Source organism: Mus musculus, chromosome 11, assembly GCF_000001635.26.
Source record: "Mus musculus strain C57BL/6J chromosome 11, GRCm38.p6 C57BL/6J".
In the NCBI taxonomy this organism is placed as follows: domain Eukaryota; kingdom Metazoa; phylum Chordata; class Mammalia; order Rodentia; family Muridae; genus Mus; species Mus musculus.
In genome coordinates this window covers 77,870,831-78,427,428 of record NC_000077.6, presented here as the reverse complement: position 1 = coordinate 78,427,428, position 556,598 = coordinate 77,870,831, and the positions used below count along the sequence as shown (strand labels likewise).

The window sequence follows — 556,598 nt, the reverse complement described above, 5'->3', positions numbered from 1 at the left end:
TTCCAGAAATTACTTCCTCACTTCGCATAAGGATCTTAATGGAGGCAAAGAACCATTCACTTCTTTTTTTCTATCATATGACCAAAATTCCCACATACCCTTCCTACAATCCAGAATATGCTAGAAAGAGGGCTTAGTTCTCCATCTTGAACCTGAGGGGTTATCTCGTGGAAGTGCTATCTATGTGGCTGTCATCCCCACTCACACAGTCAACACCTATCTGCTGGGTACCAGCTCTCGGTGAAGCGTGGTCCAGTAGAAGATTGTGAAGCGTGGTCCAGTAGAAGATTCTCAGCGTACAAGAGAATGCGCAGAGCAGTGTGATACTGGCCTTAAAAGAGGTGATCTAGGGCACTGAGCAGCAGGGCCTCAACCCAGTCTGGGCTGACTGACCGCTCACAAAGCAAGTCTTTACCTCAGTCTTGAAAGATCAACAAGACAGAACCAGTAAAGTAGGGGGGGAGGAGACACAGACAATGTCCCTAAGCCACCGAACAGCATGGGAACTTCCTGGAGACTAGAAAATACAGAGCCCAAAGGAGGCATCTGAAAACAGAATCTGGTTTATGGAGTGAGAGGCAGGAATGATGTGGACCAAGCCAAGGAGGAAAGCAAGCAGTGAGCCCCGTAGGCCTATTTAATCACCATCTAAGCACCTTGTCCCGTGTGGGGTGGGAGTGGATGTGAATTTGTATAAACTAAGTTGTGTGGACCCAGTAGGGGAGGCAGTAGAAGATGAGAGGAAGCTGGAGGGTTTTCCAGGCTGTAAGCAGGGCACCCAACCTTCTGCTCACTCTCCCTACCGTCTCAGGGGAAGGAGAAGCTGGTCCCTGGGAAGGAAGGTGCTTCTTTGATGAGGAAGTAGTTTTCTTTATCTATCTATCTATCTATCTATCTATCTATCTATCTATCTATCTATCTATCTATCTTTAAGATTTATTTATTTTATCAATGTGAGTACACTGTCGTTCTCTTCAGATGCACCAGAAGAGGGCATTGGAGATGGTTGTGAGCCACCATGTGGTTGCTGGGAATTGAACTCAGGACCTCTGGAAGAGCAGTCAGTGCTCTTAACCACTGAGCCATCTCTCCAGTCCAAGGAAGTGGTTTTCTTGATGACAGCCTATGTGCCTTTCCAGTCTCCCCGATCTGTGGTCTGTTCTTGGCCCTTGAGAACATCCTTACCTTCTTCTTCAAAGATTTGATGACTTTATCTGCCCTTCTCTCCTCCGGGATGGACAGTTTCACAGCTTACAAATCATTCCAGGTACTGGTATATCTAGCCTTCCCTACCATTGTTGGGACTGCACTGGGGCCTCTGAAAGCCTCCCCGCCAATCTATCCAGGCATGAACTTGCCAAGAGCCACCTTTGCCCACCCCTACAAGCCCAGATCTACTTCCAGTGTACCAGCCATTTGCTTCTGAGGACAAGCTGCGTCTTGCAGTCTGTGTATGTCTCCTAACCCCCTAGACTCTCAGCTGTCTCTGATGGCCCTCTCCAGGAAGCTCTATAGACAAAGCACAAGGCAGGAATGTCCTGGGTCTGACATTCCTCTGAGATAGGACCCAAGGCTGTATATCTCAGGTAAGGCCTCAGCAAAGACTGTAGGAAGGCTGCTTTCCTGCTTGCACTGTTTGCAGTCCATCAGGAGTCATGCACTATTTACTGAAGGAGGCCATGGGGTAGGGCTGGGAAAAATGAACAAGGCCTTGCAGAGTAGGACACTGGCTTGGTTGCTGGGCAGGGAGTAAGTTCTTGCAATGTGTGTGGCAGCTAGAAGCTTCCCGTTAGCCTTGGGACTCTGATTTTGAAATAAATTAATAATGGGGTTGGGTTGCCTGTATGCTGCTGATCCAATCATTTGTCCAGCACTGAATTTCAGCATCAGGGATGGGACTAGAGAGACGGCTCAGTAGTTAAGAGCACCGGCGGCTCTTGCAGAGGGCCTGGATTCAGTTCACAACCATCCATAACTCCAGTTCCAGGGAACCTGATGCTCTTGTCTGACCTCCACAAGCACCGTGAACTTAGTACACAGAAATACACCCTGCAAAACCCTCATACTCGTGAAATAAATAAGTCTAAAATAAATTTGTTTTTAAAAGAACAGCAGCCGGGCAATGGTGGTGCACGCCTTTAATCCCAGCACTTGGGAGGCAGAGGCAGGCAGATTTCTGAGTTCAAAGCCAGCTTGGTCTACAGAGTGGGACCAGGCTATACAGAGAAACCCTGTCTTGAAAAACCAAAAAAAGAAAAAAAGAAAAAAAAGAACAGCAGCAGCAAAGCTGGGGAGATGGCAAGATGGCTTCGCTGATAAACTGCTTGCCACAAAACCATGAAGACTTGAGTTCAACCCTGGCACCCATGTAAATTATCATCATCATCATCGTCATCGTCGTCACCATCATCTGAATTCAACAGGAGGCCTCTATAACCCCAGTCCCAGCATTGCAGGTAGAGATAGGAGGACCTCGGGGACCCACTGGCCAGCTAGACTAGCTGAATAGTGAGCTCTAGACTGTCTCTAAAACCAAGATGGACAGCTGCTAAGGAATGACATCTTATGTTGATCTCTGTTCACATGTGTGTGAGCACTCACATCTACCTTTACATGTATATATGCACATGTACACACATGCACGTATAAACACACACACACACTCGCACACACACACACATACACACCAAAAGAAAATGAGGTGGAGTAGGAGGAGGAGGAGAAGGCAGAGGATCAACCAAGGCCAGCAAAGTCCATGGCACAGAAGAGGATTATTGGCAGCAGCCAGAAAACAGTAGCCAGCTATTTTGGAAATGCTGAGTTTTGTCCCAGCTTTACCAAAGTAGTCCAGAGCAATGGAGGGTGAGCCAAGGGCAGTACTGGAAATGAGCCCAGCTTCACAGATTCACGTGCTATGACAAGCCATGCCTGTGCTCTATGCTTTAGGAGTGTGGAGGAGAATCGGGATGTGGTTTATAAGCAGTAAATGTTGCTCTTGGGGGAAGAGAATCCAGCCTGGTGGCAGCAGTGGCTCCTCCAGAGCCCTGGGCCATGGGAGAGGCTTTCTTCTAGAGAAACTAGAATTGGGTATTGTCCTGTGTGTCTGAAACTCTTTGTCTTCCATCTTCCTGCCTCTTGCTCACTTCAGTAGCTCTGTGGGAGTAAAGGCTGGGAGCTGCCTGCTGTTTGTTTAACTTCCCATCCTGTCTGGCTCTGCCACCTAGACCCATGCACACGGCTGCAACCATTCTGCAAAGCGTTGAGGGTCTCTCACTCAGACCCCTCACTGGAGCCAGGAGTGCGTGGGTGTCCTAACAGCCTGACAAGGTGAGTGACAGCTGTCAGTCCTATCCTGGGAGGGGCAGCTTCCAACCAAGGAGCCTTTCTGTTTGTTTGTTTGTTTGTTTGTTTGTTTTGTTTTGTTTTGTTTTTCGAGACAGGGTTTCTCTGGATAGCCCTGGCTGTCCTGGAACTCACTCTGTAGACCAGGCTGGCCTCGAACTCAGAAATCCGCCTGCCTCTGCCTCCCAAGTGCTGGGATTAAAGGCGTGCACCACCACGCCCGGCTCCAAGGAGCCTTTCTGTCCTCAGCCCTATACATCTTTGTCAGACTGTGTTCCCACCTGAAAGGTCTCTCTGGCACCCTTCCTTCTTACCCTGGCACCCACAGATCACACTGTGATAATATCAGAGACACCCATCAAACACCTGCTGCATTCAGTATAGGGCCAGGAGGGGCAAGAGCACCTGAGAGACTGTTTCCAAGTAGGTACTCCAAGCTGGGTGTGGTGGCGCACGCCTTTAATCCCAGCACAGCAGAGGCAGGCAGATTTCTAAGTTTGAGGCCAGCCTGGTCTACAGAGTGAGTTCCAGGACAGCCAGGACTATACAGAGAAACCCTGTCTCAGAAAAAAAAAAAAAAAAAAAGAAAAGAAAAGAAAAGAAAAGAAAAGAAAAGAAGAGAAAAAGCCAAAAACAAAAAACAAACCAAGTAGGTATTCCACACCACACTCTGCACCCCGGTCCCCAGCAGCACATACATCAGCCTGCCCGACACCCTCTCGGTCCCACTCTGCCCTCCTCCTGCCTATGACTCCAATCTAGAGCCGGGACACACACAGGCTCTCCTCCAGGCATCTTTTTTGGGGTGTCTCCAGTGCTCTCTCCCCAAGCTTCCACCCTGGGTTGGCATCCACATCAGGGCACTCACAGAACATGTTTGAAGTCTACCCAGCTCTGTGTTCAGGTCTCAGTTTCCCCACTTGTAAAGTGGAACTGTAACACCTAGTGTTTTGTGCGGTCAATGAAACAGTACACAGTCCAGCTTGGACTAAATGCTGGGAACATCACACCCCACCTATGTATGGCCTTTTAATTTCTGTATCCTTAGCACCAAATGCTGCCCATGATTGGTGCCAAAGGTTTGTTGGGTGGATGACAGGTATGAGGAATGGCTGAGTATGTAAATAGCGTATGAAGCAATATTTGCTGTTTTTCCATGGCAGTCAAGAGGTGGGGACCAGGAAGATTCTGAAAAAAAAATAATAATCTTTATTGTCTACCTACCACACATCGATGCTCAACATATACAGGAAAGGATTACTGCAGAATGAGGAAGCGGCCAGTGGCCAGGTCAAGTCAGTGGGTCAGTCTTGTGCTAAGGGTATGAAGAACTTGTGACTTTGACAGATTCCCTGATACCTAGCAGGAGGGGGCAAGTTTGTGGTTGGCTGGCCAGTTGCCCCCAGGCCTCCCAGTAGGGATCTTGGGCTTTAAAATTCCCAAGGATGGGATGCCTGGGTAGTCAGGATAGGGGTAACGCCCAGCTCCAAGGGTCATGTGTCAACTGCTCAGCTGAGAACTTGGCTTTGGGGAAATCAAAGGCGAGAGGTGGGCTGGCCTGGAAAGAGAGCTTAGCTCCTGCTCTGCACAGCCCCGACTCCAAGTCCGGTTCCCCCGGCAGTCTCTGTGTCCAGAAGGAGTGAAATCTGGGCTGCTTTCCTCCAGTAACCCGAAGCTTTTATTTCTTGTCTTTACCCTCCCTGGCTCCCGCTAAGTCTTCCTGGTTGTTACTCCTCCCGCAGGTCCCTCCTCCTTACTCCCACCTCCTGATTCCAAAAACACTCTGATTGCCAGGGTGGGTCAATGGTTAACACTCCTCTGGCTTTATATAAGCTGCCCCAGGCCACCTGCTGTGCGCTACACCTTCAGTCTTTTTCGTAGCTCCTGGAAGCAGCTGCCGGGACAGGCTGGTCCTCACCATGGCCACCTGCTGGCAGGCACTATGGGCCTATCGCTCCTACCTGATTGTGCTATGTCTGCCCATTTTCCTGTTGCCTCTGCCACTCATTGTCCAAACTAAGGTAAGGACTGGTGGGTCTCATTCAGTATAAGTGACTCAAGGGGTGACGTCAGGGTCAAAGTGGGGCATCCTTAGGTTTTCCTTTTCACCTCCCTTCCCCAGAAAGTGAAGCCACCACCTCCTGGTCTTTCTGAGAGCCAAGGGTGGTTTCCGCAGGGCACTTTGGAGCCTGCTGGTTTGTGGTCAGAAAGCCAATTGCATAAAGGAAATGCAGCCGACAGATGAGTTTATCTGACTATTGTGTGCCCATTAGCGCTGAGCTCAGTGCCAGCCAGGGACAGGAAGAGCCAAGTGGGTAACTAGCTTTTGAGAGGATAAGTAGGAGAGAGCTGGCCTCAGGCAGCTGTGCCCTCGAAGATAAAACTAAGATAAATGACTCACCTGCAGTCTCACGGGTGGCCACTGAGGGGGACCCCTTTCAGTGTGCACAGCCAGAGCACAAGGTGCCTGCCTCCTTCCCATCTCAAGAGGTTATTCACTTGAAACCCCACCCCCCACCCGCGCCTGTGACGGGCATCGAGGGATTCTGTGCTTCATCTTATGAGCCAGGTCCCACTGTCCCATTTTGCAGATGGGGAAAAGGAAGGTAAGTCAGTTATTCAAAGTCCCAGGACAGAACTTGGTGCCTTGGAGCTTGGTTTCTATGTCCTTTGTGGTTTCTCTGTAAGAAAATTAACATTAAATCCGGGTGTGGTGGCACACGCCTTTAAAATACCAGCACTCAGAAGCAGAGACAGGCAGATCTTTGAGTTCAAGGACAGCCCTGGCTACGTAGAGAGACCGTGTCTGGAGGAGGAGGGGCATTATATGACAAATTTAAAATTAGCTTGGAGGTCTGGAGATACAACCCAATCAATGGTAAGGTTTTTGTCTGTCTTGTGCAAGATCTGGGGTTTAATAATCCCTAGCACCATCAAAACTAACAAAAACACAGACAAAAAAAAAATCCCTAAATTTTAGCTAGGTTAGTGGTGGTGCACAACTTCAAACCCAAAATTTAGGAGGCAGAGGCAGGTGGATCCCTGTGAATTCTAGGTCATCCTGGTCTACAGAGTGAATTCCAGGACAGCTAGGGCTACATAGAGAAACCTTGTCTCGGGGGATGGGGGTGGGGGTGGGGGGAATCCCTAGATTTGAATGAAAGTATCCTAGAGCTTTGGGAAAGGAAGCTCCAAGAGGGATTCAGACCTCAGCCTCAAAGTCTAGCTGCCTCTGCAAAGGACATGGATGGGTGGGGGCAGAACTAGCGGTGTGGCTGTCTCCAAAACTGACACTGAATCTTGGCCATGGACCATCCCACGCCCCTGGTTCTGCCCAATGAGCCACTACTTGTTGCTACAGATAGGGGAAATCAATCCAGGAAGGCCTTGGGTTTGCGTTATCTCTGAGGGAGAAGGCTCAGGATACGGTCCCCAACACTTGCCCAGTGATAAGGCCAGACTGATTTTGGAGATAACCTTTCTCAGACAAGTGGCGTCTCTAAGCGGGGGATTGCTCAGATAGATTTCGGACAGGCTGGAACACGTGTGACACCACCACCATCCTGGGAGAGGCACACATAGCTCAGAAAGATTCATTGTTTTGCCCCGGGGTCACGTGGCAGAGGGAAGCTGAGTTGTTTCGAGAAAGCTGTGCCTTTTGGTGAAAGGATGGTGTGCAGTGGCGGGAGTGTGAAGCTCCAGGGTTTGCTCTGCTGTACCTGGCCCTGCCACCTGCTTCTGCTTGCCCTCTGTTGACTCAATCAACTGTCCTGAGAGGTCAGGCCCTCATTTGGACCTTGGGTTCCTATCCTACACAAGAATTTGTGGTCAATTTCTCCTTCCCTGCTTGACTGAGCCCATCACCATATAAACCAGATTTTATGCTTCTCATGGCAAACTGTCAAGACCCTGCAGGTCACAGTCACTCTTTCTCTGAGCCTGCCTTCCTTTTCTATAACCATTCCTTTGCTATAACCATAGCAAGCCTCAGAGTGTGCCTGCACGCGCGTGCACACACACACACACACACACACATACACACACACGTGTGTGCTTTCTTTCCTCACTCCTGACACTGCTATCCAGAGTCCCACTAGCTTCCAGGGTCCTAACCCAAGACCCATCCTCAACCCTGCAGCAAGATTTGTCCCAGATGGTCACACCCACTTTGCCCTCACTTGACTTTAGTGACACCTTCTCTGTCTGAGAGACAGTGACTCCTTCTCTGTCAGACTCGGCAGGTTTCCCAGCATCCTTCCTGTCTTCCCCCCCCCACACACACACCCACTCCAACCCCTCCTGATTCCTGGCCAGGTAATTGTATACTGTCTCATAATTGGAAAAGCATCCCTCTTAGCTGGGTGTGGTATCACTCACCTCTAATCTCAGCATTTGGGAGGCTGAAGTAGCAAGATCATGAGCCCAAAGCCAGCCGGGGCTAAGTGGTCAGAACTTGCCTCAAAAACAAAACAAGAACCTCCCTGCCCCCAAGACCTTAGTCTAGGATCCTACTCCAGACCTCTACAGTTGTATCAGCCAACTGTCTTGGGTATTTGGTCCACACAAATATTTCTCTATAATCAGCCTGGCATCCAGATCCAAACCAAAGCTCAGCCTGGCACCTCAGAAGACTTTTCACATCGTCTCATTGAGAAATGTCTCAATGCCTTTGATGCTAGCCATGACTCCAGCCATTCTGAAGGGTCCACTTTCCCCCACCTACTCACACACCAGCAGTCCCCGCAGCACACTCCCAAAGTGTCTGCATTATGATCCTGTAGTGCCAGGGAAGTGTTAGTGATTCCCCCAAAACAGACAGGAGCCAATCTGGTGCAAGTCACCGCAGGGTCTTTTTATTCTATTCGAGCTAGCTTGGGCTCCCAGGCACACCGGCCGGCAGTCACACAGGATGATTCTTGGTGAGAAGAGGAGCCCGGGATATCTATCAGGCAAGGTTTTCTAGAAAGCGGCAAGCAAGGGGGTGGGGTGAGTGTACATCTAATTGGAAAGCTGCTGTGGCCTTTAGCATAATTGGCTGGTGCTGGGAATCAAATCATAAACTTAATCTCTAGTTCCCTCTGTATTGGTTAGACAGGAGGTGGGCTTGTAACCTGGGGGTGTAAACCTGTAGGGGAATAACCTGGAGACGCTGGTCTTGTTGGGGGTCAGTCTAGAGACTGGAGTTAGGTTCTGGTTTTGTTGTGGGGGTGTAACTTGGAAACTAATGCTAGGTACTGACCTGTTAGTTTACCTGAATTCAAACTTAGGTCAGGTTCTTAAAAATGGAGTCTGAACTTAAAAGATTTGGCCTCTCAATCCTAGTAAACTCATCCTAAGTTGAGACTTCTATAAATGGAAAACACACCGTGCATCCACTAATGGCTACCCACTAACCACAGCCTGGCGATGCAGCTCAGGGCAAAACCCCCGCCGCTGCCGCCCCACCCTCCCTACCCCACCCCCGTCAGATCACACTAGTCACTCCGGCGTTTTATTTACAGAGCAGTCCCTGTTTGAAAGGATCCTGGCTGAGGCTGAGGATGTCATTCCATGGGCAGAGAGGGTTTGCCTAACATACATGAGGCCCTGGATTTACTACTCTCTAGCACTCTGAGCATGGTGGCACAGTCCTCTAATCGCAGCAGTTGGGATGTGGAGACAGGAGGACCAGAAGTTCAGGGTCATCCTTAGTTACACAGTGAGGTTGGAGTTAGCCTGGTATAAATGAGGTCCTGTCAAAAAAAAAAAAAAAAAAAAAGTGTGTATTTGTTTACTTTCTTCCTAATCTGTGAGGCTGGGAGTTTGACTTACTCTCTGGCCCCTAACATGGGAAGGAGAGCCCAAGCCAAGGTTCAGATCTCCATAATAAATCAGTTAACGTTTACTAAATGTGTTTTATGTGCTTGGCACTGGGCCAAGCACCATAAAGACTTAATTCAGTTGTTTCCCACAAGAGACGTCTTTGTTTGTTTGTTTGTTTGTTTGTTTGTCTGAGACAAGGTTTCTCTGTGTAGCCTTGGCTGTCCTGGAACTCACTCTGTAGAGCAGGCTGGCCTCGAACTCAGAAATCCATCTGCCTCTGCCTCCCGAGTGCTGGGATTAAAGGTGTGTGCCACCACGCCCAGCCAGAGACCTCTTTTTGACCATGATGTTACTGCCGCTGCCTCCACTTCATAGACATGGAAACTGAGGCCCAGAGGGGTGATGTAACTTGCTTCCGATGCCATCTGGAAAAAGAAGTTGAGACACTAATCTGATATTAGAGTCTCCTCCTGAAGCTATCCAGAGAGGCAAGGAGGTCCCCCATGACTGATCCCTTCAAATCCTCCTCCTTCATGACCACCCAGCCAAGCCCTCCTCTTTTCTCTCACCAATGCGTGTGACCTCCTGGCTCTTTCCCAGAGTCAAAGGACAAAATACAGATGTTTTGCAGAAAATGTAGTTAGGGTCTAGAGGAAGAGACAGGTGTTTGTGCCACACAGATGTAGCAAGAGGGCTGGAGCACTCAGGACAGGCAGTGGCTACCTCAAAGGAGTCAAGATAGACTGAGTGTCCAGGTGGAACCACAGCTGTGAGAGGCGACAGACATCGGAAAAGCAGACGACCTGCAATAACCATTGTATGAAACGAATGACAGGCGATTTCATGAAATGCTGTCCCTTTGGATGGTGTCAGCTGATACAGTACAGTGTGGCACTTGCCCAGCCTTCAGGCACGATGGCAGAAACTTGTCACCCTTATGGGTGAACCTCGCACTCGGTGCTGTGTGACAGACACCATTTATGAGTTCTGGAGAGATGAGTGGGGGACTTGTCATCCTCGGGGGGCAGAGGGGGACATAGGGACAGATACAAAAGATTGTGTACTGCCCACGCTGCAGAAGAGTTATGGCAAGTGTTGACATATATGAACTGGGGAGGAGCTAGCTGCCCTTAGTACAGAGCTCAAGTCAGGCCTCCCAGGGAGTGGACAGTTACCCTAAGACCAGAGTGGCAGTAAGAGCCAGTTAGACCCAGCTCTGGGTAAAGAACTGTCCAGGCAGAACCCGCAGTAGGTGCAAAGTGCCAACGCAGGGATGAGCTTGGCGAGTTGACAGGGCAAATGCCAGTGCTGCCTGCTCGACTACAGTTCCGTGTCAGTGAAGTTCAGAAGGAAGGGGAGAGGACAGCTGATGGCAGCCCTGTGAAGCTGGGGAAGAAGTGGGGACTTCATGCTTCAGGCAAGAAGGGATAAAGAGCACATCCGGGTTCCTATAAATGTCAGTCAAAAATGCAAAACCTCTTGGAACCTAAAAAGATCCTCTGCAAAACTCAGTCATGGCTCCATGTTGTCCGTTAAGAACAGAAAAGAGCAGAATTCTTTAAGCATGGCCACAGGACACACAGTTCTGTGCATCCTCAGACAAGCTACTCCTGTCCCCAGAGCAGAGAGCACCTATACAAGGGATGGAGACTCTCTGTCTACTGAGGCTTCCCGTCTCTAGGAGAAGACAGAGAATAGCACATGGCTTTTGGAGCCAGGTAGGTGACAGAGGGTTCTCACCCACTCCAGGCCGTTATCACACATCTGCAGGCCTTCCAATCACCAAGGGCCTTTGTGAGAAGGAGATGCAACCCCAGCACCAGGGTTTCCCATCCTAGGGTTCTATAAACCCCCACACCCTTCCCATCTGCCCCTGGCTCCTGCAGAGCACAGAAGGCCTTGGGCCCTATGTGGATACCACACTTCCCCACAGCTGTTCAGACGAGTTGTTGGCCCCACCAGAGCTCTTGGATGCATGGATGCTTCTATGAAATAGAGAGGTGTATCTTGTCAATAGCCCCAAATGGTGAGTGGTGGTCCCCAGCAGAGAAGGGAAGCTGGAATGTACAGAGATAGGTTTCATCTAGAAGCAAGATTTGAAAGAGTCACCCCCGCCCCCCAGCCAAAGCCAGGAGATCCCTTGAAATAGAGACAGAAAGTACCCTCATGTTGATTTTACCTGCTGATTACTAAATCGTGACCTGACTCATAGGCACCCATAGGAGCGTCGTGGGAAAGGAAGGTAGAGTCTTTGATGGTAAAACCTGATTACAGTCTACATGGAAACCTGGGCTACTGGGATGATCCAATGCCCAGCAGGCTGTGGGAATGCCGGTTCGTGTCACTCAGCCTGTTTGAGCCCACTCTGCAGCAACTGGAGCAGGCCTGGCTCCAGGCACAAACTGTGAAGTTAGGAGTCATTCTCAAAGGTACTTGGTGGACTGAGGCTGGAGGATTATTTGAGCCTAAGAGGTCAAGGGCATCTTGGTAATTTAGTGAGACCTTGACAAGGAGAGAGGGAGGGAGAGGAAGTTCTCTGACAAAGGCATAGCTGTGTTGAAGATTTTGCCAAGGGAGTGGTTAAAATGTTCTAATTGTGAAGAGTTGGAATGTTGCAGATCAAGAATTATTGAATTATCTTTAGTTCACTTAATGGCCATGTGGTACCCGGATTGTATCTGACCTAACATCTCTGTGATGGCTCGGAAAGGTTGATGGGATGTATTGCTAACCTTAGCAATCCTAGTACCTCTACTATGCCTGGCATTGAGAAAGCTATCAGTTAGCATCTAAGTGAGACCCATTGTTGAGATCTTCAGGTTTGGCTGTAGCCTCACATTGCCAGTCCCTAGCAATGCATTCAGAAAACACTTTGGTTTCTGGCTTTCTTCCATTCTGAGGTCAAAACTGTGCTTGTACCAGGTGGTGGTGGCACATGCCTTTAGACCCAGCCATTGAGAGTCGGAGGCCATCCTTGTCTACAGACAACCAGAGCTTTATGGAGAAACACTTTTTTTAAAAAGTACACATAGTTTCTCCCAAACTGCATCTGGCCAAAGGTGCTCACGTTTGGATCAAATTGTGTGTGTGTGTGTGTGTGTGTGTGTGTGAGAGAGAGAGAGAGAGAGAGAGAGGGACAGAGAGAGAGAGAGAGAGAGAGAGAGAGCGCTTTGTTTTGGAAGGAAGGGAACGAGATAGGGAGCCAGGACCGACTCTTCCTCGGTTCTCAGAGATAGTATGAACAAGCAGCCATTCCCAACAGGAACCAGGTCACAGCATTCACCCAAATGAGAACAAACCAAGGCACCAGCTGCCATCACTGTGTTTGGCAGAGCCTCAAAGGCAGGTGGAGGCTCTTGAGGCTTTAAAATAGACAATGACTTCAAGTGTTCCTCACTGGGGGCTGTTAGCCTAGCAAGGCTCTAGAAGAGGACCACTCTGTACCATTGCTCGTGGGGATGAGAGTTGGCTTTCCCTGGCTGGTCCTCAGTTGAAAGTAGTAGATGGGAAAGCACACACTCCTGCTGCAAGATAAAGGAGCTGGGGATGGGGTGGGGCTCAGGTAGTTATCATCTATCTGTTATTCCTGGGAAAGATCACACAGACACACACACACTCACACACACTCACACACCCCACATACATACGTATACACAGACATACATACATACACACAAGTGCATATACACTCAGGCATGCACACACTCATGCATGCGCTCTTTCTCTCTCTTTCACACACACACACACATACAAACACACACACATTCTCTCTTCATTTCAGTATGATTTCCTTCTTCACAGTCCTGTGCTGTTTTATTTTGTATGTTTTAAAGGCTTAGTCTGAAAAAAATGCAAGCCTTCTTCAGACAGTGAAGGGGTTCCTGGTTCCCAACCCTGGGTAAGAAACCCCTATCAGAGGCCCCCCTACAAATGTACAAATGCTCTCACGTGCCAGCATATCACCTACATGGCCTTCCTTCTGTGCTTCATCATCTTTCTTTCTTTCTTGGGCTGCGAAGGAACCCAGTGCCTCTTGTATGCTAAGCACAGACTCCGCTGTCCAGCATCACCCCAGCCTTCAAGTAATTGCTTAGTTAAAACACTATCCTCTCTATATATCTCTCTGCTTCAATCCTTCAAAAGCCTTCCATTTTCACTGGCCTATCTACTAGAGAAGGTTCTAGATCTTTCTCGAGGCAGACAAGATTCTTGTCAAGTATACATCTCTTCAGGCCCCTGCCTGACCTTTCTGCCTCATTTCCCACCCTTCTGTATCTACTCTCCACCCGACCTCTGTTGCCGCAGCTGAACTCCTACACTCCCCTCAGCTCCCACTCAGCATCTCCTCCCTGGAAGTCTTCCTCGCTCCAGCAGTAGGGGGCTCAGCAAAGGGCATCTCCTCTTGGGAGCCTCACTCTTCTGGGTTCCTTTGCAGTGGTGCTTAACAAGTTGCCACCTAAATGTCCTAGCTTGCTTGAAACCCTGAGAATATCCTTGTACCCTGGTAGCAGCATCCCCATTTTGGGGGGCTGAAGGGCAGTGGGAGTGGCCTGCTGTGAGCCTGTCATCTCCACCCCAGGTTAACCTTCAATTACCTGGAGGAATGACCTAGGGCACCATTGAGACTGTGGGTGTTTGCTATCATCTCAGAGCTGTGCTGTGCTGTGCGTGTGGTTAAAGGCTATGCTGTCCATAGCCGTTGTCTGCCCTGGCTTCTCTGGCACTGTCATTTCCACGTGTGTCTCATATATCTGCCTGGTTCTCTTGAAGGCCAACACTTACTTTACTCTCTGACAAACCCCACCCACCGTTCACCAGGTGCAGCCCATTTCCACTCAGCCATACCTGTTAGCCCACTTCCTCCCTATCCTATCCTCACCAGGATAGATGTTTCTTTTTTTTTTCCCATGAAGGAGACACATCTGTGTACAGCTGGAAAAAAAACAACCTTTCATATTTTTTAGGGCATTAAAAAAACCCAAGCGAGGTTAAGGGGATTGTCTGAGGATGTAGCAATAAGTGGTTTGTCCAAGGATTCACCAACCATTCTGGGTCTGGGCGCTCAGGTTTTGAGCAGATGTGTTCTTTCCACAGTGAAATAATTGAGCCCCCAGCCTTGGACGTGGAGGCTCCTGTAAGGCATTACCCTCCCTGTTTACTTCTGGCTTTTCAGGCCAGCCCACGTAGCCAGCATGCAGAGACTCTGGGACTCCCTGAAGGCCGAGCTGGGCATGAATCACATCTTACAAGGCAGTGCATCTGCTCACTGTTTTTGTCTGTTCGTTTTTTTAGCAGAAGCAGACTTGGACAGTCTATGGTCCAATGACAAAGACTGATACTCATATATTTCATAAAACTGAATGCTGCCAGGCCTGGTGGCGCACACATGTAATCCCAGCCCTTGGAAGGCAGAGATTCCATCATGATCCATAGAGCGAGCCTCAGTCTCAAAAAGAAAAGATGTGGGAGGGGCTCCCCTGACAAAAGAATACCTGGTTGAAGATCTAGGAATGAGTGGGCATCCACTGGGCAAAATGGGGAGGAAGACAAAGTCCAAAAAGAAGGACTTCCGAGCAAAGGTCTCTGTGACCATGAGTGAGGACAGAGGGCTTGAGGGAATCATGGGAGAGAATGTCTGGCCAAACTGGAACAGAGCCTGCAAGAGTGAAAAGTATACGGTACAGGGCACCCAGACTCCGTATGGAACTCAGAGAACTTGGGCAGGGCATGCCTGCCGGCACTGAGCTACCAAACAACAAAGAATTAGTTACTAAGCCAAGAATAAGTTGCTTCAGTGTTACAATCCAGACCGAGAGCTGGGAGCAGCTCCCCTCCAGGTCTGAAGAGGGAGGAGGCAGAAAGAGCTCAGTACAAAACTCTTCTATTGCATGAACTCTGGGCCCTGGTTCAGGCTCTGCCCTCCCCCCAAAAGGAAACTGTGCCCCTGAGATCTGTGCCACCCAGTGGCCCTGGGGAGCTGCCAGAGGCCTGCACATAAGCCAGCAGGGCTGCATGTCAGGGCTGCCAGCCCACGTCCGCAGTTCTCGGCTGTCAGACAATGAGTCTTAGTGAGGCCTTCCTGAAGTCCCCATCCCTAGAGCTGGCGGTGCCGACCTGGAGTCAGACATAGCGTGGCACAGGAGAGAAAGTCACCCCAGTGCCCTGCCCTTTGGCAGTGCCTGGACGGTGGCACCTAACCACAGAACCTCACAGAACCCTGGCAGCACACTAGCTCCAAGCTGGACTTTCCTACTTTCAAAAAGTGGGTCAAGGCATTGCCAGGCCACAGGCATTGCCCAGAATATTACTTGAAAATGTGTAAAACAAACAACGAAGACTGGCAGAAGAAAACAGTTATGAATCATGGTTTCCAGGAAAACCCCGCTGAGGTTTAGAAATAACGTCTTTCCTTGCTGGTGCCATTTTCAAACACTATGCTGAAAGGGATCTGGAGGTGACAGGCAGAAGCCATGTGGGCAGGTGGCCAGTATAGCTACAATCCAATGTTTGTAACAGAACCAGGCCAGGTGGCATACGCCTATTGTCCTAGCTACTCCTGAGGCTGAAGTGAGAGGGTCATTTGAGTCCCAGAGTTTGAGGTCAGCATGGACAACTTAGTGAAACCTTGTCTCAAAAACAAAATATCTATAACAAAGTCACCAACCAATAACAACAATGGGGAGCTGAGAAGACAGCTCAGTGACTAAAAGTTGTGTAATGGTGGGTTAGATTCCCAGTGTCTGAGTTTTAAAAATGAGCGCAGTTGGCACACACCTGTAATCCCAACACCTGTGATCCCAACACCTGTGATCCCAACAAACACCTGTGTTCCCAACACCTGTAATCCCAACAAACACCTGTGTTCCCAACACCTGTAATCCCAACACCTGTAATCCCAACACCTGTGTTCCCAACACCTGTGATCCCAACACCTGTGATCCCAACTGTGTGGCACTGGAGCCAGGAGGATTCCTGGAACTTTGGAGCTGGCCAGACTAGCCTAGTCAGCAAGATTCAGTGAGAGATCCTATCTCAAAAAACTAAGGTGGAGAGCAGTTGAGAAAGATATCCTATGTCGAATACACACATGCACATGAACACTTGTACACATACACATGCACACACACATTACACACACATACACACAAAGTGACAATAACACAGATGAGCCTCAGCTCCATAATCCTGTTTTTAAGGTTTTATTTCTATGTTCTTTATTTCTATGTTAAAACAGACAACTTTGCTTTACCTACCTCAAACATGCGCAAAACATGTCATTTTTCTACATGGGCAAACTTGTCCAAAACAAAGCCTACATTTTTGTTGTTGGACATTGAGCTATTTTATAACTATGGGTGTGTTTGTTTATTTATTGTGTGTATGTGCATGTGTGTCATGGTATATGTGGAGGACAACTTGTGAGAGTTGGTTTTCTCTGAGTTCTAGGTTTTGCACTCACATTGCAGCCTTGACGGCAGTGCCTTTATCCACTGGGCCATCTCATCTGTCTGGCCCTGCTTCTTTGGTTGGTTTCAGTTTTTGCTGTGAGTAAAGGTCTCATGTAGCCCAGGTTGGCCTGAAACACCCTATGTTGCTGAATTTGGCCTTGAAATCCTGACCCTTCTGCCTCCCACCCAAGTCCTAGGCTTACACATATATCACGATACTACACAAAGCCTACTTTATAATCAAGTGTTGAACATCGCTTTTTAGTCACTGACTCCAAAGTGAAAGACAGACAAAGTATGGCAAGATACGGAAAGCTGTGGAAGGTGTGGCTAAGTGTGGCAAAGTATGGTAAGATATGGTAAGATGTGGAAGGTAGGGTAAGGCATGGTAAGGTGTGGTAAGTAAGATGGGGTAAGGTATGGTAAGATGTGGCAAGGTATGGCAAATATGTTAAGGTGTGATAAGGTATAGTAAGGTGTGGTAACGTATGGTTGCCAAGGAATGGTAAGCTATGATAATGTGTAGTAAGTTATGGTTTCTGGTGAATGCTTCTTTGTGTAAACATGATGTGCCAGGCTCATAGTGAGCCTTCTGTGAGCCAGGGCAGTCTGTGCTGACTTCTTCCTCAGCTGTGCTCATAGCCTTCACTAGACACATCTAAAGGAACAGTTTAGTTCTTCCATCGAAGTTCACAGGTCCCAGGATTTCATGTCCCAGCTGAAAATCTATAGTCCAGGAAAGACAAATGAGCAACAGTCACTATGCTAGGGAGATGGAATGGGGACACAGGACCAAAGCCATCAGGGTCAAGGTGGCTAGATGGGATGTTGAGACACATTGGAGGAGCTAGGCATAGCTATCACGTGGGTAAGGATAGGGGCCCCACGCTAGACATACAGGACCTGTAGTCTCTCCAGGCAGCTGCATTGACTGTGATAATGGGGTCTCAAAGATGAAGCACCTTGCCTCGGTGTGGGTGGCACACGCCAGAAGACTTAGGCAGGAGAGTGGCCTGATCCCCAGAGTTTGCCTCAGCCTCCCAGATGCTAATCACAGGCATGAGCCCCTGAGTCTCACTGGGCAGCCAGCCTCACCTAAGAGGTGAGCTGTAGGACAGCGAGAAAATCTGGCTGACTGCTCCTGCGGAACACCACCTGATGTTCTCACACACACACACACACACACACACACACACACACACACACACACACATACACACACAGCAAAGCCCCTTATACACATACACATACACACACAGCAAAGCCCCTTGGTGAATCTGGGCAGTAGGCAGTGCCAGGCCCTGGGAAGGTGGTTGTTTGGCTTCAGAACTCCAGTTCTCTCCTTGTCCAGTCCCAGGGAGCCTGAGCCCCTTGCTGAAGGGAAGACTTGAGCAGAGGAAGGTAAATGCAGAGCTGAGGAGCCAGGTGGCCTGGTTTGCCACTTACTATTGGTGGGACTTTGATAGTTGATCTAATCAATCTACACCTTTTTCCTTTTTTCTGTGAACCGGGGGATGGGGAGGGGATGGGGGGAACCAGGGCATTTGGGACCTCAAGGAACAACTGAATGTGACTGAAGAGCATTCAAAACCCACAGGACACAAGGCCTGGCCAGGAGGCAGCTTGGGATACCTGGCAAAGCTGTCTTCTGGAAGCAACAGTGTTGACCTCCAACCTCCTGTCTTTGAATGTGCAGTTCTGGGGTTTGGGGCACAAGGGTCCAGAGTGGGTGGCCTGCCCTTAGTCCTAGGGGTGGGTAAGGAGTTGTCTGTCCAGCCAGGGCAAGTACAGAGGAACAAGAAAAAAACTGGCATCAGCAGAAACCAGCTGGTTGTGGAAGCAGGAGGATCTCTGGTCAAGGGTCATAGGGGCCCTACCCCTGAGTTGATGAATTCAGGCCCGGGACTGGAAAGGGTAGAGGTTGAGTGTGTTCAATCAATTCTTGACATCACTGAATGAAATGAGAGCTTGCCCAGAGACAGCCAAGACTCTGCAGCTCCAGGAACACCTTCCTATCTATTTCCAAGGGCGTGTTCTCTGGAGCACATGGGCTTACACAGTCCTGTCTCTCAACCTAGTGCCTGTCCTAACTCAACCACTCCCTAGTTCTCAAGACCTTGAGCAAGCCACTCGCTTCCGGGGCACATCCGTAAAGGGAGACCACCACACCCACCTTAATGGTGCTTACATTTTCAACCCAGAAGTCCTAAAAGTTGCTCAATAACAGTTTCCTCTTCCCTGGAGCCTCTCCTCCTCACTCTCCAAGAAACTCTCCTCATCAGAGTACTAAGGCTGTTGGGTATAAGGAGAAAGCAAACAATTAAACGGATAAGTGTCCCAGCCCACAGCCTACAAAACCCCTGCCCGCCATTCCTTTCTCAGCAAACAGTCTGGGCAGGCGTCCCTACCCAGGGGCGTCCCTCTGGGTAATCATTCCCTGGTCCTGGGAGAGGCCCTGCCAGGGAGGCTGGACCCCTGATGTCTTGAGCCCATGTCTGGCTTCTGACTATTCTAGGCTTAAGGTCAGGAACTGTGGGCCAGAAGATGGAAATAAAGAATTTCTGGTACCTCAAATCTGTGCCTCAGAGTAGCCCCAAATCTCTTACATAATGCAAGGCTTGGAAGAGGCTCCCACATACTCTGTAAAAGTGAACTGTGCCTTCCATTGTATGCTGAGTGGCCCAAGCAGGAGATCTATCTCAAAGAATTCCTGGGGATTCCTTTCCTCAGACAAGATTAGCTTCAAAACTGAGACCCATAGATCCTGGGCTCCAGGGATCGCAGATGCCACCAAGCTGACTCTGTCCTGGGTTAGGACTTAGTGGCAGAAGCCTTTCCCAGCATGCCTAAGGGCCTAAGTTCCACCCCCACCCCAGAACCACCAACTAAAGCAACATATGAGAAGGATCAGAGTCCTGAGCAGGGCCTGATTAGTCTTAAGCTAAATGAGACTTGTTACAATGTCTTAGCTCCACTGGGCTGTGGTGGCACATGTCTTTAATCTCAGGACTCAGAAGGCAAAGACAGGCAGATCTCTGTGACTTCAAGGCCAGTCTGGTCTCCAGAGTTCCAGGATGGCTAGGTTTGTTACACAAAGAAACCCTGTCTCAAATAAAACAAAAACAAATTAAAAAAAAAAAAAAAAGTCTTGCTGGGCAGAGGTGGCACAATTCCAGCACTTGGGAGGAAAAGGCAGGGGGATTTCTGAGTTGGAGGCCAGCCTGGTCTACAGAGTGAATTCCAGGACAGCCAGAGCTACACAGAGAAACACTGTCTCGAAAAACAAAACAAAACAAAACAAAACAAAACAAAACAAAACAAAACAAAAAAAGTCTCGGCCCTAAGGTCAAAGACAAGAGGAGAACACCATTTTTTAAGTTTGGGACAGGGTTTTACTGGCCACATAAACCATCATTAATCCCTGCACGGTAGATCTCTGTGTTAAGGACAACCTTGTCTACATAGTAAGCTCCAAGCTAGCCAGGGCTCTGTTTCAAAACAAACAACAAAAATAAAAAAAAAAATAAAAACACAGAACTTAAGATAATGTTTCATGCATAGCCCAGGCTGTCTTCAAGCATGCTATGTAGTCAAGGGTGACTTTGGACTCCTGACTGCCTGTGTCTACCTCCCAAAGGCTGGGCTTACAGGCTGCATGGTGCTTGGGAGTGTATATGAGGCACTATGCATACTAGGAACACTCTACCTCTGAGCCATAGCCCCAGCTCTTCATCGTTTGTTTCCACCCTGAGATGGGACCTTGGACTTGCATCAAGTGTTCACAAGCTCTCCTCATGCTGGTGCAAATGGCCAAGTCTGTTCTCTGGGGGGGGGGGGGGGGCAGAAGGGATTGTAGCTGCGCTGTCCAACTGCTCTGCTTCCCTCCTCCTGCCCACAGGAAGCCTACTGTGCTTACTCCATCATCCTCATGGCGCTGCTGTGGTGTACAGAGGCCCTGCCCTTGGCTGTCACCGCCCTCTTCCCCATCATCCTCTTCCCTTTGATGGGTATCATGGAAGCCTCCAAGGTGAGCACCCCCATCCACAGAGGGAAAGACTACAGGGAAAAGGAAAATCCTCCCTAGAGCCTTGGAACCAAAGAAGCCTCATCACAAGGTCATGGAAGAAGGCAGAGGGCATGAGAGAGGATCAGTCAGGAGGCAGAGAGTATCCTAGAAACGTGTGGCTGTTGTGAGAGTTCATTCACAGTAGGAGGGATGAGCCCTGCCAGAGAGGTGCAAGGCCACCTGCAACAAGAGGAGGCCTATGACAGCCAACTAAGGATCTCACCCAACACCTGGTCCTGGTAGCACATTATTGTAAGGCTGGCACCAAGAGGCTGAGATGGGAAGATCTTAAGTTCAAGGCCAACCTGGGCTACGTAGGTAGATCCTGTCAAAAACAAACAAAAAGATCAACTGTTCTTTCTATCTATCTATCTATCTATCTATCTATCTATCTATCTATCTATCTATCTATCTCTTGGTCTCCACAAAGCCAAAGTGTGCTCTAAAACGCCCTTTGGATTCCAAGATCCCAGGATGCTCAATTCTCTTACATAAAATGTATAGAGGTTTTGTAGTGTGAGGGCACATCTTCCTTGTGATACCTAATAAGTAGTTTCTATACTGTATTGGAAATAGGGCTGGGAGATGGCTCAGGGGATAAAGGCGCTTGCTGTCAAGCTAGACATCCTGAGTTCAGTCCCTGGGATCCACACAGGAGAAGAAGAAGACAACCCTGCAAGTCATCTTTGGACCTCCACACTTGAGCCATAATACATGTACACACACACACACACACACACACACACACACAACACATGCACACACTCAAAACATGCATGCAAATAAGTGTAAGACTTTAAATAATGATGCACAGGAGAGTCTGTACCCTTCAGAATAAATGCAATTTCTTCCTATTTCCTTTTTTTTGTTTGTTTTGTTTTGTTCTTTCGAGACAGGGTTTCTCTGTGTAGCCTAGATGTCCTGGAACTCACTCTGTAGACCAGGCCAGCCTCGAACTCAGAAATCCACCTGCCTCTGCCTCCCAAGGGCTGGGATTAAAGGTGTGCACCACCACCGCCCAGTGCCTGACTATTTTCTACACGAGGTTACCTCATCCATGAATGCAGACGCCACATACAAAAATCTAATAGAGGACTGACTGCACATTCTATTAAAAAGATGTTTGTATTTGATGCACACATTTATGTGTATCACATTTGTGCCTGGTACCCTCAGAGATCACAAGAGGGCATTGAATGCCCTTGTGTTAAAGATGGTTGTGAACCATCCAGGGACACTGGGAACTGAACCCGGGCCCTCTGGAAGAGCAGAAAGTGCTCTGAACTGATGAACCATCTCTCTGGCCCTCCAGCTATACTTCTAATGTAATGGCTCTTGAGTTTGAATCGCACCAGAACAACCAGAACTGAGAAGCAAACCAGATAGATGGGCCTTCATCTGAGCTCACCTAAATCTAAAGGATTTTCCTCTTTCTCTTCCCTTCCTCTTTCCTCTTCTTCCTCCTTCTCTCTCTTCCTCCTCCCTCCCTTCTTCCTTCTCTTAGTCCTCTTCCTTCTCCTTCATTCTAACACAGCTTCTTTCTGTGTAGCCCAGGCTGGCCTCGAATTCACAGCTTCCCTGCTCCGGGGACTTCAGCTGAGCTACCAAGCCCCGCTGAACATTTGGCTTGTAACCGGTCTCAGGGGATGGTGTTGATACTGGCCCAGGGATGACACATACGTTCTAGAAAGAGCAGAGAATTAGTTATCTCCCAGTTCTCAGCTTGAACCACAACTGGACTCAGGCTAGAGCCTCCCAGTCTTTGAGAGGAGAAGAGGAGTGAGTTTAGGAGGAGCAGGCAACCTGGCTCCTGTCAACGGTCGGTGGCCCAAAGGCCATTTCCATTTGGTTCTGAGGTCCCAAGGGAATGCCAATTTGTAACGATGTCATGACTGTTCCCCACAAGCTCGGTGGTATCAGGAGGAGACCCCAGAGTCTCAGACACATACCTGCTCTCCCCCAGGTCTGCTTAGAGTACTTCAAGGACACCAACATATTGTTCGTCGGGGGTCTGATGGTGGCCATCGCCGTGGAGCACTGGAACCTGCACAAGCGCATTGCCCTTGGAGTGCTCCTTATCATAGGAGTGCGGCCCGCCCTGTGAGTCCGTGCTAGCCAGGTGGGAGGAACAAACGGGCATCCTATGTCTGGAAGACAGCTGGAGTGGCAGTGTGTCTGTCTGTTTGGTTCTAGGCTGCTTCTGGGCTTCATGTTGGTCACAGCCTTCCTCTCCATGTGGATCAGCAACACAGCCACCACAGCCATGATGCTGCCCATCGGGTATGCAGTCCTGGAGCAGCTGCAGGGCTCACAAAAGGATGTGGAGGAAGGCAATAGTAACCCTTCCTTTGAGCTCCAGGAAGCAAGTCCCCAGAAGGAGGAGACCAAGCTTGGTAAGAGACATGAAACAGACTCTATCCTCAGCCCCTCCATGCTTGGGAAAACCTAACATGACTACAAAAGTATTCATCTTGGAGCCCATGGGGGAGAGAGAGAGAGAGAGAGATGAGTGGCCAACCTGTCCAGGTCTTTTTGAGGCTTTCCTAGATTTAAAATGCCAGTGGAGGTTGGTGAGATATTTCAGGAGGTAAGGGTACCTGCCAGCAAGCCCAAAGACCTGAGTTCGATCCCTGGGATCCACATGATAGAAAGAGGGAACTGGCTCCTGCAAGTTGTCTTCAGACTTTCATATGTGTACTGAGGCACGTGCATTCGCACACTCGTGTGTGTGCGTGCGTGTGTGTGCCAGTGTGTGTGTGTGTGCATGTGCATGCATGTGTGTAATAATAATAATAATAATAATAATAATAAATAGTTATTATTGTTATTACTAACAACAATAATAACACCATAATAATTTTGTTTCAAAAATATTAAATGCCAAGATCCATGGGGCTAAAAATGGTAGGGCAGTTGCGCAGCATGTTGAGTCCTGGTAATGTAACAATGATAACAATAGTAAACACCAAAGAGCGAAGCACCCTGTGCTAGGACCCTTCATTCCCAGCAATCCAAGAGTTTGGTGAGAAGCGAGCTAAAGTCTGGGACATGGGACGTGTTCTGGGCTTTATTCCTCCTGCTTGGTCTAGGTAACCCTCTTCACATCTCTGTGCTTCAGTTCCCCAAGACACGTTGAACCAGAACGTGTCTGAGAAGCCCACAGCTCCAGAGAATGCTGGAATCTGGAGACAGCCTCTGCCCACGGCCCCTGGAGGCCTCAGGACAAAGTCAGGACTCCTGCAGTTACTCTTGTCCCTGTCCCCACATGCTTTTCCTTGTTCACAGATAACGGTCAGGCTGTATCTGTTTCTTCGGAGCCAAGAGCTCAGAAGACCAAAGAGCATCACCGCTTCAGCCAGGGCCTGAGTCTCTGCATCTGCTACTCAGCCAGCATTGGGGGCATTGCCACCCTGACGGGTACCACACCCAACCTGGTGCTCCAAGGCCAGGTCAACTCGTGAGTGCCAGCGGTGGGGGCAGCATGACAAAAGGGGGCTTGCACTCTCACTGAGTGACAAATGGGACCAGGCAGTTTTAGGGTCACTGTTACACAACAGCCCATGTCTTCTTCATCAGGATCTTCCCTGAAAATAGTAACGTGGTGAACTTTGCTTCATGGTTTGGTTTTGCCTTCCCCACCATGGTGATCTTGCTGCTACTGGCTTGGCTATGGCTACAGGTCCTCTTCCTGGGTGTCAAGTAAGTGGTGCCTTAGGTAAGAGAAGCCCAGTTTCCTGCCCATACCCCTGGGAGCCTCTGTTTCATTCAACGTGGTGGGGGACCATGCTGCAAGTAAACCTTCCCTCTCTTTAGGTTCTTGGCCTCCCACATGAGAGAATTACTGGGTGCAGAATGCTGCCCCTGTTAACAGACAGGCAAGATGAGTCTGATGGAATGGTGAATTCTGGGATGGAAAACCATGCCGTGTGTGTGTGTGTGTGTGTGTGTGTGTGTGTGTGTGTGAGGGGGGTCCCCTTATTTTCTGAGACAAGGTCTCTCAATAAATCTGGAAGTCATCTGGATTGCTCTGGCTAGCCAGTGAACCCTAGGGCTCCTTTAGTCTCTGCATCCCTACAGCCATTCTTATATGAGTGCTGGGACTGAACTCAGATCTGGATGTTCACATGGCAAGTATCTTACCAAGTAAACCATCTCTCCAGCCCTGAAGACCCCAGCCAGGCACCTTCCCATAGTGCTCCATGGTCCTTGGATGAGCTGTTGGGGATTCCTCAAGGAACACAGTTTGTTAGAGAAGCATTTGAGGTGATTCTTCTGTTTGCCTATGCACGCATGCATGCCCTAGACACTCGGACTCCCAGACCTTAGGCAAATCCCCTTCCTTGCTGTACTTCATCTGACGGGTGATGATATGACGGGAGCTGTAAGAAAAGCAAGCACAGGGAGTGGCCATGTCAGAACGTTCCTGGACATGGTATCAGTCTTGCAGGACTGATAGCCAGGTATAGAAATGCAAGTAGGCATCCAGGCAGGACACGCACAGAGCATAGAGGCCAGAATGACCTGGGTGTGTCTTGGCAGCCTGCTTCTCGAGAGCTATAGTACAAAGAAGCCGTTGGGGAACAGTCACAGGGAACTTTGTGTGTCACATAGAGTCAGACCCTTGTCCTTGAGGCCAAGATGAGGAGATAAATTTCAACCCTGAGTTACTCCTCATTACAGTTTGGAGATCTATGTTGAGATCTATGTAGCCGGATGTGGCGGTACATACCTGTCATCTCTATACCTGGGGAGCTGAGGCAGGAGGATTACGAGTTCAAGGCCAATCTCAGTTACATAGCAAGACTCTATCTTACAAACCTAAAATGGAGTAAAGTAGTCATATGCCCTGCTAAGGCTCACTTGAACTGGAGTCTGTAATCTATTATTGATGTCTCCTGGGCACATAGATTGGATTGGTAGTCTGAGTGTTACTGGGGTGTGAATTGTGGTTATTCGTCCATCCTTTCTAGGCAGAGAAGAGTCGTAGCAAGCTGTTTAGCTGTACTTTGAACAAATCACTTGGGAAGGTACAGGAGGCTGGGTTAGGGTTGGAAGCTGCTACAGGGCAAGGGAGTAGCTGATGAAGTCAGCACGCTGTTGGATACAGTGAGGAGTCACAGATGTGTGAAACATGCTCTTTGCCCCCAAGAAACTCACAGACCAGCAAGAGATAAGATTTACTCAAGTGTAAAGTCAAATGCCAATGTTAAGAAACAGCATGAGGAGGCAGCCAAAGCCTTCTAATGGCTAGGACTAGGAAGGTACATCTGAGCCTGGTAGGAGTTCCTGGAATACTAATGAAAAGAGGACTCAGCATCAGGACCTGAAGTCACTTGGGGTCTGGACCACTCATCCTTCTCACCTTGGACAGGAAGGGCTTGACACAAGAGACTCTTCAGAGGAAGGGTCACGGTGGGGAAGAGAGGAAGATATAACTTTCTTGTTAAAGAAAAGCTACAATCCCAAGCCAGGCATGGTGGTACACACCTATAACCCAGGTACTCAGGAATCTGAGGCAGGAGGATCAAAAGATGGAGAACAGCTTAGGCTAAAAACAACAAAACAACGGCTTAGTGGAGAGCTTACCCGGTATGCAAGAAACCCTGGGTTTGGTCCTACATAATCTGTGCATGATAATGGATGCCTGGGATTCAAGGTCAGCCTGGGTTATATGAGACTCTGTCTGGAGTGGGGGAGCCAGGCCATGATGCCCTTCTGGGTCTAGGACTCTTTTCTAGAGCCAGGACATTAGGGCTTGCCCATGCCTGGTGCAGAGCCTTTATACACTGTCCCTGCCTCTGCCCACAGCTTCCGGAAGAACTTTGGCTTTGGGGAAGGGGAAGAGGAACGGAAGCAGGCTGCCTTCCAGGTCATCAAGACCCAGCACAGGCTGCTGGGCCCCATGAGTTTTGCAGAGAAGGCTGTCACTTTCCTGTTTGTCCTGCTAGTGGTGCTCTGGTTCACGAGGGAGCCGGGCTTCTTCCCAGGCTGGGGTGACACAGCTTTCGCCAATAAAAAAGGGCAAAGGTGAGACCTTCCAAAGCAGGAGAGGGGAAGGCCTGAGGGACTGCACGGAGAGCAGGAAAAGGAAGGAAGAAGGCGGGAAGGGAGTTAGGGAAGAGACAGGGTGTCTCTCTCGGGGGCAGGCTGATGGGAGGGACCCTTCTCTGTCCCCTACTCAGCCTTCCTTCCCACCCTTTCCACAGCATGGTATCAGATGGGACAGTGGCCATCTTTATCAGCCTGATTATGTTCATCATACCCTCCAAGATTCCAGGACTAACCGAGGACCCAAGTAAGCACCTGGCCTGGGGCTGGGAAGGGTCTCCGGCAGCCCCTGTGTGCAGGTATATAGCCTTTGACCACATTTGGCAGGAGCCAGCAAAGCTCCTTTGGGTGACCTGCTAAAGACACAGGGACTCAAGGACAGAGTTGGAATCCTACAGAGATGGGAGACTGAGGGCTCCCTCTACCTACCTTAAGCTCTGATAGGAACCCGCTTAGGAAGGAGGGGAGGGGAGGCCTATTCACTTTTGGTGATCATCCTTGTCTGCTTGGGGAGTAGAAAAACCAGGGAAGCTGAAGGCTCCTCCTGCCATCCTCACCTGGAAGACAGTGAACGATAAGATGCCCTGGAATATCCTGATCTTGCTGGGTGGGGGCTTTGCCCTGGCCAAAGGCAGTGAGGTGAGAGTCTGTCTGAGGGAGATCCTGGGATAGTCCCACCCTAGGCTTAAGCACCTTTCCCCGAGGTGGGTTCTTGAAGCCCAAAGGAGAGTAGTCCTCTCAGCGATGAGCCTCACCCCCACACTACCCACATACTCCTGAAGTCAGTGCAATGAGCCTAACCACCAAAGCTAGCAACAGTTTGATGCAGTTCCAGAGGAAGCCTCCAGAGGACGCCAGATAACAGTCTTTCAGGGACCGAAGCGTCTTTCTCTTGACTTTCCATCCAAAAAAGAGCTGAAATTCCAGATACTGTAGCCCCGGACCTCCAGGTCCTAGCAGAGATGAGCTAAGGGTTGATATAGGAGATTTCTGGGTCTGTGCTTAGCGTATCGACAGTCTGGGCCAGGCACTTTGTTTGGTGTGGAGACACAGGAACACAGTGCCTGGAAACAGCATTAGCAGCAGGTCCCACAGCCTGACATGACAGTGGGTGAGGCCAGACCAGGAGCTCTTCCTACCCTGGGATTTGCCCATTTTCCCAATAGCCTCTTCCCAGCCTCTTCAAGGCCCTGCTCCCCCTCCCTGTCAGGAGCACAGCCCCTTAAGCCCTAATACTCAGCAGGGAGAGGACTCAGGTGATCCAGGGTCTCCAAGGAGTCAAGAAAGTAAGGTGATTACACCCACAAATAGCCAGGTTGCCCACTAGGACCTCCCCCTCCTCATCCCACTGGTCTCAAGGAACAGGAGGAAGCTTCCTTGGTTCCAGCTGGGTACCAACTTCCTTCATAGCTGTTTGACTTAAAGGCCACAGAGGTGTGGGCAGGGATAGGGTTTCCCAGAGTTCCAGCTGAGAACCTGAGGACCCCAGACAGTTCTGTCTCATATATATCACCTCCTTCTGGCTTCAGGAATCAGGTTTGTCTAAGTGGCTGGGAGACAAACTGACCCCGCTGCAGCACGTACCGCCATCAGCCACCGTGCTCATCCTCTCTCTATTGGTGGCCATCTTCACTGAGTGCACCAGCAACGTGGCCACCACTACACTATTTCTGCCCATCCTGGCCTCCATGGTGAGCTGACACTGAAGCTTCCTCCAGGCAGCCCTCCTGTTTGCTCTCTATCCCCTACTGGTCAGAGTGGTTGGTCTAAACCTCTCCGTGAAGAGAACCTCCTAAGTGTCTCCCCTTTTCTCCAGATGTTGAACTCTTAGGTCCTAAGGCCTTCTGGCCCCTGAGTCACCTGTTTCAGGTGACATCATTCTTTGAGTATCCCAGTGGGGCTGACTGGAGGCCTCACCCACCTCCCCACCCAATCCCCTGTTCTGGTCATTCCAGAAGTGATGGGGGTAAAATTGCTCCCTGGAGCGTCCCCAGCCCCTTCCTCCTCAGGCGTGTTCCCACAGCCTTTGATGACACCTCCTGAGCCCCTTTGAGATCAGTTTTATGAGCCCCTCCCATCACTGCACCCCACAGGGCAGGGCAGCACAGTCATCTCTTCTGAGAGGTCAAGGGGCCCTCTCCAGGTCACCCAGAGCGCTCTGCCCAGGGACTGAGTTCATGACAAGAGAGAAAAGGGGTGGGGCAGGCCCCCAAAAGGGAGAGGCAGAAGAACTGGGGTCTAGCCTTCCCACTGAGCCTGAATTGGGATCAATTATGTCCACTGTCACTCTCCAGGCACAGGCCATCTGCCTTCACCCGCTCTATGTCATGCTTCCCTGCACCCTGGCTGCCTCCCTAGCTTTCATGCTACCCGTGGCCACTCCACCCAACGCCATTGTCTTCTCTTTTGGAGGCCTCAAAGTGTCTGATATGGTGAGTGGCGGGGAAGTCAGAACGCCTCAGCCTTTCACCTGCCTGAGGGTCACTGAGGTTTCCAGAAAAGAGCTGGCCCTGGTGCGTGGGGGTGGGGGGCAGCTCTGACATCTTTATGTTCTACAGTACCAAGTCACAAATAAGGGGAGGGGAACATTTGGAAGGTGTGGGCAGGGGAGGGGGGGTGCAGCATCCCCACTTAATGAAATGACCTAAGAGAAAACAAGGCCCAGAACCCCAGGAATGTATAAGGAACCCCCACTTTCCCTGTTAGGATCAGTCAAATAAGAGACAAAGACATTGCCTAACACTGCAGGTTAGACTGAACCTGAAGGCAGGACTTCCCAAGGAGGGCTTTGCTGATGGGAGGGGTTCTGAGTAGCCCTGACAATTGAGGAATGTGTCTCTGATTCACATTGGCTTGCCTCATCCTAGGCCCGTGCAGGATTCCTGCTCAATATCATCGGAGTGCTGACTATCACATTATCCATAAACAGCTGGAGTATCCCTATCTTCAAGCTGGACACATTTCCCACCTGGGCCTACTCCAACACAAGCCAGTGCCTTCTCAATCCGCCTAATTCCACTGTACCAGGCCACTAGACTATGGTACAACCTAGCTCTGCTAGGGGAAAAGCCGCTGGTGCCACTCCTCGGAGCCAGGAGAGGGCGCTCCAAACTCCAAGTCCCGGGACAGAGGTGCAGAATCGGCTGGCGCATGCGAAATCATGTATTCGTGTGTTTGCCTACATCCTGTATGTGTGCTCTCCGGTGAAGAGGAAGATGCTCGTGTCTCCGTGTGGTGTGCGTGGACGCTTGCGTGTGGTGTGGCCTGAGGGCTCCTCAGTAGTTGTATGCATGGCAACCGCGCCCGCCCTCTGACTCCCAGCTAGGCCTCCAGATCTCTTTGCCCTGTATTTATTGAAACTCTGGGCAGGAGGCCCCTGGGAGCAGGAACTCCAAGGTTCATTAAAGGCTTTTTCAGTAGAGTCCGGGTGTGTTTCCCGGTGTTCAGGGCCTGGAAGCAGAGGTCGCGCACCCCTGCCAGACCGTTTGGAGTGGGCGCAGCCACCCAGCAATGTTGCAGTGACTTCACCAGTGGCTAATTGGGAGCTGCCAGTCCCTGCGTGCCTTTGGGAAAACCGGCCTCCCCGTTCCCAGAGCACTCCCTGGACATTTACATAAAACCCTCTGCCCCTGCCAATTCCTCACCGACCCTTCCTCCAGCTGGAAAAACCGGTCTCACCAGATCAGAGGAGACAGGCTGACCCATGCCAGGTGCTCAGGAAGATGGACCCTCATTCAAAATGGCAGCCTGCAGGAAGCTAGATGAGGGTTAGACACATAAGAACAGGCTCAAACCTGTCATGGCCTTCAGAATCCAGAGCCGGACGATATATAGCAATCTACCCCCTTACCCATCCCACCCCACTCTCTCATAGACCCCAGATACGCATATATCTGGCAAAGGGGGCTTGGTGAGACTATGACACCATCCATTTGAGCATCAATACCTCTCCTTGGCTGAAGTCCTAATTCTCTCAGTGTGGATAGTGCCGTGTAAACCTGGGATTCATTTGAAGAGTTTCCTAGAGTCTGACCCAGTTCTGTTCTGCAGCAGAGGGGGAAAGGAAAATATATCAGCTTTGTGTTCAAATGAAAAGGAGTACCAATCTATGAAGACAGAAAATACTTCATTCTTGTCTCCCAGCTGGGATTCAGCATCCTTACAGAGCTGGGTATCCCAGAAGAGAGCATCTGGGAAGAACATGGTTGTCTCCAGGGGACATGGATCCTGACAGGACATGCCAGGCATCCAGGGGGGGTGAGGTGTGTCAGGAGAGTGGCTCTGCCCCCACACTGCCCCCCCCCGCGCCCCTGGCATTCCTTACACATGAAGTACAGCCAGCCAGCCATAAACCACAAAAGCCCCCCCTCCCCCAAGGCCTGGAGGGATAGTCCCCCATAACTCAGTTGGATTCCCAGAGGGCAACAGGGAGAATCTTCTCTGCTACTATGGTTACCTGAAGCCCAGCACTGAGCAAGGCTTCACAGGACACAAGAAACTACCTGCTCATTTATTTGAGTTTTTGAGAAATGGTTTCTGCATGGTAGCTGAGGTTAGCCTGGAACTCACTATATAGACTAGGTTGGCTTTGAGCTCACGGTAATCCTCCTGCCTCAGCCTCTTGAGTGAAACCAAATCCAGCTGGTATTCACTCAACTCTGTACCTTGTTATCCTTGCTCAGAGGGGCAGGTGCAGACTGAGGTCACACTGCCTGTCCTGCAGCTGACAGTCTTACTGACCCTGCCCTTTCTTTTTAGGCCAGGTGAACAGCAACCAGACTAGGGCCATAGTTGGGCCATACAGGTGTTGTCTCCCCCAATTGCTCAGCACTGCCCTCCTCAGCAAGATGGGTTGAAGAGGGCCAGGCTGCAGGCAGCCCTTGTTGGCCTAATCACCATCATTAGCCTGGTTATAAAGCACAAGGACCTGGCTGGCCTTTGAGGGAAGGGCCTGTCAGCCTGGGTCAGGGCCATAACAACAGCCTAACCACTCCAGCCTGAAGCAGGTAGGTCAGGCCTGATAGCCCAGGATGCTGGACCACCCTGCTAGGCATGCAAGCCCCAGCACTACTGCCTTCAGGGGCAGGGTAGCAAGAGGTTTTGGGTGTCTCCTGGTAAGAACACAAGAACTCAAGACATGAACTCCCCAGTGCTGTGGAGAACCAACAGACTGGAACACTTCACCACAGTCTACCAGATGGAGCTGTGTCCCTTATACAGGGAATGTCCTATAGAACAATGAGTGTACCAGAAACACACAAGTCCCTTTTTCCCCCTGAAGGTCATCAGGTCCTCAGTTGGCTTGTGGGCCATGCTTTGTGACCATGAAGTAGTGTCTTGACCTCTCTAGCCTAACCTGACTTTAGTCTCAGCAAATAGGCCCACGTTTCTGAGCCAAGTTTAGATATTTCCCCATTCCTGTGCCCTGAGACCCTGGGTGGGGAAAGTCCCTGTTGTCTACTCCCTCCCCATTCCCACACCCACCAACTAGCAACAGTCTACATGGGCAGCCAGACCACAGAGGCTCTCAAACCTGTCCAAGACACCTGCAAGACAGAAAAGAGCTTATTAGGTAGATAGAACAAAGCCAGGTCACCCCATTGTCACCTGAAGCACCCCAGCGTTCAAGGTCAGCCCCTCCGATTAGACCTCCTGTGGGGGGGATTTCTGTCTCTCAGTCTCTGAGGAAGGGAAGGGCTGGTAGAGGATGGAGAGAGTCAGGTCGTCCAGCAGGGCAGCTGCTGAAGGGGTAGCCTGCAACCTCAGCTGGCTATAAGCAGGAGGCTTAGAAGGAGCCAGCCTCCACCACAACCACAGATGTGTTGCAAAGGAACAAGGTTAGGGGAGGCAGGACTGTGGCCCCTTGAGGGTGGGGGACCCCTAAAGGGTGGTGAGCCTTGTTCTCAGAGCCCTGGATCACACTTACCCACATTCCTGTGTGCACAGCCCCTTCACGCCCAGTCACAGAAAGCCACCATCATGTACATCTGTACAGCGTGCTCAGACCCACGAGTCCTTACAAGTGTGCAGAGGCTCACACACAGCTCTGGCCAGACGCATCCAGCACACATAGTAGTGCCACACCCTGCCATAGCCTTGGGTAAGCCTGAGGAGGGAGAGAGTACCTTTGCCATAGCCTTGGGTAAGCCTGAAGAGGGAGAGAGTACCTTGGCACTCTGCAGCAGAAAATCTCACTGTTCTTAGAGACATGTCTCACCTGCTCTGATCCTGGGAGGGATGAGGACTTGAGTTCAGCACCCATCTAAGACCTGAGGACTCCACCCAGCTCCTCCCCGCCCCCCCCCCCAGCCCCCGCAGACCCTCCCCACCAAGCTTGGAAACTCCCTACACTTCCCAAGGGTCAGCCAACCAGAACAGGGGCGGACCTCCCTGGCCAGCTCCCCTGAGGCTCTGGTCCAGTTGTTCTATCACCTAGCCAAGGAGCCACTACCCCCCAGCATGCTCAACCTATGACCAGAACTCTCGAGGTCCCTGCAGCCAGCCTCTGAGATGAGGCCTAGCCCTCAGCATTTTATGCTGGGGTAGACTGTAGAGGGCAGTGTGCTGAGGAGCCCCGCCCCAGGACCCCTCTGCAGACAAGAGTGTCTGCAAAGGCAGTCTCAGTCTTAGGAACTCACTTTGAAAAGCAGAGCCCAGCCTACAGGAGCAGAGTTGGATAGACATATCAGGCATGGCGAATTATTGTGCCTGTAATCCTGGGAATTATAGAGGAATTGCTGCAAATTCAAGGTTTGGGGTTTGGTCTACAACCAGGGCTACAAAGTAACACCTGTCTAAACTGAAAGAGAGAGAGGGGAGGAGACTATCTTAGAGTTTCTATTCCTGCTCAAAACATCATGACCAAGAAGTTGGTTGGGGAGGAAAGGGTTTATTCAGCTCACACTTCACATTGCTGTTCATCACCAAAGGAAGTCAGGACAGGAACTCACACAGGGCAGGAACTTGGAGGCAGGAGCTGATGCAGAGGCCATAGAGGAATGCTGCTTACTGGATTGCTTCCTCTGGCTTGCTCAGCTTGGTTTATTATAGAACTCAGGACTTCCAGCCCAGGGATGGAACTACCCACAATGGCCTGGGCCCTTCCTCCCCCCTCCCCGATCACTAATTGAAAAAATTCCTTACAGCTGGATCTCATGGAGGCATTTCCTCCAGGGAGGCTCCTTTCTCTGTGATAACTCTAGCTTGTATCAAGTTGACCCACAAAGCCAGCCAGTTCCGGGGACCAAGGGTAGAAAGAAGGACCAGTCAGTAAAGTGCTTATCACACAAACACATAAGGACCTGGGTTGGAGCCTCCCAATCTACATAAAAGCCCACATGCAGCATCTTGCAGCCTGAACCTGGGCACAGGTAGGTCTTCCCAGCCAGTCACTACAGTTAAGTCAGCCTTAGATTCAGCAAGAAACTGTCTCCAAAAATGAGGAGAGGAGAGAGTGAGGAAGACATCATACACTGACCTCTGGCCTCCATTCACACGCTCAAAACACACCCACACAAACACAAGCATACACCTTACCTGGCCCCAGCCCCTCCCACACACATGTATAACTTGACCGAAGATGGTGCATTCTGATTTAAGGTGAGGGGCTCCAAGCATGGAAACTGCTCCTCCTGCCTGGGTCTCCATAGTCTTTCTCTAGCCTGGAATCTGGCAGACCCTGTTGCAGGGGTTCCCACACCTGGCCAGCAAAGGGCAGAGCTTTGGCAGGCAGGTCACAGTTCTAACCCCTCAGCTTCCCAGGCCTGTTCAAACAGTAGCTGTGGCCAGCGGGACCAACGCCAGCACAGTTCTGTCTGCAGGAGGGTAGGAGTGCTTTCTGAGTCAACACTGCAGATGCTAGAATCCAGGTGAGTGTTAGTTAGAATGGGGCTCTGGACCTAGGAGAGAACACCGAGGGCCTGGTTTGGTGAGAGGAGTTAACAGTCTGTTATCAGGAGGAAGATCTCACTCAGCCTCTAGATTCAAGCTCTGCTTGCATTCCCAACTCCTGCTCTGTCTCCCAGGCTACAATGATGAAGAGGCCGTCAGATGGACAGAGGAAGCAGAGGCAGAAACTGCGATCAAGAGGAAGGGGCTTGGCACGTCCAACAGAAGACTATTGGAAGGAGTGGTGATGGGCGCCTGTACATCCCAGCTCTTGGGAAGCTGAGACAGGAGATTGTAGGTTTGAAGGCAGTCTGGAGTATATAGTGAGCCCCAGACCAATCTAGACTGCATATGGATGTCTTGTCTTTAACAAAGACTTTAGTCTAGACAAAAAAATAACTGAAAGAAGCAGAATCAGGTCCAGAGAGAAGGCTCAGCCGCTTAAGGAGTTGTTATCAGACCTGAAAACCTGAGTCTTACCTGGGACCCAGATAGAGGAAGGGGAGAACTGACTCCCACAAGTTGTCCTCTGACCTTAATATAGATACTAAGGCACACACAGGCAAGCACACATACAAATGTATATATACAAATATGATACGATCTGAAGAGAAACCAGAGTATGACACAAAATTTGTATCATACAAATGTGTGTGTGTATGTGTGTGTGTGTACTTTTAAAGGCTTGAAAGAAAGAAAGACTCTCACTGTGGCACTGGCCAATCTCCTGGGATCCCACCAGGGCCTTCCCAGAGTCCATGACTGTTGAATTAACTTCCATTCTCTCAATTATTAATGAAGTTGAAAGTCTTTCATTTGTGCTCTGGTCATTGGTAGTTTGTTTGTAAATTCATGTTTATTGTCTATTTTTTTTCCTGAGGGATTGACCTTTAATTGATTTGGAGGAGCTCTTTATATATTATGGATACTAATCCTTCACCATACATGTTGCAACAGTTCCTTCTAGCTGCAACTTTTATATTTTAACTTTGTTTATATTATATTTTGTTCTAAATAAATTTTGAATTTTTACTGAGTAAAATCTGTCAATATATTCCTGTATGCCTTCCTGATTTGATGTCATGCTTCAAGGTATCTTCCCTACTTCACACGTTTATAAAATATTTTCTGTATTTTTGTATTGATTTGTGTGGTTTTCCACTTTTCTGTCTATTATGGGTTTGGGAGGTATGCAATTAATTTGTTCGTTTTCTTCGAATCTCACTCTGTAGCCCAGGCTGACCTGGAACTCACTATGTAATTCAGTCCGGCCTTGAACTTATGGCAATGCTCCTGCCTCAGCCTCCTAAGTGCTAGGATTCCAGATGTGTGCCACACACCTGCCTTCTGTCAGTTTTTGTTTTGCTTCTGTGTTCTTGAGACAGCAGCTCGTGCATTTGTGAGCTCTTGGCCTTCCTGCCTCCACATCCTGTCACTGTTAACAGAGAGCATGAAGTAGAATTTCACTTTCTTATTTACTTCACATCTATTATCTCAAATCCACTTGTTATACTTTTTGTGTTTGCCCTGCTTCTTTGTGAACTTACTGTCAGTGTTCAACCCTCAAAAATATTTGACTAGCCGGGTGTGGTGGCGCACGCCTTTAATCCCAGCACTAGGGAGGCAGAGGCAGGCGGATTTCTGAGTTCGAGGCCAACCTGGTCTACAAAGTGAGTTCCAGGACAGCCAGGGCTATACAGAGAAACCCTGTCTCGAAGGAAAAAAAAAATATATATAAGGAAAAGAAAAGAAAGAAAAAAATATTTGACTTTATCCTGGACTCTTTTCCATTAATGAATTCACTTATTTATTTTGATGTCAAAATCACATTTAGTTTTTTTTTTTAATTGGGGATAGTTTTTTTGTATAATTTTTATTTATTTTATTTATGTATTTATTACTGGGGCCGTGACACACATGTGGAACTCAGAAGACAACTATATGGGATCAGTTTTATCTATCTAACTATATGTGGGTTCTGGAGATCGAACTCAGAAAGCAAGCACATTTATCCCGTAAGCCGGCTCATCAGGCCAGGAGTGTTTTTATTTACTTTTGAGTCCAAATCTTGCCGCAAACTGAAGCTGCCCCTGAGTGCCTGGCTCCAAAGCTCACCTGGTCTCACCTGTGAAGCCTCTCTGGGAGTTCTGAAGATTGTCCAGGCAAGTTTTAAATACTCTAAGCCATTAGCATAGATCCCCTCTTCCCCTGGACTCCAGGCTCAACCTGTAAAGCTCTAAGGGCCAAGGACCTTAGGTTTGGAATTTGATGGACATTCTGTTTGGAGATTATTTGAACAAGAACCTGCTTCCATGCAACATCTTTTTAGTTTTCTCATTCCATTACAGGACACATCTTTGTATTATCCATAGGCCTTATTTTTATGTTGGTCAGTAAAAGCCTATTGCTTTTCTGATGTGGATTCTTAGTAAACTCACTGGTGGGCTGCAATGTCGTTACTGTGGAGGTGTGGGTCTTCTGTGTCTGTTCTCAGTTCCTAATACGAGGTGTGGCTATGTCACCAGGACTGGTTTTGAATCCAATCCTCCAGTTCCCAGACTGGGGTTTCAGGTGTGTCACTCCACACATGACCGGTGTTTCTTAGTTTGTTTTCAATTACATGGAAATTATTTTGACTCTTACTGACCTAACTGCTATTCAGCTACCCAGTGAAATTCACTCGTCACCTCTTGCAGTCTTTTCTCCGATTCTCTTTGATTTCTTTTTCTCTTTCCTTCTTTTGTTTTGTTTTGTTTGTGTGTTGTTGTTGTTGTTGTTTTGTTTGTTTTTATTTTTGTTTTTCAAGGCAGGGTTTCTCTCTGTAGCCACGGCTGTCCTGGGACTCACTCTGTAGACCCGGCTGGCCTCAAATTCTCAGAGATCTCCCTGCCTCTGCCTCCTGAGTGCTGGGGTTGAAGGCCACCACCATCTAACTCTCTTCAATTTCTTAAACATCTGCATCATTTGCAAAATGTATATCCTTCCTTCTTTTACTTATACCTGATAAATAATTTCTCTGTCACCGGTGAAATGAGCCAATTCAAGACAGATTAGAATATATTAAATGCAAGTTTATTGACACATTGCTTTTGGGTGAAGTCACTAGCCCCAAGGACTGAGGGCAGGGAAGTCACCATGGGCAGGGGTGGGAGGGAGGAGAGAAAGAAAGAACGGGTGCACATGTAGAGAGAGAAGAAGAGAAGAGAGGGGGATGGAGCAGGGAAACCAAAATGTCTGGATTATGTAGGAAGGAGCCTCTTGGGGAGGGGCACCCAGCCGCTGGGCTGGAGAGTTCAGGGTTGGAGTGGGTATGCCAGGTAGGGACTGAGGGATGCTGGGAGAACCTGGTGGCCAGGCTTCTTTGATATGTAAAATATGCACCTCAGTTTCTAGTCCCAGGTCCAAAACCAAACAATACCTTTTCCCTATATCCCTCCTTTCCTTATTTCCCCCCTGAGACTGGCTGTCCTGGAACTCTCTCTGTACCATGCCGGCCTCACAGACATCCACCTGCCTCTGTCTCCCAAGTGCTGAGATCAAAGGGTGTGCCACCATCGCCTGGCCCCCCACCCCACCCATCTTAAAAAAAAAGAACTCATTATATTTAGTTATTTATTTGGGGGAGGGAAGGAGCCTCATGTCACAACATACGTGTACATACATGTCACCACATCCGTGTACAGGTCAGAAGACAACTGCAGCACTAGTTAGCTCCTTTCACAATGCAGGTTCCAGGGACTGAGTGCAAGTAATTTGGTCTTGACTTCAGGGGCCTTTACTGACTTTTTTTTGGGGGGGGGGGTGTTCCTGGTTCTCTGTGCCTAAAATATCCATACAGAAATACTTGTAAGTCTAGAAATGACAATCAGCCTTGGATACATTAGACAGAGCAACAATTCCCAAACACGCAAGGCAGTCTAGACTACGCTGCTTCTCTGTGAAAGCCCACTCAGTATTAGTTGTATGGTAATAGAGCTTCCCTAAAAACGTTTCCCCTTACAGAAAGGCCACACTCATCAATCCTAGAGAACGGTGAATTGACTCGGATTCTCTGGCCTAACCTCAGAAAACAAATCCTTTTGCCAAGCTGTGCTCACATGCCTGCGTTGTCCCCACCCCCACCCCATGGCTTCGTATAGGGAAGGGAGATACATGTTTATTGACCACCAAGGGTTGTGCTGGGAACCACGAACATGAGCGCTTTTAACCCTTCCAACAATGCTGGAGATGATTTCCTGAGACAGAGACCAAGGCCAAGTATAGAGGATCACACAGTTAACCATCGTGTACAGATAGGTCCACTGAGCCCATGTGGTAGAGCCTGTGCCTGTAACTCCACAGGTCAGGAAGCTGAGGCAGGAGGATTCTGTCTTTTTTTTTTTTAAGATTTATTTATTTATTTTATGAATATGAATACACCATTGTTCTCTTCAGACACACCAGAAGAGGGCATCAGATCTCATTACAGATGGTTGTGATCCACCATGTGGTTGCTGGGAATTGAACTCAGGACCTCTAGAAGAGCAGTCGGTGCTCTTAATCACTGAGCCATCTCTCCAGCCCGGATTCTGCCTTAAGACCAACACATCTCCAAATGTTGTGCCCCCCTCCCCACCTCTATGAGGAAAGGGGAGATGTTCACACTTGTTCATGGGTGTACTCACCTGTGCATTTGTATGTAAGGTCCAAAGGTCAATGCTATCGGTCTTCCTCATTCAGTCTCCACCTTACTTTTTAAGGAAGGGTATCTCACTGAACCTAGAACTTGCCATTTTGGCTAACCCATAGCCTGTGGATCCTCCATCTTCCCCAGGTAATGGGTGTGTCCTGCCAGGCCTGGCTCTTACATGGATGCTGGGGACCCAAGCTCAGGTTCTCCTGCCTCTACCTCACCCACTGAGCCATCTCCCTGGCCCAAGATGTCTTCAAGTGTTTCTAGCCCATTCCATGCTTTTGTTCTGTAAGACCTGACCCATCCTCCAGCCATAACCCTACTGTGTCCTTAGAAGGACATGCTGTGTATGGATGGGGAAAGGAGGTCTGCTGCACCCTGGGCTGGAGGCTATGTCCCGCACCCCACCAGACAGGAGTTTTATCATACCAGTCCTTAGCTCCAGGAAGAGGTACAGATAGGCAGAGAAGAGGAGGAAGAGAAGGAGGAGGAGGAAGAAGAAGAGGATGAAGAGGAGGAAGAGAGTGGGGGAGGGAAGGAGGGAGGGAGAGGATGGGGACATGAAACAGCAATGGGACCAAAAGTCTGTGGAGGAGCAAGGACAGGCCCCAGGCCTATTCAGGTAAGACTCAGGGTAGCCACTTCCTAGACCTGCTGCGCACTGCACCTCAACTGTAGACCCTGAGGGGCTGGGGACCAACAGCCACTCAAATATTTCCATTCTGGAGATCATGAAGAGTGACTGAGGGGATGATGACATAGAACTAAGCATCCTCCATCTCCACCCACACCCATACATGGGGCATGATGACCCAGAGCGGAGACACATGGCTAGAAACTCAATGACACCGTAGCGTGGAGACACAAGCCTGAGTACAGGGACAAGAGCCACAGATGCACAGACATTAGAGAAAACATAGACGCAAACAGACAAATCCCTGCGAGGACCTGTGGAGAAGCAGGCATGCCCACAGACATGGGAGGGAAGTCACATGGATTTGGGGCTACACACTGCCACACATAAGGTCAGATAATATGACATGAGATGAGCCAACCCTGTGGACATCTCCCAGAAATCATTGGATCCTTGGGGAGGGGGTCTCTGCTGGTCCACACTATACCTGAGAGGGCTCAGTGCTGCAACCATGTGCTGCTTCCCAGAACCCCCTTACTAGCTCCGTGAACACACATGTGGCGGCTGGGCTCTCCTGACACACAGGTGCATGTCCCAACAGGCCTGGGCCCCACCCATGGGGGCTGACATCTCTGTTCTGGGGTGCAGGTGGGGGCCACAGAGCCACCCCTTCCCCCGCAAGCCACAGGCCATGCCCACTGGCAGGGACTGGGGGCCCAGGCTGGCACAGGAGGGGAGGCCTGGAGGAGGGGGGGACCCGGGCGCGGCCAGGGCGGGCACAGGAGCCTGTACCTGTCAAACAAGAGCCAAGGAGCAAACTAGCTTCTTAGTCACCTTTCTCTTCTCCCCGTTTTTGGCAGCAACCCCTCGGGGCAAGGGGAAGCTGATATCATAATTATTGGCTCACCCAGCAGCTGCCTCCCCTCACCTGATGTCAGCCCAGACCCAGGACAATCAGGCTGACGGACTGACAGACGGTCGGAGCTCCTGGCCCCCCAGACCCAGGCCCCCACGCCGACCTGCTTCACTGAGCAGGTAAGAGGAGACCTGGCCCAAGTCAGCCGTGGAGGCCAACAGGGGAGGGGGCTTGGTTTTTTTAATGGGCCCCAGGAGGCACTGGGTGCTTCTCAGAGTCTCATTGTCTCTCCAGGGAGACTCAGGATCAGGGTGAGTACCTGGAGGCTGAGGGGACCCCTCCTCCACTCTCCTCTCTCTTTCCTGGCCCAGGCCTTCTGACTTTGATCCTTCTTGCTGTAATGTAGGACTCTGTTTTGCTGTACATGGTGTCTCTGTGTGGTAGGTCTGTGTGGTGGCACCCACCTTGAGTTGGGAGGCAATTATGACTCCAGATGGACAGCTAGAGTTTAAAGATAGACAGATAGGCAGATTCCCTGCCGAGGACTGAGTGGCTGGCTAAGTGGAAAGTTGGGTACCCCCCCCCCAGCTCTGGCAACTTCCATCTCTCTGGAATACCTGGTCTTGGGTCTGCACGACCCAGATTCTATGGGGGAGGCTTGGCATGCAGAACGGAGAATGGTGCACCTTGTGCAGAAGCGGACAGGCGGCAACAGGTGCTGCGGCTAGGAGCCGATGCCAAGCTGGAGGCACACCTCTCTGATCGCCGGAGATGTTTCTCTTCTTTAAGATCGCTGCAGTAGAGAGGAGTGGCCAGCAGACCTGAGACAGGCAGAGAGTTCACAGACCCCCCACCCCCACCCCAACTTAGAATTGGGAAATCTAGCTGCCAGAAACCCCTTTATCTACTGAGACTACCTACCCTTTGCCCCATACCTGACCAGGCAAAATCCTGGAATTTGCTATAGAGCTCCCCAACCCACCTTCAGCATCCAAAGAAGCATGTTGGGTTAAAGCTAGAGTTATAAGTGGGCGTGTTTGCCTCTTTGCTCTGTACCTACAAGTGCAGGGGACATGTCTGGGTATGTGCAGTGGCAGGGTACAGCTGCTCAGCAAGAAAGGACCAGATGGAGAAGATGCCTCCTCTAGGGACACCATCTCATCCCCTGTGTCCCCTACCCCTGTGCCGGGTAGCTCCCACAACAGACAGAGTGTGGTCCTCTCTGTGTTCTAAACTGTTCAGTAGGAGACTCAGTGAGTTCCTTCATCGTTTTTTTTTGAAATCGTAACTTCTGTAGCGTCTACCTCTAGCTTCTCCACTTCCTTCTCTTTCTTCTACTGATGAAGCCCAGTTCCCCTGCACAGATGGATGAGCACAGGGTAGAAAGGGTGGCAGTGAACTCCAGCCCTATCCCCACTGGGCTTTAGCAAGAGCTTTCTTCCCATCCTGACCTACAGACCAGGACAAGATGCTGGTAGCAGAATGGCATCCCAGCTGATGAGGCCTGGCTCTTCTCTCTTGTGGCTTTGTGAGGGGCTAAGACAGAGCTGAGCTGGGACCAGGGGAAGAACAGAGGGTCCAAGTGCTGCCCTGGGTTGAGGATCCTCTGGGGTGAGGATGCCGTGGGGGGTGGCACTTGCCCTCCCAGCTCTCCACCCGGCCCCGCCCGGGCAGCCTATGCCGAGCTCAGCTCCCGGCTGCAAGGCCTGCCGAGGCACGCTGCACCCCCAGGCCTCTCACCTCACTCCAGGCCAGGAACCTGTTCTCCCGGGAATGCTGGGGAGTTCTCAGAGGACTTTAGTTCCCAGGGGTTTAGGGAAAGAAATCCTCTGGACCAGTGAGTGAGCCATGGAAAAGCAAGAAAATGGAAAGACTGGGGGGCAGAGGTGGGTCACAAGGGCCCATTGCCCTCTTCATCTGTGTCTATCCACACACAGATCCCACACTTCTAGCTGACAGCTTTTATTGCTCTTCGTGAGAATGAAGCCTTGGGACAGTTAAAGACAAAAGAAAAAGCCCCTCATGGCACATGCTTTCTGCCACATGCCATCATTTGGCCCCCATGGAAAGTCCCTTCTGCCCTCTAAGAAAATGACAGGGCATCATCCCAGTTGGACCCAACAACTCCCATCCAGGGAGTCTTTCCTACTAACCTTTCCTCATTGAGCCTGGTCTTCACAGACCAGCAGAAACACACACACACACACACACACACACACACATACACACATGCACACACACACACGCACACACACACACACACACACACACACACGCACACACACGCACACACACACGCACACACACGCACACACACGCGCACACACACACACACACACACACACTACCTGCCCTGCACACATAGCTTGAACCTGTTCCTCAGTACATAAAAGTCTTGGGGACTTCTCAGCCTGCTGCCCCATTATTCTCTCCAGCACCATATTCTGACAAGATTGGGGCCACCTCTCTGTCTATTTTTTGAGACACGATCTCCCTATCTAGCCTGAGCTACCCTGGAACCCTCAGCCTTCTGGGTGCTGAAATTAAAGGTGTGCAGTACCCCACTCACCTATGGGCCACTTCTGGTTCCGCATACCATAGGGACAGAGAGGATAAAGGGCAGAGGCCATCATCCCTGTTGCAGCCTGCCAGACTTCCACAGTGGGAGATGGTGACTTCGGGAAGATAGTTCAGCATTTTAAATTTAGTTCTTGCATGCAGCCCATGTCACCCGAGAAGGCAATTTCCTGGGGAGGGCAGGCCAGCACTGATCTGGGATGCATTGTCGGGCAACATACTCAGTGCAAGGGAAAGACTTGCTGCACTCTGAGAGACTTCGTCCCCAAAGCGCCCACCCAGTGACCCTCCAGTAAGATGCACTCCTATCCCTTCCAGCCTGCCTCGGTCCCTGCCTCCTTTTGCATCCCCAGCCCTAAACCCATTTCCCTTTACCAGCCCTCTGTACGTATCTCAGATTTGACCTGAGCTGGAGCTTCTGTTGCGTGGGTCTCCTGTGTCCTGAGATTACAGGTGCAGCCGTGACACCAGGTCCTCCCTTATCTCACTCGCAGCCCCAGCTCAGACCTGCTTTCCACCTTTTCTCCCTATCCTCAACTTTACCAAAGTTTGTACAATCCCACCCCCCCCCACACACACACATACACACACACTTCCTCTCCTTATTTCTTACTTGGCTTCCCCACTCCTCCCACCATCCCTCCCAGCCCTATGAGCCCATCAGCACCCCCACAGGATGGATGGGCATCCCTGTGCACAGTCAGAGAATCCAAAACCTCCCGCAGTGTTCCCTAATTTAGTCTCTGAACTGAGAGGCCCAGAGCCATGTCCCAAGGACAGGTGGGTTGTATGGGATCATCCCTAGAGAAGCTCTCAGCTTCCTGATCCCATATGGGCCCTAAAAAACTGGCTGTTGGCAGATAGTAAAATGGAGTCTGGCTGAAGCATGGTTTGGTGGGAAATCCTGTGCTTTATACGTCTGAGGTCCTGGATGCCAGCCTCAGCCCCCAAATAAAAATGAAACCATCTAGGTGAGTTCAGATACAAGTATCTGATGCTACAGCAGTTTGTCAAGCAAGGGGGGGTGGGGTGGGGGAGAGCTGGAGGGATGACTGATCCCGTCAGACATGGCTAGGCCAAGGCAGGAAGATGGACAGCAGCTGAAGCAAAGCCCGCTGGGTTCTTTAGGAATGACTGCCACTGTCATGAGTATCCCCCAGTCTCTACCCCGCCTGTGGCTCTTGCTTAGTCAGCTCAGATTAATGGGACTGGGGAAAGAATTAGCTGAATCGTGATCTCTCGGGGGAACTAGAGCCTGCAGTGAGTCACAGGGAAGGGAACCTGAGCTCTCAGGGAGATTCTGGAGGCTCCCTGGGTGTGTGGGGGAGGGGAGGGGGTTATTCCCTAAGACTTCTCTGAGATGCTACCTAGAGCCTGCATGCTGGGAGGCACAGCCCTGGCTCTCTACCCCAAATTTGCAGAATGATAATGTGATTAACCAGCTACCAGCATGCCCCCCAAAACCCTCCAAGGGCCCTCGGCACTCTCGCATCCTGAAACCACTATTTGTGACAAACTGCAGCCAGTCTAGCACCAACACATAGTGGGCTTACTTGGCACCATCACACAGTCAGTATACACACAGACAGCAGAACAGGGCGTGGCCCTGGAACCGGATTGCCTGCAGACAGATGGAAGTCCCACCTACACTTGTAAATTCCACAATCACGTCCCAGGCTGTAGCAGCCTATCGGGTTCAGCGCCATAGGATGTGAACAAGGATGAACACACACACACACACACACACACACAGCACTGTGAGGTGAAGACCAGTTATCACACTTATCAACTCTTGCTCTGTACAGAGCCAGAAGAACTACATCAATGTTCAGTCAATGGTAGTCTGTATCCTGACCCTCTGTAGAAGAGGTCCTAGAGTCTACCCTGGGCACTTACAGATCAGTAACTTGTCTCTTGTAATCCCAGCAGTGAGCAGACTGAGGCAGGAGGATTGCTGAGTTTGAAGCCACCGTGGGTAGTTCAAGCTACATAGCGAGTTTGAAGTCAACTTGGAATCCATGATGAGACTCTGTCTAAAAGAAAATAAGAACAACAAACAAACAAATAAAAAGAACAGTCAGGTAGTGGTGGCCCACGCCTTTAATCCCAGAACTCAGGAAGCAGAGGCAGGTGGATCTCTGTGAGTTCAAGGCCAGGCTGAGCTACAGAGTGAGTTCCAGGACAGAAAAGAATACACAGAGAAACCATGCCTCAAAAAAACAAAAACAAAAACAAACAAACAAAAAACCCACCAATAATCAAAAAGAAAAAGAGAAAAGAAAGAGAATCTGAATGTTGATGGGTCTTTCTATGCCTATTTGCAACACACTTAAGAGTGTGAGGGGTTGGAAGAGGAAATTTAGGGTGACAGAAAAGCCAGAAGGATGTAGAGTGTCAAGGAAGGAAGCTGGAACCAAGTAGCAGAGCAACTCAGGAAGTCCCTCCAAACCTCTCACTTCTCCAAAGGCATGCTGGGATCTCAGAGCCAGCTCACCATGACCAGCATCCGGAAGAAGGAGGGGTGTGTACAACACACCTGCCTAGGAAATCATCCCTAGCCTGGCATGGCAGCGCAGGTCTCTAATCCCAGCTACTCAGGAGGCTGAGGCAGGCAGATAAGATGTTCAAGGCTTGCCTGAATGTTCAAAGCCAGCTGAAGCAATTTAGTGATGCGACCTTGTTTCAATATTTTTTTTTAAAAAGCTCATTGGGTCTAAAGCTCATTGGTAAAGCACTTGCCAGGCACAGGCAAGACCCATGTTCAGTCCTAGTCCCACAAAAACAAACAAAGCCATCTGTCTCCTTGGTTGGCTTCAGTTCTCCTCTCTGTCACACAGACAGGCTTTGGATGGAAGCATCTTCCAATGTGCTTCCTCCTCCTTGGTCCATGCTTGGAGCCAATAGCTGCCCTGCCTGCCCTTTGCTCGGACGTAGGGCAGGAAGTGCGCCAGCTTGCATCCATCTTGTGCTGAATCAGGGTTATTAGCAGTGGTGGCAGAATTAATACCCCTAATAATAGATTGGTGGTAATGAGCAGTGCTGGTAATAATATGTACAGAGAGAAGCCTCTGACCAAGGGACAGTGGCATCCACAGCCACCTGAGGCCCCTATCAAGGTGAGCAGGCAAAGGGCGACTGATACACCCACACTTCTATAGGGAACATAGGAGGTTCTCATGCAGTGCCATGGCTCCCTAGGATCCTGGGGGAGGAGGCAGAAAAAATGGTTCTCACCTGCTCCTAGGGACAGGACAGCAGGGGATGAGTGCAAGGGCAGAATGAAGTCACTATTTCATAGAGGAGGAAAAAAGCTTCATCCTAGTCACTAGCCCAAGCTGATGACAGAGCCAGGACATGGTCCTCCCATAGTGCCCAAGAGGGAAAGAGGGATTCTGTAAGAAGCAGGGGACTCCAAGCTTGACGAAGCCTTCAGGAGAGAACCCAGGTTAGGGGAGGAGATGACAGAAGTTCCCATCATGCCTGATGGGTTTACAGAGCAAATCCTCAGCTGCCAGCTACTGGCATAGCCAATTGGCCCGGCACCTGATTTTAGGGGTTGTGAGAGGAGGCTCAGTTCCAAATGATGTCATTGTGGGGTGGGGTTTCTTGGCCTCTAATGGGCTCTCAGAAGCCAGCGGCTTCTTCTGCCCCTCAGCCTGTCCTCCTTCGCATCTCTTCAGCAGATGTGGCTCACCTCAGGAAGGATGAAGGTGATAAACCCTCCTGGCCCTTCAGTCCTTCCCTCACCTACTTCTCCCGTCTCTGATCATGGCTAAGCAGTCTGAGGGTTTGAGGGAAAATTCCACTCTGGAGACCAGTGTCTAAGGCCCCAGATCCCTGTTCTCTGTACGGTGCATCCAGAGGGTTACACATTGCCCCCACCCCACCCCCACCCCCCAGCTCTTCACTGATATCCTAATGTTTCCTTTTAGATTATGATGGTTGTCACTGTTGTTTTTCTGAGACAGGGTTTCTCTGTGTAGCCCTGGCTGTACTGGAACTCACTCTGTAGACCAGGCTGGCCTCGAACTCAGGGATCCTCCTGAGTACTGGGATTAAAGGCCACCAACCACTGCCTGTCCTTTTTCCCGTTTTCCTTGTGTGTGTGTGTGTGTGTGTGTGTGTGTGTGTGAGAGAGAGAGAGAGAGAGAGAGAGAGAGAGAGGTGGGGTCTCACAAATGCAGCCCAGGCTGACCTTACATTTGTGATTCTCCTCTCTCCACCTCCTGAGTACTAAGATTACACAGTCAACCCAACTAGGAAACAGTTCTATCTCCAAATTCTTTGTCAGTCTGTCCCCACTGCTCGGGGCTTCAAAATTCCCCTGGAAAGGTGGAGCTGGGGGCTTTTCCCTCTCTGGCTATCCAAAGGTGTCATGTTCGTGAATATGAGAATGCCTGCTAACCTTGAAGGGGAAGCCACCTTGCTCCTAGACTTGCTCCTAGACACAAGATCTCAGGGTTGCAGGGGCACCAGCAGAGGCAGGTAGGCAGAAGGGAGGAAAAGGCAGGTCATAAATGGCTCCCAAGAAGAAATGCAAACATTACTGTGGGTGAGGGCAGTGGAGTAGACATGAAAGGTCTCTAGAAAGAGGTCTCTAAGGAGGGAGAGTCCAGGAGGACCAATCTCTTAAATTAGGTGGCCATGGTAAGGAAGAGGGAGGGGAAGACCTAAAACAATCCTAGGAGTAGATGGTAGCTTTGAGGACCAGCATTTCTTGTTTCTTTAAAATCTCTTTCTGATCATTTACAAGACAGGCACCCATAGGTATTGCAAAGACATCCATCCATCCACCTGTCTATCCATAGCCCATCTATCTGTTCAAAGTCACCCATCTATCTCTTCATCCATCTATCTTCCATCCAACCATCCACCCATCTATCCATCTACCTGTCTAGAGAGGTCAGGGCTACTGGGAAGGGCCTGTGGTCCTGTGGCATTTATGGGGCATGTGACTTACCTGCTTGGCCTGGGGAGGCAGTCCCACCCCTGCCCTGGGGCAGGGGGCCGGTCCTGGCATGTGGGTGTATTTATACCTGGATGGAGGCTCCCCTGAAGCTGAAAGCTGCATGACTCCCCAAAGCCGGGATGGTGTCCACGGCCCAGAGCCCACTGTAAGTGTTTAGACATGGCTGCGTTGGGGGTCAGGACGGGGTGGAAGAAGAGGGGGAGGGGCTGGGGTGTACTGCCCAGAGGTGGTAAAGACTATGGAAAGAGAGGCATGCTGGGCAGATGTTTGTGAGAAAAGAGGAGGCTGCCAGCATCAGACATTCTCAGCAAAGCTGGGACCTTCCATGGAGACGGAATGAGCCTATTTCCCTTAGCTAGTGGGGAGTGGTCATTGACACATAAGGCAAGTGAACGAGATTATAAGAATTAAGAACAAATATCTAGGAAAGTTTCCAGGTCACCCCAGGCAGAGAAGGTAGCTCAAGTGTTTTTTTGTTTTTTGTTTTTTGTTTTTGTTTTTTTTTCCGAAAGGATGCTTTCTGAGCAGACTGCTTGAAGAGGCTGGGGGAATGTCAGGTACCTTTATAAAAGACCCGACAGAGATTGGAACTACCTGACTGCAGGTGTGAATGGCTCACAGGATGCTGTAAGAGGGATATGACTGCTTTTCTTACTACAGTGTGTGTGTGTATGTGTGTATGTGTGTGTGTGTGTGTGTGTGTGTGTGTGTGTGTGTGTGTGTGTGTACATGTGCATGCATGTCACAGCAAGAGTGTGGAGGCCAGGGAAGAAAATGCTGTAGTTGGTCCTCTCCGGCCACCATGTGGGTCCTAGGAATCAAACTCAGGTTGTCAGGGTTGAAGGTGGGTACCTACACCTGCCTCTGGCTAATTTTCATCCATCATTCTTTACAAACCCAGGCAGCATCCAGAGACAGAGAGTCTAGAGGGGCCTTCAGGACCCCAGACTGGTAAGAAGAAACCTGTTAGAAACCCCATCTTCTTGACACCCCTAGACTCCCAGAATCCTGAGAGGTGTGAGCCTCAGGCATAGTCCCCAGGTCTTTCGCTGCCACCCCCAGCAAGGGTAATTAGGGACCTGCTCCAGGGAACCCCTCCCAGCAGCCAGGCAGGTGGAGCCTCGGGTGGGGCTGCAGGCGAACACTGGGCACAGCCCCACCCCTCGTAAAACAAGCTGCCACAGCCGGCAACAGAAACCATTAAGGTGGAACTGAGCCGGCTCCGCCTGCTCATAAAGAACGGGCAGGAGGGCGCCGACAGGTGGGGGGTGGGGGGGGGGGAGAGAGAGTGTGTGTGTGTGTGTGTGTGTGTGTGTGTGTGTGTGTGTGTGTGCAGAACTGCTTCTGAGTGTCCTTGGCCAGGCAGAAGTGTGTGACTGGCCTCTGTGACTCAGCTGCCAGTAGGGGCTCCATGGACAGACCCTCCCAGGGAAACCTCCACCTTGCTGAGGCGGGGCTGTGTGGTATAGTGGTTAAGGAGAGATTAGCTTTGAAGCCTGGGCCTGAATGAGGAGCACAGTTTACTAGCTGGGGGACTTGGGCGAGTCAGGTTAATCTCTCTGAGCCTCAGTTTCCTGATCCATAAAAAGGGGTGACAGTGCAGTGCGTCCCTCCTAGGACAGAATCCCTGGTGCAAGTCTGACAGGCCACTCTGTCCACTTCACACACGTCCATAGGACCAACACCAGCATCTTAAGATCAAATGATCCCTGGGTTTCCTTTTGCCTATAGAAGAACTGAAATGCAGATGAGGAAATAACTTATCCATGGCCACAAATCCAGCAAATTAGGTGTCCCCCACCCCCACCCCAGGACCCACCCTTAAACAGCCCCTTCTGCCTGAGTGCCGAGAAGACAGTCTCTCAGAGGCAGAGGTAGCAATGGCTGAAGGCAGTGTAGGGCTGACTGTTGCAGGAAGGGTACAAGGTGAGGATGCCAGTGTCTGGGGACATGGGGCAGCCACCTAGCAATGCTTACCATGGATTCATCACCCGTCCAGTTCTCACTGTCTGGAGGGGCTTCCTCCCAACCTCCCTCCTCAGGCCAGTGGGCCCTTTCTCTCTCCCTTTGCTTCAGGGTCGATCGGGTCTATTTTCTTTGTCCCCAAACTTTCCTTCCCCTCTCCAAGAATCATGGAAGGAAAGTTTGCCCAGGACGTCCAGACCTTGAGAGGGTCTTCAACACGTCTTGCTAAAGTTGTAGCTCTGGATAAGAGTGTCTGGAGCCCTTGAGGTACAAGAGAGGATTTTTCATTCTCTCTGTGTGGTCCTAGGCATGCTTCTTCTCTCTTGGCCTCCTTCCCCCACCCCCTGTGAGAAACGGAGTGAATACCATTGCTTCTCTACCTTCAGTGTGTTGGTAAATTGTCATCAATTATCAGCTATCAAAAAGGGGGAGGGGAAATTCTGATTTAGTTTTATGTTGGTTTGGTTTTTGTTTTTTTTAGGACAGGGTCTCACTATTCAGCCTTAGCTATCCTGGAACTCACTATGTAGACCAGGCTGGCCTTGAATCCATAGAGATCTACCTGCTTCTGCCTCCCCTGTGCTGGGATTAAAGGTGTGTGCCAACACATTAGGCAGCATTCTGGTTGATAATGTGTGAGATTTTTGCATGGGCAGCTATGTAGCTATGGCCAGTTTGCCTTTATTTTGCTGAATGTGGAATTGGAAGTGATGGATTCAGTTTGCTCCCTAAAGCACTGGCTCCAGTATGCTGTGTTCACTGTCCACAGGGACAGAGGCGAGAAGAGATAGCAAAGATAAAAAGCATGCAACTTGGACTTCTGAGTGTTCCAATGATGCGGGTCTATGATGATTATGGTCTTGCGGTAGAAGGGAATTTGACCCACATCTTCCTCCATAGTCTCCTGTCCAGGAAGGAGACATAGGGTGGGCAGATGACAGTTCTGAGTGGCGGCATATGTGCTCTGAACCGGCTCCCAGAGATTCTGGATTTGGGAGAAGGGGAGAAGAGGAAGGAGATGAGAAGTCAGTTTGCTGACACTGGCGCACAGGCAATACACTGTTCTGTGAAACCAGACGAGGTGGGCTCAAGGTTTGACAACAAAAGGTTCCTTCTAAGTTCATAGGCCACTATCAGGACACTGGAGCCAGCATGGATGCTTCCTGGGGGATCCAAAGCAGTAGGGACACCCTATCCATTCCATTTCAGGACATTGAAGTTTCTGCAGCCACTGGCTCTACTGCAGGGGAATGAACAAAATGGCCTCAGAGGCCCGAGTCAAGAGGAAGTTCAGTCGGTGGAGGAAGCTTATGACAGGGAGATGGGTGGGGGTGGGGAGAAGACAGGAAAGGGCAAGAAAAGGTGGTTCCCTCCCCCACACCAGAGCCCATGCCTTAAATTAACTCTGTCCCACTGCTAATTATTAATAATAGCTATCATTTATTGAGTATGTACTGTGAGGTAAGCTATTTACAAGCAATATTTCATCCAATCCTCCAAAGAGGTATGTATTATCAGCTCCATTTTACAGAGGAGGAAACTGAGGCCCAGGGAAGGAAGTTAAATAATGTGTCCAACCAAATTCTCACCCTGATCATGATTCAGACCCAAACCTGACTACCAAGTTGGGAGCTTTAAGAACTCCACACCTCTCTCTCTCCCCTCTCTGTGCTGAAAGGACCCTCCCCAAACATTAACTAGGGGCCCTTTGTCCAGCCCTTGAAGCTGGTGACCCTTTAGGATAAAGTTGATTGAGGGCTCACATTTCCTAGACAGTGTGGCTTTAGAAAACTCAGTTCATTTCTTGAAGGGACTCATGGTCACTGAGCTAGGCGTCAGTACTTACAGAACCCACCCAGAAGAAAACCTGGGTGAGGACCACTCTGGGACATCTGTATCCCCAATGCAAATCAAGGAGAGCCTATGAACCCTGCAAAGACAAGCTTAGGTCCTGGAAAAAAGGGTGGGGGTTTTCAGAGCCAGAGTCTGTTAGTCCTGGCTAGGAACAGAAGGCCTTTGATGTACAGGCGCTCTGCCTGGGGCTTATACAAATAGCTCCATCTAAGGATGAGGGATTGCAGAGTGAGGCAGAGGTGCTACTAAACAAGACAGAACTTTGAGAGGGGAAGGCCCAGCTAGAGCTCAGGTTCGAGTCAGTAAAGCAGGGCTGGTGTCTGAGTCTTCCGGGAGGTCATGATAAATGAAGACCAGGCAGGCAGGAGAGGCCAGCAAGGGCAGCTGCTACCAGGGGACAGCGTCATCTGCACCTCTCTCCTAGACTATGAGGCCTGAAGCAACAAGACTGTCATGGAAACTGTAGAGCCTGGAATTAGAGGCCTTTGGGGACAGCTACATTTAGCCAACTGAAGCCAGAGATATGAGGTGTGTCCCCGGCCATTTTCTGGGTATCAGCACCATACCACTTAATCTTCAAGAGGTCCTAGTGAGATAGGTCTACACACCTCATTTCTCAGACGGAGAAAGTGAAATATAGACTTACATAGTGTGTTCAAAAATCACAGAGGCAGAACGTGACAAGGCTTGGAACTAAAGTCAGATTTGCCTCAAGCCCAACCATTACTGTTCTCCCTCCTGGGGCTGCAGAGCCTGAAATGGGGAGAAAAAGCCCCCGGCCTCACACCTGGAGGGAGATGAGATTGTATTTGGATGGCGTCAAGTTCACACGACACCACCTCCTCTGGGAAAGGCAGCTCTGAGCCAGGATGAGGCATGGCAGGCAGGCCTGAGCTGTCCAGGGAACAGGGGCCAGGGCAGGCAGTCATGCAAAGCCAGAGATGGGGTGTCCTCACCCCTACCTGCTCCCTTGAAGTGTCCAGTTACAGCCAGCTCCACGCTTCCCCGTCACGCCACATTTAGCATTGCTGAGAGTGAGCCTGCGCAGGGATATAGAGAAGGGGTGGTAGGGACTCTTTGAGGGGTGGGAGAGAACCTCCCCACCTTCAAACCCATCTACACTTACTTCAGCCACCAGCCGCCTCCCAGCCTAATCCTATGTGGGACTCTGGACAGGTTCCCTTCCCTCTTTGACACCATTAGCCTCTCTGAAGATGGCTAATTCATCAAAGATGTGTCAACTGCTGACTAGGCCAAACTCAGAAAGATGAGGCCTGCCCTCTCTCCCAGATTTCCCAGAACTGCACCACTGCTGTGACTTGAGGGGTCTTGGGTAGATGGCATAAGTCGAAAGCTCTGGTTTTTATTTCTGTTTGGCTCCCAGAACATTCCACTCTGACTCCCATCAAATACAGTAGCGGGGGGTGGGGGGGTAGCCAAAGCTTAGTTCAGGTTCTGACAGTCAAGGGTTATATGTGAGACTGGGAGGTCACGGAATCCCTCAGGGCCTCAGTTCTCTTATTTGAAAGACTGGATTAATAATATGGCATCCTTGAAGTAAAGCAATGAGCTTGGGCCTGCTTATAATGCCAGCCCTTGGGCAGCTGAGGTCAATAGTTTGTCGATAGAGGCAGAGGGCTGCCTATAGTTCCTGGCCTATGTAGTGAGTTTCAGGCCAGCATAGACTATATGGCGAGAGCCTGTCGCACACCTTTAATCCCAGCACTTGGGAGGCAGAGGCAGGTGGATTTCTGAGTCCGAGGCCAGCCTGGTCTACAAAGTGAGTTCCAGGACAACCAGGGCTACACAGAGAAACCCTGTCTTGAAAAACCAAAAAAAACAATAGGGGCGGGCTGGAGAGATGGCTCAGTAGGTGAGAGCACTGACTGCTCTTCCAGAGATCCTGAGTTCAAATCCCAGCATCTACATGGTGGCTCACAACCATCGAGATCTGACGCCCTCTTCTGGTGTGTCTGTAGACAGCTACTTACATATAATAAATAAATAAATCTTAAAAAAAAAAAAAAACCAATAGGGGCTACAGATTTTCACTGAGTAAAGCAACTATCAGGAAGCCCTAGGTCAGAACCCAAAACTGAGCACAAAGGTCCGTGTCCATAATCCCAGCACGTGGGAGGTGGAGAAAAGCAGAAACCTAAGGTCATCTTCAGCAGGTGGAAAACCTTCCAAAGTGCTACCCAGGAGTCAGTACAGAGCAGTCCCTCGGTAAACAATGGCTGCTGTCAGGGATGAACTCAGGGACGTGAGTTCAAAGGCTGTTGCTGATAATGGAAGAGCCCCAGGGATAACACCATTAATAATGAGACCTGGCGTGTGGATCAAGCCCTGTGTGCTTGTGCTGTGCTCCGAGCTTTCTCTGCATGATTTCATTTCACTCTCAGCGCCCTGTGCGAGGCTCTGTCACTCATCTTGTTTGCAGATGCTGCTGTGGAAGTGCAGAGAGCTCTGCTGACACAGCCTGGAATGGACAGCCTCGCCTGGCGCTGAGCCCCAAGGCCTCCCAGCTGCTCTGTGGTGCTGGGTCAGGGTTCTACAACAACAGTTCAGAAGGGGTCAGTGCTCAGATCTAGTCCAAGCCTTAGCATTTCATAGGCAAGCTGAAGAGTTCAGAAAGAGGCCAGGGATGGGAGCCAGGGAGCATCCTGGGAGGCAGTGGGCTCGATCCCACACAGAACAGGGAAGGAGAGGAGAAGAGAGGGGCTAAGGAAATGAGACGTGCTTGGTACAAAGTCACGGACAAAGATTGATAGAGGTTAAAAAAACAACACTTCCCAGATATCCCACGGGCCCTACCAGCAAGGCCCCTTGGTCATCCCACAGGGTTACCCTCTGTGTCATTGGGATTGCTGTCACATAAAGCCTAGGCATGATACATCTCCTGACTCCTCCTCTTCTCAGGGCCTACCCAGCAACTGATAAGGTCACCTTGCATAGACATAGGAAACCTAGCAGCCAGGCTCCCTGGGAAGCAAGGGCTCACTGACTCACTGACTGACCAGGTCACTTGCTGACCAGCAAAGCTTGAGTTGAGACAGGAGCTCTCCTCCGAGTATCCAATCTGGCTCAGTTTCTCTCTCATGATAGCTCTTTCCTCATCCTCTTCAGCATTTGCCTACCAGCATGTAACAATTTCTCACCTTGGCTATCTATCTATCATCTGTCTGTCTGACTGTCTGTCTATCATCTCTTCCCTTCTCTCCCTATGTCCCTAATCCGATGGCTAGCTCCAGCCAGGGTCCCAGTCCAGGGAAAGGGTAGGAATGGAGGTGGTGGGCCTGGGGTTGGCCATGCCTAGACGTTGGTCCTCATTCTCATTGTAGCTGGCTTTCTTCGAGGCCAGGACTGGGTGATGGTGTCGCTACTCCCTCCGCAGTCTGACGTCACACTTCCAGGCTCCACCCGACTGGAGGGCGAACCCCAAGGGGACCTCATGCAGGCTCCGGGCCTCCCAGACTCCCCTGCCCCACAGAACGTAAGTACCTGGAACCTAGGCCTGGAATAGGGCAAGCCTGGTAGCTCTAAGAGCATTGAGTAGATGGTCACTGCCCCACACAAGGACCTTCGGGATCTACTTTGTCCCTTACACAGAAAAAATGATGATGACTCTAGACCCAGAAGGGCCAAGTCACAGATCTCTGTCCATCCTTGGTTTGGTGTTTCCCCAGATATGGAACCCATCAGCCTCAGGGGACCCAGGTTTAGAAGAAGTATGCTTGTATCAGATTGGAATCCCAAGAGCAGGTTGCCTTCCCCGTCACTTTGGGACTCCTGTGAACTCAGCCATACTCTATTATCTCAGTACAGCACAGGGTCCTGGCAGATGCCCTGGTCCAACCCCCATTTACAGATTCTCTATTCTGTCTGCCCAGAAGCATGCTAACTTCAGCTGCTCGTCGTTTGTGCCTGACGGCCCTCCAGAGAGGACACCCTCACTGCCCCCACACAGCCCCAGCATCGCATCTCCAGACCCAGAGCAGATCCAGGGCCACTGCACAGCCGGACCCGGCCCGGGCTCCTTCCGCCTTTCTCCTTCAGAAAAGTATCCTGGCTTTGGCTTTGAGGAGGGCCCAGCAGGCAGCCCAGGGCGCTTCCTCAAGGGCAACCACATGCCTTTCCACCCCTACAAGAGGCACTTCCATGAGGACATCTTCTCTGAGGCCCAGACGGCCATGGCACTTGATGGACACTCCTTTAAGACTCAGGGGGCACTGGAAGCCTTTGAGGAGATCCCTGTGGACATGGGCGATGCTGAGGCCTTCCTGCCTAGCTTCCCAGCAGAGGCTTGGTGCAATAAACTCCCTTACCCCAGCCAGGAACACAACCAAATTCTGGTGAGTGCCAGTGGCCGAGGGCCTTCCACCTCCTCTCTCCTAGCTGCCTAGAAAGACTCTTCAAAGCCATGCCTGGTGGCACATGCCTGTAATCCTACTACTCAGGAGGCTGAGGCAGGAGGACTGCTTGAGGCAGAGGCCAGCCTCTGCCTATGTATGGAGACCCTGTCTCCAAATCAGAGCTCCAGAGGAGGCAGCAAGCACAGAGGGTGGGGGCCTCCTGGTTCCATACTGGTCCCCTGGGGAGGGGGATGCTAGCCTGGCAGGCGTGGAGAGGGCAGGTGGAGGGGGCAGGTGAGGGAAGCTCATGAGGGAAGGGAGCTGGCAGCTTCCCAGAGGCTGCTGAGTCAAGATTCCAGAGGGTGACTTCTCTGTTTATTTAAGTGTCAAAGAATGCCAAGCCAGACCAACACACCCCTATGCAAATGTGAGGAGGAAAAGACACATTCCAGAGAGAGAAGGTTCTAGACAGAGCATCAGAACAAAAACCCCACCAAATAAGGACTGGGGACTTCACTGCTAGCTCCAGGCCCCTTCCAGACCCTGCTTTTTTATTTATTTTCATGGGTGAGACAGAAAACAGCTATGTTGCCTAAGGCCGTCCATGAACTAGAGATCCTCCTGGTGCTGGAATTACTGGTGGGGTTCTGGACCTATTCTAAGGCCAGAGCAGGCTTCTATGGATAAGTGCCTTGGGACACCTCAGAAGGTTGACTAGCACTTCCGCAGCCAGATCTGCAGGCCCTGTGACCTCGGGCAAGTCACTTAATCTCTCTGAGCCTCGTGGGAAAAGTTCTGTTAAGGGTTTCCTGTCTCAGGCTTGCCCCCTGCTCCCGATCTCTGATTCCCAAGGCACCCCAGTGTGATAATTCATCCTGGACTCTGCTCCTCCAGGGGTCCACCGGCCTTCTTTACCTCCTACTTCCAAATAGGCCCATTCTAGTCCTTAGCCACACCTATCAGGAAGGAAGAGGGGGAAAACAGATGAACACCCAGGTGGGTCAGGTGTGGCCAAGACAGGATCTTCTGCTGTTTCTGGAGCCATGACTGCTTTTTCTCAAGCCTTTAGAATGTGGTGGGAGCCACAGCTTGGCACCCAGAAAGCCAGCAGTTGTCCCCCATTGTCCACTCGTTGTAGCTCCTTGTCACTCAGCCAGGAGATTTCCTTCCAGGGTTGCATCAATAGAGTTCTCACTATCTCCATCTTGAGAATCAGGACCCGGCCCTCTCTGGTTGAGGCCTTATGACTTACCAGGACATCCACAACCTATAAACAGAAGTCCACCTGGCCCCATGGACACAAGCTGTACCCAACTGCCTGGTCCACTCTATGGGTGACAGGTGCCATGTAGTTTCCCCTCTTTGGGAGCAGCTGTATCATCTGTGAAATGAAGGGGTTGGACTCAGTGCTTGTGGCCCTTGCAGGCTCAAGATCCTGTGATTACGGCAATCTCTGCATCAGCTGCCCTGAGGCATACCCAGAAAGTGGTCACAGCTAGCTTTCACCCCTCTGGGCCCAAATGCTGCCTTCCCAAAGGCCCGTGGGAATCCTAGTTTCAGGAGCCTGATCCTGGCTTGTCTATCTGCCAGGTAGGTCTGAGCCGCACGCCCTTGCTAACTCTATGCAGGGCTCAGCTCTGGGTTAGGCCCTGAGGACTTCACATGGGTCTCTCAGAACTCTCGGGTCCCATTCAAGTCTATGTGACAAGTCCCCTCCATTTCTCTTGGTGGCCCAGACTAGCCTGCCGCCTGCAGTGAGGTGGAATGTGAGGAACACTGTCCTTTCTAGCCTAGCCCCTCTACTGACTTGCTGATTTCCCTCAGGAAAACCCCTATCCATCTCTGTTCTCTGTTCCTTGCCTAAGAGTTAGCTTTGAGAGGGTCACAGAAAGGATTCTTCCAGTGTGAAGTTCAAGACAAGAAAAAGAAATGGAGGCCCGTCATTGGTGGTGCACATCTTTAATCCCAGCACTTGGGAGGCAGAGGCAGGCAGATTTCTGAGTTTGAGGTCAGCCTGGTCTACAAAGTGAGTTCCAGGACAGCCAGGGCTACACAGAGAAACCGTGCCTCAAAAAAGAAAAAAAAAAAAAAGAAGAAGAAGAAGAAGGGGGGAAACTTTCTTTTCCACTTTTCCAGCAGGGGTCAGAGGTCAAGGTCAAGCCCCAAGCTCTGGACAGTGGTCCTGGGATGTACTGCTACCAGCCTCCCTTGCAACATATGTACTGTTCTTCTCAGCCTGCCTTCCATCAGGTAAGTCTGAGGCAAGTGGTTATACTCCCTGGAGCTCTCAGAAGGCTCTGTGGGTGTCGCTGTGGGCAGTGTACGTGAGGACAGGCAGGTGAAGATATCAGAGTCCTGAACCTCAGGCTGGGCTAGCCCAGATATAGAACAGTGGCTAGTGGGAAGAGAAACCATTTCCCTTTCCTAGGGGCTTACAGACTTTTCTGAACCCCTGGTGGAGGCTAGGGAGTCTCAAACAGAAAGTGCAGCCGAGACTGAGGCAGAGACATGGTGTGAACCAAAGAGGGAGGGGAGGAGAATCGAGAAGCATCCTAGACAGACAGGAGCAAAGAGGGGTGTGTGGTATGACACACTGGCTGAGCAGGGACGGGAACAAAGGCTCCCATCGAGGTCACACCTTGCTGTGTGACCTTGTCCTTACACTTCCCTTAGGCAGAGAGTGGTGGGCACAAGCGCGAGGCTGGGGTCCTCCCTAGTCTTTACCATCCTTGCCCTTCCCCACTCCACTGCCCAGTTTAGCCTCTCCAGGATGGATGAGATTCTCAATCATTGCCCCACACTGGCAAGGGATGGAGGATTTTTTAGAAGAGACAGAAGAGAGCCCCAGAGCAGCCAGGCAGCTCCCTTGGAGTCACCGGGCAAGACAGAGCAAGTGGCTGCCCAGCGCCCAGCTCCATCCACCTGCAGCCTGGCACTCAGACAGGCCCTGCCTGTGGAGCAGGTTCTACTCCCGCTCTGGCATTGGCCCTGATCCTGGCCAAGCCAGGAGGCAGGCTGGCGGGGGGGGGGGGGGTAATGTGTCAGGTTGCCTGTAGTGGGTACAAGTGACAGAGAGGGACAAAGAGACATATCACATGAGGGGGCATCCTTGTCTTTTAGAAAGGGCCTCGCTGCAAAGGCCTAAACTTTTCTGAGGTTTCTGGTCTGATTCAGGGCGCGTGTGTCCCTAAGGCAGTCTGCCACATCAGGGACCAAGTCACCACAGCATAAAGGTGATCGGACGCTAAGTGCCCTTGCTCTGCCCAGCCCTGCTTTGAAGCCCTCTGCAGTCAACGTCCTTGAACAAGATGGCCGCGCCCAGGGCTTTATGGAGCCCAGAGAGAGGGTGACTCAGGCACTAAGTGTCTTTCGGTGACCTGGAAAGAACACTTCAGCCTGGAGCAGCTGGGGGAGTCAGAGTCTCCAACCCCCAGCCCCCATAAAACACCATTCCTGGCACCGCAGCCACTCCCTCTGCCGTGTAAAACTACCTCCTACCCCCACCTGCCCACCATCATGACCTGCTCTTTCAAAGAGCCACTGAAACTCATAAAGGTGGCCGTGCCTAGAACACACCCAGGCTGGACATCTCACTTCCGGCCCATTGCTCCAAGAGAGGCCCAGGAGAGGAGGCTTGGGGTGCCTGCCTGGAAAGTGCAGAGGGTGGGCTTTTCACCATCCTATTACCATGACGACCAGGGTACCTCAAAGCCTGAGAGGCAAGAGCTGGAGGAAAACAGCTTCGATACCTTTGAGAGTCTGAGTTCTAGAGTGTGGATCTCTATCCAAGTCCAAAATGTCCATTCCATTGCTCCATAGCATTGGGAATATCGTCGGGTCCATGGCCAATGGAAGGAGAATCTGGCTTCAGCTTCCTCTCCAGACGTGTCTGCATGAGGAGGGGTTCCCCACTTGGGAAGGCATCATGGTGACCACTCTGTCCCTTTTGGCCCCTACAGTACTCCCCGGGTGGAGGCAGCTACCCTGTGCCCTACCTGGGCTCACCTCACTATCCCTATCAGAGGATTGCACCCCAGGCCAACGCCGAAGGTCACCAGCCACTCTTCCCAAAGCCCATCTACTCTTACAGGTACATATCCTAGCACAACTGGGGCAGAACTAGGAGCAAGGAGGGGCCCTGGGAAAGCTAAGGTACGGTGATCCTCATCACTTAAGGGTTATTGCAGGGGATAGAAATCACGCCCAGTAACTTCCAAGGATGCTGGAGAAACGATGCCCGAGGGTGGGTAGGTAGTAGCTACCTTTGACCTTTTGTCAGACCCTGAGGAGTCTTAACTCTGGTTGGACTCAGTAGATGCTGCTGACTTGGGCGGGTGGGCCTGTGAGGTCCCATGCTGGAGCCCTGGTCATAGAGTTTAGGTGGGAGATTAAGAGAGCTGCTCGCTGCTCATTGCCTTTCCCCTCTTCCAACATTAAAGCAAAACCCTCTAACAGCTGCCCTGCTACTTACTAACTGAGAAACTGGTTGTCTGGAAGGCAAATGGGGAGACAAGCCAGGCTATTTGAAGTTTTATGTAAGAGAATGTGGGCAGAACAGTGTGTGGCACCCAGCAGGAAGCCTTGTCCCCTTCCTATTGTCTCACAGAAGCACGAGGAGCTGTGGGCTGAGTGGTCAGGGTCACTTCCGTGCAATGATGGATGCAAAGCCTCCATCCCCACGGCTCTGAGGAGGCCAGCTACTGTATTTTTGTCATTTCAAAACTAAGGAAACGGACTCAAAAGAGAGGTTCAGACAAGCTCACACATCTAGGGGCTAAGCCAGGCGGCAAACTGGTTTTCCAGATTCCACAAAATGCTCGTAGATTTCAGTCTCAGCCTCACAGAACGTGTCGGCCAAGGAGAGCTGAAGATGGAGGCCTGGTCAGGAGGGCTGGGCTCTCAGGATCTCTCTTTTGCAGCATCCTCATCTTCATGGCCCTTAAGAACAGTAAGACCGGAAGCCTTCCAGTCAGTGAAATCTACAATTTCATGACGGAGCACTTCCCTTACTTCAAGGTGAGTCTAAAACCCACCCTTGCCCCCAGCCCAGCATGAAAGCAGTAGGGGTTTGGCCCTAAGATGCTTTCTCTCTGTGTCCGTGGTGAAATGCAAAGCTCCCAAGGGGGCTGGATTTTTCAGGACTGCACATGACTTAAAGAGAGAGAATCACCTCACATCTACCAGGCCCAAGGCTCCATCCTCCATAGCAAAAGGGGGGGGGGGGGGACTGTGAACAGAGAGCTCTAGCTGCTTGCTCTGGGATACACAGCAATTGAGAGGAGCTGGAGAAGGGGTTGGGGGGAGTCCTGACAGGCTTCGGAGCTCAGCTACTTACCTCCCAATTGAGAGAGGAAGGCAAGTGATGGAAGTCTTTTCCGGCCTCAGACAGGGTGCTATCTATGGGGCTGGAGGAATTCCAAGTCAGAGCTGATCACTAAGGTGACGATCGATTGCCTTCCAGAGTGAGATTAACATCTGCCTCTAGAGGTGGCATGGCGAGCTTCACTTGTACCCAAAAGTGGGGCTCACAGTCTTGGGGTGTCCCAAGGATTGAGCGGGTTCTCCCCCAAACCCATGGGCAGCATTAATTATTTCCTAGTCTCCACGGAAGAGACTTCAGGCAACTCCCAGCAGTTTCTTCCCAGTAGCCCTGGGACAGGAGGACTGAGAGGGACCCTGGGGAAACTGAGGCATGAGATTTATCAATATGTAACAGTTACAGTTGCATGAGGTGGAGGTCCAACCCAGTAGATTTTTCAAATGTCCTACAAGATTTCTACACAGGGGTTGGGGGTAAGAATCGATCATCCCTGACCCTTGATCTAACCCTGAGGAGTCATGTCTGTCTCTGGGTGAGCCTGCTGAAGTCCAACCTCCTGGGGACATGACAGATACCCTTCTATCCAGGTGAGCAAATTTGTCAGAGGGCGGTTTATCCTTCTAAGATCACACAGCAGATGGACCAATTGTTGGGTCAAGAAAAACACACCCTTATCCCTTGATACATGTCCCCTGAGACCCTCTTGCACAGACACCTTCTCCTGAGGTAGGTGCAGGAGAGACAAGATCTTTTGTTGGGGAATCCGGTCCCCAGGACTTACACCCTTGTCAACACTGTCTCACCTACTAACCAGGCAAGACAGATGCTGAGGTGCAGGTGATCCAGAGCCAGCTCTGTGGGCAGGGGCGATTCCTGCCCCCAACTATCTGCACTATAGTCTGGCCCGGGGACAGGTTGCTAGTGTGCAGACAGCTTTGCACCTGCTGTGCTCCCAGCAGACAGGGAGTGGGAAAAAACATCTTGCAGCATGGCTTTGGCTGGAATGGAAATGTCCACAGACTTGAGGTTCTGGGAGCGAGAAACACCATAGTCTGGATGGGCTGTTCCTGAATCCCAGACTCTCCAGGTAGAGATAGGCGCTCCCCTCCTCCTAAGGTGACAGCAAAGTCCTCCAAAAACTAAACAGAGAAAGGGAGGCGAGGCCCCTCCCTCTCCTCTGGGCCTTCTTCCCTGCCCACTCCTGGCCTTACCCCCAGCCCCTCCCTGCATCTCATCTTCCTGGCTTAATTATTTTTCCTGGGAGCCGTGTAATCCCTGTTTTATGGGACTGAAGAGTGAAGAGGTCTGACAGCTTTTTCGGTTCGGTTGTTTTTCTTAGCCGGTTGCATCACCCCTGCATGCCAGAGTTTACATTTGACTTCAGAGAGACTGTGTGAGGATCTGACCAGCCCCATTGGCAAGGCAGGCCCCCACGGGAATGACCTGGGCAAGGCCCTCAGCTAAGGAACAGGGCTGAAGTCCATACCCGGTTATCGTTTTCCTCATGTGATCCAAGGCCAGCTGTTTTCTTCTCTGGGCCTCAGCTTCCCTCTCTGTAACATGTCAGTTTGGACGAGTTGGTACCTAGATTCCTTCTAAGCCAACAGGTTCTCTTCGAACCTCTCCAAAGAGAGAGTTCCAAGGCTCTAAACCTCTCAGTCCTTATTTGGAAGTCATTTTTTAGGGCAAAGACAGAGTGGACTCTGAAGTGGTCAGTACTCACACCCAAGGCAGCTACTGTGGGCGTCCCATAGTTCCATGAGTCAGGGGCTGAGGAAGTGTCCAGCCACCATGCATAATTGTTAATGCTGACCATCCCTCTTCCAAACAGGAAGTGGCTGCGGTGGGGGCTGCCCTGGCATCCGAAGTCACACATTTATGGGACCATAAAAGTTCCCGGTGCCCATTAAGTCTGCTCTGGGGTGATGGAGCTTTGGTTCTTAGTAGAGTCAGCTGTGGGAGCTTAAGAAGGTCCAGCAGCTCAAGATGCTCGCTGGTAACCCCTGATGAACCTTGGGGTCATCAGGACCAGCCCCATGATGGGTTAGCTGTCCCCAAGAAAGGCTCCGGCAGCTGCTGCCAGCAACTCTAGTGAGACTGGCATCAGGACCCAGGGCCCGGTTCTGCTAGGCGTGATTCAGCTTGGCTGCACCCTGGGGCAAGGGAGCTAGGGAGGAGGGCGTGGCCATCTCTCATTAACCAGAAAGAGGGGCTGAAAGCGAGAGGAGCCAGGGTGTAAGGAAGTATCATCAACTGGAGAGGTAGCTCTACCCACCGCCAGCCCTCGTCGGGCTCAGGGTGGTCAACTGAGCCAGATGTGGGGGACAGGAGGCCCATGCCCCTCCACCACCATCCCTGCCACCGCCTCTCACCCAACTGAGTCAGCTTAATGGTTTTTACAACCCTCCTTGGGCACAATTACTGCACTGGTGGCATGACCGGGCCTCCTAATGGGTGTTTATTCTGTTGGCACGAGCACCCCCTGCCTGAGGGCTGGCCTCCCCACCAGGGCACACCTCCAGGGCACACTCATGCGAACTCACACCCACACACTCAATCATGGGTACACACGTACTCTGAGATACTTTCTCACACATAGCCATCCTCACTCAGGAGTTCAGAGACCTATGGTAGGAGACGCCACTCCCACCGAGAGATGTCGAAGGATCTGGTGAATATTCAGTCACATACGACTACCCCAGCCTCTACCAACACCGCATCTGCCATCAAACATAGAGGCAGCAGGTGTGCTAACTCCCACCTGTTCACCAACCCTTTTCTGCCCAGCTTGCTCTGGAGGGATGAGGTGGACCCAGAGGAAACGCATTATGCTGTTCTCCCTTTAAAGCTGTCCCCAAAGACTTTAAAATGGCGATCTTCCCCTTTCTACAAGGGGACACATAGGCCAGAAGGCCCAGTGAGCATATCCTGCTTCAGTGGGGAAATAGACCAGGGGCCTCAATGGCATTTACCAGTTGTCCCTTAAAGAAAGATCACAAGTTGGACATTGTGACTTATGCCTGCTGCAATCTCAGCACCCAAGAGACTCTGAGCATCTTACTGTGAGCCTGGACTACAAGTGAGGTCCCATCTCCAAAAGGAGTGGTGGCTAACAAATATCGGAGAGAGCTGGGGGGGGGGTGCACACCTTTAATCCCAGCACTCGGGAGGCAGAAGGCAGGGGGATCTCTGAACTTGAGGTCAGTCTGGTCCACAAAGTGAGTTCTAGGACAGCCAGGACTATACAGAGAAACCTTGTCTCAAAAAAGAACCCCCAAAACAAACAAACAAGCAAACAAAAACAAACAAACAAGCAAACAAGCAAACAAAAACAATAAAAGCAGTGAGGTGGTGGTTAAGAACACTGGCTGCTCTTGCAGAGGACTTGAATTCAGTTCCCAGCCCCACATGGTGGTTTACAAACTATCTATAACTCCAGTTCCAGGAGATTCAGTGCCCTCTTTGACAGACTCCTGTATGCATGTGGTGCATAGACAGACATACAGGCACCCACATGTACACATAAAGTGCATAATAAATATACAAAGGGTCACATCCTCTGAAGGGTCTAGACTAAGAGCTAGGTAGGGTAACAGCAGCTTTTAGATTTTAGCTAAAAAAAAACTAACTTAGGCCAGGCAGTGGTGGTGCACGCCTTTAATCCCAGCACTTGGGAGGCAGAGGCTGGTGGATTTCTGAGTTCGAGGTCAGCCTGGTCTACAGAGTGAGTTCCAGGACAGCCAGGGCTATACAGAGAAACCCTGTCTCGAAAAACCAAACCAAACCAAACCAAACCAAACAAACCAAAAAACAAAAACTAACTTAGGATCAACGATTCTGCCCACTAAAGGGTTCTACGAATGCTTTTGGAGCTGAATACATCAAGCCAGAGTGTGTAGAGACCCTATGTATAGAATTGGCGAAGGAATGTTCTAGAATCCCCAGACCTAGAGCCATTTCTTGCCGCCTGAACCCAACCTGGATTCTTGTTCTGCTCTGGTAGACTGCTCCTGATGGCTGGAAGAATTCTGTTCGCCATAACCTGTCCCTCAACAAGTGCTTTGAGAAGGTGGAGAATAAATCCGGAAGTTCCTCTCGAAAGGGCTGTCTGTGGGCCCTCAATCCTTCCAAAATCGACAAGATGCAGGAAGAACTGCAGAAGTGGAAGAGGAAAGACCCCATTGCTGTGCGCAAAAGCATGGCCAAACCAGGTGAGGCTGTCAGGCCTGTGTGAGAAAGGCCAAGGGACCTGGGTACCAGAATGAAGAAGAGCAGAGCCTGGGGAGAGAGGGATACAGGGAGGGGGGTCTGGGCTGGGAGGCTACAAAGGAGAGAGGCCTCATGGTGTTTTCTTTTGGGCCTTTGCAGAAGAGCTGGACAGCCTCATTGGAGACAAAAGGGAAAAACTGGGCTCTCCGCTGCTGGGCTGTCCACCCCCTGGGCTGGCAGGCCCAGGTCCCATCCGGCCCATGGCACCATCAGCTGGTCTTTCCCAGCCTCTGCACCCAATGCATCCAGCTCCAGGCCCCATGCCTGGCAAGAACCCCCTGCAGGACCTACTGGGTGGCCATGCTCCCTCCTGCTATGGGCAGACCTACCCACACCTTTCCCCCAGCCTGGCCCCTTCTGGACACCAGCAGCCATTGTTCCCACAGCCAGATGGGCATCTTGAGCTGCAGGCCCAGCCAGGCACCCCCCAGGACTCACCTCTACCTGCCCACACACCACCCAGCCACGGTGCCAAGCTGATGGCTGAGCCTTCCTCAGCCAGGACCATGCACGATACTCTACTGCCAGATGGAGACCTTGGGACTGACCTGGATGCTATCAACCCTTCTCTCACTGACTTCGACTTCCAGGGTGAGCTGGGAGCTGGGAGCTGGGAAGGGTGGGACAGGACTAGAGAGGTGCTCTTGGCTGCGTGGCCTAGCCTCTTCATGTCTCTAGGCTGCCACCTGCTGGCTCCTGAGTTTCTTGTCACCTGAGGCGGATGACTAGGAATGTTAAATTCGCATTTGCTCCCTGCCCTCCAGATCATGAGCTAAAAGGCTCTTTCCCCCATCTCCCCCCTCCTGGTACTCTGATCATGTACCAGATGGCTTCATCATCAAACCGCTCATCTGACAAAGCTGGGAAAAGCCGGAAGTTCCATTGGTGTACTTGACTGTGAGGGACTGGGAGGCTAAACGTTCCAAAATCATTTGCGTTTTATCAGAATTTAGCTTTCACTTCAGGAGACAGACTTTCTATGGAATGGAAGACCTCAGAGCTAAGCATGTCCTAGAGAGATTTGAGGGTACAAGCCCAGAGAGGTGAATCTTTACATTCTCCTCCATCTTGCCCGCTCCATCCTACAGGCAGCCAAGCCCCACCCTCTACCCTTCTAAGCCCCGCCCCTTCCCGTTTGAACTGTAGTGTACCGAGCAAGCCTTTTTGGAGGAGGCTGTTGATCTATACCTTAGACTGTTAGAAATAAACTTCACATAGACCTTCATTCCAGACCTGCTGCGGCTGCAGAGAACAGGCGGCTGCAGAGGAGGCTATGTGGACGTGGGATACTATAAATTCTATCAGAAGGCTAGAGATGTGGGTAGGGGGTAAAGCGTTTGCCTAGCATGCACCAATCCTTAGTTAGGGTCAATACCCCAGCATCACAAAACCCTTAATTAATACCCACTCAAGCTCCTACTGAGTACCAGGCATCTTGCAAACAGCTTTACATATGTTCTTCCCATCTGGACCTAGCAAACAATACTATACAGAGAGATACATCCACTCAAGGTCGCTGGGCCAGAAAGAAGGAGTTGAACCCAGGTGGCCAAGAGCAGCCAGCGTTGTCAGGTCTCTTTCTCCACCCTGCGGTGATGATGTTCCAGGCAGCGACTCCAGTCACTGGCCTGCCACGCGGCAGGTCACACGACCCTAGGAGGAACTCAGTGACAGCACTGTTTGTTCCTCAGAGTCAAGTGTCCTTTCTGGTTCTATCCCTGTACCTTGGGTCCTGTGAGGGGGCGGGGAGGAGGGTCTAGGGAGCCAGACCTGTGTACCTCATCAAGTTCGGTGGTGCACTGTGGGAAGACTGTAGGCGGCAAATCAACCTTTGGGAACCAAGGCAGAAGCCTGAGTGAAGAGGTTCAGGGGGGCCTCTAGGCCGCTTCCAAGAAGAGCTTTGCAACAACCTTCAAATGGGCAAATCCTTAACCTTAATCTAGTACCCTGTTCTTCTCGAAGAGGCCCAGAGGTTACCTGCAACTATGGCAGTGGTTCTCAACCTCTGGGTCGCGACCCCGATGGAAAGTCTGATGACCCTTTCATAGGGGTCGCCTGCATCTATGGCTTTTACACCGTGCTACCTTGGAGCTCGGAGCTGGACTCTGAGGCTCAGGAAAAAAAAAAAAAAGTTCAGTGATTACTTGAGGTCCCAGAGTGGATGCCAAGATAGGCTTCCAGTCCGCATCACCAGACTCCTGTTCTCTGAGGCTTCTGAGGTACTTGGGTGGGAGACAGACTGGGCTTAACTCTCTATGGCCTGCCAATGATGAGGCTTCTTCCCTCTCCCCGACTAGGAAATCTGTGGGAGCAGCTGAAGGATGACAGCTTGGCCCTGGACCCCCTCGTATTGGTGACCTCGTCGCCGACGTCATCCTCCATGTTGCCACCCCCACCAGCAGCCCATTGCTTCCCCCCAGGGCCTTGTCTGGCAGAAACAGGCAATGAGGCAGGTGAACTGGCACCTCCAGGCAGCGGCGGCTCCGGTGCTCTGGGAGACATGCACCTCAGCACTCTCTACTCCGCCTTTGTGGAACTGGAGTCCACGCCCTCCTCAGCAGCTGCCGGCCCTGCCGTGTACCTCAGTCCCGGCTCAAAGCCATTGGCTCTGGCTTGAGCTATGCCCAACATCAGCTGCGGCCTTTGCCTAGCTGGCTGCCCCATATTGGGCTCACCTTAAAGGTCAAAGAAGGAAAACACTACCTGTCTCCTATGCCACTCAGCCAACTTATTTGTTAGCCAGAAGTTGGGGGCATCCATCTAGGATGCTACCTGGTGGACCCGCATCTCACACGGGGCCCCCAGCAAGGAAAGTGTCGGAAAAGAAGCAACAGCGCGCCCCCTAGCGCCAGCTCACTCGAACTTCAGCTCTCGAGCGTGAACTCAAGCTCTACACACCTGCTCATCATGTGCCTTACACTCAGAGGAAGCCTTGGGTCACAGAGTCTGATTTGATTTCTGGGGCAGCTGAGAGCTAAAAGCTTTAGTTAGCAAAGCTCAGGGCCAGTGTGACAGGTCAAAGATCACCCCTCCAAACCTCATCCCAATCCCCATGTGCTCTACAGACTTGGCCCTCTCCCAGAAATCTCTATTTATTCTCCCATCTTACACCCTTAAAGCCTACAGGGGCTCCTCCCGTATGACCTGTGAACCCCTTAGGGAGACAACTACTTCATAGAATTTATCTATACATCTTCAGTATATACTCTGGTTGGCCATCTCCAAGGTGACACACAGAAGGGGCAGCATCTACCCTGGGACCAAACTGAGCCCAAATCCAACACAACATGTTTGGAAAAAAAAAAAAAAACTTGTCCTCAGAAACTTGAACCCCCTCTCTTAGTCTCAGCCACAGGAAAGGCCCCCTTCAGGTTGCCAAGTCTCACTCTTTCTCAATGAGAGGTTCATATAGTTCAAGCCCCAGCCTATTGGATGCGGTCAACTGTCTTAAGCATCCTGAGTAACTAGGGTTTGCAACCCGCTACAGGATGATGTGTGTGTGTGTGTGTGTGTGTGTGTGTGTGATACCCCCCCACACACACACACACATACACACACCTGCATAGCAGACTTGGGGCTCCCAGGGAGCCGGCAGAATGTCCGTGGAGCTGAGCTGTGACTCAGATGCCCACCATGACCCACCAAATGGGATCCCCAGCTTTCCCAGGGCCTGAGGGCAACCAGAACCTCCATAGGTTGTCCCCAAGCTCACACGAGGGTGGGCGGATCCCTCAGTCATCTACCATTGTCCCCTGTCCTGGAACAATAAAGTAAGCGCCTGATGGTTGCAACTACTGAGCCTTCGTTTTTTGGGACCTTCAGTCCCCAAGCAGGGTGTCTACAAGGACTCTAAAGATATAGATGTAGATGTAGCTATAGATAGATCATATATATGGAGTGGGTGTGTGTGCATTGGAAAATGTGTGCTGTGTATGTTTGTGCATATGTGTGCTGCCCCCCAAAAGGCATCAGATTCCCTGGAGCTGGAGTTACAAGCAGTTGTGAGCCTCTGGGTGGATGCTGGGAACCAAACTTAGGATCTCTAGCAGAGCAGCAAGCACTCTTAACTGTCTGAGCATCTCTCCTACCTTAGTAAGGCATCTAGACCAGTGGTCCTCAACTTGTGGGTTGAAGCCCCTTTGGGCCAAATCAAATGGCCCTTTCACATGAGTCATATATCATAGACTCCATAGCAGATGATATTTATATTTTGGTTCATAACAGTAGTAAAATTACCATTATGAAATAGCAATGAAGTAATTTTACAGTCAGGGGTCACCACAGCACGAGGAGCTACATGGGGGGTGGGGTGGGGGGGGAGTCACAACATTAGGAAGGTTGAGAACCACTGCTCTAGACCAAGCAGAGTGAGCAGCCAGGCAAGGCCTCTTCTCAGAGGAACTTGAAAAATGGGGATCTGGGCTTAGCTGTCCAGAGAAAGGAGCTGACTTCTTTCAATGACTCTTCTTCTGACACCTGTCCGATGCTGCCGTGACTGACCCAAATCGCACAAGACAGGGTCACTGTTGTGGCTGGAGAGATGACTCAGTGGTTAAGAGCACTCACTGCTCTTCCAGGGGGCCTGAGTTCCATTCCCAGCACCTTATAACCTCTGTAATTCCAGGTCCAGGAGACCTGATGCTTCTGCCCTCTGGCCTCTAAGGGCTCTGCACTCTCATGTAGGCATACATTTCTTTCTTCCTTTCTTCCTTTCTTCCTTTCTTCCTTTCTTCCTTTCTTCCTTCCTTCCTTCCTTCCTTCCTTTCTTTCTTTCTTTCTTTCTTTCTTTCTTTCTTTCTTTCTTTTAAAGAAAAGAAAGGGCCACTTCCCTTTCTAGGGTGTATCTTCTTGTCACTACCTGGGAGAGATGCTAAGTCTGTTTGGGGCCCTGGGTTCCATGGGTGACAAGATGGGGCATAACTTGATGCTGCCTGTGCTGCTGCTGGTGGAAGATGAACTCAGGAAGGTCAGGAGTCCTTCCAGCCCACCCCATAGGTAGCGGTGACTGTAAGAGTAAGGGGCAGCTCTATAGCTCCCCCCTCCAGAAGCACACACATGAGTCTAGATCAGTCACATGTGGGTCTTTGACTTAAGTTAGTCTAGGGGTCAGGCCCAGAGCCCAGCCAACACCTACAGGGCTCTACAAAGAATCCCAGAGCAGAAGCTCACCCCACATTAGTGCCTACCTCCCTCCTAAGGCTCTAGGAAGGAGCTGGGATGGGGTAGGGTAGGACATGGGAGAGGCATGGCCAGCTGGCACACCCCAAAAAACAAACTGTTTGCCTCACTGGGAGAGGGATACAGTTGTCTGCCAAATCCCAGAGTGTGTGGTGCCAGCTTTGGCCAGGGCTGGCATGCATCTTGACACTCAGGCCCTCAGGCACAGGACAAGTGATTCCTAAAACTGTTCTTGGACCCACCTCCTTTGTTCTTGACACTTGGGACCTAGAGGCGCAGACAAGCATCCCACTACCCCAATATACCTTAAACTAGGAGACAAGGAATCTCCAGGAGGCCTTCCATCAAATCTGTCCCTATGGGCACGTCATGTGTGAGCTGGCTGCCTGAGCAAGGACAGTGGGTGGCAAACAGATCGGATTTTGGGTATAATTGTCCCTAGATTGCACATCAGATTTTAAAACTGGACCAACTCCATTTTGAAAACAAAGCCCACACGCTTGCTCCTATGCTGCCCCCTGCTGGCCAGACCCTGGTTAAGCTGGGACTGGCCAGAGAATTTGTAAATCCTTTACTTTTGGGGAGGAATTAGCCCTTTTGTTTAGGGATTCCACAAAAATTCTCAAACTACTGGGTCATAGAAGTGCACATGTGTAATCTAGGCTCTTGGAGTGTGGATGCAGGAGAATTGGGAGCATGAGGTCAAGTTTCTTTTCTTTTTTTTTTAAAGATGTATTTATTTTATGTATGTAAGTATATTTTATGAGTGTGAGTACACTGTAGCTGTTTCAGACACACCAGAAGAGGGCATTGGATCCCATTACAGATGGTTGTGATCCACCATGTGGTTGCTTGGAATTGAATTCAGGATCTCTGGAAGAACAGTCAGTGCTCTTAACCGCTGAGCCATCTCTCCAGCCCCATGAGGTCAAGTTTCAGCTACATAGCCAGTTCAAGAAAATAATTCAAAGGCCCATAAGCTTGGAAGAAAAAAATATACATCATCAAGGGCTGGAAAGATGAGCCAGTGGGTAAGAGCATTGGAGATGACTTCAGATCCCAGCACCCACACAAAAAGCCACACGTGCCTGACCGTCTAGCAATAGGAGATAAGGGACAGAGACAGAGGATCGTCGGGCTTACTGCCCAATGGCTCTGATCAGTCTCAAAGGAGTAAGACAAAAAGCAGGGCCCTCTGGCATGTGTGTGTGTATAGGCACATACATCCACACATAAGCAATTACACACAGCACACCGCATTCACACTCATACAGACACAAAGTTTCATCGTTTTGATCTTTACTTGAAACTTAGCAAAGCTGATGACAGATTGCAAGCTTAGACTTTACCAAAGAAGCCATGCCCGATGAGCTACTGCAGGCTCACCCGGGCACTCAGAGGCTGAAGGAGGATGGTGACTTGAGCTAGGATTTCAAAGCCAGCCTGGCTGCCATAATGAGATGCTGTCTCTTAAAACAGAAGAGAGCCCAAATCCCAGCACTCAGGAGGCAGAGGCAGGTGGATCTCTGAATTCAAGGCCAACCTGGTCTCCAGAGAGAGTAGTTCCAGGACAGCCAGGGCTGGAAGACAATGGTTGAGTTTTTGCCTCGTGCTTGTGAAGACCTGGATTCCAAGTTCCAGTTCTACAAAAAGAAAAAAGGATAAAAAAAGAATCATATATCTTCATAAAATATTATAAGCATTGTAACACACACACAAACATGTCATTTTAAAAACAAACATTTGGGGCTGGTGAGATGGCTCAGTGGTTAAGAGTGCCGACTGCTCTTCCAAAGGTCCCGAGTTCAAATCCCAGCAACCACATGGTGGCTCACAACCATCTGTAACGAAATCTGACTCCCTCTTCTGGAGTGTCTGAAGACAGCTAAAGTGTACTTACATATGAATAAATAAATAAATATAAAAAAAAAAAACAAAAAAAACAAACATTTGGGTGCTGGAGAGATAGCACAGTGGTTAAGAGCACTGACTGCTCTTCCAGAGGTCCTGAGTTCAATTCCCAGCAACCACATGGTGGCTCACAACCATCTGTAATGGGATCTGATGCCCTCTTCTGGTGTGTCTGAAGACAGCTACAGTGTACTCATATACATAAAATAAATAAATATTTAAAAAAAACACTTGTAGGATTGTAACATGTATGCTGGTTAAAAATAAATCCATATAGCCCAGAGTCTTTAACATATGATAACAAAGGGGTCCACAATACATTAAATAGTAGAGATGTCTCAACAGTTGGGAACATCAGTTGCTCTTGCAGAGAATCTGGGTTTAGATTCCAGCGTCTACATGGTAGCTCACAGCTGTTCATAACTCCAGTTCCAGGGATCTGATGCCCTCAGTATATACTCATATAATGTAAAATAAAATTACAATATAGAATATTTTAAATAAGCCAGGTGTTGCTGTGTATGCCTTTAATCCCAGCACTCAGGAAGCAGAGGCAGGAGGATCTCTGTGAGTTCACGATATCTATCTATGTCTGTGTTTCTGTGTGTGTGTTTAAATAAACAAAGCATAAGAGGTTTTAGGAGCTACAAGGTGGTGGTTAGGGACGGTGACACTTGGGGAGAGGCTAGGTTGGGGGGCAGCAGTGGAGCCTCAGGACATCTGTTCTTCACCTGCTGGATAAGCCGTCTCCATGTTCTAACACCTGGGCTGGCAGTCCCAACATAAACCCTGAAGCCAGCCCAGGTGGGTGACTAGTGTGAGGTTCCCTGCAATGTCTGGGTTTCCTGCTCTGTCCAGTAGTAGAATCCTCATCACATCCCTAAAGACTCAAAACTAAAGAGGACTGGTTCACTTCCGTGAGATTACCTGTGAGCTGGGGAGACTCTGAGTACTGTCCCTTCAAAATGAACAACTCAACAGCTCTAAACTCCTCACTTCCTTCCTCTTTCCAGGGGGTGGGGCCACAAGACTCAGCAGCAGGTCACATCACTGGCAGCCCAACCAGGGTGAGAGTCTACAGTATGAAGACTACAGGAGAAAGCAGCCAAGGCCTGCCTAACTGCCCTCCCTCCCCCTTTCTTCCTTCCTTCCTCTCTTCCTTTTCTCTTCTCTTCCTTTTCTCTTCTCTTCCTTTTCTCTTCTCTTCTCTTCCTTTTCTCTTATCTTCTCTTCTTCCTTCCTTCCTCCCTTCCTCCCTTCCTTCCTTCCTTTCTTCCTTTCTTCCTTTCCTCTCTCCCCCGCCCTCTTTCTTCCTTCCAGCCTTCCCTCCTCCAGGCCCAAGGGATGGAAAGAGGCAACCTGGAAGGAACCCAGCTACCGGGATGAAGTGTGCAGAATATAGAGCTCCCTTGTGGTCTGAACACAGAAGTGCAAGCCCCCCCCCCCCATTACTTGCCTCCCCTGGGGTGTGCAGCTCGGGTTGGGGGATGGGAGGCATGTGGGAGGGTTGAGGAGGCTAGGGGGTTGGAGGTGTCCTTTACTATCATTCATACCAGGGAGGAGGTCTTCTATCTGACCCAAGTATATAAAGTCCCGCCTCGCTGTGATTTTCGGAAGACTTGCAGCCCCACAAACTAAAATGACCACAAGGACAAGTTTGTGTACCTGTGCCACCTCATTGACAAAAACCCCTCCACATAAATTACAGTTTGCTTTTGTCGTTGTTGTTTTGTTTTGTTGTGTTTTTGTAGCTCTGGCTGACTTCCTGAGTGTTGGGATTAAAGGTATATGCCACCATGCCCAGACTAATTGTAGATTCTTGCCACATGCCTTCGCCGGGACTTTTGTAGCCACTAAGGGTTTCTGAGATCTGGATTCCATGTGCCACACCTCCCTCTGAAGATACAGCTCAGTGGTGGAGCACTTGCCCAGGATACCCAAGGCTCTGGGTCCAACTCAAATCAGGCAGCTACTCTCCCCACGGTGAGTTCCCTTCCTACTCTGTTCTCAATCCTGACCCCTGCCAGTGTCCTAGGTAGAGTTATTAACGCTGTGATGAAACACCATGGTCAAAGCAACTTGGAGAGGAGAGGGTTTATCTGAGTCTTACACTTCCACACCGAACAGGAACTCAAAACAGGGCAGGAACCTGGAGACTAGGAGCTGATGCAGAGGCCATGGAGGGATGCTGCTTACTGGCTTGTTCCCCATGGCTTGCTCAGCTTTCTTCCTCATAGAACCCAGGACCACCAGTTCAGGTATTGCACTACTCACAATGGGCTGGGCCCTTCCCCACCCATCACTAATTAAGAAAATGTCTACAGCCAGATCTTACGGAGGCATTTTCTCAATTGAGCTTCCCTCTTTTCACATGGTTCTAGCTTGTGTCAGGCTGACATAAATCTAGCCAGGACCAGGATACCCAGGGTCTCACTTTCATTTAGAGACCTCAGTTAGGGGACAAGGGACAGTGACTTCATTTGGTATCTATCCCCTTCCCTGTTGCTGATCTTTGCTACTCTGTGGGTTCTTCTTTCTTCTCCCCTTCTCCACCCCTTTTCTTCCATGCTTTCAATCCCTCAACACTAGATAAGAGAGGGAAAAGGGGGCTGGAGAGATGGCTCAGTGGTTAAGAGCACTGACTGCTCTTCCAGAGGTCCCGAGTTCAAATCCCAGAAACCACATGGTGGCTCACAACCATCCGTAATGAGATCTGATGCCCTCTTCCGGGGTGTCTGAAGACAGCTACAGTGTACTTACATATAATAAATAAATATATATTTAAAAAAAGAGAGAGAGGGAAAAGGGATGGAGAGAAAAGAGACCCCTGAGTACAGTCAGGGACTGGAGAGGGGCCATGTCATTGCTAGACCACTTTCTAATGATTCGTCTAGTTCCTTGGGGCAAGTTTGATCCTCGCCTACTGTCAGGACATCTAGTTTCTTCTTGTTGTTTCTTCTTTGTGCACAACTACTTAACACACCACAACCAACAGCAACCAACCAACCAACAACCCACCCCACCTCTTGGGGCCCTACCATTTATATACCCTACAAAGTCCCCTGAATTCAAATGTCACACAATTGAGAAACTATCTGCGGCTGGCAAAACCACAGGCCTATTAGAGCAGGAGGCAAATCCTAGTCAGCCGCTACCGACAAGCTGAAGCAGCCCCACATCCCCAGCCATGGATGAAAATGAAACCACATTCCTCTTTCTGTGATTTTTTATTTTTATTTTTTAAAGAGTTATTTATTCTTTAAAAACAGTACACTGGCCGGGCAGTGTTGACGCATGCCTTTAATCCCAGTACTTGGGAGGCAAAGGCAGGCGGATTTCTGAGTTCGAGACCAGCCTGGTCTACAGAGTGAGTTCCAGGACAGCCAGGGCTACACAGGGAAACCCTGTCTTTAAAAAAAAAAAAAACACAAAACAAAAGCTAAGCATCAGCCTCCCACTTTGTGGGACATGGAGACAGGGGGTCTCCAAGGCAAGCTGGCTAGATAGATAGTCAAATCAGCAAGCTCTTGGCTCACCCAGAGGCCCTCATTCAGTAAGGAAAGTGGAAAGCAACTGAGGAAGACACCTGTTGTCAGCCTCTGTCTTCCACACACATGCATATCACATACCCACATATGAACACACACAACACATATATGCATACAAAATAGTTCTCAGGGTCTCAGTGGAAGGGTCTGGAGACAGCTCAGTCAGTACAGTGTTTGCCACTCAAGCAAGAGGACCCAAGTTGTTGGGTTTTTTGTTTGTTTGTTTGTTTGTTTTTTAACTTATTTATGTAATGTGTATGGGTGTTTTTGTCTGCATGTGTATCCCAGAGAACATTGGATGCTCTGGAAATGGAGTCAGGCAGTTTGTAAGCTGCCATGTAGGTGCTAGGTAATGTAGAGTGCATCTGTAATTCTAGAGTGGTGAGTTGGGGGTGGGGGTGGGGTCTGGGGGGGCAGAGTCAGGTAAAGAATGACTGAGGAAGACATAAAGTGTTGGTTGACCTTTGTCCTTTACAGACACGCATCCCGCCTACACATGGAGAAACATACACATACAAATAGAATTCCCAAAGTTCAGTAGAGATCCTGGCCCTGAGCCAGAGCTCCACAGCCTGGCATTCTGGGCCTCTCAGGGCTGGGGTTGCTCAGTCTGGAGGGAAGGCTAGCATTAAGTATGTGGAAAAGAGAACCTGCAACATCAGGCTGCTAACCCTAAGCTAGCCTCCTCCCCCTCTTCCCCCTCTTCTTCCTCCTCCTCCTCTTTTTCCTCCTTCAGTTCTTGAATTCCCTCCACTAAAAGAGGGGCCTGGGAGGGGTTAGAGGCTAACATAAGTACTATGCACAGGACTGGCCAGGCTAAGGGTGTTGCAAGGCAGCTAAGTGCAGGGAGATGGCTCTAGGCCTGGCCAAAGTCCTTGCCCTTCTCTGATGAGGGCTGAGAGCACACTTAGGAGTGGCCTCTGGGGGTCAGAGGAAGTGAAAAACAAAGCCACCTCCCTGTATCTCTTCCTTCCCCATCCTGAGCTGATGGTCTTTGCTGCAGCCTCTGCTCTGCCAAGCCATTACCTTTATACCAAAGCTTCCCGTCCCAGACCCTGGGTCTCCATCATAGGAGGAGTCCTATCTTGAACCATGCCCTAAATACTCACTTAGATGTTGAGAATCTGAGGCCAGGAAAAGCCACTGGCCAGAGGCCCTGGGACATGGGGGGTTTTATTCTCTTGATCAGTATGGCTGGACATAAGCATTGCCCCAAAGGCTTAGGTCCCCAGCCAGTGGCAATACTGAGGTGACCATGAGGGCTTGGATGAGGGAGACGAACAAATGTTTGCAAGGAGTATCTTGTTCCTCTCCCTCTCCCCCCCTTAATACACCCCCCCCACTTCTGCTTCCAGGTGAGCAGTTTCTACCTCTGCACACTTTCCCATGATGCTCTGCCTCACCAGAGGCCCACTCGGTGGCCATGGACTGAAACCTCTGAACTGAAGGGAAAATCTTGCCTCTTTTAAGTTGATTTTCTCATGTACTTTCGTCATGATAAAAAGCAACTAAGACAAACCCCTCTCACTCCACTCCACCCCTTACCTTCCCTATAGACACACAGGCTGGCCGCACCCAAGAACAGAAAAGGTTTATTGAAAACTATATACAGTTTGTCCAGGTCTTACAGGCTGCGATCTGGACCCGCCCCTCTCACACCTCGGGTAGTTTCTTGGCCCCTGATGGAGGAGGCCAGGGCTCAGAGCAGGGTACCCACTGTGGATCTTTGTCTGTGAACCGACAACTATAAATAGCCTGGAGGTGGTGGGCAAGGGACAGGAAATGGTCCCTAACCTGATCTAGTCACGGTCAAGAAGGGGGCACTACTCTGAAACTCAGGCCCAGTGGACCTAGCGAGGCATCCAGGAGTCCTCCTCTTGCAGGAGGCCTTCCTGAACATGGGGACAGCCAGCCTCCCCCTGCTGCCCCTCCCACTAGCTCCAGAGGTTTGCCTAGGGATGCTGGACACCTTTCCTCTCGAGACTGACTCAGGGTCCAGAGCCACCGGATCCATCCCCAAGTGGAGATGATGTCGGAGAGGTTACAGCACAGGGTCTAGGCCAGAGCCTCAGGGGCAGCATTAGGGGTCAGGGTGTCCCACTGTAGGAATAGTCTGCTTTGTTATGCATCACCAGCCGGTCATCCACGAAGTAGAAGCTGTCAGACTGGGTCTCATACGGGTGACGAATCATCTCACTGACTGCAAGAGAGGCCCATCCAGGGCAAAGGTCAGGACCCTGAGCCAGACCCTGTAGGGACTTCAGAACTGGGAGAGAGGGAGGCAGGGACAGAGGAACCACTTCAGAGAGCTCCTGAGCCTCTCTGAGCCTGTTTCCCTCCTGGTGCCGGGTAGGAAAGTGATCCAGGATAGGTGCGAGGGGGGGGGTCAGATGCATAGGTACCACCCCCACCCCACCCGTGGCCCCCTCCCTGCCCCTGAGCAGCTTGGGTTCTACACATCCCCCACTCACTTAGCTCCTCGGAGAGAGGAGGGAAGTCATAGATGTGCTCACAGGTGTTCTTGCTGCTGGGGATGCAGAAGCCAAAGTGGAAGTCGAAGCTTTTGAGGAGCTGGTTTCGAAAGTAGTGCCTCTCGATCATGCGGAAGTTGTTGACCGGCTTGTCTCCCACTGTGAACTCCACCCTGAGTTAAGAGAAGTGGGCAGGGCTGAGAGTAGCCACCACGCCAACCAGCCAGCCAGCCAGTCAGCCAGCCAAGGGACTCCAGGTTCCAAGGCTCCAGGCAGACCACTACCGAGAGGCTCTGGAAGGGCTGTTCCCACCCTCACACTCGCCCCCCCCCCAGCCCTCACCCCAGCCCAGTGACTCACGTGGCTCCCACCTGCCTTAGGCGGAGGAAGGCAGGTGTGAACTGGTAGCGAACAAAGCGCCCTGCATTGGGGTCCAGGTCCCGCCGGTTGATGGGCAACCGTTCTGCAATGTACCCAGCTGGGCTCAGTGGGCTTCAGGCTGGGGCCTTTGCCTACTCCGCCCTCCCCCAGGGACCTCTGTTTAAACTTTTCTAAACTCTGCAGAAGGTTCTGGTACACTTTTGTAGAAGAGTGGTACCTACAGGGTTCTAGGTCAACAAAGTCACCAATTTTCTGGGGTTCCCTGAGATGTGCATAGGATTATGGGAGGTCTTAGGGAATTGCAGTTCCTAGGTAGGCCAGCAGAGGGCAGGCTGACCAGTACTTAAACAGGACAGGGCTCACAAGATGTCCACCCTGAGAAACAGTGACAGAAAAAGAAGAGGCCTGTCTGTGCACAGACACCTGAGTATGCTAGAGTCCAAGCCTGGACTCTGCTCTGACCTTCCTGTGGCTCAAAGAACCTAGACAGCCCACTCCACTGCGCCTGCCCACCTCATCCTCTCAACGGTGTACCAATCCCACTCACCCGAAACAGGGGGCTTCTTGATTTCAAAAAGGACAGTCCCTGAGTCCATGTCACGGATCTTGAACCTGACGAAGTCAATCTTGTAGATATTTTCCTCAGGGGAGCACAGGTAGTCTACGGGAGACAAGCAGCTGAGCACACAGGGACCCCAAAACGCCCATTGTCACTTCAGTTTCAGTGGGACCCCGTGGCCCGCTCCAATGATCCCTCTGACCACTTCCCTCCAGAAAGAGAACTGTGCCCCTATCTTGAAAAGTACCTACAGTGCAGGGGACAGCATGTTGTCATGGGGACCTCATCAGAGATGAACGGCCCCATCCAGGTGCCTCCTCACAGGATCAGGCAAGGGAAGTCACCTCCACCATACCAACCCTCCCACCCTCTTGGCAATCCTTAACTTCAACCTCTGCTTTGTGAAGGTGGCGTGCATCCTTTGGACAACTAGACCTCCTGCCTACTGGAAGCTCCCAGCCTGAGAGGGACTTCACTCTCAAGGGAGCAGGGAGCTCTGCCTCTTGGGGGAGGAGAGTTACAGTTTTCCCTTGAGTGCGCCCCACTCCCACCACACACACCCTGTGGCATGACATCTACATTCATCAGGCAAGGCTGGTCTTGAGAGGACTTCTCTTTGCATGGACTGTATGGGGGCAGGTTGGTACCCCTTCCCTGTTCTCTTGCCCCTGGCCCCTCCTCCCACCGTAAGCAGCTTATGCTAGCCCAGCTCTCTTAAGCAGCTTATGGGAGCTCTGCTAACTCAAGCCAGGAAGCCCAGGCTACTGGGACAGAAGGGGCCGACTTTGCTCAACAGATCCTCTGCTGATCTCCCAATGGGAGGAAGTCTTAGCAAATAGAGGGAACCCTTAGAGGTCATATTTCCAGCTTTGGCCCTGCGCCATATTCAGGAATAAAAGTGTTTTCTGGTCTTTAGAGAAAAGAACAGAGGCCAAGGCAGAAAGGGTGTGGTGGACACAGCAGGTACAGCAGGGTAAAGAGGAGGCAAGAAGAGTCCTGGGCTCAGAAGGAAACCAAGAGAGCCAAGCATTGCCCAGGGGCGCTCATGGTCTTAACCGTTACCACTCTTCTGTTGCTGTTTTTAAGTCAGGGTTCCATGTAGCCTAGGCTAACCTCAAATTCACTATGTGGCAGATGCTGGCCTTGAACTCCCGATCTTCCTGCTTCCTAAAACCTTACACCAAGTCTTAGGGGAGGCCCTGGCAAGAATTAGGAAGGGGCAGAAAATTGCTGTGGAGACTTGGGTACTGCCAGCCTCCGGTACCACATCCTCTCCGCTGACCTACAGAGGCCCGGAAGTCACCCCCAGGTCCCTGGGCCACCCCCTATCCCTCTGTGGTTGAAAAAGGAAGTGAATATAAAGCTATTCTCTCATCCTTCGGCCTGTCTCCTCCCCAAGCCGGGGACAGCCCCCTCCAGGAAGCCCTCCTGACAGCTCTCTAGCTCGTTGGAGCTGAGGTCTGAGATAAAGCTATAGAAAGATGCTGCAGGGCAGAGGGAGAAGGGGGGGCAGAACTGGAAGCAGAGGCCTAGTTGCCCAACTCCCAGGAAAAGCCTCCTTTCTTACAGCAGGCCCAGCCTGGAACCCTCTCCTCTCACTGGGAAGGATTTCTCACACTCTGCACTCAGTCTCTTACACTGCAAACTCAACTTGTGGGCCTCTCTGCCCTTACAAGGAGCGAGGATCAGGGGCTGCCTAGGAAGGCAGCCACTTCCTCTCCTCAGCCAAGAAAAAGACGAGGCCTAGGACCCAAGGTCAGGCCAGAGTAATGAGCAGAGTGGCTCAGAACCCACCTGCTCTCGTCCTTGTGGACAGAAATAGCTTCCTAATCTGGATTCAAGGCCTGGTAATCCAGAAACAGCAAACCTCAGCCCTGTGTGATTAGGGTCACAAGATGCAGGCAAGGTGGAGAGGCCTGGAACCCTGTTTTCAAATCCTGCACAGAAAAGGGCTCTTAAAGAGGCACTTGTCTTAACTCATCCTCCACATGCTATGCCATTTCCTCCAGACTGGGAGACACATGCTGTGACTTCACCTGGAAGCTTCCTCCATTGCAAAATAAGCCTCCAGTTATCCAGGCCAGAGGCCAGTGAACCTGCCCTCCAACGCACAGGGCCAAGCTAAGCTGTAAGGTCTCCTGTTGCAAAAGGCAGCAGCCCACGGGCTTCCACATCAGCCTGGTCAAGGCCCCTCCCTCCACTGAGGGCTGCCTGGCCAAGGAAGCAAGTGCTGGGGAAGTCTAGCCAAGAATGCCGCTGTCTAGCCCTGGAAGGAGGAGGGAGGCCCCTGGGGACCCAGATGCACAAGCTCAGGCCTGTCATCCTGGTCCCCTCCACAGCTGTCTGGGAGCCCTGGGCTCTGCTGCTCCTGAGGCTAGCGGGTTTATTTCCACACTAGCACCCGTGTCCATCCCAGAGAAGGGAAGTCTAAGCTCACAAGTGGAGCCGGAGCAGGTTGCTGGTGACCTACCCATTCCAAGGCAACCCGCCACTGTCTCTCCAAATACCTTCCATTCCTCAAGGCTCAGCCAACCTTTTGCCAGAAGACTCTCTAGTCCTTGTGCACTGTCTGTAGCGGTGCCTGCCTTGGCCCTGAACGATCACTTATCTGCCTGCAGGCAGCCACTCTGAACAGTCCTATGTAGCTTCCAACACTGTTGATAAAGGAACCCTGTTGACAGCGTGCACAGCATGCCAAACATTGTCCAAAATCAGAAGACTGGCTTTATTTTTCACAATAACCTTGAGGGAGGTAACATTGTTCTTGTTCCCATTTTACAGATGGGAAAAAAAAAAAAAAAAAAAAAAAAAAGCAAACATGCTCCTGCAAATGAAATTACATCCCCAAGGTCACACAGCCAATTTCCGGGCAAACTCTGGGACTCTAATCCAGGTAGCACAGCTCAGAAACTCAGTTTCAGTGGAGACTAGCCTTCCCTTGATGAGAGAGCCCTGGAAAAAGAACAAGTCCTGACTTGGGGGGAGGGGGGTCACGCACTTGCTTCCATCACAGGGCCCACAGCCAACAGACGGAAGCACCCGTATCAGCAATGTTCCTGGGCAGAGTATGGCCTCAGCCTTCCTCGGGGAAGCAGAGTGAGGGCTATAACGGTCGGTCAGGGAGCCTGAAGGTTTTCCTTGCCTCCACCTAGCCTGATGTGGCCACTGAAGACAGCCTGCAATGAGGCACACTCCTCTGTGCGAGCACCCTCAAAGGGTTCCGAAGACTCCACTGGGGAAAGGGTTACAGATGCAGCTGCTGCCCCACCTCCACCATGGGAAAAGGGGTGGGCCCCTTGAAAAAGAAGGAGTGGGGTGAAAAGAAGCCACTTCAAGGAGAGGAGGGGGCGCATCAAGAGACCAAGGGAAAGAGCACAGAGATTTCAGGCTTGGAGGCAAAGAGAGAGAGAGTAAGGGGATACAGAGGAGGGGCACTGCGTGGGGGAGGGGTGGGGGCTGGACTCTGAGCCTCGTGGGCCCCCTCCCGCGCTCTCCCTCCAGCCCGCGGGTGGCGCTCCCTCGCCGGTGCTCACCACCCGTGATCCGCTGCAGCCCCAGCACATCCTCCGGCCCGATGGGCTGCTTGCCCTGCAGCGGCCCCAGCCTGGGCCCCGGGCCTGGCTCCGGCTCCGACTCGGACCCGGACTCAGCTTCCGCCCCAGGCTCCCGCGTGGGCTCCGCGCTCCGGTTCGAGGCCCCTGGAACGGGCTCCGCCCCCGACCCGGTCCCGCCGCCGCCTTTCTTCACCTTCATGGCCTCGCGGGGCCGCAGATCCTCGCCCGCTGCCACCGCCGCCGCTGCTTGCGCCGGCTGGAGCCAGGGGAAGGGGGAGCGTCCGCCGCCCCACCCCCGGCCGGGCCCCAGGTGCCGTCCCGCCTTGGTCACGCCCACGGGAGGCGGGTCACACATACCCCGCCCACCGCCTGGCGTCTCCAGCGGGGGAGCCAGAATCCTGGGGGTCCTTGTGAACTTTTTGACAATGTAGATTCTTTTTGACAATGTAGTTACCGAATACCTCTCCTCTTTCTCTCCTGGGTTCCAACCTCAAGGTCTTTCCCTGATACCTTTGTCCTGACTTCAGCCCAGGTCTCAACCCACCCAGTTCTAAAGTACTTCTTCTCAATTTCCAGCTAACCAGCCCTTTTTTTTTTGTAATACATTAAGTGAAATTCTTGCTTGTTCCCTGACCCTTCCTCCTCAAAGGTCAGCTCTATGAAAGCAGAGATGCTCTATACACTGTTCCTCGTAACACCCTAGCACTACCACACAGCTCCTTGCAGCCAGTACCCACCCAGTATTTTCCTTTGTTGAATTGAGTTGCTATCCCAGGGCTGTCACTGGCTCAAGCTACTCCCCACTAGAACTCCTGCTAAAAGCTGCTTCAGGCACCCTACAATCCGCAGGCACCCTACAACATGCAGGCAGCACAGCCCAGGTGTCGAGCCGTCCCCAGGATGCTCAGGACGGGAGGCAGGAAGAACACATGGTGAGCTAGAACAGGTCAGTCTGCTTCTCACACAAGAACGAGTTATGGTCATCCATATCAACTCATATTCAACCAACGTTTAATAACAGTCTAATGTATGTTTTTAAAGAGCCCAATATACAGAACACTTTTACAGGCTTATCACATTTAATCCAGCCCCTTTCTGAGGGTGACATCATCAGTGCTTTCCCACCAATGGAAACCTGAGGCTCAGGTGAGGAGCGAGGAGCGGCTTAGCTGATGCTCTCTAGTCTGTTAAGTGCAGAAGCCGGAGTCTGATTCAGGCCTGTTGGGTTCCAAGTCAGAAATGTTTTCTCCTGTTCCACACTACCTCTCTGAAAGGGTAGAGGGGAACCTTAGCCACAAGGTAGAAGATCCTAAGCCACTGCCTCCTAGACCAGGCTGTCCCCAGTGGGTGACGCCAGTCAAGAAGCTGAGGAAGGAGGGAGGTGGTCTCAGAAGTGGAGAGGACAGGGCTACAATTCAACTCAAGTACTCCCCTAAATTCACCTCTCAGTGCGTTTGTATGCTGTGCTGACAGGCTGCAAGGACAAAGTACCCCTGTCCAGAGGTAGGCACACAAAGGCTTTCAAGTTCGAGCCAGATATGGAGATCAGGAAGGGTACCTTCTGAGGCTTGTAGGCATGGAGGAGCAAGCCAGTGGACTAGGAGGGGAAGGGAGCCCATCGTGGAGTGCCATCCGTAGAGAGCCCACGGGCGAGAGTGAAGACATGTCATCACCAGCAGACCTTGCCTTGGTCTCTTGGCCCAACACCCTCCCAGCGTGGCTAGAGAGGAGGGCTCCCTCTGACATGCTGCCCGGATCAGTCTATCTTCTCAGGCTTTTTCCAGGACTTGCGAGTTTCCTGAAAGATCTTAACCAGGGACAGGAGGATGGGCACAGCCATGGGCAGGAAGAGGGGAATGTAGATAGCAAACTTCTGGTCGTCGGGGAAATACAAGAGGTGGAGGAGGGAGGGGTCAAAAAAGGCGCGCTCGGAGGAGGTCACGGCTTCCTGGCTGGCAGCAAAGGCGGACGACAGGTGCCCAAGGGCTAAGGCCTTTGCTGCCTTCTGGACGGCAGCCACAGCCCTATATACCTAGGAGGGTGAGGGATGGGGTTAGCAGTATGTCCTAGACGTGGGGCAGGGAGAAGGGCCTGGCCTTTTAGTACCCTCTGAAGTTTCCTAGAGTCCACAGAGGTGTGTGGAAGTTAGTTTAAAAAACAAAACAAGACACAGCTGTTGTTTATTTTCTGAGGGGCAGCTTGAAACTTTCATTTGTCCCCACCTAGACTCCCACTAGGAGCTGGAATGGCTTCCAGAGGAAGCCTGAGATATTTATTTAAGGATGGCATGCCCCCACACACCCTGGCCCACCCCTTCCTGGCACATTTACCTCAGAAGCCACATCATCCTTGATGACAATGTTGCTGATCTTCCCCAGAAGCTGGGCCAGGGAGGTGAGGGTGGTGGTGGCCGTGGCCAGGTTCTCCACGGAGCGAGCCCAGAGCAATCGGTCCAGCTCCCAGGTCATGAGTCCTTCACTCTTTGGTCCTGAGAGCAGGCATTTGGGAGGCACCTGGGGCTGAGCAATTCCAAAGAGCAGCCTGTGGGGGGCACAGGAAGACCAAGGTCGCTGCAGACAGGTGTTCTCAGTTTTACTGAGTGGGGGTGGGGAGTGAGGGAGCAGAGAGATGAGCAGCAAATGACGCAGGTCCAAAACCCGCCTTGACCAAGGCTTCCCCATTTTCATGCTGGAGTTCCAAGATCTCTGAAGAAGGAGCTGTGGTTGAAGTGTTTCTGGGAGCCCCAACTTAGTTTAGTCCCCTCTCTGCATCCTTTCTTTGAGCAAATGGGCTCCGTGGAACTGGCATGATAGTTCCCCTTTGACAAGGTGTGTGTGCTTGAAGGTACTGCTAATCATCAGAATACACTCCTAGTTAGCCCAGGCACCTCCTTAGCATCTTCAACATAGTGTCAGGTGACCCCTTAACTCAGGGGTTAGCACAGAATAAATAGCTATTTTCTTGAAAGAAAGAAAGAAAGAAAGAAGAGAAGAGAAGAGAAGAGAAGAGAAGAGAAGAGAAGAGAGAAAAAAGGAAAAAAGCTGGAAGGATGGCTTAGTGGTAAGAGCACTAGTTGTTCTTCCAGAGGAATTGGGTTTCCATCATCCACTTGATGGCTCACAACCATCTGTAACTCTAGTTCCAGGGGATCCAAAGCCCTCTTCTGGTCTCTGTGGGCACCAGGCATACATGCAGGCAAACCATCCATACACATAAAGTAAAAAATAAAATAAAAAATTTAAAAATGAAAAAAACAAGACCAGGTAAGAGGGTATACGCCTTTAATCTAGCACTTGTGAGGCAGAGTCAGGCAGATCTCTTTGAGTTCAAGGCCAGCCTGGTCTACATAGCAAGTTCTAGGCCAACCAGGGTTATACAGTGAAACCCTGTCTCAAAAAGAAAACTAAGATAACAAAACAACCCCCTCACCGTAAGCACACCTGAGAGCTGGCTCCTGTTTCTCTGAGTTCTGCAGCTGCTTATCCTCCTTAGGAGAGGACCACTTAGACACTTTCCTTGGTCTCACTGGGGACCTAGGCAGAGTTACAGCGCTCTGCCAGGTGAGAGTTCATTTTGCCCTGCCACTGGTCTATACTCAAAGACTATGGCCGCACTGTCTGTAGCCACAGCCCCAAGGGGATCATGCAGGAGTTTACCTCAGCTGAGCCAGGAATACCTCCATCACCCGCACCATGTCCACCTCAACCCTCACTGGCAGCTCAGAAGCATTATAGATCTTCGGATCAACATTGTATACCTGAAAATGGGGAATGAGGTTACCTCAATACCACACAGAACCATGCCCATCTCTGCTTAGGACCCAGAGGCCATGGCAGAAGAGGCAGGTTCGGCTTCTGGTATTAATCCCAGGGGCATAGGAAACTGCTTTTTTTCCTTTTGAGTACCTAGGTACGTAAGTACTAAAGAAGCTTTAAGTACACCATTCTAACTGCTCCCTCAAACGTCTGATGAAATCCCAAACGGTCATCCTGTTTTAGGATTCCTAGCCATGGCCCAGAGTGTAAAAGCATGAAGTACTCCAGGGAAGCTAAAAGCTATAGTGCAAGCCGGTAAGTCCAAAGGGTCAGAGTACAAAAAGCATTAACAAAATTGACAGCTGAGCTGGCAAAGGAGGACAGCACAGCCCTGTCACCTCCCTGGTATATGCTCCTCCCCACAGGGGAACAGATGCCACCCCTACCCCCACCCCGATAATCTTAACAGGAGTTTTCTTGCAATAAATATGGATTCTGAGGCCTGCATAGGGTGACTATTACCATAATGCCACCCCAGCGGGGACTGTGGAAGGCATTGGTGGCCACTGGAGCTCCGTCCTTGTCCTGAATGTACAGCGGGGAGTGGGCAAGCTCAGGCACATAGAGCAGAAAGTGGAGTACAGGGTACAGGGAGGCAGCGCTGGACCCTGCGGACAAAGAGGGAGTCAGAACACCAGATGGGGGATTCCAGGCTCAGCATCGCAATCCAGGCGCAGCCTCTCACCGGCCAGGAGAACCCAGTTCAGCTCTTGGCCACACTCCCGCTAGGCTCCTTCCCTCCAGATGAAGGATTATAATCCTTGCTTCTAGGTTCACCCAGGTCAAGGAGCATAACTGTCCATTCAAGTTCTGCCCTTTGGGCTGCTGAGATGGCTCAGTGGGTAAAGGTGCTGCCACCAAGCCCGATGACCTACCTGCATGTGATCCCCATGATCTACATAACGGAGAGAGAAGACAACAGACTCTCCCAGGTGCTACACTGACGGCCACGTGCATAGCACAGCAGGCCCCACAATACCCACTAGATGAATAAATGAATGGATAAAGAAAATAAATGAATAAATAAGTGTTAAAAGAAAAATCAAGGAGTTGGAAAGATGTCTCAGCAGTTAAGAGCACAGGGCTGCTCTTCCAGAAAACCCAGGTTCAATTCCCAGCACCTACATAGTAGCTCACAACTGTCTGTACTCCAGTCCCAGGGCATCCTATACCCTCGCACAGACATACATGCAGGCAAACATCAGCACACATGGAATAAAAATAAACACATAATTTAAAAAGAAAAAAAGAAAACTGGCTGGAGAGATGGCTCAGTGGTTAAAAGCACTCACTGCTCTTCCAGAGGTCCTGAGTTCAATTCCCAGCAACCACATGGTGGCTCACAACCATCTGTAATGAGATCTGATGCCCTCTTCTGGTGTGTCTGAAGATAGATACAGTGCACTCATACAATAAATAAATAAATAAATAAATAAATAAATAAATCTTAAAAAAAAAAAAGAAATTCTAAGAAGAGAAAACTCATTTCTGCTTTCAAAGGCCGCAGCTGCAGCAGTAGCCCAGTGACACTTGCCTGCTATGCACAAGACCCTGAGTCTGATCCCTAGTACCAGGGAAGAAAAATTAGGGTTGTGTTTTTTTTTTAAATTAGGTATAGCGGCACATGCCTATAATCTCAGCACTGGGAGGCAGCACAGGAGGGTCAGGAGTTCAAGGCCAGCCTTGGCTACACAGGAAGCTTAAAGCCAGCCTAGGATACATGAGATCCTGTCTCAAAAACCGGAACAAAATAAAGTTTCTACCTTTCTGAGGTATATGAGAGTTTGCCTCAAACAACCAAAGGAAAGGTAAGAGAGGGAGAGGGAGGGGGAGGAGCAGGGGAGGGGGAGAAGGGAGAGGGAAGGGAGGGAGAGAAAGGGAGAGAGAGAGAGAGAGAGACAGGGAGAGACAGAGAGAGACAGAGAGAGAGACAGAGTGAGAGACAGAGACACTAAACCTTCCCAGTCCCATCCAAACCCGAAACCATCAAAGCACCCAGCCGTCCCCAACCCCACGCTGGCCTGACAGAGGCCTCTCAGGAGCTCACCGAGTCGGGACTCCACTGGGTTGATGACGTGGGGCAGGCTGTGCATAGCCAAGGAGTAGCTGGATGAGGCTGGGTCAAAGCGGGGGTTCACGCCGAGCATGGCATAGTATAGGATCTGTGGAGAGAAGGGGGACAGGCCATCCCATACACGGACTTAGAGGCTACTGTCTCTAAGAGTGCAGGGACTGTGTGAAGATACACTCAGGACAAAGACAAGGCTCAAGCAAAGTGCATGTATGAAAGGAAATAACAGAATCAAGGTAAAACTAATGTATTAAATACATACTTAGAAAACCACATTATTTTACCAGGTTCCCAGAAAGTCAAAGAGGGGAACAAACAAAGACTGGGTCCACAAGACCCAATTGAGTCTGCTTTTCAGACCATTGGTTCCTTGCCACCTGCAGGGTCTGATCAAGTCCCCCACGCTTTCCCTACAGGGACAGGATGTGACACTGAAAGCAAGCAGGGCGCTTTATGGCTCTATCGTTACAGTGTTCACATATTTCAGAAAGCTTTTTAAAAATAACTTCCTTAAGGGTGGCTGATGGCTTTAACATGTAGGTACAACTCCTGAGTTAGTACTTGGGAAGTAGCTCTGCCAAGCCACTCTGGTGACACTCCCTGAGCTGGACACCAAGGAAAGGACACCGGAACATGCCCTCAAGGGAGCAGTGGACTGACGGACATAAACAGGTGCACACAGTGCTTCCTACAAGCTACATCCCCGTACCTGCTCACACGACACTGCCCTACACACAGCTACACAAGCAAATCATCACGCTCTGAGAGAAGGAGAGCAGATGCCCATATAAACACTAAACATGTATAGACTTTAAAAAGGCTCCGTGCTGGGCATTGGTGGTGCACGCCTTTAATCCCAGCACTCAGGAGGCAGAGGCAGGCGGATTTCTGAGTTTGAGGCCAACCTGGTCTACAAAGTGAGTTCCAGGACATCTAGGCTACACAGAGAAACCCTGTCTCGAAAAACCAAAAAAAAAAAAAAAAAAAAAAAAAAAGAAAGAAAGAAAGAAAGAAAAAGAAAAGGCTCCATAACTCATTCCTGGTCTTACCTGAGAGTCCACAGAGAAATTGCCCGCAACACTGAGGCGATTCAGGAAAGGCTGCACAAAGCGCTGGACAGCTCCCTCAATGTCCCAGTGGACATCGTGGGACTTGGGGTCTGGGTTGAGTAAACTGAAAGTGATTTCATAGCCTACAGAAAAGAGGAGTCGTGGAATTCAGAAGTACATCAAGGAAAGAGGCAGCCTACATCCCACGTCATCTGGATGGGATAGGGATGCCACTGAGGGACCAAAGAGAGGACAGGAGTGAGATAAGGAACACTGCTGAGTACCTTAAGGAAAAACTGGAGCCAGGCAGTGCTGGCACACACCTCTGATCCCAGCATGAGGGAAGCAGAGGCAGGCAGATCTGAGTTAGAGGTCAGCCTGGTCTATGAAGTGAGGTCTGATATAGCCAGGGCTACACAGAGAAACACTGCCTTAAAAAAAGAAAAAAAGAAAAAAAAAAGAAAAAAAATGGAGAAGCCAAACAGAGTAACTCCTGCTTTTAATCATTGCACTCCAGAAACAGGCAGGAGGGTCTGTGAGTTTAAGGCCAGCATAATCTACATAGTTCTAGGGCAGCTAGTGCTGCCTCAGAAAACAAACAAACAAACAACAAAAAACAGCTGGTGGTGGTAGTGCATGCCTTTAATCCCAGCACCCCAGAGGCAGACATTGGCAAATCTCTTAAATTCAAGGTTAGCCTGATCTATAGAGCAAGTTCCAGGACAGCCAGAGCTACACAGGGAAACCCTGTCTCAAAAAAAAAAAAAAAGAAAAAGGCCAGGCATGGTGGCGCATGCCTTTAATCCCAGCACTTGGGAGGCAGAGTCAGGCAGATTTCTGAGTTCGAGTCCAGCCTGGGCTACAAAGTGAGTTCCAGTACAGCCAGGGCTACACAGAGAAACCCTGTCTTGAAATACCAAAAAAAAAAAAGAAAGAAAAAACAGAGGGAGGAGAGATGGTTTAGAGCTTTAAAGTATTTGTTCTTGCAGAAGATCCAGGTTCAATTCCCAGCACCCACATGGTGACTCACAACCATCTTCACTCCAGTCCCTGGGGATCTGACGCCCTCTTCTGACCTCCAAGCATGCATGCCGTACACATGCATGCACGCAGACAACACACTCATACACATAAATAAGTAAATCTTCCGCCGGACTCACGTCTTCTCCCTTCCTAAAACAAAGCCCAAGCCCTACCTAAGCTGGACTTGAGCGGCCGCCTCTTGTCAGAGCTCCACTTGTCCTCGGGCAGGTGGTCGGCCAAGGCAGCAGCAAGCACATCCTCCGTCAAGGACATGGCCTGGGCGACCTGGACTATGCGACGGCCGATGATGTTGAAGGCTTCCCTGTGGATCAGCCCCCGGACAACTGCCGTCCTCTCAGGCCCAATGTAGCTCATCATGTCCTGTGCGGGGGGACAGAGGGATGGAGCGCCATGGCTCAGTGAAGAAAGCATAAAGGCACTCTATCCTTCTTTTCTTTTTCTTTCTTTTTCTTTCTTTTTCTTTCTTTCTTTTTTTTTTTTTTTTTTTTTTTTTTGAGATAGCCTCTTGACATAACTCAGGCTAAAATTTGAGATTCTCCTGCCTCAGCTTTCCAAATGATGGAATTATAAGCATGCACCATTACATAAGCCCAGTTCTGGTTCCTGTCTTAAGGAATCTGGCCTATTACCATCAGCTAAAAGGTTGCACCACTCTCTGGGCTTGTAGTGAGCTTTTTTTTTTTTTTTCTGTTTTTCATTTTTTTCTCCCAAGACAAGGCTTTTCTGTGTATCCCTGGCTGTCCTGGAACTCATTCTGTAGACCAGGCTGGCCTTGAACTCAAAAGATCCACCTGCCTCTGCCTCCTCAGTGTTGGGGTTAATGGCGTATGCCACCATTGCCCAGTCATGTGTCTCTGTCTCTCTGTCTGTCTCTGTCTCTCTCTGTCTCTCTCTGTCTCTCTCTCTCTCTCTCATTTTTTGTTAGTTTTGCTGTGCTTTTAAAGATATAGTTAGGACTGGCCAGGTGTGGTGGCGCACGCCTTTAATCCCAGCACTCAGGAGGCAGAGGCAGGTAGATTTCTGAGTTCAAGGCTAGCTGCAAGTGAGTTCCAGGACAGCCAGGGCTATACAGAGAAACCCTGTCTCGAAAAACCAAAAAAAAAAAGATATAGTTAGGACTGGAGAGATAGCTCAGCTGTTAAGAGCACTAGCTGCTCTTCCAGAGATCCCAGACTCCCTTCCTAGCACATAGATGGCAGCTCTCAACTGACTGTTCCCCCAGATCCAGGGGATCTGATGCCTCCATCTGCATAGACATGCAGGCAAAACATAAACTGAGATATAAGAAATAAATAAAGGCTCATTTCACTTTATTTTATATGTATGAGTATTTGCATACATATGCGTATGTGTACCATGTGGACGTTTGGTGCTCAGAGAGTCCTGAAAAGGGCACTGGACCTCCTGGAATTAGAGTTAGAGACTGTTGTGAGCCCCACGTGGGTGCTGGGAACTGAACCCAGGCAGGTTCTCTGCCAGAACAGCAAGAGCTCTTACCACTGACTCGTTTCTCCAGCTCCTTTTTTTGCTAGTTTTGTTGAGAAAAGGCCTCGCATAACCCAGGCTGGCCTTGAGCTCTGCAGCTGAGCAGGAACTTGAGCTCCTGATTCTCTTGCCTCACTCCCCACCCCACCCCCCGGTTACAGGCATGTGTCCCGATGCCTGCATTTTTTCATGGTGTTTGCTTCATTAACTTGGTCTTCCTGAACACTGAGCTAGTATGAGTAGTCTCATATATTTCCATTCCTTTCTCCTTCACAGTAGATCCAAGTCCAGGCAACATTTAAATCTTAAATTTCGCAAAACACTGGACTAGAAACCAAGAGACGGCATGAAGCAGGAAAGGCAGAGTCAACAAACAAATGAAATACAGTCTCTGAAAAAGGCCCTGGGCCAGAGGCAAGCGTGCACACAGCACTGCACTTAAGGGTGAAGGTAATCCAAATGTTCACCAGCAACAGGAAGGTGGCCTTGGGAGAGAATGAGTTGACAGAAAAGGCAAGTCACTGGTGGCTCTGCTCACCCTACCTGGGGAAGAAGGGAGGAGTGCTCCGAGATCACATACACAGTCAAGGAGCCCTCAGCTTGCTTCTCCGGCTCAGCTAACATGGCTTCTGCCTCTGGGGACAAGAGCAGTGGTACACCAGAGGAAATGTTATTCCAGCTTCCCAGGTCGCCACGGTGCACGAGCCAACCCTCCCTCACACTCAGCAGAAGCCCATGGCATCTCCCTTTCAGCTTTCTCAGAGAAGCTTCAGTGGTTAAGACAACAGCATGGGAGTCACACTTAGATGTCCCAGTTAGGGTTACACCAACTGCCGTGAGGAGACACCACGACCAAAGCACTCTGGGGAGAAAAGGGCTTATTTCAGCTTACGCTTCCAGGGCCATCTCTGAGGGAAGTCAGGGCAGACACTCAAGCAGGGCAGGAACCTAGAGGCAGGAGCTGATGCAGAGGCCATGAAGGGGTGCTGCTCACTGGCTTGCTCCTCATGGCTTGCTCAGCTTGCTTTCTTATAGACCCCAGGACCACCAGCCTAGGGATGGCACCGCCCACAATGGGCTGGGCCCTCCCCCATCAATCACTAATAAGAAAAATTCTTACAGCTGGACCTTATGGAGACATTTTCTCAATTGAATTTCTCTCCTTTCAGATAACTCTAGCTTGTGCCAAGCTGACATAAAACTAATCAGTCAGCACAAAAGAGACGGAAGGAAAAGAGGGCATCTCGTCAAAACCGTCCTACCGTGCACACTGCCCAGGGACAGCGCCTCCTCCTCGTGCTCCAAAGCTCTCCGGTAGGCCTTCTGGAAACGGCACTTGATTTTCATCTTGTCTGGAAAGGAGAACACATGAAGGGCATGAGACCGGATGGGCCCGCCCAGCTGAGCTCCTCCAGCACCAAGGACAGCAGGATGGCTCTTCAGAGAAAGGGCACGCACCAGGAAGCCACAGCAGCCACCCCCAATCATTTCTGCTAAGAGGACAGTAGACACATGACATTGACCCTTTGCCCCAGCTCCTGCCTCTGGGTTCAGTGGTCCTCTAGCCAGAAAGCCCCAAACCGGGCGACTTCATCTCAATGCCCATCATATTGCTTGGGAAGAGGAGAAAAACCATATGGGCATTCAACTGACTGCCGCCGCCACCCACCAGCTAGTCAACGGACACGGAGAGCAGCAGAGCCAAGTTCAAGTCGGGACGTTAATGATAAAACAAGGTGGCCTGCTGTCTCCTCGAGCCTCAACGCTGTCCTCTGTGAGGGTCCTGACCAGCGTAGTAAGAAAGGAAAACGAAACCTAAAAAAATTCAGAAGTGGGCTGCAGAGATGATTGCATGGATTAAGAGTGTGCTGCACAGGGCTGGAGCAACGGCTCCACGGTTATGAGCACTGGCTGCTCTTCCAGAGATCCTGAGTTCAATTCCCAGCACCCACATGGTGACTCACAACCATCTATAATGGGATCCAATGCCCTCTTCTGATGTGTCTAAAGATAGCTATGGTGTACTCATATAGATGGGATAAATTAATAAATCTTTTTTTTTTTAAAGTAAGGTGGAGGGCTGGAGAGATGGCTCAGTGGTTAAGAACACTGACTCCTTTCCAAAGGACATGGTGGCTCACAACCATCTGCAATGGGGTCTGATGCCCTATTTTGGTGTGTCTGAAGTCACTGACAGTGTACTCACATACATTAAATAAATAAATAAATCTTTTTTAAAAAGTAAGGAGGAAAGAAATAAAGGAAAATATGCAACATTGGCCTTGGGTTTCCATATTTGTATGTACACAAGCATGCGCCCATGCTCTCGCTCTCTTTCTCTCTCTCACACAGAAACACACATACACACACACACACAAGCTAAAATAAATATCTATCTTTGAAGTACTATTATTATTTCTCACACACATACAAAACAAGAACCAGGGCTGGAGAGATAGCTCAGCAATTAAGAGCACTGGCTGGGGCTGGAGAGATGGCTCAGTGGTTAAGAGCACCGACTGCTCTTCTGAAGGTCCTGAGTTCAAATCCCAGCAACCACATGGTGTCTCACAACCATCCGTAATGAGATCATGAGATCTGATGTCCTCTTCTGGTGCATCTGAAGACAGCTACAATGTACTTATGTATAATAATAAATAAATCTAAAAAAAACCACTGGCTGTTCTTCCAGAGGCCCCCAGGTTCAGTTCCCAGCAGTCACATAGCACACACTACAGTTCCGGGGTATTTGATTCCCTCTCTGGCCTCCAAACACATGTGATGCACAGTTAGGCATAAAATTTTTAAAAAAAGTCTAAAATAATCCTTTTTAAAAAAAGAGAATCACAGCCGGGCGTGGTGGTGCATGCCTTTAATCCCAGCACTTAGGAGGCAGAGGCAGGTGGATTTCTGAGTTCGAGGCCAGCCTGGTCTACAAAGTGAGTTCCAGGACAGCCAGAGCTATACAGAGAAACCCTGTCTCGAAAACCCCCAAAAAAAAAAAAAAAAAAAAAAAAGAAAGGAAAAAAAAAAAGAGAATCAAGTGAGAAACTGCTAACCCAGGGACAATTCAGCAAGATGCCACACATAAATTGGGCAAAGAACCCAAAGCTGCACCAAGTGATGGCATCTGAGCTTACTCACTGTGAGCCAGAAACTAATGCCAGCCACAGCAGCACATATCTGTAATCCCTACACTCAAGAGGCTGAGGCAGAAGAATGGACACAAGTCTGAAGCCAGCTAGAGATATACAGGAGACACTGTCTCAATAAAAGAACAAGCAAACAAAAAGTGAACTAGAAGAAAGAAATAAAATTATAAGTAACTTTTGTAAAAAGCACTAGCTATGGAAATGTAGAGTGAAGCCTAGAGATTTAAGGAATGCTCAGATAGTTTAGATGGCTTTAATATTGCACTTACTTTTTATTGAGACAGGGTTTCACTATGAGCCCCGGCTAGCCTGGAACTTGCAACGTAGACCAGGTTGGCCTGGAACTCAGAGATCCACCTGCCTCTGCCTCCTGAGATCTGGGATTGAAAGAATGCACCACCATACTCCACCAGACAGGTGGCTAAAGTGATTTAAAGAGTGAGCTAGAAAGGAATCGTTCTAAACACCAGGGGCTGCTGCTTCAAAAAACAAAGGGTGCTTGAAGGAGTGCCGGGGAAGCTGTGTCCTGTTAGCAGCTGCTGCTGAGAAGCAAGCGAGGGAATTATAAAAGGTCCTTGATGACTCTCAAATTGTTATTTTAATTCTAGAACCAAAGATCACATTCTAACATCAAAAAAAAAAAAAAAAAATTGCATACACTAGCAAGCCTTTGTTGCAAGGACGGTGATATAGCTGTCCCTTGTGAGACTAGGCCGGGGCCTAGCAAACACAGAAGTGGATGCTCACAGTCAACTATTGGATGGATCACAGGGCCCCCAATGGAGGAGCTAGAGAAAGTATCCAAGGAGCTAAAGAGATCTGCAACCCTATCGGAGGAACAACATTATGAACTAACCAGTACCCCAGAGCTCTTGACTCTAGCTGCATATGTATCAAAAGATGACCTAGTCGGCCATCACTGGAAAGAGAGGCCCATTGGTCAGGCAAACGTTATATGCCCCAGTACAGGGGAATGCCAGGGCCAAAAAATGGGAATGGGCGGGTAGGGGAGTAGGGGGGGGGTACTTTTGGGATAGCATTGGAAATGTAATTGAAGAAAATACGTAATTTAAAATAAAAAAAAAAAAAGAACACATGAAACCGAAATAAAACCTAAATCATTTAGTAAAAAAAAAAAAAAAATACTGATGAAAAAACAAAACTGAACATGAGATTATGCATCCAATAAAGATCAGAGTCCTTGCCAGGTGTGGTGCAAGTCTGGTCTACACAGCAAGACCCAGGACAGCCAGGGCTACCCAAAGAAACCCTGTCTCAAAAAGCCAGAAACACCCAACCTCAAAAATCACATTGCCCAAGCCCTTCTGCACCTTTTTCTACTCCCCGGCAGGTGAGAATGGAGTTCAGGCTCTCCCGTGACTCCACCACGAGACCAAACCTCCTGCCTTACAGTATTTTGCTAGTTTCTTTCTTTCTGATGTTAACTATAAACATCTTTAAAATATTACCAATTTATTATTCACCCTCAAGTTCTTGGTACCTAACAAAGTGCCTAACAATACAGTGTGTGATGTTAAAATGACAAAGGTCTGAATACACATCCGATGTAACTTCAAACTCCCGTTTTCTTTCAGCTACAACCTGCTTTCCCTATGCACTGATGGGTATCAATTGCTAAGGATAAGGTGGCATAATTTACCGTATGACATAAATCACTGTCATAAGGACAGGCACTGTACTTTAGACTAACACAAACCCCCAAGTGAACATTCCAAAGGAGATCTCTTTTCTTAGGATTTGGGGGAAGCAGGCGGATGGCTCTTGATACCAAGCCTGATGACCTGAGTTGGATCCCCAAGACCAGGACCCATATGGTGGGAGGAGAAATGACTTTCGCAAGTGATCCTCTGACCTCCACAAGATGCTCCACAGCACAGACATCCACACAAACATACATGTGCGCGCGCACACTAAGTAAATGTAATAAAACATTTTAAAGTAAGTTATGAGTCGCCCTCGCCCCTCCTATGCATTCCAACTCTGGGTTTTGGGCCTGGCTCAGATGGAAAAAGCAGCCCTGACACCTCTTCATGGGAACTCACATTTCAGAGGGATCTCTCGCTCATGCACAACGGTGAAAGGTAGCTTCTCTTGGTCGTCCAGGGGCACAGAGTCCCGAGTAAACACAACTGTGACTGGCACCATGAGCCGGAGCTGCGCGAGGGATGAGGGGCATCGGGGTCTTTAGCAATGTCTGCACCTTACAGCTGGGCTGCCCCCCGGTCCCCCAGCCCCGGTTCTCCCCACCCAGTCTCACCAGCAGAGCATTCAGCCCACTGATGTCTGAGTAAGGCAATGGGGCCCGGTAAGTCTCCGTCGTCTTCCACCAGAGCGGCAGTCCCAGAAGGATGGCCACCGCGGCGAAGAAAAGCGCGGAACGCTTGCCCCGGACCACCTCTGAGGGCACAGAGGGCCGACTAAGACGCGGGAACTAGGGTGCGATGCCCGCCACACCGGGATCGTGGAGGAGTGCGGGCGGCCGGGAACCCCGAGCAAGCCGCTCCCGCGTGGCGGACCCCCAACCCCAGGCTGGAGGGAGCTGTCAGGCTTCTCGCGCCCCACCCACACATTCTGCCCGCGAGACCTCCCCACTGCGCCCTCCACCTGAAATCCACCGCACCTAGGTCCGTGGCCGCAGCTCCTGCGGCCGCCATGGTCCCTTCCGGCTGCCCAGGTCGCCGATGGGGCGGGGCCTCATGAGCTTTCTCCAATCGGAAACTCCAGAATGAGGGGGCGGGACCACGGTGCGCGACCGCTGCCAATCACGAGCAACACTGCTGACGCACGCCAGTGCGCAGGCGGAGCCCGTGAGAGGGTACGCGCTCGGCTACACTTTCAATCTGACCCTGGCTTTTCATTGAGTGCACCTGGTACTGTTTAGCTCTACAACGCCAGTTTAGAGAAGGCGATAATCTCCATGTAGCCCAGGCTGGCCTCGGACTCTGGGCCCTCTCCAATGCAGGGGATTACATGCACCACCACGTTCAGCGGAAGGGGAATATTTACTTAAATGAAGTCGAGCTTATCAAGAACCTGACTCCCGAAAAGTTTTCTAATGTCATTTCTTTTTTTTTTTTTTCTTCTTTTAAAGATTTATTTATTTATTATATGTGAGTACACTGTAGCTGTCTTCAGACGTACCAGAAGAGGGCATCAGATCTCTGTTACAGGTGGTTGTGAGCCACCATGTGGTTGCTGGGATTTGAACTTCGGACCTTTGGAAGAGCAGTCGGGTGCTCTTACCCCCTGCGCCATCTCACCAGCCCCTAATGTCATTTCTAACATAGGTCTTTTCTTCAGAGCACCAGCTCTTCAAAGCTTAAAGATAAAACTGACAAAACGGTAACTTTTTAGCATGGTTGGCTACTATGTGATTAATTTTATTTTAGTTAATGTTGAGACAGATCTCCCTATACGATCCAGAGGGTTAAAGTGATCCTGTCCCTAATGTCTGATACCTCAGCCTCCCAACTAGCCGAGACTATAGACTAGGATTTAAAAATCGATTCCAATTCGAGCGATTGAGGATGCTTCATTGAAAAATTCCTGAGCACAGCCTCTATATAGTAATGCCTGCTGTTCGAATCCTAAATAGCCTCTCAGCCTCTCTTTGAAGCCTGTTTCCTCCTATGAAAAGTACAATGGTACCTACTTTACAGAGCTGTGTTAATGCATATAATAATGGTTAGAAGAACAGTGCCTGGCAGAAGCATATGGAAATTGCTGAGTTAGCTGCTTTGATTATAAGGTCAGGCCACACAGAGCAGAACATCAATGACTTTTCCAGTGCACATCTGTCTAGTGTCACCCTACCTCACACTCTAGCCCAGGGGTAATCATTCACCACAAAGCCCTATCAGTTCTAACAAGTCCAGAACCCTCCGATGAATCCCTTCTCTACATGGAAGTGGGTCATAGCCCTTGGCAAGCTTCTAGACACTCAGCTCTGTAGCCCCGAGGCTTGGAAGGTTTCCTTATTGGAAAAGACCTAAGTGCACATTCTTCAGAGATGGAGGAGAACTGGCCCACTCTGATCCCTGCTTGTCCCCTTTGAGCCTTGCACAAAATGGAGTTTCTCATCCTGCTGGATCCTTTAATGTGTCAGTCCCTGGAAGACCTGTACCCTCCTCTCCACCCCCAGGCCCTCTAACAACAACTCCAGCTTTGGAAATCAGCAGGTAGGAGCCTGAGCTAGGGATGGTGAGCCAGGTGAACCCTTCCTCCACAAAACTTGAAGCTCAGGAAAACTCAGATCTCACCTCACCACCACCACCACAATCAGAGGGGCTCTGAGATAGGATCAGCAAGAGGTCGCACACATGGAGGTAGACTTTGGTATGTGCAACAGACAGACAGACAGAGCGGTGTGCTGTGTTTTGCTCTCATTTATTTGCTATGTACTCAGAGCATAAGGAGCACGAGTCAGGGCTGGAGTTCACGTCCCCCTGATCCCAAGAGAGAAAATTAGCAAGCAGAGCCCAAGGACAAACTATACCATCAAGGGTAACTGTAAGGGCTGGTGGAGACAGGAAAAAGGTCCACATGTTCTGTTCTGACTTCTAGAAAGTCCCCCCATCTTCAAACATGGGAGGGCATCTCTACCCTCCCATCCTGTGGTCTCGGGTACAGCAATGTAAGGCATGTGAGATGTGAGATGACTTGGCGCTGGATAAAGATATCTCTGTTCTGCATAGCTATTTGGCCCTGGCTGTGACTATAGGCAAAATGGGATGTGCATTGCTAGGCCAAGGGCTGTGGGTAGAGTCAGCGTGCCTCAGTAGGCATGGTTGGCGATGTAGAGGGACTGTGCTGCCGCTCCGCCATCTCCACTGCCTTCATATCTGCCCTGGGCTGCAAGCCCGTTCATCTGCAAAACGGAATGGGATTCAATGAGCAGACTGAGCCAGACCACGGATGTGGAATGCACGCTGCCCGGTTTGGGACCTCTGTGGTCCACAGAATCCCTCCCCAAGTCATCACCTCTAGCTCCCTACCTCTGCCCGCTTGATAAACTCCTCAGTAGCAGCCCCAGCATTATCCCTTTGTCCTCTCCAGGCATTGAGTGCAGATGCCTGCAGGGCACGCCCATAGGAGAAGGTGAGGGCCCAGGGCCGGGGAAGTGGGCAGCGGTTGATGGCATTGAGGTTGAGAGAAGCCTCCTCTTCACTCTGACCCCCAGACAGGAAAGTCACCCCTGGAGTAGAAGGAGAAGACAGACTGACTGATCATTCTCTGTCTTGCCCAGGGTAAAGGACCCCGGTGTCATGGAAAACCCTCAAGTCAGACCTGAAGGGATAGGAGCAGTTTAGTACCTGGGACAGCTGGGGGCACAGTACGACGCAGGGCAGTGACAGTTGCCATGGCGATCTCTTCTGGGCTATACTTGATGGGACAGGCATGGCCAGGGGTCACCATATTGGGCTTGAGCAGAGTCCCTTCGAGGTATACATGATGGTCACTCAGGGCCTTGTATACAGCAGCCAGGACCTGGGGAGCAGAGGAGGTTTGTACAGGGCTGGGACCACTGCCTAGCGCACTGTGCTCCTCACCCAGGGGTAGGTGGGTACAGGAAACCAAGGGCTCAGCATAGACTTAGTCTATGAAGCCCGTTTGGGTATCAGTAAAGATCCTTAAGGGAAAGTGTGCCTGGATCTTAGCAGGGATGGGGTACAGGCACCCCTGCTAGGCTGTCCCTCCCGGCTATGTTTGGTCTTACCTTCTCTGTAACATACTGGCAACGTTTGAGGTCATGGTCTCCGTCAGGCAGAATCTCAGGCTCCACAATAGGCACGATCCCATTCTGAAAGCAAGAGCAGGGTTAACTGGAAGAAGTAGAAGATAGGATGGGAGAAAGCCATGAAAGCACATCTCCACCGGCCCCGGGGCCCTCATCCAACCACCCAACCCCCCAGCACACACCTGCTGGCAGATGCTGGCATAGCGGGCCAGCACGTTGGCATTCTCCAATATGGCCAGTGCCGACGGCGTGCGATCACTGATTTTTAGTACACAGCGCCATTTGGCAAAATCAGCACCGTCCTTCTTATACTGAGCACAGCGTTCCAAGAGCCCATCCAGCCCTGAAAACACAGTGCCAGCCTTACCACCCTGCCTCCATCTTGCCAGCATCAACATGTCCCACCCCTGTACCCACCCAACAGGTACCTTGAGTGGTGGTTTCCCCGTCGGTCCCAGCTAGAGGCACTACACCCTTGTCAACCTGCAAGGGAAACAGATAGAGGTCTGGCTTGTCACCCTCTTATATACACTGGTTTCCACACCTAGCCCCCAGGCACCACCAGGGACTGTGTACCTTGATGCCTACGAGAATGCCCTTATCCTGGATGGTGCGGACGAAGGGGACACCATTGTCATCTTTCTGGTAGAGTGTCTCATGGAAGAAGATGACCCCCCCAATGCACTTTTTCACACGGTCATCAGCACTGAATAGGACCTGGCGGTACAGCCGGCGATTCTCCTCAGTGTTCTCCACCCCAATTTGGCTCAGCCTTTTGGCCATGCTGCCTAGAAGCAAGCAAAGGGGAGACAGGCTGGTTCTTTGGCTAGAATTCCTTGGCAACCTCTCCTCAACCCTGACCACAGGCTCCCACTTACCTACGGACTCATCTGCAGCCAGAATGCCCTTGCCGGGGGTCACGATCCGTAGAGCAATATCCGACAACTCCTTCTTCTGCTCAGCAGAAAGAGCTGGGTATGAGTGGGGCATGATGACAGTTGTCTAGAATGGAGAAGACATAAGCTCTAGACTCCGAGGACCTTCTACTTCCTCTCCTAACCAAACAGGCTTCCCAGCACGGGGCTGGGAGCAGGAGAGCAGCCTTTGGCCTGGAGCCTGGGCATCAAAGTGGTATCAATCTCTTTGACAGCTAACAGAGTTAGGGCCCCAGTTCCCACATCTCCTTTTGTTCCTGGTGGGCACCCTTCCCAGCTCCAGAAGAGATGCAGCGTGGGGGATGGGAGGCGACAGCCCTGAAGCCACAGGTCTTCCTGGAAACTGCTGCCAGGTTGAGAATGCCAGCTCTTCTTTCACTGAATCTGGCCCCTTCCTGAGGTAAACAGAAAACCTGTTGTTTCTGATTTTTGCTTTCCTGCTTCCCCTTTCTTTTCTTCAAAAGGGTCCCTAAGGCGGGGGGGGGGGGGGATCACTTTTCTCAAAGGTTTGTGAATGAGACGTTTAACCTACAGCATCCTTCCCCAAGTCTAGTGGAAGGCAGGGGGCAGGGAGTAGCAGTGGTACAGGTACTGAAAACCTGACTGCCTTTGCTACTGCCTACTCCCCTACCTATGGTGGAGATTGACTCCCAGGGCTGCAAGTATGGTAGGAGAGAGGCAATATCAGCATACATGAGAGGACAGGAAAGAGACATCACCAGATCATCCCTAGTACCCGGCATTCCCTCATATGCAAGAGGCACAGGAAATAGGGAGGCTTGGCTCCCCACAACTCAGCCTCCTAGTAGAGACCCCAGAGGCGAGGAATTAAGGCTGAGTGAGTGGATTATGGGAAAGAGGGAGAGATGCAGGAAAAGCAGGAAGGAGACCTGGAAGAGGTGAGACGGGTAATGGTGATACAAGCTAACCGGTCCTGATGCTCTTCCTGGGCCTATACCCTAGAGTAGAGGACAAGCCTAGAAGAACCAGAAATGGACTGAGATTAAAATGTCCTGGGTGGAATGCACTGACCCCAATGAAAAAGTCCTGGAGGCATATGACTTGGAACTGGAAAGGAGAACTAGAAGGAAGAAGAGAAGCACGGTTTTCCTGAGCCATGCATGGGGTTTCAAAACCACAGAAAGCAGAGGAACTTGGGTCCCAGGGAGAGGGCAAGGACAGCATGGGAAGACAAACCGGACGCGAGCATCTCAGGCTCGCTTGGAGACCTTACCTATACTCAGCCAGTCACTCAGCCAGTCAGCCGCGGGAGCCACAGCACAGCTCACTTTTCCTCTGATTAGCTCGGTCCAAGCTGGAGTAAATAAGGTGGCAGCACTTGCCGCAGAGCTACGTGACTCCCTGGGGGCGTGACAGATACCTCCCGTCCTGGTCCCGCCCTCTCCCCAGGACTGGTCTAGGGTAAGGCCACGCCCTCAGAGGTGGAGTAGTGAGGTGGAGTGATTCCTCTGCCAGGGTCCGGAAGGTTGTTAGAGACGATGCCCTTCCCACATCATGGAACCCTGCCAACAGGGCCCTAGAGGGAAGAGATGGACTTGTGTTTGTCTCTACCACAATCAGTCCTTTGCTGTGTAAGGCATTATGTGGAATGTTGGGGATTAAGCCTGGTTTAGAGGAGAGATCTCTAAACATCAGCAGGTAGGGCAGAGGCCCACCTAACAGTGCCCCACTTCAAGACATGGAATAATGGAATTGAGTTTCTGTGCTCTGCCCCATATTTACCAGTGCCTACCCCCAAGGGGGATGGGGAAAGTAAGTGAATGGAGTCTTTTCTGTTCCCCCCAGGCAGTGGTCCAGGGAACAGGCAGTCCATTGCCCTCCCCCCCACCCCCTTTTTTTGTTGGTAGAAGAAGAGAATCAAGCAAAGAAAAGCAGTCAGCCTTGGCTTTAGCTGCAGCAGGAAGTGGTGAAGGGTGCCTAGGCTGAAGTGCTGATCTGCCCACTCCTACCCCCAAAATAAGATTCAGTGGACTGGAAGGACTACATTAAATACACTTTATTTAAATAACATAAAACATGGTCGGCTCTATGCCAATTGGTCTTATTATTGGGATAAGGGTTGGGATAAAGAGCCCTGAAGGAAACTGGAGTGGAGTGGAATTCATTTTTCAGGGTTTTTGCTGTGTTGTCTGTGTTAGGTTCCCAAATTCCTGGGATTTGGCAGCACTCCAACTTTGGCGTCTGGAGCAGCTGGAACTACAGGTGCACACCACTGCATTCCAATATTTTCAGTTTCTTAGCTCAGAAATTCTAGCAATCCTTGTAACTCCTTGCAACTCTTCATAGTCTCTGGGATAGACAACAGAGTCTGGGAAGAGACAGAAAACAGTTCTGAATCACAAGCCTGAAGCCAAAGCTCCTGGCCTGTGATGCTGGAAAAGTGAAAATGAAGCCACTGTAAGAAGTCAGGCTGAGGGCTGGAGAGATGGCTCAGCGGTTAGGAGCACTGCCTGTTCTTCCGAAGATCCTGAGTTCAAGTCCCAGCAGCCACATGGTGGCTCACAACCATCTGTAATGAGATCTGACTCCCTCAGAGGACAGCTACAGTGTACTTTCATATAATAAATAAATAAATCTTTAAAAAAAAAAAAAAGTAGTCAGGCTGAGAACCGGAGCCATGCTCCTCAGCCCCTCCGGCAGCCAGGTCCCACTACCTCCTTCACTTTTACCTCATAGACATGCTGAATTGTGTCATCGAGTTTCTTTAACTCTGTGTCAGAGCGCCGAAGATTCTCCTCCAGGATGTGCCTCTACAATGCAAACAGGCTTCATGAACCCTACACGTAAAGAACACAGCTAGAGAGAACAGAGGAAATATATATGGCAGGGTGCTTCTGTGGTGGAAGGAAACAGAACTGCTTACATGGCTCAGATACTTGTCCATCAGCTGTTCCTTCTCAGTTTTCATCTCCAGGAACATAACCCTCAGCTTGCTCACCTATAAATATGTCCACGTTAATAGGGGCATAGCGTGGGGTCCCCATTATTTGTACAGCTCCTTTGTTAACTCTGTGTTACCTCCTGTGAGAGAAACACTTTTTCCTGGATCCAGTTAGTAGCCATCAGCTGGCAGCTGGGATCTAGCTGGCCTTCCAGGGCTTCCTGGAGCACTTTAGTCTCTGTCTCTGCACGCCGAAGTGACTGTGTGAGCTGGGTCACCTCCTCTCTGAGGTTCTGGGAACAAGAGCAGAGGTAACCCAACAGCACTCAGGGGTAACGGAGATAACCCAACAGTACTCAGAGGTTCTTTCTCTCCTTCCTCCATCAGGTGGGAAAAGCAGAGACCTGGCCATAGCATCAGGAGAAACGTACTATGAGCTGGCCGCTCTTGTCTATTTGCCCCAGGATCTTCTCGTTCTGCTTCTGTATCACTTCCAGGAGCTCCTTCTCATTCTGTGAAGAAGGACAGAAGCACTGAGGAAAGGCTCACTTCTTTTCAGCCAGAAGACAGGACTGAATGCCCGAGCCATGCTCAGCCCCGGGGACTCGTTCATATCCGTCCACTTATTCAGGACCAAGTCAAGCATGGCACGTCTTGGTTTCAGAACTCTGCTTCAGTTCTGGGCTTTTCTCCTGGGTCTGCTTGGAGAAGACAGGTCAACCCAGTACTAGTTCTCAGATAGGAAGTGTCTGACCCCAAAAGGGCAAAACTAGAGCAGTAGTTGGAACCCCCCCACTACCTAGATTCCTAGAAAGGGGGTCCCAATGGGCCAGCGGAGCTGCCCCAGTTCCTCATTGCCCCACTTTAAGGTCCCTCCTTCACCTTGCGGAGCAAGCACAAGGCCTGGTTCAGCTTCTCCATGTCTGCTTCCTTTGCCTTCAGGGCTTCCTGATGCTCTTCTTCTTGGGCCTGTAGTCTCGAGTGTAGTTCACAGCTGGGGGGGGTGAGGGGGGGCAGGAGAATCTGGCATCATTCTCATGCTCTGCCCTTGGCATGAGGGCTGCTCTCATCACTCCCCATCATTAACACTGACACCGCTTACATTTCCCTCTGCAGGACCCCAGTGGCCTCCTCTTTAGACTCTTGCAGCAGGGAACACAGGCTCTTAAGCTCTTGTAACACAGTACTCATTTCTGCCAGGCTCTTCTCCAAGTCTGGGGTCTCTGAAAGACAAAGTTCTAGATGGAGACATAGCCCTTCTGCCAACAAGGACAGGGTACACAACCACTGCTCCCACAACTTTATGTTTCCCACCCACATGGTTTAACTATCCGGAACATTACAGATCCCAAGAGACAGAAATAAAATGAGCCCAAGTAGAATTGAGGTTTTTAGAGCAAAGCACTTCTGACTGCTTTTGTCTTTGCACATCACTACCTGACCTTTGAGAAATGAGGGATGGTCCCTGGAGCCCATCCTAACCTGTAGGCTGAAAGGAAGCCATTGAGGCTACTCGGGTGAAAGCACTCTTAACACTTCCAAGCAATGGCACAGGAGCTGGTTCTGGCACTAAAGCAAAAACAAATCAGGGTTATTTAGCCACATAGAAATTCATGGCCATCCTGAACCACATGAGACCTCTTTTTTTTTTTTTTTCTTTAAGATTCATTTATTATATATAAGTACACTGTAGCTGTCCTCAGAAACACCAGAAGAGGGCATCAGATCCCATTACAGATGGTTGTGAGCCACCATGTGGTTGCTGGGATTTGAACTCAGGACCTCTGGAAGAACAGTCAGTACTCTTAACCTCTGAGCCATCTCTCCAGCACCGACCCTACCTCTTAAATAAACACAAAAACAAAAACCCAACACCATAGAGAGGGGTAAGACCAGCATGTCTGGCAGTGTGCATCTGTACTGCTGAGAGCAAGAGCAGGTCACTTTCCGCTCCCTGAGATGCCAAGGTCGTTAACCTTCATCTACTGCTGCTGTCGGGGTCTGTTCTGAGATGCTGCTGTCATTGGACAGAGGGTGTTCCTGGGCTGGAGCAGAGCCTGTGCTGGGCAGAATGATCTCTGATTCAGCCTGGGGACAAAGGAAAAAAAAAATAACCATCCACTGTTCCGCTGTACTTTACAACTTTAGATCATTTCCTGAGCTCTGAATTGTCCTTCCAGGGTGAGCATCCACGATCTACCTTACAGCAGTTCTCTCTCTAGCTCCCCATGAATGCCTTTCCCTGAACATTCTTATGTGTTTAAGTCTCACCCACTAAAACAACAGTAATTAAAAGAAAAGCCCTTAAATGTTTTAGTGCCTACTGTCCTTTCTCTTCTATTTAATGAGGAGGGAGGAAGGCAGGCAGGCCTATAATTCTTACCTTACTACCTTGTCAGTAGTGCGCCACTGACATCCATCCATCCATCCATCCATCCTTCCTTCCTTCCTTCCTTCCTTCCTTCCTTTCTTTCTTTCTTTCTTAGCATTTATGTATGTGTATGTGTACATATGAGTGAGGACAGAGGATGTCAGACGGCCTGAGACTGGCGTTACAGACAGCTGTGGCTATCAGATGTGGGTGCTGGGAACTGAACTCAGGTCCTCTTCAAGGACAGTATGTGCTCTTAATCACTAAACCCTCTTCCAGGCCTGGCATCCTTACTTTCAAACACAACAGGTACTTTCTAGCCCTTACTTTACTGTTTGACAATGATGGTCAGGCTTTGGGAAACCATTTCTTCTGGATCATGATCAAGGCCTCATAGACAGGCCTTGGAGAAGTTTCTTTTCTCAACTCACAAGTCTTTCCTTAACTCTTGGACCTCACATACATATTTGGGGTTCAATCCTTTTTTTCACTCTGTCTCCACCCTGAGAGCTTTGCTTTTGGAACTCTCTACACAAACATTCACTTCAGACCATCACTTCCACTTGACTGACTCTTCAATCCCTTTCAGTCAACTGGACTTTTTCCCAGTCTCTGGGCCCAAAGAAAAGACTTATGAAAAAAAAAAAATCACAGAATGTTCCAAATTAAAAGCTAGTGTGTATAAAGCTAAGTTTTGTTGTGGATAGCCGTAGGGCTAATTATATTTGATGTTAATTCCCGTCTCCTTCAAGGGGCTGTGAACAAGAAATGAATCAGCACTCAGGTGATTTCCTGTAAACCTGCTTGCCACCTTAATTTGTAAAATAAAAGAGAGCTGATAATTGGGCAGATAAAAGGGAAGGTGGAACAGAAGGTGGAGGAGAAAATGGAGGGAGAGAGGACTTAGAGAAGGAGGTGGAAGAAGAAAAGCGGAGCAAAAGCACATGGCCTGGAGAAGCTGCAAGTTCTAAGGGGCCTCATAGCTGTAGAAGATGGTAGTGTAGCAGTAGATCTGCCCAATCTAGGCGCACAGCATGTAATCATATTAACTGTGTTGTTTTCATTGCCTGGGCATATTTGGGATGGAGAGACTTACCATAACAAAGTTTACCATTTTCTCTGTTGCACTCTCTCCTAAAGATCTGTTCCCAGGTCAGTATTTACTGTTCTAGATCATAACAGACAGCAAATCACAGCTTGCCGGTGGCGTTTGCAATGTTTCAGGAAGACTCCGTCCCTTCAGTACTGTCAGTGGCTGCTCTAAGGTACATGGCAGAGCTGAGTAGTTGAGACAAAGCCACATGGTCTGCCCACAAAGCTGAGACACTTATGATGTGCCCATTATGAGTGTGCTACTCTCTCAAAGTTTGCCAGGCCCAGTCCTAGATGCTAGTGTCCCTTTCCAACAGTCTTGCCATCAGTCACTAAGCTCAGCTACTTCTATGTCCTGTTCTTTTAATCTGTATCTGTGTGGTGGTACGCATCTGTGTATGTGTGTACATACATAGTGTACACACACTCCTACAGCTGAATCTTTTTGTTGTTATTATCTGAGACAGGGTTTCTTCATGCAGCCCTTTCCTACCCTGGAACTCACTCTGTACATCAGGCTGGCCTTGAACTCAGAGATCCACCTGCCTCTGCCTCCTGAATACTGGGATTAAAGGTGTGGGACACCACCTGGATCCATGACAGGATCTTAATTGTTCTTCTACCCTATTCTTTGAGGCAAGGTAAGAATTCACAAATATAGCTAGCTAGTCTTGCTAGCCAGCACATAAGTGGGTTCTGGGGAGTCAAGCTCCCATCCTCTTGTTTGCATGACAAGCATTTTACCCACTGAGCCATCTCTCCAGCCCCAAATCCTAAGTACTGGCTGGGCTCATTCCCTCCATCCCCTCCTCTGAAAGCCTCCTACTCCTAGCATTATTAGTTCAAATCTTCAAAACGTGGCTCACCCATTTCTCCAGACTCACATCTACTCTACACACAAAGCCTCCTTTTAAGTTCCCATAGTAGTTGGTGGAGATAAGCCACAGTGACAACTTTACAACTGTCTTCCCTGCAGCTTACTGCAGGGCTTTGAGCATTATCTGTGCTCAGCCCCCAGTTGGAGAAGAGGATCTTGGTTGTACCTTGATCTGTTGAATAAACTAATTAATTCTAAATGCTGAATAATATCAACCATTTATTGTCGTTATATATGGTGGAGAAGCCAAAAAAAAAAGCTAGGCTAACTTTCTGTCTTTAAATACCAATACCCAAAGAGAAGTAATACAAGCACCTAGGAAAAGCAAGTTCATGTGATCTCCTGAAAGGTGAGCTCTTCTTTTTATAGAAAAGAAAGGATTTCAGATCAAAAACAGAAGAGATTAGATATGGAAACATCTGGAGGCCAGGTGTGAATGGAAATGAGACATGTTATACAAGGAGCAGGGCTAGAGCAAAAGGTGTGTAACTGGAAGGTGGAAGAAGGTCTAAATGACAGGTTAAAGAAGTTCCTGAAGGTAACTTAAAATCAACAGTCACAGAATGAAGCAAGAGCGGGGTTTTGAAGCAAGAGCAGGGTTTTGAAGAAGTCAGCTGGAGAGGCTGGAGAGGTAGCTCAGCTTTCTGCTCTCCCAGAGGATCCTACATCACTCAGTTCCTAGCACCCACATGAACATTTCACAAGGGTAACTGCAGTTCCAGAGGACCCAACGCCCTCTTCTGTTCTCCATAGGCACCTGCACACATGTAGCATATGCTCACTTAGACTCATACACATAAGCATAAATAGATAACAAAATCTTAAAAAAGAAAAGTCTATTCTATATAAGAAAAGATGCGGGCTGGAGAGATGGCTCAGAGGTGAAGAGCACTGACTGCTCTTCCAGAGGACCTGAGTTCAATTTCCAGCAACCACATGGTGGTTCACAACCATCTGTAATGGGATCTGATGCCCTCTTCTGATGTGTGTCTGAAGACAGTTACTGTGTACTCATATAAATAAAAATATACAACTGGGGGACTGGGGATTAGAAATAAGGCTAAGTGGTAGAGTGCTTGCCTGATATGTTTGAGGTTGAGTTCAATTCTCAGAACTAAAATTGAAAAAGAAAAAAAAATAATAATGATATGAGAAGGAAAGCCAGTGTCCTACCTTGTTCTCCTTGAGTTTTGCCTGTAAGAAGAGGGTGAGACTCTGCAGCTGCTCAGCCAGTAGCCGCAGCTCTTGAGAATGCTGGTGTGTCTTCTCTAGGGCCTGTTTCTCATGCTTTGCTTCAGTGCTGGCCAGCTCAGCCCTGAAATGCAGGATCCCAAAGGTGAGCACAGATCAGGCACTTACTCTGAACACTTCTCCCCAGAGAGAGAGAGAGAGAGAGAGAGAGAGAGAGAGAGAGAGAGGGAGGGAGGGAGGGAGGGAGGGAGGGAGGGAGGGAGGGAGGGAGGGAGGGAGAGAGAGAGAGAGAGAGAGAGAGGGAGGCTCGACACTCCATGGTTCTCTTCTGGAAGAGTTGGTGAAAGCAGCACTGTGGGGAGCAGAGAGCAGCACCCTTACCTCAGGCTGTCCACAGTGTCCCTGAGGGTCTCACACTGCAGGCTGCGCTCCCGCAGTAACTCTAGCGTGACTTTCAACTGACTCTCAATCTGGCCCAGCTCCCGGTGAGCAACTTGACTTTCTTCATCTATAAACTGGAAAGATGGGGGAAGGAAGGAAAGAGAGGGAGGGATGAAGGAAAGAAGAAAGGGGGGGGAGGAGAGAGAGAGGAAGGAAGGAAGGGAACTTTAAAGCCTAGGGCAGAGGCAGAGTTCTCCAGTTCAGTCTCAACCTTCACCTCAACCCCAACAGGCTAAAGTCAGTCCTGAGGTCGCCCCACCCCCAGCCCTGCTCCAAGCTGAGCTGCTTTTACCTCCACAGTCTCCCTCAGGTCCTGGACCTCCTTAGCCAACACAGCCTGCTGCTGTAGCAGTTCTGCTTGTATGTGTTTCAGTTCCATTTCTTCCTTTTGCCATCTGCCAAAGGCCATCTATTAGATCCCATTCAGACCTTTATGCTGGGTCTCTCTGGCCACAGTAACCTGCTGGAACTCACTGAGTAGCCTGCTCCTTGTTGCTCTGGGTAAGTTGACACAGCAATTCATCCTTCACGGCCAGGTCCTGGACACAGCGGGAATGCTGACTCCGTACTTCCTTTAGCTGACTCTCTGTGCTAGTCAGAATCTGCAGCTGAGCCGAGAGATCTAGATCAAAAGTATCCTAATGACATCATGGTGGCCATTAAGCCAGGACCCCTAAACACACACAATTTTGTCCCAAATTAAGGGTTTCATAGCACCTCCTTACTCTCCTGCCACACAGCAAGCAGATCAACAGTTTATGCACCTGCACACATGTGCACACACCTGCAGTAAGGCGACTATTTTCCAACTTCAGTTGTTCGATTTGACCTTTACAGTCCTCTAAATGGGCAGAGACTTGTTCCACTTCCTTCACAACCTAGAAAAGACAGTTCCCTCCCTGTAGTTCCTCCAGAGTCAAGAACCCTGGGACTCACTGCAGCTTTTCCTGTGGACAACAGAGCAAACTTCCAGAGCAGCAACACTGCAGAAAATGAAGTTGCTCCCAGGAACAAGCAGAGACCAGACAAATTACTGAAATAAAGATGCTGCGATCAAAGGAAACAACTGGGCTCTGCAATCTTACAGCGAAGCAAGCAGACCTAAGCAGCCCCCACTCCAAGTTACCTGCTTCTTTTCTTCAATTGCAGCATCACGTTCCTGAAGGGCCTGCCGGCTCTTGGCTGTGAGTTTCTTGGTGAGTTCTCGAGACCAACTCAGCAAAGCTGCCCATATTCCATACTACCAAAGTAATTGGATCAGTAGAGCATACTCAAGGACAGGAAATTGCCTCTAAGGGAGTGGTAGTGATGGCCCCAAACACTCACATTCAATTGGACTGATGTCCAGTCCTGCTGCAAGGCAGAACTCAGACTCACTGTCTGCTGAGCCAGCTCCTTTTGTTCTGTGTGAAGCCCTATCTGGAAGCGAGAGATTATGGAGGCAGCTAGTGGGACTGTGCCCATCTTTTCAGAGTCATCATGGGCCCCAAGAACAAAAATGCCCTTAACCTAGCAGTTAAGCTGGGAGTGCTGGCACATACCTTTAATTCCAATGCTCAAGAGGCAAAGATAGGCAGGTTTCTATGGGTTCAATGCCAGCCTAATCTACATAGCAACTTGTCAGAAAAGGAAAACACATTTACCAGTTGGGTCTGTGCCTCCTGTAGAAGGCCTCTGAATTCCTGCATAGATGTGAGACCCTGTTCCAGTTGGCTGATGCGCTGGCTGGCATGTGCACGGAAAGCCTCCAGTACTGCCTCTGCCTGTTTATGGAAAAGTTTGCAAGGTCATGGTGTGTAACAGAAGAAATGGCACAGAAGGCCAGAACCATTGAGATCTCAGTAGCCCTTAATTCCCCAAGGCACCTCAAGTCCTTCCTCTAGAACCTGAAAATGGAGTCCTTCTACATCCACAGACAGTTGCTGGCCACCTTACCGCAGCCTTGCCTTTAAGGGCCATTTCCTTGCTGTGCCTTGCCTCCTCACATTCTGTTTTGAGGCTCTGCAGCTTTGCCTTCAATTTCTTCAGCACACGAGAACAGGAGGAAACCAGGGTTTTTGACCGCTGAGACTACAAGAGAAGAATGAGATGCTATGGCTTGTGCCTTCCTCCTGACCCACAGTCACACTTCATGATGCTTACCTCCTGACTCACTGTCACTCTGCCTTCTTGCACGTGTGTTAGGGACAGGTGAAGCAAGGACAACAGGTCTCCAGAGACTAGACCCCATGATTGCTGTAGAGGGAAAGGCAGCAAGGATAGACCAAATACTCAGTAAAGGAAATGAAGGGAAGTTATTGACCAATGAGACGTTGCTAATAACAACCCAGGAACCTCCAATTCTTATCTTCACAAGGGCCCCCAACAGCAGTTTAAGTTCAAGCAATACCTACCATGACATTCCTGGCTTGCAGTAGAGCCTGTCTAATCTCCTTGCTGTCCTGAAGATGTTTAGGTGTCTTAGTGACCTAGGCAAAAAAAAAAAAAAGAATGACTTTTTAGATGGCTAACATACAGTAGCAGCCTCTAATGCACCTTCATACCAATGAGCTACAAGAACTGTTCATACGAGATGGAAAAGTTAGCTCACAACCAAGCGAGAAAGAAAACCTACAGGGGGCTGGGTACTTCTTAATAAAATGCTTGCCTTACAACCTGAGGACCCACGCTTGGCTACTCGGAACCCACATACACAGCTGGGTTCAGGGCTACAGAGATGGCTCAGTGGTTGGCAGCACTGGTTGCCTTCCACAAGACTCAAAAGTCAGTCCCTTGGAATGGTTTTGGCACCTAGCACTGAAGTCAGGTGGCTCACAACCATCTGTAACTCCAGTTCCAGGTGATCAAATGCTCTCTTCTGGCCTCTACAGCTACCTGTACACATATGGTGAACTGTACACACACTCGAACACACACACAAACACATAAAATAAATTTGGAGGGAGGAGGGGTTGAGACAGAGTTTCTTGGGTGTAGCCCTGGCTGTCCTGGAACTTGCTTTATAGACCAGGCTGTCCTCGAACTCAGAGATCCACCTGCCTCTGCCTCCCAAGTGCTGGGATTAAAGGAAAAAAAAAATGCAGCTAGGCATGGTGACAAGACACTCCTTTAATCCTCTTGTGGCTCCTCAGGCACCAGGCACACAAGTGGTAGGCTCATAGACATAAATACAGGCAAAAACCCATACACATTAATTAATTAATTGAATGAATAAATAAATACATAAATCATTGCACCATTACAAGCTCACGCACACCATGTCAGCTTTTTTTTTTTTTTTTTTTAAAAGATTTATTTATTATTATATGTAAGTACACTGTAGCTGTCTTCAGACACACCAGAAGAGGGAGTCAGATCTTGTTACGGATGGTTATGAGCCACCATGTGGTTGCTGGGATTTGAACTCTGGACCTTCGGAAGAGCAGTCGGGTGCTCTTACCCACTGAGCCATCTCACCAGCCCCCCATGTCAGCTTTTTAACCCATCTCCTGGGAATCAAACTTAGGTCTTCAAGCCTGCTCGCCATGTACTTTACCTACAGATTCTAACTTCCACCTACTCCCCCACCCCTACCCCCACCTCCATCTTTTCTCCTTGCAGTGCTGGACTATGAATTCGGGGCCTCATCCATACTAGACCCTTAACCACTGAGCTATCTCCAACCCCTATTTTCTAACTTTAGCACTTTAACTACCTACTTCATTATGGCAGATGAAAATCTTAAGTTAAAAAGGAGTTAGACCTGGTAGCATACACTGGAACCCCAGCCCTAGGGAGGCTGAGGCAGCATGGTCATGAGCTTGGTGGCACTTGGGTTACAAAGCAACTCTGTGTTCCAAAGAGTTCTGTTCTTTCCTTTCCTTTCCTTTCCTTTCCTTTCCTTTCCTTTCCTTTTCTTCTCATTTCCTTTCTTTCCTTTTCCTTTTCCTTTTCCCTTCTTTTCTTTTCTTTTCTTTTCTTCCCAAGACAGGGTTTCCCCGTGTAGCCCAAGCTGTCCTGGAACTGTCTCTGTACCCCAGGCTGGCCCCTGCCTCCCACAGGGAGCCTTCACTGCTGCTGAGGTTAGTGCAGGGACCACAGTGCAGAGTCCCTGAGCAGTGGCACTCAGACCTCAGGAGGCGGTCACCTCATCCTCAGGGTCCCTGACAGTGTGTGCAAAGGCACAGAGTACCACACAAGTCCTGGATAGAACACACACACTGCTCAGAGCCAGGCAGTCAGACAGATGATGAGATTAATGAGAAGAGGCAGCCAAGCATCAAGGACATGCATGGGAATGGCCAATGGCTGAAGGAACGTCATTTCCTTTCTCGGGTTCTGCTTCAGTGGCCTCCCAAAGGACCTGGCAGCTTCAGAGAAAAAGGGTAAAAGGCAGATCTGGGGACATGAAATTAGGCCAAGGACAAGAAAAAAAGATGCAAGTTTCAAGAGAGAGAGAAACTGGTCAGCTAGAGAAACAAGGAGCCCATGGTTTCCAGATTCAAGGGGAGGTAAAGTTACATTGGTAGTGTCTGCACGTAGAGAGGGTGTGGGGCACTGTCCCTCCACAGTCACTACAGTCAGTACAGTGACATGCTGACTGTCCATCCTTTCCTCAACACCGTTCTCGTTCTCCTTCTTCCTACATCTGTGATGCCACAGCATGAGGCCTCTACAACAGCGTTCTTTATCGCTATTTTACAACCACAAATAACAAAATAAAAGACAGGCTCTTACCTAGCTCAGGCTGCTGGCCCTTAGCTCATAGCTGAGGTAGGCCCTGAACTCCTGATCTTCCTACTCTTCCCAAGTACTAGGGTTACAGACCCTGCTAGAACACTGGTCCTAAAATTACTTTCCTCTCACGCGAGTTTGATTCCCAGCACTCACACCTGAATCTCACACCCAGCGGTGACTTTTGCTGCAGGGGATCTGACACCTCGAGTTTCCACAGGCACTTATACATGAAAAATAAATCTCACAGGAAAAAATACTACTAAATTAAACAATTTCCTCCATATCTCTTATGTAGGTTTTCTTTTTTTTCCTGGCTAAATTTTTTTCTATACCTTTACATATGTGTCACTGTTTGCACATGTGCAGGTCACAGAACAACTTGCAGTATTTCTCTGCTCCCACCATGTGTATTCTAAGGATCAAATTCGGGTAATCGGGCTTGGTTGTGAGCATCTTTAGCAACAGCCTTTTTCTGACTTTTTTTTAAAAAGGTTTATTTTTATTATTTTTCCTTATGTGTATGTGTGTGGGTAGGTGCCGCCAGAGGCCATGGGTATAGGGTCTCCATGGAACTAGACTGGTAGGTAGTTCCCCAATGTGGATGTGCGGAACTGAACTTACTCTTAACCTTTAAGCCACCTGTCTAGCCCCCTTCTCTCTTTTGAGATAGGGTATCGCCCTGAAGTCCAGGCTGGCCTTAAGCTCATGAAACAGATCAGGCTGGTCTCAAACTTGTGTCAAATCTGGCTCTGCCTCTTGAATGCTTGGACTGTTAATCACCATGACAGACTAATACTACATCTTTTTAAACTTCTTAATTTGTTGTTGTTTTTGAGACAGGGTCCCTGTTTAGTCCTAGATATCTGTCAGAAGCCATGTAGGAAAGGCTATAGCAAGCAAGCGAGGTTGGTGGAGGTGGCCCACCATTCTGCATGGCTGGGGTGGGTGCGCTCTAAGAGGTATGGACCCCACAAATGAGACTTCACCCCAGAAATGCTTCTTGCTGCTGATACGCCTTTCCTGCCACCATTACATGGCCTAATGATTCCTGGGCATCAGTCAGCTCTATTGTACAAATATCCTGCAGATCAATATAAAAAACTGCAAATAGAGTTCTGAGTCACAAGCACTTAAATTGCACTAGGAAGAAAAAACAGGCTTGAAACAAATTAATGATCAAAGAAAAACATTTGAGCCGGGCGTGGTGGCGCACGCCTTTAATCCCAGCACTCGGAAGGCAGAGACAGGAGGATTTCTGAGTTCGAGGCCAGCCTGGTCTACAAAGTGAGATCCAGGACAGCCAGGGCTATACAGAGAAACCCTGTCTCGGAAAAACCAAAAAAAAAAAAAGAAAAAGAAAAACATTCATTCTAGGTGAGGTCCAAGGATGAGTCCACAGGTGTGTACCATGGTAAAGCAAGGCCATATGAAACTCTTGCTTTGAACTTACAATGAACTTACAGAATGAAGCACTGCTTTCAACTTACAATCAAATTCCTGCTGTAACTCCCTTTTGCATAACATTTTTATCTGTGAGATAATTTTATAAAAAAAAACTCTTGTCTAAGAAGCTATTAAAAAGGGGTTGGAGAGATGGTTCAAAGGTTAAGAGCACTGACTGCTCTTCCAAAGGTCCTGAGTTCAAATCCCAGCAACCACACGGTGGCTCACAACCATCTGTAATGACATCTGACGCCCTCTCCTGGTGTGTCTGAAGACAGCTACAGCGCACCTACATATAAAAATTAAAAAAAAAAAAAAAGAAGTTATAAAAAGGTGGGCGGGGGGCGGGGGGGGGGAACTGGAGTGGTTGAGAACACTGACTGCTGTTCCAGAGGTCCTGAGTTCAATTCCCAGCAACCACATGGTGGCTCACAACCATCTGTAATGGGATCCAATACCCTCTTCTGGTGTTTCTGAAGACAGCTACAGTGTACTCACATACATGAAATAAATAAATAAATAAATAAATCTTTAAAACAAACAAAAAGGCTGAGAGAAAAAAAATAAAGTGTGGCTGTAGGGGCTCTACTCCATCCACCAAATGTGTACATATGATATATGTCTGTCTGCATGTGTGAACTATATGTCTGTCTATATGGATGCATTTGCACTTGTGAAATTGATGAAATAAGTGAATGGGCCTGGCCAAGTGTATGTGTATATATGACTTTCTCTCTATTCTTTTCTTTCTTTTTTTTTTTTTTTAAAGATTTATTTATTATATGTAAGTACACTGTAGCTGTCTTCAGACGCACCAGAAGAGGGCATCAGATCTCATTACGGATGGTTGTGAGCCACCATGTGGTTGCTGGGATTTGAACTCAGGACCTTCGGAGGAGCAGTCAGTGCTCTTACCCGCTGAGCCATCTCGCCAGCCCCCTATTCTTTTCTTTCTTGACAGCCTCTTTTTTGTTGTTGTTTATTTATCTATTTATTTTACTTATGATTGCTCTGCTGCATGTACATCTATCTGCACACCACAAGAGGGCATCAGATCCCTTATAGATGGTCGTATGCCACCATGGGGTGCTGGGAATTAAATTCAGGACCTCCGGAAAAGCAGCCAGTACTCATAACCACTGAGATACCTCTCCAGCCCTCTCTCCAGCCTCTTAAGGGTTAAAAGATAAAAGAGTTCAGTGTGTATTGGGGGTGGGGCAGAGGGTACAGGAGTCAAGTCAGGGAGGTAGTTACTAAAAGTTTCCTTTTCTAATTCCCTGCTGCTATCAGCAGGGAGTTAACTCCCATAAGCTATCAACTATAGTCCCAGGAAAGTGAGAGAGCCAAACTGCCAGGAGCTACTAGCTGTTGGCCCTCACTAACACCACACTTGGCTGCCTTCCTCAGTTTACCGATCAAGGTCTGGATTTTGAGACATATTCTCACTCTGTATACCAAGCTGTCCTCAAGTCTGCCAGCCTCTGCCTCCCAAGTGCTGGGATTAAAGGTGTGCAGCACCAAGCCTGGCTTTTGGGTTTTTTTGTTTTGGTTTTGGTGGTGGTTGTTGTTGAATTCGTGTATAAGGCAATGGGTTTCATTATGCCATTTAAAAATCTTTTTTATTTTTAGATTTATTTTCTGTGTATGAATATTGCATGTGTATACATGTCATGCATGCCTGGTGCTTAGAGAGGTGGTGTTCTTAGGTGCTGAGCACTCTCTGCAGCTCCCAGCTCTGCTTGGCCTTCACTGTCCCTCAGACCTCCTCTCACTCCCTGTCCCCTGCTCCTTCCCTCTCCTTAAGCTCCCTCCCCCTTTCATGGCACATGTAGACCAGTATCTTGTTTTGTTTCTCTCCCCTTATTCATTTTCCTTTTTCATGGTCCCCTGTCTAGTTTAATGACCTACACACACACACACACACACATACACACACACACCATTAAAATCTAGGGTCTGCAAAGAAGAGAAAGCATGCATTATTTGTCCTTGTGAGTATGGCTTATTTCAGGATAATCATTTCCGGTCTCATGCATTTTTCTTGCAATAGTATTCTGATTTTGATCCTAATTCTAATTCTAATCCTAAACATATCCAGTGAAAATTTATTGCGATTCTTCTATAAAGGAACACATAAAGTTTCTCTCCTGAATGCAGAGATCACTGTAATTCCCATAATATAACATGATCCACCAAAAATTCATGACTATTTTCCATTCTAACAACACTAAATCCTTTTGCTAAATAACAGGAATAACTAGGGCATGTCACCCAAAACCAGAAACTCATTTTAGGGACATCTGCCAAAAATTTTAGTGAACTTTCATCAGAAATGTTTAATGGCTTGTAAGATGATCAAGCAATTCTGTCAACTCTAGTCCTATTCCCAGAACTGACAATGAAGAGAACCAACTCCCAAAAGATGGCCTCTGGCCTCCAGGTGCTGTGTGTGCACTTTCTCTCACACTCTCTCTCATACTTACATACTTACACACACACACCTAGCACATGTACACACAAAAGCCCAAAGCCAAGCTTCTTTAGCCGGACATGATAAACCAAGCTTGTATGTATCCCAGCATCTAGACCGGATCCTCATGAGTTTGAGGCCAGTCTGTGAGACAACAAAAGAACGAGTTTGTTGGTCTTAGTGGTACATGGTTTAATTCCCAGAACTTAGGAAGCAGAGGAAGGTAGACCTCTGTGAGTTCTGGGCCAGCCACCAGGGCTACATAATAGATCCTGTCTCAAAAAAACTAAAAAGGCAAAACAAAAAGTTTATTGATTCATCTGGACATAATGGCTCATAGCTATAATCCTAACACTTTGAGAAACAGAGGCCAGAGAACAGAGGAAGACTAAAGTTCAAAACTGGCCAGAATTACAAAGATACCTCGGGCTAAGAGTGACCCTGTCTCAAACAAAACAAAATAAACAGAAGTTTAATGATTTCCTGATATGATGCCTTAATTACTTCAGTCATTTCCTTTCTCAGTATGTGAGCAAAGATTTTCTTTATCCTTGACTGTTTTCTTTATCCTTGACTGGCTTGTAAAATTTGGAATGGGACCAGGTGGAGGTGGTACACGCCTTGCAGAGGCAAGTGGATCTCTTTAAGTCTAAGGCCAGCCTATTCTACAGAGTAAGTTCTAGGACAGCAAGGCTACACAGAAAAACCCTGTCTTGAAAAACCAAAAATAAATTATGGGAACAGGAAGTATAAATATGCTCTTCCTTAGTCAAGAGGGGCTGAGAACTGACAAAGGAAAAATAGGAAAAAAAATAATTAGTAAATAAAATATCTGTAAGATAATGACTTAGAAAATGATTCTTAGCTGGGCGTGGTGGCGCACGCCTTTAATCCCAGCACTCGGGAGGCAGAGGCAGGCGGATTTCTGAGTTCGAGGCCAGCCTGGTCTACAAAGTGAGTGCCAGGACAGCCAGGGCTACACAGAGAAACCCCGACTCGAAAAACCAAAAAAAAAAAAAGAAAATGATTCTTATAAAACTTCCCTGCTTTGGGCTAAAGATACTGCTCTGGATTTGCCTAGCACACAGAGGCTCTGGGTTCAATTCTGAGCTCCAGAGAAATGAAGATCTCTGCTTACATTTCTTGCCTTGGACGGTCTGGATGTACTCAGTCCAGGAAATGCCAAACGGTTTAAGATATGTCCAGAGTTTCAGCTTTTTCTCTTTTTCCTGAAACAGTCTCTCTGTGTAGCCCTGGCTGTCCTGAAACTTACTCTGTAGATCAGGCTGGCCTCAGAAATCCACCTGCCTTTATCTCCTGAGTACTGGAATTAAAAATGTACACAGCCATTGCCCAGCAATCTTTAGCTTTTTTAAAACAAAAACAAAAAACAGACAAGCTAGCCTCAAACTCTCTAGTCCTGTTTACCCTTGAATTTGAGGTCATCCTACCTCAGTTCCGTCCTTGGATGGCATACACCACCACACGTGGCTCAAGTTCTCAGCTTCTACAAATATGCTATGACTAAGCCTGTGATCAAGGCATCCTATTTCTCCTCTGGTAGCTTCTCAGCTTAGTTTCTGAGGCAGAGGGTCCACTGGGATCCTCCAAGTTCTATGGAGCAGCTTCTTACCCCACAAGGAGAGCTGTCAGTCTGTGTACTACTGTCTCGAGCTTCCCGGTGAGGGACAGTCAACTGGCTCTTCCAGGCTTGTAGCTGGTGGGAAAGAACTTCCAGCAAGACAAGAGAGTTCAACAGGTTCTCTTCCAAGTCGTGTCGGGACAAGGTAGCCAGATCTGGAGGACGGCAGCTACCACAGGAAAAGAAGAAAAGATGACAGGAAGGGGAAGAGATTCGAGTGGCAGGTGCACAATATTGGAGCCCCAGAGGCACAGGCTTAGAGGTCACTTACCCCAAGAGGAGGCGCTCTGTCTCTGAAGTACTGTCCTTGGTGCCTACCTCCAGTGGTGCTGGAGGAGTAAAGGAAGTGCCCACAGAACACGTGGCGAGGGGTGTGTTGCCAACGGCAGCATCCTGAAGCACAGAAGAAAAGGATAAGCTCTGGCGGAGGTTTTGTAGCATGACCGATGTATTCACACCCTTTTCTAGCCAGGCCAATGGGGACATCCAAGTCTCTGACTCAAGGCCAGGAATCCTACTGGCGTCTTCTACTGTTGGGCCTGGGGCTTCCCGGGGCCCCATCTCCACTAGACTTGATGTCAGGTACAAGGGTGAGACGGCTTCTGCATTTGCAGCAGGTGCTTGGTCTCCCAATTCGGCCTCCTCAGGGAATGTGGGGAAGCTCGTTTCCATTTCCTGTAGGACTCTGTTCTCTACGGTTTCCTCCCCTGGATCGACATGATCGACAGAGAAATCCTGGGCCAGGACAGCTGAAGGAGAAAGACGAGCCAGAGAGAAATTCAGGACATTTTCAGAAGGAACTAAGTCCACAGGTGCATCTTCAGTGTCACTGGGTCCTAACGGAGGGTCCTGAAATGTAGGTTGCTCGGGCCTAATAGCAACAATTTCTGTTAGGCTGTCTTCCACACAAGGTGCCACCTCCTTCCCCACCAGATCTTCTAGCCCCAAAGATTCATTTAGAGAGCTTTTAGTTCTCTCTGCTGTGGTATCTAAGTGAGCCTGGAGCATCAGGTCTTGCTGCTGCCCTAATGAAAAGGGCAGAAGAACCATGGACTCCACTATACTATCATCTCTTGGGTCCACGACAAAGTCATCCACTGTTTCTATTGCTTCCTCCAAAGTATGGAAAAGAGAGTTGCTTTCAGGAGTTGGATCGGATTCACGCTGGCAAGCTTCTATGTGCGTTGAAGGATGGCTGAACTGTTCTGAAAGGAAGTTGTTCTCAGTATTGATAAAATCCACTGGAGATGAGTTGTTGCATCTTTCCTGCCAAAAGAAACATAATAGCTGACTAAGGGAGTCCAATTCAGCCCTCAACATATAACTGGGGTACACAGTAATATCCAAACTCAGAAAAGTCAGAGTCCTTATTATCTCCTCTGAGGTAAGAAGTTAGCTAATCCTTGCTGGTTACTACACAGAACTACTAGTAGGAAAAGAAAGATAGGAAACCACTTTGGATCCTTATGCATCCCGTACATATAGGGGATGCAGCCCATAGTATAAACAGACTAAGCAAATCTATTTATGCCAATGGGAGACTCTACCTTGACTATGACCCTGCCACGTCCTTTTCTAATTCCAACCAACATCTTAAGAGATATGGTAGGGGCTGGAGAGATGGCTCAGCGGTTAAGAGCACTGACTGCTCTTCCAGAGGTCCTGAGTTCAAATCCCAGCAACCACATGGTGGCTCACAACCATCTGTAATGAGATCCGATGCCCCCTTCTGGTGTGACTGAAAACAGCTACAGTGTATTCGTATAGATAAAATAAATAGATAACTCTTAAGAGAGAAAGAGTGGGGGGTAGGAGAGACTGAACAGAGGATGGGAAATGTTTCAAGTGCTCTCAGAATCTAGAGTTACACCAGAATAACTCAGAGATCACTCCAGGAATGCCAGCTGGTGGTGGCACATACCTTTAATCCTAGCACTCAAGAGGCAGAGGCAGGTGGATCTCTGAGTGGCCAGCCTGGTCTTCAGAGTGAGTTCTGGGACAGCCAAGTCTACACTGAGAAACCCTGTCTCAAAAAAAACCAAAGCTGGGCTGGTGAGATGGCTCAGTGGGTAAGAGCACCCGACTGCTCTTCCAAAGGTCCGGAGTTCAAATCCCAGCAACCACATGGTGGCTCACAACCATCTGTAATGAGATCTGATTCCCTCTTCTGGAGTGTCTGAAGACAGCTACAGTGTATTTACATATAATAAATAAATAAATAAATAAATATTTTTTAAAAAACCAAAGCCAACCAAACAAACAAAAATCTTGAGTTACTAAAGACAGAATAAAGTTAATGAAATAGGATTGCGGGTATAGTTTAGTAGTAGTGTAGTATCCATCTAGCAAGCACAAAGACCTAGGTTTAATACCCAGCACCATAAAATAACAAAATCATGGTCAAAGAAAAAAAAAAGCAAACTTTCATATTTTGAAAGAATGGTAGGCTTCCTGGTTCTCCCTATAGGAAGAGGAAATGATAGCAATTTCTTCAGGACAATTTCCCAAGTAAGTTCTACAAAATGTCTTTAAAGAACCCAGTGGGTCAAACTCCTCTCTTGACAAGTTTTACAAAAGCAGTTTGTACTATTTCTCTTAAGTCATTTGACAAGTAATTAAAAAAAAATCTAAAACATTAAAAAAAAAATCTAAAAGTAGAAAAGAAGCTGAGTGGTGGTAGTGGTGGCTGGCACCCTTGATCTCCGAACTGGAGAGGCAGAGGTAGGCAGATCTCTGAGTTTCAGGCCAGCCTGGTCTACAGAAAGTGTTTCAGGACAGCCAGGTCTACACAAAGAAACTCTGTCTCAAAAAACAAAAACAAAAACAAACAAACAAAACCCAAAACAACAATAATAGTAACAGTAACAATAGAAAACCTTCTAACTAAAAGGTACAGCTCAATATAGGCAATTCTGCAAGGTAATAGTTTAAAGTATTGGATACAGGAAAATTCTAACTACCCCATAGGATAGATGGATATGGTTTCAACTCTTGGAGACAGATCTCTCCATAAATGTGCCAGTATTTCTCGGGAATTTGGTATAGGTCAAAAACAAGAAAAGAGGTAAAGAAAAAAAAAAATCGAACCCAGCTAAATAGAGGTGTGGGTTCTCAGTGGATTCGTTTTAACCACCCCAGGGCACCTCTCTGTTGGCCTGAATAGCTGTAAATGGATGTCACGGAAGTGGAAGACTTCATTATCGTTATTAATTACGTTCCAGCTTTGGCCCTCTGTTCCTCTGAGCATCTGAGCCTGGGCAAACAGCCCAGTTGTGAAGCTAAAAATCTCACCTTCAGCTCCAGCCTGCACAGGTATGGGGTCAGCGCGGAGATCATAGAGGGACCTTTCCCTGAATCGGCGAGGGCCTCGGGCTGTAGTTTAAGCTCTCGGAGAGGAGTACTCATAGCTGGCTTCCCCTGAGAGAGAAAGCGAGTGTGAGGAAAGCTGGTCTCGGCCTCCCGGAGTGTTTTCCCACAACCGCTAGGCCGGGGCGGACAATGCCTCCCGCTGCCCCACTTCGTCCGGAGCCGGACTTCACCGGCCTCGGCCCCGCCCGGCCCCGCCCAGGTAGCGCCCTGTCTGCCGGAGTTCTCTCCTCACCTTTTGGGGCGAAGGCGACAAACCGAGATTCAGTGTTTTCACCCTCCACATTTTCAACTCGATCACTTAACCAGACCAAGTCGAAATGGCCACTTTCACCCGCCGCCTCTATTTGAACCCAATACGCACTTCGGGATTGGCTGCGGGGCCGCGGTACGTATGGTGGGCGGGACCTGCGCGCGTCACGCCCCCACGAGCCGCTCAGCCTAACGCCTCCACTGAAGCACCCATCTGGCAGGCTGGTGTGTCTGTGGGCTGCTGGAGAGTCGTGGAGTCCTGTTTCAGTGGCTCCGTTCCCCCGGTTACCGAGTGAGCCGCACTTCCCCCAGGGTTGGGCTGTCCAGGCATAGGTGCCAGTTTCATAACGGCCAGAGGGAGTTCCTAAGTGCCCAATTTCGGCCTTCAGGTAACCGCCTCTTCAGAATTTCTGGGCCTTTCTTGTGTCTAACCTCGGAGCCTACTGTAACAAGATCACTAGAATAATAGTTGATATTTACTTTACTGTGCATTTATGGTGATCTGTTTCAAGTGCTTGCTATATTAATAACTAACTCTCTCACACACATACACACTCTCACACACACAAACAGCGTGTCCCACACCACCACTGCCTGGCCCTCAGCCTCTTGAATGATGAAATCACAGGCCAATTTAGAAGTGTTAATGTATGAAGAAAAAGAAGAGAACCAAAGAAGAGCTTTAATGTTAGAAACTGTAGGGTTCTGTCAGGGTATGCGCGCCCATCAGGAACTGTACTGGTCAGTAACTTTCTGCGGGCTGCATGTAGCTCTGAATTCTTCAAATGGGAATATAATACAGGTGTGAAATGCACATTGCATTTCAGACCTTGTATGGAAAAACTATTTTTTTAATGTTAATTGCATACTGAAATATTTTTAGATATGCTAGGTTAAATAAAATATATTAAAATTTCTTGTTTTAAACCTTTTGAACATGGGTGACAATTTTAAAATTATGTAAGGGGAAGAATGGGGCAATGACTCCATCTTAGAGCTTGTCAGGAAAGCTTGAGGGCCTGAATTTGGATCTCCAATACCCAATAAAAAGCCGGGCATGGTGGTGCACACTTTTAATCTCAACACTGAAGAGGCAGAAGCAGGTGGATCTCTGTGAGTTCGAGGCCAGGATGGTTTACACAGTGTGTACCAAGACAGCCAGGGCTACATAGATCCTGTTAAAAAAAAAAAGGGCTGGGTGCAGCAGTTTTTGCCTGTTCTCCTAACAACATGGGGGCTGAGGCAGAAATGAGAGGATCCCCTGGGGTTTGCTGCTCAGTTAGTCTAATGAATCAGTGAGTTCTGGGTTCAATAACAGAAAATGTCTTGAAAGATAAAGTCTAGAGTGATTGAAAAAAATATGTAATGTTGACCTCTGGTTCCACAAAGCCCTACACATGTGAGCAAGCAGGTAGACAGGTACATGAACATGTACAGACATATAAGTTATACTAACTTGTGTTTCATTTCTTCTTTGTGACAGGGTCTCTCTGTGTACTTGTTGCTACCCTGGAAATCAGATCAAGCTGGCCTTGAACTCATAAAGAGACCCACTGGCCCTCTACCTCCTGGGTACTAGGATTAAAATCATACATGTCTTTTTGTTTTGTTTTAAGCTAGTCTCTGGTGGTATAGATCGGGCTCCTTTCAGCTCTTCCTCTGCCTCCTGAGTGCATTCATTATACTTCTATTGAACACTGCTACTCTAGAGACAAACAGTACCAGTCTGTAGGCTTTAGAAAAACTGCTTGAATAAAAACAGGGGGAGACAAGATAGGTGGGTAGTGCCGAAGATAAGAGTCCCAGGGCCTAGAACATGCTAAGTTTGTGCTCTACCAAGCAACTGCTCTTCCAATAGAGTGATTTTTCCTTTTTTGAGGCAGGATCTCTCTTTAGCCTAGGCTGGCCTCAATTTTTCGGCAATCCTTCTGCCTCAGAGTCCTGAGAATGCTTTTGAGCTTGGAATTGTCCAAGGTTCAGCAAAAGGTACCCCAAGAGTATTTGTGGTCTGAGGTGGCCGTTCCTGGTTGCCAGCTACGTCTGGGATGAACTACAATCCAGAAATGGAGGGCACACCCATGATCCAGATCTTGAGGCTGGAAAATACAGGCTTCTGACCTGGATCTTGAGGCATAGTGGTCATGAAAACCTTGAGGCCCAGGCAAGGTAGTGTATAGTTTTAATCTCAGGAGACTAAAGCAAGCAGATCTCTGAATTCAAAGTCAGCCTGGGGCAAAGCAAGTTCCAGGTCCAGGCGTGGTGGTACACACCTTTAATCTGGGCCAAGTTGTCTGCTGGAGGCCTAAATAAGGACAATGGAAGAAGGGAAAGGCTTTGCAGCTTTACACTCACTTGCCAGGACATCTGGACCCTACTTACTTCTTCAGGATTCCAGCTTAGACAGAAGACCAGCTGAAACAACTAGCCTGGTGGGACTGAGCAACTGCTAGATATTGGGACTTCCCATTCACAGCTGCCCATTGTTGGGTTAGTTGGACAGCAGACTGTAAGTCATTACAATAAATTCCCTTTAAATATATAAAGACATTCCATAAGTTCTGTGACCCTAGAGAACCCTGACTAATACATGGTCCATCAAAAAGACCCAGCAAATAAATAGTGGATAGTGTCGGAAAAGTCCAGGCAGGTAAATAAAGGTTAGCAAAAGTTTGTATCACACAAACAATGTGTGTGGAATGCTTAGGCCTTGTGGTAGTTGGCATGTGAGATTCCAGCTGTGCTCATACAAAGACAGTAGTGTGCTACTAGTAACAAATATGAATAGGGAGGATGAGATAGGATGGAAAATACTGTAACACCTTGGTCAAAACAATAAATGCAAAGATGAATTAAAGATAGACCAATTCTATCCTCAGGAAATGATCGATTATATGTATAAACTTTTGTATAAACATATGTATGTACACACAGACTAATTTTGTTAATATACACATTTTTTTCTTAAAGATACTTTGATGCATAAACATATATATCTAAGATTGGCTCTTTCTTTCTTTTTTTTTTTTTTTTTTTTGAGACACCCCGTTTCTCTGTATAGCTCTGGCTGTCCTGCAACTTACTCTGTAGACCAGGCTGGCCTAGAACTCAGAAATCCACCTGCCTCTGCCTCCCGAGTGCTGGGATTAAAGGCGTGTGCCACCATGCCCGGCACAGATTGGCACTTTTTTTTTTTTTTTTTTTTTTTTACTATGACTGGGTCTTGCTAAGGACATAATTTCCCTAACTGGATTTTATAGTCCTGACATCAAGGGGTTATAGGCCTGTGTTACCAAAGCTTTTTCTTTTCTTTTTTTTAGATTTATTTATTTTATGTATATGAGTACACTTCAGGCACACCAGAAAAGGGCTTCAGATCCCATTACAGATAGTTGTGAGCCACCATGTGGTTCTTGGGAATTGAACTCAGGACCTCTGGAAGAACAGTCAGTGCTTTTAACAACTGAGCCATCTCTCTAGTCCCTCCCTTCTTTTTTGAAACAAGGTTTCTCAGTAGCCCTAGCGGTCTTGGAACTTATTATGTAGATCAGTCTGGCCTTGTTCTCACAGAGACCTACCTGCCTCTGCCCCATTAAAGGTATGTACCACCACACCCAACCAGCTTTTTCCGTCTTTTTCCACTTAGATTTTTCATGTTTCTTCTATGTTCTCTCATGTTTTCTCCCCACTTATTTATTTGGTTGGTTTAGTTTTTCCAGATAGGGCTTCTCTTTGTAGCCCTGGTTGTCCTGGAACTCCCTCTATAGATTAGGTTATCCTCAAAATCAGAGATCAAACTGCCTCTGCCTCCCAAGTTCTGGGGTTAAAGGCATCTGTTACAAAAATCAACTATTTGCATTCTTTTTAAAAGAAAACAGGTTAACCTTGAACTCACTAAGTAACCAGGGACAATGATGACTAGAACTTTAAAAAATATTTTAAAAGAAATTTTATTTATTTCAACTCTGGGTGGCTTGGAACTTGCTATCTGGCCTCAGATCCCACCAGCTTCCTGCCTTCTGAGTCCTGACTAAAGGCATGTGCCGCCATGCCTCCCTACTCTTGCATTTGTCCTGAAGTATTACAAAGCCTTCCTAGCCCACTGGTAGAAGTCCAGCTGACTTGTCATGTTATGTTCCCCTATTTTGAAAAAGTTCTCAGTTTTTAAGAGTTCTAGGTTTCGGGCTGGAGAAAGGGTTCAGTGGTAAAGAGTACTTGTTCTCCCAGGGGACCTAGGTTCAATTCCTAGCACCTACATAACAGCTCACAACTATAACTCTACTTCCAGGGATCCAATGACTTCTGACCTACCTGGACACCAGGAAGTGCATAGACATACACACAGGCAGAACACTCATATACATTTAAAAAAAAAAAAAAAAAGCCGGGCGTGGTGGTGCACACCTTTAATCCCAGCAACTCGGGAGGCAGAGGCAGGTGGATTTCTGAGTTCGAGGCCAGCCTGGTCTACAAAGTGAGTTCCAGGACAGCCAGGGCTATACAGAGAAACCCTGTCTCAAAAACAAAACAAAACAAAACAAAACAACAACAACAACCATAATAAAACAGTTACTTGTTGATCAGGAACCAGATATCCCAAAATTCAAATTCAAGTCTCTTAATTAACCCTGCCAGGCTTGGTGGTGGTGCACACCTTTAAATCCCAGCACTTGGGAGGCAGAGGCAGGCGGATTTCTGAGTTTGAGGCCAGCCTGGTCTATAGAGTTGAGTTTCAGGACAGCCAGGCCTCTGTTGTACAGAGAAGCCTTGCCTCGAAAGACCAAAGCCAAAAAATGAAAAAAAGAGCTGAATAGCATCTCAGAAAGATCATAACTTGGTCTAGCAGGAATTCCCTGAGTGTTCTTACCTAGAACATTATGACCTCCAGTAACACCCTTAACACTTTTATTATTTGACATGTATGAGTGAATTGCTTGCATGTGTACACGTAGTATTAGTGTGCTAGACAGCAGAGGTCAGGAAAGAGCGTCAGATCCCCTGGAACTGGAGTTACAGATGGCAGTGAGCTGCCATGTGGGTGCTGGGAATCAAACCCAGGTCCTCTGCAAGAGCAACAAGTGCTCTTAGCCACTGAGCTGTCTCTCCAGCCCCATAACACACAATTAGAGCATCAAATTCATTGAGACTCATACGGACTGCCAAAGCACAAAGAACAAAACCGTTCTACAGAGGCCACTAAGATGGGAGACCTGGTCTAACCCAGGGAGAGTAACCAGGAGGATACAGGGTAGTCTTCAGATAGTTTTTGGCCTGAAAAGAGATCAGACATAACTGGAAAATAATAATCTAGATTAAAGCACACTTTTCCTTAAATGTCAGAACAAAGGGGCTGGAGAGTACATACTTGCAGGTAAAATTACTCATACACATAAACATTTTAAAAACCCTAAAAAAGATCACAACAAAAATGGAACTTTTGAGAATTGAGGAAAATGAAAAAAGACCAGAAGTTACATAAAAGGCCTGGATGATTTTCCTTACAAGAGGAGAATATTCTCGAGATACATCTATAACTCTAAATGCTAAATTTAATGCCATGGCCCTCAATCCTTTCATTTGTTCATCAAAACCCAATCTTAGCATAGGCCTTGTGGTACAGGCCTATAATCTCAGCCATTTGGAAGATCAAAGCAGGAAGATCACAAGCAAGGTCTGCCTGGGTAAGTTTAATATTCCAGCTTTGGCATTTAAAGAGATGTCTCGGGGAGAAGGAACCTGGATGAACGTTCACTGGGAATGTGACTAAGTAGATACCTAGTATATAAAGGCCCTCGGTGTGGTCCCTAGGATCACAAAATTAAACAGTAACAACACAACATCCCTGGATCTTAAAACTAAAGGTGTTGGGATGGGGAGCCAGGCTGATCTAACCTAAGGTTTTCCCTGAGGCCTGATGTGTGGAGGAATGAAGTTCCTTGTCTAAACTAAGGACTATGCTTAGCAAAGCCAATAACGGTCTGGGGTCAGGACCCTGGGGGAGCTGCTGCTTTATATATGAGAAATGAACTCTTTCCCCCTACAAGGCTATTAGCCCCAAGGCTGCGATGTGCTCCTCTGTGATGCATTTGTTTCCCTTCATTCAACATTGCCTGATTAGCTTCCTGCTGACTTCAGTCCACTCTAAGTCAGTTTTTTGATGATTCTATCCCTTTTTCCCCTTTTTCCTGTATATGCGATGCTGTACTTAATAAAATAAGCCTGCTTGGTGTGGCATAAGATATAGCTTGGGCAAGACCTGATCCTATACTTTCCTTCTTCATTTTCTGATCCCCTGATCCTCTGCTGGTCCAGTTCAAAAGCGGAAAAAAAACAAAACCAACTCTAAATCTTGGGTTGTATGGAAGAAACAATCAATTTAATAATCCTTGTAATTTTTTTTTCCTGAGACAGGGTTTCTTTGTGTATTCCTGAGTATCCTGGAACTCTGTAGACCAGGCTGGCCTCAAACTCAGAGATCTACCTGCCTCTGTGTCCTCAATGCAGGGACAAGTGCCACCTGGCACCACCTGGCATCTGATTAACTTGTTAAAACATCTAAATAGCACCTTGGAAGTCCCCAGAGTTTCATTATTGCCCAAAAAAGTATGGTAGAAAAACATGAATAAGGTCAAGTTCAAGAAGCCTTTGTTTGGCAGCTCAAGTGAAAGTACTGGAGAAGTGAAGGCCATTGCCTTGACCCGAACTGAGAGGGGTTGTATGATAGGAAAGCGTAGGGGCAGTTTTGGCTATCAGCTGCAGAATGCCAAAGATTAAACTCTAGCCCAGTACCTACAATAGAACAACAAAGTAAAAACTGGATCATTATAATGGTGGTACTGAGTGGTTTCTGGCTGAGTGCCTATCCACACTAGAGAATCAATAGGAATCAATAGAGATGGAGTGGACCAAGGACTCCAGATCATAGTCAAAGTCCTCGAAGGACATGGACTCCAGTGGACTAGGCCAGGTATCTTGTTTCTCCATGACAAAGTTCACTGGCTGCTTCTGTAGGAGCTCAGGGTCAAAGGCTACACCCCGAAAGAACGGGTGGACCTGGAAGTGATGCAGGTATCGTAGACGATGCAGAGGGTTCTGGCATAAGAGCTGAAAGAAAACAAAGTTGTTTGAGACTGGGATAAGAAAGAGACTGAACAGAGATGATGCCAAAGGAACAAATCGTTCATGGAGCTGCGGAGGGCAGGCAAGTCCTGAAGCATAGATTTGTAAAAGAGAAGCATGGTGATTGGAGATTGGGAGGGCTGGTGAAGAAAAAGGAAATGGCTTTGGATTTTCAGATGATAAGGCAGCACTGGCCTGTGCTCTTCAAAAGGACGACCTGTCTGTCCTGCCTGAGGATTTAGGGTGTCAGAAGCTCAGGAATGAAATCCACAGTAACAGTTAGAGGGGAAATGGTGAGTCAGCCATCTCAATCCCCATCCAAAAGGGGGGTGGGTGGGAAACAGCACTTCAATGAAAAGATGATGGATAGTTTGGGAGTCAAAAAGGAAGATAGTGTATGCTTACCTCATGGAGCAGGAGTGAGAGCTCCTGATTAATAGACGCTGGGATCTCAGATTCACAGTGGGCCACACTTGCCAACATAGCCACATGATCTCTCTCTGCAGCCACTGGAAACTGAGTTAAAGGGTGGGAAGGCAAGGCTTTCTAAGGTCTTTTTCCACCACAAAGCAAAACTCTCTTCCCTGTTCAACACCACTAACCATTCTCTCACCTTACCAGTTGCCAGAGAGAAAAGCAACACACCCAGGGACCACCAGTCAGCAGTGTGGTTGTAAGGCCCACCACTCAGGACCTCTGGGGCTGTGGCACGAAAGGTACTTGTCACTCACATCTTTTCATTCATTTATTTATTTTTTGTTTTTGTTTTTTTGAGACAGGGTTTCTCTGTATAGCCCTGGCTGTCCTGAAACTCACTTTGTAGACCAGGCTGGCCTGGAACTCAGAAATCTGCCTGCTTCTGCCTCCCTAGTGCTGGGATTAAAGGCGTGCGCCACCACACCGGGCTGTCACTCACATCCTTAAGTCACCTTCCCTACCAACTTTAGCTTCTCTCTCACCCATGTATTGAAGAGTGCCGCAGATAGTGTAGGCTCGTGCTCCCTGGGATAGGTGGCGAGACAGACCAAAGTCTGTCACTTTCAGATGGCCTACGAAGTAAGGAAACTATGTTCAACCCATGTTTGTTTGTTTGTTTTTTGTTTCACTTTGGTTTTGTTTTTTAAGAGGTACCACTTGTCCTGGGGCTAAAGAAGGAAAAGACATACCTCGTTCATCCAGCAGGATATTCTCCATCTGAAATCATGGGCAAGAGGACATTATCTTACTTTTTCCTTTGGCTCTGATTTGGTTTTTCATTGTTGTTATTTTTGACATAGGGTGTTACTGTGTAGCTCAGGCCAGCTGGGAATTTTATATACCAGCCTCACATATGGCACTCCTCCTGCCTCCCAACAGTGCTGGGGAATAGACATGTATGACCACACCTGGCATTCTTTCCCGTAGAGCTGCTAGCTGGAGAAGGTAGTCTACTCAGCACTCAAGCCTATACTTGGAGGACCCACACCCAAATCCTTCGCATCCATAGGAACCCAAATAACCGTCTCTGCTTCCTACTGCCTTCTCAGATCTGTGGAAACTTCTTGAGATCCTTGCTCAACTTAAGAGAAAAGACTTAACTCTACCTTTACATCACGGTGGATGATACCCAAGTCGTGGAGATAGCCTGTGGAGAACAGTGGGCATGGGTGTGTCTGCCAGTTTCTTTGTAGCCCCTATCTCTCCTCTATCCTGACTTCCAAAATTAAATATTAATTCTGTTTCTCCTCCCCACTAACTTAATTTCCCCCTTTTTATTTCCTTTACCACATTTGCACTTACACAGTACAAGGACCAGTTCAGCTGCAAAGAGACGGATAGAATCCTCTGGAAACCAACCAACAGTAGACCACAGGGAGTAGAGATCCATGCTGCAGTAGCTACACACTGCAAAGTAACACAAGTCTAGGCAATACTGAGGTCTATACATAATGCCTAGGCTCAAGGCATTATGGACCTCCTGCCCAAACTAATGCCACCATCTGTTTCCCTCTTTTGGAATATAGAAATGTTATGAGGAGTGGAGCCAAACAAAGGCAGAATAATGTCAGGTGGGGAGGGCAGTATATGGATCTTTGGGGGTGAAGACAAAGCTCAGTCACTCACTAATAAAGAGGTGTTGTTTCCCCTGCCAGCTGTCCCCCAAACTGTGTACAAAAGGATGGTTGATCTGTCGCTATGGACAAAGAAAACAGCAAGTTAGGAAAACAAGCTTCTTGATGATAAAGGCAGCTAAGAAATCACATGTTGCCTTGTGTAGAAGTGAACTGCTGCTTCACCTTCTGATTCAGAACTCATTTAGGACTCTTGGAAAACCTTGGAGCCAGCACACTGCTTAGGAGCACACCACGATACACTGTAGAGTCCCCTGGCAGAACTTGGAGCTTGTCCTCAGCTAATAACTACTTTTCTCAGGATTTACTTTGGTGCTATCTACTCCAGGACGGACACATACAGGGAAGGTAGACCCAAGAAAACCAGGTAAGTTGGAAAAAGGTACTTTCTCCAACAAATTCAGGTCTCCAGCCATGCTTTCAGAACTCTGCATACCTGGATGCTAACCTCTTCTTTGCACTGCCTCAGCGTATCCCGCTGTAGAACTTTTACTTTGGGCACCACCTATAAGTGTAGAGGCATGGTAACTCATGAAAATCATGCTATTTTAACTTGTTCCCCCTAATCTCTGGAACTAAAGATTGTAAACAGGATCTACTGAGTAAGCTACATCGCTTGACTTCCTACCTTCACTGCAAATACAGCTTTCTGGGCACAATCTAGCACTTTCAGGACAGTTCCAAACGAACCTTTAGCCACAAGGCCTAAAATCTGAACAAAGAAGAGGGAAACTGAGACTGGTTGTTTGTAGATTCCTCCCTAAAACAGACACTTCCCAGGGGCTATGGTGACCTACCTTCAGCTCCTGCTGCTCCCTAACAGGCCTCACGGGAAACTCTGGTAGAAAGAGGCTGATGAACTGAGGCACTGGCCACTCAGACTGAGGCTTCTCTAGTAGCAGTGGGGCTGGCTGGAGCAGCTCCTGATGTAGGCACTGATGCCTCTGTAGTCCCCATAGTTCTTCCAGACCTGACCTGATGGTCCCCATACCACACCAGAGGCTCTTCCAGCCTTGGACCCAGTGACCCTGGATGTTGTCACCCTGCTGAGAAGGGAGCCATTCTAAGCCTGCTCATGAAGCACTGCAGGTTCTGCCCATCTTAACAGGCACCCCTTCCTCTAGTCTTAACCAATGCTGTGGTGACCCCCAACCATAAAACTGTTACTTCATAACTGCAGTATAAGTACCTGATATGCAGGATATCTAATGTAACCCGTGTGAAAGGAGTCACAACACACATGCTGACAACCACTTATCTAGAGGGAAGGAAAATTCCCAGGCTTTGTGATGTGACCTAAATTTCCTTGACTTAATTCAAAATCTCCATGACAATAACAGGTTTATGTTTTCACAACAAAACAGGAATACAACCTGTGCATAAGTGAGTTCTATAGCCTTTATGCCCACCCCAACAATGGATATCAGTGACAGTCTCCTAACTGGGCACTTTCTAGCCTCAGGCCCCTACATCTTTCATTTCCCTCCCATAGGCAGCCAGAGCCTATACCAGAGCCCCATACCCTACCTTCTGAGGAGCAGACACCCGGGTGTGTTGTCCCTGCCGACAGCTTACTGCTCCCATTTCCAGCCTCTGCCTCTTTTCGCGCTGCTAAATCTGTTGTCCAAGTTACATAAGCAATTCCTCCCTCTGATGCTGCATTACCCATGAGCCCCACCTCTTCCAGTGTACACAGACCCATCAGCTTTAGGTCAGCATCATACCCAAACTGGGAAGTATATGTGATTGTGGTAAGACTTCAAGGCAGAGGAGAAAGACAAGACCAGTCATTACTGGGGCAGTTAAAAAATGTGTTGGGTTAGTGAGGAGGGAAGGACACAGACAACTTGAACGCTTTTACTCAATACAATTAAAAAAGGCCAACATCAAATTTAAAATATTTTTTCTTTAAATCTCTTTTTTCTCCATTCTCCTGGGCATACCCCAGGGAGGAAAGTAAGGTACCCATGGCCAGCCCTGGCTCCTAATGCCATCCTCCCAAGTGAGCACAGACTGGGAAGTTTATCCCCCAAACCCAACACCTCTTAGACAACAAGGCAGTGGAGTGAGGCACAGAGGATCAGACTCCTTCCCTTAGCTTATTGGCACAAAGGGAGAGCAATTACATTTAGAAATATATATATATGTTTTATATATATATATCTTTATAAAAATTTATCATACTTGATCAAAACTATCCCCCAACCCTTTCTGTTGCCCCGAAAGAGCAGGATACTAGGCTTGGACACAATCCCTGGGTCTTCTGGTTTTCTTGCCCCTGTGGCCCTGGGTCTAATCCCATGAGAGGGAACCCAGCGCTTTGTCCACCATGCCCTGCAGGGACAGGCCAGCTGTTGAACAATGTCTCTCAGTTCCCATATGCCCCACAAATCCTGCAGGATGAAGGGAAGCTCTGCCCACCCTCAAGTCCCTGGATCCTGAGCCAGAGTCAATTCTATACTGTAGTCACTTGGGTCTCCACATCACTTGCGCCTGCCGAAGATGGACTTCTTGCCAGGGTTCTTGTCGCCCACACTTAAACCAATGAGGAGCCGAGCTTTCTCTTCTTCCTGCTGTTGCATGTTCAGGTCACACTTTGTTTCTAGCTTTCCCCGGACCTCAGACCCCGTTGCAGGTTTCAGCCTTAGTTTTTCTTTGATTACCTGGCAGTGGAAAGGAATAAAAGGAAAGGAAAAATTAGTGAAACGGGGTGTACAATTTAAAGTGAACCAATTCAAAGATTTATTAAGCTTATATGTAAACACAAAAGGGCACTTCAAAGTATATAGATAATAGTCTGCTTGTAAGAAGCTTACAATCTAATCAGAACCATCATAAAGCTGATGTTGTAGAAGCCCTTAATTCCCTCAAAATTAATGAGTCACTAGCATACCAGGGCAAAGGCATGGACAAACAAGGACAGATCAGTCATTATCTGCCCCTTTCCTGGCCATCTCTTAATACAGCACAGAAGAGAAGGCTCTTAAAAAGGCAATGTGCTTGCCAGTCCCTGCTAACGAAACAGCCATGAGCCCTGGCGAGATACCTGGGCAACCAGAGCTTTTCGGCTGTCCCTTTTGACAGCCATGGCAAAGTCCAGCCATGTCCACGTGTTGTTGTGGTACTCCAGACAGGGTAGCACCAAGTTAAGGTCGCCCCAGTCCACACTGTTCTTCTCACCCTGCAACAGGAAGAGAAAGAGGGAAAAGAGCTGCCATTTTGAATCTAAGCCAGAACTCTGAGTAGAATTCCTACAACAGCAACCGACATATTTGAATTCCCTCCCATTCTGGTGATGGGGCTGACTCCTGCAGAAAGCAGGACAGGTTTGTCACCCATGGCCCACTTTCACAGGAAGCCCAACTGTCACCCTGTCTATAATCTTTAGTCCCCTTCCTACTCTAAGTGCTGGGATGGAATATACCTTATAACTGACACACAGTGGAACTTGTGGGATTTTTATATATATGAAGGAGTTGTTCATGGCAGCTCGCTCTTTCATCTTGTCAATATCATCAACTGGGTGCTGGGAAAGACAGAAAAGGAGCATAAGCCCTAAAACCACCAGAGCAACCCAAGATGCTAAATTACTCCACTCTCAGTCCTGGAGAAGACTTAAGACCAAAGGAACAACACCCACCCAGGTCCACAGAAACTATTAATACCCATTTAAAAAATCTAAACATACTAAAATGTTTTTACCTTTTTGTTTCTTTTTTTGTTTTTTTTTTTAAGATTTATTTATTTATTATATGGAAGTACATTGTAGCTGTCTTCAGACACTCCAGAAGAGGGAGTCAGATCTCGCTACGGATGGTTGTGAGCCACCATGTGGTTGCTGGGATTTGAACTCTGGACCTTCGGAAGAGCAGTCGGGTGCTCTTACCCACTGAGCCATCTCACCAGCCCCTACCTTTTTGTTTCTTTTGCTTTTTGTTGTTTTGTTTTGGTAGCAACAGGGTTTCTTTGTATATCATTCCTGGCCTGCCTCTGCTTCCCAAGTGCTGAGATTAAAGGTGTGTGCCCCCATGCTAGGCTTCTTTTGCCTTTTTTGAGATAGGATCTCATACAGTCCAAGCTGCCCTTGGACTTATCTTCCAGCTCCTGTCCTCAAGTGTTGAAATTATAGTGGACCACCACATTTAGGTTCTCTGATTTTCATATGCCATACCTCAGGTAATTTGCGAAATGATCTTCTGACTCCAGAACTCCTGGTCAAGCCCTGTGCCACGCCCTTCCCGGAGCCCAGTGGTACTGCATCATCTGTTGCTATCAGCTGCCGAGGCTTTACAACTGGTATTCCTGTGAAAAAGCATGCAAACCAACAGTGACTCTCTTCCTGAAGCTGCTTTAGGCTGCCACTCCATATTCCTGGCATTCCAACATAACCAATTCTTACCAGTAGTCACCAGTTTGGACTTATCCTCTTCATCACCAACTTCATCATCTTCTACATTTCGACCAGGAAAGAAAAAGCCCATCATTCTATGGAAGAACCGGTGGGACAGCTGGATGGTGAGAGGCACCACATTTACCTGAGAGGGAAAGAGGTGAAGAAACAATTAAGCTCAAGTACTAGCCCTGTCTTTGATTACTAACTAGTTTAACAGTTATAACTAGTTAGTTTTGAGCTAACCTTTGACCAAGAGTTCCCAAGGCATTGTTTACTAACCTCAAAGTGTTCCTTAACAGAGATACCACCAACAGGTGGCCGGACTTTGCTGAAGAGGCGGAGGGCTAGCTGTCTCCCAGACTGGCAGGAACTCTGGGGCCTTAGAACCACCTATAGGATAGAGCGGCCAATAACTCAACTATACATCTCTTAAAAAAACAACTTAAAAGTAAATCACAGGTCTTCTGTAGAAGAATTGAAGCAAGAGGGAACTGAAGCAACGGTCTTTGCTAAGCTAGGCAAGCTGTTCCAGCTCAAATCACAATGCCCTCCCTCTGGTCAGAAGCTAAGTGGCTAGGGATGGAAAAATAAGTCTTGCTGTATAAATGTGGGGATGAAAATTGGTAGAGTGCATATCACTTACAAGGCCCTGCCTAAATCCCATTCTCCCACACCCCAAGAAAAGACTTGCCTTATAAATAGCATTAGGGAGAAGGTTGTTCATAGTGAACCAGCCCAACTCCAGGAGATGTTCTGCTGTGTCATCAGATTTATTCACCTGTAAGACAGATTTTGTTCTGTTCATTATAAGCTAATAAGCTAAGCCTCTGGTTTCATTTCTCTCTTTCCTCTGTAAATCAGGATCTTGTAAAGTCCAGGCTAGTCCTCAAAGTGTGCCTGTGGCTAGCTTTGGCCTCCTAACCCTCCTTAACTTCACATCTGGAATGCTGGGATTAAACATAAGCACCATCACACCCTGCTAACACCTCTTTCAATCTCATATGCAACCAACATACCCTCTAAACCAGTGTTTCTTCTAAGTAAAACTAGCTAAACCAGTAACGGTTAAGTAACTTCCTAGTTATTGTGGCATTTAAATTTCTTATTCATTTTCAATATCTTTTGTAATTGGAATATTTCTCCTTGGGCAACTACAGAAATGCTGTCAGTATCAGAACAGCACTATTCCAACTCAACTTGGTAATTACTTCAGTCTGGGCCTTATTTAATTATCTATATAACTACATCATTTATTACAGGCTGATGTGTCTCCAATCATGACCATCATTAATAAATACAATTAGCCCCCTTTTTTCTCTATGGATTGAATCAGGCCACGCCTGAGACTTGGCTGCTGCTGTGACTGTGCCACCCTAATACCTTGCTGTAAAGGAACCTCTGTAGCTCCAGCTCAGCGATGCCCAGCTGTCCATCTTCTTCTGTCAGGCGCCAACGTGCCTGAGCAAAGTAAAACTCGGTGCGACGGACCACACTCACATCTTCCTGTTGTTTTCGAAGCTCCATTTTATTGGCTCGCTGCAGTTGGAAATCCTTAAAACATCTATGCATGAATAGAAGATTCAAAGGGGTAAGGAAAAAAACACACAGCCGGAGTGCCCTGTAAGCCCAGAAACCAACTTACTCTGGCTTAGTTAATAACGACCCCCCCCCCCATGTCTTGTTTCTGACACCCTGAGCTATGGGTCCTTTAGTTCTTTTTTTTTTTTTTTTTTTTTTTTTTGAGGTTTTTGTTGTTGTTGTTGGGTTTTGTTTTTTTTTCCCCGAGACAGGGTTTCTCTGTATAGCCCCGGCTGTCCTGGAACTCACTTTGTAGACCAGGCTGGCCTCGAACTCAGAAATCCACCTGCCTCTGCCTCCCAAGTGCCGGGATTAAAGGTGAGCGCCACCACACCCGGCCATGGGTCCTTTAGTTCTATGGCTTCTTAGTAAAGCACTGTTTTCCCACTAACTCCTATGATTTCTATATCTTTAACTTTCTTCTTTACTGTATTTGCAGTTTAGATACACACCGCTAAGGCCACAGAAGTGGTATTCAACTTCTCAATTTTGTAGCAAAGCTTTCTCCAGGAAGCATGCCAGTGAGAACCCAAACGGGTTTTTTTGTTTGCATTCACCTCTTTGGCCAACCTCAGCAAGGCTTATTCAAGAAGATGTGCCTAAATCTACAACAGACTTTGAGAACACACACTAAACTTAAAGATTGTAAGGGCACGAAAGGGAAACAAGCTCTGGCTGAGACTGGCAAAGGCTGCGTACCTGATGAGGATGTTCAGTTCTTCGCTTTCCAGCTGCAGGTTGGCCTTTTCTTGGTTCAGCTGTAACTGAAGTTTTTGGTTCAGGTCCAGCAAGTTCTCATTCTTGCTGTCATCCTGTAAAGACTAAGGAACCAAGAGAAGAGTTTAAGAGATCCTCCGTGTCTATCACAGGAGCTCTGTCCTCAGATTGCCTAGGATGGTTACCTTCATGATAGAGTACATCTGCTTCTCTAGGTGCCTTATCTGGGCCACATGCTGCCGCACAGCCTCCTGCAGGTGTAGTATGCTGCTGCGCTGCTCCTCAGGATTGCTAGAGATCTCCAGCTGGAACCTCACGCGCTGTTTCTTTTCACTATGCTCCTGAAAGAAGGGAAAAGTGTACTTTTTTTTGTTTTGTGTGGTGCTGCGAATAAAACCCACAGTTTCACACATGCTAAGCACAGGCTTTACTAATGGAAGGAATATCCGCAGCCCCTTGAATTCATGTTTTTTAAAAAGTTAAGTCTTGCAGAAAAGTGAATGGTGCTCTCTTCTGGAAAGCTGACCTTTACCAATCACGCAGTAGCAAGAATAAGGGGTAGGTCAGTATAAAAGATCTGCAATCCACATTCCTAAGATTTCATAAGCTAGACCCACAGGGTAGAGATGGAGGCAAAAATGTGTAGGTGCCACTGTTAGTGATGTTTAGGTGACCTGTCTAGAACAAGCCATACAGTCTTGGGACACGTAAACATAAACAATAGGAATTCCAACAGCTGTAATTGACTGAGAAGATGTACCAATCATAAGCCCCTTCCAGGGTGAGGTATTAGTTTCTTTCTTACCCACTCTGCCATCTCACCAGCCCAGCACTACTTTACTTAACTGGGATCTAAGTAAACGGCAAGATCAAAGTTCAGGTGAGTCTAACCTGAATTCTAGAAAGGCTCACGCTCACCTTCCGCTTGGGTTCTACGTGGAGAAGCAGGTTGTTGACAATGTCCAGAATCATAGCATACTGAGCTGGGTTGGTAGAAATTTCCAATTCGTGGTGGATGAGAGTAAAAGTATCCACAGCCCCTACAGAATTGTAAGCAGTTAAATAACAGGTTCAGGTTTCTCCCCTAAATATTCAATCTCCTAACATATATATATATATATATTTTTTTTTTCCCCCGAGACAGGGTTCTGCTATGTAGTCCTGGCTGGCCTGGAACTCACTCCACCTGCCTCTGCCTTCTGGTGTGGAGATTAAAGTTGTGCACCACCATACCCAGCCTAACGAACATGTGGAACCACTCATGTTAGTCAATCCTTCACAAAGGGAAGAGGAGGCACGCAGGAGTAGAAATAGACTTCTTTCAGAGTCCTAAGTAATAACCACTGTCCCAGTTTCCTCTAAGAGCACAGGCTGTTCTAATGGCCGGACTTACTAACGGCCAAGCAAATGTTAGTATCAATAGCGCACAGGAACCCCTTTAATTAAAACCATGCAGGAAATAACTACTTTCACAAATCCCTTTAAAGCCTGAATACCTTCCTGCTTCTTTAAGAGATCCTCCTTTTCCTGGTTCTCATGAACCTCAGGTGGCTTAATCTGAGTTGCTAGCTCAGGATCAATGTCATGGCTGTAGCTAATATAGTACATCCGGCAATTACAACGTGAAATGATCCTCTGGACTTGCTGGGCTTGCTGGGCTTCCGCTGGCTGGTTCCAGTCTGGGAAGAAGTGAAAAAGAGGAGAAAGAGAGTCTCCATAAAAGCTGTGATAAGAGGTCCCATCTGAATATTATGTCTAAGGAGTTCCAAAAATGTTTCCAGTCTACACTGGCAAAAAATATTACTTCAACATACACTGATGTTAAGCTGGGGGCTGGTGAGATGGCTCAGCGGGTAAGAGCACTGATTGCTCTTCTGAAGGTCCTGAGTTCAAATCCCAGCAACCACATGGTGGCTCAAAACCACCCGTAATGAGATCTGACACCCTCTTCTGGTGCATCTGAAGACAACTACAGTGTACTTATTTATAATAATAAGTAAATCTTAAAAAAAAATTATAAGAATAGATAAGCTGGGGCTGGAGAGGTGGCTCAGTGGTTGGAAGCACTGGCTGCTCTTCCAGAGGACCCAGGGTTTAGTTTCTAATACCCACACAGCAGCTCACAACTGTCTATAAATACAGTTCCAGGGGATCTGATACCCTCACACAGACTATGACATATATATGACACCAATGCACATAAATAAGTCAAAACAAAAAAACCCAAAAGACAGATAAATTGGGACCAGGTGTGGTAACAGATATTCTGTGAGTTCTAGACCAGTTTAGTATACGTGAGGACAGTCAGGGCTATATAATGAGACCCTGTCAGACAGAAAGACAAACAAATAATCTGAAAGAGATAGATGACAGACACGGCTGGGTTTGCAACTGGTACAGCAAATGCCTGGCATGCAAAAAACCTCAAGTTTGCTCCCTAGTACTGTCAAAAATAAAATAAAAACCCTATGTAGCTCATGCCTAAGCTCATGAGTTAGAGGACAGTTTGGTCTCTAAAGCCTGAGACAAAAAGAAAGGAAGAATGCAGAAGGTGGGTTAGATAAGAGAATGAGGCCCCTTTGGGATGAACATTCACCCTGGGAGAGGGAAGAGAGCTGACCTGTGGTTGTGGTAACCATGCCTCCCACTGCCTGCCCACTTTCCATCAGCTCCTGAACAGAGTCCAGACTACGTTCCCGGTGCTCCTCAATATTCTTCACCTGCAAACACATTGAGGGACCTTTAGCTCCTGGAAAAAGGTGGCTTGTTCTAACACCACCATAGATGGCCATGTTTCCAATAGAGTCATGTGCTGCAAAAGAATGCTTCAGTCAATGACAGGTTGCAGGCCCAATAGCCCCATACCTGTAATCCCAGCAAGAGGCTGTGAGGCAGGAGCATCATTACAGATGTGAGGTCAGCCTGGACTATGTAGTTCCATGGCAGTCTAGAACACATAGCTGAGACTCTCACAAATACAAAACAAGAGGCTGTATCATACAACGATAGTGTGGTAATCTTAGTTCATGTAAAGACACTTTATGATGTTTACATAATTAAAAAAAAAAATCACCTAACATTTTTTGGGGAGTTTTCCACCTTGCTTCTATCAAGTGCTGGGATTATAAACATGAGCCACGATTCGGAGCTGGTATGTTCTTTGTGTTTTTCCCGTTTTTTTATCTTCAGAGCTACTCTGAACCCAGGAATAGTGGCTGACACATGTAATCCCAGCAGTTGGAATAAGAGGAAGACAGATCTCTGGGCTTCCTGGACTTTGAGGTCAGTCTAGTTTACCTATCAAGTGCTAAGCAGCTAAAACTACACAGTAAGACCTCAAAAAATATAGCCAAGATGGCTCAGTAGGTAAAAGGTTTGCTGACCGAGTCTGAACTCATATAAAAGGGGAAAAGGATGGACAGATGGCTCAGCAGTAACGAGCATTTGTTTGTTGTTCTACCAGAAGATCAGGGTTTGGTTTCCAGCACCGACATCAGCAACTACCTAGTAAGTAATTTTAGTTCTAGGGATCTGACACCCTCCTTCTGGTGTCAGAGGGCATGCAGATGATATACAGACATTTAGGCAGTCACACATTAAAAAGTGGGAGAATTGACTCCACAAAACTATTATCTTTTAACCTCTAAAAACAACAGATCTCTCTCATACATACATAATAGGGCCTGAGTTTAAATCCTCAGTACCAATGTAAAAATCCAGGGAAGGCCACCCATTCCTGTAATCCCAGTTCTATGGAAGGTAGAGACAGAAACATTTTGGAGCATGCTAAATCCCAGCCTAGCTCCAATTTCAATGAAAGACCCTGTCTCAAGGGAATAAGGCACAACATGATAGACGTTTAATGCCCGTTCCTGTGGCCTCTGGGAATGCACAGGCACATATTTATTGCACACACATCACATGCTCACTTATACATACACCTACTTAAAAAGAAAACCATTCTGATATTGTCACTTTGGAGATCAGGGTAACTAACAGAATGAATGGCATGAAAAATCAAAGCAGTAAGATCAAGGCTTCAGGACTGGAGACATGTTTCAGTGGTTACGAACACTCACGGACTGCTCTTCCAAAAGATGAAGGTTCTATTCCCAGCATCAACTGGACATCTAACAACTTCTTGTAATTCTAAGTCTCATAAGATCTAACACTTTCTTCTAGCCTCTGCAGGCACCAAGCATACATTGGATACACAGACATACACGCAGGCAAAGTACCCATACATATTAAAAATAAATAAACATAAATAAGGCTTTAGGGGCTGGAGATGACTCGCAGTTAGAAGCACTTGCTCTTCTTGCAGAGGACCCAGATTTAGTTCCCAGCACTTATATGGCAGCTCACAATCACCTGTAATTAGTTTTAGACCTGACACCCTCTTCTGGTTCTTGAGGGCACTTATACATACATGGCAGACTCACAAACACATTTAAAAAAAAAAAAACTTACAAAAAAAATATATAAATGACACACACGAATATTTTAGAGATCCAGGATTTGGATGACGGATCTACTGAATCACAAAGTCACCTGGGGAAGAGAAAAATCATATTCTAACTCTAAGGATCTCTCCACTTTAATGCTAATGCAACTTAGGGGAGGGAAAAAAGCCTTCAACTATAAAAGGTGGCATTGCTTATAAATGCCCAGAAACTTCTGCCCACCTTTACATAGATAATTACCACTCCTACATCCCTATTTCTTTGGTGGTTATGGGGATCAAACCCAGGGCCTTATGCATAATAATCAAGTGTTACCACTGAGCCAGAACTCCAGCTAAGATACTTTCTGTGACTACCCCCAAGAATACTAGTAATAGACATGGTTGGTTAACTTCCTATGTGACCTAACCTGGCCATACTCGGCTTGACATCTGATCTAAATGTTCATCTGTGTCTGGCATCATTACACTTGAGGTTGCCTTGACTGAACCAGAAGTTCCTTTGCAGACATTCTAGCCAGGGACAAGAAGATCTACAAAAGAGGTTATCACTCTGGTTCATTTTATTATCATCATTCATGTTTTTTATTGTTTTTTTATCAGATATAACTGAATCCTTTAATTTATGTGCACACTTACCACATGTCAAATATATAAATGATAATATACAACACTAGCCTGATATGCCTCATGATCATCAACCCTCCGGTAAGTCTAAGAGCCTATCTTAGAAATTAAAATGTTCTACCTTAGCCAGTTGGTGGTAGCACATGCCCTTAACCCCAGGACTTGGGAGACAGAGGCAGGTGTATATCTGAGTTTGAGGTCAGTCTAGTCTACATAGCAAGTTCCAGGACAGCCAGGGATACACAGAGAAACCCTATCTTGAAAAACAAAAAACAATGATTGCTGAAACAATCATCTTTATGAAAGGCTATGAAAAAAAAACAAAAAACAAAAAAACAAACCCTTGGCTAGCCATGTGACACGTTTCCTGCACTACAGATGCTAAGGCAAAGGGATCTCCAGTTCCAGGCTACCTGGGCCTGAGACCAAACTGCATAGCAAGACTTGTCTCAAACTGACAAAAAAAGTTCTCAGATCCATTGTCTATTTCCTTAGTTGCCTGTTTGTGTGACGTTTATTAAGGGACTACAAACTAAAAAAGGAAAAAGTTCCTGTCTACTTACTCTAGTGCTGGTAAATGTAACAGTGCCACAGGAGAGAAAAGCACTAGTTCCTACAGCACAGAGGCTGCTCACAGTCACGGTATCAGCAGCTTCCTTTCCTACTAAGCAGAAAGGTAGGTACTATGAAGAATCTCCCAGTGGTTCTAGTTGAAGGGGCCAACTATAGAAAACTAGAGATATACAATGGACCTCCCCACCCAGGCTGACTAACCTCTAACCAGAGCTGTCGGCCATCCTGTTCAGTAGGGCTGCTTTCAGTGGTGGCAAAATACTGCATGCCATCTAACAGGCAAGTCCAGGAAGTCTTTTGTTTCAGTGTGTCACCATACCAAGCTGGATGGTGTTGGCACTGCAGCAACTGAGCTTTGGCAGCCGATACAATGACACAGCCTTCTGTCTCTGCTCCACGAAGAACCATCTATGTCAAGAGAAATGCAGTTTTAGACACAAAGGGGGCTGAGAAGGGTATTCAGATCACTGCTAACTCTAGCTTACAGAGCAAGCTTTATTGGGTTTTATACGTGGAAGTGTTACTCAGGAAACCTACAGAAAGGTACAAAGCTGAGTTCTCGCCACCCATTCTTCAGTTATACGTGGAGAAACATTGAGTTTAGCAATAACAAGCCCTCAGCACTCAGGAAACCAAGGCAAAGACAGCCAAGTTTGAGACCAGCCTGAGCCACACAGTGGGACCCCCTCCCAGCCCCCCTTTTTGAGGCAGGGTCTCACTATATTGTCTTCAAACTCAAAGATTCCCCCTGGCTCTGCCTCCCAAGAGCCTTCCTTGGGTTAAAGGTGTGAGCCGCCACATCCAACTTGTAGAATCCTAATTTTTTTTTTGTATTTTTAAAAAAATGATAGGGAAGTAAACATTTTTATTTGGGATCTATCTTCGTACTGGTTTCCTATTAAAAAAAGATACCTGGCAGTTAACCAGCTCAATAAGGCAGTTTCGGTTGTATATGTCATCTGTCTGGCAGGCAGCAATGCCACACAATTGGTCACTCATACCGGATTCCTCTTCTGTGAATACTACAAATCTGTCTGTCTCTTCAATCAGCTTCTGCAACATGTAAGCACCTGGCAAGGAAATCGGAAATGGGGAAAGGTCAGCGTCTCGAAGGGAAGGAGAACACATGCAGGACCACACTGAGCTTCTATTACTTCCTGTCTAGGTAAGGACTGAGCTACATCTTCAACCTGGAACACGGGTGCAGTTCACTCTATCCAACCCTTGACCCAAAGGATAAGATAAAAGCTATTTAGTTCCCCTCAGTGTTACTAAAAATAAAAGTGAACGATTTCCAATAAAAATAGAAATACCAGTTTAAATGGTGTTATTTTTGTTCCTAGGGTCCACATCCAGACAATGGCAGGAACTGAACCCAGGTGTGTCCGCTTGTCTCCGCTTCTACAGTGCTATAGAACAGGCTTATACTTTCCCCATTTTAACTCCTTCCAGCAGCCAAGTCTCCTATATGCACAGTGACGTTCTGTCCTTCTTACGCATCCCAGCTGTTCCACCTCCTTCCAGTCCTTGCTGCCTCCTGTTGATACCCTGTAATAGTTTCCTCATCTGTCTGTCCACCACCAGTCCTCCCACACAACACTGCTAGAGCTACCTTCCTGTTGAAATCTAATTGTGACAGTCTATTCAGAGACTTCAATAGTTCTTCATTCCTAATGTGGAAGGTCTCCCAACGATCCCCATCCCAACAATCTTTCTAACCCACTCCTTACACTCCTCTTATTACTGTGTTAAGGAAAACAAACTGTTTGCCATCTCTGAACAGGTCACCCTTTCCTAATATCATTCTCTTTTTTTTGTTTTTTTTTTCCGAGACAGGGTTTCTCTGTATAGCCCTGGCTGGCCTCAAACTCAGCCTGCCTCTGCCTCCCGAGTGCTGGGATTAAAGGCGTGCGCCACCACGCCCGGCTCCCTAATATCATTCTTATCCAGGTCATTCCCTCCTCACTGACTGCCCCTTCCCCCATTTCCACACATTCCACAAGCCATACCCTAAAAACTCAATTTAAGTCCTCACCTCATTTCCTTCCCTTTCACTGTAACTTCCCTATTTTTTGAATTCCTTCTGCATGGCACTGACACTTCTCCACTTGTTCTCACGGGCACCACTAACTTGCATTGCCTTGTATTCGTTATACCCTAAAATGCCATTCCTTTCTTGCCAAGTCTTACTTACCTTCAAGATTTTCCCCAGAGTGCTAAAGATAAAAAAAGAACCTGGTAGTGTTTCAGTTTTATGCCAACTAAGCACTTAAATCTTTGTTGCCTTAACAAAGTAAATGTATCAAAATGATGCAAGGCTGTGGATATGATCTTAGTAGTTGCTTAGAATGTCTGAGTTCAATGTCCAATATTGAAATTTTGAAAAATAGTTCTTTTTTTGTTATTGTTTTGTTTAGAAAAAGTATCACTCTACAGCCTTGGCTGGCCTAGAATTTGTACAGACCAGGCTGTCCTCTGCCTTGAGTGCTGAGATTAAAAATGTGTTCAACTACATCAGCAATAAAGCATTCTTAACTCTGCTTCTTTCCCTTTCTCTTCTGATTCCAATTCTTGCTGATCTTCTGGCCACAGGACAGACTTTCAAAGCTTCCTCATTTTTAGCAATATAAACCCAAGATGGCCGAATATAAATAAATGACACTTGCATCTCTGTGTCTGTATCGAGATGGAACCAGTCATAACTGAGTCATTCTTAAGGCCTTTTCCAAGCACATGTTCACGTTCTAAATGTAAACCCATAGTCTCATCTGTCCCAGCCTACCTCCTGATGATCCCTTATCAGGCCGTCCACTGAAGCTGGGAGTGCTGACATGAGGTGGGACTTGGGCACTAGGTGGGATACCCCGCTTTGGCTTTTTGGCTGACATCTGAGGATCAATCTTCAAACCTTTCAGGGCCTCAGTAGAGAGATTACGTTTGAGTACAGCTGCTTTTTTGTAGCCATCATATAAGCCAAAGGCAATGTCCCTATTGGTGGTTGTCCAGGAAATCCGTAAATCTACCAAATACAGCTGGTGTGTATGAAAGGCAGGATCACCATCTCGAGCAGAAAGCTCCTGAGAAACAGGAAAAGGGTACCAGGGTCACACAGACATTCCCACCTCTATTCCTGAACAGAAATGCAGAGACAAACTTGCTATAAACAGAGGGAGAAATGGCAAGACCCTCGAGAAATATTAAGTCGTCTTAGTTTGTACATTACTTTACATCCTAACTGCACTTAATGCAGTTTTAATGAATCAGTTAATTTCAAATGCTATACTTAACTGGGAAAGATGGAGAAAGCCAGCACTAAACAAAGTGTTAAGAACTTTTACTCAGGTGGGTGGGTATGGGGGACTTTTGGTATAGCATTGGAAATGTAAATGAGCTAAATACCTAATAAAAAATGGAAAAAAAAAAAAAAGAACTTTTACTCAGCCAGGCGTGGTGGCGCACGCCTTTAATCCCAGCACTCAGGAGGCAGAGGTGGGCGAATTTCTGTGTTTGAAGCCAGCCTGGTCTACAAAGTGAGTTCCAGGACAGCCAGGGCTGCACAGAGAAACCCTATCTTGAAAACCCAAAAAAAACACCCCAAAAAAACAAAAAAAAAAAAAGAAAGAAAGAACTTTTACTCATCCCAGAGAGATGGCTCAGAGGTTAAGAGCACTGTCTGTTCTTCCAGAGGTCCCAAGTTCAATTCCCAGCAACTACATGGTGTCTCTCAACCATCTGAACTGGGATGTGGTGCCCTCTTCTGGCCTGCAGGCGTATATGTAGGTAGAGCATAAAATCTTAAAAAACAAACTTTTTTTTTTTTGGTTTTGAGACAGGGTTTCTCTGTATAGCCCTGGCTGTCCTGGATCTCACTTTGTAGACCAGGCTGGCCTCAAACTCAGAAATCCGCCTGCCTCTGCCTCCGCCTCCCAAGTGCTGGGATTTAAGGCGTGCGCCACCACGCCCGGCTTAAAAAACAAACTTTTACTATTTCCTGAAGACCAAGAGATTTGTTAAGAGGGAGAGAAGAAAAGGAATTTTCTTTCTTTCTTTTTTCTTTTTTTTGTGGGGAACGGTGGTGCCAGGGATTGAACTCATTAATCCAATACCTGACACTGAACCGAATACCCAGCTCAGGAGTTCTCAAGGATGATGTCGCTATGTGACAGATAGCACATGCCTGTAATCCCAGCACTTCAGGCAGTGGCAAGAGGACAGAAAAGTAAAAAAATTCAAGCCAAACTTGGGCTACACAGCAAGACTATCTCAAAAATAAAACAAGACAGCAGCAGCAGCTGATCACACTCAGCATTTAAAAGTGTTTGCTGCCAAGCTTGGTGACCTCTGTTTGATCCCTGTGTACAAATGCACACACAGACATACAAACATCTTTCTTTTCTTTTTACATTAATGTAATAAAAATTAAAAAGAAGCAGCAGCAGCTAGTGAGATGGGTCAGTGGGTAAGGGTACTTACCACCAAACCAATGGCTTGAGTTGGATCTTCTGGACTAATAGGGTGGGAGGAGAAAACTGACTCCTGCTAACTGTCTGCTCACTTGCACACATATGTAACCACCAACCCAATAAATGCAACTTAAAAAGAGCAGCTGACACAACTATACCAAGTGAATATATCATAATGACATACACAGTATGAACACAGAAACCTTACCAGAATTTAACTCTCACCCCAAGGAAATGCTATTTGGACTCAGGAGATAACAGGTGTGGACAGGCACATGAGGGTAGGGCCCACATGACAGTAAAAGCCACATGACATGATACTATATTGTTGGACTTCTAAAGTCTCCAAAACGACTAGAAACTTCTGCTAAGCCACCAGTAGTCTATTTTACCCACTGAAATTGAGACACTAACATAAACTGATAAGAGACTGTCAAGCAGTACCTCTTCAGTGGTGCGATTGCTGTGCCGTTGGTAAGTAAGGGAAGACAGGCTCAATAGGTGGGTCTTTGTGATCAAGGGATCAAGGCAGTGGTCAGCGTTCTCTTCAGTGGGTGAAGCCATCAGATGAACAGTCACCTGACTTAAGTCACTCACCATCTGGGTTACACTCCACTCAGAAATAAGGCGCCGCATCACTGTGCCAGCTGAAAAAAAAGGAGCATATATTCCATGCAGAATGTATGAAAGTTATGTGAGAAGAGGAGAACGGAACCAAGAAGAAACCCAAGGAATAGACTAGGAGAAACAGACCCTCTGGCCTGACCTTGAGGTATAAGCCGCTGAGTTCCCCGAGTGAAGACATGGCCCTGACTGCACTCAATCTGGATGCCCCGTTGCTGGGCAAAGGAAGCCCAGTAATGTACCTGGTAATGAGAGAGAAAAAAAAACTGAAGAAAGGATGGCAGAAGAGAGGATTAAGAGATTCAACATATTAGAAAATAAAAAAAACTAAGAAAGGGAAACCCAGTTAACTACTGTTAGATGCTGAGTCTAACCTGTAGCTGGGGAAACAGTGCAGTATAGGAAAGCTGTTTGTAGTGCTGGCCAAGTTTTTTCTTGCTGGGCTTCAAGTTATTAAACAGTTTTCCTCTACAGATAGGCCTTGTGATGCTAGTCCAAGTTGCCCAGAAATTCTGCATCCAGCGCAGGGTACTACTATACACCAGAATTCGGGGCTGGGATATTGCTACAAAGGAAAGGACAGACGTATTCAAGCTGTGGTTGACACGTAGGTGAGGAAGCGCTTCCCTAGCTTCACTTTTAGAGATTACAAAACCCACACACCCTCCTCATATGCAGTGTCCCTAGCACTTCTTTCAAGGATCTAAGCTCTCTGCTGTCACCTACTGCCATGGTCTAAACGTTTGTCTGTTCATCCCCCTACTCGACTCCGACAGCCAGATATTTAGGTTAAAATCCTAAACTCCAAGGTGATGGAATTGATAAAGGAAGCTGACAGCAAGGACAAAGACCTTATGATATTGATGACAAAGGGTGCACTGGGTCAGCTGAGGACCTTCACCAGACAACTTGCATCTTTAACTTCCTAGACTATACAACTTTGAGAATATCCACTGCTCATAAGCAACACAACTTATGGTTTTATTGTTAACAGCAGTCCAAAACCACCAATCCTCCTGCAAAGGTCCCAACCTAAACTCTGTTCTGTCCTTCTGTCCCATCCCTCTTTCACTCTAAGTGGTCAGGACCCAAGCCCATCCTCCCACTGTCCCAGGCCCAAGTCTCACTCCCACTATGGCGAGTCAAATCCATCTTGATGGAGAGATTGAGGTTCTCAGAGCGGAAGGCCCGGTAGGAGTCATGGAGCTGGCCCAAGGGTACCTCAGGCAGGAACTCTGGGGCCCTCAGAGTGACACTGTGATGATCATGAGGATTCCCGTGGCACAGCCACTGTAGGTCCAGTGTCATGCAGAGGTCAGGCAGGTGAAGGAAGCAGCAGTCGTCATACCTGCCTCACAACGGAGCCCCAGCCCTCAGAGACTTGGTCACTTGTTCCCCTTGGCTCTTCCCTCTCCCCCACCCCAACTCCCCCATCCAGTTAAGGCCCCCACCCTTCACTCCACTACTCACTTAGAAGCTGTTCTTACGTTGACATCCAGGTCCCCTCTGAACACAAACTGACCAGGTTTCCAATGAAAAGAAAGGTGGCTCCACTCCCAGTGCATGTTCTCAGTTGTATTATAGGGGTCCTACAATGACCCGCCCGAGCCCAAAGAACGAGGGTGAGCTACAGACAGACAAAAGACCAACCTTTCTCTTCACACCCCACATGCTGTGCAGGTCCCAACTACACCATCCCAACAAGGAAATGACTCCACGGAGCCCCTCACCTCAGTGGCCAGCTGATGCAGGTTTGCTTGTTCAATATCCATATGCCAGTCCCCATGGAACAGAAGACGGCTCTTATCCCACCAGGGCAAAGGTGGGCTGGGGTCAGCTGAAGGCTTAGTCAAGAGGTCCACACACTGACCAATCAGTGTCCAGGCTGGATCCCAACATGGGCCCCACACCACTGTGTACTGGAAGATTTCCGCTAGGGTAGAGGAATGCAGGCTTACTACACCTCTCTGGTCTTCCTTTGCTCCAAAAGGTCCTCAGATTATCGTCTACCCAAGGCCCATAAATACCCCTCAGCCAAACCAACTGTTTCCTTTACTCACAGTGGAAGTCATGGTAAAACTTGAGTGGGGGCATGTTTCTTTCTACTGCCACGTTACCCCAGGGAAGCCCCAAGTGCAGGATCTGACGTCGACGGGAGCATGGCTGGCCACTCTGCTCAGTGCCCGCAAGTCGACCCATTAGCCGCCAGTCCCGGATCTCAAACAGGTACCGTGGATAGTCTCTGATCCGAACTATTATTAGACAGCAGATGAACACTGGTTGTTTACGTTCACACATGGTTTCCCCCTTGCTTGTTTTACCCATTTATAGTCAATCTAGAGAACAAGGGCTGGCAATTATGTAGCAAAGATAAAACAGGTCACAGAGACCACTAGGCAAAGGTGAGGGACAGAGAGAACATGAAATTCAAGAGCCACACTAGCCTCACAAAAGCCTGTGCTCATTAATATGTCAGCAGAGTAGTTTCAGGGTGGAAATCAGGAACAAAGAAAGGAAAGCAGAGCTGTCTACTCAAACCAAGTGTAGTTCCCAATACAGCCTAAACCTAGCTCCTTTGCAATCACTCAGAGAGCTCCCTGGCACTCACAGGACAGATACCAGGCTCCACCAATAAGATGCACTTACCCAGAAAAGTTTTGACATTGCACTTGAGCATACGACACCACTGAGTGACAAGATCCATTCCTTCAGCAGGAAAAGGGCTTCCAGGATCAAGTTCTCGAACCTGCTCTATCACATGCTCGGGCCCATGAAAGGATGCATCTGCTAGAGCCACCAGCTCTAGCCCTGCCAGGCTCCAAGTGAGCAGTGCACGGCGCATGGGTGTGTTGCCATAGAGACGACGAGAGCGCTGGATGTAGATTTCAATGTTTTTGCGTTCCAAAGAGGCGTAGAGCTCCTCAATTTTCCGAGCTGGCAATAGCTCTCCATGCTGCTTTCGCAGGGCAGCCACTTTGGCATCTAGCAACTGCAGCCTTTTGGCACTCTCCTTACTTTCATCCTTCATCAGTTCGTAGTTATCATGAAGTTTCACCTCAAAGATGTCATCCAGGAAAACCCAAGAAAAGTGCTGAACCTTTAGGAGTAAATCAGGTGGAAGAGGGGCAGGGCTTGGAGAAGCCCAAGCATGAGTCCCTCGATGCAGCCCCTTTAGCCATTTCTGAACTCCCACAGCCTCATCCAGAGTTCGAGAGAAGTCATACTGATAAGGAAACTCCACTGAGACTGATCCGAGGGAAAGAAGCCAAACCCGATTGCGGAGGGTCTGCAGCGCAGGGAAGGGGTTCCTGTGAAGGATCATCTCTTCTAGCTCAGGCAGAAGCTGCACCTCTACCTCCTTCAAGTTGAAGATGCTATTGCCATCAAAGCCAGCAGCCAACTCGGGGCAGTAAGCCTGCAGTGAACCTCCATGCCGGTTCAGCGACACACTCTCTGCAGCCAGGGTAATGAACTTGTCCTCAGCCACGAAAGCTGTTAGCTTGGCAGTGCTCACCTCCAGGGTCAGGGTGAGCAGCCGCCTAGGCAGGGATGACTCAGGGAGATGGTCTTCTGGCTCCCAAGTGGACTGTGGAGTGTTTAGTGAATGGGACTCAATAATCTCAGGAAACACAGTAGCTCGTAAGAGGTCTCGGCACTGTAGAGTGGCCCTGACATGTTGGTACAGATACATGTGATCTGGGGGGCTCCAGAGTAAAGTCAGCCCTGCACCACACTGAACCTTTAGGGTATAAGAAAAGAATGCACGTCACTATGTCTCAGGACAGTAGAAGGAACAGGACTATCACACATGCCTACCAGGTTCATGAATTATAATTCATAAGTCCTTCCTAAGAAACTACATTAACTACTGCCTTGCTTGGTTCCCCTTAGCACTAAAGTGCTAAGTTAATAGCTGTCACTTGTAAGTACTTACACTTTTGGATTTTCTTCTAGTAGATTCTAAAATGCCTTAAGTTTGAGGCATGTTTTCTTTGGTAGTTACCATACTAAAACTAACATACAGACATTAATAATCATTTTGCTTTATGTTTCCACATAGAAGTTACCATTCAATGAACACCATCCAAAAACAAGTACAACTTGAAATGTTTCATCAATGAATTAGATGACCTGAGTCCTAAAACACAATATAAAGTATAACACAGCAACTGACTTACTAGGAATATATGTCCTGGTCATCCTGAGAGACAAAGTCAGTTCTGAATAGCTCAAGGGATGAGAAATTGAAATATCAAGACACGGGGCTGGTGAGATGGCTCAGCAGGTAAGAGCACTGACTGCTCTTCCGAAAGTCCTGAGTTCAAATCCCAGCAACCACATGGTGGCTCACAACCATCCGTAATGAGATCTGACACACTCTTCTGATGCGTCTGAAGTCAGCTACAAGTCCTTTACAAGAATGATGGTAAGTGCTCTTAATCACTGAGCCATCTCTCCAGCCCCAACTATTTTCTATTCTGGATTTTTGTTTTTTGAGATAGTTTTTCTGTGTAGTCCTGGCTCACCCTGAACTCACAGAGATCCACCTACTTCTGTCTCTAGAGTCCAGGGGTTAAAGGCGTGTCACCACCACTCAGCCTCCCACTTGTTTGTTTTTTCGTTTTTGTTTGTGACAAGGTCTCTCATTAAACCAGAAACTTGCTGTTACAGTCAAACCTGCTGTACTGTGTGACCAGTACTTTTACACACAAGGCCTGTGAGTCTCATGATCCACTTTCTCCATCCTTCAATGCTAGAGCTACAGGCCTGGCTTTTACATGGGTACTAAGAATCTGAACTCAGGTCCTCTATAGCATTCACAGCAAGTACCCTTAACTGCTGAGTCAACTCCCACCCCCAATTTTTAAAATGCCCTCTTATTTTCACACACACACACACACACACACACACGTGTGTGTGTATGTGTGTGTGTGTATATATATATATATGTGTATATATATATATATATATATGTCATATATGTATATATGTGTGTGTTATATGTATATATTACACAGACATGGAAATACTTATAATTAAAATGATTTATCTGTTATCACCTTTAAAATGACCCCAGAGCTTGGGGTAGGGAAAGCTAAAATGGGTACAGCTGCAATAAGATAGTTACAAATGGGAATTTATTGAAGCTGGAAATATGAAAATTTAAATGGTCTCTATTTTGCATGTATTTTTAAAAACACAGTAAAATGTTTAAAATCTAAGAAGTAAGGAAAGATGGACACCAGCTGTCCTTTTCCTCTATGTTTCACAACATTAGTCAAAAAAAAAAAAATGCTTTAAGTGATCCAATCTGGCCCATAGCCCTAAAGCATTACCTCTAGAGAGCGGATGCTGCTGTGATAGGTGAGGGAGAGCATGGAGAGACCCAGCACTGGCGTGGGGATGTCAGGAGCCTTGCAACAGGGCTGCATCTTCTCTGTGACTGATTTTACTAATGCAAGCACAAGTCCTTGAATCCCCACAGTGGAGGTCTCAGCACTACCCAAGACAGTCAGTGTGTCCAGTCGTAGCTCTGAAGCACCTGGCATCAAGAAACCAAGACATTCTAAGTTCTGAAGTGACAACCTGTCCTTTGTCCTTTCTTATCCCTTTACTGTCTTTAGTGCCAACACTTCTCCTAAGTGATTCCTAGTATGTTAGGAAAACTTTCTCTTCTCTTACCTAACTAGACCTGGCAAAGTCAATGAACTTTCTCAGTGTCTAGAATTATCCATACATCATTTACTCTCCAGAACTATACACAAGAAAATAAAAAGCTGGTTGCATGCCTTTAATTCCAGCATGGGGAGGCAGAGTCAGGAGAATCTGAGTTTGAGGCCAGCCTGGTCTACTTCAGTTCTAGAACAGCCAGAGCTACACAAAGAAACACTGTCTTGAGAAAAAAAAATCAAAAGACACACCACACAGGCCTCATCCTCTGATCACGCCAAGGTTAAGTTTTTCCCATTGTGTCTTTTTTAAATACTTCCTTCTTCAATAGACACTAAGAAGTAGAACAAAGTTTGTCATCCAAGCCTTTCTAACGTTTTGTCCCTCTAACAAGGAGGCTACCCAGATAATAAGCTTCCTTAATGAAAAGAAGAATTTCAGCAGACTTCTTGTTCCACTTACCAACCAGTGCGGAAAGAGTGAACAGGTTCATGTCTTCCACCTTCAAGTCGACCTTCCACAGTAAGGTCACAGACTCCCCAAGTGACGACTTCCTAGAGACAGCTGACCTTTCAGATTGTGGAATCACCAAGGAGAGGACTCGAGACAGACACTGGGCACAGATGTCTGATATTTCTACCTGAAGTCCTCGAATAGTACAGTCAAGAAAAAGAGTATTGGACTGGGTGCTGGACAAGCCCAGGGGCTGGTTATAACTTCCCTAGAAAAGAAAGGAAACCCACTGAAACCATGCCGATGCAGTTAGGAGACCCTGATGCAGCCCCCACACCAAGGGCACACTCCAGCCTCAGATGCGTGTCAGGACAGGGCACTCCGTGGGCCCTGACTCACCACACAGCACCCACCTACCTGTAGTGTGAAGGAATCCAGAACAAGTGCTTCGCCCCAAACATGCATATTAGGTGGATGTGGTGCCCGCTGAATGTGGGAGTCACTGCCCACACGCCAGCAGAGATGATCTACAGTTAGCACTGCTCGCTGATGGATACTTTGTGGCCGGAGGTGCTGGTAGTCTGAAATACATGGTAAGGAGGTAGTCAATTAAGGCACCGTGGCCATGAAACAGGCATAGCTATAACCAAAGGGCAAATCCTCATTCCCTTCCCATCCCTGAGCCTTACCCAGGGAGATGGAATTGAACCCCAAAGCAAACGGTGGTGTATCTCCAAGCTGAATGGAAATGCTGACATTGGAGACTGAGGTGCTGAAGATAATGGGAGCCAGGATCTGAGGGAAGGTTCTACACAGGGATAAGACTGACATCATTATAATAGCCACTTCCTGTCAAGGAACAGAGTTCTCAAAACTGCTGACAGTTTAGTTTTGGGCCTGGCCACAGCTACAAAGTAAAAAGTGAAGTCCTTCAGATTGCTGTTCCTCCCAATGGTATTCTGAAGGAACAGCAGAAAGATATGAAGACAAAGTTTAAAAAAAAAAAACCAAAATTGTCCGGCAGTGGTGGCACATGCCTTTAATCCCAGCACTCAGGAGGCAGAGGCAGGCCAATTTCTGAGTTTCAGGCCAGCCTGGTCTACAGAGTGAGTTCTAGGACAGCCAGGGCTACACAGAGAAACACAGAGAATTTTTATGTCTGGAAAAAAAAAAAAAAGACAAAATTACAAAATGTACACATTGACAGCCAAATATAATGAATAGGGCAGCATCACATGGTTCATCCTAGTCACAAGAAGCATCCCTTACAAATCACTTTCTGTGTGCAGAGCAACACACACACACACTCTATACAGCTCACAGCCCAGCTCACAGCCCAGCTCACAGCCCAGGGCAGGTGAGATGCTGTTTCTCACCCCAGTCCACTTCTCTTATGTAAGTAAGGCACTGTGCTAGGTACCGAGGATGAAAACATAAAAATGACATCCTCCTCAAAGAAACAGAAAAAAAAAAAAAAAAGAAAAAAAAAGGTATCTTCATACCAACAAAGGATATCATCCCTGTAACAGGAAAGATATATCTACAACAGGTTTGCTTCTGAAATGAAGATGTACAGAACTCAGACAATTAAATCTATAGTTAACACAAGGCGTCACTTTAAGGCTAAAAAGAGTATACCTGGTGAGAGGTAACTTAAGACTCACCTTTTCTTTCTTTGTTTAAGATCAGGTGAACTGGCTCCTTGGGTCTCCAGTGCTAGCATAAGGAGCCAGTGAGAGAACTCCTGGTGTCGGTAATGAATGATACAGGTGTTCAGAACTAGAGAAGCTGAGAGGTCGATGGTGGTCACCTGGGAATGAGAAGACCCCAAGTATGGGTTTTATTCCCAGAACTGGCCCATGCAGCAACATGAAGAGAGCAGACATAGGTTCTTGGCAGCTACCTGCACATTAGCCTTGAGGGAGTTGAGGCAGACAATTCGTTGGCGACTCTGGGACAGCAACAACCCATCTGTAAGAAGCCAAAGAACAGATGAGGGGAAGCCACAAAGTATAACTAGGAAAAGGGCAAGTGCGGGCAAAAGATGAGAACACTGCCATCAACACTTTGAGTCAGGGATATCTCATCTTCTCTCCTTCCACCCACAGTGATATTAAACCCAGTAGGGCACTAACACAGAACGCCTGGTCCTCCCATCTCTTAGTACCAGTAACCCCTTCCATGAACCTTCCAATAGGAGTTCAGTGCTCATCTGTGCCATATCATAGTTTGCTGTGAAGCTTCGAAGCGGCAGTTGGTCCTCATCACGGTGGTACAGGAAATGCAGCAGCTTCAGTGTCCAAGTCAAGTGCCTGGACCAGAGAGAGTCCACATCAGAACCAGCTGGCATGCCTCTCCCTGCTCTCCACACACAGGCTCAGGGAGTACTAAGACTAGCCATGGGATCACCCTCAGTCTGCGCGGGTCCTTACCGTTTTTGACTGTTCATAGACAACACCACACTTGTGTTCTCCATCTTCACCTTGACTTGGTCTGGCAGCCGCTGGAGGAGGTATAGGCCAGGCAGAGTTGGTTCAGCAAAGTTCTCAGTCAAATCTGGAAATAGGAATGAATAATATACATGAGAACCTGATTACTCCTTAACATTCTCAAATTCTCCCAGCCCTGCCCCTCTTCAGTCAAATCCTCACATATAGGAAGGTAAAAAGATAAGCTAAGCAAATGCCTAAGTGGGTACAAGGCCCAAAACATCACAGACCCAGGTATCTGATATACTTCCGTTCCCAGACTCTAAAACGCTAAAAGCATAAACAGTAAAGTGAATAGTTAGGTATAATGGAGAAGATATGGACTTAACTGTCAAATAATTTACACTTACTTTCACTAACTATAAGACATCAGCCAAGTCAGCTAACTAAAATGTTCTAGGCCTGTTTCTTTATTTGAAAAAAAAAAGATAGTAAAAACATACATAAAACATGCAGTGCTAACTCACAGTAACCATTAGGTTTAAGTTCTTTGACTCAGAACACGGAAATACCTATTTCCTCTCCCTCTACCTAATCAAAGGCCATTGTGTCTAATGACTCACACCTCAACAAGGGGCCAAGTCACTGGTTTTTCTACTTCCAAAATAATCCCCAAGACTACAGCAGCCAAGAAACTCAATGACCGAGGCTTTACCTGAACAAGAAACTGATTTGGAAATCCGGCCTGGGGCATGACACAGTAGCTGACTATGGAAGAGACCTTCATGCAGCTCAGCATGGAGTGTCCACACATCCACAGTGACAGCCGTCAGATGCCAACTGCTGACGCTGACCTGTAGGCGCAGGTCCAGGGCCAGTGAGAGCTCTACCAGACATGTATCCTCCTGTGAAGGGAGGTTTAAAGTTTTAGATCAAATTGGAATGGTCTGGAACCAGTGTGGTATTTCACACCTATAATCCTAGTTCTCAAGACTAAAGCAGGAGGCCCACCATGAGTTCAAAGCCAGACTGGGCTACATATCAGGCCAGCCATAGCTACACATGACAAAATCGTCTCCCACAAAACAAACAAAGCTACAATGGTTAGGAATACTGGTTGAGCATTGCCTTGGGAAAAACCTTTAAAGGCACAGAATCTAACAACACAAGGACCCTAAGCTCCTTCATACCCATGCTCAAGAGGCTATGAAGCCCCACAATCACCCTGACGTACTCACCAGCTGACCACTCTTCAGGACTTTGCTATTGATCTTTGATAGGTTCACTTTACAGATGAGACTGGGAAAGAAAGAAAAAATTAAAAGCATTTAATCCAGAGGTGGTAGTATAGGTCCTGAATCCTAACACTCAAGAAGCAAAGGCATGGGGGCTGGAGAGATGGCTCAGTGTTTAAGAGCACTGACTGCTCTTCCAGAGGTCCTGAGTTCAAATCCCAGCAACCACATGGTGGCTCACAACCATCTGTAATGAGATCTGATGTGCTCTTCTGGTGTGTCTGAAGACAGCTACAGTGTACTAACATATAATAATAAATAAATCTTTAAAAGAAAAAAAAAAGAAGCAGCAGCAAAGGCTTGTAGGGTCCTGTGAGTTCAAGGACAGTCTGATCTACATATAGAGTTTTAAGAAACCCACGGCTTTATAGTGAGACCCTGCTTCAAAAACAAAACAAAAAACTCTGACCCCTTTCCTCACTACCTCTTAATTAATCTGTTGGGTAGAAAAAACAGGGCAAGCAGAACAGCCAGTCTTGGCTTCTCCTCAAGACTGCACAGAGTGAGAACCTGACGTGTAGATGAGGAGGCTTCGACATTCAGTTTCTCTCAAGCAACTCCAAACAGGGATACTATCAGCCTCTTCTACCTACCACTCACCTCTTCCCATCACTGTCCAAAAGAAATCTGCTTCTACTGATCTGGATGTGCCACAAGGACTCAGAGGTAGCCACCTTAAGAACCATGATGTTTATGGCATCTACATGAATGGAGAATAGCTGGAAGGATAATAAAGATATGCAATAGTTAATGTAAAGGCACCACTCTTCCTTTCCAGCTGAGAATGGAAGATCTTAGCTTTTATCCCTCCAGATAGTAAAATAATCCCCCACCGTTCCTCCCCAGTCCAAAGCCAACCAACCATCTCTGAAATGCAGTTGAGCATAGCAGAAGTGGGGCCCGAGAGATGGCTCACCGAATAAGAGCACTGGCTGTTCTTCCTGAGATCTCGGGTTCAATTCTCAAACCCCACAGAGCAGCTCACATGTGCCTTTAACTTCATCTCCAGGGCAACCAACACTCTCTGCTAGCCTCTTTGGTCAATGCAGAAGTATCCTCGCACGTGCACACATACACACACACATGAATATTTAGTTTTTAAAAAGAGTAAAAGTAATCTCACTTGGCAGAAGATCTTCAACAAGGATGGGCTGAGGGACAGTTCCTTTTGCTCCACCTCTGTGTTCTGAGAGAATGGGGCAGACAGGCTAGAAACCTTCTGTAGATCTGTCCTGATGCGCACTTCTCCAAAGCACAATGCCACATAGTTTCTGCCCAGAAGAGAAGCCTCATTATCATCTGGTCCATCCCTTTCAGAGCAATTTCCTTCCCTCCCTCACACCCTCTCCCAGTCCCATAATAGCTCAAATAACAGAGGAAGTTGTTTTCAGCATGTCTCACAAAACAGCACTTGGACTAATAGGAGACTCCAGCAAGAACGTCCCTCCCACCTCGACTAAAATGTCTCCGTAGAAGAATTTTATTGTCAAAACTCAACCTCAAAATATTCCTCAAGGGCAGAGTAAGGACACAGAGTACTCACGGCAGATCATGGCTAAGGAGTTTGCTGGAAATCCACAAGTTGTCAATTTCCTAAAATGACAGTAAAGACAGCCGTGTACCTGGTTGCTAGGAAATCAATGATGGGCAGGTTTATGAACCAGCAAAGGTCCTGAGTCCCAGGAGAAGGGAGTTCTATTGGTCCTCCCGACAAATCCTCTTTCCCTGGTTTCTCTGATCAACGTGGCTATCCTGCTCCTCATGATGATGTTAGCTGAATTTGCTTAGCAGTTCTCTTTTTATGAACAAGTTGCCACCCTATTTCCTCTCTTAAATTAGAACAGTGAGTTTGCTGTTTCCTGTAATCTTTCTCTGTTTACTTCCATATCTTTCTTCCATACCCTGGATACTCTGTGTCATTAGTTTGGTACTAGATACTAAAGAGGACCCAGCAGATACCAGGCTCTACCACTGAACCACTATTCCAGCTCATTTTAATTTTGAGAGAAGCACTCACTAAGTTGCCTAGGCAGAGCTTGAATTTATAATTCTCTTGCTTCGGCCTCTTGAGAAACAAGAATTACAGGTTTATACCACCAGATCTAGTCCCATAAACACTTGAAACAACTGGCATCTATTGCAGAGTCCTCCAAGTAGCTCCTAAGATCCTCTTGACAATAATAATAATAACAACAACAAAAACAACAACAACAAGGGTGGAGTTAACTAGGAAAACTACCCATGGAGGAAGCTAAAGTTTGAAACCCCCTCCAAACCAACACACACACCACACACTCCCGCCCTTCTCCTCTCTCTCTCTCTCTCTCTTTCTCTCTGCAATTCCCGGAACTCACCACCGTCTGCTGGTGCTGCTGAAACTTAAGACTGACATTCTGGATCCAAAAAAATCGGAAGGAGCCAATCTTTAGCTCTGCCTGCAACTTGCGCTGACACCACCTGGTGGCCAACCGGACCACAAGCCACCTGCAGAAAAAAAACAGTTGGATTATAAGACCCTCTACCCTTTTTGATTCTAGAAAGGCCTTGCAAGGGGTGGTATCCTGAAGCCGGATTTTTCTTAGGAACTTTACGATTTTCCTAAAATATTTCTCTAGTCATACTCATTTAGGCACAACAACCAGAACTACGGGCCCCTAAATTCAAACAAAACTAGGCAAACGAAACTCACCCTCTAAAAGAGGTCAAAAAAAAAAAAAAAAAAAAAAAAAAAGAAAGAAAGAAAGAATAAACAAAGAAACCCTCAAATCTTTAGGAACCCAAAGTAAAAAGAGGTCCTCAAAAGGCAAAGTGAAGGCAGTCGTGTTAAATACGTCATCGCACACTCCTTAGAGGGTCCCTGTCTGCGTCCCCACCCTGCAGCCGTTTCCGAGAAGGCAGAGGTCACTCTCGGAACTGCTCAAACACCGCTCTGCTCTAGCCAGCCAGTCCTCCCGACCTCTCTGCAGGGCGCGGCTGCAGGTGCCCTTCGCAATCTGGGAAGAGGACACGGAGGCGAACGGGGCAGGAAAGGGAGACCACCGAGGGAGGCCCCCTCCCTCACACGCAAACATTCGGTTCCCGGACTGGACATTGCTTCGGGTCCAGCCAGATGCTTCAGCGCCCCTGCCCCCACCTCGCTTCCCCTCGCCTCGGCTGAGCGCCCCCTCCTGCTCGCGCCCCCTCCGCCTAAGGCGCCCGACCAACCCGCGCCTCCTCCAGCCGGTCTTCCTCGACCCCCCCGACCCTGTGGCTAGAATCCCCTCACCGGCCTAGGAAGAGTGCGCTAAGCGCAACCAGCAGCAAGACCAACAGCGCGGAGAGAAATAGAGGCATTTAGGTCCGGGTCCGGCCCGGCCTGGCCCCGACCCCCGCCATGCCGGGCCCTGACGCCGGAACCGCACAGCGCCGCGGCGGGCTTCGGCCGCGCACGCACACGCACGGCGAGGAAGCGTTAGTGCGCGCGCGCGTGTCCCCGCCCCGGCGGCTCGTGGACCAGCCGGCTGGCTCCCTCCACGACCCGCCCCGACCCGCCCCGACCCGCCCCAACCCGCGCGCGCGTGCGCGAGCCCTGAGGGCCGACCAGCGGCTTGCGCGGAGTGGAGGCGTGGCTCTGGAGAGGGAGGGCGGGGCGGACCGCGAACGCGCGGTCCTGCGCGCTACACCTAGAGCGCAGCCTGCGCGGCACGCCGCGGAGCTCCGGGTTCGCGCTGAGGGCGGGGGATCGGAGTCCGCACGAGCTCGCCGGGCGGTGACCAGGATGGGTCGTTTCTACCACTTTGAGGTTCCACTTCCAAAACGCATTCCCTAGGCCATTAAGAGCCGGCCTGGCTGGTGCCGGGCGTGGTGGTGCAGGCCTTTAATCCCAGCACTCAGGAGGCAGAGGCAGGCGGATTTCTGAGTTTGAGGCCAGCCTGGTCTACAAAGTGAGTTCCAGGACAGCTAGGGCTATAAAGAGAAACCCTGTCTCAAAAAAACAAAACAACAACAACAAAAGTTATGTGTCTGTAGGTCATAAGTGATCCTGTCTGAAAAGATTACAGAGAAAATTAAGAGGTAATTCAAAGACCTCAGCTATCTATCATCTCACCCCACAAGGAAACCAACTTTGTTTACTGTCTGAATACTGTTCCAGATAGTATCTTCTTATCTTTTTTTTTTTTTTTTTTTTTTTTTTGAGACAGGGTTTCTCTGTGTAGCCCTCTGTAGACCAGGCTGGCCTCGAACTCAGAAATCTGCCTGCCTCTGCCTCCCAAGTGCTAGGATTAAAGGCATGTGTCACCATGCCTGGGCCAGATAGTATCTTCTAACATCCTTCATGGGGAGAGCCATTCTGTATTTTTAGGTTTGTGCGATTGTGTATAGCACCACCCAGAACAGGGTGAAATATAGAAATAGTGAATATTGTTTTACCCTTTACAGATTATCTGGGAAGCAATTTTAATTACATGAAATACAGAGTTCAAGGTCAAATCAAGCCAGAGTGAATTTTGCATTCTTCATTGTTAAATGAAGGAAGTAGATAAGGTCTGTTATGCTTATTCTCATGAGTCAGTGTCTGACTAATGACTTACTAACACAGTACCAGATAAACACAGTACCAGATAAAGAAATCCAGATGGTTCCAAGGTATTATGAAGTATTTTGTGTTCTTGGTTCTCAGATCCTAATCTGCATATAATTCTTCCAGATTTTTTTGATTGGCCTCTTCAAATAACAACTTCAAGGCCTGTGAGATGGATCTATAGGTAAAGGCACTTGCTGGCCCGAGGAATTGATTTCCATCCTCAAAATCCACAAACTATCCTCTAAACTACACACACCGGTTCATCTTCAAAATCTGTAGCTTTTTGTTCAAGTGTGGTTTCTCAGTGTTCAGGTAGGATCTAAGAACTCAATTCAAGTCAATGAGGCATCACAACACATTTCCATACTGGAATTCATCTTTTGGGGGTCTCTCTGCATGCAGCAGGGGTGGCAGAGTAACAATGTAACTAAGGCGAGACCAGAATCAGGCTCACCAGGACTCAAGAACTGGTATTGGGGGGGCTGGTGAGATGGCTCAGTGGGTAAGAGCACCCCACTGTTCTTCCAAAGGTCCGGAGTTCAAATCCCATGGTGGCTCACAACCATCCATAATGAGATCTGACTCCCTCTTCTGGAGTGTCTGAAGACAGCTACAGTGTACTTACATATAATAAAAAAATAAATAAAAAAGAACTGGTATTGGTATGTACTATAGAATCTGGAGTCTGACACCAGGCAGTTTATTTTAGGCATATTTAAACACAGTTTAATTTTGGGGGAAAAAGTTTTCTTCTTTTTGTTTTTTCTGGCTGTCTTGGAACTCACTCTGTAGATCAGGCTGGGCTCGAACTCAGAAATCCACCTGCCTCTGCCTCCCACGTGCTAGGATTAAATGCGTGTGCCACCACTGCCAGGTGAAAAAGTTTTCTGATGGTACTTAACCCTGTGTGTGCAACAAAACTTAAAAGTCATGTTTACATCAAAAAGATGGGTTCTACTGACTGAGAAACAATGTTCAATATGAGGGTCTAGGAGGAATGAGATGAACATAAAAGACTGTGGGAGTCAGGGTGGCCTGGCCCTACAGGTAGCACAGGGTTACCTAGGATGTTGCAAAGTACAGGAGACCTCTTCCTTAAGGACAGGTTCTATTGACTGAGAAACAATCGTCAAGATAACGGGCTAGAGAGGAACAGTCTGGGATAAAAGCAATAGTCTAGGGGATTTCAGTGTGGCCTGGCTCTACAGACCCCACAGGTTACCAGGCTATCAGCAACATGCATTTCCAGATTTCTGGGTGGAAAACAGGTATAAGTCTCCTCTGTTAAGGAGACAACTCTGCATGTTTAAACATTCCTGGTTTCTCAAGTGCTTATTATCTGTGACACAAGAATCTTGTGCTCTGCTGGACTCGGTGGCACATTCCTTTAATCCCAGCACCCGGGAGGCAGAGGCAGGCGGATTTCTGAGTTCGAGGCCAGCCTGGTCTACAGAGTGAGTTCCAGGACAGCCAGGGCTATACAGAGAAACCCTGTCTCGAGAAAAAAAAAAAAAAAAGAAAGAAAGAAAGAAAAAAGAAAAAAAAATCTTGTGCTCTCCACACATCTTTTTCAATCCCTTCACTCAGCTAAAATGGCTATGCTATCAATTCCTTTCTTCTCTCTCAATCTGAGATAACTTGCAACTTGAAATGTTGATTCGTTTTCTTTCCCTCTCTTTCTTCTTTCCTTTTTTTTTTTTTTTCTTTTTGAGATAAGGTCTCAGTATGTAGCCCTAGTCTGGCTTCATACTTGTAATGATCCTCCTACCAGTGCCTCCTGAGCGCTGGGATTACACGCATGAACCACCATGACCCCATTACTTTTGAGTCAGGTCCTCCCTATGTGGCTCAAACTGACCTGCAACTCATAATCCTCCAGTCTCAGCCACCTAGGTACTAGGATTACCTCTGAAATAGCTGATCAAGTTCTCCCAGCAAGAAGTCATCCAAGGGGCTAGAGAGGTGGCTCAGTGTTTGAGAGTACGGACTGCTCTTCCAGAGGTCCTGGGTTCAATTCCCAGCAACCACCTTGTGGCTTACAACCATCCGATGCCCTCTTCTGGTGTGTCTGAACACAGCTACAGGGTACTCATGTAAATAATACATCAAACACGTCAAGATTAATAAAAGGAACTGTCTTTAATAATAGCTGGAGCACCAGCCTTGAACCTGGATCCTTTACAGTGTATAAAGGTTTGAGCTATGACATTGCACTGATACATACACTTTCCTCTGTAAATTTCTTTTAGTTTCCAGACACTTTGATTACTTAAACATGTTTTACAGAAACAAAAACTGCAGGTTTGGTTGTTTGGGTCAAGTGGGAGACTTACAACGTAAAGCTATTGTCACAGCTCTCTCCAGACAGACTGGGGCTGCTTTTTTTTTTTTTTTTTTTTTGTTTTTTTGGAGACAGGGTTTCTCTATGTAGCCCTGGCTGTCCTGGAACTCACTCTGTAGACCAGGCTGGCCTCGAACTCAGAAATCGGCCTGCCTCTGCCTCCCGAGTACTGGGATTAAAGCCCTGCACCACAATTGGTGGAGTTTGTTTTTTTTTTTTTTATTGTTGTTTTGTTTGAGACATAGTTTCTCTGTGTAGCCCTGGCTGTCCTGAAACTCTCTGTAGACCAGGCTGGCCTCGAACTCTCAAAGGTCCATCTGCCTCTGGAGTTCTTTGTTTAAAGGTGAGGGTCTTCATACAAGTTTTTCACTCCTGTTTTCCCCTTCCACCATCATGCATCACTTCATGACTCCTCTGCTTGGTTCTGAACAGATACAAGGAATCAATGCAACAATAGTAGGATAAGCCAGGAAGAGCACGGAGGGGCGGGGATGGGGGCGGGGATGGAGCGGCTTGGATGGAGGGGCTCGTACAGAGTTCTAAGGCTTGGTTTGAATTTTCTGAGACAACTATTTCTTTGAAAAGGAATTATAGTTTCTTAGAATCATGGGCCATGCCTACCACAGAACTGATTATCTGCAAATATTCCACATCAACAATTTAAAGCAAAATTTCTAAAATAAAAAAGCACCCTCACACACACAAAAAAAGCCGGGCGGTAGTGGTGCACACCTTTAATCCCAGCACTCGGGAGACAGAGGCAGGTGGATTTCTGAGTTCGAGGCCAGCCTGGTCTACAAAGTGAGTTCCAGGACAGCCAGGGCTACATTGAGAAACCCTGTGTCGAAAAAAAAACAAACAAAAAAATTAATAATAATTAATAAAATTAAATTAAAAAGCTTGTAGAGGGGCTAGAGACATGGCTCAGTGATCTTCCAGAGGACACAGGTTCAATTCTCAAAACCCACATGGCAGTTCACAGTTGTCTATAAATGGCTGCAACCCCTTCACACAGACATGTGTACAGTGACTACCAACTGTACATAAAAATTTAATAAAAAAGAGTTTGTAATAACTTGCATGTGGTGGTATACACCTTTAATCCCAGAACACAGGAGTCTGAAAAAGTGGGTTTCTGTGGTTTTGAGGCTAGCCTGGTTTACATAGGACCAGCCAGAGAGCAACATACCCATCTATCTGTCTGTCTCTCACATAGACACACACAAAGCCAGAGGTGGAGAGATGGCTCAGTGACTAGGTTGAGCTTCCAGCAGCCCCAGGTTAATTTCCAGCTCACAGCTCACAGCACCTGTAACTCCAGGCCCAGGGGTTAGCTGCCTAGATGTCTTCTTCTGGCCTCTTTGGACATGTGATACACAGACATACATCCAAGCAAACACTTTATTACACATAAAGACTAAAAAGCCTGCAGTCACTGAAATTCCACCAGATGGCAGTCAGTTCTGCTCACCACTGCCCAGCCTAAGAATGTAGGAGCAAAGTCTAGAATTAACTGGAACAAGAAAGTTGGAAATGAGGTGGCAGAGGAAGGACAACAAAAATCTTTAAAAAGGAAGAAGCTTTTCTTTTCTTTTTTTTTTTTTTTTTTGTTTTTTGAGACAGGGTTTCTCTGTGTAGCCCTGGCTGTCCCGGCACTCACTCTGTAGACCAGGCTGGCCTCGAACTCAGAAATCCGCCTGCCTCTGCCTCCTGAGTGCTGGGATTAAAGGCATGCACCACCACGCCCAGCAGAAGCTGCCTTTTAAGAGCTAAACACACTGTGGTGCAGGTAAAAAGACCAAGGCAGGTACAGCTCCTATCCCAAAAAGTACCTACTGCTTTCCAGAATGCAGGTGGCTACTCAGGTTTTCTCTCCCACACTGTCAAAAGTGTATCTACCCTGTGAAGAGTCTATGATGTTTAAACGAAGGGTTGTCAGATGGTGCCTAGATTAGTAGTGAACTAATGTTGGTTTTGGTAACCCTAAGTCCTTTTCTCATCTACATAACAGATCCTCAGGAAGACATGACATCAGCTAGATATGATGATAAACTCTGTGAAAGTCTTCCTTACACATGGTCAAAATTTAATAAAGACGTGCTGGGGAAGGATTTGAAGGCACAGAGAGAAAAGGGTTATATGGAAATAAACCTCCTAAAAGGGCCAGCAGTGAAGATTCCTAGCACCTTGAAAGTCTTAGGGGGCCAGAGAGATGGTGGTTCAGTGGGTAGGAACACTGGCTGCTCTTCCCAGAGGTCCTGAGTTCAATTCTCAGCAACCACACGGTGGCTCACAACCATCTGTAATTCTAGTGAATCTGAAGACAGCTACAGTGTACTCATATAAATAAATAAATAAATCTTTAAAAAAAAAAAAAAGGGCTGGAGACTTGGCTCAGTGGTTAAGAGCACCGACTGCTCTTCCAAAGGTCCTGAGTTCAAATCCCAGAAACCACATGGTGGCTCACAACCATCCATAATGAGATCTGATGCCCTCTTCTGGTGCATCTGAAGACAGCTACAGTGTACTTACATATAATAATAAATAAATCTTTAAAAAAAAAAAGTCGCCAGGCAGTGGTGGCACTTGGGAGGTAGAGGCAGGCGGATTTCTGAGTTCAAGGCCAGCCTGGGCTACAAAGTGAGTTCCAGGACAGCCAGGGCTATACAGAGAAAAAAACAAAACAAAAACAAAAACAAAAACAAAAACAAAAAAAGTCTTAGGACTTGTGAATTAAGCAGTCAGATCATGAAATAGCCTGCTTAATAAATGACCACACAATGAATAAAAGTCTTTTTATTTATTTATTTATTCATTATTTTGGAGAAAGACAAAACAGGAGAAATCACAAATTAAGAATCCATGATGCCCAGTTCCTGCGGAGTTACACTTCCCAGCTAAGACAGGCAAGCTCCTCAACTTCTTTTACCAGCATGAAGAAAGCTATCTCCACCTTCACAGACGAGTGAGTCCTTTCCCGAGAGAACTGACTAAGCCTGGGAGAGCAACCAATTCAAGTGTGAAGGGCTGCAGGTCCCAAGGCAGCACGCTCAGAGGACCTGGAGCAGGGATCCCGCAGTAAAGCAGCAGCAGATGTCTACAAACACTGTGTGGCGACAGTGGCTCAGAGTATTTAGAGTCACAGCTCTGCATGATGGACCTCTGCCCTCAGCAACTCACTGGGCTTCATGAAGATGCCTTCCATGGCCTTCCAGTAGTTGTTCTGACTTGGCTGGGCCATACCATGTACCTCTTTTTGTCCACTTATGGGTCGTCCGTACTGTTCTCCTGTGACAGACAGCAGTACGTCAGTGGAAGAATGTTTGAACCTCACCTCACCATCTCTAACCCAGTAAGGTCCATTACAGAGCACTGTCCAGTCATCCAGATAGTCGCCTTCACCTTCTTCGCCAAAGGCACTCACTTCCTAAAAGACACAAAATGGTAACATTAACACCTGGTGGTCAGGGCTGGGGAGATGGCTCAGCAGGTAAGAGCACTGACTGCTCTTCCAAAGGTCCTGAATTCAAATTCCAGCAACCACATGGTGACTCACAACCACTCATAATGAGATCTGACACCCTCTTCTGGTGCATCTGAAGTCAGCTACAGTGTACTTATGTATAATAATAAATAAATATTTGGGAAAAAAACAACAACAACATGTGGTGGTTAGGTCTGAAGAGTGGAGGAATGGAGCTGAGAATGGTGGAGCCCACCACAGCTGTAATATTAGGGAACTGGAGATAAGAGCATTAGGGAGGTCAAGATCAACTGGCTACATAGACAGTTTGAGGCTAGCCTAAGCTAGAAGAGACCCTGTCTCCAAATAATAAGGAGTCAGTGAGAAGAAAAATAAAACTGCCCAAGAGAAACAGGATTGGGACTTTCTAGTGTTAATGCACAAATATTTGTGCTGTTGTTGTTTTGAGACAGGGTTTTTTTGTGTAGACCAGGCTGTCCTGGAACTTGCACTGTAGATCAGACTGGACTCAGAGATCTGCCTGCCTTTGGCTCCTACGTGATGGAATTAAAGGCGTGTGCCACGATACCCAGCTTGTTGAACATTTTTTTCTGCATGAGATAAACTGTGAGGGAATAAAAAGACACAAAGGGCACAAGGAAGAATGAGCTGTCTCGCCGGGTGTGGTGGCCCACGCCTTTAATCCCAGCACTCCGGAGGCAGAGGCGGCGGATTTCTGAGTTCGAGGCCAGCCTGATCTACAAAGTGAGTTCCAGGACAGCCAGAGCTACACAGAGAAACCCTGTCTCAAAAACCAAAGAAAAAAAAAAAAAAAAAAAAAAGAATGAGCTGTCTCAGATTATGACCCAAGCACTGACATACTATGTCATATGTTTTTTTTAATTTATTTTTTTAATTTTTTAAAATTTATACATTGAAGATTTATAAAAAAAAAAAATCAGGCACTAGATGTTAAATAATAATTGACCATGAGGCTAGAGAGTTAGTTCAGTGGTTAAGAGCACTGACCGTTAAAGATTTATTAACCTGCTCCTGGAAATATGCCACTAGCCTTGGACGACAGCGCCCACTGAATACATACTTTTAGAATTGTTATATTTTGATGATTTATAATGATGTTACCTGTTCTGTTTGTGATGCACTGAATAAATAGTTTCAGAGTTGCAATGCTTGGATGATTTTTGTGCTATACTGTGCCAAATGATTTTTGTTGGTATGTGATTGTTTTACTGGATATAGTTTCTAAGAGATGTAATGTTTGGTTTTTTAATGTATAAAATCCTCTGCTTGAGAGCTGCAAAATACATTCATTCAAACTGCCTCTGTGTTCGTTTCTGTTTGTCACCGTCGAATCCTTACCCACCTAAGTTCGAGGACACTCATTCCAGGGACCCCAAAACCTGACTGGGGTGGTCCATGGCAGGAGTCCATGTGGGCTCAAGTGTTCTTTCTTTTAAGCAGGTGAGACTATGGTGTACACTACTGCATTTGGTCTTCTGAACAAACTCATCACTTATTTTAACTTCTGGGGAGAGGATAATACAACCATACACTTGTTTCCAGGGATCCGGCACCCTCACAGACACATACAGGCAAAATGCTAATGTGCCTAAAGTAAAAATAAAACAAAACCAAAAATGGAGAAGTGGCTCAGAGGTTAAGAGCACTTACTGTTCTTCCTGGTTCCTGAGTTCAATTCCCAGTAACTACAACCATCTGTAATAAGATCTTTTTTTTTTTTTAAATATTTTTTTTTTAAGATTTTTATTTATTATTGTATCTAAGTACACTGTAGCTGTCTTCAGATGCACCAGAAGAGGGCGTCAGATCTCATTATGGGTGGTTGTGAGCCACCATGTGGTTGCTGAGATTTGAACTCAGGACCTTTGGAAGAGCAGTCGGTGCTCTTAACCACTGAGCCATCTCTCCAGCCCCCTGTAATAGGATCTTATACATAAAATTAAAAAGTTTTTAAAAAGTTAAAAACAAAAACAAACAAACGAACAAAAAACCCCAAAACCAACTCAGAGCATATGCTGCCCTTCCAGAGGACCCAGGTCTGATAACCAGCAACCCACACAGCCATCACAACCATCGGTAGCCCCAGCTCCAGGGGATCTGACGCCCACTTCTGGCCTCCAAGGACAATGCACACACAACACAGTGCACAGCTATACGTCTAGGAAAACACTCAAACACATAAAGATAAAAAATAATTCTAGTCAGGCACGACGAGGTACACCTATACTTTCAAAATGTAACAGGCTGAGGCAGGAGGAACACCTTGAGCTCCTGGCTGACTGGAGCTGCATGGTGAGTCCAAGGCTAGTACAGCGAAGCCCTGCCTCAAATAAATAGATGCATGCACACACACCACAGTCAGGGGCTGGAGAGGTGGCTCAGTGGATAAGGGCTTCTTGAGCATTCATGAAGCCCTGGCTTTGGTCCCCAGCACAGCCCCAAACTAGGCATGGTGGCACATGCCTATAACCTTGGGAAGCTGGAAGGTACAGTCAGGAGCTTCAAGAGTCAGGGACCAGCTGAGCTATAGTGAATGGGAAGCCAGCCCTGGCTACATAAGACCTTGTCTTAAACAAACACAATCCAACCTGGCATGTGTCATATGTAGTGATCTACATCCAGAAAATTATTTTTGTTACTTCTTTATAACTGTAATTTTGCTATTGTTTTAAATTATAATGTAAAAATCTGTAGGTGACCCTGTAAAAGGGTTATTTGACAATTCCAGAGAGGTCATGACCCACAGGTTGAGAGTCACTGCTTTAGACCATCTGTGATTGACTACACAGTGACCCTGTCTCAAAAATAAAACAAAAACCAATAATTTTAATTTTTTGTTCTTATACATACAAGTATTTGCCTGCAAGTACGTTGCTGTATCACTAGAGTGCCTGGTGTCCAGGGAGACCAGAAGTGAGCGTCTGATCCCCCGGACCTGGAATAAACTGAGCTACCATGTGAGAACTGAGCCTGGATCCTTTAGAAGAGCCGCCAGTGCTCCTAACTGCTGAGCCATCTCTCCAGCCCTGTACTCTTTATTGTACCAACTTACTAGTTTTTTTTGTTTTTTTTTTTTGGTTTTGTTTGTTTGTTTTGTTTTGTTTTTTTCGAGACAGGGTTTCTCTGAATAGCCCTGGCTGTCCTGGAACTCACTTTGTAGACCAGGCTGGCTTCGAACTCAGAAATCCGCCTGCCTCTGCCTCCTGAGTGCGGGGATTCCAGGCGTGCGCCACCACGCCTGGCTTAACTTACTGGTATTTTAATGTATCCTATTTTGACTTCCCTCACTTTGGTTTAGATGACCTGAAACCATTTTCTTCACACTTAAGAAAGAGATAGAGTCATTTCTCCAAGTCTGCAGAAAAGAGAATGTCTTACCTAGAAAGGAAAGGGTTAATGTGCTCCTTATAGCAACGCATATACTAAAATTGGATAATCAAGGAGGACATACAAGTTTGTGAAGTGTCTCATATTTATAAAAGAAGGAAGGAAGGAGCGAGCTAAGCACCAAGAGGCCAGACAAGTAGCAAAGCAGGAACACCCACCGCCTGCCATCTCACCTGGTTTCCAGAGAGAGGTGAAGTGAAATGGTGGCTGTGCAGGTTTCGACCTGTGTTGATGTGTGTCAGACGGATGGGCTGCCCGCATTTGATGGGGGTTCCCCTTTCACACACTGTGGCTGTCTTCCCCCGTATCCTCCAGTAACTGTTGCTGTCATCCACAGAGGTCACACCTGTCACTGACTGCTGCCCACTACCTGCAGGCAAAACACAAAGGCAAAGAGGAGAGGCAGTCTGGGGATGACCAACGCCCTGACAAGCTGTTTGTGCCTTGATGGGAGTAATCAAGGAAAACTTCTGCTAAGCTTGCTTGGCTCCTAGGAAAACCTCTATCACACCTCCTTCTACAGCATCTCTAGATCTTGACATTTCACTCCTTTTTTTTTTTTTTAAGATTTACTTAATCATTATATATATATAGTACACTGTAGCTGTCTTCAGACACACCAGAAGAAGGCATCAGATCCCATTTCAGATGGTTTTGAGCCACCATGTGGTTGCTGGGAATTTAACTCAGAACCTCTGGAAGAGCAGTTAGTGCTCTTAACCAGCTGAGCCATCTCTCCAGCCACCAACATTTCTTAAACACTGGGTATTATGGAACACCAGTCATGACTGTGACTGAACTAAGGACAGACGCAAGGACACCAAGTTGTAGCATACTGACTATGGAATAAGATGTCCTGTGAGAGCCATTTGTGAATCTTCATTGAACCTTTAAGGCCTTGGACAAGCACATGAATTCGATCCTCTGTAGCTGTGATGAATTCAGCCAAATCACGAGACAAGATGCTAAATAGCCAGAGTATGAAGAAAAACAGGTTTTAGGTCTAGAGTTATGTGCAGAGAACTTGATATCATTGGCTATGAAAAAGCTACCTTCTAAAGATACTGGATACTTGGATGCTCCTTACTCCTCCTGCTGGGGATTCTGGGATTGAGAGAAAGGTTAGCAGAGGAGTTCCAGCTAAGGTACCCAATCCCAGAAGGCCATGTCTGAGTAGCTGGAGATCCATCCTGGGAGGTAGTGAGAGCATAGAGAAGAGGGACTGCAGCAGCTGTTGCTGTGACTGCCAATGACAACTTCACATCTCCCACTGAGGTCCTGCCAAGATGGGGGGCCCCACCACCATGAATCATGGCATGTGTGATGGTCTGAGATCACCCACGGGGTCATCAGTTAGCCTTCCTCTGATCCTCTGATTGAGGGGTACCCATGCTAGGTATGCCCTCTCTAGGATTGAGACCCCCTTCCTAAGGAATGTATCCAAGAACCTGGATATTGTTGGCAAATACCAGCCTTTCTTTTTTTTTTTTTTAATTTATTAATATATCTAAGTACACTGTAGTTGTCTTCAGATGCACCAGAAGAGGGCATCAGATCTCATTAAAGATGACTGTGAGCAACCATGTGGTTGCTGGGATTTGAACTCAGGACCTTTGGAAGAGCAGTCAGTACTCTTAACTGCTGAGCCATCTCTCCAGCCCAATACCAGCCTTTCTTTTCCCTGAATGGGGTCTTGTAAAACTGAGTAGTAGCCTGTGAGCTTTTGGCTCCCTTTCTGCACTAACCAGAGCTAACAGTACAACTAATTAAACTGATAAAAGACAGGCCAAGGGAGCTCAACCTAAGCCCTTCCTCTTCTGGGGCCAAGGATGTGCCCCGTGTCACAAATGGCATGGAGGGGAGGAAACATACGTTTGGGAATATATTACTTCCACAACATTGACATTTAAGACACACTCAATGAGTACGCTTAAACGGGTGTGAAAGGACCAGGGAGATACCCAAGGGTGAAGGCACAGGCTGCCTAAGCCCCAGCCTAAGTTCCACCCCAGAGCCACACAGTAGAAAGAGAATGATGCCTGCAAGTTGTTTTCTGGTTACCAGGCCTGATTATTCGAGTTCCACCTTCAGAACCCACATAAAAAAGGACAGGCACTGTGAACTGTGCCCGTAATCCCAGCACTGGGAAGATGTCACAAGCAGCCTTCAGCTTACTGCCAAGCCAGCCTAGCCAGCCTGGTGAGCCCCAGGTCCCCATGATAGATCATGCCTCAAGACACAGAGTGGGGGCAAGGGAGATGGCTTAGTGGGAAAAAGTATTAGCCATGCTAGCTTAACATCAATTTCCAGAACTCAGGTAAAAACTATAAAAGGGAGTCAGGCATGGTAGCATACCAAGGCAGAGGCAGGCAGATGTCTGTGAGTTCCAGGACAGTCAGGGCTCTGTTACACACAGAAACCATCTTGAAAAAAACACTCACGAACATACATACACACACACACACACACACACACACACACACACACTTTCTTGTTTTGAAACAGGGTCACCAAGCCCAGTGATACACAAATCTAAGCATAAAAAGAGCCAATGAATTGGATCAATGGTTAAAGGTATTTTGGAGTTATACTTGAGTTCAATTCTGAAGATTCACAGTAGGAGACAGTCAACACGCCCCAAGTTGTCTTTTGGCAAGTTTTACTCTAGTTAGGACTGTATAGTAAAGCCTTGTCTCAAAAAGCCACAATAAAATATTTTTAGATCATACAAATTTGTAGCCATACCTTAGCTAATATAATTGTGCATGGTGAAAACATTGAGTAACTGTATGTATGTAAATAACTGTAGCTCTTTTGTTTGCTTGTTTGTTTTTCAAGACTGGGTTTCTCTGTGTAGCCCTGGCTGTCCTGGAACTCACTTTGTAGACCAGGCTGGCCTCCAATTCAGAAATCCGCTGCCTCTGCCTCCCAAGTGCTGGGATTAAAAGTATGCGCCACCACTGCCCAGCAGCTGTAGCTCTTAAAAAGGAAAATGTACTATCATCAGGTATTGGGCTATGTAAAAGTAATTGGGGGATTTGCTCCACCCCTTTTGCTCCCAAATAAGGACAAGGCGTTTCTTGGTCCATTCTAGTCCTTTTTGGTCCCTGAATAAAAGGCACAGGAACCTAATAAATGTATTAAAAGGCTGTGAGCCCTATAGCTAGACAGAAAGTCATCTATTCTACTGTGCTAGCTTGGCTACTCCCCAGCCTCATGGTCGTTCACCTGTGACCTGAGCCTCATCAGCCCCACTCTGCTCCACCTGTGTTCTCATGGCCACTCCTGGTCCCTCCATATCTTCTTTTCTTCTTCCTCCCCCAACCCCTTCTCACTCCTCTGTGGGACCCCATGACTGGGACGGGAAGTCCTGCCTTCCCTCTCTCCTCTGCTCAGTCATTGGCTGAATCAGCTCTTTATTAACCAATCAGAGGTGACGGATAACAATTTTTGCATAACACTGAAACTGGAAGTGCTTAACCTGGCCAACTTCTGGACTGCAGTTAAAGAGAAGCATAGAAATTAGCATCTGAATAGATGATGCACAAACCCATCCCCCAAGAGGGCTAATCCAAGTTCTTCGTTTAAATGATTTTGATTTTTTGATTTTTATTTTTTTATCGAGACAGGGTTTCTCTGTGTAGTCCTAGCTGTCTTGGAACTCACTCTGTAGACCAGGCTGACCTGAAATTCAAAGAGATCCACCTGCCTCTGCTTCCTAAGTGTTGGGATTAAAGGAATGGCCCACCACCACCCGACTGCTAATTTGGATTTTTGTTTGTTGAGGCAGTGTCTCACTGTGTAGCACTGGCTGGTCTGAAATTCTCTAGGTAGAGTGGCTGTCTTCAGAGATCCTGCCTCTCTCTGCCTCCAGAATATTAAGACTAAATGCCTCCTGCTCTACCACCACCGCCCAGCCTAACTCCATTTTTATTTAGTAGAGCCAGAGCAGGAAACATTAAATTAAAACGTAGTAAAACTGCCGGGCAGTGGTGGCGCATGCCTTTAATCCCAGCACTTGGGAGGCAGCAGCAGGCGGATTTCTGAGTTCGAGGCCAGCCTGGTCTACAAAGTGAGTTCCAGGACAGCCAGGGCTACACAGAGAAACCCTGTCTCGAGAAAAAGAAAAAAAAAAAAAAAAAGAATGTAGTAAGCCTGAGTAGGTGTTTACTGAATGAGGTGGTTAGGAATGTAAAGACTACATACTCCCTGGACTAAACTGGTAAGACAGGTTCTGAGAGTTGTGAACAGACTAACCATCTTAGAAGGTCACTTCCTTTCTAGCAAATAGCATCATCAATCATTCAAATTATATCACAAGTACACCTCCTGTCGAACTTCATGACTTTATTTCCTCCAGTGTGGGGGCAGAAGCTTTCCGTATGCTCGGCAAATACTCTAACACTGAAGTAATTACCAGCCTTTGAACTTCTGTTGTTTTGAGACAGCCCCCACTATATAGGCTAGGCTGATCTTGAAGTTACAATCCTGCTTCAACCTTTTGAGTGCTACAATTACAGACCTAGGCCACCACGCCTGCCCATTAGTCTTGTTTTATTGTTTGATTCACTACTGTATTTCCTGTATCTAGAACAATACGAGACACACTAAAAGTGCTCTTTAAATCTAGGCCAAATGAATGAGCCCACGAATAAGTGAGTATTTTAATTGCACATGATAAAAAACAGACTTTCCTCTGCAATGTCTGTCAATGCTTAAATTCTTTACAAGAAAGTTATTGCTAAGTTAGAGTGTCAAAAAATATGAGCTAAAAATAGGTGACATTTAAAATCTGAGATTCAGCTTATGTTGTCTTGCTCTAAATGCTCCTCTCTCCAGCACAAAATAGTGGCAGCCCATGGAATCTGAAAGATTTTGAACCTGCACAGATTTGGATTAAACCCTGTCTCCATCATTCACTAGCTGGCTTTGAGCAATATCTCTAGGTCTATTTACTCACCTAAGAAAATAACTTTAGTATCTGTCCTCAATACAATGTTAAAAACCGGAAAGTATATATGTAACACGTTTGGCCCACAGCTCATCAAACAGAAACTAACATTAGGACTAAGTTTCCTTGGCAACTCGTCGTCCTCTTCAAGAAATAGGGCACGGCTAACTTTCCCAGACCACGCCCTCAGACTCCGAGGCCCCGCCCCTTCTAGGCTCACCCGGCCTAGGCAGCCCACCCAGAGCGGTGAGTCCCCCTCTGTACCTGACCCATAGCGCACGTCGTGAGAATGCAGTCGGACATTGTGGCGTGTATTGAGTAGCTTCACCACGGAGCCGCAAGTAACGACAGCCATGTTGGACGCTCCCACAGCGCTCCACAAACCACCCAACAACAGAAGCGACAAGACAGCCATCCTAGATCCGAGAGAACTAATCATCCAAGAAAATTAGGCCCGTCCCCGGAACCGGAAGCCGAGGGTAGAACTACGCCAAGATGGAAGAGAAGACTCCTTAACCTGAATCTTTATGGTTCCTTTGGCGAGAGCGGCTTAAAGAACACGCTGGCCCGGGAGGCCTTCGGGACCTCACTTTGTACTGGGTGCTCTGTGGCGGCTGCGTTCCTTAGGCGTTCGCGGACTCGGAACCAAAGCCCTAGACGCCGGAGGGGAAAAGACAGCAGGAAATGACCCTCCCACTCCCAGTGACAGAGAGCCGGAGGTGACGTACTACGTTAACGCAGCAGCGGCGACGGTGGTGGTGGTGGTGGCGGCGGCTGCGGAGGGCCCTTGCGGTGGGTCCGGACTATCCTTTTGCAGTCTCTGATCGGCGACTCCATTTTCTTCGGTGGGAGCTTAGCGTAGCGGAGAAGCAGCGGCCTTCAAGCAGGTAACGCTCAGCCTGGAGAGTGTGTTGCGTGTGTGGGTGCGCAGGTGGCGAGCCAGACTCCTGGGGCCTGGTCCCGTAAGGGAAGAAGCTTTGGGGTGCCCCACTGCGGGAAGGAAGGGGGCCCTGGCTTTCCCTGATCTGCCAGGGGGGAAAAGGACAGGAAAGTACCGTGATTGCTCAGAGTCTCCAGCCCTTTCTCCACGCGGTACCACCCGGAACCTGTGACCTGGGGTTACCTCTTGAATCAACAGGCTTTCTGGGATCCCATCTTCTCCGCGGCGTCTGGAATCTGGGCCACGCAAAAAATTGGGACTAGAAGAGAGACCTAAGGGTTTCTTTACTTGGCATCAGGTGATCGGATTAATTAGTCCGGCGTTTGGGTCCTGCTGAGCTTTCGAGAGTTCAGCCATGAGGCGGGTGTACTGTGCTGAATGTTAGCTCTTTACAAAATGTTGAGTAATTATACGGTTTTTTTTCCACATATGGGCAAGTCCCTTAATCCTTTCTAAAGATGCGAGTTTATACTTAAGTACCTGGAGCCTTCCATCTTGTATAATTCATTTCCTCGAACACTTGCCAAAGACCTATCATAAATATTAGAATTGGTTGTTAAATCAGAAATGTGTATTGTTTGACATCAGGTACTCGAGTATCTTAAGTAAAGCAGTTCCTCTGTATTACAGAAAGAATCGATTTCTGTTTTCCTTTAGGAGGCGGGTCTCCTGTAATAATTACATGAAAAGACACGGTAATACAAAGGTCATAGGGTAATTTGTTTTTCATCCCGCCCCACTCCATTCCCGCTGCTCCCCTTCTTCAGAATCCTCCATTACTTATTACTTTCATTAATTTGTGTGTGTGTGTGTGTGTGTGTGTGTATGCCTCAATTAGTTAATTTATGGTGGTTTACAAGTACATGGGTGAAGAAGTATTCAGAGAAGCCTGGGCTACAACCCTAAAGAAAATGTTCCCCTCCCCCAGCAACCATGAATTACTATCGATCCTTAGGGTTGGTGGGATCTCATGATGAGCCCCTCCCCCCTAGCAACCGTTAACTGCCCATAAACCTGTAGGAAGGGAGGAGCCTGGTCCCCCTCCCCAGCATTGAAGTATGCTACAATGTGTGGAAGTCGTTGAATTTAATTAATTTTGGGGAGAAAAAGTTTAGTTCTATTGTTGAACACTCACAGTTTGTGAGTCTTCAGTGTTTTAGTTACAAAACAATTATAGCAACAATGGAGAAGCTGAGCCAGGAGGATCATGGAATTTACGTTTTGGTTGCATTTGTAGACCCTGTCTCAAAAACAGCTCTCCCTTCAACCACGAGTTTAGAGCCCCTCTCCATGCCTAGTGTCCCACCACTACAGGCTTATTTTATTTGGTTGGCTTGTGTGACTATTAGATTAGACTAGATTAGATTGGTAAAGTATTTTTTGTTGTTTTTATTTTTTTCAAGACAGGGTTTCTCTGTATAGCCCTGGCTGTCCTGAAACTGACTCTGTAGACCAGGCTGGCCTCGAACTCAGAAATCCGCCTGCCTCTGCCTCCCAAGTGCTGGGATTAAAGGCATGCACCACCACTGCCTAGCTTAGACTGGCAAAGAATTAACACTCTCCAAATGAACTTAATCTTACTTACCAAGTGATATATCAAGCCAGAAAGTAGAACAGTCCTAAAATCCAATCAAAGCTTATTTACTCCCTCTAGTTCTTTTTTTGGTTTTTGAAGACAGAATCACTCTTTCTAGTTGTCCTTGAATCCACAGAGATCTGCTTCCTGAGTACTGGGGACTAAAGGCTTGTGCCACCACCATCCAGCAATATTCTTGTTCCTAATAAATGTAATCACCATCTGGGTCGGGTGTGATCACTGGCTTCCTCACAATGATTTCCCAATATCAATCACCAAATCCTATGTTTCAGAAAAGACCAAACCAAACCAAACCAAAAAAAAAACCAAAAAAAAAATCAAAACCAAAATTCTGTTCTAATCTCTCTGAAAGGCCACTCCAGCCATCATCTTCCTTGACAGGTAGCCTAGGCTGACGTAGGAGTTGTGGTCACTCCGCCTCAGCCTCCCCAGTGCTAGAAGTATAAACATGTGCTGTTACTACTAAGCATAGCTTCAGCACCCTAATTTTAAGATTTTCATCCTATAGTCAGGTTTCAGTTTATACCAGTTCAACTTTCTTACCTTTCACCAGGACTTTAGTTAATACCAATCTGACTCTCCTTGGAACTGCTCACCAAAATTATTGTGGACACCAGAAGCTACTAGGTGGCCAAATCCAATGGTTACTCTGTTTTCATTTCCGAGTCTCTGGACTAGTACAGTTGCTAATGCTTGGCTCTTGGATTTTACTCTATTGAACTAGCTGCTCCTTTTTAGTCTTAGAAAAATGACTGCATTTTTATGTAGTTCTCCTGTATACGTAGTTGAGTGGCAGGTATTTTTGCTGGCTGAGTCGTCTCACTGGCCTTTGGTGTGTGTGGGCTGCCTTACTTCTCCTTAGGCATACTGCTAGTTCCTCACTCCCCAAAGGTTAAAGTTAAAAATATAATCATACTGATCAAACTAATGCCCATCAGTCCTGGATCCGAGCAGTCCTCTTTCCTTAGCCTCCACGTAGCTGGGGCTGTAGACATCTACCACTGTACCTGATGTTGGTTTGGAGGGGTTTGTTTGTTTTTTTTCTTTTTGCTTTGTGGTTTTTTTTTTGTTTTGTTTTGAGTCAGGGTCCTTTTGTGCAGTAAAAATGCCCTCAAACTTTTGGTCCTCCTCCTTCAAGCCTCCTGGATGTTTCTTCTTTTTTCTTTTCTTTTCTTTTCTTTTTTTTAAGACTTATTGTATTTTATATGAGTAGTACACTGTAGCTGTTTTCAGACACCCCAGAAAAAATGGCATCAGATCCCATTACAGAGGGTTGTGAGCCACCATGTGCTTGCTGGGATTTGAACTCAGCAGACTCCTGGAAGAGCAGTCAGTGCTCTTAACCATTGAGCTATCTCTCAGCACTGCTTCAGTCTTCTTTATTAGACCCTTTTCTTCTCTCCCTAACGTCTACATATTGGATTCTCTTGGGATTTAATCTCGATCCTCTATATACTTAGATCCCTCTGTGTTCTCTATTGTAGGCCAGGATCATCTTTTTCCTGGACTATGAGGTAGTTTCCCCAGTTTTCTGTTTCCACTCAAGATTCCCATATAGTCTTTGAAGATCCTTATGCTTTCTTCACATCCCCCTTCCTCTCCATGGTCAGGCTGACCTTCTCTGTTGCTAGGTCATGCTAAGAGAAGGCTCTTCTCCTGCACCTCATCCAACTATCTCCCCCAAGGAGTCAGTTCCTACCCTTTGCTCCTGATCACTCCTCACTCTGTAGAGGAGGCTGGCCTTGACTCAGAGATCTGCCTCTCTGCCTTCTGAGTGCAGGGATTAAAGGTGTTCACCCTCACGCCTGGCTAGGTCTTTATTTGAATGCACTTTTTCAAGACCAGATTGAGTTTCTCTATTAGAAGGTCTCGTGGTTCTCTAATTAGTTTGCAGCAGGGTCTCAGTGTGTAGCCTATGCTTGCCTCTAACTTGAAGTTCTCCTTCCACCTGCCAAGTGCTGGAGACTTAGGTGTCTCCACCTAAAAGAGAGAGTGAAGTATTTTGTAGGTGTGAGCATGCCTGTATGTGGAAGCCTAAGGATAGCTTTGTGGAGTTAGTTCTTCCACCTTTCTGTGAGTTTGGTGGTCTGATTAAGGTCATCAGGTTTGCATGGCAGACACTTGGCCTATGGAACCATCTAATCAGCCCCCAGCCTAGATTTTAGATTTTTTGTTTTTGTTTTTGTTTTTTTTTTTTTTTTGGTTTTTCGAGACAGGGTTTCTCTGTGTAGCCCTGGCTGTCCTGGAACTCACTCTGTAGACCAGGGTGGCCTCTCGCCTGCCTCTGCCTCCCCAGTGCTGGGATTAAAGGCGTGCGCTACCACGCCCGGCGATTTTAGATTTTTTAAAATGGGCCGGGCAACAGTGATGCGTGCCTTTAATCCCAGTACTTGAGAGGCAGAGGCAGGCATATTTCTGGGTTTGAGGCCAGCCTGGTCTACAGAGTGAGTTCCAGGATAGCCAGGGCTACACAGAGAAACCCTGTCTTGAAAAAAAATAATTTAAAAATGTAGATAGGTTTCTGAGACTTTTTTGGTTTTGACTTTAAGGTTTTTGCATTCTAAATGAATATTTACTCATTGGTACCTTTGAAATAAGCCTGAACCTTAGTTCACAATAACAGAATGCAGAATATTTTATATTTTAAACTCCACGGCAGACCAGAAGGGCTATCCCCCACATAACTAGGCCTTTTAAATCTAATTTTTTGCTCATGTTGCCTTTATCCAGGACCCCCCTTTTTTTCATAGAAAAATTTATTAGGGAGGATTAAGCACCGCAAAGGTGGGAGGGCATCAGGCATCCTCTTGTGAAGAAGTCCAAGGCATCTCTCAGCGCGTTCTCGTCATCGCTACTTACTGGATGGCAGACAAGGGTCCTGTCTACCACTGAGATCTACTGTGCCCTCGGACGTCTTTTACCATAATGTAATTTGTAAAAATTATGAACTCTACCAGGGAGGAAACATACTACATTCAGTTTTACAAACCAAGACAGAGCATGACCCTCAAGCAGACAAGCACAATGTAAATAGTCCTTGAAGCTTCAAAACAAAAGGAGTTAACAGACTAGATCTCTCTTCAGCCTGGTCTCCTCTTAATTGCCTCCTACAAGTTCTTGTTGGAAAGGAGGGACTGTTGAGTCCTCCCCTGTGGCAGTCTGATCCCAGCTCTAGTGCTCTTCCAGAGAATGTCATGGCAACCAGCACCCTCTCCCTCTGAGCCACAACTCACACTGCAGCCGGCTCCTGCCTGGAGAAACCTCCCTCCTCGTCAAGGCCCATTCCAGGTGCAACTTTAACTCAGTCTTTACTTTGAAGCGTGTGAGTACTAAATGCAAAGATCAAAACAAGAATCAGCTCATCCTACATGCCTCCTATTAATAATGATAGCACACACACGTGATGCTTTATTCACTCTTGGCATCGGCAGCCTGCAGTGCTGATGCAGCACTCCACGAATCTAGCTGTGGATGATGGGAAGTCATGATTGCTGCTGGCACTCCTCTCTTAACTGGAAGTCTTAGCATCTAGCTGGATTGGAAGCCTTCCACAGGGATAGCACAGTGCGTGCTTTATCTCTAATTTAGGCTGCGAGCTAGGAGGGAAGGGATTCAGCTGTCCTCTCGACTGCATGCAGTCTGGAACACCAGCTGCTCCCCCCCCCCTCAAAAAAAAGCCTTTGTTTTCTCAGGTAGGTTGTCCATTTCTCTCTGTTAAATAGACTAGGGACATCTAATTTGACCCCTTAAAAGATTGAATTCATGATATAGTGACCTAATTAAAGCAAATTGTGTGTTGAGACTGTTGTATCCAAATCTATTTTTAATGTCTCAGTTCAGGGCTTAGGAGGAGCAGTGTTCAAATTAAAATTAGCAGGCATGGTGGCTCATTCTTTTAATCACAGCACCCAGGAGACTGAGGTTGGAAGATTGCTGTGAGTCCTACTGAGTGAAGTTTCAGGTTACACAGCCCAGAGTGGAAAACTGCCTTAAAAAACACCAAATATAGGGATGGGGTTCTCTTTCCACCCTTCCTCTTTCCTTCCTTTCTATCTTTACTTTTTTTTTTCTTTCTTTCTTTTTTTTTTTAGTTGTGGTCTCACTATACAGTCCTGGAACTCTGTAAATAAACAAGTCTGGCCTCCAGTTCACAGAGATTCCCCCTTCTAAATTGTGGGATTAAAGGCATGATCCACCACATCCAGCCTAGAACTTCAGATTTAATTGGCAAAATCTTTTTTTTTTTTTTTTTTAAATTTTTTTATTTAGTCATTTATTTATTTATTTATTTAGTATGAATACACTGTAGCTGTCTTCAGACACACCAGAAGAGGGCATCAGATTCCATTACAGATGGCTGTGAGCCACCATGTGGTTGCTGGGAATTGAACTCAGGACCTCTGGACAAGCAGTCAGTGCTCTTAACCACTGAGCCATTCCTCCAGCCCGGCAAAATCTTTAAGACACTCATGCGGCATTACTCAAGCTCAGTGACCTTAAGGATAAAGATCTTAGGAAACAAAAGCAGGGGGGCATAGGCCTGATCCATGTAACAGCTCTGCACAACTTTTACATAGTCATCAAACTTCAGGACCAATTTATAACCTTAAAAATTATCCAAGAGATCAGGCAGTGGGTCTTGTTGGGTGGTGGTGGCGCATGCCTTTAATTCTTTTTTTTTTTTTTTTTTTTTTAAGATTTATTTATTATTTATTATATGTAAGTACACTGTAGCTGTCTTCAGACACACCAGAAGAGGGCATCAGATCTCATTACAGATGGTTGTGAGCCACCATGTGGTTGCTGGGATTTGAACTCTGGACCTTTGGAAGAGCAGTCGGGTGCTCTTACCCACTGAGCCATCTCACCAGCCCCCGCCTTTAATTCTAGCACTCAGGAGGCAGAGGCAGGCTGATCTCTGTGAGTCTACAGAACAAATTCTGGTACAGCCAGAACTACAAAGAGAAACCCTATCTGGAAAAACAGAAAAAAAGATTATTCCAGGGGCTAACGAGATGGTTCGAGTGGTTAAGAGCATGTGTTGCTCTTGCAGAGGTCCCTGGTTCAATTCCAAGCACCCACATTGTGCCTCCCAGGGTTCCCTAAGTTCAGTTCAGGGGCATCTGATGCCTTCTTCTGGCAGCCTCAGGCACTGCATGCACATGGTACACATAAACATTCATACATTAAAAATAAAATAAATCTTTGTTTTTGACATTGTAATGTCTACCTACAAAATACAGCTGGATTCTCCTAACTTTTTCTGCAATAAGCCTGTCACGTGTTATATGACCTGGAAAATACTACAGTACAAGAGAGGTGATCTCTGGACCACTGATACAATGTGACCAACACATTGAAATCCGACAAGTGTTACTGTTGGTGACTGTATCACTTTGAACAAGAGACTTCACCTCTGAGTGTATTTCTTCCCTTTTTGATTTTTATTTTCTTCTGCCCTAAATGACAGAGAAACAATGTTTTATAGCTGACAGGACAAGTTTCTAGTATTTGATCAATGAGCAGCAAATGGTGTTTTTAGTTAAAGTGCAAAGGGGTAGCTGGGCATAGGCACTTACTGCACAAGCCTGGCAACCTGAACTGATTCCTGAAACCCATGTCAAGGTGGAAGAGAACTGACTATGCACACATACAAATACACATACACATCCCCACACATACTCACATACACCATATACAAACCACACAGTATGTATACACGCACACCTAGTACACACACACACACACACACACACACACACCACCCCAAATACAGGTTCTTGATGTTGTTGACAAGGTTCATCTTAGTTGGGTATGGTGTTGGTTGATACCAGTTCAGGTGACTTCCAGAACCACAGCCACCACATTTATGTTACAAATACTAGGCACCTGTATTTGTACAGAGCGCCTAGAGGGTTAGAGCTTTTCTGGTACAGAACCACAGAGGGCCTTTTGCTGTACAGTCATTTGTTGTCGTGGTTCTTGTCATACCTGAGCTGGGTATGATCTCTGTCTTCCAGAAATTTTTACTCTGGAATGTGGGAAAGGGATACACAGCTAGTATAGGGTAGCTGAGGGGTGTTGCTGAGTATATTAGCAGGCAGCTTTAAGGCTCTGAGGTAGAATCCTGGGGTTATTGACTTGTTTGATGTATGGGATTTTAGTGGGTTGCCTTGTTTTAATTGTTTTTTTTCCATAGAACCTCAGGTAGCTCAAGCTATCTTTGACCTTGAACTTATCCTTGTGTGTGTGTGTGTGTGCATATATGTGTGTGTGTGTGTGTGTGTGTGTGTGTGTGTGTGTGTGTGTTTGTGTGTGTGTGCATATATATATGTGTGTGTGTGTATGTATATATATATATATATATATATAAAATGTGTATGAGTGTATGTGCACGTGCGCACACAAATGTGAATGTAGAAGCCAGAGGACAACCTCAGGTACCTTTCCTCTGGGGCTATCCATTGTGGGGTTTGTTTTGTTTTGTTTTTGTTTTGAGTCAGTCTCAATGGTCTGAAGCTAAGTTGAGAGTGCCTCAGCTCCCTCTGTCTGTTTCCCTACTGCTATGAGTTACCAGTCCATGCTACTATGCCCAGCTACTGAGCCACACCCTCAGGTTCTTTGTGCTATTTTTAATGTCCTACTCAAGACTCAGCTAAAGTTTTCTGAGTTCTCTACTACCAGGAAATATTTAGATATATTGGAAAGCAAGGAAGTAAGAAATCGATTTAGTAGTTGGTACATAAATAGAGAATGCTAAATAAAGTGAGACCCAAAACTCAAATTGAAACCCAATTGACAGGGCTGGAGAAATGGCTCTGTGGGTAAAAGCATTTACCTGGCCTTCTTCCTGGCACCTACACAGGGCTAATAATGGTGTGACTAAAGTTTCAGAGGATCTGATGCCTTCTTTTGGGCCCCTAGGTGTTATGTGCACGAAAAACACTAATGCACACAAAAATAAAAAATTTTAAATTTTATCTATATTTCATGTGCATTGGTGTTTTGCCTGTATTGTATGTCTGTGGGAAGTAATCAGTCCCCTGGAACTGGAGTTACAGACAGTTGTGAGCTGCCATGTGGGTGCTGGGTGTTGGGAATTGAACCTTGGTCCTCTGGAAGAGAAGCCAGAGCTCTTAATTGCTAAGCCTTCTCTGACCACAAAATAAAATATTTTTTAAAAAAGAAACCCAGTTAACATTTATTGAAATTATGTTCTTAGCTGCTTTTGTAGGTCCACACATGTAATTTCAGTACTTGGGAGGTAGAGTCAGCAGGATCTAGACTTCAGGTTCATCCTTGGCTGGATGGCAAATGGTCGGCTACTTTGGGCTATATTGAGACAGTATCTCTAAAGCCAAAAAGAAACTATAGGTTCTTGTTTTGTTTTGTTTTTTAAGACAGGATTTCTCTGTGACCAGGCTGGCCTTGAACTCCCACCTGCCTCTGCCTCCAAGTACTAGGATTAAAGGCATGCGTCACCATTACTCATTGATGAAGTAGGGAGACATGACAGAGGCAACGATTGTGGGGTGTTTTCTCCATGTTTCCATGGTTCCAGGAAAGAGCAGAGGTCAGCAGATGTTGCACAGTGAGCACTTTTACCCACCGAGCCATCTCACCGACTTTCATCACCGGCCTCATCTTTATTATTATTGTGTGTATGGTTTGTCTGTACAGGATCATAATCCACAGTGCATGAAGAGATCAGACAGCAGTTTTCAGGAATCCTTTCTCTCCTTCACCCATGGGCTCCAGACATCAAACTTAGTTCAACAGGCTTTGGGTGCACCTGTTGTCATTCTCTGGGTGATCTAGGTGTTAGGTGATGAGGCCAGAATTTGATATTTGTTTCGGTTGGTTTTTTGAGACAGGCTTAGATTAGATTGTCATTTGTCCTGTGGGTATGTCTGTAAGGTTGTCTTGATTTTTTTTTTTTTTAAGATTTATTTATTTTTATTTATATGAGTACACTGTAGCTGTTTTCAGACACACCAGAAAAGTACATCAGATCCCATTACAGATGGCTGTGAGCCACCTTGTGGTTGCTAGGAATTGAACTCAGGACCTCTGGAAAAGCATATAGGAGGGCCCAGCCCACTATGGAAGTACCAAGTGGTCCTGAAGCATATCAGAAAGCTGAGTGTAAGCAAGCTAGCTAGAAGCAGCATCCTTCTTTATGGTTCCTGCTGTGTCTTGTCTGTGAATGAGTTTCTTGAAGTGAGTCAGAGGTGGTACTACGTAGAATAGCAAGCAAGCCTGGCCTTCAAGTTTCTGCCTTTACTGGGTGGACGTGACCTGGAATTATAAGGTGAATCAGCTCTTCCCTCCGCTAGAGTACTTTTGGACAGTGTTTTATGACAGCAACAGAAGTAAAATGGGGAGGGAAATGATACTAATGGCTTGGTCATAGTTGTGAAGAGGTTCTTTTTAGCCGAATTCTCCAAACCAGCAAGCAGTCATACAAACAGCCATAAGTTTACATAGTGTGTCCATAACGGGATCCGATGCCCTCTTCTGGTGTGTCTGAAGACAAGCTACCATGTACTCATACATAAAGTAAGGTTACATAGTGTGGCTAAATCCATTGAAAAGGGATTTTTCTTTTTTAAAATAATTTTATTTTTTTTATTTTATGTATGTGGATGTTTTGTTAGTATGTCTGTGCACCACGTATGTGCCTGGAACCAGAAGAGGATATTGGATCTCCTGGAGCTGGAGTCACAGTTGGTTCTTAGAAGCCGTGTGGGTTTTGGGACTCAAACCTGAGTCCTCTGGAAGGACAGCAGAACAGCTAGTGCTCTTAACACAGCCATCCCTCTGGTCTCCCTGTCCTTCCCTTTGTTGGGGCAAGGTCTTGTTGTATATTTCTTGCAGACCTGGAACTCACTCTAGACCAGACTGGCCTCAGATTCTCAGAGATCCGCTTCTGCCTTCTGAGACCTGGGGTCAAACTCTGGGTATCTATGCATGGCAGGGATTTTTCTCTTGACTCTGCTAGAGTATGTGTGAAAGCACACATGTGCCGGCAACTCCTGTTTCCAGTCTTCCTGTGAACAAGGCCTATAATCCCATTTTCCCATTAGAGCCTCACCTATGTAGTCATCTCTGCTAGGTGCTTTCTTCATCTGCCCAATTCTGCCTGGAAATTTTTAAGTAAAACACCTAGGCTAAGAGAAATAATAAAGCCAGATGTGGTGGTTACTTCCTGTAATCCCACCATTGGACAGGCAGAAGCAGGAGGATTGCTGTGAAGGCCAGCCTGGGCTACAGAGTGAGATCCTTTCTCACTAAGAACAGTGAGGAGACAAATGATACTGATGAAAGTTAAATGCCATCCTTTAAAAATACAAGAGGAGGGGCTGGAGAGATGGCTCAGCAGTTAAGAGCACTGGCTGCTCCTCCAGAGGTCATGAGTTCAATTCCCAGCAAACCACATGGTGGCTTAAAACCAACTGTAATTGGATCTGATGCCCTTTTCTTTCTCTTTTTCTTTCTTTCTTTCTTTCTTTCTTTCTTTCTTTCTTTCTTTCTTCCTTCCTTCCTTCCTTCCTTCCTTCCTTCCTTCCTTCCTTCCTTCCTTTTGGTTTTTCGAGACAGGGTTTCTCTTTGTAGCCCTGGCTGTCCTGGAGCTCACTTTGTAGACCAGGCTGGCCTCGAACTCAGAAATCCGCCTGCCTCTGCCTCCCGAGTTGCTGGGATTAAAGGCCATGCCCAGCTCTGATGCCCTTTTCTGGTGTGTTTCAGCAACAGGGTGCTCATATACAGAAAATAAATAAATCTTTAAAAAAAAAAAAAAAACACTAGGAGCAATGGGAAATGGGAGATGTGGAGCCATCTGATTGTTTCCTGGTTCTGGACCTCTTGCATGCTAGGTGAGCCCTTACCATTGAGCCACACTTCCAGGGTGAGCCTCCTCATTCTTATCTTACTAAGGAGTAAGATGGAGTAGGCAAAGCTGTGGTATATAGCTACAAGGATTTTGTGGGAAGATTTAAGAGCCCTCTTTAAAACCGTGTGTCTTTGTTATAAGACAGGGTCTTACTGTATAGCTCTGGCTTTCCTGAAACTCATGCTTTAGACCAAGCTGGCCTTGAACTCACAAAGATCCACTTGCCTCTACCTCCTGAGTGCTGGCATTAAAGGTGTATGTCACTAACACCTGGCTCATGTGTCTTATTTTTTTGCCTCTCCTTCTTCCTCTCCTTCTGTAGTCTTCAAGGAGGCTGTGAGAAGCAGCAACAATGTCTGATTTTGTGGAAAGTGAGGCCGAAGAGTCAGAAGAAGAATACAATCATGAAGGCGAGGTGGTACCTAGAGTCACCAAGAAGTTTGTGGAAGAGGAGGATGATGGTGAGGAGGCCCCAGCCTCAAGCTTCTCCCCACTATTCCTAAGCTTTGGATAGTTGGATTCTTGCTGATGAAAGGCTCAGGCTGAGCACAGGAGTTCTCACACATGAGGTACCAGCTTGAGAACGTTCAGTCATTCTTAGAAACACATAGTGCATCACGCTGCTGTATCCCAGACACAGTACTTAGAAAACTAGGAAAACAAAATAAGATGCAGCTGTTTTAATCTGTGGGCCAGACAGTGATCTGATAAATAAATCTGTAGGTAGCACTACCCCCTCTTAACCCTGTGAATGTTTATGTACCCCATTTTCTAACCTTTAGGTTCATCAACAGAGTGGAATTGTGTAATAACATTAAAGGGGAAGGGGGGTGTAGTTTTCAGCCAAAGGGTATAAGGAGGAGTAACAGGTGCTGAGTCTGCTTTGCCTTGAGGGAAATGGGTTACCAGCAGGTGTAAAGCTGCTAGTAACACCGTGAGGAAGCCAGGTGATTGGGAAGATCGTCTTTCTTAAAGCCAGATGAGGAAGGGGGAGAGACACCTTCCTCAGCTGCTGCTGCTGCCCCGAGTCCTGCATTGTGCTGTTAACGTGAGGCAGGAATTAGCATGCCACCTAGTCACTGGGTGCAGGGCAGGGGGATAATTAAGTACGTGGGTACTCTGCACCCACCCCCTCTTCCTAATCTCCATGCCTCAAATATTCACGATTTCAGATGAGGAGGAGGAAGAGGAGAATCTAGATGATCAAGATGAGCGAGGCAACCTCAAAGACTTTATCAATGACGATGATGATGAAGAAGAAGGGGAGGAGGATGAGGGCAGCGACTCTGGGGACTCAGAAGACGATGTTGGCCACAAGAAGAGAAAACGCCGTAGGTCCCCTTGTCGGCTGGGACGGGGAGGTGGGGGGGGGGGTTGCAGTGAAGGAGAGCCTTGTCTCATCGTGGGCACCTTGTTGTCTTTAGCATCTTTTGATGACCGCCTGGAAGATGATGATTTTGACCTCATTGAGGAGAATTTGGGTGTTAAAGTCAAACGAGGAGTAAGTGCTTTCTTTACCCTTTTTCCCCCCGTGTAGTCTGGGGTCACCAGGGAGAAGAAGGATGACCAGTAGCATCATGCTTTGGGGCCCAGATCTAAAGCGTATGAGAAAAAGATTTGCCAGTTTGCAGGGTGGGCCTTGAGGCTGGATAAACGTGACTCAATGTGTTCTTTCCCATCTCACTTGATAAATAGAATTGTGGTAGGAATATAGAAATGAGCCTGGACAGCAGACATCCTTACAATTGACATACACAAACCCCATCCTAAAAAGGCACATTGTTCTCAATACTAGCAAAAATACCGACGTGTCAAAAAAATGTCTGATGATGATGAAGATGATGAAGAGGAATATGGCAAAGAGGAACACGAGAAGGAGGCCATTGCAGGGGAAATCTTCCAAGATGAAGAAGGGGAAGAAGGCCAGGAGGCTGTAGAGGCCCCCATGGCCCCTCCTGACGAGGAGGAGGAAGATGATGAGGAGTCAGGTACATGGCAATTGTTGGACAGGGAAGCCAACATTGGGTGGGTGCTGAGGTTTCCTGGTCCTTAACAGAGAAGGCCCTTTTAAGGCCTCCCGAGTTTTCTCCTCAGCAGGAACCAGGTTTATCCACTGTCTGAGCACTAACCTGTTTCTTGTCCACCCAGACATTGACGATTTCATTGTGGATGATGATGGACAGCCTCTGAAAAAACCCAAATGGCGAAAAAAGCTCCCTGGATATACAGATGCGTAAGTGCACCCTGTTGCCATGTGATGATAAGACATTGTATGGGCGTGTACCAAAATTAGAATATCCCTAACTCTGATCTGTTTAGTTCTGTGCCTCAAGTCACCACTGCTAGGCAGTGATCCAACTCTCTCTGGTTACTGTGCACTCTCATGTGTAGGTCCTCAAACGATTAGAATAGGCTTCCACCTGAGCATGAGTGCAGCATCCCTCTGCTGCCCGTTGTATTCACTTATAGATGGCCTGATAACCTGCATTAATACTTGAAAGTTTGAGGGGGTTTCTGCTAAGGGAAACGTGCTAGTGTCTTGGCAGAAGATGCTCACCAAGCAGAGAAAGGACCCGACTATCTGTGATGTTGGTTCCTGTCTTGGCAGGTGTCAAAAATAGGCTTTTTCTGATAATAATAGGCTTTTTATCTTCTGATAATAGTTTGCCTGGAAGCCTTCAGCCACCTATTTATTTCATACTGAGTGTGGTTTTCCACCTGGCTTTCTCTTTGCAAAGTTTCTGGGCAGGGGCTGCATCTGTCCTCTCCCTGCTGAGCCCCCTGCCTCTTACTCTCACATACAGAGCCCTGCAGGAAGCCCAGGAGATCTTCGGTGTGGACTTTGACTATGATGAATTTGAGAAATACAATGAATACGATGAAGAACTGGAAGAAGACTATGAGTACGAGGATGATGAGACTGAAGGTGAGATCCGAGTGCGCCCCAAGAAGACCACCAAGAAACGTGTGAGTCGCAGGAGCATCTTTGAGATGTACGAGCCTAGTGAGCTGGAGAGCAGCCACCTCACAGACCAGGACAATGAAATCCGAGCCACTGACTTGCCTGAGAGGTTCCAGGTAAGAACCACAATGAGTAGTATCTATTATGGACTTTGAAACCCATGTAACCCAGGTTTAATGAGTCCAACTATCAATCCTGGCAGTACTGAGAATTAAAACTAGGGCCTCATAGGTGGGTAAGGCTACTGTTGAGTGAGATCCTTGGTCCTCTCTACACTTTTTATTTTGAAACACTCTAACTTAGGCTGGCCTCCAACTGACTCTGTCGCCCAAGCAAGTCTTAAACATGGGGTCCTCCTTTCTCAGCCTTCTTAGGATCTAGGATTACATGACTAACTTTGAAATGGCATTCTTTTGTTGCCTCTTCTTTTCTTTTTTAATTGTTTTTGAGACAGGCTCTCATGTGGTCCAGGTTGGCCTCAAACTCAATAAGTAGCCAAGGATGACCTTAAATTCTTGATCCTCTTGAATTGCTGGGATTACAGGCAAACACCACTTGCCAGGTTGTGGTGCTGAGATTTTGTGAATGCCAGGCAATGCCAACCAAGATACACCCCCAGCCCTGAAATGGGATTCTTAGCAGATCTGAAAAATGCTCATTCCATGGCACTAGAATTGCATCCCTGGGCATCGCATGCTGCTGTGTGGAAGTGGTATATGTTTTTTTCCTAAGCAGAATATAACATAAAGTTATCTCACCCTCTTAACGCATTACAGCTCCGCTCCATCCCAGTCAAGGCAGCTGAGGATGATGAGCTAGAAGAGGAAGCTGACTGGATCTATAGAAATGCCTTCGCAACACCGACCATCTCCCTCCAGGTACTCACAAGCTTGAACTTGAGAAGCTGCAAAGCCGGTGGTTAGGAGCGCTTATTGCCCTTGCAGAGAACTGGGGTTTAGTTCCCAGCACCCACATGGTGGTTCACAACTACCTGTAACCGTAGTTCTAAGGGTCCTGCTCCCTCTTCTGACCTCTGTGGATACCAGGCACTCACTTGGTACACAGGTATACATGCAGGCAAAGCATCTGTACATGTAAATAAACGTTAAAAAGAATTCTAGGGCTGGTGAGATGGCCCAGAGGATAAGAGCACTGACTGCTCTTCCAAAGGTCCTGAGTTCAAATCCCAGCAACCACATGGTGGCTCACAACCATCTGTAATGATATCTGATGCCCTCTTCTCGGGTGTCTGAAGACAGCAACAGTGTATTTACATGAAAGGAAGGAAGCAAGCTAGCTAGCTTGCAAAAACAAAACAAAACAAAACAAGAATTCCAATGCAAATGAGAAACCAGTTCATGAGACTGAGAAGCTGTCCCTCCCCTGTGTGACGCTTCCTTCTTTATGCATGGAAAGAGCACTGTATGTGTATATGTAAGGAAAATGTCTATGAATGTTATGAAGCTCTGTGTGGTAAGTCACAGGGTAACATGATTTGCTGTCTGTGTTTTGTTTTGCTTCTTATTGTAGGACAGCTGTGATTACCTAGACCGTGGGCAGCCAACTAGTAGCTTCAGTCGTAAAGGGCCCAGCACAGTTCAGAAGATCAAAGAGGCCCTGGGCTTCATGCGGAATCAGCATTTTGAGGTAACTCCGTGAGCTCTGGTAGCCCGGTAGTTAGAAATTCTTTAGAAATTAGAGGATAAGGCAAGAGATAGCTACAAGTCAAGTGGTAACCCCCTTCCTCATCCTTAGGAGTCCCTTGGCTCAGGCGTGGTAGGGGCACTAGCAAGAGGTACTAGTGATCCAGGGGAGAGGATACTTGTTGACAGTTTACCTCCTCCACTAGGGAGAGCACTTCACTGGTCAGGCCAGTTGGAGAGGGCTTTCTTCTAATTTGAATTTTGTGGAGCTTTTAGTCTAGGAAATTATTATCTTCCAGCAGAAGAGATACTTTCAGATCTTTCTTCTGGATGACAGTAGTGTCCTTGCTACCATAGGTGCCTTTCATTGCCTTCTACCGAAAGGAGTATGTGGAACCTGAGCTGCACATCAATGACCTGTGGAGGGTGTGGCAGTGGGATGAGAAGGTAACATGGACAAAAGGCCCACAAGGAGCTGAGAACTGGGGTGGAGGAAAACCAGTATGGGGTTCTGCAGCTGTGACCTCCAGGACTGCCAGCTTCCTACATTGGGCTTTGCTAAGGGGAGCAGCAGACCTGAGTCTCCAGAGCTGAACCCCAGTCCTCACTCCTGCCTTCCTCTGCCCTAGTGGACTCAGCTGAGAATCCGCAAAGAGAACCTAACACGGCTGTTTGAGAAGATGCAGGCTTATCAGTATGAGCAAATCTCTGCTGACCCTGACAAACCTCTTGCTGACGGCATCCGGGCTCTAGATACTACTGACATGGAGAGGTAGGACTGCAGGGCTAACTTTGTTACTGGGCGCCTGCAGGCTGAAGGCAGGTCCTCAGGAGCACTGTTGCTTTGCAGAATTTGCAGCATAGGTCTGCAGCCTTTAGAGTCCAAATTTAGAGTACATCAAAAACTTCGTTCTTTGTGTTTAATTTTTCAAAACAGGGTCTCCTATGTAGCTCCTTCTGCTTTAGAACTCACCAGGCTGGAACTCAGAGATCTTCCTGCCTCTGCCTCCCAAGTACTAGGACTAAAGGCTTGTCCACCGCGCCCAGCTAAAAGTGGACTTTGTAGCTGAGTGGTGGTCCACTTCTGTAACTGGAGAGGTAGAGCTTGGAAGATCATGAGTTCAAGGTTAGCCTGAGCCATATAGAGCTCTATGGGGGAGGAGACTGACATTCATTTTGGTTTCCTGTATTGGTAGATAAAAAACAAATTGATTTCTTTACCAAAATTAAATTGTTAAAAAGAATTAGAAATTCAAGTTAGATGTGATGTCCCATACCTGTAATCCCAGCACCAGAATTGAGCAAACAGGAAAGGTATCAGGCAATACAGTGGCAGGCAGGTGCTTTCCCTCTGAGCCATCTCACCAGCCCCTGTGTCGTGTGTTCCCATCAGATAACATGTGCATTCACCCAGTGTACAGAAGGTTGCATAAGAAGAAACACTTTATAATTGGAAAGTAATTTGGGAGCCTGAACAGTGTGGTAGTGGAGGGCAACAGATAGTTTGGGTGGGTAGTACTTAAGCTAAGAAGTACTTTCAAGGACTTTGAACTTCACTAGGCACGTCTGTGTCTGCCTCTTCTTTATACCACTTTTTTCTCTTGAGACAAAGTCTTACTGTGCAGCCCAGACTGACCTCAGTCTTATAGTCTAGTTAGCCTGTCTTTCTAGTACTGAGACTACAGGGATGTCCTGCCATACCTGACTTTTATACATTCACTTCTAATAATTACCACTGATCATTTCAGTTTGTGTAAGTTTGTGTCCTTATTTTGTGTAAGTGTGTACATCTTGTTACAGGATCTCCTATAATCCAGTCTGGCCTCTGGCTGCTCATACTCCCAGCTCTCACACCCAGCTTTCTTGTTGGGTTTTTTGGTTTGTTTGTTTGTTTGTTTTGTTTTTTCTTTTTTTTTGTTTTTCTTTTTTTTGTTTGTTTTTTTGTTTTTTGTTTTTTCGAGACAGGGTTTCTCTGTGTAGCCCTGGCTATCCTGGAACTCACTCCGTAGACCAGGTTGGCCTCAAACTCAGAAATCCTCCTGCCTCTGCCTCCCAAGTGCTGGGATTCAAGGTGTGCGCCGCCACCACCCGGCTCTTGTTTGTTTTTGAAGTAGGATGTTGCTGAATGTCCCAGGCTTACCTCAGACTTGAAGCAAGCTTCTAGCTTCAGTCTTTAAATATTCAATCATGCACTGCCACTCCCAACAAGTTGCATTTCCTTAAGATACCTTAGCTGTGCTTGAGCTGAAGCTAGGAACTATTGTATGACTTTGTTCGTCCTACTTGATGTTGCCTCCTGGGACCTAGACACCTTACAGCAGAGCTCGCTCAGTAACGGGATGCTGCACCTTTCCCCTTCAGGCTCAAAGATGTTCAGTCAATGGATGAACTGAAAGACGTCTACAACCATTTCTTACTTTACTACGGGCGTGACATCCCCAAGATGCAGAATGCTGCCAAGGCTAGCCGGAAGAAGCTGAAACGCATAAAGGAGGATGGCGATGAAGAAGGTGCGTGTGGAGAAGGGATGCTCTGTCACTGGTTGGCGTGCACGTCCTTGGAGCTTTCTCAGATCCTTGGAAGCACCTCAGAAACAAGAGCTGACTGGTCTCAAATTTTGTTCCCAGGTGAAGGTGAGGAGGCTGAAGATGAGGAACAGAGGGGACCAGAGCTCAAGCAAGCCTCCCGCCGAGACATGTATACCATCTGCCAGAGTGCCGGGCTAGGTACAAACCACCTTCTTTGTCACCTAGGCATTGTAGCTTTAAATAAGGAAACAGCTGCAATAATCCCCTAGTGGACAGGAACAAGAAAGAATGCCTTAGTTACTTACCCAGGTCTCCGTGAACACTCGTTCCCCAGCCATCTTTATATATCCCCTTCCCTACGATTATCCAGTGGCTCTTGAATTTCTAAAGTAGTTAAGTCTTCCAGGTGATTAAAGTCAGGTTTTATTTGTTGCCTTTTGGTGACCTGCCCTGCCTGCTAATTGTCTTGTTGTCTGATTTCCAAGACAGCTGCTGTCCCTGTAACCACTGAGCATTCTGCTGGCTGGCTGCAGCCTCACCTATCACTCTTCTGTTTGCTCTAGATGGCCTGGCCAAAAAGTTTGGCCTCACACCTGAGCAGTTTGGGGAGAACCTCCGTGACAGCTACCAGCGCCACGAGACAGAGCAGTTCCCTGCAGAGCCTTTGGAGCTGGCCAAAGATTACGTGTGCAGGTGGGCATGCAGTAGTGGACCAGCAGGAGGGGTGACCCGGATGAGACACCCTCATCCTGCAGCTCCACTGTTGTCCCCACAGCCAGTTCCCTACACCAGAAGCTGTGCTTGAAGGTGCCCGATACATGGTTGCACTACAGATTGCCAGGGAGCCCCTTGTCAGACAGGTGCTGAGACAAACCTTTCAGGAGAGAGCCAAGCTAAACATAACCCCAACCAAGAAAGGTAGAAAGGTAAGTTGGGGAAAGGGCGACTGTTCTAAACCGCCACACTAAACTGCATCTATGTGGAGCCCAATGGCAGCCTCTCCTCCCTGAGCAAGCACTGCCTCCCGCTCACGCCGTCCTCTCTGTGACTTTAGGATGTGGATGAGGCCCACTACGCTTACTCTTTTAAGTACTTAAAGAACAAGCCTGTTAAAGAGCTGAGAGACGACCAGTTCCTCAAGATAGGCCTGGCTGAGGATGAAGGGCTGCTCACCATTGACATCAGCATAGATATGAAGGGAGTGGAAGGGTAAGTGAAGCCTTGAGCTGGAAGAAGTTGGTGGAGGGAGGGCAGCTCTCAGGAACGCAAACCACCATTTCTGAGTTATATGAGCTTACCATTGGTTCACTTGTGCATGTCTGAGCGTTGTGTTTTCTCTGTCAGAACCAGAGCTTTGTATATTTCTTCAGGTATGGTAATGACCAGACATATTTTGAGGAGATCAAGCAGTTTTACTACCGGGATGAGTTCAGCCACCAAGTACAGGAATGGAACCGGCAGCGCACTATGGCCATTGAGCGAGCTCTGCAGCAGTTCCTCTACGTGCAAATGGCCAAAGAACTTAAGAACAAGCTGCTAGCTGAGGCCAGGGAGAGTGTTGTGAAGGTGAGGCCCACAAGCTCATGCGTCTGCCCTCTCTGGGGTGGTAACTAGGTAGTTAACCCAAGGCCTTGCACAAGTAGGCAAGTATTCTACTACTGAGCATACCACCCTAGCCCTAAGCTCATTTTGGTCTGATTTATTTATTTATTTATTTATTTATTTATTTATTATGTGTATGGGTATATGCACAGATATGTGAAGGTCAAGGTTACCTTTCAGAAGTTGATTCTCCCCTTCTGCTATGTGGTTCCCATGTATTGAACTCGGGTTGTCAGGGCTGGCAGCGGGGGCCTTTCTTTATATGCTAAGACTTATCTATCTCCATACACACACACACATACACACACACACACACTCTCTCTCTCTCTCTCTCTCTCTCTCTCTCTCTCTCTCTTAACCCAGGCTTGACCTTGTGATCCTCCTGTGTGCTCATGCCACGATGCCCTAACTTTCCTTCTTTGTAGAACTACTTGTAAGCCTGCCAAGTAGCTAGGAAGATGTGCTCCCATGAATACATGCCTTTGTCCGCTTGAAGGCCCTGGTGACCACAGTGCCTGCTGGGTCTTTCCTTTAGGCCTGTAGCCGAAAGCTCTACAACTGGTTGAGAGTGGCACCCTACCGTCCAGATCAGCAGGTAGAGGAGGACGACGACTTTATGGATGAGAACCAGGGGAAGGGCATCCGAGTCCTAGGCATTGCTTTCTCCTCTGCCAGGTACCTGTCTGCCCTGCACCATCTCTCTCCGTCTTTCATGTTTTCTTCTTCCCATTCATGGTTCAGATTGCTAACTGTTGCGCTGTTCTCTCCGTGGCTGGCTGGCTGGCAGAGATCACCCTGTGTTCTGTGCCCTAGTCAATGGTGAAGGAGAAGTGACTGATTTCCTCCGCCTGCCCCATTTTACCAAGCGGCGAACTGCATGGAGAGAAGAGGAGCGGGAAAAGAAGGTAAATCTCTACAACACTGGTCACGTGCGTGTACCCGGGGTGCGCTCTGCAATCAGCGAGATCAAAACAACAGAACCTCACATAAATAAGTTTATCACTCATTAAGGATACACCAGAGGAATGTGATAACCTTAGGGAATAGTATCAGATGTAGGCCAGGCTGCTTTGAACTCAGAGATCTGCCTTCCTCTACCCTCCCTGGCGCCCCTCCATTGCTGGGATTAAAAGCATGCACCACCACCACCACCACGTAAAAAAACAGTAAACCACACTGTTTACTGATACTTTGATTCCCATGTTTTTGTTGTTGTTGTTTTGTTTTGTTTTTTGAGATAGGATTTCACTGTGTAGCCTTGGCTGGCCTTGAACTCGCAGAGATTCATTTACCTCTGCCTCCCAAGTGCTGGGTTTAAAGGCCGGCTCTGATCCCCATTGTAATGTTTAAAAACTATCTCATCTCTGGAAGTCTGTCTTAATTCTGCAGGCAGTAGATGGCACTCAGTTACTGGGTGTGGTTTCTCTCTGGTATGCAGCCGGTGCCCAGGCCTGTGTCCCTCTGCATCTGTCTTGGCTGCTTCTCTTCTTACCAGCATCTGGGTCACACTGTCCCATGAGCTGAGAGCCACTGGGGAATTACGCCAGCCTCTCCCTGCTTCTCCCCGTCATCACCTCTTTTTTCATAAGAAGGCTGAATTTGAAATATTTCTGAATTTCCTTTTCTTTCTTTCTTTCTTTCTTTCTTTCTTTCTTTCTTTCTTTCTTTTTTTTTTGGTTTTCTGAGACAGGCTTTCTCTGTGTAGCTCTTGCTGTCCTAGAAGTCACTCTGTAGACTTATCATAATGATATCTTAAAATTTTATAAGACCCTTATTCTAAAAAATTTAACAAAGTTAACAACTATGGTTTATGTTCTTGTTTTTTTAAGGGGGGGGGATGTTGATTGTTCTTTTGTTTTTCCTGAGACAGGGTTTCTTTGTGTCATAGTCCTGGAACTCCCTTTGTAGGCCAGGCTGACCTCAAACTCATAGAGATTTGCTTGCCTCTGCCTCCCAAATGCTGGAATTAAAGACATACCACCGTACCCAGAAAACTTTCCATGCTCAGAGTTGTTCAGCTACAATTTTCTTTTAATTCAGGCTCAAGATATTGAAACCCTAAAGAAGTTTCTTGTGAATAAGAAGCCTCATGTGGTCACTATCGCAGGAGAGAACAGGTAAGGAGGAGCGCGGGGCTCTGGGAAAGCCTGGGGCAAGGCTGTGACCCAGTCCCTCGTCTCTTATTGCTAAATCGGGTACAGTCTGGAGCAGAGGCTTTGTGTCAGGGGGTGATGTTGACACCCTTGGGTTTCTCTGGAGAGGTGGTTCTTTGTCTTTAAAGCTCTTTTCTCCACACTCACGCATCAGCAACACTCTCCATCCCTGAGGAAGGGCATCCTTTAACCAGTACTGCTCATCCTTCTAGGGATGCCCAGATGCTGACTGAGGATGTGAAGCGGATAGTGCATGAGCTGGACCAAGGCCAACAGCTGTCTTCTATTGGGGTGGAGCTGGTTGACAATGAGCTGGCCATTCTGTACATGAACAGCAAGAAATCAGAGGTAATGCTGACTCCCTACCTCAAGGCTTGCTCTGGGGACTGCTCTAGACCTCAGAGACTGGACAGGAAATACAGGTTGTCCAGGTTAGGCCTGTTAATTTACCTACTCACACACTTCCTGGGCTACCAGACATAGTTCAGGTTGGCAACTGCAGAGATTAAATTGATTCTAGGAAAGGAAGGGCTCAAAGAAGATAAGAGAGTGGCCTCCTGCCAGGGTGGTATGGTCTCTCTCTTCCTGGTCACTGAGAACACTAAGGTTCTGTGACCTTTCTTTGGTTCTAGGCAGAGTTCCGGGATTATCCACCAGTTTTGAGACAAGCTGTCTCTCTAGCCCGGCGTATCCAAGACCCTCTGATAGAATTTGCCCAGGTGTGCAGCTCAGATGAAGACATCCTGTGTCTCAAGTTTCATCCCTTGCAGGTGAGTAGAATTGGCAAGTAGGCCAGGAGGGTAAGAAGGCACGGTAACCTTACTGCTGCTGTGTTGCTAGGAGCATGTTGTGAAAGAGGAGCTGCTTAACGCCTTGTACTGTGAATTCATCAACCGGGTCAATGAGGTCGGGGTGGATGTCAACCGTGCCATTGCCCATCCTTACAGCCAGGCCTTGATCCAGTATGTCTGTGGCCTGGGACCCCGAAAAGGGACCCACCTGCTGAAGGTAAGCTTGTATTGATTAAAAACAATCATTTCGTTAAGTGTGAAGAATTTTTGCCAATATGATTGACAGATCAGAGAGGTAAAATAGGTTGTTGAGAATTACTTAGCCCATTGAGTATCAGAGTCCAACCTCAGGCCCAGAGGGGCGAACCCTGCTCCTCGCTATGCTATACTGTTCTGGGCTATGCTATGCTATGCTATACTGTATATACTACAATGACCATAAGCCATGATAGAAAAACCAGAAGAGCTGAATTTCTTCTTCCAATGGAAACAAGGGATTTCAGAGAGCGCTTCACCACCATTCACGACAATGTTTTTTCTGATGTGAATGATACTAATTCTGCTTGTGTTGACACACTTTCAAGCCATGCAGTTACACGTCATCTTTTGGTTTGGTTGGAGGTTTCGGTTAGTTGGTAGTTTTTTTGAGACAGGGTTTCTCTCTGTAGCCCTGGCTGTCCTGGAGCTTGTTCTGAAGACCAGGCTGGCCTCGTACTGACCCTCCCAAGTGCTGGGATTAAAGGCGTGTGCCACCACTGCCTGGGCTTGTTTTTGTTTCTTGAGGAAGAGTTTTATGTAGCAATGGGTGGCCTTATTTTGTAGCTGAAGTGAACCTTGAACTCCTATTCTCTTACTGTCTGACATGCTAGCACTACACGGGTGTGCCACTACACCCAGCTATTCCTAGTTCTGATAGGTAAGGTGTAGCCCATTAAAGGCATTATTGGGTGATAACATGGTGGTGTCCCAGATACTAAGTCTGACAGAGTTGTGACATAGTATTTGACAGAAGCCCGAAAGCAGTCTAGGGAGGCAGGACCCAGTTACTGCTCCACTCACTTCCAGCCCTCTTCCCTAGATTTTGAAACAGAACAACACTCGACTCGAGAGCCGGACTCAGCTGGTCACCATGTGTCATATGGGTCCCAAAGTCTTCATGAATTGTGCTGGCTTCCTCAAGATCGACACTGCTTCTCTGGGGGACAGGTGATACCCTCTGCTTAGACAGGCCAGGAGCAATTCCTTGGGCATTAATTTGGGACTTCAGGGAATTAGGCCTTTGAAAGGGCCCCAGGCCATTGAAATTAGGAAATGTTTTAAAGAAAAGGTAAGAAGCTGCCCCTGCCTTATGGAAAAGATCAGTGAGAGGCGTTTACATGAGAGAGGGACACAAAAACACCAGCATCTCTTCCAGGAGAAAGCAGAGCGTTGTGCTCAGGGTTTGTCACAGGCAGATGAGGTTGGGAACAGCAAGGGGCTGTGGGAACAGCATGGGTGTGAAGAGAAAGGTTCAGGACGGGGAGGTTGTTGTTTTAGGATGGCGGTGCTGAGACTTCACTATTGACCTCTTCCTCCCCAGAAGTTACCAGCTCAGTCTTTGGAGGATCTTTTCCACGGGCACATAGCTCCTCATTCAGTAATGGAAGTCAGTGGGGAAATAGGCTTCAAGTTCTAAAACTTCATTTTCCACTCAGCTTTGCTGTAACACTCCACGAATAACATAGGCCCATGTGAGTGCACGGGCAAGACCAGCCTGGGAAGGCTTTATGGGGGAAAACAGCTGCCAGCAAATTGTCAGAGCTTTTCTTCCCCCTTCTTGTTTTATATTATGACTCATAAGTTCACTATATAAAATTCAACAGAAAGAACTATTATACAGAAAGTGGAAGTCCCCCATAATTCCACCCCCCAGAGAAAAATACCATAACAGTTTTTATGTATACTACAATTTTCTAAATTTTATTTTTGCTATGCATTTACTAACTACTCATTTACTTCAAAAATGAGATCACATGGTTCATAGTGTTTTGCAGTGCATTTTTCTCACGATCAGTATATCATGGCCATCTCCCCATGTCAGCAAACATAAATTTACTTCATTCTTTTTAATGGCTATGTACTATTCCATCATATGGAGTGCCCTGGTTTGCCCAGCCAGTTCCACATTGGTGGACATTTGGGTTGTTAATTGAAACTTCCGGTTTTTAATCTTGCTCCAATTCTGCCTTTCCTCCAGCACTGACTCATACATTGAAGTTCTTGATGGCTCTCGAGTCCACCCTGAAACGTACGAGTGGGCCAGGAAGATGGCAGTGGATGCCTTAGAATACGATGAGTCTGCAGAAGATGCCAATCCTGCTGGAGCCCTTGAGGAAATCTTGGAAAACCCAGAGCGGCTGAAGGATTTAGATCTTGATGCCTTTGCAGAAGAACTAGAGAGACAGGTAGGTGACTACAGGCCCTGGCAGGCAAGAACTCATCTCAAGCAGCTGTGTCGAAAGGGACTTGGGTAGCAGATATCCAGAAAGCCTTGATACTGCTGTACTAGAGCCTTGATCCTCACCCGTGCTGTTCTAGGTCTCTGAAGGAAGCTTTTAGTCACTCACTAGTGAGTCAGGAAAAGAGTCAGGTACTACATCCTTAAATCGAGGGCAGGACATTATTCCTCCTTCCAACTGTGGGGCTTTGCATTGCTTCCTTTATACATAGGGTTTCCTGAAGCATATACTTTACAGAACAGTGTCCTGTGGGTGACCTTGAAACTGTCTTTATTGAGGTAGGAGCAGTGACAAACACCTGTAATAACTAATCCCAGCTACTCAGGAGGTTAAGGCAGGAAGATGGCACATTCAGGGGCCACTTGGACAACATATACACCATTGAGGGAGAAGGTGGGAGGAGAAGAAGCAAAGAATTTCCTGTAGTAAATGCTGACAGGAAAAAAAAGCACGGACAGTGCAAAACTGCCTGCTGCCTCCTGTCACAAAAATTCCAGTGTACCTTTTCTTTAGGGCTATGGTGACAAGCACATCACACTGTATGACATCCGAGCAGAGCTCAGTTGTAGGTATAAGGACCTCCGGACAGCCTACCGCTCTCCTAACACAGAGGAGATCTTCAATATGTTAACCAAAGAGACGCCAGAGACCTTCTACATTGGTAAGTTATGAAGGCTGTATTTATACTCGGGGAATGCTATGTTGGGGGACTGGGGGTACTTACTATGGCATGCATATAAACTGAAAAGTGATTCCAATTGAAATTAAGATAGATTTACAGGGTATGGTGGCACAAGCCTTTAATCCCAGCACGGGGGGGGGGGGGGGGGGGCAGAAGTAGGCAGATCTGTCTACAGCAAGTTCCAGGACAGCTAAGGCTACACAAAAAAGCTCTGTCTTGAAAAACAAACAAACTAATAAATAGGTTTACACTTCAGGTGAAGAAGACCAAGAGATCTTTTGTCCTAGTTTGCTTTCCTGCTGCTGTGATAAAACACTGACCAAAAGCGACTTTTGAGGAGGAAAGGGCTTATTACATCTTACAGGCAGGAGTCCATCATGGAGGGAGGCCAGGAAAGGAGCTCGAGGCGTGCACTGCTGTAATAGGCACCTGGAGGAACCTGCTTACTGGCTTGCTCTCTGGCTCCTGTTCCTCTGCCTTTCTTCCACATTCCAGGACTACTTGTCCGGGGTGGTACTGCCCACAATAGGCTAAGCCCTCTGACATCAGTTAGCAGTCAAAAAGAAAAAAAAAAGCCCCCTAAGAAGTGTCCACATACCAATCTGATTGAGTTAATTCCACATTTGAGGTTTCCTCTTCTCAGGCGTCTCTAGTTTGTGTCAAGTGAACAAAATTGACCAGTTCAGCTCTTGGGAAAGAATGTAGGGCCTAGACTGGAAGTCAAAATTGAGATCAAGTTACACTTGTTGATGCAGGCATCAGTTGATACGTTACCATCTTGGGAGGGTGACACAGGAAGATTATAAATTTTAAGTACAGCCTTGGTGAGAGTGGGTCTCACAGTACAGAGTAAAAGGAGGACTTGGTAGCTCACTGCTGGAGCCCTTCCTAGTGATTGCAGAGCCCTGAGTTCAGTACCCAACACTGCCAGAATAGAAGTAAAGTTGTACTTGTAGCTTGCTTTAGACATCATGGAGTCGTCTTCTAGGCATCATTCCCTGGTATTGAGTCCAGGGAGGTCTCTGTCCTCCAGGATGAGAAAGAAATCAACAGAGATGCCAGAAGATGGATGTTGTGTCAGCAAAGGGAGTGGGTGGGTAGGAGTCAGATCTCTGTAGATAGATCTGCCTCTCCATCCTGCTAACCAGCTTTCTTTCCTACAGGAAAGCTTATCATCTGCAATGTTACCGGCATTGCTCACAGGCGCCCACAGGGTGAGAGCTATGACCAGGCCATCCGAAATGATGAGACAGGGCTGTGGCAGTGCCCCTTCTGTCAACAAGACAACTTCCCTGAGCTAAGCGAGGTATGTGCTGCGTGTTACTGCCGTAAGCTTCCTTGACTAAAGTTTGCTGAGGAGAGATAAATGGTCGTGTTCAGGTCATGTTCTCACCAAACAAGTGCACAAAGGCACAGGGGGACTCTTACCATGAAGTCCTTTCCTGGGTGTCCCCATCTATTCTGCTGCAGTCACTGTAACCTTTAACTCTTGTCCCACTTTCCTCCTGTCACTACAGCAAGTTAGGCCATGAGAATCATGCTCACCGCTCAACGCATGCTCACCGCAGGGAGCGCAGTAGCCTTACTTACACTGGCTTGAAAGTACATGTCAGCTTTACGATTTTTATATTATTCCCACTCTAATTTTCCATCTGTTCTTCTAGGCATTATGTGCCTGCCTGCCTTCTTTTTTTATCCTGGAGACAAGGTCTTATTATGTAGCCTTGGCTGGCCTAGAACTCACTTATGTAGACCAGGCTAGCCTTGAACTTTTTTTTTTTTTTATTCTTTTTTTTTTTTTTTTTTTTTTAATTAGGTATTTTCCTCGTTTACATTTTCAATGCTATTCCAAAGGTCCCCCATAGCCTTGAACTTTTAAGAGATCTGTCTTCCTCTGCCTCCTTAGTGCTGAGTGAGATTAAAGGCTGCACCATCTCACCCAATTATCATGTTCTTTTCTAAAGCCACCCAGCATTTTCTGGTTTTTCACTTATTAGGTCCATTGTAGCAAATTCCTGCATAGATACTTGTTACTCTCACTAAAGTAGAACAGAGCAAAAGGGATCACAGTGGGGTTAGAAAGCAGGTCAGTTACCTGTGAAAGCTTCATCTAATGGCCTGTAGTGCCAAGCAGCAAATCAGGTACTCTGGATATTCACACTCTACCTTGGTGGGTAGCTGATTGGATACACTTTTCTTTTGGGGTTTTTAATTTTCTTACTTATTTTATGTGTGTGGAGGTTAGAGGATACCTTGTGGGTTCTCTCCTACTGTGTGCATCCTTTCCTGGCCTGCCTCCTTCCTCCATCTCTCTCTCTCTCTCTTCTCTCTCTCTCTCTCTCTCTGATCTATTTACTTTACTTTAGGTTTGACTATTTTGTCTGTGTACTATGTAATGTGTGTACTTGATGCCCTCAGAAGTCAGACTTCTTGTAACTGGAGTTAGGGTTGGTTGTAACTGCTATGTAACTGCATTCTGGTGATTGGATCCGGACCCTCTGTAAAGGCAATAAATACCCTTAACCACTGAGCCATCTCTCCAGCCCCCCACCCCCCAGCTGCTCTCTTCTGTACAAACAAGCTCCTGAATTTTTTTTTCTTATTTGTTATATGTAAATACACTGTCTTCAAGCACACCAGAAGAGGGCACCAGATCTCATTACAGATGGCTGTGAGCCACTATGTGGTTGCTGGGATTTAAACTCGGGACCTTTGGAAGAGCAGTCAGTGCTCTTACTTGCTGAGCCATCTCACCAGCCGGAGCTTCCGAATTTTTAATAGTCCTTTTCTCTATTCTTCAGGTCTGGAACCATTTTGACAGTGGATCATGCCCTGGTCAGGCCATTGGTGTGAAAACACGGCTAGACAATGGCGTCACCGGCTTCATCCCTACCAAATTCCTCAGTGACAAGGTGGTGAAGAGGCCAGAGGAGCGAGTGAAGGTACATGGTGACCGGGCTCAGGAGTCGTGCGCTCTCCGGTTGCCCTGTTGGGCTCCCTAGCTTTGAGCTGCCCCCACCAGAAGTTAGGCTCTGTTCCCAGTGACTGCTGGTGGGGAGAGTAGAAAGGATTTATAATAACTGGAAGAAGCTGGGGAGAGCATCTGAATGAGTAGTGGCTTTTGTCTACTGTTGTAAAGCAGTTTCTGCTGGTTGCCAGCCCTTTGAAAGAGGGTTCCTTCCTGTGTGGGGAGCTGTGCTCTCAGCACATGGCAGGAAGTGAGACCCAACATCACAAACAAGAAAGCTCTGCCTGTTCTCTGTGTTGGGCAGTGTTGCTCAGGAGATTTCAAAGGCTATGTGGCACAGCTCTGTCCATAGATAGACTACCTCTGAGCTTCACAGCGGTGCAGGGCCACACAGAAGGAACCTCCCTCCGAGTGAGAAGTTGGCAGTAAATCTCCTAACTCCCTTCTGTCCTGTCGTCTCCTCCTGAGGCTGCCATGTGCCAGGCTCAGTGACAGACACTCAGTGAGTGTGTGTCCATGTTCTACCCCCAAGCCGTGTGTGTGTGTGTGTGTATGTATGTATGTGTGTGTGTATGTATGTGTGTGTGAGAGAGAGAGACTTGACAGTAACTTTGCCAGAGTTCTAGCTCTAGCTAGACACTCAGTGAATGTACTTAGGTGTCAGAGAGTAACTTTATACCCGAATTGATTCTCTTGGATTTTCTTGGCGGTGAGGAAGGAGCACTACTATTCTGTAGCCTCAGCCATAACTTGCTGTGTAGACTATATAGAGATCTACCGGCCTCTGCCTCCTACATGCTGGGATTAAAAGCATGCACTACTAGATCCAGTTCTACCTTAGTTTTGATGATACTTGTCTGGCTTTTAATGTAGGGTCCAAGGATCAAATTCAGATCTCCAGGCACTGAAGAGATGCCTCTGTGGTTAAGAACATTGGCTATTGAATGTAGTTTTTCCCCCTGTGTGAAGGAGCAGCCACAGCCCCATCAGAATAGGAGGAAAAGTCTAGAAGTATCTCAAGGTTTATCTTTTTGTATATGAAAATAAATAATAATTAAAAAAAAAAAAAGAACATTGGCTATTCTTCCAAAGGTCTTGAGTTCAATTCCCAGCACTCACATGGCAGCTTACAACTGTCTATAATTGTTGTTCCATGAAATTCTATGCCTTCTTCTGGTATGCTGATATATACTCAGACAAAGCATTCTTATGCATAATGTGCATAAATAAATAAATCTTTAAAAAAAAAATTCAGGGGCTGGAGAAATGGCTCCACAGTTAAGAGCACTGACTGCTATTCCAGAGGTCCTGAGTTCATTTCCCAGCAACCACATGGTGGCTCACAACCATCTGTAATGGGATCTGATGCTCTCTTCTGGTGTGTTTGAAGAGAGTGACAGGGTACTCACATACATAAATAATATTAAAAAGCCGGGCAGTGGTGGTGCACTCCTTTAATCCCAGCACTCAGGAGGCAGAGGCAGGCGGATTTCTGAGTTCGAGGCCAGCCTGGTCTACAAAGTGAACTCCAGGACAGCCAGGGCTATATAGAGAAACCCTGTGGGGGTGGGGGGGTGTTTCAGATCTCTGGTTATAAGTACCAAATTCATGGGAATAAAATACTCTGTTTTCAGGGGTAAGATCAGCCTGGCCGCAAACTCAGTACAGTGCTGAGAATGACCTTGAACTCCTGTCTACCTGCCTCCACCTCCCAAGTGCTAAAATAAACACACATACACCATACCTGGTTTTATGCGGTGCTGGGAACTGAATTTGGGGTTTTTGGAAAGGCATCATGGCCAAAGGAACTTATAATAGAAAGCACTTAATTGGAGGCTTACCTAGATTTTAGGTTAGTCCATGATCATCATGGTGGAAAGCAGATAGGTATGGCTCTAAAGCAGTAGCTGAGAATTTTACATCCTGGTTCATAGGCAATAGGCAGAGGAAGACATTGAGCCTGACCTAGACTTTTGAAGCCTCAGTGCCTAACCTCAGTAACACACATCCTCCAACAAGTGCACACTTCCCAGCCCTTTCAAACAGTCCAGCATAGGACTAAGCATGTGAATCCGTGGGCCTGTGGGGCCATTTTCATTTGATTACCACACCCTTTGTGAATCTGGATGAGCTGTGGACTTGGGGCTCAAAAGAGGTTGGTTGGTGGTTGGTTGGTTGGTTTGTTTGTTTGTTTTTGAGACACGGTTTCTCTGTGTAGCCCTGCGGTCCTCAAACTTGCTCTGTAGACCAGGCTGGCCTCGAACTCACAGAGATCCACTTGCCTCCGCCTCCACCTCCCAAGTGCTGGGATTAAAAGTGTGTAGCGCAACTGCTTGACAAAAAAGATATTCTTAAACTTAATGAAGCTAAGGTTTTCAACAGTACCCAGACGGCCTTAAGCCAATATTTACATGGAAAGACTCATCAGGAAAAATACCAAGCACAGCTATTAATTACTTCGATTCCTTTCATAAAAGGGCATGAGCTTTAGCTAACAACCTGGGAGGGGTGCCCATGATGGTCAGGTCTCCAGCTGAGAGTGAGAGGCATTGGGACATGATACATCCACCCACCCCCAAGTTCCTACTTTGTCATTGCGTAGCTGGCTTTGGGCAAGTCCTCCCTTTCTGTCTGGGCTTTGCTCTTCTTTTATGTGAAATAAAGCATTGGGCTGGATAGGTTTGTCCCTTCCAGCTCACACATTCTGTGGATCTAGGTGGGGATGACTGTTCACTGCCGGATCATGAAGATCGATATTGAAAAGTTCAGTGCAGACCTGACCTGCCGGACCTCAGACCTCATGGACAGGAACAATGAGTGGAAACTGCCCAAGGACACCTACTATGACTTTGATGCGGAAGCTGCAGACCACAAGCAGGAAGAGGATATGAAACGAAAGCAGCAGCGGACCAGTGAGTGCCCGCACGCGGGTTGCACCCGAGTACAGCTTATACCAGAGACCTAGGCCGCAGAGTTCCTGTGCATAGGCTTAACAGAGCCTGTGCCCAGTTTCAAAGCTTTGGAGCCTAGAGACATGAAAGGCAGGCAGGAGCAGGACTGGAACCCACAGTCTCCCATGTACAGTTTGCTAAATTTCATTTCCTCAAACAGCATAAGAACTGAGGCTAACGCCTCATTGGTATCATGGAATCCAAGCCCAGAAAATCTGACAGTGTCTCAGAATCCCGCGGTGGGTCAAAGCTATCTTTGACTGTCCTATCACCGTCAGTTCCTAACCTGTCACCTGGTCTGTCTCTTCCTGCCTTTTCAGCATACATCAAGCGAGTGATTGCACACCCGTCCTTCCATAACATAAATTTCAAGCAAGCAGAAAAGATGATGGAGACCATGGACCAAGGGGATGTTATCATTCGGCCCAGCAGTAAAGGTGAAAACCATCTGACGGTGACCTGGAAAGTCAGTGCTGGCATCTACCAGCACGTGGACGTGCGGGAAGAGGGCAAGGAGAACGCCTTCAGCCTGGGAGCCACTCTTTGGATCAACAGTGAGGTGGGGCCATGCCGGAACAAGTTCTTCCTGGTTGCTTTCACCTGACAGTAACTTGAACACATCCATATTTTTGTCATGCAGAACAACAGAGCTAGGTAGATTGTAGCATAAGTATTAGCTTTATTTGCCCTATATTTCAATTTTTAAAATAGCCTAGAGACAACTCTTGAAGGAAGGGAAAAAAATGTACACGTATGAGGTCTCTTTATCTATATTCAACAAGGAGAAAGCTGAAGCTCCCCGGTGTTCATAAATACCAGGGGATCATCCCAGTTAGTACTCAAAAGACTATGCTGGCGAACTAGAGTCTGGGATGGAATCAAGCCAGCTGATAAATTCAAGGGACTTGACTTTGCAGTGGGGTGAGATTCAACAAGATCAGGACATCAACCCCTGCCATCTTGTCTCTTGAGGCTGGGTTTGATGAAGGGCTGGAATCTGTGATGTGTGAGGCCTTCTGTTCTTCCCATAGGAATTTGAAGACTTGGATGAGATTGTTGCCCGCTATGTCCAGCCCATGGCTTCCTTTGCTCGAGACCTTCTGAACCACAAATATTACCAGGACTGTAGTGGTGGGGACCGAAAGGTGAGCCTTGGACCCTCTGGACACCTTCCAGGCTCTTCTGGGTGGTCCCTAAGGAAAGCGTAGGGACTCACTGGTGAAGGAAGTGCATGTGTGTGCGCACCAGTCATTGTATCCCAAGCATGCTACCGTCCCAGCCTGTCCCCCTCATTCTGCCCCCCCAGAAATTAGAGGAGCTGCTCATCAAAACTAAGAAGGAGAAGCCCACCTTCATCCCTTACTTCATCTGTGCCTGCAAGGAGCTGCCCGGCAAGTTCCTCCTGGGATACCAGCCCCGGGGTAAACCCAGGTGAGCACGGGTGCTGAGCTGCCGCTGCCTTTGGGGGCCACACACAGGCCACGCCTCTCTGCTTCTACTTCCTTGTCCTCTCACCTACTCACAACCAAAGTTGTGTGTCTAGGCTGTGGGCCAGCACAGGCTTCTAGACTCCATGAGGATTTTCTGTGACTTGATATTTGGTTTTGTTACTTTCTTTTTTCTTCTTTTCTTTTCTTTTCTTTTCTTTTCTTTTCTTTTCTTTGTCTTTAGTGTAAGTTGATTTGTGTTGTTCTCAAGCATGAACATTGTAAATGATAGTGTTGTATCATGGTGTCAGAAGGTTGGACATGCCTGGTAGAGACACAAAAACAGAGTTGTAGCCGGGCATGGTGGTGCATGCCTTTAATTCCAGCACTAGGGAGGCAGAGGCAGGTGGATTTCTGAGTTCGAGGCCAGCCTGGTCTACAAAGTGAGTTCCAGGACAGCCAGGGCTACACAGAGAAACCCTGTCTCAAAAAACAAAAACAAAAAACAACAACAAAAAAACAAGAGAGTCGCCTAGAACTAGAACAGGCGTCGTCCCCTTTTCCAGCACGCCCTAGGCACTGCAGTGACGGCATAGGCAAGGGTGTCCTGCTGCTCTTGCCTTTCTGCTCCCTTCTAACACCTTTCCAGAGCTCTCAGCACATGATAGCTCACCGATGCCACAATGGACATATGTTGTGCCTACTGAGCAGTGGGTGAGATGGTGTTATCACCTGCTCTGTTGCCTTCCATGTGTGACTGGCAGGCTGCTTTTTTGAGACATTCCTTTTTCTGCACCCCTTTAGCTCACCCTGAGCCTGGCTCCAGTCTCCTTACGCCGATCTGCTTAGGCCTATTGCACACTCTAGTGATCAGTCATACTTGTTGTCTTGACCTGACCTGACCTGACCTGACCTGACCTGCCACTAGCCATTCTCCACTCGTGGAGAGATACACATCTGTGTTCTAGCTCTGTACTGGTCACATGTGCAACTCTGGGGCCTTGTGCCACACTTGGCATCGAGACTATCATGCTCTTTTCTAAGGTGGCTTTCCCGTCATATCAGTGCCTCCCACAGAGTGGCAGCCAGGGCCCTGTAAGACTGGAAATGTTTGATGAAGGCCAGCTGAGGTGACGACCTGAAGTAAGATTCAACACCGTGGCTTCCCATAGAATCCCACAGACTCCCTGACCTGTATCTTTGTGTGGAGATTTAGGAAGCAAGTGTGGGCTGCGTATAAGTGAGGATTACACCATGCTTACCATTGTCTTGAGAGCTGTTGTTGGCTTCCTCGAGAGAACATAGCTCTCTGTTAGCTAGATTGATTGCCTTGTATACTTGCCTCGTCATTCCTTGTGACTCCTTTGGGCTTATGGGCTGTAGTGCTTGGTGCAGTCACATAGGTGGTAAGTACAGAACTCAGACTAGACCAGATCCAGGTATGAAGCTAAGGCCCATCCTCTTATCCACTCTGTTACTCTCAGAAACACTGAATGAAAGCAGATTAAGCACCTTCTAGAGTACTAGAGAATTCTCCCTGCTTATCTGAACCTGCCGGGGGGGGGGGGGGGGGTCTCCTCCTCCCTGATGCCCCGTAACCTTGTATCACTCTCGCCTGCCTGTAACTGCTGTCCTCAGTGAAGGCCTAGTGTCTCCAGTTAGCCTCCAGCACAGCTTCCTCTGGCAGCCTGTACTCAGCACAAGGCCATGGCCTCCTTAACCTTGACTGTGCCCTGCCATTTGCAGCCTCTCCCTGTCATCTTTCCTCCTCCGGCACCCATTCTGGCTAATGTACATATGGTTGATGTTTATTTGGTGGCCACAGCGGGTCTTAGTCAGAGTTGCTATTGCTATGATAAAACACCGTAACCAAAAGCAGTTTGGGAAGGAAAGGGTTTATTTATTTGGCTTACACTTTCATATCATAGTTCATCATTAAAGAAGTCAGAACAGGAACTCACACGGAGCAGGAACCTTTCGCGAAAAGCTGATTCAGAGGCCACAGGGGACTGTGCTTACTGGCTTATTTCTCATGGCTTGCTCATCCTGCTTTCTTATAGGACCCAGGACCACCAGCCTGGGGGTGGCACCACCCAACTAATTTTAAAAAAAAATGTCCTATAGGCTTGCCTATATTCTGGTCCTATGGAGGCACTTTCTCACTTAAGGCTCCCTCCTCTGATGATTATAGCTTACATGTCACATTGACATAAATCTAGCTAGCACAAGCGGTATCTAATGCTTGTTTACTTATGAAATCTCAGGATAGAATATGTAACAGTGACTCCTGAAGGATTCCGGTACCGGGGCCAGATTTTCCCAACTGTGAATGGACTCTTCAGGTGGTTTAAGGATCACTATCAGGATCCTGTACCAGGTGAGTTCTGCTCTACCCTGACTTTAGGCTGTGGTGGGAACAACACAGGTCCTGGCTCAGTGAGGTGAAGTCAGTTATCCGATGCCTCGCCCCTGTTTCAGCCTCTTAGTAGCAGGGAGCTTTTCCATCTACTGGCCTGTACAGCTTTTCTTCCCCGCCCTTCCTTTCCTCCTCTGACTCTTAAACTAGGAAGCCAGAAGTAGCTTTCTTGAGGAACATAACTGGCTGTATCCACTTCTTACAGGCATCACTCCCAGTAGCAGTAACAGAACACGGACCCCTGCTTCTATCAATGCTACCCCAGCCAACATCAATCTTGCAGGTAGGGTGTTTGCGGCTGAGACTTGTAGGGTAGCGGGGAACTGAAGGGACTTGCACCCTTAACGTGGACATGTGTATTTACAGATCTCACACGGGCTGTGAATGCCTTGCCTCAGAACATGACTTCACAGATGTTCAGTGCCATTGCTGCTGTGACAGGCCAGGGGCAGAACCCCAATGCTACCCCAGCCCAGTGGGCATCCAGCCAGTATGGCTACGGTGGCAGCGGAGGAGGCAGCAGCGCCTACCATGTATGTTTTCTGGAGAACTCTTCCTGAGCAGGACGGGGAGGAGAGGGAACAATCCTATAAACATTCCTACATAGACTCAGATCCGGTAGACACCTCTGGCCATGCCCTCTGCTAGGAGCATCGTATGCTTGAGCCTAGGAACAGTCTCTAACAGACATTCCTTGCCTCTAGCACATTTGATAGGGAAGGGAATGGAAAGGGCCTGATAGCTGGACGGTGGTGGTGCACATCTTTAATCCCAGCACTTGGAAGGCAGAGGGATCTGAGTTCGAGGCCAGCCCTGTCCACAGAGTGATTCCAGAACAGTTAGGGCCACACAGAGAAACCCTGTCTCAAAAAATATTTTTTTAAAAAGGTAGAGGAGGGCTGGCCTTTGCAGAAAGCCTTGTGGGATATTTGGAACCCTCAACCCACCTGAGGTGTTCAAGATTGGTGGTGGTGGGTAACTGTTTGCTGGTGTTATCCTGCTGGGTTCCCTCTACAGCCCAAAATATTGCTTGAAGTGGGTCAGCTGGAAAACAGTGTTCAGAGCCAATTCTTAGAGTCTGGCAGAGATTCACAGTAAAGTCAAGCACACCCTCAACACCCCTGTTTTTCTGTCCACCCCTCTTCAGGTGTTCCCAACACCAGCCCAGCAGCCAGTGGCCACACCACTAATGACCCCAAGCTACTCCTATACTACCCCGAGCCAGCCCATTACCACCCCACAATACCACCAGCTCCAGGCCAGCACCACCCCACAGTCTACACAGGCCCAGCCCCAGCCTTCCTCCAGCTCCCGACAACGGCAACAGCAGCCAAAGTAAGTCCATAACCCAAGCTGGTTACTGCTAGGAACGGGTGGTGCCATGTGGCCTGAGGACTTCACATAAGCAGGTATTATGTCTCTTCTTGAAAGCCAAGACCTATGAAGTGTTCCCATGGGCATTGGTTTCTGGGGAAGAATGCAAGACCGAGGTGGGTTGCTTCCTGTAAATGTCAGGTTCTGTCTGTGAAGGTGGTCTCTCACCAGTGGCTAGCAGGAAGGCTTCTCAGGATTCCAGAAGACTCCTAGTCTCTGAGACTTACCCTTTGTGTTCCAGGTCCAACAGCCATGCAGCTATCGACTGGGGCAAGATGGCCGAGCAGTGGCTACAGGAAAAGGAGGCAGAACGACGGAAACAGAAACAGCGGCTGACCCCACGACCCTCTCCCAGCCCCATGATCGAGAGCACCCCCATGTCCATTGCTGGCGATGCGACCCCACTCCTGGACGAGATGGATCGGTAGGGGGCCTGTTCCTCGGACTCTGGTTACCTCTGAAGCTCCCAAGAGGCCTGGCCACTTATGGCCTCACTCCCTGCCCCTCTTTTTTTTTTGTCCATAAAGTGGCGTGAAATGACGTTCTTTTTAGTGGTCAGCCTGGCTGGATGGTGGCCTTGTGAGCTGGTGTGCACCGAGCAGCAGCTGTTCCACTCCGGGCTTGTGCTAACCACCTGTTCTGGGGCCAGGCTGGGAGAGCAGTATGGCAGGGAGGAGAGCAAAGGTGGAGCAGTCTGTAATGTCTCTGGAAGCCCTCACCTGAGACAGGCCCTCATGAGGCATGCAGCTCAATTGTCTATGTCCCCAGCCTGTGTGGGGACACCGATGCTATTTATTCAGTTTGGGGCAGGAGGGAAAGTAGCTCTGATCCTGATGGCAAGACCTTGGCTGTCAAAGCAGGACTGTGAGGGCCATGTGGAGCAGTGCTGAGCTGCCAGCCCCTGCCTGCCTGCCTGCCTGCCTTCCCTCATCACCTAACCTCACCTGCTTCTCGCCTGTCATTTGAATAAACAGTGTTTGTACAGAGCGCTTGCCGAGGCCTCCAGCTCCCTCGCTCTGTAGGGCTGCTTCAGCAGTTTGAAGCTCCAAAAACTTCCTCTCATAATCTACCAGAGAATCCAGGATTCACATTGCCTGGGGTTACCTCCTACCTGCTCTGAGCCCTGTGACCCTGTGTGGACTTCTTCCATCTGTTGTTTGCCGTGTTGAAGTGGAGTCTCTAACCCAGACTGGCCTTGGCCTTACAGCAGCCCTGCCTCAGCCTCCTGAAGGCTGGAATTACATAAATGATACACGTGCACTTAAGGGGTTTATTGTTTTTTTTGTTTTGTTTTGTTTTGTTTGCTTTTGAGGGTTTCCCTGTGTAGCTTTGTTTGTCCAGGAACTCACTCTGTAGACCAGGCTGGCCTCGAACTCAGAGATCAACTGCCTCTGCCTCCCAAGAGCTGGGGTTAAAGGCCTGTGTTACCACCACTGGGCTTTAATTACATAAGTACACGTGTGGGTATGTGCATGAAAAACTAAAAGAGGGCTCTGACCTCTTAAAACTGGAATGATAGGTGGCCGTGAGCAACCATCCATGGATGTTGGGAACTTGGGCCATCTCTCAGGCAGCTTCTTAGGTTGGCTGTCCTATCTATGAGACTGGAACGGAAACAAAGGGTGGTAGGAAATCCTGGGCCTGGCAGCTGTCGGGCACCAAGCTCGTATGTTGCTCTCCTCTTCCCACACATTGGAGAGAAGTGAATCTGTGAGCTGTGCATGCCCCTTCGCTTCCCAGCTGGCCCTTGGTCTCTGATAGCCTCCACAAGTCAGTTCCTGGCCCACAGGTCCCCCTCACCTGCTCCCCTCAGGCACACAGACCGTGGGAAAGGAGCTCGCTCCCACCCCTCTCTCTTCCTGGCTCAGTGTCAGCCGGCCCCTGCCTCTGGTTCTTTCTGAAGCTGTTTTTATTCTGCACGTCTGATCTCCCTGTTCCTTCATGGAGGCTTCATCTCACAGTGATTTAGTGTGTTGGGGGAGGGGGGATAGAGCCTTCCTTCCTTTGTCTCTGCTTGGGTTGCCACTGATGGCTGCATTTGAGCTTGTACCCACTGTTCTTCACTCTTTGTGTAGGTGGGAAAGGGCTGGCCTTGTCCTGGAACTCCTTTTTACTTTCTCCAGCATAACAGGGCTGCTGCGAGGGTGAGAAGGGCTGGACCACCCCAGCCGGGGAGGAAGAGCATCTCCTCCACGCGCCATAGCCCCTTCCCCTCGGGGCCACGTGAGGATGGAGAGGCAGGCTGAGTGAGTGGCAGGTTCAGTTTATTGAAGGTAGCATTTCGTAGTGCTGGCCACCACAGAATGCATGTGACAACACTGTTCTCCCACCCCCTACCCACTTCCCAAATAGATTCTCCCACCTAGTCCTGAGAGTTGTTCTCTCTCCCTCCTACTTAACTTTCCATAGACATAGACTTCCTCCTTGAAAGCAGGGTTACCCTTAAAGGATCCCTGGAGCCCCTCCCATAAGAGGCCCTGTTGAAGGCAGAGAATAGCGGTAGGGTCAGTTACAGGCTTGATTTATTATTCACTCTGTTTGCCTCAGCTGAGATTGGGGTTGGGCACTGGGGAAGATTTTTTTCTCTTGCTCGTTTTCTGGGTTTCTTTCTTTGTCCCATTCTTTTTGGCCTGGCCAGATGATGTCTTCTCTTTCTTTCTGGGGGACAATGACTCTACAACATCTTCACTAGAGGGCCTTTCTTTACCCCGTTCACAACTGTACTCGCTCTCCAGCCCTCCCGGGCTTTCTGGGCTAGACTCTGGTGTCCTCACGGGTCCTCTTACGGATTGGCTCAGATCAGCAGGGGAAGACTCCGACTTCACTGGGGTTTTCTTCTTAGTTAACTTGCCCTTGGCTTTTTTCTTCAAGTTTGCCTTTTCATCCACCATCTCCTCCTCATCTTGCTCTTTCTCCTTTCTCTTTATATCCTTGATGACGTTGCTTTCCTGACACTTTTCTATGGGACTTTCAGAACGCCAGATAGTGATGGGCACTGATAAGTCAGGAACCTCAGTGGCTGACCCTGTGTTTGGGTCAGGAGGTCTGGCACTGGGACTTAAATGATTTTTCCTGGAAACCCAGTTCTCTTCCAGATCGTCATCTGTCATATACATATGGTGGGTGGGATGGTAAATTATTGCCACAGAGACAGGCCTGTGGCTTCTACACCTGGGAAGAAGGGATAGGAAGAAATTAATGGAGCTGAAGCAGGGTACCTTGGAGTTATGTCCCATCACCGCTGGCCAGCTGGCACTCACCAGCTGTACCAGATCCGCTCCACATACTCTTCCTCTGGGATGAGTTCAAAGCAAGGGGCATGGATGATGTTGAAGCAGGCTGAGCCCCCGTCTTTGGAGCAGGTCTGGCCTACATCTTGGGAGCTGCTCCTATTTGTGTCCTGAGCAGTCCTTTAGCCTGCCACACACCATACTCGGCTGGGCCCCCATACCGCCACGATTCCCCAGGGGCCCAGGGGGACAGCCAGCTGCTTCTGGGCTTGGCCCAGGTTGCCAAGAGATTTCCCCATGCATTGTCCTTGGAGCAAAGCTGGGGCTAAATGGGGCAGTGGTGGCGCATGCCTTTATTCCCAGCATTTGGGAGGCAAGAGGCAGGAGGATTTCTGAGTTCAAGGCCAGTCTGGTCTACAGAGTGAGCTCCAGGACAGCCAGGGCTACACAGAGAAACCCTGTCTCGAAAAAACAAAAACAAAACAAAACAAAACAAAAATATCTAGGGCTAGGCTGGCAGTACCAGGCCAGACCTGAAGAGGGAAACCTGAAGGGAATGGGTCCCCATGAAGGGGGCCCTCACCTAGATTCACAGTCGCATTGGCTGACAGCATGCATACATCTGTTGTGATGGCCACAGTCCGAGAAGGGGTGGATGGTATGCCCGGGACAGTGCTGGTGTTTCCAGCAACGTCTGTCTGTCTCCTTGTTCTCACCTGAGGGAAGAGGGGGCTGGGTCACTTGGAGGCAGCCAAGCACACCTCAGTCAAGGCTTCAGATATATCTGCAACCTGGTTCCCCACCAACAGCAACTGGTTATCGTCAGAGATGATGACTCTCAGTCCAGTTAAGTAGTCAATTTAGGTCCCTGCACTGCCCTGTCCCCTCATCCACTGCATAATGCTGCCTTGGACTCAAAAAAAGTGTTAGCCAGGCGTGGTGGCACACGCCTTTAATCCCAGCACTCGGGACACAGAGGCAGGGGAGTTTGAGGCCAGCCTGGTCTACAAAGTGAGTTCCAGGACAGCCAGGGCTACACAGAGAGAGACCATGTCTGGGGGGGGGGGGGAACAACAGTGTTGCCTGTGGGATATAGAAGGAGGACCTCCCAAGCCTCCCTTGCTCTTCTCTAACACCTGTCACTCCCCACTCTGGGGGATCCACTGCCCCAAGTCCTCCACTGACTCCTGCCCCCACCAATTGCTGGTCATCACCAGTTACCACACTCCACGGTAGGGAATGGCCGTGGCCCTCTTGTGTTACAGAAAATCCCACCGTTGCAGCCTCAATTCTGGCACCTGCCACCTGCAGGGGCCCAGGTGGCCTCCCTGCACAACCTTGCCTGCACTCCACCTGAACGGCACTAGAGGTGGTGGGTGGCAACCCTGCACTGTAGCATGGTCCTGTGTCTCCTCCAAGCCTCTTTCTGCCTCCTGACGCCTCTCTTTGATCTTTTCCTAATCTTTACTAATCAAATCATAGTCTTGGGCTGGAAGATGGCTTAGCAGGGGAGAACTGCCTCCTGCGAGTTGTCCTCTGACCTCCACACATGCCATGTTTCCACATCCACACAAGTCTTTAAAAATTTCATCATGCCGGGCGTGGTGGTGCACATCTTTAGTCCCAGCACTGGAGTGCTGAGTTCAAGGGCAGCCTGGTCTACAGAGTGAGTTCCAGGATAGCCAGGGCTATACAGAGAAACCCTGTCTTGGGAAAAAAAAATCATCACACTATCCTCTAGATTCCTAGAATGCTGAACAACCTGCCTCCGCCTGTGCCCATCTACAAATGAAGCAGCACGTGACTGTGTGTGCCCCCTTTCCCAGATACAAGAAAAGCTACTGGGGCAGAAGGTTCTCACTTCTCGCCAAGCTATATGGATTTCTCATGGGGCTCCCAGTGCTTCTGGCCCTGCTTAGGACTCCAGGCGACCCCTGATCTCTGCTCCCATCAAAAAAGCGGTAGTCAATAGCCCTGCCTCCGGTCACAGAAAGACCGTACTGAAAGTTCCAGGGTATCAAGTAGGTATACCCAGGCAGAGGGTATAGAAGCCCAAGTGTCCATTAAAGCGCACAGAGGAAGACAGTGGTGTGGACTAAAGTTCTCCTTCCCTTTTCCCCATAGACTGAGGCTCCTGGATTCTCACAGTCCCCCTCACCCACTTTGCCTTTTCGTGCCAGGGAAATTGAGAGATATGTGCAGCCAGACCTTGGACTTTCACCCCTGCTTTTTTTTTTTTTTTTTTTTTTTTGGCACTGTTAAATTGTGGCGAAGGGCAGCATAAAGGCATATGCTTTGGAGCCACTCAGGCCTGAAGCTTGTCATGTTTTAAAGATTTGTTTTATATGAGTACACTGTAGCAGTCTTCAGACACACCAGAAGAGTGCATCAGATCTCATTACAGATGGTTCTGAGCCACCATGTGGTTGCTGGGATTTGAACTCAGGACCTCTGGAAGAGCAGTCAGTGCTCTTAACCACTGAGCCATCTCTCCAGCCCCCTTGTCTGTCACTTAATAGAGCAACTTAAGACAGTTTAATTTTATGAGCCTCCCTTATCCACAAGAAGAGACAGTGATAGCTATTGTGCAGGGTTACGAGGACTCAATTCATGTTTTGAAGATCTCTGTGTGCTGTAAAATATTCTACAAAGGAAAGAGGTGATCATGGCCTCAACGAAGGGGCCAGCTGGGTCGTCTCCACCATGTGGGTCCTGGGGAACAAACTCAAGTGGTCAGGACTATCAGCACCTTTAACCACCGAGCCAGTTCACTGGACCCTCAGGCATCTGGTTAATCCTGCCAAGATCCCTTCCCTCCACCAACATCTTTACTTTCACAGTAAGGGGTAATGTAGACCCCTTAGGAGCCATAGGCCCCCTGGACCCACCTTCAGAAAAGGAAAATAGATCACTGCTGGAGTCCACACTAGCCGGGTATCCTCTCTTCCAGCTGGGCAACCTCGTGATATCTGACAGTACAAAACGACAGCAGTAACAGCAGCCACCTCCCCATGTCATTCATTCACCAAACATTTCCAAAAACAAAAACAAAACAAAACAAAAAAACCCCTCAGGGTAACCCCAAGTTGGGCCCAGCTAGCTATATATTGGGGATGCAGAAAATTAAAACCCAAGCCACTGTCTCCAGAGTGTGAGGGAGGCAAAAAAGCGTCATGGCAACAGCGTGATAAAAGTGGCTATAGGCCAGGCAGTGTTGGTGCATGCCTTTAATGCCAGCACTCGGGAGGCAGAGGCAGGCAGATTTCTGAGTTCGAGGCCAGCCTGGTCTACAGAGTGAGTTCCAGGATAGCCAGGGCTATACAGAGAAACCCTGTCTTGAAGAAACAAAAAGGGGGGGGGGCTATAGAAGCCGGGCAGTGGTGGCACATGCCTTTAATCCCAGCACTTGGGAGGCAGAGGCAGGCGGATTTCTGAGTTTGAGGTCAGCCTGGGCTACAGAGTGAGTTCCAGGACAGCCAGGGCTACAAAACCCTGTCTCAAACCCTCCCCCAAAAGTGGCTATAGAACAAGAACCACCTGCCAAGACTGGAGGGATGAGGACTAAGGCACACTTGGAGGAAACTCCAGTGAACTGGGGTGATTGGTCAGAGAGGCAGTGCCAGAACTTGTCCCAGGTGTCTGCAGCCTGGTGGGGGTGGCCCTGGGCAGGCAGACCACTTTGTATAGGGTTAGGGATGGGACCAATGGCCCCAGACATGCAAAACAAGTGAACTGCCACTGAACTATACCACAGGATTAGCTTTGCCCTTAGGGGAAAGAATTAAAAGAGCATCCTCCTTAGAAAATGAAGCAGTGGTGGTGCAGGCCTTTAATCCCAGCACTTGGCAGGCAGAGGCAGGCGGATCTCTGAGTTTGAGGCCAGCCTGGTCTACAAAGCAAGTTCCAGGACAGCCAGGGCTACATTGTGAGACCCTGTCTACCTTCCACCCCCACAAAATCATTAAATGATGTTTCCTTCTGCAGATAATAGCTTCCTCTATCTGCAATCCCAGCCTGGATGCCCCTGTGTCCTACTGTCCCAAGTCTGTAGACTGTATAGGATGCCACCGCCCTCTGTACTGTTCTCCATGACAGGCTTCAAACATTTTGTTATTGTTTATTTTTATATATAGCCTTTCCCCTGCATGAATGTCTTTGCACCAGATTTGGGTAGTGTCTGTGGAGGCCAGAAGAAGGCATTATGCTGGGCATGGTGACGCACACCTTTAATCGCAGCACTCGGGAGGCAGAGGCAGGCAGATTTCTGAGTTCGAGGCCAGCCTGGTCTACAGAGTGAGTTCCAGGACAGCCAGAGCTACACAGAGAAACCATCTTGAAAAACCAAAAAAATAAAGGCATTAGCATTAGAACTAGATCTGTAAAGGATTCTGAGCTGTCACCTGGGTACTGAGAATGGAACCTAGGTCCTCTGGAAGACCAGTTGGTACTCTTACCTTCTTACCCACTGAGCCATCTCTCCAGCCCCACTATGAAAATTTTCAAATGGAACAGTTCTCCAAGCCTTTCTAGCACGTGCATATCTCCCCTTCCTTTTCCAAGTCAAATTCACGAGTTCACTGGTCAACTCCACAAAGGCAGTAGTGAAGGGGCTCAGTGAGCTTAGACTCAATTCTCTCCCCTTTATCAGAAGCTTTGGCCAAGGCTGCTAGCAACTTCTCAGAGCAAGCCACAGCTACAACCTTTTCCTCTTAACTGTTAACCAGTTTCTAATTCCTGGCACACTGTTCCTTGGACTTCCATGAAAGCCCTAGTCTTGAATTGTTTCAAAACAAAGAGTTTCTCTGTATAGCCCTGGCTGTCCTGCAACTCACTGTGTAGACAAGGCTGGCCTCAAACTCAGAAATCTGCCTGCCTCTGCCTCCTGAGTGTCAGGATTAAAAGAGTGCGCCACCACGCCTGGCTAATAAATAAATCTTAAAAAAAGAAGGAGGAGGAGGAAGAAGAGGAAGAAGAGGAAGAAGAGGAAGAAGAGGAAGAAGAGGAAGAAGAGGAAGAAGAGGAAGAAGAGGAAGAAGAAGAAGAAGAAGAAGAAGAAGAAGAAGAAGAAGAAGAAGAAGAAGAAGAAGAAGAAGAAGAAGAAGGGGGTGGGTGGGTATGGGGGACTTTTGGTATAGCATTGGAAATGTAAATGAGCTAAATACCTAATAAAAAATGGAAAAAAAAAAGAAGAAGCCGCCCCAATAACATCATTAAAGAAAGAAAGAAAGAAAGAAAGAAAGAAAGAAAGAAAGAAAGAAAGAAAGAAAGAAAGAAAGAAAGAAAGAAAGAAAAAGAAGATTTAGGAGCTGGAGAGATGGCTCAGTGGTTAAGAGCACCAACTGCTCTTCCACAGGTCCTGAGTTCAAATCCCAGCAACCACATGGTGGCTCACAACCATCTGTAATGGGATCTGATGCCCTCTTCTGGTGTGTCTGAAGACAGTTACAATGTATTCATATACATAAAATAAATAAATAAATATTTCTTTTTTTAAAGAAATATTTCATGTATGTGAGTACACTGTTACTGTCACACACTCAACTATAGACTTATTTCCTGAATATATGTAGCCATTATCCTCTTGAAGATTCCCCCAAAGTCTCAGTGTCTTAGGGTTTTACTGCTGTGAAAAGACACCATGACCAAGGCAACTCTTATAAGGACAACATTTAATTGGGGCTGGCTTACAGGTCAGAGGTTCAGTCCATTATTATCAAGGCAGGAACATGGCAGCATCCAGGCAGGCATGGTGCAGGAGGAACTGAGAGTTCTACATCTTCATCTGAAGGCTGCTAGTAGAATACTGGCCTTCAGGCAGCTAGGATGAAGGTTGTCTTAAAGCCCATACCCACAGTGACATACCTATTCCAACAGAGTCACATCTTCTAATATTGCCACTCCCTGGGCTGGGCATATATAAATCATCACACTCAGTTCTTCTTCCCCCGCCAGCCCTCTCTCTCTATTTCTCTCTCTCTCTCTCTCTCTCTCTCTCTCTCTCTTTCTTTCTATTTCTCCCTCTCCCTCTCCCTCTCTCTCTCTCTCTCTCTCTCTCTCCCTCTCTCCCTCTCCCTCTCTCTCTCTCTCTCTCTCTCTCTCTCTCTCTCTCTCTCTCTCTGACTGCTCTTCCAGAGGTCCTGAGTTCAATTCCCAGCAACAACATGATGGTTCACAACCATCTATAATGGGATTTGATCCACTCTCTTGATGTGTCTGAAGACAGCTATAGTGTACTCATATAAATAAAAATAAATAATCTTAAAGAGAGAAATAGAGAGAGGAAGGAAGGAAGGAAGGAAGGAAGGAAGGAAGGAAGGAAGGAAGAAAGAAAGAAAGAAAGAAAGAAAGAAAGAAAGAAAGAAAGAAAGAAAGAAAGAAAGAAAGAAAGAAAGGAGAGAAAGAAAAACAGGGTTCCTCTGTATAGCCCTAGAGCCCTGGCTGTCCTGGAACTCAAAGGCTGGCCTCAAACTCAACATCTGCCTGCTTCTCTACCTTCAAAGTGCTGGAATTAAAGGTGTGTGCCGCCACCACAGCCTGGCTTTCCCAAAGTGTCTTGTTTTGTTTTGTTTTGTGTTTTGTTTTGTTTTGTGTTTTGTTTTGTTTTTTCTAGACATGGTTTCTCTGTGTAGTCCTGACTGTCCTGGAACTCATTCTGTAGACCAGGCTGGCCTCGAACTCAGAAATCCACCTGCCTCTGCCTCCCAAAGTGCTAGGATTATAGGCATGCGCCACCACTGCCCAGCTCCAAATTGTCTTAAATAAACTATGTCCTGTGCACACCTGTCACCTTGCCACCTGTGCATTTATTGTAGTTGATCCTTTTTATAGAAAGCAGCAGACATTTCAACTAGAAATTTGTTTGTTGCTTTTGAGGTAGAGGCTTCCTGTATAGCCCTGTCTGGGCAGACTACCTGCCTCTGCCTCCTGAGTGCTGGGATTAAAGCTAACCCTCCATTCTCTCTGACCTAGCTAGGATGCAGTCATAACTTCCTGCCTGATCTCTCTGGTCCTACCTTTCTTCACTCCTCTGTCTGGTTTCAGACCCAGGGACTAGGACCTGGGTGCATGTTTTACTTATCAAAGCAGACCTGGCCTCCAGGTTCTCCCAGCATCCCTCAGTCCCTACCTGGTTTACCCTGCCCTTGACCCAAAATTTTCCAGCCCAGGGGCTGGGCTGCCCTTTCCTCGGAGCCTCTTCCCTTTGTAGTCCAGACATTTTGATCTTCTCCTCCTCTTCCTCCTCCTTCTCTCCCGCCTCTTCCTTCCCCCCTGTCCTCCCCATGGCGCCTCCCCTGGCCTCAATCCTTAGGGCCTGTGAATTTGCCCAAGAGCAGCTTCCCAATAAACCTGCCTTTAATATAGTCTAATATGATTTAAACTGACTCATTTGACCAGTAGCAGAGAAATAACTTATCATTCATCATACAGTCAAGTTGAGTTTTATAGAATTCTAACTGCTCTCTACATCTTTTACTCCTGCCTGCCATGTGCCGGAAGTGACGTCATAGGCCACCAGGCCTTGCTTCCATCTGTTCTTCAGAATGAAGTGTGGACCTTTTCTCATGCCCTTAGGAGCCAGGACCTAGGCCCTTCCCTCACCGAGCGTTCTTGCCACCTCTCATGACCATCTGTCTCCCCTGCCTCTCTCTCTCTCTCCCATGTTTTATCTGCTCAACTCTGGGAAAATGCTGTTGCTCATAATGGCACACAGCTGTAATCCCAGAACTCGGTGTGCTGACACAGGGCTAGCTTGGGCTACACAGCAAGGCCTTGCAGCAGACTAACCCCAGTACTGTCCAAGTGGAATTGTGTGTTGTATGTGCCTATGGACCTGCTGCCATAGTTCTAGAACTGTGACATTCCTGCATTTACTTATATGCTCAGAGCCATGGAACTTGCTCAGTCATTGTTGGTTGACTGAGTGTATACATTCAATGTCCCTTGGAAATACATAAATGCCAGGTTCAAACCTGGGTACTGTGTTTTATCTTTTTATATATTTATTTTCGAGACTATCTCACAAAGCCATAGGCTGGCCTAGAATTCCTCATATAGCCCAAGGCTGGCCTTGAATTTATGGTAAATCCTGCCTTAGCCTCCCAAGTACAGGAATGACTGACATGAGCCATTCTGCTTACTTTATTTATTTTGACTGGGGCTGTTTTGGAGGAAGTGTCTAGGAGTCAGCTCCAGGGCCTCACACACGCTAAGCAAGCACTCTTACATGTAAGCTGGAAGCCCAGCTCCTAGCACTCCTGTGAGCTGTAATGGGGGAGATAATCTCCCAGGATATACACTTTCACAATGCTGGACCCTACGGTGGGCTTTTAAAGTATGACTTTGATTCTAAATTGTTTATTGAGGGACCCTGACCCAGAGTGACTAAGTAATTTGCTCAGGATGAAAGGTGACAGCAGAGGCAGAAAAGCTGGTCTTCTTGGCTCCCAAGCCAGTGTGCCTTGCTGGCTAAGGAGACACATATCCTAAGCTAAGTACCCTATGCCACAGCTCCAAGGCCAAGCCCTGAAACTAGATTCAGCTCCTGCCTTATCCAGTTGTCACCCCCAAAACATTTGCTTTTAATCCCCACCTTGCGGATTCCTCACTTCTGATTTCCTTTCTTTGATCTTGATGCAGGGCCTCCCCTGTGGCGCTCAAATCCTAAAGCTATTCCAGTAAAGGCCTGTGCCTAGGCCAGGCTCAAACTGCACTGGACTCCTTTCCTCCTGTCACTCTAGCAGGCTTTATGCAAGGCTGAAGCCTGTTTGCCTTCCACTAATACTCCTAATAGATGTTGACAACATCAGCTGTTTGGGAGGGAAAACAGGAAGGATCAACGAGAAGTGGGATTTGGAGAGATAGTCTGCCTCTTTGTCCAAAGAGGACAGAGGGGAGCGGTGATCAAGGCAGTCGGTCCAGAGCTCCTGTGGCAGAATGAAGATGGTAATAGCTTGAAAGGAAGAGAAAAGCATGTGGTCTCTTCGTTGGGACAGGTAGCAGGGACCTAACTCAAAATGCACATTTATTTGTAGAGGATCCTCCTTATCCTGCAAAACCCCTCCCTTCCTTTGAGGCCCAGAGGACAGGCACTAGAGCAGCCAAAAGAATGTGTGTGGAGGGACAAAAAAAAAAAAAAAAAAGCCGGTCAGTGGTGGCGCATGCCTTTAGTCCCAGCACTTGGGAGGCAGAGGCAGGGGGGATTTCTGAGTTCAAGGCCAGCCTGGTCTACAGAGTGAGTTCCAGGACAGCCAAGACTATACAGAGAAACCATGTCCCGAAAAAAAACGAAAAAACAAAACAAAACAAAACAAAAGGTGTGTGGAGGGAAGAAAGAAAGAAAAAGGAAGAGAGAGCGAGAGCGAGAGAGCGCGAGAGAGCGAGCGAGAGAGCGAGAGAGCGAGAGAGCGAGAGAGCGAGAGAGAGAGAGAGAGAGAGAAAGAGAGCGAGCGAGAGAGCGAGAGAGCGAGAGCGAGAGAGAGAGAGAGAGAGAGAGAGAGAGAGAGAGGAGAGTGCAAGAGAGGCCAGTGAGCCCTGTTCTGGGAAATGTCTCCTAGCTAGGCACTTGGAGGTGATTATGATGTCACTTGTGGAATACTCAGACGCTTTCCCACCCTCAAGGTCAATGGAACTGGCCGCCCAGCCCTGGAGCCCAGATGAGCATTGGGCCAAGGGTTCTACCGAACCCTAGCGCCTTTGGGGCGGTAGCCCAGGCCAGAGGTTGCAGCCTAATGCTCAAGAGCTGAGCCTGGGTCGGGAGGAAGCCAAGTCAAGCAAACTTCCAGAGCCACGCCCAGCCACGCCCCCATCCTTCTGCCCCGCCCCTTACCAGTTCTCTCGGTTCTCTCAATTTTGCGGCCAGACCTTTCCTCAGTCCATCTTTTAACCGTTATTGTCGTCCTGACCCACATCGCTGTCAGCCCAGTTCTTCCACAGGACCCTACCTCGCAGAGTTCAACGTTGAACCTCAGCTTGGTCGAGCCCTCGGCCCAGCTGTAAGCTCCAGTCCAGCCCCTAGCTCCGCCTCATGCTTGCCCAACCCCCCGCCCGCCTCCCCCCCTCAGGTCTTCCAGCCCGGGTCTAAGCGTCAGTCGGGTTCTTCATCCGGGATCTCCAGCTCCTTCCAGTCCCTTCGTCACACCCTTAACGCCAGTACGGGCTTTTACCTTTACCTTACAGACCCAGCACTCAGTCCCATACTTAGCACCTTGCTGGTCCCTGCTTCTAGAAAACTCTAGCCCAGAGCCCCGCCCACAACAGTTGCTGGCCCCGCCCCTTCCAAATTCAAGCTCTAGCACCAGGACCGCCACGCCTTCTGGAGGTTAGCCAGGGACCAATCTTCATGAACGTATGTCCTTGCAGGTATCCTGGCTTTGCGTCTCCTTGGTGACAAGTCCCTCCTCCACTGTGTATAGTACACCCTAAAGCCCCCTAACCCCGGATCGCCAGACCCATCCCCCTCAGATCTACCCTTCAGATTTCCTCCCAATCCCTAGGCCCCACAGTGCCCTATTTTCCTGTTGAGAAAGTAAGGTGACTTACATTCGTGGTAACTCCATCCCAGTAGGAAACCTTCACGTTGCTCAAACACAGCGTCCACACTTCACTCGTATATCACACACGATGACGCCAAAAGTCTACACAGATCTAACATAAGAAGTACATGTGTGCGGGGTGGTGGTGGCGCACGCCTTTAATCCCAGCAACTCGGGAGGCAGAGGCAGGCTGATTTCTGAGTTCGAGGCCAGCCTGGTCTACAGAGAGAGTTCCAGGACAGCCAGGGCTACACAGAGAAACCCAGTCTCGAAAAACAAAAACAAAACAAAACAAAAAAGTATATGTGCAACTGTCCTATACATGCACCTCATGGGACTACACATTCGGGCAGGCCCCTGGGAGAACTGAGTATTGAGGTGACTTCTCACATGCACACTGGGTTAACCAACTCTGTACAAGACGATGTGAATGAATGAGAGCTGCTTCACAGATATCCCTCACGTCACATCTCTCAGTTTACCTCCAATCAGCTTCCAAAGCCAGAATAGGTGTACCTCAAAAAGCAGAGGATAGGCTGGCCATGGTGATGTTTGCCTTTAATCCACACACTTGCAGGTAGATCTCTGAGTTCGAGGCCAGCTTGATTTTCATCGTGAGCTCCAGGAGAGCCAAGATCAGGACTCAAAAAAAAAAAAGAGGGGGGGGGGTAGGGGAGAAAGCCGGATGTGGTGGCATGGGCCTGTGTGCCTTTGTTGGGAGGCAGAGGCAGGCAGATCTCTGAGTTTCAGGTCACCTGGGGCTGACCATGAAACCCTGTTTCAAAAATAAATAAATATAACCCCCTAGTAGTAAGGGTGGATTACTTCCTTAGAGTTGCTGGTCAGGGAAGCCTCTAGAACAATAGGGCTATTTACCACTGCTGTCAGCAACATTCCAAAACTGAATGGTAAGACCCTGTTGTTAATGATGTCATATGTGTTGGTTACAGGACTTGGGACTGAGCCAGAAGTGTCTGTACCAGTGGCCTGGCTCCTGTAGTACAGAAAGTGCAGTGAAGGATTTCTGGGGAGGATCATAACCCAAAGTCCTATTCAGAATTCTGAGTGTTTCATGATAGAAAGGTCACACAGCCGGTTCTGCAGGGAGATCAAACATTCTCCCCTTCAGGAAAGTTCCTTAAGCTCAGGAAGTAAACAACTCAAAGGCTTCAGGAAATCCCTGAAACTGAGCAGGTGTACTAGACCCCTTCTCCCCCAAGCATATTTAAGCAGTCAGGACTGCTTGAGAGACACTCTCAGACAAGCTGAGCTGGCTGGAAGCCCCTCTGATCTGCCCAGTTGTCCGCAGGCTGTGCAGTGTGCTCCTCATTTCCAGCTTTCATAAACTGTCACTCATACTGGAGTGGCTTTCGGTGATGCAGCCGTCTTTGAGTCATTTCTGCTTCTGTACGCAGCCCCTCACCCATATCCCTGTAAGTAACCCAATTAAACTCATTGCTTCTCCAAGTTGGACTTAGATATGTATCCTTTAGTCTACCATCAGTTCTCTATCTGGGACAAATAGATTGTCTCTCTAGGGACACAGTCACACAATACTTAGGTACATGGTAATTTTGAGGTCAGGCTGGCCTACAAGAGACCCTACCTCAAGAAGAAAGGGAGAGGGAGACAGAGAGGAAAGAAAACAGCAAGGAAAGGGTAGTTACTCAGATTTTAACCCAGAGAATCTAGAAGATATAGTTAGTCTCCAAAACCTGATCTCTGAGACGTCAGCCAGTGTGAGCCCTGTTTTAGGAGCCAGGAATGAACAGAATCCCCATAGGGGCTCCAATCCCCAAATCGCTACATGCCCCCACTACACCTATTATCTCTAGTAAGGACTCCAGCCTAGAAAATGCTAATAACGGGGCTGGAGAGATGGCTCAGCGGTTAAGAGCACTGATTACTCTTCCAAAGGTCCTGAGTTCAATTCCCAGCAACCACATGGTGGCTCACAACCATCTGTAATGGGATCTGATGCCCTCTTCTGGTGTGTCTAAAGATAGCTACAGTGTACTCATATACATAAAATAAATAAATCTTTAAAGAAAGAAAGAAAATGCTAATAATGGACTTTAATGCATAAGGCACAGTGTAAGGCTAAAATCATTAAGCATTTTTATACATGAAAGGCCCAGCAGGCTGAGCAAAAGCAGCAAGAACACTGCCCCTCACCAGGCACCCTGGAGAGCCCCAGAGGAACAGAGGGTCATCCAGTCTTTGGCATGGTGCCTGGGGGCAGCAAATGACTAGCATGGTCCCTGTCACCTTCTGGGGGGCACTGACATCAATGGATAGCTCTTTGGTCTGGAAAAAGTCAGTGCAAATGTCCAGGGGTTGAGTTCTGGAGCAGTTGCAGGTAGCACGGTACCCCGGAAATGGGAAGTCTCTGGACAGTCCTCACTGCTCAGGGACAACATGTGGCCTTTTTCTTGCTGGCAGTTAGGTACAGGTTTTTGTCATCGCTGTTGATGCCTGAAAAGGGATGGGAAATATATGAACCATGGATTGAAGGTAACCACCCCACCTCCGCTCTCTGCCACTGTTAACCAGGTGGTTAACTTACGAACAACATCTGCAATGTGCCGAGCCCCGGATTTCTCCAGCTCCGCCAGGACATTGGCCTCAAAGGTTAGTGCTGCCACACGGAAGAAGAATTCCCGGACATTCTCACCTGACATGAGGAGCAGAAACCTCAGGGGAACACTATAGAACACTGGACCAGGCTTAGATGCAGGAGGGAGAGGAGAGGTAGGCAGGTATGCACAGCAGAAGGCTGGAGCCCCAACTCACCAGTGAGGGAGGACACCGCCCAGTACTCGGCCTTAATCTCTTGGGCCACCTTGAGGGCATCCTTCTCCATTAGGGAATACTGAGCAGGAGTCTGTGGGAAAATCAGAGTCAGACCGGGGGTGGGTCCCCTCACCAAGGTGGGAAGGTCCTCCACTGGCACACTCACACTCAGGTCCTTCTTGGAACCCACAAGGAAGAGGAGCACGTTGGAAGGGTCGTTCTCCTTGAGGGCATCAGTGAGCCACTGCCTGCCACAGACGGATGGTGGATAGCATTAAAGACTGAGTGAGCCTGGCAGGCCCCGTCCATCCACTTTCCCATGTCCAGTTACGAGCTCTGGCTTTTCTCTCCACCCCAGCCCCCACCTCTGTTACTCCAAAGGACCCATCCCAGATTTCTATGCATTGTTGGCAAGTCCCTACCGCTGAGCTAGAGACAGCACTTAGATACATTCTCTTTTCCCAATTGATCCCAACTTCTTTCTTTCTTTCTTTCTTTTTTTTTTTTTTTTTTTTGGTTTTTCGAGACAGGGTTTCTCTGTATAGCCCTGGCTGTCCTGGAACTCACTCTGTAGACCAGGCTGGCCTCAAACTCAGAAATCCGCCTGCCTCTGCTTCCTGAGTGCTGGGATTAAAGGCGTGCACCACCATGCCTGGCTTTGATCCCCTTTTCTAAAACCTCCCTGGACTTTCCCATCCTGTTCTGGCATCCTCACATACTTGGTGTGTTCCAGGGATGCCACGTCATTCAGGTTGAAGACAATGATGATGGCTGAAAGAGTGACAGAAACAGCTGCAGACTGACAGGAAGATGAATGGATGGATGTCTTTGCCTTTTCCCTGTCCATCACCTCTCCTCAGAACACTGACTGATGTGCTCTTAGACTTCCTGCATTCCAGAGCCAAATCCCTACCTTGAGCTCCACGGTAGTAGGTGGAAGCAATGCACTTGAACCTTTCCTGACCAGCCGTGTCCCAACTGGAAGAAAGGAGAGCAGAACCCAGATAATAGGGTGTGCAAAATGGGATGACAAGGCTATCTGGAAGGAGTGGAAGAGACACTCACAGTTGGAGACTGAAGGGGACACCCAAGACTTCAAATCGTTCCATCTCAAAATCCACTCCGATGGTAGCCTTGTAATTCTTATCGAAGGTGTCTTTGCAGAACCTAAGGAGACACCAAGTAGCCTGTAGCCCCGCCTACCCTGTTAAACTGGATCCAGCTGAGTCTTTGCCCGGCCAAGCTCCAGTACCCTGTTACCTATTAATGAGACAGGTCTTCCCCACAGATAGGTCTCCCACAACGATGACCTTGGATATCTTAAATCTGTTGGACAGAAGAGTGGATGGACAGAGAAAATCCATATCAACTAAGGTACATTACCATAGATAGGCAGGTCTCCCTGGAAGCCCAGAAAGTCCTGCACAGATGTGCTGTGGAGCAGTGTTCAACATTAGGGACTTTCAGACCTGTTTTTCTGGAGTGATGGGGGAGGAAGTCGTGTAGTGCTGGGGGTAGCCTAGGAGGGCTCTGCACATGTTAGAATAGTGTGATCGTTCACTCTGTCTCTGTCTGTCTGTCACTCCTCCCCGCTCTCAGATACCCCGCCCCCGACTAGAGGTTCTATGGGTGGTGTGACTCTCCCTGTTGGATGTCTTTTCCATAGGCTCACAACCTCAATGGGAGGAAACTGGGAGAACATCAGAACTGAGGCATAACCTTGTAACCACAAAGGGGTGAATGACTTCAAAGTTTCTTGAGTAATTTTTTAGCTAGGAGTGTCCCTAACTCACCCCACGGTGCCTGTCCGGTGCTCCTGGCAGGCGCAAGTGACGCGGGGGTGGAAGTCTTTGCGCACGTGCAAAGCGGCCTCTTTCTTCAGGCACTGAGAGGAACATTGTGAGAATGGAGCTTTTGTGCCATAGCCAAGCAGCCCTGGGCTGGGGGTGGGGTGGGAAGCGGACCACCCAGGAGCAGCGGGCCTTGCAGGGCGACGGGGCTGGGCCACCTTCTCCCCGCCCACACTCAGCGACAGCCAGAGGCCCGACGTGGCCCTGGTGCCTACCTGGGGCAGCTCCGCCAGGACGCGGTCCCTCCGCACGGGCGCCAGAATGTTCATCTTGTCTGCGGCCTTGCGGGGCTCCCCGGGAAGGCGCAGAGGCCTGATCCGCCCCGGCGGCCGGGACCCGTGGAGACCCGACGATTATCCGCGGCCGCGGGGTACCGACAATCACCCGGGGCCACGGAGAGCCTGTGGGAGCCCTCGGCCTTGGAGACGCTACGACCACCGCGGGCCAAGGGGACGAGACAATCACCCCGGGTCTGGGAGAGCCCACAATCACCCGAGCCCGGGGCGTCCCGAAGACCACTCGGGGGCGGGGAGATCCCCCGGCCGCTAGTTGTGGGCGGGGAGTCGCGTCCCGGGGAGCCCGGGCCCGCGCGGATCCTACAATGACACGGGGTCGGATAGCCCCTACGATAACCCGGGGCCGCGGAGACCCGACGACAACTCGGGGCTGGGATGGCCCTACCATAACAGAGAGGCCTGGGGGGGCTCGGGGCCGCCCCGCCACACGGGGTCACTTTGCGCAGGGGCAGCAACTGCCGACGCCCTCGACCGGTGAGAGGAGGGGGCGACAACCCTAGACGCGCAGCGAGGCCCGCCGTCCCACTCTGCGAGCGTTGCAACACGATCCCCGGAAATTCCTGGAGAAGGGCCGCCCCCTGCCCCGCACCCCGTCGCTCCCGGGTTTGCAGCCGCCTTCAGCGCGGCCCTCGCCAACCCCCTCCTCTCCTCTCCTCCTCGCGCGCTGCCCGGGCTCCAGATGCCCTACCCAACGCCAGGACCGCCTACACCCAGACTGGAGCCTTTCCAGACTGGGATCCCTTAAGTCTCTCCCCTCCATCTCCCTGTTGGAGCCGCGTCTTCCCCGGGACCACTTACCCAACGGAACTGGTGATGGGGAACCCGTGATTGTAGCACAGCATCTGGCAAGACCCGGAGCCGCCGAGGGGAAAAGGGGGAGAGAAGGGGCCCAAGGAGAGGCGGTGCTTCCCTCCACGACTCCAGGCCTGGCACATGACTCATAGAGTCTGCCCCTGCTCGCCCTTCTGCCCTGGGAGGTGAGAGGGATCTCCTAACGGGGGTGTCAAGATCTGAACGAGGTGTCCACTAAGGACCAGACGTCCCAGATCTGTTGACTTCTCCCGTCGAGCCTCCTTCCATGAAAGATAAAGAAGTGTTAGGTAGACTGTGAAACTTCGTCTTTTGGCGTGGTCACTCACCACTATGGGATTGCAGAACCCTGCTTCTAATACGGATGAACATTTTCTAGCCGGAATAGAACAGTCAAAACCAGAACAGCTTTTCCTTTTTGTACACACACACCGCCCGCGCAAAGAAGAAATTGATATATGTTTATATGTTTGGAGCTAAATTTGAAGATACAAAAATGAGTGGAATACAGTATTAGAAGGGGAAGACTAGTTCAGGATTGAGGACTATGAAATTATTCACAAGAAAAACTAGAGTAAGAGAAATCACAGCTGTCTCAGCTGTGGCTAAAACTACTTAAGGATCATTACTGGCGTCTAGCACGGGGGCTGACACCTGTGGTTCTAGCACTTATGAGGCTGGGGACTTTACTTTAAAGCCAGCCTGGACTACAGAGTATGACTTTTGTCTTTTTTTTTTTTTTTTTTTTTTTTTGGTTTTTTTCGAGACAGGGTTTCTCTGTATAGCCCTGGCTGTCCTGGAACTCACTTTGTAGACCAGGCTGGCCTCGAACTCAGAAATCCGCCTGCCTCTGCCTCCTGAGTGCTGGGATTAAAGGCGTGCGCCACCTTGCCCGGTGACTTTTGTCTTAAAATAAATCTGGATGTGATGCACTTGGAGGCAGAGGTAGACCTTTGTGAGTTTGAAGCCAACCTGATTTACTTAAAGAGCTCCAGGCAATTCAGAGTTGTGTTGTGAGGTCCTGTCTCAAGAACTAAGAGGAGGAGGAGAGGGAGGAAGAGGAGGAGGAGGAAAACAATGATTAGGTTTGGAGAGACAGTTCAAGAAGGCTCAGAGGTTAAGAGCACTGACTGCTCTTCCAAAGGTCCTGAGTTCAAATCCCAGCAACCACATGGTGTCTGACAATCATCTGTAACAAGATCTGACTCCCTCTTCTAGAATGTCTGAAGACAGCTACAGTGTAGTTACATATAATAAATCAATCAATCAAAAAAAAAAGTAATTAAGAACACTTGCTGCTGATCTTATAGAGATCAGGGTTTCTGCTCCGACCTGTACCCCGAGTTCCAGGGGTTTAGACACACTCTTCTCTCCTCCTGCACCAAGCATGCATGTGCTACACAGTTTCATGCAGGCAAAACACTCATACACATAAAATAATTTTAAATACTAGGGACTGTAGATCATGTAGTCATGTAGTAATGACTGCAGTCATTACTCAACAGTGTACAGTGCATGTGTGTTCTGAGAGAAGGCCCTTAGTTTATTTCCCAGCAGCCACATGTTGTCTTCTCCTGTTGAGCCTCCTCCCGTGGTTCAGGACCACCAGGAACTCCAGCTCCAGGGTATCCTAAACCTGGCTGCTGTGGTTACCTACATGTACACACATGCAGACACACATGCACATACATGCACACACATGCAGACAAACACGCACATACATGCACACACATACAGACACACATGCTCACACATACATTTAAAAAAGTAAAATCTTTTTGTTGTTGTTATTGACTTGGTTTTTCTCTGTGTAGCCCTGGCTGTCCTGGAACTTGCTTTGTAGACCAGGCTATCCTCGAACTCAGAAATCTGCCTGCCTCTGCCTCCCAAGTGCTGGGATTAAAGGCTTGTGCCACCACCACCCACTATTTTTTTTTTAAAGAATTATTTATTATATGTAAGTACACTGTAGCTGTCTTCAGACACTCCAAAAGAGTCAAATCTCATTACAGATGGTTGTGAGCCACTATGTGGTTGCTGGGATTTGAACGCAGGACCTTCAGAAGAGCAGTCAGTGCTCTTAACTGCTGAGCCATCTCTCTCGCCCCTCACAGCAGACTTTTTTGTTGCCACCAAATCACTGTGGTAACAACAGATCACTGTAGTGATAACTACATTGGACTCAGCTCTGCAACCTCAGTCTCCCACAGGTCAGATGGAGAAGGTGGAGAAAATCCTGTCCTAACATTGCACAGCTTCGCTTTATCTGCATCACTTAGGCAAACTGCAATCTGTTTGTATCTTGTTTATCTGTTTGTGGCAGCCTCACTATGTAGTGCTGGCTGGTCTGGAATTTACTGTGTACCACAGGCTGGCCTTGACTTTGTGTCAATCTTCTTGTCTCCTGAGTGCTGGGATTATAGGTGTGGCCTACAAAGGCCTTCTATCATTTATCTATCTATCTATCTATCTATCTATCTATCTATCTATCTATCTATCTTTTTGAGAGTGGTCTCACTACATATACCTGACTAACCTGTAATTTGCCATGTAGATCAGGCTGACCTTGAACTCACAGAGATCTGACTGCATTTATTTTCTCGTGCTGAGATTAAAGGTGTGTGTCACCACGCCAGGCTACAAATTGTATTTAAATTATTTTCAGACAGGCAGTGGTGGTGTACGCCTTTAATCCCAGCACTTTGGAGGCAGAGGCAGACAAATTTCTGCGTTCAAGGCCAGCCTGGTCTCAAAGTGAGTTCCAGGACAGCCAGGGCTACACAGAGAAACCCTGTCTCAAAAACAACAATAACAAAACAAAAAATATTTTCCCTGGTTTTTTTTCTTTTTTGGTTTTTCAAGACAGGGTTTCTCTGTATAGCCCTGGCTGTCCTGGACCTCACTTTGTAGATCAGACTGGCCTCAAACTCAGAAATCCACCTGCCTCTGCCTCTCCAGTGCTGGGATTAAAGGCGTGGGCTACCACGCCCGGCTTGGGTTTTGTTTTTGCTTGTTTGTTTTGTTTTTGGAACAGGATCTCTCTATGTAGCTTTGGCTGTCCTGGAACTTGCTATGTAGACCAACCTGGGCTTGAACTGCTGGGAATAAAGGTGTGTATAATCCACATCTGGCTTAAAAATCCTTTTTTTTTTTTTTTTCTTTTTTTGTTTTTTTCAAGACAGGGTTTCTCTGTATAGCCCTGGCTGTCCTGGAACTCACTCTGCAGTCTAGGCTGGCCTCGAATTCAGAAATCTGCCTGCCTCTGTTAAAAATCCTTTATAATAAGTTTGTGTACGGGTATGTGCACATAAGTACAGGTGTCCACAGAGATATGACTTCTGGGAATCCAACCAGGTCCTCTGAAAGAGAACTACATGATCTTTTTTTTTTTTTTTAAAGATTTATTTATTATTTTATGTAAGTACACTGTAGCTGTCTTCAGACACACCAGAAGAGGGAGTCAGATCTTGTTACGGATTGTTGTGAGCCACCATGTGGTTGCTGAGATTTGAACTCTGGACCTTCCGAAGAGCAGTCGGGTGCTCTTACCCACTGAGCCATCTCACCAGCCCGAACTACATGATCTTAAGTGTTGACCGTCCTTCTAGTCCTTCTAATCCCTTAAACTGTATTCTTCCCAGTTGGTACTGTTATAGGCTTCTGACACTGCAAACTTCTTCCCTAAGACTAGAAATTGCTCACGAACTGAAATTTTAAGGACCTTAACACAGCTACCAGATGCTATAACCACCCACTGTTTTAGACCTAGGGGAATAAACATTTTTCTTTTAAAAACTACAACTCAAGCCGGACGTGGTGGCGCACGCCTTTAATCCCAGCACTCGGGAGGCAGAGGCAGGCGGATTTCTGAGTTCGAGGCCAGCCTGGTCTACAAAATGAGCTCCAGGACAGTCAGAGCTATAAAGGGAAACCCTGTCTCAAAAAACAAACAAAAAACAAACAAACAAACCAACAAAAAAAACCTACAACTCAGGCCACGTAGTGTTGGCACAGGCCTTTTAATCCAAGCACTCAGCAGTCAGAAGTATGTAGATCTTGGTGAGTTCAAAGCCAGCCTCCTCTACAGAGTGAGTTCCAGGACAGCCAGAACTAGAGAAAGAGAAACCCTCTCTCGAAAAGAACAACTCAAAACGAAACAAAACAGAACAGAACAAAACCAAACCAAAACCTAGGGACCCTAGGGTAAGAACACTGGCTGATCTTCTGAAGGTCATTAGTTTAAATCCCAGCAATCACATGATAGCTCACCGGTAATGAGACCTGGCACCTTCTTCTGGAACAAATGAAGACAGCTACAGTGTACTTAAGTATAATAATAAATAAAATAAATCTTTGGACCAGAGAGCAAACGGGGCCGACTGGAGTGAGCAGAGTTCCCAAAAATTCAATTCATGCTGGGCAGTGGTGGCGCACGCCTTTAACCCCAGCACTCCGCAGGCAGAGGCAGAGGCAGGCAGATTTGAGTTTGAGGTCAGCCTGGTTTACAGAGTGAGTTCCAAGACAGCCAATCTACACAGAAAAACCTTGTCTCGAAAAACAAGAAAACAAACAACAAAAAAATTAATTCCTGACAATCACATGAAGACTCAACCATCTGTACAGCTACAGTGTACTCATATACATAAAGTAAATAAATCTTTAGAAAAAAACAAAAACAAAAAGCCAAAACCTACAATTCCCCCAGAGAAACCCTGTGTCGGAAAACCAAACTAAACCAAACCAAAAAACGCCACATTTCCCAAGAAGCCCTTTCAAAGGGAAAGGTGGCGCATGCTTGGTCTCCCACTCTAGGGAATTAAATGGAACTACAATTCCCAAGAAGCCTCATATTACAGTTCATCCAATCAGTGCTATATATAAGCTATCGCGAGACTTTTATGAGCCTCCATTCTATAAGCTCATGGGAATTGGGCTGGGCCATCCTTTTCAGCCAAGATGGCGCCGAAAGCGAAGAAGGAAGGTATGTTGCGGTATGGGAATCTGTCAGGTCGGTCTTGGATACCCGCAGAGCGAACTCGCGGGGAAGAAGAATGCCCGGCTAAGCCATGGGGGGCTTGTTCTGTGGCTACTGTCGCGACTAGGCCCCGCTGCGGGGTATGAGGACCGCGTGGGCCAAGCCGCATGGGCTGGTTCCAGTGCAGGGGATTGGCAAAGCCACCGGGCCGGCAGCGGCCGCCACTGATGGCCAAGCATTTGACTTTGGGAAGCTCCTTAACATCCACAGGGTGGCGCTCCGGGTCTCCAGACCTATAAGGGATTAAAAGTAGTCCTTATTCGCCCTTTCCCCACGTTAAATGGGGTTATACGCACCCACGTGATGGTACAACGGGTTAATTATCTTTGCCTGTGGTATCGTGCATATGATGGAAAAAATCTGAAGTCTCCTGAGACCTGTGATGTCTTCAAAGGAACCACTGATGCACATGCTGGCAGGACGGCCGGAAGGGGTCACTTTACGAATGCCACACTTAATTTTAATTGTCCTCTCCCAGCTCCTGCCCCTCCCAAAGCCGAAGCCAAAGCGAAGGCCTTGAAAGCTAAGAAGGCGGTGCTGAAAGGCGTCCACAGCCACAAAAAGAAGAAGATCCGAACGTCACCCACCTTCCGGCGGCCCAAGACCCTGCGGCTCCGGAGGCAGCCAAAATATCCTCGGAAGAGTGCGCCCAGGAGAAACAAGTCAGTAGGGACCCTGGACCCAGTAGCATGTAGTAGGGCATTAGGAGTTCTTAACGTAGCTTCCCTTATAAAACACAATTGTTGAAGGAGCTGGTGCGGTGGAAGTGTGAGGTTATTTAGTCAGTGTTTGAAAGTTGACTTCAAAGAGATGTTGCTTATCTTGGTTCCAAGTGATAGGGGACTTGTTGGAACACAGGAGAGTGTTGATTAAGATGTCCAATTGGGGAGTGATGGCCTTCGAATAGTGTTATGAAACACACTTTTTTTTTTAAGATTTATTTGTTTTTTTATTTACATGAGTACACTGCAGCAGTCTTCAGATACACTCACTAGAAGGGGGCATCGGATCCCACTACAGACATTTGTGAGCCACCGTGTGGTTGCTGGGAATTGAACTCAGGACCTCTGGAAGAACAGTCAGTGTTCTCAACAGATGAGCCATCTCTCCAGCCTGAAAGACACTTAATTGATCAAATTCTGACGCTACTCAAAGGAAGTTTGAGAGAATGCTTACTGAAAAGTGTTTTGTCTATGGGGGAAGTACTCACCAGACACAATTCATTGCCTATTTGTACCTAGAATTTTTGAGTCATTACTTGGCAGTTGCATAAGTAAAAACTTGGCTTTTCAGAATCTTAAGAAAAAGTTGTTTCCTGATAGCTCAAGGCCAATTTTAGAGTTGCATTGTTTTCACCATGCTTGGTGGTTATTCTGTAATGCTGGGTGGTGGAGGCTAGAGAATCTCAAGTCCAAGGTCATCTTGGGGTTCATGTCTCAGATCAGAGGGGCGGGTGTGAGTGAGTGTGGCTCTTGGATTTCAGGCTAGCTTGTGCTGTATTGTGAGCCCCTGCCTCAACTACACTCTTGGGGTGTAGCCAACCTCTAGCAATTGAGCACAATTTTCTCTATAGTTATTTATTTGATCTGGTCTCATAATAGTAAATGTGGAACTCCAGTGGATAAATGCATAAATTAAACTTGATTCTTTAGTCAAGAGAATATACAGGATTTGACTGTAAATGGGAAGTTGAGCCCATAGTGGTTTGGGTGCATGTGATGACATTATTTAGCGACCAAAGTCTGATAAAGATGATTGTGATCTATTGTCTGATGCACCTATTCTTTCCTAGTCTGGTTCTAAAGTAAACCATGTGTTGAATGCTGGCACCAGGGCAGCTAACTCCATTTTCCTCTCCCATCTCTCCCTAGGCTTGACCACTATGCTATCATCAAATTCCCACTGACCACGGAGTCAGCCATGAAGAAAATAGAGGACAACAACACTCTTGTGTTCATTGTGGATGTCAAGGCCAATAAGCATCAGATCAAACAGGCTGTCAAGAAACTCTATGACATCGATGTGGCCAAAGTCAATACCCTGATAAGGTGAGTTGGGCCAGGCAGAGATCAGAAAGCTTGTGGGCCTTTACTTAAGCTCTGTGCAAATGATGGAAAACTCAATGTTTGGAAAAGAATGACACCAACAAAGGAACCACTGATGCTGAGGAGGGATATGGGAAGGGTGTGGGAAGGGCAGGGGTTGTGAGCATCTAACTCTGAGGCTTCCTTCTCCACACAGGCCCGACGGAGAGAAGAAGGCGTATGTTCGCTTGGCTCCTGATTATGATGCCCTAGATGTTGCCAACAAGGTAAGCATAATCATTTCTCTGTTTAGATGCTGCATCAACAGCAAATCTGACTGCACTCTCTAACAAGCCCCGCCCTCCCTGTCCTGTCCTCCCAGCACACTTAACCTTAAGGAATTCAGCTCCAGTAACTCAGCTCCGTTTTGTTTTGTTTTTCAGATTGGGATCATCTAAACTGAGTCCAGATGGCTAATTCTAAATATATACTTTTTTCACCATAAATAATGCTGCTTGTCATTTGTCGCTTTCTAGTTGGGCTGGGGACAAGGCCATGCTGCGGGGTGGGTGCTGGGATCAAACCCAGGGCTTTCTCAGCTCTGAGCAATTAAGACTTGATTTGCTTAACCCAATGGGGACACATGATGATGCAGTCCCCATGCTAGCTCAGTACCAGGGTCATTTATTATAGACAGGTGTTGGTTCTCCTGGGACACTGCTCCATCACAGGCTCAAAGGACAAGCTTTACAAGAATTCCTTCCCTGCTACAGGCTGGTGTGAAACCAATACCAGGGTTTGGAAGAGCAGAGGGGTTATTTTAGAATTGTCAGCATCCATTTCAGGGCAGTATGGGTTGGCAGGCTTTTGGACAGTGTCTTGTCCTCACCCATTTAGCCATGCCCAACCGGTTGGTCTGCTTCCCTCAACCCTTGCCCAAGAACAGGACTTCAGAGAGCTTTCATTAGTGTTTTCAATAGTGTGGGTGTAAGCTTAAGGTGGAAAGGCTGGCCCCAGAATACACCCAAGCTTGGGGCAGAGTACTAGTTTATGTTACAGAGCAATTGGCTGTGCTTGCCATCCCTTTTACAAGTCCTGGGTTCTACTTTCTCACTCAGTCAAGAATTTGTCTTTTTGTTGGCGCCTGGGTGCACGTTCAGGGCAGAAATCAGAGCGGAGGAGGCGAGAAAAGTAGATGATTATCATCAAGTCCAGCATGAGCAGGATGGCCAACAAGAATGTGCCCAGGGTCCTCTGGCCAGCATACTGTAGGAAGAACTTGGTGAGGTAGGCCTGAGGGGCCAATCGGAAGAGGAAGTACATGACCAAGTTGATATACTTGTTGACCTTGTAGAGGAGGAGATCCTGAGCATTGTTTATCTTCATCATCATCCTTAAGGTGAGGAAGATGTTGCTGACCTCTACCAGTAGTGTTAAGACGCCACCACCAACAAATCTTTTCCAAAAGATACCAGAGAAGAAGGCGCCCATAGCCTAGGGGACAAGTGACAGAACAAGGGCCCATGAAAACAGGTCATATCAGTCGGAAGCTGAGGAACACCAACTTTACTGCTAAGGTTTCTTTATTCACTAGCGTTAGACTTTGTCCACGAGGGTCTAACTCTGTATGACATCCTGGTCTGTTTACCTAGATAGTAGATAGGCCTAGGCACTCTGCTGTCCCCAGAAGGTGTTTAAACATTGAGAGAGTCTTAGGCAACTTAGAAGTCAGACGCTGCTGGGTTAAGATGGCCTCCCTCCCTGGCTCCAGGGGTTGTGAAGATTTTGCCTGTGTCATTTCACCGGGTTCTCCCTTACCATGACATGATGAACAAGGTATTCCCAAGAAGCTCGAGTTTGCTTGCTAACCACAATGTCCACTGTGTCGTGGATAAAGTATCCTAGTGGAGAGGTAGGGAAAGAGGAAAAGACTGAACACTTTGAAATTATCTTCCAATCTAATCTTAACCTTCTTGGGCATAACCTACCTGCAGAGAAGCAAACAAGCAAATAGCCAGAAGCTGACCACGCTGTTTCAATCTCCACCAGCATTTCAGGGGTTTGCCATAAGCTGGAATAGAGAAAAGGGATGTTCTCGCGGTTGTAGCCTCCCGGAGGACCCTCGCCTCCCCCAACAGTCTTGCCAGTCCCAGGGTGCTCTGTGCGCCTACTATTGGCTGGTTGAAGAGTAAGGAGGGACTTGGCCAAAGCCCAGGTACCTTGGGTTTCCCACAGCCGTTCTTGGTTGGGTAGTTTTCCAAACGGAATCAGGTGAGATCCTTGGCGTCTGTTCACCCGTGATGGGAATAGCAAGAGGGAGCCCAGTCCGAGCACCCCGCGAAAGATCCCACGGCCATCTCATTTACCCCGGGTTGTTCACTCACCACAGCAGTGCCCAGATCCCTGATACAATGGAGTGGGTGAAAGAGACGAGTAGGTTGTGCCAACGCCAGGTGCGCAGGGGGTCGGTTTGCACGTGTGCAGGCTGGGGCAGGCGACAGAGCACGCGCCGGAGTGCCCGGAAGGTCAGCGTGGCGCCCAGGAGCAGCGGCCAGGCGGGGTGGAACAGTAGGGGCATGCTGACCCTTCCTGCCGTCTGTCTGTCCGCCCCTTAAGCCGTCTCCTCCGACAGTTCTGGGAACACCGTTCCTTCTCTGGCCAGCGCGCCACGATCGTTTCTGCCGCGGGCCGCCAGCCCCACAGTTTCGCGGAGCCCTCAAGGCCCCTTCGCTCCTCCCCGCGTTCCCAGTGAGGCCTCTGCCCGCCCCTGCCGCCCTCGCCCCCGCCCCGCCCCGCCGCCTGCCCCCGCCCCTCGGGCGCCTCTGCCGCGAGGAGGGCGCGAGGCCGGTGTCCCCCAGGGCCCCGCCCGGAATCGGCCGACTTCGAGCGCGAAGGGGCTGTCCTCGCCATCGTTGCCGAGGCACCCTGTCTGGCGCCTCCCGACATCCGAAGGCGTCCTCGGCCGCCCTCGTGCGTACGGCCCCACTAGCCCACTTCCCGACTTTCTCTGCCGCCACCAGCTCCTACACCCTGGGCAGGTTCTGCGAGAACGCTCCTCTCTCAACTCTTTCAGGGCAGAGCTGGGCGGGACCGTCGCACAGACCGGGCTGCTGAACGCTAAACCCGGGGGCTCAGGAGCGCCGCCTCAGACCACGGCTCCGCCCAGACTCGATTCCTCTCTTGGACCGGGATCGACGTGTTTACCTGCTTCTCCCGCGCCCCGCACGAGTGGTGCTTAGGAACTGTTGAGTCACCCACCATCACCACACTTCTCCCCATCGTTCTTGGGCTCCTGGAACACAGCGGTTGTCACAGTCCTCCCTCAGACAGTCCCAACCCTCTTCTGGCTCCTTGGAGGCTGGGGCGGGGAAGGCTGCCGATTTGCCCAGACAGCTGGGGTGACCCTCTCTCCAGGGCAGCGGCCTGGAGTAGATGCGGCTTCTGGCCACTAGGTGTCAGTCTGTCCTCACTGTGATGCGGGATCCAAGCCCGCCTCCACTCCAGAGAGTAAGGCAGTTGCTCTGCGGAGCGGGATCGGCAGACCAGGAGAAAAGGAGCAACCCAGAGGCGGTGCTGAATGAAGGGAGTGTGCCTTTGGGAGGTGGAAGTGGACAACGAGGGCAAAAAGTGGGGACTAGGAGAACGGTGTTTCAAGATGTTGAGGGGCAAAAGCCCAAGCTCAGACTCCCAGGCACCTATGCCTTTTGGGTATTTGCTGCCTTCCCTGATGGTTCCAGGGTTACACATTAACTCCCAGAGGTCCCCAGGGTCACTCAAGGCCCATTCGGTTACTAAGTGATAGCACGATGTAATGTTTTGTGTGAGCGTTTTACCCCAGCACTCCCTCTTTGCTTCCCCAGCCAACTCCGGCCTGAGCCAGTGACCACAGGTTCCCTCCACGTAGGCTAGTTTGGGGCGGGGCAGGGACAAAAAATAAACAACCCTTCTCTCGCCCACTGAGAAATAGGAACGTTGTTAGCTAAGGACCACCTCCTGAATACTGACATTTTATAACTCCCTTAGAGCTGCAGGCGTCATGAAGAAGTCAGGATTTCATTCATCCTGGTCGAAACCCTAGCAGCGATACCAACCAGCCCACTATTTCTGGACAGAAGCATAGAACCTTCTCTGGGTTTCCCCCTACCGCGACGCTATAAGTTTTGAGTAAAGCTCCGAGTCCCCCTACGGCAGCGTTTTGTGCGGATTCTGAGAAACCGAGAGCACTGTGCTCAGTAGTTGTTACAACCAAGAGACCACGTCATGTACTCTTCAGGTGAATCAGTTTGTCCAACTGGGGTTTTCCCGGTCCCTCCCTCGGCAAACACCAAATAACGCCGCTCCTCTCCCCACACAGACCGGCTCGGTTTTGGTGGTTTATACTTTACGTGCCAATCATGAGAATCCCTTTATCTTTCTGAGGTAGTGCCAACTCGTCCCGGACAGTGGGGACTGTATCGATCTTCGCATTCCACTCGCATTAGACCTCTGAAAGAACAATCTTGTTTTTTTGCCGGGCAACATAAGTGGGCGCCTTATCGCTCCAGTCTAACTACCTATGCCCAAGTCACGCGTGTGCGATGTGGCTGGTACGGTTCTGAGCACTGAGGGACTCGTCAAGAAACCCAGAACGACTATTCTCTGATCCCTCGTTGGGGAAACACGACTTAGCCTCTAGGTTGAGTTCAAAGTCAGAGAAAGACGCCGGACTCGACAGACGCCCCCGTTTCGCCGGCTCCGCCCTGCAAAAGTTTTACAGCAAGGAGGAGGAGCTCCCAGATGGGAGGGTCCGCGCACGCGCCGCACCGGGATTCCAGAAGCGTAACTGAGAAATGAGATGGAGAAGTACGAGCGGATCCGAGTGGTGGGAAGAGGTGCCTTCGGGTGAGCCAGGGCGCTGGGGAGGAAATGCTAAGGGAGAAATTAGGGCCCTAATTCTGACCAAGAAATCGTGGCCCTGTTGGCTCCGCCCCGAAGCCAGAGCACCACTATGGGATGCCCCGCCCAGGCATCCGGTCCTTAGGTTTAGGCGGGAGGCCCCGCCCACAGCCAAACCACGCCCTCCAGACCAGCCTGTGCCCTTGGAAGATAGTTTTTCCCTGTAGATTGGTTATTCTTTGCTTCAACTGATAATAAGCGTAAACTGCACAGGTCAGACTGCCCGGAGTTTACAGTTATGACCAAAACAGGCGAGGTACTTCCCCTTTACGAACATAGCCCATAGGTAGTTGATCCAAACAAACAAGATATTGTTAAAACAGTTAATGAAGTTTGAGCAGTTATCAACAGTAAGAGACCGTGCACCAGGTGGGGTGGTACACGCTTGTCATTTCAGTACTTGGGAGCAGATGTAGGAGCATTGCTGTGAATTCGAGGCCAACCTGGACTACATAGAGATTGTCTCCAAAAGAAAAGACAAGCAAGAGCTGAAGAGATGGTTAAGAGCACAGACTGCTCTCCAAAAGGTCCTGAGTTCAAATCTCAGCAACCACATGGTGGCTCACAACCATCTGTATAATGAGATCTGACGCCCTCTTCTGGTGTGTCTAAAAATAGCTACAATGTACTTAGATATAACAAATCTTTAAAAAAGAAAAGAAAAGCAGTTTTTTTTTTTTTTTTTTTTTTTTTTTTTTTTGGTTTTTCGAGACAGGGTTTCTCTGTATAGCCCTGGCTGTCCTGGAACTCACTCTGTAGACCAGGGTGGCCTCGAACTCAGAAATCCGCCTGCCTCTGCCTCCCGAGTGCTGGGATTAAAGGCGTGCGCCACCACGCCCGGCAGAAAAGCAGTTTTTATGGTATACTCTGGACAGGCCTGAACTACATAACTAGCTTAAAACCAGTCTAGGCAACTTAGTGCTACCCTTCTCAAATTTTAGAAAAAGAAAAGAGGGACTGAGGGTGAATATCAGTGGTAGAGCTCCTGCCTAGCGTACTTGGGTTTAATTTCTAAACCAAAAGGGAACTTAAGAAGTTCACCAAGGAAGGTAATATAGCCCACAGGAAGGTGATCCAACAAGCAAGACATTGTTAAAACAGTTAATGAAGTTTGAGCAGTTATCAACAGCAGGAACTTAAGGAGTCCAGATGAGGTGGAAGGTCAAGACTTGAAGAACTGAGCCTGGCTTGGTGGCACACACCTTTAATTCCAGCACTTGTGAGGCAGAGGCAGGCAAAAGTCTGAGTTTGAGGCCCGCCTGGTCTACAGAGCAAGTTCCAGGACAGCCAGGACTACACTGAGAAACTCTTGTTTTGACAAAACAACATCAGCAACATCAAAGCCAAACCAAAAGATCTGAAGAAATGAGGGCCAGGTAGAGTCCTTCTGGTAGATGAAGTAGCATTTGCAAAGACCCTCACATGGGAAAAATGTTATAGCAGTCAAGAAACTGAGAAAAAGACTCCTGTAGTTGGAATGTGGTGAGCAAGGTAAGGAATGTGGTTGTCATGGAGGGTGGGGACCAGATTATGATCTTGTAAACCAGAGAAAGAGGTTGAGTTGATTTAAAGTATAAAGGCGAGAGGGTTTTGTTCTTGTTTGTGCTAGCTATTGAATTCACGGTATCACAGAGCTACGCCACAAACCAGGGAAGAATTTGAAAGCTGAATGCGATATGGTGGTCCATGCCTGGAATCTCAGCAGGAATGGTGGAGGTAGAAGCTGGTGGATAGGGAGTTTAAGGTCTTTAGCTAAATGTGTATGCTTCAGAGCAAGTTCAAGGTCAGCCTGGCCTCTGTGAGAGTGACCCTGAAAACAAACAAAGCAAGGGAGTGAACTAACCTGACCCCTGTGTTTGAAGGACATTCTCAGGTTGGGGTGCAGCAATAGAGGGCCCTGGATTGGAGTGCCAGCTCAGACAAGGAAACAAAGCTGGGTGCCATTGTGGCTGCTATGTAGGGGTTAGATTTGGTGAAGGCAGAGAAGGACCATTTTAGAAGGCTCGGGGAGATTGTTAAAGCTTTATTTTTGTGCCCACTGGTGCTTTACTTAAATGTATGTCAGATTGAGAGTGTCAGAAGCCCTGGAACTGGAGTTACAGACAGTTGTGAGCCGTCACGTTGGTGCTGGGAATTGAGCCTAGAAGAGCAGCCAGTGCTCTAACCACTGAACCATGTCTCCAGCCCCCAGGGGATATTTTTAAAGTAAGATATTCTTGACATTGCCAGAGGCGACTAAATTATTGATAGCGCTGAAGTTTGAGGTCTTTGCACAGGCCTGTACTCAGAAAAGAATTTCAGAAGCCTGGACTCTCAGCTCTCAGAAAGCTGGGGTTAGGGAATTTAAGGCCAACCTGGGAACACTGAGTTTTCAAGGTTATCCCATGCTGTGTAGTGACACTCTATTTCAAAATCTTGAAACCAGGAGCTGGAAAGATGGTTCGGTGGTTAAAGCACTTGTTCTTGAAGGAGACAGAGTTCTATTCCAAGGATCCACACACACAGCAGTTCCAGGGGATTCAGTACCCTCCTCTGGCTTCCGTGGGCACAAACGTGTATGCAGGCCAAACATTTATGCATATAAAATAAATATTTTTAAAAGCTAAAACCCAAAACAAAGCAAACTGTTTATGAATGCATTGTACAGATTTATATATGAAGAAGGCATTTTTTTAAATGTGACCTAGTTTTACATAGGTCACAAGGAGGGTAAAATTCCCCCCCCCTTTTTGAATTATTTATTTGTTTAATTTATTTTATGAGTACACTATCACTGTCTTCAGACCCCAGAAAAGGCCATGAGATCCCATTACAGATGGTTGTGAGCCACCATGTGGTTGTTGGGAATTGAACTCAGGATCTCTGGAAGAGCAGTCGGTGCCCTTAACCACTGAGTCATCTCTCCAGCCCCAGTTTTCCCTTTTTAAAACATTTGTTTTTATTTTATGTGTCTGTGGAGGTCAGAAGAGAATGTTGGAGCCTCTGAAACTGGATCTGCCATGTGGGTGTGGGGAATCAAACCCAGGTCCTCTGGAAGAGCAGCCAGTGCTCTTAGCTACTGAGCCATCTCTCCAGGCCAAGATTTATATTTATTATTTTAATTTTGTATGTGAGTGAATGCCACTGTTGGAGGCCAGGAAAGGTCATGAGATCCTTTGAAGCTGGAGTTACAGGTGGTTTTGAGCCTGCTGAATTGGATGCAGAGCCATCTCTCCAGACCGTTTTGTTCTCGAGACAGGGCCTTGAACTTCAGATCCTCTGTACCCTCTACCATGCCCCGCTTAATCATCTCAGAACTGTGTGGCTCTGGGCCGCTCTAATCTAACGTGTGGCTGGAGGCTTAGCTGGCGCCTGCTCGGTGCTCTGTGTCCCTAGGATTGTGCACCTGTGCCTGCGAAAGGCCGACCAGAAGCTGGTGATCCTCAAGCAGATCCCAGTGGAACAGATGACCAAAGAAGAGAGGCAGGCGGCCCAGAACGAGTGCCAGGTGCTCAAGCTGCTCAACCACCCCAACGTCATCGAGTACTATGAGAATTTCCTAGAGGACAAGGCCCTCATGATTGCTATGGAGTACGCACCAGGTAGGATGCTTTGCCTCAGCCTAGAGGGGCCGTCACCCTCCAGGAGAGCCGGACACCATTAGGCGCCTTCCCTCTGGAGCCGACTTGGCTGGAGGCCAGACGTACAGAGTTCTGGCCCCACTTGGGTGTGGCCATGACAGGCTCCTCACCATCTCTGCTTCTAGTGTCCTGTTCTATTAACAGCAGCGGGTTGTTCCCATTGTGGTAAAGTCCTGGTCGTGATTGGTTCTCTGGGCCACAGGTGGCACCTTGGCCGAGTTCATCCAGAAGCGCTGCAACTCTCTGCTAGAGGAGGAGACGATCCTTCACTTCTTTGTGCAGATCCTGCTGGCTCTGCATCACGTGCACACACATCTCATCCTGCATCGGGACCTCAAGACACAGAACATCCTTCTTGACAAACACCGCATGGTGGTCAAGATCGGTGACTTTGGCATCTCTAAGATCCTCAGCAGCAAGAGCAAGGCCTACACGGTGCCTAGACGTGCGGGGGACACTGGGGGTCCTGAGAGCTGAGGCTTGCTCCACAGTCCTGCCCCTTCCCCTTCCCTCAGTCCCTGTCTAGATGGCCCTGAAGAGGGAGCCCCAAGGCCTGCTTTGAGAAGCTATCCCCAAATGAGTCTCTGGCCAGAGCCTCTGTCCCTCTCCTCCCAGGGCTGTAATACAGGCTTCCCTCCTGCAGGTGGTGGGTACACCCTGCTACATCTCCCCTGAGCTGTGTGAGGGCAAACCCTACAACCAGAAGAGTGACATCTGGGCTCTGGGCTGTGTCTTATATGAGCTGGCCAGCCTCAAGAGGGCCTTCGAGGCTGCAGTGAGTACAGACGCCACGAAGGGAATGGGAACCCTAGCTCCTTTGCCATAGCTCTGACCACTTCTGTGTTCCTTCGCCTGTGGCGGGCTGAGGCACCATCAGTCTCCATACCTGCTGGTGGGTTCCCCTAAGGCCAGGGCCTCTCAAGATCTTGCTCAGCTTAGCCTATGGTAAGCCTTGAGTCCTGCTTTAGCCTGGGAATTCCTGAGCATATGGATGTGACCTCTCTGACTCTTCCATGAGATTATAGACATTCCTAAGAGTAAGCCTGGGGTTTCTTAAAGCCCCCGGGGGTTTCCGAGGACATAGCTGAAGCCTCTGTGTCAGACTAGGAAGTTCTGAAAGTAGTGTTAGGCTCTCCTACTATTCTGCTTTTTTTTTTCCCTCGAGGCAGGGTTTCTTTGTATAGCCCTGGCTTTCCTGGAACTCACTTTGTAGACCAGGCTGGTTTTGAACTCAGAAATCCACCTGCCACTGCCTCCAGAGTGCTGGGATTAAAGGCGTGTGCCACCACTTTTTTTTTTTTTTTTAATTTTATGTATATTAGTGTTCTATCTGCATGTACTCCTACAGGCCAGAAGAGGGCATCAGATCACCTTATAGATGGTCGTGAGCTACCAGATGGTTGCTGGGAATTGAACCCAGGACCTCTAAAGTGCTGAGCCATTGCTCCAGCCCCATCCCCCACCCTTTCTGGCTTTTCCAATGAGACTGAAGCTTCCAGCGGGTAGACCTGTTTTTATTCTGTCATTGGGGGTACTACAGAAGAGCCTGACCCAGCACCTTGGCTACCCCCACTTGTGCTTTCACAGAACTTGCCAGCCCTGGTGCTGAAGATCATGAGTGGCACCTTCGCACCCATCTCTGACCGGTACAGCCCTGAGCTTCGCCAGCTCGTCCTGAGTCTGCTTAGCCTGGAACCTGCACAGAGGCCACCCCTCAGCCACATCATGGCGCAGCCCCTCTGCATCCGGGCCCTACTCAACATCCACACCGATGTGGGCAGCGTGCGCATGCGGAGGCCTGTGCAGGGAGATGGGTCCTGGGGCGGGCACCCAGTGAGAACATAGGAGGTTTAGGGCCAACTGTTCATTACGTGTTAGTCACGTAGGACTGTCAGAGACAGCCCTTGTCCTGAGGCCCCTTTGTATTCCGCAGGGCAGAGAAGTCCCTGACCCCAGGACCACCTATAGCCTCTGGCAGCACAGGGAGCAGGGCCACCAGTGCCCGATGTAGGGGTGAGTTCAGGACCAGCCGCTGGAGCTCTCGACTCTCTACCATTTCCACTAGTTTAGCCTCAAACTCTGGCCTTGCAGGTGTCCCCCGGGGACCTGTGAGACCGGCTATCCCACCGCCACTGTCTTCGGTCTACGCTTGGGGTGGTGGCCTTAGCAGTCCCCTGAGGTTGCCAATGCTCAACACGGAGGTGGTCCAGGTAGCCGCTGGGCGCACGCAGAAGGCTGGCGTTACGCGCTCTGGACGCCTCATCCTGTGGGAGGTGAGCAGGTTGGCAGTGGCCTTGCTTGGACTGGTGAGGATGGGAGCCCAGCAAGGTTCTCAGGAGTTATCCACTCCTCTGCAGGCCCCACCCCTGGGAGCTGGAGGCGGCACACTCCTTCCTGGAGCCGTGGAGCTGCCTCAGCCCCAGTTTGTCTCTCGTTTCCTGGAAGGCCAGTCAGGTGTGACCATCAAGCATGTGGCCTGCGGGGACCTGTTCACCGCTTGCTTGACAGGTAAACTTGTCCGGGGAGTGTCCTCTGTACGGACAGGAGGAAGCCAGACAGTGTAACTTCTCTCATCTCAAATAGGTCAATTAATATTTCTCTCTCCTAAAAATTTACTCTTTCTATCTAGTAGTGGCAGCAATTTGTTGACTTCAGCGCCTTTTCCTGGCATAGTAGGTCTGGCAGTAAATGTGTTATTGTATCCCCATTTGATAGATGGGGAAAATAAAGCTCTCACTAGTTCAAAATGACACACTATAAAGGACCACCTAGCCGGGCAGTAGAGGCGCACACCTTTATCCCAGCACATGGGAGGCAGGTAGATTTTCTGAGTTCGAGGCCAACTGGTCTACAGAGTGAGTTCCAGGGCAGCCAGGGCAACACAGAAAAACCCTCTCAAAAAAAAAAAAAAAGGGGGACCTATCTTTCACCCGCACCGCCCCACCCAGCCCCGGGCTGTCCTTTAACTCCTTTTCAATATTTCAGTGTGGGCATTCCCCATCCCCCCCTCCCATCCCCCCCACCCCAATACTGGAGGTTGAACCTATGTTCTTGTACATGATGTACACTTTCTACTACTGAGTTACAACAATCTTAAGCTTGCTTGCTTTGCTTTTTTTTTTAGACAAGGTCTTGCCAGGGAGTAGTAGTTTTGGCTGGCCTGGAACTTTAGAGATCCTCCTGCTTCTGCCTCCTGAGTGCTGGTATTAAAGACGTGCACCACCACACCAGGCTTTGTTTTAACTTGTTTTGAGGCAGCGTTTCACTAAGTTTCACCAGTCAGACTTGCAATTCTCCCTCAAACTGAGTAGCTTCAGTAGTAACATACTGGTGCCACCAGACCAGACATCGACTCCCAGTTTCATCTCCCTCCTCCAACCTGTAAGTGAACCACACTACTCGAAATGCCCTCTTCCTCTCCCTGCCCTCCTCCGCAGACCGAGGCATTATCATGACGTTCGGCAGTGGCAGCAATGGGTGTTTAGGTCACGGCAACCTGACTGACATCAGCCAGGTGGGTGGTCCCCGTACCCTGGAGAGGGGAAGTGAGCGCAACTCCCAGGCTGCACCTGCGCTGGGTTAGATCGGGGAAGTACTGGAAGCTTCCTTCCCCAGTGGCTTCCCACCTGTTGCTGTTTCTGCCGCACTGTGCCACTGTGCGTGCGGTGGGTGTGGTTGGAGTTAAAGAGACAGTTACCTTCTGAGAATTTGCAGCCTCCAACTTCCGGCTTGCAGGGGAGGGGACTCAGACCATGGTAGGAGGCAAATCCTTCACTTTTTTTTTTTCTTTCTCTAGCCCACCATTGTAGAAGCCTTGCTGGGCTATGAGATGGTGCAGGTGGCCTGTGGGGCCTCTCATGTGCTGGCCCTGTCCACAGATGGAGAGTTATTCGCCTGGGGCAGAGGAGATGGTGGTAAGCCCACTGCCCAGCTCCAGTGTTTAGGGTCCCTCTCACAACTTCTCCATCATGCTTTGTTCATTCCTATACCTGTCTACCTCTCCGTGGCCCATTCTTTCCTTCCCCCCCTTTTTTTTTCTCGAATTCTATTCATTCATTGAACGAACCATATTTCATACTTTATTAGTGCTCAGATAAGATAAATGAGGTGTTGGCACATTGCTTATCTATTTTTGCAATGCTAGGAGTCAGACTTTACACACAAGGACACGCTCTTATCAGTGACCTGCTCCCCTCGCCCACTGGGCTAGGTACTGACACTGGTAATGTCATAGAGGGATTCCTGTCCTGGTGGACTCAGATGTAAAGTGTGTATGTTACAGGGGAGTCTAGAGGACACCAGGGCTATAGCAAAGATTAACACTGTGGGATTAAAGGGGGGCAGTTGTCACCCTGGGAAGGTGGGTGGCATCTGGATAGGGTCTTTCATTTTGATGAGATGGGAGTCTCACCTGCAACTTGGTGTCTTGCTTTTGAGTGTTGGGATTTTAATTTTTATTTATTTATCTACTTATTTATTTTGAGACAGACCATTCATTGCTTTATAGCTTCAGCTAGCCTGGAAGAGGCCTAGGAAAAGCATTTGAGTCTGAGGACAGCCTCTAGCCATTTTATTCAGGCAGCATTACCATCTCTGAAGCTCAAACTAATCCCATTTTGTTTTGTTTTCTTTTGTTCTTTTAGGTAGACTGGGACTAGGCACCAGGGAGTCCCATAACTGCCCTCAGCAGGTGCCTGTGGCCCCAGGACAGGAAGCTCAGAGAGTTGTCTGTGGTATTGACTCTTCCATGATCCTCACCTCTCCAGGCAGGGTCCTGGCCTGTGGAAGTAACAGGTACTGGGGCATCAAGGTGCTAGGGCTGCCTCCCCGCCCTCCTTGGATGCAAAGTATCTCAGTCCTTATTGCCTTCCTCCTCGTTCTAAGGTTCAGAGCCTTAGGATTTGTCTCTTGGAGCTATAGATCCTAGCAATCCCTGCAGAGACTCCCTGCGGTGGGAGAAAGGCAGGCGGCTGATACAAACTTCTGGCTCCATCCTTAGGTTCAACAAGCTAGGCTTGGACCACCTATCCCTGGACGAGGAGCCTGTTCCCTACCAGCAAGTGGAGGAGGCCCTGAGCTTCACACCACTGGGCTCTGCACCTCTGGACCAGGAGCCCCTGCTGTGTGTGGACCTTGGCACTGCTCATTCAGCTGCTATCACTGGTGTGTAGGACCTAGGCATGGGAGGCCTGCAGGGGATTCGCCGGGCTTTGTCCAGACTTCTGCACCACTGTCCTTTCCTTGCTTGTCTTCTGTCTCCACAGCTTCTGGGGACTGCTATACTTTTGGCAGCAATCAACATGGACAGCTGGGCACCAGTTCCCGCAGGGTCAGCAGGGCACCCTGTCGGGTCCAAGGCCTGGAGGGCATCAAGATGGTGATGGTGGCCTGCGGGGATGCCTTCACTGTGGCCGTTGGGGCAGGTGAGGGTGGGCAAGATGCGGGTGGACCGGATGCAGGTGGACCACGGCAGGAATATGGTGGGTTATACTCACCACCTTCCTTGTGGAGTTGTTCTTGCTGTCCAGTGTTCAGCTGATTGCTTAGTTAATGCCCCACTCTTTCCAATTTTGGCAGAGGGGGAAGTGTATTCTTGGGGCAAAGGAACCCGAGGCCGACTGGGAAGGAGGGATGAGGATGCGGGGCTGCCTAGGCCAGTGCAGCTGGATGAGACTCATCCTTACATGGTGACTTCAGTGTCCTGCTGCCATGGGAACACTCTGCTGGCTGTTCGATGTGAGTTTTCTTCTCCTATCTCACCCACATCACTAGGGTGAACCCAACTCCCCTCTACTCCCCACTCTATCTTCCATAGTTATAACCCAAATTACCCACCCAGAGCAATCTTCTGCCCCCAGAAAAATGTGGGAAATGGGGAGGGGACGCCATTTCCCCCCTCAGGGAGAAAAGGCTGCTTCTATGGCTCTCCACACCTTGTGTGAATTCTTGCTCCTAATACTTCCTGGAGCCAGTTGATAGGAAAACTTCCCTTTCTGGCCTGGCAGGAGGGTTCTGGCTCCAGGGCCCAATGAAATCAAAGAGGGCTGATGCTTGCTGTAGGCGTTGCCTCCAGAAAGGCAGTAGTAGCTTCTCTTTGATACTCTTCAGCAGTCACAGATGAACCAGTTCCCCCCTGAGGCGACAGGATGATCCAAGAGACCACCTTTGAGTATTCTGAAAAATGCAGGTGCCCGAGGAATGACTGTTGTCAGCGTCCTGGATTGTGTCGTCAATGGGGTAGAAAGGCCAGTGAAGTCTACTCTGTTCCCCCAAGTCCCTGTCTCCAAAGCTCTTTATCTTAGTAAATATCTGCAAGGCTCCAGTCTGGCAGGGGTCAACAGAAGGACGGCCTTCAAAACCTTTGCTAAAAAAAAAAAACGCACCTTTCTCCAACCACCCTCAGCCCAGTTAGAAAGTAAGTCCCTGACGGTGTCCTCTTGGAGACTCATGCCATGCTTTGGAATAGGGCAAGCCAGGGCTTGTTTGGACTGGTCATTAGGCTAGCCTAATCTCTGCATAGCTTGCAGCTGATAGGTTGGAGGGAGCCCCCTTTTCTATCTTACCCTGAGGCAAGGGTTTGCACAACCCCTGCGAAGGCACCCCTCCCCACACACACCTCTTAGGGAGGGGGTGCTGGAGCTATTTTTTTGTTTGCTGAGGAGATACTGCTGAAAGGTTGCCCTTTCCCCAGGCTATTCACCAGACCTAGACTGGGGAGAAAGGTAACCCGACCAATTTCTCAAAGGTTTCAAAGTATCACTAATAAAAATATCAAATGCCTGCTTGGCTTATGATCTCTTACTGGGTGGGTGGAAGTGGCCGCTAGACACCCCAAGACTGGGTTGGGCCCGACTGTGGTTGCAGGGCAGCGGCCAGGAGGAATGTGGGCGCAGCCAGAGGCCTGAGGGCTGGGGCCGAGGTTCCGCTGGCCCAGCGCCCAGCCCAGTTTCCTTGCTCTAGCCTGGTTTACTGGGATCCTGTTGCCAGGCTTCGCTGCCTAGCACCTAGAAGCTAGGGCCCCGGGTCCCTGAGCGGCGCGTGGCGCAGGAGACCTTAAGGTGGCCTCTAAAGTGTCAAGTCTTTGTGGTGCGACCTGATAGGCACCATCGTAACGCAAGGGGACCCGCTTCTGGAAGACTCTCGGCCACACTCGGAGTTCCAGCGGGAAAGAGAAGCCTAATTTAACTTTCAAAGCCAGGGCAGAGTTCGGAGTGCGACAGCATTCGGAGTGAGGGGTTGTGGAGTGGGCGGGGCACGAGGGCGGGCTCTAGGACCATGGGGACGCGGCTCCGCCCCCTCTTCCGGCGGGCGGGGTTGCGGACCCGGGCCGGTCTCGGCCGCCAGTCGGCGCCGCCCGCAGCCGGGAAACGCGGCCCGAGCGAGGCGCGGGCTGTGGGGCCGCCGCGTGCCCGGCCCCGCTCGCCCGTGCCCGCTGCCAGCCCGCCATGCCCGGCTTCGACTACAAGTTCCTGGAGAAGCCCAAGCGGCGGCTGCTGTGCCCACTGTGCGGGAAGCCCATGCGCGAGCCTGTGCAGGTGTCTACTTGTGGCCACCGCTTCTGCGACACCTGCCTGCAGGAGTTTCTCAGGTGCGACCCGGGGCGGTGGGCCTCCGCCGGCAGTGCAGGGGGATGAGGGCGGTGCACGGGGGACGGGCTCGGGCCGGAGACACGTCGCGCCTTTGTCTGCGAGGCCGCCCGGTGACCTCAGGAGCGCCCACCATGATGTCAAGGGGCGGCAGTGACGTCAGGGCCCTGGGGAGGACCTTACGCACCCAAGCGTAGGGTCTCGGGTCCTACCTGCCCAGCTCCAGGTAGGAAAAACTGCCTCCCCACGCTCTGGCGGAGGGAAAGCCGCCCTTCCTGACCCGTAGCCGGCCCTTCCCCCCTACCTGAGAGCCCGAGCGGCCACAGTCTTGAACTTTGAATCCTTTAGGGAAGGGAAGGACAAAGCCTCTCTCTCCCGCGCGGCACTCAAGCCGCTGGAGTTTTCACCTGTCCAACCTCTTCTTTTCCTCTCTGACGTTGAGAGAGCGGCCGCTATTGTTCTCCCATTTCAGAGATTCAAAAAAATAAGGGCTGCGATTTGCCCAGGGTCACACGATTCAAGTCTTTAGCTGGGAATCCAGCCCGGGCTGCGTGTGGCCAAGCAGTAGAGGTTGGACTGTGACCTGCAGCCCTCCCCGCCTCTTAAGTGGGGAACCCTCCCTTGGGGTCTTGAGTACAATGGATGGTTGGTACATCGGCCACCCGGGTTGGTACTGAATGCCCTGTGCCCACTGAGGATCCAGGTCCTGCCTTGCGGCCTCAGGCATCGCTCACATTTCTGGGCACCCCTGGGCGGTCTTGAGGCTCCTGGCACTGAAGGCTGCATGTTGGAGGGGAGATCGGGGAGCCCCAACGCCCGTGGAGGTCGTGCTCTAGAGCACAAGGCAGGCTGAGTCTGCCGCGGTCCCGCGAGGGGAACTGGCAGGGAAAGCAATGTGGGACTTGTGCCTCAGTGCTTCGTCCCCACTGTCTTCCGAAGCCCCTGGCTGGCGGAAATCTCAGCAGGCCCTTTGTTTTTTGTTCCTAGCAGCCGCGGGCTCCTGCTCTCACATATGCTCCTGCTCAAGCTGCTGTGGTCCCCCCTCCTCCCTTCTTTTCTCCCTCCTCCCTCTGGCCCTCCTCCCTGAAATGTACACACTTAACTCCTCTACAGACACACACGGGCCCATTGTCTTCCCGGCTCCCTTCCTGGCCCTCTGGTTTCCAGATGAGGCCAGCTGAGCCAGCCCCCTCCTCCAGCTGACCCACCCTTACTGCCTCGGGGAAGGAGCCAGGAGGGGTCTGTCAGGCCTTGTTCCCTCCTTCACCTCCTTCTCAGTCCCCTCGAGGCTGCTTCTGCCCCTCCTCCTCCCGGAAATCCCCTCTTCCTCTCCCACTACCCCCTCCCCCCATCCTGTCTTCTCCCCTGGGCTTGGGCCTCCACTGCTCAGCCAGGAGCTGCCTCTGCCTTCTCCCCTCCCCCACGATCCAGTTGTGTTTAGTGGCTTCTGGAGGAAAGAGGTGATTGAGCAGGCTCTGCCTCCCCACTATCACCCCTACCCTACAAGTTAGGTTGTCCATAGCCTTGGCCAAACCTTTTGTCCTGGCTGGGCCCCAAGCTGCAGAGTTAGCTGCTGCCTGAAGCCTAGGGACCTGCCTTAGTCCCCTTGCTGTCTTCAAAACCACCGGGTCAGCACATTCCAGAAGCAGCCAAGTGGACCCCCCTCCCCCTTGGCCCACCCCTCTTTTACTCCTGCTGCTGCTGGCTATTACCCAGATTGAGCCAGGAAGGCTGCTCCTGGGTGCAGGCATAGCTCTTTAGTGCCTCACTTGGGTCCTTCGCATCAGGGACATGGCCAGTAGTGTGGACCAAGAGGAGGTGCTTTGATGGACTGGGCACCTGGGATATGGACTGCCCAGGCTCTGGACAGTGCTGTTACAGCAGGGCCGCCCTGTAGTCTCTGCTTCCGCCTTGAGGCCTACCTGACTCAGATCTGCCAGGAATGCAGAGCCTGGGGGCTTTCAGTCTTGCTGGGTGAGCCCATGCCTTGCCTGGGCCATGGCAGTCATGTGTGACAGGTCTTGTAGGGGTCAGTTGGGCCATACTGGCAGGAGGAAGCATGCTACCAGGCTCTGTGGGTGTTAATATCTGTGTGGAGATGGGAGAAGAGGGACAGGAGAGCTGGCAGGTGTTAGGGTGGCCAAGTTTCAGGAGCTCTGCCTGTGGTTAAAGCCTGAGTTACCACAGACAGACATACCACAGACAGACAGACATACCCAGGTGCTGCTTTACTAGGGAGCCTCTGATTGGTTTTTTGCTTCCTCCCCCACCCCTCCATCTTTTGAATTGCCTCTCAGAGGCAAGTGGTGAAGGCCAGGAGGGAGTGTGAGGAATGGATGGTGGGAGCACAGAGCCGGGGGCCCTGCTATTCCTTCCCACTCTTTTAAGAAACACACCCTCAAAGAGGAGAAGGGATAGTATAAAGTGGCCTCAAGATGACCTTAGCCTTGGTTCTAGGCTTGGCACCGTCATGGAGGCTGGGTAGCCCTGGCATTTAATCCAAGCCCATCCCTGTATACCCTCCCGTCAGCTTTCAGAGTAGCCAATGAAAACCATTCTTGGGGAAGCGGGTGGCAGCATGCCTGTTTCTTTCAAGTCCAGCTGCTGTCCTGGGGGGAGGGGACGCCAGCTGCCACCTGTTGGGAAAGTGCTGCCCAAGGCAGCTGTGTCTGTCCGCACTGGACCTAGAATGCCATTTGTGGGTCGTTTAGTACCCTTGAAAAGTGGGTCCCTTCTGACTTCTCTTGTCCCTTTGTCTCAGCCATGGCAGGCTAGGAAGGGGCCTGGCAAGGGAGGGAGGCTACCCTGACTGACAGGGTGAAGCCCAGGGCTTGAGGAGCCTTGACCCTGCCTTCTTCCCTTTCAGTGAAGGAGTCTTCAAATGCCCTGAGGACCAACTTCCTCTGGACTATGCCAAGGTGAGTCCATACTGCTAGGTTGGAAGCCTAGGTACATAGTATATGGGCTGTTGCCCTTGCTGGGGGCTGGAGCTCTTGGCAGCCAGGAGGCACAGAGCCAGTGTCAACCCCAAGCCTCATGATCTTGTGCCCCCACAAAGGTAGCCTGTTCTCTCCCACCAGGCCAGTTTGCAAACGCAGGCTGTGTTTGCCCTGGGGGGGCAGGCACAATGCCCAGCCTGTAGGGGTGCACAGAGCTGCTCTGTGCCCATAAAAAGTGCTCCCTCCTCTTCCCGTGGCTGGGGGCCAGGACCCCTGCACTAAGAGGAAGGAAGCAGAAGGGGGTTTACCTTACGGCCGAGCAGGCTGATGGCCTGCTTCCCTGAAGGGAGCATGTTCCCATGCAGCCATGTTGGGGGAATCTAGGGTCCAAGTCAGACAGAGTAAATACATACTGTACTCTGTCCTTCATCCTAGGGCACAGAGACATAGTCTGAGAGGTCTTTGATCAAGAAACTATTACTGCCGGGCGTGGTGGCGCACGCCTTTAATCCCAGCACTTGGGAGGCAGAGGCAGGCGGATTTCTGGGTTCGAGGCCAGCCTGGTCTACAAAGTGAGTTCCAGGACAGCCAGGGCTTTACAGAGAAACCCTGTCTCCAAAAACCAAAACAAACAAAGAAGCTATTACTGGCTTACAGGCACAGCCAGCTCAGTTGAGAGTGGGGTGGATAGCAACTCCAGCAGGCTCTGATAGCAACTCCACCGTCCTCTGCCCACAGATCTACCCAGACCCAGAGCTGGAGGTCCAGGTGTTAGGCTTGGCTATCCGCTGCATCCACAGTGAGGAGGGCTGCCGCTGGAGCGGGCCACTTCGTCATCTACAGGTGAGGCTCGGGTGGGGAGCTAGAACTAACCCTTCCTTGGCAGATACTGACTGTTATCTGTCCCACCAGGGCCACTTGAACACTTGCAGCTTCAATGTAGTCCCCTGCCCTAATCGCTGCCCAGCCAAGCTGAGCCGGCGTGACCTGCCTGCCCACCTGCAGCACGACTGCCCTAAGCGCCGCCTCAAGTGTGAATTCTGTGGCTGTGACTTCAGTGGGGAGGCCTACGAGGTACATGGGTCCAGGCTGACGGTGGAAGGAGGGTGAGGCACCTGGGACCCCAGGCATCCCATCCCCTAACTTAACCCCTGTGGTGATTTCAGAGTCACGAGGGCGTGTGCCCCCAAGAGAGTGTGTACTGTGAGAACAAGTGTGGGGCCCGCATGATGAGGCGACTGTTGGCCCAGCATGCCACGTCTGAGTGCCCCAAGCGCACCCAGCCCTGTGCCTACTGTACCAAGGAATTTGTTTATGACACCATCCAGGTGAGGCCCTTGCTGACCTGTAGTCTGTGAGACTGTGTACCAGGGAGTTGGGGTACTGACCACTCTTGCTATTTCTGGTCCTAGAGCCACCAGTACCAGTGCCCACGCCTGCCTGTTCCCTGCCCCAACCAATGTGGAGTGGGCACTGTGGCCCGGGAAGACCTGCCCACCCATCTGAAGGATAGCTGCAGCACTGCCTTTGTTCTCTGCCCTTTCAAAGAGTCTGGCTGCAAGCACAGGGTGAGATGCCCCTTCTTCCTCAGCCCCTTAGCCCTTGAGGTCCTTGACAGAGCATCAGTTGCTGCCATAGTTGAGGCCTCGATGGGTCCTGCTAGTCAACTCCTGCTCATTCCCAGTGCCCTCCGCCATTGTCCTGTTCCTGTGGAACTAGGTGCCTGCCACCCCGACCTGCTTCTCCTCTCCCTTGGGCCTTCCTCTTTTGGTAACTTTTTCCTTCTCCCATGGCTTTGGGTTTTGCCAACAGTGCCCTAAGCTGGCAATGGGACGTCACGTGGAGGAGAGCGTAAAGCCACATCTGGCTATGATGTGTGCCCTGGTGAGCCGACAGCGGCAAGAGCTGCAGGAGCTGCGAAGAGAGCTGGAAGAACTATCCATAGGCAGCGATGGAGTGCTCATCTGGAAGATTGGCAGCTATGGGCGTCGTCTACAAGAGGCCAAGGCCAAGCCTAACCTGGAGTGCTTCAGCCCAGCCTTCTATACGCATAAGTACGGCTACAAGCTGCAGGTGTCTGCATTCCTCAACGGCAACGGCAGTGGTGAGGGCACACACCTCTCCATCTACATCCGTGTCTTGCCGGGCGCCTTTGACAATCTCCTTGAGTGGCCCTTTGCCCGCCGGGTCACCTTCTCCCTGCTGGATCAGAGTGACCCAGGTTTGGCTAAGCCACAGCATGTCACTGAGACCTTCCACCCTGATCCAAACTGGAAGAACTTCCAGAAGCCCGGCACGTGGCGAGGCTCCCTGGATGAGAGTTCTCTGGGCTTCGGCTACCCCAAGTTCATTTCCCACCAGGACATCCGAAAGCGGAACTACGTGCGGGATGATGCGGTTTTCATCCGTGCCTCTGTCGAACTGCCCCGGAAGATCCTCAGCTGAGTAGAGCCTTTTGGCTTCAAGTGGGAAGGGAGGCGGGACTGGATCTGAAACTGGATTGGGGGCCGGACCTCCTTTCAGCTTCTTTTGCCTAGGCTGTTAGCCCACTCTCCCTACCACCACCACCACCACCACCACCATCCCTACCCCTCAGGTGCCTCCAATTGGTGCTTCAGCCCTGGCCCCTGGGGGGAGCAGGTCTCGGGGTTATCAAGGGCTGGAAACACGATCCCAGGGCCTGTCTCCCCTCCTGGGCAGGGCAGACATGCCTTGATGCCAGCCACATTCTACCTGGACTGAGGTGCCTGCTCAGGTGCTATGTCCCAAGAGCCATAGTGGGGGTGGGAGGTATTGGCAAAGGGAGGGGTAAGGGTAGTTAGAAGAATCTGCCTTGAGATTAACTTCTCTTTCCATTCACCCAGTGGTGCCCTCTCTGGTTATTTATTTCTCTAGTGCTAGGTGGGCACAGCAGGGGAACTCTGATTTTTAATAAATCCTGAATTGTATTTATTAACCTGATTCCAGCCTGTCTCCTCCCAGTAGGTTAGGGTTCTGGGAGGCTGGGCCCAGCCAGAGGAGAGGGGTGAACTGCTCTGCTTGCAGCCATACCTCTCTAGTGGACGATATGGGGATTGCAGGAAACTTGGAGTGGGAGCATCACCTGCCCTCTGGTGGTTCAATAGATAGGTGCAGTTACCACTTAAGCTGGCATCTCCAGTCCATACCTCACCAAAGACAAGTGCTGCTTAGCGGGGCTGTCTATATCAGTAATAACCATGTGTGTGTATGTGTGCAGGCCAAAGATCAACATCAGGGGTCTTCCTCAGTTACACTCCACCTTTTTGAGACAGATCAAAAATCCTGGAGTTTGCTGATTCCACAAGACTCTATCTTCCCTCGGCTGATCCAGCAGCCTGGGTGGTACCGGTGTGCATTGCCGTATCCAGTCTTGTACTCCAAGGCCATCTTTACAGCCTGAAGTCTTGTGGCCAGGAGTCAAGGGAAGTAGCTTTTCCCCTTAGAGTCACTGTTAGAGTTAATGAGGCTGCATGTGCCTGACAGATGAAGGACTGAGTGAGTGAGTGAGTGTCAGTCTGTACTCCAGGAGTAAAGAGGCCTTTGAGATGTAGAAAGCACTTAAGATTTTCTCACCTGTAATTTCATTTGCTTTTTGTGCAGTTCTGAATGGCTGCCTCTGTGACCAGAGGCAGTGCATTTCACCAGTCAACTAAGAATAGAAGCAAACTGACTCCTTCAGTTAGTTTGGGGCAAAGTCTGGATTTCTGTGGGGTCCCCTCACCCCCACCGTGCATGCCAGACTCAACTACATACATGCTCAAACCCTAAATTCTTTATCAGTAGGCGTATAGTTCCCACTAATTTTGGCAATAAATTTGGGCTTGCTTTCAGCAAGTTACTTAGCTTTGTGGGGTTAACTCCACTTATTAATGGTAAAATGAATTCTGTTCAACTACTGGTATTGGAATATAATCATGACAGGAGGTAATTAACATGAAGTGTCTTTCTCTCCTGGCCCAGCAGAGCTGAAAGGTGTGCTCTGTAGAGGGAGGTGCAAAGGGCCTTTAGGAAGACGAGAGGTCTTCACTAGGTGAGGATTGCTTAGCTCTCACTAGCCTGGTCATTCACTATACACCCATCAGGGAGACCATGGGACCTTAGCTGAGAAAGCCAAAATGCTCCCCCACCATACAGAATGGTAGACATAACCTGCTGCTGACAGGGAATGGGTCAAACTGCTACAGGATTTCTGAAACTTGGACATCTTGTCTCTGCCAAGACAACTGCATAACTGAAAGGTGTAACACCTTGCAATTGACACACTTTGTTGGCCCATTTGCCTGTCCCTCATTCCAGCTGTGATCATAGCATTATAGAATTCAGGGCACACCAGAGCACGGAGTGGACTCAGCTCTGTCCAGTGATACTGCAGACAGCTGGGCTCACCTCCCTCCGCCGTTTGGCCACACTGAAGGCTCCATGTGCAGAGCGCTTGCTACACGTGAGGGGAGGGAGGCAGAGCACTTTGAACGAGCATGGGCAAGTGAAGGGGGCTTTAAATCCCAAGCATCTTCCCACCTGCTGACTAGCTTCCCCTGACCCTCCCTACCCTACACTCCCATCAGAGCCCTCCATTCCATTTAGGAGCAGTGTGTACCACTGTGAGGGGGTGAGGCAGCACCTGTTACCTCTGTCTTAAGTAATTCCCCTGCTACAAGTGGGAGGGAGGTTTTGTATTTGTTGGAGGGCTTAATGGGAAAACAGACACCTACTGAGGACTGATGGCTCTTGGGAGTCAAAGGGCCTGCAGTGAGGCACCGGCTTCCAGCTGGTCCCTAAGAGGGCTTGACTGAACTGCATATAACCTTAGAACCAATCCCAGTCTGAGACGATAAATTGGGGAGGGCATTTGAAAGGTGAATGGGCTATTGCCACCACCAAAGAAACTACCCCTTTTCTAAGTGAAATGTTACAGAGATTGTCAAAAACAAAACAACCCTAAACACCTCAAGCACCCACATTAAATGAATAGGACAAGGTAAAAAAAAAAAAAGATGAGGTTGGTGTGTTTTACTGCTTTATAATAATCTTAAAAAAAAAAAAAATTCCACCATGCCCATAAACCACCACAGGTAAGGTGAGAGATGGAGACCAGATGCTACAGTATGTGGAAAGTCGGGGAGTCCAGGGTTTCCTTTGGGGTGGCATGGGATTTTGGAGGCAAGGAATGTAGATATGAGGCCCTTATTGCTTGGACCCTTATTGCTGGTTGGGGATTGGCTGGGGTGGGGTGGGAGACAATCAGGCTGAACGAGGAAACACCTTACACCAAAGTTGGGGGCAGTCATTTGCAGGGTAAGGGAATCACAGTACAATTTCCATGCAGACTAGAGGTGGGGGTGAGGTGTGAAAGCCCCCAAGTCGGTGTTTGGTCCAGTTTCCTACAGTGGCAGCCCCCTAGGAAGGAGAATTTGGGGTTACAATGTCAGGTTGGAGGTCAAAGGAGAGAGTAGAGCTCTTCAAATAAGTGGCTAGCGGAGGTGCCTGGGTGAGGCGGCCAATACCCCGGAGGAGGCATTGCACCAGAAGCTGAGGGGCTCGGGGACAGGACAGTGATACCAGTGCTCAGACAGCAAGGAAACAATAAATTAGGACTTCGTGTTGCTATCATTTGGCATAACACACGCAGGCATTTTTCCTTTTTTTTTTCCTTCTTTTAAATATAAGGCAACTTGCCAACACATAATTTAAAAACTGGTCTTCAGTCACATTGCTTCAGATCACTACAGAATTTCTGGCTAAGGAACAGTGAGAATAAACCCCAGACCTTCAGTTATCAGCTCACATTCCCCCAAGGCGAGGAAAGGCAAGGGCTTAGTACTATTACTTTCAAAGCCCAACTGTGCAACAGAAGACAGGTGCAAGAATTTACAACAAAACAGTCTAACGTTACAGAGAAGTGTTGAATTTCTAGACAACTAATTGCCACTTGGGAATGAGACACATTGGTCCTGGAACAGGTGGAAGATGCTCTTGAATGGGTGAGGGGCAAGAGGGGCCATTCCCAATGTAAGCCCCTCTGCAGCGGTCGGAACCACGCACGTTTGGTGGAGGAGGAATTGAAGGGGCTTAAGGCTTTGTGTTTTTCCTTTTGTTCTTCATTAAACTGAAGGGCTGCAAAACTTAGAGGGTGACTGTACCTGTGGGGCACTCATACACAATGCTCCTCAAACCACTCATTCATACAGAGACACGACATTAGAACTTACAGTGTGGACCAGTGATTCTTAGCCAGTGTAGAGAACCAAATGCATTTTTAAACTTTTTTTTTTCAAACTTTTTTGGTGTTTTTAATTCCAAACTCTAGTGTGATCATCCTTTACCTAGAACTAATTCTTCAAGTAAGGTAGTTTCTGGTTTGTTTCTCTTAGGAGGGAGGGTAGGCAGGATTGAGGACAATAGCTGAGTTTGGACAGAGGCAACGGTGACAGGAGGTCCTGGGAATGCCAGATGGCCACTGCATTTCTCTGCAAAGGAGAGTCAAGAACCAAGATGCCAATGCAATGGTTTTCTCTGAGTCGCAAGGCTTTGGCAGGGACAAGAGCAGTGGCTTGAGAACAACAGAAATGAGCACCAAGCCCTGAGGGCTTGGGAGAGACGGCGGAGTGCCTTTATGCTGATCTTTGGGGGACATACGGAATTAGCTTCCAGAGCACTTAGGAAGTCTGGTTTCTTAGTCCCAGACCGAGAAGCCTACCTTAAGGGCCTAGGCCACTCCCCTCAGTCATAACTTAGTCCCCAAAGAAATAGATGTTTAGCAAAAGATGGCGAGAGTCAGAAGTGGTCAGGGTGGAGACTGCCTGACAGACAGCTGCTGAGAAGACAGGGTTAGGATCTAACAGGAAACCAAGAGTTGCTTGAGGGAAGGATAAAGGACCTTCTTCTGCCCCCAAATCGACCCGGCCAAGTTCCCTTCCTTAGACATCTCAGGATGATCACACTGGAGCAGGGAAGCTTTGAAACTATCCAGTTACTTAAAAGTAAGACTAAACCTAGAAGGGCAATGTGTGTTGCCTGAGGAGAGCGTCCCGGCTCCCTATCTATACCCTGGGTGCTGAATATGAAGACTTCGACTATCTGTGGGATCAGGGGCTCGGGTGCCAGGAGCTCGGTGGGCTTTGCTCAACATGGCCAGGCTCTGTTCTCGGAAGCAGGCCTGCTGGAAATCCCCACTCAGGTAATCCACCGTTTGCATCAAGCTGTTCTGGCTTGCCACTGGACCACCCCCAGTCCCTGCTCGGTAGTGGGCCCCAGGAGCTGCCCCACAGTCGAGGGGTGCACCCGTGGGCTGCCCACCATGGAATGGCATGGTTAGGTCTTGAGACCCCGAGCTGTCGCTATTGGGAGTTGGTAGAATGTTGTTCCACAGGGGTTGGAAGTAGTGGCCATTCGGGTAGGCCAGTGGGGCTGGTAGGCCGTTGACCGGTGGGGATGGGGTCGGCTTCTCCAGGGGTGGCTTCAGATGGAAGGACTGTGCCAGGCAGAGTTCCTGTGGGTAGGCAGCGGCCTTGCCCACAAAACCAGGCCCTGCCAACTCACGTCCTGCTGTATGTTTGCCTGTCAGGCCAGGGGCTGGCGTCCCACCGGCCTCGCTGCACATCTGTTGTAGGTGAGCCAGCTGGTGCTGGTTCCAGGTAACTGGCTTGAGGTCGCTAGGGTAGCCAGTGGGGGCTCGAGAGATGCCTGTGGGCAGGTTGACAGGACCTGCAGCAGGCAGTGCGGCTGTGGCCGCGTGGGTGTGCTCCATGGGATTGACCACACATGAAGGCATTGGTGTGGGGACGCTGTGGGTCGACACCCGGGTGCTTGCATTGATGAGCAGACTGCGACTAATAGGGCTGGGGTTGGCGATCTGGCCCTCACACACTGAGGTAGTGCTGATGCCTGCCCTCGTCTGGCAAAACTGGTTGATCTGGTGCACAATGCTGCTCAGGTCCGGGGGCTGGCTGTGTTGCAGGGTGGCCGCCATTGAAAGGGGGATAGTTGAGGTAGACACGGTCACATTCGGGGGTGCATCTGAGTCTGGCATCTTCCGGCCTCCATGCAGCAAGGGATTAGGGGGGTGCTGGAGACCCTGATGAGTCAGGGCCTGAGGGTGGACCAAGCCCTGGGTTTGGGCCATCTGCTGAGGGTGGCCCAGGCCCTGAGGCTGCTGGAGGCTCTGAGGGTGAGACAGTGCCTGTGGTGGTGGTATACCCTGAGGGTGTTGCAGTGTCTGGGGAGGGGCATGGGCCAGGGTCTGTGCATGCTGCAGAGCCTGCTGGCGGGCCAGAGCCTGGGCCTGTGGGTGGGCTAAAGTGCTGGGTGCCACAGTAGCATAGGGTGCCACTGGGGGGTTCATGATGGCCTCAGGGAGGAACCGAGCTCGGGTGCCGTCAAAGTCCTTGAGTATGCTTTTGGCTGGCACTTTGACAATGGCAAGCAGGCCTGCCTTGGTGGCGGCCTGAGTCGGGTAGGGGCTGTAGCGCTGGGCTGATGTGTCGAGGCCGTTCACAGTACGACGAACGTGTTTCCGCTGGGGAACCTTCACACTGTTGGGGAAGATTTTTATAGTCAGTGGGTTGTTTGCGACCTTCTTAGCATACGCGTCCAATTCGGCTGGGGTGGGATAGTGAGCAGTTCTCATTTTCTGTGTAGTGTCCCCTAGAGAGAGAGAAAGAGAGAGAGAGAGAAAGAGAGGGAAGGAGAGCAGAGAGGAAGGGCTCATCAGTGCCAAGCCAACCAGCCTTCCTAGACGCCCTACTGAAGCCATGACGACAGGATGCCAAGCCAACCAGCCTTCCTAGACGCCCTACTGAAGAGATGGGGCAGGGGGCTGTCATCTACAGCATTCACTCTAGATAAAACCACAGTCCCCACAACCACAAGCACAGCTGACACTCACTGGGGACGCACACTAGGCCAGGCCTGGGAGTAACCCTCACTACTACTGCAGGGGGCAGGACCACTGGGAGCCTGTTTCAGAGGTCTCTATGGATCAGGGTGGAAAAACAACTTTCCAAGTCTCTAGCTTGGAAATCTAGAGTGTAGCCGGTTCTCATGGACATCACCAAGAGTACAGCATGAGGCTCCAAGTTCCCACCTGCCCGGACGGTGCAGGGTTAAAGCTTTAAGCAGAGCCGCCTGCCAGTGCCCTCCTCAGTCATTCCTGACACTGGTTAAGGGGACACTCTTAGTCCCTAGGCAGACATTCAGTCTGCAGTGGCTAGCGAGGCAGCTGGGGTGCTTCGGCCATGGGTGTACAGGCCCATCTGGCACAGGGAATAAGATGCTTTCTCAGGAGAGAAGGAGGAAGCTGCCAACTCTCCCACTCACAAGTTCACGTCTGTTTACAGTTTACTGGGGGCCTGACTGGCTGAAGATCAAAAGGCTTTATTTATTTGCCTATGTGGAGGACAGCAGGGAGGGACTGAGAAGACGACACAGGCCATCTCTAAGTCCTGGGTGGCAAACACCATCTGTATTTCATCCATGGCAACTGTCACTTTCCAAAAAGGAGAAGGAAAGATTTGCCTTCCTTTGGAGACTGCAGGAATACCCACTCAGTGTGCTTCATTAATGTTAACAGTCTCCTTGTTCTCATCTCCGGGTGCCTCCCATCAGGGGACTCCAGCGGATGCTGGGTTTCCAATCCAAAGGGAACATTTTCCATAACAAGACCTCTTTAAGGATGCCAGGCTCCCTCCTACAAGGGAGCTCTGCTGTTTTCTTCTCTCAGAGAAGGGGGTCTACCCTGAGCACACACAAAAAGAACTTAATAAACACTTGCTGAATGAGTAAGTATACGCACTGCCCAAAGCAGAGGAAAAATGGCTTGGCACAGAGCCTGGGCTCAGCTGGCTGACTCCCTCCCTGCTTCCTCCCTTGGCAGAAAGAAGCCAGGAAAGACCAAGGGCTAGTCTGTTAGTGCCCAGCTGGTAGCTCTGGTTGGCCTTGGCCCAATGGAGCCTCCATTCAGAGCCATGTCACCGGGCATCAATGGAGCAGAAGCAGACCCAGGGGAGCATGGTAGAAGAACTGGGGGGGAAACTGCTGTTCTCTGAAGCAGGAAAAGACAAAGTTCAAGTCTAGGAGAAACAAGTATGTGGTCCCATGCTCAAAAAGCAGACCAGAGCTGGGGATGTACCCGGCTCCGGCTACGCTTCCATCTCATCAGCCTAAAACACTGTCCAATTTACCTTGACATCAACCAGCTCATTTAGAAGAAATTGTTACCAGAAAACTCTCTAAAAGACACAACTTTAAAAGCCACCCAAATGATTTCTTTGGCTCTGGTTAATGTCAGCAGCAGCAGGGAAAGAGGCAGGGCCTTGTGACATCACTAACAGTGGCCTGCAGAAGTCCCTGTCTTCAGACAGACCTTTACTGAGGCAAACCCAGGATTCCTGGTTTCATCATGGAAGAGAATTTCAGGAAAAGTGAGTATCCTGAAAAAAAAATCTATTAAAAAAAAAAAAGAAAGATTTATTTATTTATTTATTATATGTAAGTATACTGTAGCTGTCTTCAGACATTCCAGAAGAGGGCATCAGATCTCATTACAGACGGTTGTGAGCCACCATGTGGTTGCTGGGATTTGAACTCAGGACCTTTGGAAGAGCAGTCGGTGTTCTTAACTGCTGAGCCATCTCTCCAGCCCTCAAAGCATATTTACAACGGGCATAGACACCATCCTAAGTCACATTATTTAGAGTGTATAATTCATTACAAGGTTTAAAGACTGAAAATTTTTGTTTTAGGTCTAAATGTAAAAAATTCTTTTAATATCATTTTGGCCAGTAGTGGTACATGCTTTTAATCCTATCATTCAGGGTGCAGAGGCAGGTGGATCACTTCAAGTTCAAGGCCAGCCTGGTCTACAGAGAAAGTTGCCAGCCAGTACTACATAGGGACTGGTCTTATACATTAAAAAAAATTAAAATATGTTTTATGCTACCATGTCTGTAAGTGCCTCTGGAGGCCAGAAGAGGGCGCTGAACTCCCTGGAACTGGAGGATGGACTACTGTGAGGCACCAGTGTGTTGGAAATTGAATCCAGGTCCTCTGGCAGAGCAGCCACTGCTCTTCACTGCTGATCTTTCTCCCTAGCTCCACTAAGATACATAAGTTGGGGTTTTTGTTTTGTTTTGTTTTTTAAGAATTTCATTTTGTAAATGAAGATGTAAGGTAGATTTTTGAGTACTTTTTACATCTGGGAGAGTGAAACCTGTGTCTAGGGAAATGTATGTTGCCTCACTGGTGGAGTCAGGACAGATAGAACAGGTTCCTGGGTAGACAGCCTCTTTCCTTCCTTCCCATTTCTAGGCACATTTTCTACCATTCTATTCTACCTCATCAAAACTTACAGAGCAGGCGGAGTTCTGGGCCGGCATGCTCTGTAGAAAGTTCCAGGACTAAATACAGGTGGTGGTGCAGGCCTTTAATCCCAGCACTTGAGAGGCAGAGGCAGGCGGATTTCTGAGTTCGAGGCCAGCCTGGTCTACAGCATGAGTTTCAGGACAGACACAGACACAGCTACACAGAGAAACCCTGTCTCGAAAAACCAAAAAAAAAGCAAGCAAGCAAGCAAGCAAACAAAAATACCAACAACTAACACAGACTTTTCTCCCTCTTGTTTTAATTACTGATTCTTGTTTCTCTTGTGTGTATAACTGTATGTGAATGATATGGAGGGATGTCAGAGCACAATTCTGTGCAACTGGTTCTCTCCTGCCACCTCTATGTGGGGTCTGGGAGTTGAACCCAGGTAGCTAAGCTTGCATAGCAGGCACCTTACCTACTCAGCCAGGTCAGCAGTGCCCCACTCCCGTTATGCTTTTGGAATCCAGACTTCATCAGACAACAGGGCTGTCCCTGAAATGGCAGAGACCCTCCTGACTCAGCCATGTCAGTGTTAGAATCCCAGGTGCAAGCCACTGTGCTCAGCTCCCACCAAGCCCACACTCACTGTGTTTCTGGCTCATGTATGTCTCTCTCCTGGTCTCTTAACGTTCATATTTATATCTAATTTAAAGCCTTCATGGGTCTAGGGCTACACTTGGTTAGTAAGGTTCTGGTTTGGATCCCCCAAAATGCATTAACCGGGCATGATCTTGTATACCTATGATCCCAGAACTTGGAAGATAGGAGCAAGAAGAATCAGAAATTTAAGGTCACCCTCAACCTCAAAGAGAGCTAAAGGCTAGCCTGGGATACGTGACACTCTATTTTTCGTTTTTTCTTCTGAGACAGGGTTTCTCTGTGTAGCCCAAACTCAATCTATAGACCAGGTTGGCCTCAAACAGAGATCCACCTATCCTTGAGTGCTTGGAATAAAGGCATGTTCCATTGCCACTTGGCTATGACACTAAATGAATGGATCAACTGAAACCTGTGTGTGTGCATGCATGCATGTATGTACATGTGCATCTTCGAGAGTGCGTGTGTTTGTGTGTGTCTGTGTGTTTCCCGTGTGTTTACCTGTGGAGGCCAAATGACACCAGCTACCTTCAACAATCACTCCTCTATTTCATTCTCCCTCATTCTTAAAAAAAAAAAAAAATCAGTACTTTGAGAATTTTGTATAACTATTTTGATCAAATTCATGCCTTCCCCTACAGATCCAATCCTTACTACCATAATTGAGACAGAGTTTGTAGCTCGTTAACTCCAAAAGACTAGCCAGCTAGTAAGCCTCCCAGATTTTTGTAAGCACAGCGGAGCTTGGCTTTCCTTGGGTACTGGGGAGCCAAATCCAGGTCTTCCTGGTGGCAAATGAGCTATCCTCTTAGTTCGTAAAACCTACCTTATTAACCTCTAACACTGCCTCATACTAACTATTCCTGAAATTCTTTTTGGGCACGCGCGTCCGCGGAGGCCCAGCCTGTGAGCATTCTGGAACTGGCTGCAAGGGTTGTTAAACATGAGCCTGCGGAAGCAACCCCCTAGCGACTTCTTAAAGCAGATCATCGGACGGCCAGTTGTGGTGAAATTAAATTCTGGCGTGGATTATCGAGGGGTCTTGGCCTGCCTGGATGGCTACATGAATATAGCCCTGGAACAGACAGAGGAGTATGTAAATGGACAGCTGAAGAATAAGTACGGAGATGCGTTCATCCGTGGAAACAATGTGCTGTACATAAGTACACAGAAGAGGTGGATGTGAGACACCAGGAGGCACTGCTCTTCAGAGATGGACAGATGAAGTGGTTTTGGTTCTCTTACCATCTTAGTTGGCCTGTTTTCATGGTGGCTGGTGGGAGTTTGTTTGTTTGTTTAATTGACATTGGAATAAGATAGAGGTATTGCATTACAGATTGACTCTTAAGTTTTTCACACACACAAAAAAAGAAATTCTTTTCTGTTGCTTTGCAGCATAGTAAAATAATAATAATTAATAATAATAATAATAATAATAATAATAATAAATGTAGCACTTAGGAGGCAGAAGCAAGAGATTCCCTAAGTTCAAGGCCAGCCTGGTCTCCACAGAGAAACTCTGTCTTGAAAAAACAAAACAAAACAACCCAACAAAGCAAGAAGATAGAAGGAAGGAAGGGAGGAAGGGAGGGAGGGAGGAAAGAAAAGAAAGGGAGAGAGAGAGACAGACAGACAGTGAGCCCCAGGTTCAAACTGGCTGAGCTGTGGTACTTCATATCTATAACACCAGTCGGGAGGCAGAAGCAGAAGGGCAGCCTTGAGTCCCAGGCCAGCCTGGGCTACAGAGGAAGATCCAATCTTAAAAAACCCAAGACAAAGAAAGCATCCTGTGGTGGCCTAAGTCCCCATCAGGCTACCACAGCAGCAGTGCACTGTTGCTGATACCCTAGCACAGTGCCTGTCCTGTAAGACACACTGCACATCTGACAAGGGCTTAGTGCAGGACTGTCCAAAGGAACAACGGACTCAGCTGAGCAACAGAAGTTGAAAGTGCTGGGTTTTATTTAGTTCACATAGGAACTAAATCAGATCTGCTTCTGAGTTCTTCTCTGTCTAATCTCCTCTCCGTGTCGAGTAGCCATCTTTACTTGAAACCCAAGAGGAAGACCTGGAATAGGAAGTGGCTTGTTGAATAAAAGGTCTAAGTTTAAAGTGAGTATCAGCCCTTAGGTTTTCCCCTAGTGTGGCAAGATGGGTTGAAGTACGCTTCCACTGATGCCGACAGCGAAAAGAACAGCTGAATTAGAAGAATGAATGTGTGTGGGGGGTGTGGGGTGTGGACTGGGAGCATCTGCTGAGGGGATCCCCGAGAGTGGCACACTGAACAAAGGTGCCCTTACTCTAGGATACGACACCACTCGCTCCCTATACTAGATAAAGCTTGGCCCTTGGGGCAGGGGAAGCCCCCGGTTAACATCTATTTTTCTTCTTTTCCCTCTTTCTCTGGGTCTCGTGGACCTCATGCCAACTCTGAAATCCTGATGCTTCCGCCTGTACTGCCTGTGTCCCCATGATCAAATTTATATTTGATATTTTGAAACAGGGTCCCACAATGCACACCAGGCTGGTCTTGAACATCTGACTTTTGCCATGGCTTAGATTTCAGAAGCATGCTACTATGTTCAGCTTCCGATTTGATTTTTGGAGATAGGATCTCACTATGGAGTTCTGCATAGGCTTATTCATCATCTTCTGGTTTTAGCAACAAGTATTAGGATTTAGGTGTGTGCCATCATGCCCAGCTATTGGTGATGTTTGTTTGTTTGTTTGTTTTTGATTTTTCGAGACAGGGTTTCTCTGTATAGCCCTGGCTGTCCTGGAACTCACTCTGTAGACCAGGATGGCCTCGAACTCAGAAATCCGACTGCCTCTGCCTCCTGAGTGCTGGGATTAAAGGCGTGTGCCACCACACCCAGCTGGTTATGTATTCTTATGGCAACTCTCCCAACATGCAGGCGCATTGGCACCTTACTTGCCTAACAAATTCCTCTAACCACAGACAGTAGATCTTTCAGTTTTGTCTGAAAAAGAAAAACTTACTTAAATAGCTAGTATGGGTTTCATATGGACATGGCAGTGTAGGGAACTGAGAATCTGTGGCTAGAGAAAAGGGCTGTATCTAGGGTCAAACTCTGGCGCCATCATTTAACAAGTGAACACTCTGTGATTCCTCACTTGTCAACAGAAATGAAACCTGCTTTAATGTTATAAAATTACTGGTATTAAGAGGCTCAAACAGGAAAAATGTGGTATGAACATGAATCACAGCTGTTTATGGTTATTTCAGGAAAAGCAGGTTTGGCAGAGTCTGCCCAGTCAGAACAAAGAAACTGATCATGGGAGCAGCAAATGTTAGACCCCTGACCTTAAGCTGGAGCGCAGGGTGGGACAGAAAGCAGTGTTGTCTACTCAGGGAACTAGGGGTGGGTGGGGTTCCTAAATCCAGCTTCCTCCAGAGGTTGCACTGGTTATCCTTTTGTTTTGAGATGTGATGGAAACTTGGAATCTACAGGGAGAAGGGTTGGGAGTCTGACCAATGAGTTCTGGCCCAGCAATGGCTAGTCATGTGACGTATACAAGCCTTGTGTGTAGAAGAAACAAGGAATGGGATATGTGACTCACACTGTACTCTGCGCTCTAGCAGCTGAGGTAGGAGCATTGTAAGAGTGACAGGCTGTCTCTGAAAATTAAAGCAAAAAATAAATAAAGGCCAGAGTCTTCCATGGAGAGTTACTGAAGAGTGACAGTGAGGCCTGGCAGGTGAGGGTCGTACTGTGCGGGCAAGCTTGCAAACCTAACTGAGATCCTGGGAGCTCACAGCGCCAACACCCGCAGGCTGCAGAGGCACACGCCTGCAGTCACCTGACCTGGGAGGCTAGCAAGAAGGATCACTGCAGCCCAAGAGTTTAAGACCATCTTGGGCGACATAATTATGCTCAAATTCAACAAGCTAAATCAAACAAATATAGTGCATATAAAAATGTAATATAGTACCTAACACACAGTGAGCATTAGCGATACCATGTCACTCAGTTCCAGGGGAGCCGATGCCCCCTTCTGGCCTCGATACATAGCCACGCAGGCAGAACACCAGCACCCAGCAAATGAAGAGAAAAGGAGCATGCTAGCTGGGTATGGTGATGTACACTTGTAATCCAACTCTCAGAGCTGAATCTAGAGGTCAAGGACAGTCTGTCTCAAACAAACCAACCCCTTCCCCCATCCACAGAACAAACCAACACAACAAAGAGAACCTGTGGTTATCTCAGGCATCACACAGTGACTGTTTTGACGAGCCACCACTTTACCTGTGATGCTGAGCTAGGAAAGTGAGCAGGGATCTGGGGCTAAGAGAGAAAAAAAATCAAAATCACATTTCCTGGTAAAAAGATAGGCCAGGAGAAAATCAAATTTATAAGCAGAGTTCTTAAATAGCTGAAGATTCTCAAAGCAAGGGACCCCATGGCACATTCTAAGAGGACATCCACCTAAGCAAGTATGTCCCTCTGCAGCTACAGAGCCAATCCAAGCCAAGATGTCCAGGGTTTGTTTTGGTTTTGAGACAGAGTCTTGGACTGTAGCTCAGGATGGTCTTAAACTAAAAATTCTCCTGCACCAGCCTGTCAAGCACTGGGGTTACAGGTATGCACCCCCACACTGGGCAGCTCGTTCCTTGGAGTCATTGGATGGTATGCCTACAAGTGTGTTCACGGAAGCCAGGACTAGGGCACAGCCAAGAACGGTGGGATGCTTACAGAACTTAAACAACGTTACTGCCCATTCACTGCTCTGACAAATGAGGCTGGGGTGTAGCTGAGCACCTGACTGCTGTTTTGAGTGTTTTTGAAGCCTCAGGCTGGACTTCCATCACAAAGAGACAGGGGGAATAGGACAGAGAAAAAGCGGCTTTGACAAAGCCAGTCCAGCAGGGCCTGCTTACAGAGTCAGACAACCATGACAAGGAACGTGTCACCTTCAGTAGACAAAGTCCTAACTAGTGAAGGTGAGTTTTCTGCTCCTACAAGAAAGTGAAGTTAAATGGTTGTTTGCTGTTGTTGAGTTTTTAAAAAATACTTTTATGTGTGTGGGCATTTTGCCTTGCATGTATGTCTGTGTGCCATTTTGTGCTTAGTGCCAGAGGAGGGCACATCAAATGCTGTGAAACTGAGTTACAAGTTGCGAGCTGCCACGTCAGTGCTGAGAATCAAACCTGGGTCCTCAGAGGGGACAGTTAATGTTGTTAACCACTGCTTCCTCTCCCCAGCCCCGCTGTTTTTTGATACAGGGTTTCATATACCCCAAGGAGACCATGAACTTTTAGTCTTCTCGCCTCTATCTCCCAAGTGCTGAGATTACAGGTCTGTGCCAATATGTCTGCTGTATTCAGTGCTGGAATCAAACCCAGGGCTTTGTGCAAGCTAAGCACACACTCAGTCAAACTGAGCTATACCCTCAGCTCCAATTCTATTTTTACCTTTTTGTTGTTGTTATTTTTCAAGACAGGATTTCTCAGTGTAACCAGCCTTGGCTGTCCTGGATTTGCTTTTAAGCCGGGCTGGCCTCAAACTCAGAGATCTGCCTGCCTCTGCTTTCTGAGTGCTAGGATTAAAGGCATGTGCCACCACTGACCAGTTTCTATCTGTGTGTGTGTGTGTGTGTGTGTGTGTGTATGTCAGAAGACAGACAGCTGGGGTTTCATTCTGTGGTCTTCCCCAGCCAGGAACTTGCAGGAACTTGCTATGTAGACCAGGCTGGCCTCAAACTCAGATATTTGCCTATTTCTCCCTCCCAAAAAAATGAGGTTTAAGTTGTGTGCCACCATGTCTGGCTCTATTTTTACTTATTTATTTATTTTTATTTTTGTCTTTCCCTGTGTAGCCTTGACTGTCCTGGAACTCAGAGATCCGCCTGTTTCTATGTCCAGAGTACTGGGACTAGCATCTATTTCTATTTTTATATAGGGTCCAAGAGCTAAGCTGCCTAGGATGGCCTTGAACTCGTGACCTTCCTGCCTCATCCTTTCAGGTAGCTGGTTTTACAGGCCTATACCACTACACCCTATAAGACTAGACTATTTTTAACTGTTGAAGTCTCACAGCAAACTATTCATGAGCTGCTTGCTAAGTGTAGCTGTAGTGTGCTTTTGTAGAAAATTCTACTGACACAAAACTACAATAGTCAGTTCCCATGTTGTCTATGGCTGCCTTTGGTCAACCATGGAAGAGCTGAGTAGCTGCAACAGACTGTTGCCCACAAAGCTAGAAATAATGGCTTTCTGACACTTCCAGAAAAAGTTTGCTAACGGCTGCCATGAAGGCCTCGGGTAAAGTGCAGAACTGTTGAAGGAAAGTCCCACCTGCCCCACCCACTGTCCCACCCACTGTCCCTTTTTGCTCTAAAAGGTTTATTCCGAATGAATTCAGGGCTGAAGGGTCATGTGGCATATCCGCTAAAGCTCTTGCCAGTCACAGGTTAGCTCACACACACTAGGAACTGCAGCATTTGTTACATTTAGACACTATACCTGTAAGAGTGAGTTAGGGTTAAAGAGTTATTTTCCTTGTGTTTCATGTACTGCAGGCACAGAAATGTAGGAACTATAATGCTCCAATTTAATACAAAAATCAGTACAGAAACCTGCCAGTTCTTAGAGGCTCATCAGGGGGCAAGTACACTGGTGGACAAATACTCCTGGAGAAGCCGAGCAAGCGGGTTCCTGAGTCCTGAGGGCAAGAGCTGCCTCACTTCTGAGAGCAAAAGTCACACTGGCTCAGAGGGCAGACAGCAACACCCAGGACTGTCTGTTTCCATGGCAGAGTGTATGCAGAGATCAAAAAATCACCAACAGTGTGAATAGCTATTTCAGGGGCACAAAAGTGAGCTGGACAATGAGTTTCATTCAGCTCCTCACAGGGTTCAAAGAGAAAGCCTTCTTTGAAGGGTCCTGTGGCATATCCACTAAAGCTCTTGCCAGTAACAGGTTAGTTCACACACACTGGGAACTGCAGCATTTGAGTTCTCTGATCACCAAAGTATCGCACACTACTGAAGATAGGGCCTTTGTGGCTGCTGTCCTGCATCTCAGCTCATGAATACTTTGGAAATACCAAGATTCATGGTCCATGCACCACAGATGTGATGTGGGCAGCCCTCATATAGGACAGAGCACAGGTTCACACACCCTTCCCTGGAATCCCGACTACTTACATTTCTGAAGTCCAGTGTTCATCTGCGTGTGAGAAAGAAGCTGAAGGGACAGGTCACCTGGTCCTGGGAGACAGGCTAGCATGGCAGACCAGCATCAGCACAACATGAAGCAGTGGCTCACACTGTAATGAACAATGGGGCAAAACAAGGTCAGAGAATACAGGGCAGCTCTTTCAAGGAAGGGACAGGGGCTTTCAATATGAGCAGCAGAGGGCCAAGTATGGGCAGGTGAGCAAGTTAATTAAGAATTTCTGTCTGGGGCTGGTGAGATGGCTCAGTGGGTTAGAGCACCCGACTGCTCTTCCGAAGGTCCAGAGTTCAAATCCCAGCAACCACATGGTGGCTAACAACCATCCGTAACAAGATCTGACTCCCTCTTCTGGAGTGTCTGAAGACAGCTACAGTGTACTTACATATAATAAATAAATAAATCTAAAAAAAAAAAAAAAAAAAAAGAATTTCTGTCTGAGCAGCAATTCTCTCTCGACTATTAATACAGCAAAAATGATACTGCAGCCAGTACATGTGTGGGTGGGAGAAATAAAAATTGGCAAATATTTGTTCACATAAATAATTAGAAACACAGCCACACTTGTAAAGCCCCCGCACGCACAGGAGACTTGAGAGCTTAGCTCAGTCTGCAGTCCTTACTGGAGGTCAGGGCAGTCAGGTGCTGCTAGAAGCACAGCACAGCTTGCAGACACCTGTGCCCAAACTCTGACCTCATGGTTTGGGTTTGTTTTTTGTTTTGTGCAACGGAGCCCACACTGAGTCCCAAACTGGTGATCCTTCTGCCTCAACTTCCTGAGTGCAGAGATTACAGACATGCCATCTGTATAAATCAATCTAGGACACAAAATTAATAACTGCCACACAAAGTCCTACCACCCCTACCCCCATAGTCTTCAAGACAGGGTTTCTCTGTGTAGCCCTGGCTGTCTGGGAACTCACTCTGCAGACCAGGCTGGCCTCCAGCTCAGATCCACCTACCTACCTTTGAGTGCTGGAATTAAAGGCCTGCACCATCATGTTTAGCAGCAAATTCCACTTGTGGACTCTGAATACTTCTTTCCTACTATCTATTATACCATTAACCTTACTGTTCCTAGTAGGGAAACGCTGCTGCTGGAGTGAGGCAAGAGGCGACAGGCTGCCTGCCACCAGCACTCTTCACTCTGAGGTGCTCACCAACAGCATGTATACACGGCCCAGTAGTCCTGCCGTAGTGAGGGGGGTTCTGCCAAGTCTTCCTTGTGCACCAGGAATACGTTGTTCTCAAATAAGCAGACTATGATAAGAATGCATACACTTCCTTCCCAATACTACAGAACCTATTGGTCAAGGTAGTATACACTATAGCTTCAGTTCACAAGAGCGAGCAGGGCCAGCTCAAACACCAATGGAGACGACCTGGTGCTGACAAGTATCTGACAGCTCAGGACCACCTGAAAGAGGCTGCTTAAACTGTGTCTAGGGCAGCAGCTATAGAAAGAACTGAGACCCAATGGTTCAATGAGTCCCAGAGTTCCGGGACCTCCGGAGCAGGTTCAAAAGAACAAAGTGCCAGCTGTAGCACCTTCTGCTGGAGTCAAAGGGCTGAGATATTGTTTACACCCTTCCCCCCGTATGAATGCTGGGCTCTTTTCCCTAGGACCCTGATTCCAAGAAAAAGGAAAGGATGAGAGTCCTGGGCTATCGTGCCAGCGTTGAGCCCCATGAGAGCGTCAAGGAAAGCAGCTTTTCTGTTCTCCTCAGCTTCCTGGAGATGGAGTCTCCCAATGTAGCTCTTACTGGAAGGAAGACCAGGCTGGCCTCAAACTTGTGATAATTAATTCTCTCTTGCCTCTAGCTCCTGGGTTCTATGATTCCCTGGTTGGCCTCAAACTCAGAGATCCGCCTGGCTCAGCCACCTTAGTGCTGGGATTAATGATGTGGTCGCCACACACCTCATCTCATATTCTTGATCGAAAGGAAGTATTGGCAAAAACTTTAGTTTTGGGTGAGCATTCAGTGCTCCCCAAACCCCACAAAGTCCAGCCTTTAGCATTTCTCACCAGCTCTGGAGTTTCCACAACCTATTCTCAAACTTCTAACAAGAATCCTTCCCTAGTCCCTACTCAGGGTGCATTTACCAAAAGCTGTGGTAGGAACTAGGCAAGTTAATAGCAAGTTGGGACAATCTCTGCTGTAGATCTCAAATGCTACCTGATGACATCCTTAGCTTTGGGGTTTGTGGAAATTAGGGGTCTGCTAAGAATACCTTCTAAACGTTTTATCTGTTGGTCACAAAAGATGTTGGCCCAAAGTGGTTATCAGAGCGACTAAAGATAGCCCAGCATTATTGAGGCCCTGGGTGTGCAACACGACTCTCCACAATGAGGCACTTCCGCTCACAACATCCACTTCTGCACAGCATGAGGTTATAAGGTGACTTATAGCTTTCCTTTTGAGTTCAGGGTAGATAAGTAAGGGGCCCTTGAGCAATAGCAGGGCAGAATATTACTTAGGTTTGGCACATAATAAGTGTAATTTGTCGGGAGCTCTCAGTTATACTCAGTGTGACATTACCTGTTGACTAAATTGTTTCTTGTAACAGGTCATGAGGATGACTAAATTTGAGTAGTTTGGTAATGTTATAATTTCTGCCATCTCAGAACTGCTGGTATCCAGCACACTGTTTTCAGTGTTTCTATGGGTTTTGTTGTTGTTGGTGGTGGTGGTGGTAGTTTAGTAGAATGAATATTTAGGTGGAGTCTACTGTGGATTTAAGCACATGGGTCTGAACACAAAGAAGCACACACCAGGAACATGGAAGCCCCACCTTTCCTTAGCTTAGGTTTTTATTTGTGGTTTTGTCCCACTCCCCTACCCCACCCCCCAGCTTTATTACTGTTGTTGAGGCTTTTAGTGTAGCCAAAGTTGCCTCTCATGGTCCCCCTGCCGCAGCCTCCGAGGACCGGGATTACAGTGTTGTCTGAACAAAGATATCATCCATGCTGTGCATCTACATTGAAGATTCTGCAGATGGACTGGCTGACTTCCTCACTGTGGAGAGTTGGAATGCTGCAGAGCCAGTCCCACAATATGCTGGACTTTTGTTAGTCTCTCTCATAAACATTTTTTTGTTTGTTTGTTTGTTTTTTGGTTTTTTTTTTTTGTTGTTGTTTTTTTCAAGACAGGGTTTCTCTGTATAGTCCTGGCTGTCCTGGAACTCACTTTGTAGACCAGGCTGGCCTCGAACTCATAAATCCACCTGCCTCTGCCTCCCAAGTGCTGGGATTAAAGGCGTACACCACCACTGCCCAGCTCTCTCATAAACATTTTATCGCAAAGCTTTGTTAACTTGTCTACCTGATATCCCCACAATTTTTTTCCATAAAAGCATTGACTATGGCTGTCTTTTGCTATGTGACCATTTCTACTATGGAACATGCCACGGAGGATAATCAGAGTCCCTGTTCATGTTCACCCATGCTGAACTCAGAACAAATTATCTCTTATTCCCTTTAAAATAAGAGCTGTATTTTCTTTTAAAAATGTTCACAGTGAGAGAGAGAGTGAAAGAGACAGAGACAGACGGGGGGGGGGGGGGGGAGAATGAGAGACAGGTTGGTCCAGGCCAATCTGGAATTTTCAAGGGTCTCCTGTCCCAAGCTTCCTGCAGGAATGACAGGCTATGAGCATCCTCTCCTGGAAACCTACTCCTCAGGGACTCAGAACCTGTCACAACAGGTCCTCACGTTACACTATCTTTCACTGTCGCCCTTTGTTCAACTCTGAACAGTATATCACTGCACTCGATCTCTGGCGAGAGTACCACCTTGTCTCAGATCACTGGTTTATGCTTATCTTTATCCAGTACTATTAACCAATTACTCATCATCCAGGTAACATGTAAGTTCACTCTCTCTCTCTGGACAACATCATCATTTTTGTTTTAGTTTGTTTCAAATGTATTTGTGTGTGCCTACACCTGAGTTTATGTGCACCACATGCATAGAGGTGTCTGCGGAGACTGGATGAGGATATTATATTATATAGAATACAAGCCTGAGGAGACCAGATAGGGTTATTATATATTATATCCCAGCGGTCTTCTGGAACTGGAGTTAAAGGCTGTTGTGAGTCCCATGTAGATGCTAGGGACTGAATTGGGGTTTTGTACAGGAGCAATACATGTTCTTAAGCATGAAGCCACTTCTCTAGCCCAACATTTTAATCTTTTAATCTGGGGTGGATTTCCTAAAAAGATTTGTCTTCATCATCCTTCTAAACTACAGAGTCGGGGACGAGATTAGTCACACAAAAGATGTCTAATAATCGGCAGGCGGATTTCTGAGTTCGAGGCCAGCCTGGTCTACAGAGTGAGTTCCAGGACAGCCAGGGCTACACAGAGAAACCCTGTCTCAAAAAAGAAATAACAACAACAACAACACCAAAAACAAAAAACAAACAAACAAAAAATACTGGCTTATATTTCTAAATGATAGTAACACTTTAACCTAGGGCCTTAGGACATTTTGGGGGTGACACTCTCACAGTTTAATGACATGGTGAGTGCGTATTTTAAAGGGGGCTGAGAGCTGGCTCAGAGGTTGAGATCAGTGGCTGCTCTTACAGAGGACTGGGTTTGGTTGCCATCACTCACATGGCAGCTCACAATTATTTGTAACTCCAACTCCAGGGGAGCTGATGCCCTGTCTGACCTCCACAGCACTGCAAACATATGTTTCAGAGATATACATACAGGCAAGCAAAAGTACCCAAGTACAGAAAAATAAGGTTTATTTTATGTATGTGAGTACACTGTCACTGTCTTCAGACAGACCCCAAAAGAGGGTATCAGATCCCTTTATAGATAGTTGTGAGCCACCATGTGGTTGCTGGGAATTGAATCACGACCTTTGACCTTTGGAAGAACAGTCAGTGCTCTAAACCACTGAGCCATCTCTCCAGCCCCTATTTTTAAACTGTAATCATTATTATTGGTGTGTGTGTGTGATGTGCGCACATGTCACAGTGCACTGTGGGAATCAGAGGCCAAGTCTGGAGTGTGTGTAGTGCCCTCTTTTCACTCTGACTACTGAGCTCTGGTTGTCAGTTTGGCCAGGCAGGTACTCTCCCATTTCTCTGTTGGCACGGTTACTACTATTACTGAGTTGAATCAGTTAAGAGAGAGGGCTCTCTGCCATGGTATATGTGCTGGTTTTATACACTCTATTGGAAAGTATCATTTGTTTCTTATTTTAATTAGGAGTGTCCCTAGAAAACACAAGTAATCTACAGTTGCATGGAGTTAACCCAGACTTTCCTTATGTCTGGTCTGTTTTATGTTACATAACAGGCTTGCATTCTGAAAACCCTGTCAGGAATGGCCAAGGCCATTTGAGGTGACCTACATGAGAGGAGTGACCTCTGAGCTTAATCACATAACAAAACAGAGTTGTCAGCCTGGCCAGGACTTGCCCGCCCATAAGTATCTGAGTTTGTGCCCAGAGCAAGACAATGAGAACAGAGACCAGGAGAAAGCTACTGAACACCTAATGAACAGCTAGCACCAATCCTCTCAAACTCTTCAAAAAACGTTAGAGAAAATGCTTCAAACGTACTGCACGAGGCCAGCATTGCCCTGACACCAGAACAAGACTAGAAACACCCAGTCCCCAGTCCCAAACGATGGCACAAAAAGCTGCCAGATAGCAGAAAAAAATCATCCCCTGGGGAAACTGAGGCTGAGTAGCTTGCCTGTCTCTTCAGTTTTATAATTAATGTTGGAAAGATCATTCGGGCTGGTGAGATGGCTCAGTGGGTAAGAGCACCCGACTGTTCTTCCGAAGGTCCGAAGTTCAAATCCCAGCAACCACATGGTGGCTCACAACCATCCGTAATGAGATCTGACTCCCTCTTCTGGAGTGTCTGAAGACAACTACAGTGTACTTACATATAATAAAAATAAATAAATTTAAAAAAAAAAAAAAAAGAAAGATCATTCATCTACAAGGCCTCAGGTCTGCTAGGAAAACTTCACCCCTTAACTAATGACTGATATTAGTAATTCTGACTCACCTATAGAAATAATAAAAATAAAAAGGTTTTAAAGTTTAGGTTATTTAGACTTTTTTGTTTTGTTTTTGAACAGGGTCTCACTGTGCAGCACTAGTGGGCCTTGAACTCACGGAGACCTGCCTGTTTCTGTCTCCATGCACATTAAAGGTTTGTGACACTATATATGGCTCCTAAAGCTTTTTTTTTTTTTTAAAAGATTTATTTATTTTATGTATATGACTACACTGTAGCTGTCTTCAGACACACCAGAAGAGGGCATCTGATCCCATTACAGATGGCTGTGAGCCACCATGTGGTTGCTGGGAACTGAACTCAGGACCTCTGGAAGAGCAGTCAGTGCTCTCAAGAGCTGAGCCACCTCTCCAGCCCATCCTATAGTCTTTAATAGGCCCTGTATTAAATAAAGGCAAAGCAGGTCAGATGGCAGACACATTGTCTTTAAGCTCTGTGTGTGGGTGCATGTGTGTGTGTGGTGTGTGGTATGTGCGTGTGCGTGCATGTATGTTAAGTATGGGTGCTCCAAAAGGCAGAGGCATTAGACCTCCCAGTTCTGGAATTACAGGCAGTTGTGAGATGCCTGACATTCGTGCTAGGAAATGATTCTCTGGAGAAATAACCACTGGGGCATCTCTTTAGACTGCATACAGTTTTCATGGAAGTTGGTATGGCACAGCCTCTATAATTCCAGCACTACAAAGTCAAGGCAGAAGAACTGTTTTGAGTTCAAGGCTAGCCTGGCTACATACCAAGACACTATCTCTTAAGAGGAAAAAAATGCTCCTCAATACAGCTGGTCTAGGTAATCTACAGACTGCAGTCCTAACACAGGAAAAGGAGGTTTTACAAGCTTAGCAGCAGAGGGCCTGGCAAAGCATGTGTTTGGAGAGCAGCTACGTTGAGGTGCACTTTTCTATCCCTTTCTCCTCACAATGTACAAAAAGTACAAACAGAAGAGGGCATTGATCCCATTACAGATGGTTGGGAGCCACCATGTGGTTGCTGGGATTTGAACTCAGAACCTCTGGAAGAGCAGTCAGTGCTCTTAACCACTGAGCCATCTCTTCAACCTACCACAAAGGTACAAATAGCCAAAATTCCCTAGGACAACCACCCTCTTGCCCCAGATGCTGCACCAAAAAGGACAGCTTCTAATCCAGTCTAGAACATGACTTTCAAGTGTGAAGGATGACAGAAAAGTTAAGGTCACTGTGAAAGCTTGTTCTATTCTAAGGACATAAATCACAAGGCGTTACTCGGAAACAAGTCTAGATGCCAGTTTGACGTTGTGTATAGCCACGTTTCTGAGCCTAAAGCATCGTCATATACTTTGATGAAGTTCCAGCAAACAGGCATCTTCCTTACTGTGTTAAGTGTTTCACCAAGTATACTGCTGGTTTATAAGAATCTCCAGAGGCATTTATAAACTTGTATTTTTGCTAGTTAGTAACACTGATTCTCAGTGCACATAAAAAAGCTGTCTATCAAAACAACAAAGAAGGACACAAGAGATGAAATCTTAAGTGAGAAAGTGTCTCCATAAGATTGGTCTATAGGCAAGTCTACGGGACACTTGCTTGGTTAATAATTGATGTGTGAGGGCAGGCTCAGCCCACAGTGCACAGTGTCACCCCTGGGCAGGTAGTTCTGGACTGCACAAGAAAGCAGGCTGAGCCGGACGTGGTGGCGCACGCCTTTAATCCCAGCACTTGGGAGGCAGAGGCAGGTGGATTTATGAGTTCGAGGCCAGCCTGGTCTACAGAGTGAGTTCCAGGACAGCCAGAGCTGCACAGAGAAACCCTGTCTCGAAAAACCAAAAAATAAAAAACAAAAAAAAAAAATAAAATAAAATAAAAAAAGAAAGCAGGCTGAGCAAGCCGCTCTGGCAAGCCAGTAAGCAGCACTTCTCTATGGCCTTGCATCAGCTCCTGTTGCCAGGTTCCTGTCCTGACTTCCCTCCATGAGAGTTGATGGTTTTTTGTTTTAGTCACAGGAGCGGAGAGAAAGAGTAAATGTAAATCAGGTGTGGTGACACACGCCTGGCATCCCAGCATCTGGGAGACAGTGAGGCAGGAGGATTACTGAGACTTGTATTCCTCCCTCTTCCCAAAATAAAGAAAAACTGACAGGTAATCATGGTAGCACACTCCTTTAAACCCAGGACCTAGGCGGCAGAGTCTAGCCTCATCTACGGAGAGTTCCAGGGCAGGCGGGGCAAAAAGAAAAAAGAAGAAAAAGAAAGAAAGAGAAAGGAAAGAAAGGAAGGAAGGAGCCAGTGACAGTGATCAAAGTAATGACTGAGTGTACCTGGTTCCCTTAAGGGGCAGAGGAGAGCGCTGCACCCCCTGGTTGAGCTACCATGTGGGTGCTGGACATCAAACCCAAGTAGTGAGGAAGAGCAGTGCTCTTAACCACTGAGCCAGTTTTCTACCCCAGGTCATTTTATTTTTGCCAACAAAATCAAACTTACACTTAACATTTTGGTTATTTACACTGTACAAATACTCACATATGGGCCTAGAGAAACAGCTTGCCCCATACCTTGAGGACTAGAGTCTGCATCCCCAGTCCCCACGCAAAAGCAATGTGGGTGTGGTGGCCCATCTGTAATCCCAGAACTCAGGAAAAGATTCCCAGAACAAGCTGGCCACTAAATTAACTAAACCAGGAAGTCCCGAGTGAGTGCCTTGAACAAAGTGACAAAGACACATCAAACTGCACACTCTGCACATGCGTGTATACACTTACACCCCAAGCAGACCTACACACACACACAGATACCACATACATGCAAAAACACATTTACTATTTTACTTGCAATATAAAAAGGTCTTTTATTGTTTTGTATTTTGAGACAGGGTCTTTCTATCATGTAGTCCTGGCTGTCCTGGAACTCATTATGTAGACCAAGCTGGCTTAGAACTCACAGAAATCCATCTGTCTTTGCCTTCTGAGGTATGGGCCACCACACCTGACTATCATCTCTCTTTTATTACACAATTTGGGCTGAGGACGTTGGTTACAGTACTTATCTAATATGCACAAGACCGACCGACCGACCAACCAACCTAAGCCACAGGGTCTTCCCTCAAACTTGAAATTCTCTTGCTGAGCTCAGCTTTCCAAGTAGTAGAATTATGAGCTTGCCCCGTGATGCTCACCTCGGGGTTTTATTTTATTACATTTTGTGTGTGTGTGTGTGTGTGTGTGTGTGTGTGTGTGTGTGTGTGCAGGCAAGAGCCCACATGTGTAGATGTTAGAGGACAAGCACAGGAGCTCTCTTATCACATGGGTCCCTGGGACCAAACTCAGGTCATCAAGTTGATGGCAGGCACATTTACATGTTGAGAAAGCCAGCCCATGGTTTCATTTTTATTGTTTTGAGATGGGACCTCACTCCCTAGTTCTAGTTGGCCCAGAACTCGCTACATAGACCAGGCTAGCCTTGTACTCAGAGATCCATCTAGCTCTGCCTCCCCATCCCCACTCGAAGTACTGTGCCACCAAACATAGTAGGATAGTTTTTTAAGGTGTAAAGGAAATTACTGACTTTCATATAGATTGGGGAAATGACTTTTCCCAGATCGGCACTTTGTACTGTAACTCAAGTTAGCTAGCCGAAGCTTTGAGGCCAGGTCTTAGGGACATCCTCTCCAAGGTGACTGAACAATAAATACAGGAAGAGGGAGAAGTACACTGGGCTGGGTCTGGTGACACTGGGACATCAGTCAGCATTGGTCACAAGACACACAAAGAAAGGGCTGGTGATACAGGCCTGCAATGCCAGCTATATGCAAACCGGGATGGAAGAAAGAGAGGGTGGGATGGATGGAGGGAGGGAAAGAAAAAGGAGGACTAGGGGCTGTAACGTGCCCAACATGCACAAGGCCCTCTACCTCCCTGACAACAGTGGCAGGGGCCAACAGTCAGGCAAAGAAAAGCTTTACGATCAAGAGCCAGACTCTTGTTCTAAGGAAAGCTCTTCTCCTTCACAGTAACAGTGACATACGGGGGTTGTGAGGTTTCACAGCCGACGCCTGTGATCTCAGCACTCAGGAGGTGGGGACAAGGGGTTCAAGGACATTTTCCATGATAGCTAGCTGGAGGCCAGATCTCTACATGAGTGCTCACGGTGGCATGTGCTTTTTATCCCAGCACTTGAGAGGCAGAGGCAGGTGGATTTCTGTGAGTTCCAGGCCATAGAACCTATTATGTGGTACTCTGGAAATAGTGTATATTAGGAATACAAAAAGAAGAACAAAATCTCTGGTAAAAAGGCTAATAAAGTTAAAAACAAAACAAACCAGCCAATCAAACAAACAACAAAAGCCCAGAGCTGCCAGATGTGGTGGCACATACTTTTAATCCCAGCACCTGGGAGGCAGAAGCAGGTGGATCTGAGTTAGAAGCCACCCTGGTCTACACAGCAATATTCAGGACACCAAGGATAGATAGAGTCCCAAAGAACAATACAAAACACATACAATACACTAACAACCACAGAGAGCTAGGTATGGTGAGTGATAGCACACTATAATCCCAACACATGGTAGGGGTAGGTAGAGATAAGAGAATTAGGAGTTCAAAGCCAGCCTCTGCCATATAGCCACCTGGACACCATACTGACATTTATATAAGACATTACCCTCAATACTTCTCCTCCTCCTCCCAAGCCCCCCTCCCACGCACAAACAGTTGTAAAGTGGACCTAACACCCTAACTAAATGTGGCTCTTTTTGTGAAGTGCTCAGTCCAGTGCCTCTGCTCCATGATGAAAACCCTTGCTAGCTAATGATAGCCTATTCTTCAAGCCATGAATATAACAGAAACAGGCAGGAAATAATCTGTCAACACATAACGTACCTTCAGTATATGTATGTATATACTACATATGGCAATAAATTAAGAGGCAGGTAGGAAATCCCAGGTTTTAAGCTGTCTATGTTATGTTGTTGCATCTGTGATCATCATCTTGGCTATACCATGAGCTACATTGTGAGTTCAAGGCCATCTAGAACTATAAGTGCCACTGTCTCAAAAACCGGCCAGAAAGCAGGCAGAAGTGGTGCACACCTTTAGTCCCAGCCCTAAAAGAGAAAGCAGAGGCAGGAGGATCTACATGAGTTCAAGGGCAGCCTGATCCACAAAGAAAGTTCTAGGACAGTCAGGGCTACACAGAGAAATTCTGTCTCGAAAAACCAAAAACCACCACCACCCAGCCAACCAAAAGGGGCTGGTGGATGGATCTGTTTACAGGTGTAGACACCGTCATGCCCAAGTTACTTCTCACAGTACCTTTTTTTCTTTTTTCCTTATTCTTTGAGTCCTGGTCTCATTGTGGGACCTAGAACTCAATGCACAGACTAACCCGTCTCTGCCTCCTGAGTGCTGAAATTAAAGACACACACTGTGGTGACTGAATATGCTTGGTCCATAGGGAGTGTGACCTTGTTGGAGGAAGCAACTGTGGGGGGTGGGCTTTGGAAGTCTTCTCCTATGCTCAGGGTCCATCCAATTGAGGAAGAGAGTCTCCTCCTAGCTGCCTGGAAGGCAGTCTTCTGGTTGCCTTCAGATCAAGATGTAGAACAAGATGTAGAACTCTCAGCTCCTCCTGTAAGCCAGCCCCCAATAAAATGCTGTCTTTTGTAAGAGTTGTGGTATCTCTTCACAGCACTGGAAACCTTAACATGCTATCACACCTGGCTAAGATTTATTCATTTTATGAGTGCTTTGCCTGCATGTCTCTTAGTGGCCATCTCCATAGCCTTCCCACAGCCTTTTTTGAGACAAGGTTTTACGGCCAGCTTCAAACTCTGATATTCAGCCAAGGGTATCCTTAAATTTCAGATTCTCTTGGCTCCACCTTCTGAATCCTGGACACTACATCCAGTTTCATGCAGTGTGAGTAAGTGAACCCAGAGCTTTGTATGTGCTAAGCAAGTGCCTTCTAACAGAGTTGTACCTCCTGCCCTTTAATGTGTCTATCTATCTATCTATCTTTGTAGAATAAAGTCATACCCCTTACATCACCAGTGTGAAAGACAAGTAAAATGCCAATAGCAAAAGTGATCTGGCTTCTGGAAGGTGCAAGAACTTCAACCTTCTGTGACTCACAAATGTGTTTCTTTAAAAATGGTCTGCATCCCCTCAACTCTTCAAACCGCATAACACATGACTTCCACTCTGGAACCGATCCTCTACAGTGCTTTGCTAGCCAGGTAGGGCAGTACACACTACAACCCCAGCATTCCTAAAGTGCAGGCATGAGAACTGATACAAGTTCGAATCCAGCCTGGTCTACAGGATACTGAGACCCTGTTTCCATAAAACACAGCCTTGCTAAATGCAGAGAATTAATGACTGATTATGCATTAATGACTGATCCTGAAGTCTTCCCTTTCAAATCTGCTGTGAAGAGTTGGTGAGATAGCTTAGTGGACAGGAGTTCAAGGCTTGAGTCCATTATGGTAGAAAAAGGGAACAAACTTCTGTAACATGTCCTCAAACACTCTGTGTGCCAAGACACACACAGACATAAAAATAATTATGATAAAATGATAAATCTGTTCTTTTTTTATTTTTATTTTTATATTATTTTTTTCGAGACAGGGTTTCTCTGTGTAGCCTTGGTTGTCCTCGAACTCAGAGATCTGCCTGCCTCTGCCTCCCAAATGCTGGGATTAAAGGCGTGCACCGCCACGCCCGGCTAGCATGGTGTTTCAAACCTCTAACCTCAGCACTTGGGAGGTGACTACAGGAGGATCAGAAGTGCAAGGTCATTCTCAGCTACATCCCGAGTGGCAGGCCAGCCTTGGCTACACAAGACTGTCAATAGATAGATAACATTCTGGTGGGGCTACGGAAGCATGTCCTTAACATCTTTATTGAGGGGCTGCAGAGATGGCTCAGTGGTTAAGAGTGCTGAGTTCAAGTCCCATCAACCACATCTTTATTGATTTAAAAATACTCAATCAAAAAGCTTTCCTTTGCACTTAGGATAGAACTTAAAATACAACCAGAGACCAACCTGTTCTTGCAAATTACTATTGTCTGACAATTAGCACACAGTGCAGAGAGTGACATTTGGTTTTATCTTGGTCTAGTCTCCTATGATAAGCAGGAGTAAACTCAAAGGTATGATCTCAGGATATAAAAAAACATTAAGGCTGTTCCTAATAGATTCTTCTAAAATATGATCCTATACAGCTCTTCAAAAGAAGGACAATATGTTTTAATTGTGAGACAGACTTCTATAACATTCTGACCTCTTGTCTAAAAGAGGTCTGGAAAAAGCAGTTACTGCAGGCAGGGAGTGAACTGTGCCATGGTGGTCATTAAAATCCATCAAGTTCATACTTCAGCCTTGGGATAACTGCAGTCGAAACTGACTCGAGAGTAATTATCACTGCTATCTGCAATAAAAGCTAATTGGACATAATTGAACTAACGCCCTAATCGGAGGGAAGCTGCAATTGGCAAAAAGCCCATTTCTCCTGCTCCTTCTATCTGATAGCAAATGAAACTACTAATGATAATTTGTGGACAAACACGAAATTGCTCTCACGGTTCCCCCACTGCAATCACTCAGGAATTCCAGCTAATGCCCAGCATGTTGAGCCAGGAGGAAAATCAGTAACCAGTGGTTCTGCTACAGATCTAACAACAGCGTCATTAAAGCCGAGGACTGCTAAGAACTGTCAACATCTCCTCTGGACAACCTAAGCAAGAGCTCCGTGCTCTACCTCCACACTCTAAAGCTCTGGACTGTGCGAACTGTACGGCACCAGCATGAAATTATGCCAGGGATCTGGAGAGATGGTTCAGCAGTTAAAAGTCCTTATTGCTCTTGCAGAGGACCTGGGTTCAATTCCCAGCAGCTCACAGCCACCTCTCCAGTTCCAAGGGACTAATGTCCTCTTCTTGTCAACTTGGGCTCCTGCGTGCACATACACTTCTGCAAGCTCACACACACAATAAATAAATTTAAAAGGGAATCCAACATGAACTCATTACTATTTGTACTACATTTTAGTTATTTATTTGTGAGTGTACACGTGTCACAGTATGCATACAGCAGGTCAGGGGACAACTTGGGTTTTTTTCCTTCTACCACAGAGGTACCCAGAATCAAACACAGGACACCAAGCATAGTGGCAAGCGCCTTTACCCACTAGATAGGAAAAACAGCATTCGTTATCTGGTTTGTTAACAAAATTAAATCAGGTATGAAGCGATTCTGGATGGCAGATTCCCGTGGCCTGACTCACTTACCTCTATGCTACTGTGCCCTGTGCTCTTCGCTCAGCAGTTATGTCAGACTTCCTTCTTGTCTTAATAAATTTACTTTATGTCTATGGGTATTTTACCTTTATTTATGTCTGTGCACCACATGAGTGGCTGGTGTCTTTGGAAGTCAGAAGAGGGCATTGGAGCCCCTGGAACTGGAGTTACTGATGGCCGTGAGCCATGTGAATGGTGGGAACTGAACTCGGGACCAATGGAATAGCAGACAGTACTTCTAACTGCCCAATGCTGAAGCATCTCTCTCCAGTCCCTTATAAATAAACAGGTTTCTGTTTGTTTTTGGTGTTGCTAGGATTTGAACCCAGAGTTTCCTACTTGTTAGACAAATACTCTGCATCCTTTGTTTTGTTTTTTTGAGACACGGTTTCTCTGTGTAACCCTGGCTGTCCTGGAACTTGCTCTGTAGAGCAGGCTGGCCTTGAATCAGTGATCTGCCTGCCTTTGCCTCCTGAGTGTTAAGATTAAAGGCATGATTCCCTCTTTCTTTTTAGAATAGTTTTACAAATATCCCTGCTGGCATCAAATGTACTGTCTACAGTCCATGCTGGCCTTGGACCTGCAGTGATCCCACTGTCTCTCCACTTCTGCACGTGGGATAGCAGGTATGACACATCACCACTGGCTGACCCACGCAGGGACAGACCCGTTTTAAAAAGTCAAACTTTTTTGTTTAAGACAGGGTCTCTCTGTTGCTCTGGCTGTCCTAGAATTTGCTCTGTAGACCAGGCTGGCCGTGGCCTCTAACTCAAGAGATCCACCTACCTTTGCCTCCTGAGCACTGGGGTTAAAGGCGTGTGTCACCACAACTGGCCCTTAATGCTACCTCTCCTTTTTTTTTTTTTTCCTAACTTTTCATATATTGCTGACAAAACACATTTTGGTTACAAAGAGAAAAATGTGTGTGTATATACACATGCACACCAGAGCCAGAAAATAACTCAGGAAATAGTTTTTCCTTCCCACCATGTGGGCCCCAGCACAGAACCAAAATCATCAGACTTGGCCGCAGTGCCCTTTACTCACTGAGCCCTCCCTCCCTGCACATCCTCCACCTGGCCGTGTTTTATTGCTGTTCACTGAGAATGGATCTTGTTTCGAGGTCTAGGCTGGCCTCAAAGTCAAGGCAACCTGCTAGGTTTATCTTTTGAGTAGTGGGATTACAGACTTGTTCCAACGTGCTCAGCATTACTTTTTCCCTTGGTAAACTCTGCATTTGAGGCCACCCTGGTCTACAGAGAAAATGCCAGGACAACCAGGGCTACACAGAGAAACCCTGTCATAAGAAAAGAAAATAGGGGGCTGGAGAGACGGCTCAGTGGGTAAGAGCACTGACTGCTCTTCCGAAGGTCCTGAGTTCAAATTTCAGCAACCACATGGTGGCTCACAACCATCCGTAATGAGATCTGATGCCCTCTTCTGGAGTGTCTGAAGACAGCTACAGTGTACTTCCATATAATAAATAAATCTTTAAAAAAAAGAAAGAAAAGAAAAGAAAAGAATATAAATGGGGGTTGGGGGGGACTGATACCCAGAGGGGGTCTCACCTTCTCAAAAGAGAATGAGGGGGTCCTAGGAAGAGAGGAAGGGCTGATTTTGGGCTATAAAGGGAATAAGTAAATCTAATTTTAAAAGGCATTTTAAAGTCAAAAAATAATAATGAAAAATCTTAGTGCTAAGTGTCAAATACCTCCCATGAGTTACTGTGCAAGGAGGCCTGAGACCCAGGCTACTGTTGCTCTTTAGTGCATCAGCACTAGGTAGCAAGACTGTGGTGCTGCCACAACACATTTTGGTTACAACACAGGAAAAACAAGCTGCAACTGACTTGGAAACTTCCTCCTTGCTGGCTACGGTTTCCACAGCACAGGTAGGTGCTTTGCATGATATGACCCCAAGGGATCGATGGTGACCATATCTTCTACAGCACCAACCAGTCAAGCAAGATCTGCACACTGTACATGAAGGTTATGGAGCCAATGCTCTCAGACCGGATCTGGGGCTTGCCCCACAGGAAGGAGAAAGACATTTGCAACCCTGTTCCCAAGCTCATGCCTGGGGAAGTTGTAACCCACTAATAACGTCTTGCTAAACAGACATGTCAAACTGCCTTCTAAATTCCTCATGTTTACATACATATGCCTCCAACCTCAGTCAGGAAAGGATCCTTTGCAGTGGGCAGCAGGTAAGGAGGAACTCATAAAGAGTCAAAATGCTTAGAATAAGTGTGTATTGGGTCTCAGGCCCAAACAGCACATCTGTATCAAGCCTGCCACCCCACCCCCACGCCCCCAAGGCTTAAGGATCATCACAGAAGAGGGTGTAATATAGATGTGAGAGGCAGGGGTGGGAGGTGTTGGTGTGAATACACGCCATGTTCCCTGTACTCATGAACTCACTGCAGGTCGCTGCTGACCTGCCCACGATCAAGCCAACAAGACCAGAAAGCATCCCAACAGGCAGCACTGACTAGACTCAGGGGCCTTTAAAGAAGAAAAAAACATGAAGTGAGAAGGGGGACCTGTTGGGGGATATCTGGGGTGGACATGGTTAAAATACGTTGTTCACATGTAAAAATTGTTACCGAATAAAAGATATTTTCATGAACAAAAAGAACTTCATTTGTTACTGTTATAAAAATAGGATTTTAAATTTTTTTTTTAACTTTTTGGAGGCTTTTTCGAGACAGGGTGTCCTGGAACCCAGAGATCTGCATGCTTCTGCCCCACCCCCACCCCCCATGTGCTACTATGGCTGGCCAATTTTTTAAGTACTTGACCTTTGTTTAACAATAAAATAAAAAATATTCCCAAGTTAAAATTAGAAACCGATTCCCAAAATACATATAAAATTTGGTTGTTCTTTCTCCTCGTCCATTAACTACGTAATCAACAGTGAGCTCGCAGAGGAAGTCAGACACGCCTCTTGTGCTATATAAGGCTTCTAAAATTTATTACCAGTACAGCTTCTGAAAAGGGAGCTTGAACAAGTTTTGTTTTGTTTTTGAGATGCTAGGACACTGCCCACAGGAAAGACAGAATGAAACTGAGACCCACTGGGACAGATCTTATCCTGGTACCACGGGAAAATGGAATACAAACAGCCAGATGGTTAATCAGCAATGTCTTTAGAGAATACTGTTCAACAGAGGAGAGGGGGAGTTGCTGAGTTTAAATGAAGCCATGCTGTGCCTGGCAGCTCTTGTCTATAACACTAACACTTGGGAAGCTGAAGCAGGAGGATCCTAAGTTTCAGACCAGCCTAGGTCTCAGGGCAAGACTCTGTCTCAACCCCACAAGATGAAATTGATTCTTCAAAAAGAAACTAAAAGCTAAGAGGTTAGGGGGCAGGGGGAGCTGATCTTTTTGTTTTGTTTTGTTTTGTTTTGGTTTGGTTTTTGAAAACAGGGTTTCTCTGTGTAGCCCTGGCTGTCCTGGAACTCACTCTGTAGACCACGCTGGCCTCAAACTCAGAAATCCATGATCTTTTACACAGCTACCTTGTATTAATTATGTGTGCCCTAGCTTTAGTTCCTACTTGCATTCAGATTATTATGTTTGTTTGAGGAATAGACATATTCTACTTCAAAACAGAGGTGTTAAAATAAGAGCTGAAAAATTTAACCAGTCTGGAAGAAATGAATATATCCAGACACTACCTATCAGACTATTAAAGCAATGTGCCCTAAGAAATTGGAATTTCCCCAGGAATCTCAAGCCTGGGCCAGTAGGCACAGAAACCCTTGTCTACAGGGGTGAGATTATAGATCTAAGAGCTAAAGATGGGGGGCGGAGGGGGCTGAGCTGCACCACACCTCCATCATGAAGGAGCCTACTCCCTGCCGGTCCTCTAGCTTTAATCTCACTTCAGGGCACAAGAATAATGGGTTTGTGGGGGTCACTGGATCTCTTTGCCCCTTTCCCCAGTGTGTTGGCTACATTGAATAGATCTCCCTTTTCTCTCATTCATATATATCCATTCATATATGTATGTGTGTATGTATATATATATATATATATATATATATATATATATATATATATATATATATCACATCCATCCCAGCTATAGAGCGTTCATACACAATTCCCCCATAAACCATAAAGGGAGAGGAGATTATCTGATGTGAAAAGGGGTAATTGCATTTGAGATGTTAAAAAAAAATTATTATAGGCCGGACGTGGTGGTGCATGCCTTTAATCCCAGCACTTGGGAGGCAGAGGCAGGCGGATTTCTGAGTTCAAGGCCAGCCTGGTCTACAGAGTGAGTTTCAGGACAGCCAGGGCTATACAGAGAAACCCTGTCTCGGAAAGCAAACAAACAAATTATTATAAGTGAGGGATCTAGACACTGTAATATAGAGACGGTAAATAGCCCGAAACACACTGAAACATTTAGTAAAGACACTCACATTCACTAAGTACCCATTATGTATCAGGAACTGTGGCAAACCACTGGGAATACAAAAGAGAAGAACAAAATCCCTCGTGAAATGTGAACATAAAGCTGTTAACAGAAGATGCCAGGTATAGTTTTAAGAGTGGTGGCAACATACTCTTAATCCCAGCACTTGGGAGACAGAGGCAGACTGATCTGAGTTGGAAGCCAGAGACTGTTCTAGATAGCAAGACACAGGACAGCCAAGGCTATATAGAAAGACTCCAAACAAAACAAAAAACAAAAACAAACAAAACCTACCACCACAAACATACAAACAAACAACACAGAGAGCTAGGCATGGTGGTATCAGATCATAACTCCAGCATGTGGACACTGTGGCAGGCATAGACAGAGGTCCTTATACTCAGATCAGCACTAGGGAAAGCAATGTTAAACACAGAGAGAAGGAAAGCCTGTTTACTACACAAAAGGCTGGGATTGGGTGTGGTTAATAGCCTGGTGATCTTTGTTTGCACTGTGTGGCAAGACCACACTGGATCCTTTCTTAGACCCTTATCATGAGCTCTGCCAATCTATAGAACATATCTTTATGGAAGATGTTCCATGTACTATTACAAAGAGTTTGGATATAGTCATGTCTTAAGCTTCCTTTTTGGTTTTTCAAGACAGGGTTTCTCTGTGTAACCATCGCTGTCCTGGAACTCACTCTGAGAACCAGGCTGGTCTGGAACTCAGAGATCCTCCTGCCTCTGCCTCCCAAGTGCTGGGACTAAAGTCAAGGCCACAACACCTAATTCTGTCTTAAGCTTTATTGTACACAGGAACTAAGTTACTTATCACAAGGAAAACTTTCACCAAATTGTGCTGAGCTTAAATAGATGTAAAATAAGTTACTCAGGATCAGACTCCCTGAGCTAACAGCAGTGCTACTGAGTCCTCACAGACCCTCATATTACACTGGCTCACATGAGCCCTGCCTTGATACTGCCCTCAACCAAACAGTTGATGTACAGTAGACCTAACGCATTAACTAACAGAACTACTTTGGACTGTTTTTGTAAAGTGCCTCTGTCTCAAAAACAACAGTCAGATGCTGGTGGAGCTCTGCGATTCAAAGTCTGCCTGGTTTACTCTAGGTCCAAGCCACCCAGAGTTACGTACTGAGACCCCATCTCAAAAAAGGTGCCCCAGGATCACCTGCAAGTTTGGGTCTAGGGGCTCTGATGTCCTCTTCTGGCTCTGTGGACATAGGCGCACACATGGTGCACAGTCACCCATACGCACAAAGTAGTAAAATAAAAGCATGGCTCTGCAGCATCTTTGGGTATTTCTTCTATGCTTTGCTTCTTTGCTTTTTTTTTTTTTTTTTTTTTTTTTTTGTAGAAATAATGAATAATCAAGAGGTGGTTGTTCCAGTGGTCAGAAAGGAAGCGTTAACCGTAGTCCTGTATGTCTGCTGATAAGGGCTGGAATGTAACCAACTTCATCTATTGTGGAGTTTGTCTTTATTTCTTAGAACATCCCACAGGAAACCTTTTTCCCTTTTTTCTTTTGATTGGTAATAGTGTCCTAATCTTTGGATTCCCTTGGCAACCAGAGAAACAAAAACAGCATTCCAAGGAGAAAGCAGGAAATTTTTACTTGTTGACTTTTTTTTTTTTTTTGCAGTCCTGGGGATGAAACCCAGAGCTTTGGGGGTGCTAAGTTTATGTTCTTCCATTGAATTCTACCCCTATTTTTAAATAACTTAAAGGAAGGATTTCCTACATTATAGGAGAAAACCGTTAAATACAGTTAGAAATCCAGAGGAAAGAAATCAAAATAGTGTAATGTTTGCAATTCTATCAACTGAAGAAAGATGATCTAGAATTCAATCTACAATCTCAGTGACTCGAGAGGCTGAGGCAGGAGGATTGCAAGCTCCAGGCCTCCCTGAAATTCAGAGAAGAGAAGATTCTAACTCAGAAATCATGGTTCTCAGTCTGACCTCACTACTAAATCACTACATTATCTGATTCTTGAAAAGCCTTAGTTTTCCCTATCTTGAAAAAAATACAGAGAAAGTAATTATTGAATCCTTAGATGAAAACAAATCTAGAAGTAAAAATATTTATCTCAGCCAGTCGTGGTGGCACACACATTTAATCCCAGCACTTGGGAGGCAGAGGTAGGCGGATTTCTGAGTTCAAGGCCAGCCTGGTCTACAAAGTGAGTTCCAGGACAGCCAGGGATACACAGAGAAATCCTGTCTTGAAAAAAACAAAAAAAACAAAAACAAAAACAAAATGTATCTCAATACTAGAAACTCCTGGCTTAACCCTTTTTAAGTCGCTAACATAATATATTATAAATGCATTTAATTTTGAAGTATGGTATGTATTCAAACCAAGAACTCTGTAAGGCAGACCCAGACCTTTTTATTTGCCTCATAATTACAAACAATGAAATTTCTTGTTAAGCAGAGGTCTGTTATTTTGCTAAACAAAAGGCTGTTCACAGAGAACCAAGTTTGGGTAAGAACTCGAAGGACTACATTCTAAAAGGTAGATTAAAAAAAAAAAAAAAAACAACTTGATTTACTTGGTTGAAAAGAAAATTCTGAAAGGCAAAGGTAACTTTGGGGGCTGAAAAGATAGCTCAGTGGTTGAGAACACTGGCTGCTCTTCCAGAAGCCCTAGTGTTTGAGTCCCAGCACCCAGGTGGCAGCTCACAACCCTCTGCAACCCAGTTCCAGGGGAGCCAAAACACCCTCCAAGTTTCTGAGGACACTGGTCATGACACGGTACACAGACAGACATACAGGCAAAATAGCCATACACATAAAATAATAAAACATTTTTTTAATTGAAAGGTAACTTTGTTTTGAATGGCTCTAGCAATCCCATAATGCATCCAGCGACAAACGCAGTCCAGGTAATTAATTCAGTGGACTTCCCTGTCACTGACAGACTGAACGGCTTTGAGGGTAATCTCTCTCATTCTCCCAAGACTCAGCAGGAAGATTCATTATTTATACCCGCAATTGTTTACTCTGTCCTATTTTCCAATCCATCCAGGCCCAAGGGCAATGTTATCATTGGCCTGCTTCCAAAATGGACACGTTAGCTCATTGTCCCACTAGTTATAAAACCAGAGAGAGTCAAACAATGAGATCTAATACCACAGAGCAACCTCATCTGCCACCTGACCCAAAACCAAAATTTCTTTGACTAAATGAAGCCTATTTATCATCATGGTTGGCTGTTTACTTGATTAATTTATTAATTACCAATTTCTTTATAGTCTCCCTATGTAGCACAGGCTAGTCTCAAATTTAAAATCCTACCTCAGCCTCTGACTGCTGCAGGCATATGACTGCTCTGAGGCACTGACCAACATATGTACAACTCAACAAGCTTTTTTTCCCAATAATTTATTTAATTTTACTTTATGTGCATTAGTAATATGCCTGCATGCATGTCTGTGTGAGAGTTTCGGATCCCTTGGAACTAGAGTTACAGACAGTTGTGAGCTGCCATGTGGTTGCAGTTGAACCCAGATCCTCTAGGAGAGCAGCCATTGCTCTTAATTGCTGAGCCATCTCTCCAGCACCCCCACCACACACAATTTTTTTGGTGAGTCAAAAGAATTCTTAAAAGGCAACATCATTAGAAAGGCAGCCCTGGTTCTCATCAGGGACAGACCTGCAAACTTCTGAGGATTAAACTGACTGAGATACAATCTGCCTGGACCATTCTTCAGGAAGTATTCAGTAACTCACCAGCAGCGTTTAGATTTCGAACCTGGGACAAAGAGCTAGATGCCTACTGAACATATCAAAGTGGACCTGGCCACCAGGTTCTCCCTGAGCCCCTCAGCCCCTACCTGTCATAGGGTCTGCTACCTACCTCGCATCCAGTCCTCTACCCTGAGCTCTCCCGTCTAGGAAAAATGGGCTGCTCTGCTGTACATAATCCAACCATTTGACTACCCGCCCCTGTTCATACTTTGGCCTCCTGCTGTTGCACCTGGTCCCCTTTTCCTCTCTTCCTCCCTCTATCCTCTGTCTCACACGGCCCAGATCAGGGTCACGTCCACTCTGGACTCTCCCAGAGGGACCTGGCTCTGGCTATGCTCTCCTACATATCTAAAATAAACATGTTCCTCCAACATACCACAGAGCAACCTCATCTGCCACCCGATCCAAAACCAAAATTTCTTTGACTAAATGAAACCTATTTATCATGTTTCTTTCCTTCCCCTTTGTATTTCTTTTATTCATTCAGCAACCCATGTCCTAAATCTTTATCTGAGTGGTGAACAGATACAAACCCTACCCACCGAGTCAGCCCTCAGGACTGAACTCAGCACAGAACTTCCTCAAAAGCCTGAGCTTGACTCCACAGTCAAGCCTGAGTGAGGGAGAGAAGGCGAGAGGGCCGCCGATGGCTCAGAAGGGAAGGAGCCTGCGGCCAGCTCTGAGGGCCTGAGTTCAGTCTCCAGGAACCAACTCCCACAAGTCGTCCTCTGACCCCCAGATGCTCCTGGTGAGCCCTGTGCATGTGTGCACGCATCTTAAATAAATTAATTAAAAATGGTAAAAGAGAAAACACACAAGATACTGGTTGTGAGCTTAGGAGGCAGAGGCAAGCAGACCTCTGGGTTTGAGGCCAGCCTGGTCTACAGGGCCAGTTCCAGGAAACCTGTGGGGAGGAAAAAAAAGCAAGCAAAAAAAAAGATACTGGCTGTGACGTATGATTGATAAAGCTAAAAACTGTCATCAGACACATCTCCACATGAACACACTGCCTCTCACTTAAAGCAGCATCCCAAGACCTCTAATACCTTCTCGCCTTGAGCGCTCCCCACCTCCAAAGCGCACTACACCCAAGCATATTATTCCAAGAACTAAGCAAAGCGAAGAAGCCAATGCTTCCTTCACTTTCTCAAGGGATCGTTTCACACTTCAGATGTGATTAGACTAGAGTCTCCCCTTAAAGAGAACATAAAGCCATTTTTCTTACAATCCAAGCTGCACATCACAGGGGTAAACACACTGCTAAAGAAAAGTCAATGCCCTACTTTAACTTCAGTGAACTGTCCCTTCAACCTAACAAACTACAACCCGCAGCTCTGCATAACTGTTTCCTTGCAGAAGCTATATCTGAGCTCCCAAGACCTTTAAATGATACCTGGAGACGAACTCAGATACACCATTAATAACTCTATACATAGCCTCTTGCCTCCTGGGAAAAATCCTTTGGGGAGCCCAACTATCACACCATACAAATTACTGACTGCAGAGCCAGACAAGAAAACAGACCTGTTAGATCTGGCGGTATAACTCAGTTGACAGTGATTTGCCCACATGCACAAAGCCCTCTACACTGTAAAAATTAAGTAATAAATAGTAAGAAAAAAACTGTAATCCCAGCCCTTAGTAGTCTAAGGCAGGAGGATCTGGAGTCCAAGACCAGAGGTAAGGAAATGGCTCGATGGGTAAATTCCTTGCTATACAAGCATAAAGACCTGAATCTGGGGGCCAGTTGTGGTGATGCACATTTCTGATCCCAGCACATGGGAGCCAGAGGCAGGAGGACCTCCGTGAGTTCCAGGCTAGGTCTACATAGTAGGGCAGCCAGAACCACATAAAGACCCTGTTTCAAAAAAACTAAACTAAAACCAAAACCAAACAACCAAACAACCAAACCCAACCTGAATTTAGGTCCCTAACATCCACATATCTAAAACCACAGTGCTAGGTCAGAGATCAGGGGCAGCAAGGAAGCTTGCTCTGTCTGAGTCAGCACAGTCCAATCCAGTAAGAAATCCTGACTGAGTATAGTAAAGGGGATAGAGGGATGGCTCAGAAGCTAACAAACAGCACTGGCTGCTCTTCCTGGACTAAATTCCAAGCACCCACACAAAAGCTTACAATCATTTTGTCTATAACACAAGTTACAGGGGATCCCATGCCCTCTTCTGGTCTTCAGGGACACCAGGCACACCGGTGATCCACAGGTATAACACCTACATACATAAAATGAAAATTTTAAGACCTTTTTTTTTTTTAAAAAGAAAAGAAAATTTCTTGATCAACCTCTGGCCTCCACGGAGACCAGTTACCCTGCACATGCATACACACACACATACATCTTAAGGCTGGACTCTGCTACAGAGTTAGACCCAATCTCAAAAACAAGACAAAAAACCTGGAGCAAAGTACAATGTAACTTCATAAAAAGCCATATTAAGTGTTCACACCTGGGAGAAGAGAAAAGAAAAATCTAGGGTATCAAACAGGGGGGCAAACAGATCAAAAGCAGCATGGTTCCTGGTACTTCTCTGCCTACTGCTTCCCCACCTTGCTAGAGAGCCAAGCACACTTCAAAGGAGTCACAGTCACACTATCGTCCCAGAGCAAGGAAGGCAAAGACAGGTGGATCTCCTGAGTTTGACACCGGCTTGGTCTACGTATTGAACTCCAGACTAGCCAGAACTATATAGTGAGGCACTGTCTCAAACAGACAAAAATAAATATTTTATATTTTATTCACTACACTAGCCGTCCAAAGCGTGAGTCGGTGATGTTAACACTATTCTCTGTAACGAGTTAGGTAAGCTCTGTCCGGAGGATCAGCTCTCTTCCCTATTTAAACATAATTTGGAGCCCTTAGGGATAAAAGCATTTAAAAAAAAATTTTTTTAAGCCAACATAGGATTATTGTGGTTTTCTTTTTTTTTAAAAATTCAATACTAATACTTACTTGAAATGTATAAAATATGTATTTGTGTGTGTGTGTGTGTGTGTGTGTGTGTGTGTGTATACACACGTGGAGACAAAGTTCATTTCCTGATTTATTTTTCCATCACTGAGGTGACTTCCTGTCCCTTTCTACCTCTCTTCTGTTTATTGTTTTGAGACAGGGTGGTGAAGGCCAGGTTGGCCTTGAAGCTCTAATCTTTCCTCCCTTGTTTTGACAGAGTCCCCTAGGCAAGCACCCTATCATCTAAGCTCCGTCCCAAGTCCCCTATTTTCCATACTTGACTCTCATCCCAATTGTTCCTGACTGGTTAGAGATAAAATAAATCATCAAGAAAAATTACTCATCCAGCTAAAACTGTGACACAGCTGCAGAACATCAATTACATCTTCAAAACTGAACTCTAGTTACAACAGCCACTGGGAATTAAACCTGGAATAGGACAATAAATGAATCACTTTAGTTAATATTTATATAAAATATTGTCAAGACACTGGTGCTCACCTCTTCTGACATAGCTCCTCTTTGCTAATCAACACAAAAATAAAGCCAGTCTGATCGAAAATGCGCAACATGAAGAGAAGCCGGGGATGGTGGCTGTTATCCCAGCACTGCTGAGGCAAAGGCAGCTTAGGTGGACTGCTGTAAACTCCAGGACAACCTGGCTACCAGGCCAACTACACAGGGAGACTCTGTCTTCAAAAAATAACAACAAAACAAAAAGCAAAGATAACATGGACACTGACATCCAAAAGCACACCCTTTGTCCCTAATACTGTAATTTCTGGGCATTTCACCTTCGATTGGTAACTTTCCTTCTACTTAAAATATGTAAAGAATTCCCTAATTGGAGCTGGAGAGACCCATGTATTTCAGAAAGGATTCAGATCTAGCACAGTGGTGCACACCTGTTAATTGCCAGTAGTTTGCAGGAAGCTAAAGCAGGATGATAGGAATTCCATGGCAGGCTGAACCTAAACTATAGAGGGAGTTCCTCTTAAAAAAAAATTATTAAGTTTCAAAGGCAAAGAACTCCAAAAATAAAAATTGTCTAAATTGTAATTATTCAGCCACCCAAATTATTAAAAGATTAAGAAGAACTCTTAAAAAGACAAATCAGACTACATTTTTTTAAAAGATGCAGCTTTGGTGACAGAAACAAATCCCTTCACGAGCCCATGAATACTATGTATAGTATATATATGACTATATACTTTATAGTCATGAAACCTATGACTATAAGACATACAGCAATGGAGAGGCTGGTAAGTAAGGCCTTCAAGTTCAGTAAGAAGGTAAGTTTCCCGGCTCCAGCTCTTTCTCCTTTAGGGCTGAGCCAATACACAAAGCCTGTGACAGTGTTCTCAAGAAAGAGACTTTACCAGAGTTAATCACTAACAATTATCAGGATTGCTTTTAACTACCAAGGCCGGAGGGCTGCTCCTCCTTCCAACCAAAACCTCCGCCTCTTTAAGATTACTGCTGCTGATTAAGACCGACCCAAAGAGGAGAATAAGGGCAGCCGTAATGAACACAGATGCTGTATAGTTTAAAAAAGCCAATCCTGGGTTCTATCTTTCCCCCTCCGGTTTACTGCATCAGATGCCACATGAAAAAGGCTCCTCTTTTTCCCATCTGTGCAATTTACTACGCGGCCGACATCTACACGTCGGTAAAAAGAGAAGTGTCCTGAATCTCCTTAACCAGCTGCAGGGATGAGATGCAGAGACAGAAAGAAGGATGAAAGGTACAACTGGAAAATAAAGATAAGGTGATGAGACGCAGAGATCATACTTCCCATTCCATTTCCCCTCTCTTACAAGGTTAAGTCGGCTAAAGTCCCGGTGGCGTTAGAAAAAACACACACACCTTGCGCCCTGGGCAGGAGGTGATGTTGGCTCTGCAGCTCTCAGTGGGGCTCCGGGCTCCGCCCCGCCGGCCTGGGACAGTGCAGCCCTGCTTGCCCCAGACCAGGGAGGACAGAAGAGAGAGGGCTTCTATAGGCTGAGGCAGGGGGAGGGGGAGACGGCTACTCCGGGTGCCAGGCTCACCGAGAGCGCTGCACTCCGCGGTGCGCCTACACCCCCTCCCCCAGCCGGCTCCGGCTCTCTCCCCTCCACCGCCGGAAGCCAGCCCCGCCCCCTCAACTCCATCCCTGCTCTTTGCAAGCTCCCTCCTGTCTACACAGCCAATCCTGAGCCAAGGAACCAGCAGAGCGACTTGCCAAACAGCCAACTGGGGAGGCCCACTGGGAGGTCAGCCGCCGGGGATAGGCCAGCTACCCGCGGCCCCGGCCCCGGCACGGCTCCTCTTTGTTACCGCTGCCCCCGTCTCTCCTGGTGCCCACAACGAAGCTGGGAGCCAAGCATCCAGCGGCTGGGCCAGGTGATGCCCCGCCCGCCACTTCTCCTGCTCCTCCACCCACTCTGGGTACTAAAAGTGACCAGCCCCCGGGTGTTTCCTGCCAAAACGCTTCTTCTGACTTCCAAACCAAGTAACCACCGGAAGACACCCAACCACAAAAAGGATGCTCTCCAGGCCTCTCCGCTTTACCTTCCTTTTCTCAGACTAATCAACTGAATTCTGTCAAAACGATGGAAAGATTTAGGTATCAATCAATTGCAACGATTTTATCTGTTGGAAATTCATGCTTTCCCTTGGAGAAATGGGGGGGAAGGAGAGAAGTGAGAAAGTATGTATCTGGAAGTTGGTGGACGTGGGAAGGGAACACACCAAATCTTCCGCAAAAATAAATAAAAGGAAACGTACAAAGGTCACAAAGTTGGCTTCAACCTGTGTCGCATCCAAGGCATCTACATCCAATAACCCTGAAATGACCACTTCCTTATCAGGTTTCAGTATAACTAAGATGCAGACGGACCAGGTCTCCTTAGCAGTACATGCCCAACGTTGTTAAAACAGTAACACTGACGCTGCATTAACTGGACGTCTATACCCAAACTTAAATGGCTAATGGCAGTGTTAATGGGTCACTGGGGCTGGGGTGGAATATACTCAAAACGGTATGGTTTCTTGGGTTGTAGTGGTATAGCAATATATGAGGTTCATTTAATAAAACAAAGAGGGGGTATGCTGGGGATGTAGCTTGGTTGGTGGAATGGTTGCCTAGCATGTATTAAGAATTAGGTTCAGTCCCCACGAAAAGCAGGCATAGTAGTAGAGGCAAGAGGATCAGAAGTTGGAGGCCAGCCTAGGCTGAGAGACCTGGGACTGACTGACCTATGTCGGGAGCGCCCGTGGAGGAGCAGGGCACGGTGGATCAAGCTTCTGACTCTATTGAGGAGGCATCTGAGTTCAAGGAAAGCGTGGATTACAGTGTGAGTTCAGGCTAGCACCGACAGCAAGGTGAAACCCTAGCTCAAACTCAGAACAAAACAGCAAATAAACCAGAAGGACACCTTGGCTGGTAAATCATTCCTACAACTAAATAATTCAGAACTCCATGGAAAAGTCGTTAGCTGATAAACCCGGAAAAATAAAAAGCTCGAAGATGGGTGAGGTATTCAAAAGGGACACTGTGGTACACACCTCCCTGATCCTCAGAAGGCCCCCTACCTCTGTGGTTTAGGATGCTTGGGCTGTGTGTGTTGGAGTGGGCTGCTGGTGGGATAAGTTGTTAGTTAATTCCTCATACTGATGGGGTAGCACATGGTAGAAAAAGAAAAAAAGCCAACATCTTGAAAAAGTTTCACACACATACACAAAATGAGACAGCAAGCTTGCGGATCAAGCATGATTTGGCATCTTTAAATACAGAGCCAATTTTCTTTAGTGCCAAAGCCAATGGCTTCTCCTGTAGATAAAATGGCACAGTTCCTGAAAAAGCCCTGGACGCTGTTTCCCCACAATCCTATAATCTGTCAGAAGACAGAAAACAAAAAGAAGGCTGTGCCAGCCAGAAAAAGCAAATTATAACCAACACAGAGCCAAACTTTAGTTCAGACAGAAGGAGCTGTTCTATGTGTCTCTGAAAGAGGAGAAACAAAAGAGGCTTACCATTGCTCCAATAACCAAGGGCAAGCAACTAATTTAACCAAACACCATGTTGAATTAGCATTTGCTGCAAGAGGCTGCCTTCTCACTTCCTATTCATAGCCTAAAAGGGTATTTGCAATGCTTATTAAGAAGAGTTGATGCCAACAATATACAAGGAATTTTTACAAGCCACTAAGAAAAAGAATAAAAGCAAAGGAGAAAGTATTCAAAGAGCACGAAGTGGTATATGAGATCCGTGAGGTCAAGGGCTGAGTACTAGCCACTGGCTTATATTCCCAGCACTTGCTAGAGACAGAATCTAAAGTTCAAAGTCATCTTAAACTCCAAAGGGAGAGGCCAGCCAAGACCAGAGACCCTTTTAAAAACGGGGTAGGTGCCGGGCGTGGTGGCGCACGCCTTTGATCCCAGCACTCGGGAGGCAGAGGCAGGCGGATTTCTGAGTTCGAGGCCAGCCTGGTCTAGTTCCAGGACAGCCAGGGCTATACAGAGAAACCCTGTCTCGAAAAAACAAAAAAACAAAAAAACAAAAAAAAAAACAAACAAAAAACAAAAAACGGGGTAGGTGGAACTCCTGGAGAGAGGGCTCAGTGGTTAAGAGAAGCTGTTTTTTCAAAAAACCTAAGTGGTTCCGTTCCCAGCACCAACAGTGTAGTTCAACAATCTGAATTTCCCCTGTCTGAGGATCCAACATCCTCTTCTGGTCTCTGCAAGCACCAGACACACATAAATACATGCAGGCAAAACACTCATATACATAAAATAAAATGATAAATCTAAAAAGGAAAGCAAGCATGTGTAGGTAACAGATTGCTGTAGGGCTTCGTGCATGCTAGACACACAGTCTACGCCAAGCCACGTCTCTTCTGTTAACCTTCATTTTTAGACACTCAGACTAGCCTTCCATGCACCTTAGCCAAGTCAGGCCTTAAAGTTGAGATCTTCCTGCCTTAGCTTCCCAAGTAGCTCAAGGGTTTGTTTCGTGTCACCGGGCTAGGCCAGGATCTCCTTGTCCAGTCACCAAGTGCATGTGCACACAACACACACACAACACACACACACCTCTCAAATAGAGTTTGTGTACAGGAAAAGCAAGATGGGAACATCAGAGAAGAAAAAGAACCTAAGCTTTTACTTGTCCTTGACATAAGAGGTAATGGAGACCAGGTGAGTTAACACATGAAGTAATCCTCACACTTGGGAAAAGGGTCAGGACCAACTTTAGCTACACGAGCTCCTGTATTCAAAATGGAGAGGGGCAGGTCAAGGAGGAGACATAGTGGAGTGAAGGGGAAATCTAAATTCTGAGGATTCAGATTCAATTCCAACCTACAGAAAATCAGTATTAGAAAATTAGAAAGACAGGTCCTTAGGCTGTAGACAACACGGAGAATCCCAACACAACTATAAGCAGGAAGAAGTTCTGAGCCTGTCAGCAATCTCACCACCTAAAGAGTTCACTTTCCCCTTGTATCAGGTCTAGACTACATCCTAATTTTCCCCTATAGTCAGTGTCACTTTAGAGACTGAAAAAAAAGTCCAAGAGATTCAAATTTCAAGCATGTCCCAAGTACATGATAGATAATGACGGCACTGACTCTACATTTAGAACCGGGTGTGGAATACAGTGCTAATTTTGCCTTCTTCAAATCCTAATTGAAGCCATCACCTAACTCAGTGCTTCTCAAGGTTCCTAATGCTGCAACCCTTTAGTACAGTTCTTCCTCACGTTGTGCTGACCCCCCAACCATAAGATTATTTTGTGGCAACTTCTCAACTATAATTTTACAACTGTTCTGAGTTCTAATGTAATCATTTTTGGAGACAGAGATCTGCCAAAGGAGTCTCGACCCCAGGTTGAGAACCACTGCCTAATTGCACTCAAGTGTCTATATAGCATTCACTACAATGAAAATGTTTTTAGCCGGGTGGTGGTGGTGCACGCCTTTAGACCCAGAACTTGGGAGGCAGAGGCAGGCGGATTTCTGAGTTCGAGGCCAGCCTGGTCTACAGAGTGAGTTCCAGGACAGTCAGGGCTACACAGAGAAACCCTATCTCGAAGAAACCAGAAAGAAAGAAAGAAAGAAAGAAAGAAAGAAAGAAAGAAAGAGAGAGAGAGAGAGAGAGAGAGAGAAAGAGAAAGAGAAAGAGAAAGAGAAAGAGAAAGAGAAAGAGAAAGAGAGAAAGAAAGAAAATGCTTTTAGTGTTTCTATTGATTTGTTATGAAGCTTTAAATACAGATTAGTACACACTCCACACTATTCTAAGTACTACAGAGTCCCACTTATCCTTCTACATGACCCAAAACCCAAGAGGATGAAAAATCATATAAAAGAGGCTGGCCAAGTGACTCAGTGGTTAAAGATGCTTGCCCCACAAGCCTCAGAACCCATGTAAAAATGGACAGAACTGACCCCACAAAGCTGTCCTCTGACTTCCACACATGCACTTGAGAGTATGCACACACACGCACACACACACACACACACACACACACACACACACACACACACACACACACAAATAATGAAGTTTAAAGTTTTCTCCTAAATTTAAAAAAAAAAATCCCTATAATAGGAACCGGTAAAGTGATATTGTAATAAATCTCTAGGGAAATGTGTCTTTAATAAGACATTGCTTCATTAGGTGTCATAACTGATACATTCTAGAAATTAGGGTAGCAATATCATGTCACAAATTCTGAGACTTTTTTCCCCAAATAGTATTTTAAAAAAATATATCACCTTTCTCAAAAGGAACTTAAGCCTCTAACAGACAGCATGTTGCTAATTTTCACAACATCCCAATAAAGAACTATTATTTAACATTTATATCACACTTGAACTTGCAAAAATGTTTTACAATTATTTTCATTAATAGTCAGTCATACCTCACAACCACCCACTGTGAGCTAAACTGGTCTTGTTATCCTTATTTGACAGCTGGGAAAACTAAGGCCACCCTAAGGCCAAGGTCAAATCTGCCTACTTTTTCCCAAAGCCAGGAACCTAAACCCTTAAAGTCAGATTCCCTTACCCACTGCTTGTATTGTACCAGCCCCAATGACAGCAGGGTTTTAGAAAGCAGAACATCACTTAAAACACTAGCATGAAATATTGGGAAACTATAATACTTCAGTAAAAATATAATCTTTGGGATACAAATAGGTAAGGATTTAGTAACAATGACAGGAAATTAAAAAAAAAAAAAAAGTTGTTCATGCTAGTAATCCCAGCACACTCAAGAAGCTGAGGCAGGATTGTTGCAAATTGAGCCTGCCTGAGCTACAGAGTAAGACCCTGTCTCAAAGTGGGAGGAAATCTATATTAGGTGTCACATAACTGTAATCCTAGCATTAAGGAGGTGAAGGCAGGAGGAGTGCCAGTTCTGTCTACTTGATGTACACAGCCAGAGTTATTTAAAAGAAAACTGGCTTGTTAGCTCTAGCCTGTAATCCTGGCACTGAGGAAATACAGGAAGCAGGCAGGAGAACCAGTAGTTAAGGGCCTCCCTCAACCACACAGGTTAAAGCCAACCTGGGGTACACAAGACCCTATCTAAAAGAAGAAAAAGTGGGGTTGGGATGAGGACTGGGCAGGTGGCTCAGTAGATAAAGCAATTGTGGAGCAAGTGGGAAGGCCAGAGTCCAGATCCTCAGAAGCCCCCGAAAACTCTGGGCAAGTATAATGGACACCTAGAATGCCAGCACTCACCGCCAGGCATCTCAAGGTTCAGCAAGAGACTTTTCCTCCATTTAAAGTGGAAAGTGACTTATGTCTTTAATCCTAGCTCTCAGGAGGAAAAGGCAGACAGATCTCTGTAAATCTGAAGCCAGCCTGGTCTAGATAGTAGTTCTAGCCAGCCAGAGCTACACTGTGAGACCCTGCTGGGCAGGGTAGAGGGTGGAAAACAAAGAACACATCCAACATTAACTTCAGGACTAAATACACACAAACAACAATGCACATGCACCCATATATATGGGTGCCCACACACAAGAACATACATACACTCAGGCAAACACTGAACACAGGTAAAGAGGGACGGAGGGGACAACAGATCTACCTCCCTGACAGAATGCCTGCCTAGCATGGCATGGCACAGGTGCTGAGTTTAATCCCCAGCACTGATAAGGATAAATCAAACAAGAAAAGAAACTGACTTCTAAACAAAACAGTCATTGTGTTCTATGAAAAAAAAAGGGGGGGGGGAATTAAATGCATGTTTCATCTTCCCAATTCCTCTGCACTCGGACTTCAATTTTCATTCCTTAGTCAACAGCTTTAGACAAAGACACAGTAATCTCCAGGTTATCAACCTTCAAGAACTCCCATTCTTACCTGACCCTCAAAAGCATCCAACACAGCTGACGACGCCTTCCTGAAAGACATTTCTGCTCCCCCACCCCCAGTCCCCAATTCAGGTTGGCCTGAATTCACGACTTTCCTGCCTTAGCCACTAAGCTGGGATCCTAGATGTGTACCGCCACACAGCTCTGAAGCGCTTCTTCATCTGACTTGTGTTTTAACGTCTGGATTTCTGCCTCCCTCCATAGCTGTTCCTTTCTGAAGCTTCTCTGCAGTAGCCTCACGCCACCCTTAGCTGCCCTCCTGATTTAATTCTGTAACTTCAAATTTGTCCACATGCTGAGAACTTCCAAGTCTGAAATTCCAGCTCCTCCTTCTCCCTAGAAATGCCAGGTTTTTCCATTCAACTATCTATTTCAAGCATCTTAAATCTGGCATGGCTAAGACTAAATCCTTTACAAAAGTGTTCTGTTATTCTTACCCTTGTCGATGAATAACAACGCCGCTTATTCACCTAATTCCATGTAGCAATTTAGAAGTTACCCACTACTCCTCACTTTTGCCCCACACCCTCAACTATAATAAGACCCAATCAGGCCTTCAACCTCATTCCCAAAACCACACAGACTTGCCGGGTGTGGTGGCGCACGCCTTTAGTCCCAGCACTCAGGAGGCAGAGGCAGGCGGATTTCTGAGTTCGAGGCCAGCCTGGTCTACAAAGTGAGTTCCAGGACAGCCAGGGCTATACAGAGAAACCCTGTCTCGAAAAAACCAAAAAACAAAACAAACAAACAAAACACACAGACTCTGTCTACATCTCTACAGCTTTTCTACCATCACTCCTTGTTGCAAGATATTTGATCATACAAGAACCCCAAGATTGTGCTAATTACTGAAAAAAATTATTTCTGTGGCACAGCCATAGTACACATCTTTAATCCCAAACAATGAAGGTAAAGTTAGTTTATAGAAGGAAGCACCCATGTTTGAAAGTGATTATCTAATTGAGTGGAAGACAAAATGATGAATCAGAGAAAGATTGGACAGAATAGGATATGCTCAACTCTCAGGAGGAAAGAGAGGGAAGGGAAGCTACTTAAGAAGGAGGAGTGCAGAAAGAGAGGAAGGCAGTTTTACCAGGCCAGTCTTACAGAGAAACAGGTTGCAGAAGGAGCAAGTTAGATAGATATAGATGAAAAGAGAAAGAACCAGAGACTGATTGCCAGAGTTAGTTTGAGGCCAAGCAGAGTAATTCAAAAGAAACTGAGAGAAGCCTGATTAAATCAGTCAGTTTGGAGAGGAATGTTAGCCAGAACAGCTGAGATGAATCAGCCAGCAAGAGTTCAAAAAGAGCTAGAAAGGGTGAGCTTATTCAGCAGTAAGTCTGAGGCTGAAAACATTCTAGGCCTAAGATTGTACAGAGGCTGGAAGCTTCCAAGATCAGGCCTAGGTTAGCCCGCTGAGACAATTAGTCTCTAAGATGACAATGATGTAAATCAGGCAAATAAAAGTTACTGTTACAACTCCATCCAACTTACCATCAATTCAACTCTCATCTGAATTAGTAGAGGAGGTGTGTAAATTCTAGCCACTAGTCTTGAGCTCCTCTACAATTTATTTTCATACATCAACAACAATATTCTTTCTAATCACAAGTCAGTTCACATCATTCTCCTACCTCCAATGAAACATATGCCCTAGGTTACTTCTCCACTGCTGTGATAAGACTCCACTGCCAAGGCGACTTATAGAAAGAAAGGTTTTTTGGAGCTTATGGTTTCAGAGTGTGAGTCTGTTGACCATCGTGGAGGGGAGCCTGGCAGCAGGCAGACAGGGTGCTGGTGTAGTAGTGGGTCCACAAGCTGGAGGCTGCAGGAAGGGGGGGGGTGTGTGATGCTGAACTGGGAAGGCCACCCTTAGTGATTCCTGTACATTGTCATGTGACTGCACTGTTATTAGTTATAACAGTTTTTCATTTTGTTCTTACTAATTTTCTGGGAAAATAAATATATGACTTCAAAATCCTCTAAAAGAATGTCTTTCTGCGCCAGGCGTAGTGGCACATGCCTTTAATCCCAGCACACGGGAGGCAGAGCCTGGTGGATTTCTGAGTTCAAGGCCAGCCTATTCTACAAAGTGAGTTCCAGGACAGCCAGGGCTATACAGAGAAACCCTGTCTTGAAAAAAACAAAAAACAAACAAACAAAAAAGAATGTCTTTCTGGCCGGGCGGTGGTGGCGCACGCCTTTAATAATCCCAGCACTTGGGAGGCAGAGACAGGCGGATTTCTGAGTTCGAGGCCAGCCTGGTCTACAAAGTTGAGTTCCAGGACAGCCAAGACTATACAGAGAAACCCTGTCTCGGAAAAAAAAAAAAAAGAATGTCTTTCTGTTTGAGAGTCTGCCCCCACTTCCACCCTCTTGCCCTCTTTCCTTTTTGAGATAGGATCAAAACTAGCCCAGGCTACCTTCAAGGTAGTGAACTACTGAGACTGGCCTTGAATCCATTGTGTCTCCGCCTCTCCAGTGTGAAGATCACAGATGAGCACCACTATGCTGGGCTAAATGTCTGATCATTTGTGGCTGTGATGGTTTTCTAAGCCTTCCTTCCCATAGAATATCAAAGTAGAAAACTGTAAAGTAGAAACCTCAAATTGAAAGCACATGCTACTCTTGCAAGGACCCAGGTTCAGTTCCCACCACCCTCACAACTGTCTGTAATTCCAGTCTCAAGGGATGTGATGTGCTCTCTTGGCCTCCTCGGTCACCCACATAAAGGTGGTGAATGTGTGCACACTCAGGTGCACACATAAAATAAAAAAATTAATCTTGGGCCAGACTTGGTGCAAGCCTTTAGTTCCAGTACTCGGAGGCAGAGACAAGGAAGGTGTTCCCTGTTCAGGCCACCCAGGACTATACAAAGAGACCCTGTCTCAAAATGAATCAATCAGCTTACAGAAGCAGATTGATAACAAAACTGAAGAATGAAAAGTGCCATCTGGGGGACTGGAGAGATGACTTGGCAATTAAGAGCACCAGCTGCTCTTCCAGTGGACCCAAGTTCAAATCCCAGCACCCACATGGTGGCTCACAACCATCTGTAACTCCAGTCCCAGGGGATGTGAGACCCTCACAGGTTATTCTGGCAAACATACATGCAGGCAAAACGTATCTGTAGAAAAACACTATTTTAAAAAGAAAACGTCATTTGTGTTTGACAGTAAGGTCACTGAGCAAAGCAACTGATGTATGGTAGCAGGGACAAAATGAAATTAGACTGAGATAAAAATATGCTGTGGAAAAGTAAAGAGACATGATCCAGAAAACACTGACAAACAGAAAATTTGAATTGCCTCACAGGAGGAAACAGCACATAGAAGCAGCTAGATACCAATTTTGGGGGGTAGGGAGAAGGCTGGGTTGTTAAGCACTTTTGAACCTAACCCAGCTACCTCAAAGAATAAAAAATAGAGCCAGGCAGTGGTGGCGCACACCTTTAATCGCAGCACCTGAGAGGCAGAGACAGGCAGATTTCTGAGTTCAAGGCCAGCCTGGTCTACAGAGTGAGTTCCAGGACAGCCAGGGCTACACAGAGAAACCCTGTCTCGAAAAAAAACAAAAAATAAATTTAAAGAAATTTAAAAATCACAGCCAATTTCTTCATGTCTTCCCAAATCTAAACACACACACACACACACACACACACCTGGAAGGTAAAATATACATCTAGGAACACTTAAGAATGTTTTAGCTAGGCCTAGTAGCGCAAGCCTGTAATGTAAACATGAGTACGCTGATGCAGGAGGACCACAAGTAAAGGGCTTAGGCTGTAGCTCTGTTGTTGAGTGCTTCTCTAGCTTTCAGGAAGCCCTTGGATCCATCCATAACACCAAAGAAATCAGATGTGTCGGGCAAACCTACAACCCTGGTCCTTAGGAGAGAGAAGAGCCAGGAAGTTCCTGATCAGCCTCAGCTACACAGTGAACTTAAAGCCAAGCTACACCTGAGACCCTGGCTCAAAAACAAAAGAAAACACAATGTCTTTAAACATCTGATCTTCAGTCTCCAAGGCAATGCTTGGAAGGAGAAACACCTTGAACAAGATTCATATATTAATCAGCAATTAAGTTGATAAATGTCACTGCTGGAACGTTTTCATGTACTCAGCAGAAAACATGTTTTTAAGTGACACGGTGTCCTAGGACAGACAGGAAGAGGAGACTGGAATAAAGGAAGCTAATTGAATCACGGTTGGCAGAAACCTGTGATCTCAGCACTTTGAAGGTGACTGGAAGATTGAGTTCAAAGTCATCCTTAGCAATTAGATCAAGACCAGTTTGGGTTACAGGAGACTCTGACTCAAACAAACAAATAAACAAACAAACAAATCAATGAATAAGTCAATCTAACAAGCAGAAGAAAACTGCCAACATTTTTGTTTGTTTCTATGTTTTGTTTTGTTTTTTTGTTTTTGTTTCTCTAGCTTTTCAGGACAGGGTCTCACTATGTAGCCCTGGCTATCGTGGAACTCACTATGGAGACCAGGCTGGTCTTGAACCCAGAGATCCTCCTGTCTCTGCCTCCCAAGTGCTGGAACTGAAGGCCCATGTGGCAGCAGCACTGACCTATTTCACTGCAATCTGAAACAAGGTGTTACTATGTGTGGCCTTAAACTCCTGATCCTGCCCCAGCTTCCAAGTGACGGTATTACCAGTATCGATCCCATTTGACTTTAGTAAAGTTTACTTTGAAAATATTCAAAAACAGGCGGATTTCTGAGTTGGAGGCCAGCCTGGTCTACAGAGTGAGTTCCAGGACAGCCAGGGCTACACAGAAAAACCCTGTCTCGAAAAACAAAACAAAACAACAACAACAAAAAATTACTTTAAACCAGGCAATGTTGGCATGGAAGCACCCAGCACTTGGGAGGCAGAGGCAAGCAGATCTCTGAATTCAAGGCCAGCATGGTCTACAGAGCAATTTCCAATTTCAAGGACAGCTAGGGCTACAAAGAGACCCTGTCTCAAAAACTGGAAAAAAACAAAACAAAACTTTTTTTTAAAGATTTATTTTATGTATATTATACACTATCACTGTCTTCAGACACACCAGAAGTCATCAGATCCCATTAAGGATGGTTTTGAACTACCATGTGGTTGCTGGGAACTGAACTCAGAACCTCTGAAAGAGCAGTCAGTGCCCTTAACCACCACGCCATCTCTCCAGCCCCCAGTTCTTCTTCACACACTCCATGTAGTGAACATATACTAGTCTGCATGTAATTTACAAACAGTGGCACCTCTGCTGCCAGTGTTTTCCTGGCTCCTTACCCTGGACATTACACATGCTTTCTTGCTGCCCTCAGTATAAGTTACAGGTTAACAAGTTTCCACAGTACTTCAAGGTCCCCAGTCATCACTCTTGTCTCCTTTTTGGTGAAGATCTCATCATGTGTTCAAGGCTAGCCTGGAACTTCTCATCTTCCTACCTTACCTCCTAAGTGCTTAGACCCTAAGCACATGTCTCAATACCCAGCTTGTCTGTCTTTCCTTTTTGTTCTGGGGTTTGAACCCAGGGCTTCCTGCTAATTCTAGACAAGTGTTCTAGACCTCTATGGTCATTTTTTTTTTCTTTTTTAGAAGCAGGGTCTCACTATGAAGCTCAAATGGCCTGAAGCTTGCAATCCTTCCATAAAGATAAGTGATAGACTTTAGACCCTGTGTCCCCATGTCTGGCTCCTTGTCCACCACAGTTCTGAGATAATGGATATCAAACTCAGAGCCTCCTGCTTGCTGAGCAAGCGCCTTGCTTCTACATAACCCCAGACCCTTATCAGCACTCTTGGGTTTTTGGGGTTCTTTTTTTTTTTTTTTTTTTTTTTTTGGATTGGCTTGTTTATGTTCTTATTTTTTGAGACAAGGTTTCACTATGTTGCCATGGTTGGCCTGGAACTCACTATGTAAACCAGACTGTCCTCAAATTTAGAGACCCTTCTGCCTCTACCTTCAGAGTACTAGAATCAAAGGTATTCACCACCACACCTGACAAAATATAGTTTGTGTGTGTGTGTGTGTGTGTGTGTGTGTGTGTGTGTGTGTGTGTGTGTGTTTAAGGGCTAAAGAGATTATTCTACAGTTAAAAGCACTAGTTGTTCTTCCAGAAGATCCTGGTTTGGTTCCTAGCATGGTAGCTAATCATCTTTAGCTCCTGTTTCAGGAAATCCAACGCCCTCTTCTGGCCTCCTTGGGCACTACATAAATATGGTTCACTTGTCAACAAAATATTCACACACATAAAAATAAGTAATAGGGGCTGGAGAGACGGCTCAGGGGCTAAATGCACTGTCTGGTCCGCTAGAGGTCCAGAGTTCAATTCCCAGCAACCACATGGTGGCTCACAACCATCTGTAATGGGATCTGACGACCTTTTCTGGTGTGTCTGAAGACAACTACAGCGTAATCATATAAGTAAAGTAAATAAATCTTTAAAAAAAAGTAATAGAAATTTAAAAGGACCTATAGACAGGCAGTAGTGGTGCACACCTTTAATCCCAGCACTTGGGAGGCGGAGGCTATATAGAGAAAAATCTGTCTCAAAAATAAATAAATAAATAAATAACAACAACAACAAAAAAAAACAAGAAGAAAACAAAAACAAAAATGAAATCTGAAGAGCTGTAAAAATGGCCCAGCACTTAAGAGCATATTGAGAAGCTGACAGCCACCTCCCTCTGGTGCCTGTGGACATCTAAGCATACATGGCACAGGAAGACATATAACTAAAAATAAACAACTCTGGATAAAACATGGCTTCAAAGACTATCTACCCCTCACCCCTCAAAAAAGTTGTTTGTTTTTGGTTTTTTGTTTTTAAGCATGTGAAAAGTTAGTTCAGGGAGAGCTTGGGTTGCCTAGGAGGGCCTTGTTTCAACCATCAATCATCATTTAGGAAAAAAGAAAAAGCAGGACTGGGGTATAGCTCAGCTGATAAAAATGCTTGCCGACCGCAGAAAGCCCTGGTAGCCTAAGACAACTCTGAACTTCTCATCCTCCAGCCTGCACCATGTGAATCACCACGGCTGGTCCTCCAGCCTGCACCATGTGAATCACCACGGCTGGTTTATATGGCACTTGAAAGTGAAGCCACGGTTTCTTGCATGGGAGACAAGCACAAACCATCATTTTATAATAAGCTATCAAAACCTTTGTATTAAGTGTATCTTTAAGGGTTGGAGATCAAGTTCAATTGATAGAGTTGTTATCCAGCAGGCTCCGGCCCTTTAGTTCAGTTCTCAGCACCCAATAACACTGTGTTTGTTGGGGCTGGAGAGATGGCTCAACGGCTAAGACTGCTCTTCCAGAGGTCCTGAGTTCAATTCCCAGCAACCACATGGTGGCTCACAACCATCTGTAATGGGATCTGATGCCCTCTTCTGTTGTGTCTGAAGAAAGTGACAGTGTACTCACATACATAAAACAAAAAAAATCTTAAAAAACAAAAACAAATACTGGGTTTGTTGGTGTATACCTGTAATCCCAGAACTTGGTTAAATGGAGACAAGAATATCAAAAGTCTCAGGGCATTCAAGACTATACCAGGTTTAATGACAGCCTGGGATACACAAGGCTCTGTGTGGTCGATGGCAGGCAGTATGGTCTGGTTCAATGAGTACAAATACTTGCTGCACCAGCCTGATGTCCTAAAATTCAATCCCCGAGCCCCAGTGGAGAGAACTGACCCTTACACACATGCTATGGCACATGTGTGTACACAAACATAGCCACATATGGGACTGGAGGGACGCCACAGTGGTTACAGAAAGCGATCTTCCTGGGCTCAATTCCTAGCACGTACATTTTGGTTCACGACTGTCTGTCACTTCAGTTTCAGGGAATCTGATGTCAGGGACCAGGGGTGTTTGTAGTGCAGACATGGAGGTAAAGCATGCATATAAGTTCTTAGGAAAATCTAAAAATATACACAAATACCCACATACACATGAAACAAATAAAATGTTAAAAGGGGGAGGGTAGTAATTTTCCTTTTGCTGTGTGCTCCTTTCACCTTACATCACAGTTGACTGGAGCACAAACCAACCTTTCAGGCAGTGAAGAGCCAGAAATAGATATTAAACACTTCTCTAAGAAAACATTCACTTCTCGCTGAAAGTACAGTGACTTCACACTCGTCACCCCTCTGGTCAGCTGGAGAACCCCTGCTCCTGCCCCTGGCCACTCCGCTTCTCACACCTACTCTCACGTCAGAATTTATTATACTAGACTCATCTTCCAAATGTTCCTCCGTGAGTTTAAGAGTTTAAAATTGTTAGGCACACATCTCTTCTGAAAGCCTTCCACACTTCCTGGCCTGCTCCGTTACATTACTCAATGTTACTCTGCCAGAGTCTTAGCTCATTTCCTCCCTCTTGTCCTGTCATGGTGGTTGGTGCACATCAATACTGCCTCTTGCTTCCCATCCTGAAACCTTTCCTTCCCCTTGGTCGGCCGGCACTTTACAGGGGAGCACGCACACAGACGCGCTCCCACCACAGATGAAGAAGCACTGAGTTCCCCAGAGTTAGGAACAAAGTAATGCTCAAGCAAGCCTCAACCCCCTCCGTAACCAGGCGCTCTTCCCCGAGAGGTAAGTATTCCATTTTCAGCACCGACTCTACATTGGAATGCTTGCTTACCTTGTCCCACGTTGAGGGCTTGTTTTGCAGGTTCAACGTAGGATGTCTACTGCCAGGGCTTCTGCTCAGCCCTTGCATTAATTCTCCCAATGAATCATTTACTCCACTTCAACAACCCTCCGGCAGTGTTTCCCCTCACACTTCAACTCTGAAAGCAGGAGATACCTCACGACTGACGCGTGCTGATCTGAGAAGCAGTACCCTTTCTCGGTGGTGGACAACTGTGACCTGGGCTGTGGGTGCGGTTCTGTGGTACAGCACAGAATTTGAGATTATTAACGTGCGAAAAGCCCTGAGGTCAGTGTTCAGCACCACACAAAGAGTGACCTGAGGACCTTCCTAGCATTCGGGAGGCAGAAGCAAGCTTAGTCTACAAGGGGAGTTTCAGACCAGTTGGGATTACATACTAAAACCCTATCTCAAAAAAAAAAAAAAAAAAAAAAAAGGAAGAAAGAAAGAAAAAAGAAAAAAGGTGACCATTGTCCTTTAAGTACTCTGACTCATGTGGTCGACTGCCAATGTATCCCTCTATAATCTATACCTTGTGGGGGCTGGTGGGGAGATGGCCTGTGCAGCCCTGGCTGTCCTGGAACTCACTCTGTAGACCAGACTGGCCTCAATCTCACAGAGACCACCTGCCTCTGCCTCCCAAATGCTGGGATTAATTAAAGGTTTATGATGCCCTGCCTAGCCACTATTGCTTTTTGCAAAAATAAGTTTTACAACCCTGGCACCACAAAATTGATTCTATGATATTATAGTCTATTACAAATTCTTCAACAACTGTTTACATGCATAGGTGTTTTGGCTGCGTGTATGTCTGTGCACCATATGCATGCCTGATGCCTGTGGAGACCAGAAGGCGGCACCGGATCTGCTGGAACTGGAGTTACAGACAGTTGTGAGCCATCATACGGGTGCTGGAAACTGAACCCAGGTCCTCTAAATAGAAGACAGTGCTCTTAAGCCATCTCTCCAGCCCTTGTTTTGTTGAGAGAGGTTTGTAATATCTAGTCCAAGTAGGCTTCAAACTTGAGACGCTCCTGCTTCAGAACCAGTGCTGGAATTACAGGTGAGCAACACCATTCTTTCTTTTATGTGTGTGTATATATATATATATATATATATATATATATATATATATATATATATATATATCTCCTGTATGTGATTGCTGAAGGAGACCAGAAGAGGGTGTCAGATCCCTTAGAGCTCGAGTCAGTCAGTTGTGAGTCACCTCCTGTGGATACTGGGAACCAAACTTGGGTCCTTCGGTAGTCTTTTGTTTTTTTGTTTTGTTTTGTTTTTTTGGAGACAGGGTTTCTCTATGTAGCCCTGGCTGTCCTGGAACTCACTCTGTGGACCAGGCTGGCCTTGAACTCAGAGATTTACTTGCCTTTGCCTCCTGAGTGCTGGGATTAAAGTTGTTTGCCACCACCACCCAACCCTTTGGTGCTCTAAACAACTGAGCCGTCTTTCAGGGCAGATCTTTGAGTTTAAGGCCAGCCTGAGCTACAGAGCAAGTTCCAGGACAGCCAGGGCTACAGAGAAATCCTATCTTATAAAACAAAGAACAAACAAAAATAAAACAACAACAACCTGCAGAGCTCTGAACCCATTGTTAGTTATGATTCATAATTGTTTACCATTTTCATTTACCAGACATTAATGAGCAATTACTCTGCCAACTGTATGAACACCAGAAGTGAACTCTGCCATTTGGGACCCGCTTCAGTACCACTGGTCCATCTTTAATGCTTTTTTTCCCCTTTCTCTCATTCTAGCTCTATAATCCAGACTGACCTGGATCTCTCACTATGTGGTCCAGGCTGTTTTCAAACTCAGTTATCCTCCTGCCTTAACCTCCAGAGTGTGAGGATTTTAGATGTAAATTACCATACCCCATGCCTCATTCCCATCCCCCCATCCCACCCACCCCACCCCCTTTTTTTTTTGAGATAGAACTTCCAGCTTCCTATGTAGCTGTGCCTTGAACTTCTGACTCTCCTGTCTCCATCTCCCATGTGCTGACATTTCAGGCACATACACCCAAGCCCAGCATTCTCAGTGTTGGAGATGGAACCCAGGCTTCATGCATGCAAGCATTCTACCAACTCAAGTACATTACCATCCTAACTTATCATTCTACTTTTTATTTATTGTTGTTGCTATTTTTGTTTTATTGCTGTCTTCCTCCAGAACTAAAGCTCCAACCTGGGGCTTCCGTATGCAAAGTGTATACTCTACCACTGACCTAAACCTCCAACCCCTGGTTTGGTTTTTCTTTTTAACATCTTCCCACATTGTTCCCGTTTAAAGTTAACAGCAGTAGTTCAGAAAACAAAACCAAAAAGAAATCATTTCTGCCTCGCTTCCATTATTAGCTACTTGCTGTAAACTATCACAAGAGATTTTTCTTTTCCTTTATTGTCCCCTTTTGTGTTGGGGAGGGAGGCCTCCAGCTGGAGGTTAGTGTGAAGGTCAGAGGACAAGTTCCAGGAGAAGGATCTTTCCTTCTACTATGAAGATTCCGAAGATCAAACCTAGATCTTGGGTTGGGCTTGGTGGCCAGAGCCTTACCTGATAAGCCATCTCCCTGTTGTGAAATGGCTTACAAGATCAAAAGATCAAAAGGACTCTCAGGAAACAAAGGCTGTTTTGCAGCAGTTATTTTCCTGATTATAAACACCATAATCTTGTTTGTAAGTTTCCCCTGAGGCACATGATGTTTTTTTTTTAAAGGAAAAAAAAAAAACCACATTATCAGAATACAAAATAAATTGCTAAACCATACTCCCTTGCAGTGTCATGACCTGACCAGGTCATACATCTTCCATGGGGGAAAATTCATTATCAACATTAAAAATAGATGTCAAATTATCAAAAATAAGACGGCTAGGCAAGTTTGAACATTTTCTACCTCTATTTCATTTACCATGTACAAAGCTGGGTTCTGGAAAGACCTATAATAGCAAGGAATGCCTTCATTAACAGTGCTGGAGATAGAGCCCAAAGACCCATGTGTGCTAACCAAGTAAGTGAGTTTCCTAAGCTAAGTAAGTGCTCTACACTGAACTCCATTCCCATCCCACTCCTCCCTCACTACCCCCTCTTTCCTTTTTTCTGTCCTTTATTTATTTTATGTATATGGTGCTCTGTTACCTACATGCCAGAAGAGATCATCAGAAATTATTGCCGGGCAGTGGTGGCACACGCCATTAATCCCAGCACTTGGGAAGCAGAGGTAGGTGGATTTCTGAGTTCCAGGCCAGCCTGGTCTACAAAGTGAGTTCCAGGACAGCCAGGGCTATACAGAGAAACCCTGTCTAGAAAATCAAAAAAAAAAAAAAAAAAAAGACGTTCTAGCAGATAGGTAAGTTAAAGACAGCAAGGGCTCACTTCCCCCATGCCTCTAAAACAATTCATTCCTCTTATCTATGGATCTCTGGGGATCTAGTACAGCCACTCCCCACCTTCATTCAGCTAAAAGAAATCACTCCCCAATTTTCAAAAGGCCTCACTGTTTCAAGCTCTCGTTCCTCAGAGCCAGCAGGGCTAAAGTATCTGCCTTTCTGTGCACTTGAAAGGCATCCGCACTTATCTTTAGAAAGCTGTGTCTAGAAAAGCACTTTCCCTCCGTGGCAGCGCACAGTTTAACTCTGTCCTTCGCTTTATCCACCCTCAGCAACAAAGCCCCGGGAGCGCTCCTCCAGCCTCTCACAGAACCAGCCATCTCCTAGACCCTTACACAACTACCTACTTGTCCTTCTCACTTCACAGAAGAGATTTCTGGCAGAAGACTATAAACAACGAAGAAAAAGAGTTGAAAAGCTGTGGCTGTACACCACTCCAAAACAGAGAACGCCCTAGGGCAACCAGACTCTTGCAAAGGAAGCTTTTAAAATTAAAAAGTATCAGAGGCTGGCAGGCAATCTTCTATTATTATCAATCCCCTTTGCTTTCTTTGCAGGGCATTAAATAAACTTGTTCTTTTTCCTACAAAATAAAGAAGGCAGATCGGCTAGAGCTGGAGTTAACGATGATGGTGAACCATCATGTAAGTGCTAAAAATGGAACCTAGGCCCTCTTTAAGAGCAGCAAGTGCTCTAAACCACTGAGCCATCTCTCTAGGCTCCAAATAAACAAATTTTTAAAAATATAATAAGAGAAATCAGGGTTCAGGACAGCCAGGGCTACACAGAGAAACCTTGTCTTAAAAAAGAAGGAGGAGGAGAAGAAGAGAAAGAGGAAGAAGCAGCAGCAGCAGCAGCAGCAGCAGCAGCAACAGAAGAAGAAGAAGAAGAAGAAGAAGAAGAAGAAGAAGAAGAAGAAGAAGAGGAGGAGGAGGAGGAGGAGGAGGAGGAGGAGGAGGAGGAGGTAGCAGCAGCTGCCGACAGGGTAGGGAGGAGGTATGGGATGGGGAACCATCAGAGGATGGATCAGGAGGGGGATAAAATCTGGAGTGTAGAAAATGGACTAAATAATAATAATGATAATGATAATAATAATAATAGAAGCCTATTCTGGGCTTGATGATGGAAAACTGTAATCCCAGTTACTTTTAGGAGGCTGTGGCAGGGGTACTGAAAATTCAAGGGCAGCCTAGGTAATGTAGTGGCACCGTCTCAATTAAAACAAAACAAAACAAAATGGGCTGGTGATAGGGCACTTGCCTAGCACACTCAAAACCCAGGCTCAGGTTCCAGCATCAAGTAGAGGCTGGGGAGATAAATGGCTCAGTTAATAAACTGCTTGGCACACAAGCATTAACAGAGGAGCCCTCCCGAATCTCAGCCAGGTACGCCTATAACCCCAGCTACTGGGGAAACAGAGGCAAGACTGTTAATTCAAACTCAACTAGTGCTTGAATTCAAGACCAGCATAAGCAAGTTAGTGAAACTTAGTCTCAAAATAAAAAGCAAAAGGAAGGCTGAGAACATAGCTCAGTGCTTCAGGCTGTATTTGCTTCCTCTTGGGTCAGAAGCTGCATACCATGTAAAAAGGCACAGGAGTAGGGTACTTTTCCTATTCAATTTGACAGAGAATTTGTCACACCACGGAAGAAAGTGCTATTTCTACAGATGATCTGCTGTACTTATGCAGGGTGCACATATTTTTGTCTACTGAGGTTTTACAAATATGCTTTGTTTTGATGGAGAAATCAGTTACTCCATTAATAACCATAGAGTCTAAAATCTGATCGTATTGCTGGTACATACTAGCATCCGTATAGTATTTCCAATCTATAGGTTTCATAAGCTCTCTCAACCAATATATGAAGCTTACAAAAGCCCAGCATTTAATGCTGGATCTTCCAGAGAACCAGAAAGGTTAAGTGGGTCCTATCCAAGGTTATCGATCAGGTTTATCTGTGCTGGACTTGGTTCCAAACCTGACTCCATGTCCTTAGCTCTTTAACCTAGATTCCTCCTGAATTTAAACAGAGCTTCCGACTCCCAAGCTTTACCCAGGGCACATCATAACTCCAGTGACCAGTCCTTCTCTGACTGGTTCAGAGTGGACTTCTTCAGCTCCAGCACGGCTTTTATTTTCCACCACCCTTCCCCCCCAGCAACCATTCTCTGAAAGAAGCGGAAAGGGAGAGGCGACCCAAAGCTCCTGGGGGAAGGGATGATGACAAACCAGACAGCGCGAGGCACTGGTCCTGCCGTGTGCGCCCTCACTCCACGAAACGCAACCCCTTCCCTCCGCCAAGCTGTCCAGCTCTGGGACTCATGACCTAATCATCCATGCTCCAAATGCTCCACCATCATCACCTCAAACTATCCCTCCCCCACGACCTCCGTCCCCGACAAGTAGAAGCCACCCCGCTAGTCAGGGTGTCCTTCCACCACGCCATATCTGCATTCCTTAGAGTCCACTACCCTTAAACCACCACTCACTGTCGGTGACTGGGCCCGGCCCTCATGGCTGCTCCGTTGTCGCCGGTCGCCGCCACTGCTGCTCCACGCCCCAGCCTCTCAATCACAGCCGCCGTCCGGACTGGCCGGGAGCTGCTTCTGCGCCTGCGCAGCCCGGATTGCCCGGGGCCCTCTCCGGCAGTCAGCGCCTGCGCACCTCGCTCCGGGGACGTCTTTATCATTGCCTGATGTCCTGCTTCTCTGGGTCTCAAGTGGGCATGGCCGCTCGCTGGCCTTGGATATTTTAGGTCTTAGGGAATGTGGCTACTGAGCCTTCCTTTTAGGCCTCTAGAATATCTTGCCTAAATTACTAAAGTCTTGAATTGAGATTTATCCCACCAGAATTCTGGATCCTGCCTGCACTTAAAGACCAAATCTTTTAGGCGTGGAAGAAATTGCAGACTCGTTCCCTACTGTACATCTCTGACTACGGAGTCAGATCTTTTTGCAAACCGATAAAGAAGACCTTTATCCCTGTGTAGTAGTAGCACGTACCCAACAGTACTTGAAATATTAATACTTACGATTATGAGCGACTGGACGGACATCGATCCTAGTAGCCAAACTTCAGTCCTCTGCATCAGCAGCGAGTGCTCATAGTCGCTGAACATTTCTCCAGCCCCTATACAACTATATTTTTTTTTAAAGATTTATTTATTTATTATATGTAAGTACACTGTAGCTGTCTTCAGACACTCCAGAAGAGGGCGTCAGATCTTGTTACAGATGGTTGTGAGCCACCATGTGGTTGCTGGGATTTGAACTCTGGACCTTCGGAAGAACAGTCGGGTGCTCTTACCCACTGAGCCATCTCACCAGCCCATACAACTATATTTAATGGAACTCTTAAGTGTTTAATAAACTAACACCCGGACGGAATGGAGCACTCCATGAATCTTTGCAGAGGCAGGAGGATTTCTGTGAGTTTGAGGCTCTCCTGATCTACAGATGAAGTTCTAGGATATCCAGAGCTACATTTTTAAAAGAATTTGGGCTCTGGAGAGATGGCTCAGTGGTTAAGAGCACTGACTGCTCTTCCAGAGGTCCTGAGTTCAAATCCCAGCAACCACGTGGTAGCTCACAACCATCTGTAATGGGATCCAACACTCTCTTCTGGTGTGTCTGAGGACAGCTATAGTGTACTCATAAAATAAATAAATCAATCTTAAAAAAAAAAAAAAGAAATTGGTGTTACTTCTTTCTGTCTTTTTTTTTTTTTTTTTTTTTCAGAGAAGTACCCAGGAACCCGAAGGGTTTTCATGAAATGCTTACAAATGTATTAATACTGAGGTGATGATGACAACTTTGGCTATATAAGACAGAATCTCACTAGTATCCCAGACTGGTCTTGAATCCCATATGTAGTCCATGGTGGCCTTGAATTTGTGATCCTCCTGCCTCAGCCTCCTGAATAACAACATTACAGGCCTGAGCTACATTCCTGTCAGAGGCTTCTGTCTTTTAAAAATGTAAGTTGGTTGCTACAAATTGCTATGAACTAATTGGTATCTAATACAGTATACACAGGTGCAAATTTAATGAGTGAGTTGCCTCCTAACTGGTCTGGGATAGAGGGACTCAAATTTAATTAGGGTTGCTCACATAAGCCTTGGGGACTTGCTGATTACAGGAGTATGGTCAACTTACCAGTGGCTGGACAAAATGTGTCTCAGTTTCTTTCTTTTTCTTTTTCATTTTTCTCTTTTATTTTTTCTTTTGTCTTTAAAATGTCTTCCAGAGGCTGCAGAACTGGCTCAGTGTTTTAGAGCCCTTGTTACTATTCCTAGCACCTACACAGTGGTTCACAAACATCCAAAACTCCACTTCCAGATGTCCACTTCTGACCTCCTCAAGCAAAGCACCAGGCACACATATGGAGCACATACATACACACAGGCAAAACACTCATACACATAAAATAAAATCTGAAAATATCTTCCACATAACTATAAGCATTCCTCCAATATTTTCTGCATGTTTTTTTTAATATTTGTTTTATATGTGTTAGGTTTCAATCCTAGGACAATTAGCTGAAGTGCCTATTTAACATATCAAAGCAGATGCTGGCCTCCAGATTCTCCCTTTAATCACTCAGTCCCCCCTACCTGTTACTGAGCCCTCCTGGCTGGCATACCCTGCCCTCCACCCTGAACTCTCCAGCCCAGGAAAGCCCACTTGCTTGCTTGCTCTCTCTCTCTCTCTCTCTCTCTCTCTCCCTCTCTCTCTCTTCCTTCCTTCCTTCCTTCCTTTTCTTTTTGATTCACTAAGTACGGACACTTTGTCTGCATGTATATCTGTGTGTGTACCATGTGAACGCCTGATGTGCTTGAAGACCAGAAGCCTGTGAGCTAGTGCCTAGCTTGAAAGATGTAGCACTATTTATTTATTCAAAGTGATGCGTGTTTGTAATCTCTGCACTTTGGAAGCTGCCAGAAGGGCTGTCTCAAATTGAGATTGAAACCACCCTAAGAAAAATAGCAAGAACCAAGCCAACCAGAGCCACATAACAAAGTCCTGTTTAAAAAGAAAGAAAAAGCTCTGGAGAGATGGCTCAGCTGTTAAGAGCACTGACTGCTCTTCTGAAGGTCCTGAGTTCAATTCCCAGCAACCACATGGTGACTCACAACCATCTGTAATGGGATCTGATGCCCTCTTCTGGTGTGTCTGAAGACAGTGACAGTGTTCTCACATATATAGAATAAATAAATTAAAGAAAGAAAGAAAGGAAATGGTTTGTGTTAAGTCCAAAATCATTGCACACTTGGCACCAAAAGAGAACTACACAGCCAAGGATGATTGAGAGTTTATGTGACATTACTTCCTGATGAGTGGATGACTAAAAGGAAGTCCGAACTGACCTTGACCTCTTGGTGCTACACCATCAATGTCTCCATCATCACCATCAACACCATCAACATCACCAGTGTCTCCATCCACTGGGTCCTTGCCACATATGCTTCCTGGGAAGGCCTGTTAGGACCTACATGATGAACAGTACCTCTTCCCATGCTTAAAACATTCTGCGTCTCCTACGAGAATTCTATCCTTGTACTAAAGTCCTCTATGATAGGGTTGCATGTAGATCCAGCTGACTTCCATACGTATGCCAGGGCAAACTTGGAACTTCTAATCCTCCCACTTTCCTTTCCTTAGTGCTGAGAGTAAGGTGTGCCCCACCTCACCTTGGTTATTGGTGCTAAGTTTTGACCACAAAACTTCATGCATGCTAGGCAAGCGCTTCCAATGAGCTCATGTCCCCCTCCCCCCTTTTCAAGATGGAGTAGCTCTTGCTGATCTAGACCTCACTCTGTTGAACAGGATGGTCTTGAAATTACAGTCATCTTCCCGTCTATGCCTCTCAAGGACTAGATTATAGCACGTGCAGACCCTATTTGAATTGCCGCTGTTGTTGTTGAGGAAAGGGTCTTACTGTGTAGTCTTGGCTGGCCAGGAAATGACCACGTAGACCAAGGATGCCTTGACCTCACTATGTAGATCAGGACAGCCTTGAACTCACAATGTAGACCAGTTCTGCCTTCCAAGTGCTAGGACTAAAGGTGTGAGCCACCATGACCAGCTTGAATTTCTTCTTTTAAAAAAATATTGTATAGGGGTTTGCAGCCTCATAGGAGGAACAACAATATGAACTAACCTGTAACCCCAGAGCTCCCTGGGACTAAACCACCAATCAAAGAAAACACATAGTAGGACTCATGGCTCTAGCTGCATATGTAGCAGAGGATGGCCTAGTCTGTCATCAATGGGAGAATAGGCCCTTAGTCCTATGAAGGTTCTATGCCCCAGTATAGTAGAATGCCAGGGCCAGGAAGTGGGAGTGGGTGGGTTGGGGAGCAGGGGAAGGGGGGAGAGGATAGGGGATTTTCGGAGGGGAAACTATGAAAGGAGATAACATTTGAAATGTAAATAAAAATATCTAATAGAAAAAATATTTTATTTGCAGACTGGAGAGAAAGCTCAGCAGGTAAGAGCACTTGCTGCTCTTCCAAACAACCTGGGTTCTGTTGCCAGCACCCACTTTTCAGCTGACAACAGTCTATAACTCCAGTTTCAGGAGATATAACACTCTCTAGGCTGCCTACAGCACTACACTGCTCATGTGGTACATATACATCCATGCAGACAAAACAGTACTACACATGTTTTGGTTTGGTTTTTGAAGACAGGGTTTCTCTGTGTAGCCCTGGCTGTCCTGGAACTCACTCTGTAGACCAGGCTGGCCTCGAACTCAGAAATCTGCCTGCCTCTGCCTCTGCCTCCTAAGTGCTGGCATTAAAGGCATGTGCCACCATCCCTGGCTTGTTTGGTTTTTTTTATTTTATTTAAAGAAAAAATATTCAAAAAGATTTATTTATATGTTTGTGTTGAGGCCTGCCCCCCAGCATACCTGTACCCATTTTGTTCCATACCGGCTATTTTATATTGCTGCAGCATCATGCCTGCCAGTCATTAACACTGAAAAATAACTTGACTCAGAGCAGGGTCATGCTGACCACATATCCTGTTATATTCTGTATGTTCTGAGGTTTGTTACTCTTTTTTGTTGTGTGTGTGTGTGTGTGTGTGTGTGTGTGTGTGTGTGTGTGTTTTGTTTTGTTTTTCGAGACAGGGTTTCTCTGTATAGCCTTGGCTGTCCTGGAACTCACTCTGTAGACCAGGCTGGCCTTGAACTCAGAAATTTGCCTGACTCTGCCTCCCAAGTGCTGGGATTAAAGGCACGCGCCACCATGCCCAGCGGTTTGTTACTCTTAACAAATACCACAACTCAAATTAAAGGTCAATATGAACTGTTATGTCTAAAATGGCTTGAGTCAGGGCAGACCACTGGGCAGCACTTCCATTACCTGCATATGAGCTCACTGTGGTTCAGGGTCATAGTCTTAGCTCCAAAATTCTGAACTACAGCCCTGATCAATCAGTCTTAGGGTGTGTGTTCAATACACTATCCTGTCTGACTGAGATTGGTGTTCGTGTTGTTTGTGGGGCAACTCCTGGACCCCCAACAATTTGTGTGTGTGTGTGTGTGTGTATGTGTGTGTGTGTGTGTATGCCCCATAGAGGCCAGAACTCCTAGGCACCTGTAAGCCCCTGGGTGTAGATGCTAGGAACCAAATGTTATTTCTCTCAAAGAGCAGAAGTGCTATTTATTAGCTACTGAATCATCTCTTTCTATCCTATTGGATTTCTTTCTTTCTTTTTTAATATATATGTATGTACTTACTTATAGGCATATACTTTTTTTTTTTGCGGGGGTGGGGATGGAGATTGTTTGTTGAGACAGGATTTCTCTATGTACCATTGACTGTCCTGGCTCTGTAGACCACGCTGGCCTCAAACTCAGAGATCCACCTGCCTTCATTGCTGGGGTTAAAGGTATGTACTACCACTATCTGGCTCCTTTGGCTTCCTTATCAATGACAGAATAATTTTCCCCATCAAGCATTTTATTCATCATATCCAGCCATAGTCATTTGGAGAATTACATTTATTCCATTTTCAGACCATGTAGCTTGGTTGTTCATTGGCCTCTTTTCTTTTTTGTTTTGGGTTTGGGTTTTTTATTGAGTTTGTTTTTGTTTTGTTTTGTATGTTTGTTTGTTTTTGCTATTTTGAAAAGCAAAACTGGAACTCATTCTATAATCCAGGCTGGCCTGGAACTCAGAGATCCACCTACAGTATGCCATCACAGCCTAGATGGATTTTGTTTTTCAAACCAGGTCGAACTATGTAGTCCAATATGGTCTTGAATTTTTAATCCTCTTGCTTCTGACTTCTGGAATCTGAGACCTTTGCCAACGTATTCCACTGGATCATGTGGAGATTTTTGTTTTTTTTTTTTTTTCATGTGGAGTTAAATGAGGCTTCTTCCAGGCGTAGAGAATATAACCTAGAACCAAGTCTATCAGTATTCCTAAGAGTGCTAAGAGTGGTGGCACATGCCTTTAGTCCCAGCACTTGGGAGGCAGAGGCAGGTGGATTTCTGAGTTCGAGGCCAGCCTGGTCTACAAAGTGAGTACCAGGACAGCCAGGGCTACACAGAGAAACCCTGTCTCGGAAAAAAAAAAAAAAAAAAGTGCTAAGTTGACTATGCCGGGGCCTAGCAAACACAATAAGTGGATGCTCACAGTCAGTTATTGGATGGATCACAGGGCCTTCAATGGAGGAGCTAGAGAAAATACCCAAGGAGCTAAAGGGAACTGCAACCCTATAGGTGGAACAACGTTATGAACTAACCAGTACCCCAGAGCTCTTGACTCTAGCTGCATATGTATCAAAAGATGGCCTAGTAGGCCATCACTGGAAAGAGAGGCCCACTGGACTTGCAAACTTTATATGCCCCAGTACAGGGGAACGCCAGGGCCAAAAATTGGGAATGGGTGGGTAGGGGAGTGGGGGGAAGGGTATGGGGGACTTTTGGGATAGCATGGGAAATGTAAATGAGGAAAATACCTAATAAAAAAGAAAAAAGGGAAGAAAAAAAAAAAGAGTGCTAAGTCAGAGCCCCACATAGCTAGGCCTTTAGTCCCAGCACTCAGGAGGCAGAGGCAGGCTGCTCTCTAAAAGTCAAAGGGCATCCTAGTATGTAGACTGAGTTCCAAGACAGCCAGGGCTACACCGAGAAATTCTGTCTTGAAAAACTGAAAACAAAAGAACAAACAAACAAAATGCTGAGTAGGCAGAATCATTTGTTCAAGCAGTCAAGGCTTCTCTGGGCTACATATTGAGTTCAAGGCCATTCTGGTTCATATAGGAAGACCCTATCTTACGGAAAGCAAACAAGCCACTCAGGAAGTCAAGACAATAGAACCACAGATTCAACAGCACCCTGGCCTACAAAATGAGATCCTGTCTCAAAATAACGATAACACCACCAAGAAGAGTGGTGGGTGTTTACTATGAAGCTAGACATAGTGGCACAAGACCGAGAAGAAGAGGCAGGAGAATCACCATAAACTCACAGATCACGTGTCACAGAACAAATACAGAGCACCTAATCTTCACCACACAGTAGATAGCGCTGTAAGCTCTATATACAGACTCAGTCTTTCTGGATTTCAGTGCAGGAGGGGACCCACAACAATAGCAGCTGGCATCTGGCCTGAAATGTATGAGTGGTCCTCTTACCTCTGCCTCCTGGGCGCTGGAATTGCAGGATGCACCAGCACTCAGACAAGGTGCCAGTTCTCTTCATCATAATAACTCTGTGAAGGTCCTCATTATCCTCCCCTAATAGAGGAATAAAATAAAGTTAAGAGAGATTTCTTACTCAGGGTCATACAATAGACAATGAAGTCTGAGGTGGAGGCAGAAGCAGTCACATTTCAAGGTCATAGTTACATAGCAAGTTCAAGGCCATTATAAGCTATTTCGATCCTGTCTCTAAATAAATAGCAATAAATAAGCTAAAAGTCAAACCTTTCTGGCTTTATTCATTTTTTTTACCTTTTTTTTTTAATTCACTTTACATCCTGATCTCACCCTTCCTCTCTCTTCTCTTCCCAGTCCCCTACCTCAGAGAAGGGGATCTCCCCGTGAGTGCCCCACCCATCCACATCCTCTTCCACTGAGGCCTAACCAGGAAGTCCAGTTAGGCAAGGGGATCCAATGGCAGGGAACAAAGACCAAGACAGAGCCCGCTCTACTTGTTAGGGGAACCACATGAAGACTAAGCTGCACATTTGCTACAAATTGGGGAGGGCTGGAGAGGTGGTTCAGTGGTTAAGAGTACCGACTACTCTTCCAGAGGTCCTGAGTTCAATTCCCAGCAACCACATGGTGGCTCACAACCATCTGTAATAGGATCTGATGCTCTCTTCTGGTGTGTCTGAAGTCAGCTTCAGTGTACTCATATACATAAAATAAATATACTTTTAAAAAAATGTGTAGGGGGTCTAGGTCCAGCCCCTGCATGCTCCTGGTTGGTAGTATAGTCCCCGTGAGCTCTCGTAGACCCAGATTAGTTGACTCTCCGGGCTCTGCCTGATGTTTGGCTGTGGGTCTCTGCATCTGCCTCCATCCACTGCTGGATGAAGCCTCTCAGGAGACAATAACGCTAAGCTCCTGTCTGCAAGCAGAGCAGGGCATCATTAATAATGTCAGGGGGTGGCTCTCTCTCGGGATGGATCCCACATTGGGCCAGTCATTGGTTGGTTATTCTCTCAATCTCTGCTCCAACTTTATCCCTGCACATCTTGTGAGCAAGACAAATTTTGGATTGAAGTTTTTCTGAGTGGAAAGATTTCTGGCTTTATAATCAGTAGACAGGTCAACCAAAATATAAGGGGCAAACATATTTAAACCTTCTGTTTTAAACTTTGTTTTATTTTTATTTATGTACTGTTTTGTTTTGTTTTGTTTTTGTTTGTTTGTTTTGTTTTTTTAGAGACAGGGTTTTATTTATTGGCTTTTAGAGACAGAATTTCTCTGGGTAGAACTGGCTGTCCTGGAACTCATTTCATAGAACAGGATGGTCTTGAACTCAGATATTCACCTGCCATTGCCTCCTGAGTCCTGGGATTAAAGGCATATACCACTTCGCCCTGGCTTCAAACATTTACATTTTCTGAAGAAGAAAAAAAAAAAGTTCAATGCCTAAGAATGTAACTCATTGGTAAATCGTTTACCTAGCCTTCATGAAGTCCTCTGTTCTGTTTCCAGCACCAAATAAAACAGACATGATAGTGTGTGACTGTATTTCCAGTACTTAGAAATAGAAGCTAGGGCCAGGCAGTGGTGATGCATGCCTTTAATCCCAGCACTTGGGAGACAGAAGCAGGCAGATTTCTGAGTTTGAGGCCAGCCTGGTCTACAGAGTGAGTTCCAGGATAGCCAGGGCTACACAGAGAAAACCTGTCTCAAACAAAACAAAACAAAACAAAACAAAACAAAACAAAACAAAACCAAAAAACCAGAAAAAGAAGCTAGGGCTAGAGAGATAGATGGCTGCTTCTGACGTTAAGAACACTGACTGCTCTTCCAGAGGTCCTGAGGTCAATTTCCAGCAACCACTTGGTGGCTCACAACCATCTGTAATGTGAACTGATGCCCTCTTCTGGTGTGTCTGAAGACAACTGTGGTGTACTCATAAATAAAGCAAATCTTCATTTTTTTCTTTTTTTGAGACAGGGTTTCTCTGTATAGCCCTACCTGTCTGCCTGTCCTGGAACTCACTCTGTAGACCAGGCTGGCCTCAAACTCAGAGATCCGCCTTCAATTCCAGCTCCTTCCAGAGGTCCTGAGCCATAAAGTACGGGATACCCACACAATCCACAGAAGCAAAAAGGCTAAATAACAAGGAGGGCTCAAGCAAGGATGCTTGAATCTCACTCAGAAGGGGAAAGACAAGTTAATTTACTTCTAGAAACCAAATATTATAGCCCGGCTTAAATTAGAGAGAGAGAGAGAGAGAGAGAGAGAGAGAAGAGGAGAGGAGAGGAGAGAAGAGAAGAGAAGAGAAGAGAAGAGAAGAGACGAGACGAGACGAGACGAGAAGAGAAGAGAAGAGAAGAGAAGAGAAGAGAAGAGAAGGGAAGAGAGCGGGGCATGGTGGCGCACGCCTTTAATCCCAGCACTTGGGAGGCAGAGGCAGGCGGATCTCTGAGTTTGAGGCCAGCCTGGTCTACAAAGTACAAAGTGAGTTCCAGGACAGCCAGGGCTATACAGAGAAACCCTGTCTCGGAAAAGCAAAAAAAAAAAAAAAAAAAAAAAAAGCAAAAACAAAACAAACAAACAAACAAACAAAAAAAACGTAGAACATATATAGCTCAGTAAATGGGCATTTGTCTAGCATCTAGGAGGTCTTAGGTTCAATTCTATCCATCACTGTGAACAGAACACAGAATCCTTTGAGCTCAATCATACACCTATAATCCCAGCACTCAGTAAAGACAGAAGGAGCTGGAATTGAAGTCAATCTCTACCTATTCAGCTATACATGAAATTATAAGCCAGCATGGGGCATCATCTCAAATACATAAGCCAGTGTGACACCTGGAAGGTCAGGGAGAAGGAAAACCAGACAAGGAAACGAGGGACAGAAGACACAGCACAACTTTATTGGGGGAACACATAGGCAGACAGGAGGGTCTCTGTAAGAATCTGCCAAGTTACTTCCCACTCACAAACCGAGGTAGTTCTGAGGCAGAAAGGGAGTGAGTGAGAAAGAGGTTTCCTCTCAGGCCTCAGTTAATTATTGGTAGGAGTGACCAGTGAGTAGGGTGTTTGTTGAGACAAAGAAGATCTCACCAGGAAGCCTTTGCTGACATAGAACTAGCTATGTAGACAAAGCTGTTGAAACTCAGAGAGAGATCCACATGCCTTGTATTAAAGGCACAATGCTTGGCTCAGTTGGAAGTCAGTATTAGGTCATCAATAAATATCTTTCCGTGAGTTCCAGGACAACCAGGGCTACACAGAGAAACCCTGTCTCAAAAAAAAAAAAAAAATCACAAATAAATAACTAAAAATAAAGAATAGCAAGACAAGTTAATTTACTTCTAGAAACCAAATATTATAGTTCCTGGAGGTGCTATATGAAATGGTCTGTCTCTTGCAGGGGCATATGTCTCTAATTTCAACACTTAGGAACAGAGACAGGAGGATGTCCTCAGGTTAAAGGCTAGTACTGAGTGAGTTAACCCAGACCCAAAAGGACATGCATGGTATGTACTCACTTATAAGTGGATATTAGCCATAAAGTACGGGATACCCACACAATCCACAGAAGCAAAAAGGCTAAATAACAAGGAGGGCTCAAGCAAGGATGCTTGAATCTCACTCAGAAGGGGAAATAAAACAGACATCAGAGGTGGAGGGAAGGAGGGAACTGGGTGGGAGAGGGGATGGGAGGGGAAGGGTGGAGATCAGTTGTGGGAGTCGGGGTGGGGGGGTGGGGGGGGAAGTGGAGAGTGAAAGGAAATCAGAGACTGGTGAGGGTGGGGCCTGCAGGATGATATCTGTAGGACTTGGGATGGGGGAGACTCCAGGGAGTCTGAGAGGAAGTCCAGCTGAGACTGCTAGCAGTTGGAGATAAGGAGGCTGAAGTGACCACCTCCTGTAGCCAGGCAGGAATCCCAGTGGAGGGATAAGGACACCAACTCATCCACAAAACCTCTGACCCAAAATTTGTCCTGCCTATAAGAAAGAGGCTCACCCAGGAGCTGCCAAACATTGGTCAGAGCTCAGAGAGTCTTGGAGAAGAGTTGCGAGAAGGGTTGAGAGAATCGATAGGGATAGGGACTCCACAGGAAGACGAACAGAATCAACTAACCTGGACCCTTGGGTGCTCCCAGAGACTGACCCACCAACCAAAGAGCACACGTGGGCTGAACCTGACTCCCCGCACGCACCCCCTGCAACATATGTAGCAGATGTGCAGCTTGGTTTTCAATTGGGTTCCCCTAACAACTGGCAAAAAGACTATCCATGACTCTGTTCCCTCCCTGTGGATCTTGTTCCCCTAACTGGGCTGCCTTGTTTGGGCTCAGTGAGATAGGATTGCTCAGTCCTGAAGTGACAGGGTAGGTTGGTACCCATGGGGGAGGGGGATAGGGGGAGGGGCTGTTTACGGGGGTGGGGACTGGGCAGAGAGGGGCTGCAATCGGAATATAACGTGAACAAATGAATAATAAATAATAGATAAATAAATAAATAAACAAGGGGAAAAGTGAGTTCCAGGTCAATCTATGAAAACAGAAAAAAGCTGGAGAGAGAAAAGGAAAAGAAAAAAATTTATTTGGAGATGTGGGAAAAATTTTCATACTAGTTGGGTCACCAGTAGTACAAAACCTAACAAACAACAGGCTGGAAAAAAAAATGGTTTAGTTCTTTTTTTTTTTTTTTTTTTGATTTTTGGTTTTTCTTTTTTTCTTTTTTTGAGACAGGGTTTACTCTGTGTAGCCCTGGCTGTCCTGGAACTCACTCTGTAGATCAGGCTGGCCTCGAATTCAGAAATTCTCCTGCCTCTGCCTCCCAAGTGCTGGGATTAAAGGCCTGCGCCACCACACCCAGCTTGGTTTTTGTTTTTTTTTTTTTTTTTTTTTTTTTTTTGTGACAGGGTTTCTCTGTATAGCCCTGGCTGTCCTGGAACTCACTCTGTAGACCAGGCTGGCCTTGAACTCAGAAATCTGCCTGCCTCTTCCTCCCAAGTAAGGTTTAGTTCTTAATAGCATGTGTTCAGCTTACAACTCCTATAACTCCAGCTCCGGGAAACTGGACGCCTCTGGCCTCTGGATCCCTATACACATGTAGCACATGTGCTCATGATTATAAGTAAAACAAAACAAAACAAAAACCCAGCTGAGCTTGGTGGCACACACCTTTAGTCCCAGCAATCAGGAGTCAGAGGCAGATGAGTTTCAGGCAGGCCAGGACTGTGAGACCATGTCTGGAAAAAACAATAAACCAAAAAAAAGTATAAATCTTTAAAAACCAAATATTTACTTTGACACTTTGATTCATTTCCCTTAAAATTTTGTCAGCCCTGGGATTTGTCTCCATCTGTTAACACCGAAGTCTTTAGTATGTATTCTTTGGCTGACTTTGCAGTATGCAATTTATCTACTTTTGAGTGTAGGGGACAGTCTCACTACGTAACCCTGATGGCCTGGCAATTGATATGTAGCTCTGGCTGTCCTCAAACTTGCAGAAATCTTTGCTTTGGTATCCAGATTTCTGGTATAGCCAGAAAATACTACCACACCCACTCACTCACCAAGCCTGAACAGCAACTGTTCTCACCAGTTTACCCATGTCCCCCGCCATTTTAAATTTTTGTTTTATTTATTCACAAACATGGTCTTCCCATGTATCTCTGACTTGCCTAGAATTGACTAGGTAGACCAAGCTGACTTCTAACTTGCAGAGATCATCCTTCTTCTGCCCACTAAGTGCTGGGATTAAGACAACATCTAATCTTCCAGGTTTCTCAACCTACCCTTACCCGTTTTTTTTTTTTTTTTTTAAATAAATCTTTTTTTTTTTTTAAAGATTTATTTATTTATTATATGTAAGTACATTGTAGCTGTCTTCAGACACTCCAGAAGAGGGTACCAGATCTCGTTACGGATGGTTGTGAGCCACCATGTGGTTGCTGGGATTTGAACTCTGGACCTTCGGAAGAGCAGTCGGGTGCTCTTACCCACTGAGCCATCTCACCAGCCCCCCTTACCCGTTTTTTAAGACAAGTATTCATCCCAGGCTGGCCCTCAATATCCTCATCCTTTGGCCTCCACCTCCTAAATGTTGGGGTTACAGGAACGCTCCATCACATACAGCTACCTGCTTTTTTTTTTCTTCTGCTCATTTTCCTTCAGTAAGATTTAATCTCAGAGCCTCGAGATTTAATCTCGAAAAAAAAAAAAAGCTTTAATCTCAGAGAATAGATAGGAGTTGATATTTAGAGAGGTAAATACAGTCTGCTACTCAACAGGAATGTTTACCACAGAACCACCCTTTAACTGAGGTCTAGACACCAAAAAGGTGCAGACTTCACAAAGCAACCTGTGCTGACTAGTTTTATGATAACTTGACACAAGCTGGTGTCATCTCAGAGGACGGAACCTCGATTGAGAAATTGCCTCCATAAGATTGGGCTGTAGGCATTTTCTTAATTAACTGTTGATATGGGAGGCATTGTGAGTGGTGCCACACCTGGGCTGGTGTTCCTAAATGCTATAAGAAAGCAGGCTGAACAAACCATGAGGAGTAAGCCAGTAAGCAGCATCCCCCTCCACGGTCTCTGCATCTACTCCTGTCTCCAGGTTTCTGCTTGGTTTGAGCTCCTTCCTTGTCTCCCCTCAGTGGATTGTGAGTCTAGACATATAAGCCAAATAAAACCCATTCTTCCCCAAGTAGCTTTTGGTTATGGTGTTTCATCACAGCTATAGTAACCCTAAGACTGCCACGCCCAGCTAAAACACAGCAAAAGAGGAAATAAGAAAGGATCCTGCAGGGTTGAGGCTAGAAAGCACTTAAAAAAGAAAAAGAAAAAAATCTAGTGAAATGAAGCTTAGAGCCCGTTCCCATGCCCACGCCCACTCCTAGCAATAAGAGAGTTTCTCCTCTTAAGCCGCTAAGAGGAGCTTCTGCGGTATGGTGTCCCGAGGAATGTCATTAGGAAGACATGGTTTAAAAGCTCTTTACACAACTTTGGCAGGAGGAGAAATGATGTGTTTGGGAGTCCAAGACGACTGTTATACTCAGGCAGGAAACACAGCACAATTTTGCCTTTCCTTAGCCTTTGGATACCGTCTTTCCCTCCGCCTCCTAGGGTATCCCTTGTTGTAGAATGGAGATTCTGTTTGGGCCGATCTAGCTTTCTTCCACTCGTTGGTCCGTGGGCTTCTCGGTCCAATCGCGTCGCGCTTCTGATCGGTACCAGGGTGCATTGCGGCAAAATGGCTGCCCCCAGGCGGTACTGCGCTGGGCTCGTTCGGGCCTTGTTAGGGGCCCGACAGGTGGGTTCGCATGCAGGGAGGGAATGGCTTGCTCCGCCCGGCTGTCTTCTAGGTAACCAGGCGAGGTGCGTGTCCTGTGTCGTGGGCTCCACTTTCTCTGGTCCCCTCCTGGCCTCGGCCTCTAGTCGTTATGGTCAGGACTCCGCCTTGGACCGTATCCTTGGATTTTCTCAGCCTGACAGTTCGTTGGTTCCGAGCGTCCCCGCGGTGTCGGTGCACAGAGGTAAAGGGTCCAGCTATGTTAGTTACAGGTGTTTGGTTCTATGACATGTTTTGATGTGTAGCCCAAACCAGCTTGGAATTCGGATCTTCCCGCTGCAGCCTCTTAAGTGTTGGGATTACAGGTGTTGGCCATGACCGGCCTCTGATGGTTTTAGCAGTGGAAATCATGTATCGTAAGTAAAATCCCTCTGCCTCTAGAAATAGCAGTTTAACTTCTCATTTAATAAAAAATAAACCTGAGCCCAAGGAGAGGCGAGTGGAGAAGGCTGTCAAAGAGTTTGAAAGTGAGGGTCTGTGAAACAGACGAAGGCTCTTGTTGCTTGACAACCTGAGTTCAGTCCTTGGAACTCATATGGTGGAAACTGAGACCCAGACAGTTTTGCCCTAACTACCATAAGCTCCCACTGACACACAAATAAATAAATATAGCAACATAAAGAGTTTTAGGAATGTGAAGAACCTAGACCCTCTGTTGGTTACAGTCAGTCATTAGTCAAGGCAAAGTTGTCTCCCTCAGTCCTCAATGCCCAGCCTGTGTTTTTTTTTTCTCCCATACAGTTGTCATTTTGAAAAAGAAGTTATTCATAAATAGTTAATGTGATTCCATATTACATATGAAAAAAAAAAAAAACAAGAGACTTAGAGAGTTTAGGTAACCTAATGATCAAGTAAGCTCAAATGCCAAACTATTCTCAAAGTTAAGAATGGGTTGGCTTCTGCCAAGCCATTACCAGGTCCTCAAGTCCTCATCAAGCAGTATAGACCCAATACGTGGATCTTGAGCCCTATCTACTTGGTTTAATCCTAAATTAAGTCAGGCCTTATGGTGCATGCCTGTAGTCCCTACACTGAGGAGGTGGAGGTGGAAGATCTGGAGAAAAATTTCAGCTCTGACTGTGGTACCCTATGCTGCTATGAAGGTACTGCAAAATGTTTCAATCTCTCCTTATGATACTGCATTGCAAGTAACAGTGCCTAGTCTCCTACCAGACTGTAGTCCATGCTTCTTTCAGGGTGACATTGAGACAGAGTTTCACTCTAGACCAGGATAACCTGGAGCTCACTATCCCCAGCCTCCTGCATGTGGGGATTTCAGGTTCGAGCCACCACATCCATTTTATAAAGTGCCGTTTCTTTGGTATCATTTAGTGTGGTGGTTTTGTTTTTTTGAGGCAGGGTCTAGTTATGTAGCCCAGGTTGGCCTTGGTCTCAAAGGAGATCCACTCTTTTTTAAACCTCTTTTTTTTTTTTTTTTTTTTTTAAAGATTTATTTATTATATGTAAGTACACTGTAGCTGTCTTCAGACACTCCAGAAGAGGGAGTCAGATCTCGTTACGGATGGTTGTGAGCCACCATGTGGTTGCTGGGATTTGAACTCCGGACCTTCGGAAGAGCAGTCGGGTGCTCTTACCCACTGAGCCATCTCACCAGCCCCTCTTTTTTTTTTTTTAAAGATATATTTACTTATTATATGTAAGTACACTGTAGCTGTCTTCAGACACATCAGAAGAGGGCATCAGACTTAGAGAGGTAACCTAATGAAATCAAGTAAGCTCAAATGCCAAGCTAGTCTCAAAGTTAAGAGTGGGTGGCTTCTGCCTGGGGTGCTCATCTTTTATGTTGACTGCTTCCTTAGTTATCAGAGATGAGTATCCAACCTATCACTCCCGTTCCCATCCTAACACAGATGAGCAGAATCTACTCTTGGTGCACACTCCCGACATGCCTGAGAATCCACGGGTCCTCCGCGTGGTCCTCCTGGGAGCCCCAAATGCAGGGAAGTCAACACTTTCCAATCAGCTGCTGGGCCGTAAAGTATGCTACAGATATCTCATCTCAACCTCTACACCTCCCTTTTAACACGTTATTTTCTGTATATGGGTGTTTTGCCTGCAAGTATGTGTACTGCTTGTGTGCTTGGTACCCACAGAAGCCAGAAAAAGGTGCTAGATCCTCTGAAACTGGAGTGACAATTAGTTGTGAGCCACCACTTAGGAACTGGGAGTTGAACCTAGGTCCACTGGAAGAGAAAGTAGTTCTGTTATCCACTGAACTATCTCTCTAGCCCTCTATACCCATCTTTTTTTTATTTTTTTATTTTTTCCATTCACTTCTTGCTTTTCTTTTATGGATGGCCTGGGAGAGATCTGGGGTCTCATTGGAACCTCTCTCTTTCTGGAAGGTGTTTCCTGTTTCAAAGAAGGTGCACACCACTCGATGTCAAGCTCTGGGGGTCATCACAGAGAAGGAGACCCAAGTGGTAGGTACTTGCAGAAGTTCTGCAAACAAGATAGTGAAACCAAACAATTAGCCTTTAAAAAAAATTACCTGGTAGTGGTGGTGGCTCATGCTTTCAATCCCGGTTCTTAGGAGGCAGAGGAGGCAGATCTCTGTGAGTTCAAGGCCAGCCTGGTCTACAATCAAAACAAACCAAAAACTCCTTTTTGTTTTTTTGTTTTTCGAGACAGAGTTTCTCTGTGTAGCCCTGGCTGTCTTGGAACTCACCTTGAATTTATTATCTTCCTGCCTACTCCCATCTTTCAGGTACTCAGGTACAAGAGGTACCACATACCCAGCTCTCAGTATTTTAACTTTTGGAGACAGAGTCTTACCATGTAGCCCTGACTGGGACTGAACTAAATATGTAGGCCAATCTTTCCTTTTTTTTTTTTTTTTTTTTTTTTTTTAATTTTTCGAGACAGGGTTTCTCTGTATAGCCCTGGCTGTCTTGGAACTCATTCTGTAGACCAGGCTGGCCTCGAACTCAGAAATCCACCTGCCTCTGCCTTCCAAGTGCTGGGATTAGAGGTATAAGGCATGTGCCACCACTGCCTGGCTATTGACTTCTTTGTGCTGGGATTTTAGGAGTGTGATACCACACCTGACTAATTAAAGCAATTCAACACTGAACTCTGGTTTTGTGTGGTTTCTTTTGTGTAGTGCTGGGGAGCTAACCTTGGGCTCTTGAGTGCTACCCAAGCATTCTGCCCTTGAGCCGCATCTCCAGCATTAATCTTTCATTTATTCATGGTCACCCTCTTCCCTTGGGGTCCCATTAGCATTGAAATCATACCGAAGGATAAGAGATCTAAGATCAGTTAACAGTTTGCCCATGAAGGAAAGGCAGGATGCTGATATCAAAGACAGCCATTCTCTAACTATGTATGTTTATGCATGTCTTTAATCCCAGCACTTGGGAGGCAGAGGCAGGTGGATCTCTTATGAGTTCAAGTCCAGCCTGTTACATATAGAGAATTCCAGGACAGCCAGGACTACAAGTGAGGCCTTGGCAAAGTAAAAAAGTTAAAAAATAAAAAGCCTCTTGTGACTCAAACTCACTTTGTAGACCAGGCCAGCCTCGAACTCAGAGATCTGCCTGCCTCTGCCTCCCAAGTGGAGTGCTGGGATTAAAGGCGTGCACCACCACGCCCGGCTTTCTTTTTTCTTTTTTTTTTTTTAAAGATTTATTTATTTATTATATGTAAGTACACTGTAGCTGTCTTCAGACACACTAGAAAAGGGTGTCAGATCTTGTTACGGATGGTTGTGAGCCACCATGTGGTTGCTGGGATTTGAACTCATGACCTTCTGAAGAGCAGTCAGTGCTCTTATCCACTGAGCTATCTCACCAGCCTGACTCTGCAAATTCTTGTTAGAATCCTTGAATACTTACCTAATATGAGTAAAGCCCTGGACTGAATCCTAAGACTTAAAGTGTGTGTGGCCCTTTTCTCCACTAGTCCATTAAAAATCTTTTCTTTTTTGGGGGGGCGGTGTGGGTATCTTTCTGATTCTAGATTCTGCTTGACACACCTGGCATCATCAGTCCTGTTAAACAGAAGAGGTATTAGCTATGGGGACACATGCTTGTGTGTTTGTTGGGGGAGGGGTGATTTTTTTAAAAAGAGGAGAAAAGGGGGAGGGGATATTTGTTCATAGGAGCTGGAAGTTTTCCCTTTTATCTACCATTCCTCATAAGAACTGACCAGTCATAAGCCTTCCTGACTGATACATTTGTTCTTTAGGCACCATCTGGAGCGCTCTTTGCTGGAAGATCCATGGACGAGCATGGAATCTGCTGATCTTGGTTAGACTCAAACTAAAGATCTGAAGCCCTATTAATGGGGCCTTTCATTCCTGGGAGTTTGGGAGCCGAGGTCTGGCTGGGGCCCGTAGCCAGGAACTTGTCGTGGGTCAGGAGGAAGGTTACAGATATCCTTTTGTCTGTCTGCCACCTTCTAGTTGTAGTTCTTGTGGATGTGTCAGACAAGTGGACCAGGAGTCGGCTCAACCCCCAGGTGCTGCAGTGCTTGACCAAGTTCTCTCAGGTCCCTAGCATCCTCGTCTTAAACAAGGTAAGGACTGCCCACGTGAGAGAGTTTTCCTTCCAGAGTCCCATGGCTCTCACCATGCACTTTGTTCATCCCGCATGTCCAGGTAGATTGCCTGAAGCAGAAGTCAGTTCTCCTGGAGCTGACAGCAGCCCTCACTGAAGGTGTTGTCAATGGCAAGAAGCTTAATATCAAGCAGGCCTTGCGCTCACGCTCCAGCACCCACTGCCCTGGCCCTGAAACTGAGGGCCCAAATGCACACTCAGTGAGGAACCCTCAGAGAATTGGCTGGCCCTACTTCCAGGAGATCTTCATGTTATCAGCACTAAACAACAAGGATGTGAACACATTGAAGGTCAGTTAGCCTTGCCCATAATCCACCACTTCTACCATGTTACGATAGGCCTCATCCAGACCAGCCTGATATCCACCGAGATCCTGTCTTTTAAAAGACAAAACAAAACTCTGGCTCTGGTCATTTATGTTTGTAATCCCCGAATTTGAAAGGCCAAGGCAAGAGAATCAGGATTTCAAGGTCATTTTTAACCACATAGTGAATTCAAGAATAGCTTCAGTTACAATGAGACCCTGTCTCAGGAAACAGAAAACAGCCAGGGGTGGTGGCACACAGCTGTTATCCCAGCACTCAGGAGGCAGAGGTAGAAGGATTACTCAGTTTGAGGTCAACCTGGTTTCCATTGTGAGTTCTAGGCCAGCCAAGCAACATAGAGACCAGAAACAAAGTTAGGAATGTATCTCAGTTGGTAGAATGCTTGTCTCGTGTGCTGGATTCAGTATCTAGCCCCACATAAGCTGGACACACACGTGGGTGCACACCTGCTACTATAGCATTTAGGAGATAGAGACAGGAAGATTGGAGGCTCATTCCCAGCCTGGACAAACGAGGATGGACAAGGCCAGCTTGATCTGCCTGAGATGCTCTCTTAAAGGTGTTTCAGTCAGTTGTGGCAGCTCGCCCCTGTAGTCAGCTACTATGTAGTAATTTTAAGGTCAGCTTGGGCTACATGAGGATGGGTCATAGCCTTTTCCTCCTAGAAGCATGCATAAACAAATGTTCTGATGGGGGTTAAGAACCTACTCTTCCTTTGTTCCCACAGCAATACCTTCTGACACAGGCCCAGCCAGGACCCTGGGAGTTCCACAGTGGTGTGCTCACTAGCCAGACACCCGAAGAGATCTGTGCCAATAAAATCAGAGAGAAGCTCTTAGAGTACCTGCCTGAGGAGGTGCCCTACGGTGTGCAGCAGGTGTGGGCAGAGGAAAAGGACACAGTGCCTGTATACCAGGCACACCCCTGGAACAGTTGGGTACCAAGAGATACAGAGATGAGCCTGCCTGATTAGTCCTGATGTCTCCTTATACAGAAGACAGTGATATGGGAGGAAGGACCAAGTGGAGAGCTAGTGATCCAACAGAACCTTCTGGTGCCCAAAGAATCTCATGTGGTAAGTGAGGGATGCTCAGAGAAGGGTAGCAGTGTTACCCATGGCCTCTTCCCCATCTGTGAGGCCAAGAGCAGAACCATGTGCCTCTCTTTTCACTACTTGCAGAGGATCCTGATTGGTCAGAAGGGCCTCTTGATCTCCCAGATTGCACAGGAGGTGGGCCGGGACCTCATGGACATCTTCCACTGTGACGTTCTCATCCGCCTCTCTGTGAAACTCCTCAAATGACCATCCTCTGTTGCTTCTCCCAGTGGATCCCTGCTCAAGCTGCTGGCAGAGTCACTGACTAGAACTACCCCTGTCAGAGGGGTCTACAGGACTGGGAAGGGCCATGGACACTGACTGGTTTCCATTGTGAGGGACCCATAGCTACAGCTGCATATGTAGCAGAGGATGGCCTAGTCGGTCGGTCATCAATGGGAGGAGAGGCCCTTGGTCCTGTGAAGGTCCTGTGCCAGCCAGCCTGGCATTGCCGAGTCTGCACAGTGCTTGCCCAACCATGTTTCCACTTAGCTCAGTTCTCGGGGCGTTCCTCTGCCTAGGGTCTCAGTCAGTTGTATAGGATACATGCTGAACCACACCCTAGAACCCATGGTTCTAAGTCATGTCCACCCCGCTAGCATTGGAACCAAACTCTTGCCCTGAGTTTCCAGTTGTTGGTAGGAACACAATTTTTCTCTTCTCCCCCAAGTTCCTCACCTTGAAGTTGCATAAGGACCCGTGTTTCCTTTTTCTTTTATTATTATTATTATTTTTTTTTTTGAGACCGGGTTCTTACCCTACAACTCTGACTGGCTGGCTATCTCTACATAGATCAGGCTAGCTTTAAACTCACAAAGGTCCTCCCATCCCATCCAACCACCCAGCCTCGGATGCTAATAAAGTTAAATGACAAGTGCTCTTATTCTTATCTTTTATTTCTTTGGCACAGTGAAGAGGAAAATGTACCCTTTCCCCCAACCCCATTCTCTTGTCAGCCTGGGTGTCCTTTTCTTCCAGCAGTCTGCTCCAGGGTCATGAGCTCTTCTTGGCACAGTTTGTGGGAGCAGCAAGAGAACCGTTACCATTACTAAACTCAGTAATGGTAACGGTTTCCTCGCCATTCCCAAGTGCCACAGCTGTCAGCAGGCTTGATTAGGCCGAGCAGTGAGCCCGTGTACTTCTGCATCTCTGCTGCAAACCAGGCAGGCTCTGGAGGTGGGGTACCCAGACTAGTACATCATCTATACTGTAGTGTCTCATCACAAACTTACAGTATATGATGATATCCCAGCCAAGGTCCTGGAGGAGGAGGTGAGCAGCAGGCCTGGAGTGAGCCAGGGGATTGGCTCAGGGTCAGTCAGGGACACCTAAGTCCCTACCTCTGCTCCTCCACTTCCCTCCCAGAGCAGCATCTCCCTGATCCTGTGGTCCAGGATAACCCCAGGTGGCTTAGAGAAGGAAGCTAAGGTCTACTCGGGTCTCTTAGGGATCCAGAGTTACAGGCAGAAACGAAGTTGTGAGGCAGGAGCTTCCCTCTGGGCAGACCTATAAGCAGGCTGACAGCCACTCCAAGGACTGCTTACCTGGAGCTGGAGTGGAGCTGGAGCCTCGTCCAGGGAATCCTCTGCACAGGGAGAGCCTGCCTTGTCTCTTCTCACTCAAGCAGCTTGGCTTTTAACCCTCTGGCCCCTCCCCTGGGTGGGGCACGTTTTCCCGGGTTCTAGAAGTCCCTGCTTCTTAACTCTTTGCCTGCTGGCTTCCTGAGACAAGCTGAGGCTTGGCTCCCTTTTTGTTTATCTTCTGCTTAGTTTCCTGTGCTGGGAATGAAACTGAAGGCTGAAGATGCTAGCCAAGAACCCCAACACTGACACTACACCGCCACCCTGCCTCCCGTCTTCTAAGTGGGTGACCATTCACCCCCAACCCCACAAAGAAGGTTACCTGCCTACCCCACTGGGCTAGGAAAGAGAAAGACCCTCACCACGTCCTTCAGGGCTTAGTTGTTCGGGCCTCGCTGAAAGGTCCCAGTTTGTTGTGGGTGATGATGGGAATGTTAGTTGAATCTGAATAGGACAGGGAGGTCCTGGCAACTGGACCTAGATGGAATCTATCTGGGAGCAGGCTCCATGTACCCTCAGCCTGACTCCATCCCTAGGCTTTGACTCTGTTTGAGCTGGGTGGGCAGAGCTGAAGCTTGCAAGCCACCTCTGGCAAGGTCCGTGGACAAGTGGGCCTCTGCTGGGAAGCTGAGGAGCACCTCAGCCCCCAGGCCTTGTGGGAGCCAGTGTAAGGGCCGGGGCATTTCATCAGAGCTCAAGACACAATGAGAGCCTGATATGTTTGGGTCTCTCCCTGTGGAGAAGCAGAAACTTGTGCTGAGACACTCCCCACAGCTGAGCCTCTGCTATTTAGACCCTCATTCTGGGGGATGTTCCGCCCCCTTTCTTATCCTAGACAGTCTGGTCTGTTTCTTCCTTTGAGGGTGGGGGGTGAGGGGTGGTGAATGGGAGTGGGAGGAGAGACCTAACCTTCGGTTCTGTGGAGGTGTCTATTTCCAGCATTGCTCCACCTCTGCCATGCCTGATCTCCCCTCACCTAGTTAGCACTGTCAGGTCCCTAAGTGTCCCTGCCACAGGGACGCTTCTCTATCTATTCACTCTTTAATTTATTTATTTATTTTTTTTGGTTTGGTTTTTCCAGACAGGGTTTCTCTGTATAGCCCTGGCTGTCCTGGAACTCACTTTGTAGACCAGGCTGGCCTCGAACTCAGAAATCCGCCTGCCTCTGCCTCCCGAGTGCTAGGATTAAAGGCGTGCGCCACCACGCCCGGCCTTTAATTTTCTTTAAAGACACATCTTATGTAGGTATGAGTGACAGTGCTTTTATTATTGTTTCTTTGTTTTGTCCTGAGAAAGGATCTCACTGTGTATCCCTGGATGGCCTGGAACTTTGTATGTAGCCCAGGCTGGCCTGGAACTTAGAGATCTGGCAGCCTCTGCCTCCTGAGTGCTTGGGTTAGAGGTGTGCAATATCTTGCCATGGTCTCCTTTTATTACTGAAACAGAATCTCATGTGGCCTCACATTCTATTTTCCTTTGTTTGTGAAGATGGGCTTTCTCTGTAGACTTGTGTCCTGAAACTATAAACCAGGCTGGCCTTGAACTCACAGAGATCTGCCTGCCTCTGCCTCTGATTGCTGGGGGTAAAGGCCTGTGCTATCACCACCTGCTCAAATTCCATTTGTAACTGAGGATGGCACTGAACTTCTGAGCTTCCTGTGTCTGATTACTGAGTGCAAGGGCTGCAGGCCTTCACCACTATGCCAGGTTTCTTCAGTGCTGAGAATGGACCCAGAGCCTTACGGCTGTGAGCAAGCATTGGAACAACTCCACTGCACCTCCGCCCTCTGCCCCTCTTTTCACTTTCTGTTTTGGGTTGCTCAGGCTGACATTGAAGCTAACTGTATAGTTTAGGCAGCCCTTGATTTTTTTTTAATCCTCCTGCCTCAAGCCTCCCAAGTAACTGGCATTACAGGCCTTTGCCAGCAGGCTGACTTGCATAAAGTGCTTTTACAAGGCACAGATGCTAGCCACTGGAGTTCAAATAAGCGAAGGCCCAAGTCTGCTCTGCTACCCACAGAGGACCACAGGGAAGGCAGGCTTCTGTTAGGCATCTGAAATTCTGTCTTTCTCTGTCTCCCCTCCTTCCCTCCCTTTTCCCATCCCTCCCTCTTGCTTGCTTGCTTGCTTTCGTATGTGTCTGAGTTTGGCCAGGAATTTCCTGTATAACTTGATCCTGCTTTCACATGCCAAATTATAGGTAGGCATCTGCCTTCATTCCATGCTCCCATGGAATATTCTTGAAAACACTTTGGAAACCCTGAGAATGCCCTGCATTAGCAGTGACAGGCCCCGAGTGGCAGTCACAGCTCACTACATCCAGCTCTGTGACTTAGAACCAAACTTAGCCTCTGTTTCCTCAAATGTAAGATGGAGCTCTTGGTGTCCTCCTTCTGGGGTGATGGTGAGGGCCAGCACACTGCAAATGTGCCTCTTGTCTCTCCTTCTCTTTGCCTCATTAGCTGTGTGGCTGGTGGCAAGTTGCTCTTCTCTGAGCTTCAGGAGTACTGCATGGCCCAGCAAGCTGTGGGTCACAGAGGTGAGAAAATGTCACCATCAGTGCTCTGGCCATGTCATCTCTTGCCTCCCTTTCATTTCTTGTAACCCTCCAAAGCCACCTCTACTCTAGGAGCCACAGACAGCCAAGCTCCTTCCCACACCAGGGCTGCCCACTGCGCTGCTCAGGCCAGACCCCAGGGTGAGTTTGAGAGAAGTGAGTGTTCCTGGGAGTAGAGGGCAGAGATATCTCTACCAGCCAGAGAGCCTGTGGCCGTGGCCTCTAACTGTGGGTGGGGGCTTCTGCAATCAGGGTGTGGAGCAGGAACAGAGTCTGGGCCTGGGCAAGATAACCTGGGATCCCCGATACGCTGACCACTATCAGGGTAGCAGCCTAGCACGTGCTTATCAGGCCTGCAGGGGCCAGAGCAGGACCTGGGGCCACTTTCCCCTCCCAAGTCTGCCTTCCCTGATGGTGGTTTTTCCACTTCTCTGACTCCCTAGCTCCCTACGGGGAAATGGAATGGAGTCCCTCTCCCTTTCCGGGAGTCATATAATAATGGGAATGCATGGGGTAAGAAAATGAGCCCCCATTCTAACAGGTTTTGGCCCAGACTGGGGGTTTCATGTCTTTGAGACAGGGTTTCTCTGTGTAGCCTTGGCTGTCCTGGAACTCACTCTGTAGACTAGGCTGGCCTGGAACTCAGAAAGCGGCCTGCCGCTGCCTCCCAAATGCTGGAATTAAAGGCCTGTGCCACCACTGCCCAGCTGCTTTACTCTTAATTAGGTTTTGTTTTCCAGAAGTCTTTGGAGTAAGCTCAGCATTTTGACGCAGGGTTGTTACTCTAGCACCTGGGAGGAGGAGGGGGGAGGGTCAGAAGCACAAGGATATCCTCAGCTGCACAGCCAGGTGGGGGGGGGGGAGGGAGGGAGGGAGAGAGAGAGAATGGTGTAATATGCCTATGTTCCCGGCACTAAGAATGCTGAAGCAGGTCGATTGCCACAAGTTCAAGGTCAAAGTAGGATCCATAGCTATTTCTAGACCAACCATGGGGGCACGAGAAGACCCCATTTAAAAAAAAAAAAGCAAAACTTAAGTCCTTGGATTATGGACTACAGTATAGAGTGATAGAGTATGCTAGCATGTGCAAGGCCTTCAGAACTACCTATTGCACCCAGAATAAAACAGGCATGGTGGAATATGCCTGCTATCCTGGTACTTGAGAGGTAGAGGCAGGAGGAGCAGGAATTCTAGGCCAGCCTAGGCTACGTGAGACTGCCTCAACAAAACAAAATTCAGAAACAACTAACAAATAGAGTGAGTGGAATTAAGAACAGTCAAATCTGGGCCTGCAGTCTCAGCATTTAGAGCATGCACTGCAGAGAGCCCCAGCTCGGTTGCTAGCAACCTTGTCAGATGTTTCCTCTTACTCCAGGGGACCCTGATACCTCCGGGTTTTGAGCACCTGTACCCACAAATGCACTTAACTACATAGAGACATGCTCACATGTACATAATTAAAAAACATTTTAAGAATCTACTAGCAGCGGGCAGTGGTGGCGCAGGCCTTTAATCCCAGCACTCAGGAGGCAGAGGCAGGCAGATTTCTAAGTTCGAGACCAGCCTGGTCTACAAAGTGAGTTCCAGGACAACCAGGGCTACACAGAGAAACCCTGTCTCAAAAAACAAAAAACAAAAAAAAAGTAAGAGCCTAGTATCAATCTAGGAGCTAGCAGGTATGAAAAGAAAAAAAAATACAAAAAACAAAAACAAAAAAAACTGAAGGCCTGTAGTATAGCTTAATCCCTAGTGTGAAAACAGAAATCAAGAAAAGATAGAGGGAAAGGATTTGGCCTGGGAGATGGCCCAAAAGCCACACAAGGCAGCTCACAAACATAACTCAGCTACAGGGATCTGACCCCTCTTTGGGAGCCTACAAACATGGCACACACACACACAGACACACGCATATTTAAAAAGAAAACTTTTAAGAAACTGGAAAACGGCTGGGTGGTGGTGGCATACACCTTTAATTCCAGCACTCAGGAGGCAGAGGCAGGCAAATTTCTGAGTTCAAGGCCAGCCTGGTCTACAGAGTGAGTTCCAGGACAGCCAGGGCTACACAGAGAAACCCTGTCTTGAAAAAAGCAAAACAACAACAACAACAACAACAACAAAAGAAGCTGGAAGACTTCCCTAATCCCAAACTGTTCATGTGGTTGGTAAATGACAAAGGGGAACTTGCCTGCTTATCCCACCTGAGGTCCATCTTTACTACTCGGTGACACTTCCAACCCTTGGCACTTCCCTGAGTCCAGGCCTTGGGTCTTTCCTTGTTGTCTTCAGCACCTGTTGCAGTCATATGACTCCTGGGTATTTACAACTACTCTGTGAATGGCCTCAAGTTGGGTTCGTGTCTGTGGTTCAGGAAGTGTTCAGAGAATGCCTTACACGGAACAGATGCCACCCTGAAGACTGTGCCCCAAGTCTTCTCACATCCTCAGCACGTTCCCTCTTGGCTCCTGAAGCAAGTCTGCATGTTGAATAGTGTTCCTTGATGCTCCTGGAGCTCTTTCAGGGAGTGGCTCGTAGGCATGGCTTTCCTGAAAGGGGTCCTGCCAGTGTCCTTCAGTCTTCATGAAGACTGCATGCCACCTTTACAGTGGAAAAGCTGAGGCTCATGGGCATGGCTGTGCATGACAGTAAACCAACTAAGGATGTAGGGCTCCAGCTCCGTGCTTAAGGATTCTGCACACAAACTCACTGAGAATTCAGCTGGTCACGTGTGTTTCAGAGACAAGAGAATCAGACCTGAATTTTACCACTTGCCATATTAGGACTGATTGTGCGTACACTGCTTAGTTCATCTCTCTGTGCTTCAGTTTCCTTGCCTATGAGGTGAGCATGAGAATAGTTCCTCCTCCTTCCTTGGGAAGATTCTGTGGAAGGCTGTGTGGAAACGCCTCTGAAGAATTTCATTCCTGTCTCTCTCATTTCTATTTCCTCAGATTCCACTCATCCACCTGACCCCTGCCGCATGGTAGGGAAGCACTCGACAACTGAACTACATATCCAGTCTCAAACCCTTCTCTTCCGTTCTCCCTTTAAAACCTTGTGTGTGTGTGTGTGTGTGTGTGTGTGTGTGTGTGTGTGTGTTTATTTTGTTTTGAGTAGCCCAGAGTGGTTTCAAGCCATATAAGTGGTTGAAGCTGATCTCTAGTTTGGGATATTCCTGCCTCCATCTTCCAAGTGCCAGGAAGTATGCCCTCCCACTGGGTCCTGTTCTCTTTCTGAACTCCTGCCGGCTTGTGAGCCGCCCATCTTGACACTTGAGATCACAGACTGTCCATGGCTTGAAGCAGAGATTTCAGTTTATAGGGTCAGGAAGTTACACCTTAGGGTTGTCATGTGCTTCTTGACCACCATCCAGGATGGATAGAGTCAGATGGGACAGCATGGCTTTGAACCTGTCAGGATCTGAGGTTTTCTGATACCTGCTAAATGGCTCTGACCCCTGTTCACAATCTTGGAGTTTTGGCTTCTTCATCAGAAAGTCAAAGTGCCTTCCTTTCCATAATTTTGTGAGGTTCAATAAGATCATACAGGTGAATGCTTCTCACCTCCAGCCTGGCTGTGTACAGTGCAGCTCACCAAACACCAGGCTCCTTCCCTCTGGCTTTTCAGTGAGCTTCCCCTATTCATTTCCAATGAGGCATGTAGCCATGGGCCCCTGTGCTCACTCCCATACCTGCAAAGATGTGTGCTATAGTGTGTGTGCCTCTTGCACACCTGCATGGACACATGAGGGAAGGATGGACGTCACCACCTCCTTAGGCCTGTTCATCAGCTCGAGTTCTTGTTCTTGGGATTAGTAGGGACCCTGTGGTGTCTACTCTCAAGCCATGGCCTCTCATCACTAGTCACAGCACTAAAGGTAGTTATTCAGTATGAAAATCCCCAGAGAGTCTGAGTCCCTGCTTTTGAAAGCAGATGCTTCCCGCCATCAGCTAGGAGGTTCTTCTCCCCACCCCCTTCTTGCTAAGACAGCTTGCCTGCTCACAGCTGCTCTGGAAGAGATAGGCAGTGTGGATTATCAGGCCAAAGGAGGCTCCTGATGACCCACCCCAGAGGCACGGATTCCTGCCCTCTTAACCCTGTTTGTGCCATGCCCTCAGGCCAGTGTGGATACAGCAGCATGGAGTGGCTGTCAGCATATTGAACCCTCTCCTGTCCTTCACAAGTACATGAAAGCCCAGAGTATGCACTGGGAGACTGCTCTGGGGTTATGGTTCTGCTGTCTCCACTCTGAGAGTCCATTGGTCCCATCACAAGCCCAAATCATCCCTTCTTCCTCACAAGCATCCTTCAGAAGTAGGGCTCTGTCTCCTTGTCTACCATCTTTTCTAGGCTACTTTGGTAATCTTTCCTGGCTAGTCATTGTTTTTGAACAATCTAGATCAAATGGTCAAGCTAGACTCTGTTGAGCCCTGTTCTGGCACACAGGCCTAAAAGACAGGAGCTTCAAGTCTGGGGTTCTGGGTTTAGGTCCTGGTTGAAAGTGAGCACACACTCACTGCATCTTTGTGTAAGCATCTTCCCTTCCATGTGGCTCAGGTTCTTTTGTCCACTAAACAAGGGCGGTAGTAGTCTATTTTCCCAGTGTTAACTAGAGATTAAAGGAGTAAAACATTTAATTAGAGCCAGAGTGGTGACATACACCTTTGATCCCAGCACTTGGTGGGACAAAGGCAGGTAGATCTCTGAGTTTGAGGCCAGCCTGGTCCAGAACAGCCAGGGCTACACAGAGAAACACTGTCTTGGGAACCCAAAAAGACAAACAAACAGTTCTTAGGTTCTTTTATTTTTTTTCATAGTTGTTTTAAAAATTAAGTTTTTTGAGCTGGGAGTGGTGATGCATAACTTTAATCCCAGTACTTGGGAGGCAGAGCTCTGTGGCTGGCCTGGTCTACATAGCAAGTTCTAGGTCAGCCAGAGTGACAATGAAACCCACTTCAAAAGAAACAAAAACAAAAGAACCCCCCCAAAAAACAAAACAAAACCTTGTTTTGAGGGGCTGGAGAGATGGCTCAGTGGTTAAGAGCACTGACTGCTCTTCCAGAAGTCCTTAGTTCAATTCCCAGCAACCACATGGTGGCTCACAACCATCTGTAATGAATCTCCAGTCTACTATATCTGATGCCCTCTTCTGGTGTGCCTGAAGACAGTGACAGTGTAGTCACATTCATAAAACAAATAAATTTTTACAAAATTGTTTTGAGGTGTGTATGTGCTTATACGTGTGTGGTACATGCACATGTGTACGGGTACATTCACCCATGCAGGGAAGGGGAAGATATTTGGTGTCCTACTCTACCACTCTCTGCCTTAGTCCCTTGAGCCAGGGTCTCTCATATAACTGGGAACTAGGTTGAAGCAAACCCCAGTGCTGGGGTTACAGGCTTACAGTGTGTGAGGCTATCAGCTTTTGATATGGGTGCTGGGAATTCAAACTCAGCCCCTCAGTCTTGCTCAGCAGGTACTCTTACCCACCGAGACACCTACACAGCCTATGTCTTCCTTTTTTCTTTTCCTTTTTTGAGATAGGGTCTCAAGGATGGACTTGGACTTTCTGTGTAGCAGAGTATGACCTTGAACTCCGTCCCAATCATCCTTTCCTCAAAGTATGAGGATTACAGATGTGCACCACTAAGCTTGGCTGGCAGATTGTTTGTGTACTATTTATTTCTGAGACAGGGTTTCTCTGTGTAGCCCTGGCTGTCCTGGAACTCACTCTGTAGACCAGGCTGACCTCAAACTCAGAGATCTGCCTGCCTCTGTCTTCCAAGTGCTGGGATTAAGGCGTGCACCACTACTATCTGGCTTGTATTACCACTGCCTACCCGGCAGCTCACTTTTTATTTTTTAAATTAAAAAAAAAATCTATTTTCAGCCGGGCGGTGGTGGCGCACACCTTTAATCTTAGCACTTGGGAGGCAGAGGCAGGCAGATTTCTGAGTTTGAGGCCAGCCTGGTCTACAAAGTGAGTTCCAGGACAGCCAGGGCTATACAGAGAAACCCTGTCTCAAAAAACCAAAAAAAAAAAAAATTATTTTCATGTACATTGGTGTTTTCCTGCAAGTATGTCTATGTAAGGGTGTCAGATTCTCTGGAACGAAAGCTACAGACAATTGTGAGCTGCCATGTGGTTTCTGGGAATTGAACCCAGGTCCTCTGGAAGAGCAGCCTAGGCTCTTAACCACTCAGCCATCTCTCCAGCCCCGGGCAGTTTGTTTGTTTTGTTTTTTTGTCTTCTGTTTTTTGTTTTTTGACACAGGGTTTCTCTGTGTAGCTCTGGCTGTCCTGGAACTCACTCTGTAGACCAGGCTAGCCTCTAACTCAGAAATCCGCCTGCCTCTGCCTCCCATCTGCCTCCCGAGTTCTAGGATTAAAGGCGTGTGCCACCACACCCGGCTTGGGCAGTTTGTTTGTTTGTTTATTTATTTACTTATATAAATATTTTTAAAGATTCATTTATTTATTATATGTAAGTACACTGTAGCTGTCTTCAGACAATCCAGAAGAGGGAGTCAGATCTTGTTACGGATGGTTGTGAGCCACCATGTGTTTGCTGGGATTTGAACTCCGAACCTTCGGAAGAGCAGTCAGGTGCTCTTACCCACTGAGCCATCTCACCAGCCCAGCAGTTTATTTTTTAATTAACACTTTTCTTATTGTGTTACCAGGGATGGAACAGAGCTGGTATGTGTGTATGTGCCAGGCAAACTTTCTACCACTGACCCCCTTATCTTCTGATCTTTATTTTATTTTATTTTACTTTTTGGTTTTTGGATAGTTTGGAGTTAGGAATTTATTTATTTATTTGTTTGTTTGTTTATTTATTGGTGTTTTGAAACAGGGTTTCTCTGTGCAGCCCTGTAGTCCTGGCTGTCTTGGAACTCAATCTGTAGACCAGGCTGGTCTTGAACTCAGAGATCTATCTGCCTGTTTCCCAGAGAATCCCTGTCTCGAAAAAACAAAAAACAAACAAACCAAAAAGACATGGTATTCCAGGCTGGTCTTGGTGGCACACAGTTGTCATTCTTAGAACTGTGGAGGGAGAAGAGAGAGCAGTGGTTCCAGGCCAGCCTTGGCAATGAGTCCAAGGTCATCTTGAACTACTACTGGAGACCCTGTCTCCAGAAAATAAAACCACACAAAAGTAGTATTCCAGTGAATAAAACCGAAGCTATGTGTATATGACATAGTTTCAGAGTATCTCTTCTGCCATACTCCAGTGACCTCACTAGTGAGACCCACCTGAGCAGCTTGATGGGAGAGAGGCATGAGTGAACTCTACCTCCAGTTGGAAGGATGTCAAAGTCTTACTGTAAAAAAGAGCATGTGGGTCAGAGGAGATTGTTGCCACTATCTTTGGAAAATGCAATCTGCCACATACATTTTCATTTATCTATTGGTCATTCTGTGCCCTGCCTGTCACTTGCTTTTATTATTATTTTTTATATGTAGGATATATATTTATTAAGTGAAAAAACATTTATTATGTGCATTTGTCTACTGAGTTATCATTTACCTTCTTTATAATTAAAAAAAAAAAAAAAGAGTTTCCTGGATGGTAAGGAGGATTGTTGTTTGTTTTAGGAGTTATATAAAACTGTTTAGTTTTGTTTTGTTTTTTAAAAAGCCAAAACATGCTATTATTTCTAATTTGTAAGTGATCACTCCCCCCCCCTGCCCCCCGCCTTTTCTGGGTTAGAATGGTTGGGAATTTAATCTAGTGCCTTGGCATGCTAGGCAGTCACTCTGTCACTGAACTTCAGCCCTTCCCCCTCCCTTGCTTTCATTTTGAGACAGGCCTTTCATTTATTCCAGACTGGACTTAACTATGGAGCCGAGAATTACCCAGAGCTACTGATCTTTCTGCGTCTACCTCCCAAGTGGCTGGGATTACAGGCCTGCACCATTACTAAAGGCTTGTGAACTGCTAGAGGTTTATGAATGCCCAGGGCACTGTGCATGGCAGGCAAGCACCTCATTAACTGAACTACATCTCCAGTCCCCTTTTTCTAACAGGGTCTCATTCTGTACCCCAGGCTGGCCTTTGACTAGCACTGGTCCTCTTGCTTGTGTCTCTTCAGGCTTCTGATTTCAGATATGTTCCCCTGCACTAGTGCCGATAGGATGCAGGCTGTGAGGTACAGGTAAAATAATTTTAGGGTGTATTTGTCTCATTTTTACAATTTTTTTAGATGTATGAGTGTTTTGCTTACATGAATGTCTGTGTAGCACATGCATGCCTGGCGCCCATGGAGGTTGGAAGACATCTGATTCTCTAGTATTAGTGTTATAGTTATTTTTAAGCCATCATGTAGGTAAATTTAACCCAGTTCCATGCAATAACAAATGCTCTTAACCACTGAGCCATTCCTCCTACCCCACATCCTGTGGGTTTCTTTTGACGACTGTAGTTACTTTGGTGGTCTAATATGTCAATTTATTTCATTCTTGTTTTTAGACAGGGTCTAACTCTGTAGCCGAGTCTGGCTTTGAACTTGTAAAAAAGTCTTCTTGGCTCTACCTTGAGTCCTGAGATCACAGGCTCAACTGTCTCTCTTTTTAGACTGGTTTTCACATAGTTCAGGCTGGCTGTGTAGCTGGTGATGACCTTTAACCCCCAATCCTCCTGCCTCTACTTCTCGAGTGCTATTGGAGATCTGTGCTGTCAAGCCCATTTTAGTATTTTAGGCAGGATCTCATTGCATAGCCTTGGCTGGCCTGAACTTGCTATGTAAACCAGGCCAGCTTTAAACTCAGACCCATATGCAGTTGTATCTGTGGACAGACAGAACAATGGAGTCAGTTCTCTTCCTTCACCTTTCTGCAGGGTCCTGGAATTGGAACTCTGACAGTCAGGATTTTATGAAAGCACTTTGACCACAAACCACCTCCTCAGCCCCATGTGCACGTTTGTGATATGTCTCTGTGTGTGTATGCATGATGTGTGTGCAGGTGCACGCACCCTTTATTACTCTGCCTTATTCTATCGAGAGTTCTTTTTGGCTAGGCTGACTGTCCGCAATCTCCAGCAATCCTATCTCTGCCCTAGTCTACACTGGTTCCAGGTGTGTGTGGATACACTATGTCTTTATGTGGGTGCTGGGGATGAGAACTCAGGTCCCCATGCTTGCGCAGCAACTACTCTTACCCACGCAATCATCTCCCTAGCCCTGCTCTTGTTTTTCCATTAAGAAATCTTGCCGGATGTGGTGGTGTATGTCTGTAATCCCAGCATTAGGAAAGCAGGAGGAAAATGGAGTTCAAGGCCAGATATATAACATAGCAAACTTGAGACCAGCATGGGCTGCATGAGACCCTGTCTCAAAGCAAACCCCTCATACATTACTGAGGTCTTCAAGATTAAGTTGTTTACCAACAACAAAACTAAAATTTAACTTAGAATACAGGCATCCCTATCAGAGTTCATGCTCTTAAGCCCGAGAATCGGGCTGTACTGCTGAGCAGACTCAGGACTGGCAGAGGACCTGTTACCCACTCTGCATCCTCCGCCCCCTTGCCTCAGTGCCAAGGTCAGTCTCTACTGAGGGCAAGGCCAGTGTGCTGATGCCTCCCAGTGGCTAAGGAAGGAAAGAGCAACCCGGATGCCAAAGTGATTAATGTGGCTGGTTCTTGGTCCTTACTTTCTCTCCTCACAGAATATACGATGAAAGGTGTGGGTATAAGAGATCTTTATTTTCACCAGAGGGGGACAGGCAGTGGGGTAGTGCAACATCCAAATCCCGGACCAGACATGCAGCATTCACATGCAGAACAGCTACACAGGCTGGGCAGGGCCAGGGGTGGGGACGGGGCCCACGGGACACCCTTGTACCCCTACTAGGACACCAGGGCATTGGCCTCTTCAGCCACCAGTGGTGCAAAGGTATAGAATATTTAGCTGCTTCCCATGTCCCCATTATTCTGGCCAAGAAAATGGCATTGAGGGAATGAGGTTTGGCCAGTCTACAGCACTTGATTCTCTTAGGGTTGGCACAGCCCTGGCCTCCTGGGAGAGCTCCATGCACTAGCAGGAAGAAGGCCTATAAACCTTACTTGTCCCCAACAGAGCTAGACATTGACCCCAGAAACACTTAATGGGATCAGACTAAGACCCACCCACCAATCAAGGACAAGCCAAGGGAAGGGATGTCCCTGAGCACAAGCAGGGCCTCCTAAGGCAGTAGTAAGCTGAGGAAGCTGCTATAGACAGGAGGCCTTGCTTCTGTGCCTCCGTGATGGTGCAGGGGACAGGGGCAGGTATGACAGCAGGCCTGGGCCTCGGCATGTCAAGGGCATTACTCTAGGGCCAATAGGCCATGGCCACTCAGGCCTCAAAGGGCAAGAGCGTGTGGGTTGTGGGCTTCCCGCAACAGCGTTCAGCACTCGGAGATTCAGACCAGGAGAGAGGAGAGTGGGTGTCCTACCTAGGACCCTTGTACCCATGCTGGGCTCTGCCAGGGCCAGGGAGGACAGACAGATACATGTAGAACTTGAAGGCACCAGGATTCTGAGGAGCAGCGAGGCCACTCCTCACAGACAGACAGTGATTATCATACACAACTTCAACTTCAGTTAAAGTAGATGATGTGTGTGAAGTTGGGGAGAAAGGGGAGAGAAACAGATAGCCAGAGGAAGAGGCACATATGGCAGATGAGGAGACAGGCTGGATGAAGGTGGCCATTAATGTGAGGGCATGGGAGAGAGGAAGGCAGACAGGAGAGAAAGGAAGATAGCCAGAGATGGCCTGAACACGCAGCACTTCTGGTCCCTACAAAATAAGGCACCAGAGTCAGAAATGTTCTCGCTGTCCCTGTGACGTTAAAACAGGCGCTGGAAGGGCAGGCAGCTGCTGGAGGCTGAGTGTGCAGGAGCCTCACACCTGTGCACCAGTGGCGTTCTTGATCAGGGGTATCTGCAAGGATGACAGATGGTGAGGGCTACTTCCCTGAAGCCACCAGCCTCTCCAGTCTGGGCTGTCTAGGGATTCCCAGCACCGCTAGGAAGGTGCATACCTTTGAAAGGTCCACACCGGTGAGGGCGTGCACAGAGGCTGGCAGTTCTGCTAGCAGCCGGTTTACTTCTGATGTCACCTTGCTGTTGTCCCCACTGAGAACCACAATCTCATCGACTTTAGTCAGGGGCGCGGAGATCTTGGCAGCAATCTAGGAGATGGGGTGTTTGGAGGGTTTAGTGAGACTCTGCTTGCCTGTCCATCCCACTTCTCCACTCCATGTTCCACACACCCAAAGCAATGCGGGCAGCAAGGGATGGCTGCAGACAGCCTGGGTCTGCAGGAGGGATCCTGCCTACCTGCTGAGGGTTTTCCTCACACCCTCCTGATGATCCTGGCACTTGCCATTGGTCAAGCAAGGAGATTCTAACTCTGAGTGCAAGCTTGGATGGGAAGGAACCTCACCTGGGGCAGGGCCTCCAGCACCAAGGCCATCTTGGCTGCATCCCCATACTTCTGGTAGGCCTCAGCCTTAAGCTTCATCCGCTCAGCCTCGGCCTTGCCCATTGCCTCAATGACTGCTGCCTCTGCCTCTCCAATTTTGCGAATCTTCTCAGCTTCTGCTTGTGCCAAGAGGACTTGTTTCACCCTGAGGGAGCCCAGGACACGCAGTTCAGTTAAGAGATGCTGGGGCCCAGCGCCCAGCATACCCTCCAACTCCGTTCTGATGGCCGTTAGGGATGGGAGCCATTTGAAGGTGATGCTCTGTCCTGCTAGCTCTTGTGGAACACAAGCTACTAGCTCCCAACTCCAAGTGGGAGGGGTCTAACCACAAGGCCCCCTGTGCTAAGCACTATCCCAAGGAACCCTGGACTCTTAACTTATTGAACCTCCCAGACAACATGCCTGGGGGCTTATCTGCTTTGTAGAAAGGATCAGACTTGGACAAAGGGATTGCATAGCTTCCAAGCTGTAGTGGGGCAGTGGAGAGCTCTCCTGACAGAGGTCTGGTCAGCCTGCCTCCTGGGCCCAGGCTCTCACTTTTCGCCCTCAGCGATCTGCTGGATGCGGTGGGCCTCAGCCTCTGCAGGGCGGCGCACGGTGGCGATGAGCTCCTTGTCGGTGCGGAGGATCTCCTGCGCCTCCACGGCGATCTGCTTCTTGCGCTGTACGACCTCAATCTCAATCTCTTCCTGCCGGATCTTCTGTTGCTCGCGGGCCCCTTGCAGCTCATAGGCCAACTGGGCCTCAGCTGTCTGGAGCAGGAGGATTGGCATGTGAGAGGGCAGTCAGCACACCCCGAGTCCTGTGCCCGGGGACCTCTGGCTTCTCACCTTGATGTTGACTTCCTCGCTGAAGGCTGACTTTTGAAGCTCAAAGGCTCTCTTAGAGTCAGCGATCTTGGTGTCTGCCATGAACTTCACATCTAGCATCTCCTTCTTGCATTCAGCTTCCTGGGGATAGCAAGGGTATAGTGAGGATTAAACTGAGGGACCACAGCCCCATCAACCCAGAGCTCCCTGCCCGCAGGCGTGAAAGGGAAACGCTGCATACCCGGATGCCTGCGTCCCGTTCTGCCTCTGCCACACCAATGTCTGCATCTCTCTGCACCACAGCAGTCTGTGTCTTGCCCAGGGAGCTCAGATAGTCTACTTTGTCATAAACATCCTAAGGAAGGAAGGGGGTCATTTGTCCTAGGGAGCAGCCGTAAGGACAGAGGGCATCCCTCCCATCTCCCAGGCGCACCCAGGGTCAGCCCCGCTCCTATCTCTCACCTTGATGGTGAAGCTGAGGATCTCGATGCCCATGCGGCCAACATCGGGGGCCGCCACTTCCCGCACCAGCTTGGCAAACTGGTCTCGGTCCTGATAAATCTGTTCTACAGTCAGAGTCCCTGAGGGGCAGAAAGATGGTAAGCCAGTCTCCAGAGGCCTAGCCAGCTGAGAAGGGGAGGGAGTGTCTGAGGGCAAGCCTGAGTGCACGCAAGGGGCAAGCAGTCTGAGCTGGATCTTCCTGGGCTTCTTTCAAGTGTTTAACCCTGAGCTGCTTCCTGCTGAATGAGCAAATATGTCCCCAGCAGTACTGACACCCGAGCAGTCTGCCATCTGCCGCTTCAACGACCTCCTGCTCAAGTTCTCACTTAAAAGAATTCTCAAAATAAATACATTTTATTTATTTTTATGTGCATTTAATTTAAATTTTAAGTAATTTATTTACTTTTATTTTATGTGCATTGATGTTTTGCCTGCATCAGGTAGCTTATGTCTGTGTGAGGGTGTCGGATCTGCAGGAACTGGAGTTACAGATAGCTGTGAGCTGCCATGTGGGTGCTGGGAATTGAACCCAGGTCCCCTGGAGGAGCAGCCAAGTGCTCTTAACCACTGAGTCACCTCTCCAGCTCCTAAAATTTTTATTAGTATTGTTTTTGTATGTTTGTATGTATAGGTAAACATGTGTGTTCAGGTGCCTAAAAAGGCAAGAGGTCAACACTGAGTGTCACACCTCAGGCACAGTCTACATTGTTTTTTGAGATAGGTTCTCAAAAAGTCACCATAAAGTGACTATAAAGTGACTGTTTTTTTATTTTGATTTGTTTTGTTTTGAAAGGGTTTTTCCATGTAGCTCCAGCTGTCCTGGAACTTGCTCTGTTGACCAAGCTGACCTCAAATTCACAGAGCTCCACTTGCTTCTGCCTCCCGACTGCTGGGCTTAAAGGTGTGCACCACCACTCCCAGCATGTGCTCCTCTTACACTTAGGTTCTGGGGCTAGAGAAATGGTTCAGAGGTTAAGAGCACTGGCTGCTCTTCCAGAGGACATGGGTTCAATTCCCAGCAGCCTAATGGGGGTTCACAACCATCTGTAATGGGAACTGGGGCCCTTTTCTGGTGTGCATGAAGACAGCACTCATACACATAAAATACATAAATATATAAATCTTAAAAAAAAAACAAAACCAAAACCCTTGGGTTCTGAGGATGGAACCTGGGGTCCTCTTGCTTGTAGGCAAGCACTTTACCATCTGAACTATTTCCCCAAGTCTACCTCTTTCTTTCCTTCTTTTTCTCTTCCTTTCTTTTTTTTCTTCTAGCACTGGGGATTAAACCCAGGGTCTTTTGCATGCTAAGCTTTATCACTGAACTATATCTTCAGTCCACTTTGAGTTTTGAAATTAAAAACTAGAAAAATATTTTACTCAAACCTCAGTGGGACATACTCCCAGCCCCTACCATGCACAAGTTCCTGGCCCTGGCTCAGAGTCTGGGCGGGGCCTCACCTAGGATAGAGCGTAGATGCCCCTCCAGGGTCTGCAGCACGACGTTCTTAATGTCCTGTACGTTCTTGCCCAGGAACTGTTCACAGGCTACAGCCAGGAGCTCCTTCTCCGTCATGATCTTCACCTGTCGAGGACACAGACACCTGAGCCAGCTGGAGGCCCCAGCCCCCGGGATGCAGGGGCTGGCAGTCTTGTCTACCCCTCTTAGATCTGCTGGCCCTGGAGCTGCAAGGGGACTTCTGAGCGCTCTGGAGGAAGATCTGCAGCACAGGGAGCTCCTACAGCGAGGATTCTATCTTCACTGGCCCTGATTCCCACACACTTGGGGCTCATCTTCCCACTCCTCCAGTCTACTGCCCCCACACTACCCACCTTTTCCCGCCTTCCTACAGAGGGGAGACCTTCAGGTTTAGGGGCAGCGAGTATGAAAAGGACACAGACAGGCACATGGAGTTGCAGAGAGTAGACGGGGTAGGAGACAGGATGCAACCCACAGTCTCTCTGCCTCCGCAGGTGTTGTCAACTCCCGTGTCAGAGACTATAACAGGTAGAACCTCACTGCCCTGTGAAGGTGAGGTGGCTTAGGGTGGGACCCCCTCCCAGGCCCCAGCTGAGGGAGAGGAGCTGCAGCCTCTGACTCCTGGAAGGCTTAGAGGAGGCCAAGCTGCCTCTGCCTCACAGAAGCCACCCAGGGAACAAGGGAGGCCTGAACCCTGTGCTCTGTTGTGTCCGATGCCTGTAAAAAATGAGTGTGGGTTAGTGAGGCAGGAGCCCTCAGCACCGGTTTTGTCTTGAGAGGGCCACTGAGGAGAGAAAGTGTCTGTTAGTTCTGCTGGGTGGCCAAGGGGCCAAGTGGTCATGTTCCAATGATGATGATCCTGCAGTAGAGGTGACAGGAGTTTTGGAGAGAGACATCCCCTGGTTGGAGTCCTCTCCTCCCCCCAAACCCCAATATGGGGACGAGGCACCTCAATGGACATGCGTGGGGCTGCTGAGTTACTATACCTGGGCGACACCCGTCACAGTTAAAGCTACCCCCTCGGCCGTCTCTACGTCCTCACAGCGGGGCTGCAACGTCATAATCTCTAGGGAAATCCTGCCAAGAAATGCAAAACAGGGGCATGGGTCTAGGGGCCCAGGGCTTGGGGTGTGGAAGGGTCCAGTACCTCACTGCCCCAGCTGGGACAGACCAAAGTATAGAGGAGTCTTCAGAGATATGTAGCTGGCTGTATGTGCAAAGATCATGAGGGAGGGCAGGGTAGGAGCAGGTGGCTCTAGGGGAAGTAGGAAAGGGGGTGGCATATGTGTGCATATGTTCTCTGTTCATCATCCTGGCTTGAACCGTGAGTAAAACAAGCAAGAGGTTGTGGTGGTGCTCTGGGGCCGATGGGGACAGGGAAAGCCTAGGCTGTAGCAGTGATTGTCTGTCCTAGGACCGAAAGCAGGTACTGGGACTCTAACTGTCATGAAGGGTGTGCATGGGTGTTATCTGAGTGTTGCCCAGGGGTCCCTACTTACTCCTTAGATACACAATACCCCTGGGAGGCTATCTAGAAAGTTCTGCTTATTGGGCAGGCATGCTGAGGGTATGCCCATTGCTAGGCCAATATATAAATACCCCTACACTTGCTCCTTGCCAGGAAAGCTGTCTGGTCTCTTTCCCCTGGTGGGGGCTATGACTTGAAGGACACCTTTTGGTATTGGGCCTAGGCAGGTCACATGGGGAATGCAGGCTGGGGTTACACTAGCATATTGATTCTACAAAGAGCTGTTGTGTACCAACAACCCAACTACTCATTGTTTACCTAAGCTTGAAAGGTGCCTGGGCACTGTCAGAGGGTTCAGTTATAGTGATGGTGGAGGAGGCAATGGGGTTGCTGAGGGAAGGCCAGTGGGGAAGGAGGCTCTCCTTCCTTACTGGCAGGCTGGGTAAGGAAGGGATGCTGGAGTTTAGCCTGAGAAGGCTGCAGGGCAATTAGTGTTGAGGAAAAGGAAGGGCAAGGTATTGTTTAAACTTCTCCAGCCTGGGGAGGTGCTAGTCAATGCTGGTAGGGGCTTCTGATGTCAGAGAGCCGACACGTGAAGTGAGGACACTGGGAATCTGCACAGCACAGGCAAAGCCCTTGGAACTGCTTAGCAATCTAGCTAAGAACAGACTCACCAGCTATGGATGCATGGTGCCCACGGGGTGAGCTGGCAGAACTTCCAGAATCCCTTGAGTGCTCTCTACTTGTAGTCTTAAGGGGCAGTGGCAAGGAACCTAGAGAGTCTGCCTGAATCTACCCTGGCCCCCGGAGCAGCAGCGAGGAGGGAGAGGAGGAGGGAGGCACACACTCGGGAGGAGAGTCCATCCGGCTTCTGCCTGCCAGGCCCCGCGGGGCAGGAAGAGAAAGTTAGACATAGAGGAGGAAGCAGGTGAGTTATTACCTGTGCAACCCCTGTTACGAATAGCGGGACCCCCTCCGACGTCTCAATATTCTCACAGCGACACAGGATGGTCATAACCTCCAGAGACAGTCTGAGGAGCAGCCGGGGCATAGGGAAAGGTAGGGGCAGGAAGGGTGGGAAGGGACACAGTAAACACACACAGTGGTTACCAGATAAGCACTGATGCCTGATATACTGCCGCACGGTGTGGTGCTCTCAGTATTTCCACCCACCCAGGCCAGCACAGTCTCAGGCTGTAAGAGAACACAGGTACCCCCATGCTGGCTTGAGGCTTTCTAGCCTCTTGTCTCTAATCTTCTCCATGGAGGAGCTGCTGGGCTGGGGGAGAAGTCTGCTAGTGTCCAGAGCCAGGGCCGAGATCAGGAGGCCTATGAGCAGTCACCCAGGTTGCAACAGCATCATTCTTCCAAGATATTCCTGCCACAATCTAGGGAATTAAGCCTTATTTCCACCCTCCTAACACAGGAAAACCTGTTTCCAGAAATTAGGATGAGGTCGCTACTCTGGGAATCAATAAGCTGTGGCAAGCAAATATTTGGGGTATAGACCCTCAAGGTTGGGGTTAATATCACTTAAAAAAACAATTTAGATCCAGGAAACCCCAAAGAAAGTTTGGGATATCTGACTGGGAAAGGGGATTAAAGAAGGCTGGGAAAGAGAGAGTACTTAGGCCAGAACAGTCACAGGGGTGGACCTGGAATTCCAAAGGTGGCCACAGACAAAGAAAAGAGTACTAGCTAAGAAAGCAAGCTATGTTGGTGGCCCAGGCCTTTAATCCCAGCCCTCAGGAGGCAGGTGGATCTCTGAGTTTGAGGTCAGAATGATCTACAGAGTGTGTCCAAGGACAGCCAGGGCCACACAGAGAAACCCTGTCTCATGATGGGGTGGGGAATCAACCAACCAACCAACCAACCAACCAACCAACCAACCAACCAAAAACTAAAGCAAGCAAGAATAAAAGGTGCCTGTAGTCTGTTGCTCACTCCAGCCAGTAAGTACAGGGCAGGGGTGTAGGCAGAGGCAGGCCATAGGTAGTGTGAATGGGCTCCTTAAACCCAAGGAGGAGAAAGTAGAGGCTGAGAGTAATGGGGCAGAAGCAGGCGGATGGGATGGAAAGGCTGGAGAGGGACAGGCAACACAGAACTCCCAACTCATTGGTGGGAGAGGCTGGGTTCATAGCTGCAGCCTGGGTCTCTAGCCATGCAAACGTTGCCTTCATCTGACCCCTTAACACTGGCACTCCTAGGCCTAAGAGTACCTTTTACATTTTTATTTTCAGTGCTAGCAATGGAACCCAGGGCCTTGTACATGCTTGACAAATGCTAAACCACTTTACCTCAGTTTGGCCTGGCTCAGACAGGAACCCACCAGAGCTTTCTTCTGGGAAAGGAGAGAAGGGAACAGAAGGGGGTGGGGGAGGGAGGGAAACAGGGAGAAGGGGAGGCTGCAGCTCAGAGGCCAGAAGTGAAAGAATTACTCAGAAAAGGGGCAGAGAGCTGCTCATACAAGGGCCTCAGGAACGCTGAGGAGGCTACTGCAGAGAAAATCAAGAGGATTCTCTGAGCCTGGGGAAGAATGGCTGACACCATAGCTGGGTCACATATACCATAGCTATGGAAAGTTCTTCAAAGTGAGGCTGAGTTAGATGTCTGAGTCTCTTCTCTGTTTTTAAAGATTTTTAAAATTTATTTTTATGTGTACAAGTGTCTGCCTGCAAGTATGATATGTACCATGCATGTGCCTGGTTCCTGAGGGGGTGAGAAGAGGGCATCAGACCCCTGGGGCTAGAGTTTAGATAGTTGTGAGCTGCTATGTGGGTACTGGGAACTGAAGTTGGGTCTTCTGCAAGAGCAATGGGTGCTCTTTACCACTGCGTCAAACCTCCCCTCCCCTGCTTTTCTGAGATAGTCTATAGCATAGCCTGCTAACTGAGAACTCTCTAGCCCAATTCTACTGAACTTTAGATCTTTCCTCGTGAATACGCCACTTCTTTAGGCTAGGGAAGTAAAGGTGCCAGGCTATGGAGATGTCCCAGGGGAAAGCTGCAGGTGAAGACTGCTCACCTGGAGGGAGCATGCTGAACTTCAGGTCAGCCTCATTCCAAGAATGAGGTGTAAACCCTCAGCTTTCACTCCCTACCTGTCAGGGAGCCTTCCTGTCTTGGAGCTTTGTGGGGGCAAGAACTAGGAGTGGGAGATGTGAGATGTGGAGGACACAGGGCCATTGCCCTAACAACGGCTACCCACACAGCACCCATTTCTGGCCAAGTCCAGCTGTCGGAGCCTGATGTGTGGGTTCTTTAGAAGCTGTTCCTGTGTCTTCTGGTAGGCCAGGTGATCTATCCAGGTGTGACAAATTGATTATGACACTGTTGACCTTGGGAAACAAGAGTCCTGCCGGATCCCTTAGGTGAGAAAGCTAAGGTGAAAGGAGAAGACAGGAGAGTGGAAGGGGGTTCCTGGGCATCAGTGATGGTCACCCTTCACATCCCTCAACCTTAGTATGCCCCAGACACCAACAACCTCAAGCGCCAGCAACTTCACGCAGACGTGGGGCTCTTTGCTGCCCAGCGGGATCTGGGTGGAGGGGATTTCTGCTGGAATTTCTACTGCTACCCCCTTGGGATACCAGCCCTGTATTTCACCCTGAGGAAGGGGGTACGGATAGATTGGTGGCTGGAATGCTTCTGGACTGTGGGTATTGAGGGAGCAGGGGAGGCAGTACCCGGCCCTGTGCTGAACTCTGGAGGCACCAGCAGGGCCAGCTAGAAGTGGGCACTCCGGGAGCTGAAACTTCCCTGCCTTTATCAGGTTTCAGTCTGGAGACTTTCCATACTGACTTAGGATTCCAAACTGTCTTGGCAGGCCCCAGCAGGAATTTCTTACACCCCTAGACCCTGCTCTAACCCACCATTACAGATCATGTCTGACTGTACATCCATTCTGACTCTTGCCCTTGTCAGAATTGTCTCAAGGCTTGTATGTAGGATGTATGTAGGTTCTGTCTGATGATGTTTCCTCCTTTCAGATAGGGTACAATTAAGACTTTTGTGTATGCATTGTTTTGAGACAGGGTCAGGTTGGTCTCAAACTAGCTGAGGCTGGCCTTGAACTCCTGATTCTCCTGCCCTGGCTTTCCAAGTGCTTAGGATTACAAGCATACGCCAGCAAGTCTAGTATAATAAGATGTTTTGCGTCAGGGTCTTTCTGGGTGTGTCAACCAGGACTGGAGCCCTGAAGCTCAGGCTGGTGTTTTGTTTATAGCAGCCCTCCACCTCAGCCCTCCTGAATGCCGGGGCTGCAGACATAAGCCTGGGCATGGCTCTGCAGTCTTTGGGGCAGAAGCAGGACCACTTCCAATTGGAAGGAACACTCAGTAACAAGGGGCTTGGGGTAGGGATGAGGAAGGAGGAGCTTTGTCGGTTGATTCTTGTCAACCTGACACAAACCTAATCTATCTGTAAATTGAGAAAATGCTCATAGACTGGTCTATGTGGGAGGGTCCAGCTCTGCCTCAGTTCCTGCCTTGAGTTCCTGCCCTGATTTCTTCAGTGATGGAGTATGGCCTAAAAGCTGTAAGCAGAAAGACTTCCCGTCCTTTCTAAGTTGCTTTTGGTCATGGTGTTTTATTATTACCACAAAAACCCAACTAAGACAGACCCACAGGACAGGACTTCCTGATGTGTGCTCCCTGCACCCCCGAGCAACCCCTTTCTGTTTGTTTCTCCTCATGGGGGCCTTCTCGTGCCAGTTGGAGGGTGGGATGGGGATGGGAGATGCTCAATCTGGCTATGTGGTGAAGGGAATGGGCCCACTGGACACCCCTCTTTCTTGCCCACCGGGATGAAAGATTCCAAAGCCCCTAGACCCTTACCTCTGAGTGTCCGAGATACACCACCAGGCCCAAGCCCAGCCTCCAAACACATACTGTTTGTAGTCAGAACCACAACAGCCTCCTGGGAAGCAAAGGAAACCACGGTTGGTCAGTCAGTCCTTGGGGCTATCTGCTCTCCATCCCCTAGTAACAACTTTGGCCCATTTTACATATTAAAAATTGTGTTTAAATCACAATTAGTCGTGTGTGCGTGCATGAATGTGTGCCACAGCCTGTGTGTGGAAGTCAGAGGAAAGTTTGAGGAGGTTAGCTCATTTCTCCCACCACGTGGGTGGGTTCTGGGGATCTAACTCAGGTTATCAGGCTTGGTGGCAAAGCACCTTTACCTGTTCACTGAGTGGGACTGTCTTGGAAATATAAACTTGAAAAGTCCAGGCTGGCCTTGAATTCTCAATGATCTTGCCTTAGCTGCCTGAAGGATGAGTTATAGATATAAAACATCATGTCTGGCTTTCTTTTTTTTTTTATTTTATTTTTGAATCTAGGGCTTACTATGTAGCCTAGGCTATCCTGAATCTTCCTGCTTCTTACAAGTCTGTGTACCACTATACCCAGCTTAACTCTGGCCTTGACTTGCTCTGAGAGTTGACAACAGTTACTGTTGGTTGCCAGGTGCTATGATTACACATAAATACAAGTTCTCCCTGTCCTCAGGGACTTAGAACCTAGTTTTTAAGACAGCCAATTTGCAGCTGGGCATGGTGGTGTACACCCAGTTTCAAAAGCAAAAAACAAGGGGCTGGTGAGATGGCTCAGTGGGTAAGAGCACCCGACTGTTCTTCCGAAGGTCCAGAGTTCAAATCCCAGCAACCACATGGTGGCTCACAACCATCTGTAACACGATCTGACGCCCTCTTCTGGAGTGTCTGAAGACAGCTACAGTGTACTTATATATAATAAATAAATCTTAAAAAAAAAAAAAAGCAAAAACAAGCTGAGCGTGGTGGCGCATGCATTTAATCCCAGCACTCGGGAGGCCGAGGCAGGCGGATTTCTGAGTTCGAGGCCAGCCTGGTCTACAAAGTGAGTTCCAGGACAGCCAGGGCTACACAGAGAAACCCTGTCTCGAAAAAACAAAACCAACCAAACAAAAAACAGGTTTTCATGACAACTTTAGGATGTTTGCCTCCCAAGGGCAAGGGCCTAGATCGTTTTTTTTTTTTTTTTTTTTTTTTTTTTTGTAATGGGTTATATTGTCTCTGGGGACCTGTCTAATCAGCACCACAACCATCACCAATAACTATAAAACAGAACAGAAATAGACGTCGCTTTGCTCAAGGAGGAAGATAGTGAGGTAAGGAAAACAGAGTGGGTGTTCCTTGCAGTAACCCAAAAAAGCACATGGCTGATGCAAGTGTGTAACTGCTGGTGCAGGGGTTTTGTTTTTACAGTCAGAGTTCCATTATGATAGCCCTGGCTGGCCTGGAACTCACAGAGACTGCCTACCTTTATCTACCAAGTTCTGCAATTAAAAAAAAGCATGGTTGGTCTTTCTTGGCTTCTTTTTAACTATAGGATTGAGCCTGGAGTTCTGCATGCCAGTTAAGCACTCTACTAGTTTCTGGAGAATTCTTACTCAAGAAAACTTCCTGCTCAGATGGAAATATATTTATATGTTACACAAAATGGTAACCACTAGTTACATGTGGTTGTTGAGCACTTTAAACATGGCTTATGAATCTGTTTATTCCAAAGTCAGAAAAAACCCCCAGGTCCTTGCACATGAGCTATATCCCCACTACCCTTGTACATTTGTGTGTGTTTGTGTGCTTGTCTATGTGTACACCACTACACCTAGTTTATGCAGTGCTGGGATTCAAACCTAGGGCTTGTGCATGCCAGCCAAGCATTCTAAGCCCCAACCCCAGGGTCTGGTTTGGTTTGTGTACTGGCTGGTTTTGTGTGTCAACTTGACACAGCTGGAGTTATCACAGAGAAAGGAGCTTCAGTTGAGGAAAGGCCTCCATGAGTCCAGCTGTAAGGCATTTTCTCAGTTAGTGATCCAGGTGGGAGGGCCTATTGTGGGTGGTGCCATCCCTGGGCTGGTAGTCTTGGGTTCTATAAGAAAGCAAGCTGGCAGGCTGGAGAACACGGACTGCTCTTTCAAAGGTCCTGAGTTCAAATCTCAGCAGCTACATGGTGGTGTGTCTAAAGACAGCTACAATGTACTTAATAATTAATAAATCTTTGGGCCGGATCGAACAGAGGTCAGTAGTTAAATTCACAGCAATTACAACCACATGGTGGCTCACAACCATCTGTAATAGGATCCAATGCCCTCTTCTGGTGTGTCTGAAGACAGCTATAGTGTACTCATAAATAAAATAACTCTTAAAAAAAAAAACAAGCTAAGCAAGCTAGTAAGTAACATCCTCCATGGCCTCTGCTTGAGTTCCTGACTTCCTTCGGGATGAACAGCAACGGGGAAGTGTAAGCCGAATAAACCCTTTCCTCCCCCACTTACTTCTTGGTCATGATGTTTGTACAGGAATAAAAACTCTAAGACAAATTGGTACTAGCATAGTGCGGTATTCCTGTGACAATCTGACGATGTTTTGGGGAGGACTGTGGAAGGACTTTGGAACTTTGAACTAGAAGAACCATTGGGATGTTAAGAGCTCTGTGAGATGTTGTATAGGAGCTTGGAAGATAATGTTGAAAACTGTGCAGAAGATGGAAGCCTGGCTTGTGAAATTTCAGAGGGAAGACTGAAGACTCTTATCAGGGCCACTGCTATTTTGATTAGTGGTGATTAAGAAGAGACCAGCATCATTGAGGTGAAATCTTCTGGGAAGTGTTTTCTGAGAGCACAAAGAAGCTTTTTTTCAGAGATAGCAGCCAAGGTTGTACTTCATGCTACAGCAGGACTTGGTAATGTGGAAGTCACCCAGGTGGTACTGGTTTTGAAGTCATGAAGAGCAGCTGAGGCTCAGCACTGTGAGAGGCCACGGACGGCCATTGAAGGTGCAGTCTCAGTTGTAATTGATGGCTCAGGACTGAAGGGATCATGCAAAGGAGTTGAGGCTTGACACCATGAAGAGAGTCTGTGAGAGGCTATTGGTGAAGCCTAGTTGCAGTGTTTTGGTGGAGCCCACAGTTAAGTGGTTTTGAATTGTAAAAAGACTTTGAATTTTAAAAGAGATTGGATATTTTAAAGGTATTGATTTTTTGTTTGTTTGTTTTTTTTGAGACAGGGTTTCTCTGTATAGCCCTGGCTGTCCTGGAACTCACTTTGTAGACCAGGCTGACCTCAAACTCAGAAATCCTCCTGCCTCTGCCTCCTGAGTGCTGGGATTAAAGGCGTGTGACACCACGCCCGGCTGATGCCCTCTTCTGGTGCATCTGAAGTCAGCTACAGTATACTTATGTATAGTAATAAATCTTAAAAAAAATGGTAAGAATTTGCAAAGGCTGTGGGACTTTTAAAGTTATTTAGATCTTGGGGATGAATAAGAAATTAAGTTGAGACTTAATAGTGATGTGTTTGTGTGTCAACTTGATAGAAGCTGGAGTTATCACAGAGAAAGGAGCCTCCCTTGAGGAAATGCCTCCATGGGACCCAGCTGTAAATCATTTTCTCAATGGTGGGAGGGCCCACTGCGGATGGTGCCATTCCTGGGCTGGAAGTCTTGCGTTCTATAAGAAAGGAGACTAAGCAAGCCAGTAACATCCCTCCATCACATCAGCTCCTGCTTCCTGACCTGCTTGAGTTCCAGTCCTGACTTCCTTTGGTGATGAACAGCAGTATGGAAGTGTAAGCTGAATAAACCCTTTCCTCCCCAACTTGCTTCTTGGTCATGATGTTTGTGTAGGAATAGAAACTCTGACTAAGACAATTTGTTCTGGTTTGGTTTTAGGCAGGGTTTCACTATATAGACCTATTCGGTTTGTAACTTGCTATGTAGACCAGGCTGGCCTCAACGAGGGGGCCTGCCTTCCGAGCACTGAGAGTAAGGTGTGCATCGACATTCCCAGCTCTCCTCCCAAGATTTATTTTTATTTATGTGTATTGTGCACTCGAGGGCAGGCATCCACAGAGCCAGAGGAGATCATCATATCCTTAAGAACTGGAGTGACAGGCAGTTGTGAGCTGCCTTATATGGGTGGGTGCTGGGAACCAAAATCTGGTTCCCTTTAGGAGCAAAAAGTGCTCTTAACCACTGAACCATCTCTCCATCCCCCTCAACCCACTGCTCACCCCCCCCCCCCTCTTGAGATAGGATTTCACTTCAGCTCAGTTTGTCCTTGATCTCTTAACCAGTGCTAACTCTGTTTTTCTGGAGTGGAAAGACCTATCCATGGGGCTGCTTTCCAAGGTTAAGCACTCAGGAGCGTCTCTGCCCTGGGAGGTGTTGTAAGAGAGGCCTCTGAGGACAGGCAGTTACTCTGAATGCCAAACCATCTTGGGATCAAATGAAATTGGAAGAGGGCCAAAAAATCACAGCTCCTGTATCTTCTGTTTCTGGTCAGGGTTGGTACATGGTCACCTTTGACCAAGCTCTAGGGGACTTCTCAAATACACTTTGGGAATGAGGCAGTACCCGTGGGGGACCAAATGGGACAGGATGGTGGGTGCGTGCCCTTTACCTTTCACTCAGTCTCTGACCTTGGGAACAGCCTGTCACAGTTCATGCCTGGCTGTAGCCAAGGGCCACATGCCAGGTTCCCAGAGGCAGTAACAGGAAGCTCGGGCCTGGCAGGCTGCCCCTACTCCCAGCAGCCTCTTCCCCTAAAAGGGATCTCCCAGCTTCCTGATTAGTTTTAGCCGGAGCACCACTGTGTGTCTGTGTGTGTACCTGTGTGTGTGTGGTGTCCCCTTGGCCACGCAGGCACATGTGGAGGCCAGAGGTCGACACTGGATTCTTTCCTCACAACTTCACCTTTTTTTTTTTTTTTTTGGAGAATCTGTCAGTGAACCTGAAGCTAGACTGGCCAGCCATCTTCCTGTTTGCACCTAGTTTTTTACATGGATCTAGGGGGGCAAGAAATCTCTGCAGCCCGTTCTGTTTTTGCAAGTTCTAACTGGCCTGGAACTCATGGTGAGCTATTGTCCCAGTCTCCTCAGTGTTAAGATTACAGGTATGAAACACCATGCGCAGTTAATGAAAACTTTTAAGCCGGGCACTCGTGAGGCAGAGGCAGGTGGATTTCTGAATTCGAGGCCAGCCTGATCTACAAAGTGAGTTCCAGGACAGCTAGGGTTATACAGAGAAACCCTGTCTTGAAAAAAAAAAAAAAAAACAACACAAAACCAAAAAACAACAAAAAAACCCTTTTAATATTCCAGCTGTATCTAAGGATTCATTATAAAAATGTCTACAGGGGCTGGTGAGATGGCTCAGTGGGTAAGAGCACCCGACTGCTCTTCCAAAGGTTTGGAGTTCAAATCCCAGCAACCACATGGTGGCTCACAACCATCCGTAACAAGATCTGACTCCCTCTTCTGGATTGTCTGAAGACAGCTACAGTGCACTTACATATAATAAATAAATGAATCTTTAAAAAAAAATGTCAGCCGGGCATGGTGGCGCACGCCTTTAATCCCAGCACTCGGGAGGCAGAGGCAGGCGGATTTCTGAGTTCGAGGCCAGCCTGGTCTACAGAGTGAGTTCCAGGACAGCCAGGACTACACAGAGAAACCCTGTCTCAAAAACACCAAAAAAAAAAAAAAAAAAAAAAAAAATGTCTACAAACCCATCAACTCGGACACCTGAGAAAACATTGTAAAGGTAACATTTAAGGCAGGATTTTATGGTGCCTGGTTTTATGTTGCACTTTTTGTTGTTTTTTTTTTTTTTTTTTTTTTTTGGGTTTTTGAGACAGGGTTTCTCTGTGTAGCCTGGCTGTCCTGGAAGTCACTTTGTAGACCAGGCTGGCCTCGAACTCAGAAATCCGCCTGCCTCTGCCTCCCGAGTGCTGGGATTAAAGGTGTGCGCCACCACACCCGGCCTTTGTTGTTGTTTTTTTGTTTGTTTGTTTGAGACAGGGTTTCTCTTTATAGAAAGAGAACTGTCCTGGAACTCACTTTGTAGACCAGGCTGGTCTCGAACTCAGAAATCCACCTGCCTCTGCCTCCCGAGTGCTAGGATTAAAGGCATGCGCCACCACGCCCGGCTTTGTTGTTTTTTGAGATAGGATTTCTCTATGTAACAAGCTCTGGATGTCCTAGACTCACTTTGAAGACCAGGCTGGCCTCAAACTCTGCCTCCCTCTGCTTCCTGAGTGCTGGGATTAAAGGCATGTGCTATCATGACTGGCTTTTTTTGTTTTGTTTTTGTTTTTTGAGACAGGGTTTCTCTGTATAGTCCTGGCTGTCCTGGAACTCACTCTGTAGACCAGGCTGGCCTCGAACTCAGAAATCCGCCTGCCTCTGCCTCTGCCTCACGATTGCTGGGATTAAAGGCATGTGCCACCACTGCCTGGCAGTTTTTTTTTTTTTCCTTTTGGTTGGCTTTAGACTTAAAAAAAAATGTATTTTATGTGTATGCCTGCATGTATGATGTCTGTGCACACGTGTGCAGTGCCCACAGAGGCTGGAAGAGGACAATGGCTCCCCTGCTTAATTGTTGAGCCATCTCTCCAGCCTCAGGTTTGGACTTAGTATGTAGCTGCAGATGATTCTGAACTTAATTCTCCTATCTCCACCTCACAAGTGTTAGGAATCAAACCCAGGACTTTACATTCTAGGCCAGCAGTATATTTACTGTGCCACATCTGACACTGTACTTCTTTATTATTTATATATTGAATAATGGGGGCTGGAGAGATGATCCAGTGATCAAAAGTACTTGTTGCTCACTTATAGAGGACCTTGGTTCAGTTCTCAGCACCCATATGGTGGTTAATAGTTTCAGAGGATCTGACGCCCTCTTTTGGTTTCCCTGGGAACTGCACTCATGTGGTACACACACATACCCGGATGTAAAACAAGACTTACACATTAAAAAAAAAAATGACGGGCTGGAGAGATGGCTCAGTGGTTAAGAGCACTGACTGCTCTTCTAAAGGTCCTGAGTTCAAATCCCAGCAACCACATGGTGGATCACAATCATCTGTAATGGGATCTGACGCCCTCTTCTGGTGTGTCTGAGGACAGCTACAGTGTACTTAGATATAATAATAAATCTTTAAAAAAAAAATGTCAAGGCCAGCCTAGTCTACAAAGTGAGCTCCAGGACAGCCAGGACTAAAGAGAGAAACCCTGTCTTGGGGAAAAAAAATGAGTTGCATGCTTTTAATCCCAGCATCTGGGAGGCAGAGGCAGATGTATCTCTTGAGTTCTAGTAAGGACAGCCAGGGCTACACAAAGAAACCCTAACTCAAAGTACAAAACAAAAACAAACAACTAGTGGTAGATATAATCACTGGCTTAATTTCAAAGTAGAAATAAGTACAAATGACGTTTTAAGGGGCCTGTAACTGTAGGGTGTTTGGGAAATATCTGCTAGTAATGTCTTGGTTTGTGGCTGACAAAAACAGTTAAGAAATATTAACTTTCAGTTATGGCTAGTGAAAAGAGAATGTGTTCCCCCTTTCCAAATGGAGAGTTTTCCTTTATTCCGCCCTAAGCTGTTGACATATACCTGTAACCTCACACGTAAGAGGCGGGTGTATCTATGAGTTGGAGGCCAACCTAGTCTTACATATGAGACCCTGTCTCAAACAAACCAACCCCCAAACTTTTCTTTCTATCTGTTCCTCTTGTCTCAGCCTATTACATGCTGAGATGAGCTAGGTACTCATCACCATGATTATTAGTGCAAAGACTTAACTCTTATATGTGCTTAGTCCAGTGCTCTGCCACAGAGTAACACCCTCAGCCTTTTAAAACATTTTTTTTTAGGGGCTGGAGAGATGGCTCAGTGGTTAAGAGCATTGACTGCTCTTCTAGAGGTTCTGAGTTCAATTCCCGGCAACCACCTGGTGGCTCACAACCATCTGTAATGGGATCTGACGCCCTCTTCTGGTGTGTGTCTGAAGACTGTACTTATATATAAAATAAATAAATCTTTTTTAAAAAGTAAAAAAAAAATTTTTTTTAAATCACTTTATTTTTAAGTTCTGCCTGCATGGATGTCTTTGTGAGGGTGCCAGATCCCCTGGAACTGGAATTACAAGCAGGTAGGAGCTGCCATGTAGGTGCTGGGAATTGTACTTGGGATCTCTGGAAGAGCAGCCAGTGCTCTTAACTACTGAGCCATCTCTCCAGCGATCCTTTAAAATGTTTCCTTATCTTTCTCCCCCGCCCCCCCCCCCCCTCCCAAGACAGGGTTTTTCTGTGTATCCCTGGCTGTCCTGGAACTCCCTCTGTAGACCAGGCTGGCCTTGAACTGACAGAGATCCACCTGCCTCTGGAATTAAAGGCGTGTACAACCACTACCCAGCATTTAAAATGTTTATTTTATTTATGTATGAGTGTTTGGTTGCAAGTATACCTGCATGCCAGAAGAGGGCATCAGATCTGATTACAAATGGTTGTGAGCCACCATGTGGTTGCTGGGAATTGAAATCAAGACCTCTGGAAGAGCAGACAGTGCTCTTAACCACCGAGCAATCTCTCCATCTCCCTAAAATATCTTTAAGGTGGGAAAATAATTTTGTGTTTTTGAGACAAGGTCTCATGTTGACCATCTGTCTTCCAATTCTCTAAGCAGATGAAACTGACATTGAACTTCTGACTCTCCTGCTCCCTTCCCCTCAACCAAGTGCTGGGAGTGGAGACATGTTCCGGCCTTGTGCACACCAATACTCTACCAATTAAACTCCATTCCCAGTCCTAACGTGAAATTCCTGAAAGTAGAAAGAGAGAATAATTTTGTGTTACAGAATGGAGGAGGGAGGCCGGACAACAGCAAATGAATTAACAGCCTTCTCTGGAAACAGGGCTGAGTGCCTCTGGATGAACTGCAGGTCCAAGGGACACAGAGACCAGTGTGGGCAGCTGCTCTGCTCTGTTCTCCTGGGAATCTATTCAGCTGAGGAAACTGCACCTCACCACGTACCTCACCACATCTCAAACGCCATGGTGCTATTACGTTAGGCACTATTTCTCCCCACCCCTCACATCCTAACATCCTGTGCTCATGGACTCTTAGCACAATCACCTCTCTCCAACCCCGCCCTCCCCCACCCCAACAGCTTCCAATCCAGCTCTGCATTGCCTCTGGAGACAGGTACAGAGCCACCCATCCCAGGGCTGCCTCTCACCCTGTAGTTGCCAGCCTTTCCACAGGGCAGAACTTAAGCTTTGGTCTCCTCAGCCCAGAGTCTGGGCTTCCTGAAACAAAAGAGGAGAAAGTGCTGCCCAAATTCTGATTTGTTTTATCTTTGAGATTTTCTTTTTATTTTATTCTGTGTGGCTTTTTGCCTGCAGGTATGTCTGAGCACCACATGCACAAGGAATCGAGAAGAGGGTGTGTGTGCCCCGGGACTGGTGTTACCTGCCATGTCGGTGCTGGAAATTGAAGGACGGTCCTCTCCAAGAGCAATGAGTGGTTTTGTTTTTTGTTTTTGTTTTTTTTTTTGACAGGGTTCTCTGTATAGCCCTGGCTGTCCTGGAACTCACTTTGTAGACTAGGCTGGTCTTGAACTCAGAAATCCGCCTGCCTCTGCCTCCCGAGAGCTGGGATTAAAGGCATGAGCCACCACACCCGGCTGCAGTGAGTGCTCTTAATGGTGCCATTTCTCCAGCCCCAGACTTTAATTTAGTTATTAAAATTTTTTTTTTCGGACAGGGTGTATATACATAGCCCTGGCTGTCCTGGAACTCTCAAAGACCTGTCTGACTCTGCCTTCCTTGTGCAGGAATTAAAGGCATGCGCAGCCACACCCAGAGGAAAAAAGTAATGTTTATTGTATGTGTTTGTGTGTGTGTGTGTGTGTGTGTGTACATGTGTGTACAGGCTTCTTGAATTAGTTTGTTCCTTTCCTCCAACGTATGAGCCCTGGGGATTCCATCCTCAGGTCATCAGGCTTGGTGTCAGTCTCCTTTGTCTACTGAGCCTTCTGCTTAGCCCCAGATTCTGGTGTCTAATACCCTCCTATGCCCGAGGAGTGTGGCATACTGCCTGACTGGCATCAGGTGAGTCCCCAGGGTTTGATTCCTAGCACCATAAGCACACTCACACAGAATCAACAAGCTGGGTGTGGTGACTGAATGCCTGTAATCGCATCATCGGGGGGTACCAAGTCAAACCTCTCTTTCAAAACAAACACAGAGGTTGTTCAACAGTTAAGGGCACATATTCATTTCCTAGTGCCCACGTCAAATGGCTCACAACCATCTGTAACTCCAGCTCCAAGATATTTCAACACCTGTGAGGCCTTTTCAGGTACCTGTACTCACCTGTGCATGTCCAGACAGATAGGCAGACAAGGCACTGACACACGCACACATACAACTTAAAAAAAATTTAACCTAAAAAGATAAACCTCAAACAAACAAACAAACAAACAAACAAAAACACTAAGCCTCCCCACCCCCCAACAAAACAAACTGGAAATTCAAGCCTACTCAAACCATTATGTGGCTCCAAAAGCCATCTTTAGGTATGGATGAGGAGGGAGACAAGACTGGGCTTTAGGATGCCAAAAGTTAGCCTCTGTGCTTTTCCTTCTGACTCCAGCCAAGACTCCTGGTCTTCAACAAGATCATATGTCTCTCGCTTTAGTAGGGTCCTGGTTACAGACTGTGAGGATGTCTCAGGAAAGGGATTGATTTTGAAATCCAAACAACAACGCTGAGAGCTATGTTTGGGGCCCAGTGGATTTATTATATCTCCCCAAGAATGGCATCTATAAGCCTTGGCTCGGGGCTTCTACCTCCCCTTTTGGCAGCCAGCCTTGTGAATTCTGCACACAGGCTGAAAATCAGTGCTGATGCTGGGAAGAGGTTACAGTTGCGAGCTTGCATGCAACAGGGTCCTTGGTGCCTTGAGCTACCTCCTATGACATTCCAAATACACCACCTAAAAGAAATATCAGCTATAAGGCTTCCTACGCTACCGTCCCCCCAAAGCCCCATCTGGTCAAATCTAGAGCTTGCTGCATTTTGTAATCTAGAGCGGTACAGGCCACAGCCGGGTTACCCAACTGTAGAGGCCGCACCCGCGTTTGCAGGGCGGGTGATGGCAGTAATTCCTGGCAAGCCCTAGCCTGCTCGGAATTAACGGGTCTGCCTCACCCGGAAAAGAGGGACCCGTGCCTCAGGCCCCTCCCGGACAGGCACCTGCCTTCCAGAGCTGCGAGTCCCAGCACTGGAACCCACAAACCTTAGAAACCCCTAAACCCACCATGGAGCAGAGGAAGGGTCAGCGCCTGAGGCCGTGCTGTGGGAGGGAGGACCGCTCTCCGGAGGGCTGGCTCAGGTGCGTCCGAGGGACCCGCACCCCACGCCGGCCCTTTCCCACCCCTCGCCTTCTCCTCACCTGAGACCACCAGCGCCTCGTTGGGGCCCACCGTGTGGCAGTTGCCCATGGCGCCGTTGGCAGGCCAGCAGGCCTTGGGTCCGCAGCGACCGGGAGGGCTGTGGCGGGTCCGCAGCGCCGGCCGCGCCCAGCCTATCCCGCCTCCCCCAGCCCCGCCCGCCTGCGCCCCTCTGCGGCCGCGGCCCCGCCGGAAGTGTAGCGGCGGAGGGCGGGGCCGGCATGTGGAAAGAGGCGGGAGCCAGAGCATCCACAGTCAGCTCGCTTTATTCCAGGGGGTTTGGCCCTGTAGCACCTTTGGGGCACCTCAGTTGTATCACAGTTACTACTGCGTCACCTCGGGCACCGGCCCTAGGGCAGACTCCCGGGCTCAAAACCCCAGTTCCTGCCCTGACTTAGTCCTTTCCCAATTCCGCCTCCATAAAAATGGGGGTAAATTCACTACCTAGCTAGAAAGTTGCCAAGGGCTGAATTCAGTCAGTAATTAATGTTTAACATCTGCAGTGCATCAACCACAAAGTCTCCGGCCCTTTCCCTGGGCAGATCACTACTCAGGGAAGGGCTCAGAAATCTGAAAATCAAATTCCAGAGCAACACAGTATCTCATATATCATCCCTGAATCTGGGGTTACAGTGTCTCTTAGGAAGTAGTATTCATTTCCTTTCACAAGGAAAAGGGCTGTTCAGGACATGACAAGAGGTTCCGAGGTAAATGTGGCAACCCTTCAGTGCCCAGGCACACAACTGAGATTTTTGAGGGATCCCACTGGGCTACAAAAGCATTCTATCCCGGGGGTTAGGAAAGTTAGGGTGTAGGTTCATCCTTCACCTGAATTCTTCGCTGTGTCAATTTGGATAAGTCTTGCGAGCCCTGATAGCTATGAGAAGGTCCAGAAACTGTGGTTTTCTCAGGGCTGGGGGCGCTCTGAGAAGATGGGGCCCTGGGATCCTCAGGTTCCGGCTCTTCATCAGGGTCATCATCATCGTCTCCAGGTGCAAGCCCTGCCAACTTCTTGGTAGCTTTCCATAGCCTTTGAGCAGCCTGGTCATCTCTAGCAGCTGGGGAGACCTCCTCCACGTGGCAGTTGGCAAAATATCTCCCGCTGAGGGGCTCAATGCCCTCCTGCAGAGCGCAGTACAGGGGTGTCTGGGCACCCCCTTGAGGTGCCCGGAGCACCAGCCAAGCCAGTGGGCGCAAAATAGGACGCAGCCATCCAGGAAGATGACGCAGGAAGAGCTCCGAGTTCACAGGTCCTGTGGGCAGGAAGAAAGAGGATTTGTGGAGGAAGGCAATGGGGGCCCAGGCATCAGGCAGGGAAAAAAACCAGCTAGGATCAGACGGTAGAATCTGCTTCCAGGGAAAGTGTCTACCAGGTATTCAGGGGCCCCACAAGGTGATTTAACCCATTTCCTACAGAAAGCCTTCCTACCAGCCTAACGGCCTGTATAGTCCCATCTCCTAGGCTGTGCTTATGTGTGTTCTATGTTCTTTGCTGTTTAATCGCTATTGTCCCCGCTTTTGGTGCTAGTGACTTGAACCCAGGGCTGTGTACCTGCTGTCTAGTACTCTATCAACTGAGCTACATCCCTGGTCCTTTCCTTTCTTTCTGAGAAAGAGTCTCACGCCTCTGTAAATTCAGTCTAACCTCGAACTGGCAGCAATACACCTGCCTCAGCTTCCCACTGGGGGTACCACAGTGCCTAATTCATACCAGCTTTTCATCTATCTTGAGCCCCATTCCTTTGTTTAGCCATCATTTTTAAGAACCTATAGTATATCAGCCACCGTTTTTTTTTTTTAACACTGGGGATCTGTAATTGTAACAAGAGCTTAATAAAGGTTAATAGCATTATTATCAGTGCGATTACAAAGAAGCCCCAAACAACGGTTTTCTAAGATGTTAGTACGATGATCTAGGCGAGCCCTGTCTATTGTAGCCTATTGTCTAAGGACAAAGATGATTCACCAGCCCATGTCTCCTCCTCCTCCGTTCTAGGCACACCAGCCTCCTGCAGCACATTAGCAACACCTGCCTCTGTGCTCCTTATTCAAGTTCTGAGCTTCAAAGATCCCTTTATCTCTTTCAGATCTGTGTTCAATTCTAACCAAGTGTCTTCCTTGACAGCCACTGACAAAATAAAAACGTTACATCTGAGAAGGTCCCTCTTTTCCTGTTTATCTTTCCCTAGTGTCTCTCTCCGGATGTTATCGCCACTTGTCATGGGATATGAGGGCGAGGTCCTTGGTGTTTGCTTTGTCTTCTCTCAGAGAGACGGGGTCTTACAGACCAAGGCGGCCTCACTACTTTTGTCCCAGCACATAAATCATGCCTACTGTATAGTAGGTTCCATAAAGAAAGGGATCCTTGACTGGATGGCACCGTACTTATCATCACCACCGCCCTGACTTGTCTTTTCAGTGGTGTTGGGGACCAAACCCAATCTTAGCTTGGTGTGGTGGCTTATATGGGAAATCTAAATATGAGGCAAGAAGTTTGGGGTGAATTTGAGGCTTGACTGAGCTACCCAGAATTCCAGAAAACTGTCTCAACCACCCCCCTCCCCCATCAAAACTAAAACAAAAAACAGAACAAAATAAAATGCCAACAAACAGCTAGAACAACCAGATGGCTCAGTGGTTAAGAGTACTCGCTGCTCTTGTAGAGGACCTGGGTTTTTGGTTTTAAAGATTTTATTTATTTTTTTATTCATATGAGTGCACTGTAGCTATTTTCAAACACACCAGAAGAGGGCATCAGACCCCATTACAGATGGTTGTGAGCCACCATGTGGCTACTGGGAACTGAACTCAGGACCTCTGGAAGAGCAGTCAGTGCTCTTAACCGCTGAGCCATCTCTCCAGCCCCTAGGTTGGTTCTTAGCACCCACATGGAAGGAAGGTCACAACCATCCGTAACACCAGTGCTAGGAGAATCTTACGTCTGTGGGCACTGCCACCACTACAGTATATAGCCATGCAGAGAAAACTAACACATACACATACACACACACACACACACACACACACACACTAAACTAAGCCAGGAATGATGTTCCATACCTTTGATCCCAGCACTCTGGAGACAGAAGCAGGCAGGTCTTTGGATGTTTGAGGCCAGCCTTGCCTACAAAGCAAACTCCAGGCCAGCTTAGTCTACACAGTGAGATCCTGTCTCAAAACCAAATCAACCAAACAACCAACCAACCAAACATCCTAAACCAAAGAGCAGAAGCTCAGGGTTTGGCCTATACTAGGACATGTGTTCTACCTATCAGCTGCAGCCGCAGCCCTCTATATTATCATCAGGATCTTGTTTTATCCCCAAGCCAGTGGTCAGCATCCAAGCGTGAAGGTGAGCAAGGAAGAAAACAGATGAGAAGAAAGTCTGCTCCCAAGATCAGCAAGGAACAGGTTTCCCTTTGACCATGTTTCCATTCTGTGACTCAATAGGAGACTGGGGGTATGGAGGCACATAGTAACATACAAAGATGCTAGAGAAGTAAGGAAGAGCCGTCAGTCAGGCCTCACCTGGGTGGGCCGCATAGCAGGTAACACCAGTGCCCTCAAGCTGGGTGGCAAGCTCCCGGGCAAACAGCACGTTGGCTAGTTTGCTGTCAGCGTACGCCCGAAGCTCCTGCTGCCAGCCCACCACTGGGCAGTCCAGACGTGTGAAGTCGAGACGACCACGTCGGTGGGCAGCCGATGACACTATTACCACACGGCTGGGGGCACATGACCTCAGGCGGGGTAGCAACAAGTGCGTCAGCAGAAAAGGGCCAACATGGTTCACTCGCAACAGCAGGTTAAAGGTTTCCCGAGTCCGGCCACAGGAGCTGATCCCTAGAGCAGAAGCTAGGCATGAGGTGCTGTCATAGGTGTCCCACAGGTCTTAGAATCCCCACTTGTGAGATGTGTCTGCTGGAGGGTCTGCCTCTCCAGGCTCCCCGCCGCCCTCCCACAGGGCCTGCTACTCCTCACCTGCATTGTGGATGAGGACGTCCAGCCTTGGCTCAGAGCTTAAGAAGGCTGTGGCAAAGGCCTGCACGGAGGCCAGACTGGCCAAGTCCAAGGCCATGAAGATGACCTCATTGTTTCCACTTTCCTGTGGAGCAGCAAGGGCTAGGATTGTTACTGGGTATCTCCCTTCTCCTCCCTCTTTCCAGGCTTCTGAGAGTCTACCCACCTATGACTAAAACCTGCCTCTATGCATCAGCGTGTAATGGGTGTGTGGATTCAAATCTTGACTTTGCCCCTAACTAGAGTGTGACTTCAGACGTGATACTGAATATCTTTTGGGCCTCTGTTCTCTTACTGAAAAATGAGAGGATAGTAATAATATTAACAGCAATAATAATACTTTCTACTGGAAAAAAAAGCTGGGAGAGTTAAATCAGATAAAATACATGTATGTCTGGTGTGGTGGCACACATTGGTTATCCTAGCTACCCTTTTGTCACCAGTTCAAGGCCTGCCTGAGCTAGAGTTAATATATATTAAATACCCAGTCAGCAGCGTGCAGGTATTTGCCATTAACATCCCTTGTTTTTATTATCATTTACCATAAAAATCAATTACAGCCTTTCACCTGTTGTAGACAGCATCTTGCTACGTAGCTCAGACTGCCTTGGAACTCATGATCTCCCTTCCTCAGCCTCTTCAGGGCTGGAATTACAGGTGTGCACCAGCATGTCCTGCTGTAACAAACTTTTCCTAAGAGACTGTGGTCTTCTCTTACACACCTTTTTAAAAAAAATTTATTTTATTTGTTTGCTTGTTTATTTTGAGACAGAGTCTTAGGATGTAGCCCAAGCTGGTCTTCAACTCACAGAAATCTACCTGTCTCTGCCTCTCAAGTGCTAGGATTAAAGGTATGTGACCCTCTCACTCCTGTCCTCTGCAGTCTAGACACCGCACAGTTCTAAGAAATTCATCTGAAAAAGCCATCAGGATGGTCCAGAGCCTACTGAAGTGTCTTCTCTGCTCAGCTGTCTTCAACTCGATGGTATTTGGAAGGGCCTTCAGAAGCTGGCTGTGGCTCAGAACCACTTCAGGACATTCCTTTTATTCCTTGCTTCATCTCCCGCCCCCTGTCTCTCCAATTAGACTCTCTAGTCTCAGGGCATTTGCACCTGCTGTTCTTTCTGCATCTCTTCATTATCCTAACCCTTCCTTCTTTGTCGCCTTTGCCAAGGCTGGCCTTGAGCTCGCAGCCCGGTGCTGGGACCACACCTGACTTCATTAACTCTGATTCTTAAAGCTCTCAAGATTAAAGACCACAGCAGTCCCTGCATCTTCCTCTCTGTTTAAGGGATAGTGAGGCTCTCTCCTCTCAGATCTTGATTCCTCCGTCGCTCTGCTCCGCCCTCCGCGTCCCGGGCTCACCCGCCTCCCGCATTCCCCTATGGTCTCACCTGACGGAGGTCGAAAGCGGCCGCTTCCCCGCGCTCCCGGCTGCGGCAGGCCAGCACCACGCGCGCTCCCCGGCGCGCCAGCTCCAGCGCTGTCATCTTTCCGATGCCGCTATTGGCGCCTGCGGGCGGCGGGTGGGAGCCAGCTCAGCCGGTCGGGCCGCGGCCACCCGCCCGGCCTCCCCGCCGCCCGCTCGCGCGCACTCACCAGTGACCACGACCGTGCGGCCCCGAAGGCTGCCGATGCCGCCGCACGACGGGGCCTTCACCAGGTTGTAGTAGACAAGCACGTAGGCGCCCAGCAGCAGCCCGGCGCCCAGCAGCAGCATCTCCATGCCGGCAGTGCTCCCGATTCCCGCCCGGGCCTCGTCGCTCCCGCCTCGGCCTCGCGAGGGCGGCGGCAGGCTGGGCAGGGGTGTGCGCGCACGCGTGGCCCCTGCGAGCGCCCCCTAGGCGTGCGCCTGCGTGCCCTGGCGGCGTGCCTAGGAGAAACACCTTGGAGTCCTGGGAGCGCCCTCTAGGCTTGCGAACTCCCGGGAACGCGTGCTCGGTAAGTACCCGGAAACATCTGCCTGAGGGACGGGTGGGTGTGTGCATGCCTAGGGCCCTGAGATCTCCGCTCAGGCTTTGGGCGTGCTTCTGGATTCTGGGCGGGCGCCGGCGGTGAGAGCACTGCGTAGGTGTCTGTGCCCATCGCGGGAGTCCTCCAGGCTGTGCATGCATCTGTAGTCTCCACCAACGCGTGTGACTGAATGAACATCTCTGTTTACTCTAGGTGTGAGTATGTAGCAGTCTCTCAGTCTGGAGTCCTGTGTACATGAATGGGCTCGTGTGTCTGGAGTCGAGTCCTGGATGCCTTTTCCTCAATGAAGCGACTCTTTTCTCATTCTTTCATTATCCAGCCCTCCGCTGCTCTTCTAGGACATTTCCCGTTACAGGCCAGAGGCATGAGGCTTCTTATGCTGGCACTGACAGGGTTGTCAGGATTCAACCATGTGATTTCCTAACTTTGTGACCCCACCCCTTTCCCTGTCGATTTTGGAGGTGGTTTCCCTAGGCCCATGGTGGCCTTAAATTTGAGATCCTCCTTCCTCAAACTCCGAAACAGTGGGTATTACATGGTTGTTACTCCATGACCTCTGCTTTCGAAAAGGCGGTAATTTGTTTCTAGAACGGTTCACAGGTAGCAAGACTAGGTAGGTAGACACTCCATTACTCTGGAAACAGTGACTGAGGGTAAGCTGGGCAGGGACAGCTAGGGATGTGGGCATTCCAAGCAGGACCTTGCCTAGGACAGTGAAGGACAGGTAGTTCCTTTCTGCCTTTGGAGGTTTAAGAAGTCCTTCCTGAAGTGGAAGCAGAGTGGCAGGGACAAGAATACAACTATATGTGGGAGTCAGGGTCAGATTTCTGAGACCAGGGAATTCCCTATTTAATACTGCACTGTGTTCTTGGAGCACAACTATAGACGCTGTGGATGTAAAGCTCGTCTTCTAGCCCTATCAACAGACTTGAATATATGAATAGGTACTAGTTAGAATAGTGCCAGAACACAGATTTTTCTAGGGGACTGTTCTCAGGAAGAACTTCCTGAATAAGCCATCTCCAGGAAGCTAGCAGGATGCCCAGGAAATTAGAATTAGGGTAACACAGCAGGGTATTTCCTGATGAGAACAGCAGAAGTTATTCAAGTTACACCAAGAGCCGCACAGGCTAGAGCAGCAGTCTTTAACCTGGGTCACCTCCTTACCAAGAGTCGAAGGACCCCTTCACAGGAGTTGCATCTCAGATATCCTGTGTCAGACATTTATAATTTGCAACAGTAGCAAAATTAAAGTTATGATGTAGCACTGAAATACTTTTAGGGTAGGTGGTCACCACACGACAGACTGTATAAAAGGGTCACAGCATCAGGACTGTTGAGAACCATTGGTCTAGAGAGATGTTACTGTATTAGGGCTCCCTAGGGAAACAGCAGCCCTCCAAAGGCAAGCACTCCTTTCCAGTTCCCTCTCAGAGCTTAGGCTCCCTTCACTAACATCTGCCTTCTCCACCAAGCTTCCCTGGAGACTACCTGAGACTGACACTTGTACAAAGGGTGTGAAAAGTGAGATCCAGGACACTTCCCCTTCTAAGCATGACAGGGAGGACAGACAGGCAGAAAACATAATTTGAAGTATTTTTGGTTTTTATATACAGAATACAGGAAAGTTTCTGTCAAGTCTAAAACATTACAATTACTATGTACATTGGTTGTGGGGAAGAGGAAGTATCTGGGGTGAGGAGGAAGAGAAGTGGTAAGAACAAAAAAGGACACAGAACAGGTTTACGACAAAAACGCCTTTGCTACAATAGACAATTTGAGAAACACTCTACCACATGTACTGTACACAGCTTTTAAAAACATTGAAAAAATGCCATCACTAGATGTATTTACACAAAATCCAAATACACTTTTCCTTATTTGAAATAAAATAGATGGACAGCCAGAAAAAAGGATTCATTTCTCATTTGTCCATATACACAGTAGCTACCTGTAGTGCAACTGCTGCAGAGAGGGGAAGTCCTTGTAGGGTGGGAACCATGGAAAGGAGTGGGTAGCGATCTTTATATTAAATAAAACAATGATATTGTATAGATTTTGCTGTATGAAAACTGTATTTTTTTCTTTTAATATAAAACTATTGTCACTGCCACAAAATAGAACAAGTTTCTGATTATTTTACAACAGTGGGCAGGCGGTCGAGGGGGAGGAGCAGGAGGCGGGGGAAGGGATTGTGCTGGAGGAAGTGTCCAGACCAGGGCCTCCTGTCCCTGCCCTCGCTGCTCCTCAGCGCGGATCTGCCGCTTTCCCATGAAATGTTGAGTACAAATATATGTGCAAATGCCCCCTAGAACTTGAGAAAAGAAAAAAAGTCTTAAAAAACAGTCAAAAGGTTTTCTTCATTTCATGCAAAGATTGTAGTTGAGGGTTTCTGGTATAGAAAACACCCAGGCTTGGTTCGTGTACATTTTTGCATTGCAGGAGTCTTGGGTGGGCGTCCAGGCCAATGGCCTAGGGAACGGAGTTGGAGCGCAGCACAGGGCCCTGATGGGGCTTGAGAGAGAGTTTCTCAGCCAAGACCCCATCCTGCAGCAGGCTGGCATCGCCTTTGGGCTGTTTGGTCGCAAACTCAGTGATGCTGAAGACAAACTGCAGGCAGCCCAGCTTGATGTAGCTGCCATGGTGGAGTAAGGCTGTGCCCTCCCAGCCGGCCCCACTGCCCCCAATCAAGCTTGAGCTGCTGGCTTTGCAATTGCAGGGTCTCCGCTGTGGCCCCTGGGCCTGGGAACTCATCATGGCTGCCTCCTCACTTGGCTCTTCATCCTGTTTCTGGTGTCGGCGGCGCCCTGGGAAAAAGGGGCATGATCATAGGAGGGGAAGAGTGAATGGCTGACCTGTCTGGGGTGACTGGCAGTACTGGCCCCCTGCGTCTCCCCATTCTATGCTACATGATCAGGGCTGAGGATGCTCAGACGGGGCTGGAGTCTCAAGTCCCTGCCCAGGTCTGATACATATGTGGGTGTTCAGCACTTGATTTTCGGTGGCTTTTTCCAGGCCCACCATCAATGAGCTTGGCCAAGGGGACTGGGAAGGCAAGAAACTGTAGGTCACTGACAGCATGGTAGAACCAAGGTGACGGGGGGCCTTAGCTGTGTGGCCACAGGCCTCTGCTCCAACTTACTGATGACACTCTGTACTTTGGCAACAATACTGCTTGGGGGGGTTGGCGGGGTCTTCTCAGAGAAGTCACATGAATACAGCACATTGTCCACCGTTGTCCCATGCTCACTGTAGTTTAACAGCTCATAATGTTTGGTATTCTGAGGAGGAGGGGAGATAATGATGTGTAGTTGCTGTGTGCAGCCTTGGGAGAGGACATAGGGCTTGCTGCTCTACCTAGCAAGATCTCATGCTCTTCCTCAGTCACAGCCTGCCTCTTTCAGAATTCACCAAGACTCACCCATGTGAAAGCCTGCCCCATTGACTCCACATCTCCTCCCTCACCCTGCTCCTCAGCACTGGCTCCTGTTGATCTGAAATTCACTGGCACATAATTATGATGAAACTCAGGGACACACAGAGCTTGGCTTCCTTCTATTTTGATCCCTTCCCATTTTGAGGTGGCTTCCCTCAATTGTTTCTGAGGGCAACATTAGTTGCAGCGATTGCCTGCTCCTACAAACAGGTTGCCATGGTGGAATGCCAAGCCCTTCACACTGAGTCTTTCCTTCCAAGATGGACAGGAAGAAAAAGGACAAGCCTTTCATCCTTGCCTCTGCCTGTGTCCAGAACCCAGTGCTGGGGAAGGACCTCAGGCTAGGAAAGCTCCCTCCCACCCATCTCTGCCCCTCACCTCATCGTAGAATATGCAGGCATGTTTCCCGGACACGTAGTTACAGTGACCATAGTTTGTAAGGCACACATCCATGTCAGCTCCTGCAAGGTGGCAGGAGTCAAGGAAAAGGTAGAGAACAGACTGTAAGGTGTATGTGTTGGGGAGGTGAAAGAGAGGGGAGTGGGTGGGTGCTAGTAGAAACTTCAAGGTAGCTCAAGGCCTCTTTTTTTTTTTTCTCTTTTTTTTCCCCTTTATAGTAATGGGGTATAGCTTTGAACTCTTGATCTCCCTGCCTCCATTCCGTAAGTACTGAAGTACTGAGATTATAGATATATGTTGGCAAGTTCAGCAATTCCTTTTGTTGTTCTAAAGCTAATCTGCATTAGAATACATGGCTGCCACCCAGACAGACAGTAAGCTACTGAAGAGGATGGTATATCCATGTGAACACAATAGTGTAGGGCACTTTAAAGGGCAATTTCTAGGGGTGATCAGAGGTGTGGTGGGCAATACTCATAGATGTAGTACCTGAGAGGTTGAGGCAAGAGAACAGACTGGAGTTCAAGGCCACCCTGAACTACAGAGGAGATCCTATCTTAAATCATCTTGATGACCAAAAATAAACTAACAAATAAAGGAAGGTTATGTGTGAGCTTATCACACCTGAGAATAAAGAAGTGTTCTCTTTTTAAGTCTTTCCTTACAGTGTTTCAGAAGCTACTGAGAGGCAGTTAAAGCAAAAGGCCTGAGCCAAGGAAGTACCCCATTGGATTGTCTGGGTTCTCAGTCTCTCTTGCCTGGACACCCCAGTGGGGTGTTGTTAGATCTATCAACCTCAAAAGGGTTTCTCTAAGTGTCCACCTTTAGGCTGAAGGTCCAGTACCCCTCCCAGACTCCTGGCTGGCTCACCTGTCCCGATGTAGAGGGTTCGATAGCACATGTTCACAGCTCCTCCCAACCCTAAGAGGGGGCAGAACACAGCTCGGGCCTGTACCTCCTTTCTTTGCACTACAAGACAAACATAGGGATAGGATCATTCAGAAACCCAGAACCTGTGACCCAAACACAAACCAACAAAACCTGGATCTATGGTTGGTGGCCTTGAAAAAAAATCTCACTAGGTGACTCAAGCTCAGACTCACACCTGACCCAGAGCTGCTTCAGGGAGTGCTCCACCCCACCCACAGCACTTCCACGACAGGTTAGGAAGGGCCTTCAATGAAGATGGTTACAGAATTTGAAGACATTAGTACTTTAAGATCCTGGGATCCTGGTTAGCTTAACAAGGATATTCCAACTGGTAATAAAAAGAGAACATGGAAAAACCTAAGGCATAGGTCAGCGTTTCTTAAGCTTTAATGAGCACTTCAACTGCCTATGGATATTGTTAATTATAGTTTAGTTATACAGTACTTGTCCAGTAAGTCAATGGCTTTGATCCCTAGAACTACTGCCACCCACATCCAAAAACTGATTTTGGATTTAGTTGGGAATAAAAGGGTCTAGAATCTGTAAATTTGCATTTACTGCATTGGCGTTCACACGCACTTGTTAGCGTTCACACATACACAAACAACTTTTGGTGTTGTTCCTCATATTCTGGTTTTTGGAGGAACAAGGTCTCTCAGTGGCCTAGAATTCAAGAAGTAGATTAGGCTGGACAGCTAATGAATCCCAGGGACCGGTCTATCCCCACTTGCTCAGTTCTGGGATTGTATGTACTGCAGGTATCACCATACCTAGCTTTTGTTATGTGGGTTCTAGGGATACAACTCAGGTTTCTTTTTCAACTTAGGGACCTCCTAGTTCTAGAATTTGTATTTCTAATAAGCTCCTGGGGCTCTGATGTTGCTGGCATGGCACATTCCCTGAAGCACCAAAGCTCTCATGTGCTGAGCAAGGCTTCCAGATAACCAAGTGGAATTAACACTGGAGAAGAATTTCCTACTGTTGTTCTATTTCTCACCTTGAACCTTAGGAAAACCTATTAGTTCAAATGTTACAAAGTAACTGAACAGAAAGCATACAACATACACCCCAAAGGATGGTAGCTGCTTTGCTATGAATCAAAGTGGACTTGTGTGAAAGAAGTTATGGCAAACTCCCCAAGTCTGACCAAAAAGTTGTTTATCTTGTTCACACTGAGAAAAAAAAAAAATCACGGTGCTTTATTAAACCCAAAGGTACAAAGAGTTTAAGCTACTGAAATCAGAGATTCTCCATGGAGCAAGGTGGTCATTCACACACATCAGACAGGAGAGCTGATGGTGTGGTGGCAGGCATATGCACGCGCGCGCACCTTCTGGGTGGTGCCCTCCAGAAGCCAGCGGATGTGTCCCAACATTGCCCGGTGAAGCTTGGACCCGGGAAGGGAAAAGCTGATGTACTCTCTGCAAGGCCAGAAACTTGATCAGCTTCTCATCCAACATATTTATCTCGATTTCTATCAACCAAAGAAAAAGATCAAAAAAAGCTGAGAGAAATGGATTGTGGAAGCAGATAAGGGAGACAGGGCAAATCCAGCAAGTGACTTTTATTCAAACAATATAAAGTTCACAGTGGAACAAAGATCTGAAAATGGGTATCTCACGTGCCATTTGCAGTGAGAAGGACCCAGAGCGGTGGCTTCTTGTAGTAAGGCAGGCTAATTTTAAATAAAGAAAGGCAGAACCAATGACCCAAAGTTGCCTGGTATAGACTTATATATAGTCTTTTCTACCCACTCTGTGCAGAGAAATCCATCTCTATTCTCTTTAACTTTGGGGTTCACCACAGATGGAAACAAGTCTCCTGGTTTTGTTTTGCTGCCCAAACCAAGGGAGCTGCCTAATGTGATTCTGTTCTTTCCCACTGGTTCAGCTTAGCTGTGTTCTCCTTTTCTTCCTCTTTGGTTATATTGTGTAAACCCAGAAGGCAGAGACAAGAGATGGTGCCTTCTTTCCCATTCTTTTTTTTTTTTTTTTTTTAATATTTATTTATTTATTTATTATATGTAAATACACTGTAGCTGTCCTGAGACACTCCAGAAGAGAGAGTCAGATCTCGTTACGGATGGTTGTGAGCCACCATGTGGTTGCTGGGATTTGAACTCCTGACCTTCGGAAGAGCAGTCGGGTGCTCTTACCCACTGAGCCATCTCACCAGCCCTTCTTTCCCATTCTTCTACCCAAATGGATACACGTATCCCCATCTCCCTAACCCTCTTCAAAAAGGAGCTGAAAGCTACTGGGACATCACTCACCTCCGTTGACATCCATAAATGCTCGAAGTGAGTTGGTGAGGTCCACCATGGCAGTAGAGTTGGCTGGGAAAGAGGGTACGGTTAAAGCGCTTCCTATGGATAACGTGCCGGGGCTGACCTTGCCATCTGGGGACGGAGCAGGAAGACTGTTACTTACGTCGCCTGAGGGAAACCCACCGGTCCAATCCCCCATTGTTGAGACAGTTCTGGATTTCGGACCCAAGGTGATGTTCCCTTCTTGATTCTCAACCCACAGGCTCTGGAACTCCTAGAGCTAAAAACGTGTGGTGAGGAAGGGTAGATGGAATAATAACATACCCGGGCACGCAGGATTTCCAGAGCACTTGACAACTGTGGCAATTTACTATTCTGGGGCCAAGTGCTGAGGTTGCTTTATTCTTTGGTTCATGACCACCTACCTCTCTGCTACCTCTACTCTTACAGAAACAGCACCTACAGTTCCTATCTGCTGACGGACAAATGTCAGTTTGCAGAATTTACTCACTCTAGCATTAGAGTTGGAAATAGGGCCAGGGGCTTCCAAGCAAAGAAATCACAGGCACCTGGTTGCTGACTGGGAGGATGGCGTCAGTTCATGTGGGAACACACAGGTGACAACTGCTTATGAAACCTGGTTCAGATGCTTGGATCAGCAAGCTCGGGGTCCAAATGCTGCCTGGGACAGCTGAGAGAACAAGTCTATACTGGGTCAAGTACAGACCTACAGGATTCTCTTTAGACATATGGCCAAGGGCAAGCCTTTGGGCCAGACCAACCTCTGTAGGCATCCCACTTTATAACTCTAAGAAAGGCAATGCTGCTTTCTGTCCCTGCTTCTTGAACATGAATGTTCCTCCAATGAGCTGGCTCTGAGAATCTGCATCACTCGTATGTGAATGTACACACCAAGCCTCAGGCTGACCCAAGTGGTTCCAGAAAGCATGTGCCTTCTGAGGTGATGGAACAGACAGGCAGAAGACTAGGTCCAGAAGGTGAGAGGAGGGGCCAGTGACCCAACTGCAGTTCCAGTATTGCCACTGACCTGGCAGGCCACCCTAAGGAAGTGACTTAAATTAGTGAGAACAGCCCCAACTTATGGCTGGAATAAGCTAACACAGCCTTTCATCTGCCATAAGATGCAGAAGATGGATCACTGACACAGAGATGAAAGGCCTCAAGTATTCCCAGGGATAAACTGTTTCGGACTCTTAAGTCTGTGCTATTAACACAGGATCATTCCAGAGAATACTGGAATACTGAAACTCACCTGATGATGGCGCTGGTGAGCAGAATCGTTGGTTGGCACCTGTGGCCAAGATACTGTCTCCTGCAGCCTGGGGGGGAGTGAGCACCCGGGTGGCATTTGGGGGTGAGCCCAGAGGCCTCGATTCTGTCGACGAAGGTCCTATCTGTGACTGGACAGTCTTTCTATGCAAAGTGCTGGTGTTCTCGATGCTGGCACAAGAGCTGGGAATGGAAGGGGGCAGGCTTGGGACGGGTACCAAACTCCTCTGGGGACAAGAGCTGGGGCCAGTGGCATTTTCTGTCTTCACAATGATGCCGACGTGGTTCTGAAGTCCCCCAGCCGATGGTGGCGTGAGGGGCCGGGGCCAGCCTTGCCGGTGTGTGAGGCCTGGTAAAGGGGTGTTGGCGCCAGGAAGTCGCCGGGGATCCGTGGAATCAGTGGGGCTGCTGTAGAGGTGTGGGCCATTGGCTTTTATCTCTGTGTTCACCGGCCCATTGGCAGTCCCACAAGGGGCTTTCTTGGACTTTTCCACACAAGAACTGCAGCTGATGTCTTCTAGGGTTGGGGGTTGGTGGGGTGGAGAGCAGCCCAGGGAATTTTGGGTGCTCACTGCTGAGGGGCAGGACAAAGGGTAGTGGGAAGGAAGAGGTGCCTTGTCAGCGGTTTGCAGGGAGGTGGTGATTGAGCTGTCAGTCACAATAACAGGCTTAATATCAGCCTTCTCTGTCTGTTCAGAGTCCCAAGGCGAAGGCATCTGCTTAGCAGATAAATGTTTCAATATGCTGCACTGGAGCGCAACAACACTACAGAGCCACTGCAATGGAAGGAGAGGAGAGGAGGTGAGAGGCCTGGGAGACGTTGGTCCATCCTGCTACAGTGGCCAGGGCTACAGCAGAGTTGATAAGCACTGTTTCCAAGGTTCCAACACAGTGACTAGAAAGGAATCCCACTTTCATTCCCAAGCAAGACTTCCTGGTCCACTTGGCAGTACAACCTCAGCCAGTGGAGCTGACATTTCCAGTGATCAACATTCAGCAAACACCCCAGTATCTGCTCTGTGTCTGGAACTATCACCTAACCTCTCTGTGAGTCTGCGCATCTCTCGCTACAGTACAGAACTGCCCAGCTTGCAGCAATGGGAGACAGATGAGGAGAGCGGCCTGTTTGAAGTCACCTTCTTGCTTCTGGAATATGAGCTTGGGATTCTCCAAGGGACACTCAAGTTTTAGGGGCCAGGAGGTAAGGCAGGGTAGGAATGACAGACACAGAGGCCCTGGTGATGTGGAAGAGAGACTGGACTTGGGATCCCAATCCTTGCACTCACCTCCTGCTGCTCTGCCTGAGTGGCTAAGTGCTCAGAGTTCAAAAGGTGCGTTTGTGATTCCTCAGGGACCCCACTGCAGATCAGCTCCCCGTCCCGAATGGCCGCGGGTGCAATAAGCGGGGGTGGAAACTGGTACTGAGATTTTATAGCATCAGGAACCTGTTCAGGACAGGAGAAAAGGAAAGGTTGATAGTGCCAACATGCCCAGTTGAATCTGACCTAATGAGACACTATTTTGATTGAAGGGCTGGTGCCCAAGGGATCATCTACTCTGTGATCCACCAAAACCCAAGAGGCTCAGTGTGCTGCAACTGTTTTGGGCCCTTTGACACCAGCACAGACATCTTGTCCTGAAAAGGTACGGAAACAGAAACAATAGGTAGGGACCTCATTGTTCTTTATTAAGATCTAAGGCCTTACAGAATTGTAGCACTACAGCATGCTGTCTTCCATTTTTGTCCTGAAACATGCAAGACTGATACTGGACTGGGCTTTCATCAGGGTGGTCCAGGCTGAAGGTTTGTATTTCCTAGTGCCAATGGCCAAGGCTGAACAGTAATCGAGAAATAAGTTAAATGAGGTTATATTCATGGCAGAAAAATTTAACCTGATGCCTGATGAATCTGAGTACTTAGTCAATGTTAGTTTTCATTATCCATCCCTTCATGACTCATATGACAACCGAAGACTTCTTTGTTGAAGAAAAAAAAAGACACTTTGACTTACATTATACACGAACGAAAGAAACACATGAAAGAACTACTCATAAATTCCACTAACACTTACTGAGTGCCTTATAAGTCTGGCACTGTTCCAAATCCTAGAGGTCCAGGGGTGAATATAAAAGTATATAATATATAAGCCTTGCCCTCAAGAAACTCAGTCTAGTGGGGGAAAACATAGAAAGGCTATTACAATACAACACAATGCATCCTAGGGTACAGGCACATTTGAGGTGCTGTTATTAGAAAGGAAAAGTCCAGCAGGGCAGTGGTGCTGCACACTTGTAATCCCAGCATGTGGCAAGGAGAGTCGGGTGGATCTCTGTGAGTCTGAGGCTAGACAATGAGGAAAGAAACATGAAGTTGAGAATCACCAAATAGTGCTGCGTGCTTTCTAAAGCAGCAGGAGGATGAAGCAGTGGGCTACACTATGGCTATGCCCTGGGTAAGGGCAAAAAGGCAGGGAAGCTAGGGAGCTCTGAGCCGGGTACCAGGCTCTCAGCAGGTTCCCCCTGTACTGCTGTGACCAAGCACAGAGGCCACGGTCCAATGACACTGTTCTCATTTCATTCTCAAGCTGTCTAAAAACAAACTGTTCTTCAGGAAGTTTATAACCCTGACTTTCTCTTCAACAATAAACTATTTAAGGAAAGCCAAGGAAAGGATTTAACCAAGGTCTCCCAATGTGTTCACTTCAGCTCTAGGCTGTCTTCTAATGAAAAAAAAAAAAGATTTATGTGGGCAGTGGTGGCACATGCCTTTAATCCCAGCACTTGGGAGGCAGAGGCAGGTGGATTTCTTGAGTTCGAGGCCAGCCTGGTCTACAAAGTGAGTTCCAGGACAGCGACAGCTATACAAAGAAACTCTGTCTCAGAAAACAAACAAACAAACAAACAAACAAAAAGATTTATTTATTTCATTTACTCAGGACCTCTGGAAGAATAGTCAGTGCTCTTGACTGCTGAGCTATCTCTCTAGCCCCCAGGCTATCTACTGAATTTACATGGAAAACGAATTAGTTTGGATTCCTTTTAGATCCATTTAACTAGCTGTATGAGGCATCCCACCTTATAACCTATTTCTGTAATGAGAAACACTGAGAAAACCATTATACCAGAGGGTAAATAGTTACTTAGTTAAGATTTCGCTACATGGGGCTGATGAGATGGCTCAGCGGGTAAGAGCTCTTCCAAAGGTCCTGAGTTCAAATCCCAGCAACAACATATTGGCTCACAACCACCCGTAATGAGATCCCTCTTCTAGTGCGTCTAAAACCAGCTACAGTGTACTTACATATAAGAATAAATAAAAATCTTTGGGCTGGAGCAAGCAGGGCCAGAGCAAGCAGAAGTCCTGAGTTCAATTCACAGCAACCACACTGTGGCTCACAACCATCTGTACCACTACAGTGTATATAGTGAGAATTCCGAAAGTTTGGTTTCTTAAAAACAAACAAACAAACACCCCAACAACAACCTAGAAATATTATAAAATTATGTTTCTGTTTTACTCCCAGGGTGGGGAAATGTGGTGGCTTTGGACTGTTCGAAGCAGCTGACTATGACTTGCCTCACGCTCTAACAGAGGTGTGGATTTGCCAGTTGCAGATAATTTCTGTAATTGTGTGACATTCTGAATTCTGGGAACTTTTCAGAGCCCCAGTAGGTGAGGTCAGGGGGTGGGGGTCATGTGGGGGTGGGGTGGGTGAGTGGTTTTGGTTTGTTAGTAGTTGTGCTCAAAGAAACAAAAGGAGATTAGCTTCAGTGATCTCTCTCTCCCTCTCATCTCCCTATCCTTTCTTTCCTATCTAGTAATAGAAGGTGAAACCAGGTGGACAAAGGGTGGGAAGAAGAACCCATAAAGTACCAAAGATCAGCTACAGAGGGGAGTAGTGTGATGGAGCTTAAAATACGGGCGCCACCTAGTGGCCATGTTTAGAACTGCTGATCTCCACCACCACATGCATGCACTGATTTCCAAAGAGAAAGAACAAGTTTATATGTGAGAATAGTGTATTAAGCCTTCTAGATCAACTGAATATGGGGACTGAATAATTTGAAAAATAGCAAATGCTTTTCTTCGTTTTCAGTTTTTGGGAAACGGTTTTCTCTGTGTAACCCTGGCTGTCTAGGAACTCACTCTGTAGACCAAGCTCCCCTCTAACCCAGAAACCCAGCTGCCTCTGCTGCTTGCCTCTGCTGCTTTCCAGTTCTGAGATTAAAGGCGTGCGCCACCACATCCAGTTTTGGAAATGTCTCTCTCTGTCTCTCTGTCTCTCTCTCTTTTCAAGACAGGGTTTCTCTGTGTAGCCCTGGCTGTCCTGGAATTCACTCTGTAGACCAGGCTGACCTCAAACTCAGAAATCCGCCTGCCTCTGCCTCTTGAGTGCTGGGATTAAAGGTGTATGCCACCATGCCCGGTAAAATGTCTCATTTTTAAAAGACATTTTTTTCTAAAACAGAAATTATGAGTTACCAAGAATCAATATTATAGGTATCACTCAAGAACAATCTTTGTTCTAGTGGCCAAATCATAGTCTGATTGAAATCATTCTTAAAAATACTTATTCCAGCACTTGCTTCACACACAACAAAACAATTCCTAATTTCAAGTTACTCTCAAGCAACTCAAGAAACAGAAACATTAAAAATCCAAACAAAGACAACACACCCACAAACAGCAGTCATAAAAGAAGAAAAAAAAATCAAATAGTGATTCATGCTCTAAATGGAACAGTTGGGTCTATTCTCTGTAGAGCAGGCTGGCCTTGAACTTGTAGAGATTCACCTGCCTCTGCCTCCCAAGTGCTAGGATTAAAGGTGTTCTCCGCCACCACCACCCAGCTGCAAATGTTCTTCAGTCTTTTTGGACATTGTTTAGAAGTATGAAGTGCCTAGAAATATTGTATCATAACAACTTACAGTTGCTTTAGTGATATTCTGCTTGATTAATTACAATGTCACCTCAGAGTTCTCAGAAGGGGACCACTTAACAGGGACAGACAATGTAAGTAATAGTCAAGTATGCTGGCTAGTTTTAACTTGGCACAAGATAGAATCAATTGGGAAAATGCCCTTTCAGATTGGCCTGTGGGCGGTTCCACCCCTTGGGCTGGTAGCTCTGAGAGATGTAAGAAAGTGGGCAGAACCAACCATGAGGCCATGCTACCAAGCAGCATCAGCCAAGCTTGTGCATCAGCTGTTATCTTAGGTTCCTGCCCTGATTCCCTCAGCAGTGAAGTGTGACCATCTCAGTTGTAAGCTGAAACAAATGCTACCAATCCTCCCCCAAAACAAAACAAAAACCAGTTGTTTACAGTTATGGTGTTTATCACAGCAATAGAAACCCTAGGACAAAATGTTGTATGTGACAAGGGAGACAACTGGGCTTGTAATAGGCTGAAGGGTGCTTATCTTCTGGAGAATTATAGACAGATTACAAAAGCGCACCTGCAATGTTGCCTTTAGAATTCTGACCACCACTCTCAGGTTATTACTACACGAGGTCACATTTATTACTTGCCGAGACACCAAAGACATATCTTACTGAAAGGGCTGTGACTTACCTTCAAGCTTCTTCTTTTGACAGACTGGAGCACACGGCGGTTAGGAGGGTGCTTCTTGTGGATTCGGTTCAGGAAATCTACTTTGACAACATGTTGTGAAATGGTGTCCTGGAACCGATCAAACACCTGGCACCGATTGCTCAGAGTCAGGTTCTTCTGGTTCAGCTGGAGACAGAGCAGAGACCACTCTGGTGAATTTGAAGGGTGCTGGCCCCTCCAGCTAAGCCCCATTCTCTGGGCTTAAAAAAACCCAGAAGCTCTCTGGGGAATGGGCTACTTCTATGTGGACAGGATGTCAATGGGAGTAAGGAAACACCTGCTTTTGTGAGTTACGAAAGTGAAGTAGCCTGGAAATGCCTTCTCATTTAGTCTGACCATACGCTAGGTCAGAGCAACCCATCAGGATTGTTCCTAGCAGCACAGAGTTAAAGAAGATGTAGATCTTGGCCCTGTAAAAGCCAAAGAACCAGACACCCTGCCCATCAAGTCAATCTCTCACAGAAAAAGCTGTCCTACATAGATGCCTTGCTCACACTGAATCAAAATCCTGTGTGTTCTGCCCTATTCCTGTTCTAGGGTACCAGGAAGCATTGCTGAGCTCACCTCATTTATTATGTCTTCCCTTGAAGGGAGAAAGCTCTGGCCTGCTCTTAAAGGTCAAAGGGAGAGGAGGGAGGCATGGAGACTTGACACTTCCCATCTCCTCTGTTACATTTGGCCCCCTATACTTTATTTCAAAAGACAGGGTCTGGATAAGAAATGGCTCAAGGTCAAGACTTTCCACTCTTCCAGAGGACATGCTAAGTGGCTTACAACCACTTGTATGCAGTTCTAAGATGTCTGATGCCCTCCACTGCTGTCCCCTCAGGTCACCTACATACATGTGGCATTCATTCACAAAGACAAACATCCATGCTCACCAATAAAAATGAATCTTAATAATTAAAAAAAAAAAAAGCCTATTACTCTATGTTGGGTATGGCCATGCGAGCCTTTGCTCTCAGCACTTGGGAGGCAGCTGAGACAGACAGACCTTTGTGAGTTTAAGACCAGCCTGATCTACTAGCTAGCCTGGGCTACAGAATATGACCATCTCAAAAATGACATAACTTAAAAAAAATTTATGTGTATGAATCTTTTGCCTGTATGTATGTATGATGCCTGCAGACTGGATACCCTGAAACTGGAGTTATAGACAGCAGCCATATGGGTGCTGGGAACTGAACATGAATCCTCTGCAAGAACTGCTAAGTCAACTCTCTAGTCTTGATAAAAATAAATCTTGGTACACAGTTTTAATACTAATACTCTGGAGGCAGAGGCAGGTAGCACTCTACAAGGTAAAGGCCAACCTTGTCTACAAAGCAAGTTCTGGGATACAGGGCTACACAGAGAATCCTTATTCCAAAAAAACCAAACCAAACCAACCAAACAAAAAGACTTAGAACCTTAGAACAGCCCAGTAAGACTCATTCCTGCAACTTCCTAGATAGCAAAGTGACCAATAAAATCAGCCAGTCTCCACTGCTGCTCCTTAGGACGAGTGTTTGGGTGAACTGTTTATGGCTTTTTTTTTCTTTTTTTTTTTTTTATCTGTTTCAGCAGGAAGCAAATATGACACAGAGCCCAGTGCAGCTTCTTCCCAGGTCAGTCTCTCTGAATGGTATGGACCTGAGATAGGAAGTGATTCTTCTGTATGTGCACAGCGTATGCATACAGTGTGTGCGTGTGTCTGCGTGCATGTCTTAGCAACAGTACTAGGAATGAAGCCAGAGCTTCATCTGTACTAATCAAACACTCTGCTCCTCTACTCTCCATCCTTTTGAGAGTGACTTTTGACAGCAAGTTTCCCGAAGTGCTCATGGTATAATGAATGCTAACAGTCACTCCATGGCTGTTACCGTCTCCCTTCTACTCACTGTCTTGGGGATAAAGCCCAGGACCTCGAAGTGCTCGGCCACTGAGCTACACCTCTACTCCCCCGCTGTATGTCGTAAGCACCAATGGTTTAATTTGGAAAGGCTGTTTTTGTGAGGGAATACCTTTTCATGAAGTTGCCCTCTACGACCTTTTGGGTGACTGTATAGAAGGACTATCTGTCCTGCAAAGAGCAGATCTGTTCTAGTGTAGGAAGCAGTGTCTGAAGAGAGCCTGTGAGATGGCTCAGTGTATAAAGGTGCCATTCAACAACTCACTGAAACCCAGGATGACTGACACAGGGTCGTTATAAAGAACTAATGCAAGAGGGCAACAAACTCACTGGACGCATGGGCCACACGGACTCCTGACAGCCAACCATTTATTTTTTTAAGGTTGGCTCTAATACTCAGTCTCTATGGCTATAATAGCAATTGTTTAATTCACTGTGGAGTAAAAATTATAAGCAAGCAAGTCAAGCCTGCCTGTACAGCTGAAGAAGGTACTGGGGAAAGGCAAGATGCGCAGGGGAGATAAACCAAGCATAATTAGGATGGTCTGCTGAACCCAGCACCTGCAAGATTATACTGAGCTCTGCACAAGGGGATGTTACTGTTTCTAGGGGATTGGTCCCTGCTCCAGCTGGGCCTGTAGAGAGCTCACTAAACACTAGTGTGCTTACCACCACATGTTCGATGTGATTCGGACACATCCATCTGCCCAGGGGCATGGCAGTGAGCGGGGGCTCGAGGCAGTCCATGTGAAACAGAAGCGGGCAATAGTCACACTGGATGAGGGGGGCCACTCGACAACTCCTGCAGAGGAACGAGATGTGATGGGTGATTTCTGGGGCAAAATTCAAGACCATTCTACTCTAAAAAGATCCTTTCCTCCTCAGTCAGTCCTCACAGCCTGTCCTGTCCATCTTCCCTCCCTCTAGGCTCTGTCACACTCAGTCAGCAAGGAAGATGAAAACCAGGTTCTTCATTATTTTATCTTATACGAAGAATGTATCTTGTGAATCTAAATGTTTGGAGTACGGCTAAAGTAGCTGTTAGAGCAAAAATGACCAATGCTTAGTACTCAGCTCCGCTCTCTGCCCCTGTTCTTTAAGGAATTCTCACTTAAAAATAAATACATAAATCAACAAGAGGCACCTCCCAACAAGCCTGCCTGCTGAGTTCAATTCGTCAGACCCATGATAAAGGGAGAACCAACTTGTTCAAGTTGTCCTCTGATCTGTATACTTATGTTGTGGCAATTGTGTATCGTCTGTCATACAAACAAATGTGAAAAGAATAATGCATGAGCAGTCTTTCTGGAGTTGTAACTACAGAACAAACAACTTCCCTTCTGTATAAAAAGAAGCCAGTGCTGATAAGTGGAGATGGAGGCAAGGAATGTTGTGTGCACCTCTGAGAACACTCCAAAGAGAGCTTGTCAGCAAACACCAGTGCTCCCAAAACTGTACTAGTGCCAGAGCTCAGAGCTTCTCATTCTAATATGCCATTTAGTTTTCCATAGCTTTCCTAGCGAATACTTTTTTTTTTTGGTTGAGGCGATGGTTGTGAAGCCAACTCATGTAACCTCAACTTACTATATCCCTAAGAATGACTCTGAATGCCTGCCCCTCCTGCATCCTCCGCCTGAGTGCTGGGATAGCTGTCTGTACCACCATCCTGGGTTTCTGTGATGCCAACTAAGCATCTTCTCCTGCTAGGCTGCTCCAACCATAGTACAGTTTTCCTGATATACTCAAGCCAACAATTCCAGTTTCAGGCATTGAAACATCTGGCTCCTATAACTGAGGTGAGCCTATCTGAAGGAAACTAGTGTCCTAGGGCAGCTGTGTATAACAAACTTATACAAACTTACTTGTAGGTAGTCAATGGAATGGACAGATACCTATAACACTTTAAAATTTATGTTTAACATTTTGCTAAGTACCTCATTAAAAAAAAAAAAAGCCAGAAACCTTTTGTGTGTGTATTGGGAAGGAGGAAAAGTACATGTGCCATGTGTTCATTTAGGGATGGAGTCTTCTTCCACCACATGGGCCCTCTGGATTAAAACCAAGGTCAAGGCTTTGCGGCAAGCACCTTAACCCACTGACCATCTCATCAGCCTCTCGCCCTCCAGTTTAAGTCTAACTCTAACTTACAGCAATCACCATCAATGTACTGTACTGGGATCTGTGGCTTTCTTTTTTTTTTTTTTTTCCTTTTTGAGATGGTCTCATGATGTAGCTTTGGCTGGCCTGAAACTCACTGTGTAGACCAGGCTGGCCTTGAACTCATAGGAATCTGCCTGCCTTTCAGATCAAAGGTGTGAGCCACCAAACCCAACTTCTTTTTATGGTTTAGTGTTCCACAGTTTCATAATAAATTTTGGTCATGTTCACCTCTTGTTACCCTCTTAGCCCTTCCCTTCCCCCAACAAGCCCCCGTGAGTTTCATGTCTTTTATGGGTGTGGGATTGAGTTTAATCCTACAATTTTTTTTTTTTTACATTTATTTAGTGAATGTGTTTGTATGTGTGTGCATATGCCACAACTCCCATGTATAAGTTAGAAAAGAACTTGCCAAAGTTGGTTTTGTCCTTCTGTTCAGGTTGTGATGATACAAGAGCCTTTACCCTGTGGTCCATGTCAACGAGTTCTGACCCACTGGGTTTAAATCAGGGTAGGGGGTTACATAATGAACATGGACTCTTCAGTGGTGATACCATTAAGTTAAACGGCACTACTTCCCCATCAATTGAGAATCCCTCAAGGAAGGGGGAAGCCTTGTGAGCCTAGGCTAGCCTTGAACTCCCCAAACCACCTCAATATCTTAAGTGCCGAGATTATAGGAATGTATTATATATCTGGCTCAATTCTTTGACTCCACAGGTAATTTGTTATTGACATATTCAAGAAGTGGCCAGTCAACTAGTTCTGTGTGCTAATACCATTAGAATATAAGCTGTCCACATTTAATTAACACACAGGACTTACAAGGGGTGACAGAGGAAAAAAAATACCTGTTACATGTGAAGCAGACTTTGACCGGCAAGGGAACAAGACCATTATGGTCTAACTCATGCTGTGTCCTTTTTACATTCTTCCCTGTGGTTTCTTCCTTTCTTCTCCGTTTGCTAGAACCTAGAAAAGAAGCTGGTGGTGCTGAGCTGTCCTTGGCTTCAGAATTCCTTGTTGAAATATGAAAATATTAAGTGAAAGAACAGATCTAAGCAAAAGCATGTGCCATGGTTCAGACAAGACAGACAGACAGACAGTAAGAAAGAAAGACCACAAGGTAACCAGGAAATAGAAGTCACCTGCTTTGTGGCAGAAATATTGATTTCACTAATATAAAATAATGAGAAATCTCTGATAGTAGAAACCTGCACGTATGTTCGCGCACACACACACATACACACATCTAAGTTACATGGTTAACAAGGACTAGACTGTGAAGAAAACTAAGCAAAAGACTGTAATTTAATTATGTTTCTATAGAAAGCAGATGCCATATGCAACCCTCACTCCCACTCTGACATAAGGTAAGTTTTCTCTTAGTCCTGGCTGATGTGACCAGGCTGGCCTAGAACTCAGAAATCTACCTGCCTCTGCCTCCCAAGTGCTGGGATTAAAGGCGTGCAACAGTAAGCATAACTATATGTGTCTTTTTTTAAAAAAAAAAGCATGTGGGGGTGCACACATAGTATACACGTGCATAAAGGTCAGAAGGTAACTTTTCTCTACTTTCACTTTTATGGGGTTCCAGGAATCAAACTCATTAGACTTCCATGGCAAGTGCCTTTATCACATGAACTAACTTGCTAGTAGCCTGATAGGCTTATCTATCCATCCATCCATCCACCCACCCACCCACCCACTGCCCCCCCTTTCTTCTCACATAGCCCTGGCTCGCCTCAATCTTAGAGATCTATTTTCCTGATTTTCCCATGGTGGGATTAAAGGCACACACCACACTTGGCTTATATGTAATTTTTAAGCCTGCCAATGTTCTTTTTGCACATATGTATGTATGTATGTATGTATGTATGTATGTATGTATGTGTGGGGGTGGGTGGGCATAAGGTAGATGTCAGATGTCTTCATTGATTGAGGCAGACACTTCCTCTAGCGCTTACCATATTAGTTTGTCTGGATAGCTGCAAGCTTCCTCCATCTCAGCCTCCCACAGGCTGGGATTATAGGCAAGCTGTTATGCCCCCCCCCCCCCCCAAGAGGGTTTCTCTGTATAACCCTGGCTGTCCTGGAATGGAACTCACTTTGTAGACCAGGATGGCCTCGAACTCAAAAATCTGCCTGCCTCTGCCTCCTGAGTGCTGGGATTAAAGATATGCACTACCGGGGGCTGGTGAGATGGCTCAGTGGGTAAGAGCACCCGACTGCTCTTCCAAAGGTCCGGAGTTCAAATCCCAGCAACCACATGGTGGCTCACAACCATCCGTAACGAGATCTGATGCCCTCTTCTGGTGTGTCTGAAGACAGCTACAGTGTACTTATATATAATAAATAAATAAATCTAAAAAAAAAAAAAAAAAAAAAGATATGCACTACCATACCCGGCTTGACATGGGCTCTGAATATATAAACACCAGCATTTGCACGGCAAGCACTTTACTCTTGAGCCATCTTCCTAGTCCTCTTTTGTTTTTTTGAGACTCTGTAGCCCGGGCTGGCCAAGAACTCATTATGTAGCTCAGGCTAGCTCTAAACTCTTGACAGTTCTGCTTCTGCCTCTTAAATGCAAGGATCCAAGCATGTATGATAGGAACACAGGTGTATGGTAGACACCATGCTCAACCAATCTCATTTTCTCTAGGAAGAGAAATTAAGATCTAGAAGCACTATGCTATCAAGTAGACTTGATTTTCTTTGTAAAAGGGACAATTTGATAATAGCTAGCAAACCTCCCACTGCAAACTGTGACCTAGCAATTCCAATATTAGGAATTTACCATACACATCAGCCCTATAGATCATATCTTAAGGGGGCTAGAGAGATAGTGCAAAGGTAGCTCAAAGGCCTGGCTGCTTTTTCCAAGGACCCAAGTTCAATCTCTAGCACTAACATGGTGATTCACAAACATCTGTGACTCCTGTGCCAGGACTCTGTCTGATAGCTTCTTTTGGCTTCTGTGGGCACTAAGGTACACACATGGTACACAAGACATGCTTGCAGGCAAAATACCCATACACATAAATAAATGAGAAAATATTAGGAACAATTTAACTGGCAATGAATAGAAAACTGTTTAAATCATTTTGATTACATTTACACAATGGATTATTATGGTGCTATAACAAAAACCTAATAAAATGCTAAATTAATGTTAAAACCACTAGAATGCATTGTAAGGATAAAAAACCCAAATATTAGAACAGTTTTTTGGTATGTTATTTAAGAAGAGAATACGAGCATGTATAGACACTTGCTTATACACATACTCTCAAGACACACAATTTGTGGTTATCTGCAAAGGGCAGGAGATGCTGAGCATCAAATCCAGGACTTTGTGCATGGTAGGGAGATGCTCTATCACCTAACTACATCCCTAAACTTTGTTTCATTTATTTATTTAAGTACTAAAAAGTAGGGCAGTGGTGGCACACGCCTTTAGTCTCAACACTTGAGAGGCAGAGGCAGGTTTTGAGTTTGAGGCCAGCCTGGTCTACAGAGTGAGTTCCAGGACAGCCAGGGCTACACAGAGAAACTCTGTCTTGAAAAACAAAAACAAAACAAAAAAGAACTAAAAAACAATTGTAATTATGTACAAATATGTATCTCCATGTGGATTGTGGGATTATGCATGTGCGTGCAGGTGCCTGCATAGGCTAGGAGTCAGAAACCAGAGGCTGCATTTAGAGACAGCTGTGAACTGCCTTATATGGGCGCTGCAAATGGAACTCAGGTCCTCTGGAAGTCCAAGAACAAGTACCCTTAACTGCTGAGCCACTGCTCTAGCCCCCTATTTAATTAAGTTTTTTTTTCATTTATTCTTTTATGAATATGAATGCTTGCCAGCAAGTACACATGTGCACTATGCGCTCGCCTGGTGCCTATAAAGGCCAGAAGATCCCTTGAAACTGGAGATATTGATGGTTGTGAATCACTATGCAAAGGCTGGGAACTAAACCTCAGTCCTTTCTGCAGGGGCAGCCAGTGTTCTTAAGGATTGGGCCACCTTCTCAAATCCTCCTATGTTTTTGAGATAGGTAGCTCAGGCTGGCCTCAAACTCATGATCCTCTTGCTTTATCCTCACAAGTGCTAAGATTACTGGTGTGTGATATTTGGCATATATCTTAAACAGAAAACAAAAGATGCAGGGGAATAACAAGATAGGAGATAGACGACTCAGAAAACAGAATAAGTACTATAACAATTACAACCTTTGATGCGCTTCTCCAGGCAAAATCAGGAACAGGAACAAAAAACTGGCTACGGGCAGTAGTAATCCCTTGGGAAGCCAGGGTAAGAGAGGGTTATGATGATGATGTCGCTAACCTGGTAGTGCAGTGGTACAGGTCAGTTCGTTGGGCAACTGAAACTGGGTAGGGTTCCGCTCCATGGCAGCAGCAATCAGCAGCTCAAAAGGCCGCCGCAGCTGGGGCTGCACATAGTCCGGCTCTGCTGCGACTGGCTCCTCGTCCACGTCAACGATGTCCTCATCGACGTCATTATGCTCAGAGGTGGGGGTCTCTGTGCTGGCGTTGGATGTGGGGGTGCCAGGCCGGCTGGCTCTCCTTTCCAGGATCCGGGCATGGGCAATGGCCTTGAGTTCAGTTTTGCTAGCTGGTCTGTCCAACAAGTCAGTGTCACTGCTGGGGGATGTAGTCCGTTTGCTAGACTTGTCCACCAGTCCATTGACATGGCCAAGCTCCTTTTTCTGCTCTCGTTTCTGCGCAAATGAATAGGTGGGCCATCATGAAAAGAACAAAACAGAGATGGCTATATGTCTTACTAGATCACTTATAAAAATTATAAAGCCCCTTACACATAACAATTATTAAAATTGAAATTTTATTTTGTATGTACTGGTATTTTCCCTTGCGCTGTGTATGCGCCTAATACCCACAAATGCCAGAAGAGGGCCTCAGATCTCCTGAAAGTGGAGTTGTAGGCAGTTGTGAGCTGCCGTGTGGGTGCTGGGAATTGAATCCAGGTCCCCTGGAAGAATGGCCAGTGCTCCTAACTGCTGAGCTTTCCAGCTATAACTGAACTAAAATGAGAAAACATGGCAGCAATGAAATCACCAAAAATAGTGTGGAATGTTTGAAAAATATAATACTTAACATTTCTATACATATTAAAGCACAGGGCAAGCAGCTAAAAAACTAAATACAGTAAGAACACATTTAGTGAGATTAAGGTCAGAACATCGTATTGTGAGCTAAGGTCACTGTCACTTGCTTAGAGCATCATGCTACTGAAAGGTTTGGAAAACAGCTCAAAATGAAGAAAATCTGCAAAGGTTGAACAGGCTGGAGAGCTCACTTCTCAGAGGGGTTGGCATGGAAGGGTGCCACGTGGGGAGAACCAATGGAGAAGCATGGTGGCCATGAAATATGGCTTCCGGTCTTAACCACAAACTCCTTAGAAGCCACGAAGTGGAAAAAACTACAGTGTGTTTAGTAGGACTGGGTAACTGACAATATATTTTCTTCCAAGACTCTAAAACCAAACAAGTGTCATCATGCTAATACCCAGTTAGTGTGGCCTTGGGCAATTCAGAAACTTCTCCATTAGTGAAAACACTAAAATCTTTCTCCTCTTAGGGATGTGGTGGCAATAAAGAGGACTGCATGGACAAGAGGCATGGACTGACCCATCAGCTCACGAAGTCCAGAAGATGTGTATTTCAATCCATTTCACTGTAAATACTGGGGGCCAAAGGGGAGTGGTGGTGGTGCTGCTGATAGTGGGAAAGGAAGAGTTGGAACCATTAGGCAGGGAGGTCTATGAGTTACAGCAGCATCTCAGGAAAAATGACCTATGCTAGAAAACAGTGTACTATAACCTACCAAGCCACACTGTTTCCAAAGAACTTGAAAGCTTTAGAGGGAGATAAAGTTTGGTTCCAATCTCAGCTGTCCATTCCATTGAGTCTTTGGGAAAATATTCTGTATTTTGTAGGTCAGTTTCTTCCTCTCCATAATTAAGATCTACTACCAGCATTCTTAGCTGCATGGATTAAGTGGAGTCACAGTAGAACACCTGGCATATGACGGGCACTAGCAAGTTTTTACCTTTCTTCCTTGGCTGATCTCAACCCTTTAGAGTCTAGCTTCTTTGCATGATCAGTTTCTAAACTGAGACAGGTCACACTCTATGGAGACTCACAGGAAAGGGTTTTGAAGGCTAGGTAGCTTGACAGATAGCCTAGTTTTTAGACCTTAGGTGAAATCAAACTACATACAGCTCTGGTTAGTGGCTAACTTGGCTCTGGCTTGCTTTCTAATGGAAACCATTGTGTATACAATGGAAACTAATGCCTGCTTGTTCACCTTCTTTTTAAAGATTGAAAACAGTTACATACATAAGCTACAATCTCTGAATCAGCTCATTCTATTTGTGCAATTGATGACTGTGACATCATATTGGGACCAAGAAGACAACAGTGATGTCACAAGAAAAGAAATTTCTGGTTATACAACTGTTGTGGGAAGATAACAGGGTAGCCTAGTATAGATAAAATTATAATCTATAGCTCTTAATGTGAAGGTGACATCAATATAATCTGGTGGATACACACCTACCCAACACCACCTCCCCTACAGGGTTCCTCTGTGTAGCCCAGGCAGGCTGGCCTCCTGGGTGCTGGGACAAAAGGCATATGCCACCACACCCAGCTCCTACTTCCTTTAGTGATAAATGTAAGTTTAGCTCTTGTTCTCCATAAAAAACTTCAAAATAGAAAATAATGAGTCATGCACATACTTCAAACCCACTCCTCTAACTAATACAACTGACCAAGCCTCTGGAGGTCCAGGAACCCAGCAAGAAGCAGCCTTCTTTTTTAGAGCTACAGGTAAGGACGCCACATTCAGATTATTTGGTTTTTTTTTTGTTTGTTTGTTTGTTTTTTCGAGACAGGGTTTCTCTGTATAGCCCTGACTGTCCTGGAACTCACTTTGTAGACCAGGATGGCCTCGAACTCAGAAATCCGCCTGCCTCTGCCTCCCGAGTGCTGGGATTAAAGGCGTGCGCCACCACGCCCAGCTCCAGGCTATTTCCTAAGAGGGCAATAAGATCAGACTGTCTGTTACTAGTGACTAAACATGGCTCGGTGGGTTAACAAACCCTCGGCCCTTTTTCACATCCCACGTCTGGAGTTTTAGGCCATATAGTTAACATGGAACAAGTGTGGTGACTCCAGTGTCTGAAGAGACAAGACAGGATGAGGATGCAATGCCCATAGGACCAAACTACCTTAACTGTGGAGTGCCAGTGATCTAACTCTGGCACTCTGTGTGAAGCCTTCAGAAAGCAGCAGCATTACCTTTCGGCGGACAGTACACCGGTGACACATCCACTCCCCAGGAGGCAACATCTCTTCACTCAGTGGAGGGTTACTGTGGGGAAAAGACAGGGCAAGACTAAGTAACTAATCTAACCCTTGCATGCAGCTGAAAATAGATCTGGCACAAACTGCACGTCCCTCAACTACTACTGTGGCCAGTTCTGGAGTGCTGCTAGAGTCCTCATGTCCTTCAAAATGCCTATTCAACAACCTTTATAATTACCTCACGGGCAAAAATTCCTTCCACATCTTAGAAAGAGAAGCCAAATCACAGCTATTGACACTGAGCTTACAGAAAAAGGCATGAAACACTAGTTGAGAGCCAGAAGAGTTATTCCCAAGTCTATATATATGCCTCACCAAGAGGTCCTCAGTCTAAGCCTAGTCTCTTCTCCCTGTGCTTCAGAACCTTGTCACACAGCCCATTCCAACCCGGCAGGCCTCCTCAGGTACCCAGGCCCCTAGTTAAATTCAACATTTGCCATTTTTCTTGCAGTAACATTCTGGTAGGAAATCTGTACCCCTTCAAAGCTATCCACTCTCAAGGCGTGCTCTTGGCAGCCTGTGGCAAGCCTCATGGCTTTGTTCTGTCTTCAGCCGCAAACAGTCCTTTGCCCTCCTCCTGAATTAGGCTTATCTTGTGACTTGCTTTGACAACAGTAGTAACAGACACGATACACTGTAACGTTCAAGTCTGAGCCTTAAGCAACCTGTAGATTCCAATCTTCTATGTTTAGAATGTTCTATCTCAGGGCTCTGCTGCCATAAGAAAGCCACATCAAGGAGGTCTGAAGTGCTCCAACCAACAGCTTCAGCTGAATTCCAACAGGTTGTACCAACTACTGCTATGAATCATCTTGGACATACCAGATCAGACGAGACTCCAAGTAACTGTGGTCCTGGCCTACTACACACACAACAGAAAACCAGCCAACTGAGCCCAGTTCAAGCCTTGGAGTTTTAGATAACTACTTTCTGTTTTGAGCCACTGAGTTTTGGTAGTTTATTACACATTAATGATTATTGGACATGGCTTTTCCACCAGCTCTTTCTACACTACTCATGAATCTTATGTTTCCTGCTAAATAGTTGAGTTCCTTTTTCTCATATGTGGGTATGTGCATGGAGTGCAAGTGCCTTCAGACTCTAGAAGAGGGTGTTGGATACCCTGGAGCTAGAGTTATAGGCAGTTGTGAGCCACCTACTATAAATTCTGGGAACCAAACTCAGATCCTCTGAAAGAGCGGCATGCATTCTCAACTCAAAGCCATCTAGAATTTCTAGCTTGCCTCTTTGCATTTATAATAAATGAAGACTGAATTTAAAATAGAGCTAGATTAAGCATGATAACATATGCCTAAAACTCCAGAATTTGGGAGGCTAAGGCAGGAAGATTTTGATTTTGATGCCAGCTTGGGCTACACAGTAAATTACACACTAACTTCGGCTGAATGAAACTCTGCTTCAAAATATAGGCAATCCCAGAGCAAACAAACAAAACCCAAAACTCAAGCTTTGTAGGCCGTTGATTTTTCATTAAAATTACATTAAGATTTCATCAATTTCCAAAAGTGTCATATTTATACTGTTCATACAACAGATATCTCATTCTAAAAGAATGATTCCCAGTTCAACAACAGCACCTGGAATTAGAAATGTAAATTCTAGACTGGGAATATTGATAGAGTCGATCGTTTATATTGATAAAGTTGATAAGAGTACTGGTCTTGGGGGCTGGTGAGATGGCTCAGTGGGTAAGAGCACCCGACTGCTCTTCCGAAGGTCAGGAGTTCAAATCCCAGCAACCACATGGTGGCTCACAACCATCCGTAACGAGATCTGACTCCCTCTTCTGGAGTGTCTGAAGACAGCTACAGTGTACTTACATATAATAAATGAGTAAATCTAAAAAAAAAAAAAAAAAAAAAAAGAGTACTGGTCTAACACACATATATCAGGTATGGGGTGCACATCACAGGACTTGTGAGGTGGAGGTAGGAGGATCAAGTGTTAAAGGTCATCCTTGGCTATACAGCAAGTTCAATCCTGGTGCTCTTTACTTTCCCAGAAAGAAAAAGAAGGAAAAAGCAGACTCTAGAATTTCATAATCTGTGTAAAAGGCATGCCATTAAGGTGATTCCGCTGAACCCCAAAGGCTGAAAACCATGCTATATGGAACAAGGTTACATCCATGTTCACACTCAGGAAATTCCTGCCTTTGGTTCTTAGGAATCACCTACTTAGGATGCTAAGAAAATATGAGAAATATGGAGGGGAGAGAGACAGACAGACACACACACACAAACACACACCACCTCTAAGGGCATTTGGCCTGGTAACTTCTCTGCACACCAACCTTGCCATGGTCCCTGGCCATGGTATACCTGTCAGATGCTCACCCTTCCTTCCTAGCTCACTGTTTCCTTCCTTTCCGCTTTCTTAGTGGGATCTTTGTGGAGGCAGTCCACCAAACAGAAACTAGTGACAAAGTAGCCTGTTGGGACCACAGGTAAACATCACCTGTAAATTCTTCCCTAATTCCCCCACATTTCTAAACAGACCATATCTAAGGAATGAGACAGGCAAGCATTCTTTGTGAAGGCCTGCTGACTCTGCAAATGCTCTAGCAGCTGTCCTAAAATGTCACTAACCCTGAAGCCTGGCACTCCTGTCTCCATTATCCTTTCCACCCATCTGCTGGCACCATGCTAAGATACACTGTATCAAACACAGAAGGCAGAGAACAAGACATGGTGGTATAGGCTTAGACTTTCCACCAAGATGTCAATGATATATTTGCTAGGCATCCTTTGTGATTCAGTTGATTTTCAACGTTTTTGGAAGAATGATCTAAAACAATTCCAGAGTTGGCATATACCTATAATAAACAATACTCATTGAACTGAGGCAGGAGCATAACAAGTCTGAGGAGAGCCTAGGCTATTTCAAAAAAGCCTCTCCTCTATTATCATCATCATATCTTCTGATTAAAAAGACCTTCAAAGCCAGGCATGGTAGATCACACTTGCAATCCCAACATTTAGGGACTAGGGGCAGCCAGAATGATCATTGTGAGTTTGAGGTCAGCCTGGACTATACAGTGAGGCTTTGCCTCAACCCCCTCTCAACAATATCCCAGTAACCTGGGGCATGAGATGGCTTGAGCCTGACCTGCCTGAGTTAAAGGTGTAGGCGACCACACTCAGCTCCAGATGCTTTTTAAAAAAAAGATTTATTTAGCCGGGCGTGGTGGCGCACGCCTTTAATCCCAGCACTTGGGAGGCAGAGGCAGGCGGATTTCTGAGTTCGAGGCCAGCCTGGTCTACAGAGTGAGTTCCAGGACAGTCAGGGCTATACAGAGAAACCCTGTCTCAAAAAGCCAAAAAAAAAAAAAAAAAAAAGATTTATTTAGGGGGCTGGAGAGATGGCTCAATGGTTAAGAGTACTGGCTATTCTTCCAGAGGTCCTGAGTTCAATTCTCAGGACCCAGATGGTTCAAAACCATCTGCAATGGGATCTGATGCCCTCTTCTGGTCTACCTGAAGATAACTACAGTGTACTCATATAAAATAATTAAGTAATTTAAAAAAGATTTACTTATTATATATATAGCGTTCTGCCTGCATGTATGCCTGCAGGTCAGAAGAGGGTACCTTATCTCATTATGGATGGTTATGAGCTGCCATGTGGTTGCTAGGAATTGAACTCAGGACCCCTGGAAGAGCAGACAGTGCTCTTAACCCCTGAGCCATCTCTCTATCTATCTCTGCCTACCAGGTGCTCTAGAGACATGTGCTCTAATACCTGGCTAAAATAATACTTCTTAAAGCCAACCTCTGCTGTGTGACTCCCACATAGCTAAACTTCCAGGAGCAAATTCAAACAGTCCATCTCCACTACTGATGAGAATGTCTGCCAAATAGAGAAAACTACAGACATCCCTTACTGCGATGCTTATACTAGCAGACTTCTGTAAGAGTCAAAGTCCATTTCCAGATGATCCCAACTTACAGCCAGAGAATGGAGTCCAGTTTTAATTTAGAATGCCTTTCCTTCTCTAATGAGGCTGTAGCTCACCACCACAAATGGAAGATGTTAGTAGTTGCCATGGTTCTTGGCTCTCTAATTAAGAGCATCTATTTCAAGTCCTATGCCAGTGTCATTGATCTGAGTCTAACTACATGCATTTACCTGACCTATTAACATATGTGAACCTGCACAACATTAACATTTACTCCAGACTAGTCACCACCAGTGGGACCTGTTGCTCCATAGCACTACACTAATTATCCACCCAGCACAAGCAGTTTTTCAATATGGAACTGGAAGAGAGGGGGGAGGGGAACATAAGAACAAAGGGAGGAGAGAGAAAGGGAGACAGCGAAGCAGAAAGATGGCCTTCTACCTCAGAGATCCTTTCTTTGTATTACAACAGGCAGATTTTTAAAAACTGGTGTTCAGATCTAGACATTAAAGATAAAAAAAAAAAAAAAGAAAAGTGCAATCACTGATGTGTGGCTTGCAACTATCCATCCATCTAAGTGACAGTGACATAAAACTGGAGTCAGTGGCAGCCTGAAAAAAAATGAAAAATCTCACTTAACCAAAGCTGTTGGTATATATCACAGAACAAAAGAAAAACTGGATGAAAATATTAAAAAAAAACCACCCCATTTTCTCTGTAGATTGATAAAATATTCAATTTAATACAAATACTTAACAGACACACTAAATATACAAACACTATCTGTATACAACAGACCAAGAGTCTCTCTCCTGAGCTTGTGTAAGAGGCCAGTCACATGAGCTGGTGGGGTCCCTTCTGTCAGAAACTATCAATCACCAAGATTTAAGTCCTCTAGGCTATTTATAACAATTTCAGTTGAAATAAAGTAGCAGACCCAGAGAAGATTCTGAGGATTCCCCACAGTATGTACACCCTTGCCTTGTAAATAGCAGCACTAAGTAAGCAGTTTTGATTTTTCATTTCATAGTTCACGAGTCTCATGTATCCATTTGAGGTCTACTAGCAGATTAAAATCCCCTAATTACACTCAGCAGCGCCATGAAAACCACAGAAAGGACAATACAGCTTACAACAGGTTCACAACAGGTTGACTTTCAGACTGATGCTGCTGCCCTAGGCTAGCTCAAAAAGTGACACCATACCCAAAAAGAAGGGCACAGTGATTGCTGATAAAACCACAACCATATTTCAACCACACAGCAGCCATCGTAATCTATATGAGGACCTCGAGATCTTTCTAAAAATAAGCCTTTTGAACCCAGAAAGACAGCTTGGAGATTAAGAGTACTCACTGCCACTGGAGAGGAGCCAGGTTTGGTTCCCAACACTTACTTACGTGGTGGTTTACAACTATCTACAACTCTGTTCTAGGGGATCCGACCCCCTCTTGTCTCCACAGGCACCAAGCATATTTGTGGTACACATACATACACACAGGCAAAATACTCATGCACATAAATAAACGTAAACTATTTTTTTCATCTTTAAAAAAGAAGGGCCGGGCGTGGTGGCGCACACCTTTAATCCCAGCACTTGGGAGGCAGAGACAAGCGGATTTCTGAGTTCGAGGCCAGCCTGGTCTACAAAGTGAGTTCCAGGACAGCTAGGGCTACACAGAGAAACCCTGTCTCGAAAAAACAAAAAACAAAAAACAAAAAAAAAGAAGGAAAATCTAAATCTAAGCTGTCCTATTTTCCATGAATGTGACATGGCATGTTCTCATATATATCACACAATTGTTAATACTTTTTTTTTTTTGGAGACAGGATCTCACTGTGAAGGCCTGGCTACCCTCCAATTCAGATTCAGAGGTCTACCTGCCTCTGTATCCTGAGAACTGGGATTAAAGGTGTGTGTGACTGTGCCCAGCTAATTTTTTTGTTTTGTTTTTTGAGGCTGGCTTTGAACTCAGGCGATCTACCTGCCTTTGCCTTTTGAGGCAGCTATTTAAAAAAAAAAAAAAAAAAAAAAATCAAAGCAAGCCGGGCGTGGTGGCGCACACCTTTAATCCCAGCACTTGGGAGGCAGAGGCAGGCGGATTTCTGAGTTCGAGGCCAACCTGGTCTACAAAGTGAGTTCCAGGACAGCCAGGGCTACACAGAAAAACCCTGTCTCGAAAAAAGAAAAAGAAAAAAAAAAAAAAAAGAATCAAAGCACACACAGTGATGCATGCCTGCTATCCCGGCACTTGGGAGGCAGAAGCAGGAAGATGAGGATTTCAAGATCACCCTTGGCTATATAATGAGTTCTAGGCCCTGCTGGCTTACACGAGACCATATCTTATATAAGAAAGGGAAATTCTTTTGAGACACTATCTCATTAACGTAGCCCAGGGCTGTTCATTCTCATTTTTACATTCCCACTGCTCTTTGAGTGATACTGGGGCCTAAAACTAGCGGCCTCAGGAATGCTTTGCAAGTGTTCTACTACTAAGCTATGTGTTCAGGCCTGACACTGTACTTGAACTTATGATATTCCTTCTTCAGGAATGTACATATTACATAGAAGTATCCATACAATAAATATAAATACTTATAAAATAAGCATATATATATATAAACATGTTTTCCGAAACAGGATCTGTGTAGTCCTGGCTGACCTGGAACTCACTCTGTAGACCAGGCCGGCCTCAAACTCAGAAATCCACCTGCCTCTGCCTCTTGAGTGCTGGGATTAAAGGCGTGTGCCACCACCATCCAACTATCTTAAAAAATATTAAACGAAAAATAATGTACAGACATTATCAAATAATGTACAGACATTATCAAAATGTAATATTATATACTTTAAGGGAACAAAATTTAATGAATTTTAAGTATCAGCAAAACCAGCAAGCTTCTGCTGGACACTGTGGGCAATGGCTTTTATCTTCAAATATAGCCTGCACTTCCAAGGCAAAGAAAATGGCTACCTCAAAGAATATATAGAGAAAGTGTAATGGGTGCCAGAATAATGATTCTTTACTTTAGCCTAACCACTCACTCAAATATAGCGAATGGCACAAAGTACATAAAAGTACAAATGCAAAGGCCCAGTGACAGTGCTAACAAGGAAACCAACAAGTGCCAAGCAACTACAAATGCCCCATTGAGAACGTTTGCGAGCTGTGTCACTTGTACAGGCATGCAGTCCTTCCAGGCAGCTAACTGTGCCCCCAAGTTCTATTGTTTTTTGGGCAGAGCTGGCACCCTCCTAGCAGAGGGCACCTGGAGAGCAACTACAAATTAGCACAGGAAGGGATGAGGCAGGGGAGTACTAGAGGCTGGCCAGTGTTTGTCTCTGCTACCTTTGCTACGTGATGGGTCCAGTACCACAGGCTGGATCAATTGCCAGCCTGGCTGTTGTGGAAAGTCTTCCTTCTTTGTAATCGATGCGTTGGCTGCAGCACTGGTACAGGGGGCTTTACCCTTCACCTCCTGGTAGAACTGCATTCTATCTAACTTTGTTCAGGGTCAACATTCTGGCTTCAACAGTAGTTTTCTAATACTCCTGGAGAACATTCTGTCAGGAAGAACAACTATATATTCCATAAGTGTCTCAGAGGTATGGAAAACTAGAACCAAGGACTACTATATCAAATTTTTTGTTTTATTTTGTTTGAGACAGAGCCTCACTGTAGCCCAGGTTGGTCTTAAACTTGTGGCAATCCTCTCACCTCAGATTTCTAGGTTTCTGTTATAAGCCTTCACACACTTTTATTACTGAAACAACTCAGCAGTCTGGGCCAGGTATTAATACTGGATGTAAATTCTACTAAGGCCTAGAAAACTACAAATATGAACAATGTGTTTTCCCTTTCCTTTTTTTTCTTTGCCCCCCCCACCCCCCAACTCCCTTCTTTGCTATAAGGTCTCATTATACATATAGCCGTGACTGGTCCCAAACTTGTGGCAATCCTTCTATCTTGGCATGTGTGCATAGACACACACACATTGTAATAAGACCACCACCACCACCACCACCAAAAACCTTAATTTAGGCAGTTAAGTTTCTACTTAATATTAGAGAGATCTCTGCTTCATTTACCATACTCTGGCAAAGGAGGAAGGCCCTATAGAGTCAGGCTCATTCCCTCCTCCTTTACTTCCAACTTCTCCCTACCCCCCAATTCTACTAACTCTCAAAGCTCCCCATCCTTTCGGACTGAAGTAATCTCTGGGCATGCTGTCAGGCTATGCTGTTATGGTTTGATACCACAGCTAAGTGCTAACTTGGGCCTCCAAACCCTTCCAGTTATACCTCTAGTGACCTAGTTAGAAGTTCAACACATTTCTCAGAGATAGAGCCATGTTTTTCCCTTTGGCCCACTTCTGGGCAATTTGTGCATATATAAATTTAAGTAATGCAGCAAACATATAAGCTTAGTATATGCTAAAATGAATGATTTACCTTAAACTGCATACACTTTCCTAGCATACGGCTGTTTGATGGAACAGAATGAGCCAGTTAGTTCTTCTATCAGCAGGTAAAGAATGGCTATGCAGGTGAAACTAGGAAGGCCACAGAGGAAGGACTGAACAAAGCAAATATTCAAGAACTTAAATCAGTGACAGAATTCTCCCTACAACCATTTAAGAGGATGATGCTCTTTCAAAAAAAAAAAAAAACCAAACACAATCAAAGAAAAGCATATGCAACAACCTGTTCCAGACACACTTAGTGAAGTGGAAAGAAGTTTTCATAGACCAGTAACTGATTATTTTCTACTGAAAAAGTTCACCATTAAGGTTCCTGTTAATGCTTCAAAAAGGGGATCAGTAGAACTCTAGCTGATGGTTTGGAGAAGTGGGAATTTAAAAACTCCCAGCGTATGATAGAAGCTCACGAGTAGTGGAGAGGAAACCAAGCGTGGGTGGGTTCCTGTTACCTGACTATATCTCTATCTATCTATCTATCTATCTATCTATCTATCTATAAATATATATATAAAACACAGGACCGCATCTCATCTCACCCAAAGTCCTCTGTATTTATTAGCTTTTCTGCTCTTCACAAAAAAGACAGGAGAAAAATAATATTCAACATCCTTGTGTAGGTCAAAACTGAGTGAAAACCTGAGATTCAGGAGTTGCTGCAAGCTGGGTTCTACCTAGAACTTACGTCTGTTAAGTTTGGGAGGTCCTACTGCCTGGCCGGGAGTTAAGTGAGGTCCTATGGCTGTGGTTAAAATCAAACCCATAGAATCTTCTCTCCCTCATTCATGCTGGTTTTAAAGGAACCTCACACAGAGAACATCAGGGGAAGAAGAGTGTGAGGTTCCGCTGCTCTCCAGCTCTCGGGCACTTCACTGCTATTTTATGCTGTCAAAACTAGGAAACATTCCTACGAGACGTCCCGCGTAATTTTTCAGGAAAAACAGACAAGGCGTGGTGGTGGAATTAATTTTCATAGTGACCAATATTTTAGGAAAGCAAATGTTTCTAGAGGAAAGGAACTGCCACATTTGCATTAATTAAGGTACCATTCTGGCGGGGGGGGGGGGGGGGTAGGGGTGGGGGGTGGGGTGGGGAGGGGTGGCGCATGCCTTTAATCCCAGCACTTGGGAGGCAAAGGCAGGCGGATTTCTGAGTTCAAGGCCAGCCTGGTCTACAAAGCGAGTTCCAGAACAGCCAGGGCTATACAGAGAAACCCTGTCTCGAAAAACCAAAAAATAAAATAAAATAAGGTACCATTCCTATAGCATAACTCATAAAACATTTCTGTTTCCCTGCCTGTAGGCATAATGTTATTGTGCACTATATAAAGATTATTCTTTTTTTTACCCTTCTTTTTCTCACACCAGCCCCGCTCATTCTCGCCCCACTCTCTCCAGCCCAAAGATTTTTTTACTTATTATATATAAGTACACTGTAGCTGACTTCAGAACACCCGAAGAGGGCATCAGATCTCATTATGGATGGTTGTGAGCCACAATGTGGTTGCTGGGATTTGAACTCAGGACTCCTTGAAGAACAGTCAGTGTTATTAAAATGCTGATTTCTCTGCCATCCTATCTGTTGCAATTTGGACATGGCATTGTAATGGTTATTCCAAATACCTCCTGTTTCAAGTTTATGTAAACAGTGCTCATCATTTATTCTCTGCCTTGTCAATAAAACTAGTTAGCCAAAGGCTGGGCAGAAGAGAGAATAGAGTGCGACTTCCGCCAACCAGGCAAGGGGAAGAGACAGAGAGAGAAGTGAGGGGGGATTCAGCCATGAGGAAGGGGTCTGGGAGAGACACAATAAGATGACACACCTGAAGTCCAGAAAGCAGACTAATAATAAAATACAAGCATCTTAGGGACTCTAGCCAAATTATTTTAGAGAATAAAAATAGATCAATTACTGCCCAGGTATTGTGAGGTGACGTTTGATTAAGTAAAACTAATAGTCTCAGCCTCACCTCATTCATCTGGGAGCTAGCTGGGGCAAGAATAACTAGACACCTTTTAAATACATTCATACCTGCCAGTGGTTATCTTGCATGCCTCTCATTTGAAATCATGCAGGAGCAAGGAGGAAAGGCCATGGCTCTCCAGTACTTTTGTGAACATTCACTCAATGCAACCATAAATGGAGGAAGAGGTCTCAGAGTAGTAAGTTTTTCATTACTTGGGAAATTACATCAGTCTAAAAGATGTATTTGGAATTTGCTTACTGGGAATGTAACAACTGTTCTCCATAATGGTGAATTCAGCTCCTTCTTACTGATGGATTAAAATCAATAATTTCTCCTATCTCGCTCCTCAATTTTTCCTACCATAGAGATGTGCTAAAACCTCATCTTTGTTCTCATTTGCTGAGACCTAGATTTGGAAATAACCTTAGGCTTTAAAAGACAGGGATTTTGATAGCTGGAAATAGCAGGCAGGAAAACTCAGACATCATCTCATCTTTAGCTGCCTACAAGTCATGGGAAACCAGTCAACAAGTGACCTGTGCATGTGTCCTGGGCACAGTGACAATCAGTAACACCAAAGTGCCTTCCTGAAATTTGGTCTAAGACTTGTACTGAATACAATGTCCTCCTCTTTCAGGAAACTGGCAAGGTGACAGCTGTACTCCTGTCCCGTGTCTCTTGGGAGGCTAGCATTATGTAGAAGTGTTCTTATAAGTGCCACCTGTGGTAAATGCTAATGCAGTTAGCTGGTCATGGTGTACTCCCTGGGCCTTTAAGTCAAAGGAGGAGGCAGTGGTATCTTTCTGTTGGGTTGGAAATCTGGCACCTTTAAGCAAGAATAATAAATAGGGCTGGAAAAGTGGCTTGGTAGGCAAAAGGCTCTGGCCATCAAGCCTGATAACCTGAGTTTGATTCCTGTGACCTATGTGCTGGTTGTATTCTAACTTCTACCCAAGGTGGCAAGAGTCACCCCTCCCCTCCCTTAATTAAACAAAACAAAACAAAAACCCAATACTGGTTTTAAGAAGCTTGTACTAATAACTTAAGAGCGGTCAGAAGCCCATTTAATCACACATCCAAGGAAGTGTGCATACACTAGAGACACAGCCAAGTTCACAGATGGATTTTAACACTCTCACCCATAATCAAAAGCACACATTAAGTACCATCTATTTCCTATTATTTTGTCATTTGCAAAAGAAGAGGATGTAAGTCATTTCTTTTAAAAGGATGTCACATTACTGCTCTTCCAGAGGTCCTGAGTTCAAGTCCCAGCAACCACACGATAGCTCACAACCATCTGTAATGGGATATGATGCCCTCTTCTGGTGTGTCTGAAGACAGCTACAGTGTATTTATATACATGAAAAAAATATATATATACATATACACACACATACACATACATACTTTAAAGGATGTCATGTCAAGGAGCAAAAATTCTGACTCTATGAGCTACATAAAATCTTCAGGCAAAGATTCTCTGCATTCTCTTTATTTACTATCCTTTTGTTTGTCTTTTTTCTTTTTTAAGGTAAGGTCTCATGTAGCCAGGGTTGACCTGACATGATCCTCTTGCCTCTGCTTCCTTCCTAAGTGTTGACATTACAGGCATCATTACTACCCTTGGCCTTATTTATTACTGCCTAAGTTCTCATAAGGCTATGTAAAAACAAGTGAGTGTGTGGCAGGGTACAAACGACTTGGCTCTTGCTAACCAGTTCAAAAAGCACAGCATTACTTGACATGGAGCTATTTCCACCCCAAGCTTTTATCAATCAAACTAAAGCAATGTAAAACCTTCCTTCTTCAGGGTAGAGAAATGGCTGAGTGGTCAGAACACTGACTGCTCTTCCAAAAGACCTAAATTCATTCCCAGCACCTACATGATAACTTACACCACTCTCTCTAACCCCAGGACTGGAAGATATGCTGTCCTCTTCTGACCTATGTATGATATACAGACACATATGTAGGCAAAAGAGCCATACATACATAAAATTACAATTAATAAATAAATAGATAAATGCAAATTTTTCCTTTTGGGGAATTAGATGACTCTGACTAAGCATACCCACTGCTACTCTAGAAGATTATAGTTTGGTTCTCAGCCCCATCAAGTGGCTCACTATCACCTATAAACCCAGTCGCAGATCTTGATGTCCTCTTTTGGCCTCCATGGGTACTGTACACATGTGGTGTAGACATACGTGTAGGCAAAACACACAGACAAGAACAAAAATGAGAAAACCTTAAACACTTAAAACTCCAAGAGAAATACTCATGTATTCTGCCTACAACAGATAGTAGGGTTTTGTTGGGTTTTTCTTTTTAAAAATTTTATACTTATTTTGTTATTGAGGGGAGAAGCAAATGCATGCTATTTTATTTCCTTGATATGAATGTCAAAGCACAGCTTGTAGGAGTTGGTTTTGTCCTTTTGCCATGCAGTTCCTAGGGATCAAACTTAGGTCATCAGGCCTTAACTCCCAACCTTCCTGCCTGAGCACTGGGATCACAGGTGTGTACATACAGGTCTAGGTATTGCTGGGAACTGAACCTAAGCCTTTATGGATGCTAGCCAGGTAATCAGTCTACCAAATACTCCCTCTATTCTAACTCCTAGCCTTAGCCTTTGTTGCTAGCAGTCACCCAGAAATACGGAAACAGTTTTAAATCAAAACACATAGTAAGGCTCTCTTCATTGAGATGTGTTACTTAAAAATAAACAAACCAGGCTGGTGAGATGGCTCAGTGGGTAAGAGCACCCGACTGCTCTTCCGAAGGTCCGAAGTTCAAATCCCAGCAACCACATGGTGGCTCACAACCACCCGTAATGAGATCTGACACCCTCTTCTGGTGTGTCTGAGGACAGCTACAGTGTACTTACATATAATAAATAAATAAATAAATAATAAACCAAAACACATGCACATATTCATTTACTGTTTGTGTGTATGTATACGTGTGTGTGTGTGTGTGTGTGTGTATGTATACATATGTGTGTATACATACACTTATTTATTGATTGATTGATTTGTGGGTGTACATGCATGGAGGTCAGAAGACAAAAAAAAGAACTGGGTCTCTAAGCCAGATGGTGGTGGCTCATGCCTTTAATCCTAGCACTTGGGAGACCGAAGCAGGAGAATCTCAGTGAATTCCAGGACAGCTAGGGCTACATGAAGAGACTCTGTCCTGGGGGCAATACAACTGGTTCTCTCCCCTTACATGTATGTGGCATAGATAGAAGTCAAGTGTAGAGAGCCAGTGAAGTTCTGAGTGCATGTGTACTTACTGACACGAGCACAGCCATGTCAGGGACCCCAATGCCTCAGCCACAGGAGTGACAAAGTTTTCCCAGGGTAAAGCTCAGAGGGACAGCAAAACTTTCCTCTGCTCCAAGTGTAAATGTTCAAAATTTGTACAAAAAATGTTCTCTGTATTTTTCTATCCAAGATGTTTACGGCCCAAAGACTGTCGAACCTGCCTCCTTGATTTCTATATCTCCTTATTTAGCTGAGTGTAATAACCCTGCCTCCCTGTTCAAATTCATATTCTCTCACTCTCTCTGTGTCTCTCTCTCTCTGTCTCTGTCTCTCTCTCTGTCTCTCTGTCTCTCTCTCTCTCTCTCTCTAAAGGCCTTCTTCTGATTTCCTTGGGCACCTGGACACCCATACACACAAAGAAAAGCAATAAGGAAAGTGAAAAAGTGAAAAGACACCCAACAGAACAAGAGAACATTTGCAAACCACACATCTGAAGAAGGACTTGTATCTCTTATAGTCCAATAAATAATACAGTAACAATAACAGTTGAGACGTAGCTATGAAAGTAGAATGTAAAGTCTTAAGTTCCATCCCCTGTATTGCCAAAAGTTTTTTGGGGAAAAAAAATCAATTAAAAGAGGAGGAGGAGGAGGAGGAGGAGGAGGAGGCGGCGGCGGCGGTGGCGGCTAGAGAAAAAAGTCCAACAACAAATAAGGACAGCAAGTCTGTACAGACAGTTCTCCAGCAAGTACAGAAAAAGATGATTAGTGTCATTAGCTATTAAGGAAACACACATTAAAACTTGATACACTCCTAGGGTAGTTTTAACAAAGACAGATAATAACAAGTATTATGAAGGATATGGGAAACTGGAAATCTCTTGTGCCTCTGGGGAAAGCTGCCCAGCATTTCCTCGGATGGTTAAACACGTGTTAGCACACAATCCAACAATTCCACTTCTAGGTACACATTCAAGAGAAATGAAAACATCTACACACCTAAAAACGTATACCTAGCTGGGCCTTTAATCCCAGCACTCCAAAGGCCGAGGCAAGAGGATCTCTGAGTTTGAGGCCGACTTGCCTTGCCTACAGCTAGAGTTCCAGGACACCTAGGGCCAAATATCGTCTTGAAAAACCAAAATCATAAACAAACAACAACAGCAACAAAAAACAAACCAACACAATCAAAAAGCATTATGCCCGGATACTGTCAGCCCCATTCTTTTATAACAGAAAAAAGGAAAAACAACCCAGACATCCAGCAACTGACATATAGGTAAGCAAACCTGGTAATCTATATAGTGGAACAAATATTGTTAAGCGCTGATAAATGCTACAGCGATGAACCTGAAAACGCTGACTCCCTTGGAGTCATTTCACATGCCACTTATACTTCACTCAGAAGTGATGTTCATTCAATATATAGCAGCAGTGCACCTACCTCTCACCGGTCCTTTCCATGGCTTTGTAGCCCAGGCTGGCCTTAGACTAGTTATGCCACCACTTTCACCTTTCTAGTGCGGGAGTTCCAGGTGTCTGAGACCAGCAGCACTATCAGCGCTGACTACCTGAATTTCCTTTCTGTGCTAACTAGACAAGTCATTGGGCATTCCCTTGAAACGTCTTAAAAACAAACCAACACGACTGGAGGTCCACCTAGGAATTTACACCATGTACTAAGAATCTTATCTCCAGACTTAAATTAAGGTAGATCTAAATACATCTTTTGTATACTTATGTCTGGAAAAAATACAGAAGACATTTACAAAGTCAGAAGCTGCCCTCTGTGTTGGTGGAGCACATCTGTAATGTACTGTGAGACCCTCGAGGAACAAACGGGACAGGTGAGGTCATAACTGCGGCCCACCTTTTCATTAAGTATGGTAATTTCAGAAATTAAAAGAACAACAACAACAACAACAAAACAACCAAAAAACAGTGCCACTGATTTGCACAAAAACTCCCATCTAGCCAGGAATGGTTTCAGGTGTCCATAATCTAAAGTAACGTAACTAAGGCAAAAGAATCTTGAGTTATTAGCCAGCATTGCCTATATGGAGTAGCCTGGTCTCAAAAACAAAACCAAGCACCTGGGCTAGGATATAGTTAGGTAATAAAGTACTTGGCTAGGGAAAAGGCCCTAGGATTGATCCCAGCACCAGAAGACAACACAGCCTGTCACAGGACAAAGAACTTACCTCCTGTACTACTTTTAATATGTCTGCTATTTCCTTTTAAACTCAAACCATTTGGCCCACAAATATACCAAAAATTATTACTTTAAAAAGTTCACCTGATTTGATTTGTTTTGGGGTTAGTCAGCATGTGCATTTGAGTACCATGTGCACACTTGATGTCAAAGGCCAGAAAAGGGTATTGCAGCCCCTGAGGCTGGAGTTACATACTGTTGCCTCTTGAAGAACACTAGTGTTTTTTTTTTCTTTTTAAAGAATTATTTACTTTATTATTTGAGTACAGTGACTCAGACACACCAGAAGAGGGCATCAGATCCCATTGCAGATGGTTGTGAGCCACCATGTGGTTGCTGGGAACTGAACTCAGGACCTCTGGAAGAGCAGTCAGTGCTCTTAACTGCTGAGCCAGTTCTCCAGCCCTAGTGTTCTTAATCTTTACCTCCCAACCCCCATTTTGGGACAGGGTCTCACTATGTAAGACTAGCCTTGCCTTAAGCTTGTGCTGAGTCTCCTGTCTCTGCCTTATTTGAATTGTGTGTGTGTGCAGATGAGTGTGCAGTGGAAACTGGACTTAGGAATCTTCCTGGATTCCTCAACCTTTTTTTTGAGGCAGGGTCTTCCGTCAAATTCACCAAAGCCAGCTTGCTAACCAGCTTGCTCTAGGGATCTTGTGTCTGACCTTCCTAGACTGGAAGTACAGGTGACCTGCCATAACCACTTGCCATTTATGGGGGAGTGGGGGCCAGAACTTAGTCCTCTTGCTAACACAGCAAATGTTTTAACTGCTAAGCCACCTCATACATACACCCTTCCCTTATTCTAGTATTATTAAATAATGAACATCTTTTATTTTTGTACTAATCACTCATCTAAGATTTTATAGCCAAGCCCCATATTAAGTCAGAAAGCATGCATTATGAAGTTCATCTTAAGTTGGACTCTCCATTTTTAAGTGAATGGCTATAAACACTAGATCCTAATTGTTACAATAAATAATAAACAAAATACTATAAAACCAACTTAGGTTTATTTGTTGTGCGATAGTCTTAGTTCCCAGGAGAGTGAGGAAAAGGAACCACTGTTACCTATAGTTCTTCAGGTGCTTAGGACGTCAAAAACAAATTCATGAGATAAACAAACCAGAATAAACCAACCAACCAATCAAAAAACCTCCATGTATTTTAATTCACTGGTTGGCTATAAGTCCAATGAGGCAAACACAACAAAAGCTGAAAATTCTTTAGGTTTAGAGCAAAAGACGGAACACTTCTGGATGCTGTTGTGTGTGGACATCATCATGACTCACCGGAAATTAAACACACAAAACTCCAAGCCAAACTCAGTTCTGCCTGCGCACAGAGACCTTTCCACTCTTATTCTTCGAAAACCTCATTTTAGAGCTTGCTGCCAACACCAGAGAGAGGAAAGCCGGCCAACAATTCCAAATATAACACGCGGAGGCAAATGCTACAGAAATCTGTCTGACAGGAAGGGACCACGCTGAGATCTGCCAAGGTGAATGCACTTCTCAATCACACCATTTTGGTCCGTCTGTTTGAGGCAAAATTCCATGAAGTTCAAGAAGAAACCTGTCACTTTCCAGGCACCTCATTACTGCTGTTTTGTGGTGACAATAATCCTTCCCAACTCAAACAGAAAGATGGATCACCAACATCTAAAGCTCTACCAGTTAGCCTACATTATCTTTTAAATTAAAAATTAAGTGGCGCACGCCTCCAATCCCCACACCTGGGAGGCAGAGGCAGGCAGATCTCTGAGTTTGCGGTCACCATGATCTACAGCGTGGATTCCAGAACAGCCAAGGCTGCACAGAGAAACCCTGTCTCCAAAAAGTGAAACCAGTAACGTCAAAATTTATTTCATGTGTTTTGCCTATATGTACCACTTGTGTTCCTGCTGCTGCCCAGAGTCCAGAAGAGGGCATCCGATCCCCGGGAACTAGTTTCAGATGGTTGTGAGCCATCCTGTTCTTGCTGGGAACTGAACTCCAGACCTCTGGAAAAGCAGCCAGTACTCATCTCTCCTGAGGGATCTCTCCAGCTCAGTTATCCTACTTTTTAACAAATTTCTAGAGATCAATTTATTCAGAGAAAACTTTCAGAAGGTTCACCTTATACACCACTGTGATGACAGGGTCAGGGTCGCCAGCAAACACTTGAAAACCTTCCAGTTCTCCAGGGCCAGGCTTGGTAACTCCTGTTAGCACTCTGAGGTTATGATATTAGGCACAGCACAACTTATTTCCTAATTCAGAGAATCATAACTGAAAGAAAACCTAGAAAGATCCTAACCAGAATGATTTTCCACAGTACACTGATCCCTGAGGGAAAAGGTAGGACAAAAGCAAGGTGTGAGCAGTCCTTTCCTATCATAAGGAACGGTTTAGTGTTGTGTCAAGCCCAAGAGATAAGGTTTGCCTACTAATCACCTCTGTCTAGGCTTGGTATTTCAGGCTTATAATCTTGGCTACTTGGGAAACTGAGGCAGAAGATTAACCAGGCCCTCATTAGCTTCAATTCCCAGTACCATCCCACCAAAAGAACCATTTCAGGGACTTTTTTTTTTTTTTTTTTTTGGTTTTTCAAGACAGGGTTTCTCTGTGTAGTCCTGGCTGTCCTGGAACTCACTCTGTAGACCAGGCTGGCCTCGAACTCAGAAATCCATCTGCCTCTGCCTCCCAAGTGCTGGGACTAAAAGTGTGCGCCACCACGCCCAGCTTTCTGGGACTTTTTAATATATACTGATTACCATAAAGCAGGCAGGCAAAAATCCAGACAAAGGACCTTTTGTTTGTTTGCTTGTTTTTTGTTTGTTTGTTTGTTTGTTTCCCCACACAGACCAGGCAAACTTGGAATTTTCACTCTTCTAGCTGCATCCTTTAGAAGGCTGGGTCTCCAGTAGGCAAACCTGTACTCAGTCATCTCATAGAACTATTTATTTATTTATTTATGTATTTATTTATTTATTTATTTAGGTTTTCCGAGACAGGGTTTCTCTGTATAGCCCTGGCTGTCCTGGAACTTACTCTGTAGACCAGGCTAGCCTCGAACTCAGAAATCCGCCTGCCTCTGCCTCCCAAGTGCTGGGATTAAATGCGTGCGCCACCACCGCCCTGCTATAGCTTTTACTCATTGTCATACACTCTGTACATAAGGGACACTATCATTACTATGCTTATCTAAGTAATGTCGTCTCAGCGTGTTCTAAAGAGACAGGAGGAACACAGCTGCATTCAACCTTCTCCATACAAGGAAGTAGTAACAGGAAAACACACCCAGGAACCAAAAATCTTCTCACATATTAACTGCTTGACCTCACAACTCTGGCTGAAAAAAAACACAAAAGTGGGGGAAATCCTCGCTTATAAAATGAAAGCACCTAGGAGATTCTCATTCAAAAGGCTTCCTGCCTTTTCACTGAGACATAGAAATGTTTTATGACTTAGAGACTAACTCAGGTAAGTCAGTGGTACTCTCAGTACTGACACCTTCAGGGAGAACTGATGCAGTAAAACAAAGCCTACCTCAGTTACTACTGTTCTCCAATCTCATTACCCATTCATAATCTCAGAAAAAGGGGGAAATAGTCAAACGCAGAGCCTGAGCAAACCTGAGTCTCCCCAACAACTAGAGACCCCTCCCTCCAGCTAAAACAAAAAACATAGTTAAAACTTGACAAGCTCTGGGGCTGGAGAGATGGCTCAGCGGTTAAGAGCACTAACTGCTCTTCCAGAGGTCCTGAGTTCAATTCCTGGCAACCACATGGTGGCTCACAACCATCTGTAATGGGATGTGAGGAAGACAGCGACAATGTACTCATAAAAAGAAAAAAACTAGAACAAAAACAAAAGGCCTTGACAAGCTCTACACTCATCTCAGAAGACTCAGTGTTCAGCTTTAGAGTTTAAAAGCTGAGGCAAAAAGATAGCACACTCTCCATTCCTCAATTTGTTTTTGTTGTTGTTGTTTTTAATATAAAGGTTTATTTATATTAGGAGAAAGATGGCTCAGGAGGTGAAGGTACTTGCTGCCAAACAGGACAACCTGACGTCCTGAGTCAATCCCTAGGAACCAGAGTAGAAGAGAAAATCAACTCTTGTTCTGACTTCCACCTGTGCTCCATGGCACGCCCCCCCTTCAATAAATAAAAGTAGCTTTAAAAAACTAAAACTAAAGTATGTGTCTACGTGTGTGAGTACGTGTGTCCCAGGTGTGCTGAGCTTGGGAAGTGAGAAGGCACTGGGTTACTCTCTGCCTATTCCTCAGAGGCAGTTTCTCCATAACCTGGGTGTTTTCTCAGCTAAGCTATGACCTGGACCGACAGATCCCAACAAGGTTAGAAGCTAGTTAAGTGCCAATAATCGTGCCTCTGCCCCCCACCCAAGCTGGACTTAATGGGCTATGCCAGACACCCCAGGTTGCTGTGTGGGTACTGAAATCCAAACTCTGTTCCTCCTGATTGTGTAGCAAATGCTCTTAAGATGCTTCAGACTTTTATTAAACAGTTTCAACATTATTAAATATTGAGATTAAAAAAAAAGATAACAGAGTTTATCAAATGTTCATTCAACAGTAGTTACCAATCTTCGTTAACAACTACTCCACCATAGAGGTAATATTAGCCAACACTTTAAAAAAGAGAAAGAGAGAGAGAGAGAGAGAGAGAGAGAGAGAGAGAGCGCACGAGTGAGCGCGCTGGGCCATGGTGGTGCACACCTGTAATCCCAGCATTCAGGAGACCCAGGCAGGAATGATTGGCATAGATTGGAAGTCAACTTGGGCAAATACAATGTCAAGTCAAACAGGGCTTCACAGTAAGATTGTCTCAAAAATTATAGTAAAAGGAAAAAGAGAAAGAGAAGAAATTTAAAAGTCCTAGTAATATATCAAATAAAAAAGTAAGCAGCGCAGACTCAAGAACAGGGTACAATGATGCACACTTTGGAGGCCAAGGCAGGAGGATGATTGTGAGCTCAAGGCCAAGCTGGGCCCTCCTACATCCCAAATAGAAAAGAACAGCAAAGGAAACTGGACCAGAGGGGTTTCCTCCAGGTGGATCACACTTTAGAGGAAGTAGAGGCCAACAACAAAACCCACAGGCCCTCACTGCCGCCTTACTCACTCCATCACAAAAAAAAAAAAAAAAAAAAAAAAAAGCAAAGGCCAGCGGCAAAGCTTCCTCCAGGATAGTAACTTTTGTCCTTGAAACATTAAAAGCCAAGGTGGGGTGCCCTTATAAGCAAAAGTGTCTTGGAGTTAGAAATAGGAATGTCCCACATAACTTCTGACCACAGTCCTACTTTGCCCAGTATCAGCCATCTAAGTACAAATACATCAGGCTCTATTCCACACAAACCAAGGGATTTCGGAATGTAGGTGGAACTGAGGAGAGAGCCCTCATACACCTTTTTAAAAACAAGAAGCTAAAAAGGGCGGCACAAAACAAAGAACAGGAACCCCTCCTTTCCAATCAGAATGGGAACGAACAACCCCCCTACCCCACCCCAGGAGCCATCTTCTCCCAAGCACTAGCCTCGGGTCAACTGTTGCTGAACAGAACAAGAGGCTATCTGGGTTCAAAGTAGAGATGTGGGGTTTGTGTGCAGGGCAGAAAGGTGATCTTCTGGCAGAAGATAGTTTAAACTCTTTTGCAGGAGTGCTCTGGGCTGAGCGGCTGAGAAGGATCAAGCAGCGCAGCGGGTGATCAACCCAGCCCCACCCCCACCCCCTTCAGTTGGGGTGGGAGAGCTCACAGCTTTCCAGCTCTCAGCTGCTTAAAACTGCCTTTCCGGAGCCACCGAACACAATCCTGCCCCAGCAGCAAAGAATTTTGAGGCGAAGGGCTCGCTGAACCAGAGCAGAGAAGAGAAATCGGCGCCCAAGGGCAATTTTAATTGTCTAACCCGGCCCGATTTCCTAAGAGGCAGCAGCGGAGTAGGGAGGAGGGAAGGGGGAGGAGGGAGGCAGCACCGGAGTGGCAACAGGGGGCAAGATGCAGAGAAAGGGATCAAGCCTGCAGAGCCTAGCCCTGGTCCTCAAGAAGCTTCTGCAGAAAGGGCTCATGGGCTACCTCCACCGTTCTCCCGAAGACGTTTGCAAATCATATATGCAGCCAAAATGGCGCTGAGAATAAAAATATAATTTAAAGGCAGGTCGCCATATTGTAAACACAGAGGCAGAGAAGTGGTCTTGAGAGACACCATTCATGATTTCCTGCACCATCGTAAGCACCCGCTCTCCTGAGTCAGGACCAGGGTTAACTGGGTGGCCGAGGCTCCGCGCATTAAGCCCAAGGAGAGCCCAGCCAGGCAGGAGCCCTAAGGGCGGCGGGCGCGCGCGGCCGCCAAGCGGCACTGGACCTGGAGCTCCTCCCCTTCCTCCCCCGCCGCCGCCGCCGCCGCCGCCGCCGGCCGCACTCGGCCGCTCAGTCCCGGCTCCCAACCTACAACCAATCTCAGATGGGGCTCACCTCACTCCTCCCAACCCCCATCCCGGGGTCAAGACACGCCGCTGCTCCTTCCCGCAAATTGGCCGGATCCCGGCAAATACCAAGGGCGCAGAGGCGCTCGCCCCAGCGACTAGAGAGTCGGCTAGCGGCTGCAAGCTCCCGTTATTTCTACAGGCCTGGTGAAGGAATGTGCTGAGTAGGGTCTGCCAAGGGGCTCCAAAGGGGTCCCCAGCCCTTACCAGCACTGGAGGTGGAAGGCGGCAGGGCAGTGATCGCAGCACAAGAGATCCCCACCTTCCTTGCAGCTATCGCAGCTGTCGTGGTTGGTGGCCCTGCCGCTTCTCCGGGACTCCTTCTCGGGCTTCCGACTCCGCTTTTCTGCCTCGTCCGTCTTGGGGGGAGCCAGCAGAGCTTGGATTTGCTGCACACACATACAGACGGCATGTGTGCACATTCGGAGCTCCCGGGTAGCCCGTAGTCCCACCGGCGCCGCTTCTCCGTCACCCACCCCTCTTCCCCCTTTTGTCCTTCTTCCTCCCATCCAGGCTGCTTCCAGAACCTCTCGGTCCCCGGAATCAAGGGGAGCCCACCCTAACTGCGTTCCTGCAGCACAACAAGAAAAGCTCCTTCCAAATGGGGAGGACCAGGGTAGGGGGATGGGGAGAGGGTGCGCGGTTCTCTTCTTGCCACTTCCTTGTATGGACAGTGGGGGACTCCAAAGCCCGGCTCGGGAGAGGCCCGAAGCTTGGTACCCGGACGTGCAGGGGGAAGCACAAAGGGGCCGACAAGAAGGGGGTGGGGAGGCCTGCCGGTGCAATGAAATGGAGTGGGCTGAAGCCTCAGGGAGCGAATCGAGGGCGGCTGGTAGGTGAAACTGCTGCAGACGTCCTCGGAAGCTAAGCTCAGTCCCCCAAATTGCAAAGAGGGGAGGAAGAGACTGGGTGAGGAAGAACAACCCCCCCTTTTCCCGGCCCTCTGGCGCTTCGAGCTTAGGGCCGGCTTTGTGGGGCGGAGGTACCCTCCTGGCACTGGGGGGAAAAGGATGAGGGCCACTCTTACCTCCATCAGCCCCCCCGACGTGTCCAAGTCGTACACGATCGTCTTGGTCTCCATTTTCTCCCACATTCATCCACCTCTCGGGCTGGGCGCTCTCTGCTCCGGCCCCCCCAGCCCCGGGGGGAGGGGGGAGGAGGGGAAGGGGGCACCTCTGACCCCCGGTCCCCTTCTCTCTTCCCAACACAGGTTCCGACTTCCTCGCCCTGGCTCCCCCCCACCCCCCGGCCCCCAGTCCCTGGGACGGCAGCGTCCTCCCCACGGGCCGCGAGAGGGGAGCAACCCCTCAGCCCCGGCCCAGCGGCTGGCTGCACAGTGGATCCCGGCTCCGGGGGTCAGGCCTCGGCGGGGGCCTAGGCCCACAGGCTAAAGCTGGCGCTGGCGACCGCTGGTCCGGCCGGGAAGGCTAGCGGGCGCTGCCATCCCGGGCTTGGGGGACCGGAGGGGGGGGTGAGAGGTTAGGTGAGGTTGTGGTTCGTGAGGTGACTCTGGGGAGGATGATGGGGGGTGGTCCCCGGGCTCCGCCTCTCGCCGCCGCTGCCGTCTGCGTCCCGGCTGCCGCGCACTTGGCGCAAACTTACCGCGAGCGCCCGCAAAGCCACCCGCGCAGGCGCCCCGGGATCGCCGCTCGCCGCGCGCAACCGCAGTGACAGCCGGCGGCCTGGCTCCCGCGCAGCCGCGGTGATGGGGTACCCCCCGGCGCGCAGCCGCGCTGGCATTCGCCCGGAGCCCAGAAGCCCCGCCTCTCCGCCGTGCGCCGGCGTACTGCGATTGGAGGGCGGAACCTGAGGCCTCGCTTAGGCGCCTGGGAAAGCGCGTAGGGGTCACGGCGCAGCCGCAGGAACTGGAAGACGCATCACCCATTGGTGTTTGTGTGCGGACCACGGGCTCTGGTCCCGCGCAGGCGTGTTGGGTCGCCACCCTCCCGTCCCCTCACACAGCCGCCTCACGCGCAGGCGCGTTGTACCTGGAGGCCTGCACAAAAAAAAAAAAAAAAAAAAAAAGCTTCTCCTTTCGCCATTTTGGTAATGAGATTTGGGGCTACCATGCCCTTGGAGTCCTCAGTCACGACCAAGGAGGAGCGTGGGATGCTGTATGGAGCTGGTAGCTTTCGGCTGCAGCAGTACCCATATGGATGGTGTAGTGGACTGTTTGTCTCCAGTGTCAGGTGTGTCTGGACTAGGCCGCCATATTGGTAAAGAGGGAAAAAAAAAGCATTGCGACAAAAAAAAAAAAAAAAAAAGACGCTTTTGGTGGCAGATCGGATGACTGCTCTTTCCACTTCATTTCCACTCTCAGCACCTAATTTTAGCACGAGCATTGCTGCCTTGGGTCCCGATGGAACCCAAGATATTTCAAGCTGTTCTTACCCTCTCTTAACCACTGTCCCTGTGAACTACTCCGAAAGAGGAAGTCAAAAGCCCAAACAGTCCGTAATCCTGACAACGCCCAGCTACCTGCCTACAGCTGACTTCAATCCCCATCTTGCAACGCGCAGAGTTCAAAGGGTGAACGGGACCGCTTTGCACTCTGGTAGTTAGACTCGCGATGGATCTGATGGATTGTGGGAGTTGTAGTTCAGCCTTCAGGCGCTGCACTGGACCATAGGATGTACACGAAGAAAAGCCTGCCGGGAAAGGATACTTTTGAGAGCTGCCGTATTGCACACTGGGGTTTGTAGTTTGAGCCCCTCACCTCGCATTCTGAGCAGAGAGACATACCTCTCTTTGGGTGTGCGCTGTTATGCCCTTGTTATCACTTTCCAATATGGACAGATACTCTGCCTAATTGCGAATGAATGAACCCCACTAGGCATTAATTAACACTGGTGACATGCAGCTATGTCCTGCCGTTTCTTTCTTTCGTTTGTTCGTTCTGTTAAGACAGTCTTACTCCGCAGCCCTAGAACTTGTTATGTAGACTAGATAGGTCATGAACTCACAGAAATCCGACTGCTTCTGCCTCCGGTCCCATTTCTGGGATCGACGTGTGCTACTACGCCTGGAATCTCCTAAACTCATTTTTATGTTACTACACACATTATTCTCAGACCCGTAAACCTGGGAGGGACTTAGAGACTATTTGATTTAAATTCTTCATTTCCAGGTACAGAGTGGAGAGTGGTTTGCTTAGACGCATATTGAGTTTATAGCAAACCTAAAAAGGAAACATTTCTTGATTCACAGGTCAGACTTTGTCCCCTACACCGTGTTTACTGTCTCTGAGAAACTATTGCTCCTTCTTTTAGGACAGTCAGGACTGTAAGTCAAAGGGGATATAAATATCTGTGTGAAGTTTTAGTGCTTTGTGAAGTTTTAGTGCTCTCTCTCTCTTTGTCTCTCTGCCTCTCTCTCTCTCTCTCTCTCTCTCTCTCTCTCTCTCTCTCTCGGCCCTGTATTAGTGCCTAGAAAGAATAACGTTATGGGGAAGTGAAGAATGCATGCAAACTGGCTGCTCTTCCGTTGCTATGGCCAACAATAGACTAGCAGCTATAGGAAAGAACTGCGGTGTGACTCTCAGAGGAGAGAGCTGAGCTAGGCTCCTTGAAGGGAAGAAGCCAGGCTTTATGCCTCCTTCCTGCTACATAACCTCAGAAGCTGGAACCTCATATGCCCTCTTTTACTGGCTTCCTTCCTACTACCATAGCACAGCTGTGCTGCTATGTCAGCCTGGAGGTATTACTGGACAGAGAAGTAAGCCACTGGCACACGCCCCATGAGTGAGGCTTTGTGCTTTGGTCAACACATCCATTGCAGCTGAAAACAGGAGCGGGCAGTGGGATAGTGAGGAAAATGAGATTGGCTCTGTTGACAGAGGAACAAATCACTCCACACACTTTTCTCTTGGAGCCTGAGGAGGAGGTCAGCCTAGTTGGGACAGGACTTGGTGCCACCTTGGAGAGCTCCAGCTCAGGGTGTGAAAGGGGACTTCAAGAAAGAGAGCTGCTGGGATGGAAATGCTTCTGGAATCGACCTCTTGTGGTCCATCTAGGCATTGCACTATGAACGAATTGGAACGCCTTGACTTGGGATAGAGGCTAGGAGGAATTTCTGGTCCACATCTTTCCGCTGAAGACTGTAGAAGCAGAAGATGCTAGTGGATGCTAGTCTTCCTTTCAGGGATTTTTGTCTTACAGCTTCCGAGTGCCGTAATTTTCTGTTGTCTGACTCCTGGGAAGATACATTCATCTCAGAAGGCTTTAGGGGACATAGGGAAGGGGCAAATTTAAGTGCATCCTGGCCAGTCATGACTTTAAATTTTTTTCCTTTATTTGTATTTTATGGCTTTTTTGAGATATGGTTTCTCTATGTAGCCCTGGCTGTCCTCAAACTCAGAAACCTGTCTACCTCTGCCTCCCGAGTGCTGGAATTAAGGGTATGTGCCACCACCATGCAGTTTATTTTATTTTTTTTCAATTTTTTTAATTATTATTTTTTAATTATAACATAATTAAATCATTTCCCTTCCTTTTTCTCCTTTCAACTCCCCCCATATATCCTTTCCTGCTCCTTTTCAAGTTCATGACATCTTTTAAAATTGTTACATACATATGTGAATATTTATATGTATATACACATTTCTAAATACACAAGTACAACCTGCTGAGTCTTTTTTTTTTCGAGACAGGGTTTCTCTGTGTAGCCCTGGCTGTCCTGGAACTCACTTTGTAGACCAGGCTGGCCTTGAACTCAGAAATCTGCCTGCCTCTGCCTCTTGAGTGCTGGAATCAAAGGTGTGCGCCACCACGCCTGGCTCTGCTGAGTCTTTATAATGTTACTTGTATGTATGTTTCAGCAGTCACTTTAAAGAGCCCATGGGCAGGGCTCTTGCCTGTCTCAGGGGCCTCTGAGCTGCCCATCCTTCCTGCTTACAATCTCCATGTTTTCTGAGGTCAAGGCAAGCTAGGCCTTATGTACAAGGGTTCAGTCTATGATTCTGATTCCAATCTCTCAAGCTTCGCTTAACAGGAAAAAGTGGACGGAACAGTGCTTCCAACCTTGGGTTTTGTCAGCGATCTAGTGGTTCTAAGAGGGATTTGGGGCTGGGCCAGCATGTGGCCCTAGCCCTGGCAAAGAGGAGGAAATGAGGCATTGGGGTTACTGAGCTCACACATCCCTACAGCGTTAGCCGCTGGGACCTCTCATTTCACCTGCCATCTGTAACACTAACGTCTTTGGAGGCAGTGTTACCCATTTAACTACAGATGACATCTTTTCTGTCATAAAATCCGGGCATGGTTGATTGGTGCGTCCAGAGGGTCTCAGCATGCCGGTCCACGTCACATTCATCTTCCACCTCCCTTCCCTCCGAGAAACCACCATTCACACTGCTTGATTTTTTTTCCAAAACACCATTTTAATAAGGAAACAACAGAAATAAAAGATTGTTCTCTGGCTGGAGCCCAGACCCCATATAATACATCATATGTACAAAGTGGCCTCGGTCCGGACTGAGATTGCTCCTGGGGGTTCTTGACTTCTGCCACATTCCTGGGTCCTTGGACATCTGCTCCTCTCCAGAATGTAGCTGCCCTCTCCTGGCATGCCATAACACAGTGGCAGGAAGGGGGAACATGGTAAGTGGCTCAGAGGAGGGACTGGTGGGGAAGGAGACATTTGTAACAGCCAGATAAACTTCAAGGAAGGGCTCTCCCTCCTCAGAGTAGAGGGATGCCGGAGAGCCGTAGGGTGTCCTGCTTTGGTGTGGAGCGTGAGTATCCATCCAGTGGGGCCCAGCCTGAGCTTGGAATAGAGTCCCTGAACCTTTTAGGATTCTTAAATCATCACCTCCCAGGACAGGGCAGAAGGCTTAACTGTCCAATTCTGAGCCTTTAGAGAGGGACTAGAAACCTCCCTGAGGGGCTGGTGTTGGCACGCCAGGACTACCAAGAGGTCACAGTTGAGAACAATTTTGGCCTCTGGTAGCTGGCCCTGTGAGGGGCACCCTGCTGTCAAGTCAGCTCTCCTGGAGTCCTCACATGCCAGGCAGGATGGTGGCCATGTGTAACAAGTGCCCCTCCTCAGTCAGCCTGCAACTTCCAGGCTGGAGGTCCAGGGCAAAAGAGAAGCAGGAGAATGATGGCTGCTGGTAATGTGTCCCAGCTACGTTCTACCCGAGGCAGATGCCCCTGAATCCAAAGAAGGGCCCGAAGTGGGCACAGCGGTGCCAAGAAAATAGGTCACTGTGGGCATTGCAGGCGGGGAAGGGGTTGGTGGTGTCTCTTCCCAGGCAGTATGTACAGGAGGTGAGGGACAGCAGAGAGCCGGGAGCCCTGCCGCTGGCCTGCGATGCAGGACTGCGTGTGCATCCCCAGGCTGCTCCCACCTAGATGGAAACTTCATATTCTCTCGTCTCCTGCAAAGGAAAGAGACTGCGGGGAGTTGGAAACTTGGAGAAGAGCTGTCAAGCCCAAATTATCCACCTTCCCAAGGCACAGAGGAAAATAAGAGGGCTCAGCAGGACCCTCAGGCAGGCATACCCACCCAAGGGATCAAGGAACCAGTCCTGAAGAGGTATCTAGGCTCACGTGGATACTTACTCCAGTCTCATAAGTTGGATTGTCAAATGCTGACTCTACCGTGATGCGGTTATAGGGGCGAGGATGAGTTCGGGGAAGTTGCAGGGGACTTTTCCCCTGGAATCTGTCAGGGGACAAAAGAGCCTGTGAGTCAGGAGTACAGGCCAGGAGTGAGTTGGGTACGCAGAATAGGAAGAAAAGCCAGACTCACCTGGAAAAATAGAGGTACACTCCTCCCACCAGCAACACCATGGCCACCAATGGTAGGAAGATGGCAGCAGCCAGGTGAGCAGCGTCCAGGGCACTGGAGGCGGCAGGTGCCTTGGCAACTGAAAGCAAAGGGTGGGTGGGGTTAGAGTTAATATCCCCATTTCTTGGAACCTATGTCCCCTCCCTTCTTAAAGACATTTGGAGACCAGCTCCCATTAGCTGCCTATGGTAGACAAGAAGCTTAATGCCCCGACAGGCCCAAACTGCTCCTTCTCTGCCTTTCATTTGTGGGAACCCATGACCTGGGAGCTGCTAGAACCAGGTGTGGGGGGGGGGGGACCATACATCTCGCTCTCAAGCATGGGGACTCACCATCCAGGCTACGGCCGTTGTAGAACCCATCCAGAGAGGCTGGAACAAGAGGGGAGGGCCAAGGGCAGTGGGTGAGCCTGATGGACCAAACTATCCAATGCAAGGAGCACAGAAGTGGACTGATCATGGGAAGGATTTGACCAGGGAGAACCTACTCCTGCAGTGTCTTGGTGATGTTAAATCAGAGACTAGCAAAGACAGGGAATGGGAAGGGGCATGGGCCAATGCTTCTAATTCTCAACACAGAATTGATTTACTAGAATAGTTCTAGGGTCCGGACTGTGGTGGTGGCAGCAGCAGCGGAGGGGGCACATGTTTAAGGGAGTGGTAGGTAGCACTTACCAGCCCTACAGATGGGTGGTGGGTCACTCCAATGCGAGGGGTGTCCAGGCACGCATTTGATGCTGGCCTGGCCCTTCAGCACATAACCAGGGGCACAGGAGAAGTGGATGGTGGCCCCTGCTGGGTGAAGCCGCTTCTCAGGGCTGCGGGCACCATTCTCCGGGGCGCTGAGGCCATGGCACGGCTTGAATTGTTCCACTGCAAGGCAGGCAGGCAGCAATCGAGGTGTCAGGTTTTGATCTTACTAGAGGTTCCCCTCCTGCCCACTGTACACTCACAGAGACACTTGGGGGCCCTGTCACTCCACTTGGGACTGCCTGCTTGCCGATCATGGCAGGTGAGAATGGCACTCCCCGTCAGCACAAAACCCTGGTCACAGACATATTGCACAGTTGCTCCCACGGGAAACTTGGGGCTGGATATGAGGCGTCGGCTGTGCTCCACATCCCCTGGGTCATGGCAAGATGTCACTGCGGATGGAGAGGGAAAGCAGGGCAGGCTCAGTGTCTGGGGCGACAGCGCAGTTCGTAGGAGTGCTTTCAAAGAATCCACGGAACCCCGGGTTTAATGGACGGCACTGCATAAACCCAGCCTGGTGGTGCGCGCTGATATCCTGGCACTCCAGAAGGTGGGTGTGATCCCACTAAGAAAGTGGAGGCAGGAGGATCAGAAATTCTAGGGAATCCTCAGTTTTGTAGGCGCTTCAGGCTAGAAACACTATCAGAGATGGAGTGAGAGCAAGGGGTGGGGTGGGGGAGGGGAAGAGAGCGAGGGGGTGGGGAGAAAGGTCCTTTCACCCAGGCTGTATGAGTGTTACAGACCAGCTAATACCAGACTGTAGGGCTCTACTCTGATGTTTTGTTTTGCAGTGCTGGGATGTCATGCACGCCAGGTGGTGCTCTACCACAGTGCTACATCCTCAGGCTTTTTGCTTTCTTCACTTTTGTTTGTTTGTTTGTTGTGGGATTAAAGGCATGCCCGGCCTTTCTTTACTTTAAAAAAAAATGTGTGTGTGTGTGTGTGTGTGTGTGTGTGTGTGTGTGTCTGTGTTTCTGTGTAGTTTATATGTACTGCATACATTTAGATACTCATTAAGGCTAGAAAAGGGTGTTGAAATTGGCTACAGGAGGCTGTGAGCAGCTTGATGTAGGTACTGGGAACCACCTAGGTCTTCTGCAAGAGCAGTAAGCGCTCTTAGCCATTCAGCCATCTCCTCTCCACCCTCTTCTTTGGAGATAAATGCCTCACACTATACCTCAGGCAATCTTCAAAGGCCTGATCCTCTTGCCTCAGCTTCTGAATGCTGAGGTGACAGGCGTGTGACACACCATGCCTGACTGTGTCTACCCTCTGGCTGATGTGTCCTTTTTTGATCATTAAGGTCAAGAAAGCCATTAATTCTTGGTCACCAGCCAGCTAGGAGATACTTGTAATGCTTATCTGGAAGTCTTGTGACAATGGAGCATCCCATTTGACAGATAAGGAAACTGAGGGACAAGTTAGAAGATCAAGGATGCTAGCAAAAGCAGGACCAGTGCTAGACTTTTCTCTCAGGACCCAGGAGGCGGGCTGGGAGGGGCCACGGGGACAGGCACACTCACCTCTCTGGCATGAAGGCAGGTCCTCACTCCAGCTTAGGTCCCACTGGCACATGAGAATACTGGATCCCACCACCTGGTAACCAGGGTAGCACTGATAGGTGACCACCGTGCCGTGCACCAGCTCAGGCTGTGATGGGTTCTTCCAGCCGTTGGGGATCTCGGGTAGCTCTGGACATGTGTCGTTGCGGGGAACCTCTGGAGACACAGAAGCAGGGACATGGAGCCCCTCCTCAGCCAGCATCAAAGTGACTGCTAGTGCCAACCCTGAGGTTCTTTTGGTAGGTTATCTTGGACCTAGACTGGCCTAGAGAGGCTTAGCGACTCATCCTCTCTTCTCAAGCCCCACACCCCAGACCCCAAGTCTCCACACACACCCCCACACACCCATCACCAAGGTTCCAGGGTTGTCATCTCGGCTTTGGCTCTACTCTCAGAAGCACTTGGCCAGTTCCTCAGGCCTGAGAGATGGGCAAAGCAGGATGAGGGAAAGACCAGCAGAAAGGAAAGCAGCGACACTTTTTTTTTTAAGGAAGTCCTCTCTGCCTCCCTAGAGCTTCTTGCTCTAACCAAAGTCTCCTGGTGATACATGGCACCTTCCCAGGTTCCCCGTGTCTGACAGGGCATCCAGACTCCCTATTGTCTTGCACCGTTTGACTAGTCATGATTTGGGGGTCTACAATCCGAATCAGAAAGCACAAGCTCACCAAAGAAGTGGATGACAAATCCTTGCTGGTAACCCAGCGCCGAGGTCCCAGGGTCTGACTGGAACTGGATGGTGACATCGGCCATGGAGGTAAAGAGCTTGAAGTGGCCACGGGGCCCTGAGTATTGGCCCAGGACCCGGGCTGTGAGGTCATCCCCATCGTAGAAGGTCAGTACATCCCCAGAGCCTATGCGCAGCCTGTAGAGGAGGAAGATCAGAGCGGGAGGGGCTGGGGGAGGGGTCGAGGTGGGCGGGACTAGAGGTGTCCCCAGTCTCAGGAGCCGGCTTGCCTGACCCGAGTCACTCACACTCGGATGTCCAGCATGATGCGCTTGTCCTCCTCCACATGCACACCCCAGATGCAGTCCTGCCCTCGGCCATAAGGCTCCGGCCAGTTTGGAGAGAGCACCACGCCTGCAGAGTCTGTGATCTCCCCGCTGCACACGGCTGCAAGGAAGGGGAGCCCGGGAAGGCGCATCCTCTCCAATATGGTGTCCTAGGGCTTTCACCTGCCCACAGAAGTACCCCACCCACTGCTGGGGGACCCCACCTCCTCCCTCTAGGAGAAATATCAATCACACTGAGCTGTGGCCCTGGCTGGCCACTAGGGACCTACCCTGCTTGTTGCCCTAGCAGACCCACCCACTGGTGCCTGCTGACCTCGGCAGGCTGGCTCTGTCTCATTCCACTGGGGGTCGTGGAGGTCGACGCATTCGATGATGATGGAGCCCTGCTCCAGGGTGTAGCCAGGGTCACAGCTGAACTCCACAGTTGTACCCACAGGGTAGGACGGTGCACTGCTGCTGAAGTTGCCGTATTTGACAAAGGGCTCATAGCAATGTCCTTGCTGGAAGGCTGTGAACCACAGGACCCAGGCCAGCTCAGCCTCTCCTGAGTAGGCCAGAGGACAGGTGTTCTGCATCTCTCCTGGGGGCTTTTCTTTCTCAGGGCAGAATGTGTATCTTGGGCTTGGAACAGGACGCAGGGGAACCGGACATCCAACTCTATTTTGGTCAGGAAGCCGTGTTGAATCACCATTGTACTCTTGTTGGCTAGTTTGGAGCTTAGTATACAAAAGGTGCTCAATACTTTTTGATGCGTTAACAAACCACGGGTATATGTGTGGGTCTAGAGTACCTTGTACAGCAGTTTTCCCTCCAAGTGTTGAGTCCTATATGTAACTCTCTTAAAACCTGGAGAAGTCATTCTCTTGGCCCAGAAACCTGTGGTCCCAACAAATGCCTCCCGAAAGGATGGGGATGGGGATCTCCGATGGGGGTGGGGGTGGGTCAGGGAAGGAGCAATGGAATGCAGTCGGAAAGGGGAAGAGTATGGGAGAAAGAGCCTAGCACCCTGGTTAGGCTCCAGCAGGCTCACCCTCATAGCGCAGGGCCATGCCTGCAGCTGCCCCACTGCTGTCAGTACTGAACTCCACGAAGAAGTGTCTGCCAGAGCTGAGCAGGCCCTCAATGGGCAGGTATTCCACCTCATAGGAGTCGTACACCGGCGGGGCCTCCACGTTATTTCCATTGCGGATGATGAGCCTGGACCAGAAGAGAGGCAGCTCTGTGGTTGCTATCCTCCCAACAGGTTGCCCCGTCCAGGCAGGACAGCTCCTCACCTGTCGTCGTCTTCTGCCAGGGAGACCTTTTCAAAGTGCAGGTGCAGCCGCTGGCTCTCTGGAGCCTCTAGCAACCAGTGGCAGGTGAGGTTGTTGCTGTAGTTCCCCGGGAAGCCAGGAGAGACAATGCGGCCAGTGGTGGCATTCCGAATCACTCCACCACAAGCAGCTGTGGGAGGCAGTGGACTTAGCCTTGGTCTCCATCCTTGTTCTAAGCAGCCTCCAAAATCTCTTCCCCATCGCAGCCCCGTACCCTCTACATGGACATAGGGACTTTGCATGGGCACCATCTTTGCTGGGGTGGCTCTGAATGCTAAGCTTGCAGTCTTGACTCTGCAGCAACAAACAGCTCAGACTTCAGAATCCCACACGTGGATGGACCATCCACACCTCGGAGGCATCACATGCTGCTCTCTTGACCATGTTGCTGCCCGGCTGTGTGGCTGTTGGCAAGCCTCTCTCTCCTCTACTGACCGGCTCTGATTTCACCAAGCTGACTTTGTTATGTTAACGCTCATATCTAGACTCTGACTTTCCTGGACATAGCTGATACTTTTATGTCATTCCATCCTCTCTCTCTCTCTCTCTCCTTCCTTGTCTCTTTCTTTTCCTCCCTTCCTCCCTCCTTTTTTCTCCTTCCCTTCACTCCCCCTTTTTTTTTAACCCCAGGGAGGCCAGGCTGGCCTCGAACTGAGTGGGTGATGTCCTGAACTCCAACCCTCCTGTCTCTGTCTCTCAAGTACTAAGATTAGAGGCATGTGCCCTTACACGTGTCTTCTTCATCTTTTTTTTTCTTTTCTTTTTCCTTCCTTCCTTTTCTTTTTTTTTTTTTTTTTTTTGTTTTGTTTTGTTTCTTGTTTTTGAGACAGGTCCTTGCTATGTAGTCCTGACCTGGAACTTGCTGTATAGACCAGGCTAGCCTCAAAGTCAAAGGTCCACCTGCTTCTGCCACCCGAGTGCTGGATTTAAATGTATGTGCCACCACACCAGGCCTTTTGTTTCTGAAATGGTCTTCCTGTGTAGCCCAGGCTAGCTTGGAACTTGCAGTCCTCTTGCTAGCTCCTGGAGTGCTGAGACGGCAAACGTGTCGCCACGCCTTGCTACTTCTGTAAAACTAGCTTTCTGGCTTGCCTAGCATGATAACAGACCTCAGATTTGAACCTCCAGAACACAAAACAGAAAGTCAGTTATCTCTTTGGGTCTGTCCCTTAACTAGGATCTCCTTGGGACAGAGGCTGTGTCTTTCAGGGCAGGCGTAGAGTTGGTTCTCATTGTTTGATGACCAAAATGAATGCATGAATGTGGAGAGAAAGCAGGACCAATCAGGGATGATTCACGCCTTGGCAGACCGCTGGCCACAGGGCCCTCAGACACCTTCTGCAGTAGCTCTCTATAACACTACTAAGCCACCATTCCTTGACTGACTGCTAAGGAATGCTCAACACTGACCCCTCTGGCCTGGTCCCGCTTTTTCTTCCCCAAGAAAGGCTGAGCTGCTTGTCTGGGCCCAACAGTGAGGGTTTCTGGAATTCATAGAAGGTGAATGGGGCCGGGAAAGGACCTGAAGCAGGAAGCTGGGTTCCAGGCAGCTCTTGTTATTCTCAGATGCACACAGTTCTTCTCTCAGAGGCCAGACTACCATGGCCCACACAGAACACCGTTGCCCCAAAGGCTCCAGATGACAACAGAGTAGAATCTGGATCTCAGGGTCTAGGATAAGCTTTGTCTCTCACTCGCTATGGAAGAGCAAGCTAACTTTCTACTTGATCTCAGCATAGAGCTGGCCTCCAAACAGAACCCCATGCCATCTTTGACTTGGAATCACCCAGTGGTTCTCTATTGCTCTTGAGATGAAGCTCAAGCCCATTACGACCTGAGTTCTCTCTATTGATTTTCCATCTTCCCTTCCTGAAGCCTTCAGGCATACTCACTGTGTATCATGCTGTTTCTGCATGCTCCCACACAGACTCCACCAAACTGCCCTGAGCTAACGTTTCTGGACTTGCTCCCGGTCATGTCTGTGGGAAGCCACCCAGGTCTCCTCAGTGTGGAACTGAGCTCTCTGGCTGGCCCATATGCCTGCCACACTGAGGCCACCCCACGCCAGTGTTGGCTACACTAAGCCACTTTCCAGCCTCCCCGCTAGATGGTGCTCCTTTGAGGCAAGAGGGCATGTCTATCTAAGGTCTCTGACCAGCACTAGGAAAAATATAAAAGGAAATAAGGCTCAAAAGCCAAAGTCTCTTCTATTCCAAGAGGACGAGAAGCCAAAGCTGTCTGTCATGCGGCAAACCCAACACTTCCTCCACAAGCCTCTGGGTTTGTAGCCATCTTGGATCTTTTCATCTCCAGGGACCAGAACTCAGGTTCCTGTTCTCTCATCCGTTCCCTCCTCTCCATTCCCAAAGTCACTGCCCCAGATCAAATCCTCTATCCAGGATGGCCTCTCAGCCTTCAGACAACCACTGCTGGCTCCCCCCAAGGAGCAGTTCTGACCTCTTGCCCTTTCTCCTCAAAAGCCTCAACATTGTGTACCTCGTGTCTTGACCTGACACTGCAGGTCCTTCCCACTGTTTGCTCACCTGGCTGTCCCCGATGCCTCCAACACCCTCCCCTTCTTGTCCCTCTATCGTTGCTTAGCTTGTTCCTTGCATGGAAAGATCGAACCTTCAGTGCTACCTCCTTACCAACTGGGAAGGGATGGCTGCTTTTTCCCCAGGTCACTTCAACCTTCACCCTTTGGCAAGGTCCGGCTATGGAGCTCATGCTGGCCTAGAACTCAGACCTTCGTGCCTCAGTCTCTCAGGGGCTGGGATTGCGTTGTGACCATCACACCAGCCACTTTATGACTGTTCCTTGGTACCTTTTACCCCCTGTTTCAGAATTAGTAACCTATGCTCTAGTTTATTCTTTTAAAAGTTACATGTAGGGCTGGGGAGATCACCCAGTGGTTAAGAGCACTGACTGCTCTTCCAGAGGACCTGAGTTCAATTCCCAGCAACCACATGGTGACTCACAGCCATCTGTAATGGGATCTGGTGCCCTCTTCTGGTGTATCTAAAAGCAGCAGCAGTATACTCATATGCATACAATAAATAATTCTTTTTTTTTTAAAGTTACATGTATATGAATGTGTACTTTTACATGTCAGTGCAATGGCCTCTCAGCCTTCAGACAACCACTGCTGGCTCCCCCAAGGAGGCCAGAAGGGGGCATTGGACCCTCGAACTGGAGTTCAGCAATTGAGCGCTGCTGGAGTGTGTGTTGGGAATAGATTTCAGGTCCTCTTCAAGAACAGCATGTACTCTTAGCCACGGAACCATCTCTCCAGCATCTCTACGCTTCTTCTTCCCCCCTTTCCTGAAACTGTGGGGTTCTCAGGGCATAAGCCAAGTGTGACTCCTGCCTCTTCTTACCTTCTCTTACCTTCTATGAACTCTGTGGTCACGTGGCCCAGAAACCCTCACTGCTGGGCCCAGACAAGCAGCTCAGCCTTTCTCGGGGAAGAAAAGGTGGGACCAGGCCAGAGGGGTCAGTGTTGAGCATTCTTTAGCAGTCAGTCAAGGAATGGTGGTGTAGTAGTACATAGAGAGCTACTGCAGAAGGTGTCTGAGGGCCCTGTGGCCAGCGGTCTGCCAAGGCGAGAATCATCCCTGATGGGCTCTGCTTTCTTGCCACATTCATGCATTCATGTTACCCATGCAACGTTGAAAACCAACTCTGAACTCGACCTGTGATGCTCACATATAATGCCCAGGTAATAAATGTAGGTTGGCTCAATACCAAGATGCGCGACCATCTTCTGTCTTTCTTACAGGAAATAATTGAACTTCCAGACAGCAATGGAGATCAGAGAATGACCCCCTCACACACACACACACTTTGCTCCTCTGTTTGACATTGAGCCTTCCTTGTGGGGACCCACTCACCAATGCAAACAGGCTCTTGGGAATCCCAAAAGGGCTGGGTGGCATTGAGACAGGTGAGGAACCTGGCACCCTTGAGCTGGTAGCCAGTGGCACAATGGAAGTGGGCGCTGCCTCCTGGGTGGAGACTGGTGACAGTCACATCTCCATACGCTGGACGTCGGGGAAAGTGGCAGCTCAGGAGATAGGCTGTGAAGAGAGAATGGGTGACAATGAGGAAGGAGGGGGAGGGGGAGAGGAGGGGGAGGGGGAGAGGAGGGGGTGCCTGCACAGCCTGCTCCAGGTGCCTTTGGGCTCAGAAGATGCATTGGAAGTCCCACGGAGGCATCTCATTTGTTCCCTTGTAGAAGTGGGGGTTGGTTATCGGAACAAGAGACCTGGAAGCTCGAAGACAGAGGTTCCTACCCAAGCCCAGTAACACTTAAGCTTTCTCTAGGTGTTTTCTTACCTGCCTCCCCCGTCCAACTCCTGAGTGCTGCTACTGACTCTAGCTCTGGCTGTCCTGGAACTCAGACCTGCAGATCAGGCTGCTCAGGACTCAGATCCACCTGCCTCTTCCTCCCATGTGCTGGGATTAAGAGCGCACTACACAAGCTGTCCCCTTACTTCTTAAGTGAGGCTGGAAATGCTTGTGAACCTGAAATCTCTGGGATTGAGACCAGAGGGTCCCGAGTTCAAGGTCAGCCTGAGCCATGTAGTTTGACCAGGTCTCAAAAACAACCAAATAGCTAAACTGAAACCATACAGGAGCTGCTAGACCTCTGGCACCCAAATGATGACAAATCTAGAAGTTTGGGTGTACACATAACAGCTCAGTGGTAGCTTGTTCCCTCATGTTTGAGCCTTGGCACTAAAAGAAAAACATTATGGAGGACTTGTAGACGTCACTTTTCCTGTAAGAAGCAGACGTGAGTTTCAGAAGAAGAGACTGAAATCAGGCAGCAAAGATGTCCTCAGTCCTCCCCATGAAACCTGACAAACCTTGACGGATGGCAACAGTAAAGGCCTCTTTGTTTTTATTTTTTCCTATCTTTGAAATGATAATGTAATGGCATCATTTCTCTCTTTTCCTCCACCCGAGCCCTCCCACATACCCTTTCCTTACTCATTTTCAAATGTATGGCCTCTTTTTTCATTAACCTTAACATGTAATAATATATGTATAGGTATATACATATATGTTCTTAAGCGTGACCTGCCCAGTCTGTATAATGTGACGGGTATGTGTGTTTGCAGGGCTGACCATTTGCTATTGGATAACCGACTGCTGTGTGTCTTCCATGGGGAAGACTGTTTCTCCGGATCTCAGCATCCCTTAGTAGGTCCCTCTTAGTGGTCTTTGCCGGGTACTTTGGCATATCTACAGTTGTTTTGTTCAGCTCACGTTTAGGCAGTCACGCTGGTGAGGCTTTATTAGGGTAGCTTCTAAGAAGTACTAAGTACTAAGAAACATGATCAGCAGGTCAGCAAGCGACTTTTTTTTTAAAGGATTATTTATTTTATGTATATGAGTAGAACACACGAGAAGAGGGTATTGGGTCCCATTACAGATGGTTGTGAGCCACCATGTGGTTGCTGGGAATTGAACTCGGGACCTCTGCAAGAGCAGTCACTGCTCTTAACCACTGAGCCATCTCTCCAGCCCTGCAAACGACTTTGGGACAGTGGGACGGATGTGAGAAAGTCACACTCACTTTCTTGGAAATTGGAGGTGGGATTGGCCACTCTGGTTGCTTTGGGAGTTGTCGTACCATTTATGACCACACAGGGGCAGCAAATCCCATAAAATTGTCTGGTAAACCCCAACCCTTAGGCTAAAGCCCAGGAATAGCTTATAAAGAGGGAGTCTGGCTTGGGTCTAAGAGGTAGAATGCCTGGAGCAGACAAGGAGAAAAGTAAAAAGGAAGGCTTGACTGTGCCTCTGTGCCTTTATTTTTTTTTTTTTTCTTGTCTTACAACTCTTTTTTTTTTTTCCATTTTTTATTAGGAATTTAGCTCATTTACATTTCCAATGCTATACCAAAAGTCCTCCATATCCACCCACCCCCACTCCCCTGCGCACCCACTCCCCCTTTTTGGCCCTGGTGTTCCCCTGCTCTGTGCCTTTATATGAACAGACAAAGGGGCTGCCTTTGGGCAGATGAGCTACCAAAGCTTGAGTTGACTGTGACTCAGTTTTGAGGCCTTCCCCACCTGTCATATACTTAGTTGCTATGTGAAAACAAGAAGAGAGTTTTGAGGGCTTGACCAATAAAAGGCTAGTTGTGACTGGCCAGTGGAGAGGGCAGTGCTTAGGAGATGGATTCTGGGGTCAGACTCCCTGGGTTTAAATGCAGACTCTGCCCGTTACTTCCTACACTGCCACCTTGGGCAGGTTACTTCTTTGCTCCATGCCTCGATGGTTTCTTTGTTTAACCGGTGATTTAGAGCACTGCCTGCAGCGCTGGGGAGGTTAAGCGGGAGGCCATATGTGCAGTGCCTGCACAACGCACACACCTACCTCTGCCCCGTTTCCCCCAAAGCTGGTTGTTAATGTTTGCCGTTGCGAGTAGGAACAGCTTCTTACATTTGCTGTGCTGTCTAGTTTCTAAAGAGCCCCTTCTCGCCTAGTACCCATCATACACGCGGAAGAAAGAAGGTAGGGTAGGGGCTATTGACCCATTTTAAAGATAAAGAAAGCTGAGGTTGGGAGAGACTGAGGGTCAGAGGGCTTCTGACCCTTGTCATACTGTAGAAGTGTGGTAGGGTAGGGATTGGAGTACCTGCCTGCCTCTCGAGGTCCTTTGCTTCCTACCTGGCCCCAGTTAATATGGGATCCTGGCCGGTGGAGTCAGAGACACCTGAGAGTGACAGTCCAGGCTGGCCTTGGAGCTGGTCCAGCAAGTCACTGATTCTCCCTCGGGGAGGATAGGGAGGACTGCACCCAGCCTGGGGATGAGGAGGAGCTGACTCCCTGGGAGCCATAGGCCAGGTGTCAGACCCAGCACCTGCGCTCTCATCTTCCCCGTGAGTCCCAGCACAACCTGGGGAGGGAGTGGGCTGGAATCATGTGAAAGCAGGGGGCTGGTAGCATCGAGAGGCACCCCCAGACTCCATCGTGGGTAAGTGCCACTTCCCAAGATGAGCTTCCTATTGCCATGACAACCAACCGTTCCCAGGGAGTCTGCACCACCACAATCTGTTGAGTTATTTTCTTGCTGGCGGCTGTTTCGGAGCCAACTCCAGTGCCAGGAATGCTTGGATGCAGGAGGGAGGGGCCTCCCCGGCACTCTGACTCTCCACCCGGACTAGGGGACTGGGACCCGGCCAGAGGAATCTATCCAGCCACAGGCCTGTGTGGAAGCTCACGACTGTGCCCTCTCCTTCATCAGCTTGGACAGCGCCTGCCTGCACAGGTGCAGGCGTGTGTTCCCAGGCCCTCCCTCACTCTCCTGGCACCCTCTTTCTCCAGCCCACGAGAAATGCCCGTGAGCACACGCTCCTCCTGTTCCCATCTCTGGGATCAGGGCTAATTACAGTCTATAATTAGGGGAATTACACTCATTAAGGAAAGAGCTGATCATTGACAAAAACTGGGCAGAGGAGGGAGGGCCGCTGGGACAAAGAGCAGGAGTGGGCCAGCTCCCCTAGGCTCTCCTAGGACTCTGCTCCCCCTGCTAGGCCTCCGGCCCTGTTGTGTTCTCCCACTTTTGTCTGGAAGCACAAAGAGGGAACTGGAGTTTTGTGCAAAGGAATTTGCAGCAAGAGAAAAGGTTACTGTGGCATGAAATTATGCCTGCTGCTGAGGAGGATTGATGAGCCATTAGGGAGGCTGGAGGGGCCGCCCAGATGGTCATCCCTGCCAGGGTGGGGACCTACCACTGCTGAGGGCCTGGACAACCTCTGCCCAGCATTAAGGTCCCTGCTGACAGAGGCTGCTCCCCCCAGTTTGGATGGCAAAGCCTTGACAAGATGAAGAGACAGGGTCAGAGCATTCCTAGCTCCAGGATGCCTGCCCCCCCCCCCCCATCAATTCTTCCCCCCTACAGAGCTGCAGAAGTGGTCTATGCCAGCGCAAGACAATGTCTTGATTGTTCTTACCAATTATCCCCCTGTTAGCACGTGCGCGAGGGGGGGTGGGGGGGTCTGAATTAAAGTTAACCTGTGCAAAGGACGGAACAGACTTCCAGCCCAGGGAAGGGGTGGGCAAGAAGGAACCCTATGAGGAAGCTCCAGCTTCGCCTCGCTCCGCATGCATCCTGCAAGCCGAGTAATGCTGGTTTCCGTAGTGGAGGGCATGCTAAGCACCTTTTTGCTTTACTCAAACGGTAACTAACTTTGAAGCATAGATGGTTTAGCCTTCCCAGTAGGAAAGGGAGGGTCAGGCAGCGACTACAGAGGAGCAGAGAAGGAAGAGTGGCGTTTCTAGCCAGCATGGTAGCTGGGGCCTGTAATCCTTACACCCAGGAGGCCGAGGCCCTAGTGCTGTGGTGAGTTTGAGGTCGGCCTGAGCTATGGTGTAAGATAAGGGCTGTGAGATGATTCATCGGTGAAGGTGTCGACTGCCAAGGCTGAGGACCCGAGATCAACCCCTGAACCTACATGGTAAAAAAAGAAAACACTTCATGCCAAGTTGTCCTGGGCCATCGTGTGTGTGTGTGTGTGTGTGTGTGTGTGTGTGTGTGTGTGTGTGTGTTTGTGTGTGTGTGTGTCTGTATGTCTATGTATTTGTGTGGAGGGTATGCCTTTGAAGTATTTGCTAAAGACTACAAATAATATGTGAAGATTGTAAAGATGCCGGCTTATTCTGAACTGTGGTGTGTGGACAGCCTGTCTTATTTTTGTACTTTTCTATAGTTTTAAATGCTTTCAAAATGAATAAAAATTGTGGTGAAGTTGGACACTTGACTGTATTTATAGCAATATTACAGTAGATTAATTGCCAATCAAATTTTTTTCCTTGTTTTTTTTTTTGGTCTTTTTGGTCTTTTTGTTATTTTGTCTTTTTTTTTTTTTTTTCCAGAGCTGAGGACCGAACCCAGGTTCTTGCGCTTGCTAGGCAAGCGCTCTACCACTGAGCTAAATCCCAACCCCCAATCAAATATGCTTGCTTTTGCTTTTTTTTTTTTTTTTTTTTTTTGAGACAGAGTCTCACTGCATAGACCTAGCTGGCTTGGAACTCACTGTGTAGACCATGTTGACCTCAAAGACATACAGATCTGCCTCCCTCAGCCTCTGTGTGCCACTGTGCCCAGCATAAATGAATAAATAAATAAATAAACATTTTACAGAAAATATTTCTAAAATTTTACCAGTAATGAATGGATCAGTCTTAATTCTCAATATAACATGAAATTATCTTATTTATTAAAAGTAAAAAGGAGCCAGGCAGTGGTAGCTCAGGCCTTTAATCCCAGCACTTGGGAGGCAGAGGCACGTGGATTTCTGAGTTCGAGGCCAGCCTAGTCTGCAGAGTGAGTTCCAGGACAGTCAGGGCTACAGAGAAACCCTGTCTCGAAAAAGAAAAAAAAAATCAAAAAAAAAAAAAAAAAGGTAAAAAGGAGGGCCAGAAAGATGGCCAGATGTAAAGGCACCTGCCACCAAGCCTGATGACCACAGGGTAGAAGGAGCTCTCCGATTCCCACAAGTTGCCCTCACACAAAACAAATAAGTGCACTAAATCCACAAAATTTTAAAAATTAAAACTTAATTTTTTTTAGTACTAGTATACTAAAAATAAATAAAAGGAAAAAAATCAGAGAAGCCAAATGACCTGTTCAATGTCAAGACCTGTTCAGGTAGCAAGAAGCCCACTCACCTCCTCAGAGTATGGCCCATTTGATCACGCCCTGCCCCTTTCCCGCGGCATCCCCACTTGCCATGCGGGGCATGGGCTGGATCCCAGGTGGGCAAGCAAAGCCAGTCTGCTTCGCTAAAGACCTCCAGATGGTCATTGTCAAGTCCCTTCAGCTCCTCACTGACCCAGACTGTGAGGACATCAAAGCCACCCAGGAGAGTAGCCAGTCATGGCTGGCTCCTCTCTCAGTTGCTCGGGCCTTACCTTGGTAGCGGAAATGGAAAGTGCCAGGCCCAGCGGGTAGCGGGAGGCTCTGGAACCTCAGGGCTGCTTGGTGGGTGGGGCTGCGGATGACCTGGCCCCTCAGCAGGAACGACTGGTTAGCCAAGGGCAGTGGATCGGGGCCCCCCAGGCCCTCCACGGTGATGGTCTCCCCTTCCTGAAGGCTGATGTTCTCCACCTGCATGTGGATGGGAGAGAACAGAGCGGTGCTATCAGGACTTCTTGTACCTGAGCCCTGCTGGCCCGTGACTCCAGCAGTGTCACACACTGTATAGCATACTACAGTCCCCAAACTAGGCACTTCACACAGGAAGAGCCCATCTTGCCTCCTCGTAAGTATGAGATGGGGCCCAACGGTTGGTTAGAAGAATATTAAGCATGTTACCCAAGTTCACACGGAGATTATGAGCAGAACTCCCTGTTGGCTTTCTATGGTTTCCTTCTCTGGGGTCTGTTTTCTCGTTTGTAGATTTGATGGTACATGAGGGCCTAAATACCAGACCCACGTACCCAGCTTCCCCTGGACATTCCCGATATATGATGCACATCCCCCTCACGCCCAGCCTGCCTCACTATGAACCACGTCTTCCCCCAGCCAGCAGATCCCCAAGCTGCTGACAATAATCTCACTCACTACCTGGGCACCCACGCCTTGCCTCTCCCCTCATGCCCTGCACCCACTCGGTCATCTGGACTGCAGATCCGTTCGGTCGCCTTCCTCGTGGCTGCCACTTCCTTTCTCATCACGATTATTGCTCACCTAGATCACCCAAGCGACCTCCTCGACAGCCTCCCCGCCTGGAGGCTTTAACCCACTCCTCCCTTCCCATCAATATTTTCTGAACTGAAGCCATCAATAGTCTCAGTCCCCGCCGCACATCACAGGGATTCTTGTTTAAATCACCCAGTATTTCTCCAGTGAGTCTGTAGCCTGTGGTTCTATTCCAGACTCTCTGACTGGCTCTACAGGTCCTGGCAAACAAGGTCCCTGCCGGCCCATCAGCTTGGCCTTGTCTTGTGTCATCATAAGTGCTCTGGTCACTTCTTTTGGTTGTCAGAGGCCCCTTTGCTACCATCCTGTTCCTGAGACCCTTAGACCCTGAGCATACTTCCCTTCAAAGGTCAGACAACGATTCTGACCACAGAGACGATGCTGTTGGCTGATAGAGCTCCAGATTGAGAGCCTAGAAACAGGGGCTCATCTCCACCCTGCATTCCTAGGCAAGGACAGTATTTAGGTTTCATTATATTTATTATTTTTTTAATAGAATCTCATTATGTGGCCCAGGCTAGTCTCAAATTTGTGATTCTCCTGCCTCAGTCTCTTGAGTGCTGGAATTACAGTATGTGCCACCATGCCCGGCAGAGCTTTGCTGCTCAAAATGTAGCCTCTACACCAGCAGCATCTACATCATAGAGGGGCTACTGGGGAAACCAGAACCAGGGTTGGAACATAGCTCAGTTGGTAGGGTGCTTGCTTAGCACACAAGCAGCTACATAAACAGTGGTGTACGCTCATAATCCCAGCACATAGGAGGTAAATACAGGGGTTCACAAGTTGCTAAGTAACCAAGGTCATCATACTTGGTTTAAGTTTAACACCCTCCTCCCTCACCCTGGCTCCCACACCACACACACACACACACACACACACAGAGAGAGAGAGAGAGAGAGAGAGAGAGAGAGAGAGAGAGAGAGAGAGAGAGAGAAGAAAAGAAAGGGGGTGACCCTTAGACCCCAACTGAGACCCACAAACTCCTTCTCTGAAGTTTAGAGATACTTGAGCAATGGAGACAAATCTCCGAGCTCTAAGGTCTGTGGCTCCTTGCTCTGAGTCTGTGTCTTCAAGAGTTAAGCATCTGCACGGGGTTAAGCGGTGCCCAGTGAGTCACCAAACCTTTCCCATTTTATCTTCAAGCACCCCAGCTGGCTCCTCCCCCTCCCCCTCGTGCTCACTGTTTCTGAGAGTGGCCTCTGTGCACATCCTAACCTTTCTACCCCCCCCACCCCCATTCTGCCCCAGGTCAGGCCTCTTCTCTTTCCCGTTCAAACCTCCTCAGTGGCTTCAGATTGCTCAGAGGACAAGGTTCAGACTCCCCACTCACAACCAGTTCCAGTGGCTCCCCCAGCCTCAGTTCCTTGTTGTGCAGCCACAAAACATCCCCTCATTCCTGCCCCTCTGGATAGCAGCCCAAGAATGACTGCCCTGCCCCGTTTCCTACCTCCGTTCCCCACACCAAACCATCAATTCTTTCCTTTCCAGGCTTCTCATCAGACCACCTTCTCCTCATCTACCCACTGAAGCCTTGGATTGTACTCTGGGTCAGGGTACACTCCATAGACTGGCCTTAGCACAAGTCCCCTGAAGGCCTGTCCCTCACAAGAGCTGGCAAGCATGGCCTGAGCCCAGTCAGGTCCAAGGACACAAGTACTGCTGGGTATAGAGGGGCTCCTCTGGTTGAGGCAGAGGAGAGGGGGTGGAGGAGGGGCGGCTGCCAGGAGAAGCTCCCATCCCTGCCAGGGAGGAAGAATTGACAGGAAGGCTCAAAGAGAGACGCTAAGGGCAAAAGCACCCTTTCTGCCAGGAGCTCCCCGCCCAGGCACATTTGGGTGGCGGCTGCCTGACCATCTGCTGGGGACATCCCTCAGGGAATCCCTAGCAGGCGGAGGCTGGATGAGGTCCCTTCAAACTTGGAGATTGCATGATGCTAGAGTTGGGAAAACAAGCCTCACACACGTGGAATCTGTAATTATCGAGAGATGCCAGGCAGCATACGATTCTGCCTTAAGTGGTACTGACTGCAGGCAGCAGGGATTCTCAAGGGGAGAGCGGAGGGCTTGGCAGTCCCCAGATCAGCGTGGTGCAGGTGGGTCTCTCAGAGTGCCTCCAGGAAGGGTGGAGGAGGAGGCAGGGGGTTGAAATCAAGGAAGAATTTTCTTCCTAGTTTCTTGTATCTCCAGCTTGACTTCTAACCTGTACCTGATCGTGTTCTGCTGGGATCAGAGGGTGGGTGCGGCAGCAAAAGAGCATCTTCAATGTGTCAAGGTGGCGAAGTCCTCCCAAAGAGAAAGAGGCCCAGAGAGGCTAAGGAACTTTGATAAGGGCACACAGCTAATTAGAAGCAAAGTCTTGCCTTGCTGGAGGTGCAAGGCGGCTCTGCTCTCCTCCCAGTCTCCTGGGGAACATCACCTGCAGAAATAGACTTTAAGACATCTTTATTGCCAGGCTCACAGGCCCTAGGTTTAGCAGGCAGGTGGATTTTAGCTTGGCCTGCCCTGGCCTTTTCAAGATGTTGGGATTTGAGTTCCCATGAGCCATCCTTTTTCTTGGCAATCGGTAAAGCTTAGGAAATTGAGAACTGAGATCTCCTGCACCCCCTCTTTGGGTCTAGAAAGGGGGTCTGGCTCCCAGCTTAGCCTGGGGATGAGAGCTATGGTTTCCCTCCCTGAGCAGTTCTGGGCTAGCTGTGCTAAGTTGGCCCTCTGGGTTTAGAGGACCCACTTGCAGGCTTGGTGCTGAAGCTGGAATGCAATCTGTCACTTGTTGGAGGGCCAGGCTGACAGGGGCCAGACAGGGCTGGGTGTTGGACAAGGGGGGAGATGAAGTCTTGATGTAATTTGCGGGCATCTGAAGAGTCTGGGAGGCAGATTGAAATGTCAGCTCTGCTCATGAGGGCTGTCTTCCCACACCCCATCCAGTGACAGGAGGGGCTCTGGGAGCCAGGCAGCGGGAGAGAGAAGCAGAGAGAACTTGGAGGATAATTCCCATAGGACCCTGGGCTGTCCGGCGCTGCCCTGCCTCTGGAAGACCAGGGGATGCGCAAGTAGAAAGCACGGCCATCCTGAGCAGGGGCTGGTTCTTCCTGGACAGGAGGAGGGAGGGCTCAGACTGCCTTCTGCCAGCCTCCAGGTCACGTGTCTACGACTGACATACACATATGCCAATGGCATGACCCTCCAAAGCAATCAAGAGGATGCTATCTTGTTCATTTGCTACCTTCATTTGCTCCAGGCATGGCCGTGGACAACAGGGTGAGCCTGTATGTCATCCCCCTTATGCTGATCGTCTGACATCTAGCAGAGGCTCCAGCTTGTAGCTACCAGGAAGTAAGACTTGAGGAGCTTAGGAACGAGTGTCCTGAATCAGAGAGAGTCAGTTATAGGGACTGATCTAGGTTAACCTTTATGGAGGAAGAAGCTGAGGTCCAGAGAAGATCAGAAGCTTAACCAGTCACTAAGAGCTGAGCTACAGGAGGTAGAAGCAGACTTTAGTTTCTTAAGGTCCAGTACTTGTTTATAAGACCTTGTATGTCTGTGTGTGTCGGGGGGTATAGTCTGTTTTAGGGACAGGATGAAGGACCTAAACACTATGGAATCATATTTCCCAGCTACTCTCAGTACCTCAGACAGGCCCTCCCAGAGCCAGGAAATAAGAAGCTGCCCAGAACTGCCATCCCCACCCCATCACACATTACTGATGCACTCATCAGGGCTGGTCCTGACCTGGCTCAGCAGGGTAGGGTGTTCTGCCCATCAGACTGACAGCTGGCCTGAGAGAGCTTGTGCCAATGGGGCCACCTGGGTATGAGGGCAGGGGCAGTGGGCAGCTGTGCCCAGGCTCCAGATGGTACAGAGAGCAGCCAAGCCAAGAGGGAGGCTGGCAGCGAGAAGGATCTTAGAATGGCAAATGTAGTGAGAGGCAGCCATCAGGTCCAGAAAGGCCTGGAGTCCTCACGAGAGATGGGCTCATGAGAGGGAGGGCAGAGGACCCGTGTGGGTGTCACAGGGCTCACATGTCCTCTGTCCTGAGGGGTTTCTCTGGATCTTTCAGGAAAGAGCCTACCCCTGTACCCAATGCTCTGCTGGAGCAAACTGGACTCCTTGGACCATGGAGCGCCTGACTTGGCCTCCTCCTGGCTCAGACCCTCAGAAGACATGGAGAGCGTCAGTATCATGGAGAAATGGCAGGCACGGAGGGAAACAGATTATGAGGCTTGTGGTGGCCCAAACTTAAAGAATGAGGCTTTCGGAGATTTTGATATTCCCAGACTGCACCTTAAACAAGACCAGAGTCAGGGGTGGATTAAGAGCTGCTTCAGCCTGGAACCTGGCTGACCTGCTCAGGAGTGTGATTTGTGGACACAATACAATCCTCTCCCTGGCTCTTCACATCTCCCTTGCTCAGCTCCAATTCCCACATGCCCTGGTGATCCTGGTGAACCGGAGGTCCACACTGGGGTTACCTGCAGGTGAGTTCCATTCCTGACCCTCATCCCTGCCTCCTACACTACACTGCCTTCTCAAAACACCCCAGAGGACAAGTCCTCTAGGGAACGAGTCTGTCATATCTGCTCCTTCCAAGACCAGGAGGCAGCTGCTGGCCTGTCATTCCACGGGCTTCAGAATGAGTGTGTTGATCTCCAGGAAGCCCTTCCAGGATGGGGGAGGCACCCAGATCCGGGAATCTCACAGTTCTTCTGTGCCCCAATCCCACCTGCGCTGAGCATCCTATGATCACTGCATATAATTTCCATCCCCCTGGAACAGAGGCATCTGTGTCCTCAGTGCTCAGTACAGAACCTAGTACATGGTGCTCAAATTCTGTTTGTTAACCTGTTAATCAAAGACCATTAGTTGATGATTAACTGAAGGATCTTGGGCAAATCCCTTTCCTTGTCTAGGCCTCAGTTTCCTCAGCTATGTAATGGGTATATGGGTCTATAGTATCAGTAATTCTATAGATTCCCAAGTGGCCTGTGTGTTGTATCCAGGAGAAGTAGGTCTGGGGGAGGCAGCCAGAAATACCCCCCAACCTTATATCCTTTTGTTCCATCTTTTGCTCTTTCCTTAAAGTAGGTGGAGAGCTGACTGTGGTCCCCCTGTGTCCCTACCCCGACCCCCAACCTCAGATTCTGTCTCAAACCACAGAGTCCTCAAGGACTCTGCTTCTGTGAAGATGAGGAGGAGGGTGGACCAGCACATGCCATGTTTCCTGATGGCAGTCCAGGGCTGTGGCTTTCATCTCAAGGTTGCCTGGTAACCATTTTTGCATTCTAATGTGAAAGTATGAGAGTGCCAGACCCAGGGCTACCTGAGAGGTGGGCACCCAGGGCCTGGATGTCCACTAGGGCCAGAGTAGTAGGGGCAGGCAGAGCCGCCATTACATCTTGTCTCATTATCTTGTACACCCCGGGGTGGGGGGACCAGGACTGGACCTGGCCTGGCATAAGATTTTAGTTGTGGTAGCAGAGTTGAGGGATGGGTAAAACCAGTCCGAGTTTGCAGTGGGGCAGCCAGCCTGGCATTGCCCCCCCATCTCCTTCCTCACACCTGCAGCTGGCACCTTCCACCCTGTGAGCCACAGCCGGTGCCACCTCTCATTTGGTGATGATTTTACATTAATTACCTTAATTAAGCAGTGCTGAGTGCTAATGGCTTGAGAGGGGGGTGGTTGTTCCTAATTGCCCTTCCAGTCAGCCTAGAATGAGGGGCCTGGAGCTTGACAGAAGAGGAATAAGCAGTTGCAGAAGAAAGAGGGGAGGCCAATATGGGCAGGAGAGCCCCTACCTCCCTCTCTAGCTGGTTGGGAGACCCGAACCTGACTGCCCCAGAGGGGCAAGCAGGAGGTGCCCTTTAGGGACACATGCAGCTGGCTGCCTGAGCTGGGACAAGTGGAAAGCAGGCCCAGAGTTGGTGAGCTGGGAGCTTGGTGATGCTTTCCAGACTTGTGATCTCCCCTCCTGGGGCTTCCTGCTTTCCTGCCTGCTTCCCTTAGAGAGGTGAAACGCTTTGCTTTCCACTCGCAGTAGTCTCTAAGGCAGGGGTCAAATGTCTGTGGTTCTCCCCACCCTGCCACGTCCCTGTGGATCCCTGTTCTACAAGGCCCTCTAGCATCACATATTGTATCCAGGAAAGTGGACGGCTGGAAACAAGGAGGAGGGCAAGGGCTAAGATGGTAGGTGATGATTCAAGACTTCGAGGACAAGCTGAGAAGGCCCAGGGACACTGACATCAGTGCTGGGCCTCAGTCCATCCAAGGGAAGGAAGGGACTGCCATGTGCACGTGGGGCTTGTGGGAGAAAGAAGCTATATAGTCCATTCCATCATTTGCAAACTGTTCAAAACAAAGAGGGAACTGAGCTGGCCACAAGGCAGAGAAGTAGCAGGACTACCCAGATGCAGAGCCAGAGCCCCCTGGGTCAGGACGGGAGACAGGAGCATTACCTTCTCATCTTAGAGAAGTGACGGCTGTGTGGGCAAGCGAGGATGACAGGGAGCGTGTGCCATGGCTACTAAATCACCAGGAGGGATGAGCGGGTGCCAGAGGGACCACACACACAGTGGTTGCGGTGACGGAGGAAGAGAAGCAGGGGAGTATGAGAGTTTTGGGGGGGCAGTCACAGTGACAGAGTTTGTGGGTGAGCTGGTTGGACTAAGAGAAAAGGACCAGGGGACCCCCCTGCTGCTCAGGGGAACGATCCACCCTGTATCATGGTGACCTTCTTCTGGATTTCTGACTTGGATATAATGGATGACAAGTATGGGGCAACGAAAGCTAAATTTGTGGAGGCTGAAAGCCCATAGAACATCAGTAAGGATGTTCAGCTCGGGCCTGGGGCTTCCAGCAGCTTCTGAATCCCAAAGGGAAGGATAAGCTGCCCCAGAGACAAGGGACAGATCTGACCATGGTGTGTCCATGTCAATCTTCCTGCATCCCGGGACCCAGCACTCGCTTACAGGAGAGGATGTGTTTGGGGAGGGATGAAGAGAGGAACAGGTACACATGGCTGAAGTGCCATAGCATCTTCACAGGTGATGCTGTGTCGTTTCTACTCCCACACAGTTTCAGAGGCAGAACCCACATCCATCCCATCCTCTGCCCACCCAGGGCTGAACCCCTCTTTAAACTCTCCCCTACTCCACTTATCAACCCCGAGGAAGGGGCTGGATGAACTTACTTGCTCTTCCCTGAAGCCCTCCCAGCTATTGCTGGTAGTGCACAGGCAGAACCCAGCCATGCTTTTTGGTCTATCTTCCAAGCCCTAGGCAACCCCCACCCAACCGGTACCCTAAGCACTTCCACCTCTCCCTGTGTAGACCCCTTCCTAGGAAAGGACAATTTTCCTCTTGATGGATTCTGCTCACTCACCTTGATCTCTACTCCATATCCAGGGTAGACAGAGATATAGTAGAAACAGTCCAGGCCAACATCAGAGGGTGAGCTGGGGGCCGTGGGGGAATCCAGAGAGCCCTCTGGGCCTGAGAAATTCCAGCTACAGGGGCCTGGGAGGCAGGAGGAGACATGAGGCTAAGACCAGCTCTGGTGGGGTAGATGAAGATTCAGCTATAGCTGAAATAAGCTCTCTCTCTGTGTGCATGCCTATTGAAGCTGACCTTTAGGAATGTTTATTTCTTTGTTGAAAAAATGGGACCACCTTAGGGCTACCATGCATCCCTATTTCATTTCTCACAATGGTTCATTTGGTGTGTGTGTGTGTGTGTGTGTGTGTGTGTGTGTGTGATGAGTGTTTTGCCTGCATGGATGTATGTGCACTACCTTTGTGCCTAGTGCCCACTGAGGCCAGAAGAGGGCATTAGATCCACTGGAACTAGAGTTACAGATGGCTGTTAGTGGCCATGCCAGTGCTAGGAACCCAGGTTCCCTGCAAGAGCAGCAAGTATTCTTAACTGCGAAGCCATCTCTCCAGCCCCAGGGTTTCTGATCACTACTTTGTACTTGAGGCTCAGAGAGGCTGACTAAAACCCCAGAGGGCTGTGTTACAGTTGGAAGAATCAGAACTTGAACTTGGGGTTATCTGATTCCAATCCACACGCTTTAGACAGGCTGACCCTTGGTTGCAAAAGGTCCGGCAGGTTGGTGTAGTGTCAGAAAACAGAGGCATTTAGGGATCGTGGTGTGCCCTCCTCCCTCACTTTCAGCCCTGCCAGCCAGCAGGTAGCTGACCTGGTGGCTGAACTGTGGTGACAGTAGTGGTAATGATGGTGGTAGTGGTCTCTTCGTCATCCCCTGAAGCTGTGGAGGTGGCAATGGTTCCCTCGACACCAAGCCCTGTGGTCTTAGACATGACCTCTGGAACCCAAGGTCTGTCCATGTCTCCAGGACCCTCCTGAGTTGGAGTCCATGCTTGGCTAGGGGGTGTAGTACTGGGTCTGTCCTCTGGGAGCAGTGTGGGCACTGCCATACTCGGCCCTGGAGGAAGGGACGATGTGATAGAAAGCTCAGGGGGTTTGGATTCTAGGTTCCAAGGTTTCTCCCTGGAGTGGGGCTGGGTGGGTGCTGCAGCCACGGCTGGAGTCGGACTGGTAAAGACGGGGCGGTTGTCCTGGTTGGTGAGGCGGGGGAGGGGGCTTGGAGTAAAGTGTGTAGGTGAGTCCGGCTGGAAGGGCAGTGCAGGCTGCGGCGCTTCCTCTCTTTCTAGCCCCTCTTGAAGAAATTCTTCCAGAAGTGGGTGGTGGTTGAGCAGCTTGAGGGTAGGGGCTGTGGTGACGAAGTGGACGCCTCGGTCTGACTGCTCAGGTGTAGGGGCTGCGGTCAGCTCCCCATCCGTCTCCCTGATGCCCGTGGCATGACCTTCCCCCGTGATCGGAGCCTCTGAGGAGAGTCCTGAAATAAGAATGAATGATCAGAGGCTCTCTTGCTACGCCACAGTGAACAGCATCCCACCCAGCGCAGGCAGGAGGAGATCCATCTTGCTTTTGACAGAGAGCCTTGGAGAGTGTGCTCATTGTTGAGAATCATGGCGCTATAAAATTTTAGAGCTGGAAGCAAGGTGACATCACATACTTCAAAGATGGCACATGAGCTATCCTTTCTCCTCCAGCAACCAAGACAGACATTACAAATCGATCATTGAACTATTTCCTGCTGTTTCCAGGATCAGCTTCAGAGTCCTTCTCACACAGAATGTGAGGAAGCCGTGACACGACAAATACATATTTGCCGTTTCTAATGCACCTCAAAGGCCTTATTTTACTAATGAGGAGATGGGTCACGAAAGCAAGTGCAAAGGCTGGGGCTACAGTAACTCAGCTTGGAGAATGCTTGCCTAACAAGCAGAAGGTGCTGGGTTCTATTCCGGCTCTGTGTAAACTAAGCACCTGTAACCTCGCTAGCAAGCATGAAGCGCTGGGCTCAATCCCAGCGCTGTATAAACTAAGAACCCCAGAAGGAAGATCAGAAACTCAAGGTCAGCTTCAACTACATAGTGAATTTGAGGCCAGCAATATATGGGGCCCTGTCTCTAAAGAAAAGAAGAAGAAGAAGGAGGAGGAGGAGGAGGAGGAGGAGGAGGAAGAGGAGGAGGAAGAAGAGGAGGAAGAAGAAGAGGAAGAGGAAGAAGAAGAAGAAGAAGAAGAAGAAGAAGAAGAAGAAGAAGAAGAAGAAGAAGAAGAAGAAGAAGAAGAAGAAGAAGAAGCAGAAGCAGCAGCCAGGTACAGTTGCACCTTTGGATCCAGCGTGGAGGAAGCAAAGGGTTTTGGGTAAACCTGATCTACATGAGTAGGATATCCAGGGCTACATAGAGACCCTTTTTCAAGAGAAAAGATTAAAAAGAAAGAAAGTAAGTAAGAAGGAAGTGCCCTGTTCAGAGTCTAATACCTTGTGTAACTGAAAGAGACAAGGGTTTTAACAAGAGTAATGTCTCTCACAACAGTGACTTTTCTGGCTGAAATTACAAGACATTCAAATTCATGTCCTGTTCCCAGTGAAACTGCTGGTCATTAGTTTCAAGAAACATATCACATATTTGCAATTTTATTTTAGATTTTTCTCATGCTTGGCTTCTTCGCTCAGTCCCCATGAAATCCCTGCTCACTACCCTCTCCAAGAATGATTTCTCTCCTCTTCTTTCCTGATTTCCTGAAACAGGTATTCCCTATGTAGCCCTGGCTATCCTGGACTTTGCTATGTAGACCAGGCTGCCCCCTTACTCACAGAGATCCACCTGCCTCTGCCTCTCAGGCGCGGGCTGGGCTGACTATTATGGTCTTTCTAGAGCAGTAGAGTCAGGGAAGCCCAAGTTCTGAAGCAGGTAGGGCTTCAGATCCATTCGGGTCCATTTCTCTGCAGTCCAAGTGCCTACATCCTTTAAACCTTAGTTTTCTTGTCTGTAAAGTGGAGCTTCAGTCTTATCTCCTTTTCCCATTTGGCCTGCGTCGTTACCTTCCCCCTTTCTTTATTCTGAGACACAGTCTCACTTCCCAGACTTCAGACTGGCCTGAAGCTCACAATTTCCCACCTCCCGAGTGCTGGGATAATAGGCATACACCCACACACGACCACGCCTTCTTCCTTTAGCTTTCTTAGGCTACTACATGGGGTCTTAAACGGGGGTAGAATGGGCTGCCACCCACCCATTCACAGCATATGTCCCTGATAAATTTTGATAATTTCTTGCTAAAGTCGCATGAGGCACGAGAATCCTTCTCAACAGTTATCCAGGCAGCCATTGCCAACCAATCAGGCTACAGAAAATGGAACTTACTTCCTGTCTCTTGTCAGCAGTATAGATTGCTCTGCTATTGATTATATTCACTCTTTTAACCACGTCACTGAAGAGATGACTCACCTTCTGCTTGTGGCCCACTAGACTCCCTAGATCCTTAACTGCCAAGGAAAGGCCAGTAGATTCTGGCTCCACATCCGGTTCATACAGAATCCTGTCAACTCTGGGAAGGCTTAGGTGAGGGGAACATTCCTCATCTCTACGGCTCTCAAAATGGCTGCTGTGAGGATCTAGAAAGAGAGCCTACCTGTGGTGAGACAGCAGAGTTTGCAAGGAGGCCGGTTCCATTACATGTCTGCTGCTGGGGCTGTCTTTCCACAGGCTCACACCCACCCCATGGATTGGCAGACACGAAGAGGTGGCAGATGGGCTACATTCTGCTCAGGAGACCATCACAGCTCTGATGTGTCAGACAAATGGGAGGAGGGAGGAAATTGGGGTGGGAAAGGCAGGTTTAGGTTGGAGGGCTCTCCATTCTTCTGGATCATGAGACCCATGCAATTCAAAGCCTTGAAAACCTGGACCAATTGCTCCGTCCTGAGATGCCCACTAAAGTAGCCCATCTGTGCCCTGGCATTTGTGCCAAGCACTGATAACACAGTGTCCAAACTAGATACCCAGCCAGGCTTATATCCCCCAGAGCAGATGGTCCGACAATCCTGGGTGTCTTTCATCTAAATCAGTGACTTGGCGCTCAAGGGGGAGGGGTGGTGAGGTAGTACCTGTGACATGCCAGGACAAGGCTACTTTCTCTCTCTCTCTATGCACCCCCTCCAGATGTCATTTTGTCTTTGCCAGGTAAGCAGTGACTATTCTTATCATGACATACAGGCTGGACCCCCTGGAACTCTATTGTTCCAAGTTCATTTTCCAGGGGTGCCTATCAAGAGGTGTGTCCTGTGGCTCTCAGAGTGAGCACCTGTGGGACTCTTGGGGGTGGGGGAGAGACAGAGACAGAGAGAGAGAGAACAGAGAGCCTCTGCCTCGGGAAGTGACCATAGCTGGCACCGGTCTCCTGCCAGCAGTCAGGTGGGTGCTGGGCAGTGGAGTGGAGCTAATGGGCACCTCCCGTCACTGTCGATTGAGCTGATTGTGTTATCTAGGGGGACCGAGCACTTGGTTAAATGAGATCGAGATAGCATATCAAACGAGCAAATTGATTCCCAAATCGGCTGCCACTTGTTCCCTGCGGGAGCCACCCACTGTCAGCGAGGGTAAGATAATCTCTAGGAGATAAGCCATGTCTGCAGGAGGTATCTCCAGATACCCTAGTTGACTGTTGGAGGCCTGAGGGTCTGTAGCATGTCACTGGGGTCCCAACGGTTTTGGCCAGGGGCTTCTCTTTGCCTGGCTACGGTTAATATTTAGAGAGTGACTCAAGGACAGAGGGTGATACAGGGACCAGCAGAAGGAGGTGCTGAGGACCAGACTACCAAGTCAGTTCCCTCTGAGACCTTCTATTATTATTATTATTATTATTATTATTATTATTATTATTATTATTAAGTCTTGCTATGTAGCCCAAGATGGCCTTAAGTTTTCAGCCCTCCTGCGTTAATCTTTCCAAGGGCTAGATGTTTTGCTTGTTGTTTTGCTTTGCTTTTTCATTTGTTTGTTTGCTTTTCAAGACCTGGGTCTCATGTAGCCCAGGGTGGCCTTGTACTTGCCACATGGTCATGGGTGGCCGTTAGCCCAAGTGCCAGGATTGCAGGCATGTGACAGTATCCCAGCAAGCTTGCATTATTTAATTGACACAGCAACTTGGTGACAGAGGAATCTTTCTCAGTGTGTTATGTAAAACCTACAGCCGGGCAAGGGAAAGACTTGCCCAGTGCTGGAGCCGAGAGTCAGTCTGCGACTAGCTAGCTCACTATTGATTATGGTCACTCCTTTAACCACGTCACTGAAGAGATGACGCACACTCTGCTTGTGGCCCACTAGACTCCCTAGATCCTTAACTGCCAAGAAAAGGTCAGCGGATGCTGGTTCCACTTTCAGTTCATACAGAATTTTGTCAGCTCTGAGAAGGCTGGGAGAGTGGTCCTGGTCTTGACGGCTTTCAAAATGGCTGTGGGAAGGAGGCACAAGCAAACATGGAGGAATGAATCCATTCAAGGTCTCTGCAGGTTGGAAGTGACCCTGGCCCTTGGGACGATGCCTGGGCTGGAACCAAAAGAGCCCCTACTCCATTCCCAAAGCACAACTGAGCCTGGAACCCAACTTTACTCAATAGTACTAGAGTTCAGGCACACAGACCTGTTCCAGTGTCGGCTCTGCCTGGGGTAGGTTTTTACACACCTTTAATCCCAGCACCAGTAAGGCAGAGGCAGGCAGATCTCTTGTGAATTTCAGGCCAGCCTGGTCTACAGACTCCAGGACAGTCAGGGCTATGTGGTGAGACCAGCCTAATGAAAGAAAGAAAAAAAAAAGAAAAAAGAAAAGAGAGAGAGAGAGAGAAGAAGAAGAAGAAGAAGAAGAAGAAGAAGAAGAAGAAGAAGAAGAAGAAGAAGAAGAAGAAGAAGAAGAAGAAGAGGAGGAGCTGGAGAAGCAGGAGGAGCAGGAGGAGCAGGAGGAGGAGGGGAGGGGAGGGGAGGGAGGGAAGGGAAGGGAAGGGAAGGGAAGGGAAGGGAAGAGAAGAGAAGAGAAGAGAAGAGAAGAGAAGATAAGAGAAGAGAAGAGAAGAGAAGAGAAGAGAAGAAAAAAGAAAAGAGACTGGGTGGTGGTGGCTTCCACCTTTAATCCCAGCACTCAGGTCAGGAAGCAGAGGCAGAAGTGTGTTAGAGGCCAGCCTGGTCTACAGAACTACTTCCAGGACAGTTCCAGGACAAGGAAACCTTGTCCAAAAAAAAAGAGGAGGAGGAGGAAGAGGAGGGAAAAGGATAAAAAAGGAAGAGTGGTCTCTGACTGCTCTAGATACCAACATCCTGGTGGCAGAGAGAGAGAGAGGTAACAGGGAGGCAGTCCACTAGGATAGAAAGGATTTAGCTAAGAGTGAGGTCTCTCCTCTCTGGAAAACCACAGTCCGTGTTGGATGACCGTGCGTATGGCCGGGAGGCATGTCATCCACAAAGAAAGCATAGTTCCGCATCACCCACAAAGAGGATAGTCACCTCTAAGCCTCGTTGGTCCCTGGGACAAAGCTGCGGGTACAACCAGATCCACTTCTATGATCCACACTTAGTCAGTTCTCCTGGTGCCTAGGCGCGGGGAAGAATTCCCGTGGCTCCCTGCAGAGCTCCAAGGGGCTGGGGCTGCTAGCCTAACCTTCTGGGTCTGGAAAACACCCTCCTCAGACTTCCTCAGTCCCCTATAGCAAGAGATTTCCTGCAACCCCTAGCCCTGGGCACTGCAGCATGGGCCCTCCCCCCGCATTAGCTCTTAAGCTATGCAAATAGACATCGGAGGGAGCCCTGTTTAAAGTATTTAGACGAAATGAAAAAAGGCTTTCATCGGCACTAATGAGCCATTCAGGATGCCTCCCCAGTGGATTCTCTCCCGCTCCGCCTCCTGGCCCCTCTTAGGAATAGAAGTCCCACCCCTGAGTCCCAGCCTGGTAGTTCCCTGCTCTGTTTTTACAGCCACCCCGCCCCCGTAAAGTCCAGTGGGTTAGGGGTACTACAGATGAGGCCCGTTGGTCCCAAACCTGGCAGGTCTGGTTCAGGGTGGAGCCCTTTCCACCTCCTGCTAAGTCTTACGGTCTTACAGATAGGTAAACTAAGGCTTAGGACCAGAAGGCTGGTGGGTGATGAAGCTGGAGGCAGTGTTGTCCCAGACAATAGTGTGGCCTCAGCACTTCCTCTCAGCACCACCACATCTCTAGATCTTTCTGGACCACAAGGCCTTGGGTTCTAATTCCAAAACCGCTTCACTAATATGCCAACTGTCTCCCTAGCTGTGAAGGGAAGGCATTGACTTCTGGGAGGAGGACTCTCTGACAGACACAGCTTCTACCCGCCAGCCCCAACCCCATTTTCTACAAAGGCAGGGTTGTCACTTCAAAGCCCAGTATAGGCAGGCCCCAGCCATGTCCAGGACTCATGTCTCAGAGGCAGAAGGCCTAAGATGCTTATGCCCAGTATGGGGAGAGACCCTCTGGTTCTGAGACAAGCTCAGATGGACTCTCTCACCATAGGGTAGAACCAGTTCTCAAGCTGGAGGAGAGAGAATGACAACACGGGGGCCCAGGAGAGCCTGGGGGATGTGGTGAACAGGGAGTCCACTCCTCTAGGTTCTAAAGGTTAAGCTGGCCCAGCACTGGAAGAATGAGAATTTAATGGGATCCATTTATTATCCCATAAAAATTAATGAGTTTATTCTGGAGGTTTCCTGGCCCCTTTCAAGTTTTAATAGGGGATTAGTGAGGGCCTGGCTCTGCAGACCCCTATTATCCCAGAGTCTGGGGGAGCGAAGGGGGACCGGTGTGTTAGAGAGTATGGGTGCCCCTGGCCTGAGTCAGTGCCTGTCACATAGTGGTCCAGCTATGCCTCTTAAAAGTTGGCAGGGCCTACTGTCTAATTCTAGAAGCTTCTGACTCCAGACTCACCCCCTATAGTATCCAGTCTTCCAGTAGGTTCAATGCTATGTGCCTTCCTGTACTGACAGGAAGAAAATACCACCCTCGTACTATATATGAGGAAACTGAGGCCCAGAGATGGGATGTGGTTATCCCAAGGTTATCTAAAAGCTATACAAGCGCCACAATGGACACACACTTCCTGTTGTGATGTAGGGCTAACAGCTGGACTTGGTAACAACTGCTATCCATGTGTTCCTGCTTGCCCTCTCAGCATCCCATCAATCCAGGGACGTTTGTGTCATTATTCCAAGAGACAGACATACTCTGGGAGCCCAGAATGGTTAAGTAATTCATTCATAGGCACACAGAGACCTGGGATTAGAACCCACAGCTTAACTCTGTTGGCTGCTCTCGCTGGGCCTCCTATCTCCCCACCAGTCTGGATGCTGTTATACTAGAGCATCTGCGTGGGAAATCCTGCAGCTTGTGGTGATGGGGGAGGCTTGACGGCATCCTGGAGGGGCAGCATTTTGAGGTGGGCACAGAAAATGAGATTTTCCATGTCAGAATAGGTACCGGAATTCCCTAATACCCCGTTTGTTCATATAATTCACCCGCCTGCTGTGCTGTCTCTATCTACATTTTGTGTCAATACCTTCTTATACTTCCAGGTCCAGTTCTGGTCTCCTCTCCGGATGGCCATTCCTGCCTGGCTGTCCGCTGACCTCCAGGGATACTTCCTGATGGGTTCTGAGCAGATGAATAGCCTACACTGTGGCAAAGATACAGCCTTAGGCTTCTCTCTCCCCACACACCTCTGTCCATGAAGGTTGGTTCCTGGTGCTGGGCTTGGTGAAGGGTAGTCTCAGGGCACAGTTCCTAAGCACAGGTCTGCTTGTCAACACAATCAGGATTCACTTTGCTCCCCAAAGCCTGGCTCTCAGGCAGCATAGGTGGGCAGAGGTGGGTCCAGCAGGGAAAAGCTGGGCAGCTGCTCTCGGCAAGTGATGGGGACTGTCTGCAGAAGCTAGCAGGTCCCTCATCCCTGTGACTAACCTTCCCATCACACTTTGTCACCACTTTGTTTCTTGCTCAGCCTCTGTTGGGCCAATGAAGTCCAGACTTTGAGTATGAGCAGGAGCCAGACATGCTTTGATCCCAGCACTTGGGAAACAGAAGCAGGCGGATCTATGTGAGTTGGAGACCAGGCTGGTCTACAGAGCTAGTTCTAGTACAGCCAGGGACACACAAAGAAACCTGTCTTGAAAAACCTAACCAAACCAAACCGCCATCGCCACCACCACTGAGCAAGGACACCATCTCCCAGCCAGAGTTGTCCCCTCTGTGAGCGCCTCACACCTCCTTCATTTGCCCAGGAGGAAACAGTCCAGATCTCCACAGTAAACCAGGGTAGGGCCAGGTTTAGAGTGTTGGCACTAGGAAGATGCCTGTCCCACCTGCTCCAAAGAGGGAGCCCTCTGGTGTCTATTATCCATGGCTAGACCTCTGGGGACAGAGCACTCATTGCCTCCCAAGTGACTGGGAGCTCCTACAAACATCCTTTGATATCTCCAGGTTGGAGTCTTATGGCCAAGTGGAGGGAGCAGCAAGGGAAGTTGAGGCACAGACCAGGAGTCAGGTCACCCCATCATGGTCTTGTCCCTTATAGATAAGGCCTGGTGCTGATTGATGTTCAAGCTGTCTCCCCAAACCAAGCCTGCACATCCTATCAATACAATGGAGACGGGTGTGTGGGTGCTGTCTGCTCTCACACACCAGGACACAGTGAGCCATGAGGGGCTCAGTGTGTGGAAATATCCCGGGCTACTGTTTATCTTGCCTTTACAACACGCTCAGTGACATCACAAGTATTTTACCAGTGTCAGCTCACAGAATTCTATCAGACAGGAACTTTAGCACCCCACTGGACAGTTGATGGGACAGGCACAGGGAAACCCAGTTCTCAGGGTTATCAGTTTCGCTTTGGTTGTCCGGCCTCAAGCAGTACTTTTTGCAATATTTTATTTTTTTCAATAATGAAGATGTTCTAAAGATTTCTAAAATATGTATTTAAATTTTGTGTATATGTTTGCCTATGTATAAATATGTGCACCTCCGTGATTTTTAAGACTCATAGAGGCCAGAAGAGGGCATCAGATCCCCAGAGACCGGGGGGAGGGGGGAATAATAGACAATCGTTAGCTGCCATGCAGGTAATAGAAACCTATCTGGAGTCCTCTGTAAGAGCAGCAAGTGCTGAACCGTCTCTCCAGCCCCAATAGATATGTTTTATGTCTGTGTTCAGTATGATAGCCAGGGAGAGGGCATGCAGCTTAGAAGTAAAATGCTTGCCTCACATGCACAGGGTCTGGCTTTGAGCCCTAGCATTGCAAACGGTTGAAAACAAGGTAGCCATAGTCATGTGAGGCCGTGGAGCATTCTAAATGGAGCTAGTAAGGATGAGGTAGTATATTCTAACTTAATTTCATGTTAGTGGCGACTATGTACAGTGAAAAATGTAAGGTGGGTAGCCTGGCCTCCCTCCCAAACAATATTCACTAACTCTCAGGAGGAGAAACCTTAGGTGAGGGTCCTGAGAGAGTTATTATCAGAGAGGCCAAAGAACTAAGGTAAGATGATAAAAAAAAAAAACCCAAAGACTTCTTTAAGGCTTTTACGAAGGCTGCTGGAGGGCTGGGCCTGTCACCCCTCATTTCTCTAATGATATTTGCTTCCTAGCTGTGGCCAAGTATTCTATAGGTTATTGGGTGCCTTTAAAAAAAAGATTTATTTGCCTTATTTTATACATAAGAGTATTTTGTCTGCATGCATGTATGTGTACCATCTGCCTGCCTAGTGTTCTCATTGTCAGGAGGAGGGCATCAGATTCCCTATGACTAGAGTGACAGATGGTTATGAGCCACCATGTGGGTGCTGGGGTCTGAACCTGAGTCCTCTGTAAGAGCAGCGAGTGCACTTGGACACTGAGCCATCTCTCCGGCCCCAGGCTGCTAGGTGCTCGGCGGGCAATTGTGAGGGCTGGAGCAGAGGCAGATTCTGACTTCGTGGAAGGAGCATTTGGCCTCCTGTGGTCCAACCAAGCTGGGCTCAGGAATGAGGTATTTGTCTCTGGGAACACCTCGTCTGCTTTTCCTTCCTTCCCCACTGACCAGTCAGCAGCAGAGGGCAGAGCACCTTGGAGCAGTCCTGGAGCAGCAGCTGCTCAGCTGCAGGGCTAGGGCCAGGCAGTCATAGTCACCAAGCATCCCTGTGCCAGTCACAGACTTCCATAAGAGCCATCTCCCCATCAGAACTGCTGGCTGCTCTTTGTGTTTGGGATTGGTATTTTACATTTACCATGTGAAGACTTTGCGGTTGAGGGGTAATTCGGATGGACCATCCTACTCTTTCCGAAGGGAAAATGGCCATCAGGGATCAGCCATTTTACAGCTTGGGATCAACGCTGCCACTGCCCTGGTGGCTGCTTTGTTGCTGGTATATGTGCATGAGGAATAGACATATGCCCATCTGGTAGCATTGGTGTTATGTGTGTGTGTGTGTGTGTGTGTGTGTGTGTGTGTGTGTGTGTGAGAGAGAGAGAGAGAGAGAGAGAGAGAGAGTATGTGTGGTGTGTGTATGTGTGTGTGAGAGAGAGAGAGTGAGAGAGAGAGTATGTGTGGTGTGTGTGTGAGAGAGAAAGAGAGAGTGAGAGAGAGAGTATGTCTGGTGTGTGTGTGTGTGGTGCATGTATGTGTGTGTGTGTGAGAGAGAGATGTGTGTGTGTGCCATATGTGTGTGTGAGAGAGAGAGAGAGAGAGAGAGTGAGAGAGAGAGTATGTGTGGTGTGTGTGTGTATGTGTGTGTGTGTGAGAGAGAGAGAGAGAGTGAGAGAGAGAGAGTATGTGTGGTGTGTGTGTGTGGTGCATGTATGTGTGTGTGAGAGAGATGTGTGTGTGAGAGAGAGTGTGTGTGTGAGAGAGAGTATGTGTTGTATGTGTGTGTGTGTGTGTGTGTGTATGTGTGTGTGAGAGAGAGAGAGAGTTGTGTGTGTGGCATATGTGTTGTGTTAGAGAGAATGTGTGAGTATGTGTGTGTGTGTGTGTAGTGTGTGTGTGTGTATGTATGTATGTATATGTATGTGTGTAAGTACAAATACATACACAGGCCACTAGTCATTTCTATCTGCCCTTGTTTATGAATAATACACCCTAGAACCTTAAGCCCCAAAGACCCTAGGACACAGCAGAAGGGGATACTGTTCCCACAACGGCTGCTGTGGCCCCTTATTTTAACTGCCCCCTCCTTGGACCCTAGTCTGACCTTTCCCAGAGCTGTTTGTCTTATAGCCCCGCAGGCCAGGCACTGAGGAGGTAAGGAGGGGGAGGGAACACTGCTCTGGGCTGCAGCCAGGCTAGGCCTTTTCACTCCACTGTCCCTTCCCTCCTGTGAGGCTGTGCTCAGGGGCCCAGGGTGGAAGGAGCTCCCTGCTCACTGCCACATTCTCAGGCTTTCCAATTTAAAATCTAATATGGTCTCGCCACTGCAGAGCTGGGGGCTGGAGAGGTGATTAATGAGGCCTCTGCTACAGCGTCACCTGCTGCGTTCTACACCTTCCCCTGCGGCCTTGGGTTTCCCCCTCCTGTCTGCCTGCTGGCCCTGGGGACCTAGAGGCCAGAGCCCTGCCTGCCCGTTAGTGATTCCTGGGGCTGGGGTCTTAGAGGGCTCCTCTGAGAAGTAGGGGCTGCTGAATTGGCTCCCCCACCCGTACCCCCCCACACAGGACAGAAGCAGTGGGAGGAGCCCCCCTCTTCTTACCCTTGCCAGTCTAATCTATCCTTCGCCTTGACTGGGCTGCAGCTAACAAGACAGGGTCTAGGTAGGAACTGAGACTGGGGTTCCTTTACTCATGCCCAGGGTTTCTATTCATCAGCTCCTCCATCCATCTGCTACTCTAAGCCCCCTTTTCTGCCTAGTATGTTAGGCAGGAGACAGAGGAGCGAGCTATCTGTAGGTCCCAAGGCAGAGGTAAGAGCAGAGGGGCAGAAAGGTATGGCCCTGAGCTGGGTGAGCAAGTCAACAGCCCTCCTGAGCCAGCACAGTCATTACCAAACCATCAGCAGCAAAGACCGTATTTCTCTGAATGGCAAACCTTGGAAATGTCAGCTGAGACAGGAAGTCTGCAGAGCCAGAAACCCTGTGTTCTCCCTGGAGCCAAGAGCTGAGCCATCTCAGCCAGTCCAGAGGCAGAGCTCGGAAACAGGGGGATGACCAAGAGAGAAACAGCCATGGCCCCCACTCCCCGACTCTAGACATTAACCCTAGATAACCCCTCACAGCCACAAGCACAGCAAGCAGTGCCACGAGGTAGCAGGGCTGGAGAGCAGCTACCTTCCTAGGGCTGGAGAGCAGCTACCTTCCTAGGGCTGGAGAGCAGCTACCTTCCTAGGGCTGGAGAGCAGCTACCTTCCTAGGGCTGGAGAGCAGCTACCTTCCTAGGGCTGGAGAGCAGCTACCTTCCTAGGTCCCAGCCCAGCATCTCTGGGCTGCTGCCCCAGCCCCTACCCCAGTGTTCAGAGGGTGGCCCCTCAGGTCATTCCCAGCTCTTTTGTTCACCTCTGGGAACTTGGCTCCGATGTCCAAGAGTCCTTGGTCCTAATGAAGGGACTTACCTCGTGCATAAGGATCAAAGTCACCTCTCTACCCCAGTCACCTTTGCTCTCTGATGCTTCTGTCTGCTGCATCTGGGAAATGCCTATTCAGGAACTGCGGTTGAGGAAGAAGCTCTGCTCTCGTAACCCGGGATACCCTGGTTCTCAACGCTCTAGCATTGGGCTCTAGGTACTTCTTTCTCTGGCGGTCACTAGAGTCTCTGCTCTTAGCTGTCGGGGCCTTATCAAAGCCCTGGTTCCAGGGTAGCTCTGCCTCTACCACACTGATGGGGTGTAGCTTTGAGCTTGACCTACCCTCTCTGGGCCTGTCTGTTTTTCCTTAGCACTTGGTTCTTGGTTTCTTAACAAGTCCTTAACAAGTCTTTCGGTAGGAGGGGGCAGTTACAACTTCTCTATTACTGGTGCTCAACTCTAGGCATTGAAAGAGCCTCCTGGTGGGCACAGTGGGGGATTATACTCTATTATTTGTCACCTGTATGCTCCAAAGCCCATTTCCTTACATCTAACTCTTGGTCCACATTTGCTGAACACTGGGTGTGAGAATATATATATATATACACACACACACACATATATATATACACACATATATGTATATACATATGTATACACACATATATGTACATATATACATATATATACACACATATATGCATATATACTTATATATATGCATATGCATGTTTTCTGTGTGTACATGTTATGAGCATGCATGCTTGTGTGTGTATGCATGCAAAGGTGTGTGCATGCGTGTGTGTGGGGGCTCAAGTGGGGTTAGAGGACCCTGAGAGCTCTCCTGAGCACCTTCTGTCTTCTGGCTCTGGGTCGCCCTTTGCTTGCACTATCTGATGACTCCAATCCTACAGGTGAGAAAGCTTGGTAAGGGAGCTGACCCATGGGAGACAGTGTAGCTGAGAGGCAGACATAGGGGTCTGAGGTAAAGGCAGAGGACAGATGCAGGGACAAAAGGCCCCTGAGAGCAAAGACAAGCTGTACCCAGAAGTAGGCTTCTCTCTGAGGGGGCTGGGGCTGCCTTTCTTTTTGGTCCATTGGTCCAGCTCCTGAAACCACTTTGCTCTGTGCTCTCCCAGCTGAGACTAGTTTCCAGGGCCAATGGAAATAGCAATGGGGGTGAGTGCTTCTTCTTTCTGGGTCTGGAGATAATGACTTGATAGTGTGGCCTTTGGGTAGCCTTGAGCCTCAGCATGGGTCTGAACCCCCTCTAGGAAGTGCAAAGATAATATTAGAGGCCCTTGGATAGCTTCACCAGCATATCTCCCTTCTCTCAGTCTCTTGACCCTTCAGCATCCCTTCAGCCCTCCCAGCTCCTGCAGGGGCTGTCAGCAGCTCTACCTTACTTCCAAATGACCTAGGGAAGAGTCCCTGGAGTGTTAAGCTCTGCCTTTGGGCACTTGGTGAGGTGAGGGAGCAGAAGTAGCCCAGGCCCTTCCTTCAGCAGGTAGGGATCTTTACTTGCCTCGTGCCACCTACACACTAGCCCAGGCTATCTTTGTCACTATGTTTTTGTGCAACTGAGGGAAGGGATCTCAACTTCTGAGCATCCCAGACTGTGAGACTCTCTCTCCAGGCTTGCCCTGTTCCTCCACTTCCACAGAAATCTTCAGCAGGAGAGAGGAGAGACCCGGAGTTGCTAAAAATAGCAGCATCTCTGATCTTCTTTGAGGGGTCAGTGGAGCCCAAGATTGGGGGAAAGAGAATGGAGTGGGCTGTTGGGAGTGGGGACAGCAGCCTGAGCTGAGGCCTGATGTGTTTATTCCATCGGCCACTGCCCCAGAATACACAGAGGGCCCTGATACCCCGGGATGGATGGACAAGCCAGGCAGGCACGTACAGCCAAAGCTACCTGCATGTCTAGGCTGCTTTCTCCCCAGAATCTTAAAGTTGCTATGTAGACTCAACCCCAACCCCTCACACCCACCCACCTCCTAATCTCATCTTTGCTTTGACCTCCAAGGTCTCTGCTGAGCTGGATGGAGGGATACCTTGAATTGAGAGAGCTAAACTTTCTTCCCCTGTCTTTTTCCTGCTTCTGTTGCTTGAAGCCCAGGACAGGAAAGGCCAAAGGAGTGTCAGAGTCAGTATGAGATACAGCAGGGCTAAGACTTCAGACACCAGCCCACATTCTGAGGCCTCATGAGCACCACCCAGACCTGAGGATCAGGCACAGAGGGATGGTGAGAAAGAAGACTAGACTAAGCAGTGTAGAATAGGGCTCTGCTACAGGACAGGTTCTGAGTGGGCCATGCAGGAGGAAAGAGAAAGCAGTCAGGTAAATAAAAGTGCCTGCACATTACTTTTCATGCCTCACTGGAGACCCCCTTCACACTTGTGGCTGGAAATATATTTGATCCCCAAATTGTGACTTTCCTCCAGTTTCTTTAGCCATCCACAAAATAAGGTGTCCTGATAGGAGGGAGACTGCCAGCTGTTGGACCAGATGTTTCAAATCACCAGCATCTCCTGTCTGGATATAAATAATTTGTACGACTATGTCGGCAGAGCAATGTGTCAGGTGAAGACCCTTAAAAATCCATGAACCCAGGCTGTCTCTCTGCTGCTTGGTCTCATGTTGCAGACCTTGAACTGATGCTCATCCCTGACTTGAGAGCTCAGCCCTGACCTGGCTTCTTAGTTCATCAGGTCCAGGCCCTCCAGTAACTGCCCAACAAAGTGGCCGCCCCTCTTGGTGCCTGCCCTGCATCTCTCCAGCTATTGGAGGACCCTCTCCTTAAATAGAAATTCTAGCCTTTTCCTAGTCTTTACCCTCACTGATTTTCTTCGATTTTCTATGTTGTCTACAAAAGAGGTGAGAGAGAATCTGGTGCCATTTATTCCCACTGGCACAGGGAGGTGACAAGATTCACCCAAGGTCACATAGACATCAAGAGCCAGCACAGGGTTTAAACTGAGGGGTGGGGTGGGGTGGGGTGGGGGGAAGTGTTTCCTGGCTTTTTGATTAGTTCTGTGCTGTTGGAATTTTTCCTGATATGCAGTCTCCCCACACTGCTTGATTCCTCTCTCCCTAGGCTCCAGAGACTCCCTAGGCACCTGCTGGCTTGTGGGACCCTGGCCAGATACTCAGCAGGTGGCTGCTTGGGGGGACAAAGAAGCTGGTGATCGCTGGCTGCAGAGCTGGGAGGGAGGAGGGGGCAGGAAGAGGCCGAGAGGGGAAGCAGTGTAGATGAATCTGGGCCGAGGATGGAGAGAGCAGGAGGAGAACAGCCTGTAGATAAGATGTAGAGATGCTCAATCGTTTAGGGCTTTCCTACTGAGTGTCTCTAAATTCTGCCTGATGGGAAGAAGGGGCTTGGTTGTAAAGAGAAAAGCCTTTGGGGAGGGGCTAAAAGTGTGAAGGGGCCTCTGAGGAACATCATGAGGTTACTACCAGGGTATGACAATTCTAGTTAAGCCCCTGGGGACACACTTTGTGGGTAGTAACCTCAACTTGGATTATACAATGTATTTGGTTTGGTGACAAGCAGGAGGTGACAACCCTGTACCATATTTGCATGTGGAAAGTTACAGGGATACCCAGACCCAGTAGAGATGGGAAAGTTTCATCATGGCCTGGCCTGGGGACTTCAGAGACTTTCTGGGCCTTCACAGAATGAGACAGTGGTTTCCTGCTACAGGTGAGAAACTGAGGTACAGAAGTATTCCAGTATCCTGATCAGGAGTCATCTGTCCCTGCAGTCCAGAGTAGATGAATCCTGTAGGTGTCACTTGGTTGTATCTAGCCCATTTAATTACTACTAGAGGAAGAAAAAAAATACCCAAACAAAACAAAACAAACAAAACAAAACCAAAAAAAAAACAAAACAAAAAACAAAAAAACCCAAAACCAAAACAACAAAAACCAGAAGTCTCTAGTCTACGTAGAGGTAGCTAGAGATGATCTTAGTTATTAAGGATGCAGCTTGTCTCTAAGTTTCTTAAGGTCAGGGCTTGTGTTATAGTCCGGTTTTTGATAGGTGCTGAATAGAGGGATTGTTGAATGGAGGATGAGTAGGTGAGTTAATAGCTGAGTACTTAATGGGTCGCATTTGCTGGGTAATCAGGAAAGGGAAGGCAGGAGAATGGAAACAGACAGAAGGACAGACTGGCATTCTGTGAAGGCAGGACCAGCTACAGCACGACGGGGTCTAGGCTTTATCAAGCATCCTCACCGCATCTCCTCTCCTCCCGGGCTTACTCAGTCTCTGCTCATCTCCTGGCAGAGCCCCTTGTTCCTGCTGGGCTCAGCCAGGACCTCCCACCTCACCCCCCCTCTCCCTGCCAGACACCCTGCCAGCAAGGCTGCAGGCTCTGCAGCCAGAGCCTGGGATTGTTGTTGGAGACGTGGCAGGTTTGTTTGCTCCCGAGCCCTCTGAGAAATCTCAACAATCAATGGCCAACAACACTCTGCCTGCAGCTGCAGCATCGATCTTCTTCTCTTCCAAGGGCTGGCGGCTGGGGGGACCGCAGGTAGGTAGTTGGACGGGAGCTGGGGAAGGCTTAGGGCTTCCATCTGGGGACTGGGCCTCAATGGAGGCTGAAGAGGTGGGACCGATTGTCTCATTTATCAAGACCCACAAAGGGCAGAAGTCATCTAAGGCAACTGACCTTTGCGCTGAGGTGTTTCAGCCCTTTGCCATTAAGGATAGAGTATGATAAAATGTCTCTGTAAATTGCCACAGTAAAGACTGAGAATAGGCATCACTGGAAAGCAACTGTCAAGGCCAGAAATATGATAGAAGAAAGTTATGGAGTATCTACATCTTGAGTCTGTCAGACAATATGAGCTTGAACTTGGTCTATGAAAGGCATGTAATAGCTTGTACTTCATGGAAATGATATGAGGGGCAGCGAGGGAATGTATTCAAAGCACTTAGGGAGCCTGGCATGTATTTGGTCCTCATAAACATTTGCTGTTATTGCTGCTGCTTATATTATTTGAATAGTGGTGTTCTGGGTTTCCATTTGCCTAGACTACCTCTCTTCCTAGGCTGGAGGAGACACAGCGCTGGCCGATGCAAGACTTTGCAAAACGGGCAGGCCTTTGGGGTACCCTTTCTGTTCTCTAGCTAGACAGCCCAGGGTAAGTGACTTGATCTCTCCTAAACTTGTTTTTCCCATCTGTAAAGTGGGAGTAGAAACCTCTTACTATAAGCATTAAATAGAAAAGGCTTGATCAGTGAAGCCTTGGCCCCTGTGGCTAAGGGTGTTCTCCGGGCTCATCCGCACATCTCAAACCATGTTTGTGCAATGAGCAAATGAATGGTGGACTGGCTGGACGGCTGTACCCATCCCAACACCCGCTTTTTGTAGGAGCGAGAAAGGTTCATGAATCTGTATTACCATCTAGATTTCTCTTAGGCCTCCGCTACTCCATTCAAGGGCATACCTGATCTCAGAGCTCCGCATTAGTCCCTCCAGGCTGTGTGGTGGTTTCTGAAGCCTGAATGGTTGAGTGCACTCTGCAGTCTCAGTCCTCAAGTTCACACAAGGCTTCCTTCTCAAGTTCACACAAGGCTTCCTTCTCAAGTTCACACAAGGCTTCCTTCTCAAGTTCACACAAGGCTTCCTTCTCAGCCAGATACGAACTGTAGGAGAGGATTTGAGAGGCTGGGCCCCGTGCTCTCCTGTGCTGATTTCTACCTGTGCAATTCTTACAGCTTTCTTAACATGCATTTGATGTGTGCCACGTGCTAGGTAGGCCCTGAGCCGCTGGGGACACAAGTCGTGGTGGCACTAAGGGATGACTGAGGAAAAGCTTTACCGAATTAAGATCGGCCATTGGCCCCGCCCCCAAACCACCTAAGGCTGATGGCATGACAGCTTAATTTGTAGAAGGAAAAAAAAAATCTAAGTAAAGGCTGTAATTTACAGGCAGAATAATTGGCCAACTGTTAGGAAAGGGGAAAAAAATTCCCAACATACAATCTATGTAAAAATAGTGTACTTGCTACGCAAACTCAGCTTCTAGACGCAGTCCCAGCTGCTCCGGGCCAATCATTCCGTTCTAACCGGCAGCTGACCCTAAGCTTCTCCTAAAGAGGCTTCCTGGAGTTGCCCAAGGGGTGAGCAAGGTAGGCTTACTGTTCTCTTTCTTGAGTTGTTGATACTAGAAGGAGCTTCAAACAACCAGGCAAAGGCTCCTGATCCAACAGCCTGGGGACCAGATGGGACACCAAACAGACAATGGGAGCATGGACAAGTCCTTTGACCCAGCCTGGAGGACAGACCATAGAGCAGATGCCTCCTGCCAATTACTGAACTGCCAGTCAAACCAGACTCAAAGGCATGAAGTAGACTAGCCAGGCTGGCTGAGGGGAAGGAAAAAACAAAAGAAAAAACAGGTAGAAGGAACATCAAGAGTCCAAAAGCTGCTGAGAACTGGGCTTGTCTGAAAAATTGATGCCGAGACAAGACTCCTTTGACCTGGCTGGATTAGTCATCTTTCTGGAATGATGTTGCTTCCTGTTGGAACTGGCCTTGGAGACCCCCTAACACCTGCTTTCCACCTCTTGGCTGTGGACTGGGGCTGGCAGCTTTTCCTCTTCTAGGTGACTCTTATTTATAGAGCTTAGCCCCTCACAGGTGAAAAGCCAGGCTTGGCGACAGTGAATTTCATGCACCCTTACAATGATGGCTCCCGAGAGTGAGGTCTATTGTGAGCCAAGGACATGGTAAGCTGGGCTCTTCCCCATCTGGGCTGAGAGACTCCTTTACTGAAGTTACCCCCCCCCCAAACCCCGTCTATTGTTTTCTGTCTGACCAAGGGTGGAGGGTAGGATAATGAACCCTGAGAGCTCTGTCCAAATAGGGTTGCAAGATTCCTGAGCTGAGAGCCATCTGGTAGATGGGCTTGGCTCGAGCTAGGAGGGGTGGAGACAAGAAGGGCTGGAGGAGGCTGGAGGGCTTGGGACTGGATGAGAGAGAGGGTAAGGAGGCAGCCTTTCTGACAAGTCCCTCTGTTCAGGCAGATGTGGGGAAGAGGGGTGGGGAGGATGGAAGCTCAGTTTCTAATTAAGCCCAATCTCATTGTCTTCTTGCTCCCCATTAGTGCCCCACAGGATCCCCAAGGCATTTTAAGCTGCCACCCTGCTGAGGCTGGGATGGCCGCCAGGACCTGCCAAGCTTGATTCGCTTAGGCCCGTGAGGGGCCAAAAGCCAACTCCTCTTGGGCAGTCTCCTCAGAAACCCAGCAGGAGTTCCCTGTCTTCCAGGTCCACCTCTAGAGCTCTGAGTGGAATCCAAGCTATCTCCCATGAGCCCTTATCCCCAGCAAGAGCCCTGATCCTGAAGACCTAGGCTAGAAAGCAGGGTGTGATAAAGCTTGGTTAGCAGCCCCCAGACTCCAGCAATAAGCCATCCGAAGCCCGCACCAACCAGAGCACCACCCCAAAGCAGCAATTTGCATTTTAGGTTAAGTCAGTACTAGGTTAACCCTTGCAGCAGTAGGAATCCTGGAAGCCAAATCCTTCCTCTTTTTTTCCTCCCACAGTTTCTGGCAGAATAAGCAACTGAGGCTTGCTTTTTCTGCCCCCGCCCCCATCTTCCTTTCTACCACACTCACAAGAGAGCTTAGAGAGATGGAGCCCTGAGTCCAAGGTCATATAACTATGGAGGCAGCTTCTATACCTGACGACCTAATCTCATCCCAGTGTTGGATGCTTTTACCTTTACAGTCTCCCCAGGCCACATTCACACATGCAGAGTTTAATTAACTTTATTGATATTCAGAAATTAAGAGAATGACTAAAGGTAATTGCTCATTAAAAATCATTAAACTGACACAACAGGCCTAGGCAGACACAGCTCCTGTTAAACTGTCTTCTCCCCCACTGTGGCAAGACTTCCCTGGCACTTCCCATGGGTTGGGAGGATGCCCCATAGTATGTCATGTCTGTCGTACCTGGAACAGATTACATCTAAGCGACTGCAAAAGAACTAGGGGCTTGAGCCTGTAGGGTGGAGCACTATCCATCTATCTCTTTGGTTTTCAGAGCCTCTTCCTTCCCTGGCCACTGAAGGTTGGAAGTTTAGACTGTGGCTGACTGTGTCCCTCTTGTAAGCAGAGCTCTGAGGTCTCCCGGGCTGCCAGGCTGCAGCGATGCATCCTCTGGCTAAAAGACTTGCAGCCAAAGGCCTTTACTCTGCAAATCTCTCCTTTAATAAACTCTTCAGGAATCTCAGATAGCCAAGTGAACTACCTCCAAAATGAGAGGGCTCAGAACCCTAATGATGAACCTTCCATCTATGTTAAATAGGTGGGGCCTCCTGGTCACCCAGATCTGGGTCCAGGCTCTCTCACATGCCAGGTTAGCCACTGCTTCCAAATCCTCTCTTTCTACCTATAAAACACATAGTAAGGCAACCCCACTACACGGGAGAAGCCAATGAACCACAGGACACTGGCTGGGGACACAGACTTCTGGCGAGAGTGGGTAAATTCCTCCCAACGCGAACCTCAACACCTCCAATCTGGGCTGGACTCTCGGCCATACCAGCTTTCTTCTTGGAGACCTATGGTCTCTCTCCAGCTCTGCAAGGAGCTGGCTGGCAGAGACTACACCTCCACACTGGTGGCTTAACTGATGAATTGTCACCCAACACTCAGAGCTCCTGAACTGCAGACATCCTGAGACCTGAGGAATCCAGATCACACACTCAGATAAGAACTTCCATTGCTAGGAAACAGACACAGACTGTTCCAGGAAAGGAGCTAGGATGTGGCCATACCCCACTCAGGTCCCGAATGCAGAGAGATATCCTTAGATTTCTGGCCCAGAAGATGGGTTTCTCTTCATCCCTTCTTATCCCTGGAGTGGGCTTCTTTTTCCTCCCAGCAAGGTGAACATATAATTCCAAGTTTTCCTAGTCTTAGGAGGAGCCAGTGTGGGCAGCCAGGTGGGCTGGGCAAAGATGTGGTCTACTTGTGGGTAGAGCTAGAGATTCAAAGATGTTCTCCCTCTCCATCCCCCGGGACGGGAAAAGAGCGGCTTGGTACTAGCCCAGCCCCGAGCAGCCCTGGTCTGGCTGTTCTGACCTCCAAACTCTCCGGCCTTCGAGGATGGAGCCCGAAGGTTACAAATCTCCCTCCCTCCCTCCTTGACAGCAGACGCTAGGAACCATAACCATATGGCGAGGGACTTTGAGTCCCAAGTCAAAAGTGCAGTTTCGCGGACCCCAGCAGGCGATTAGTAAAAGCGGAGAATGACCTAAGCATTTGAAGACTCCCGAGACCACTTGCTTCAGACCCTTCCTGCTTCCCATTCATCTTTCCTCCAAACTCCCTTGGTGCTAACTCCGAGGCCAAGCGTTTCTTGACCGAGATCAATGAAGTTAGGACTTGACTCGGCGTCCGGGGCTGGGACAAACGGTGAGTTCCGCTAACTAGTCTGCGGCTCCGAGGTCGATAGAACCCGGCAGGAAGGCAGAGCCGAAGAGAAGCAGCGCTCCGTGCATGTGCGTGTGTGCATGTGTGTGTCTGTGTGCAAGAAAAGAATTTCAGGGAGGGCAGCCAGTCCCAGGACCTCAGTTGCTGCAACCCAGAGAAGAGCGAGGGGCTGGGCAGTGGGCTCTCAGGGTCCCCGGATATGTTTCCCCAGAATTGTGTTCTAGGTTCCAATCCTGACTTGACAGCGTCAAGGCAGAGGTAGGTGAGAGATGTCCCAGTCCCGGGTCCGGCCACCACCCGACCCAGTTCCTCTGCAGTGAGGATACGAGGGACCCAGAATAAGCGGCAAAGTCGAGCGAAGTTTGGAGACCAGCGGGGTAGGCAGAACGGCGGGCTGGTAGCTGGGCTGTCCGGACTCTGCACCCGCGACCTGCCGCCCCCCCCGCAACGCGCCCGGGCGCCCCTAGACGCCTGGAGTGGAGCGAGGGAGCGCGCGGGAGAGCGCGTGTGTGCGGGGAGGGGGTGGCGTGATGAATTGCAGCAGAGAAATCCCATTAGATCCGGGGAGATGATTAAAGGCGAGGTCTCGGCCGGGCGCGAATGGCGGGAGCCGCGGCGGCTTCCCGCCCGTAGAGCCCGCGCCCCGCCCGGCTGGGTCGGCGCCGGGGACAGCGCAGCCGGCGGGACGTGGTGCTTGGGAGGAACAACAGGACGCACGGAGCAAGGCGCCGGGATGGTCTTGCTTTCCTACCCCTGGGAGTCCGCGCCCGCCCCCGTCCTGTGGCCGGACGCCCGGGTCCCTTACCGTGAGCCAGGAGCGCCAGCAGCGAGGGCAGGAGCAGCAGGGCTGCTGGGCGCATGGTGCTGCTTGCGGCCGCGCCCCGGGTCGGGGCCGCGGTAGGGGAACTGGGGACTGGGAGAGGCGTGGGCGCGGGGGGCAGAGCCGGTCCCGGGGAGAGCAGCGGGGCCGCCGCCGCCGCCGCCAGCGCCTGACAGAATCAGCACCACGGCCAGCGCCTGGCGTCGGCGCCCGGGATCGCCGCGCGGGGCTGGGGGCGGGGGCGCAGGAGGAGCGGCTTACCGTAAAGTCTCAAGCAAAGGCGCAGAAGACCCAGCGGCAAGAGAACAGGCTTTCGAGCCCTGGGGAAAGGACTGCCCTGCTAATGTGGCACACAGCCCCCGCCTTCCCGAGCTGCCCACGCCCAGCCAAGCTTGCCACCCTCTCCCGGGTTTGTAGCTTACCAAGGTGTCAGGTTCTAATCGGATTCTCCATTAAAGAGAACACCCCCTCCTCACCTCTCTCTCCACCCCACCTTGGTACCTGACAGCTACAAGGGTGATCTGGAAAGATGCACATCAGTGAGGCAGCTGGTGAGGCCCGCCTGCCCTTGTGGCAGCTCCATCCTGGGCCGATAATGAAGACGGCTTTTGAACGTACAAAGGACAATAAATTATTACTTTGCGCTCAATAAATGCCAGGGCTCCAGGCAGCTGCATCAGCAGCAAACTGTGCTCACAGAAAAGCTTAATTATCCTGATATTATAGTTAAAAGCCAGTGGCACTTGTGTCCTGGGGAGACATTCTCCACTTGGTAGGGGGCAACCTGGGTCAAGCTGTGGGGTGCTGAAGGCAGCACCCTGGGTCCCCATGTAGCCATGGGGTTCCAGACCTTGCTTCCTCTATTTCCTCTGTAGAACAAGAATAGCCACAGGAACACAGATCTTTTATGCCAATACCAGCTTCGGTCTTGGAACTGACGAAGAAAATGGGATAAGCATGAATATCAGGGGTCTTTATGACTGTTTTAGTTTTAAATTTTCATTTTTTTTTTTACCAGGACCTGGCACATGATTCCATACTTGATAGATAGGGAGGGGCTCTACCACTGAGCTACACCTTCAACCCACCAGGTGTAGCTGATTGTTTCAGATGGAGGAAAACTTGAAGAAGGGGCAGTAACCCCAGAGTAGTTGGAATAGTCAATAGCACAGAAAAATAAGATCCCATGACTTTGTGACCTGAGGAACCCCAGTAAGCCATGGGCCAATAACAGGCTAGCCATAGCTGTGCAGAACTAGAGGCTATTATTCAGACCCAAGGGACATGGTTAGGCTTGTTACTGAATTTCAGTGGACTCAACAGGACACAACCACGTGGCTGATGTTAATATCTGTAGAGGAAGAAGGAGGCCCTCAAAGGGCAGCTTAATGTTGAGTTCTTTCCATGTGAACGTGGGTCAAACCCCAACAATTTGTCCACAGCACTTCCCCCATCTCATCCTGGAAGCAAGTGACTTCTGCCCTAAGTTTCATTCCTAGGAGAGTCTTTCGGTCCTTACAGTCTTCCAGCTTTGCTCCTTTGATGCTCTGTAGATCCTTTTGTGGGCTCTGGGGAGCCATCTTGCTTGCTGTAAAGAATCCCAGGCAGCAGGTGGCATGTGGAGTTATCTGGGGAAGATGCTGGGTGAGGATTTTGGACAGTTGTCTGGTGAATTGGAAGAGAAAGGAGAGTAGCAGAAGGGATGGCAGGTAGGGGAGCCTTTGAAGAAAAGATCAGAAATGTGGAGAAGCCAGGAGAGAGGGACGGAGGAAAGGGAAAACAAGACCTGCCCACAGAATGGGAGAACAGGCGCAGAAGTGCCTGACTGAAGTCTGGAAACGGGTGAGTGCCATGAGGCTCTTCCTTTCTCACAGGCATTCCTGACATTTCTCACATCCCTGGGTCCTTCAGGACTACACAGCTCTGGGAAAAGGGGGTTGAGCCACAATGCAGGATGAACCTGATCTATCAGGATAGTTCCTCCTGACTTAAAGGCTTCTGGAGGTCTCACCCGACTATCTTGGCAGTAGGGCTCTGGATGAGCTGGGGACTACCTATAAGAAGAAAGGTAAGGAAATTTTCTGGGAACCTGCAACATGGCCTTCCTGACTGCCTGGGATACAAGAGGGAGTCCATTGCAGACTACAATCCCAGGATACAACACTCTCTCCTGAACCCAGGGAATGGATCTGCACTGCATGACTAGAGTAATAATACGGTTTGCTGTCATTCTTTACTGAAGATCTGGTAAACATGGCTTCTGTGGAATGGGTTCCCAGCAAGCTTGAGGCAGAGCCTGGACCAATCTAGGGAGCAGTAGAGGTTTTGGTAAACATCCTTTCTCATGCCTTTCAAAGGGCCCATTCTTCCTAGACATCGGCATTGCCCATAATGGAGGGCAATAAAATGTCCACGGGGACAGTCATCTATATCAAGGCTTACAGTTTGAGAGTTTACTCTATTCATACACACAATTTGAAAAGTAACACTGGCCAGTGAGATAGCTCAGTGGGTAAAAGGCACTTGCTATCAAGCCTGGTAACTGGAGTTCTATGCCCTACGTCACATTAGGGGAGAATCAACTCCTGTAAGCTATTCTCTGGTTTTTGGACACACACACACACACACACACACACACACACACACACACCAGCCTGTGGTGACCTGCACAGCCCCCTTTACTGTGTCTACCCAGCTCTTTACTCTCAGAAGATCCTGATTTCCCTGTCTAATTTTTCACTACAGGTAGTTGCACGGCCTATGTGCCCTCTACTCAAACCTAGCCCAGGGACCAGTACATTCTAAATGCTCAATGAATATTGTAAATAAGTGAGGATCCCCAAAGCCTAAGGCAGGTCACAGATGCCATACGAAAGCTGAGTAAGAGGAAGATGGGGGGGTGAGGGGGACTTTGCTTTAAGTCAGTGAGGGCTTCAAACCATGCCAAATCTGCTTGTGTTTCAGCGAATGAAGGAGGGCAGGGTGGGGGTGTGGTTTATGTAACCAACATCATCGTGGAAACTGCCAGGGAGCTGTGGTCAGTAAGGAGATTGGTTCCACAAAGCAGAGCTTCCCACCCCATCAACCCCGTAGAAAAGAGTGAGTAACGCTGGAGTCATCTGTGGCTAGGCTGTAGGAGGTTCTTTGGTCATCTGAGTGGCAGGTTGTCCTTGGTGGTTACCTTGAAGGGGTTACTTCATTAAGAAGGTATACAAAGCAGAACACATCAGTCTGGCATCATTTGGATGAGTTTCAGGCATTGAGGGAAGAATTGTACTTCACTACTAACCCCGGAGGAAGGCTACTACAGACTGAGGTTGAAAGCCGGAGAGGGGGTTACTAGTCATCTCTGAGATGAGAGTGGATCTCTAATCCACATCCCTCAGGAAGCCGGCCTCGATTTCCCAATTCTTTTTTTTTTAAGTAATTTTTTAAAAGATTTATTTATTTATTTATTTATTTATTTATTTATTTATTTATTTATATGTAAGTACACTGTAGTTGTCTTCAGACATCCCAGAAGAGGGCATCCGATCTCATTATGGATGGTTGTGAGCCATCATGTGGTTGCTGAGATTTGAACTCAGGACCTTCAGAAGAGCAGTCAGTGCTCTTAACTGCTGAGCCATCTCTCCAACCCCCCACTTTCCCAATTCTAAACAACTCATCAACTCATGGGATCACAGGCCTATCGGTGACTTATTTTGAAGTCAGCTGGGATGACACTTGCTTTCTGAGCAAGAAGAGGAGGGAAAAGAAAACCCCAAACCAAGAAAGCCCAGATCTACTCTTCTGCAAGACAGTTTTCAAATCAGAGCATCCAAAGGGGTTTTGGGTTTTAGGGGAGCAGAGGAAAGGGCTGTCACTTCATCCCAGAGATGGTAGGGGCACAGCCACCATCATCTTTGAGCAAGTCTCCAGACTCAGTGGCTTCTGGTATGGCCATGAATATCAGGCCTGATATCCTTGGCTACCCAAAGTCAGTCACCTGAGGGTTCTGGCTCTGAGCATTAGCTCCCACTCCAGGAATGGGACCAGATCTGTGGCAAGAGCCTAGGGTGCACTGAGACAGCAGCAGAAAGCGGTTTGATGTGAACTACTTTCCATCCTCCAAACCCGGGCCTCCAGCCTGCCCACCACCTCCAGCGGAGGCCTTTGATCCTCTACAGCTCCATAAATGTTTAATGCCACTGGCTGGGCAGAAATGAGGCAGGTGCTGAAACACGCAGACTGGAGATAGGACTTGAGATCCATCCCGTTGGCAAAATCATTTGCACTTAGGAGCCCTGGGACGGGTGGGAGGAGCCCCTCCCCCGCCACGTGGAGGCAGAAGTCTCCGGGTTCAAGTTTGTGGTACTAATTAATGAAGCTCTTTGAAAACCATGATAGGGCTGAGACAAAAATGAAGAATCAGTTGTAGAAGCCCAACTCTCTCCCCACACCCTCGCCGCCAGCTCCCCACCTTTCCACCCCACCCCTATCCCCCTACCCGGTTTGATTGAAGGAGAAAGATAGAAAGTTAAATGACAATCAAATGCAAATACAGCTCAACAAACACCACAGCAATTACCAGGCTCAGGAAACACATGGCTTTTGCAGGCAGCAGGGGTTGGCAATTTGGAAGCAGGGGCCTGTGCAGAGGTGATGGGCATGGGGCTATTTTAATGGACAGTTAAATAGATGCAAAAACCTTGCATCTAGTTTGCATACGTGCTGATGAGTGGGGAAAGGAGACCCAGGGAGGTTATGCTACCTTCACAGCTGCCTGTGGCTTGTTTTAGATGGGAAGGGGCCCTGCCTGAGTGCTTGGGAGGCAAAGCCAATTTGAGTGCCTGGCCAGTGTCTTTGGTCCTACGCACAAGCTGGTACTGAAGTATGAGGATTGAAGTGGAAGCGAGCCCATGGGGTCCTCCATGAAAGGGCTCCAGGCACTGGCCTTCCAACAGCCCAGAGGCTCTGGTAAGAGTGGCCTTCTCTTCAATATTTGCATAATGCTTTGCATCTCATTTGAATGCTATTAATTTGGTGTCAGGCTAGGTTGGCACGGTGTAAGAAAGAGAACAGCTGGCCTTCTCCCTCCCCTCTGTACCCCAGGGCTTACTCTTCTCATAGCCCTCCCCAACCTTGGAGACAGAGGCCTTCACTCCCCGCCTCCATAGTCCCTGACACACACAGAAAGTCTTTTAGGCAAACTAGCTCCTAAAAGCCAAGGCCACCTGGATATTGTGGCCAGTCGAAGAGTTTATGCCAAAGGAAAAGAAATGGTCCCCAAGGGCACCCTTGCCAGACCCAAAGACACCGTGGGAGGATGCTGGGGGCCTTTGTCTCCCCAAGCGATCAAGGCAGCTTGGCTTGGAAAGGGTCCAAAAATAATAAACCAGGAGAGAGAGAGGGGGGGGGGAGCAAAGACAGGTGATAATCCTGGAGAAATATGGAAGGCTCTAGAAATAAAATCCTCTGAACTCAGTAGTCCTAGTGCTTGAACTGACATAAAACGTGTCTGCCAGAGGCATTGGGTTTACGGTGCTGCTCAGGGGCTGGGGACTCAGGACCAGGTTGATGATCATGTCCTAAGGAAATGGGTCACCTGGTAGGCTAAGCTCCGTGGAAAGATGCAGAGGCCTCAGGGTCACCATTTAGATACCCTTCGTCAATAGGCAACCAGGGATTCCATGGTGACCTAGAAATGGTGACAGGAGAGTCAGGCTTGGCAGTTGGCTGAAATACCCTCTCAAACATCTGAGTTCTGAGATAGGGATGTGGCTCAGTTGGTAGAGTGCCTGCCCAGCATGCATGAATCCCTGGGTTCAATGCCCAGCACTCTACACACTGAGCATGATGATGCATGCCTCTAATCCCAGTCAGCCCTCAGATGGTGGAGGCGGGAGGATTAGAAGTTCAAGGTCACCCTCAACTATAGCTTGGGGTCAGTTTGGGTTGTATGTGACCCTGTCTCAAAGCATCCTCCTTGCTACACATTTGAGTTCTTTCTCTGGGGAAGGGAGCACAGCTGGTATGCCCCTGAATACAGAAATGATAGGGCCAGTGCCAATCGCTTCTGCTGACACCAGGCAGGAAAGGGTTGGTGTGAACAACATCCCAGCCAGGGTGATCTGACACCTGACCTCATGCCACTGTCTCTGATAGCTGCCCAGCCTGGGCCAGGGTGAAGGCAAAAGAGTGTTTGTTCTTCTTGTGCCTGAGGCAAGACTGGGGGGGCTGGATTGAAAAAATGTGAGAGAGTAATCATGTCTCCCCTTCTGAGTAAGCCCTGGGATAAAGCTTTGCAACTGCAGAAGGCATGGTCTCGTAGCTGATTCACAGTTTGCAGAAAGGCCTGAAGTATTTCCTTTTTAGAAAAGATTGCCACATGCATTGAAAGCAAATTTACAATAGATCTGTCTATTCTCCATTTAAAGGAAGTCAGGCCCTGAGTTCAGTGGATTTTTTTTCTTCTTCTTTACTTTTAAAAATAATAATAGCACCATTTATCATTTGCTGTTGAGGGCATTAAGCCAGGGATTTGACGACATCTTCACAACAATCCTATGAGGCAGGTACAAAGCTGTCATTGTCTCCATTGTACAGATAGGGACATTGAGGCCCCAGGAGGCTTGGTGATTCACAGCCACTTAATGCTATAGTTGTGCTATATTGCAAAGGGAGGGAAGAAAGGCACATGTCACCAGGCCTTAGTGGAGCAGGTAGCAGAAGGATTATAGGTTTCCTGGGCCTGGGCCTCTCTGCCCAGAGTTCACCTGCAGGGGCCTGGGCCTAGAGGGTCACCTAGGAGCAGGGTCAGGAAGAGTAGCTGCTTGGAACAGGTAGGGACAGTTGGCTCTCTAATCTATCCAGTAGATATTCAATTAAATGGCCAGCACTTAGCTTGGATCCAAATCAGACTTCAAGTGTTCCATACCCTCAGAGACAGCCCCCAGAAGCAGGTGGCTGAATACAAAACTGGAGATGTGGCTGTGTGGCCTCTAGGTTCCCATGGGCTTCTCCACCTGTCTCCCTCTCCATTCATCCTTCACTATAGAACCCAGCCATTCATTACTGTCTCAGTCACGTCTACAGAATGAGGAAACATGTATTGAGCACTCTGTATGCCAGGACCAGGAGAGCCCTCAAAGATCTTCCCAGCCTTGGACAGAAGATATGGTGCTAACATGCTATGGTACAACATGGCTATCTCTACAAGGCTCTGGAGGCCCTTGAGATCCAGCGTCTCCCATGAACATTACTCTCAGGAACATATATTTTTCAGTGAGATATTCTATCTAAAGATCCTGCTGTTGTCTAACCCTAAACCTTCCTGCTGTAGAAGTAGCCCACTCCCTCCAGCCCCACAGTGTGGGAATGGGTTTCTGTTGTTCCTTTTCTGGACCCTTCCTTTGACTGTCAGCACAGTGCTGTCCCAGGAAACCCTACGTGCATTCATTCTCCCTCGTGATCCCTAAGAAGCCAGCTGCAAACCTGCCTCCCGCCTCTTCATTTTCTAGGCAGGAATATAGGACACAAATCTCAAATGGTGCTCAATTCTAGCTGTGCATTCCCATCCCTGACTCCTCTCCTTGAACTACTTGTCCTCTGATTGTGACATCACAATGGTCTCTATGGCAACCGATTGTGAGGTCACTGGTCCTTAAAGTCACAGAGTCTGCAGGTCCAGACAATGCCTGGAGAAAAGAGAGGCTATAAAATGCCTACCCAAGAGTTAGAAATTCCTCTCCCACCAGAAACAGCAAGCAGGGCTTCCCCAACCTACACTGGGAGGACTGTTTCTCCACAGTGGTGACTTGCAAGGGACAAAACCTAAGAGAGAGAGAGAGAGAGAGAGAGAGAGAGAGAGAGAGACTGCTCTCCTAGAGGCTGTAAAAGCAGACCAGAGTTGAAATCATCTCAGTTTTGTGCTTGCCTCAGGCATAGTTCAGAGTCCCCACTTCTTCACCTATAAACAGAAAGTAGTGTCACCTGACTTCCAGATGCTCATTCAGCAAGAAGACCCGAAGGAGGACATGACACGTGGCTAGTAATCACTGAATGCTTCTTAAGTTCCCTTCCTCCTCAGCCCTTAGCCTGGATTTTTAATTTTAACTTTAATCTCATATATATGTAGCCTTGGCTGCCCTGGAACTTGCTCTGTAGACCAGGCTGGCCTTGAACTCAGAGATCTGCAGATCTGCCTGCCTTGGCCTTCCGAGTGCTGGGATTAAAGTTATGTGCCCCACTGCCTGGCAGTTTTTTATATATTTAAGGTGGGTAACATTTGCTTGACATTTAAGAAATGATTTATTTTATGTGTTGAGTGTTTTGCCTGCATGTGGGTATCTGTGTACCACGTGCATAGCTGGTGTTCATGAAGACCAGAAGAGAGCATTAGATTCCCTAGAACTGGAGTTACAAGCAGTTGTGAGCCACCATGGTGGGTGCTAGGAATCAAGTCTTTGTCATCCGGAAGAACAGCCAGTGCTTTTTTTTGTTTGTTTGTTTGTTTGTTTGTTTGTTGTTTTTTTCAAGATAGGGTTTGAAAAACCTATATCCTTGGCTGTCCTGGAACTCACTCTGTAGACCAGGCTGGCCTCAAACCCAGAAATCTGCCTGCCTCTGCCTCCCGAGTGCTGGGATTAAAGACATGTGCCACCACTGCCTGGCCAGCCAGTGCTCTTAAATAGCCCCTATCATGTTTCCTTATCATTGGCCACTATTGCTGTGTGAAGACAATGTTTAGAGCAAGGTTCAAATCCTGCTTCTGTTACTTTCCAGCTTTAAGCCTCTGAGCCAATAGCCACACTTTCAGACCTCAGTGTTCCTGACTGTAAAATGGGAAATAGAAGTAGTATTGCCTAGGCTGAATGGCGACTGTGCTTGGGCAATACAGCATATAGAACAATGCAGGGCGGATGGTCTTGAATCTGCTGGAAGGTCTGCAGCAGGTCAGCGCTGTCTGTCGAGAAGGATCTTGCTTCTGCCCAGTCAGTTTACAGGAAGTGAGTTCCTTTGAGAGGCATCCAGAACTGGAGAGTTGGGAGCCTCAGAACAGGACCACAGGGAAGCTGCCTCCACAAGGAGGGTCACTGTCCCCTTTCTGGGTCCTCCTCGTGCAAGTACCCTGTCATTGCTACCTGTCCTAGGCCAGTCACAGGGACGGGGTGGGGCGGGGTTGTGTGCTCTCTGCCCGGGGGCATCCATGATTCACTAATCAGGGAAGACCAGGCTAGGGTCTGACACAGGGCAGGGGCTCAGCCACAGTTAAGGTTTAATGAAGGCCAACAACAGACAAGCTAACATTTTCTCTCAATACCCTGGACCAGGCACTGCTCTCAGCATTTTATACAGTCAGTCGCTATAATCCTCTATGAGATGTATATTGTTGTTGTTACTATTATTATTATTCATTTTATTATCCATTATACTGCTCTTTTGCTTTTGATAGTCTTGGGAATTAAACAGAGGACCTCTCACATGTAAGGCAAGTACTATGTCTCTAAGTGAGATCTCCAGCCTCACTGCTAGTTTTATTTTTGAGACAGGGTCTGCCTATATAACTCAGGCTGGTCTTCAATTTGCAGCAATCCCCCAGACCTTGCCTCCTGAACACTGGGACTCCAGGGTTACAATGTGAGCCACCATGCCCTGCTCCTCTGTCTAAATGATAACCGTGAGGATGGATCACATCTCTTTATTTATTTTGTATGTCCATGCACCTGCCATGGCACATGTGTAGAAGTCAGAGAACAACTTTTGGGAGTTGGTTCTACCGTGTAGATCCTGGGGATCAAACTCAGACTGTCAGGCTTGGAGGCTGTGTCTTGACCTGCTGTGCTATCTCACAAGCTCTCTGTTTTAAGTAATGAAGCAAGAGAATGAATGATTTGCCCAGTGACACATAGATAGTATGCAGTAATGGAGTTAGTACTTAAACCCACACACTATTGGTGGCAGCAGCAGCAGCAGCAGCAGCAGCAGCAGCAGCAGTGTAGTAGTATCTATTCAAGACAGGGTTTCTCTGTGTAGCCTTAGCTGTCCTGGAACTCACTCTGTAGACCAGACTCACAGATCCACCTGACTGCCTCCCAAATACTGGGATTAAAGGTGTATACTATCACTATCCAGCAACAATAATTATTATTGTTGCTATTATTATTAATTTTTCTTTTATTCTTTTCTTTTTTTCTTTTGAGACATGTAAACATGGCTGGCCAATAGTTCCCTATGTAGATCAGGCTGGTCTTGAATTCATCCATCTGTTCTCCTCTTAAGTTCTGGGGTCACAGGCTTTTCTCCACTTTCTAGATACGGGTTTCATGTATCCTAGGCTGGCCCAGAAGCTGCCATTTAGTCAAGGACTTCTGATCATTCTGTTTCTACTACCGGAGTTATGGGAGTGCAGGTGCTCACCACCATGCCTGGCTCATGAGATGGGAGGACTTCATGGATGGTGGACAAACACTTACCAACTGGGCTTCAGCCCACCTGAACCTTCACACTCCATTCCTACTTGACCCCACAGGCCTTCGCCCCTGCTTGTCCATTTGGTCATAGCTTCCCCGGATCTCCCACTTTCCCTCTTACCTCCTCTTCTGATCTTGTCCCAGTGCAGCAGGTACTCCAGTCCCTCACCTCAGCCTCTGGCCTCCCCCTTCCCTCAAGTAAAGCTCTCGGCTGCCGCCACGGCAGCAGGAGCCACCACCGGATCTGTTGCTTATTTCAAGTCCTCCTAAAGCTTGTTGAGTTCTTAACATATTAAAGATAAGCACATGGAAATAGGGAGCAAATCTCTTTATTTATGACATAATCTCCAGCCCAGAAAAGCGGCAGGAACAGTGTTGCCTATATTAGGGAACCAATAGGAAAAAAAAATCAATTAGATTCGCCACAGCATTTTGCTATTAACTTTCTTCTGATGTTTCTCTTGGGGCTGGTCATGGTCATGGTCATGGTCATGGTCATGGTCATGGTCATGGGGGTCTCTGCAGTGGTGGAGCTGGAGAAGAGGAGAGCTTTGTAGGAACAGGGGAGTCAGGGAGGAGACGTCACAGGGAGACAGTAGGGCAGACTGTCAGGCAGACAGGAAGCTTCTCCATCCATCCTTACCTTCATCACCCAGACCTCAGCCAGGAAGTCTTTATATTGATTTAACTTCAGTGTTTCTTGCTGTGACTCCTTGAGTTTTGTAGGGTGGGTGCTGGGAGTCAGCTGTTATTCTTTGCTTCTTGTAACTGAACCTCAAGAATGATCACGTTTCTCCTGAGTGTGAGTGGCGTCCTCTGAAGGACCAATATCCTGACTGGAGTCCTCTTGACTGCTGGTCATTGGAATCTTTCTCTGTCCTTCCCTCAGTCCACCTGTAGAGCTTCAGGAGCAGCTTCCAAGCTTCTCACAGGGGCAGGGCAACTCTGAAGTCTCCAGTGAGGGGGTGCCCAGCTCCATGACCACCCCAGATCCCATCTCCTCAAAGGTAAGTCACCATAGCTTCTCCAGTAGGTTTGCCTCAAGGCCAGGCCTGTATCAGGTACTCAGTCAACACTCACTTGGATCAACCTATTCTACAGTCTGTCAGTTCATTGCTTACTCTGTGTTGAGGTTGAGGTCGGCAGGTGCCTGTGACCTGGAGTAGGGTCATCTGAAACCCCCTGAGCCAGAGGCCTGCCCAGAAGAGCTCTCTGGTTTTGTAGTGTCAGGTCGAGAACTCTGACCAGGAGCAACTCTAGAGGCCACTTTACAGAAGAAGGATCAGGCTTGGCGTGTGGGGGATGAGGGAGTGGGAGTGGGGGAGGTAAAGCTCTTTTAATTTAAGCATGAGAATGCAAGTTCCAATCCCTATGCCTATATATAAACCAGGTGTGGAAAACACTGGAGAAACAGAGAAAGGTGGGTCCTTGGGTTTCACTAGCCAGCCAGCCCCCCTAACCCACAAGGTCTGTGCTAGTGAGAGACCCATCTCTTCTTTTCTTTTCTCTTCTTTTCTCTTTTCTCTTCTCTTCTCCCCTCTTTCCTCTTCTTTTTTTTTTTTTTTTCCATTTTTTATTAGGTATTTAGCTCATTTACATTTCCAATGCTATACCAAAAGTCCCCCTTACCCACCCACCCCCACTCCCCTACCCACCCACTCCCCCCCTTTGGCCCTGGCGTTCCCCTGTACCGGGGCACACAAAGTCTGCGTGTCCAATGGGCCTCTCTTTCCAGTGATGGCCGACTAGGCCATCTTTTGATACATATGCAGCTAGAGTCAAGAGCTCAGGGGTACTGGTTAGTCTCTTTCCTCTTCTTCTTCCTCTTCTTCTTCTTCCTCCTCCTCCTCCTCGTCGTCCTCTTCCTCCTCCTCCTCTTCTTCTTCTTCTTCTTCTTCTTTTTTAAAGATTTATTCATGCACACCAGAAGAGGGCATCAGATTCCATTACAGATGGTTGTGAGCCTCCATGTGGTTGCTGGGAATTGAACTCAAGACCTCTGGAAGATCAGCCACTGCTCTTTTTTTTTTTTTTAAAGATTTATTTATTTATTATATGTAAGTACACTGTAGCTGTCTTCAGACACTCCAGAGGAGGGCGTCAGATCTTGTTACAGATGGTTGTGAGCCACCATGTGGTTGCTGGGATTTGAACTTCAGACCTTTGGAAGAGCAGTCGGGTGCTCTTACCCACTGAGCCATCTCACCAGCCCCAGCCACTGCTCTTAACCGCTGCGTTCTCTCTAGCCTGGAGAGACCCATCTCTAAAAATAGATTAAAAAAAAAAAGTGCCAGGCCGTGGTGGTGCAGGCCTTTAATCCCAGCATTTGGGAGGAGCTCTGAGTTTGAGGCCAACTTGGTCTACAGAGTGAGTTCCAGGACAGCCAGGGCTACACAGGGAGACCCTGTCTAAAAAAACAAAAACAAACAAACAAACAAACAAACCAACAACAAAACACCAAACAAAATCAAACCAAGAAAGAAAGGTGGTTAGTGTTCAATATCCTCTACCCTGCAAATACATAGACCTGCCACTCCCAATCATACATATGCTACTCATATGCAAACACACACAAAGACAGACTCAAACAGAAGTAACCTGTCTAAGCTCATAAGTGGATTAGTATTGTGTATCCATGAGGAAGTCCCTCCTGAAGTCTACTCTAAGCCTTCCCTGTTTCAACAGTGCCTGCTCCTTCTCGGTCCCATAGAAGAGGAGGACGGTGTCCTCACCCATGCAGACGTCCCTCCGTCCAGGCATGTCCAGTAGCAGCACTTTGCACGTTGTTGACTCCAAATGAATATTAAACACAGAACCTCACCGAGGCCAGCCCTGCGGGGCAGGCAATGAACCTACCCTCTTCATGCCTGTTCATTATTATAATTAATATTGAGTTGGGGTTGGTGGTAACCTCGGCCTTGCTAGGTGTTTGGGCTGTCTCAGAAGCTTATCCAGATCAATGACAGACAGCTTCGAATTGATAAACTCCCCGCCACCCAGACGAATCAATCGCAACACTGCCGTCACAACAAGCCCAAGAAATCAATCTGATTTCAAGCGAGGTGGTAGCTCAGCGCTGGGCAAGCTGGTTTTAATTTCCGTGTGGCTGAGGCTCAGTTTCCTGTGCACACAGGGGCATCCCTCCCTTCCAGCTGGTGCTCCACTCTCAGGTGCTGGAGGCCTGTGGAAGGCTCAGGCGAAGGGGAGGGGTCAGCTGCAGAGCGGTCCAGGCGACCTTGAGGTAGTTACGATTTTGATACTTTTGAGCCCCCAGGCTCAGAAGCAGCTGACTCAGATCCAAAGCCGGGAACTTTGTTTTGCACCGGCTTCAGCTCCAGTTTCTGCTGCCCGCTGCAAAAAAAGCCAAACCAAGCCTGGAGGCTCTTCTGGGCCGCTTCCCAAAGAGGCACTGCAGAGGTAGACTGCCTACTCAGGAGCCAGCACAGTGACCTCACTCAGTCTTGGAAACCGGGTTTATCTAGCAGAGTGAAAGGTCGCCAAGATAGACGCACCGATTTGGGGGTGCTTACTGTACCTGGACACTCGGCTGTTTAACCCACATCTTTTTTGGGGTGCTTAGGATCAAACCCTACTTAGGATCTCGCATGTGCTAGGCAAGTACTGTATGTACTACTACTGAGCAACATTCTTTGTTCTCCTTTTGTTTTGTTTGAGACAAGCTTACTACCTGTCTCACAACCCTGGCTGACCTTGAACTCATGAACTCATAGAGCTCTCTATTTGTGTCTGCCTCAGGAGTGCTGGGATTAAAAGGCTTGCACCACCAACCCTACTGCTCTTGAGGTTTTGAGAAGCAAAGGGTCTTTGCTAAGTAGCCCAGGCTACCTCAAACTTCATTTTTCTCTTAATAGTAGCAAGGTTTGAACCCAGGGCCTCCCCAGTATTTAGTAGACTCCTCCTCACTGAGCGCTGAGTTATATACTTAGCCTCTTAGCCCTTTGTGTGCGGGTGTTTCTTTGGCGTTGGGTTGGGGGTGGAGGGAAGTAGGTAGACTTTGTGCTAAGGTATCTTTTATTGTTCTCCATCTTGCATTTGAGTCCCGGAGTCTCACTGATTGGCTAGACTAGTTGCTTGTCAGCCTCAAACTCTGCCTTGTCTCTTCCAGTGTTGCCATTATAGGTGGTCTGTTGTACCAGACTTTTCAGGGAATGTTGGGGATCCAAAGTCAGGTTTTCATTTGTGAATAGCTATCACTTTACCCATAAGCCATCTCCTCGGTGCCCCCATTTGCACTTAAAACATTTTTTTTTTTTTAGACAGGGTTTCACTAATTGTCCTAGGCTGACCTTGAACTCACTTTGTGTGACCCAGGCAGGTTTTGAACTTACTGGGTAACTTGAATTCCAGATCTTTCTTTGCACAAGGCCCTGGCAAGAAAGCCTTGAGTCAGGATTCACCTCACTGAGAAAGGCAAGGCCACAAAAGCAAAAGAGTGGGGATTAGATGGTTATGGAGGCTGGGCCTTCTACTTGGTGTCTTCAGAACCCCAGCCCCAAAGCAGCCCATCGGGCGCAGCCTCTGAGCGTACGTGCGTGCTTTCCAATTCCAGCAATGGGCAGCCAGCTCAGTCTGCTGTGGATTTAGAGTATGTCTGTGGTACTGCGCAATGGCTGAAGACACCCTGGTGACAGGGAGATTACACACTCTTCTGCTCTGGGTGGGTGTCAATGCTGGGAGGTGCAGCTCTGGTAGCTAGGAGGTCTCCAATCGTGGAGGGGGGCTTCTGTCCACCCTGGTGTGGGGGCCACTGACTGAGCTGGCTCCTGAGGGAGACCCAGCAATGCAGAGTGATGTGAACCATGCAAGTATGGAGCCTTGGGCTTTCGAGCTTTCTGAGGGCTAGGGCTTTCCTTACCCTCCTCTCCCATCCCCTCCCTTCTCTTTGCTCCCCAGCCCTTTTCTGCTGAAATCATGTAGCAACCCTTTCATCTACCCAATACAGAACAGGAGGAGAGAAACTGAAATTGAAGCTGGAGGGAACAGGCTTAGCCCCTGGGAGGGACTTCCTCATTAGCCCATGTTCAGGATAGGATATTGGGAGATACAATGTATTGGCTTCCGTGGAGGTCCTGGTGGGGTCACAGTTCAGCAGGGCCCCAGGTGACTTTTACATCCTGAAAGCCACAGAGAGGCAAGAAGACCTCTGATAATCGGCTTTGTCTTTTGTAACTTTCTCCTCTCTCTTTCTCCCTCCCTCCTTCCTTCCTTGCTTTTTGTTTGTTTGTTTGAATAGGTAATTTCTGCACATGGCTTTGAAAATAAGGGCATAGAGCTTCCCTCCTCAGTGGCCTGTGGTGTTACCCTTTTCCTGTCTGGGTGTGCAGTCAGCAAAGAGGGATCCATGGCCGCTCCTTAGCAGTCGCAGCACACGCTCCTGTTTCTTGCTTTTGTCACCTGACAGTATATCTCGGAGACGACTGGGAATCAGTACATAAAGAGTGCCTTACTCAGGTGTCTTTTTATGGTCACAGGCTTCTCAGGGTTACAGAAGTAATCACAGCTGGTTTGATTAGCTTCAGATGTTGCCATTTACAACATCTCAGTCCAGAGAGGGCTGGAAACCTCCCCAAGGTCACGCAGCAAGGACTAGAGCTTCTCTCCCTAGCAAGTCCCAACTCCTGCCTCCCTACCACGACCCCCCTACCTCCCCGCCACCCCAGCGCTGCCCAGGTGACCAGAAGGGAGGAAGGGAAGAGGGGGCGTCTCTAATTGAAATGCATTGCGGGCTCAGGACCGGCACCTGGCGGGATGCTCTGCAGGAGAGCGGCGCGGTGCGGAGGGGGCTGCGGCCTGGCGCCCACGTGGGAGCGAGAGAGACCGGGCTGCTTCCCCGCAATCCGTTGCCGCGTGCTTCCCGGTAATGAGCTCCCAGGGCCCGAGGTGAGCTTCCCCCGGCTGCTCACACGGCAGCCGCGTGGCACCAAAGAACACCGGTACTTTTTTTCTTCCCTGCCTGACAGCTCATTAGAAGAATTAATTTACTCCAGCGTTTGCAGTTTAAAGGACATTATTTACTGGTTAATTGTTGTTATTACAAAATGTTAAATATCATTATTTATTTCCCAAGTCCTGACAGCTTCTCTGACAAGAATTTATGGGTGATTGCCGTGTCACCACTGGTGGGTGTCCTGCACAGGGGCAATGTGAGGTATGGGAGTGGCCTTCAGGTCCTGGTGTCTTGTCAGGGAAGACTGCGCAGAGGGCCTGCATACCATACTGGCCCATTGTCCCCTCTGCACCCTAATTTCTGCCCAATGAGGAGTGGAGGGTGGAGGAAATCTGCTATCAGGACACTGGTGTTTCCCTAAATCTTCAGTTTTGGGGGTCAGGGTGGCACTTGCCAGAAGACCAGCCGCCAAGATTTTGTGTCCTTCCATGTAAAAGGCTGTTTATTCCCAGGGCTCAGAATGCTTCCAAACCATGCAGAAAGGCCCGTGTTTTAGCTCCAACCTAACAACAACAACAACAAAATGGGCTTGGTGGATCACATTTTGGTGGATCAGGACCTTGGAGGTGGGAGCCAAGGGGGATCAAGATCATCCTCTGGCTAAACAACAGAGTGTGAGGCCAGCCTGGGATATAGGAGGAACCTGTCTCAACAAAACAAAACAACAACAAAAACGATCAAAGGTTAATTCTCCAAATGGGAAACCTTTGTTTCTGTCCCAGCTGAGCTGATCGTGGTCTGAGAACATGAAGATCAGAAGATGCTGGTGTCCGGGAACTGAGGACCTGCTATCAATCTGAGTTTGACCTGTTCAGGAGACTTCACATAAAAGCTAAGATTTATGGCTTCTCTTGAAAAATCAGAGACTCTTGACACACTTGACCCATGGTCAATTGGCAGTGACCTTTGGGTCACCGAAGGGCAAAGCCATTCAAGGAATGTGCTGGCTCTTTCCAGCGGCCGCCTGCCCCACCTGCACTGTTTCCTGGGCTCTGGGCACATTTGAGTTTCCAATCTGACCTTCCGTAATGACCATGGAGAGATGAAGAAACAGATTTCAAAAGCCACGGCCACAGCCTGGTCCACCCTCTCACCCTACCACACCGCCTCTTTCAAATCTGTCTGCTTCCACCTCTCCTGGGTCAGCATGGAGTGGGCTCTGGCAGCCCAGGAGCCAGGAGCAAGAGGCGGCCAGTGAGAATGACAAAGATCATGGCTATACAAATGGCATTCGTGTATTCATGCAGTAAATTGTTCTGGAGGATCTACGTGGTATAAAAGGACGCAGGCATACACTGTTCCATAAAGGAACCCAGCCTGGGGAAGCTATGTGTCACTCAGGAACGCGGTTACAATTCGGGAAGATGGAGAGGTTTAGGAAGATGTGACTGGCAGGTGTATGTGGGGAGGGAAGGTTTCCAGGGGAGAGAATGAATACTTCACCCAGCTGGTGGACTGCCCGTGTCCTCACGCAGACGCTCATGTCTTACTTAATTCTCTCAACAGAGCTGATTGAAAATAGCTGTCAGGATCCAGGCATAGCGGTGCAAGCCTCTGCCATCGCCTGGGAGGTGGAGGCAGGAGAGGCAAGAATTTCAAGGCTAGCCTTGGCTACAAGACACTCTGTTTCATAACAACAAACGAACAAGGCCACAAAGAAAACCCAACAGCTAAAAATAACTGCCAGCAGCCAAGCAGAGTAGTACAAGTCCACATGCTGATCTTGAGTTCAAGTCCACCCAGAGCTACATAATGAGACCCTAAGTCACTATAACTGTCAAGTGGGACATAAAGTATCTGCTGTCAGTTAATAAGATGGTGACTCTACAGGCCCAAGGACCAACCTGCTGTGAGAATCCCTGTCTCCCCCCTAATTAGATGCTATAGGTCATGCCAGCCTGGGGACTCTGTGGTCCAACAAGGCTATCCCAGTAGTATAGCCGAGAAAGGCAGCCCATCACCATCATCTGTATCTTACAACCTGTGTACAGGGCAGGGCTGAATCCTCTCATTTCACCAATCAGGGACCAAAGGTGCAGAGGCTCTGGACAGAGCGGGCACTGCTGCCTGAGGCTGAGGCCTAGCACTGAGGAAACTTGGAGCTGAGATCTTACAGGCTGACTTCAAACAAAGGCCCTTTGGACAAGGGCCTTTGGTCTCAGCCTTTCCTCCCAGGGACCTTGACAGCAGCAGGTAGCCTTGAGGAATATACTGGAAAACCAAAGAAGATGGAAAGTCCTTTGAAAGCGAATGGAAATGGGCTCAGGGAAGCCCTTCCCAAGGCTGGGCTGCAAATTAGCATAAAGTTATTTCCAGACCGCAGTCTGGCTTATTTTAGACCCTTCCTCATTTCCTCCAGGGCAGAAGAAGCCTCAATCCCTTGCCTGGTGAGAAAGAGACCGTCACTATGGGAGTGAATCGGGAGCAGATCGGAAACTGTAGCCGCTGCGTAGATTTTTACACTGTCTCAGAGTCTTAGGGCTTGCTGTTCTTCATAGGTCTTCTCCAGCAGGTCTCTCATTTTATTTTATTGCCATATTAAATTTTTTTTAAAAAAATGTCTATTCATTTTTGGAATAGGTAATATGTGCCCAGGGTACACAATTCAAGAAGCATAAAAGAGCACACAGCGCAGAGTTCCTCCCATCCTCAGAGGCAGCCGATGCCATCAATAGCTTGCTTCATGATATTTAAAAATAGCATTGTTTCTCTTTTCTGTTCATGTAGAAAATACAATAATTCCTGCGGAAGAAAATAAAAATCACATGTGCCACACTCCTCAGAGCTGAGGGCTCTGCACATTCCTGTGTTTAATCAGCCAGCCTTTTCTCTCTGCATAGATGGTTACAAGCTTGCATAACCCTGCTTTATTACTTGTTTACATTAAATATGACTCCTCCGAAACAAAGACCAGAGAGGGTGCGTTCGAACTGGATAGAGATGGGGTGCCTTGTGAGAGTGATGGGATTAAAGGGGGGCTCTGCTTCCTTTGTGTTACTTGAAATCCTTTTAGATGAAAATGCATTCGTACAATACTTCCTCTTGGTATTTTTCTGGAATCGATTCTAAATGATTGCTTCAGAAGGCTACTATTAAACGGATCCCTCATGATTGTGATCTTAAGATGTTTACAAGGGTTTTGTTTGTTTGTTTTATTTTATTTTAGATAGATTCTGACTACATAGTCCTGGCTGGCTGAACCAGAACTCACTGGGTAGAGTAGTCTGACCTCGAACTCACAGAGATCTGCCTGACTCTGCCTCCCGAGTGCTGAGTTGAAAGATGTGTGCCACCATACCTACCTTGTGGGCGTTTTGAACAATGGAACCATGCCCGCAGAACGGGTGGCAGAGGCAGGCAGATCTCTCTGAGTTCAAGGACAGTCAGGGCTACATAGTGAAATCCTGTCTTAAATAAATAAATGGATGTAAAGCATGCAGATGAGGGCTACATGTAGTGGCACACATCTGTGGTCTCAACACTCAGGAGCTCGAGACAGGAGGATCACAGGAAGTCTAAAGCCAACTTGGACTATACAGTGAGACCCTACTTTAAAATAAAAACATTATTTTAAAGGATGAAAAGAAAGAAGCATACACACACACACACAAAGTTTTTTGATCCACAGTATCACATTTCTTTCTATGTTGTTTTAATCTCTAGTTCAACCATCAGCAGCTGCTCCCAGCCCCAACATCCATCAGACTCATTCATCACAGGCCAAGGGTCAGGTCTGAGGTGGACCCATGGGAGGCTAAGTTTTTCCCCTGCCACTGGCAGGATGGTATATATTTATATATTTAATGATTTTACTATTTCTCTCTACCTTATGTGTATTAGTGTGGCTGTCTGTCTGTCTGTCTGTGTAAGAGTGTTGGATCTCCTGGAACTGGAGTCAGACAGTTGTGAGCTGCCATGTGGGCACTGGGACCTAGGACCTCTGAAAGATGAGCCAGTGCTCCTAACCACTGAGCCATCCTGCCAGCTCCATATATTTATTCCTTTATACCAAGGATCAGACCTAGTGACTTGTACTTGCTAGGCAAGTGCTCTATCGCTGAGCCACAACCACAGTGCTGTGGCAATTCTTTCTTTAGGTCATCGGTAGGTGCCTGGGGAGTCTTTGTGACCCCTATAGGAAGTTGATGAAACCTGGGGTGTAGAATGCCTCAGCAGGTGGGACAGGGGCCTCCAGGAGTCTGAGTTATAAGATCAAAGTGGTATGTAGCCAGGACAGAGCTAGATCTTTCTCCCAGGTGTCCTATATCAGTGAGTTCAGATCACAGTGCTAAAAGCAGGGCTCTGACAGCTCCTTTTAGAGTTACATCTGGGCAAGTTCCAGTGGCACAGAGGAGACCTTCTAAAGCCAACATCTCCAGCTCCTGCACCCTCTAAATGTCAAAGTCAGACTTCTCTTGGATTCCAAACACCCAATTCTGTGACCTGCCTACAACCTTAGCCCTTTAGCTTTCTGGCAAGTGGACCCCTGTCATTTGGAAATGTTTAGAGAAACAAGACAGACAGGAGAAAGACTTATTGGTTTAGTATGGAAAGCTGGCTTTCTGAAAATGCCCCTCTCCTCCCTCCGGGGCCCCTGCATCTCCCTAGTATCTGAGGTTTCCTCTTGATAGGGGATGGAGGGGGGAGAAAGCCCAAGATTGCATCTCATTGGTGAGATGAATAATACATTTGAAGCATCTCACAAACTGTGTTTGATCCGCCTAAAGCTTCAACCGTTAACGTATTTCTCTTTATCCCCAGCAAGGGAGGGCTAGGAACTGTCAACATTTTCCTTTCTGCTTAATTTGTGCCCTCTCCATAAAGAGAAAAAACAGGGATTTGGGGGAGAGAGGGAGGCTGGGAAGGAGGAGGATGATACAGTCCTGGAATAACGTGAGGCGGGCGCTTCAGCACCATGGCCTGCTCCCGGAGCCTGGGAACTTCTAGGGTTGGCAGGACAGAGAAAGGGCAGTGTTGTTCCAGGGAGGGGGCTGTGTTGTGCGTGCTGGGGCTCTTTGGGTGCCAGTTTGCAGAATGGTATGAGCTTCCAAAGCTGGTTCCTTTGAGGGCCCTGCCCAAGTGTTCCTGGAAGGGGAGGGGAGGTGGGAGGTTGAGGCTGGCTGGTTGCTAAGCACCCACGATGCTTCTTTTGATTCATAGCAAGCAGAGAAGCCATATCCAGGCTCAGGGGCCAGTGCTGTGTCTGTGTTTTAAGCTGCACACTTCAGCCACTCTCCGTGTTTCTCCAAGGGGGTGGCTTTAGCAGTAAGGATGCTCTCCATGGACACTGGTGGTAAGAGGGGGCCAGGGAAAGTTCACATTTTTAAAAAGTCTATTTTGTCCGGGCAGGGTGGCACACGCCTTTAGTCCCAGCACTTGGGAGGCAGAGGCAGGCAGATTTCTGAGTTCGAGGCCAGCCTGGTCTACAAAGTGAGTTCCAGGACAGCCAGGGCTATACAGAGAAACCCTGTCTCAAAAAACAAAACAACAAAAAGTTGAGCTGGTGAGATGGCTCAGCGGTTAAGAGCACCGACTGCTCTTTTAAAGGTCCTGAGTTCAAATCCCAGCAACCACATGGTGGCTCACAACCATCCATAACAAAATCTGATGCTTTCTTCTGGAGTGTCTGAAGACAGCTACAGTGTAATTACATATAATAAATAAATAAATATTTAAAAAAATTTTAAAGTATTTTGCTTTATTGATTTTACTTTATGTATGAGTGTTTTGCCTGAATGTATGTATGTGTATCATGGAGGCTAAACAAGTGTGTCAGATCCCCCAGAACTGGAGTTACAGTGGGCTGTGAGCTACCATGTACGTTCCAGGAACTGAACTCAAGTCCTGTGGAAGAGCAACAAGTGCTCTTAGCTGCTGAGCTGAGCCGTTGTCTTTCCAGCCCTGAGAGTTCACATTCTTATCTACATTGCTGCTGTTTTGCCAAGTCTGCAGTGTCCTGCCCCTTCTCTGTCCTGTATGACAGGGAACAAGACAGAGGAGGTTAGAAGCTCAGACAACGGAGGGCCAGCTGGGTCTTCTCTTTGACTGCCCATATGTCTCAGTTTTCTGTGTATAAAATAGAGATGCTCACAGTGACATTTTAAGATCTGTTGGCAATTCAGTATGTGTCCTTAGGTCTCGAGGGCAGTGCTCAGAACACAGGCTGAACCATGTGTATTGCCTCTTATTATTTTTGTTTGTTTGGTTGGTTTGGTTTTGCTTTTTATTTTTGAGACAGGATTTCTCTGTGTAACAGCCCTGGCTGTTCTGGACTCTGCTTTGTAGACCAGTCTAACCTTGAACTCACAGAGATCCACCTGCCTCTGCCTATCATCACTAGGACTAAAGGTATGCACCATTATGCCTGGCTGACTTTTCTTTTTGGAAGAGATGGGGCCTTGTTATATTGTCTAGGGTATTCCCCACAACTCCTGGGCCCAACTGACCCTCCTGCCTCAGCTTCCTAAAAAGGTGGGACTGTGTGCATGTGCCATCCTGTTGGCTGTAATTAGTTGTCATTGTTAGCCTTTCCACAATCATGTAGTCCTTCTCTTCACAACTGGCCTTAAAACTATCCCATTTCCTTCTCTGGGAAGCTTGCTCCCCTCTATCTCCATTCAACCCCCCCCACCCCAAGCCCTTCCCAAGAGCCCTTCCCAAGCCTCTTATTCTCCTGTCCACCTTGGCTGGGACCTATAGTCACACTTCTCCAAGCACCTCCATTCCTAGAGGCTGCCTGGTGATGCCCCAGAAGTCTGCTGACAGGTTATCAGATTTGGCCAGATCTTTTGGGTTTTGGGGGTAGTGTCTCTTGTAGCCCAAAGTGTCTTCAAACACAGTAAGTAGCTGAGGATGTCCTTGAATTCTCCATCTTCCCCCACCTCAGATTGCTGGGATTACAAACCAGACTAGTCAGGTCATTTTTCTGGTTTCTAACAGTTCCTCTCATCTGCATGAGCCTGGCTTGACTTTGATGGCTTTTCTGTCTCCTACAGTGGCCTGTACAGGACATGCGTATCCTCTAGGGAACTGGTGGTATATTGTCGTGGAGACAGCTTTTCTCAGAGGGACACAGAGCAGGTTGTCCCCACTGGGGTAGGTACATTGAATAGAAGAACAAGTGATTTTCCTAACAGTAAGTAATGTGTCTCCATCTTGAACTATTAATTCCTCTGTCTCACAGGCTCCCATACCTACCTTTCCACCCCAACCTCCCACCCCAACCCCTAACCCACCCAACCTCCCACCCCAACCCCTAACCCCCCCAACCTCCCACCCCAACTCCCAACCCTTCTAACCCCTCCATCCCGGCTCTTACTAGGAAAGCTACCTATCAAGTCTTCCCTCAGTCTGTCCAGTCGCAGCTGAGAGAACAGAGACTTAGGCATGGCAGTGAAAAAGCATCCCAGAATCCTCTGGTGCGGAGGAGGAGGCAGGAATCCCCTGAAGCAAACAGAGCGTGTGTATTTTGGAGAGAGGTCAGGGGGTGTCTGGAGGATGCAGGACCTCCCTGTAGGACAAATCAGGCCCAGTGGTTCTGGCAGCCTGGCATGTGTGTCTGCCCCGTGCTCCTGGGCCCTTCTGTTCAGGCCTGGCATCCCATGGAGGCTACATTCTGCTTAGGAGTTCGGAGCACAGACGGGGAGGCGGGCCTTGCAGAGAATCGATTTGCGGGACCAGCGGGGGCTTTCTCTTCCTCCTTACTTCCCAGATCTTTGATCTCTTGTCCTCCCTCCATAGTTCTGTTTCCCTGCTTTCTCCTTCTTCCGTGGCTGAATCACAGCAGGCTCTGTTGGGGGAGGGGGAAAGGGGTGTCAGTTCTTTGTCCTCTTGTGTCCTGTGACTGGGTGGGTCCTAGCCTCCAACTCAAGTCATGAGGCGCAGGGTTCTGGCTATGGTGGGAGTGGGGTCTCTCTCTCTCTCTCTCTCTCTCTCTCTCTCTCTCTCTCTCTCTCACACACACACACACACACACACACACACACACACACAAAGAATTCAGAGCATCAGCGAGACCATGCGGAAGACTGAGGTAGGGAGAATCAGGGGCGACGGAAAAAAAAGAGAATTCAGCAAATTAAAATTTTTACAACCATCCGGCAAGTCTGCAAAAATGTAGTTCCCTGCGGTCTTTCATTTATCTCATTATCTGACTCCTAATGTGCCGCTTCCCCCTTTCTTTTCTCGCCACACTTTGGTGCAAAATCTTATTAGCTTTTCTTTTTTTTTTTTTTTTTTTTTCTGGCAGGGGCTTCATATAGTCTTTTTCATTACATTTCCTAATAAAAGCAATCACTAGGATGGCACGGCTGGAGGATTAAAAAGCCACCTCAGCAGCCTCCTGGCTAGCAGAGCCTCAGCTCGGCTCAGGGCTCACTGTAGCCTTGTCAAGTCGCCAGGGGAAACAGGCCAGACCCGGAGGGATGGATCAGAGACACCCGGGTTAGACTGCGGAACATTCCAGGGCTGGGAGAGGAGCTACAACGGGCCGCCGAGTCACGATGTTAGAGAAGGGGGAAAAGCAGGAATGTTAGACACCAGTTCGTCAATCCAGCTAAGACCATCCACTTCCTCCCAAAATAAAAAGACTTTGAGCTTTGTCTTTGGACTCTGGCCCAAGCTGTCATGGATTCTTTTGAGTTACACTGTTGATGGCAACTATCAGCTTTTGAAGAAGGTAGAATGGATTTATTTGTCCAGGACTTTGTTAAAATTCTCAATAAACATTTAAGAGAAAATGTAGCATTTACTTATTTTTTTTGTTTTTTATTTTTGTTTTTTGAGACAGGGTTTCTCTGTGTAGCCCTGGCTGTCCTGGAACTCACTCTGTAGACCAGGCTGGCCTTGAACTCAGAAATCTGCCTGCCTCTGCCTCCTGAGTGCTGGGATTAAAGGCGTGCGCCACCACCGCCTGGCGCATTTACTTATTTTAAAGGTCACACTGTTATGTCACCTTTGCCCCGTGCCCACCTCCACGATTTTTTTTTTTTTTTTTTGGTCTTCCCGAAGGGAAATGCCATACCACCCGTTCCCTGCCCAGCCCCACGAACTTCATTTTTTCTTTTTACCTCAATGGAGCCTGCAGTCTAGATGGCCCTTGGAAATGGACTGTCCCTCATTCTGGGTCCTCATTGAGCACTCGGCACAATGTCCCCAGTGCTCACCGGGTTGTAAGAAAGGATAGAAAGTCACCCTACTTGCTTTGCTTCTGCTTTTAAAAAAGACTTATTTTTATTCATTCTAACCGTGTGCATGTGTGTGTTTGCATGTTTGCAAGTGTGTGCATGAGCCCACAGAGCCAGAGGTTCAGATACTCTGGGCTGTGGTACAGACAGCTGTGAGCTGCCTGATATAGGTGCAGGTCCTTTGGAAGAGCAGCCCGTGCTCTTCACTACTGAGCCATCTCCAGCCCCAGAAAGTGACCCCCTTGAAGGCTGAATGGTATTCCTTTGTAAGAATTGCCAACTTTTGTTTATGCTACCTTTTAAAAAAAAATTCCAGCCTAGCCAGATGGTGGTAGTGAAAGCAGGCAATGGTGACACACACCTTTAATCCCAGCGCTCAGGAAAGCAGAGGCAGGAGGATGCCTGTGAGTTCAAGGACAGCCAGGGCTAAACAGAGAAGCCCTTTCTCAAAAACCAAAAACCAAAAGACAAGAAAAAAAAAAACCCAGACTTAAAAATCTTTTCCATCAAAGGAAGTTGAAGAGGGGATCCTCCCAAAACCCTCTCACTAAGGTTGGCTTCTTCCTGCTCTTCCTGCTGCCCTGCCTCTGTGATGCTAATGACTAAACCGCTGCCCCATCTTTGACTGACTGAGCTCACTAAAGACTGACTGGGTTTGTTGCTTGGCTCAGATATTTGGTTTGGGGGAAGGGCTAAAAATGATAGAAAACTGGGTCTGACAAAGCAAGCAAAATAAGGAGAAAAAGTAAAATAAACCAAACTGCCTATAATAGACATTTTGTTGCCTGGGTTATAAACTGGCTCTAAAACTTTGTCCCATGTCACCCTGCAAGGTGATGTCACCTGCACTGAGGGCTGCCGGGCTTAGCCACACACACAACTTCTGGGGCCGGAAAAGGTTGGCTTAGAAGAGAATGACCATCATTTTGAAACATTTGGCTGGGTGTGATTAAAAATAAGGGTACATACAGCCTTTATTAAAAATAAAGGGTGTGATTGATGCATGCCTTTAATCCCAGCACTCAGGAGGCAGAGGCAGGTGGATCTCTGAGTTTGAGGCCAGCCTGGTCTACAGATTGAGTTCTGGGACAGCCAGGGCTACACAGAAAAACCCTGACTTGGAAAGTCAAAACAAATAAGCTGACAAATGCCAAATATAAGCGACTTTTAATGTCTTGTTTAGGGATCACTTGGGCCAGGCCTCATTGTTTGGCGTGTTCCCCTGTGCTTGGCTGGGACTGCATGAGCCGGTCACAGCCAGCAGTTTGCCAGGAGGACCTATGAGGAAGATGTGTCTCGCCAAGAGTGGGTCACCCCTAATCTCAGCTACCAGTTCAGCTAGTGGGGATTCTACCTTTAGTCTGTGAGAGCCTCTTACCCTTCACTTCTTTCCATTCTCCTCCGGGGCCTTTTTGGATCTAAATCTCTGCCAGCCCTTTCTCTGTCCCAGACGCTAGAGGCTGTCAGGAGCTTCTCAGACAGGAAGAGCCTGCAGGTCAGGCAGACAGCCTGACTGAGGGTTTCGCCTTCCCCTAGCCTGGGAGATAGACTCTGAAAGACAGGGTTGCTCTGATGAGAGATGCATTTTCTCTCCACCCAAGTGGAAGGCATTTTCCACACACTGTCACAGTTTGGCCTTCTGCTTATAACTGACAGACACCCTTCCCAGTCCCTTTACACATTTCCAGATTCTGCCTTTTCTCATCTGGAGAGGCTGCCCCTCCCTTGGGTGTTTTTTTGTTTCCTTGGCTCCTTATCAATCAACCAGAGGCAAACCCCGGGTGAGCAACTGCAGTAACCAGCAGCTGCCAGGGCAGTAGGAACTTCAATTCTGGCCCTGACGTTTATAAATGTGGCACAGAATACCAGGAGGGACTGGAATAAATCAAATCGCTTCCTCAAGGGTCCCCAGGGTTGCTTTAGACTTTCTTCCCACCAGGGGTTGGCGTCTTCTCTGTCTTTGCAGGAGTGGGAGCGTGGAGCATGGCACTGTGCAACACAAAATGAACCACAGTTTTCGCCCTTGCTTCACAGAAGACCCCACTGGTACATGGAGAGAGGCTGGGAAGAGGTCCTGTGTGGGAGGATGCTCGCTCTGCCGAGACATAGGCTCTTCGTTTTCATATCCGAAAATTAGGTTTTTAATTTTTTTGTTTTGTTTTTGAGACAGAGTCTCCATTGTGTAGTCCTGGCTGGCCTGAAACTCAATAAGTAGACCAACCAGGCTGGACTTCAAGTCTTTTAGAGGTCTACCAGCCTCTATGTACATGCATGCATGCCTGCTTAGCTGGGCATGTTGGCATACATAATGCTATCACCTGGGAGTCTTGAGACAGGAGAATCAACTGCAAGTGAGGCCAGTCCAGGCAACATGACAAAACCTTATCCAAAATGAAAAACAGGCATGTGCTTAGGGGGCTGGGGGCTGGGGGCTGCTTCTAGTAAAGGACTTCAGTGGAACATTTACTGTTTTTCTAGAGGGCCTGAGTTCAGTTCCATGAGTTCATCCATGTTGGTAGCTTACAACCACCCAGAATCACAGCTCCAAGGGATCTCTTACCTACTTCTGCCCTCTGAGGGTAGCCACACACATAGCAAACACACACAGACATATACATGCACACACACAAATAAAAATAAATAAGGAAGGCAGGAAGAAGGAAGGAAGGGCCTGTCTATTGATTTTACAGGGCTGTTGCTGAAGATGCAGCTGGGAAGCCTAACAGGTGAGCGCTCTGTAACCTGCACAAGCACATGGGAAAGCCATGATGAGGGCCAGACCTCTGGGATGTCCAGAAGCAGCTTTAGAAAGGTTTGTTTTAAAGAAAGAGAGAGAGAGAGAGAGAGAGAGAGAGAGAGAGAGAGAGAGAGAGAGAGAGAGAGAGCAAGAGAGAGAGAGAGAGAAGAAAAGAAAGAAAGAAAGAAAGAAAGAAAGAGAAAGAAGGAAAGAAAGAGAGAGAGAAAGAAAGAAAGAAAGAAAGAGAAAAGAAAAGAAAAGAAAAGAAAAGAAAAGAAAAGAAAAGAAAAGAAATGTTTTATTTTGATTTGGGTGTGTGGGTGTGTATGGTGCAAGGAACAGGGGTACTTGATGCCGAGTGTATGTGTGTGTATGCTCACATGAAGGTTGGAGAACAAATTTGAAGAACTGGTTCTCTGTTTTCATCTTATAGGTTCAGGGGCTCCAACTTGGGCCTTCAGGTTGGGCAGCAAGCACCTTTGCCCACTGAGTCATCTCCCTGGCCCCAGACGATGCTTTCTGAGGCAGTTCCCTGCAGACCTTTCCTAGCCCATTCCAGGAACCTCCACTTTCTTCTTTCCTTGGAGAATTCTGGGCAAGATGCCCTGAGAGTCAGTTCCAAACACAACTGGAATCCTCCCAATGTCTTTTCTAAACCTTTCTTTCTCCTGCCCCCAGAAACAGCAGGCAAATAAAGGTGGACAAATGTGCGGAGGGAGAGACTGCCAGGGAGTGGGGGCAGGGTATAGGGGGAGGAGCGGGGGAGGGGGGGAGTCGGGAGAGGGTTTGCCAACCACTACGAGGCAGGAAGCTGGTAGCAGCTGGTTACAACTCACCATGCCACTGAGAACCCAGCAGGCTCCTCTTAAGGTTCTGTAGAGATCCCTGCTAGTGAGATGAGGCCGGCATGGGGCCCACAACCTCCTTTTCTTTATATTGTCAAAATTTCCAGACACTGCACGCGACCTTTCACCTGTTCTCTAGCTTTTCTGCGGATTTGGATTCTATCTAAGCCTAGGGCGGGCTGTGGCTGAGGGTGAGGATGTAGGCAGGATGCTAATGATGCCCAGAGCCTATCCTTGGGTCCCATCAGGACCGCAGTGATCTGTACAGCATTTCCTTCTAAGCCTTTCCTACACATAACAAGATTCCACCCAGCTTCACTCCCCAGAGGCAGCTACTGGCGCTAGCTTCTTGTTACAGGAACCAAGAAAAACCTGATTTTCTTTAAACATTTGCTCAACACTTTATTTAGAGAGGTTAGGTACTACACAGGGAGGTGTGTGGGGGTGGGGGCAGGACAATGAACGCTAGACTGTGATTCTCAGGTGTTCTGCACCATTTGGGATGGTGGGCCATTATACATCCTATTCTTTAAAACATACACAGGAAGCAAGACCCTGTCTTAGCTAAAGACAATTAACCTTGAGGTCACAGCCTCTACCTGCCCCTTATCAGCATGGGCTTCTTTTAAACAAGTACAGTGATTTCCAGAAGGTAATCTCCTTGGCAAATTTCTCCTGCACTTACTTCCATTCATGATGGTGCTTTAGGGGTCCCATGCATACTGGTCCTCCAGCCAAAGCCTGCCTGGCTTACACAGGGCCAGCTCTCCTGGTGGCTGGTAGGATGAGATTTCCACTTTTGCTGTCCAGTGAGGGAGGCAGCCATCTTTGCTCATAATTGCCATGGTCCATTTTTAACCATTGCTATCTGGGAAGGAAGGCGATTGGAGCACATGGTTAGACCAATATAAGTGAAGGCCATCCTGGAGGGTTTATGCATCCTAGGCTCAGTGGTTGGCTCAGAACCAAGTCTGGAAGCCTGGCAGTGGTGAGCCAGGTTATTTAGGCCAACCGTGCTAGTAAGCAATGCTACTGGCTATTGGGAAATACTCGATATTGAGGACATTTTTAAAGCTGTAGCAAAGCATTAACAGAGAAATCAGATGGTAGAAACTCTGTTTACTTAAAAAGCCTGTGTGTCAAGCCAGGCCATAGTGGCCCACGCCTTTGATTCCAGCACATGGGTGGCAGAGGTCAGTGACTCTCTAAGTTCAAGGCTAGCCTGGTCTATAGAGTGAGTTCCAGGACAGCCAGGGCTACACAGAGAAGCCCTGTCTCAAACAACAACAACAACAACCACAACAAGAAGCTTGTGTTAATCCTAGCAAATGTGAATTTTTTTCTGATGCCTTGGTACAGGGAGGGGGTCTAAAAACCCAAGTACACTACCTACGTGCCATGGAGAGTAAGATAGAAGGTTCTAGACCACAAGCCTGTAATCCCAGATACTCTAGAGTCTGAGGCAGGACGGTCAGAAGTTCAAGGCCTTTAGAGTGAGTGTGAGGCTACCCTGGACACTCTGTCTCAAAATAAAAGCTAAAGGGATCAGAGGACACAGTTCAGTGGTGGCAATGTTTGCCTAGCAAGCATAGGGCCCTAGGCACAAACTCCAATACCAAAAAGCAAAGATTCCTCCCTAAATATGATAAAGGCCTGAAAACATACTGTATCAGTAGAGGGGTAAATGGCCATTGGTAGTGAACTTCCTACCTTGCAGCAACGGTGATGTCAGGCTGTGAAGACTGGGAATGGCCAGGAAGAGCAGCAGGTGCCAGAGCAGAGGGAGGTATTGACAGAATCTCAACCCCAGACACAGCCTCTCCTCCACAGAGGGTGATGGGACATTGCTTAGACATCTGACTTGCCTTTAATGTCCTCGGAGCTTCATGGAAAGGTCTGGAGTGGGATACATTGGGCCACAGTTGTGTAAGGACATCTGCCAATGAACACTCAGCCATATTTAGAGCCCCACCCTCACCCCAGGCAACGATGCAAACATATGCACACATTTGTGGGACTGGGACAGACAGACCTGGGAGGAAGGAGTAAGAAGATTCAGTGTACAGGGATGGAAAGGTAGCTTAGTGATTAGGACCACTTGCTTCTCTTGCAGGGGGCCCAGGGTCAGTTCCCAGCACCCTTATGGCAGCTCGTAACCATTTGTAACTCCAATTCCAGGGGGTCCAACACCTTCTTCTGGCCTTCAAGTTCACCAGGTACAAGGAAATGCACTTGACAAGCATGTATACATGTAGGCAAAACATCCTTACAGATAGATAAAACACCTCTACAGATAAAACAAACCTTAAAAAGAGACTTTGTGTTCTTTGGGGACGTTTTCTCGTAAATAAAAACCCTGCCTTGTTTTTAGTGCATTTCCTTGTCCTAGTGAACTCTGTGAGCGTTTGTTCATGCTAGTCAAAGATTCTTCCACTCGGCTATATCCCCAGTCCTTGTTTCTGGAGACAATGTCTTTATTTTCCAATACAGGGTATCTTTGTGTAACCCTGGATATCCTAGAACTAGTTCTGTAGACCAGGCTGGCTTCGAATTCACAGAGACCTGCCTGCCTGAGAACCCAAAGACAATCTTTCTGCCTCCCATTACAGATATGCATCTTCATGGTTAATAAACGTATTTTACATGCCCCCCACACACACACATTTAAAATCAGGGTCTTATCTGGAAGTGGTGGCATATGCCTTTAATCCCAGCACTGGGGAAACAGAAGCAAGGCAGATCTCTGAGTTTGAAGCCAGCCTGGTGTACAGAGTGAGTTCTAGAACAGCCTGGGCTACACAGAGAAAACTTGTCTCAAAAAACCAAACCAAACCAAAACAACAAAAATGGGGTCTTATGCAGCCAAGGCTAGCTTCAAACTTGCTGTGTAACTGAGGATGGCTTTAAACTCCCGATCCTTCTGCCTTAGCTTCTCAAGTGCTTGGATTGCAGGTGTGAGCCACTGTGCAGGCTTGAGAGCATCTTTTTACAGTTGTACCCCAACTCTGTCAGACAAAAAGATGTTTTAACATTTTTATAGCACTGTCAGTCCCTTCTCAGGACTCCTTATTTATCTCTCTTCCTTGGGACCGGCCTTGTGATTGCACCGTTGTATGCTGGGGTGCAGCGTTGACTCTGACAGCTGCTATTTAATAAATGCAAAACTCAGAGAAATGCCAGGAAACAAAGAACCAGGGCCTTTGAGTGTCTCACCTGTACACCTGCAAGAGGGAGACTGTCCTGAGGAGTTCAGAGGGGCATCTCTCCCTTGCTGAACACCCAGCACCAGAGTAGCCAGAGAGGCCTAGGAATCCAGGACATCTGTTATAACCAGAGAACCCTGTCACCCATCACAAGCATGTATGCATGCTGTCTCTGTGCCAAATGCCTCCTTCATACCCATGTATACTCTGCAGCCATCACGACAGAGTACCAATGCCTTATGATTGATGTGGACACCAAGATAAAGGTAATGAGAACACCATGGTGTTATATAGGAACGCATACACACACACACACACACACACACACACACACACACACACACACACACGCACAACCGTACATACTGTATAAGCATGTTTGTATACTCACAGAACACCTCTAAAAAGATACAAAAGACAACAGTGATAGTGTCACATCTGATAGAGAATTGAGCTCTGGGGATGGGTGGAAAAGAGATTCCACAGCGTTCTTTTTTGGACATTTTACTGTTGTTCCCTGTGTATGTATTACCTACAAAATATGACAATAGAAAGAAGACTCCCTCCTTTTAAGAAGTGTAGGAGGAAGGCAGACATGCAAACAATTACAGCACAATACGCGTATTGTTATAGTGGAGTCTCTGCAGGATGAAGAGACTGTATAGGAAAAGCTGCATCTGCTTGGGGGTGTCTGGGGGTGCCTGGGAGTTGGGAAATCAGGTGATCGGTGGAGCCTCTCTCCACTCAGCGTTACTAAGGTGCCAAGAACTCAGTGGGAAAGGGTCAGTAGTGGAGCTGTGGGCGCCAGCAGAGGTCAGAACGGAAGCTATCTTGCGTGCCAAGCTAAGGAGTTCAGATTTTTATCCTAATAGGAAAGGGCAGCTATGAAGAAAATTTTAACGAGGAGTAACCTGTCCACATTTGCCATTTAAAGGATGTCTTTAAATGGTGGGTAGATGACCTGACCTACGGGGATCAGGAATGAAGTTGGAAATCAACCTGAGACAGACCAGTGGGTCAGCGATGTGTATGCAAAGCCTGGTCTTTGCGTTCCCACAACCAGCATCCTCTTAAGCATTCAGGAACCCTGGCAGCCAGCAGCCCGCACCAGGCAGCAGGCAGGATCTGCCTTCAGGGTAGGGCTCATCCCCTGTTTGCCTACCTCCTTGCCCTAGGCTTCAGCTCCTTGGCCAAGTGAGGCAGGGAAGAAAACAGAGCAGAAGGCTCTCCCTCTGCACTCCTAGGTCTCTCTTATTTATTCCGCTTTCTCTCTCCACTCGGGTCCTCTCATTATTTCTGAGCTGTACAGCTTGCTGCTTCCCCGGCTCGCTTCTTCCACCCCTGTCTGCAAAGTGTCAATCAAGCCATCGGATGAGCAGCTCAGCCCTCACATCTTCGGCGCCTCTGCCCCAGGACATGAGCCACGGCTGCTGACACATACAAGCAGCAAGGTGTAGGGCTGTTGGCTTGCCCTTTAATATTCCTCCGATCCGGAATGGGTGTTAAAATGGAATTTGAGGGGATCGCTTCTCTCTGCCTGCCCCTGTCAGGACATCCACAAGGACAGGCAATCCTGATAGAAGGGGAAGCCTTTAGAAGCAGATTTGCTTTTCATTTCAAGGTTGGGCCGTGGCCAGTGTCGGCTTTCGGAGGAGCCGCCTTTTGAAATTCTTAACAAGAAGCAGAATGCTTGAGTTCAGGAATCCAGGGCAAGCTTGTGAAGTAGGGACGGGGAAATGGGATTGTCATTTTATCTCTGAAGGGATATTATATTAAACGGGGGGTGGGGGGAATACAGAGAGGCTTGGCAGCTTCCCCGCAGCGGCCATGGAGGACTGAACAATATCAGGCAGCAGGAAGGACTGAGATTAAAACAAAGAAAGAACTTCCCAGGTCCTGGATCCAGTAGCCAGGGAGAAGTGAAGCATTTGTTTCCCCTGGGGATTTCTCCTCCTTTTATAAATTGTGAATGGAGGCACCGTTTTCATAGAATACGGGAACTAATGAGAAGTAAGCTCAATGACCTCACCACCAATTTCTTCCTAGATCTTTGATCAGCATGCACAGAAGTCACGGTTGTAAGCAGTGTGTCATTTGTGTTCTGTGTCTCTGTATCAATTTCCTATCTGCGTTTCTACAAAGCAGGGAACTCATGCCTGCCATTTGGAATCAACATGTCAGCTATTTGCTTAGCTATTCCCCGATGTTGGATCGTTTCCATTATTTTTTAATATTATAAGAGCTCAGATATGCATGTCTTCATATAAAAGCCTTCTCCTCCCCCGAGGGAATAGTTCACCAAGTAGAATTTCTAGGTCAGAATATTTGAACTATTTTATCCTACTGTCCATGGCCCCAGAACGCTCCACGGGACCCTGTATGAATTGCAACTCGGACAACATAATAAGGTTGTATCATTTTTATTTTTGTTTATTTAATAGACACATAATAGTACCTTCGAGTTATTTAATTCCCTTCTCTTCGCCTGCTGGTGAGACTGGGCACACTTCCATGCAAGGATTTATTGCCTGCTTTTCCTTGCGTGCAAGCTGTTCATCTCCGCTGACATCTTATCACAAGAAATCCAGGGGCCGATCTTATATATTTCTATCAAGCCCTTACACACTCAGGGTACCATATTTTTCTTGGTTATATCTGCTATTATTTTACTGTAAGGGATCTGTCCAGCGATGAGGCAGATGTTATCCTGTCCTCTGTGGGGTTGGGGAGGAGGGAGGGGACAGAATGCAGTGACCTTTAGACTCTATTTTTTTTTTCCTCCCTCAGAAGGAAGGAAAAAAAATCCAGTCAAATGGCAGTCCTTCTTTGCGTTCCTATTTTACTAGGAAAGGAAAGACCAGGCAGAAGACAACTAGTTGCTAAGGCTAGTCTGGGGATTGTCTGTGGACGTGTTGCTGGGGATTCAGTCAGCCACTGTGCCCCCCCCCCCCATCATTGTTTTCTCTCTTCCACTGTATGGCCACCAGATACACAGCAAAATGTTAAAATCAGAATCACGACTATAAGTTCTCTCATTGTCACTATAGCATTGTAGTGAGAGGGAAGTGTCCCCGGGCTGGGCTTGTGACTCAGGTAACAGAGTTTCAGCCTAACATTCATTGGTAAAGCCCTGGGTTTGGTCCTCAGCACCATATTAAACCAACATGATGGTACGGGTCTATTTTCCCAGGAGGTAGGGGCAGAAAAATCAGAAGTTCAAGGTCACCTGTGGAGGCAAAGCAGGTTGGAGGCCAGTTAAGCGATACATGAGACCCTGTATCCAAAAAAAACGAAAGAAAATACTAACAAGAAGTAAGTTTTGGAGCAGATAGACCTGGGTTCACATCTTAGCCTCTTGGCACACCTAGAATGGGTCCTTGGGCAGATCCTGCCATCTTTGTCTGTTTAGTGGTGTGTTTATGATTATAAACAACCAACCTCAAAAGTTAGTGTCTAAAAACAAGCATTTTATTTTACTTCATAAAACTGGGGAATGCTGACACAGCTTGGCTGTTGGGTCACGTGCCATGGACTGGGTCAGGTCATGGGTGGTTAGTTTGTCTGGACACAAGGTCCAAAATGGCTTCTCTTCCTATGTGTGACTTTTCTCATCTCTCTCTCTCACAGAGTGGCTGGACTTCTAACATGTTGGTTCAGGGTCTAAGAACGAGTGCTTCAACACAAGAAGATGTCCAAAGGCTTGGGTCAGAAAGAGGGTAGCAGTCACTGTATTCTATTGGGCAAGCATGTAATGGGAAAACCGACAGAGAACTTGAGGCTATCTCTAATCTGCTCAAAAAAAATGAGGATAAAAATACACACACACACATACAAAAAAAAAAAAAAATCCTGAGAATTTAATGAGATAATGTATTCCGAGGCAGATTTACCAGGAAGCTAATAAAACTTCAACCATGGGGCTCTCTAATTGAGCGGTCTCTTCGAAGTCCTGCCATCTAGTTTTGCATGACTAATTTTTTCTTTTTTTTTTTTTTTTCTCTTTTATTTTTAGTGCTGGGTGCTAAACCCAGGACCCCGAACATGCCAAACACAAAAGTCTACCGCTGAGCTAAGCCTCCAGGCCCCTTTCCCCTTTTATCTTAAAATGGACCCCCAAAGTGTATAAGAATCAGGACCTGCCAACCCTGGCTCTGTCCCCAGTGCCTGTAACAATCCCCATTGAGCCTGCTGCCTGGCACAGAAGGCTTCTCTGCACATGGCCCCTGTGTGTGCTGGCTGGTGCCTGGTTCCCCGTGTGCCTGAGGACAAGGTTCTTCCTCGCACTGTCCTTTCCTGGATTTTTTTTTTTCCTCTTCAGGATCATTTATTGTCCTTTTTTCAACATGAAAGTAAAACACACTGAGAATGATTTCATAATCACAAAACTGCCCTCCCAGTTGGCCCCTGCATCTACCCCCTGACCTCGCCACCCACCAGGGAGGAGGGCCATACCCTGGGCATCCTGCCAAGTTCTTGGCTGGCCGGGTAGCTCTCTGGAGGAAATCAAGCTGCAGAGAGGGAAGCCAGCAGGGGGAGGCAGCATTCCCGGGGCCCAGCTTGGTCTGGGAGGCATTGAAATTCCGGGCAAAGTCCTGAGACAAAGATCATAATGAGACAGGAAGGTGGCATGGGAAGGCGCCATTTGCATGACAATAATTGAGCCAAGAATAGCAAACTGGAGGGATGCAAGGGTGAGGCTAGCAGCTGAGCTGGGCGAAACCTCACAAATCAGTCCACCCAGCTCTGCTCTGCAGGGGGAGGCGGAGGCTGAGCCCTGTGCCAGGCTTTTTGGGGAGGGAAAGAAAGACAAGGACATGAGCCCCAAGGGATTGTGGGAACTCTAGTTTAGCTGGACTTTGCCTCCCTCCTCCCCCTGTAGCCTGGAGGTGCCTTTGTTTGCCTTCTCTTCAGTGGGCTTTGTGGCATCATGGCTGCTCAGACAGATTTCTGGGATGCTATTGTGATTGGAGCAGGCATCCAGGGCTGCTTTACCGCGTACCACCTGGCCAAACACTCCAAGAGCGTCCTCCTGCTGGAGCAGGTACACTGTGCCTTCTGCCCTTCTGCTATATAAGACTGTCCCCTCTTCTTTCCTCTCCTAGGGAGGGCTTTCCAGAATTTTTGGGCTATAAGTGAAGCCAAACGGTCAGACATCAGGAATTCTGTGCACTTCGTAGCTTCGTAGCCACTTCACGTGGATCTTGACAATGCAAAGAAAATTCCCACCCTTAAGTCCACGTGAGGTTTCTTGGTATACTCTTTTAAGTCTCTTAGTTCTTGCCCCGGATCAAGAAGTGTCCCACTTCTTTTCATTCTTGCAACCCTGTCTTGTCTTTGCCCACATGGTTGATACAACCAGAAAAAGAATCAATTCTGCTCTGGGTAACCTTAAATAAAGACAGTTTTGCCTAGAGGCAAAGGCTGATGTACCAGCTTTGGAGAAAGCTGCGTTTTCTCAGCTGCTCCTTCCAGAACCTAGCAGGAGCTGCTGTTGAATTCTTCCACCTTTGGGTAACAGCGACCTCCTCACTTGATGCCCGGGAACTAAGACACAGGTCGTCTTTCCTTAAAGGAAAAGTGATCACATGACTGCTTCAAATGAGGGTGGCACTGGGACCCTGCAGGGCCCCTCAGGGGTGGGGCCTATGCAATCTGTCAAGTTGAGTTTTCTACCCCTGTGGCTTCTTCCTTTCCATTCTGCCTTGCAGCTCTCTGAGCAGGTTACCACATCCTGGGAATTGTCTTCAGTTCCTCTGTTTTCCCAAAGCCCAAGGGATTTCTGTTACAACCTGCAGGAAAACCTCCATTTTGCTTCACCCCGCACCCCCCTAATCCTAAGATTGCTCCCTTATCCTGGGTACCTGAAGGCTCAGTGAGATGACATCCTTTTCCTGATCCGGAAAACCATGGGGCTCGATTTGCATAATCTGGAAGGTTTTCTGACTCTGCTTTTCTAGGCATCTAAGCAGGGTGTGAATTCAGTGGGATAATAGAAGGTTATTAACAAATGGATGGGTGGCTGCCAGGGCTATTTACAAAAGGAAAAATTTAGTCAGTGCTGAGGTACTATTGCTAACCAGAATGCCTGGCCAATCAGTGGGCCTCAAGGAGACCTGGAAGTATGGAAATATTTGAAAATATCTAGGCCTGGCGATGAGCACCTGAAAATCCCAGTTGCTCAGGAGACCAATGTAGGGGGATTGCAAGCTTAAGGCCTGCCTGGGCTACATAACATGACAGTGACTCAAATAAGAAATAAAAAGAGGTCTAGGGCAATAGATAGCTCATCTGCAGGGCACCTACTTGCCTCCTTTGTGCAAGGCCAGAGGTCTAGGCCCCAGGATTAGAAAGGAACCATTTGAAGCCTAAGATGGCTCCTAAAGAACAAAGGGAAGGCTGAGCCAAAGGGCAGTGACTTCCATTGTCTTTCTTGTCTTTCTTGTCAAGTTCTTTCTTCCCCATTCCCGAGGAAGCTCACATGGACAGAGCCGCATAATCAGAAAGGCTTATCCAGAGGACTTCTACACGATGATGATGAAGGAATGTTATCAGACATGGGCCCAGCTGGAGCGTGAAGCCGGAACCCAGTTACACAGGTGGGCGAGGGAGGAAGACCAGGAACACAGGGGACCCATCCCTCCAGGTGCTTTGAATGTGTGATGCTGTAAGGTGTGAACTTGAAATGCAACTGGAGGGACACAAGCCCAGGAGGGAGGTGCCAGTCATGTGGAGGCCTTCTGCTCACTGTCACAGATGCTGCTGGCCTCTGTACCTTTGAGTTCCAGGCCTGGTTAGATCCTGTGACCAAGGCTCTTACAGGTTGTTTTCTGAAAACTTAGAGGATGACCATGGACAGGTATCTAGAGCAGGCCTGCGCAAAGCCTTCCAGAGCCATCTTATAGGGCCTGCGTCAAAATCTATATAATTTTTTTGTTTTTTGTTTTTTGTTTTTTGAGATGGTTTCTCTGTGTAGCCCCGGCTGTCCTGGAACTCACTCTGTAGACCAGGCTGGCCTCGAACTCAGAAATCTGCCTGCCTCTGCCTCCCAAGTGCTGGGATTAAAGGCGTTAGCCACCACCGCCCGGCTAAAATCTATATTCTAACTCATGTCCTAACTTAAAAAATAGTATGTATAATGTATGTGTATGGATGTTTTGCCTACATACTTATATGTGCAACTACATATGTGCCTGGTGCCCAGAAAGGTCAAAAGAGAGTATTCAACCTTGGAACTGGAGTTACAGACAGTTGTGAGCTGCCATGTGGGTGCTAGGAATTGAACCTTGATTTTCTGCAAGAGCAACAAATACTCTTAACCACTGAGCCGTCTCTCCTGCCTCCTTTTTATGCTGTACCCTCATCCCCACAACAACCCTACAAATGCATTTTATTAATACACTATCCCCTGGGAACAAAAGCAGGTGTTCCAGGGGCCAGACTACTTGCCAGGAAGTGACCCTGAAGCAGCTTCAAACCTTAGGGTTCCTCTGACAGTGGCCTTTCTGACACTCTCAGGGAGGAACCAGAAACTACTCCTGCACCCCCTTTTACTCCTCTGAACTCTTAACTGAACCTCCTTTACATAACCCTGGCTCTGCCCCACAGGGTGGCAGTTATTTTAATGGCCGTGAACCAAGAGGTTACTGTTCTGTTACAAAAACACCATTAACTTAAGAACAAAGTGAAATCCATTATGCAAATACAGCCAGGGCAGCTAATTAAGGATTTATTCAGAGACAGCTAATACACCCAGCACCCAAATAAAGGAGAATGTCTTTCTGAGGAGTGGCCTGGCAAAAGGGACCCTTCTCTGGCTGCTGGCTGTGAGTACTACTGAGCTCTATTAGGTAGGAGATGAGCTGAGCCTTGAAGGGCAGAAGTCTGCCCAGCAAATGTTGACCGACAGGCAATCATGAGATGCCTGGTGTCACACAGTTTGGCTTTACTTCCTGACTCAACTCCTACCAGCTATGTGGTTGAACTCTCTGTATCTCATAGGGATGTTTGAAGGTTAAATGAGTCTGGAAAATACTCAGCACAGTGCCTGGTACCTTTGAATCCTTGAGGTTTCTCCCTGCTATCCTGGGTCTGTTGGGCTACAGAGGAGGAAGATCAAGAGACAGCAAAAGGGAGGCAACAAGGACATCGGGATGTTACCTAGCTGAATAAGGCCCTGGGTTTGATCCCCAGCCCCCACCCCCATGACACTGGGCATGGTGGTGCACTCCTGCAATCCCAACACTTGGGAATCAGGAGGCAGGAGGAATGGTACAGTGATTAAAAGAGCTGCACAAACTTGAGATCCAGGATTTGGATGCCAGCATCCATGTATCAAAATCCAAAGAGGTGAGAAACGCATGTGGTCGCAAGCCTCTCAGGATCCCAAGCCTCTCCGTGTGTACAGCTCACTCACTTTACTCCACAGTTTTGTTTTAAAAGAATTATTTTTTATGTATGTGAGTACACTGTCGCTGTCTTCAGACACACAAGAAGAGGGCACTGGATCCCATGACAGATGGATGCGAGTCACCATGTGGTTGCTGGGATTTGAACTCAGGATCTCTGGAAGAACAGCCAGTACTCTTAACCGCTGAGCCATCTCTCCAGCCCTTATTCCATAAAAAAACAAAACAAACAAACAAACAAACAAAAAACTGAAAGGGGAAGCTACTGAGCATCAGGGTGTGTTCTTCTCTTCCTCTTCTCTTCTCTTCTCTTCTCTTCTCTTCTCTTCTCTTCTCTTCTCTTCTCTTCTCTTCTCTCCTCTCCTCTCCTCTCCTCTCCTCTCCCCTCCCCTCCCCTCCCCTCCCCTCCCCTCCCCTCCCCTCCCCTCCCCTCTTCACCTCTTTCTCTCTCCTCCCCTTCCCTCTCTCTCTTCTGTCTCTTCCTTCTCCTTCTCCTCCTCCTTCTTCGTTTTTTTTTTTTTTTTTAACAAGGTCTCACTCAGTCTCTTAGATATTGGGGACTGCAGGCATGTGCCACCAGCAGCTGTGTAGCAGTCATAATGTATTACTGTAAATCACTGAATTACTACACTCTCCGTTTGGAACAGAGGTCAGCAAACTTATTCTGTAAGCCACACAGGAAGTATGTTAGGCTTCTCTGGCCATATGGTCTCTTGCAAATATTCAAGTCTGCCATTGTAGTGTGAAAGCAGCCAAAGATGCAAATAGATGAACCTGGATGCATTCCAATAAAACTTTATTTCAAAAAAAATTATTTTGAGACACCAAAATCTGGATTTTATGCTATTTCCTTGTGCTTTTTAAAGGTTTATTTTTAAATTTTTTAAAAATGTATTTCTTTTTATTTTATGTGTTTTGAGTGTTTTGCCTGCATAGATATGTGTACAACTCATACATGCCTGCTGCCCTTGGCGGTACCAGAAGGAATTTGACCCTTGGAAATGAATTTAGAGAGAGTTGTGAGCCTCGCTGAGAACTGAACCCAGATCTTCTGCAAGATCAATAAGCACTCTAACAGCTAAGTCGTCGCTCCCAGCTTAGGTTAATTTTTTACATGTATGAGTATTTTATCTGCATATGTGTATGTGTACTGTGTATCTGGTGCCCATGGAGGTCAGAATGTGGGGTCATATCCCCAAGGACTGGAGTCATAGACTCCATCCCATCACGTGGGTGCTATGAACCAAATCTGGGGTTTCAGCATGAACAGCCAGTGCTCTTAGCCACTGAGCCATCTCTCCACCCTCCCTCCTTTTAGAGACAAGGTTTTTTTGTTTGTTTTGTTTTTTTGGATTTTTGGTTTTTCAAGAGAGACAGGGTTTCTTGCCTCGAACTCAGAAATCCGCCTACCTCTGCCTCCCAAGTGCTGGGATTAAAGGGGTGCACCACCAAGATTTTATTTCATAGCTGCCTCCCTCCCACACACGCACTAAGTAACCCAGACTGACTTCATACTTGAGGTCTCCCTGCTTGAGCCTCTGGAGCACCTTCTGGGCCTGAGCTACCACCCTGCTCAGTAGCTGTGTGTCTTGCAATAGTGTTCTCCCAGCCGGGCGTGGTGGCGAATGCCTTTAATCCCAGCACTCAGGAGGCAGAGGCAGGTGGATTTCTGAGTTTGAGGCCTGCCTGGTCTACAAAGTGAGTTCCAGGACAGCCAGGGCTACACAGAGAAACCCTGTCTCTCTCAAAAAATAACAACAACAACAACAAAAGTGTTCTCCCTTGGATTTCTAAAAATCAACCATTTTAAAAAATAGAGAAACCATCTTAACTTGTGGATGAAATAGGCAAGAAGCTAGATTTGGTCCAAACTGGATATGTTGCCAATGTCTACCTCCAAACAGATTCAGGCCTAAGAGAGCCCAGGTCTGAAAAGTGTTCCCGTGCCTTACGCTGCAGCCCTGCATGAGAAGCGTGCTCAGATGTCTCACAGCTCCAATTAAGAAAGATGAAGAGTAATGTGAATGTGCCGTAAAGCCTCCAAAGCACGATAGAGTGCTAAGTATTATTATTGCCATTGCTATTATTCTGTCATTAACAACTCCTTTCTTACGGCTACCCTAATTTACTCACGTGTACTAGATTTTTTTATTATTATTCCTTTTACAGAGTAGGATGCAGTACAGATAGGTATTCCCACTCTGAATGGAATCCGAATACCGTTCTCCACCTTTGGGCTGAATGCCAGCCAAATTGCCTTAGCTTTGCTTTTAATTTTGATTTTCTAAATGATTTCATCATCTCTGTCGTTCTTGCTTCTCTCTGGATCCTTCTAGACACACCGGCATAATACCATACGATAAATGATAGAAATGAGTGTATTTAATGTCATCTGATGATGATTTGAAAAACCGCAAAAACCTTTCTGAGCCAGCGGTGGGTGGGGGTTGGGGGGAGGTTGCCCAGTTCTTCTGTTCTGCTTCCTGTGACAGCGCATATGAAACACGGGTGGGCTCGGGTTATTTGCATACATTCTGGGAACAGACAATGACATGTGTCGGATCATAAGGCCCGAGTCTTTTGTGATGTGTGCAGCCGGGATGCTGGTACCAACAGAAAAGCCAGGCTCTGAGACCATCTCTTTCCTGCCCCGCCTTCTCCCTTTGAGTTCTACTATCCAGCTCCTGACCCGGGCTGCCCCTGCTTCACTGACAATATCAGACAAGATCACAGCCGTAGGCAGTACAGCAGCTGGCAGAACCTGGTGGCCCCCTCCGCAGCTGCTGCTTCCTGTGCCTGCGAAGTGTCTGGCTTGTCAGCCACATCCCCTCCCTGGAGCAATCTTTGTTAACCAATTCCACCTCGGCCCACTGAGCGGAAGATGAAATACAGAGAGCTGTTCCCAAACCTACAAAGACAGCAGCCATTACCAGGCCCTTCCCCAAGGTGATGCCGAGGGCTGGCATACCTGGCACTTTAAACCGGAGCAAAGAGAAAGGCAGCCAGGGCCCCAGGGTGTGAAATGGAAGATTCCGGGAGAGTTGGCCACCCCTCCCAGGACCTCTCTGCTCTCCTCTCCCCCTTGACCCCAGGCCTCTTTTAGTAACTGCTTCGTGATCAGACCCTGTGGTACATGGGCCACAGAGGCATCAACAGTCCAGAGGGTTCTTCAGCGACCTCTGCTCACTTCTGGAGCAAAGTGGGCTGTGAGGAAGGCGGACTCCATACCCAGGGCTCCCTGTTAAGGTGATGGACATTCTGGGAGGTAGGAGTTGCAAACTTGCTAGGGTTCCCTGGTAACCCTAGGATTTCAGTTCCTCCTCTCTAGACTAGCCTGACTATTCACGTCTTAGTCTTTTCCCCCTCTCTATGGAAAGACTTTTTGCTCCTTTTGCCTTTTTTCTTAAACTTTGTAGCTTGGGTCTGAGTTTAAAAAAAAAAAAGAGGAGGAGGAAGAGGAGGAGGGTCCCTAAGCACAGGCGTAAGAAATGGATGCAGAATCTATTTATTGGGATCCAGGAAAAACCATTAAGAAAATAAGCACTTAAATGATTTTCAATCTGCCTGTGGAAGTCATCTGTCTTCATACCGGGGAAACGGCCCGGTCTCCGATCCTGGTTTTGATTGACTGATTTCCAATTCTCTGAGCATTTCCCACAGGAGCTGCTCACCTATCTCCCATAATGACAGGCCTTTGCATTTCCAGGCTGTGTTTTACATTCATTTCCGATTTGCTCATAATGGTCAAAAAAAGAAAAATCTCTCTCCGATCCAAGGCGTTTCTCCAACGGTGCACGGTTCCCCTCAGGCCAAATAGCTCAGCTGTGATCCAGGGAAAATGAGAATTTCCCAAACACATCTTCGGACTTGGGGAGGGTCCGGCATCACGGATTCAGATGGAAAATTTCCCACTGTTAGATCAATATCTGGGCTAAGAAATAAATGTCACAGGGGCAGAGAGCTGGAGCAAAATGATTACAATCGGCACAATTACATTCGGCAGAACCCATTCAGTGATTACTCCTAGGGTTGGGGAGCTCCGGCTTCATCCACCACGGGACGGCTTGGGAATTAGAACATCACTCAGCATTTCATAATTCGACAGATTTGCCCGTTGTCTTGGCACGAGTTCATTTTCCCCACACAATACGTCTCTGTAAATGGAGTTCTGTTCAAGGAAAGAAGGAAGGTAGGAAGGAAAGCCTGGGTGGGAGAAGGCAAACTAAGCCAGAGTACAGGAGAGGCCAAGGCTGTGATATTGCATGCAGAGCTTAAGAGACACTCTGTGGAATGTGGACCAGAGTGCTGACGACATCTGTCTGCTTAGAAGAGCTGTAAGCCATATCTTTCCCACAATTCTACTTAGCCCGGAGCCCATCAGGTAAAAAGGTTCAAGAGCACCTGAGTAGGTGCAGGGGGTACAGGCCTGAAATCCAACACCTGGGAGATGATGGGAGAAAGTCCCTTTCTTAAGAAAAACAAAACAAAAACACACACATCCAAGATGGGGTGCAACTTGCCTAGTGATGTATTTATTTGCCTAGTGTGTTGGAATCCCTGGATTCCACCCCACCCCCACCCCCAGTATCATAAACCAACTACAGAACACTGGGTGTGTCTTTTCTTTTTCGAGATGCTGGGATGGGATCCAGGCTTGGGTCTGAACTGGGCAAATGCTCTCCACTAGCCTTTGGGGTGCCTTCCTAATTATCTTGTTGACCAAGAAGTTGACTAGGCAAGTTTAAATGACTTAAGAACTAATCTGAAGTTCCTTTGGGAGGCCACAGAAAGGAGACTGTTTCCTGGCTGGGGATTCTGCCTCCTCTAGCCTAAACGGAGCTTTGAAGAGGCAGAGCTGGCCTCACTATCTCACCATGAATGCCGGGTAGGCGGGGGCCATGGCGAATGGATTGGGCATGCTGCGCGGCTCTGTGTACTGACACCGGCCCCCAGGCCCACTGCATCCCTACCCCCTCCCAGTCTTCCCTTTAATCCCCACGACCAGATAATGTGGGATTTGGAAGCATGTAATATCCATGAGACTCCATTATAGGCTATTACGAGCTTTATATGCAGTACCTGGGGGATGCAGCAGACTGCTGCTGGGCTGGGGAGCTGCAGAAGCCAAGAGAGAACAGAGGAACCTTCCCAAGGGCCAGAGGCACCTTCCCATTGTTTAGCTAGCTCCTCCCAAAAAGGGACTTCTGGTCTGTTATAGCAGAGGGGCAGGGATCATCAAAGAGGAAACTGTTCTCTCCCTCACAGAGTAAGAAGGACGGGAGAAGTCTAGGGAGACTCTCTGAGTTTATTGCTGGAGTTCTGTGCACCAATTTGTGTTGGTGCTTGCGTGTGAAAATGCCATAGTGTGTGCGTGCCCTTCTGGAGCACTGCAGGCTTGGCGTCCCTGTCCCCTGTCCACTCAGTGTGAGTGGTAATGCCAGGCCTTGTAACAACCACAAGACATCCCATACCACCACTGACCTGAAGGGAGTCCTGGGTTTCAGAGGAGGAATTTGGGCCCTGGAGTAGTGAGTCACCGGTCAAAGTCACACCAAGGTGACACCCGGATTAGAAGCAGAACCAGATCTCCCTTTCCCTGAAATGAGAAGAAGCAATGAGGCCGGCAAATGCACAAGGTCAAAGCAGTGTACGATAGGAAGAGGGGTGGGGTGGGGTGGGGTGGGGTGAGTGGGGAGGAGCCAGAGCTGACCCGGAGGTTAAGAATGCATTCTGTTCTTCCAGACTCCCTGGGTCCCAGTCCCAGCAACCATGTTGGGTGGTTCACAGCTGCCTGTACTCCAGCTCCTAGAGATCTGACACCTCTGGCTTCTGTGTGCACTTACACTCATGTGCACACATGCACACACAATTTTAAAAACGTATTATAAAAGTAAATCTTTGGAAAGTAAAGTAGATGGGGCGGGGTGGGAAATGAGGAAAAAGAAATGCTAAGTGATGGACTAGTACTAGTGATGGATGGATAAGGGATTGCATCTCAGTAGGCACCTGATAGTTCCTTTGGCATTTACAAGGTGTAAGAAAGGTCATGGAGACTTAGGACCTCTGCTTTCAAGAACAGGATGGAGGGCTAAGGGACAGTGAGTGTCAGGGGGAGGATGTGGAAATGGTCTGGAAACCAGCCAGAGAATGCCAGGACTCCAGGAGTCTAGGTGGCTTTACCTGTGCTCTGAATGTTAGACAGCTGCAACTGCTGTAGACATGGGTCCCTCAGTGAGGAATGGGACTAGGTGGCCAGGGCATGACAAATCCCTTCACCCCTCTGGCCCTTTTTTTTTTTTTTCCGAAACAGGCAGACTGAGCTCTTACTTCTGGGGACGAAGGAAAATCCAGGATTAAAGACAATCCAGGCCACCCTGTCTAGGCAAGGGATCGACCATGAGTATCTTTCGTCAGTGGATTTAAAGCAACGCTTTCCAAACATTCGGTTCACCAGGGGAGAAGTGGGGCTCTTGGACAAGACTGGAGGTGTCCTCTATGCAGACAAGGCCCTCAGAGCCCTCCAGGTGAGGCTGTACAGTCCTGGGGCAATGCAACTCCTTTCTCTGGGCATGCTGGCCCCTAGTCAGGCAGCCCCTGGCCCATGTCAGTATAAAGGTCTTTGTTTTCTTTGACTTTGGTCCTGATTTTTAAGACAGCCCCCCCACCCCACCCCAGCACACCTGCTGACCTCTTTATCAACCTGGAAGGGAAAGACTAGATTCGGCATTCTTTTGTTGTTGTTGTTTTTGTTTGTTTGTTTGTTTGTTTGTTTGTTTTGAGAGAGACAGGGTTTCTCTGTATAGCCCTGGCTGTCCTGGAACTCACTTTGTAGACCAGGCTGGCCTCGAACTCAGAAATCCACCTGTCTCTGCCTCCCAAGTGCTGGGATTAAAGGTGTGCACCACCACGCCCGGCTAGAGTCGGCATTTGGTCTCCCAGGCTGAACCATATACACAACTAATTCATCTCTCCTCTTGTCCCTACCTTTCAGCATATAATTTGTCAGCTAGGAGGCACTGTGTGTGATGGAGAGAAGGTAGTGGAGATAAGACCTGGTCTACCCGTCACAGTGAAAACCACCTTGAAGAGCTACCAAGCCAACAGCTTGGTCATCACTGCTGGTCCCTGGACCAACCGGCTTCTGCATCCTCTGGGGATTGAGTTGCCTCTCCAGGTAGGGTGAGCTGGAGACCTGAGAGTCAGTAACTAGAGGAGAAATCTTGGAGCCAGCCAGACTTGACTTTGATCTGCAGCTTCCTAGCGGTCAGCGTTGGGCAAATTAGTTCACCTCATTAAGCGTCAGTTTGACCAATATGGGAAATAACAGCTACCTCAAAAGGCTATTGGTGAATTAAACTACCTGATGTTATACATCAGATCCTCCAGGAGATAGCCAGACTGATAGCCCTGCATAAATATGAAGTATATCAGCTCCTGAAAGGGTTATAAAAGGGCCACAGGACCCTACCAGGCCCTGCTGTCATTATCTATAGAGCTCCATGGCTTCCCCCTTTATCTCCAACTTCCTCCTGCCTTAAGACCCTTAGGATCAATGTGTGTTACTGGCGAGAGAAGGTCCCTGGGAGCTATGGTGTATCACAAGCTTTTCCATGCATCCTGGGTCTGGATCTGGCCCCCCACCACATCTATGGACTGCCAGCATCCGAGTACCCGGGGCTGATGAAGGTAAGGAGAAAAGTGGTGAAGGTAAGGAGAAAAGACTAAGAAAGCTACTGAACTACTAAGTGCCCATGGAGGTCTTGGTATCCATGCTAACATCCCTCTCTAGGACCCTCCTGGAGTCTGTTTCACTATTGGCCACCTGCAGCACAAGCTCTTAAACACAGGGCAGGGCTGGAGACGAGGGCTAGGTAACTTTAGATGCTAACAATAGCTAGTACATGCCAGGATTGGAGATTGGGATGATGGGTGGGCACGTCCTGTATCCAAACCCACCCCTCACCGGCTGGTATGCCCAGAAAGCCAGCTTTACAGCTCATGCTCATTCAGTTGGGGGTGGGGGTAGATCTGCTATCACCATGGTGACAATGTGGACCCAGAGGAGCGGGACTGCCCCAAAACCTTCTCAGACATCCAAGACGTTCAAATTCTATGCCACTTTGTCAGAGATCATTTACCAGGCCTGCGGGCTGAGCCAGACATCATGGAACGCTGCATGTACACGGTAAGTGGGCTGTTCCAATCTGCAAATCGGGGCATGGGGGTGAGGGGCAGAGATAGACAGACCCCCGGCCGGCCAGGCCTGACTCTATGTGACCTCTGATCCAGTGCGTGACTTTCAACTAGCTAGCTAATTCCTGTGGATTGGTTCACCTCGGTGAGAGAGGGGCCTGTTAAAGATTATTCATATTCCTTTTTATTAGGCAGTGAGGCTTTTGCCTGGCAGTCCTTCCCTAAATTTCCCAGAAGAACTCTAAAACAGTTCTTGGCAAGATGTTCCCAGTTGAGCAGGCCTTGGGGACAAAGAGAAGAGACAGATGCCACCAGGCCCGAGGCATCTTGGCTAAAGTTAGTTCACAAAGATGACTACCTACTGAGTAGGATAGTGGCAGCTATTCAGTGAGGACAGAGTAGATTGGGCAAGCAGAGAGCAGACCTCAGCCCCGTCCAGTTCTCTCTTGAAAGAGACCCAGGCCAGTTCTTTCCAGACAGAGCCTGTAGTTCCTACCTGTCTTCAGAGGACACAGGTGTGACTCTCCTTCTAGAATACTCCTGATGAGCACTTTATTCTTGATTGCCACCCAAAGTATGACAACATTGTCATCGGCGCTGGATTCTCTGGTGAGTTTGAGGATGGGCAGGTGGGGTGCCTGTGGGTAGACCTACTGCAGTACCAAACAAAAGGGGGATCCTGCATGCTTTAGCTGAAGGCTGGACACTGGGTGTATAGGGAGGGTAGGCAGTTAAAAGAGGGGGTACTTGTGACAGGTGGCAATTTCTGGCTTTGGGATGAGACCATGAGGAGGGAACTTTTCCAGAGCCCAGAGTCTGTACTTGAAGATACATGACACAATCTCCTCCTCCCAGGACATGGATTCAAGTTGGCCCCTGTTGTGGGGAAGATCCTCTATGAGCTAAGCATGAAATTACCCCCATCCTATGACTTGGCTCCGTTTCGAATGAGTCGCTTCTCTACGCTGAGCAAAGCCCACCTTTGACCCCAGCTGACTCTCTCCTGGGCAGGAAAGCCCTCCTAGGGGAGATTTCCAGGAGATGTGGCCTTGACGAGTTTCTTCTCCTCCTGATTCAATGGAATCTCCCATAAACACCAAATGATTGAACATTTTCCCCCCAATCAGCCTCCCTAGTCTATCTCATTTCTCCTTCCCAGAAAGTCAGCGAGATTCACCATCACAGAACAGCAAGGGGCTTTAAGATGGATGTCTCAATGGGGAGGGGCTGGAGACAGGCTCAGTAGACTAAGGGACTCCTTTAAATTTCTTTTTGCTGGGACACTGGGTGAACTTGCGATTGCTTTGACTAAATCTGCTCAGGGGGAATGTAAAACAGATTATATTTTATAAACCACTAGTGCCTTTGGGTTTCTTTGCCAAAAACTTAAGCCAGCCTCTATCACCAAAAAAAAAGTCTCACCTCTAATAAATACACATTTGCCAGGAAAAAAAAATTGCTGAAAAAAAATAAACAAAAACCTGGATTGCATAATATCTGCGGTGGTCTTTATTTTCTACATAACCCCATTTCTTATCAGCTCTAACTATCTAAATTAGTACCACGGAGTCTGTTACCAGGAGGAATCCATGGAGTCTCCGACCCATCGATGCACTGTGTCCCCCTGGTCTACTGCTTTGTCTCCTCCTCATCCTCTCCCTGGATCTGTAAAGATGTTTCGCTCCCCACTCTCTCTCATTAAGGTGTATTGTCAGGTCCTTATGAAGACAGAACTGTTATACCAGGGAGAAAGCGAGAGACACACTCGCTTAGAAACCCCGTTCAATGTTTGAATGTTAAATGTGCCATTTTATTATCATTAGGATTGCTCCCACTTAATGAAACAGCATTAGCACCGAGTCGGCTGGCCTCCTTGCACTAATTGCTTTGGAAGAGAATGGGGCTTGTAACTACCCCTGGTGGGTGGAAGGGCGAGGGGTGTGAACAGGGACTCAGGCAAGGCTGATGTGCTTAGAGCAGTGCTTCCCAGCCTTCCTGATGCCGTGACCCCTTAACACAGTTCCTCATGTTGTGGTGACCCCCAACCATAACATTATATTTATTGCTACTTCAAAACTGTAGCTTTGCTACTTAGGAATCATAATGTAAATATCTGACATTTGACCTCCAAAGGGGTCACAACCCACAGGTTGAGAATCACCAGCTTAGATGGTACCCAAAAGCCAGGGGTGGGAAACCTCTAGATAGAGCCAACAACATTCCAGAGAACAGGATCTTACATGCTCTGGGGAGAGAGAAGCTGGGGCAAGGTGGGGTAGACTTGACAGGAGGAAGGACAGGGAATATGAACAGTAGGAATGAAATGTTCCCAAAGAAATACACCACAAAGGAAATTATTCTACCTCCCTTGGTCCTTTAAGGCCCAGAGATGTGTGTTAGCTCCGACTTCTCCAGTGAGTTCCAAAAGCCAGCTGATCCTGTCAGCCCCATGCCAAGTCTGCTTTGCAGGCAACTTTAGTTGGTTCTCTCAGAAATTCGGTCTCCATAAGATGATAATAATACTGACTGACCATACAGAGGTGTGTGAGGACCAAATATTATTCACTTACTAATTTGATACATAAATAGATTTAATTTCTACAATGTGCCAGGTGCTGTGTGGATGCACCTGTATGCCAGTTACTTTTTTTTTTTTTTTTTTTTTTTTTTTTTTTTTTTTTTGAGACAGGGCTTCTCTGTGTAGCCCTGGCTGTCCTGGAACTCACTTTGTAGACCAGGCTGGCCTCGAACTCAGAAATCCACCTGCCTCTGCCTCCCGAGTGCTGGGATTAAAGGAGTGCACCACCATCACCCGGCTGTGCTGGTTACTTTTAACTGTCAATTTGAAACAACCTGGAATCATCTGGGAAGAGACTCTTAATAAAGAAGTCCCTAGATTGGCCTGTGGGCATGGCTGTGAGGGATTGCCTAGATTGCTAACTGACTTGCGAAGGCCCAGCCCACTGGAGGCCTCATCCCATGGTAGGGCCCCTACAGTCTGTAAGGGTAGGGAAGGCTAGTAGAATATTGGACAGGTAAACCAAGATCCATATGTTTATTCTCTCTCTGCTCTTTGACTATTTGATACTTTAAGTCTCTGCCTTGACTCCCCTACAATAATGGGCTCTAATCTGGAATTGTAGGCCAAATAAACCCCTTTCTTCCCTAAATTGCTTTTATCCCCCCAGGATATTTGTCAGGGCAATAGAAAAGAAACTAAGACAATCAGTAAACACACAAAGGAAATCCCGTTCTAAAACAGCAGCATGAGCTTGTCTTGGTTAGTTAGGGTTTCTGCTGCTGGGATAAAGCACCGTGACCATAAACAACAACGTGGGGAGCAAAGGGTTTATTTCAGCTCACAACTATCAAGTCACACTCTGTTGCTGAGGGAAGTCAGGGCAGGAACTCAAACAAGGGGAGAACCATAGTCTGAGCTGCTGCTGCTGCTGCTGCTGCTGTTGCTGCGGCTGTGGAGGGGTGCTGCTCACTGGCTTACTCCTTCCGGCTTGCTTAGCCAGCTTTCTTATAGCCCCCAGAACCACCAGCCCAGGGGTGGCACCACTCACAATGGACTGGGTCCTCCTCATCAATCACTAATTAAGAAAACACTCTACAGGCTTCCCTGAAGCCTGCTCTTAATAGAGGTGGTTGCCCAGTTCTTCCCAAATGAGTTTAGCTTGTGTCAAGTTGACAGAAAGCTAGCCAGCACAAGGGCCTCAAAAAAATTAGAAAGAGAAAATAGTCTATGATTTGGCAGTTCTGCTTCTGGGTATATTTTTTCCAAAAGACTTGAACCTAGGGTCTCAAAAAAGTTATCTATATACCCGTGGTTATAGCATCATTATTCACAATGGCCAAAAGGCAGAAAAGGCCCAGATGTCCATTTACACATGAGTGGATAAACAAAATGTCATCTGTGCATGTCATGGGATAGTAGTCAGTGTTGAAGAGATCCCTGACATGCGCCGTGTCGAGGCTGAAATGAGCTCAGGCCAGGTGAGATAAGCAGAGACAGAAGAACCAACACTGTGTGGTTCCGACCAGCGGTGAGAACCACAGAGACAGAGAATGTGGCTTGCCAGGAGCCAAGAGGAGGAGGTGGAAATTGTACTTTGTTTATGGGTTCAGAGCCTTAGCTTTAGAGGATAAAAAAAAGTTCTGGAAGTTGGTTACACAGCCCCGTGAATGTGTTTAATGCTACTAACTATGCACCTAAAATAGCTAAGATGATAAATGTTATCTGTATTCTACCATGATTTTTAAAAGTTCATGTTCTTATAGAACTGACAATGGTAGTGAGGAGACACGTAAGCAATGCATGCATGTATAAATTGTAACACAGAAGAAGGTGCATGCATGTAATTTTAACACATGAGAAGGTGCATGCATGTAGATTATAAGACATGAGAAGGTGCATGCATGCAGATTACAAGACGTGAGAAGGTGCATGCATGCAAATTATAACACATGAGAAAGTGGCTAGTGCTTTGGGGGACGTCAGACCGGGGAGGGACAGGAAGTGCTGGGAGTAGCTGTGTCTTCCCATGAGTGGTCAGAGGCCTCCTACTGAGGAGGCGGTCATCAAGGAAACGCCTTGCACTGGTGTCTATTAAAGAACGATATGAAGTGCAGAGGCAATGTGACTCGTTTGCTAGAGTTGTCTACCTAGTATGCATGAAGCCCCAGGTTCAGAACTCCAGCACCCCTTAAAACAGGCATGGTACACACCTGTAATCTTAGTACTTAAGAGATGGAAACAGGAGGAGGTGGAACAGTTCATCCTTATGTAGCCAAGCATAACAGTTCAAGGATGAGCTTGAGGCCAGCCTGGTCTTGGTTGAAAAAGAAAAGGAATGAGCCACAAAGCAAGTGGCGTGTGGTGGGGGGGTGTCAGATAGACCAGATGCTGAGAAGGGCCTGCATCCTGCATGTGAGTTCAGCAACTCTCATGCTGACAAAGCTAGCATGAGCCAGGGCTAAGGAGCCATCCTCCTGCTCCGGGCCCACTGCCTGCCTTCTATTTCCTCTGCGCCTCCCGATGCGCCATCCTCCTCCCCCAGCCAGCTGCAGCTCCCCTTCCAAAATATCCAGCTTTATTCAGTCTGTCAGTGACAGCCAAAAGGGGAGACCGATGTCTTGCAGAAGCAGAGAAAAGACAACTGGGGGACGCTACCAAACCCTGCCCGAGCAGGCTTAGGCCTTTACAAGAGTCCCCATGTAAGCTACAACTGTGAGTGGCCGAGCAGTAGGAGTGGGCGGAGCTGGTGTGAAGGGATAATGGGGTAAAGCAGGGGTCAGGGAGAGAGACTGAGAACTCGCAGACCAAAGGGCCACGGGGCTTCCAGGAGCGTGCACCCACAAAGCCAGAGCCCAAGGCCCAGTGTGTACCGGTGGGAGGAAGGGAGCTTTTCTCAGTTGTGGTTGGATGGGATCACAAGGGAGGTGTCACAGGAAGACGTCTGAGTGCTCAGGGAGGCAGAAGACACCGCGCCGCGCCGGGAGAGGTTGGAGGACAATGAGAGGGCCTCTGTAAGAGCAGAGGATTTGCCCAAACAGCATCATCTCATTGCTCTCCGTTTGCCTGAGCGCGGCCAGGCATCCCCTCGCGGGCAGCCCCTACATATCTTCAAGATGGAAGAAAATCAGAAGCAATTGTGAGGCAGTAGGAGTCCTCAGGAGGGGCAGGTGGGGTCTGCACAGGCTGCAAGGGAGAGATAAGGGCAATGAAGAGAAAGAGGCCGGAGTGGTTGCCAACCAGACTGAGGAAAACAGAGGCAGGCTAAAAATAGACTGGGGCTATGCAGGGAGGAGAGCCAGGCCAGAAAAGGAGGGGGAGCCGCGGCAATCGATGCCGCTCCCCACTCTGACCCAATTCTTCATCTCTCAGCCTCACCAAATTGACAAATGAGGTCTTGGTGGGGAAAGACTGACGCAGAGTGGGCGCAGAGAGGCCTCAGTGATCTGACTGCATTGTGAGGCAAAGGGGAGAGATGCAGTGTGGTCAGTACTGCTTCAACTCTTGCAAAGTTTGGTATTCCCGAACATGCTTGAGAGTTTAAGGTGTGTGAATCCAACCTGGAAGACGCTCAAATGCCTGGAAAGCTAAAACAGGGCAACCTGAGGAGCTGGCCTGGAGACTCTGGCTGGAAAATGACTCCAGGCAGGCCTGCGTTTATTTCCCTTCTCAGGGAGAGCGGTTAAAGAGAATCCGGTTAGTTCTCTATTGGACATTCTATGCAGCAAGAGGGATTTAGATTCGACTTCAGGAAATCGATCCCATTAGAAAGAAATGTGAGATATTAAGACATGGACAGAGCAATGTTAGAGCTCGCTCTGGGGGTATCTTGGGCATGGGTATCCTTGGGCCTCGAGAAGCCACCTAAAGACTGGGGCATGTGGCAATTCCTCTGGAAAACTCCTGGTCTGAGGGCAATCTAGGATCCCTGTAAACCTGCAGGATTGGAAATGGGTTGTTAAGTGCAGGAAGGGAAACACAGGGTGGGTTGGATCAGTCGGCTGGGGTGGGGGTGGGAATGGGGGAGGGGCGAGGGGCAGAATTCTATCACACAGGACCCGGTGGCATTTGCATAACTTTGAATAATGAATAAGCCCAGCTCTGGGGTTCCTACTCAGCACCGCTCATCTGCATCTTTATTAAGCTTTATAAATGATTCAGCTCCCTACCCCTTCCCTCAGCCCTGCCCAGCCTGCCCCTAAAATGAGCATCAGGGTAGCTGATTGCTCATTATTTTAGGCTAGATTTGTTTCACCAACATCCAGTGAGGCATGGAGTGGGGGACGCAGGAGGGAAAGATGGTAGGGAGGTGCAGGGGGAAGTTCAAGGCCAGCTCCAAGCTGAGACAGGGCACTTACAGACCAGAGCATACTTCTTTAAGTTGATCCTGTGGCCAGCATCTTAAGACAGAGCCATTTCATAGATTCTCTGAAATGTGCTGGGTTCAAATCCTGATCAATCCCCTCTCTTGTCTTCCATCAGCTGCCAAACTCCCAGTAGGCCTTCGCTCAGCTCCAGCACTGCCCTGCCGGCAGGCACTTGAACAGCCGAATGAGTATAGCCCCCGGGGAAGTTCTCACTTTTTCCTGAGGCAGGAATTTTGCTATTTGCTCAAAAGAAGGTGGGGAGGGGGAATCTGCAAGAACCAGCACTGGGCATAGCAGGGAGCATGAGCACAGTGTGTGAATTTGCAGAGGAGCCACACCTGTTCCTCCAGCACACCTGAGGCACCCGAGGAGCTGTGTACCCTCCCAGCCAGTGTGTTCATGCTGGCAACCCTTGGAGCTGCTGGCTCTGCTGGCTGAAGCCTGGGAGATAGATGTATTGAACAGTCTGGATGGGAGGATCTTGCAGGAACCTCCGAGTGCTGAGAGGGCAGGGCATTTCTCCCAGGGCATGTGCAAACCTGGTTGCACATGAAAACCACTTGGAGAGGTTTTTAAAGATATGACGCCGGGGCGACACCCAAGACCATTTAAATCAGAATCCCCCAGAGACAAGGCTGTGAACACAACCTTTTTTTAATTTATTTTTTATAAGTCCTTTAATCCAATTTGAGTCTTGTTTTGAAACAAACCAACCTTTTCATTTTTTAATACTAGGGATTGGACTTAGGGTCCTACACACGCTAGTCAAATGATATACAGTTGAGCCGTACCCCACTCTTACTATTTTTTTTTTTTTCGAGACAGGGTTTCTCTGTATAGCCCTGGCTGTCCTGGAACTCACTTTGTGGACCAGGCTGGCCTCGAACTCAGAAATCCGCCTGCCCCTGCCTCCCGAGTGCTGGGGTTAAAGGCGTGTGCCACCACGCCCGGCTCTACTATTTTTATCATGTGTGCATGCATACAAATGTGGATAAATGTGGGTGCAAGCTTGCCATGTGCAGAAGTCAGAAGGCCTTGGCTATCTGTCCTCACCTTCTTCACCACTGTGAAGTACTCCAGGCTAGCTGGCCAGAGAGCCTCCTGGGATTGTTGCTAGAGCACTGTGCTATGAGTCCAGCTTTTACATGGGATCTGGGGATCTGAACTCAGGTCTTTGGCTTACAAACAAGAGATTCACCCACTGAGCCATTTCCTCAGCCCCAGCCCTCTTTTCTTTTGACTTTTGGGCAGAGACTAAATTGCCTAGGCTGGCCTTGAACTTATGATTTTCCTTCCTTGGCTTCCTGAGTACTCAGAGTTACAGGCCTGATATCTGTTTTATATAAAACATGTGTATAAATATATGTGAAGTAAAAACTATGTAATAACATCGGGAAAATTTAAGCATGGGCCAAATATTTGATAGTAAAAAACTATCAATTTGTTTTCAAGTGTGATAAAAGTATTGTGATTATGCCTTTTTTAAGAGCCATTTTCTTTTCTATGGGGGATCAATACAAAAGCGTTTCCTGATGAACCTTCAGATCTGCCATCAACTGGCAGGGGAAGTGGGCAGGTGGGGCACAGCTCACTGTTGATCTTTGTTGAGGCTCTAAGGGTTAAAAAAAAAAAAGTCATTTTATTACACTTTTTACTTTTATTCACAAACAGAAATGGTGGCAGCTCGGTGACACTCGGTGGAACCAGAACTTAGGGAAGCAGGGACCCAGTGCCCCTTTGAGAACAGAACTGGCTTCTAGAAGGGGTTTTCCATGATCCTACATAACAAGGGAAGACTCAATCCATACAGGACGTCCTCTAATGTCTGCGGACTCAGGCTACATGGGCACAGAAACTTGGCATTTAGGGATGAAACTAGGGCTGCAGAGTCACCATCAGGCTGCTTCCTCTTCCTCCTCCTCTCCCCCTCCTCCTACCCCTCCCTCTTCTCCTTTTGTACCTACCATCCTCTACAGCAGTGGCTCTCAGCCTTCCTAATGCTGGAACCCTTTAATACAGTTCCTCATGCTTTGGTGACCCCCAACCATAAAATTATTTTTGTCACTACCTCACGACTAATTTTCCTACTGTTATGAATTATAAGGTAAATATCTGATATGCAGGATATCTAATGTGTGACTCACAGCCTGGGAACCGCTGCCCTAGGGGCTCAGAAGCCCCAGGCTCTGTATCAGAAAGTCACTGCTTGAAGCTTTGCTCGCTCTCTCTAGGAAGCCTGACCCCTATTGACTCAGCAAGTCTCCCTGGGCTCATCTGCCTCCACCAGGCAGGGGACACTAGCCCTGCTGATGTCATCAAGGAGGTGAGGGGAAGCTGAGAGCAACTGGAGGGAATTTGGGGCACCAGGCACCCCCACCAGCAGCCTGGGAGAAGGTCTGTGGTTGTTGCTGTGAGCTGAGAGTCACTCTCCTAGCTAGGTTCTCTTTGCACAGCACTCCTTTAATGAAACAAAACTCAGCATCTCGGGTCTCTCCCGCCCTGTACGGATCGAGTCTCTTCAGCCTTGCCAAGCCATCCGTTCACCGACCCTCTGCACCTTCTCCAAGGACCCCGGAGACATAATTCTTCACCCTGATTGGGGGAGTCTCGCCCTGTCATCGAACTCAGCCCTGCCCTCCACCCTGCCAATCTTGCTCCATTTGGGCCTCAATCATCTTCTCTGCTCCATTACTTTTCCTGATGGCCACCAGGGGCTGGGGAGCGGGGAGGGCTGGGGAGGGTCTGCTTCTAGGAGTGTTGGAATCCGTGCCTGCGCATCGCCCGCTGCCATGAGTTATTTCAGCATCGATGTTTGTCTCGAGCTGATTATTCCAGCTCCAGAACAGGTGGGGCAGCCTGCGGTGGCTTATTCGTCAGCCAAGGCCATCTGTTCCCAACAAGCTGAGATTTGTAGCTGATTTCTACTGGAGAGCCAGGGGTGGGGGTGGGGAGGCACATGGAGATTGCACTCTGGGCCCTGGGGGACCCACTGTCCTTCCCAGAACTTCTGGTATGACTGAAGTCCTGATGGCCTTTTCTGTACCCAAACCTTCCTATTTCCTAGGAAAAACTCCCTGGCCTCTTGATTTGACAACAACGCTTTTTCCTTTTCCTCAAGAGGATAAAACAGACATTAGATACACAAATCTATTAACCAGTATGAAGTTGGGTCAGTGAGCAGTGTCTCTTTAGAGACAGGAAAATTTATATACACACACATATATATATATATATATATATATATATATATATATATATATATATATATGTGTGTGTGTGTGTGTGTGTGTGTGTGTGTGTGTATGCATATATACATATACGTGTGTGTATATATATATATATATATATGGCATATATAATCATATGACCTTCTCAATTTTATCTCCAACCCCTTTATCAATAGGAATGTCCTTACCCAAACCCATCACCTGCAGGGCTCCAGGCTGATGGAAGAGACAGGTTTGGAATCTCTTCTCCTCCCCACCCTTCCACCCTCCAATCTGTTTCTTTCCCAGCTTCCACGCTCAGGCCTGCCAGCAGATGCCTGCTGCTTTAAGGGCGACATTCCCTGAGCAAGGAGCCAAGCAGTGTTTAAGCAGCTTTGCCACATGGCTTACCCAACCCCCACCTACCCTACACAGCTGACAGCTATACAGGGGAGACTAAGGAAAAACTATTCTTCTCGTCAGCCACGTGGGTCAGTGTGGGACCCTCTTTGGTGTTAGTGTCCATGTGTGCATTGACTTTCAAAATCACATACAAATTTCATGCTAACAGTAACAGATGCCTCACCCCCCCACACACACACACACTAGAGAGACAGAGACAGAGAGACAGAGGGAGAGAGGCAGAGAGAGACAGACACACAGAGAGGTGGAGATGAGAACAGGGAAAGCGTGTTTTGGCCTAGTACCTGGGACTGCGGATGCTCACCACCCTTCCAGCTCCTTCCCATAGGCATTGCCAGGAACAGAACCCAAGGTCGTACACATACACTCATGTCTCCTGACTCCCTCATTTATTAACTAACCTGCATTCTCATGTGTACTTATTTTCTTTTCATGATATAGCTTTAGCTGGCCTAGAACTCTCTATATAGACCAGGCTAGCCTTGAACTCACGAAGACCCATCCGCCCATGTCCTGAGGGTTGGGATTAAAGGCATCCTCTACCTCAGCAGGTTGTCACATGTAATATAAAACCATCTCCCTGTCTCCCTCCCACTTCCCTTTCCTTCTTCCACTCTGGGGATAGAACCTAGGTGTTACATAGGCTAGACAAGAGTCTTGAGCTACATCCTCAGCCCCAACCTGCCTCACTGCTCTGTTGGCTTATTTCAGCAGGTCCTTGTGAGCAGGGGCCCATTTCTGATCCCAGATACCTGCTTGGTGGTT

The 556,598-nt window shown here is 47.9% G+C and overlaps 23 protein-coding genes, 8 long non-coding RNA genes, 7 other non-coding genes and 2 pseudogenes across 126 annotated transcripts, besides 2 other annotated features; 18 read left to right on the top strand and 22 right to left on the bottom strand.

Annotated features, from left to right (window-relative positions):
- Positions 1 to 5,147: 5,147 nt before the first annotated feature.
- Slc13a2 (solute carrier family 13 (sodium-dependent dicarboxylate transporter), member 2) lies at positions 5,148 to 30,153 on the top strand. 6 transcript variants are annotated; one of them, XR_003949367.1, is made up of 13 exons: positions 5,148 to 5,363; positions 20,491 to 20,619; positions 22,622 to 22,758; positions 22,852 to 23,051; positions 23,944 to 24,115; positions 24,235 to 24,357; positions 24,819 to 24,921; positions 26,467 to 26,685; positions 26,865 to 26,953; positions 27,224 to 27,345; positions 28,236 to 28,397; positions 29,001 to 29,138; positions 29,574 to 30,127. XR_003949367.1 is itself a non-coding variant. In NM_022411.4 (12 exons), exons 1-12 carry the CDS (start codon positions 5,262 to 5,264, stop codon positions 29,739 to 29,741), a joined length of 1,761 nt encoding a protein of 586 aa, NP_071856.1. In that variant the 5' UTR covers positions 5,195 to 5,261; the 3' UTR covers positions 29,742 to 30,153. The 6 variants fall into 6 exon arrangements, 5 of the variants coding, with proteins under 5 accessions (XP_006532708.1, XP_006532710.1, XP_006532712.1 ...); NM_022411.4 differs by lacking the exon at positions 24,819 to 24,921 and having other exon boundaries at positions 5,195 to 5,363; positions 29,574 to 30,153; XM_006532645.4 differs by lacking the exons at positions 24,819 to 24,921; positions 27,224 to 27,345; positions 29,001 to 29,138; positions 29,574 to 30,127 and having other exon boundaries at positions 5,149 to 5,363; positions 28,236 to 28,302.
- On the bottom strand, positions 21,772 to 32,944 carry Slc13a2os (solute carrier family 13 (sodium-dependent dicarboxylate transporter), member 2, opposite strand). The gene is made up of 5 exons (NR_003282.2): positions 32,924 to 32,944; positions 32,633 to 32,812; positions 32,191 to 32,252; positions 30,653 to 30,750; positions 21,772 to 25,037 (listed from the first exon to the last, which is right to left on the bottom strand). It is a non-coding gene; the product is annotated as a solute carrier family 13 (sodium-dependent dicarboxylate transporter), member 2, opposite strand (long non-coding RNA).
- Positions 32,945 to 40,645: 7,701 nt separating this feature from the next.
- Positions 40,646 to 69,852, top strand: Foxn1 (forkhead box N1). Of its 17 annotated transcripts, none has more exons than XM_017314284.1 (10): positions 41,040 to 41,066; positions 54,561 to 54,693; positions 55,482 to 55,613; positions 56,011 to 56,472; positions 58,612 to 58,722; positions 60,432 to 60,562; positions 61,392 to 61,488; positions 65,796 to 66,003; positions 66,161 to 66,652; positions 68,359 to 69,852. In XM_017314284.1, exons 3-10 carry the CDS (start codon positions 55,491 to 55,493, stop codon positions 68,676 to 68,678), a joined length of 1,944 nt encoding a protein of 647 aa, XP_017169773.1. In that variant the 5' UTR covers positions 41,040 to 41,066; positions 54,561 to 54,693; positions 55,482 to 55,490; the 3' UTR covers positions 68,679 to 69,852. The 17 variants fall into 17 exon arrangements, with proteins under 17 accessions (XP_017169778.1, XP_006532329.1, NP_001264219.1 ...); XM_017314283.1 differs by having other exon boundaries at positions 41,041 to 41,066; positions 56,014 to 56,472; positions 58,609 to 58,722; XM_006532264.2 differs by having other exon boundaries at positions 41,041 to 41,066; positions 58,609 to 58,722.
- Positions 50,847 to 54,751, bottom strand: Gm30367. The gene is made up of 3 exons (XR_388875.3): positions 54,448 to 54,751; positions 53,083 to 53,160; positions 50,847 to 51,251 (listed from the first exon to the last, which is right to left on the bottom strand). It is a non-coding gene; the product is annotated as a predicted gene, 30367 (long non-coding RNA).
- An 8,412-nt stretch (positions 69,853 to 78,264) lies between the features above and the next one.
- Positions 78,265 to 83,934, bottom strand: Unc119 (unc-119 lipid binding chaperone). Of its 5 annotated transcripts, none has more exons than NM_001313985.1 (5): positions 83,643 to 83,934; positions 80,098 to 80,211; positions 79,530 to 79,632; positions 79,170 to 79,342; positions 78,265 to 78,964 (listed from the first exon to the last, which is right to left on the bottom strand). In NM_001313985.1, the coding sequence occupies exons 1-5, from the start codon at positions 83,860 to 83,862 to the stop codon at positions 78,786 to 78,788; spliced, it is 789 nt and encodes a 262-aa protein (NP_001300914.1). In that variant the 5' UTR covers positions 83,863 to 83,934; the 3' UTR covers positions 78,265 to 78,785. The 5 variants fall into 5 exon arrangements, with proteins under 5 accessions (NP_001300914.1, NP_035806.1, NP_001300917.1 ...); NM_011676.3 differs by having other exon boundaries at positions 78,265 to 78,898; NM_001313988.1 differs by lacking the exon at positions 83,643 to 83,934 and adding an exon at positions 81,747 to 81,845 and having other exon boundaries at positions 78,265 to 78,898.
- Positions 83,935 to 84,652: 718 nt separating this feature from the next.
- Pigs (phosphatidylinositol glycan anchor biosynthesis, class S) lies at positions 84,653 to 99,007 on the bottom strand. Of its 2 annotated transcripts, NM_201406.1 has the most exons (12): positions 98,921 to 99,007; positions 98,558 to 98,697; positions 98,343 to 98,454; positions 94,390 to 94,479; positions 93,671 to 93,762; positions 91,795 to 92,002; positions 90,599 to 90,741; positions 89,526 to 89,640; positions 87,941 to 88,086; positions 87,320 to 87,420; positions 85,994 to 86,204; positions 84,653 to 85,695 (listed from the first exon to the last, which is right to left on the bottom strand). In NM_201406.1, exons 1-12 carry the CDS (start codon positions 98,952 to 98,954, stop codon positions 85,420 to 85,422), a joined length of 1,668 nt encoding a protein of 555 aa, NP_958808.1. In that variant the 5' UTR covers positions 98,955 to 99,007; the 3' UTR covers positions 84,653 to 85,419. The 2 variants fall into 2 exon arrangements, with proteins under 2 accessions (NP_958808.1, XP_006533534.1); XM_006533471.4 differs by lacking the exon at positions 98,558 to 98,697 and having other exon boundaries at positions 98,921 to 98,994.
- Positions 99,008 to 99,647: 640 nt separating this feature from the next.
- On the bottom strand, positions 99,648 to 104,356 carry Aldoc (aldolase C, fructose-bisphosphate). Of its 2 annotated transcripts, NM_001303423.1 has the most exons (9): positions 104,207 to 104,356; positions 102,916 to 103,039; positions 102,614 to 102,825; positions 102,466 to 102,520; positions 102,220 to 102,380; positions 102,017 to 102,100; positions 101,613 to 101,787; positions 101,295 to 101,494; positions 99,648 to 101,167 (listed from the first exon to the last, which is right to left on the bottom strand). In NM_001303423.1, the coding sequence occupies exons 2-9, from the start codon at positions 103,025 to 103,027 to the stop codon at positions 101,075 to 101,077; spliced, it is 1,092 nt and encodes a 363-aa protein (NP_001290352.1). In that variant the 5' UTR covers positions 103,028 to 103,039; positions 104,207 to 104,356; the 3' UTR covers positions 99,648 to 101,074. The 2 variants fall into 2 exon arrangements, with proteins under 2 accessions (NP_001290352.1, NP_033787.2); NM_009657.4 differs by lacking the exon at positions 104,207 to 104,356 and having other exon boundaries at positions 102,916 to 103,231.
- A 615-nt stretch (positions 104,357 to 104,971) lies between these two features.
- Spag5 (sperm associated antigen 5) lies at positions 104,972 to 125,959 on the bottom strand. Of its 7 annotated transcripts, none has more exons than NR_156178.1 (24): positions 125,719 to 125,838; positions 125,409 to 125,534; positions 122,389 to 123,383; positions 122,109 to 122,286; positions 114,240 to 114,314; positions 113,989 to 114,081; positions 113,782 to 113,916; positions 113,490 to 113,609; positions 113,173 to 113,265; positions 112,973 to 113,086; positions 112,631 to 112,724; positions 112,321 to 112,468; positions 112,139 to 112,241; positions 111,787 to 111,920; positions 111,388 to 111,529; positions 107,851 to 107,962; positions 107,357 to 107,443; positions 106,977 to 107,097; positions 106,757 to 106,868; positions 106,306 to 106,386; positions 106,012 to 106,167; positions 105,857 to 105,931; positions 105,663 to 105,770; positions 104,972 to 105,301 (listed from the first exon to the last, which is right to left on the bottom strand). NR_156178.1 is itself a non-coding variant. In NM_017407.3 (24 exons), the coding sequence occupies exons 1-24, from the start codon at positions 125,767 to 125,769 to the stop codon at positions 105,230 to 105,232; spliced, it is 3,498 nt and encodes a 1,165-aa protein (NP_059103.1). In that variant the 5' UTR covers positions 125,770 to 125,838; the 3' UTR covers positions 104,972 to 105,229. The 7 variants fall into 7 exon arrangements, 3 of the variants coding, with proteins under 3 accessions (NP_059103.1, XP_006533811.1, XP_006533810.1); NM_017407.3 differs by having other exon boundaries at positions 105,663 to 105,743; XR_003949480.1 differs by having other exon boundaries at positions 104,975 to 105,301; positions 105,663 to 105,743; positions 113,793 to 113,916; positions 125,719 to 125,959.
- Gm3948 (predicted gene 3948) lies at positions 125,918 to 134,586 on the top strand. The gene is made up of 4 exons (NR_166889.1): positions 125,918 to 126,124; positions 127,219 to 127,307; positions 133,473 to 133,567; positions 134,256 to 134,586. It is a non-coding gene; the product is annotated as a predicted gene 3948 (long non-coding RNA).
- Positions 130,624 to 136,717, bottom strand: Rskr (ribosomal protein S6 kinase related). 10 transcript variants are annotated; one of them, NM_001287206.1, is made up of 12 exons: positions 136,490 to 136,588; positions 135,760 to 136,005; positions 135,591 to 135,674; positions 135,399 to 135,467; positions 134,955 to 135,024; positions 134,631 to 134,735; positions 134,435 to 134,475; positions 134,018 to 134,045; positions 133,811 to 133,900; positions 133,465 to 133,553; positions 133,257 to 133,367; positions 130,624 to 132,836 (listed from the first exon to the last, which is right to left on the bottom strand). In NM_001287206.1, exons 1-12 carry the CDS (start codon positions 136,544 to 136,546, stop codon positions 132,609 to 132,611), a joined length of 1,218 nt encoding a protein of 405 aa, NP_001274135.1. In that variant the 5' UTR covers positions 136,547 to 136,588; the 3' UTR covers positions 130,624 to 132,608. The 10 variants fall into 10 exon arrangements, 8 of the variants coding, with proteins under 8 accessions (NP_001274135.1, XP_006533033.1, XP_006533028.1 ...); XM_006532965.4 differs by having other exon boundaries at positions 131,026 to 132,836; positions 135,760 to 136,008; positions 136,490 to 136,717; XM_006532966.4 differs by lacking the exon at positions 135,399 to 135,467 and having other exon boundaries at positions 131,026 to 132,836; positions 135,760 to 136,008; positions 136,490 to 136,717.
- An 86-nt stretch (positions 136,718 to 136,803) lies between these two features.
- Positions 136,804 to 165,779, bottom strand: 2610507B11Rik (RIKEN cDNA 2610507B11 gene). 6 transcript variants are annotated; one of them, XM_006534312.2, is made up of 39 exons: positions 165,120 to 165,725; positions 164,601 to 164,730; positions 163,790 to 163,839; positions 163,370 to 163,517; positions 162,847 to 162,965; positions 162,190 to 162,250; positions 161,667 to 161,856; positions 160,955 to 161,078; positions 160,710 to 160,834; positions 160,426 to 160,493; positions 160,187 to 160,332; positions 159,212 to 159,330; positions 158,940 to 159,103; positions 158,532 to 158,790; positions 157,736 to 157,941; positions 155,046 to 156,138; positions 154,460 to 154,651; positions 154,130 to 154,332; positions 153,870 to 153,988; positions 153,527 to 153,747; positions 152,774 to 152,964; positions 152,542 to 152,641; positions 152,220 to 152,422; positions 150,095 to 150,389; positions 148,225 to 148,382; positions 147,514 to 147,720; positions 144,271 to 144,370; positions 143,147 to 143,329; positions 142,569 to 142,690; positions 141,836 to 141,991; positions 141,633 to 141,754; positions 140,736 to 140,916; positions 140,047 to 140,133; positions 139,635 to 139,745; positions 139,362 to 139,497; positions 139,134 to 139,264; positions 138,387 to 138,488; positions 138,009 to 138,143; positions 136,804 to 137,625 (listed from the first exon to the last, which is right to left on the bottom strand). In XM_006534312.2, exons 5-39 carry the CDS (start codon positions 162,930 to 162,932, stop codon positions 137,446 to 137,448), a joined length of 6,276 nt encoding a protein of 2,091 aa, XP_006534375.1. In that variant the 5' UTR covers positions 162,933 to 162,965; positions 163,370 to 163,517; positions 163,790 to 163,839; positions 164,601 to 164,730; positions 165,120 to 165,725; the 3' UTR covers positions 136,804 to 137,445. The 6 variants fall into 6 exon arrangements, 4 of the variants coding, with proteins under 4 accessions (XP_006534375.1, XP_030102225.1, NP_001002004.2 ...); XM_030246365.1 differs by having other exon boundaries at positions 163,163 to 163,517; positions 165,512 to 165,725; NM_001002004.2 differs by having other exon boundaries at positions 165,512 to 165,675.
- Positions 165,780 to 171,932: 6,153 nt separating this feature from the next.
- On the bottom strand, positions 171,933 to 181,683 carry Sdf2 (stromal cell derived factor 2). Of its 3 annotated transcripts, none has more exons than NM_001359106.1 (4): positions 181,259 to 181,678; positions 176,217 to 176,413; positions 172,518 to 172,578; positions 171,933 to 172,439 (listed from the first exon to the last, which is right to left on the bottom strand). In NM_001359106.1, coding segments are annotated over exons 1-4 (435 nt in total). In that variant the 5' UTR covers positions 181,434 to 181,678; the 3' UTR covers positions 171,933 to 172,437. The 3 variants fall into 3 exon arrangements, with proteins under 3 accessions (NP_001346035.1, NP_033169.3, XP_030101580.1); XM_030245720.1 differs by adding an exon at positions 176,884 to 177,008 and having other exon boundaries at positions 171,937 to 172,578; positions 181,259 to 181,456; NM_009143.3 differs by having other exon boundaries at positions 171,933 to 172,578; positions 181,259 to 181,683.
- On the top strand, positions 176,869 to 177,480 carry Gm18686 (predicted gene, 18686; annotated as a pseudogene).
- Supt6 (SPT6, histone chaperone and transcription elongation factor) lies at positions 181,457 to 220,680 on the top strand. 3 transcript variants are annotated; one of them, XR_001779939.2, is made up of 38 exons: positions 181,457 to 181,881; positions 193,746 to 193,884; positions 194,596 to 194,754; positions 194,848 to 194,924; positions 195,219 to 195,411; positions 195,572 to 195,656; positions 196,228 to 196,501; positions 197,162 to 197,263; positions 197,916 to 198,032; positions 198,386 to 198,475; positions 198,658 to 198,800; positions 200,390 to 200,538; positions 200,656 to 200,754; positions 201,120 to 201,249; positions 201,332 to 201,482; positions 201,611 to 201,765; positions 201,927 to 202,122; positions 202,694 to 202,833; positions 202,946 to 203,063; positions 204,199 to 204,275; positions 204,524 to 204,659; positions 204,944 to 205,081; positions 205,152 to 205,319; positions 206,181 to 206,308; positions 206,682 to 206,832; positions 207,339 to 207,546; positions 208,114 to 208,261; positions 209,446 to 209,588; positions 211,084 to 211,224; positions 213,967 to 214,162; positions 214,522 to 214,760; positions 215,233 to 215,346; positions 215,508 to 215,632; positions 217,893 to 218,005; positions 218,250 to 218,327; positions 218,411 to 218,577; positions 219,192 to 219,379; positions 219,660 to 220,405. XR_001779939.2 is itself a non-coding variant. In NM_009297.2 (37 exons), exons 2-37 carry the CDS (start codon positions 193,776 to 193,778, stop codon positions 219,844 to 219,846), a joined length of 5,181 nt encoding a protein of 1,726 aa, NP_033323.2. In that variant the 5' UTR covers positions 181,726 to 181,881; positions 193,746 to 193,775; the 3' UTR covers positions 219,847 to 220,680. The 3 variants fall into 3 exon arrangements, 2 of the variants coding, with proteins under 2 accessions (NP_033323.2, XP_006532806.1); NM_009297.2 differs by lacking the exon at positions 206,682 to 206,832 and having other exon boundaries at positions 181,726 to 181,881; positions 219,660 to 220,680; XM_006532743.4 differs by lacking the exon at positions 206,682 to 206,832 and having other exon boundaries at positions 181,792 to 181,881; positions 193,746 to 193,992.
- Positions 220,681 to 221,665: 985 nt separating this feature from the next.
- Proca1 (protein interacting with cyclin A1) lies at positions 221,666 to 234,752 on the bottom strand. Of its 3 annotated transcripts, XM_030245840.1 has the most exons (5): positions 233,663 to 234,752; positions 233,188 to 233,292; positions 225,537 to 225,617; positions 223,232 to 223,364; positions 221,666 to 222,589 (listed from the first exon to the last, which is right to left on the bottom strand). In XM_030245840.1, exons 4-5 carry the CDS (start codon positions 223,264 to 223,266, stop codon positions 221,962 to 221,964), a joined length of 663 nt encoding a protein of 220 aa, XP_030101700.1. In that variant the 5' UTR covers positions 223,267 to 223,364; positions 225,537 to 225,617; positions 233,188 to 233,292; positions 233,663 to 234,752; the 3' UTR covers positions 221,666 to 221,961. The 3 variants fall into 3 exon arrangements, with proteins under 3 accessions (XP_030101700.1, NP_001038981.2, NP_001355805.1); NM_001045516.2 differs by lacking the exon at positions 233,188 to 233,292 and having other exon boundaries at positions 233,663 to 234,037; NM_001368876.1 differs by lacking the exons at positions 233,188 to 233,292; positions 233,663 to 234,752 and adding an exon at positions 232,475 to 232,727.
- Positions 234,753 to 235,235: 483 nt separating this feature from the next.
- Rab34 (RAB34, member RAS oncogene family) lies at positions 235,236 to 239,002 on the bottom strand. 2 transcript variants are annotated; one of them, NM_001159482.1, is made up of 11 exons: positions 238,918 to 239,002; positions 238,039 to 238,251; positions 237,767 to 237,858; positions 237,234 to 237,299; positions 237,039 to 237,140; positions 236,887 to 236,951; positions 236,693 to 236,744; positions 236,140 to 236,221; positions 235,974 to 236,064; positions 235,747 to 235,854; positions 235,236 to 235,655 (listed from the first exon to the last, which is right to left on the bottom strand). In NM_001159482.1, exons 2-11 carry the CDS (start codon positions 238,090 to 238,092, stop codon positions 235,588 to 235,590), a joined length of 780 nt encoding a protein of 259 aa, NP_001152954.1. In that variant the 5' UTR covers positions 238,093 to 238,251; positions 238,918 to 239,002; the 3' UTR covers positions 235,236 to 235,587. The 2 variants fall into 2 exon arrangements, with proteins under 2 accessions (NP_001152954.1, NP_258436.2); NM_033475.3 differs by lacking the exon at positions 238,918 to 239,002 and having other exon boundaries at positions 238,039 to 238,681.
- Positions 237,658 to 237,890: an enhancer, noted in NCBI's record as "Rab34 peak 1 region based on Gli1 ChIP". NCBI's record gives its function as "Hh enhancer in posterior limb bud" and the evidence as "EXISTENCE:reporter gene assay evidence [ECO:0000049][PMID:17442700]".
- A 4,842-nt stretch (positions 239,003 to 243,844) lies between the features above and the next one.
- On the top strand, positions 243,845 to 246,494 carry Rpl23a (ribosomal protein L23A). The gene is made up of 5 exons (NM_207523.2): positions 243,845 to 243,910; positions 244,443 to 244,626; positions 245,836 to 246,012; positions 246,206 to 246,275; positions 246,432 to 246,494. The coding sequence occupies exons 1-5, from the start codon at positions 243,886 to 243,888 to the stop codon at positions 246,444 to 246,446; spliced, it is 471 nt and encodes a 156-aa protein (NP_997406.1). The 5' UTR covers positions 243,845 to 243,885; the 3' UTR covers positions 246,447 to 246,494.
- Positions 244,316 to 244,370, top strand: Snord42b (small nucleolar RNA, C/D box 42B). The gene has a single exon (NR_037683.1). It is a non-coding gene; the product is annotated as a small nucleolar RNA, C/D box 42B (small nucleolar RNA).
- On the top strand, positions 245,673 to 245,742 carry Snord4a (small nucleolar RNA, C/D box 4A). The gene has a single exon (NR_030702.1). It is a non-coding gene; the product is annotated as a small nucleolar RNA, C/D box 4A (small nucleolar RNA).
- On the top strand, positions 246,083 to 246,127 carry Snord42a (small nucleolar RNA, C/D box 42A). The gene has a single exon (NR_037682.1). It is a non-coding gene; the product is annotated as a small nucleolar RNA, C/D box 42A (small nucleolar RNA).
- Positions 246,410 to 250,713, bottom strand: Tlcd1 (TLC domain containing 1). Of its 6 annotated transcripts, none has more exons than XM_011249203.3 (5): positions 248,373 to 249,006; positions 248,208 to 248,275; positions 247,977 to 248,059; positions 247,807 to 247,889; positions 246,410 to 247,482 (listed from the first exon to the last, which is right to left on the bottom strand). In XM_011249203.3, exons 3-5 carry the CDS (start codon positions 248,038 to 248,040, stop codon positions 247,099 to 247,101), a joined length of 531 nt encoding a protein of 176 aa, XP_011247505.1. In that variant the 5' UTR covers positions 248,041 to 248,059; positions 248,208 to 248,275; positions 248,373 to 249,006; the 3' UTR covers positions 246,410 to 247,098. The 6 variants fall into 6 exon arrangements, with proteins under 6 accessions (XP_011247505.1, NP_001278166.1, NP_001278164.1 ...); NM_001291237.2 differs by adding an exon at positions 249,193 to 249,299 and having other exon boundaries at positions 246,609 to 247,482; positions 248,208 to 248,391; XM_006534054.2 differs by lacking the exon at positions 248,208 to 248,275 and adding an exon at positions 250,542 to 250,713 and having other exon boundaries at positions 246,653 to 247,482; positions 248,373 to 250,473.
- Positions 248,542 to 248,602, bottom strand: Mir7653 (microRNA 7653). The gene has a single exon (NR_106113.1). It is a non-coding gene; the product is annotated as a microRNA 7653 (primary transcript).
- Positions 250,714 to 250,733: 20 nt separating the features above from the next.
- Positions 250,734 to 261,323, top strand: Nek8 (NIMA (never in mitosis gene a)-related expressed kinase 8). Of its 4 annotated transcripts, none has more exons than XM_006532184.4 (15): positions 250,734 to 250,869; positions 254,299 to 254,504; positions 254,746 to 254,978; positions 255,187 to 255,318; positions 256,131 to 256,339; positions 256,477 to 256,556; positions 256,635 to 256,816; positions 256,901 to 257,051; positions 257,981 to 258,057; positions 258,340 to 258,457; positions 259,187 to 259,337; positions 259,543 to 259,706; positions 259,808 to 259,966; positions 260,121 to 260,279; positions 260,655 to 261,323. In XM_006532184.4, the coding sequence occupies exons 1-15, from the start codon at positions 250,823 to 250,825 to the stop codon at positions 260,678 to 260,680; spliced, it is 2,094 nt and encodes a 697-aa protein (XP_006532247.1). In that variant the 5' UTR covers positions 250,734 to 250,822; the 3' UTR covers positions 260,681 to 261,323. The 4 variants fall into 4 exon arrangements, with proteins under 4 accessions (XP_006532247.1, XP_006532246.1, XP_006532248.1 ...); NM_080849.3 differs by having other exon boundaries at positions 250,763 to 250,869; positions 260,652 to 261,323; XM_006532183.4 differs by lacking the exon at positions 260,655 to 261,323 and having other exon boundaries at positions 260,121 to 260,643.
- Positions 261,324 to 261,849: 526 nt separating this feature from the next.
- Positions 261,850 to 269,006, top strand: Traf4 (TNF receptor associated factor 4). 2 transcript variants are annotated; one of them, XM_030245920.1, is made up of 7 exons: positions 261,850 to 262,355; positions 264,996 to 265,047; positions 265,807 to 265,911; positions 265,981 to 266,142; positions 266,235 to 266,396; positions 266,481 to 266,636; positions 266,881 to 268,931. In XM_030245920.1, exons 5-7 carry the CDS (start codon positions 266,295 to 266,297, stop codon positions 267,511 to 267,513), a joined length of 891 nt encoding a protein of 296 aa, XP_030101780.1. In that variant the 5' UTR covers positions 261,850 to 262,355; positions 264,996 to 265,047; positions 265,807 to 265,911; positions 265,981 to 266,142; positions 266,235 to 266,294; the 3' UTR covers positions 267,514 to 268,931. The 2 variants fall into 2 exon arrangements, with proteins under 2 accessions (XP_030101780.1, NP_033449.2); NM_009423.4 differs by having other exon boundaries at positions 261,879 to 262,131; positions 266,881 to 269,006.
- A 1,083-nt stretch (positions 269,007 to 270,089) lies between these two features.
- Fam222b (family with sequence similarity 222, member B) lies at positions 270,090 to 332,739 on the bottom strand. Of its 4 annotated transcripts, none has more exons than NM_145430.3 (3): positions 332,638 to 332,739; positions 284,215 to 284,336; positions 270,090 to 273,732 (listed from the first exon to the last, which is right to left on the bottom strand). In NM_145430.3, the coding sequence occupies exons 2-3, from the start codon at positions 284,294 to 284,296 to the stop codon at positions 272,126 to 272,128; spliced, it is 1,689 nt and encodes a 562-aa protein (NP_663405.1). In that variant the 5' UTR covers positions 284,297 to 284,336; positions 332,638 to 332,739; the 3' UTR covers positions 270,090 to 272,125. The 4 variants fall into 4 exon arrangements, with proteins under 4 accessions (NP_663405.1, NP_001333691.1, NP_001351039.1 ...); NM_001346762.2 differs by having other exon boundaries at positions 270,090 to 273,620; NM_001364110.1 differs by lacking the exon at positions 332,638 to 332,739 and adding an exon at positions 311,592 to 311,803.
- On the top strand, positions 277,921 to 278,405 carry Gm12571 (predicted gene 12571; annotated as a pseudogene).
- A 14,306-nt stretch (positions 332,740 to 347,045) lies between the features above and the next one.
- On the top strand, positions 347,046 to 354,053 carry Eral1 (Era (G-protein)-like 1 (E. coli)). Its single transcript, NM_022313.2, has 10 exons — positions 347,046 to 347,352; positions 349,040 to 349,167; positions 349,535 to 349,612; positions 351,150 to 351,196; positions 351,378 to 351,439; positions 351,595 to 351,707; positions 351,790 to 352,038; positions 352,802 to 352,951; positions 353,069 to 353,149; positions 353,255 to 354,053. Exons 1-10 carry the CDS (start codon positions 347,070 to 347,072, stop codon positions 353,375 to 353,377), a joined length of 1,314 nt encoding a protein of 437 aa, NP_071708.2. The 5' UTR covers positions 347,046 to 347,069; the 3' UTR covers positions 353,378 to 354,053.
- A 134-nt stretch (positions 354,054 to 354,187) lies between these two features.
- Mir451b (microRNA 451b) lies at positions 354,188 to 354,259 on the top strand. Its single transcript, NR_105850.1, has one exon. It is a non-coding gene; the product is annotated as a microRNA 451b (primary transcript).
- Positions 354,188 to 354,259, bottom strand: Mir451a (microRNA 451a). Its single transcript, NR_029971.1, has one exon. It is a non-coding gene; the product is annotated as a microRNA 451a (primary transcript).
- A 99-nt stretch (positions 354,260 to 354,358) lies between these two features.
- Positions 354,359 to 354,424, bottom strand: Mir144 (microRNA 144). The gene has a single exon (NR_029556.1). It is a non-coding gene; the product is annotated as a microRNA 144 (primary transcript).
- A 12,570-nt stretch (positions 354,425 to 366,994) lies between these two features.
- Positions 366,995 to 389,498, bottom strand: Flot2 (flotillin 2). Of its 9 annotated transcripts, NM_001284228.3 has the most exons (13): positions 389,317 to 389,498; positions 387,098 to 387,167; positions 377,870 to 377,951; positions 373,976 to 374,066; positions 372,554 to 372,644; positions 371,549 to 371,672; positions 370,049 to 370,167; positions 369,828 to 369,941; positions 369,608 to 369,727; positions 369,315 to 369,529; positions 368,739 to 368,922; positions 368,335 to 368,484; positions 366,995 to 368,234 (listed from the first exon to the last, which is right to left on the bottom strand). In NM_001284228.3, the coding sequence occupies exons 5-13, from the start codon at positions 372,626 to 372,628 to the stop codon at positions 368,196 to 368,198; spliced, it is 1,140 nt and encodes a 379-aa protein (NP_001271157.1). In that variant the 5' UTR covers positions 372,629 to 372,644; positions 373,976 to 374,066; positions 377,870 to 377,951; positions 387,098 to 387,167; positions 389,317 to 389,498; the 3' UTR covers positions 366,995 to 368,195. The 9 variants fall into 9 exon arrangements, with proteins under 9 accessions (NP_001271157.1, NP_001349555.1, NP_001271156.1 ...); NM_001362626.1 differs by lacking the exon at positions 373,976 to 374,066; NM_001284227.2 differs by lacking the exons at positions 373,976 to 374,066; positions 387,098 to 387,167 and adding an exon at positions 374,146 to 374,229.
- Positions 389,499 to 389,564: 66 nt separating this feature from the next.
- Positions 389,565 to 395,116, bottom strand: Dhrs13 (dehydrogenase/reductase (SDR family) member 13). The gene is made up of 5 exons (NM_183286.2): positions 394,931 to 395,116; positions 394,726 to 394,844; positions 393,293 to 393,416; positions 392,843 to 393,154; positions 389,565 to 390,567 (listed from the first exon to the last, which is right to left on the bottom strand). Exons 1-5 carry the CDS (start codon positions 395,055 to 395,057, stop codon positions 390,119 to 390,121), a joined length of 1,131 nt encoding a protein of 376 aa, NP_899109.2. The 5' UTR covers positions 395,058 to 395,116; the 3' UTR covers positions 389,565 to 390,118.
- Positions 394,764 to 397,423, top strand: Dhrs13os (dehydrogenase/reductase (SDR family) member 13, opposite strand). The gene is made up of 2 exons (NR_152257.1): positions 394,764 to 395,272; positions 395,498 to 397,423. It is a non-coding gene; the product is annotated as a dehydrogenase/reductase (SDR family) member 13, opposite strand (long non-coding RNA).
- On the bottom strand, positions 396,890 to 444,696 carry Phf12 (PHD finger protein 12). Of its 7 annotated transcripts, none has more exons than XR_003949452.1 (16): positions 444,052 to 444,696; positions 443,232 to 443,413; positions 420,630 to 420,702; positions 417,635 to 418,028; positions 414,138 to 414,258; positions 411,799 to 411,931; positions 409,200 to 409,364; positions 404,913 to 405,071; positions 403,610 to 404,402; positions 402,500 to 402,616; positions 402,343 to 402,405; positions 401,401 to 401,544; positions 400,011 to 400,109; positions 399,120 to 399,202; positions 398,448 to 398,586; positions 396,890 to 398,112 (listed from the first exon to the last, which is right to left on the bottom strand). XR_003949452.1 is itself a non-coding variant. In NM_174852.3 (15 exons), exons 1-15 carry the CDS (start codon positions 444,115 to 444,117, stop codon positions 397,778 to 397,780), a joined length of 3,012 nt encoding a protein of 1,003 aa, NP_777277.2. In that variant the 5' UTR covers positions 444,118 to 444,613; the 3' UTR covers positions 396,893 to 397,777. The 7 variants fall into 7 exon arrangements, 4 of the variants coding, with proteins under 4 accessions (XP_006533463.1, XP_030101894.1, XP_017170053.1 ...); XR_003949453.1 differs by having other exon boundaries at positions 397,905 to 398,112; positions 402,343 to 402,468; positions 402,562 to 402,616; XR_388469.2 differs by having other exon boundaries at positions 402,343 to 402,616.
- On the top strand, positions 418,596 to 419,836 carry Gm51908. The gene is made up of 2 exons (XR_003949719.1): positions 418,596 to 418,771; positions 418,906 to 419,836. It is a non-coding gene; the product is annotated as a predicted gene, 51908 (long non-coding RNA).
- A 3,680-nt stretch (positions 444,697 to 448,376) lies between the features above and the next one.
- Positions 448,377 to 496,842, bottom strand: Sez6 (seizure related gene 6). 7 transcript variants are annotated; one of them, XM_030245723.1, is made up of 18 exons: positions 496,752 to 496,842; positions 491,511 to 491,709; positions 473,362 to 474,021; positions 472,546 to 472,679; positions 464,379 to 464,574; positions 458,342 to 458,527; positions 454,413 to 454,581; positions 454,169 to 454,335; positions 453,452 to 453,646; positions 453,100 to 453,238; positions 452,793 to 452,989; positions 452,089 to 452,283; positions 450,766 to 450,957; positions 450,488 to 450,685; positions 450,146 to 450,184; positions 449,775 to 449,892; positions 449,585 to 449,687; positions 448,381 to 449,416 (listed from the first exon to the last, which is right to left on the bottom strand). In XM_030245723.1, the coding sequence occupies exons 3-18, from the start codon at positions 473,597 to 473,599 to the stop codon at positions 449,384 to 449,386; spliced, it is 2,499 nt and encodes an 832-aa protein (XP_030101583.1). In that variant the 5' UTR covers positions 473,600 to 474,021; positions 491,511 to 491,709; positions 496,752 to 496,842; the 3' UTR covers positions 448,381 to 449,383. The 7 variants fall into 7 exon arrangements, with proteins under 7 accessions (NP_067261.2, NP_001278154.1, XP_030101583.1 ...); XM_006532639.4 differs by lacking the exon at positions 496,752 to 496,842 and adding an exon at positions 496,315 to 496,558; NM_021286.4 differs by lacking the exons at positions 491,511 to 491,709; positions 496,752 to 496,842 and adding an exon at positions 496,315 to 496,590 and having other exon boundaries at positions 448,377 to 449,416.
- Positions 496,843 to 498,140: 1,298 nt separating this feature from the next.
- On the top strand, positions 498,141 to 515,302 carry Gm11190 (predicted gene 11190). The gene is made up of 3 exons (NR_033549.1): positions 498,141 to 498,171; positions 507,673 to 507,790; positions 512,038 to 515,302. It is a non-coding gene; the product is annotated as a predicted gene 11190 (long non-coding RNA).
- Positions 519,701 to 521,419: an enhancer, noted in NCBI's record as "VISTA enhancer mm981". NCBI's record gives its function as "enhancer in: hindbrain (rhombencephalon)[14/14] | forebrain[7/14]" and the evidence as "EXISTENCE:transgenic organism evidence [ECO:0001131][PMID:17130149]".
- On the bottom strand, positions 520,191 to 530,459 carry Gm29979. 2 transcript variants are annotated; one of them, XR_388868.4, is made up of 4 exons: positions 529,884 to 530,459; positions 527,229 to 527,414; positions 526,204 to 526,386; positions 520,191 to 520,540 (listed from the first exon to the last, which is right to left on the bottom strand). It is a non-coding gene; the product is annotated as a predicted gene, 29979 (long non-coding RNA). The 2 variants fall into 2 exon arrangements; XR_388869.4 differs by having other exon boundaries at positions 526,204 to 526,382.
- A 3,097-nt stretch (positions 530,460 to 533,556) lies between these two features.
- Pipox (pipecolic acid oxidase) lies at positions 533,557 to 546,815 on the top strand. 2 transcript variants are annotated; one of them, NM_008952.2, is made up of 8 exons: positions 533,557 to 533,762; positions 535,169 to 535,317; positions 543,437 to 543,650; positions 544,118 to 544,300; positions 544,666 to 544,812; positions 545,153 to 545,311; positions 545,853 to 545,928; positions 546,175 to 546,814. In NM_008952.2, exons 1-8 carry the CDS (start codon positions 533,649 to 533,651, stop codon positions 546,303 to 546,305), a joined length of 1,173 nt encoding a protein of 390 aa, NP_032978.2. In that variant the 5' UTR covers positions 533,557 to 533,648; the 3' UTR covers positions 546,306 to 546,814. The 2 variants fall into 2 exon arrangements, with proteins under 2 accessions (NP_032978.2, XP_011247109.1); XM_011248807.1 differs by having other exon boundaries at positions 533,601 to 533,762; positions 545,895 to 545,928; positions 546,175 to 546,815.
- Gm29932 (predicted gene, 29932) lies at positions 540,616 to 542,745 on the bottom strand. Its single transcript, NR_168622.1, has 2 exons — positions 542,608 to 542,745; positions 540,616 to 541,294 (listed from the first exon to the last, which is right to left on the bottom strand). It is a non-coding gene; the product is annotated as a predicted gene, 29932 (long non-coding RNA).
- Positions 546,816 to 556,598: the final 9,783 nt, after the last annotated feature.

Bases quoted from the DNA above. Each gene is read 5' to 3' on its own strand.
- Slc13a2 (NM_022411.4), top strand. From the start codon at position 5,262: ATGGCCACCTGCTGGCAGGCACTATGGGCCTATCGCTCCTACCTGATT. The intron at 22,759-22,851 runs GTGAGTCCGTGC...GTTTGGTTCTAG, and splicing joins ATAGGAGTGCGGCCCGCCCT to GCTGCTTCTGGGCTTCATGT. The intron at 24,116-24,234 runs GTGAGTGCCAGC...CTTCTTCATCAG, and splicing joins CTCCAAGGCCAGGTCAACTC to GATCTTCCCTGAAAATAGTA.
- Foxn1 (XM_006532265.4), top strand. From the start codon at position 48,421: ATGGTGTCCACGGCCCAGAGCCCACT. The intron at 54,694-55,481 runs GTCAGTGCTCAG...CTTCGAGGCCAG, and splicing joins ACAACAACAGTTCAGAAGGG to GACTGGGTGATGGTGTCGCT. The intron at 55,614-56,010 runs GTAAGTACCTGG...CTGTCTGCCCAG, and splicing joins ACTCCCCTGCCCCACAGAAC to AAGCATGCTAACTTCAGCTG.
- Unc119 (NM_001313985.1), bottom strand. From the start codon at position 83,862: ATGAAGGTGAAGAAAGGCGGCGGCGGGACCGGGTCGGGGGCGGAGCCC. The intron at 79,343-79,529 runs GTGAGTCACTGG...CTCTTAACTCAG, and splicing joins CTAAGGCAGGTGGGAGCCAC to GGTGGAGTTCACAGTGGGAG. The intron at 78,965-79,169 runs GTGAGTGGGGGA...CCTCTCTCCCAG, and splicing joins TCCTCTCTCCGAGGAGCTAA to TTCTGAAGTCCCTACAGGGT.
- Pigs (NM_201406.1), bottom strand. From the start codon at position 98,954: ATGGCGGCCGCAGGAGCTGCGGCCACGGACCTAG. The intron at 98,455-98,557 runs GTGAGACTGGGT...TCCCTCGCGCAG, and splicing joins GTGGGCTGAATGCTCTGCTG to CTCCGGCTCATGGTGCCAGT. The intron at 93,763-94,389 runs GTAGGACGGTTT...TCTTGTCCCCAG, and splicing joins GTCCCTGGGCAGTGTGCACG to AGGCAGAAGCCATGTTAGCT.
- Aldoc (NM_001303423.1), bottom strand. From the start codon at position 103,027: ATGCCCCACTCATACCCAGCTCTTTCTGCTGAGCAGAAGAAGGAGTTG. The intron at 102,521-102,613 runs GTACACAGTCCC...TTTCCCTTGCAG, and splicing joins GCATTCTCGTAGGCATCAAG to GTTGACAAGGGTGTAGTGCC. The intron at 101,168-101,294 runs GTAGGGAGCTAG...TCCGTTTTGCAG, and splicing joins AGTTTATCAAGCGGGCAGAG to ATGAACGGGCTTGCAGCCCA.
- Spag5 (NM_017407.3), bottom strand. From the start codon at position 125,769: ATGTGGAGGGTGAAAACACTGAATCTCGGTTTGTCGCCTTCGCCCCAA. The intron at 114,315-122,108 runs GTAAGAAGCTGC...TTTTTTGCCTAG, and splicing joins CTGACAGCTCTCCTTGTGGG to GTCACTAAGACACCTAAACA. The intron at 105,932-106,011 runs GTAACACAGAGT...ACATATTTATAG, and splicing joins AAGTGTTTCTCTCACAGGAG to GTGAGCAAGCTGAGGGTTAT.
- Rskr (XM_006532965.4), bottom strand. From the start codon at position 136,546: ATGGGAGCAGTAAGCTGTCGGCAGGGACAACACACCCGGGTGTCTGCT. The intron at 135,468-135,590 runs GTAGGAAGTCAA...CTACACTTATAG, and splicing joins AAGCTGTATTTGCAGTGAAG to GTGGTGCCCAAAGTAAAAGT. The intron at 133,901-134,017 runs GTATGTCTTTTC...CTTACTTCGTAG, and splicing joins TATCCTGCTGGATGAACGAG to GCCATCTGAAAGTGACAGAC.
- 2610507B11Rik (NM_001002004.2), bottom strand. From the start codon at position 165,579: ATGCCTCTATTTCTCTCCGCGCTGTTGGTCTTGCTGCTGGTTGCGCTT. The intron at 159,104-159,211 runs GTAAGGCTCAGG...CATGTATTTCAG, and splicing joins GTTCAATTCCATCTCCCTGG to ACTACCAGCACCTCCGGCCA. The intron at 142,691-143,146 runs GTATTCAGGCTT...ACAATTCTGTAG, and splicing joins TCTCTTAAAGAAGCAGGAAG to GGGCTGTGGATACTTTTACT.
- Sdf2 (NM_009143.3), bottom strand. From the start codon at position 181,433: ATGATTAGTTCTCTCGGATCTAGGATGGCTGTCTTGTCGCTTCTGTTG. The intron at 176,414-181,258 runs GTACAGAGGGGG...TTTTGCCTGCAG, and splicing joins CGACGTGCGCTATGGGTCAG to GTAGTGGGCAGCAGTCAGTG. The intron at 172,579-176,216 runs GTGAGATGGCAG...TGTGTCTTTTAG, and splicing joins CACCTCTCTCTGGAAACCAG to GAAGTGAGTGCCTTTGGCGA.
- Supt6 (NM_009297.2), top strand. From the start codon at position 193,776: ATGTCTGATTTTGTGGAAAGTGAGGCCGAAGAGTCAGAAGAAGAATAC. The intron at 197,264-197,915 runs GTACTCACAAGC...TTCTTATTGTAG, and splicing joins CACCGACCATCTCCCTCCAG to GACAGCTGTGATTACCTAGA. The intron at 202,834-202,945 runs GTACCTGTCTGC...GCTGGCTGGCAG, and splicing joins ATTGCTTTCTCCTCTGCCAG to AGATCACCCTGTGTTCTGTG.
- Proca1 (NM_001368876.1), bottom strand. From the start codon at position 232,556: ATGTGGGTCAGGACGACAATAACGGTTAAAAGATGGACTGAGGAAAGG. The intron at 225,618-232,474 runs GTAAGGGGCGGG...TTGTACTGTCAG, and splicing joins TGAGAGAACCGAGAGAACTG to ATATCACGAGGTTGCCCAGC. The intron at 223,365-225,536 runs GTGGGTCCAGGG...CTCTTCCCTCAG, and splicing joins TCTATTTTCCTTTTCTGAAG to GTGAGAACAAGGAGACAGAC.
- Rab34 (NM_001159482.1), bottom strand. From the start codon at position 238,092: ATGAACATTCTGGCGCCCGTGCGGAGGGACCGCGTCCTGGCGGAGCTG. The intron at 237,300-237,766 runs GTGAGTTAGGGA...TCTGTCCAACAG, and splicing joins CACCGGACAGGCACCGTGGG to ATTTAAGATATCCAAGGTCA. The intron at 236,952-237,038 runs GTGAGTGTCTCT...CCTTTCTTCCAG, and splicing joins GTCCCCTTCAGTCTCCAACT to TTGGGACACGGCTGGTCAGG.
- Rpl23a (NM_207523.2), top strand. From the start codon at position 243,886: ATGGCGCCGAAAGCGAAGAAGGAAG. The intron at 244,627-245,835 runs GTCAGTAGGGAC...ATCTCTCCCTAG, and splicing joins AGTGCGCCCAGGAGAAACAA to GCTTGACCACTATGCTATCA. The intron at 246,013-246,205 runs GTGAGTTGGGCC...TTCTCCACACAG, and splicing joins AAAGTCAATACCCTGATAAG to GCCCGACGGAGAGAAGAAGG.
- Tlcd1 (XM_006534054.2), bottom strand. From the start codon at position 248,566: ATGCCCCTACTGTTCCACCCCGCCTGGCCGCTGCTCCTGGGCGCCACG. The intron at 247,890-247,976 runs GTAGGTTATGCC...CCTCTCCACTAG, and splicing joins GCTTGTTTGCTTCTCTGCAG to GATACTTTATCCACGACACA. The intron at 247,483-247,806 runs GTAAGGGAGAAC...CTTGTCCCCTAG, and splicing joins ACCTTGTTCATCATGTCATG to GCTATGGGCGCCTTCTTCTC.
- Nek8 (XM_006532183.4), top strand. From the start codon at position 250,823: ATGGAGAAGTACGAGCGGATCCGAGTGGTGGGAAGAGGTGCCTTCGG. The intron at 254,505-254,745 runs GTAGGATGCTTT...TCTGGGCCACAG, and splicing joins TGCTATGGAGTACGCACCAG to GTGGCACCTTGGCCGAGTTC. The intron at 256,817-256,900 runs GTGAGCAGGTTG...ACTCCTCTGCAG, and splicing joins GACGCCTCATCCTGTGGGAG to GCCCCACCCCTGGGAGCTGG.
- Traf4 (NM_009423.4), top strand. From the start codon at position 261,989: ATGCCCGGCTTCGACTACAAGTTCCTGGAGAAGCCCAAGCGGCGGCTG. The intron at 262,132-264,995 runs GTGCGACCCGGG...CTTCCCTTTCAG, and splicing joins TGCCTGCAGGAGTTTCTCAG to TGAAGGAGTCTTCAAATGCC. The intron at 266,143-266,234 runs GTACATGGGTCC...TGGTGATTTCAG, and splicing joins TCAGTGGGGAGGCCTACGAG to AGTCACGAGGGCGTGTGCCC.
- Fam222b (NM_145430.3), bottom strand. From the start codon at position 284,296: ATGCTAGCCTGTCTCCCAGGACCAGGTGACCTGTCCCTTCAGCTTCTT. The intron at 273,733-284,214 runs GTAAGTAGTCGG...CTCTCTCTCTAG, and splicing joins GAACACTGGACTTCAGAAAT to GGGACACTACACAGAAAATG.
- Eral1 (NM_022313.2), top strand. From the start codon at position 347,070: ATGGCTGCCCCCAGGCGGTACTGCGCTGGGCTCGTTCGGGCCTTGTTA. The intron at 349,168-349,534 runs GTATGCTACAGA...TCTTTCTGGAAG, and splicing joins ATCAGCTGCTGGGCCGTAAA to GTGTTTCCTGTTTCAAAGAA. The intron at 349,613-351,149 runs GTAGGTACTTGC...TTCTGATTCTAG, and splicing joins CAGAGAAGGAGACCCAAGTG to ATTCTGCTTGACACACCTGG.
- Flot2 (NM_001284227.2), bottom strand. From the start codon at position 389,365: ATGGGCAACTGCCACACGGTGGGCCCCAACGAGGCGCTGGTGGTCTCA. The intron at 371,673-372,553 runs GTATAGTAACTC...TGTCCTCGACAG, and splicing joins CTGTGACGGGTGTCGCCCAG to GTGAAGATCATGACGGAGAA. The intron at 369,530-369,607 runs GTGAGAAGCCAG...CTCCTGCTCCAG, and splicing joins GCGAGGAAGTCAACATCAAG to ACAGCTGAGGCCCAGTTGGC.
- Dhrs13 (NM_183286.2), bottom strand. From the start codon at position 395,057: ATGGAGATGCTGCTGCTGGGCGCCGGGCTGCTGCTGGGCGCCTACGTG. The intron at 394,845-394,930 runs GTGAGTGCGCGC...CGCCGCCCGCAG, and splicing joins CCGCACGGTCGTGGTCACTG to GCGCCAATAGCGGCATCGGA. The intron at 390,568-392,842 runs GTGAGGCCTGAC...TCCTGCCCACAG, and splicing joins CTGCTATGCGGCCCACCCAG to GACCTGTGAACTCGGAGCTC.
- Phf12 (NM_174852.3), bottom strand. From the start codon at position 444,117: ATGTGGGAGAAAATGGAGACCAAGACGATCGTGTACGACTTGGACACG. The intron at 404,403-404,912 runs GTGAGTGCAAGG...CTTCCATTGCAG, and splicing joins CTCAGGCAGAGCAGCAGGAG to TGGCTCTGTAGTGTTGTTGC. The intron at 398,587-399,119 runs GTGAGGGGCAGA...CCTCCTCCTCAG, and splicing joins CCTGCATATTCTACGATGAG to AATACCAAACATTATGAGCT.
- Sez6 (NM_021286.4), bottom strand. From the start codon at position 496,369: ATGCGCCCAGCAGCCCTGCTGCTCCTGCCCTCGCTGCTGGCGCTCCTG. The intron at 474,022-496,314 runs GTAAGGGACCCG...TTCTTATTTCAG, and splicing joins GCTGGCGCTCCTGGCTCACG to GACTCTCCTCAGAGGCTCCG. The intron at 449,893-450,145 runs GTGAGTCCCCAT...CTTTGCTTTCAG, and splicing joins CAACGGCCGTAGCCTGGATG to TTGCCAAGGCACCTGCCGCC.
- Pipox (NM_008952.2), top strand. From the start codon at position 533,649: ATGGCTGCTCAGACAGATTTCTGGGATGCTATTGTGATTGGAGCAGGC. The intron at 533,763-535,168 runs GTACACTGTGCC...TTTCTTGTCAAG, and splicing joins GCGTCCTCCTGCTGGAGCAG to TTCTTTCTTCCCCATTCCCG. The intron at 544,301-544,665 runs GTAGGGTGAGCT...TCCTGCCTTAAG, and splicing joins GGATTGAGTTGCCTCTCCAG to ACCCTTAGGATCAATGTGTG.